At 40.9% G+C, this 576,716-nt stretch overlaps 1 protein-coding gene, 1 long non-coding RNA gene and 1 pseudogene across 7 annotated transcripts; 2 read left to right on the top strand and 1 right to left on the bottom strand.

The window, feature by feature from the left end:
* Positions 1–50,913: 50,913 nt before the first annotated feature.
* Positions 50,914–75,960, bottom strand: LOC309667001. The gene is made up of 2 exons (XR_014267464.1): positions 70,630–75,960; positions 50,914–70,245 (listed from the first exon to the last, which is right to left on the bottom strand). It is a non-coding gene; the product is annotated as an uncharacterized lncRNA (long non-coding RNA).
* A 72,918-nt stretch (positions 75,961–148,878) lies between these two features.
* Positions 148,879–532,969, top strand: UST (uronyl 2-sulfotransferase). Of its 5 annotated transcripts, none has more exons than XM_082474848.1 (8): positions 148,879–149,601; positions 257,209–257,252; positions 309,392–309,547; positions 321,030–321,109; positions 331,365–331,518; positions 373,050–373,147; positions 375,018–375,175; positions 527,323–532,969. In XM_082474848.1, exons 1-8 carry the CDS (start codon positions 149,349–149,351, stop codon positions 527,400–527,402), a joined length of 1,023 nt encoding a protein of 340 aa, XP_082330974.1. In that variant the 5' UTR covers positions 148,879–149,348; the 3' UTR covers positions 527,403–532,969. The 5 variants fall into 5 exon arrangements, with proteins under 5 accessions (XP_082330974.1, XP_082330973.1, XP_082330972.1 ...); XM_082474847.1 differs by lacking the exon at positions 527,323–532,969 and adding an exon at positions 445,361–470,320; XM_082474846.1 differs by lacking the exon at positions 527,323–532,969 and adding an exon at positions 412,739–432,076.
* LOC309666855 (serine/threonine-protein kinase 3 pseudogene) lies at positions 331,597–367,227 on the top strand (annotated as a pseudogene). The gene has a single exon. The product of its transcript is annotated as a serine/threonine-protein kinase 3 pseudogene (transcript).
* Positions 532,970–576,716: the final 43,747 nt, after the last annotated feature.

The following is a 576,716-nucleotide window of genomic DNA, read 5'->3' as shown; positions in this document are numbered from 1 at the left end:
CCGCCTCTTTTCTATTTTTGTGTTTTTACAAATAATAACTAAAGGTTTAATTTTAAAATGATACATTATAAAGAAATCACTAAAAGAATAAAACAATAATTTGTTTATAAAATATTCATTATAAGGGTCCTTGGAAGAATAAAATCAAATAGATTTGAATATAATTCAAATGATGAAAATATGATTTACTGCAAACTTTTTAGGAATATACATGCAGCATATGATAAAATATACCTTCAAAGGTAAATCTGCTGATGTTTTGTGCTGACCTCAAAGTTAAATAAAATACAAAGAACGGTAATTCTATGTATTTTAGATTATACATTTTAAAACATTATTTTGAGAAGATATACACAGGCTTCACCAGACAGCCAAAAGAGTTTATGACACCAAAAAATGTTAAGAACCGCTGTGAGAACAATTCTGCTGTGTGGCCACCAGCCTCTGGCCACTTCACTGGAGGAAACAAATCCCTCTCAGAATTCTGTTGTATATTCTTTCAATACATTAGAAGGAAGGAGGTGTGTGCCAATTATCAATTTATTGCCCCTCAACTCTAAATTCACCTTCCTTGACTTAGCCACGGAGCCCGGCGCTGTAAACTTTTCTCCTTTGTAGCTGGCATGATGCTAAACCTTGTCAGTAGAGGGCGCTAGAGGGACCACTGCGGGAGGAAGGGGTTTCTCTTCCCAGCAGCCAGCATGCTTGTGTTCTTTTCTTCTTGCTCCTATTCTGCGTGGCTACCAGTGACATGGGGTGGTGGTGGGGATCCTCTGGGGCTCACTGGGGCATTTCAGCAAACTAATTGGGCTGCAACCACGCCTTACCCAATGAGGTCTGAATTCCAGTTTGGGGAGGAGGCGTCCTGTATTCATTTCCTAGGGATGCCATAACAAACAGAAATTTATTGTATCAGATTTCTAGAGGCTGGAAGTCTGAGATGAAGCTGTCGAAGGGCTTGGTTCCTTCTGAGAGCTGGGAGCGAATCTATTCCATGTTTCTGGTAGTTTGCTGGCAATCTTTGGCATTCCTTGGCTTATAGAAGCATCACCCGCATCTCTGCCTTCATCTTCACATGGAAGATGCTCTCCCTGTGTCTGTGTTGGTGTCCAAACCTCCCCTTTTTATATATGACACAAGTCATTTTGGTCTAGGGTCCCACTCTACTCCGTATAACATTATCCTAACAACTAATTACATCTGTGATGACCATAAGGTCATTCCAAATAAGGTCATGTTCTGAGGTTCTGGGGTTTAGGACTTCAACATATGGATTTGGGGGACACAATTCAACCCATAACACCACCCTTTTTTTAATATATATAAATATTTATTTTTTATGTTAATAAAAATGTATTGAAATCCTACTAATTGTATAACCTATTTTTTGTGATGTGGATATATCTTTTTTTTTTTTAAACATCTTTATTGGAGTATAATTGCTTTACAATGGTGTGTTAGTTTCTGCTGTATAACAAAGTGAATCAGTTTTACATATACATATGCCCCCATATCTCTTCCCTCTTGCGTCTCCCTCCCTCCCACCCTCCCTATCCCACCCCTCTAGGTGGTCACAAAGCACTGAGCTGATCTCCCTGTGCTATGCGGCTGCTTCCCACTAGCTATCTGTTTTACGTTTAGTAGTGTTTATATGTCCATGCCACTCTCTCACTTTGTCCCAGCTTACCCTTCCCCCTCCCTGTATCCTCAAGTCCATTCTCTAGTAAGTCTGTGTCTTTATTCCTGTCCTGCCCCTAGGTTCTTCATGAGGATTTTTATTTTTAGATTCCATATATATGTGTTAGCATACGGTATTTGTTTTTCTCTTTCTGACTTACTTCACTATGTATGACAGACTCTAGGTCCATCCACCGTGCTACAAATAATTCAATTTCGTTTCTTTTTATGGCTGAGTAATATTCCATTGTATATATGTGCCACGTCTTCTTTATCCATTCATCTGTTGATGGACACTTAGGTTGCTTCCATGTCCTGGCTATTGTAAACAGAGCTGCAGTGAACATTATGGTACATGACTCTTTTTGAATTACGGTTTTCTCAGGGTATATGCCCAGTAGTGGGATTGCTGGGTCATATGGTAGCTCTAGTTTTACTTTTTTAAGGAACCTCCATACTGTTCTCCATAGTGGCTGCATCAATTTACATTCCCACCAATAGTGCAAGAGGGTCCCCTTTTCTCCACACCCTCTCCAGCATTTATTGTTTGTAGATTTTTTGATGATGGCCATTCTGACAGGTGTGAGATGATACCTCATTGTAGTTTTGATTTGTATTTCTCTAATGATTAGTGATGTTGAGCATCCTTTCATGTGTTTGTTGGCAACCTGTATATCTTCTCTGGAGAAATGTCTGTTTAGGTCTTCTGCCCATTTTTGGATTGGGTTGTTTGTTTTTTTGATATTGAGCTGCATGAGCTGCTTATAAATTTTGGAGATTAATCCTTTGTCAGTTGCTTCATTTGCAAATATTTTCTCCCATTCTGAGGGTTGTCTTTTCGTCTTGTTTATGGTTTCCTTTGCTGTGCAAAAGCTTTTAAGTTTCATTAGGTCCCATTTGTTTATTTTTGTTTTTATTTCCGTTTCTCTAGGAGGTAACACCACCACCCTTTTAAGTTTGCTCCTCCCCCCAGTATTCCCCCACTCAGCCTTAGGGTATTCTTTTTTTTTTTTCTTTTTTTAACATCTTTATTGAAGTATAATTGCCTTAATGGTGTGTTAGCTTCTGCTTTATAACAAAGTGAATCAGTTATACATATACAATATGTTCCCATTTCTCTTCCCTCTTGCATCTCCCTCCCTCCCACCCTCCCCATCCCATCCCTCTAGGTGGTCACAAAGCACCGAGCTGATCTCCCTGTGCTATGCGGCTGCTTCCCACTAGTTATCTATTTTACATTTGGTAGTGTATATATGTCCATGACACTCTCTTACCCTGTCACATCTTAGGGTATTCTTCAGAGGTATTTTTTGCCCCTTTATAGCTAACACCCTTGTTTGTTTATTTTATAATTTATTTTACTGAAGTACAGTTGATTTACAATGTTGTGTTAATTTCTGCTGTACAGCAAACTGATTCAGTCATATATATATATATATATTCCTTTTCTTTTTTAAAAAAATTATTAATTAATTTATTTTTGGCTGAGTTGGGTCTTTGTTGCTGCGCGCGGGCTTTCTCTAGTTGCGGCGAGCGGGGGCTGCTCTTCGTTGAGGTGCTCAGGCTTCTCACTGCGGTGTCTTATTTTGTTGCGGAGCACCGGCTCTAGGCACAGTAGTTGTGGCTCACGGGCCTAGTTGCTCCGCAGCATGTGGGATCCTCCTGGACCAGGGCTCGAACCCATGTCCCTGCACTGGCAGGCAGATTCTTAACCACTGTGCCACCAGGGAAGCCCTATATTCTTTTTCATATTCTTTTCCATTATGGTTTATTACAGGATATTGAATATAGTTCCCTGTGCTATACAGTAGGACCTTGTTTATCCGTTCTATATATAATAGTTTACATCTTAACACCCTTGCTACTAGGTAATTATTCTCTATGTTAAACTTCTCCTTTCTCCTGACTGAACCCTAATGGATATGAAAGTAAAGGAAACTAGCAGAGGAGGTGCCAGGAACTTTACTTTTAATCTTTCCTCAACCTTATGAGGTAGGGATTATTCTCACACTCATTGATAAAGTGATTATGTAGCTTTCCCAAGTGCCACGCTTGGGGAGTGGCAGTGCTGGCACTTAAACTTTTGTTTTGTTTCTTGTTTTATTCCAAAGGCTGAGCATCTTCTACTGCCCAGTGCTGCTTCCATACTGAGGAGGCCTGTGTGGGTCTCCAGCAGGCTGCTCTTGTCCCCACCATGATGGTCACAGTCTCCGTCCAATGAAAATGTCCGCTTCGTTCATTTGCTCATCTATTCATTCAACAAATATTCACTTTGTGTCTATTTACTACTACATGCTAAGGTCTATATGCTAAGGGACACAGAGAGGGCTGAAGCCCTGATCTCCAAGAGCTGAAATTAAAATGGCAGGGGCTGACAAGTGGGAAACGTGTTAGATGCTGTGGAAAAGCTTCTCTGAGAAAGTGACGCCTGAACTGAGGTTTGGAAGAGAGCAAACCAGGAAAAGAATGAGGGAAGGATATTCCAGACAGAAGAAAGAGCAGGAACAAAGGCATGAAAAGAACCGGGCATGGTTTGTCAGGGAGGCCGTATCAGCAATGGTTGAAGGAATTGAGAACATTAAACCTATAAAAACGAATATGTTTCTCAACACACAGGATTCCTATGCCCTTAAAATGCTTGTGGTCCAAGAACCATGCACGGTTGTGATAGACAGTCATGATCCCAGGATGTCAGCCAGGCAGCAAACCTAGAGATTCTCAATGTCCTCACATGGAAAATGGGTGTAATTATTACTTCACGGAAGGAGATAAAATATGGAAAGCTCACATCTGATATTAAGACCATAGCTGTGAACAGGGGGAGTAACAAGGGCCACCCTGTGGCTCTTTGGTAGGCCAGCCTGGAGATCCCGAGGGCCAAGTCTTACCTCTCCTAAGCAATTCCTGAAAAGTGATGCTTCACAAAATCAGTGTTCCCCATATGTTCTTGACCTTACACGCCTGTCAGTTACAAAGTTTTGAATGCACCCCACAAGCACAGATTATGTAAGTATATCACCATACTAATGTACTGTACCCATTATGAAACATAAGTGAGATTTGAAAGTATGAGATGAAGACTAAATAAACAATTTAAATACATTGTTTTTACTTATTAGTGATGCCAAAAGCCCTTGACCCATCATCTCCCATGAGAAGTACCATTCTCCGTGAGAGCACACTGGTTATACATACTTCGTTTCTGAAAAATCTTGATTTACATTTGGCGATACAGGGATTTGAAGGCTTATTTATAAGCCTGGTCTTCATGGCATTAGCAGCTGAAGCAGATCCCTCACAAAGATGCAAATGGAAGAAGTCATCCTTGGCTGAGTTTACGAAGTTATGGTAACCATCAGTAGCTTAGTGAAGCCAAGTGGTGCCTGACTGCAATATACTAATGCTCTGTCCTCCTAGACTTGCCCAGAAATGAATAAATACATATAAAACTAAGGGGTATTCATGTGTTCAATGTTCAACAAATCTAAAAATATGAACTCGGTGCAAAATTGAAATGAAAAATTCTCTTACTGGTGTCTTTGTTGCTCCTCGTAGCTGACACTGAGAACAAATGAACCTTTGCACCACCTTCACCATCACTGGCAGGGTCTGCTATTTGACGTGGCAGCCGACTTCCCACAGAGCAAGCGAGTGATCCAGGAGAGGAAGGCAGGAGCTGCAGGAGCCTTTCCTGACCTAGCCTCCCAAGTCACACACCATTACTTTCATTGTATTCAATTTGCCACACGGGTCAGCGTAGGAGGGAACTACACAGGGCAGAAACAGCAGGAAGCGTGGATCTCTGCGGACTGTTTGAGGCTGGCTACCACAGAATAGGGCAGAAGAAGGAGAGAAGGTGCTGAAAAAAATATGTATCTCTATGACAGCCAGAAAACAGAGACTCCAACTTAACAAAGTAACAGAAAAGTCCCAGGGTGACACTGTGTAGCAGGCTTAACAGGCAACCAGAGCAGACTGTATGAGGAATCCGCTGAGGGGGGCAGGCGGAGTCCTCCAAGAAAAATAATAAACAAATAAATAAAAAGATAGAAAGACCATCTGGTGTGCTTAAGTGTTCTTAAAAGGTGGTTGGTATAAAAGATAAACTGAGGTATATTACAAATTTTAAGAGTTTCTTTAGAAAAAATCAGTTGGAATCTGGTAGCACCAAACAGGAAGTAGTTAGGGGCCCTCTCCCACAGGAGCCCACTTTGACAAAGTGCAGCAGCAAACAAAGGAAATTATTTGATTGGCTATAGCTTGAAGCCTCCTTGGATGTTTGTGATTGGTTGTCCTTAGCGTTTTCGTAACCTGGAAGCATTTACAGGCTTAGATTTTGGGTTGCTTATGTAGGCTTCCATAGTATTAGAGTCACCTCAGTCTAATGGCCACCTTGTTTAATTTAACAATATATCAAATAATTATAAAAATTATGGTGTGTATAATTTTAATAATTATGCAGGAAAATCAAGCCTTCAATACATAAAATACTATAAAGGGAAAAAACAAGACAGTTATAAGTCTAGGAGAACAAAACATTTTGCCAGAAAGACAATATAATAATTGTATGCTACTTAGATTTTACAGTGAATATTGTTTCCATGAACATACTAATGTCAAAAACTTTTATTCACCTAGCTAAATAAAAATGGAATATAACTGTTAAGAAAATGGCAAGAGACGACGTAGGAGTAGAGAATACGGAAGCACTAAATTTTCATCCAACGTAACAGAAAATCAACAGGTAACGTCCAAGGTTAAAAAAACTCACATAAGCATTACTTAGAAATCTAGAAATAAATATCAAAAAAAATGGTTAAAGAATTTAAAGTCACCTCCTCTGGGGATCAGAACCAGGGATGGGGGAGCTGGAGGGGCAAGGCAGGGGCACCTGTTTTTTGTTATAAACCATTTAGTACTATTTAATTTTCTTTGCTCCTATAAAAAAGAAGACTAATTCAAACAATAAGTATAAAGTAGATCTCCTATGATCTAGGAACTAGCATTTCTGAATTTCTACATTCATACTTTAACATTACAACACTTATGGCTGCAAATATATCTGGAGAGTAAACTGCCACTGTGATGAATATAAAAATGTTTTCACTGTACCACACACAGGCAATTATAGGAACTAAAAAGGATTCGAAATACACAAATAAATGGCTATTTAAATTATCCATTAAAAACCAAATATTTTCAACCCTTTTAGAAATCATTGCTTTAGCCCCTTGGTTGCACGTTTCTTCCCTTTTCTGCCCATTTTGGCTGTCTTCGCCAGGACCTCCACGATGCCTCCTTCCCCAAGATTTCAACACCTATGCTCTGCTGCCACTCCTCTTTCCAAGTCAGAAGAAATCTTTCCTTCGGCTCAACTCCTTAGCACTGCATCCACACTTCATTTATGACATTTTAAGCTTCTGCCTTGTATTATTTATGTCCATGTCTGGAGGACAAGGTCTGTATTCCCATTAGCGCCTTTATCCTACTCACGTGCTTCTAAAATGAATGGCTTCTGCAACAGGATTTTATTAGCTCAGTGCAAAATTGAAATGAAAGATTATCTGAGCAGTGTCTTTGCTGTTCCCCACAGACTGACACCTGGAACTGCGTGTCTCCTTTACACCCCCTTCACTAGATATTTCAAACTCAGTTCTTTGACTGCTGAGTTATTATGAGCAGCCAACCACCCTTATCAAAGCTTAAGGCAGACTGTGGTTATTGGGCAATGAAAAGGGTGGCTTTTAAAAGTTATTACCTGGAAGCTTAGACTTCTTATGAATATTTCTAGGAAGCCAGAGACTCCTGGGGAACATTTCAGTGAACACTCTGGTCAATAGCTAGCTTTCTTCAGTGATAAATTCAGGTCAACGTTACTCCTTTATCCTACTAATGTGCTACAAAGATGAAGTACTTGAACAACATGCCAAACACAGGCCTCTGCCTTGACTGTCACTTTCAATCAGGTTTACCTGAGTTTGATGCAAGTGTGCCTGATTAAAACATGCATAGGTATATATATAGAGTTCTTACATGGAAGACAAAATGTGCATAAAATGTTAAGATAGAACAAAACTCAAGGAAATGTCTTGCTTGCTCTGCATTGGCGAGAGCTTCCCTTTCCTTTAGAGACCTGATGGCCCACACTCCCTCCCTTCTGCCTGGGACATTTTAGGAGAGGCTGAGAAGTGAGTGCCTTGAGGTCAGCCGTCTAAAGACATACCCTGGGACCCCCTGGTGGAGTGTCAAAGACAATTCACTAGAATAAAGGGTAAAAATATTAGAACTTCTATGTGTATTTAATTTTTATCTTAAAAATAATTAACCATTACTGACATTCTATATGAGCTGTCACTGACATCATCACTAGGTCCATAAGTCAGACGCCCAATGTCACTTGGCACCCTGAGGAAAGAGTTCCACAATAAAGTGGTAGAGGGAGGGGTGGGTGACAGTGACTCTCATTCATTTATTCTCTGAAGAATTTCCAAGGTGTTGCTGTTTCTATGTGACTGTGGAAATCGTTTTCAAGATATATCACCGGATTTAACTGTAATGACGCTCACAGAATAGACAAGTGAGTGCTAATAATGCAAGTGCAATGGGCAGCCAGAAAGTGGCAGAATGGACCTGTGGTCTCAGGAAGATTTGTCTATGTCATAATAATAAGATAAAAAATAGTGATTATCCAATTCTATCTTATAAAATGTTGGTCAGAAAAATTCAAAAATTTCAAGAAAAGACTCAAAAGAGGGGTTCACATACATTATCTGTAATAGTGAAACTTAACCTAAGTGTATTATATGTTGTGATTTGGGATATTGGCTATTAACTATATAAAGTTTCCTAGAAGAGCAAGACATTTTCAAATCGAGCATCTGGAGCATGAAGACAAACCTCTATAATTGGTATACTGGAAGGGAATGATATTTATTTCTAGAGTTCTAAATAGTGTGCTTACAGACTATTTTTTAAAACTTGGATATTACTTATTGATTTTCTATTATGATAGGTGAAGATTTAGTGCTCCTATATTCTCCACGCCTACTTCCTCTCTTGCCAGCCCCCCAATAGTTATATCCCATTTTTAGTAAGGTCAGTAAGGGTATTGACATTAGTATGCTTTGGTAAATAATATTCATAGCAAAACCCAAGTAATCCACTGTTATCATCTTATCATTTTTTATCCTTGCAAAATGTTTCTTTTCCTGGAGTTATAATTGTTGTACTTCCTATACACTGAGACTTGATTTTTTCCCCATCAGATTATTTATATATCAACCAATTTTTTTATGCTCAAGCATATCAGATGGTGTATCATTTCATCACTGTTGCTTTTACCTGGAGACCCACACCCCTAACACCCTCCATCCTCCACATACAATCTGGACTGTTCACTTTCTAGGCCGCAGTACTGTGTCATCCTGCTTATTAGGGGACTAGATGGAAAAGGGATTGGAGCAAGATTGTCAAGGGGCTGGTTTGTCACAATAGGGGGTTTGGATTGCATTAAGTTATTGGAAGACCCCATGAAGTGAGAAGATGAAATCTGCTTGGTAGAGTCATTGCACCAGCACAACCCAGGGTTAAGGAGATCATGTCTTTCCTGAAGTTCAGCTCTCAGCTGCAGGTTGAGGCACTTACAATGGGAGGAGAACAGTCTATGATAAAAAGTTGAGGATAAAGAATTTTCAATGTCACAGAAATTCATAGTTCAGGCCACTGTAAATCTCTAAATTTCTCTATGCATTTAACACTTTGCAAAATCTGTGTCAGAACAAACATTTACTTAAAATGCAAACTTTGAAGTTGGAAATAAAGCTGACCCGAATCATTACAAAGAGAGATTACTAAGACAACTTGAATTTCAAAGGGCAGCAAAAACAGGAGAAAATTTGTTCTGGTGTCTACACTGAAGCAGGCAGGACCCATGGCGCCACCCCTCCGACTTCCCCATTCTTTGGACCCCCTCACGTGCTTTTGTCCTCTTCTATGCTTTTTCATTTATATTATTGAAACTACATTATCGTGGCTATCTTACTGCCTTATAGTACTTTGTAATTTTCCAGTGCTTTCACAAAAATCCCATTAAGCCTTCTGACAGCATACAAGGTAGATATAAGGTAGACAGATAGGGTCAGTGGTGTAATTTCCATTTTTATAGGTAAAAAAAGGCTAAGAGAGGTTTGACGACTTGTTGAGAATCCACTAGCTGGTCAGCAGCTTCAACAGCTTGAACAGTAAACTTTTCCAACTATCAACAGTGTTTTACCTCTTTCTCCTATACTCCTTGTCTTTCTTTCCCAGCTCACTTCCAGTTCTTGTTTTCCTTCTTCTTCAACATGATATCTGTATTATTATAACTGAAATCTATTGCTTATCATATTTATAAAGTTCGTTTTCTGTTGTTAATAATTTTAAATAATCAAAATAACTTTAATAATTATAAAAATTGATCTATATTAATGATAGCTTATATGTTAACATAATTTAAATAAATTAAAATATAACTACCATTTATTATATTTTAATAAATAATATTTTAGATAATAAATAGTTTTTAAAGAAAATTATGTTTTTCTTAAAAAGCTCGTCCTTTGTACTCGCATGTGGTTCTCAACTCTTTCCTCCCACCCCACCCTGACGGTCATGGGGTTATTGGGGAGGGAGATTGCCACGCCTGCAACAGAATCCAAATGGGTCACCTTGGATCTCTCACCCACGTGTTTCTGTTTGAGGTTTGTGTGAGCCTCGATTTCAGAAAACCTCATTCTCACATTCTGAACGTATACAAGAAATTAGGAGGGTTGAGCTGAGGCATGGTTTATCCACTTTCTTTGATCTACAAAAGGTAACCCCACAGGATTTGTGTAAACAGCAAGCTAAGTCTATTTTTAATTCAACCCAGCTGTCTTCAATTCAACCTGGGACAATCAACCTGGGAATTTCCCGGCTGGTTTACCCGCCGCCTGACGCCGCTGGCGCAGCCCAGCCAGCGGGGGAGCCGCTGCGCTAGGGGGCGCTCGGAGCGGTCGCTCGGAGGAAAGGGTCGCGGAAGCTGTGGCCGGCGAAGGAGCATAGAGTTCTACGGACGTGAGGCCGCGTCTCTGAGCTCTGTCGTCTTTTCGGGAAGAATGAGGACGCCGCTGTCCTGACGAAAATTGGTCCCAGCGGTAAGCCATCACCCTGTCATCTTCATCTTGACTGGTTCATGTTTATCAAGTTCTAGGGCACCGTTCCTCCCTGCCCACAAATAGAGAACATCCTGGAACACATGGGAGAGCAGCCGTCCTTAGTGACTTCTGATTTGACAAAGACAGCTCTCTGTAGCTGACTGTGCCCTGTGGACCTAACCCCGAGTCACAAATTATCCGCCTGGGGTCAGTCTGGCCTAGGCACATGCTTTATTTAACTTGTCGTTTTAAACCAAATGTTTAAAAATAGATATCAACACTTAAGAATGAAAAGACTCACAGGAAGTCCCGATTTTCTGTTTCTTTTGAAAAAAAGCTATTCCTGGCAACCATGGCCCCAAATTCCTACAGGGCAGCCGTGAGGGTGGGCTGGGCCTGGGCCCCTCAGTTCCGCACAGACCCCACTGGCCAGCCTGGCCTCTTAGGGGCTCACCTGGTCACAGTCTGCTTAGTGTGAGCGATTCCTGCGCTGAGGTTTTCCTGCAAGGGCCTCATCCCCTTCTCAGCGCAGGCTGTGTGCTTTGGTCAGCTTTGGGGGAGCAGGGTTGGGGGGTAGTGTCTATGTCTTCTGGGGGGGCGGTCAACCACTTCGTCCCGAGGACTTTGCTTATCCTTGATTCGTCACTTTCCTTGCCAACTTCCTGAGGTGTGGCAGAATCTTATCCCCAAATATACGTGATATTCATCCCCCAGGCCTCTGAATAGCTCATACCACCTGCTGTGTGGTTCCCTGACAAAGCCAGGGACCTCTCCCCTTAGGCTTGATCAGAACATCAAGTCTAAACCCAGACCTAAACCAGCGGGGAAACTGAGGTTCAGAGCTGAAGAGTGGTCCCGAGGCAGCCAGCATTGCAGGGCACTGGGGCTGAGAGTGGCTGGCACTGCTCTGTCATTTGCTAAAGAAATTCACCACCTAATGTCGCTTAGCTCTCCTAGATATGTAGTTTTTTATTTTTTAATTTTTTTTGAATTTTATTTTATTTTTTATACAGCAGGTTCTTAGTAGTTATCCATTTTATAAATATTACTGTATGCATGTCAATCCCAATCTCCCACTTCATCCCACCAACCCCATCTCCCCCCCTGCCACTTTCCCCCTTGGTGTCCATACATTTGTTCTCTACATCTGTGTCTCAATTTCTGCCCTGCAAACCGGTTCATCTGTACTATTTTTCTAGGTTCCACATATATGCGTTAATATACGATATTTGTTTTTCTCTTTCTGACTTACTTCACTCTGTTTGACAGTCTCTAGATCCATCCACGTCTCTACAAATGATGCAATTTCGTTCCTTTTTATGGCTGAGTAATATTCCATTGTATATATGTACCACTTCTTCTTTATCCATTTGTCTGTCGATGGACATTTAGGTTGCTTCCATGACCTGGCTATTGTAAACAGTCCTGCAGTGAACATTGGGGTGCATGTGTCTTTTTAAATTACGGTTTTCTCTGGATATATGCCCAGTAGTGGGATTGCTGGGTCATATGGTAATTCTATTTTTAGTTTTTTAAGGAACCTCCGTACTGTTCTCCATAGTGGCTGTATCAATTTACATTCCCACCAACAGTGCAAGAGGGTTCCCTTTTCTCCACACCCTCTCCAGCATTTGTTGTTTGTAGATTTTCTGATGATGCCCATTCTAACTGGTGTGAGGTGATACCTCATGGTAGTTTTGATTTGCATTTCTCTAATAATTAGTGATGTTGAGCAGGTTTTCATGTGCTTCTTGGCCATGTGTATGTCTTCTTTGGAGAAACGTCTATTTAGGTCTTCTGCCCATATTTGGATTGGGTTGTTTGTTTTTTTTAATATTGAGCTGCATGAGCTGTTTATATATTTTGGAGATTAATCCTTTGTCAGTTGCTTCATTTGCAAATATTTTCTCCCATTCTGAGGGTTGTCTTTTCGTCTTGTTTATGGTTTCCTTTGCTGTGCAAAAACTTTGAAGTTTCATTAGGTCGCATTTGTTTATTTTTGTTCTTACTTCCATTACTCTAGGAGGTGGATCAAAAAAGATCTTGCTGTGAATTATGTCAGAGTGTTCTTCCTATGTTTTCCTCTAAGAGTTTTATAGTGTCCAGTCTTCCATTTAGGTCTCTAATCCATTTGGAGTTTATTTTTGTGTATGGTGTTAGGGAGTGTTCTAATTTCATTCTTTTACATGTAGCTGTCCAATTTTCCCAGCACCACTTATTGAAGAGACTGTCTTTTCTCCATTGTGTATCTTTGCCTCCTTTGTCATAGATTAGTTGACCATATGTGCGTGGGTTTATCTCTGGGCTTTCTATCTTGTTCCATTGATCTATGTTTCTGCTTTTGTGCCACTACCATATTGTCTTGGTAACTGTAGCTTTGTAGTAGAGTTTGAAGTCAGGGAGTCTGATTCCTCCAGCTCCGTTTTTTTCCCTCAAGACTGATTTGCCTATTCGGGGTCTTTTGTGTCTCCATACAAATTTTAAGATTTTTTTGTTCTAGTTCAGTAAAAAATGCTATTGGTAATTTGGTAGGGATTGCATTGAATCTGTAGATTGCTTTTGGTAGTATAGTCATTTTCACAATATTGATTCTTCCAATCCAAGAACATGGTATATCTCTCCATCTGTTGGTATCATCTTTAATTCCTTTCATCAGTGTCTTATAGTTTTCTGCATACAGGTCTTTTGTCTCCCTAGGTAGGTTTATTCCTAGGTATTTTATTCTTTTTGTTGCAGTGGTAAATGGGAGTGCTTCCTTAATTTCTCTTTCAGATTTTTCATCATTAGTGTGTAGGAATGCAAGAGATTTCTGTGTATTAATTTTGTATCCTGCAACTTTACTAAATTCACTGATTAGCTCTAGTAGTTTTCTGGTGGCATCTTTAGGGTTATCTATGTATAGTATCACGTCATCTGCAAACAGTGACAGTTTTACTTCTTCTTTTCCAATTTGTATTCCTCTTATTTCTTTTCCTTCTCTGATTGCCGTGGCTAGGACTTCCAAAACTATGTTGAATAATAGTGGTGAGAGTGGACATCCTTGTCTTGTTCCTGATCTTAGAGGAAGTGCTTTCAGTTTTTCACCATTGAGAATGAAGTTTGCTGTGGGTTTGTCATATATGGCCTTTATTATGTTGAGGTAGGTTCCCTCTATGCCCACTTTCTGGAGAGTTTTTATCATAAATGGGTGTTGAATTTTGTCAAAAGCTTTTTCTGCATCTATTGAGATGATCATATGGTTTTTATTCTTCAGTTTGTTAGTATGGCGTATCACATTGATTGATTTGCTCATATTGAAGAATCCTTGAATCCCTGGGATAAATCCCACTTGATCATGGTGTATGATCCTTTTAATGTGTTGTTGGATTCTGTTTGCTAGTATTTTGTTGAGGATTTTGCATCTATATTCATCAGTGATATTGGTCTGTAATTTTCTCTTTTTGTAGTATCTTTGTCTGGTTTTGGTATCAGGGTGATGGTGGCCTCATAGAATGAGTTTGGGAGTGTTCCTTCCTCTGCAATTTTTTGGAAGAGTTTGAGAAGGATGGGTGTTAGCTCTTCTCTAAATGTTTGATAGAATTCACCTGTGAAGCCATCTGGTCGTGCACTTTTGTTTGTTGGAAGATTTTTAATCACAGTTTCAATTTCATTACTTGTGATTGGTCTGTTTATATTTTCTATTTCTTCCTGATTCAGTCTTGGAAGGTTATACCTTTCTAAGAATTTGTCCATTTCTTCCCGGTTGTACTTTTTTTTTTTTAATTTTATTTATTATTTATGGCTGTGTTGGGTCTTCATTTCTGTCCGAGGGCTTTCTCTAGCTGTGGCAAGCGGGGGCCACTCTTCATCGCGGTGCGCGGGCCTCTCACCATCGCGGCCTCTCCTGTTGCGGAGCACAGGCTCCAGACGCACAGGCTCAGTAGTTGTGGCTCACGGGCCCAGTTGCTCCATGGCATGTGGGATCCCCCCAGACCAGGGCTCGAACCCGTGTCCCCTGCATTGGCAGGCAGATTCTCAACCAGTGCGCCACCAGGGAAGCCCCCCGGTTGTCCATTTTATTGGCATGGAGTTGCTTGTAGTAGTCTCTTAGGATGCTTTGTATTTCTGCGGTGTCTGTTGTAACTTCTCCTTTTTCATTTCTAATTTTATTGATTTGAGTCCTCTCCCTCTTTTTCTTGATGAGTCTGGCTAATGGTTTATCAATTTTGTTTATCTTCCCAAAGAACCAGCTTTTAGTTTTATTGATCTTTGCTATTGTTTTCTTTGTTTCTATTTCATTTATTTCTGCTCTGATCTTTATGATTTCTCTCCTTTTGCTAACTTTGGGTGTTGTTTGTTCTTCTTTCTCTAGTTCCTTTAGGTGTAAGGTTAGATTGTTTATTTGAGATGTTTCTTATTTCTTGAGGTAGGCTTGTATTGCTATAATCTTCCCTCTTAGAACTGCTTTTGCTGCATCCCATAGGTTTTGGATGATCGTGTTTTCATTGTCATTTGTCTTTAGATATTTTTTGATTTCCTCTTTGATTTCTTCAGTGATCTCCTGGTTATGTAGTAATGTATTGTTTACCCTCCATGTGTTTGTGTTTTTTACGTTTTTTTCCCTGGAATTGATTTCTAATCTCATAGCGTTGTGGTCAGAAAAGATGCTTAATATGATTTCAGTTTTCTTAAATTTACTGAGGCTTGATTTGTGACCCAAGATGTGATCTATCCTGGAGGATGTTCTGTGCACACTTGAGAAGAAAGTGTAATCTGCTGTTTTTGGTTGGAATGTCCTATAAATATCAATTAAATCTATGTGGTCTATTGTGTCGTTTAAAGCTTCTGTTTCCTTATTAATTTTCTGTTTGGATGATCTGTCCATTACTGTAAGTGAGGTGTTAAAGTCCCCCACTATTATTGTGTTACTGTCGATTTCCTCTTTTATAGCTGTTAGCAGTTGCCTTATGTATTGAGGTGCTCCTATGTTGGGTGCATGTATATTTATAATGGTTATATCTTCTTCATGGATTGATCCCTTGATCATTATGTAGTGTCCTTCCTTGTCTCTTGTAACATTCTTTATTTTAAAGTCTATTTTATCTGATATGAGTATTGCTACTCCAGCTTTCTTTTGATTTCCATTTGCATGGAATATCTTTTTCCATCCCCTCACTTTCAGTCTGTATGTGTCCCTAGGTCTGAAGTGGGTCTCTTGTAGACAGCATATATATGGGTCTTGTTTTTGTATCCATTCAGCATTTGTTGTAGAGCTGGTTTGGTGGTGCTGAATTCTCTTAGCTTTTGCTTGTCTGTAAAGCTTTTGATTTCTCTGTCGAATCTGAATGAGATCCTTGCCAGGTAGAGTAATCTTGGTTGTAGGTTCTTCCCTTTCATCACTTTCAATATGTCATGCCACTCCCTTCTGGCTTGTAGAGTTTCTGCTGAGAAATCAGCTGTTAACCTTATGGGAGTTCCCTTGTATGTTATTTGTCATTTTTCCCTTGTTGCTTTTAATAATTTTTCTTTGTATTTAAATTTTGTCTATTTGATTACTATGTGTCTCGGTGCATTTCTCCTTGGGTTTATCCTGCCTGGGGCTCTCTTTGCTTCCTGGACTTGGGTGGCTATTTCCTTTCCCATGTTAGGGAAGTTTTCAACTATAATCTCTTCAAATATTTTCTTGGGTCCTTTCTCTCTGTCTTCTCCTTCTGGGACCCCTATAATGCGAATATTTATGCGTTTAATGTTGTCTCAGAGGTCTCAGGCTGTCTTCATTTCTTTTCATTCTTTTTTCTTTATTCTGTTCCACAGCAGTGAATTCCACCTTTCTGTCTTCCAGGTCACTTATCCGTTCTTCTGCCTCAGTTATTCTGATATTGATTCTTTCTAGTGTAGTTTTCATTTCAGTTATTGTATTGTTCATCCCTGTTTGTTTGTTCTTTAATTCTTCTAGGTCTTTGTTAAACGTTTCTTGCATCTTCTCGATCTTTGCCTCCATTGTTTTTCCGAGGTCCTGTATCATCTTCAGTATCATTATTCTGAATTCTTTTTCTGGAAGGTTGACTATCTCCACTTCATTTAGTTGTTTTTCTGGGGTTTTATCTTGTTCCTTGATCTGGTACATAGACCTGTGCCTTTCTCTTGTCTATCTTTCTGTGAATGTGGTTTTTGTTCCACAGGCTGCAGGATTGTAGTTCTTCTTGCTTCTGCTGTGTGCCCTCTGGTGGATGAGGCTATCTAAGAGGGTTGTGCAAGTTTCCTGATGGGAGGGACTGGTGGTGGGTAGAGCTGGCTGTTGCTCTGGTGGGCAGAGCTCAGTAAAACTTTAATCCACTTGTCTGCTGATGGGTGGGGCTGGGTGCCCTCCCTGTTGCTTTTTTGGCCTGAGGCGGCCCAGCACTGGAGCCTACCCCGGCTCTTTGGTGGGGCTAATGGCGGACTCTGGGACGGCTCACGCCAAGGAGCACTTCCCAGAACTTCCGCTGCCGGTGTCCTTGTCCTCATGGTGAGCCACAGCCACCCCCCGCCTCTGCAGGAGACCCTCCAACACTTGCAGGTAAGTCTGGTTTAATCTCCTATGGGGTCACTGCTCTTTCCCCTGGGTCCTCATGCGCACACTACTTTGTGTGTGCCCTCCAAGAGTGGAGTCTCTGTTTCCCCCAGTCCTGTCGAAGTCCTGCAATCAAATCCCGCTAGCCTTCAAAGTCTGATTTTCTAGGAATTCCTCCTTCCGTTGCCAACCCACAGGTTGGGAAGCCTGACATGGGGTCAGAACATTCGCTCCAGTGGGTGGACTTCTCTGGTATAATTGTTCTCCAGTTTGTGAGTCACCCACCCAGGCAGTTACGGGATTTGATTTTATTGTGATTGCGCCCATCCTACCATCTCATTGTGGCTTCTCCTTTGTCTTTGGATGTGGGGTATATTTTTTTAGTGAGTTCCAGTGTCTTCTTGTCAATGATTGTTCAGCAGTTGTGATTCCAGTGTTCTCACAAGAGGGAATGAGAGCACATCCTTCTACTCCGCCATCTTGAACCAATCTCCTAGATATGTAGTTTTTAAAAAAATTAACCACAGAAATTGGCTTTTTTCCTCCAAGTAGGTCGAGTATCTTTTATATCATTTAAAGTGTCTTCCTCTATAGTAGAAGAGATTGCCAGATATTCGCCCAGTTTTCTCCTCTTCCCCCCAGGGCACACAACCAGAGCTCATTTCCCAGCCTCCCTTGCCGTTAGTTGAGGTCATGTGACTGGCTTCTAGCCAATGTGATATGACAGGAATAAAACCGTCCCATCCAGCGCTGGCTCATAAAATCTCTCACATTCTTCTCCCTCAGAAGCACAGATTGAAGAGAGTGCAGGTTTGAATGGAGTCTCTCTCCTGAATGAATTCTTCTGTGTGTAGCATTTGATAGGTTACATCCCTCCTCTACCAGTAAGGGGTAAATTAGTTCATTTTTCTGTGCCTCAGTTTTCCTCATCTGCAAATTGGGAATATTGATTGTAACTACCTGTTAGAGCTATTGGAAGTATTATATGAGTTAATATTTGTAAATCACCTAGAAGAGTACTCTGCTTATAGTCAGCACTGCATGAAAAATATGTTAAAATATTAAAAGCTCTATAAATATTATAATATTAGCTTTTATGGCTGTTCTAAACATTTTCACACATTTCTTTGGATGGCAATGAGAATTTCCTTGGCTGACAGTTTTCTTTGTTAGTTTGAGGATAGGATAGAACTTATGAGTTGTGGCCTAGGTGTCAGATGGATTAGCCTGGGTTCAAATCTTGGCTCTGGCACTCAGCTGTGAGGCATTTAAAAATTACTTAACCTCATTGAATCTCAATTTTCTCATTAATAGGACCCTTAATACCTACTTAATATGGTTATTGGTGGATTCATGAGATAAAGTTTATAAAAAATTTAGTCAAGTGACTGGCACATAGTAACTGCTCATTAAATAGCATTGCTGCTAGGCAGTAAGTGATTGAGAGGTCTGGTTTGAGATGCAGTTGTCCAGAACATTTGTAATTAATATCTGAACCTTTTTCTTCATTCCTACAATGAGGTGGTTAAGATGAATTTGATTTTGATTTTCAAACTTTTTTTTTTTAGCTGCAAAACTCTTCCTTCAAGCAAAATCTTAGATAAATATCCAATCTAACATAGATGGAAGCAGTAGGGTAAAGAGGGAGGAGACTCCTCTCCACACATTGTTTTTCCCTTACAACCCCTTTCTGGATTGTCCCTGAATCACCTTTGTGGAATCCCAGGGTTCCTCAGCACAGTTTGATCATTTGTAGGACTTGAAATTCTCTAAACTATTTTGTTCCGACTCTAACATTTTATAACCGCCAAGAACTGGCATTTGCCAATGAAACAGAACTGTGGTTGAAATGATACCGACACAACCTGTTCCCTATGCCGAGGCCTCTTCTGACCTGTCCAGCTGCTTCCAACGCTGCCTCTCACACTCACCAGTTCAACCCTCTCTCTCAGGGAACAATCCCTCCCTTTCCACCTGCTTCTGCCACATGGAGAGAGGGGGCAGGATACTGATGCAAGGCCACTGCCCAGCTGTCTCAGACCTCATCTAGGGGTCTAGCCTATAGCATCTAGTGGAGCCACACTAAGGCCAGAGGTTGAGTTTATGAGAGATAAGTCCCTCAGCCAATTGCAGAGCAAGGTTTTAAAACAAAATAAGCTATCTAGAGAAAAATGAGCTCTCTCAATACTTTTTCTCTAGCCCTACTTATTTGTGTCAATGTAAACCATCCAGTCAAAACTCCAGTCAGCCAGCTCTGACTGCAGAGGAGCAGCTCCATTTCCCTTGCGTTCAGAGCAGGTCACTTTGCTGCTCAAACCCTCAGGGGACTTCCACTTCCACTGAGGTGAAATTCAAAGACTTTTCCTTGGCCTCAGACCTCATCTCCCACCACTCTCCTCCTGGCCCTTGCTGCCACAATCATAATGACTCTGTAGTTCCTCCAACATGTGAAGCATCTTCTGCTTCATCTCTTTCTTGCTTGAGGATACCCTGAAATTTCTCAGTTCCCTCTATTCTAGTAAGCCATCATTCTGTGATTTTTTTACCTCCTCTATAAAGCCTCCTTAAATCAATAGATAAGATCAGTGTCTCTCTGGATAAACACAGTTATCACAAACTTACATATGTACAAACTGTAAAAAAAACAGGAGGAAAAAAAACCCCTCTTCCTCTACCCTCTTAGGTTCTGTGACTGGGGCTCTGGAAAGTAAATGGACAAAAGTCAGACTAACAAGAGAAAAACAGAGTTTAAAAACTTGTGCAGTGCATATACACTCAGGAGTTGCTCAGTGATGCGTAACTCAAAGAGGTGCTTACAACTTGGGGCTTATATAGCACCTTCAGAAAGAATAATAGATTTGTGGAGAAGTGACAAGATAAAGAAAAAGGGGTTCAGGCTCCTAGAAGTGGCCAGCTGTGGGAAGGTAAGTATGTGGGGGGAAGTAACGGAAGATAAGGGCTGTTTTAGTAAGATTTGTTATGTACATTACATCTCTGGGCTAAGCGTCTCTGGTGACTAAGAGTCATCCTGCCCTTCCTGGTACAGGGAGGGCACCTTTCTCACAAGAAATTTTAGATCCTGCTTTTAGATAGAAAGGTCACAGCCCTTCTTGCATTGCTGTGTCTGAAGTATCTTCAGCTCAAAATAATATTTATGCCAAAGTGGCATACTTTGAGGGGGCATATTCTGATTCGCTACAATGTATGTAAGGTGGACCAAATTTCTACCATTGCTACCTCTACCTTTAACTCTTACTATTAATAAATTCAGCTAATACTTATTAAGCACAATTTATATGCCAGTGAATGCGCTAAGCATGTCACATAGTTTATTTCATTTAATTCTTTCAACAACTCTATGTGGCTCGAAGAGGTTAAGTTAACCTGCCCACAATCACACAACTAATAGATGGCAGTAGACCAGGAATCCAACTCAACTCTACGTGACAACAGATTACGACGGGTTCGCCACAGCCTCACTACAGACTACTGAGCTGAACTCAGCCAGCAGTTGGGGTGTAGTTATCTTTACTGCCTTTGAATTTTGCTGTGCCAAGCACCCCCTAAGGCTAAGAGGCTTCTGTTATACATCTTAACTTGTTAGCTCTGAGAGGCGAGGAAGGTCTTTACACACAATGGGCACTTAAATCCATTTGAATGATGACTCTGCTGCCTTTATAACCATGACAGCAGTTTGGACTGGAGTCCAACACTCTGGGCCGCTTGATAAATCCCTGTCAGAGTGATTGCTGATGGCTTGTTTTCTTTCCTTTGCTGGAGTATTTATAGAAGAACTTTGAGCAAGCTCCAAAATGTAATACTCTCCAGAGATACTTTTTGGACCTTGAAACTATGTCCTGTAAAGAGAAAAAATCGCTAGGATTTCAGATAAGGCTCAAATATTGATTTGTAAGTACCTCTCAGAGAACTCAGCTATGCTTAGTTGAATCCTGTATTATTCCTGTCCAATCCTACCACTGAAACAGACTACTAACATATTTCAGTAAATTCTGACTAAAGTAAAAATTTTAAAAATATTTTAGTAACTTTATTGCCAAAAACAAGTTGTTGCGTTACTTCAAACTTGTCGCAGAATCTGAGAGTCAAACAGGAAAATTATAAACCATGTGGTGCAATACCATTATTTTTCAGAATAAGAGATGTAGAGAAGAGAATGAATTTGCCTGAGATCACAAAGCTAGTCTTTGTCTCAGTTATAAGTAAGCAAATCAAACTTGATATCTATAATGCATCCTTTTGGATGTGTTGCCCACTTCCTGAATTTATTACTTTTTTTGTGGTATCTTCAGTGCCTGGCACAATACAAACACAATATACAAGTGCTCAAGAAATGTTTACTGAGTTGGACAGTGTTTCAGAAATCTGATATGTTTCCAGATACAATATTTGCTTTTATCAGTTACTGATCCAAATAATTTGTAAAAATAAAAATGCATCCATACTGTAAAAGAAAAAGTGTACCAGAGTCAAACAGTCTCGGAAGACTTTGTTCAAGACTATTGCAATTGGGGAGAGAGATTGAACTCAACTCTGCTGAAACAAAAGGTGGGGAGAATTTTTGAACACTAAGGTGAGCTAGTGAACAAATATTGGAGAATGTTAGTGGGGAGGTTGATCATCTGTGTCTGCTATTAGGCTCCTACCCTCCCACAAAGGGTGGGATATGGAGACACTGTCCTTCTTGAAGATTACATATCAGAGGAATGGCTCCCAGGTCCTAGAGAAGATGTTCCTGGGTGTGGCAAGAGGCTAGGAGAAGATTTATGTCTCAATGGGAGAGAAAGAATTTGTGATGCCAAGTTTTCTAAAGTAAATGCTCTAAGCAGAGGGAGGTCAGGGGCCAAGGGTCAGGAAGAAGGCTGTGTAAAGTTTAGTCGAGCTGAGGGGAATGCTAAGGTTGTTTTGGTCAGTACCTTCTGGTAAAGAAGGAAGTTTAAACACATATATTTACTTTTACTCTCTCCCAAAACCCCAATAAAGTGCTAGCAAAAATATTTTTGTTAAGGCTTAAAACCACAAGGACTGGAGGTAAGAGTAAAGAACTTTTGGAAACTGGAAAGCAAATAAAAGAGCAGAAACTGACTCTTGGTAGACTGAGAAGGTTAATTCCTTAACTGGCTTTGTGGAAAACCAAGGAGCAACCTGATTTATGTTGCACACCCCACCCCGCCCCCCAAATGTTTCTGAATTGTCGGTATCAGGAATATCTGGATGTGAAGATAGGGTTAAAAACAGGGTGATTGTTTGAATAGCACAAATGAAAAACTCAAATGGTTGGAAGATTAGTTTGAGGAAATCTAACAGAAAATGGAACAAAAAAGGCAAAGAGATGAAAAAAAGAGGAAAGACAACTATAAGAAAATTAAAGAACTAGTCCCTGAAATCACATAGCCCCCAAAGGAAGGAGTTCTAGAAATAGGACAAAGAATATAAAGGGGAGGAATTAAACAACCAAATAATGCAAGATAATTTGCCAGCACCAGATCAAAAGGCTTCCACGTTAAGATGCATCAATGTGAAATTTTAGAATGTCAGGGGCAGCAAGAGATCCCGTGAATTTCCAGAGAGGAACAAACGAGGTTGCATGTAAAGAATGGGGAATCAGAATTACAGCAACATTTGAAAGTGAAAAGGCAATGGAGCCTTAAAATTCTGAAGGAAATCTTTTGAAAAAATGTATTTTCGAATAGAGAATTTCAACCTTTCCAAGCTATCACTTTATATGTGAGGTCAGACTAAAAAGAGTTTTGGATGTTCTAAGTCTCCCATATTTACCTCCCATGCGATTTTTCTCAAGAAGTTAATGTGTATCACGGAAATAGAGGAATGAACTGAGAGAGGAGAGCATGGAACGTAGGAAGAAAGAGATCTAATACAGGAAAGAGGAAAAAGGCATCTCTAGGGGGACAGGGAATGTTAATTCCAAGATCACAAGCGTGCCCAGCTTAGATGGCAAGTTTAGACTACAAATACTGTGTGCTCTCACTTATATATGGAATATTAAAAAACCAAACTTGTAAAAACAAGCAGTAGAATGGTGATTACCAGGGCCTGGGGGGTGGGGGAAATGGAGAGATGTGTGATGGTACAAACTCGCAGCTAGTAGATGAAAAAGTCCTGGAGATCTAATCCACAGCATCGTGATTTTAGTCAACAATACTGTATTATAAACTTCAAAGTTGCTAAGAGACTAAATTTTAATTGTTCTCACCACAAAAAAGAAAGTAATGATTATGTGATGATAGAGGTGTTAGCTAATGCTAAGGTGGTAACCGTATTGCAATATATAAATGTATCAAATCAACATGCATACACCTTAAGCTTCCACAATGTTATATGACAATTCTATCTCAATTTAAATAACTACATACATACATACATACATGGATACATAATTAAAAAAGAGAGATTAAAAGGTTCCTAGTAGTTTTCATTATGAAGATTAAAGTGATAGAATACCTGAGAAGACATTTATCTATTTGATGATGATTTGGGGCTTAAATTAAGGATCAGGTTATAGAAACCTGAGAAATCTAACATACAAATGGACAATGGCCAGACCATATATAAAAATGGAACTGTGACCCACAGTCTATAGCAATCAGACCAGAAAACCAGTCCATTAGCTACAGTAACTGGCCCAGGAAGCCAGGCTGTGCTATCTGTAAGTCAGACTTGTAGGAAGTCAGACTACCGTCTCTAGGTAATGGTCCAGGAAGTCAAACAATAATCGCTATAACAATCAGCCTCAAACAGCCAGGATTTGATGAATGACTGACAGCTTTCCTAATTTTTATTCCTGCTTCCAGCTTAGGACTAACCAGAGAAAGCCAAATATGTACCGCTAACCAATCACATGGATGCCCTGCTTCTAGTTAGTCCACTTACAGCTTTCCCAGACCAAGAGTCTCTATTCAGGGCACACCTGAAGCCTTCCCTTTGTTTCACTATGAAACTTTCCTACTCCACTGCCTGCCTTTGAGTTTCTGCTGAAAAGCAAGTGATGGTGTCTGACTCTCTTGCTATAGTGATCTCTGAGTAAATAGCCCTTACTTGTTCTCATATTTCCACAAACCCAAGCCAAAAAAAAAAAAAAACCCATTTTTAAATGCAACGATTTTAAAAGCAATGATAATCTATCATGAGACTTAGCTGTGAGTAAAAATTTCATAATCATAAATTTTAATTTATGTTTATAACTTATAATTATGTTTAATTTACATTAATGTATAAATTTTAATGTAAGCATTAAATATTAACCCATATTTTTATTTGCTTTCGTGGATAGAGTTAAAAAGTATATCTAGTCCATTGTACTGCAGGAGATAGAAGCCACTAAAAATCTTTTTAAAAGAACACTATGCTATTGTGATATAATTTGTATATAATTAAAGGCATCCATTTAAGTGTAAGGTTTAATGAGTTTTGACAAATGTATTCACCCATGTGACCACCACTACCATCAAGAACATTTCAGCATCCCCAAAAGTTCCCTTATGCCCCGTTGGATGCCCACTATACACCCAGCCCCAGGCAACCAGTGATCTGCTTTCTGTCACTACTGATTAGATTCCTAAGAAGAAATTGCATATAAACAGAACCAAGCAGTACCATTGTTCTACCGTTTTACATCCTCACCAGAGATGTACCACATGAGCATCAGTCATTTCACATTAGCTCCAGTGTGTCTTGTCAGTGTTTTACATTTTACGTCATCTTTTGAGTTCCTGGAGGTCTCCCTTTGTGGTGTGGTTTTGTTTGGTTTTAGGTACATAGAACATGCTTTTGTTTTCAAGGATTTCGCTCTCACATAGGCTTTCAGTTATTTCATTTCCTGGAGCGAGTGAGAAAGACCAGGTATCAGCAGACAGTACGTTTCAGGATATTATTTCCAAGAGTGGCATTTAAGTTATTGTGGTTGGGTTTAAATGGGGGATCTAGTTTAATAGGAGCTCTGGGCTTGTTCAAATATAAGATGAGAGGTAATCAAAGCATAGTTTCCATGATACAGCTCTTGTGACTCTTTATGTGCCTGCACGACTCCCTATTCTGTACCTATCATTCCATGTACTAACCATTCTCCTTTTATCTTCTTCCTTCCATAAAAGTCAGGTTATTTTGATATAATTTACAAATGGTAACATTCACCCTTTTAGGTGCACTACAGTTCAATAAGTTTTGACAAATGTATGTAGTCCTATAACCACCACCACAATCAAATAATGATATTTCTATCATTCCCCAAATTTCCCTTATGCCTCTGTAGTCAATCCCCTCCCTCCATCTCCAGCTCCTGGAACCATGGATCTGATTTGCCTTTCCCAGATGTCACATAGTTGGAAGTATGCAGTATGTAGCCTTTTCAGATTCATTTCTTTCACCTAGTAATATGCATTTGAGATTCATCCATGTTGGGTATATCAGTAGTTTGTTTCTTTTTATTGCTGAGCAGTAGTCCAGCGTATGAGTGAACCACAATTGTTTAGCCATTTGTCTGTTGATGGACATTTGAAAAACTTCTGTTTTTGGAAACTATGAGTAAAGCAGCTGTAAATAGTTGCATACATGTCTTTCTGGAATATATACTTTCTCATTTCTCTTGGATAAATACCTAGAATGGGATTGCTAGGTCAAATGGTATATCTAACTTTCTAAAAAACTGCCAAACTGTTTTCTAAGTTGACTGTACATTTGTTTTCTTACTAGGAATGTACAGAAGTTTCATTTGTTCTACAGCCTCATCAGCACTTGGTATTATCAGTTTAGAAAATTTTACCTATTCCAATAGGTGTGTAGTAATGTCTCAGTGTGGTCTTAGTTTGTTTGCATTTCCGCAAGGACTAATGATGTTGAGCATCTTTTTAAGTGCTATTTTCTAACCATATCTCTTTGGTGAACTAAAGTTTTTTGCTGTTCTTTTAAATTATTCAGTTGTAAGGGTTTTTTATATATTCTGGATACAAGTCATTTTTCAGAGATGGCGTTTTACAAATATTTTCTCTTAGTTTGTTGCTTGTCTCTTTTATCTTCTTTAAGGTATCTTTCAAAGAACAGAAGTTTATAATTTTTTAAAATAAATTTATTTATTTATTTATTTTTGGCTGTGTTGGGTCTTCGTTGCTGCACGCGGGCTTTCTCTAGTTGCAGTGAGCGGGGGCTACTCTTCGTTGCGGTGCGTGGGCTTCTCGTTGTGGTGGCTTCTCTTGTTGCGGAGCACAGGCCCTAGGCGCACGGGCTTCAGTAGTTGCAGCACGTGGGCTCAGTAGTTGTGACACACGGGCTTAGTTGCTCCGCTGCATGGGGGATTTTCCCGGACCAGGGCTCGAACCCGTGTCCCCTACATTGGCAGATGGATTCTCAACCACTGCGCCACCAGGGAAGTCCAGAAGTTTATAATTTTGACATAGTACAGTTTATATCAGTTTGCTCATCTCAGTTTCACAAGGCTTTTCTCCTATGTTTTCCTCTAGAAGAGATATAAGTTTACATTTTATTTTTAGGACTATGATCCAATTTGAGTTACTTTTTTTGTATTTTTGTATGCGGTGTGAAGTAAGAGTTGAGGGTTTTTTCCTTTTGCACTTAGATAACCAGATTTTCCAGCACCATTTGTTTAAAAGTCTTTCTCCATCGAATTGCCTTGGCACCTTGTCAAAATGAATTGATCGTATATGTATGGGGCTTTTATTCCCACTTGAATTGTCTTTGTCAGAGTAATGCTGGCCTCAGAGGATGAATTGGGAAGTAATCACTACTCCTTAATTTCTTAGAAGAGTTTGGGTAGAATTGGTATTCTTTCTTTCTTAAATATTTGCCAGAATTTCCCAGTGAAGCCACATGGGCCTGGAGTTTTATTCATGGGCAAGTTTATTCATACAATTTAATTTAAAAAATATATATAGAGCTATTCAGGTTATCTATTTCTTTTTGTGTAGACTTTGATAAATTTTGTATTTCAAGGAATTTGTCCAATTAATCTCAGTTGTCACATTTTTTGGCATGGTATTTATTAGGGAAAAGTAATTCTTGATAATCCTTTATTATCTTTTAAAATACTTTCTAGTACTGCTTTAGTTGCATCCCACAAGTATGGGAATGTTGTGTTTTCATTTTCATTCGGTTCAAAATACTTTCTAATTTATTTTTTGATTTCTTCTCTGACCCATGGATTACTTTTTAAAGTAACTTAGTTTTCAAATATTTGACTATTTTTCCAGACAACCTTCTATTATGGATTTTTAGTTTAATTTTGGTCAGAGAACATATTTTGTATTACTTGAGCCCTGTTATATTTTTTGAGACTTTTAAATGGAAGTATATTGATTTATAATATTATGTTAGTTTCAGGTGTAAAACATAGTGATTCAATATTTTAATAGAGTATATTCTGTTTAAAGTTATTACAAAATATTGGCTATATTCCCTGTGCTGTACAATATATCCTTGTAGCTTATTTATTTTATACATAGTAGTTTGTATCTCTTAATCCCCTACCTGTATCTTGCCCTTCCCCAACCCCTCTCCCCATTGGTAACCACTAGTTTCTTCTCTATATCTATGAGTCTGTTTCTGTTTTGTTATATTCATTTGTTTGTTTTTTTTAGATTCCACATATAAGTAATAACATATAGTATTTGTCTTTCTCTGTCTGATTTATTTCACTAAGCATAATACCTTCCAGGTCCAGTTGAGACTTCTTTTATGCATCCAGGATATGGTCTAACTTGGTAAATGTTGTGTGCGCTTGAGAAGAATGAGTATTCATTCTGCTCTTGTTCAGTGGCATGTTCTAGAAATGTCAATTAGGTCAATCTGGTTAATAGAGTTGTTTAAACTTTCTATATCCTTACTGATTTTATGTCAACTTATTTGATTAGTTATTGAGAAAGGGGTGTTCAACTCTCCAATTATAATTGTAGATTATTTCTTCTTGCAGTTCTGTCAGTTTTGTTCCATGTATTTTGAAGATCTATTATTAGTTGCATTCACATTTAGGATTATGTTCTCTTGAGTAATTAACCTTATCATTATGAAATAACCTTTTTATCTCTGGTAATATTCTTTGCCATGGAATCTGTTTTGCCTGATATTAGTATAGAAACTCCAGGCTGAATTTTTTTCTTATCTGTTTATTTGTAGTATTTGCATGATATATCTTGTTTCATCTCTTTATTTCTAACATATTTGTGTTTTCATATGTGAAGTGGACTTCTTGTAGGCAGCATACAGTTGGGTCTTTCTATCCAACCAGACAATCTCTATCTTTAACTAGAGTGTTTAGACGATTTACATTTAATGGGATCGTTGATACTTATGGATTCTTTCTCCATGCACTCTCCACCAACCCCCCACAATACTCTGCCATAGAAGTTCCAGCCAACTCAGTATTCTCAAACTCAATTTTTGTCTCCTCAAATAAAATACTCTACTTGTGATCTCTTTCTCCATGATTTATGATCCAGAGAAGACTCCAAACAGATAGCTGGGGTGATTACTTGGCTCACCTTGTGTGTTTCCATTCTCTCAGAGAGCACAGTCCTGTGTTGCCGTTGTCAAATATCCCAAAACTGTTTCCTCATACATTTTGTCCAGTTTTCTTGTTTCTGATGAGAGGGTAAATCTAGTCACCATTATTCAATCATGGCTGGAGTGGAAGTCTCCCTCAAAATCTTTTAAAATTAATAAATTAGCTAAGGAAATCTTGACATATATGCTGTGAAATGCTTGTTATAAAATGATGTAAGGGGGCTTCCCTGGTGGCGCAGTGGTTGAGAGTCTGCCTGCTAATGCAGGGGACATGGGTTTGAGCCCTGGTCTGGGAGGATCCCACATGCCGCAGAGCATCTAGGCCCGTGAGCCACAACTACTGAGCCTGCGCGTCTGGAGCCTGTGCTCTGCAACAAGAGAGGCCTTGTGAGAGGCCCGTGCACTGCGATGAAGAGTGGCCCCCGCTTGCCGCAACTAGAGAAAGCCCTAGCACAGAAACGAAGACCCAACATAGCAATCAATCAATCAATAAATCTTAAAAAAATAAAATAAAATGATGTAAATTGATATAAGTATTAATTTAATATAAAATGATAGAAATGGGGGAATATAATATCTACTTAACTCTCATTCCCTCATATCCTAGCATTGGACTCTCTCTCAAGGTAATGAGAGTTGGCTTCCTCTTATCTTTTGTACTTTTCTGCATTGCAAGTCATGGTGTCCATGTGTGCACCCCAGGATATTCCACCTTCAGGTTAAGCTTTTTCAATGGCAATATAAATGATTTTAATTATAAAAGTAAGGGTGGGCTGTTATAAACCACTACCCAGGATTTATAGTGCCCCAGCTTTGAAGATAGCTTTGCCTGAGGTGCCTTGGTGGGATGTTGCTGTCCCCCCATGCTCACATTATTTTGGAATTAAAGTCCTTTACAGCAAGGTCCCTGAGAAGTCTGTATTTTCTTTCAGTCTGAAAAGAGCCAGGAGAGATTTCTTTCACAGAGTACAAATGGTTGCTGCTTTATGTGTTTTATCTGATATGTTTACTCTCTACTCCCTGCATCCTCCTCCTCCTCTTCATTATCTTTATCATTTTTTATTTTAATTTAATTTTTTTTTATACAGTAGGTTCTTATTAGTCATCAGTTTTATACACATTAATGTATACATGTCAATCCAAATCTCCCAATTCATCCCACCACCCCCCGCTGCTTTCCCCCCTTGGTGTCCATACATTTGTTCTCTACATCTGTGTCTCAATTTCTGCCCTGCAAACCGGTTCATCTGTACTATTTGTCTAGGTTCCACATATATGCGTTAATATATGATATTTGTTTTTCTCTTTCTGACTTGCTTCAGTCTGTATGACAGTCTCTAGATCCATCCACATCTCAACAAATGACCCAATTTCGTTCCTTTTTATGACTGAGTAATATTCCATTGCATATATGTACCATATCTTCTTTTTTTTTTAATTTTTATTTATTTATTTATTTATGTATGGCTGCATTGGGTCTTCGTTTCTGTGCAAGGGCTTTCTCTTGTTGCGGCAAGTGGGGGCCACTCTTCATCGTGGTGCACGGGCCTCTCACTATCGTGGCCTCTCTTGTTGTGGAGCACAGGCTCCAGACGCACAGGCTCAGTAATTGTGGCTCACGGGCCTAGTTGCTCTGCGGCATGTGGGATCTTCCCAGACCAGGGCTCGAACCCGTGCCCCCTGCATTGGCAGGCAGATTCTCAACCACTGCGCCACCAGGGAAGCCCGTACCATATCTTCTTTATCCATTTGTCTGTCGATGGGCATTTAGGCTGCTTCCATGACCTGGCTATTGTAAATAGTCCTGTGGTGAACATTGGGGTGCATGTGTCTTTTTGAATTATGGTTTTCTCTGGGTATATGCCCAGTAGTGGGACTGCTGGTCATATGGTAATTCTATTTTTAGTTTTTTAAGGAACCTCCATACTGTTTTCCACAGTGGCTGTATCAATTTACATTCCCACTAATAGGGGAAGAGGGTTCCCTTTTCTCCACACCCTCTCCACCATTTGTTGTTTGTAGATTTTCTGATGATGCCCATTCTAACTGGTGTGAGGTGATACCTCATTATAGTTTTGATTTGCATTTCTCTAATAATTAGTGATGTTGAGCAGCCTTTCATGTGCTTCTTGGCCATCTGTATGTCTTCTTTGGAGAAATGTCTATTTAGGTCTTCTGCCCATTTTTGGATTGGGTTGTTTGTTTTCTTAATATTGAGCTGCATGAGCTGTTTATATATTTTGGAGATTAATCCTTTGTTCGTTGATTCGTTTGCAAATATTTTCTCCCATTCTGTGGGTTGTCTTTTCGTCTTGTTTATGGTTTCCTTTGCTTTGCAAAAGCTTTGAAGTTTCATTAGGTCCCATTTGTTTATTTTTGTTTTTATTTCCATTACTCTAGGAGGTGGATCAAAAAAGATCTTGCTGTGATTTAGGTCAAAGAGTGTTCTTCCTATGTTTTCCTCTAAGAATTTTATAGTGTCCAGTCTTCCATTTAGGTTTCTAATCCATTTTGAGTTTATTTTTGTGTATGGTGTTAGGGAGTGTTCTAATTTCATTCTTTTACATGTAGCTGCCCAGTTTTCCCAGCACCACTTATTGAAGAGACTGTCTTTTCTCCATTGTATATCTTTGCCTCCTTTGTCATAGATTAGTTGACCATAGGTGCATGGGTTTATCTCTGGGCTTTCTATCTTGTTCCATTGATCTATGTTTCTGTTTTTGTGCCAGTACCATATTGTCTTGATTACTGTAGCTTTGTAGTGTAGTCTGAAGTCAGGGAGTCTGATTGCTCCAGCTCCGTTTTTTTCCCTCAAGACTGCTTTGGCTATTCGGGGTCTTTTGTGTCTCCATACAAATTTTAAGATTTTTTGTTCTAGTTCCGTAAAACATGCCGTTGGTAATTTGATAGATATTGCATTGAATCTGTAGATTGCTATCGGTAGTATAGTCATTTTCACAATATTGATTCTTCCAATCCAAGAACATGGTATATCTCTCCATCTGTTGGTATCATCTTTAATTTCTTTCGTCAGTGTCTTATAGTTTTCTGCATACAGGTCTTTTGTCTCCCTAGGTAGGTTTATTCCTAGGTATTTTATTCTTTTTGTTGCAGTGTTAAGTGGGAGTGTTTCCTTAATTTTACTTTCAGAGTTTTCGTCATTAGTGTATAGGAATGCAAGAGATTTCTGTGCATTAATTTTGTATCCTGCAACTTTACCAAATTCATTGATTAGCTCTAGTAGTTTTCTGGTGGCATCTTTAGGGTTATCTATGTATAGTATCATGTCATCTGCAAACAGTGACAGTTTTACTTCTTCTTTTCCAATTTGTATTCCTCTTATTTCGTTTCCTTCTCTGATTGCCATAGCTAGGACTTCCAAAACTATGTTGAATAATAGTGGCGAGAGTGGACATCCTTGTCTTGTTCCTGATCTTAGAGGAAATGCTTTCAGTTTTTCTCCATTGAGAATGATGTTTGCTGTGGGTTTGTCATATATGGCCTTTATTATGTTGAGATAGATTCCCTCTATGCCCACATTCTGGAGAGTTTTTATCATAAATTAGTGTTGAATTTTGTCAAAAGGTTTTTCTGCATCTATGGAGATGATCACATGGTTTTTCTTCTTCTATTTGTTAATATGGTGTATCACATTGATTGATTTCTGTATATTGAAGAATCCTTGCATCCCTGGGATAAATCCCACTGGATCATGGAGTATGATCCTTTTAATGTGTTATTGGATTCTGTTTGCTAGTATTTTGTTGAGGATTTTTGCATCTATATTCATCAGTGATATTGGTCTGTAATTTTCTTTTTTTGTAGTGTCTTTGTCTGGTTTTGGTATCAGGGTGATGGTGGCCTCACAGAATGAGTTTGGGAGTGTTCCTTCCTCTGCAATTTTCTGGAAGACTTTGAGAAGGATGGGTGTTAGCTCTTCTCTAAATGTTTGATAGACTTCACCTGTGAAGCCATCTGGTCCTGGACTTTTGTTTGTTGGAAGATTTTTAATCACAGTTTCAATTTCATGACTTGTGATTGGTCTCTTGATATTTTCTATTTCTTCCTGGTTCAGACTTGGAAGGTTATACCTTTCTAAGAATTTGTCCATTTCTTCCGGGTTGTCCATTTTATTGGCATAGAGTTGCTTATAGTAGTCTCTTAGGATGCTTTGTATTTCTGCAGTGTCTGTTGTAACTTCTCCGTTTTCATTTCTAATTTTATTGATTTGAGTCCTCTCCCTCTTTTTCTTGACGAGTCTGGCTAATGGTTTATCAATTTTGTTTATCTTCTCAAAGAACCAGATCTTATTTTTCTTGATCTCTGCTATTGTTTTCTTTGTTTCTATTTCATTTATTTCTGCTCTGATCTTTATGATTTCTTTCCTTTTGTTAACTTTGAGTTTTGTTTGTTCTTCTGATTTCTCTAGTTCCTTTAGGTGTAAGGTTAGATTGTTTATTTGAGATTTTTCTTGTTTCTTCAGGTAGGCTTGTATAGCTATACACTTCCCTCTGAGAACTGCTTTTGCTGCATCCCATACGTTTTGGATCATCGTGTTTTCATTGTTATTTGTCTCTAGGTAGTTTCTGATTTCCTCTTTGATTTCTTCAGTGATCTCTTGGTTATTTAGTAACGTATTGTTTATCCTCCATGTGTTTGTGTTTTTTACGTTTTTTTTCCTGTAATTCATTTCTAATCTTATAGCAATTTGGTCAGAAAAGATGCTTGATAGATATGATTTCAATTTTCTTAAATTTCCTGAGGCTTGATTTGTGACCCAAGATGTGATCTATCCTGGAGAATGTTCCGTGCGCACTTGAGAAGAACGTGTAATCTGCTGTTTTTGGATGGAATGTCCTATAAATATCAATTAAATCTATCTGGTCTATTGTGTCATTTAAGCTTCTGTTTCCTTATTTATTTTCATTTTGGATGATCTGTCCATTGGTGTAAGCGAGTTGTTAAAGTCCCCCACTATTATTGTGTTACTGTTGATTTCCTCTTTTATAGCTGTTAGCAGTTGCCTTAGGTATTGAGGTGCTCCTATGTTGGGTGCATATATATTTATAATTGTTATATCTTCTTCATGGATTGATCCCTTGATCATTATGTAGTGTCCTTGCTTATCTCTTGTAACATTCTTTATTTTAAAGTCTATTTTATCTGATATGAGTATTGCTACTCCAGCTTTCTTTTGATTTCCATTTGCATGGAATATCTTTTTCCATCCCTTCACTTTCAGTCTGTATGTGTCCCTAGGTCTGAAGTGGGTCTCTTGTAGACAGCATATATTTGGGTCTTGTTTTTGTATCCATTCAGCAAGCCTGTGTCTTTTGGTTGGAGCATTTAATCCATTCACGTTTAAAGTAATTATCGATATGTATGTTCCTATGACCATTTTCTTAATTGTTTTGTGTTGTTTTTGTAGGTCCTTTTCTTCTCTTGTGTTTCCCACTTAGAGAAGTTCCTTTAGCATTTGTTGTAGAGCTGGTTTGGTGGTGCTGAATTCTCTTAGCTTTTGCTTGTCTGTAAAGCTTTTGATTTCTCTGTCGAATCTGAATGAGATCCTTGCCGGGTAGAGTAATGTTGGATGTAGGTTTTCCCTTTCATCACTTTAAAGGTATCAGGCCACTCCCTTCTGGCTTGTAGAGTTTCTGCTGAGAAATCAGCTGTTAACCTTATGGGAGTTCTCTTGTATGTTATTTGTCGTTTTTCCCTTGCTGCTTTCAATAATTTTTCTTTGTCTTTGATTTTTGCCAAGTTGATTACTATGTGTCTCGGTGTGTTTCTCCTTGGGTTTATCCTGTATGGGACTCTCTGCGCTTCCTGGACTTGGGTGACTATTTCCTTTCCCATATTAGGGAAGTTTTCGACTATAATCTCTTCAAATATTTTCTCTGGTCCTCTCTCTCTCTCTTCTGCTTTTGGGACCCCTATAATGCGAATGTTCTTGCGTTTAATGTTGTCCCAGGGGTCTGTTAGGCTGTCTTCATTTCTTTTCATTCTTTTTTCTTTATTCTGTTCTGCAGCAGTGAATTTTACCATTCTGTCTTCCAGGTCACTTATCCGTTCTTCCGCCTCATTTATTCTGCTATTGATTCCTTCTAGTGTAGTTTTCATTTCAGTTATTGTATTGTTCATCTCTGTTTGTTTGTTCTTTAATTCTTCTAGGTCTTTGTTAAACATTTCTTGCATCTTCTCGATCTTTGCCTCCATTCTTTTTCTGAGGTCCTGTATCATCTTCACTATCATTATTCTGAATTCTTTTTCTGGAAGGTTGCCTATCTCCACTTCATTTAGTTGTTTTTCTGGGGTTTTATCTTGTTCCTTGATCTGGTACATAGACCTTTGCCTTTCATCTTGTCTATCTTTCTGTGAATGTGGTTTTTGTTCCACAGGCTGCAAGGTTGTAGTTTTTCTTGCTTCTGCTGTCTGCCCTCTATCTTTATCATTTTAATAGTACTACTTTATAACTTATTTAATGTTTACTATTTATAAACTATATTACATTATTATAAGGAATACAAGTTTGTAATGAAAGTAATTATTAACTTCTACTCTATAGAAAATGAAACTGAACTACGTAATTGTTGTAAGACTTACTCAAGGTCAGGTATGGATATGTATTAATAACAGAGCTAAGACTAAAACTCCAGGTCTTCTGATTCAAAATCTCATGGTGATTTTTCACTGTACTTCAATGTGTTTCCTGCAGGCCCTTTCTTATTTAGTGGTCAAGTTGTTTGTTCTCAACTAGCCTTGCCTTCAAAACTCAGGCTTGATGTAATTTTTTAAATCCCAGAGGCTTTCAATCTCCCTGATGTTACAGGGCAGTATTCGTTTTATAAGCCTGTTGGAAGAATCCCTTTCTAAACAAGGTTCACAATATAAATGTTTGTTTTTGTTGCTTCTGTTTTAATGAACACATGAAGTTCCTAAAAGCTTTTTAGAAGTCCATTTGTTCATTAGTCCAAAGCATTACTTTTAAATTGGTTAATGTATCCATATCCATGTAAAGTTGGTTTTCTTCAAAGAACTGTACACATTGATGGGATTAGTTCAGAATTTTGGACTTTCTTGGCCCCTTTCTTACCACTTTCATCATTCTCCTAAAGCTTTGTACTTTTTGGACATAATGGAGTTAATAATGTTAACAAACTAACTCAGGAAACACAAACACGATCTGGCTTGCAGATCTGGGTGTGTTTAGTCTACACGGAGCTTTTCCAAAATGTGAGTTAGCTGCAATATTTAAAACCAGGAGACTTCACATAAAAATCAGAATTTTTCTGTCTTGAAAAATCATAATATCTTGCACCAGTGAGCCCTCAACCCCTCATGATAACAGTTGTCCAGAGCTGAGGTTCGGCTGCCCTCTTCTGATAGGGCATGCACTACTTGGTCTGCTACAAGTTTTATTTTCCTGTTGTCTTTTACTGGTCTCACTTCATTCATTTACTTTATCTGCCTGCATTTATGATTTCGGCCACAGACTAACAAACTTTAGTCGAGACTAAAAACCTGGGTGCAACCATGGTGCCATCTGTTGGTGAAGAGCAGGATGGTGGGGTGTGGCTCTGAAAAGTTGCTTTGTTCATCTGTACAGATGGCTGTGAATTGAAAGTTTGTAAGTAGAGAAGCACTTAATTTATTAAATATGTATATGTAGCAGCATAAGTATTCTCCAAGTTTCCCACACCTATGTACCTGCAGTGGATTATAGTTCTATTCCTAACCTTGACAGGACTTTCGGGAGGCTTGGGTATGTGTGTTTGTATGTGCATGGGCACTGTGGGGTACAGGAAGTTGAGAGAAGTTAGCAGTACGCTTCCCTTGAAAATTCTTCCCAGAGACCAAGTGTTACAGGAATTTGTTCATCTGGCTTTCTGGAAGAGGTCCCACCTTTCCTGCATTGCTGTTGAACATGGCTTATCCCATAGCAGAAAGAGCAACAACGTTTGGAATCAGAAAACCCTGATAACGGTCTTATTCTTGCCCATACTATTTGATCTGGATCAAGCTACCAAATTTCTGTGGTCTTTTGGTTTTCTCATGGAAGAATCAGGATAATAACAGCCGTGCAATTTAGCAAGGTTGTTGTGTGATAATCTATGTCGGGTTAGAAACAGAGATGGTGAAAGACATAAATTATTGCCACACTTCGTGTTTCTGGCTTGTTTACGTAGGGATTCAGGCTGGAAGGTTGAAACATATCCCATTAATTTTGAAAACTTGTTTTTTTAATTTAGCAGAAGTCAATACGTTTTAAAAACAGCCCTCTCCTAGAGTTTTAATAATAAAATGCCATTTGATCAAGTATGGTAGGATTATGTGCACAGCTCTGTCATTCTAACATCTCTCAGTCCTGGGCAAACCTTCAGTGTGGAATGTAACTGGTCCTCAGATGTAAGGATAATAGCAGTAAAGCTTTGCCTTGAGCCTCTGCTTTTCTCTCGCTGTGGGCTCTCTTCCTATGAGTGGTCAGCCATTACCATGGTTTCAGTATCACATTCTTGCAGGTGATTCTTTTTATGACCTCTAACCTGAGATCTGTGTACCTCTTTGATTACGTAAGTGATATTTTCATTTGAATTTCCCTTCATCAACTCACAGTCCAGAATTCAAAACTCAATTCGTCTCCTTTCCCAAATAGAGGTCCTTCTAAAATCTTCTATCAGTGGCATCAGTATTCTCTCAATTCAATGTAACTAGATTTTTTTAGCGATTAACATGGCCACCATCACTGGGTTTGAATAACCTGTGACCCAGTCTTCCCCTTTATTCCTTGTATCTAGTCTAGATAGATCTTTTTCAGTATCATTCACATCGCTACTTCCTTTTCTATTTCACTTATACCACGTCAGTCTAAGGCCTCCTCACTACCACTTGAATCATAATGGAAATCCAGCCTAAGGATCCTGAAATTAAGCTTTTCATGAAAACCTTTCAGTGGTTTCCTATAGACTACACCATTAAGCCTGGATGTTTCTGCCTGTCTTAAGCCTTCCCATATTCTTTTTTTTTTTTTAAATAAATTTATTTATTTATTTATTTATTTATTTATGGCTGTGTTGGGTCTTTGTTTCTGTGCAAGGGCTTTCTCCAGTTACGGCGAGCGGGGGCCACTCTTCATCGCGGTGTGCGGGCCTCTCACTGTCGCGGCCTCTCTTGTTGTGGAGCACAGGCTCCAGACGCGCAGGCTCAGTAGTTGTGGCTCACGGGCTTAGTTGCTCCGCGGCATGTGGGATCTTCCCAGACCAGGGCTCGAACCCGTGTCCCCTGCACTGGCAGGCAGATTCTCAACCACTGCGCCACCAGGGAAGCCCAAGCCTTTCCATATTCTAACCTTACATCTTTACATATTTTCGTTTTGCATCTCATTTCTCACTAGTCAAACCCTCCACTCCTTCACCCTAGCCTCTTTGCTTGCATGTTTTCCTTGCATGGACACTTTTCTTCTGTGTCTATCCAAGTCAGACAAGATCTAAGAGGTCTAGTCATATGCCACCCCATTTCTAAGGCTTGTCTGACTATTCCTTCCTATCCTTGTTTCCCTCTTCCTGAACTTCTGTAACAGTAACAATCTGCCATGCAGTCATCATGCTGACTTACCCATACTTCTTGTTCACCATCATTCATGAGTGCCATTTTTGCCTCTTCATCTAAATTATAAGCTCCTTGAGGAGAGATATCACATCATGCTAAATCTCTCTCAAATTCCTTGACTGTGGTAAATATTGATTGAAGGAAAAATGGAATGCTTTGTTGATTTATTTGGATAAGTGAATTGAACAATAGATTCAATTAGATTTTGACAAGGCTTAACTTACTTTTTTTTTTAACTTTATTTTTTTTTATACAGCAGGTTCTTACTAGCTATCTATTTTATACATATTACTGTATATATGTCAATCCCAATCTCCCAGTTCATCCCACCACCATCACCCCTGCCCCACCTTGGTGTCCATACGTTTGTTCTCTACATCTGTGTCTCTATTTCTGCCTTGCAAACTGGTTCATCTGTACCATTTTTCTAGATTCCACATATATGCGTTAATATATGATTTTTTTTCACTTTCTGACGTATTTCACTCTGTATGACAGTCTCTAGATCCATCCATGTCTCTACAGATGACCCAATTTAATTTCTGTTCATGGCTGAGTAATACTCCATTGTATATATGTACCACTTCTTCTTTATCCATTCGTCTGTTGATGGGCATTTAGGTTGCTTCCATGACCTGGCTATTGTAAATAGTGCTGCAATGAACATTGGGGTGCATGTGTCTTTTAGAATTATGGTTTTCTCTGGGTATATGCCCCGTAGTGGGATTGCTCGGTCATATGGTAATTCTATTTTTAGTTTTTTAAGGAACCTCCATACTGTTCTCCATAGTGGCTGTATCAATTTACATTCCCACCAACAGTGCATTCCCACCAACAGTTTCTCCACACCCTCTCCAGCATTTGTTGTTTGTAGATTTTCTGATGATGCCCATTCTAACCGGTGTGAGGCGATACCTCATTGTAGTTTTGATTTGCATTTCTCTAATAATTAGTGATGTTGAACAGCTTTTCATGTGCCTCTTGGCCATTTGTATTTCTTCCTTGGAGAAGTGTCTATTTAGGTCTTCTGAACATTTTTTGATTCGGTTGTTTGTTTTTTTAATATTGAGCTGCATGAGCTGTTTATATATTTTGGAGATTAATCCTTTGTCTGTTGATTCATTTGCAAATATTTTCTCCCATTCTGTGGGTTGTCTTTTCGTCTTGTTTATGGTTTCCTTTGCTTTGCAAAAGCTTTGAAGTTTCATTAGGTCCCATTTGTTTATTTTTGTTCTTATTTCCATTACTCTAGGAGGTGGATCAAAAAAGATCTTGCTGTGATTTATGTCAAAGAGTGTTCTTCCTATGTTTTCCTCTAAGAGTTTTATAGTGTCCGGTCTTACATTTAGGTCTTTAATCCATTTTGAATTTATTTTTGTGTATGGTGTTAGGGAGTGTTCTAATTTCATTCTTTTACATGTAGCTGCCCAGTTTTCCCAGCACCACTTATTGAAGAGACTGTCTTTTCTCCATTGTATATCCTTGCCTCCTATGTCATAGATTAGTTGACCACAGGTATGTGGGTGTATCTCTGGGCTTTCTATCCTGTTCTATTGATTTATATTTCTGTTTCTTCACCAGCACCATATTGTGTTGATTACTGTAGCTTTGTAGTATAGTCTGAAGTCAGGGAGACTGATTCCTCCAGCTCTGTTTTTTTCCCTCAGGATTGCTTTGGCTATTTGGGGTCTTCTGTGTCTCCATGCAAATTTTAAGATTTTTTAATTCTAGTTCTGTGAAAAATGCCATTGGTCGTTTGATAGGGATTGCAATGAATCTGTAGATTGCTTTGAGTAGTATAGTCATTTTCACAATGTTGATTCTTCCAATCCAAGAACATGGTATATCTCTCCAGCTGTTTGTGTCATCTTTGATTTCTTTCATCAGTGTCTTATAGTTTTCTGAGTAAAGGTCTTTTACCTCCCGAGGTAGGTTTATTCCTAGGTATTGTATTCTTTTTGTTGCAGTGGTGAATGGGATTGTTTCCTTAATTTCTCTTCTGATTTTTTGTTGTTAGTGTATAGGAATGCAAGAGAATTCTGTGCATTAATTTTGTATCCTGTAACTTTACCAAATTCATTGATTAGCTCTAGTAGTTTTCTGGTGGCATCTTTAGGATTCTCTATATATAGTATCATGTCATCTGCAAACAGTGACAGTTTTACTTCTTCTTTTCCAATTTGTATTCCTTTTATTTCTTTTACTTCTCTGATTGCTGTGGCTAGGACTTCCAAAACTATGTTGAATAATAGTGGCGAGAGTGGACATCCTTGTCTTGTTCCTGATCTTAGAGGAAATGCTTTCAGTTTTTCACCATTGAGAATGATGTTTGCTGTGGGTTTGTCATATATGGCCTTTATTATGTTGAGATAGGTTGCCTCTATGCCCACTTTCTGGAGAGTTTTTATCATAAATGGGTGTTGAATTTTGTCAAAAGCTTTTTCTGCATCTATGGAGATGATCGTATGGTTTTTATTGTTCTATTTGTTAATATGGTATATTACATTGATTGATTTGCATATACTGAAGAATCCTTGCATCCCTGGGAGAAATCCCCCTTGATAATGGTGTATAATCCTTTTAATGTGTTGTTGGATTCTGTTTGCTAGTATTTTGTTGAAGATTTTTGCATCTGTATTCATCAGTGATATTGGTCTGTAATTTTCTTTTTTTGTAGTATCTTTGTCTGGTTTTGGTATCAGGGTGATGGTGGCCTCGTAGAATGAGTTTGGGAGTGTTCCTTCCTCTGCAATTTTTTGAAGAGTTTGAGAAGGATGGGTGTTAGCTCTTCTCTAAATGTTTGACAGAATTCACCTGTGAAGCCATCTGGTCCTGGACTTTTGTTTGTTGGAAGATTTTTAATCACAGTTTCAATTTCATGACTTGTGATTGGTCTCTTGATATTTTCTATTTCTTCCTGGTTCAGTCTTGAAAGGTTATACCTTTCTAAGAAATTGTCCATTTCTTCCGGGTTGTCCATTTTATTGGCATAGAGTTGCTTGTGGTAGTCTCTTAGGATGCTTTGTATTTCTGCGGTGTCTGTTGTAACTTCTCCTTTTTCATTTCTAATTTTACTGATTTGAGTCCTCTCCCTCTTTTTCTTGATGAGTCTGGCTAATGGTTTATCAATTTTGTTTATCTTCTCAAAGAACCAGCTTTTAGTTTTATTGATCTTTGCTATTGTTTTCTTTGTTTCTATTTCATTTATTTCTGCTCTGATCTTTATGATTTCTTTCCTTCTGCTAACTTTGGGTTTTGTTTGTTCTCCTTTCTCTAGTTCCTTCCGGTGTAAGGTTAGATTGTTTATTTGAGATGTTTCTCGTCTCTTGAGGTAGGATTGTATTGCTATTAACTTCCCTCTTAGAACTGCTTTTGCTGCATCCCATAGGTTTTGGATCATCATGTTTTCATTGTCATTTGTCTCTAGGTATTTTTTGATTTCCTCTTTGAGTTCTTCAGTGATCTCTTGGTTATTTAGTAACGTATTGTTTAGCCTCCATGTGTTTGTGTTTTTTACATTTTTTTCCCCTGTAATTGATTTCTACACTCATAGACTTGTGTTCGGAAAAGATGCTTGCTATGATTTCAATTTTCTTAAATTTACCAAGTCTTGATTTGTGACCCAAGATGTGATCTATCCTGGAGAATGTTCCATATTAACTTGAGAAGAAAGTGTAATCTGCCATTTTTGGATGGAATGGGTTACAAATATCAATTAAATCTATCTGGTCTGTTGTGTCATTTAAAGCTTGTGTTTCTGTATTAATTTTCTGTCTGGATGATCTGTCCATTGGTGTAGGTGAGGTGTTAAAGTCCCTACTATTATTGTGTAACTGTTGATTTTCTCTTTTATAGCTGTTAGGATTTGTCTTATGTATTGAGGTGTTCGTATGTTGGATGCATATGTATTTATAATTGTTGTATCTTCTTCTTGGATTGATCCCTTGATCATTATGTAGTGTCCTTGCTTATCTCTTGTAACATTCTTTATTTTAAAGTCTGTTTTATCTGATATGAGTATTGCTACTCCAGCTTTCTTTTGATTTCCATTTGCATGGAATATCTTTTTCCATCCCTTCACTTTCAGTCTGTATGTGTCCCTAGGTCTGAAGTGGGTCTCTTATAGACAGCATATATACTGGTTATTCGGCAAGACTGTGTCTTTTGGTTGGAGTATATAATCCATTCACTTTCACTTTTAAGGTAATTATTGATATGTATGTTCCTATTACCATTTTAAAAATTGTTTTGGGTTTGTTTTTGCAGGTCCTTTTCTTCTCTTGTGTTTCCCACTTAGAGAAGTTCCTTTAGCATTTGTTGTAGAGCTGGTTTGGTGGTGCTGAATTCTCTTAGCTTTTGCTTGTCTGTAAAGCTTTTGATTTCTCTGTTGAATCTGAATGAGATCCTTGCCTGGTAGAGTAATGTTGGATGTAGGTTTTCCCTTTCATCACTTTAAAGATATCATGCCACTCCCTTCTGGCTTGTAGAGTTTCTGCTGAGAAATCAGCTGTTAACCTTATGGGAGTTCTCTTGTATGTTATTTGTCGTTTTTCCCTTGCTGCTTTCAATAATTTTTCTTTGTCTTTGATTTTTGCCAAGTTGATTACTATGTGTCTCGGCATGTTTCTCCTTGCGTTTATCCTGTATGGGACTCTCTGGCTTCCTGGACGTGGGTGGCTATTTCCTTTCCCATATTAGGGAAGCTTTCGACTATAATCTCTTCAAGTATTTTCTCTGGTCCTTTCTCTCTCTCTTCTGCTTTTGGGACCCCTATAATGCGAATGTTCTTGCGTTTAATGTTGTCCCAGAGGTCTGTTAGGCTGTCTTCATTTCTTTTCATTCTTTTTTCTTTATTCTGTTCCACAGCAGTGAATTCCACCATTCTGTCTTCCAGGTCACTTATCCGTTCTTCTGCCTCAGTTATTCTGCTATTGATTCCTTCTAGTGTAGTTTTCATTTCATTTACTGTATTGTTTCTCTGTTTGTTTGTTCTTTAATTCTTCTAGGTCTTTGTTAAACATTTCTTGCATCTTCTCGATCTTTGCCTCCATTCTTTTTCTGAGGTCCTGGATCATCTTCACTATCATTATTCTGAATTCTTTTTCTGGAAGGTTGCCTATCTCCACTTCATTTAGTTGTTTTTCTGGGGTTTTATCTTGTTCCTTCATCTGGTACATAGCCCTCTGCCTTTTCATTTTGTCTATCTTTCTGTGAATGTGGTTTTTGTTCCACAGGCTGCAGGATTGTAGTTCTTCTTGCTTCTGCTGTCTGCCCTCTGGTGTATGAGGCTATCTAAGAGGGTGTGCAAGTTTCCTGATGGGAGGGACTGGTGGTGGGTAGAGCTGGCTGTTGCTCTGGTGGGCAGAGCTCAGTAAAACTTTAATCCACTTGTCTGCTGATGGGTGGGGCTGGGTGCCCTCCCTGTTGGTTTTTTGGCCTGAGGCCACCCAGCACTGGAGCCTACCCGGGCTCTTTGGTGGGGCTAATGGCACACTCTGGGAGGGCTCACGCCAAGGTGCCCTTCCCAGCACTTCCACTGCCAGTGTCCTTGTCCTCACTGTGAGACACAGCCACCACCCCTCCTCTGTAGGTGACCCTCCAACACTAGCAGGTAGGTCTGGTTCACTCTTCTTTGGGGTCACTGCTCCTTCCCTTGGGTCCTGATGTGCACTCTACTTTGTGTGTGCCCTCCAAGAGTGGAGTCTCTGTTTCCCCCAGTCCTGTCGAAGTCCTGCAATCAAATCCCGCTAGCCTTCAAAGTCTGATTTTCTAGGAATTCCTCCTCCCGTTGCCGACCCCCAGGTTGGGAAGCCTGACGTGGGGCTCAGACCCTTCACTCCAGTGGGTGGACTTCTGTGGTATAATTTTTCTCCAGTTTGTGAATCACCCACCCAGCAGTTTTGGGATTTGATTTTATTGTGACTGCGCCCCTCTTACCGTCTCATTGTGGCTTCTCCTTTGTCTTTGGATGTGGGGTATCTTTTTTTGGTGAGTTCCAGTTTCTTCTTTTCGATGATTGTTCAACAGTTAATTGTGATTCTGGTGCTCTCACAAGAGGGAGTGAGCGCACATCCTTCTACTCCGCCATCTTGAACTGATCGATTAACTTACTTTTCAATATATACATCCCTCTTGGGCAAGTAAGTTGTGTTTTTAAATAAAAGGTATAGAGGAAATGTTGTAATTTTCTTTTAAAGTAAAAATTGGGACCCAGTTTAATGAATACAGAATGTATTTTAAAAGGCAGTGGAACAGAATATTTGAAATCAGGCCTGTTCTAGAAAAATCTAAGATATTTGTAACAAAATCATTAGATCTCCTAAATTCATCATATTTCTAGTACTTAAACACTCCTAACCCACTGGAGAGGAAATCAGAACAGTATTGGCTATAGAAGCTGAGCAATGGGATTGACTGCCCAACAAAAGTGACAGGAACCTTCCGCCCACAAAAGTAGCATGTCTTTTTTCCACAAACTCACCCTGCAGTGATTAAGTATGTGTACTTGAGAATGCTTCCAAAGGTTTGAGCAATCCATCTGGCAAAAGCATTTGACATTATGGGATTTGTTATTGTGGTGCTGTGCCAGCACCAAGACTTATTTAATTGCATTAGTCATCAAGCAGCAGTGCCACTAATCTTGGATCTTACTGAGTGCCGTCTGGATTATATGTGTGAGAAACGAAACAAACAAAACTAAACAACTACAAACGTCACCCATGTTTAAGTCTGAGGTCTGGATGTTCTGACCCCAGCTCCCAACCAGTCCTGTGGTAAAACTGTAAGGGTCACCCCCATGCAAAAGAAGCATAATTGAGGTCAAAATGGTGAGAATTGAAGCTTCCAAAAGGCCTTGTCTATCCAAAACACAATTTCCCAGTCACATGCTAAAGGTCTCCAGATTCTTACTATTGGGTCTTACTATACTATTCTGTATATTTGAGTGATACTTCCAAGAAGTCCCAGTTTAAACACAAATATGTTACCTGGAATTAGTTACCTGTTAACCCCTTAGTTCTCTGCTGTGATCTGTAAGAGCTAGCTGGCTTCCTCCAGCTGGATCCTGAGGGAATTGAAGTCAAGTAGGTTGGTTGTTTCAATGGGTTCAAAAATGCAAAGGCTATAACCATGAGATACTGCTGGTTAGAAATAACAGGGTTATAAGGATGTATCCTGAGAAGCTAGACTTAGTAATGAGGGGGAAGAGGGAGAACAAGGAAGAGGAAGAAACTTCCTACTTTATGACTTTGCCTATCTCTGATCTGACATTCGTGACTTCCCATACCAGATGTCATGAGACTAAAGCCTAACCATTATTTTGTGAAGCCCTTTAGCTTTGCCAATTGACACATTAGAAACTTACTCAAAACTTCCTCCCAGCTCTCTAAAAGTTCAGCCAAGAGAGAAGAAGTTAAAAGGCAAGGCAAAGAGGAAGATAAAAAACAGACGTTCAGTTTCCAGAAAAATCAACTTCCTTCTTTGTCTAGAAAATCTCCCTTTCTGCAAAATGTTGCCCTATTTTGGAAGGTTTTGTACTTCTACCTTAACACCCACTTGGAGTCCTCTCTGTACTTCTCTGTGTATTCTAGGATAAAATAACCAAACTCCTTATTGCCTGTGGCAGGAGAACTAAAAAAGTATTTAGAAGTGATTGGACAAAGTTCCTGACAGAGACTAATATGGGTGGGTAGCCTCCTAATGGATGGATAATTGGCTAGAAGCAGTATGCGGAGCTCTGGTGGGAACTTGTGAGGTAGAGGAGAGGGACACACACAATGAACCACATCAAATGATTCACTAGAAACATTCTTCCCGCCCACTGTTGATTTGAGACCTCTGTCCTAAGAAACATAACTTCAATATCACCTGAATATAAAATTTTGGTTTACTTTAATGGGCACATAGATATTAGTTAAAATATCAGATTTTGTGATATTAATCTTCATGATATAAAATAAACACTACTACCCTCTCATCCCTTTTAAACTGCCACTCTTCTACCTTACAATAAAATTGGCTTTCCCAGCAAGGGTCTGAGAGGGAAAATATCACTGAATAAGGTTACAAATATAATTCACATGCCTATGATTTTTATTTTAAAAATGGCAATCAAAGCAAACTTCATTCATTAGCAAAACAAACCGAGGACTTGTTTCTCCACCAAAATAAACTTTTAGATGCTCTGATTACATCAAGAGCCAAAACAAAATTTTTTTTAGTTGGTCTTCTGTAAGAGCACTCTTTTGGCTGCTATGGTGCAATCATCTGTCACATCTGGCCTGGCCCACCTTAGTCCTCTCTGCCTAGTATGGAAGAGAGTGGATTGATTGCAGCTGGACAACAGAGTCACTGGCTCATCCAGTCAAAACTTATGAAGAACTTTAGCCTGGATCTCTAAGATTCATCCCTCAAAATGATCCCAACGATTGCTCTGACTATACCAAGAAGGTCCTGAAAAGGGCAGGGTTTGGAACACCACAGGATCATATACATGCTTCCTTCACAACTCATCCTTCACCTTGGCAGGCAAACGTCTTCAAGTTCAGTTCAGGACTTACAATTATCAAGAGACTGAGACAAAGTAGATTTGGCTCCCTGCCTTGGAGTGGATTCCTGGCTGAAAACCCAGGGCAATGACTTGAGTGGTCAGATTTCCAAAATATAAAAGGAAATAGCAAGGGAAAAGGAGAAAAGAGAATGGTGTGTGTGTGTGTGTGTGCGTGTGTGTGTACGTGTGTGTGTGTGTGTGGTTTCGGAGGTGTGTGTGAGTGAGAAAGATGGGTAAAACAAAACAGATTAGAAACCATGCCTCGCCTCTGCTATGCTCTGTGCTGGATGCCACTTGTTCACCTCTCCAGGTTCACTTTCCACCTTTTCTAATGTGATCTTGCTCTAGAAAGCTGACCTTTTACAGACCTCATCAATAGGTTCCCATGCCCTCTGACTCCCAGTGGTTTCAACCACTGGAAGGCCCTGGCAGGAGTTCTGAAAGCTAAAGAGAGTAAAGCTGTAGTTGGCAAGGGTGTGTCCGCCTATGAAGACCACACCTCCTGCCAGGTGGCTTCTCCATGACACCCTCTCTGGAATTTCATGACTTTGCTCCCGTCTGCCTTTCACACCTAAGGTTGGTAATGGTGATAACAGACCTTTGCTGTTGCCAGTTCTGGGATCCGACACTATCCTCTGTTGGTTCCCTTAAACCTTGCCCACACCTCAGTAAATTATCCCTTTATTAAACTCTCCCCAAATCAAATTATTTGAGCGTGTCATTGGTTTCCCATCAAGACTTGGATTGACACATGTTCTAAATACAAGAGTTTTTGCAAAGGAAGTGTTGGAGATTGAGCTTAGGAAAGGCAGGTTAGAACCATAGTAATGTTATTTCTGGCTCTAGCGTTATTGATGCCAATGGAACAGGCCTATCCTTTTGTCTCCACACACAACACAACATAAACAAAAAGAAAAAGCAGTAAACTAGGAGTCAGAAGACTTAGAATCCAGTCTGGAATTTACCCCACACTGGGTATGTGGCCTTGGTCAATTAATTTAATTTTTGTATGACTCAGTTTTCATTTATGTAATGGAAATAATCTGCTCCATATACTTCACAGCACTGTTAGGAGATTCAAATAACATAATGCTTTGACAAAAGCCTTCTCCATATTTATCTACTGTAAAAATTCTGTAGGCTCTTCCAGGCCTAGCAGCAATATCAGCTACTTTGAAGATTTCCTTGAGTCTCCCCATAAGAACTAATTCTCTTTCCTTTGTTTTCACGTAGCAACTGATCAAACCTCTATTAAAGCATCTATCCCATTACATTATAGATGAGCGTTTATAAATGTATTACGTTAGTTACATGATCTGCTCTTTACAGGTTGTATTCCAAACACCAGGCATGAAGATCTCAGCATGAGTTCATGAAGGACTGCATAGCACAGGCTCTTCTCTTTTATTCTCATGTCTCCGTCATGTTTATATACTACTAGTTATCTCACCATCACCTTGTTTTGCTCTACAATAGCCTTGCTCCACAGTGCCCGTCCCACTCATAACGTCTAGGAGTAGCCCGAAGGACTGCACAACACCGCACTAGCTGAGCCGGGGATAAACTCCAAAGGCACCTGAGCAGACAGCTAGCTGTGTATTGTCTGGTTTGGACCAATGAGCTATCCCTATCAGATTTTTTTTCTAAAAATTTGAGCTATTCTGTAGTCAGTCAAGAGAGCTTTGAAGCAGGAAGGTACTAGAAACCTGGGACGTGGGCATTTGTGAGGTCATGTAAAAGCTGATGAGTAAGCTAAGGAGGTGAGCCTGCAGAGGGGACAGAACAGAGGAGGCACGCGGAGATGAGTGAGGTGAGAGGCCGCACCGTGCCGGCAAATGGGAATTCTACTCCGGGGCTTTATAGACCCTAGGAGGCTGGGTTATGTTGTGTTCACCAACCTTAGGTTCTGTGACGCTTCTCCGTGTCCCTCTGCGTCTCCTGTGTGTGTGTGTGAGCGAGCTTCAGGGGGTTTCTAGTTCTTGGCAGTCCAGTGAGCTCCGACTGGAAGATCCTTCTTAGTTTTCTTTCATGGTCCCGACAGGGTTGTTGAGATAGTGAGTGAGTTGAGCCTGGCGTGATACTAACTCTGCTCCTGGGGGGATCTGCTACGGCCGCTTTGAATTTGTCAGATACGGCTTACGGCTCGTCCTATTTCTTATATGCATGAGCTTTCTTCTTGTTTACAGGGTTTTCACAGCTTGGATGAAATCTTCTTTCTCTCATACCTGCTGAGCAGATGTCTCCTTTCCTTTGCCATCAAGTGTCACAATTGTTTTGTTCTTAACCACTTTATTCCCTTAGCTCATTGTCCCTTTTCTCTACCTCATAGGTGCTCATATGTCACACATGTGATAACTTCTGATAACCCACATGTCTCCAGGGAGCAAAACAGAGTAAGAACAAGCAAAAAAATGAAGTTTTAAAGCAAACAATTATAATACTATAGGCAAGCCGTAGGCCTGGGGGACCTCCAGTCTTTTTTTTTTTTTTGAATTTTTGAATTTTATTTTATTTATTTTTTATACAGCAGGTTCTTATTAGCTATCTATTTTATACATATTAGTGTATACATGTCAATCCCAATCTCCCAGTTCATCCCACCACCCCCCGCCACTTTCCCCGCTTGGTGTCCATATGTTTGTTCTCTGCATCTGTGTCTCTATTTCTGCCCTGCAAACTGGGAACCTCCAGTCTTAACCCTGTCTCCCACATCTGGAACAGGGGCTATACTTCTGGGGCTCTTGGTTGACAGGGATTCCAGTGGGCCCAGACTGCACTGAATCAAAATGATACAATTGATCTGGGACCCCCCTTATTGAGTTGCTTCTGGGGTCTGATGAAGAGAAACCTTAAACTGTGTCCCAAAGCAGCTGAGCGCCATCCGAATTCCTAAGAATTGGAACCAACTGACTCTTTCCCAGTATTCAGGATGGGAAAGTTTCTAGGGGCAGTTCTCTTACCCGGAAATGCTCAGAATCAGAACTTGTCATATGGCTCTAAATTTGATATCAGTTTCTGTAGCAGTGGTTTGAGAAGTGCTGAAACAGAGAGGGGAAGTAGGAACCTAAAAGAGGAAGAGGAGAAAAATGGCCTTGGAAAAATGGCGGCAGATTTGCTGCTTTCTTACTGTGAAAGTGTTATTTTTCAGCAACTACCTTGTATATAAAGTAGTTTCTGTGGTGAAATCCCACCCTTTGAGCTACAGTTTGTGTGTGTGCATTCTGCTTTTAGGAACTTATGCTAATGGTTTCATTAAATAGTTATCCATAATAATAAATTCATGAAATACTTGCTTAATTATTAAAGAAATGATGTAACATCCAGTTATAGAGTCCACTAATTGCCTTTATAAATATTGTAAGTTGCAAACTTTCTTAGAGAGGTGGTCTTTTTATTTTTCTTTCATTTTTTTGCTTCATAATGGCTTTCATGATAACAATGATAGTACAGGAGAAATATTGACAGCATGACCACCAACTGGGCTTTACTTCCAAGGATCATAAGTGATCATCAGAGGTTATGCAGTGGCACTTGAAGGAGGGAAAAACGGAAGCAGGAAATCTAAGTTCTTCAGTCAGATGTTCTGTTTGTTTTGACCAGGGCCCTTTCACCAGCTCTCAGACATCTGTGATCAGGGATTCATTGCAGGCAGCTGTGTTACCTTTCAATACGTGAGCAAGCCAATATCCTTCAAACCTCAGAGTGATGAATATCACCCCCAGTTACAAAGAGGTTTGTTCCCTTGCTTTAAAGTGAGAATCCAAACCTTGAAGTTTATGAAAAACCTTATTGAAAAAACAGTGAGTGGTGAAATACAGTTCAGTGTCACAGTTTTTTTTTAAAATAAATTTATTTATTTATTTATTTGGCTGTGTTGGGTCTTCGTTTCTGTGCGAGGGCTTTCTCTAGTTGCGGCAAGTGGGGGCCACTCTTCATCGCGGTGCATGGGCCTCTCACTATCGCGGCCTCTCTTGTTGCGGAGCACAGGCTCCAGATGCGCAGGCTCAGTAGTTGTGGCTCATGGGCCCAGTTGCTCCGCGGCATGTGGGATCTTCCCAGACCAGGGCTCGAACCCGTGTCCCCTGCATTGGCAGGCAGATTCTCAACCACTGCGCCACCAGGGAAGCCCAGTGTCACAGTTTTTTAAAAGAAGAATATGGGCATCTTTAAAAGGAGGTAATGATAAACACATTTAACCTGTTAGTCCCTAGTGAGCTGTAAATCACGTTCTGAGATCTCAAAGCCTGAGGTAATCATGTGAGCCTGGGCAGGGATGGCCTGAAATCATATTCTGGTGACATTATAACTTTGGCATTGACCTAAGGTTGTTATTTAATATCTCCAAGCCTCAGTTTATCTGCAAAAAAGGAGAGTGGTAGGATTATTTCTCAGGATTAATACGGAAATAAAAATAGATATTTTGTAAAAGCTCAATAGTTGCTGGTAGAGGTGTTCCCACATATATGACTATATATCCCAGTTCATCCGAACCGCATTCAACTCCCGAAGTTATGACATCCAAGTAGTGGTGCCTTACTCTGTTCAGGCTGCTATACCACAGGGTGGCTGTAAATAAGAGAAAGATATTTCTCACAGTCCTGGAGGCTGAGAAGTTCAAGATCGAGGTGCCAAGGATTCAGTGTCTGGTGAGCCCGTCTTCCTGGTTCATAGACGGCTGTCTTCATTGTGTCCTCTCATGGTAGAGGGGTAAAGGGTCTCTCTGGGGCCTCTTTTATAAGGGTACTAAATCCCATTTATGAGGACTCCACCCTCTTGACCTAAGGACCTTCCAAAAGCCTTACCTCCAAATACCATCATATTGGGGCTTAGATTTCAATATATGAATTTTTTGCGGGACACAAACATTCAGGGAACTCATAGTCTTGTTGGAAAGACAGACAGTAACAATTCAGAATGACAGATTCTCTGGTAGAAGTTACCACTGGAAAGTAGTGAGGGGATAGTGGATGCCAGGTGCAGTGGTTATTACTTTTCTGTTTTAAGAAAAGTATTTTTCAATGTCTCCTGTGAGATAGGTTAAGGTTAAGATGGTGAAATATGAGCTGGATTAGAGAAATGTTAGCCAGTTTGCAGCTGGCTGGCTAACTAGACCCAAAGGATATTAATGAATAGTCAGTTAACCTGTATAGATTTCTAGTGGTAGACCGCAAGGCTCTGAGCCCTTGTCTTATTCAGCTTTTGTATTAGTGGTTTAATAAAGTCATAGAAGGCATACTCATAAATATATGCAGCAGATACACACCTGCCAAAAACAACTAATTTAAATGATAATGGAATCAAGATTTATAGTGATTTACTCTGTTGGGATATGGCATCAAAATAAATCAGATCCAACTTAAAAAAGGAAGAAGCCTTCATTTATGATTGTACTGTTGTATCCTCATAAACATCCTTACTGTTTGTGCTGGTTATGGCAATTTCTTTTCTTGCACCTAAGAGATCCCCAACTGAGACAGCTGATAGCATCAAGTTCTCAGGGGCCTAACCCGGGAGAACTGTGGAGCTGCTAGGGGGTAGATGAGGGAAGCAGATTGGACTCTATGGCTTCCTACATAGGTAAGGGAAGTGTGTTAATCAATTTTGTTTGAAGTTGAAAATAACATAAATAAAACTAAAAAACAAACAAGACGCATTGCATGTCATACTTACAAATCCCAGAGATAAACCTGTGTGCAGCATAGTTGGAGCCAAATGCTCCCTGTAGGGAGAAATCTGCGTCTCTCAATCTCTTGACTTTTGTTTCCTGTGTGCTGTATTTATTCTTAGATTGGTTCTCATTATATGGGGATAAAGATGACCCTCAACATCTCTGACATATTCTACTAACTTAGCAGAATGAAAACCCCTTTCGCATTAGTTCCCCCAGGGCCCTAAGGTGGGCTCTCATTGACCTTAGGTCACATCCCAACACCAGTCGCTGTGGACAGGGTAGGGCGGCCATATGTAGGTCGTGTTCCCATTCTAGGTTTGGAAGGGTTAGTGGCAGCAGGTAGGATCATTTCTATCCAAACCACATGAGGTAGGTTCCCACACAAAGAGGCATCCTATGAATAGAAGCGGAGGGAAATGGATACTAGATAGGCAGACACAACAGATGATCAGCCTGGAGGTAATATTCCCACCGTACTATTCACAATAATACTGGATAAGATGGGATGGAAAATGGTTAGAAGAACTGCGATGAAAAAACTAAGGGGAGGTGTGAGAGCTGTTTTAAAGCTTGTGAAGAGTGAAGAGTCTTCCTGGAGAAGAGGGCGCTGGCTTGATTTCTTATATTCAGAGGATAGAAATAAGATTACTGGATAGAAGATTCTAGGAAGCTAATTTTAGTTCAATATGTGGAAAAAATTCTGTAATGACTTATGTTGTCCAACCATGGTCAGTCACAGAGCAAGCTCTTCCCAAAGGGAGGGACTGGTCACGAATTCCTGTTGATGAAGAATGTTCCATTGGGTGGGAAGCTGAATTAAATGACCACCAAGATATCTGTTTTATCTTTAAGTTCCTATAACTCTTTGATTTTAAATGATATGGCAAGCATCCAATGCATTACCTAGACAGATTTGTTGGAATCCAGCTATTTCAAACTGCCAAAGCCAGAAATTTGAACCCTCTGACCAGGTTAATTAGGAGTGCCTGTATACATGGGTATGTGTCAGTATAAATGTAATCTTTATGAAAGTACTTCTTGTTGCTGGAAAGGCCCATGTAGCTTCTGGAGAGTTATTTTGCATTTCTTGGCTTAAGTTTAAGCACTAAGAAGTCTCAGAAATGCACCCAATAGCCTGACTTGAGATTTCCATTTATAAATACTTTGATTGTATTATGATTAAAGGAAGTTGATTAAAAGGAAGGAAGATAAGTTTTAAGTTCTGTAATGAGTGGATCTGGTGGTTTGGAAAATCCCATATTAATGTTTCTCTCATTCACTTACAGTCTCTGAATGACGATAATGATAAAGCTTATAGCTTTCGTTTGCCGAGTGCTCACTCCTGATGTTAATAGCTAACCTTTGCCGCTATTGCTAAAAACAGCTGCTATCTTTTACTGGGAATGATTCCAAATACTTTATATGTATTATCTCATTTAATACTCTTAAGACCCCTATGAGGCAGGTACAGGGTTATCGTCATGTTATCAATGAGCAGATGGAGGTGCAGAGTTTAATAGCCTGTCAGGTTCATACAGTTGTAAGAAGCAGTACTGCGATGTGCCAAAAATGGTTTCATATGTGTTATCTTCTTTAAATCACAGAACAGCCCTGGGAAGAAGGTATAAATAGTTCCATTTTTGAAATGATGACGATAAATATCAAGAAGTCACTTGTTTAAGGTTATGTCACCTAGCTATCCGGTAGTGATCGGAACTGGAGTCAAGCTGCCTCTGAAACTTGTGCTTTACTTTCTCTTATATTCTGGAATCCAGAATGGTGGATGCAGCCCTGACTGGATTGGTCTTGGACTCCGCTGTGAGCTAGTCTTTTCTTTGGGGCAGCTTCTATCACACTGCCCTCTGCTGGTCTGGGGTGTAACTGGTGGCATCAAGTGTCTGCTCAGCTCCTCGGGGTTCCAGAGAGGGGCAAGAAAATCCTCAGAGTTCGTCACCTGCCTTGTCTTCAGATTGTTAGTTCCTTGGGTGATACCACAGTTCTTTTGTTTCTTAGCCTGTGGATTTTCAGGGATTTCCCTAAGAGCAGAGTTTCTTCACTTTCTGCTGCCAGGGACTGTTAGGGAAAGGAGCTAGGGAATCATTTTCCTGGAGCATAAGTTTATGTAACAGTTGACAGGGATTAGGAGAATGGAGTGAAAGGTCAGTGACCATGACTTATAGTCTTAGAGTGTCCTGTGCCTTATAACAAATCTGTTGTGTTTTTAATCCTGTTCAGAAGAAAATGAAACATCTGGCTACCCAGGGGCCTTTGTATCTTTGTAATTAATCTGAGGTACTAAGTTATATTGTGTAGATCAAGAATTCAAGAAACAAAATAATCTCCCCAAATTCTCATGAATTATGTATATAACATCAGTATATATGTGTGTGTGTGTGTATATATATATATATATATATATTTACGTGTATAGGTCTCTACTAAAGTATGTGTTCAGAATCTCCATTAGTCTGTCTGATCTCTTTATATCTTACTCCATGTTTTAATCTACACCTCATAAATTTTATTATGCTGAATACAATGACTCTTTCCAGTGAACATTCTGGAAACTGTCCTACAATGGTGGTAGTGACTTGGATTCTGGGTGAGAGGGTCATTCCTAAAATGGTGCCAGGGAAGAGGGTCCTGAGCTGAATCAGCACAGGAAAGAGCAGAGTCAGTATGGAGAATTGGACGAAGGTCATGGATGGGAAGGCAACAAGCCCGGGGAGCAAGAACAGAACAGAAATAATTAGAGACTGGGCTGTGATATCAGCTCCCAGATAATGATAAGGTCCCTAACAGATTTGTCAAAAAAGCATAACATGAGCTACATTTTGTATTTGCATTTGTTTTTATTTTCATAAAGATAGAAAATAAAAACAAAGAAAACTTGTGAGCTCTTTGTAACGGTTTTTCCTTTGTGCCATCTCTATTCCAGATGGTATCCTTTCTGCCCAGGCTCACTTCTTCTCATGGCAAGTTTCTCAAAATGAAACTCCGTTTAGAACTTTCAAATGAAGGAATAAACAAATGCACAAGAATTTAGAGACCCCATGCAAATATAATCTCAGCCACACAGAGTTTAACTTCATCTGTTGTTGTTATCAGCTGAATCTTAGCTGCTGCTTTCACGGCGAGGCTGTCCAGGTCTCAGAGGCGTTCCCCATTATATGACTCCGGAAGCCCCGCCAAGGACTTCGGAGAGCACAAATGTTATTTGGTCCATGATATCTTTAAAAAGTGTTTCCCAGAATCATGAAGGAAGAGAGCTCAAACACCTGACTGGAGATTATTTATCTAGAATTAGTAACCAAGCTGAAAGCGCCGCATACACCCAGCAATGTTACAGAGAAGTTTGTGGAATCAGCTGAGAGATGAATGATACTTTATTAATTTATTTTTAAAAAATTTGTATTGGAGTATGTTTAATTTGCAATGTTGTGTTAATTTCAGGTGTACAGCAAAGTGAATCAGTTATAATACTTTATTAATTTAATCTCACCTTAAATCACTTGGCTCTTTGGTTAGAATACTTTCGCACTTTCTCTTTTCCATGTTTATCTCAGAGGTCCTAAAGCATTCTTTTTTTGTTTACAGGAATGTGGTGATGGTATCATTGGCAAAATAACATAGTGGGAATAAACCTGCTAATTTATGTTACTCAAAACATAAGCTATTAATTTATGAGTAACTTGTGAGTAGCATTAACCTGAAATTTCTTATAAAGCTCCTTGCTTGCCCCTGTCCACTTATGTAGAGGTCTAGCACTACTATCATGAGTAATTGCCACTCCCTGCGTGTCATCCGCCTCCAGTATTAATTTACTTCCCTCATCTACCGTGAAGTTCAGATGCAGGATGGGAAGACGGTTGAGGAGCAAATAGAAACAAGCAGCTCAAGACTGACTTTGCAAGCGGGACCCTGCTCCTCTTCCATGTGGTGCTCTCATGCATGGGACTGGACCAAGTGGTTCAAAGGGTCAGTGGTGGATTAGGAGTAACAACGGATGTACTGTGGATGAAAAGGAGAAACGAAAGGGAGGAGTGTCAAACTGTAGTTACATATGCTGGTTCTTCAGTAAATCCAAAGGTATTCAAGTGCCGACTGTACACTGAACACCACGCTCAAACGTCACTGTGGTAACATTTCCCTAGGGAGTTAAAATGGCTTGCAGACTACTGAGTCCTCCAGATAAACCTGCATTTTATATATTACCCTATATGACTGTGATGTAGACAGTCAATGAGACATCCTTCAAAATGCTGTTTTGGGTACCATTTGGAACTTGGTGTGGAAAAAATAATTTTATCATCCTTTTTTTGGGCGTATGTGACTTAGTAATGAAATTTACTATTTAATAAGTGATTATCTAATAGTACCATTTTTTGGCAATCATAATAAAAGATATTACAAGGGGGATCAGTTGTGAAAGGCATAGAAAATAAGTACGTATTGTACATATTGATACATGAACTCATTTGAAAATGCAGGTGAGAAAGATTGTGTTATCTTGGAGAAGCCAGAATGGGGGTGGGGTGAAGGATAGTTAGTAATAGGCGGGCTCACTGAGCATCTGGCTATGCCAGGGGCCCCAGAGGCAGGCAGGGGGCTCAGTATCTGCTTAGGCATGAATAGGCTCTGATTTATTCTGAGGCAAAGCAGAAATCCCAACTCAAGGACAAAGACAAAGAATGAGTTTCAACCCATTGTTTGCCTGTTGCTACAGTTGATTTTTATGGGCTCCATCACAGTTGTAGGTGCTCTCACCCCAGGGAAAGGAAATAATTTTCGATTGTCTATTTATGAAGAGTTTTCAGATAGGTTATGAAATTGAAGCCTCAAACAGTTCTGTAAAATGGGTATCATTTCCCAATTAGGTTAAGGAATATCAATTGTAACTAAAAGTTTCCATTCAAACTCAGGTGTCCTGACTCCAAATTTAGTGCCTGGAATTTAGTTATGCTATGCCCTTGGGAAGTAGCTGTATATTAATTATTTAGGTCCATTTTAAATTTCCCCAGAGCTGAACAAAGTTGGGACGAGCCATATTAAGAGCTATTCTTGAGAGATCGGTGCAGTAGCCTTCTACTGAAACGAAGGTCTGCTTTGCAACAGAAATTGCTAAAAATTTTGTAAATCAAGTTAACAGAACCATTTGGATAATGTTAAAAAGTATTTACCTAAACATGTTTTACAACTTCATTTCCTGGAATCCAATTGTTTAAATAACTGCACCATTGTAAACACACAAGTGTAATTTTGCTAAGGAGTTGATTTTGACCAGAAGCAATCAGATTGGTTAATTACTAAAAGGATGATGTAGTCCTTGGGGGGAAAGTACTTAAATATGACATTTGAAAAACTTTTCTAAACATAATGTTAAATCTTTAAACTATTTACAGAGAAAAACTAAAGATTTGTAACGCTAGGGAACTTGCCTACATTTCTTTGTCTGAGTTCAAAATAATTATCATGTAATTCCTATAGGTCATATGGTTCTGAAATAAAATAAATAGTATGAAATAAATGCAGGGAATTTGATAAATTATGATCCCCTTTAGGAGCAAAAGGATTTATTTATTTATTACAAATTTATTTATTCATTTATTTATTTTTGGCTGTGTTGGGTCTTTGTTGCTGCACGCGGGCTTTCTCTAGCTGCGGCGACCGGGGGCTACTCTTCATTGCGGTGCGCGAGCTTCTCATTGCGGTGGCTTCTCTTGTTGCGGAGCACGGGCTCTAGGTGCACGGGCTTCAGTAGTTGTGGCACGCAGGCTCAGTAGTTGTGGCTCACGGGCTCTAGAGTGCAGGCTTGTAGTTGTGGAGCGCGGGCTTAGTTGCTCCGCGGCATGTGGGATCCTCCTGGACCAGGGCTTGAACCCGTGTGCCCTGCATTGGCAGGCGGATTCTTAACCACTGCGCCACCAGGGAAGTCCAAAAGGATTTATTTTGACAGCATTTTTATTTGCACCAGTTGTTCTAATAAAGATAATTTTCATATTTAAAAAATTATGAGGTTCTGATTTTTCTCCTTTATGGAACACACCTATCGAATAAGACAATTAAAAAAACTTACAGAGCCCTCCTAAACGGAGGCATTTAAAAAAATATGCCTGCACTTTTTCTGCCAGCCATTGGTGGTTGAAAACGTGTAGTGTTGCAGCAAGAGCCTGAGGTTATCGTAATAACTGAGTGAAAATATAATAATGTACTTGAAAGCTCCTGGCATGTGGTAGAATCTCAATAATCAAGCATTAAATTCTTCGTGGAGCTGGATATTTATGGGAAAAAAAAGAATTCATTTGGAATTTTACTTTCAAAAATCTTAAAAATTTACTTGGCTCCAAACTTTCAGCAAACATATATTGTGTCCTTATGCATTTGCGACCTTGGAGCCACGTGCTATTTTCCCACAGCAGTGTAGTTCATGTGCCAGTGATTAACTGCAAGCATTGTTTATTTTGTCTTCATTAGCAGAAGCTGACAAGAGACCCAGTTTTCTCAGCCTCAGCTAAGAAAGGAGGAGTCAGCTTTGATAAACTTGCAATACTTCAATTTCAGTGAAATAGTGATCTGGAGGCAAAGCCAACACATGAATCGACTGTTTCTCAATTCATGTGGAGGCCACATCTAGATTGCACAGGTACTCCATTTTCACAAGCAAAAATGTCAGATAATTCTATTGTTTCTTAGCCCAACTACCTTGTCTATCTTTCCCCTTTCATATAGAGAACGGAAATTTATATTTAAATGAAAAAATAACTGACAACTAGTTTATTGATTGTTTTAATGTCTTTATCAAAGACCATATTAGTTTTCATTTGAGAAATCTTTTTAAAGTACAAATAAGAATACTCAAATGTGTACTGAGAAGTAATCTCTAATAAACAGTAAATGTTCATTGAACAATAATGAACAATAGCATCTAATAACAATAATTGAACAATTAAATAATAATGTCCAATGACTTGTGACACTGATCAAATGTGGCTCCTGAATCTTTCCAGCTGTATCAAATGAATAATCATGATTAACCTGGAAATAGCTTTAGGGTTTTTACAGATTTCTTAATTTAGAAAATATTAACAAGGTGTTGGGGAAGCCAAAATGTTTATCCCTCTAGTTTCAATCCTGTAACAGTTATATGTCAACTTAAATGTCTCTTGTAGCAAATCTAGCCAGCCAGCCAGCCACTCTCCCATGATTGTACTAGACACAATGAGGAAGTTGAGGGAGAAAAATTCTCAAGAAATTTGGAGATACCAGACATGAAAAATGTGAGATCATAGTGTAAGGGAGGAAAACCTTTTCCTCTACCCTCTTACTTTACTCTCTTATTCTGAGGCCTGTGAATTAAACTGACAAAAGACAGAGTAACAGAACAGGTTTATTTCATATGCACATGGGGAACCTCACAGAAAAGAAGTAAAAACCCCCAAAGTGGTTAGGTCTGGGAGCTTATATACTGTTTTAACAAAGGATGATAAAGTGTGGAGAAGTGATAAGACAAAGGAAAAGGGGTTTGGGCTTCTAGGGCAGTAAATTATGGGAAAGTAAACACATGGAAGAAACTAATGGAAGATAAGAGTAATTTGGTAAGATTTGTTGTGCAGACTCAAATCAGTGCTTTCTCCAGTGATGAGACTCATCTCCTCTTCCTGGTATGGGAAAAGGGAGAGGGGACACTTTCAAAAAGTGAAATTTATGCCCTGCTTTTAGGTAGAAAGGGAGAGGGCAGAGAACTCCTCTTGTATCTGCTGTTTCTCAATTGCCTTCAGCTCAAAATAATCCTTATGCCAAAGTGACATATTTTGGTGGTGGCATATTCGGACACCCTTCAATAGCATGGTGCAAAAAAAAGCAAACTAAATATAAATCCCAGCCTGGGTCTCCCTCTTACTACTAATGTGTCACTACAGATGTGGTTTAACTTCTCTGATATTAAGCTATCTTATCTAAGATGGCGATGATAATATTGATCCCACCTATAAGGTTTGAATAAGGACCAACTGAGGACTGCATGTGAGCCCTTTATAAACTGTTAAGAACTTTATGCATGTTGAGTATTACATGTTAAGTGCACCATGTGGGGTAGACTCCAAATTAGTTTTTACCAATTAAAAAAAAACATTGCACCTAGAAATTCTGATATAAAGAGGGGTGGGTGCAAGAGAGGTCTACTCTGTCAAGAAGTTTATTCCTTTTTCACATCTATAAAGCAATGCAAATAGTTTTATCTTCTATCTTAAAATACATTATGATATCCTTTAAAAATTATGCCTAAGATTCTTATGTGCTTCTCTCCCCCTCATCCCTACCCCCAGTTGACAAGCTTTGCTCAAAATGGAATAAATAGTTCTCCAGAAAAGTATTAGTGATGGCTCAAGTTTTAGTGACAGGCCTCCTAGAGGAAATGGCACTTAAACTGGCGTTGAGGGAAGAAAAGGCTTGGCCAGGATGAGGACAGAGAGAGAATAGTCTTCGAGAATAAAGCAAAAGCATAAGCAAAAACAAAGAGATGGCAAGAACAGAGTGTGAAGGGAAATTTAACTGTGAAAGTATCTTAAAACATTTCAAAATATAACCCAAAAAGTAATTTAATATTTAAAAATGATTCCTTCTGAGAAGTCACTTCAATGAAGCTCTTTGTTCTATGAATCCTGGCTATTTTGTTTTATTCTTTATCTTTCTGAAGAGCATGATCTAATTAAATCTATTACTTTGAAGACCAAGATAAGTGTCAAAATGGCCACATGTACAGTCCTTTAAAAGAATGCTCTTCTTTTATAACAGAAGGCAGCCTTAATTTGGTTGAATGCAATAGTAATTTTTCTTTTCGATAAGAGCTTTGGGTAAAAAAATAGTTATCCAACTCTTCTTTTGAAAAATGCCAACTCTTCTGAAAAATGCAGCAGATTTTTTGGAATCAAATGAAAATGACCTTTTTAGACACAGGAAGCCAAGTAATTCATGAAGATGCCCAGCTTTGTTTTAGCAGCAAACCAAGAAGGTGCACTTTGACAGAGTTTATTTTCAAGTTGGTGAAAAGGAAAGGACAGTGGGATGCTTTCCTGTATTACCAGTGAGATGCTTTCCTGTACTACCCATAGAGCATATTTGTCACTTCACCAGACTTGATAATGAGATGGACTAAGCCTTTCTAGAGACATTTGGAATAGAAACTATTATCACGCACGTGAATAGTATCCTTCAAATCTCTTATGTTCAACATAAACATTAAATGTGTTCTTCCTTCTCTTTGGAAGATTCTAGGGGCGTTCGGCAAGAAGAGGCTGCTGACTGGAGTCCAGAACCGAACTAGTCAACTCTCTGAAGTCAAAACAGTGTCTGAATGATGAGTCCCCAGGCAGATTTCAGGAACGTAGAACATTTGGTGAGTTTGCATATTGTACCAGGAGCCTCTTGTTTTCTCTGCAGGTTAAACCAAAACCAAGAACGTTCTGGGGAACCAGAAACTCTTGGGCTCTAATACTGTTCTTTGAAAAGCCCTCTTCCACTCCTTCACTGACAAATGCAATCAGATTCCTGCAGTGTGAAGTGCATTGTGCTGAGGGCTAGAGAAGACGAAGGAATATAAACACATAAATCTGTGTCTCAGGGGAGTGTTCAGTTTTTAGGGGAGACAGGCATACATACAAATAGATATAATGAGATTAAATAAAAAATTAGTGCCATGACATGCATTCATTCTCTCTTTCAACAGATTTTACTGATCATCTGTTGTCAGCTAGACACTCTGCTTGCCTTGTTAGGAAGTTTAGACTTCATCCTATGGGCGCTGGAAGCCATTAAAATGTTTAAGCAGGCACTAGCTTGACAAGATTGTGTTTTAGAAGGACCTGTCTATTCTAAAGTGACAAGATTAGAGTCAAAGCAACCAGTGGCAGTTGTTTCAGTGATCAAGGCAAGAGATGATAGTGGCCTGAACTAAGGCAGAGGAGTAGAAACGGAGGGAAGTGAACATGTCTGAGGAAGTACTGTTGGAGAACTTGGGCATTGATGAGATGCAAGGAAGGTGTAGGGAAGGGGAAAACCCCAGACTGGGACTCCGCAGAAGATGGGTGTGAGCCCATGTTTGGGAGGAAATCTGGACATAACACTGGGAAATAATACTGATGTTCTGGTTTCACTTAAGGCAAGAAGTGGAGAGGACTTTCAGGGAGAATTTAAGGATCTAGGGGAGTTTGCTTGGTATACAATAAGGCAGTGTTCTCCACAATGGATCATGACGCATCAGGGGGTCAAGAAATCAATTTAGTGGATTTTGACTACCATTACTTCTACTTTCTTAAGATAATTAATTAATTAATTTTTGATTGCATTGGGTCTTTGTTGGTGCGTGTGGGCTTTCTCTAGTTGCGGCGAGCAGGGGCTCCTCTTCGTTGCGGTGCGCGGGCTTCTCATTGTGGTGGCTTCTCTTGTGAAAGAGCATAGGCTCTAGGCACGTGGGCTTCAGTAGTTGTGGTGCGCGGGCTCAGTAGTTGCGGCGCACGGGCTTAGTTGCTCTGCGGCATGTGGGATCTTCCCGGACCAGGGACCCGTGTCCCCTGTATTGGCAGGCGGATTCTTAACCACTGTGCCACCAGGGAAGTCCTGTTTTTACTTTTAAAAGCAGCTTTTTTGAAGTATAATTTACACACCATAGCATTCACCTATTGTAGGTGTACAATTCAGTGATTTTCAATTTATACAGTTGACCGTTGAACAACAGAGGTTCGAACTGCGCAGGTCCACTTATACATAGATTTCTTTCAATAAACATATTGGAAAATTTTTTGGAGACTTGCAACAATTCGAAAAAACTTGCAGATGAACCACGTAGCCTAGAAATATCAAAAAAATTAAGGAGAAATGTATGCCATGAATGCATAAAATATATGTAGATACTAGCCTATCCTTACATGCACGTAAGGTGAGTGAGTGATATTTAATCTAAAATTAATAATGTGTTAGGGTTTTTTTTTTTTTTTTTTTTTACTATTTTTAACTTTGCTTTCAAAGAATTATATTACTGTACAGTATGCCTCTCTCTCCTGTAATTGGAGCCTATTATCACAGGTAAGTGGATTTTTAAAAAATGTAACAGTGTTTCCAATACTGTATTATGAATATGACTGTAATATTGTATGACATAAAGTTTTTTATAACGATTCATTCATTAGTGTATATGCTAGGCTACTGTGAAGCAATTGTATTGATTACACTAGGCGACCATAAAGCAATCATATTTCTGCTTCTTTGTTATCAATGCATGAATTGTTATACCTGTAAATAAATATGAATTTCTTTTTCACATTATCTTTTCATTTTTGATGTCTAGTGTTAGTAATACACATAACATCTACAGTGTTTTGTATCATATAAGACAATACTGATGTAGGTACTGACAGATGATTCATCTTGTAAACAGATGATGTAAACTTATGGTATAGATAAGTATAGTATAGTACTGTAATTGTGCTTCCTCTTCCTTATGGTTTTCTTAATAACATCTTCTTTTCTCTAGCTTGCTTTTTGTAAGAATACACTGTATAATACATATAACGTATGAAATGTGTGTTAATTGACTGTTTATATTATTGGTAAGGCTTCTGGTCAACAGTAGGCTATTAGTAATTAAGTCTGGGGGGAGTCAAAAGGTATACATGGATTTTAAATTGCCCAGGGGGTCAGCATCCCTGACCCTTGTGCCGTTCAGTGGTCAACTGTGGTTGTAAAGCCATCACCACAATCCAATATTAGAACATTTTTAACACCTAGCAGGTTTCCTTGTGTTGTTTGAAGTTCATCTCTGCTTCCATCCTCAGCCCTAGGCAACCATTGATCTGCTTTCTGTCTCCTTATATTTGCCTTTTCTGGACATTTCATATAAATGGAATCATAGAATATGCAGTCTTTTGTGTCTAGCTTGTTTCCCTTAGCATAGCATTTTTGAGGTTCATCCATGTTGAATAGGTATCAACAGTTTGTTCCTTTTATTGCTGAATGGTCCGTTGTATAGATACATTGTGTTACCCATTCACCAGTTGATGGACATTTGGACAGTTTCCAGTTTGGGGCTGATATGAATAATGCTGCTATGAACATTTGTGTATAAGTCTTTGGGTGGACATGTCTTCATTTCTCTTGGATATATCCCTAGGAGTGGAATTGCTGTGTCATCTGAAAAGTTTATGTTTAACTTTTTAGAAACTGCGAAATTATTTTTCAAAGCGGCTGTACCATTTTACATCCCAGCAGCAATGCGTGAGTGTTTCAGTGGCTGCACACTCTCCAACTGGTAGTGTTAGTCTTTCTGACTGTAACTCTTCTAGTGGGTGTATTGGTATCTCATTGTGGTTCTAATTTCCCTAATGACTAATGTGGTTGAGCACACAATGAGCTTATTAACCATTCATATATCTTCATATCTTTTGTGCATTTTGTAGCTGGGTTATCCTCTTATTATTGAATTACGAGAGTCCTGGATATATTTCTTTACTAGATACAAGATTAGCAAACATTTTCTTCTAGCCTGTAGCTTGTCTTTTCCTTTTCTTAATGGTATCACATTAGAAGCACAGAAGTTTTTAATGAAATCCGATTTCTTAATGTTTCTTTTATGGATTTTGCTTTTGGTCTTTTATCTAAGAACTCCTTCCAACCCATGGTCACAAAGATTTATATTCTCTTCAAGAAGTATTATAGTTTTAGCTGTTATATTTAGGTCTCTGATTCATTTTGAGTTAAATGTTGTGTATGGTATGGGGTAAGGATATAACTTCATTTTTTTTTTTTTTGCATGTGGGTGTGCAGTTGCCTCACAACAGTGTTATTTATTTAAAAAAGACAATAGAATGCATTGCACATTTTAAAATAAAATGTGTGTATATTCCATGTGGTTTCTGAGTTATATAAAAGAAAAAGCTTTAGTATTTTGCTTTTTTGTGATCAAAATATCTTCAAAGCTACTGCAGTATGTCTTCCAGAGTGTACAGTGCAAAAATTTGGGAAGGAGGAAAAGGAGAAGGTAGGAAGCAATTGAGGTTGGAAGCCCAGAGTCAGGACTTAACATCTAGGGCAATGACCAAGTTCAGAGTGAGTGATATGAGCTGGTGAGGGCCCTATAATATTGGGGAACTTGGGCTCTAGACAAAAGCCAATCATGAGTAAAAGAAATCTATGAAAGTATAATGAAGGGACTGTGTAATTCTAACAAGCAGGATTAGAGTAAATTCCCCACTGGGAGAGAACTTTTGAGTTGGACTTGAAGGATGAATAGGCTTTATCAGGCATCCCAGGGAAGGAGGCACTTCACTCAAGGGAAGAGCAGAGGTAAGAAAAGGAATAGATCAACTGGAAAGAAAAGAGCCACTAGCCCATTGTGGTGAGAGACGATAGAAAAGTAAGTCAACTGTGATGAAAATTCCACTAATGTAGGAAGCTGGGTTTGAAGTTTTTAAAACCAAAACCTTACTTGGTCTCACCACCTAACTAAATAAAAACTAGTGTTTGTGTTTTTCAGTCATCTTCTATTTAAAAGTTTGATTAAAATAATTAAATTAATGTTTGTTGTATATACATGTAGGAAAGACTTTTATCCATTCACTGTTCAGTCTTTCAAAATTTGTCTTTTTTCATTCTTTAAGACTCACTTTTTTCCAAGTGATAAACTTTTTAAATTGGCGTTGCCTGTAATGACAACCTGTCCACCCTTTTACATTTTTACTTAAAAAAAAATCTACAGCATCACGAGAAATTAGAATATCAGGCCTGCCCCTCTGTGTTGTCCTTCTTCCCCAACCTTAATAATCCATGTCAATATTTAAACCCCTTTAGTAGTAGAACATTCTTCACAAGGTTAATGGTACATTCATGTGGGATCTTTAACTCTTCCAGTTGTAATTTGAATTATTTTCTGCAAGTTAATTTTAGCATACAGGCCAAAAAGAGGTGTGGGCAGGTGCACACCATTTTACAGCTCACAAATATGTTTTCAAAATCCCTATTGGATATCTATCACAAATATCGATGTCTGTCATTACCTTGCTTTTTGGCCTTGAACAAATATAATTTACCAGGCCTTGATTGCCTTACCTGTAAATTCAGAAGCTTGGACTATTCTAAGGTTCTCTTGCTACAATAGAAGCATGACTATTTTAGCCATTCCCATGGACATCTTCAGCATAAATTATATTCACTTATACAAGCCAAGATCCAAAAGCAACAGATAAATCCACCAACTGGACAGAAAAGTGTGATGAATAAGAATAATGGACATTCATACACATTTATAAGAAATAACATTTCCTTTCATACTAAACTTTTAAATCTTAAACACATTAAATACCTACATCATCTGTGTCAGTGTGAGCCCGTGGACCAAAACAGATCGCACTTTAGGGCCGTAATACTTGACAGTGTCTCCTCAGAACATTTTAGGGTGTTTTCTATAAATGACCTGGATTTTGGCACTGCATTTATTGCCTAGTATTTTCTTTTTTGGCTGTCAGTTTAACCTCAGAGCTACATCATAGAAGTATAGGAACTACACATAGTGGTTTAAAAATATTTACTGTAAATTGGAATAAAACTTAGGAAATAGATGATATTTTAGTATGCTATTTTAAATATCACAGTTCCTCTTTTTAAAAAGCTGGCAGAAGTAATAACTTAGTTATCTGAATGTCTTTAAAGACTAAGACATAGCTTTTTCCTGACTTATTTTTAGTCTTAAAAAGCAACGTTTTTTTAAAATCCAATTTTGGAGGCGGTAGAGACACTTTATAACAACCATATTTATGAACTTACATACATATTCAGGGTATAGTAGAAAATGGTGTTGTAGGGAGAGGCCAGGACTCAGAGATAATGTCTAGTTCTGTCATTAACTAATTGTGAAGCCCTGGATGAATCTCTTACACGTACTAACCATGGGTTTTCTCCACCATAAAAGTCAGGGGACTGAAATAAATGATCTCTAAATCCCTTTCTAGTTCTGATAATTTTTGTCTATATTTATAATTTATTCTGTGTAGAGGCAAATAGCCAAGTTTTATAGAGTAATATTTACCCATTAGTACAAATACTAGGAACGTCTCCTTGAATTGAAGCAGATCAGCCTGGGAGGACTGCCTGCGTAAAGAGATGTGAAATGATATGTCTGTGTCTGTGTTTGTGTGCAGAGCTGAAGGCTGAAGTCCAATGACTCTCTTTTTGCTTTGTGTCAGCATTGGTACTAATCAGATGGTTGAATTAGCTCTGAACCCCTCGCAAATCAACCTAACTCATTTGCGAGTGGGGAAATTCTGAGGAAGCAATTGCTTAGCACTTAGTCTGAGAGCTGTAAATAGAATCTGATTTAATTGCTCAATAATACAAAAATAATTTATCTCCCAATAATAGAGTGGAAAATTTAGGCAATCAACAAGAAAAACAACCCCACAAAACACAAAAGCAGTATCCAGTGGGAGACAAAGTACTTTAACCAAGGACATTTTCCTGGGGTTCCTGAAATCATCCCAGAGGCAGCTGTCTCCTCTGCCTACATTCAAGCCCGGTCCTATTTGTAGGTTTCAAAAGTAGCAATGCAAACGTTTGTTTCATCAACGTGTTTGGCATGTGATAGACCTGTACTAAAGGATTATTTTGCCATGAGTCCTAGTTGCAAGGAATGTGCTAAACTCAGAAGAGGTATTTCTAGGACACAGTGCCTGGGGATAACAGGCATTCCTACAGCAACTGCCTCAGACCATGGTACCAGATCCCTGAGCACTGGTTTTCTTTAAGTGATGCCGAGCATCCCAAGCTGGGACAAGACATCAAAGGAAACTGACTGAACGAATGCCCTGCTCGAGTTATTAAGTGTGTTATTAAGCTGACATAGAGCTTGTGAGGAAGGGCTGAGACTTTGGGTTAGTCGAGGACAAGAACCTGTTACCCGTTCTGATAACAAGCTATCTTTATTTCTCCAAGTGTGTTGATTGATAATTTGGGCTGGGGAGTGCGCAGTGGTACCAAGAGTACAAGTCACTTAGTAGAGGGGGCCAAAAGGGGCAAGACACAGAGGAGGAGAGAGTGTCAGACTACAGCAGAGATAAGTCATGTGAAGTGGTGGACAGAACAGGGACTGTGAAGCCAGGCAGAGTCAGGTGTTCATCTTGGCTCTGCCACTTCCAACTGCCCGGTTTCTATCTCAGTCTCCTCATCCGTAAATCAGTAATAATACCCCCTACCTCATGAGATCTTGTGAGGATGAAATAACGCGTGTAAAGCGCCTCAAATACAGTGAGCATTAAAAGAAGTGATCTTTCTCCCCCTGCCCTCCAGCAATGTTATTGTGTCCCCCCCAGATTCATATGCTGCAGTCCTAACCCCCAGTGCCTCAGAACGAGACTGCATTTGGAGACAGGGTCTTTCTTTATTTTTTCTTTTTTAAATTGAAGTATAGTTGATGCATAACACTAAATAAGTTACAGGTGTACAATATAGTGATTCACAGTCTCCAAAAGTTATACTCCATCTGTAGCCACTACAAAGCACTGGCTATATTCCCCGTGCTGCACATTTTATATATAATATCAATAGTTTTTACTTCCTAATCCTCCACCCCAAATAGTCCCTCCCCCCCTTCTCTCTCCCCACTGGTAACCACTAGTTTGTTGTCTATATCTGTGAGTCTGCGTCTTTTTTGTTATATTCACTAGTTTGTTGTATTTTTTAGATTCCACATATAAGTGACACCATACAGTATCTTTCTTTCTCGGACTTATTTCTAAACATAATACCCTCCAAGTCCATCCATGTTACTGCAAATGGCAAAATTTCATTCTTTTCTATGGCTGAGTAGTATTCCATTGTGTGTGTGTGTGTGCACGCATACACCACAGGAGATAAGGTCTTTACGGAGACAATTAAGTTAAAATGAGGTCATTAAGGTAGGCCCTAATCCAATATGACTGGTGTGCTTAGAAGAAGAGATTAGGACACAGATGCACACAGAGGGAAAACCATGTGGAGAAGCAGGGAGAAGATAGCCACCTAGGACTTCTAGCCTCCAGAATTGTGAGAAAATAAATTTCTGTTTTTTAAGCCACCCAGTCTGTGGTATTTTGCTATGGTAGCCCTAGCAAACTAATGTAAGCACCAACCCCTACCGCACCTCCAGCAGAAGGGCATATGGCAAAATATGGCCACTGTGGGGAGAGAAATCTAACATCCAGAAGTAGCTGTAGCTTGTAGGTAATAGTATACCAGGGACACCTAGACTCATGCCAAACCATTTGGTGTGTACTATGTGAAGGAAAAACAAATACCATGAATGTGAAGTAAGCCAACATTATCCAAGCAAGGTATAAATCTCTGATAAAACAAACTTTATCTTATGAGTAAGAGAAAATAAAAATTTTAATAATGGGTGTATTAAACCTTTATACATAAAACCAGACATTATTGGAATTACGTGCTGAACAGACTAAAAAGTACAGTTGGGCTTCCCTGGTGGCGCAGTGGTTGAGAGTCTGCCTGCCAGTGCAGGGGACACGGGTTCGAGCCCTGGTCTGGGAAGATCCCACATGCCGCGGAGCAACTGGGCCCGTGAGCCACAATTACTGAGCCTGCGTGTCTGGAGCCTGTGCTCCGCAACAAGAGAGGCCGCGATAGTGAGAGGCCCGCGCACCGTGATGAAGAGTGGCCCCCGCTTGCCGCAACTAGAGAAAGCCCTCGCACAGAAACGAAGACCCAACACAGCCATAAGTAAAATAAATAAATAAATAAATAAAAATTAAAAAAAAAAATGCTACAAAATAACTTGTAAAAAAAAAAAAACAACAAAACACACACACACACACACACACACACAAAAAGCACAGTTGACCGTTGAACAATGTGAGGGTTAGGGTCACCTATTCCCCCAACCCAGGGTACAGTTGAAAATCATGTACTGCTATCTCCGTGTCAAAAAACAAAGGAATCAGGCTTCCCTGGTGGCGTAGTAGTTGGGAGTCCACCTGCCAATGCAGGGGACGCGGGTTCGAGCCCTTGTCCGGGAAGATCCCACATGCTGCAGAGCAACTGGGTCCATGCGCCACAGCTGCTGGGCCTGCGCTCTAGAGCCCGCGCGCCTGGAGCCGGTGCTCCGCAACGGGAGAGGCCACCGCAATGACAAGCCCGAGCACCACGGCGAAGAGTGGTCCCCACTCGCCTCAACTAGAGAAAAGCCCGGGTGTAGCAACAAAGACCCAGTGCAGCCAAAAATAAAATAAATAAAATAAATAAAATTAAAAAAAAACACCATTCACTTATTCACTTAAAAAAAAACAAACAAAAAACCCAAAGGAATTGATAAATGACTCATCCAAGGGCAGGAAGCTGAAACGGTTTGGCTAGAATAGGATTCAAACCCTAGTTCTTTTGATTCCACATGTTGTGATCTCTAATAGAACACGAGCTTTCCCCCACGCTCAGTTCATTTAAAGATCTGTAAAATGAAGATACAAGTACTATATTCATTGAAAAAAAATTCTACATATAAGTGGACCCGTGCAGCTCAAGCCAGTGTTGTTCAAGGGTCAACTGTAGTTATTGTTGCCATTATTGTAATGATGGCTAAAAGCGATAACAGAAATCTTAATTAACTTAAAAATCCCAGTGTGTTGGTTTAATAAGGTGCTTCAATTTAAACCCCACGTGGACATGAGTAGTCATCTTTTCCTACCGGTCTAACTCATTGAAAACTCTCATCAGCCTTACTGCTGCCTGGAGGGAAGGCAGGTGAATAGGATGCACAGGGAAGGGCTTTCAAAACAATATCTTCTCATCCAGAACACACTTCAGTGTAGCTGTTGAAATGCTTTAAAATGCCTTTTCAATGTGCCAAAGGACGAGCAATGAACTTTGGAGGGCTGTGTGCTTTCTTGCTGATTTGACTGTGAATCTTTTTGTAGAAACTGAAGCCCATTTTATGTATGTATGTATGTATGTATGTATGTATGTATGTATGTATGTATGTATGTATGTATTTATGTATTTATGGCTGTGTTGGGTCTTCGTTTCCGTGCTAGGGCTTTCTCTAGTTGCGGCAAGCGGGGGCCACTCTTCATCGCGGTGCACGGGCCTCTCACTCACTATCGCGGCCTCTCTTGTTGCAGAGCACAGGCTCCAGAGCGCAGGCTCAGTAACTGTGGCTCACGGGCCTAGTCGCTCCGCGGCATGTGGGATCTTCCCAGACCAGGGCTCGAATCCATGTCCCCTGCATTGGCAGGCAGATTCTCAACCACTGCACCACCAGGGAAGCCCCCATTTTATTTTAATGACTGCAAAGTGAGGCAGCAATGTAGATTCACTCTAATGAACAGGATTGTCTGCTTAAGGAAGGCCAGCACCATCGCCTCTAACCCGAATTTAAAGGAATACGAATCACTGAGATTAAACAGATATTAACATTTTGCCATATTTACATCGGAAGGAAGGAAGGAAGGGAGGGAGGGAGGGAGAGAGGGAAGAAGGAAGGGGAGAGAGAGAGAGACAGAGAGAGAGAAGAGAGACTTTTGGTTTCACTTCCAATATGTAAAGAGCTTGGAAGTCATAGCTCCCATTCTCACAACAAGAAAAAAGCTGAACAAAGTGATAATCAATGACGTTTCTTAGATGCATCAGAGAACTGAGGTCACAGGGCATACTGCCTCCACCTAACTGGAGAGACAGGCAAATAAAGAAAATCACAGCCAGAATCAGCTTACTGGGAGCAGAAGCTGTTAGAGCCAGTAACTGGTAGGAACACTTAAAATGGTAATTTTGACAAGTTGCTGGAGGCTGAAGTGTGGACTAGCTTGAGAGTTAAAAACTCCTGGGGGTTCAGTCTTGAGGAGGTGTCACACTTTTGTGGGTTTACCTCCAGGAGTCGCACTAGGATCTCCCAGTGAAGATCAGAGAAAACTCCTTTCCTGTTTCAGCAAGGAGGAGGGGGAAAGTAACCTTCTGAATTATGCCTGGAGAAAAAGTAATCATTTTGAAATACATATAGAGTGTTCTCCATGACAAAGACCTGTCCTGTAGGGCAAACTACTTTACCAAGCTTTGTCTGACCTGGGGAAAGGGCAGTTAGACAACTCTAGGCCCCTCTAACTTTCTTCTGTCTCACAAGGGGAGAAAAACTGCCTAAGAAACACTTCTGAAGGTCAAAGTGCAGGGACTCTAGGTACTGAGAGATTGATATCTAATCATAGGATTGTGGAATACTTCCCTTCCCCAGCATCTTAACCACATCAGCAGGGCTCCAGTATAATAATGGTGGATTACAATGAAGGAGCTGTAAGGCACAGACTCTGTTTAAGAAGGAGGTCATAGGGAAATTCAAAGACCACAGGAAAGAGAAACAAACAAGGGAGCTAGAGGAAACTGAAGTCCCTGGCACCAACAGCTACAGAAAACATTAAACATAGCCCAGCTCCTAGCCAGATTAACATAAAACCTCACACTAAAAGCCTAATTGCCTCAGTTCCTATTACCCAATACATCATGTCTGACTTTCAACAAAAAATTACAAGGCATGTTCAAAGGCAAGAAAAGACATAGTCTGAAAAGAGAAAGCAAGCATCAAAACCAGACTCAGCTATGTCACAGATTTTAAAATTATCAGATATCTAATTTTAAATAAATATGACTAATATGTTAAGGGCTCTAATGGAAAAAGTAGACAACATGCAAGAACTGATGAGTACTGTAAGCAGAGAGGTGGAGACTCATTTGATGAGGCCAGCATTACCCTAATGCCAACGCCGTGTAAAACAGTACGAGAAAGGAAAACAACAGACCAATATCTCTCATGGACACGGATGAAAAAATACTCAACACAATGTTAGCAAATCCAATCCAACATAGACCTAAATGTAAAATGTGAACTATAAAACTTCTAGAAGATAATGTAGGAGAAAAATCTAGGTGACCTTGGATTTGGTGGTGAGTTTTTACGTACAACACCAAAAACATGATGCATGAAAGAAAAAATTGATTAGTTGTACTTTATTAAAATTAAAAATTTCTACTCTGTGAAAGACACTGTAAAGAGAATGAAGATAAAAGCCACACACTGGGAGAAAATAGTCACAAGATTTGTATCTGATAAAGGACTTGTATCTAAAATATACAACTCTGGAAAATCAATAATAAGGAAAGAAACAACCCAATTTAAAAATGGGCAAAACATCTGAACAGACGCTTCACCATAGAAGGTATACAGATGGTAAAAACGCATATGAAAAGACATTTACCATCATTTTTCATCAGAGGATTGCACGTTCAAATAACGAGATACCACTTAGAATGGCAAAAATCCAAAACACTGGCAATACCAAATGCTGACAAGGATGCAGAGCAACAGGAACTCTCATTCACGGCTGGTGGGAATGCAGACTGGTACAGCCACTTTGGAAGACAGTTTGGCAGTTTCTTACAAAGCCAAACATAGTCTTACTATACAAGGCAGCAATCACGCTCTTAGCTATGTATGCAATTGAGTTGAAAACTTACGTCTTCATAAAAATCTGCATATGCATGCTTATAGCAACTTTATTCATAATCACCAAAAACTAGACACAACCAAGATATCCTTCAACAGGCAAGTGGATATACAAACTGTGGTACATCCAGACAATGAAATATTATTTGATAATAAAAATTAATGAGCTATCATCCCCCACCCCCCCCAAATGAGGGAAACTTACATGCGTATTGCTCCGTAAAGGAAGCCAGTCTGAAAGAAGACTCCATACTGTATGATTCCAACTGTATGACATTCTGGAAAAGGCCACCTATAGAGAGAGTAAAAGGATCAGGGGTTGTCACAGCTTTGGGGGATGGGTGGAAGGGATGAATACGTGAAGCACAGGGGTTTTTAGAGCAAACTAGGAAAGTGTTCTGTATAATACTCTAATAATGGATACATGACACTATTTGTCAAAAGTCATAGAACTGTACAATGCAAAAAGTGAACCTTAATGTAAATTATGGACTTTAGTTGATAATAATGTATCGGTATTGTTTCATTAATTCTAACAAAGGTACAACAGAAATGCAAGATGTTAATAATAGCGGAAACTGAAGGGGACAGGGTTCTATAGCAACTCTCTGTGCTACCTGCTCAATTTTTATGTAAATCTAAAACTGTTCTAAAATATAAAGTCTACTAAAGAAAGAAAGAAAAAGGAAGGAAGGAAAGAAGAGGGAAGGAGGGAGGAAGAAAGCTTTACAAGTACATATGAAGTTCCCCAAACCCATCTCTTCTTCCTCTCTCTCCTTCAAGAGGTAACCATGGTCCTAAAATTGGTGTCTTTTCCCATTTTTCGTTTTACATTTGTAACATGTATACATACCCACATACTTTAATAAACAATATATAGTATTATTTTGGTATTTTACAATTTTATATAAATGACATACTGTATACATTCATTTTGATCAACTATATTAAGGTATAATATACATACAAAATAAAACCCATCAGTTTTAGGTGTGAAATCTGACACGTTTTAATAAATGTATACAGTGTGTCACGACCACAGCAATCATGATATAGAAATCTCCTTTGCAGTTACTTCTCCCACCCATCACCTGACCTTGCAATCACTGACATGCTTTCTATAACCATAGTTTTGCCTTTTAAAATGTAAAGAATTTTAAAATTTGAAGAATTTTATCTAAATAGAATTATACAGTATATATGTTTGTTTCTGGTTTCTTTTCACTTAGCATAATACTTATGATACTTACTCATCTGTGTTTATCAATAGGCCATTTCTTTTTGTTTCTGAATGGTACTTCTTTGTATTGCTACTTCACAATTTGTTCATGTATTTACCTGTTGATGGACGTCTGAGTTCTGTCCAGTTATGGGCTATTACATGTAAAGCAGCTATGCCTGTTGTGTACAAGTCTTTCTATGAACTTATGCTTTCATTTCTCTTGGGTAAATACCTAGGGCTGGAATGGCAGGATGGTAGAGTAGGTTTATGCTTTTAGGAAACTGACAGGCTGCTGATGATGTTGCTCTTTACATTTCCACGTGCAGTGTGTGATAATTCCAGTTGTGCCTCCACGTTGACACTCGGTAATGATCAGTCTCTTAAATTTTAGCCATTTTAATAGGTGTATAGTGGTACCTCATTGTGGTTTTGATTTACATCTCCGTAATGACCAAGCATGTAGAGCATTTTTTCATGTGTTCATTTGCCATCTGTGTATCTTATTTAGTAAAATATCTGTTCAAGTCTTTTGCCCATTTCCTTTTGGGCTTTATGTCTTATTATTGTACTGTGTGAGTTCTTTACACGTTTTGAATACAAATTCTTTATTAGAAAATATTTGAAAATATTTTCTCCCAGTCTGTGGCTTGCCTTTTCACTTCCTTAAGTGTCTTTTGAAGACTGGGAGTTTTTAACTTTTATGAAATCCAATTTATCTGTTTTTTTTCTTTCATACTTGTGCTTTTAGTGTCCTGATTAGAGAAAACATTTCCTAACCCAAGGTTACTGTGATTGTCTTCTGTGTTTTCTTCTAAAAGCTTTATAGTTGTAGCTCTTCCTTTTAGGTCTATAATCATTTTGAATTAATTTTTGTATATGATTTGAGGTAAGGAACAAGGGTAATTTTTTTGCATATGGACAGCCAATTGTTCCAGTGTTATTTATTGAAAAGATGATCTTCCCCCCATATCAAATTCCTTTGATACCTTTGTCAAAAATCACATCAATTGACTGGGTGGGGAGTGGGGTGACGTGCGGCAGATTTTCAGAATGCAGAAGTGAGAAGTGGAGCGGTCCCTTTTCTCAGTATGACAGTCATTTTACTGAAGAAAATTATATTTAAAAACAGTCATTTAAGTTTTCTGGAAATTGTCCCAAGTGTATACAGCAAATGAAGAAACATTCATTCAAGAAAATCTACTAAATCTTGATAAGAGGAAGAATCTTTGGCATCTGAGCCATGACCCGCTCTTCCCCCGTTCCCTCGCCAAGCTGCATCTTATGGAAACACTGCTCTGGGTCCTCTACTTCAGGCAGCTGTGGCAGAGAACTATATAGGGGTTCCCTGTCCCTCCTGTGTCCCAGAACAGGACTATAGCTTCACCCGGGGAGGGGTAGGCTGCCGGTATTTCTCATCTCCTCTCAGCCCTGTGCTGCAGAAGCTCCATTCCTATCTTATGTGGCCTAGAGGACTAAGGCTCCGTTCCTAGACTCTACTCATAGGGTGGAAACACTGTTTCAGGACCAGCAGTCTGAGAACAGTGGAGTCCCCTTCGCTTCCTCTCCAGCTCGCTCGTCAGGCAGAGATTCCACAAGGAAAAGGCCAGCCAAACAGGCCAGAGGTTACTACCTACCCCCTCCAGCATCCATTAGTAGAGCAAGGATGTCACTCTAGGATAAGGAGGCCATAACTGCACCCCAGCTGCTGTGCAGTGGTGCAGAGTTTCTGCCCAAGGGGAGAGGCAGGCCTTAAGAACAACTTATGGCAACAAATTAAATAACTCAGATGAAATGGATAAACTAGAAACACAAACTACTGATACTGACTCCAGAAAAAACCCTGAAAATCAGAATAGACTTCTAAGAAGTAAAGAGGTTGATTTAATAATTTAAAACCTTCCCATAAAGAAAAGCCCAGTCTCAGATAGCTTCACTGTGAATTCTTCCAAACATTTAAAGAATGAATACCAATTCCTCATAAACCCTTCCAAAAAATAGAAGAAGCAGAAATATTTTCCAAATTATTCTATGAGGTCACTATTACCCTGATACCAAAACCAGATAGAGACATGAAAAGAAAAGAAATTATTACACATCATTATTCCTTATTAATACAGATGCAAAAATTCTCAGCAAAATGTCATCAAACTGAATCCAGCACGTAGGAAAAGGACTGTGCACAATTACCAAGTGGGATTTCTCCCAGGAATTCAAGATTGATCTAATATACGAAAATCAAGTATAATATGCTGTAGTCCTATAATAAAAGGCAAAAACCTCAACAGGCACAGAAATAACAGGTATTTTTCAAATGGCCAATATGCACAAGAAAAAAAATGCTCAACGCCATTAGTCATTAGGAAATGCAAATCAAAAACAATTAGATGCCACTTTGCACCTGTTAGGATGGCCATAATTTAAAAAAAATATAGTAAGATGTGTTGGTGACGATGTGGAGCAATTGGGACCCTCAGTCATTGTGGGTATGAGTGTAAAATTGTGCAGCAACTTTGGAAAACACCTGGAATTTCCTCAGAAGTTTTAGCATAGAGTTAGCATATGATCTATCAATTCCATTACGAAGTATAAAGCAACAAGAAAGTAAAACAAAAATTTGTACATGAATGTTCATAACATTTTTAACAATAGCCAAAAGTGCAGATAACCTACATGTCCATCAACTGGTGAATGAATAAACAAACCGTGGCATATTCGTACAATGGAATATTATTTAGCAATAAAGGGGAATAGAGTACTGATACACACTACAACATGGATGAACCTTGAAAACGTTATGTTAAGTCAAAGAAGTCGGACACGAATGGCCACATATTGTTTGATTCTACTTATATGAAATGTCAAGAACCATCAAATCTATAGAGAAAAAAGTAATTTATTAGTTGCCAGGGACTAGGGGAAGAGAGGAAATGGGAGTGACTGCTAATGTGTATGGGTTTCTTTCAGGGGTAAAAAACACGTTCTAAACTTAGAATCACTGTACAACTCTATGAGTATACTAAAATCCAATCAGCCATAGATTTTTGGGCCTACATAGATTTTTGGAATTTCTATTTTATTCCACTGATACATATGATTGATCTCTATGTCTATATTTACAGCAATCCTACACTGTGTTAATTACCTTACTTTTTTAATGAATGTTTAAATCAGGCAGTGTTAATAGTCCAAGTTTGTTCTTCTTTTGTAAAAGATTTTGGCAATTCTAGATCCTGTGCCTTTCCATGCACATTTTAGAGCCAGCTTACTAATTTCTACAAAAGTCTGCTGGAATTTTGATTAAGAGGCATTGAAACTGTGGATCAATTTATGGAGAACTGACATCATAACTGTATTGAGTCTTCCAGTGTGCATGTGCATGACGTATCTCCCCATTTTTTATGTCTTCATTTATTTTTCTCAGTGATGTTTTATAGCTTTCCGTGTACAGGTCTTGCACATCTTTTGTCAAATTTATCCCAAAGTATTTTATAAATGATGTTTTTTAAAATTTCAATTTCCAGTTATTGCTACTATATGGATATATGATTGATTTTTGTATAGTGACTTTGTATCCTGCAACCTTGCTAATCTCATAATTTCTAGTAGCTTTTTTGTAGTTTTTATAGGATTTTCTGCATAAGTGACCATATCTGAGGATAAGCTAAAAATAACAGTTACCCACAACAAGCCCCCAGAAGTATTTATCAACTGTAGTCAGGCCCTTCTCTGGATCTCTCTTCCTAATTTAGCATATTGAAGAAAAGTGAGGACATCAGACACAGGAGTAGATGATCAATACACAACTTTTCTGTTTAGGGACGTTCTTATCAGTGCTTACAGAGAGTTTTCCGGAAGGCAATTTGACAGTATATGTCAAAAGCCACTTAGGAGTACACATCGTTTGACCTAACTGCCTAAAAATAGAGAAAGGGAGCGTAACTTTTGTGCATTTTCATGGTTTGTCTTAGGGTTGGCCATGTTTATTTTTAATACTTTGAGGATAAAACAATTTGAGTTGAGAATAGATATTTTTGTTATGCCCTGCAGTAAGAACATCACCTTGAGCACTGAGCTGTGGTAATAAGCCAACTATGCTTTATGTTAATTTATGATTTTTATTTTTAAACAGAATTCGCTCTAGCAGGTACTTTCCTTTTAGCAGACCTGTTCATCAAGGTCACTCTGTGTGATCCATAGTTGCTGTGCTAGTCACCTTACATGCTACAAATAGCATGTTCTATGGTTTTTTGTCCTGGGCTGATAAGAGTGTGGGTGCACTGGGCAGAGCATTCTAGGAGTTACCCAAGGGAAAAAATAATTACTGACAAATAGCGGGTGACAAGCGTGGTTAGGGTATTCTACATGGTTTTCTCTTTCAATCCACCATTTTCAGCGTTTACTGTGTGTCCTTATTAGATCTGTCCAGGGAAGATGGGGATAAAAAAGATGAAATAGACACAGTCTCTGTACTAAGGGCTTTGTAATATAGTGAAGAGGGTCTGTTCTTTTTGGTGGGACCTCAGCTGCTGGACTGCTCTTTCCTCCATCTTTTGGCTTTGACTATAGATGTAATACCAAGTGCTTCAGTAGCCATGTTGTGATAATGAAACAGCAGTTGTGAGGACAAGAAGCGAACGTACTAAGAATGGTAACATGGAAATATAGGAAGCGTCTGGTTCCCTAATGACAGTATTGGGCTACTGTACCAACATCGAGACCACTGCCCTCTTAAGTAAACAATAAATGTCATCATGGTTAAGGACAGGTCTTCAGTTACCTACAGCTGAAAGTGTTTCTCACTTTTACACATGAAATACCAGGGAACCAGAAGTTTTAAGCATGAAGCTACAGTTTAAAATTTTACATTAGGTTTAACTTTTTCCAGCAGTAACTTGCAAAGTTTTAAAACATTCCTGCCCAACTCCACTGGCACCACTTTTGCTATAGAATGCCTCTTTTTCATTTGGGCACATTGTTTCCGAAAAGCTACTGAGCCTGGCGCTTTTCCTATGATGAGTAAACTAGACATTTCAGCAAGGAGAAAACAAATCTAGGCAGAAGGCAAAGCTGGAGGCTTTTTCTTCTGCCGTGAGGTAGGTAGACATATTTTCAGCACCATCCTTAGAATTAATTAATTAAAAGAATATGCTAAGTGTTTCCAAGGCTTGTTCTGAAATGACTCCTTCAATTAGAGGTTCTTTACTTTTGGCTTCTTTAAATCTTGCTGGTCCATTTTTTTTTACACTTAAATCAAGGAGCTTTTACATTTTTCTAGACCTTCAGGCTATTCTGCTTCTATAGCTGCCACTTGAAGGGCAGAAGAGAGGCAGATCAACACTGAAATTTTTAATTTCTCTTTTCCTTTTTAGTTTTCAAATTAATGAGCTGTATGCAAATAGATGGGTGGAAAGTGGGCTCAGGTTAGTGTCTTCCTTCATCTTCCTTCCTTCATCTCATGCTCACCCGTGTCATCTGGCAGGCTGGGGCCTGCATAATGTTCCATTAATGATCCAGTTTGGCCCATGTGAACTTCACCTCCTGTCCACATCTATATCAGCTTCTGCCTGGAAGGCTTTGCATTTTCTTCATGACTGGAGATCATAGTGGGCGCTATGACTGAAACATCTGTAGGAAAATGAAGTAATGGGCCTGCTAATATGCTTAATGGCCTTAATAGCATTAAAAACGAATGTGCTTAATGCTCGTTTCATTCATAGCTGCCCTTGGCATTATGGATGGCAAGCCCATGCATTATGCTGAGACAAAAATGGCCCAAATGTCACTGCAAGTGTGAAGAAGAGTGAAAGAAAAATATTATAGCAGCATCATAAAATTTCACCTCAAATCTATCTTCATCAGAAGGAATTACATTAAATGAGAAAAGAGGCAGCCACCCAGGAGACGGTTGCTGGCTTAAAGGAATTTAGCTCATGTGTAGAAAAGAAGAAATCCTGGAAGGCTGTGCTGAGGGATCCAGTGAGCAAGACCAATAATATGGGAGGAAGAGACTCTTCCGGGAAATAGGGGATTTTTAACTGGGGAGGTCACCCTTTCCTTTCATGGTTACGGAGTTTTCTCCTCATGGGATAGGCTGTGTTCCACACCTTCCCAGACCTCCCCTTCTTGGCTCCGTGTCATATTCCTCAGGGCACTATTTACCAGAAGTAGTTGGGTGAATGAATTCAGATCGCTACCTCACAATTAGCCCTACACGAGAAGCTATCTCTGATGAGATTCCCTGCAGAAAGGTCTCAAGGATCATGGACGGTCTGGACACTTGGCACCACTGCAGGTTCTAGCAGGGCCCTCCGATATTGGAGGCAAGCTTTTGCCACCTCCAGAGGGGCACAGGGATGGCCCTGGGGAGACAATTAGCAATAATGTTCTAAACTCTGAAGATAAACTTAATAGCAACTCTGGGGCCTCTTTTGTGGATTCTGTTCCCTCAGCTCTCGGAGAATCCTAGGGGGAGAAGGATAGTCTTTCCATCTCCCTCAGGGATCCAAACAGTGCTAGAGGCCCAGACAAGGTAGAGGCTAAAGAAGAGTAAAAGAAGTCCTCAGAAAATGAAATCGCTATGTCAAAGAGACATCTGCACCTCCATGTTCACTGCAGCATTATGCACAACAGGTAAGACGTAGAAACAACCTAAGTGTCCATCAGTGCATGAACGGATAAAGAAAATGTCACACACACACACACACACACACACGCACGCACACGGGCAATGGAATACTGTTCAGCTCTAAAAAAGGAAATTCTGCCATTTGCAACAACATGAATGGATCTTGAAGGCATCGTGCTAAGTGAGATTAGTCAGACAGAGACAACTACTTTATGTTATCACTTATATATGGAACCTAAAAAAGCCAAACTCATAGAGACAGAGTAGAATAGTGGTTGCCAGGGATGGAAGGTGGGGGAAGTGGGGAGATGTTGGTCAAAGGGTACAAACTCCCAGCTATAAGGTGAATAAGTTCTGGGAGTCTAATATATACCATGGTGACTGTAATTAACAATACTGTACTACATACTTGAAAGTTGTTAAGAGACTAGATCTTAAGTGTGAATCATCACAAAAAAATGGTAATTATATGAGGTGTTGGAGAGGTTAACTAACCTTATTGTGGTACTCACTTTGCAATATATACATGTGTCAAATTATCACCTTGTACACCTTAAACTTACAAATGATATATGTCAATACTATCTCAAAGCTGGAAAAAAAATAGTTTGATTTGATATATTATGGTAGGAAGGATTTTCTAAAGGTGAATAATTTTCATATTATATTGGAAAGTTCTTTTCTGCTCTGATAAAATTAAACTATAATTATCAATTTTAAAAAGTCCTCAGAATTATAGAAGCAAACTGTGGACATGAAGACACTTTTTACTCACTGATAACAGGCATCGGTGTAGAGACACTGCCAGGGGTTGGATCCAGAGATAAACGTGGCCGGTCAAGCGCTAGCATCCGACATGGCTGCTACACTGCTCCTGACTCGGCTTTGCAGGGCTCCTGCCTCTTAGTAAGATTGCTGAATGACTTTTACCATCAACTCAGGCAGGAGGTTGTGATGTTTCCCGGAAAGGAGAACTTAAAAAAATTTATCTCTGTAGAATAAATACTAGCGATGTAACCGTTGGGATTTGTGAAAAGTTTGGGTTTCAGCCAAGGCATGTATATATCAAGGTCATGAAGGTTCATTTCTCTAAATTTTCATCACAATTTTAATTTGGCCACAGCATCTTTGACTGTACTAAGCATTTGTGTTTACTTACAGCTGCTCACCCCCAGGTCTTAAAAAAAGCATTCTGTATTAGTTAGTTTTTGAGGACCCCTGGGACTTTCCTTGGTGACAGGCAATTCAGAAATTTTAAAAATTAAGGAATAAAGAAAATGATGAGAAACAGTGTGTCTTCTGAACGATTCTGGATAATCTGAAGAGAGTCCAGCTACCAAAGCTCTTTAAAGCTCGGATATTTCATTTATTGCCCAACCACACCTAAATAATTGCTTTCACAACTGATATTTGATTTCATCATATTTGAGTTTTTTCCTTGGAACGAGTTTATAAAGTGAACTATCCCAGATGAAAGTAAAATTTAATTTCCCAACTTTATTTTCTAAATGGCTTATTGATACTCTTTATTCATCACTCAATTTTGAGGACACATTTAAAAGGGGGAGATAAATATAAATTATAGTACCCGTAATATTCTTTTTTACTCTCAACTACTAAGAGGAACGTCATTTTGTTAACATGTAGGAAAAAGTCATCCTCAAACTATAATTCAGTAATGCTGGGTTTTTTTCTTGAAATAAAGGAGCAGCTGAAACTTGGCTTAATAGTCCCTATTTTCTGACACCTTAGTTACTAATCCAGATGTTTGGAGTTGTATTTGCATAGATCAGAATTTTAGAGAGGGTTTTTTCATGACCAAAAATATGTAATCTAGTGAAAGGCAGCTAAGCCATGTTAAGAACAGCAATTCTTTCTTTAGATATCGAATACAAGTATAGTGTTTTAAAATGCCATAATTAAGCATAAGAAGTTAAAGTGGAAAGATGAATTTACCAGCAATACTAAATTTCTTTTATAATCTTTAAAAAAATTATGTGGAAGTATTATGTGTCCAATATTTTAGTGCCTTATCATATTTAGTTCTCTCAGTTGCCGTATGAAATAGGCATTATGAATTCCTTCTTACAGACAAGAAAACCAAGGCTCAGAGTGTCTGAGGGAACTTCTCAAGGTCACAAAGTCAGGAATGGTAGGGCTGAGACCGAAGCTTAAGCTCATTATCTTTCCACTACACTATGTTCCCATCCTTTGGAACAGCCATGGAAAAATCAACCAAGACAACTATCTCTTTGTCATGAATATGATATTAAATTGAAGGCAGAAAAATATCAGTAGCTTCTACCCAGAAGAAAATCTGCTTTGCCTGATCTGTTCTTCATCTTTAAACTTCTATGCTCTCTCCTTTTACCTGCCCATCACCACATAAGGCATGTGGACTCGTGCTGGTGCAGGAAGAAAATGTCCTCCACTGAAGAAATTACATCAAAATATTAACAATGGTTGTGTTTAGACTAGGGAAAATTTATTCCTTCTTTCTACATTTCTATATTTTATAATAAAAAATACACCGTAAAAATAAGATTTAAAATGCATATTTCTATTTTTTTTTAATTAAAAATATGTCTTTAACAGGGGAAAACAAAGGATTAGATAAGTTATTGAGATGTAAGAATTTTGGTGGAAAGTCTGCTGGCTATGAAAACCCAACTTGTAAACGTACCAAAATTTCGGAACTAATTTAGCTGTGATCTCTTACTTGATTTAATTTCTTTCACAGCCTTTGGATGTACTTCCGAGTGTCTTGTGAGGACATGTGACAATGCTCGGCCATCATTCTCTGGGTTTCAGGGGCTCTTCTTGCTTAATCTTGTTGGCATTAACCTTCTTGCCCTTCCCAGCCCTTCATTTGCCTCCAAGGTTTTTCCAGGACAGTGATGGGTTTATTTTGTTTTTTCCTCTTTCCAGTATTAGGTCAGATTATGCTCCGATGCTCCAGAGTACACTCTTTGTTTAAACACACACATTTTTTTCTCCTATTACAAAAGTAATGTTTTGGAAACCTTAGAAAGAAATAGGTGAACCAAACAATGAAAAAAAATGCCGTATATAATTTAATTACCCAGAGATGCTTTTGTGTATTTCCTTCCATTACTTTGTCTATTCATGTGTGTGTGTGTGTGTGTGGTTCATAACAAATGGGACAGAATTTTTTAAAAAATCCCAATTTAAAATAGAATGGTTCAGTCTAGATGTAAAATGAAAACCTAAGATACGGTTTTATTGTGCCATGATTGCTTTAAAGACACCTCTCTACAACTTTTGCCAACTCTCCAGTAGTTTATATAAAATATCAAAAACTAAATTTGCCTCTTAGCTTTATCTGTCTTGAAGGAAGGTACTTTTCTCCCCTTGAACTCACTTTCATGTATAAAATAAGAGCGTCCTTCCTCTCCACTGGTGTGTCCACCATCTCCAGGATGTACTGAATAAGGAAGCTTCAGAATTCTTTCCACCTCTTCACCAGCTCCCCCCTTTGGAAGAAGGAGTGACTTTCTGCCTGGAAAGATGGGAGAGCCCAACAGGCTGTGAAGCAAGCCAGTGCAGAAGTGGAACAGGCCGGTGTCTATCTCCTCCCCCTTCCATTTTCCCCTGTGGCGAGCACAGCAGGAAGGGCCCCTCCTGCCTGAGGTTCTCCAGCTGCACTGCCTACTGGCTGCAAGGGCGAGCCAGATTCAGCTCACCCTCCTAACTCTGCTGCACGCCGGGTCCTCCCAGCTGTTGCCTGTGTGTGTGTATCCAGTTGGTTAAAACACAGCAGGAAGGAGGGGCACGATTATCAGCACCCAAGTTCAATAATGGTCTCTATAGGATACGCTCTGTGTGTTACAATGTACACCTGGGCAGTGTGTGTGTGGTATGAGTGTGTATTATTTCTCAGAATTTGAATTGCAAGTAGGTTTTTGTCAGTTGCAGGAAGACGTTTTGATTTCCTTTAGGGCTCCATAATTACGCTTCCTAGAATAGCTCAGAAAACAATTTTGCAATTATGTCAAAGCTAACCTATAACTTTAGTATAAAATTTAGCAAAAAGTAAGTTGAATAAAGTGCCATTCACATATACACTGAAACCACCAACCCATGCTCACTTAGTTGAGAACAACAGAGCAAATTTAATAGACTTAGAGCCAGTTGAGTTGTTTTCTAGCTGAGGGGCTGGCTAAGGTGCCTTTATTCCCTCTGCCTTCCTCATGTCTCAGTGTCTCTAAACACCATGAGGTGCTTTCCTGTGGGGAACTGATCGGGGAGCATTTCATCCCATTCTGTGATGGTAATTTCATGTGTCACCTTGGATCATGGCATGCCCAGAGATTTGGCTAAACATTATTTCTGGGTGTGACTGTGTGTTTCCAGATGAAATTAGCATTTGTATCAGTGGACTCAGTGAGGCATTTGCCTTCCCCAGTGTGGGTGGGCGTCACCCAATCCATGAGGGCCTGAGTAGAACAAAAAGGTGGAGGAAGGAGGAGTTTGGCCCTTCCTGCCTGGCTGCTTGAGCTGGGACATCCATCTTCTCTTGCCCTTGATGCTTCTACTTCTCAGGCCTTCAGACCCAGCTGGAATCTATACCACCAGCTCCCCTGGTTCTCAGGCCTTTGGATTCAGATTGAACCACACCACTGGCTTTCCTGGGTCTCCAGCTTGTAGATGGCAGATTGTGGGGACTTTTCAACTGCTATAGTTCCGTGAGCCAATTCCTTATAATAAGTCTTTTCATATTTGTATCTATATATTTCCTATTAGTTCTGTTTCTCCAGAGTGCCTTGACTAATACACATTCTAAGTCCCAAATGGAATCTGTCCTTTTCAAAGAAAGAGCGGTCTCTGAAACAGAGCTGTGGCCAAACTGCCAGAGATCCAGACAGGATAGAGGGGTAAGAAGAGAAAGAGGAAGTACTCAGAATTAAAGAAACAAAACAGGGATGCCAGGCCTTCTCCCTATGACCCAGACATCAGTGTGGATAGATGGGAGATGATCTGAAAGCTGACCAAACATGATTCTAAGCATGTGTGAAACTCATGTGGGGAATCTGCAAAGTGAGGCTTTGTAGTAGCTGGGGACCCACATTAGCAGGTAAACACTTGTTTCAGTAAAACAAGAATTACACCGGAAGCTATACAACCTGAAAACAGGAACATCAGTACTAGTAGAAAAGGTAGAGGTGACAGAGAGAGAGGGAGAGAGAGAGAGAGAAATTGTCAAGGGTTTTAGTGATGTTTGCAACCTCAAAACACATTCTGTTGCAGAGCCTGGCAGGGTATATTTGCCCATTTATGTAATTTAGAGTGTTCTGTTCAACCATGATTTTCTAGGTTGAGCAGAGGTAGGTTAGGACATTGATATTCATTGTTGCACATTGTTGTCCAAGATCACACAGCTAGTAAAAGGCAGATCTGGGACCCAGACCCAGACAGTGACTCTAGCATCCCTGCACTTAACCACTGCACTCAGTGTGTCTATAGATACAAACAGTGAGTCCTCCTAAAATGAACTCCCAAGAGGTTACCATACCAGAAGCCACCTTTTCTCTCTGTAGATACATGTCAAAGAGAAATGTTGACATCTGGCAATCCTTAACAATTTTACATTTATACATGTTTAACTAGGGACTATTTCTTTCAGTGTTCTTAAAATTTTCAAGATAATGCTACTTCAAGTAAAATAGCCACAACTGGGAATGTCAGCAGAGTATGCTATACAAAATAAAACTGGCAATGTCTTTCAAAGAATAGTCAAATGTGTTTTGTCATTGCACAGATGGTCTCCTTCCATGGCAACATAGAAAAGAGCTTCCTTTCCATCCTGTTGATGAACTCCTTTGTTAAGAGTATGAAAAATAGAAAGAAAGAAAAAATAAAAGTTTTTCAATTTCTTTTTAATAGAGGGGTTAAACGTAGTGTTTCATTGATTTGTTTATTTTTTGAAACTTAACAATTGGCTCGCTCTGGGTCCTTTCCCATCCAGCCACACTCCTCTCAGCTTCTAGGTTGAAAAGGGGTGTTCTCATTATCTAAACACTCATTACTGAATCCCGAATGTTATGAGGTTCAAAAGATGACACAACCTGGAAATCTTTAACAATAAACTGACCACATTTATAAGAGAATTCCTACTCAAACAGTTTCAAAACATGTTTTACAACCTTTGGTTATCTGAATATTGATGATGGTTTGTTTTTATTAGCATGCTACAAGGCAAATTCACTCAAAAGAAAAATGGCGAATCTTGCCATATATAGAATTTCATAAAGTCATTGAAATGAATGGCAAAGAATGGCTTCACTCACTCACAAAGCCACTGGCAAATAAGTTTCCAGCAGAGTTAGAAGACTTGACAACTGAAGAAGAGACATTTGACAAGGCTGATGATGCTTTGAAAAGGAATGACTTGAATATCAAAGGATTAAGAAAAGATCTTGTAAAATATGAGGAAATCCTTGAATATATTTGTGAAAAAAAAATGACCGCCTTTCTAGTTTGCATTGAAAGTCCAGTGTGAAGAATGTCAAACTGTGCTATAAGATAACTTTGCTGGGACAAAATTATACCCCTTAACCTTGCTGGGACAAAACACTTAATTCTTCCTTTAGCCTAAGAATTATCACATACATGCAATGATAGGCTAACATTTTTAAGGTAATATAAAACTGATTTTCATAATTTTGGCTTCATTTTCAAGATAACAGCCTAATCAAGCTTTCTTTTTGATTTTCTATTTACTATTAAATGTTGGTTCCCATATTGTGCAGATTTACTTTTAAGTGGCTCTTTCCTGGTACCAATTATTCTTGGATAATGAGGACTTTCTGTACTTTATTCTGACAGAGCAGGGGCTAAATGGGGTTCATGAGGCTAGATGGCTCACTCATCTTCAACTTCACTTCAATAAAAACCTCTTCTGAGGACCCACAGAGTCTGGAATGCCATGAGTTGAATTACTTTTCACCTTGCTTCACATCCAAGGTTTATCTCCTCATGGCTAGGTTTGATGAAGGCTTTGCAGACCCACAGAAACAGGTCCATGATGACAGTCCTAGATTTAGTAGAGACTCAGTAAAGAGCAGCTCTCCAGAGTAACCCTGGCTGCCCAAAGTCAGGGGTCCTCAGTTAGAAAGTCCTTTTCCTCAGAAAATGCGTCTGACTAAATAGTTCACATTGCCGTACACAGAGAAGTATTAATTAAGCTAATGCTTGGAAAAGCATCTTTTTCTTTGCCCCAGCAATTCACCTTTTAAGTTCTTACACACTGTGGATATTACTGAAAGGGTAGCTGAAATGATCTTCTGGCATAAATCAGTTTATTTACTTATGGATGCATCATGGTGTTATTTTCTTGCAAAAAACTTAATAACAACCTATTATTTTAAAAAAACACTCTCCCAAAAATGATTTATTATAAACACATTTAGCTGCTAAGAACTCTTGTCTCTCTCTCAAGACCTAAACCTTCCTCTAAATTTTGCAACCAATTTTCTCCTGTACAATAATCTCAAATTGATGATAAGTGTAAGGAAAGTGACTAATGCTAAAGAGTAATCCTCAACTGGATAATTTTTTACTTGGGGAGGTTCCATTGAAACTGAGCAAATATCTCTAAAAAAGAGTAAAAATTATATTTATTTTTTTATTTGATAAAATCTTTTTTTTTTTTTACCAAAACAAAGACATTGATAAAGCAAATACAATCTGCAATAATAAATACATCTCAATAGAGGCTAAATATCATTAACTTATTACATAATTTAGACAGTAAATATGGTCTATTTTTGCTTCTTTCCAATAGAATACATTTGATCACATTTTTTTTTAATACAGCAGGTTCTTATTAGTCATCAATTTTATACACATCAGTGTATACATGTCAATCCCAATCGCCCAATTCATCACACCACCACCACCACCCCCCCGCGGCTTTCCCCCCTTGGTGTCCATACGTTTGTTCTCTACATCTGTGTCTCAATTTCTGCCCTGAACACTGGTTCATCTGTACCATTTTTCTAGGTTACACATATATGCATTAATATACGATATTTGTTTTTCTCTTTCTGACTTACTTCGCTCTGTATAACAGTCTCTAGATCCATCCACGTCTCAACAAATGACCCAATTTCGTTCCTTTTTATGGCTGAGTAATATTCCATTGTATATATGTACCACATCTTCTTGATCCATTCAACTGTCGATGGGCATTTAGGTTGCTTCCATGACCTGGCTATTGTAAATAATGCTGCAATGAACATTGGGGTGCATGTGTCTTTTTTTTGGATGGCCACAACAAAAGCAACAATGATTGCAATTACCAAACACGAAACACACTCATACTATGTCATAATATTGACATTCAGTCCAGTAATCCCCCACTGTAACAGCTCCTTTACTTTGCAGTGAAAATTGATTTGTATATTTTTTGCCTCTGAGTCCTTGTGGGATTTTATTTTTTATTCAAACAGAAAGTCACAAAAATTATAATCATCCTCATCAGTTCACTCAGTCCCATGTAATTAATTTTTTTTATCTTGATCTTTTGTTAGCACTTTTATGAATTCATCAGTTTTCCATTAGAGCTCTGAAAATGCTTATTCATTCAGTTCAGCAGTATAGTCAGTTACCAGAAACCTGTACTTGTCAGAGTCTTTTCCATGAATTCCTTGAAGATGAAACCCTTTTATAGGAACATTTTTGCAAAAGCATCAGAGTACACCCAGAACTGTCTGCAAATGACAAAAGACTTAAAAATGACCACAGTTAAAGATTTGATGAAAGTTCATAATAATACAGTTGACAAGGAAATTTAGTTATTTCTGAGATACACATTTTAAAGTAATAACTAGAATTATGACTTATAACATTATACCAGAACATATAAGATTTTTAGAAATTTCATGTAATGTCTGAAACATTTATATTAACATATTTCCATACAAATAACCCAAAGAAAGTTTAGTATTAGTTGTTTTGTTTTTTTATACTGCAGGTTCTTATTAGTCATCAATTTTATACACATCAGTGTATACATGTCAATCCCAATCGCCCAATTCAGCACACCACCATCCCCACCCCCCATGGTTTTCCCCCCTTGGTGTCCATATATTTGTTGTCTACATCTGTGTCTCAACTTCTGCCCTGCAAACTGGTTCATCTGTACCATTTTTCTAGGTTCCACATACATGCGTTAATATACGATATTTGTTTTTCTCTTTGTGACTTACTTCACTCTGTATGACAGTTTCTAGATCCATCCACATCTCAACAAATGACTCAATTTCGTTCCTTTTTATGGCTGAGTAATATTGCATTGTGTATATGTACCACATCTTCTTTATGCATTCGTCTGTCGATGGGCATTTAGGTTGCTTCCATGACCTGGCTATTGTAAATAGTGCTGCAATGAACATTGGGGTGCATGTGTCTTTTTGAATTATGGTTTTCTCTGGGTGTATGCCCAGTAGTGGGATTGCTGGATCATATGGTAATTCTATTTTTAGTTTTTTAAGGAACCTCCATACTGTTCTCCATAGTGGCTGTATCAATTTACATTCCCACCGACAGTGCAAGAGGGTTCCCTTTTCTCCACACCCTCTCCAGCATTTGTTGTTTGTAGATTTTCTGATGATGCCCATTCTAACTGGTGTGAGATGATACCTCATTGTAGTTTTGATTTGCATTTCTCTAATAATTAGTGATGTTGAGCAGCTTTTCATGTTCTTCTTGGCCATCTGTATGTCTTCTTTGGAGAAATGTCTATTTAGGTCTTCTGCCCATTTTTGGATTGGGTTGTTTGTTTCTTTAATATTGAGCTGCATGAGCTGTTTATATATTTTGGAGATTAATCCTTTGTCCATTGATTCATTTGCGAATATTTTCTCCCATTCTGAGGGTTGTCTTTTGGTCTTTTTTATGGTTTCCTTTGCTGAGCAAAAGCTTTGAAGTTTCATTAGGTCCCATTTGTTTATTTTTGTTTTTATTTCCATTACTCTAGGAGGTGGATCAAAAAAGATCTTGCTGTGATTTATGTCAAAGGGTGTTCTTCCTATGTTTTCCTCTAAGAGTTTTATAGTGTCTGGTCTTCGATTTAGGTCACTAATCCATTTTGAGTTTATTTTTGTGTATGGTGTTAGGGAGTGTTCTAATTTCATTCTTTTACATGTAGCTGTCCAGTTTTCCCAGCACCACTTATTGAAGACACTGTCTTTTCTCCATTGTATATCCTTGCCTCCTTTGTCATAGATTAGTTGACCATAGGTGCGTGGGTTTATCTCTGGGCTTTCTGTCTTGTTCCATTGATCTATGTTTCTGTTTTTGTGCCAGTACCGTATTGTCTTGATTGCTGTAGCTTTGTAATATAGTCTGAAGTCAGGGAGTCTGATTCCTCCAGCTCCGTTTTTTTCCCTCAAGACTGCTTTGGCTATTTGGGGTCTTTTGTGTCTCCATACAAATTTTGAGATGATTTGTTCTAGCTCTGTAATAACTGCCATTGGTAATTTGATAGGGATTGCATTGACTCTGTAGATTGCTTTGGGTAGTCTAGTCATTTTCACAATATTGATTCTTCCAATCCAAGAACATGGTACATCTCTCCATCTGTTGGTATCATCTTTAATTTCTTTCATCAGCGTCTTATAGTTTTCTGCATACAGGTCTTTTGTTTCCCTAGGTAGGCTTATTCCTAGGTATTTTATTCTTTTTGTTGCAATGGTAAATGGGAGTGTTTCCATAATTTCTCTTTCAAATTTTTCATCATTAGTGTATAGGAATGCAAGAGATTTCTGTGCGTTAATTTTGTATCCCGCAACTTTACCAAATTCATTGCTTAGCTCTAGTAGTTTTCTGGTGGCATTTTTAGGATTCTCTATATAGAGTGTCATGTCATCTGCAAACAGTGACAGTTTTACTTCTTCTTTCCAATTTGTATTCCTTTTATTTGTTTTTCTTCTCTGATTGCCGTGGCTAGGACTTCCAAAACTATGTTGAATAATAGTGGTGAGAGTGGACATCCTTGTCTTGTTCCTGATCTTAGAGGAAATGCTTTCAGTTTTTCACCATTGAGAATGATGTTTGCTGTGGGTTTGTCATATATGGCCTTTATTATGTTGAGGTAGATTCCCTCTATGCCCACTTTCTGGAGAGTTTTTATCATAAATGGGTGTTGAATTTTGTCAAAAGCTTTTTCTGCATCTATTGAGATGATCATATGGTTTTTATTCTTCTATTTGTTAATATGGTGTATCACATTGATTGATTTGTGTATATTGAAGCATCCTTGCATCCCTGGGATAAATCCCACTTGATCATGGTGTATGATCCTTTTAATGTGTTGTTGTATTCTGTTTGCTAGTATTTTGTTGAGGATTTTTGCATCTATATTCATCAGTGATATTGGTCTGTAATTTTCTTTTCTTGTAGTATCTTTGTCTGGTTTTGGTATCAGGGTGATAGTGGCCTCATAGAATGAGTTTGGGAGTGTTCCTTCCTCTGCAATTTTTTGGAAGAGTTTGAGAAGGATGGGTGTTAGCTCTTCTCTAAATGTTTGATAGAATTCACCTGTGAAGCCATCTGGTCCTGGACTTTTGTTTGTTGGAAGATTTTTAATCACAGTTTCAATTTCATGACTTGTGCTTGGTCTGTTCATATTTTCTGTTTCTTCCTGGTTCAGTCTTGGAAGGTTATACCTTTCTAAGAATTTGTCCATTTCTTCCGGGTTGTCCATTTTATTGGCATAGAGTTGCTTATAGTAGTCTCTTAGGATGCTTTGTATTTCTGTGGTGTCTGTTGTAACTTCTCCGTTTTCATTTCTAATTTTATTGATTTGAGTCCTCTCCCTCTTTTTCTTGATGAGTCTGGCTAATGGTTTATCAATTTTGTTTATCTTCTCAAAGAACCAGATCTTATTTTTCTTGATCTTTGCTATTGTTTTCTTTGTTTCTATTTCATTTATTTCTGCTCTGATCTTTATGATTTCTTTCCTTTTGCTAACTTTGAGTTTTGTTTGTTCTTCTGATTTCTCTAGTTCCTTTAGGTGTAAGGTTAGATTGTTTATTTGAGATTTTTCTTGTTTCTTGAGGTAGGCTTTTATAGCTATACACTTCCCTCTTAGAACTGCTTTTGCTGCATCCCATAGGTTTTGGATCGTCGTGTTTTCATTGTCATTTGTCTCTAGGTATTTTTTGATTTCCTCTTTGATTTCTTCAGTGATCTCTTGGTTATTTAGTAACGTATTGTTTATCCTCCATGTGTTTGTGTTTTTTACGTTTTTTTTCCGTGTAATTCATTTCTAATCTCATAGCGTTGTGGTCAGAAAAGATGCTTGATATGAGTTCAGTTTTCTTAAATGTACTGAAGCTTGATTTGTGACCCAAGATGTGATCTATCCTGGAGAATGTTCCATGCGCACTTGAGAAGAAAGTGTAATCTGCTGTTTTTGGATGGAATGTCCTATAAATATCAATTAAGTCCATCTTTTTTAATGTATCATTTAAAACTTGTGTTTCCTTATTTATTTTCATTTCGGATGATCTGTTCATTGGTGTAAGTGAGGTGTTAAAGTCCCCCACTATTATTGTGTTACTGTCGATTTCCTCTTTTATAGCTTTTAGCAGTTGCCTTATGTATTGAGGTGCTCCTATGTTGGATGCATGTATATTTATAATTGTTATATCTTCTTCTTGTATTGATCCCTTGATCATTATGTAGTGTTCTTCCTTGCCTCTTGTAACATTCTTTATTTTAACGTCTATTTTATCTGATATGAGTATAGCTACTCCAGCTTTCTTTTGATCTCCATTTGCATGGAATATCTTTTTCCATCCCTTCACTTTCAGTCTGTATGTGTCCCTAGGTCTGAAGTGAGCCTCTTGTAGACAGCATATGTATGGATCTTGCTTTTGTATCCATTCAGCAAGTCTGTGTCTTTTGGTTGGAGCATTTAATCCATTCACGTTTAAGGTAATTATCGATATGTATGTTCCTATGACCATTTTCTTAATTGTTTTGGGTTTGTTTTTGTAGATCCTTTTCTTCTCTTGTGTTTCCCGCTTAGAGAAGTTTCTTTAGCGTTTGTTGTAGAGCTGGTTTGGTGTTGCTGAATTCTCTTAGCCTTTGCTTGTCTGTAAAGCTTCTGATTTCTCCATCGAATCTGAATGAGATGCTTGCTGGGTAGAGTAATCTTGGTTGTACGTTCTTCTGTTTCATCTCTTTAAGTATATCATGCCACTCCCTTCTGGCTTGTAGAGTTTCTGCTGAGAAATCAGCTGTTAACCTTATGGGGGTTCCCTTGTATGTTATTTTTCTTTTTTCCCTTGCTGCTTTCAATAATTTTTCTTTGTTTTTTACTTTTTGCCAAGTTGATTACTATGTGTCTCAGCATGCTTCTCCTTGGGTTTATCCTGTATGGGACTTGCTGCGCTTCCTGGACTTGGGTGGCTATTTCCTTTCCCATGTTAGGGAAGTTTTTGACTATAATCTCTTCAAATATTTTCTCTGGTCCTTTCTATCTCTCTTCTCCTTCTGGGATCCCTATAATGCAAATGTTGTTGCGTTTAATGTTGTCCCAGAGGTCTGTTAGGCTGTCTTCATTTCTTTTCATTCTTTTTTCTTTATTCTGTTCTGCAGATGTGAATTCCACCATTCTGTCTTACAGGTCGCTTATCCATTCTTCTGCCTCAGTTATTCTGCTATTGATTCCTTCTAGTGTAGTTTTCATTTCAGTTATTGTACTGTTCATCTCTGTTTGTTTGTTCTTTAATTCTTGCAGGTCTTTGTTAAACATTTCTTGCATCTCCTTGATCTTTGCTTCCATTCTTTTTCTGAGGTCCTGGATTATCTTCACTCTCATTATTCTGAATTCTTTTTCTAGAAGGTTGCCTATCTCCACTTCATTTAGTTTTTCTTCTGGGGTTTTATCTTGTTCCTTCATCTGGTACATAGCCCTCTGCCTTTTCATCTTGTCTATCTTTCTGTGAATGTGGTTTTTGTTCCATAGGCTGCAGGATTGTAGTTCTTCTTGCTTCTGCTGTCTGCCCTCTGGTGAATGAGGCTTGTGTAAGTTTCCTAATGGGAGGGACTGGTCGTGGGTAGACCTGACTGTTGCTTTGGTGAGCAGAGCTCAGTATAACTTTAATCGGCTTGACTGTTGATGGGTGGGGCTGGGTTCCCTCCCTGTTGGTTGTTTTGCCTGAGGCAACCCAACACTGGAGCCTACCTGAGCTCTTTGGTGGGGCTAATGACAGACTCTGGGAGGGCGCACACCAAGGAGCACTTCCCAGAACTTCCGCTGCCGGTGTCCTTGTCCTCATGGTGAGCCACAGCCACCCCCCGCCTCTGCAGGGGACCCTGCAACACTGTCAGGTAGGTCTGGTTCAGTCTCCACTGGGGTCACTGCTCCTTCCCCTGGGTCCTGATGCGCACACTACTTTGTGTGTGCCTTCCAAGAGTGGAGGCTCTGTTTCCCCCCAGTCCTGTCAAAGTCCTGCAATCAATTCCTACTAGGCTTTAAAGTCTGATTCTCTAGGAATTCCTCCTCCCATTGCCAGACCCCCAGGTTGGGAAGCCTGATGTGGGGCTCAGAACCTTCACTCCAGTGGGTGGACTTCTGTGGTATATGTGTTCTCCAGTCTGTGTGTCACCCACCCAGAGGTTATGGGATTTGATTTTACTGTGATTGCGCCCCTCCTACCGTCTCATTGTGGCTTCTCCTTTGTCTTTGGATGTGGGGTATCTTTTTTGGTGAGTTCCAGTGTCTTCCTGTCGATGATTGTCCAGCAGCTAGTTGTAATTCTGGTGTTCTCGCAAGAAGGAGTGAGAGCATGTCCTTCTACTCCACCATCTTGGTTCCTCTCCTCCCCAGTACATCTTAATATTAGCCTCCTCTCAATAATTTAGATGTTGGTTTGCCAGTCTGCCAATTGTCTTGTTCTGTTGCTAGTGTGTTTCATTCTTGACTTCCCTCCTTTCTAAACACATGGCTCTAGAAGGAGAATAGAATGATAAGAACTAAAACTTGAATTCAATAATTTCAAGAGTTGTTTGGAACTCTAATTCAAAGAGCTGAATTTAAAAAGTTAATAGATTTGGGACTGTTTTAATTATTTATTTATTTATTTATTTATTTATTTATTGTTGGCTGTGTTGGGTCTTCATTGCTGCGCGCGGACTTTCTCTTGTTGCGGCGAGCGGGGGCTACTCTTCGTTGTGGTGCGCGAGCTTCTCATTGTGGTGGCTTCTCTTGTTGTGGAGCACGGGCTTTAGGCACGCGGGCTTCAGTAGTTGTGGCACGTGGGCTCAGTAGTTGTGGCTCACGGGCTCTAGAGCACAGGCTCAGTAGTTGTGGCGCACTGGCTTTGTTGCTCTGCGGCATGTGGGATCCTCCTGGACCAGGGATCGAACCCATGTCCCCTGTATTGGCAGGCGGATTCTTAACCACTGCACCACCAGGGAAGTCCCTGGGACTGTTTTTTATGCACTTCAATTATCTGTACCATTCCTGGTGAATTTTCTTTCTGCATGATAGATGTCTACCTTCCCATACCAAGTGTTAAGATAAGAAATATATCATTCACTTTACTTTTTCAAAAATCAAGTTAAATCTAACTCTGAGAGGAAAGTTAATAGTAATCTTTATTGGGACTCGATTCTCTGTGTCCCATCTTCCCTTCCTGCTAGCCAGGACCTCTTGAGGGCTTCTGAGATCTTACAGCAAAGCAGAGCATTTGGGAAACTCCACTGCTCTGTGGCCTGTAAGTGCTTGATATTACAGTTGTCTATGACTTTATAGGCCTTGGAAATTGCTCCAGTTTTAGTGCCACCCTTGGGAAGGGTACTCAGTGCCTAGGGACTTTTCACTCATGGTACTCTGAGGTTCTGTACCCTTCCTCAGTCACTAAGAGTTAAAATTTAACTACTGTTCCCTTCTTGTATTAATCATTCTCTCTTGTCCCTTATCTTCTCCCTCACTCCCAAAGTGGATACCTGTCTCACTTTCCTCTGTCAAAATCTCTTAATATTTTTTTTTTTTAATTTTCAAAAACAAAAGCCAGAAAGAGAGGTTGTCTTCAGGCAACTTTCACTTGACTTTGAAACATAAACTTCTCTGAGAAGGAAAATCCCAAAGTTCATCTCACTTCTTGGAAAAGGATTTAAAAAAATAATAAACAGGAAGAGCCAAATATATCTCAATAATTATCATTTAAGGTATGGTTTATAATTAGATAAAATGTAAGAAACATAACAATGCAAAATAAATGTAATGAGTAAGATAATGAATGAAGGATATAAAATGGAGGTGGAAAAAAGTTGTTGGCAATCATTAAAAACTAAGTTGTTTTGTTTTAACCTGACCTTGCTGACGAAGATTGCCTATGTTAACACGACTGCTCGATTCCCCCCCCCCCCCATTCAAAGGAGACTCTCCAGCCTTGATATTTAACTTTTGACTTCGAAACTCAATTCCAGCAACATACAGTGTTCCTCCAAGGGTGGGCATGAGACCAAATGTCCTGTCAGAATCCCCAAGTGCAGATTCCTGGACCCTCTCTAAGACTGCTGCTCCTGCAATATTGATGACTTTTCAATATTGATGACTTTTCAATATTGATGACTTTTCAGTATTGTGGTTGGAGCAGTCCACACGCTCTGGAGCAACACATGAACCAGTCAAAGCTAAATACTCTTTCAGTCACTGACCAGTTGAAAATTTCCATCCCAGGACCTCCATCCTCTTCTCATGCCTAACACAGGCTCCTCTTTCTGGTTCTCCTAGTTTCAAGGGACTTGCTTGTGTCCCTCCCTGGGCAGAAGCAGCGAGGGCCAGGTGAGTCACCTATCTGATTGGCTCCTGACTGGCCCCGGGTTGGCTTTCAGCGGCTCTGGTTATGGCCACAAGCATCAGTCTGTCATATTCACCTCATGAGTAAGTCTTTGCATCCTGGAGCACAGTCAAAAGAAGTTACTCGTAGAATTCTTATCTTTAAATATTTAGTTTAGCTTTTTGAAGTCACCTTGGGCTCTGTGCTAGGTGACGCTCTTCTCCAGCACCTCACCAGGAGTTACCACAACTTTCTGTTTTCAACATTTCTCTTGCTTCTGAGAATTCACCTCTAATCTGCACCCCATTTCTCAATGGCTCAGCTCCACTTTGATATTTAGGGTTATTTGTTATTTAGTAAACCTGTATAACAACTCTCGAGTGGGTTATGACTAGGGTGCCCTTGCAAATCCAAACTGGAGCCCTGTTGATAGTGAAAAGGATGCTATTGATAACGCTGGGACTGGAGTCAAGTCAAACAAAACGATGATCATCTTAGTGATAACAGGCACTATGAGAAGTGCTAGAGTGCCAGGTTTTCTTTCCTTTTTTTTTTTTTTAGTGACTATTCTCAGCTTTCCCCTAAGCCTCTATTTCTGCTGACAGTTGCAAACACTTGATTTTGGCATTTAAGAAGAACCTAATTCCAATTTAAAACTTACCCCAGTCTCTCTAGAGGCAAATGTTCAGGCTCTCAGAGACTTGCCCATCTCTCCTTCTTTCTTTCTCCTGGTAACATCTGGGTGTTGGGGAAGTTTCCTGAAGATTGTGCATTTAAGCAAGGATCCTCTGGTCCAAGGGCTGTTCAGCAGTCTTTGCTGAGCCTGTTGGCCTTTGGTTGATGGGCAGCTCAACCCTCTAGGTCATGAGGTGCAGAACTGTGTCCTTGTCGCATCTGCTACCCAAATGGCTGCAGTGGAGCGCCTCCCAGGGTTGTCAGCATTCTCTAGGCCCAGGAGTCACTTGCCCTGCTATCTTGCCCCCATCCTGGCTCCCATACTGCTACGGTCCCTCTGAGTCCCGCCTCTAGAAGCAGGCCAGCTTGAGAGGGTCCACCTCCCAGCCTTGCTTTCAGGTTCTTTTGACTTCTTCTGGAGCACTTCCTGGCAGATCTATCACCCAGTTAAGTCTGCATACTCTGCCAGGGCATGGAGGGTGTCGTCTGGACCCCTGAGGTACCACCCACGGACTCTGGCTGGAAGGGGTGGGTAGAGGGGGAGTTGCTTCTTCAGTTGTTAAATCCATGATACACTCTCACCAGCTACCTAGTTCACTGTTTTAAGAGATTTACCTATTTTAACTCTTTTAATCTTCATAGCAAACATCTAGTGTAGGTAACATTAATACCTTCAGGTTACAGATGAAGAAACAGGAACAGAGAATAAGTAATTTGCCTGAGGTCACCCAGCAAACAAGGGACAGAGCCAGGACTTGGGTCCAGGCAGCCTGGTATCAGGATCTGTACTCTGAACCACTATGCAGGGAGAAGTTTTGGGATTAGGTTGATAAAGTGTGATTATTCAACAGGAAGTTTCCTCCTAAATAAATTATTTAGGTGTTAAAAATTCTTCTGACATGAACAGATACTCTGACACTCAGTATTTTGGAGACTCTAGGTCAACCCTTTTACTCTGTTAACCTAACTTTTCATTAAAAAGCAGCATCTCCTACCATTGTAACTCATAATTAAAATAATAACTTTACTGACTTGCTGTTTATAAACCCCACTGATACAATAATTTAGTAAATAAATGTGATTTCTTCAGAATTAGGCATGCTGATCTCACGTCTTCTCCTCTTAGGATTTTAATTAATTGGATACCAGTAAATATTGGAATAGTTTTTAGTGCTTTATAAGTGTATACTTTTTTTTAATGAAATGTCTTTTTGAATACTTGTGGTTTTCTTCTTTTCTTTCTTTTTATTTTCTTTTCTTAACAAAGAAAATAGTTATTTCCAATACAGAGAAATTCGTTACTCTGTCTTGGATGTTCCCTTATCGTTACATCTCTAATCTTGTACTAATTCCAAAGAACAATTGTGCAATTTCTGGATCTTCTAAAGTACGTCCCATTCATTTCCTGAAGCCTTGGAAACTCTTTATGCATAATGCTTTCCTCCCCAAGCCTTTATTCATTTTTTAATTCTTTTTGACCAGAAGTTTGCACTTCTCCCAAACCTCTGTGTTTTTAAAAAATCTTCTTTATCTTATTTTTTCAGTTATTAGGTGAATTTCTACTATCTTTCTGTCTCTGTTTTTTCCCCCCGGGTTGTTTTGGTGATTCAGTTTCTGGCCTTCAAATGTATAGTTGCCACATTTTTACTGCCATTGACTATAAAATTCTGCCCAGTTACTAGGCTGTGAGAAAGTAGATGTAAAATTGTTCCTATTGCCTGCTGCCCAGCTGTGTGGCACTGGCACCAGAGTCCAAGAAAGCATCCTTTTTCCCCTGTATTTCTTAGATTCAGCAGCCTGTTCAATATGCATCATCTATGGGACCAGCCAAGTAATTGCCTATTGATAACCACCTAAAACCTCTTACTTGTTTAAATAAAGTTAGTGTCACTTTCATTTTGCTTCAACTTCCACATAGAGAATGCTATTTATCTTTTTCCATTGGTATTTAAATAATTATTATCCTAACCCTGCAGGTTCAGTGAAGCGATATTGCCATTGGTGTTTTAGGTACAAAGGAGTTGCTCTCCCTTTGGAAATAAGCAGCATTGGCTTGCTGAGCCTTGGCTGGAATTCGAAGACCCAGAAACTGGGCTGGGGACAGAAGCAGAATTCAATGAAAAACAGAGAGATAAGGCGCAGCACCCTGCAGAGGAAAACAAAATAAAAGTCATCCATCTTGTCCAATAGCATTAACAATCCAAATGAGCCAAGCAGAGAATCAATTTGGTAGGCATTGGAGTAAAAACCAGAAAACAGTAACACCTAATATATTAATTCATTTTTCTCATTTGATTCTCAAAGTCTCATGGCCAGAAAGGGACAGAGCTGGAATCTGATCTGCGTGGTGGGAGCAGAGAGCCTCTACACATCATATCTATGCTTGACTGCCTTCTGGTTTCCAGTCTTTGAGAGGTCGTCACCTGCCCTAGGTCATCCACTGATACATGGGGATCCAGGCTTGCCACATTCTCTGGCTGCTCCAGAGCCTTCTACACTCTCAAATACTCTACTGAGATGGGGACAGGGACCCAGAGACCTGGAAAGGGGCTGCTGACCTGGAAAGGGGCTGCTGCAGTTGACTTTTATAGGACATCTGTAGAGTGGGCATTTGGCCCAACTTGTACACAAAACCTCAGTGAGGATGATTTTGGGGTGTTATTGGTGCTTTTGCTTGTATCACAACCCTTTAGAATGCTCATTTTATTACCTTGTGGTTATGTTTTTTTCTATTTTGAGTAGATACATTATTTTCTTTCTGGCTGCTTATTTTCTTACCTTGTTTGTTTTTGGTCCAATTTACCACAGAATATAGATGTTCCCAGTAACTTTTTTCATGTGTCTTTTTGTGGCTTGATAGTTTATTTTTTTATTGCTAAATAACTTTCCATTGTATGGATACACCACAGTTTATCTGTTCACCTATTGAAGGCTATCTTGGTTACTTGCAAGTCTTGGCAATTAAGAATAAAGCTGCTGTAAACATTCGCATACAGGTTTTTGTGGGGACATAAGTTTTTAGTTCATTCAGGTGAATATCAAGGAGCACAATTTCTAGATCATATGGCAAGGGTATGTTTAGTCTTGTAAGAAACTACAGACTGTCTTCCAAAGTGGCTGTACCAGTTTACGTCTCACCAGCAATGAGTGAGAGTTCATTCCTGCTGCTGTGCATTCTCACCAGCATTTGGTAGAGTCCGTTTTGTGGATGTTAGCCATTTTAATAGGTATGTAGAAAGAGCTCATTGTTGTTTTCATTGGCAGTTCCTAATGACATATGATGTTGTGCATCTATTTTTGTTTTTTGTGTTTGTTTGTTTGTTTTTGGCTGTGCCATGCACTGTGTGGGATCTTAGTTCCCTGACCAGAGGTCAAACCTGTACCCCCTGCAGTGGATGTATGGAGCTCTGACCACCGACTGGACCTGGACCGCAAGGGAATTCCCAGATGTTGTGCATCTTTTCACATGCTTATTTGCTATCTGTCTGTCTTCTTTGGTGATGTGTCTGTTCAGATCTTTTGCCCATTTTTTAAATTGAGATTTTTGTTTTTTTACTGTTAAGTTTTACAAGTTCTTTGTTTTGGATACCAGTCCCCTATCAGATATGTGTTTTATAATTATTTTCTCCCAGCCTGTGGCTTGTCTTTTCATTCTCTTGAAAACAATGTTTTTCACAGAGCAGAAGTTTTAAATTTTAATGAAATCCAACTTAACAATTTTTTTCTTTCATGGATCATGCTTTTGGTATTGTATCTAAAAAGACCTTGTCAAACACAAGGTCATCTATATATTTTCTCCTTTGTTATCTTCTGGAAGTCTTATAGTTTTGCATTTTACATTTAATTCTGTGATCTGTTTCGAGCTGATTTTTGTGAAAGGAGTGAGGTCTGTGTCTAAATTAATTTTTTTGCATGTGGATGTCCAGTTGTTCCAGCACCAATTGTTGAAAACACTGTCTTGTTTCCATTGAATTGCCTTTGCTCCTTTGTTAAAGTTCAGTTTACTTTATTTGTGGGGGCCTATTTCTGGGCACTCTGTTCTGTTTCATTTTTCTATTTGTTTATTCTTTTGCCAATACCAACTGTCTTAATTGCTATAGCCTTAGAGTAGATCTTGAAGTTGGGTAGTATAAGTCCCCTGTGTCTTCCTTCAATATTGTGTTGGTTATTCTGGGTCTTTTGCCTTTCTGTATAAACTTCAGAGTCGGTTTGTCCACTTAGAGGGGTGGGATCGGGAGGGTGGGAGGGAGACGCAAGAGGGAGGGGATATGGGGATATATGTATATGTATAGCTGATTCACTTTGTTATACAGCAGAAACTAACACACCATTGTAAAGCAATTATACTCCAATAAAGATGCTTAAAAAATATTAAAAAAATAATAATAACTTGCTGGGATTTTGACTAGGATTGCATTGAATATATAGATCAAGTTGGAAGAATTGATATCTTGACAATATTGAAGTCTTCCTATATCCATGCACATGGAATATCTCGCCATTTATTTATATCTTCTTTTTTTTTTTTTTTTTTAAATTATATTTATTTTTGGCTGTGTTGGGTCTTCGTTTCTGTGTGAGGGCTTTCTCTAGTTGTGGCAAGTGGGGGTCACTCTTCATCGCAGTGCACGGGCCTCTCACTATTGCGGCCTCTCTTACTGCGGAGCACAGGCTCCAGACGCGCAGGCTCAGCAATTGTGGCTCACGGGCTCAGTCGCTCCGCGGCATGTGGGATCTTCCCAGACCAGGGCTCGAACCCGTGTCCCCTGCATTGGCAGGCAGACTCTCAACCACTGCGCCACCAGGGAAGCCCAGATGTTTAAAAAATATTAAAAAAAATAATAATAACTTGCTGGGATTTTGACTAGGATTGCATTGAATATATAGATCAAGTTGGAAGAATTGATATCTTGACAATATTGAAGTCTTCCTATATTCATGCACATGGAATATCTCGCCATTTATTTATATCTTCTTTTTTTTTTTAAGTATAATTTCTCCTGAATTCACTAATTAACTCCTCTTCTTTCTTTTTTTTTTTTTAAATTATTTATTTATTTATTTATGGCTGTGTTGGGTCTTCGTTTCTGCGCGAGGGCTTTCTCTAGTTGCGGCAAGCGGGGGCCATTCTTCATCGCAGTGCGCGGGCCTCTCACTATCGCGACCTCTCTTCTTGTGGAGCACAGGCTCCAGACACGCAAGCTCAGTAGTTGTGGCTCACGGGCCCAGCTGCTCCGCTGCATGTGGGATCCTCCCAGACCAGGGCTTGAACCCATGTCCCCTGCATTGGCAGGCAGACTCTCAACCACTGCGCCACCAGGGAAGCCCTATTTATATCTTCTTTGATTTCTTTTATCAGAGGACTTTAATTTCCTCATGTAGATATTATACCTATTTTGTTAGATTTATACCTAAGGATTTCATTTTGGGTGCTAATGTAAATGGTTTTGTGTTTTTAATTTCATATTCCAATTGTTCATTGCTGGTATATGAGAAAGCAATTAACTTTTGTATATTAATCTTGTATGCTGCAATCTTGCTATGATTGCTTATTAGTTCCAGGAGGTTTTTGCTGTCGTTATTGATTCTTTGGGATTTTCTACACAGACAATCATGTTATCGGTGAACAAAGACAGTTTTATTTCTTCCTTCTCAACCTATATACCTTTTATTTCCTTTTCTTGTCTTACTGCATTAGTGTAGGACTTTCAGTGTGATGCTGAATAAGAGTGGTGAGAGTGGTTATCCTTTCCTTGTTCCTCATGTTAGAAGAACAGCATCTACTTTCTCACCATTAAGTATGATGTTAGCTGTAGGGTTTTTGTACATGTTCTTTATCAATTTGAGGAAATTCCCCTCTATTCCTAATTTGATGAGGTTTTTTTTTTATCATAAAAGGATATTGGGATTTTGTCAAATGCTTGTTCAGCATGTATTGATATGAGCATATAATTTTTATTCTTTAACTTGTTGTTATGATGGATTACATTAATTGATTTTCAAATGTTGAACCAGCCTTCCATACTTGGAATAAATTCCAGTTGGTCATGGTTTATACATCATTTTATGCATTGTTGGATTCAATTTGCTAATATTTTGTAGAGGATTTCCGTACCTCTGCAAAATATTAGTGTTCATGAGAGATATTGGTCTGTAGTTTTCTTTCTTATAATGTCTTTGTCTAGTTTTGGTATTAGGATTATGTTGGCCTCATAGAATTAGTTAGGAAGTATTTCCTGTTTCTATTTTCTCATAACTCTGTTTACTTCTAGACTTATTCATAAGCCTCAAAAGAGTCAATAATCCTAAACTCAAATGTCTCATTTGGTATGTTGCATCATATTTTATGTAAGAGAACAGGGACAGCTATTAGCTTTTAATTATTTTGTGGCCTTAGGTTTTAACATTTAGTAAAACTCCTGTTCAAGCCAGAAATATCTTATTATCAACATTAGCATAAAGAAAAATTTTCTGAAAGTCATTCTTGCCTTGGCATTAGTACCAAGATTAATTGTCAATAAATGCCTGTCTGTTTGTTTGGCATCATTGTAAATTGAGCAAAGTAGCTTTCAGAAAATTTCCCATTATAGGGATAATGCTAGACTGAAGAGATGTATGCTCAGAAAATAAGCAGCCTTTTGTAAGGAAAATTCCTCTGAATAAAACTGCCTTCAAAATACTTTGCGACAACAACAAAAAAAGAGCTTCTGCAGGAAAAACCAGCAACAAAACTCTGACTCTAATTCCAAGGCCAATGATACCACACTGTATATAATACACTTCCTTTTGTGCAAAAGTAAGAACATGAGTATAAAGGGAACATTTATGAGAGCCAGCATGATCGATTTGAAGAAAATAGCGGCCAAAAACTGCAATCCAATTTTTTTCCTGTCTAGAAAATCAATGAACCACAGGCATCTAATAAATCAGTCAATTATACTCAGATGCCAGACTCTACAAAAGATGTAATATTAGGTTTTGCAAATCATTCCTGTCTTACAGAGATTTTATGACAGTAAGTTCCACTGATTAAAATGCCAGTATAAAACATTGCCTTTCATTCCAATAGCTAGTGCAGACTCATCCTCTGTAATGATGGAAGGTAATAATTAGATAGTGGGCAAAACCCACATGTTAGCAAACAACAACAACAAAAAAAATCAGACTGCGCAGAGAAAATGGAAGAGCTGATGCGGCACAGCTGAGGTGGTTTCAGGCTTAGATCCCCAATGAAAACACCCGGAGCAACACCCAGATCCCTCAGATGGCAGTTGCTGTGCATGTTTCCATGACAACTCCAAGGGCTTGGCTGGGGACTTATCACTGGGGTTGCAGAGTTAGGATTTCTCTGAAAGGGGAATTAAAAAATTTTTTTAATTAAAAAAAAAATTTATTCCTAATTTTAAAAAATGGAGATCATTTTTAAAGCCTTTGAGTTCTTTCTCAGCCCCACTGCCTAGGGTACCATTGCATGGCATGACAAATTCCCCTTTGTATTCTGTAGTCAGACCTTTTCGGATAGACCAGGCCAGAGGCTTCCTGACTTTACGGTAGGGCTGGCTTAGTTTCTGTCACCAGCCAAAAGTTCCTAAGAAGGACTCTGGGCCTGAGTGAAAATTCACTTTTGGGGGGAAGGATGCTCCTAACAACGATGGACTAGATAAAAATCATTATATAGGACTTGCCCTGGCCCCCCTTTGGACCTTACCCCTTTATTTGTATTGTCTGCTCCCATTTTCCTCAGCCCTGACTACCCAGGAAAGGAAAAGGAAATCTCTGTCTCCAGTCTCTTTCCTCATTCTAAGGGAAAGCTCTGCTGAAAAACCTATAGTAGGCCTAATATTCAATCACGAGAGATGCTGTGCTAAATGCTTGACCCGTATTGTGAGCAATCCTCTGTCTCAGACTGGTCTGGACAATGGCTGTTAGGGACTGAATGCTTGTGTCCCCCCAAAATTCATGTATTGAAGCCCTAATTCCCAGTGTGGCTGTATTTGGAGATGGGGTCCCTAAGGAAGTAAGTGCAGCCAAATGAGTTTGTAAGGGTGGGGCCCTGATTTGATAGGATTAGTTTCCTTTTAAGAAGAGACATAGGAGAACTCTCTCTTTCCCTTCCTCTCCCCACCCCGACCCTCCATCTTTCCACACACATGAGAACAAAGCAAGGAGGCAGCTGTTTGCGTCAGAAAGAGAGCTCTCTCACCAGAAACTGAATTAGCTGGAACCTTGAACTTGAACTTCTCACCTCCAGAGCAGTCAGAAAATATATTTCTGTGGTTTAGGCCACCCAGTCTATTGGGTTTTGTTATGGCAACCCCAGCAGACTAACATTCCCTCAGAGAGGGAGATAGTCATTACATAAGATTCTGTCAGACACAGATGGTATCAGCCCTGGCAGTCCAGAAGCCTGCAATAAAAAACACCACATCACTGACCTTCATGTTTGGAGTGATGGCATTTTCTCCTATACATATAAGTGTGTCTGGAAATCCTAAGACAAGACAGCATTTTTAGTGTGACTTCTGGGTAATGACTGCCCTTGTGTCTGCTTAGCTTGTTAGGAAAGCAGCTCAAGCCTCGTGACACAACTGTTGGACACACTGAGCATTGTCATAACATCTACAGATGGGACACAGATGGTCAGTAACTTTCACCCAGACTAACTAACCTGTGGGTGATCAGGGAAGAAACCACAAGGGACTGGAAATTGAACTCTGCTTCTCTGCTTGATCCTTGAGTGCCACTTTTGGCAGCAAAGTAGAGAATTTATTTTGACATCTTTACCCCATCAAAGTCTGTGGTTCTTCCCGACACTCCTCGCCACCTCATTTCATCACCTGCAGCCTGTGCTAAGGTTGTGACTAAACGGCCCCTTCTTATTAGGAGCAGCTTAGAGGGAGTATATGCAGGTTGTATAAGGGGAGCGAGGCTTGCAGGCACTGGGCTGATTGTGATTTGTTCATTTTTTACAGTAATCAGTGAAATGTTGACTGATTCATTCTTATTTTTGTGCTCTGGTTGTTACTGCTTACTATGAATATTCTTTTCTTTCAGTTGTGTCTCTTTACTGTTTTCTATCCTCCAAATGAACATTCTCAAAGAGACCTTTGACCCTGAATCTATTTTTAGTTTATTGTTTCTGAAATACAATACATTGAAATCTAATTACTTGCATTGTTAAAGTATATCAATGGGGATACTCTTTTAGTTACTCATTTTGAAATAAATTCCCAAGGAGCTTCAGGTTCATCCTCTATGACTTTTCAGATGTTAAGTGAATAAGCACAGTAGAGATCCTGGTTTGGAATCCAGTATTAGGTTTTGTTTAATGGAAACACCATGTGTGAAGCCCCTCTACTTCCACTCTGGCAGTTCTGTCAGTGGTACCTCTACCTAATGGGTAAACGTTGAACAGTTGGTGCTCTGGAGGGGTTTGTCAATATCCATGGTATAAACACTCCCCCACCACCTATTTCAGGCCGCCAACATGGTGTCACTAATGTGGTGTTGGTAAGAGGTGCATACAGTTGGCTTTCAGGCTCCTGCTTGGTATGGATACCAGGTCTAATTATGTCATAGAAAGGGAGATTTAACCTCTGCACCAGATCTTTGATTAGACCCCTGCTCTGAGGGGTTCCTTGTGCCTTGAAACCAGCCTTTGTCACCTAACCATGCATCTCTGCTGTGTGCACTAGCTCCCCAAACATGATGGAGAAAATACACCAAGGCTTTAAAAATGCAGCAGAATCTGACAGTCTTCCCACACCCTTGCTTCCTGAGGCCCCATCCCTCACCTCTTTAGTTCAAAAGCAATATTTCTGCATAGAGAACCACTTCCACTCTGTCTGTATGATCCAGTTTATTCAGTAAGCGTGGATGAGTACAATTTTCTGCCTCAGTGGAAGATGGAATGACATTGGTGAAATCGTGATACACAGTTAATTTGGTTTATACAAAAAAAAAAAAAAAAGAGCAAGCGAGACCTTCAGTTATCTGCTCATGTCAAAAATAAAGAAAAGGTTTATTGCACCTATCGTATGGCACATCCATTGGTCAGTGGTGGTCAAAAGGACTGTGGTTTTCTCACCAGGGCAGCTCTGCCCTGTGGTTTCAGGAATTGTTCCTGCTCTCTAGCCTCATGCCTACTTCTCCAGCATTCCCCAAAGTTCTGTGGGTGGCCCACTATCCTTTGAATAAACTCCTTTTCTACTAAGTTGAACAAAGTTGGCTATTTCTTGCAACTAAGAAGAGTTCAGGCTCTGAAGCTACACAACTTTGGGTCAACTCCCAGATGCCAAACCTACTAGTTTGTGTCCTTAAGCAAATTTCTCTATATGACTCAGGTTCCTCAACTGTAAAAGTGGGATAATATCTCTCATGGCGTTATTATGAGGCTTAAACGAGTTAATACATATACAGCCCTTAGAACAGTGCCTGGCACATAGTAAGCCCTCAATAACTGTTAGCTATTATCATCATGCTGGGTACATTTTAGCAAAAATTGGTTGATGTCAACCAACTCCAGATACAAAGGAGAAACAAACAGCCATTAAACCATTGCTTTTTATGACACTTATTTTACATTTTCTCAAACATAAGAAACCGCTGCATAGTATAATAGCTTCAAACTTGATACAGAACAGAGAATATGTATTTAGTTTTTCCGTGGAAATCAGCAGTTTAGAAGTTGATCACTGTTTAAATCCAGCATCTGTTAATGTTTAAAGCAATTCAGAGTTTTCCTCAGAGCACATGATTTTAGACAAAGACAACAAACAAAAGTGCCAGAATGGGCTCACTATCTGGTTTGCATAAAATGAAATGATTTGAATAAAATCTCTATATGAACTGTGTGTGTGCTTCTTGAGTTCCATATGAACAAAATCTTTTATTATCCTTCTCAAAAATTCCTCTGATACTTGCCATTTCAAATTCTGGAATGGCTATGCTAATTTTAATGTCCCATTCTTGTTTCCTTCTTGGCAAAATTCATTGTTTTGCTTTAGTGTTCTAATTTTTTTTTAATGTTTCCAACATTTCTAACACATGGGCAATTTTTAAAACTCTGGCCTTTTACATTTTTTCCTGTTCATTTTGATTCAAAAAAATAGGAAGGAGGGGAACCCCTTGCATTTTCCAAAGTATATTTTACAATGAACACAGTTGGCTACAGGCTTGGCTACAGATGATTCATTTATTCATTCAACAAATAGACACAGAGCTCCTATCTCGAGCAGGACAGGAATAGATGCCAGGGATGTCGTGGTGAACAAGGCATGACCCCATCCTCAAAAAGTTTACAATTTAGTAGGAAGAGAGACAGGGAAACAGGCAGTTCTAATACCCCTCCACTAGAGGTAAATTCATTGTGTTTTGGGAGCACAGCAGAGGGACACCCAGCCCAAACTCAGCGGGTCAGGAAAGGATTCCCACAGGAACTGACATTTAGCTGAGACTTGTACAATAAATAAGAATTAGCCTAGTGAAGAACAGTGTTTTTCTTTGATATGCTTGTGTAAGTATATATAATTAAATTATATAATGCTATGAATATCTTTAAATTATATCTTTAAATTATCTTTAATATCTTTAAATTAAATTATATAATGCTATGAATCTTTTCTTTTAAAAAAGATGATCACAATTTTTAATGTCCTGTAAACATTTGATTTCTTTTGACAAGCAAGATGTAAACATAGCAGATTCCGAAACTGAGAATTTTACATGTATTTGCAGCTTAAATTGTACCTCCTGATTTTAAAATACTTTAGAAACTTGTCTTAGTCAACTCAGGTTGCTATAACAAATACCACAGACTGGGTGGCTTAAACAACAAACGTATATTTCTCACAGTTCTGGAGGCTGAAAGTTTGAGATCAGGGTGCCAGCATGGTGAAGTCCTTGGTGAGAGCCCCCTTCCTGGCTTGCAGAGGGCTCCTTCTAGCTGTATCCTCACGTGGGAGAGAGAGACAGAGAGAGAAAGAGAGGAAGCTCTGGCCTCTTCATCCCCTTGTAAGGGCATCAATCCTATCTTTGCTTATGACCTTGTCTAAACCTAACTACCTCCCAAAGGCCCTACCTCCAAATAGCATCAGGAACTAGGGCTTCAACATATAGATTTTGGGAGGACACAAACATTTAGTCCCTTGCAATACTTTACTATGTAGTTATTCTTATGTTTTATTTTTCCTGTGTGAGAAAGTTTATTTTCATCACGTTTCCCTAGCAATAAATCAAATTCATTAAGAACGAAACAGTGAATTTTTAAGCCCAATAAACATAATAAACTACAAAACTGTTTCTTTAATTCCCATTGAAAATTCATACATAAAATTGAAATGGATTGTTTTATAATTACAAATTAGAGGGAACAAAATTATTTTCTATCTTTGCTCAAGATACTTCTGCAATGTATGCAGTGGCTATTTTGAAAGAACAACCATGAGGAAAGATTGCACCCATATCTTGTATTTGTTTTGAAACATTACATTGCATTTTTCAATTCTAACATACTAAAACATGACATATCAAAATTGTCAGCTCTCATCAGCCTTGCCTCTCTCTCCTTCCTCTTATATACAGTGCTTCACAGGCTAAGCCCCAACCTCAGTCAACCTGCTCACCTGCAAATGGTTGAAAATATCCTTTCCACCAGGTTGACTATCAACACTTTAATAATAGCCACAAACCTCCAGAGGCACCCAATACTGCTCAGTAACCCTAAGTTTCCCCAGTATGTTTATTATTCCCCTCAGTGATGTCTATTTCAAATCTTCTCCCTTCTGCTTCAGCAGCCCATGCACCCTTTCCCTCCCCACTCTCAGCTGATGACCTTGTCTTATTTGTCATTGAAGTAACAGGAGTATAGCTGAAGCAACTCTCACAACCACAACTGCATGTGTGAGAAAATACTTCTATTTTTCTGTAACTGAATTGAGTTTTACCTCTAACTGTTATTCCATGTGTGGCAGAAAATTGAATTCCAGGATCTGGAGTCACTTCAGGACTTTCTCAGTACTTTCAAACTCAGTGCATTCAGGACTGTTGTGTTTCCTTTATTCTTTCCAGAGTGGCATTTAAGATCTGGGGTATTTATGTAGTGTAATCTGGAATAGGTATATATTCTAGCTCTGAACACTGAAAGGTCTAGAAGGAATGACCAACCTAGTAGTAATTTTGATCTAAAAATAGCATTTCCCACTAAAAGATACCAGGGCTTCTAAATTTAAGACTACAGATTTTACTTAATCTTTTCAGTATGAAATTCATTTCTTCTTCATTCACACCACAAATCCTGGTTGTCAAGAACACTGGATATGAAGAATTAGAAATTCACATAATTACTCGTTTGATTTATTCCAAATCACACATAAAGCAACCTAAGATGAACAATACCAGTATTTCGAACATACTGTATAGCACAGGGAACTCTACTTAATGCACTGTGATGTCCTAAATGGGAGGGAAGTCCAAAAGGGAGGGGAGATCTGTATGTGCATGGCTGATTCATTTTGCTGTGCAGTAGAAGCTAACACAACACTGTAAAGCAACTATACTCCAATAGAAATTAATTAAAAAAAACAATACCAGTATTTTTAGCAATATAACTGTGAAAATACTTTCAAAATAATTTTTTCAAGAGCTTGTCTTATTTTTTTGCAATTGTACTATTTCTATGTTGTCAGACAATGTAGTCTTTACATACTTTCCTCTTTCCCTTCTGTTTCTCAGTTAAGTTTAATTTATTAGCTCTTCAGAGCTTACCACCAGTCTTTATGTTAATGTCTTTCCTATAATGTTGGTTGTCTGAAGCTCATTCTTCAGTTTCTTAAGGAAGGACTCATGGGAACAGTATTTCATGAGTTCTTGAATTTTGATCACAGTTTGTAGCCTTTAATACTTGAAAGTCATTTTGGCTCAGCAGTTGTGGCTCACGGGCCCAGTTGCTCCGCGGCATGTGGGATCCTCCCAGACCAGGGCTCAAACCCGCGTCCCCTGCATTAGCAGGCAGACTCCCAACCACTACACCATCAGGGAAGCCCCTAGAATATATTTTAATGTTGGTCATCCTGGGTTGGGTTTTCCTAGGATTGCACTATGCCTTTTCAATATGTAGTGTCAATTTTATTATTGTTGTTACATAGTATAGGAAAGCATTTTTTCTTTTCTTTTCTTTTTTTCTTCTTCTTCCTCTCCTTCTCCTTCTTCTTTTTCTTTTCTTATTATTTGTTCTGTTTCCTTGATCAGAGCTACTTATATATGTATGTTGGGTCTTCTTTGCCTGCCTCCTATGTTTGTCATTTTCTTTCTAAGATTTTTTGCCTCTTTATTCTTTAATTTTTATCATAAATTTTTACTCTTTTTAATCTTCAACTTTTCTTAAAGCATTATCTATTCTGTATATTCAGTCTGTGTTTCTTTTGGCTTAAATTTTATTTTAGAAATAAATTCTTTTCTTTAATCTTTAATTCTTTCCTGAGTTCTGTTTCCTCATTCCTGAGTTTTTCTTCTGATCTATTCATTTAGATATTATATCATTTTCTAAATGTGTTTTATATTGTTTTGAAATATTTGTTTATGTTTTCCATCTATTTGAAGACATGTCTTTCTGGCTTGCTTTCATTGTTTTCAGGGATATATGGCATTTTCTTTTCTTTTTTTCTTATAAATTTGTATAATTCAAGCTTAGTGCCTTTCTGTTGCTCATTTTTACATGAAATTAATTTTCCTGAACTTTAGATTAACTTTTCCAACTTGGTAGATATAGAACTTCCTCTTTTGTTGTTTGTGATGTGTTTGAAAATACAGTGGCTTACTTTCTGAGATTTCTTGGCTCTGTCACCTTTTCCTATTTTTCTCCAGACTTCCCTTTTTCCTTTGACTCTATTGATCCCTCTCCTGCTCAGTTCTTTTGAGCAGGAGAGGGTCCAACTTACAGTAACAGAAACTAACACCAATTCTCCAGTAAAACATTATCTTCCAGAAGGCCATATATACTCTAAATCAGACCTTTATATGGTACGGTGTCCCCATTGTTGGAATACAGGGTCCATGAGCCTGTGGGTAGAAGCAGGAGGGGTCTTGCTTACCATCACTCTCAGTGACCACTCAGGGAACCTGTGCTTCCTGTCTCCACAGTTCTGTGTTCTGTGGGTTTGGGGATTCTGATTCACAAAGAGAAATACTTCTACCAAGTGACACGTCAATAGTCCCACCGATCAATAAGCCATGACTGTTGTGTAGGCACTTTGATCTTCATGTAACAGGGAACCAGCAGGAATGAAAAGTAGTTATTATCTTATTAGGGACAACTGACCCTAATCCTTATAAGAAGGTAGGGCTGCTGTTATATAATGGGGGAAAGGAAGAAAATTTTTGTCACTTAGTGATCCACTTGTGCATCTCTTGGTAGTTCCCTCTCTGATTTGATGGTTAATAGGCATGTGCAGCAGTGCTGGCCTGAGGAAGACATGGTGGCCAGCAGCTCAGATCCCTCAGTGATGAGGGTCTGGGTCACACTACCAGGTAAGCCACTGAGACCAGCAGAGGTGCTAGCTGAAGGTGAGGGGAATATAAAATGGATAGTGGAGAATGGATTCATTGAGCTTCAGTTGTAACTTCAAGACCAGATGCAGTTCTTTTTTTCTATTAACTATTTTGGGGGCTGTAGTTCACTCCTTTAACCTTTTGCTTACAAGTTTCTCCCAAGCAAAGAGGTCTGATGGAATCCAAAGGGGCTGCTCATGGAACTTATATTAAAAAGTATATTCAAGGGCCACATAGGATGCACAGCTGTGGATGCTGTTATGTACTGCTCAGAGTTTCTGTTAGGAATGAAGGACTTCCTCCCCCAGTTGCTGGAAGTGCTGCTAGCAGCCCCCTGTTTTCAGCCCTCTTTTTCTTTTTAACTTTTTATTTTATATTGGAGTATAGTTGATTACCAATGTTGTGTTAGTTTCAGGTGTACAACAAAGTGATTCAGTTATACATATACATGTATCTATTCTTTTTCAAATTCTTTTCCCAATTAGGTTGTTACAGAGTATTGAGCAGAGTTCCCTGTGCTATACAGTAGGCCCTTGTTGGTTATCCATTTTAAATATAGCAGTGTGTACATGTCAATCCCAAACTCCTCAATTATCCCTCCCCCCTACCCTTCCCCCCTGGTAACCATAAGTTTGTTCTCTAAGTCTGTGAGTCTGTTTCTGTTTTGTGTATAAGTTCATTGTATCATTTTTTTAAGATTCTGCATATAAGTGATATCATACGATATTCCTCTTTCTCTGTCTGACTTACTTCACTTGGTATGACAATCTCTAGGTCCATCAATGTTGCTGTGAGTGGCATTATTGCATTCTTTTTAATGGCTGAGTAATATTCCATTGTATTCATCTCAATAGATGCAGAAAAAGCTTTTGACAAAATTCAACACCCATTTATGATAAAAACTCTCCAGAAAGTGGGCACAGAGGGAATATACCTCAACATAATAAAGGCCATATATGACAAACCTACAGCTAACATCATACTCAATGGTGAAAAGCTAAAAGCATTTCATCTAAGATCAGGAAGAAGACAAGGATGTCCACTCTTGCCACTTTTATTCAATATAGTTTTGGAAGTCCTAACTATGGCAATCAGAGAAGAAAAAGAAATAAAGGAATCCAAATTGGAAAAGAAGAAGTTAAACTGTCACTGTTTGCAGATGACATGGTACTATACACAGAAAATCCTAAAGACACTACCAGAAACTACTAGAGCTCATCAATGAATTTGGTAAAGTTGCAGGATACAAAATTAATGCACAGAAATCTGTTGCATTTCTATACACTAACAATGAAAGATCAGAAAGAGAAATTCACGAAACAACCTCATTTACCATCGCATCAAGAAGAATAAAATACCTAGGAATAAACCTACCTAAGGAGACAAAAGATGTGTACTCTGAAAACTATAAGACGCAGATGAAAGAAATTGAAGATGACACAAAGAGATGGAAAGATATACCATGTTCTTGGATTGGAAGAATCAATATTGTCAAAATGACTATACCACCCAAGGCAATCTGCAGATTCAATGCAATCCCTATCAAATTATCAATGGCATTTTTCACAGAACTTGAACAAAAAAATCTTAAAATTTAGATGGAGACAGAAAAGACCCCGAATAGCCAAAGCAATCTAGAGAAAGTAAAACGGAGCTGGAGGGATCAGGCTCCCTGACTTCAGACTATACTACAAAGCTATAGTCATCAAAACAGTATGGTACTGGCACAAAAATAGAAATATAGATCAATGGAACAGGATAGAAAGCCCAGAGACAAACCCATGCACCTAAGGTCAATTAATCTACGACAAAGGAGGCAAGACTATACAATGGGGGAAAGATAGTCTTTTCAATAAATGGTACTGGGAAAACTGGAGAGCTACATGTAAAAAAAAAAAAAAAATGAAATTAGGACATTCTCTAACACCATACATGAAAATAATTTTGGCCCTCTTTAGGAAGTGACTCACCTGAAAAAAGCTGTCTCACCTGAACTCATACTCCCTTTCCAGGGCAATCCACATGCAATGACTGACCATTGCAAGTGAACAAAGGCCCAGTCCCATTTACTTAACTTGGAAGAAGTCTGAAGGGCCATCCCAGGCTCAAAGATAGCCCAACTTTTCCCACTGCCCAATTCATAGGAGTTGGTCCCAAGGGTGCTCCCTAATAAACTTCCTGTACGAAAACCAGTTTCAGAGTCTGCTTCCAGGGAACCCAACTTGCATCAGTCAGTTAGAATCACCCTTGACTTCATATGACAGAAACTCTACCACTATAGCTAGACCAACTGGGCTTTTATATATCTCTAAATAAGTGCTGCATTGTCTCCATGCTGGCATCAAGGAACTAGTTTCCTTCTAGATTCCTGCTGTATTACTATTAGACTGTGGCTTTCATTTCCATATAAGAGGTTGGTTGCTCCACTTCCAGTTTCATGTTCTAGGTGAGAAGAAGAGTGGAGAGCAAAAGACAAAGGAGCATGTCTTTTAAAATTTTTAAAGAAGTCTTACCTAGCGACTTATAATTATATTTCAATGGCGAGAATGGATCACTTTGCCATCCTTAGCCACATGGAAGACTAGGCAGATAATTTGGGTATATTGTTGCTCTGAACTAAATCAGGGCTCTGATAGTTAAAAATAAGGCAGAATGAGGTTACTGAGCAAGTAACTAGTAGTGTCTTCCTTTTCTCATAGCATGTAAACTCCTGAAGGGCAGGGACATTACTTGTCTTCTTTACTTCCATATCCACAATGCCTAGAACAATGCCTGACCTCTAACAGAAAACTAGTAGTTGATGAATGAATGACTGAGCCATTTTTACTTCAATTGAGTTGTATTTCTATTATCACATCATATTGAAAATATAATGACCTGAAGAATGTGTGGTTTGGCTAAGAAGAGGAGAGGAATCCCATAAACAGAAATTACATTTAAAATTTCCTTGTGGAAAGGATAATGAAACGACTTAAGATTAAGTAATTTAATTGGTCCTTTGTCATTCTTAAATGAAAAGCATTGCAAGATTTCAAATCAAAAACAGACCAGTATACAAAGCCTTTAAACAATTTAAGAGGAGCCAGGATTATTTGACCTTATATCCCTGGCACTGGCGTAAGAGGGATCCCAAGAGGATTTGTTGAGTGCACGCTGATAGAAATGAGTGTGGAATGAATGAGACAGAAGTAGTCTGGCAGCTCTCATGTTCTTATGTAAAATAATCTCTCAAATATTTGAGAGAATGCACATATAGTTTAGTCATGTGAGTTATGATATTAACATGTATATAGTCCTAAGAATATAGGCAATGGAGGCAAGCTGGTTCAAACAACTTTGTATTAAGAGAGCACTGTTAAATTATAATATGAGTGTACTTTCATAAAGAAGTGCTAAGTAAGAGTTCTTCAAAATCTTTGTATATTATTCTCTCTCTTTATCTTTACTCCTGTAAAAACAGGAGTAACCTTAACTTAACTTAAAGGGAAAGATGAGAACAGCTAGTTAGGAAATCAGTCTTTGTCTCTCTGTGTCTCCGTCTCTCTGAGTCTCACTCCTTAATTCCTTGAAAACAGAAGAAAAACTGAAAGTATTGAGAAAATCAGATTTGGTAATAATTCATCAAAATACAACTCATAAATCCTTTAAATGGGTTTGTGCTTAGGAAAAATGGGAAAAGACATGGGGAAATCTGAAAATATTTTGTACTAACCAATGTACTCAGTTCCTTAAACTTTCAAAACATCCTAGCAATTGCTTTTAATTTTCAAACCCCTACTTATTTCAGTGAGAATTAAATTAGTCTACTTTTAAATAATTGAAACATCTTTCATCAAAATGCAGATTTGTAAGATTTAGTTCACATCCAAAGAGAAATTGATTTTATAAGCAATTTGCATTTAATCACAGGGTGTTTAATTTGTATTTGGGGGAGCCTAAACCTGGAAGGATTTTTTTTGGATCAAGTTGCACATTTGAAATCACAAAATTAAATGACAAATTAAATGTGTTAAAAACTTTGGAAAATGTCTTCTATTTCTGTTAATAACTTTCTAAATATTTATTTGAAAGCAGATTCTCCCAATATATTCAAACCAGTCACATAATACTATTTAGAGTCGTGAGTCTTGGACACATATGCAACTAGAATCCAAACTGTGGGCCTGAAAGGTGTAGGTTCGGAAGTCTTCACCTTCCCAGGCATGTGTAAAGGGCTGTGTGGGTAGCACTTCTAGAAAGGTATTGGAATGAAGAACCAAGGCACACAGTGTGTGAAGGGAAAAGAAATCGATGCTCAGCGGGCCAAGACTTCTGAGACGCCCCCAGCTCCCCCTCAGCTCCTGGGAAACCAGGGACATCCTTTCATCTCCTACACAGTATGCCAGGTGGGGAAGGGCTCACCCTGAAGAAAGAAAGAGTATGGGGAAATGATTTAGGGTTGCCACGGAGGGCCTTTTGCGTATGTTTTGATGTGATATCACTGACAGTTCTATTCCTTTTTAGACCAAGGCCAGAGTCCTACATAGACTGTGGTATGGTGACCCGAACAAAAGCCATCCCCAGCGTCTCAGTGAAATGGAGGACATGAGACATAGTGCTTTCAGCTTAACGCAATCATACCACCAATAAGGAAAAAGCATCTCTTTGAAGGGAGGTAGGAACATGAGTTGACGGTTATTGTGAGGACAACCATCAAAGGTAGAAGCAAGCACCTGACACATTGGGAGCATGTGGCACTGCCAGCTGCAGCCACCTTGGACGTCACAAAGCCAGGTGGGAAGCTGGTGGAAGATAGTAATTTATGAGATACTAACGAGAAGGAATTTGAAAGGACTGGGTCCCAGTGAGGCCACTGATGCCCTGGGAAACATGAAGTAAAATGGAGACAGATCAGACTCCTGACCATAAACAATTCTCCATTGATCTTGTCTTGATGTCTAATGTTTCTCAGCATGGCCTGTGGACCACCTGCATTAGAATCACCAGGGACACTTGTTTAAGTTGCAAATTCCGAAGCTCTACTCTTTTTTAAAAAATTTTCTCTCTTTTCTTGTGGTAAATATACATAATATAAAAGTTATCATTTTAATCATGTTTAAGTGTTCAATTCAGTGGTATTAAGTACATTCACAATGTTGTGAAACCATCACCATTAGTCAATCGAGAACTTTCTTATCATCCCAAACCGGAATTCTACACCCGTTAAACAACAACTCCCCATTCCCTTCTCCCTCACACCCTGGTAACTTCTGTTTTACTTTCTGTCTTTGGATTTGCTGAGGCCCACTCTTGAGTGGAAAGTGGCAGAACTGACCAAGGAATCTGCATTTTTAAAGACATATTTCCCAGGATATTCAGGTATATTGGACACTTATAAAACCACCAGCTAAGCAGTCACCTGACAAATTAATTACTCTAGATTTTGATGACCCATATGACCCAGCAATCCCACTACTGGGCATATACCCAGAGAAAGCCATAATTCAAAAAGACACATGCACTCCAATGTTCATTGCAGCACTATTTACAACAGCCAGGTCATGGAAGCTACCTAAATGCCCATCGACAGACGAATGGATAAAGAAGATGTGGTACATATATACAATGGAATATTACTCAGCCATAAAAAGGAACGAAATTGGGTCATTTGTTGAGACATGGATGTATCTAGAGACTGTCATACAGAGTGAAGTAAGTCAGGAAGAGAAAAACCAATATCATATATTAACGCATGTATGTGGAACCTAGAAAAATGGTACAGATGAACCAGTTTGCAGGGCAGAAGTTGAGACACAGATGTAGAGAACAAACGTTTGGACACCAAGGGGGGAAAGCCACGGGGGTGTGGGGATGGTGGTGTGCTGAATTGGGCGATTGGGATTGACATGTATACACTGATGTGTATAAAATTGATGACTAATAAGAACCTGCTGTATAAAAAAATAAATAAAATTTAAAAAAAACTAATACTAAACTTTCTTTGGGTTATTTGTATGGAAATATGTTAGTATAAATGTTTCAGACATTACGTGAAATTCCTAAAAAAAAAAAAAAAAAAAAAAAGCCTGATCCTACTTCAATGCCGGAATCATCTCGTCTTCCAGTAGCCTCGATGCTCACCAGCTGAATAAAACCTTTAACAAATTAAAAAAAAAAAAAAAAAAAAGATTAAAAAAAAATTTATTATTTATTTTTGGCTGCGTTGCGTCTTCACTGCTGCACGCGGGTTTTCTCTACTTGTGGCAAGCGGGGGCTACTCTTCCTTGCGGTGCGCAGGCTTCTCATTGTGGTGGCTTCTCTTGTTGCGGAACACAGGCTCTAGGTGCGCAAGCTTCAGTAGTTGTGGCACGCGGGCTCAGTATTTGTGGCGCACGGGCTTAGTTGCTCCATGGCATGTGGGATCTTCCCGGACCAGGGTTCGAACCCGTGTCCCCTGCATTAGCAGGCAAATTCTTAACCACTGTGCCACCAGCGAAGCCCATAGATTTTGATGATTTTCTAAAGTTTGCACTTAAACGTTTTTGAGATGAAAACACCATTATTATCAGACAGTGAAATGAGACCCAAAGAGAAAGCCAAGTGTGGAGGGGGAAGCTTGACTACATGAACATTGACTCTCCATCCAACCAGTGGGTCGTCACACTAGTAGAAAATGCCCACATAGCCAGTCTTTCATGATAAAGAATAATAAAGAGAAGAGCTTAGGGGCAGAGGAAGCTGAACAACACAGACCAAAAGCACTGGGATAAATCACTAAAGCAGATTCAAGTTTGCTCCAGTATTTTCTGGGATCAAAGCTCCCCCAGCTGTGGCCTGAGAGACCTTCATTCTGAACAGTTCAGGAAGTCTTTTGATTTCACTCTTTCTCCAGTGCTTTTCCTCTCCAGTTCCAACTTTCCTGGAAGGCTAGACTACTTCTTTTTCCTTACAGAACACATGTATTATATATATGTATGAGGGAAGCAGGTCAAAAATTTAACTCAGTAATAACTTATGTACTGAAAAAATAAGATTTCTCTATTTGGTATATAATCCATACAGTCTTCCACAGCTCCCAATCACTGGCTAGCCATAAGAAATGAATGGAATGCCCAATATGGTTTAAAGCTTAGTCCAATCCAGTATTTTATGTTGGCTCCCTATTAAATCAAATAGTTTTGTCTCTCAGATAGACCTCCCCTCCCCTAAGGTAATGTCAGGGTACAAGCAGAGAAGGGGGACTCAGCGTCCTTGGGTAAGCTGTCCTATGGTCCCTTGGGCAATGTCCTATCCACTTGATCGCTGGGCACCCTGTTGGTCTGCGAGGCTGAAGTCAGGTTGTTGAACTCATGGTCCGTCCTTTGGGCACAGGATCTTCTCCCAGCACCACTCCCTGTGCTGACGCAGCTTCACCTTGGCTCCTGTTGGCTGCATACCCTGAAGCCTTTGCCAGGGTCTCCAGCCAGCCAGCTAGACTGGCTGTCCACTCCCAGTCTTTATTGTGGGGTCACCTTGCCCATGGCTGGCCCACCAACTCTCAGGCTCTGCCTCTTCTCTATCACAATATTCCATAATAAATTTAAAAGCAGTTACCCACAAATTTAACACTTATTTAAATGTATACTTTATATCAATCTAGAGTTAGTACTTAGCTATATATCCCTTCCTCACCCTCAAACTCTAAGACCCCTAGCATGCTTTCCCCTTTGTCCCTCTCTTGGTTGACCATCCCCAACAAGATTTCAGGTTCACTAGCTTCTTCTGATTTGTGTTATACCAGATCTATCTAAGCTTGATATAGAAATCAATATCTTAAGGAAGTTGACTTCATTGTTTAATTCACTCTACTGGTACCTAGGGATACTTTCTTATTTGCTTGAGAGATTTTAGTAAAAGTAATGAGCGATATTCATTTGGCAAATATTTACTGATCACCCGCCATGTGCTGAGCACCATGCTAAATGATGGGGAATATAGCTCCTTACAAGATGGATAAGGTCTCTACTGACGTTGACCTACCACTGCAATCATGACATACACTTCTAGTACTGATCAAAAGTTTTCTGGCAAGACTTCTTTAACTAGTTGAGAATGGGTAGACAATGGTGAGTTGGTTAAAGCTCTTTAGATTTGGGTACTGTAAGAGTGAGGATGTTTTGATTGTAAGGTGTAGACCGTTCAGGTAAAAATAGCTTAAACAATATGGAGTTCATTATTCATATTTCAAGAAGTCTGATGATAGGTTTTTGCCTGTGTTGGTTAGTTTAGTGGTAGAGCAAGCTAGGGAGATCAATCTTCCTGGTTTTCTCAGGGCTGAAGGGTTTCCTGGGACACAGGACTTTCAGTGCTAACACTGTGACAGTTTCGGGTCAACTGGGATGGTTAGTAACCCTATCATATCATCAAGGGCCCCGTTTTCGCTTTTGTCCTCTTGGAGTAGGTCTAAGCATCATATCTTCATTGGACAACTATCAAAATCAGGACAGTTAGTGAATTCCTGCCTATATTTCTTTGTATAAGAAAGAAAAACCTTTCCAAAAGCCACCTGGCAGAATTCTCCTTTTATCTCATTGGCCAGGGTTGTGTCATAAGCCCATGCGTATAGTAATAACTCTCAAGAGATATGAATGACCATGATTGGCTAAGATTAATCAGTATTTATGACTTGAGACTGGGAAGGGGCATATGAAACATATATCTTACAATATGTGAACACATGTGATATAGAAAATGCTGATATTACTTTACTAATAGTAGAAAAGAAGAAGTGGAGGGGAGGACTTCTCCGTAGACAACCAATGCAACTAAGAAAATTCATAGACATTCAAAGAAACAAAACAAATATACAGGTTTTTTAAAAAAAGTTAATGGACACTGGTGCCAGGTGGACCCAGATATTGGATTTTAGTGTAAAAAGACTTCAAAATAAATATTTTCAAAGAATTAAAGTAAAATATGTTAACTATGAGTCAAAAATAGAAAAATGGAAGCTCTGAAGAGTACCACATGGGAATTCTGGAGCTGAAAAAGTGCAATAGCTGAAATTAAAAATTCACTAGATGGATGCAACTTTAGATTCAGGAAAAAGAATCAATGAATTTAAATATATATATATATATATAATTAGATTATTCAGTAAAAACAAACTAACAAAAAGAAAAGAGATGAAAACAGATGAACAGTCTCAGACATATATGGGGCAATATCAAGTACTTCAACATGTATATAAATGGGCTCACCCAAAAAGGAGAGAGAAAAATGGATAGAAAAAAATTTTGAAGAAACAAAGTCTCTCAAATTTCCCAGTGTTGTGAAAAAAATTAACTTATGGATCAAGAAGCTCAAAGAACACCAAGTTGGCCAAAAACAAAGAGAACCATGCCAAGAGACATGGTTAAACTACAGAAAGACGAAGAGAAAATCTTGAAAGCAGCAAGTGAAAAATGACAGATCACATACAGGGAACAATAGTATGAACAGTGACCAACATTATAAATAAAAAATTAAAAAAAATACAGAAAAATCAAGAAAGGCAGATGTCAGTTTTTTGAAAGAAGTCAACATAATTGATAAAACTTTAGCTAGATTGATCAAGAGAAAGAGGACAGATAATAATTACCAATATCAGGAATGAAAACAGGATATCACTATGGAAATGGTGAAGAAGGAAGAAGAAATTTGTACTAGTTTTGCTGTTTCACCTCAAACTGCAAAAGTATAGCCACAGTGCATGATATGTGCTTAGTTAAGATGAAAAGACCTTAAATTTATACAAGAAGATATTTTGAGAGAGGCCATATTCATAGAACGTTTATTACAGTATATTATTATCATTGCTCTATTTTATTATTAGCTGTTGTTAATCTCCTACTGTGCCTAATTTATAAATTACACTTTATTATAAGTATGTATATATAGGAAAAACATAGTATATATAGAGTTTCGTACTATCTGTGGTTTCAGGCATCCACTGGGGGTCTTGGAATGTACCCCCCACCTCCATGGACAACGGAAGACTACCGTACTCGTAAATTCCTAAGTATGATGACAAAGTCTGTGTAAAATTTCTTCCCTGTCCGTCTGCATTAAACTAGTACAAAAAAAAACCAAAACAAACAAAAAAAAAAGTTGGAAAAAATAAAACAGAATATAGAGTTGCTTAAGCATATTTTCTACAATGTCCAGTTTTCAGTGAAGCACTTGACAAATTCTAATGCCTATTTAAGATTAAATTGTTTTCAACAAGTAAAAATAGGCAGCATCTTTCTCCATCTAATAAAGGTATCAGCAAAGAATTACAGCTCATCTCATATGTAATGGTGAAAGATTGAATACTTTCTACCAAGGGTCAGGAATAAAACAAGGATGTTTACTCTTAACACTTTTGTTCAAAATTGTAGTGATGGCTCCAGCCAGTGAAATAAGAAAATCAAAAGAATTTTGATTATAGTTTATAGGCTTATAGTTTGAAAAGGAGGAAGTAAAACTTTTTTATTTGCAGGAAACATGCTTATGTATTTAGAATATTGTAGAGAATTTACAAAACACTATTAGAACTCATAAGTAAATTTAGGAGGTTTATACATGAGAAACAAACCATGTGAAACTTAGATTTAAAATTTTCCATTTATAATCACATTTAAAATACTTGAACAGAAATGTAAGAAAAGGTTTCAAAGTCTTGCACTGAAAACAGAAAATATTACTGAGAGGAATTACAAACTGCCATATAATTCAGTGGAGGAAAGGATTGTTTCTTTCAATAAATGAAACTAGAATAACTGAATATCTATATGGAGGGAATGAATACTCTTTCCTCATGCCATAGACAAAAATTAATTAAAAATGGATAATGGACCTAGATAAAAGGGCTAAAGCTATAAAATTTCTAAAAGAAAAAGAAAACAGAAAAAAATCTCTGTGACTTTAGGTTCAGTAAAGATTTTTTAGAGAGATCATAGGAAGCATTAACCACAAAAGAAAAAGTTGATAAATTGGACAGCATCAAAAATTTAAATGCATGCTTGTTGAAAGCCACAGTTAAGAAAATGAAAGTACAAGGACGGATTGGGAGAAAATATTTGTAAAGTATATATTTGAAAAGGAATATAAAAAGAATTCTTACAGCTCAATAATATGACAACTCAGTAACAAGACAAACAACTCAATATATATATGTCAATCATACCTCAATAAAGTGGTTTTAAAAAATAAATAAAATAGGGCTTCCCTGGTGGCGCAGTGGTTGAGAATCTGCCTGCCAATGCAGGGGACACGGGTTCGAGCCCTGGTCTGGGAAGATCCCACATGCCGCGGAGTGGCTGGGCCCATGAGCCACAATTGCTGAGCCTGCGCGTCTGGAGCCTTTGCTCCGCAACAAGAGAGGCCGCGATAGTGAGAGGCCCGCGCACCGCGATGAAGAGTGGCCCTCACTTGCCGCAACTAGAGAAAGCCCTCGCACAGAAACGAAGACCCAACACAGCCATAAATTTAAAAAATAAATAAATAAATAAATAAATAAATAAATAAATAAATAAATAAAATAGACCCCCCCCCCCCCAAAATGGGCAAAAGAGTTAAATAGATACTTCACAGTAGAAGATACAAGAGCCCAAAACAAACATGTGGAAAGATGTTCAACATCACTGGAAATTAGGGAAATGCAAACTAAAATTATAATCAGATACCTCTACATGCCCATTAAAACAGTTCCAATAAAGAAACAAAGAACTCAAAAAGGTAAACATAGAATTACCATATAATCCAACAATTCCACTCCTAGGAATATACCTAAAAGAATTGTAAACAGGGACTCATATTGCTGTGCACCTATGTTCAAAGCAGCATTATTCACAATAGCCAAAAGATAGAAACAGCCCAAATGTCCATCAACAGGTGAACGGATAAAAATGTATGTACGTACAATGGAATAGTATTCAGCCTTAAAAAAGAATGAAATTATAATAAATACATGCTACAACATGAGTGAATCTTGAAAACATTGTGCTAAGTGAAATAAGCCAGAGATAAAAGGATATTAACTGTATGATTCCACTTATATGAAAGACCTAGAATAGGCAAATTCATAGAGACAGAAAGTAGAATGGAGGCTCCTAGAAGCTAGAGGGAAGCTATAGGGAATTAGTGTTTAATGGGTACGTAGTTTCCATTTGAGAAGATGAAAAATTTCTGGAAATGGTTAGTGATAATGACTGCACAATATCGTGAATGTACTTAATGCCACTGAACTGTACACTTAAAAATGGTTAAAATGGTAAATTTTATGTTATGTAGAGTTTACCACTAAGAGTTCTGCTCCCAATTCCAATGTAGGGAGTATTTCCCCACACCAAGCAACAATTCTCAGACGCCAGCTGGATGTGTGTCCTACAATTCAACTCAATCCTGACACCATTTACTCAGAAATATCAGTAGTATCAGATTTCACAGATTAAAGGTTCAGTCTCACAAGACTGCCCTCCACTTCAGCTGCCAATCACAAGTCCAGGAGGTTACCTGTGCTTCTGACTAACCGGCTATAAATCAGAGGTTCCCACAACCCCCTCCTTGGGTTCGATTAATGCTGGAGCAGCTCATAGGACTCAAGAAACCAGTTTACTTACTAGACCGTGGGTTTATTACAAAGGATATTAAAGGATATGAATCAACAGCCAGATGAAGAGATGCATACATCGGGCAAGTCATGTGGAAAGGCAGAACTTCTATGCCCTCTCTGAGACCACCATACTCCAGCATCTCCAAGTGTTCACCAACCCAGAAGCTCTCAGAACCCCATCCTTTTGGGTTTTTACGGAGGTTTCATTAAACAGGCAGGGTGATTAAATCATCGGCCATTGGCCATCCATTCATCCTCTAGCCCCTGTCCGCTCAGGGGAGGGGAGAGAGGGGAAGAGAAAGGGAGACAGAAAGTTCCAACGCTCCAATCACCTAATTGGGTCCCTTGGCAACCAGCCCCCATCCTTAAGAAATCTAGGTGCTTTTTCCAAAAGTCACCTCATTAACATAACAAAAGACAACTTTATTACTTTCCTCACTTAGGAAATTCCAGAGGTTTTAGGAGCTCTGTGCCAGAAACTGGGAGGAACGAAATATGCATTTCTTACTATAAATTACATCACAACCACAATAAAAATGGTTAAAATGGTAAATTTTATGCAAAATTTACCACAAGGAAAAAAATTAAGTACAAAACCCAAATGAACAAAATACTACTACATGACATGGGTGAATCTCAAACACCTTCTGACAGAAAGGAGCCAGAGAAGAGAGTACGCTCTGTGATTCCACTTGTGTATTTACAAAAGCAAATCAGTGGCTGCCTGGTGCTGGGGGCGGGGCAGCAGCAGTCACATTTGGGGGATGATGGAATTGGTCTCAGACATGATTGTAATGATGGGTTGCAGGACTGTATAAGTTTGCTAAACCTTGTCAAAATGTGCAGTTAAAATAGGTGAATTTTATGCTGTGTAAATTATACCTCAATTACACTGAAAAAAATTCCTTGGCTTCCCACCTATTCTATTAGCACTGTAAACTGGCATTGATTAAGTCAGTTTTCAAACTCTGTAACTTCCTCAAAATATTTTTAGGTTCTAAACAACAGCATTCCAAGAGGATCCCATATTATGAGGAGTTTTGTAAGGATGGGATATAATTATCCATTTTCTGATGGACAATTTCTAGTTAGAGAGATGCTTTCCCTTATATTTAGTCATATGCTTCAGTTTCTACTGTCTAGTGCTTCTACAGGTACTAATTTGGTGGTGGTGGTGGGGTTCTAGGTTTGTCTTCTTTTTTCAAATGAAAGAAGAAATACCCTATTTAAATAATGTTTTATCTTCACAGAGTTGTTCAAATTTTCAGACTGAAAAATTTCCCCTGAAATTCCTAATTTAAGGAGTAATTTCACTTTCCAACTAGCTAATAGGACACTATTATAAGATGAAGATTTACATTTAGACCTCACTTAAACTGTGAAATGGGATTTGTTATCTGCTATCCTTGACACCCTCCTTCTACCTCATCGCTCTTGGCTTTCCAGACTGTGGGTCAGCATCAAAACCTACCTGCTTTGTTTTCTCTCACATCTCATCAGCACCCAAATTAGACTGTGTGCTAAAATGACTTTAGAAACTAAACCAAGTTAATGTGTCTGTTCCAGATAAAACAGTTACATTTTCTGGATATATGCCCAAGAGTGGAATTGCTGGATCCTATGGTAACCATATTTTTAGTTTTTTAAGGAACCTCCATACTGTTCTCCACAGTGGCTGCACCAGTTTACACTCCCACTGAGTGTAGGAGGGCTCCCTTTTCTCCACACCCTCTCCAGCATTTATTATTTGTAGACTTTTTGACGATTCTGGAAAAGACGATAACTCTAATTCGAAAAGATACATGCACCCCAGTGCTCATAGCAGCACTATTTACAATAAGCCAAGACACAGAAGCAACCTAAATGCCCATTGACAGATGAATGGATAAAGAGGATGTGGTATATATATATATATATATATATATATATGGTGGAATATTACTCAACCATAAAAAAGAATGAAATCATGCCATTTGCAGCAACATGGAAGGACCCAGAGATGATCATACTAAGTGAAGCAAAGACAAAGACAAAGACAAATATATGGTATCATTTCTATGTGGAATCTTAAAAAATGATATTTACAAGTGAACTTATTTACAAAACAGAAACAGACTCAGAGGCTTAGAAAACAAACTATGGTTACCAAAGGGGGAAGATGGCAGGGGTGGTGGGTGGGGGAGGGATAAATCAGGAGGTTGGGATTAACAGATACACACTGCTATGCATAAAATGGATAAACAGCAAGGACCTACTGCGTAGTACAGGGAACTATATTCAATATCTTCTACTAACCTATACTGGGAAAGAATCTGAAAAAGAATATATATATATATATATATATATATATATATATATATATATATATATATATGTATGTATGTATAACTGAATCATTTTGCTGTACACCTGACACTAACACAACACTGTAAATCAACTATGCTTCAATAAAACAAAACAAAACAAAACGAAACAAACAGCCTCCTGGAAGAACTTAAGGGGATATTCCAGTGAGGGGAGTTTCAGGTCGATCTGTGAGGCCGACATTTCTGAAGAAGCTGGTTCTCAACGGCTCTCATAAAGCAAGATGGAGTGGGTGTTGGGGGCCTTGCAGTAAGGCAGGCCCTGCAGAGGGATTTAGTTATAGCCTCGATATTACCAGCAATAACAGCTATATGGGGCTGTTCATCTTTTGAGAAGTCTGATACCCATGAGCTATTTATTTATTTATTTATTTATTTATTATTTATTTATGGCTGTGTTGGGTCTTCGCTTCTGTGCAAGGGCCTTCCCTAGTTGCGGCGAGCGAGGGCCACTCTTCATCGCGGTGCACAGGCCTCTCACTATTGCGGCCTCTCTTGTTGGGGAGCACAGGCTCCAGACGCGCAGGCTCAGCAGTTGTGGCTCACGGGCCCAGTTGCTCCGCGGCATGTGGGATCTTCCCAGCCCAGGGCTCGAACCCGTGTCCCCTGCGTTGGCAGGCCGACCCTCAACCACTGCGCCACCAGGGAAGCCCCCCGTGAGCTGTTTTAATCCACTTATTCGATTGCGCAGGGTTGCAAAGTATTAGTGTGGTTTTCTCTTCCCATGTATTTCTCTTCTCATTAGTGTCCTCACCCGAACCCTGCAGAGGGAACTCCAAGCCCACAGTGAAGCAGAAACCAAGCCTCAGAGAAACTGTTGGCCCAAGTATGGGACCCAAAGATTTGGATTTATGCTTTCCTAGTCCATCCCGACCCGCCCTCCTCCCTCCACTGCTCACCATGCACCCCCGTGCAGTTCTGGGGCTGGAAGGGACAGATAAGTTAGGCAGCGGTTCCCAACCTTTTGGGCACCAGGGACCGGTTTCGTGGAAGACAGTTTTCCCACGGACAGGGTGGGCGGGGGTTCCGGAGGTACTGCGGGCAGTGGGGAGCGATGGGGAGCGATGCGGAGCTGCAGGTGAAGCTTCGCTCACACGCCCGCCGCTCGCCTCCTGCTGTGCAGCCCGGTTCCTAACACGGGTCCATGGCCTGGGGGTTGGGGACCCCTGAAGTAAGGGACAACTGGGATAGCAGAGGAAGCTGTGGGGGACTGGATTTCTCAGGAAGGAAAGCAGTCTTTTAAAATTTCATCATTACCTCTGATCTCTCGGTCCAAGCCAGAGGCAGATTTACAGGAAGCTAACGAGGCCTGTTGTAAGGCCTTCCCCAGAACTGCCCATTGCAAGGTCTGGAAAGGGCTCTAGCAAAGCATTCACGTGGTCAGATGTTTTTTGTGGTGAGTATGGTCTTGGAGTGACTTTTGGACCATTCTACATGTCTTAAACTATAACAAACAAAAGCTTTAAGATTAATAATGCTTAAAAATCGAACGGGAGAAAGTCACTTTAGGAGAAAAATGGGCAAAGGATAGAAACTGAGACCCTTGGCTAGATGCTGTTAGATATTTAACAATACCAATTAAGAGTGCTGTTCCTTTCACCCTGCCTTCCCTTCTATCCCATTTCCCTGAAGTATGATGGTGTCAATGTGGCAGTGGGCATTTTTAGGACACAGCTAAGGGAAAGTTGTTGGGGACACATTTAGATTGGTTTACTTGGGATGGAAGATTCACAGTCACCTGTGATTATAGGCATGTAGTCCCTAGGTGTTAGTGTAACAATGGCTTCAGGATTCTTCCAACTGCCTGCTACGCCATCTCTCCTCATGTCATGAAACGAAAGTGCAGGGCAAGGGGACAGATTGCTACCTGACCTTGTGCTGCAGGTAGTGGAAAAGAAACAGTATAGGTAGGGTGTATATGTCAATCTCAAGCTCCAATTTATCCCTCCCCGCCTTTCCCCCCAGTAATCGTACATCTGTGACTCGATTTCTGTTTTGTAAATAAGTTCATTTGTACCATTTTTTTAGATTCCACATATAAGCGATATCATATGGTATTTGGCTTTCTCTGTCTGACTTACTTTAAGGACCTACTGTAGAGTACAGGGAACTCTATGCAGTACTCTGTAATGACCTATATGGGAAAAGAATCTGAAAAAGAGTGGATATATGTGTATGTATAACTGATTCACTTTGCTGTACACCTGAAACTAACACAACATTGTAAATCAACTATACTCCAACAAAAATTAAACAAACGAACAAAAAATGTAGGGAAACCTGTCCTGTGAAGTTGTGTAAGTGATGGCTTTGATTCTCACCAATGCACAGTCAAAACCGAAGCTGTCTCCTGTTATGAATATTCTTGATAATGCAACATATATAAAATGCCCTGTAAACTTTTTTCTCTTATGAGAAACTTTTCTCTCTTTTTTCTCTTATGACAGAAACTATGTAAAATAGAATTTATCAAAATTCCTACAGTAGTAGGGCAGAAACCTGTAGCTATACTACAAAGAGCAAGTATATCTGTGTGTGATGTTACATGGTTACATCCTAGATATCAAGAAACATTTTTCAGTCATCCATACTAGCGAAAGGACTGAATTATCTTTCTATTTTCTGTATTAAAAAATTATTACAAAATTGTTGTCACATGAAGAGGTGACCAAAGTTTATGCAACTAAAATATGTAAGGAAAATAACATAATAGAGATGTTTCAGTCAGTTAATTAATAAAAATATCATGTAAATGCTCTGGATTTTGTTATGTTTATGGTATATATCAATGTATTAGGGTTCTCCAAAGAAGCAGCACCAGTAAAATATATATAGGTATATATAAGAAGAGTTTTATTATAGAAATTGACTCTTGCTATTATGGAAGCCAAGAAGTCACAGTCTGTGACTGCAAGCTATAGAACTAGGAAAGCTGGTGGTATAATTCAGTCTGAGTCCAAAGGCCTGAGAACTGGGGGACTGATGGTGTAAGTCCACATCTGCATCCAAACGCATGAGAGTCAGGAGTGCCAGTGTCCAAGGGCAGGAGATGGATGGCTCACCTGAAGCAAGGAGAGCGTGAATTCAGCCTTCCTCCACATTTTTGTTCTATTCAGGTCCTCAGTGAGTTGAATGACGCCCATCCGCATTGGGAGGGCTATCTGCTTTACTCAGTTCAATAATTCAAATGCTGCTCTCTTCTGGAAACACCCTTGCCAACAAACCCAGAAATAATACTTCACCAGCTATCTGAGTATCCCTTATCCAGACAAGTTGGCAAATAAAATTAACCATCACAGTTAGCTTTATAATGTTCACAACTTCCTGTAATTATTTTTGTCATCTTAAATAAATATTAACTCCCATGCTTAATTCTGCATTCATAATTTTGTATCCTTGTCTTTAAGAGGGCCTCCCAAGCTGTATTAATTTGGGGCCCACAAAACCTGCATCATTGGTCCCCTCATTTGATTATTTTTCTTCTTACTCAGTTTAGATTCCAGCATCCAACATTGTACTCCTCCTTTGCAAATATCCTTAAAACCACTGCCTTCCCTCCCTTTCCCTGGTAAAACTCCAGCCCAGGTTAAGCACAACTAAACACCTACACAGCACCTGTACACACGTAAGCAAACTGGACCACAGGAAAACACAACACTGGTGCCGACAAGATTCACTTTAAATTCGGAACCACCCATTTCAAATGAGCTCAGTACTGTTCAGCAATCTTACTACACTTTCTTCATGTGTGTTTTCCACTCTCTGAAACAGTCATGCCACAGCACGCTCTCTTTATTCAAACCTCCTACGTCTCCTCTTGCCCACATCTTCATTCTCAGTTACCTCATATTCCATTGATGAAACAGATGCCACCACCCAAGAATTTCTCTATTTCCGTGCCAGTAAATTTCTAACATATGTTCCCTTTTTCAATGGATAAATCGTCTGCTCCTGTTAAAGACCAAACCCTCTGCTTAATTCTGGATCCATCCTTTTCCTGCAAATATCACCTGTCTTTCCTAGATCATCAATTCACCCGTTTCTACTGGATCATTCCTATCACCACACTAATATCTCCTGCCTTCAAAAGAGACAGAGTGACAGAGACAGAGACAGATAGAGACACCAGAGAGACAGACAGACTTTCTAAACCCCTATAAACTTTTCAGCTGTTGCCCCATTTTCCTGCTCCCTTTCACAGCAAACAGATCATCTCAAAGATGCTTCTATAGACGTTTATAGCCAACCCCAGCACACACACACTCTCCAAATCAGACCATTTCTCACCACCTCCACCACTGTTATTCAAGTCCAAGCCACCATCATCTCTAGCCTGGATTGCTTCAATCAACCCCTACATCTAGTTCTTCAAAGAGCAGCAAGATCAATATTTTAAAATGCCAAACCTGATTAAAACCTCTATCATTACTCCGACAACTTCTTATCACACCTGCAATGAAATTGAAACCCCTTAACACCTGAAACTAACACAACATTGTAAATCAATCATACTCCAATAAAAATTAAAAAAAAAATTGAAACCCTTTGTCCTGGTCTACAAGGACTTCCACAATCTAGCATCTTTCTTTTTCTCTAATTTCATCTCTTGCTTTTTTCTACCTCATTTACTATGCTCTATAGCACATCAGATTGCTTGCTATTCCTGGGACAAGTGAATTCCTGCCTGGGGGGGGACTCTGTGCTTTCTGTTCCCTCTACTTGGTGTACTATTCTCTAAGATTTTCTTGTAGCTTTTTCCTTAATTCCCATTTACTTAATTCTGCTCAAAATTAACCTCTTCTAAAAGTCTTCCCCAACCACTCTATCTAAACTAGTACTTCCTACCTACGTTCTCAGCTTTGTTTTCTTCTTAGCATATGTCACTCACTACCTGGTATTCATATCTGTTTATTCGTTACCTGTCTTTATGTTTACTCTTTGTCTCCTCCACTAGAATACGAGTTCCATGAAGGCAAGGGCATTATCTGTCTTGTTCTCTGCTATATCCCAGGGCTTAGGACAGTGCATGGCACATGGTAAAAACTCAATAAATATTTTGAATGAGTGTAAGAGTGAATGGATTAGCTCTTCAATCTATCATATCAGGTTTTAGTCCCAGTGATACCTCTGAAATTGTCGAAGTCACCAGTCGGCTCCATGTTGCTCTCTGCTATTTTCTTGACATGTGAATAGGTTATGGTACAGGCTAAGTGGCTAAAATAGAGACCCCAAAGTACAGTCATTCTAGAGAGAAGTTAATTTCTTTCACAGTGGAGTCCAGAGGGAAGCGGGCATTCCATAGCAGATGGGGGCAGTTCTGCTCCACAAAAGCATTCAGGGATCCAGGTTCCCTTCTTCAGTTTCTCTGATATTCCTTAGAGTACTGTCTTCATGTGCATGATTGAAACTGGGTCACTTCCATGTCTACATTCCAAATAGGAACCAGGAAAAGAGAGTCTCTGCTATAACCTCTAAGGAGCATTTGCCACAGTTGATCATTCTCTCCTTCTTGAAATGCTTTATTCCCTTGACTGCAGTGACACAGTGCTCTCCTGGGTTTCCTCCTACTCTCTGCCGACTCTTTCTCAGTCTTTTTTGCTGGCTCTAGTTCTTCTGTTTGACCTCAAAATGTTGGACTTCTCCAAGGCTATGTCCTGTGCCATCTTCTATTATTTCTATTTACATGCTTCTCTAGTTAATTTTATGCAATCATGTGATTTTATATACCATCTAGATAGAAATAATTTCTGAATTTATGCCTTTAGCCTTGACCTCTCACTGGAGCTCTAACATCATATATCTAACTTCTGACTTAACACAGCAGATCGTAACTCCTGGTTGCTTGTCCTCCCCCTGCCCCTCCCCCAAGCCTGCCCCTGCTCCAGCTCCAGTCTGCTGCACCTCAGGAAACAGTGGCACCATCGATCCAGTTGCTCTGGCCAAACCCTAAGTATCATCCTTAGGTTTACTCTCCTTCACCTCCTCGCATCCAGTCTATTGGCCAGTCCTATACTTTCAACCTCCAGAAAACATCCCCAATTTGTTAGCTTTTCTCTATCTTTTTTTTAAAAAAACCCTATCTATATTTATTTATTTATTTATTTTGGCTGCACCATGTGGCTTGCGAGATCCCAGTTCCCCGACCAGGGATTGAACCCCCAGCCATAGCAGTGAAAGTACGGAATCCTAACCACTAGGCTTCCAGGGAACTCCCAGCTTTTCTCTATCATCATCATTACCATCCCTGGACTACTCATATCCTTTTTTTCGCTCCTGCTCCCCAACAACCCATGCCCACACAGCAGCCTGAGCGATCTTTTATAAACATGAATCAGATGCTACTAGCCTAGCCTCTTCAGTGTTTCCCATCTCCTGTAGAATAAAAGACAGGCTCTTTACCCTGGTCTACAAGGCCGTACAGGGACCGGCCCCACCTACCTCTCCAGGCTCATCTCCTGCCACTTGCCCTCTGGGTGATCCCACTCCCACCACAGAGGCACATATCAAGTCCACTTCCATTTGGGGGTTTTGGATGAGGTATTCCCTATGCATGAAATATTTGTGCCCCAGACCTTCCCCAGACAGTTGCTTTTCATCCTTTCAGTCACATCTCCAATGCCAACTCCTCAGAGAAGTGTTCCTTGTCCACACAGCCTTCAGTAAGTTCTCCTTCTCAACACATCACTGTCTGTCACATCACCCTGTCTTATACCCTGTGTGGCATAATATATTTGTTTCTTGTCCATCTCCCCTCACAGGGAATATAAATTTCATGGGAGCAGGCTCTGCCTTGGGCTCCACTGTAACACCAGGGCCACACATATATTGGGCCCTCAGGAAGGACTGGCTGAATGAATGCCTGAATATGGCTCAGATTTTGGAACATTCTCAGCATCTCAGGAGTGCTTTAAAGATCATAACAGTCTGACAAAAGGTTTTTTATTTCCAATGTCACTTAAAGACTTTCTGTACCACTTTAGTACCATAAAATCTATCCTCCTCTTCTGACATAAGGACGAAAAGTGATGTTCTCATTTGGTAGATGCACCCAGAAGTATTTAGGAGAGACCACAGTCTGTAGTGTAGAGATTCTTAATCTGGGTCCATGGTCCCCTGAGAGGTCCGTGTATGAGCTGAAATTATATGCAAAAATTACATGCATTTTTCTGGGAGGTGAGTTAATAGATCTGTCAGATTCTCAGAAGGGTTTGTGGCTGAAATAAAGTTCACTTTATTGTAGAAAAAGTATTTGAGATAGAGTCACAAGATCTGTATTTGAGTTCTGCTATTGCCGCTTACAAATAATATAAATCTGTGCAGACTATGTAATCTATTTGCATTCTAGTTTCCTCATCTCTAAAAATAACCTTTTGTATTCTAATTTACATGTACCTGGCACTGTAAAGAGGTATTTAATTCCATCACTGAATGCTAGGTGCTCTATTGCATCTCACGGGTAATGACACTGAGGCTCAGCGCACACTTGGGTTACTTGCTCAAGATCATCTTCATCCTCAGGGAGGTTCTTGACCAAGACTCACGCTCCTTCCACCATCTGAATCGGCTGCTCTTTAAAAAGAGTTTGCACTGTCATACATGCTGCAGTCCAATTTCCCTGGGTAGGATAATTTCTTGGACACTTCACTGCAAGTACCATAGGAAAGCAGCTCGCTGGTGATGTGCTTCTTCCACAGGTAAGTCTCATCCTGAACCAGAAAAGACTGTGAGTTCAGGAGTGCAGACCTTATTTTCCATTCCTTACAGAAGTGAAAACTGAGGTGCAAAGAGACTAAGTAACTGACCTTAGGTCAGAAAGCTAGTAATTTGCACAGCTGGAAGACTATACTTCAAACTCTAATATTTTCTTAAATTTTCTATTAAGATGACCTTGGGAATCTTTGTTTAACTAAGATTTTTGACTAGAGAGCTGACTCCCTATCTTCATAGTTCATTTTCTGGCTGTTCTTCAGAAAATTATTTTAAAGTACTTTGGAAAGCTTGGGCAATATTTTTCTCTAAGAGGACAGAAAGGTATGTGACATGCCCATTGAACAAGGACTAATGACATTGTTAAGCAGGGAGGGAAAAATAATGTCACTTCTACATCGATTTCGGCTCTTACACATTAACATCAGACAATGACCTCTAAAATGAGGAAAGCACCAGCTTAACATTGTGAATTGACAAGGATCTCGGAAATGAGGAATTAAGGTTGAGTAGAGATTCAACTCTGCAGGTACATGGCTGAGTAAGAGGCAGCTGAAAATAACACAAAAGCAACTGATGAGTATTTGACTTAAACTTTTTCCCTTTCACTCTATCTATACCCATGTCTATGACACTTTGTAAGAAATAGGTAGCAGACTAAGACAATATTCAACAGAGCCTTTAGGTGGCCAATGATAGCATATTGTCCAGTCCCAAGAAACAGCTGTACAGTACAACATTTGATTTTAAATACATTTGTCCTTAATTATAAGTTAAAAGCTCAGTTTTTAAAAGTTTGTGCCATTGCATAGGCGCTTAAATATAAGCAATAGTTTGTTAGTAGCTGAGTGTTTGGCTTTTATTATCCTCTCATCCAAATGTACCTCTAGATCAGGTAGACTTTCTAGAGAACATTTGGGAAAAGGGCAGGAGCTATGAGCCCCTGATTGTTTTCAGTGCATTTCTGCCCCATATTATCATGGCAGCTCTATAATTGCTTTCTTTCTCTTTCTTTTCCTTTTGCTTCCCCTTCCTCTCCTTTATTAATGCCTTAGTCTATTGACCAAATAGCTCATCCACTTTATTCAACAGATTTGCCTTGGAATAATTTTGGCCATCTCTAAAAATCAAATAAATCTTCAAAGGATGAAAATAAGTTCCCTTCAAGGAACTGCTGACACCAAAGGAAATTTAAAAGTAAAAGGCCCAAAGGTGCATAATGAAGATGATATAGTTTGAATTATTTCTCTGAATTATTTTCCTTGTCTTCTAGTTTCTTTCCCTGTAGCTCTTTCATCAATATGGACAAAGAAAGCACTTAGGGTTCATGGGGGCTGAGCAGGAGGACAGAGAACAGAGAAAAGGGGAGAGAAAAAAGCAAGTCATGAGAAACATTGGTCTTAGCTGTCCCACTCCAGGGCCAAATCTTCTTCAGGGAATTTTGAAAACAGCCGATAGTTTGGGGCTACTATGGGCTGAATGTTTGTGTTCCCCACAGATTCATGTGTGGAAGCCCTAATCCCCAATGTGATGATACTGTATTTGGTGGTAGAGCCTTTGGGAGATTATTAGGTCAATCTCATGCATGAGATTAATGCCCTTATAAGAAGAATAAAGCGTTCCCCACCTCCCGCCATGTGAGGATACAAGTCAGGGTGTGGAATCTGCTGGCACCTTGATCTTGGACTTCCCAGCCTCCAGAACTGGGAGAAATAAATGTTTGTCGTGTAAGTCATTGAGTGTATGGTATTTTGTTATAGCAGCCTGCACTGACTAAGACAAGGGCATTCCCAGAATGGTGGGGTTTCTTTGTACTTCCTTGGAACAGATGTGGGATACATGAAGCCTCTTGGAGCATCCCTGGGTTAACATAGTGCCAACCAGACAGAGGCTAGAAGTGGCGGAGGAAGGATTTGAAGCCGAGATGGCCTGATGGCCCCTCAAGTCTGCCTTGGGCAAGCAGGACGCCCTGAAATCCAGAAAAGTTCCTGGGTCCCTCGAGGTGGCGGAGGGGGCACAGAAGGTTCAGAGCTGGTGGTCACGTCATGTGGGGTGAGACTTTGAAGCAGAGGCTGTAGAGCAGATGGCCCTAAACTAGGAGCCACACCAGTCAGAAGCAGAGGTGCGAACAGAGAGTCGTGGACTGCAATGGCCGTGAGACACGGCGCCCGCGCGCCTGCCTGTGAAGCACTACACTCGCCGCGTGGAACCATCTCGGCCAGGAAGAGGCGGAGCCTTTGCAGGGAGTTTGCACCTTGAATTTGACTGAATATTAACCCCAAATGACCAAGTATAGTAAGTGTGCCCTGAAAGAGATTGTTTCCAACCAAAAAAGGCTGAGCTAGATCAACTCCTGCCATCCCTAACCCCTACCCTTTGAGGAAATAGGACCTGAGTAAGATGTGATCAGTTACAGGAAATAAAGTGTCAATTTTTATACTTTAAGCAATGCATTGGGACTTAAACAAATATCCACACTTTAAATGTGACAACACTCATTTGGATTAATAATTTTTTAAAAATCCCATTACTTTATTTTCATATCTTTTAAGCAAGGCAGATGAGTCACTCAAATCACTGATCTAATTAAAGGCAAAAAAGATATCTTGTGATAAATGATTATTTGGGGATTCATATTGGTACTCAGCTACATGGAAAGCACCAGGCATATTTCATAATAAACCAATAACACTGCATTACACAAAGTTCATCTGAAAGAGAATTATTCAACTAGTTATTGGAAATAATGTTTTTAGAGGTACCACGTAATTTCCCACTTTCCCAGGCTTTTCTTGCCCCCTGCAGACTCCTTGGTCTCTCTGCCGGGACATCCGACTTCCTCCCACGGAAAATGTGCATCAGATACAGTCAATGTAAAACCTGCACAAAGAAATCAAATCCAAGAGTTCAGAGTCACACCACTCTTGGATCGAAAACAATCACCAATTGAATCATCTATTTTTCTTATTTGCTTACAAATAACTCTCAAATCTAAAAATCACTTCTACACTCAAAGGACAAAGGTTTGTAAGACAATTTTAAAAATCAAAGAAAAATTATTCCTTTGGAAATGAATATTGGGCTTCTCTAAAGATTTGAATGACTTTGCTATTTACAATGTGTAACAAACAATTTATCATTTAATTACATGCTGCCTTGCATTATTGTCAAATTGCTTCACTTATGAACACTCCTGTCTTCCAGAAAAGATTGCAAATTCTTCGAAGGCTGAACAGCTGGTCTTATACTTTTCTGTTTTGCTTCATGGCAATTCACAGAGTGGTAGGCACATAATAGTGCTAAATATATATTTATTGGATGATTGCAAAAATATATTGATTTTATACTATATTAACATAGATTGAGCCTGGTCAAGAATTTTTAAAAGAAAAAGATAAGCAAAAAATTGAATGCAGTTTAGAACCTCTTAGGAGCACTGTGAAAAATAATTCAGCCAGAATATCCACTCTAAATTTAGTGTAATAATTTGTACTGCAGAGATTCAAAACTATGGTCCAAACAGCAGTCTGCACTGTTAAAGTAATAGAAGTCTTACTGTAAGGTAACACATTCAATATTTGGACATATTAAGAAGGTTTTTCTTTTTTCATTAATTGTAAACAGAATTAATTTTTTAGGCTTTTTATGTAGACTGAATGAAGACTCTTAAAGAAAATTCACTGTAGGAAGAAAATAGCCATCGTGGGCCCACCCTTTTCTCAGAGTTGGAAGCTATCACCAAATTGCAGCAATGAGGCTTCACTGTGCTATGTTAGGACTAGGAAACAGTGTCTGCACTTAATAGTACCTTTTTGGATAAGTGGTTTCTTTCTGCAAAATGTAAGCCATCTCTGTCTTTTATGCATTCCCTATATTAATATTGTTTTCTCTGCAGGATCTGTTTAATTATAATAGAATCAAGAATTTCTGCTCAACACTTGCGTAAGAGCTAAGAGGCCTGTGAGCACTGGCTCGAAGGGGAGAATCTCTAAAGAACCTTTAGACAAAACTCCAGTTGGTTCCTGTGATTGGGGTCCAGCATTCTTAGCAATGATGCAGTTTCACAGATATCTGCTGTCCCTCTCCAGGCAGGGTTGCCACTGTCCCCCAAACACATCTCTGTGCTCTTTCTTTCTCAGTTAGTTCTCATTACTTGGCATGCCCTCTGGGCTACTGCCCAGCTATAAATCCTACTCATCCTACAATCCAGCTCACGTACCACCTTTTCGGGAAAGCTTTTCAGACTAAGTCTCCTGTATCTGATATTCGTTATTCTTATCGTCTATTTCCTCATCTGTAAAATGGGGAAAATAAGAGTATCTGCAGCATGAGGTTGTTGTGAAGATTAAATGACAATTCAGGTAAAGAGATTAGAACATGCTAGGAATGTAGCAATACTAACATAGTCTAGCTATTATTTTAAATACAAAATACTTGAGGTAAAAGGCCCTTTGGTTTAATGCTTTCTTTTTTTTATTTTTTTATTTTTTTATTTTTATTAATTTATTTATTTACTTATGGCTGTGTTGGGTCTTCGTTTCTGTGCGAGAGCTTTCTCTAGTTGTGGCGAGCGGGGGCCACTCTTCATCGCGGTGCGCGGGCCTCTCACCGTCGTGGCCTCTCTTGTTGCAGAGCACAGGCTCCAGACGCGCAGGCTCAGCAATTGTGGCTCACGGGCTTAGTTGCTCCGCGGCATGTGGGATCTTCCCAGACCAGGGCTCGAACCTGTGTCCCCTGCATTGGCAGGCAGACTCTCAACCACTGCGCCACCAGGGAAGCCCAATGCTTTGTTTTTCTGCGTATTTGTTTGCTTGCTTTCTTGTTTATCTGTTTATGCCTTGTCTCCTCAGGAGAGGGGTAAGAGTCATAAGGGTGCAGGGGTGGAGAGCACCTCTTGTTCTTTGTGTGTGTGTGTAGCTGTGCGCAGAAGGATGTGCTTGCTGCACACTGAGAGCATACGGGGAACCTAAGACCAAGTTCCCGTCCACTCAGTGGACCAGGGACCCACAAGCCTGGAAACCAGCAATGTTTTAATGTTGTTATTAAAACCTTATTCTTTCATTTGACTTCTCAAATCCGAGGCAGAAAAACAGAACAGGCTGGCTTGTAATTTATCATTATTACAATAGGGACATTCCAACTCAACAACTTTCCTGAAACAGCCCTACTTTTAGCAGAGCAGTAAAAGAAGAGAGTCTGAACACAACCCTGGTGGTCTTCCAAGGCCAAAGCTCAGAGAGCTTGGTTCTCCAAAAGAGTGAATGCCCCCGTCCCTGAAATTAGCAACATTCTGAAGACAAGCAATACTTCTGCCAAGGTGAGTGGTAACACCTGGCAAAACCCATGGGTTCATATTCCTTTTGTGATTTCATGAGGCATTCTGTTTTTTCTTTTTTTAATTGAAATATAGTTGATTTACAACATTGTGTTAGTTTCAGGTGTACAGCAATATGATTCAGTTATGTGTGTATATATATATATATATATATTCAGATTATTTTCCATTATAGGTTATTACAAGATATTGAATATAGTTCCCTGTGCTATACAGTAAATCCTTGTTGCTCATCTATTTTATGTATAGTAGTTTATATCTGTTAATCCCATACTCCTAATTTATCCCTCCCCCCTCCCTTTCCCCTTTGGTAACCATAAGTTTGTTTTCTATGTCTGCGAGTCTCTTTCTGTTTTGTGTATAGATTCATTTGTATTATTTTTAAAATTCTACATGTAAGTGATATCATATGATATTTGTCTTTGTCTGGCTGACTTACTTCACTTATTATAATATTCTCTAGGTCCATCCATGTTGCTACAAATGGCAATATGTCATTCTTTTTTATGGCTGAGTAGGTTTCCATTGCATATATAAACCACATCTTTAGCCAGTCATCTGTTGATGGACACTTGGGTTGTTTCCACATCATGAGGCATTCTTAATCACAGGGAGCAGTTGAATTGTTAATTAGACTATGGGTCATGGAGGTGGTGAGGGATTACTTCATTCATTCATTCTTTTTTTCCCCTCAACAATATATTTTTCATCTCAAACAACTCCTTTAATGATCATTTGAATGTTCCAGGAGGATGCAGACCTGCTGTCCATTGTGCCTCCATCTCTCATCCCCAGTTGGCCAGCCATGGAATAATGAGATGTGACCCATTGAACTTAAGATCCTTCATATTAAAACTAACCTTCTCATTCAATAAATATTTACTGAGTGACCACTACCTGTCAGACTGTTCTAGGTGCTGGGGAAAGAACAGTGAATGAATGAGACAAAATCATGGCCCTCATGATGCTTGTTTTCCAGTGAGGAGAGATACACAACAGATAAAAATACCAACATGTCAGATTATGGTAAGTTCTATGGAGAAAATTAAAGAAGGTCAAGGGAATAAAGAATGCAGGTCACGTGTACATTGTGTATAGGGTAGTCAGAAAAGATTCCTTGGCTAAGGTAACATTGTGCAGAGACTGAAGGAAGGCAAAGGGCAAACAAACCATGTGGAGATCTGGGAAAAGAACTTTTGAGGCAGAGGGGACCACAACTGCAAAGGCCTGATGGAGGAGCAAGTTTTGTTGGTCTGATGAACAATGATGAGGTAGGACGAGTAGGGAAAAGTGATAACAGATGAAGTCAGAGAGACAATGGGGCCAAATAGAAGGGCACTTGTAGGGCACTAGAAGAACTTTGGCTTTGACTCTGAGTGTGTTGGGAGCCACTAGCAAGTTCTGTGCAGAGGAGTTACCTCTGGCTGCTGTGAAGGGGATGAAATACAGAGTGAAAGTCTGGGATCAAGAAGGAGGAATGGCAGGGACCGCTGATTGCCACTTAGTAGTCACTTGTCCTTTCTTACTTTAGTAATAGGGCCCTGATTCTTCTGTGGCAGCAGTGCGCCCAGCTGAAACCTCTAGTTCCCAGCCCTCCATTGCAGCTGGACATGGTCCTGTGACTATGTTCTGGCCAAAAAACTGTAAGAGGATGATTCATAGCATTTTGGAACACTGCTTTAAAAGAACCCACTCTATTTGGAGGAAGACTTTTTTCTTCTTTTGCTTCCTCCTGTTGCCAGCCTGGAATATAAGCATAAGGGGTGGAGCTCCAGTGGCCATCTTGAATCATAAAGTTACCTTTAAAATGAAACCACATGCTGAGGATGGTGAAAGCTCCGATGGCTCCTTGATGAGAGCATGGAGATGCCTCACCAACTCTGCACTGCCTATTTCTGGACTTGTTTCATATGAGAAGGAGATACACTTCTGTTTTGTTTAAGCCATTGTTATTTTGGGTTTTTCGGTTACACACAGCTAAACCTAAATATAACTGACATAGGAGGCCACTGCAGTAACCCAGATGAGAGAAGATGGTGGCTTGGACCGGAGTGGTAGCAAAGGAAGTTGGATGCTGGATATTGTTTTGAAAGTAGGGCCTATAGGATTTGCAGATGGGTTAGATACAGGAGTGAGAGAAGGAGAAAGACTAAGGAAGACTTCTGGGTTTTGCCCCTGAGTGATTTGATAGTGCCATCATTTATAGAGATGCAGAAGCCTTGGGAGAGAGCATGCTTGGGTGTGGGGTTGGGTGGATTCAAGAGTCTAGGGCAGTGACAGACTAGCCTTGCTAGAAGCAGAGAGGGACACAGTGAAACAGAAGGAAGGGTAGAGTGAGGGTTTAGATTGGTGGGGAAATGAGGTCACTCCTGTCCTACTGCTCTTATTTTCTGAATAAAGCATGAGGCCAGGTCATCAGCTGAGACAGAAGAGATGCAAGTAGTGGGAGTAGAAGAGAGAAGTATGAAATAGCCATTTTAGAGAGTGGGGTTGCTGGACAGCAATGAGTGAGCGTCCAAGGAAATTTGTGCTAAAGTGAAGCAGTTAGCGGTGCTGGGTGTCTTCTGCAATCCGTTCCAGTGGCACTGCTGTGTTTATCTGGGTTTTGCCAGACAAGTATGTACCATGTAAGATGAAAGGAACATGGGAATGAAAGGGTGTCTGCAAGATAGGGATCAGAATGATGGATCAGGAATCAGAACTAGACAAAGGAGGAAGTAAACATATGAGATGGGTGATGGATTAAAAAGTTGAGGGTTCTTGAAAAGACTGAAAATTGCTCGAGTGTGGGTGCTTGTAACATGAGCAGAGGAAAGAAGGTGATGATGGCCAGGGGTTGCGATTGTTGAAAATGAGTGGCTCAGGTGAGAGAGATGAAAATCACCAGAGAGAGAAGGGATGAGAAAGCTCAAACTATTAAATAAAGGTATTAAATGAAGTATGTTGAATTATAAGACTAATAATAAATATTGTTCACAAATTCCTCTAGTTAGTTGGTTTGTTAACTAGTTTGAATAAAGATACCATTCATCAGTATAAGTACTTTAAATTGAAAGGTTTTTTGTTTTGTTTTGTTTTTTTGATGGGACATTTATAGGATTTCAAAGAACGAAGTTTTACCCAAACATCTAAGTTTTTGTGGGGTGAAAATATAAAGCAATTTTCTCTATGTAAAATTTCTTCGTATCTTAAGATCCTTTCTTTTCCCTCTGTGAGTTTTTTTAGGCAGTTAGTCCATTAACACAATCTTTTAAAAACTGACCGGTTTTTCCCCTCTACAATTTATTTATTTATTTATTTATTTATTTATTTTTGGCTGCATTGGGTCTTTGTTTTTGTGTGCAGGCTTTCTCTAGTTGTGGCGAGCAGGGGCCACTCTTCGTTGAGGTGCGCTGGCTTATTGCGGTGGCATCTCTTGTTGTGGAGCACAGGCTCTAGGTGCATGCGCTTCAGTAGTTGTGGCACGTGGGCTCAGTAGTTGTGTCTCGCGGGCTTAGTTGCTCCGCAGCATGTGGGATCTTCCCGGACCAGGGCTCAAACCCATGTCCCCTGCATTGGCAGGTGGATTCTTAACGACTGCGCCACCAGGGAAGTCCCCCCTCTAAAATTCTTCATGTCATAGCTTATTTTTTCTAAGCCAAATGTTGCCACCTCGTATTTTCCTCATAACTTTTTCACTGTTTTTTAAACTCTTATTCCCATATTTAGTTATTTTTTAAGATGTTTATTTCCTTTCTTCCTGCTCTAACTGCCTGTTATAACCTCGCTCTTGCTCAGATTCCTTTCCTTAGGAGAAAGAATTGGGAAGTTTCCCAACTCATTCTGTGAGAGAAGTTTCTAGACCCTGGGGGTCTCGTGAGCACAGAGGATCTTGCACATTATCCTACATCTAATGAAAAACATCCAGATGATAGGGTCAGGCCTCAGGTACGGGTCCAATTTGTCACAGGTGGTCTCTGAAACATTATGCAAATTGCTTTGCTCCTCCCATCTCCTAGTCCCTCGTCATTAACTCAAAAATAATTAATTGGGAGCCTATTCTCAGCTACTCAGCGTGCTGATTAAAGTAAATCACATTAGATGGCAATGCCTGATTGGCTTAATTCTCTCAGGGGCACTCACATTTGTAAAATGTGCATATTAATCCAAATAAATCTCTGATTCATGGAATCAATGTGAAACAAACCATTAACACTTTATTTTAGGATTTTCTGTGCTAGAACACAGGGACTTCCCTTTTCTTTCCGCCTCAAAGCAGCCTTCCCATTCATGAGAAAGTGGGCCAGGACAACATAAAATTGGGAAGTAGAGTATGTGTGTGTGGATGTGTGTGACACCACTCACCTCATCCACAACTGTCTCCAGTTTATGATCTATGTGTCTTCTTCTTTGGGAATCAGAGATACTCACGTCTGGATGACGGTTAAATCGTATTATTCTTAAATTGTAAACTCTTGATCTCAGGATTCTACTCCCTGATTTTCCATAGAAACTTTCTCAGATACCGAACTTTATAAAGGTTTTCAGGAAAAGAGTCTTGGAATCATAGATGTCCCTGGCTCCTGGTTCTTCCTTTAATCGGTTGTCAGTCACTGGAATGTACAGAGTGAACAGGAAACCAGAGGTGAGAGGCAGGCACAAGGAGCCTGAAATTTCCATTTCTGTTTCTCAAAGTGGCCTGGGCTAAATGCGTGTATCCCATCCTCCAGTCACCGTTCAAGTTATTAGGAAAAGCACCCTGCCTGGGAGATAGTACCATGCAGTGGTTATTATAGTGGGCTTGAGCGTCAAACAGGTTTGAGCATGGCATGCAACTCGACTCCTGGTATCTCCGTGACCTTGGGCAAGTCACTTAAGTCTCAAGTGGCACAGCTTCTGTATCTAGCAATGAATTATTCTTACTGAAAGTGTGGCTGATGAGAGCAGCCCTTTCTGTGCATCACCCACCCTCGCCAGCGGATCTGTGTTTGATGCAGCTTTCCTGCCCCGAAGGTGCTCTTTCAGGTCCAGAAACTTCCCTTGGAAGGAAGGGAGGCAGCGATGAAATGGGTATGTAAGGGCTCTTTCCTCTTCATATCTGCTAGAGGAAAGACCTCCTTGAGTCCGCCCTATGACACCCCTCCTCCCCCCCTTGCCTTTCTGGTTGCTTCGTGGATGAGCAGCTGTAGAGCGAAGGCGAGCAAGAAGCAAGCGTTCTCCTCTGTTTCTCTTCCAGGAGTTGGGGCGATGAGCCTGGCCCTATGCAGTTATGTTTTAATTATAATTTACACCACTTGCTCTTTTACCGTCTCAGCAAAGTCTTGAACCTATCTCCAAGTACCTTTCATCGGCCTTTTGTAAGCAGCTCGGGATACAGAAGGAGAATCAAGTTTCTGAAATGAGAAAACAAACAAAAACCAAAAACTATATAGTACTAAAAGAAGTCGTGTTTCTTCCTGCCGGTGACTGTTTACGAGAGGGAAGTCAGCGGGGCCCCCAAGAGGTCGCTGGTGGCGCAGGAACTGAGGCCAGATTGTAGAGAAAGGGGGAAGGAAAAAAAACCCAGAAACTTTCTTCCTTGTTGCGAATAATCGCCGCCCCCCCTCACCCCCCCTCCCCCGCTCCAGGCAGAGGCAGTAACGTGACACCCGAGAGAAACCCGGAGACCCGAGCCGAGAGAGGGAGGGAAGAGGGAGGAGAGAGAGCGGCGGTAGAGCCGGAGGGAGAAAGGGGAGGAGAGGGAGGAAAACCCCTGTCAAGGAGGTGGAGCGAGGGGATGGTGTCCGCCTCCCGTTCCTCCCTGCCGTTTTTTAGAGGAGCCTGAACCCGGACAAAACACGCCGAGACCGACAGACACAAAGCCGGGGGGGTCCACGCTGGCGCTGGAGGCGAGCCCCGGCGGCCGCGAGCGAGCCCGAGGCGCGGCGGGGCGCGGGGCACGGGGGCGCTAGCGGGCGCGGGCCGGGCGCGGGCAGCGCCGCCGAGCCGGAGCCGGGGCCGGGCACCTCGGCCGCTCGGGCCGCGGCGGCGGGGACCATGCCGAGGAAAGTCTCCTGAGCCCGGCAACTTCGGCCCCTCCCCGCCCCCACCCGGGCTGCCCTCGGCGCGGCCCTGTCCATGTGCAGCCGGCCGGCCAGGCTCTCCTCCTCGCAGGCGGATGGGTGACCTTTTCCTGGCACGGGCAGGCTGTGCAAGGCGGCGGAGCAGGCGATGAAGAAGAAGCAGCAGCAGCAGCATCCCGGCAGCGGCGCGGATTCCTGGCCCCATGGGGCCCCTCTGGGGGGCGCCCCTCCCGGCCTGGGCAGCTGGAAGCGCCGGGTCTCCCTGCTGCCTCTCCTGCGCTTCTCCCTCCGGGACTACGGTTTCTGCATGGCCACCCTGCTGGTCTTCTGCCTGGGCTCCCTCTTCTATCAGCTCGGCGGGGGACCCCCGCGCTTCCTGCTCGACCTGCGGCAGTATTTGGGTAAGGAAGGGAGACGGGAGCGAGGGCGGCGCGCGCTGCTCCAAGTTGTGCAGGGGAGAGTGGGGCGCGCCGGGCACTTTGGAGCTGCCCCCGCCGCCGCCTCCCCGAGGCTCCCCAGGTGGGGCGCCGGCGAGCATCGGTGCGGCGGCCCCGAGCGGCTGCTGCCTCCAGCGCGTCCGTCTGTCTGCGCCTAGGCGGGGGCGCCGCGGGGTTGATGTGCCGGGCAGGTACCCCGGGGCTGGGCGCTGCATACCTTCCCCCGCCTCCGCCACCCAGTCTGGGCGGAGTGAAGGCGTGTGAGTGTGTACGAGTGTGTGTATATTCAAGCCTGGCAGAGTGGGGAGAGGCGAGGGGCAGCGACAGCCCGTCCATGGCAATAGCGACCACAGTCCCGTCCTGTCCGGCGCTCGGGGTCGCGCGGGTGGGATTGGCTCCTCCCCACGGCCCGTTCTGTGAATTGTGCCCCACAAGAGCTCCTGCCCCCTGGCCTGGGTGGCCCAGGAGCAGTTTTCAGGCTCCACGCTGTCCCTGAGCTGCCTTGTGCTTGGGGCACCCCCTGCCCACCCCACTGTCCTCAGCGAGTGAGACGCGGGGAGCCGGGGTCCGGGGCGCGAGTCACCCTGGCCAGCAGTGTCGCCTCCTTCGACTGAACGATCCTCAGCGCTGTGTCTCAAGTCTGAACTTTTGGGATGGGGGGCGGGTTGTGCCTGGTTCATTAGGAGCGAGGTCGCCTATTTTAGCAGAGGTAAGGAAGGAGTGTGCGAAGAGAGAAAAGAGCGTTTCCAGAGAGAGGGCGTGACCCGCAGCTCGGTGGTCCGGGCGCGGGGAGAGCGGTGCCAGGGCCCAGCGAGCGTACCCCCAGGCCCCCGGCGCGCGCCTTGGCTAAGGGAGGATGCACATCTCTCACAAGTCTGTGGCCAGAAGAGGTCTGGCGGGGGCCGGGGCGGGGGCGGGGGCGGGGGGGAGAGGCTGGGAGGGATCCAGCTAATCGCAAACGTCCAAGGGGATAAACCTAAGCCCCCGGCAAACTTCGGCATCTGCGTGACGGGAGCGAAGGCGCAAAGGGAAGCCCCCGGAGCGCTGGAACCGTAATGGGCCACACGACTCCGGCGGCGGGAGGCTGCCACCCTCACCCACAGAAATCCCTTCGTCGCAGAAACCACAGGTCTGGATAGTAGATCGTTTTCGAAGGAAAAAAAACACTTCAGCAAAGTGACAAATGTGTTAGAGCGTTTTCAAATGTACACGCAGATAAAATAATGTTTTTTTCCACGTAGAGAAGCTCAGATTTTAAAAGTTACACTTCTTTTTCAGTAGAAACTTTGGGGAACTACGGTTTTTCTAAGATGCTTTAGGGAAAATTAAAGGAAAATATTGCCCAAGTAGATTTCCAAACATATCTGGTTTCTTAGAGGATTTGGGGTAATACGCACTTTTGCTAAGGAGTCAACTCTCTTCTTTCGAGTTCTGTGTTTGGAAGTCTCACAGCCTCATAGGCTCTCCGATTCCTGCTAGTACCACACAGGTCACAATTGTTATGATTACCGACAATCACTGTTAACTGGCATAGAGAGGGAGGTGATTTGGAAGCTCAGGGGCCTTTCTCCATAAACTCTGATAATGAATTCTTTGGTGAGGTTCTTTTATAGCAAAATATGCAGGCAAGTGATGTAGGGAAAGTACAGTGGATAGGGAAGGAAGACATCTGTGGTGTCCTCAGGAGCACCTGGCTTTGGGCAGGGCGCTGGAACCACATGGGCCTGGGCTTTTCCATAGGTAAAATTCTGGGCGGGACCAGATTGTCTCTGACACCTCCACCCAGCTCTTAAAATGTTACGGTTCTGATACCCTTCTCGGGGCTGGGGAGCCTGGGAGGAGGAAGGAGCAAAGGCATGTAGTGAGGCTAAAATCAGGAAACCGCAGCATCTAGCATGTTAACCTCTTGAAAATTCAGCCAAATACGTGTGGTATCCAGAATTTAGTGTGCTTTCATTATATATTTCAAAAAATGAGGCCTGATAAATTTGGGGGCTTATTTGGTGGAAGGGTGAATTCACAGCATTCACTCAGGGAACCAGGAAGAACTGAAGGATGGAATATTGCTCCTATTACTAACTCATCATTGAGTTTCTGACTGATGTAACAGGTTAAAAAATGACATCATTGTGAACTGAAAATAGGATACCCTTGGCCAAATTTGTTCCCTGTTGTTTTGTTATGTAAACATAATGATTTTCAGGAAAAGCAGGCTTGTGGTCTTTAAGAGGATCTAAAATATACCCTTAATAAAATAAGGCCAAGGTATCTGCAGAATTACTCTCCCCTTGTTTCCTCCATTCTATTATTTTAGTGTCTGTGAAAACAAAATTGTGGTTAGTAAACACATCCTCTCAATTTTCCTAGGTAGCCAATTTTGGAGGCAAGTATTTTTCTTAAATATAAGTTCATATAAAGTCAAAATTTTCCAAATCAAAATAATATTTATAGCAATATTTGTCTTGACAGGATATTATTTTTAATATACTTGTATAATATATTACATCTGACATAGTAGCTACTAAATAAATATTCGTTAAAGTGATGACTGCACCTATTGTATCAAATAGGTAGTGTGATATTTAACATATTGAATATTCTCACAGGAAAAAAAAAGGACCATTTATGATAGAAGCTAACATTTATTGGGTATGTGCCAATCAGTGCACATGTAGAATGAAATTGTATTAGCACAGCAGTATCAGAGGTAGGTGCAGCTGTTATTCCCATTTTTGATACGGGAGAAGGGAGGGCAAAGAAGTTCACCGACTTGCTGAAGGACGCATAGTAAGTAAGGCAAGATTTGAACCCACATCTGGCTGAATCAAGTGCCCATTGCATTAGCACTACAAGCAGTTTGAGAGAAAAAGGAAATAGAGCCAAGATGCGAGTGGAACTCTAAAGAGCTAACTGGCAAAAAGTGATCATTTTTATTTCCATAATTTCACTTTCCTTTTCTTGATACTTTTACTCTGAGTATCTTGAGGGGCCAACAGAGAAGGGAAATAATTCAAGCAGCTGGCCTGCTCTTAACTCCACCTTCCTGTATTCATCTCTGTGACGCTGCTTCCATGTGCTAGGCAACTGAACTCTCCCCGAGCCACACAACTGGAGGTGATGTGAATTGGAATCAAATTGAATCTTAAATTACTAATTTCTTTCTCTCTTTCTTTAGCGGTCGTTCTCTGTCTGGGCCGGTAGTTCTCAATGTGCCGTCCCTGGACCTGCGGCGTCAGCCAGCATCACCTGCACACTTGTTACAAGAGCAGATTCTCAGGTCTCATCCCAGACCTATGGAATGAAAGAGTCTGGGTGTGGGACCCAGGAATCCATTTTAGCAAGTCTTCCAGGTGATTCTGATGCCTGCTTAAGTTCAAGAACATTGCTCTAGAGTCAAACATTGCTTTCACAAAGTTTCCTATGTATTTGAGAGAAAGAGGGGGGATGAGAGAGAGAAGAGATTTATAAAATATTTGAAAAGTGATGGACATGGTTTCATTTTTTAAACTTCAGCTTTTAAAAATGCATCTGCTTTGCTGCTTACGCCCCATTGTTTCAAGGGAAGGACCAGCCAACAGCTGCAGCCCCAGCTGGCTTTCGAGTTTCTGAGGTTAGAAGATGCACAGAATGAGGTGAAGGGGGGCAACCAGAAAGCATAGTGTGGAGCAAAAAGGGAAAAGAGTCAGTAATGATGCTTTTTCTTCTCACAGGAACTGGGGTCAGACAGCTTCTTTTTTCTAGTTAGTTTGGGGAAGGGCAAAGTCTGTTCTTTTTAAAGATGCTTTTTGCTGCAACAGATTTATTAAAAACAAAAAGGAAAGTAAGTAAGTCAGGGAGAGGAAAGTCATGCAGGCATAACTCTTGTCTTGATTCTTTTCCTCCTTGAAATGGGTGGAGAGAGGAGAGCATAAAACACACAGTGGGATAAATAGATGAATAGAGCAAATTGCTATACTTAACTTGAAGACCATAGTCTTTCCAGTTCAGTGAAATTATTTCATTTATTTTGAAGTGGCATTCAGACTTTGACTTGCTATGGAAAACCAACCAAAATCAAATAAAATCTCCCGCAGAAATTAGATTATGACGCAGCCTCTGCCTGTAGCCTCATTACTTATGAGCTGTGGAAATATCAAAAACTTGGAATAACACTCGTTACATCGATGTAAACCGAATAAGTCAGATGGCTTACTACTGATCCTGTACAACCGGCAAACTCTGATGATTTATTATCAAGACTTGGGTATGTGACTTAGCCTTTATGGGGACTAAATCTGTTGGATTGATCTCAAGTTGATAGGCTTTCCTTTCCATTTTTAACTTATACTATTTAAAATGGAGATATATTACTTTAGTTTTCAGAATTGCTAATCTTGATATGTATATTATATATGAGCATGGCAATTTTGAGTCAAAAATGAAAGAAAAAGATGTAACTTTATTGAACTTGAAGTTCTCTGAGTTTAAATGAATTTAAAGGAAAATGTGAAAATTGAGGTCCAGACCTGTTACAAAATAGTTTCTCTAAACCTTAAAAGTCAAATTAATTTTCCTTCTGCACATCACGCATGGTTTAAATATAGTGCTCCAGGCCCCAGACAGCAATCTAGGAAATGAATGCATAAAATATGTTATCAATAGAAATTGTTGACATAAAAAGAAAATGACATTCTTGTTCATAGCGGCAAATTTATCTTATAGGGTTGGTTGGGGACACAGTAGCACTGTATTAGAAGAAGACAGAAAATGGAATTCAACTATGGCAGACTGTTCTGTAAACACACAGCATGAATAGTGAAAAACATTCTGTCTTGTAAACTGTTTTTAACGTAGACTCATCTCAGTATGAATTGTTTTAAAATACAGATAAATATGCATTATCTGGATACTGTCTTTCTTCAAATTCCCTGTCATCAGTCCAGGTTTAAAACACTAGTTGGTTTTGTATTTGAGAAACTAGAATGAAAGTGCTCAAGTTTTTTGAGTCCCCAAAGAAAGAGTATCTTTTGCTTCCCTACAGGGAAGCTGCAGGAGTAGAAACTGTAGCTTGCCTTACAGCTGTACTGAAGGGGTCAGTGATGGACAGTGAAAAGGCATCTTATTTGACAACTGTAGCTGCTAGAATGATTAGGAATTGTCACTTGCTTTTTTTTTTTGGAAAGAAATGAGACTTGACCACAAATAAATTTTGTCTTACCTATATTTATTTTTATTATAGAAACTCAACTTTAAGCAAACAGTGATATACATAAATCCTTTTATTTGTCAGAAATGGGGACAGAAACACTAGCATTTCACCAAAAATTCTTAGTTGCAAAAGTCAAAAGAATGTAGCAACTATTATGCAAGAACGTTCCAAACAAAGCACATTTTAGTGTATGCTATTAATTTTTAAAATAGCTTCATTGAGCGATAATTCACAAACCATACAGTTCACCCACTTAAAGTTTTTAATAGTTTAATAGCTTTTAATTGTTCTTAGTATATACCTAGATAAGGGAAACCATTACGATAGTCACTTCTAGAACATTTTCATCACCAGAAAGAGAAACCTCGTTCCCCTTAGTTATCCCTTCACTATTCCTCCGTCTCCCCAAGCCCTAGGAACTAATCTATTTTCAGTCTCTATAGATTTGCCTCTTCTGGACATTTCATAGAAATGAAATCATATAATATGTGGCCTTTCGTGACTGGCTTCTTTTACTTAGAACATTGTTTTCAAGGTTCATTCATATTGTAGCATGTATCAGTACTTCATTCATTTTTATGGCTGAATAATATTCCATTGTATGGATATACCACATTTTGTTTATCCATTTATCTGTTTCTCATTTCAGTTGTTTCTATCTTTTGGCTATTGTGCATAGTGCTGCTGTGAACTTTTGTGTGTAAGTTTTTGTATGTACACGTATTTTCTGTTCTTTTAGGTACATACCCAGGAGTGAATTGCTAGGTCATTTGGTAATTCCATGTTTAATTTATTGAGGAACTGCCGAGCTGTTTTCCACAGTGGCTGCACCACTGCACATCCCCACCAACAATGTACGAGACTTCCAGTTTCTCTACAACCTCACGAACACTTGTTATTTTTCATTATTTTGATTGTAAACATCCTAATGGATGTGAAGTGGCATCATATTGTGGCTTTTTTTTTTTTCTTTTTTCATTTTCCTAATGATTAGTGATGTTGGATATCTTTTCCTGTGCTTGTTGGCCGTTCATATATCTTCTTTGGAAAAATGTCTATTCACACCCTTTGCCCATTTTTGAACTGAGTTGTCTTTTTCATTTTGAATTTTAAGTACAGTATCTGGGTATAGAGTAAAACCTAAATAAATTCCTAATGATTGAACACAAAGACCTCTTTAAAAGAATCTTGGGGGTCTTACAGTTATGGATGACTGAATAGTAAACACTTTGCATTTAGCTCTAATGTATGAATATTCATAAATAGGTAGCACTTAATTATTTTACAGATGTCACAAAGATTATTGTGACTTATATGTGGAATATGAGTATAGTCAATCTTGAGCAGCAGACTATAGTACAATGGATATGAGTATTCTGTCTTTGTGTTTGCTCACTAGAAAGGAGCTGATGAGCTCAGCGGGGGGAAACATTTGGGTACATTATGTTCCTTATACACTGTACTCTGAGGCTACCAAGGAAATCTTGAAAATTGGAATTCATATGCAATTCATTTTTATTCACACTGTGGTATAATATACAGGACAAATATATAGTCCTTCAGTAAATTAGTAAAATAAGTTAGGAATTTAACTTTAGTAAAATAAGTTAGGAATTTTTAGGAAGAAATTTTTTTTTCCAAAAGTGTTAGAAATTTTCAGTAGGTTTAAAAATATATATTATCAAAATAAGAAGCTTTAAAATAAGTACAGTCAATTCCATGCTGCCTGGTGAGAGACTCAATTTGAGTAATTTGTGACACTCTCATATTAAAATTATCAGGGAGCCAGATAGCAGTTTAGTGTTGAGGGTATGCTGCACCTCTCGGTCTATCTCAGGTTTTATAGCAGTTGTTTGTAATTTCCCAAAGCTAGCCACTGGCTCATTTTTCTTGCCTCACTACCTGCCTTTGCTTCTGCTATTGCCTCTTTGCTGATAGTTAAGGAAGCTCAAATTCCAGTGATGATCTCTGAACTCCTGTAGTATTTATTTCGTGATCACTTTCGAAGTTTTGACATTCTACCTTGTATTGTGATAATTTGTGGGCAAGCTCCTTGAAAGGAGGAAGCTCGTTCAAGTACTTTCCATCTCTACTGTGACACCTCTGCTGGGTACTCCACAGGAACCCTTAGGAAGTGTCTGTTGATTCAATATATTTGCTCAGCAGACAGTTCTTTACTAGGGTTCCATATTCTGCTTTGTTTTGCCCTTATTTTAAGTAGAGACCGTGGGGCGGTGTGCCAGGAAAGACTCAAGCCAGTTCATTCTACACCCCATCTCTTTCTGGCTGTTTGAAGCATACGCTACAAGCAAAGATGTTAAAACCACTATGACATATACTTCTATAAACATTTCCTTCTGTGCATGGGGATAATTGTCCACCTCTTACGTGTGGGGATTTGGACTTACATTTATAGAGCTTTCCCTGTAATTAAGAATGCCTGCGGTCATCCTAGAGATTTGGCTGCGTACTAGAATTCAAACTTCTTGTTTCTTGTCATTTTCCTGAACCCTGAACCAGTTTTGGGAGTTTGCAGAATAGCAGTTTATCTCTTGCTCTAAGTCAACGTCTTCTTTAGGTACCAATTTGTGTTAAATTAGCTAGTACGTTTCAAGCATGACTCTGACTCTTTAAGGAGATGAGACCATAAGATGATGTGGTTTTTGAAGTAGTGACTGAGCAGATTTTAACCTAAATGGCAAAATGATAGATTATAAGATTAAGGCTCAATGCACGAACCCATTGACCCTTGTTTAATGAAAGATATGGAAATAACCTTAAGTCATGACCTCGACTGAGTAATTCTTAGTTCATTCATTGATAGATGATTTAAATAACCATTTACATTAAGCTGTAATGCATTTCTGGAAACGCCATTGATGTTTTTCTAGCTCCGTGCATATGACTTTCACAGTCTTGATGAAAATAAAAATGAAGGTATTCTGAAACATATAAACTCCTTTGTTCAGTCACTCAGCAAATATTCATCGAAAGCTTTCTGTGGGCCAGAAGCATCCAATACTAGAAAAAGTACAGGTTTCAGAGCAGAGATCTGGGTGTGATCACTGTGCTACCACTTATTAGCTGGGAGAACTTGGGCAATCTCTTAACTTCTCCGAACCTTAGATGTTTTGGTCTATACGATGGGATTAATAATTGCTATTTTATAAAGTACTTATCTGATTCAAGGCATGGCATTTGATTTCAACAAATGCCAATTTTCTCACCTTATTCTTTGCTTCTCTCAGATCCCCTTTTCTTTTGGCCCACACACGCATGCACGCACACACTTGCACAAACACACATACTAGTGGAATGCGCAAATTCATTCATGGTTTGCTTCCATTTGAAAGAACCACTCTACCCAAGAAATATGAAATTGCTGAATCAGCATTTTTGTGGCTTATCTTGTCACCCTCACCCTCAAACTGGTGAGGGCTCTTCAACAGCTGATAAGCTCCAGTCATCTGCCCTGTTAACTTTACACACAAACCTTTCTGCTTCTCATCCTCTCTTCTGCTTCCTGGAAACAATCTTTAAAAAACATATTCTTTGCACAGCCTGCTTTCCTCTGTTTTGAGTTTATCCACACGTTCCCCTCCCCCCTCCCCCACGTTCGCAAAAGAAAAGTAGTTGTACAGAGGGAGTATGGCGCAGCTCACTCTCTGGGGTCGCCAGCCGTTCTAGGACTGGACTGGTGATCCACATGAATCAGACCCTTTCAAACGATCACGGTGCCAGGCATACACTGGGACCGCTGCTAGAGCTTCTCCCACTTGTGATGGAACTACTGCATCCAGTAGCCTGGCACTGGTTTTTCTCTGGTTCCCATTTCCCTTCCATTGGAAGTCAGGGCAAGAGCAGCGAACCAAAAAGTAGCAGATCATGTCTTTGTCAGAAGGCTGGGGAACTTGCTTCTGTTTTCCATTCTCCGCTTCTTCACGTTGCCTTGACCTGCCCAGCCACTGATGAGTGTAGGGGCCAGAGCCACAGGGCCATTACTATCTGGTGTGGATGGTTACCCAATTCCTTGAGAACTTGAAAACAAATGGGATCTTACATTATTTGATAGAAAGTTAAATTCTGTCCAGGGAAACCATGACCTTGCAGCTCCAGCACAGAGCTTCCTGTTTTGACACGTGGGCTGTTTGACACAAATACCTTCTCACTGGATTAGCAGAACCGTCAGGCGAAGCTGTGCGAGTCGCTGGAAGGGCCAGCGGACCTGGGTCTGGAGGAGTCCGCAAATAGTTCAGGGATCAGTGCTGTTGAGTCCCGCGAGCCTCCTAAGCTTATGTTTCTTCACCTCCAAAATGAAGACGTTTGATTAGGTCCGGGATTCTCAATTGTTTTTCTTTCCTAGGACCCTCATCAGCAGCAGTGTTTCCATGTGGTCTTGATGGTCTATCTGGGAATATGTCCCAGTGGCCAGGAAAGGGAGAATGGGTGTGGCTCTGGGGTTCTTTAAAGAAGCTCTCTAGGTGATGGTGCCTCTTTTTTCTTTCTTTCTTTTTTTTTAAATTAATTTATTTATTTTGGCTGTGTTGGGTCTTCGTTTCTGTGCGAGGGCTTTCTCTAGTTGTGGCAAGCGGGGGCCACTCTTCATCGCGGTGCGCGGGCCTCTCACTATCGCGGCCTCTCTTGTTGCGGAGCACAGGCTCCAGACGCGCAGGCTCAGTAGTTGGGGCTCACGGGCCTAGTTGCTCCGCGGCATGTGGGATCTTCCCAGACCAGGGCTCGAACCCGTGTCCCCTGCATTGGCAGGCGGATTCTCAACCACTGCGCCACCAGGGAAGCCCACTCCGACAGGGAAGCCCCTCTTTTTTCTTTAGAATGACTGAATTAGGCGCTTTCTAAGGTCCCACCTACTTTAAAATCATGTGTTGAAAGAGTTAAGAAGCCATTTAACTGTAACAATTGAAACTATAGGGTATTTCCTTTGGAGCCAAATGTTTATTTAAAAGATTGCAGTAGTCAAGTGACCAAGGCAAGTAGAATATGCCAAAACATTTTTAGGCCATCATTTTCAAAGTCTTAATCATTGTTTCATTTTGTTTTGTTTTGATCTTAATTAAAATTAGCAGCACTCCCCATCCCTGCCCCCATCACCAGTTTGCCTCAGCTTATCTGGGCAATAAGGAGAGGATCTTGCTTCGGAAACTGTGGGAAGCAGAATGTCCTTAGGAAGGCAAAGAGAGAGAGAAAGCAGAGTAAGTCATGGCTCTCCAGAATTCAGAGTATAACTGTGATAGGAAGAAAGAAGGAAAACAAGTAGGGATAAGAAAGCTGTGTTTTCAAAGAGGATTCTCACAGTCGTGGCCCAGCTGCCTGCTGCTGGTCGTCCCATTCCATTGCGGGCAGCTCCAGGGGCTGGGGGAGTTCGCACAGTGCGGCAGGCTACTTCTTTGTGGCTTCTCTCTACTTCTGCTAGTTCTTCTGGGAGCTACACAGAATAGTCTGTTGGACTTCATCCTCTTTCAGAAAATTGAAGCTATGAAGGTGACTGTAATGCCCCCGCCATAAGTCTTGTCCAGAAAAACAGATCTATCTTCCAGTAGTTCCTCATCTGAAGTTACTTTCAGATGCAGAAAGCACAAACAATAAATGAAAAAAAGAAAACAACATAAAAGCAAAACCTTCTGAACAATAACATCCCATAAACAAAGCAGAAAGACCCAGATTGGAGACAGATGTTTCTCTAGAAAATGGGATTAGTATGCAGATATGTAAAAGATCAATAAATCAATAAGAAAAGGAGAATTCATGAGATAAACGGGCAAAGAATATGAGCAGGCAATTCACAGAAGAGCAAACACAACTGACCAATAAGCACATGAAAAGATGAAATGCTTTTCATTCCCTTATGCATCTTAATCACTTTCCTCTGTCTATATGGCCCTTCAGTGGCCTGTAGAACTGAGGAATTCTCCAGTTCCCTTGGTTTGTGAGCCTCCTTTATGGAGAGGAGTATCAGAAGTGACTCTCTTCTAAACTGTCTTCTTTTGAAATGACTGTGCCACATCCACCCCTGTTCTGTAGTCATGGCAGGTGACTGGAGCCGGGGGTGGGAGGTGAGGGCGTGCAGCTCTCTGGAGCTCTGTCTCAGGTCCTAAATACAAGACTTGCTGAGTCCTTGGTGCCACATTTGTGTTGGATGGTCTGCCCCCTGAGATGCCCTTCTCCTCACTCAGAAGCACAGCCAGCAAGCCACTCCCAGTTCACAGCAAATAGCACCGTGCATTCTGCTCTGCTTCCTTCCATCCCTGAGACTTTGCTGAGTCTGTAAGAAGCAGAGGGCAGAAGGAACTGACGTGGTGCTTAGAATGCAGCATCTTGCCTGGAAGTATTTTCTCAGTATTCCAGAGAACAGTGGAACTGACTCATCTGGTTGGAGTTTCACAGAAATGTGATTGCAGATTTTTTGCGACTTCATTCTGCTTTAGTGTCAAAATTCAACCAACGATGTGCCAGGAAAAGTGTGTAAGATCACATACAGATTTAGACGCTTGAAGAGGAAGTTATTTTTACTATAGTGGGGAAGAAGACAGAAAGTGATGATTGGCGGAGAATCCAAGGCAGGGCTGAGTCAGGAGGCGAGGCTGGGGCACACCTGCATCTCCAGTCTTGCCGGACTGGCCTGGGAGTTGCGGCGTGGTCGCCTCTTAGCAGGTCGAGTGAGGAGTTCCGGTGTGGAGGACCTGCCTGGGGGAGGAGGATGTTGACGTAAACTCTGCGTGTGATGCCAGTTTAAGCCGTGTGGGCTTAACGTTGGTTCCTCCTGAAAATGTGTGCGTGCTCTTCAGGGTCCCTCCTTAGAAGCCGCTCTCTAACTAAGAGCTACGTAACACAAGGAGGTAAGAATGGAGAAACGGATTCTGGAAAGCTCCATAAACATGAAAACCAAATGGTGCAGCGCCTTTGGTTTGCTTTAGCAGATGACAGGATTGAGGTCGTATTATTTTCCTTGCCCGTGCTTTTCCCAGCTCAGAAGCCTGCTCTTGTGTGCTTGCCCAGCGGAGATCTGAGGCCTTACGGAGTCTGAAATGTTTGTGGTCGTGTTCTTCTAGTCCTGTTGTGAGATGAAGAGGTTCCCAGAAATAAAGGGAGGGAGAAAGAAATAATGTGTTAGCAGCCATAATCTCTATCTTTTTATTGCTCTTTTCACCTGGGCAAAGGATACCTGCAGCTACCATTTAGTGATAACATTTCCAGTCTCATGAGTTTGTAGCTTGATGGTGAACTTTTCAAATGCATTTAGACAAGGCTTTATTCAAGCCTTCTTGTGTCTCGCTCTCCTGTTCCTTATGGCTGGGGAGAGGTGTGTAGGTTTCATGAGCCTGCGTCTTGAAATGTGCACAGTTACGGTGGTGCCACTCTGTTTGTGACCTGCACTCTGGCATAGAAAGTGTGGGTGTGGACACATTCTTAGGTGTGCTCCCTAGCTTGGATAGGGAGAACCTACTAGAACATACTTTGGTTATTGGGCGGGCTTCTACTTTTGTGTTTCGTTTCTTTTATGGCATAATGCATTGCTGTTTCAAAACACAGCTCCCTTTCGCCAGATATTTCCCGGCCACCTTGTTGGAATGATAGGTGACTTTTTGTTAATTTCAGAGTAAGTCTTCCCCACAAGGCTTACACTTCATTGAAGTTTCACATCAATGAGACTTAAAGGATCAGAGAACATGAGTTTTCCTATTGCTTTCATATGCCCACCCTTCTTCCCATTTGGCTTCTCTCTGTCATCTCTTCCATCTAATCAAGTTCATTCCTTCAACAAATGTTCATCAAACTCCAGTTATGCACTGGGTGCTGGAAGTAGTGTGACTAATAACACTGTCCCTGCCCTTGGGGGGCTGCATTCTACTAGGAGGGGCAGAGAAGGACTTAGGATAAATGTAAAGAGTGATGAACAGGGGTGTCTGGGAAGCCACAGGAGGAGAGTAGAAGCAGGGATTAGATCTGCCTGGCTGTGATTAGGCTAATGATGTCTTTGGTTAGGACCCTGTTTATGCCAGTAGCTAAGGGGTTCTCAAATCTGGCTGCACGACAGAATTACCTGGAGAGCTTTGGAAAATACTGATTTCCATTCATTTGGTCAGGGGTGGGGCCTGGGCATCTGTATTTGTTTAAAGCTCCTCATGCAATTCTCATAGGCAACCAAACTGGAGAACCTCTATAGTTGATAGATGGCCGGATAGCTTTGTGTGTGCGTTAGGTCTTCTTGTGGTACTATTCAGAGATGCTTAGCCTATAGTCTTTTATTTGGCTGTGACTTACAACACTTTAGCTTTCAGCTTCTCTATACCAGCTCTTCTCAAACTGTACTGTGCGTTCAGATCACCTGGGAATTTGTTAATCTGTAGATTCAGGTGCAGTAGGTGTGGGGCGGGGCCTGAGATTCAGCATCCCCAGCAAACTCCCAGTGTCACCAGTGCTGCAGTCGGAGGACCACACCTTGAGTAATAAGGGTCTACGCTGTAGCATGTTTGGAATGTGATTAATACTTGTGAACAGAAAAATGAGTGCGGGTTCATCCTAGCCCACTAAAGATCTGTGCTATTAAACATTTTATAAGTTTCTTTTAATTGAATTCTCATTCACCAATTTGATTGTTCAAATTTGAGAACATCAGATTTTTCTTAAGAATCGCACAGTTGCCTGATTAAAGTTTAAAATGTCTGCTTTTATTAATTTCTGCAATCCATAGTATTAAAAGGCAGGCTGTTTGGAGATTTGTGAACATACAGATTTGACTTAAGGTCAAGTTCATTAATAAGCATAGGAAGTTAAACAATTGGTCTTGGATGTAAAGTTTCTTCAAACAGTTGTTGCAGATTCTTGCACTGTTTTAAATTTTAGTGATGTCAGAATTCATTGCTAAGTGTCCTATTATCCAAATACTCCAGGTAAAGTTCTTTTTTTTTTTTTATGGTCAGAGCGAATAATTGGATATAAATAAAGCAAATAATTAGAATGACTTGCTGCAATGTTTTGAAAACACAATTTTAATCGATAATTAAAACCCTTACATGCTCATTGTAGAAAACTGGAAAATAGAGAGAAGAGCACAAAGAAGAAAGTAAAAAGCATGTTAATCCCTTTACTCAGAACTGCTTTGGTTTGGTTACATTCTTCCTCTATTCAGCAGTACCACAAATGTTATTCCATGTCTTTACATATTTTTCAACAACATTGGTTTTCATAGCGACAGAGTTTCTTATGAATGTACAGTAATTCCTCTAGCAAGGCCTTTTGATATTTAGCCTATGTCCAGTTTTTCATGATTCTGCATAAAGCTGTGATGAACAGTATTAAATTTTTGCACACTTCTCTACTTCCCTGGGAGAAATTCCTAGACTTGGAATTGCTGGGTTAAAGTATGCACCTATTTAAAAATTGCTTTTAGTACAAATTGCCGTTTATCTCGGTGTGTTTCACCAGCAGTCTGTTTTGCTCATATTTTACAAGTACTGGATATAGTCTTATAAAACTCCTCACCCATTCAGTTGGTGAAAAATTATATTTTAAGCTCTAATTCACATTTGTTTGAATATTAGTGAAATTGAACAATTTGAGTATGTTTTTGGAAGTACAGTTTTACCCTTTCCCATTTTTTCCCTATAGATGTGTTCTTTCTCTTACTAATTTTAAGAATTCTTTAGAGACGAAGGGTATTAGCCCTTTACCATACATGCAAATATGTTTTTTTAAATTGCTCTTTAGTTTTTAAAATCAGTTTCTTTTATTTTTCCTTTATGCTAATTAAGTTTTTTCCATTTATTATTTTTCCTTTGCTTTCATGCTTAGAAAGGCCTTATATCCTGTCCCTATATTTTCTTCTAATTCTTTTGTTGTTTCACCTTTTCATTTACTTTTTACATCCTTTCGGCGTTTATTTTGGCATAAATTAACTCAATCGTTTTGCAAGTCTAGCTGGAGACAAAGTCATACTTGAGTGATGTCATTCTTTAACATTAAATTCATTTTTCAAACGTTGAAACTGATTTCAAGCGTAACTCTTTTTAGAGGGTTTGAAACCCCTGTTTGCCATTTAATTCCTAAACTTTTGGGAACAAGGTCCCCCAGCTTCCAGGCCACTGCCATTGTTTCTGGAGAGAATTTTTGAGAGTCAGTGGATTGTGGAGTCGCTGGCAAGGCCAGGTAGACGTGACCACTCTCCTTGCCCATGCTGCCTGAGTTGCCTGAGTGAGTGTGGGACGAGGCAAATTGATAGGTCTTAGCCTCTTGATTCCTTTCGGGTCTCTGGAGTAAACAGTGAGCACACCTCACCTCCAGACACATGCATCCTTTTCAGTTTAGCTGGAAACCTTAGGGGGATGGTGATAGGTGAGCTCCTCATCAACAGCCTGGCTCAAGCCACCCTCAGCCCTTTGCAGCACCTTGTAATAAGGACAGCACTCTTTTGAACACTATTTTTATAAGCAACTAGATGATAATAAGTTTAGTTCCTGTGTGTTGTTATTCTTTTTAATGTTTATAAAATTCAAGAGACCACAATTTGAAGACACAGACATTTAAAGGCCAACCATATGGTCTAATAGAGCTACATTTTCTTCTTTGGAAATCAGATTTCTTCTGTGAATTTACCTTTAACAGGATGTTTACTATTACAAGAGGCAATGTAGTGTAAAAGAGCATTGGGCTTCAAATCAGAAGTCCTCTGTTTGAGTCCTGGCTTTGCCAGCGTGCAGCTGTGTGACCTTGGGTAATTCACTTAACCTCTCTGAGTCTCCATTGAAACTTTAGAGGGACTCTTTCTGTTCCAGAACAACAACCACTAGATTATAAAGAGAATGCTATCTGCTACTCTGCTGACTGGAATACTGTGAAAATTTGCATTTTTAATATCTGCTAATACACATCTTCATTTTAATTATCCAGGCAGAAGCCTAGCCAGAGCCGGTGGCACTCCAGAGTGTAGGAGCCAGAGGGATGTTACTTACTGTGGGATGTGTGTGTGTTGTGTCGACAAGCAAACAAACACATCCATCCAAATTCTGTCTCTAGGCATTCACAAACAGTGGTTATTTGTTGTGTGTATTCCTGCCCTTTCTGTAATTTATAGTTTGTGTGTAGGAAGAAGACCTCCAAAGATCATGCAAATTGCATTTTAGTCTATTGGATATTTTTATTCTTTGAAAGAATATTCTTGCAAAGAATAGTTTGATGACTAAAACTTCTAAAACATTTACCCTGTGATCATTTGATAAGATTTTAATTTTTCAGTTTTATTTTTTAAAATTGAGTGTGCCAAAGACACAAAAATTTTCTCAAGAGCTGCTAGTCGAGTCTCTGATATAGATGTTTAAATTCATTACTTTCATGTATGTGTTTGTAGTAGTAGAGATTCATTCACATCCCTTGGGGAGCATAGGGGGGAAAATAGGGAGAAGGGGAGGGCTTCATGGAAGAAGTGACACGAGCTGGGTGTTGAAGCATAAATAGGAGTTTGCCTGACAGAGATGTGGGAAAAGGACATTCCAGAAAGAAGGAACAGCACTGGCAAAGGCAAGCCAGTGGGCACAGTGGCCCCTTTGAGTACACTGAGTAGTACGGGTGGCTGGTGAGAGACTGTGACAGAGAGAGGGGAAGTGGGGTTGCTACAGGGAGGCTTCTAGGGGAAAGGGTAGATTGTAAAGGAACTTGTATCTTATAATAACTGGCAAGCAATGGGGAAACCACTGAACACTTTCAGACCACAGTGTGATAGCAGATTTGTTATTCATGAAGATAGCTCTGGAAACAGAAAGCCACGCAGAGGCTAAGCAGGTGTCTGAAATGGTCCTCAGATTTGAATGGTGTTTTAAAGATCAAAAAATACTTGCACACGTGTCACCAAGCTCACTTCTTTACTTTCCCGAATCGTGGGTGTTAAGCTCGCTTTGCAGATGAGAAACCTGAGCCCAGAGTCATTTGAAGGGCCCTGAGTTGCTCCGCTGATGGGGTGGGGAGAATTTTGCATTCAGTTTGGGTCTGCTCAGGCCCCAGAAATCTCTTCCGTTTCACCCCATGCCATATGGAAGCGTATTTCAACAAAAGTACTCAAGTATTTTTCTCACTCTTTTAGCTTGAACTTTCAAAGTACTTTTAATCTTGATAAAGAAAGCTTGACAGGAAAATCAGCTTAACTCTTATCCTGCAGGTGTTTATTTAGTATACTATAGTCATGTCGAGTTGCTTCTTTGCTGACGTTTTCCTGTTATGATAGCTTTCTACAAGTTGGTTTATTTTCTCTGAGTAGCTGAAACGGGAAGAAAAATCCACACTGCGTTTTTATTAGGATAGGTTATAACATCTTGATTTTATGTTTCATTTATTTCAGTAACTTTGATCATGCCATTTTGTCATAGATTAAGTTGGTATTTAGGCTATGATTTCTTGCTGTTTTAAAAATGACTTTTCACTGTGTATGGCAGGTTTATTTTCTCTGCAGCTTTACTGAAGACTCTTTAGAAGTGACTCCGTTTATGTCTCACTTGAAGGCCCATATTCTGGGGCTATTGATCTCACATTCCAAGTGTAGCTTTTTGTAAAGCAGTTCAGCTCTTCCAACCCCTGCTGGAAGACATCCAGCCCTGCCTGCGCTGCCACCTGCTCTGTGACGTTTGAAGCAAAATGGTCTAATTGTTTTGTTTTTGTTTTTGTTTTTTAAACCAGAAACAGGTTTCTAAATCTCCAATTTTGTTAAAACACAGTTGGAGGAGAGGTGTTCAGGTCACAAAAGCATTGAACTGTGCTAAGATTGCGGTGGGTGGGTAGATAGTCCTTGAAATGATTTTTTGATCCCTTGAATTTCAGGATACTTTTTTAGAGAAGAGGCAAAGGGAAAAAAGCCCAAAGGGGTGCTCCATGCCCTGAACGAGACTATGTGAACTTGCCCAGGTTCTGGCACTTATTGGGTGATAGATGTTTATTAAGGTAATTAGAACATGTGCCTGGAATGAGAGAGTTTTTGTAGCTGAACGTTAAATATATATCTGAAGGCAAAAAGGAATAAAGTGTGTCATGTCGTCATTATTTAATGTAAGAAGCATAGGTGTTCATTGGGAACGGGTGGCCTCTCTTTTCCTACCTTCAACTTATAGGAGAAATTGATTTGATCTTAGAGTATTAGAATAGACGATGTCTTCTACAGTAATTTTTTCCAGAAAGTGACATGTTCTTCTTGAGGCTGTGCCATACACTGGCCCTTTATAAAAAGTGAAAAGTGTGCTATAAAGTCCCTCGTCAGCAATTGCATTTCCCTGGGGAGCAAGCTGTCACAGTTGAGGTGTCTTGCTTTTCAGTGGGTTTAGGTGTTTAGAAAATGGATATTGAACTTGGCCCTGATTGTTTCTCTCGAGTGTCAGTTTCTTCGGGCTTATATTTGGCAGGAAGGGGGGAGCAATCTGTTGAATGACGTGCTGGGGTGTAGAACTTCAGTGTGGCTGAGTGAGTCTGCGTGTCGAGATGGTGGGTGTCTAGGCGGCAGGAGCAGCGTTCAGGTTCATTCACCCTCCCTTGGGCTGAGGGGGCTGCTTGGGATCTGCTGGGCCTGCTGGGGGCCTGCTGGGGGCCTGGCTTTAGATGGGACCCTCCTGGACTCTCAGCATCACTCCTGATCAGCAGGAATCAGGCTCTGGCAGCTGAGATCTGGGCCAAGATGTTTGTCAGAGGGAGAAGTTCTGAATAAACATATTTTGAATGCCTTAATGCCTGATCTCTCAAAGGCCTTTTCAAAAAAAAATATCTAACATATTTGTCAATGAGAGAATGGAATTCATTTTACTAGTTTTTCTTCTACAATTTTAATAATAATAATAGCTATTATTATTATTATTATTGAGGACCCCTTTTTCCAACTGAGCAAACTTTTGTTAGTCTTGCCATAGTTTAGACCCTCTTGGGTACATGATCTCACAAAAATATCTGAGGAACTTTGAAAAAATAACAGAAAATAAAGGATATTGGGCAATCATCTGTAAAGGAGGTTAGAATTTGGGACTTAAATTTCTTTCCATATCTTTTAATTTCATCCAAATTTATATGAATTAGAAAATGGTCATTTTTTTCATGTTTGGAATAAGATGACATGCATATTGGAAGTCTAATTTATTTTTCAGGTGTACATGAGGTAAATGGAAACACCAGAAGACTGTTTTACACACACACGCACACATGCACGTATTTTTTGTGCACTGGAAAGGTAAATATTCAAGTCTTTTCCATTGGGTGACATTTTGTTTAAACATTTTTGCAGAACATTCATATTTTCTATTTTTACCTTTTGAAAGGGACAGTGTAAGGGACAGATGTAAGAGTAAATTTGTGAATTTGCACCAAATGCCAGGTGCAGGGTTCTGTGACATCTCAAAATAGGGTTTCGTATGCCTTTGGGCATCGTGCACTCAAAGACTTTCCAGGAGGGACTGAGAAGGGATTGTCTGAGAGAATCAAATTCTCAGTCGTCAGCTGCCCAATTATTCTTTTCTAAAATTGATCTCCCTGAGAACGTCACACTGGCTGTCCTTTCCCCACCAGTTCCCCCTTGATGCCCTACCCCCACTTTGCATGAGTCTTGCTATGCTGGGTGCCAAACACCGCCAGGTGCTAAAAGAAGAATTCAAAGGCTGGTGTTAAGGAAATGAATGACTAGTGAAGGTAATAAACCTTTTTCCAAGTCAGGTGGTTTCAGTTCATTTTTTTTTTTTCAACCAAAGTGGAGGAGTTCAAGCTATCAAGGAATCAAGTTATCCAAGGAATCAAGTTATCTCTTCAAGTAGATGATCCACAGATCACTATGGGCTTTAGAAAGCGTTAAAGAAGTGAGTGGCAGGGCAATAATATAACTTGTCCCTTTCCTATCTACTAATCTGTGTGAGCAAGGCTTCTCAGTGTTCACACTTATTAAAATGAAAAATAGGAATAAAAGTGAAACAAGTAAAATTCAGTTATAGATACATTAACTAGTTAAATACCACAGCCCTGTTCATCTCATTAATAGATGCATTTTCAAGAAAATTTTACTTTTGCTTTTTAATCATTATTTGTGAAATTTGTGAAACCTTTATGTTGTTTTGATCAGTTGTGAACCAATGGCAATCTTAACAGTAACTCAATTCAGAAGACATTTTTGAAACCCTTAGACATTTTGGTCACAGGAAAAATTTAAAAATCAACTTCAATTTACATATGTATTTTCATTGAACAAAATAGAATAGAGTGATCAAAAAATATTCTCAAACATAAAAATATGTTCTGTTAGAACAAAAATCTGTAGGGGAAGTGGAATGAAAACACATTGTGTTAGTGGAGAAAAATGCATGCAAGAAAAGCCAGTTAATTTCTTCCTCCGCCTTGTCCTTCCTTCATAATGGACTCGCCTCTAACAAGGATTTCCCAGTGCTGAGGATAACTTACATATACCTGAGTTATCTTCTCCCACTCTCTCCTGGTCTCCCAGGAGACCGAGGTAACTAGTGTTCTCAATCATCTATTTTCTGTTCTCTGCCAGGTTTTGCGGGGCTTGAATAATCTGTGAATTTGAGAGCCTTCTTTAAGAAGAAGAATTAAAAATCATGGTTAAAAATGCCCAACCAGCACCATGTCACCGAATTCGAGATGTTGTATGAGGAACGGGAAATTGGAGAGGAAGGTGACAGTGGTCTTAACCCATTGCAGTTACACAGCTTACCATTGCAGAGTTTACAAAATCACGTGACCATGTGTTTATTGCTAGTAAGTTTATTTATGCAAGTAAGGGCTCCTGAGGCTTAAGCTTCAGTAATTTCATTGTGAATCTACCTCTGTGTGTGTGTGTGTGTGTGTGTGTGTGTGTGTGTGTGTGTGTGCATTCTGTTAGATAGATGTATAAAATGATGTAATTGTTGTATTTTAAAATGTTGATATATATCATGCTGGCAGTCACATCCCTTGCAGCTTTTTAAACATGAAAAATTCTGGATGTTAACCTAAAATGTGCTAGGGCATATAGAGTTTTTCAGAATTCTTATGGGGTTATGTGAGCACAGAAGTTTGAAAACCAGCACGGTATAGGATAGTCCATGCTGTTCTAACACTTAGAAGGAGAACGCGTACCTCAGCGCCATGGGTGGAAATGAATCCCCCAGTGTGTTGGAAGGTTTCTGAATGGAGGAAACGGTCCTGGTCACCAAAGGCTGTCACCAAGTCTTGCTGCTTGAGAGCATGGGTGCACATTGAGCTATGTCCTGGCTTCACATCTGCTTGCCAGGGAAGCATAGAAAACCAGTTTCCTCCATCCATCTGCCTCTCCTTCCCCTTACTGCTTCTCTACTCCCCTCTACCTGCCCAGCCTGTCATTGATCTGAGTTACACCCTGGATTAAGAACAAAAATTAAATGTTTCTGTCTGCAAGGCTCTTAGATCTCATTTGGAGCATTTAACTCTGAGTCTTCCAAACTTGACATTCCCACACCCATCCATTAGCGAATAGAGAGCCCTTAAGTTGCCAGTTTCTAAGAGGCATCAGGGATTATAAATAGCTCGTAATTTTTTTTTCATTGCCCCAGTAAAAATCATGTTCCATTTTGGTGGTGGTGGTGATGGTGGGTAGAACTTAACTTGATCCTGATAACATTTATTGGATGTTATTTAACTGTGCCATGCACCTTATTTCAATATGTTTGTAAATTCTTTGATGACAGGGCAGGAAATATGCCTTACACATCTTTTTTTGATTCCTCACTGGATCTGGTGCCATGTTAGTACTTATCAGGGAAAATGCAGTATAGATAGAATTAAATTGGAAATTTACTGAATTTAGATTGCATTGATGTATTCATTTAATCAAAAATATTTATTGAACACCTACTATGTGCCAGGGGGCTTCAAGGAGCTTGTAGTCTAGTGAAAAAAAAATTCTAATGTTAATTGTCTACTGTGGGCTCAGTGGCAATGTCATTTTTAAAAATTTGATCATCACAAAATCCTATTCATTTTACTGATGGATAAGCTGAGGCTTAGAGATGTTAAGTACCTTTCTGGGTCAGCAGAGATGCGGGATTTGAATCCACACAGTCTCACTCCAGACCACGAACTGCTCCACTGTCAGTCTGTGGCAGTGAAAGACAGACGGCTGGCCATAGTTTTAACCTTATTGGAAAAGAATCCCAAATATGGGGACCATTTTTATGATGTCACAATTAATTATCTACACTTGATAAAATATGAATTTTATACTTGGGACTGTAGGAGAACACAACATGTATCTTTGTCTTTTTTTTTTTTAACTGAAAAAAAAAGCTGAAAGCTTTGTTATTTATATTTTCTTTTCTGTATTTTTTAAAGGATATGTGAATTTCAAAGAATTGTTCTTATTTCTCTTGGCTGAAGTAATGGGGCAAATTTAGCTCATCTCAAAGAAACAAGCAAAAATGATAGATCTTTATTTTTTTCTTTCATTTGTCTATTCATTTATTTTATTGAGGTATAGTTGATTTACAATATTATATTAGTTTCAGGGGTACCATGTAGTGATTTAATATTTTGATAGATTATACTCTATTTAAAGTTATTATAAAATATTAGCTAAATTCCCTGTGCTGTGCCATATATCCTTATATAGTTTATTTTATACATGGTAGTTTGTACCTCTTAATCCTCTACCCCTATCTTGCCCCTGTCCCCTTCCCTCTCCCCACTGGTAACCCCTAGTTTGTTGTCTGTATCTGTGAGTCTGTTTCTGTTTTGTTATATTCATTCGTTTCGTTTTTTAGATTCCACATATAGGTGATAACATACAGTGTTTGTCTTTCTCTGGACCGATCTTATCTTTAAATCCCAGCGCGATGCTATTCTGAGCCAGGGCAGTTGTGACATTTACTTCAGACCTCCGGTCCTGCTTTCCAGCAGAGATGTGCTTTCTGGTTCTCGTTCAGGCATTTAGTGAATCTTCTTCCAAATTGAAAAAAAAAAAAAAAAAAAAATGACTGTTAGCTTCCATTTTGCAACACGTTCAACCCTTTTGTCAGCAAAAGTGTTCGTGTTGGATTTTTGAGGGTAGGAGTGTGGTCAGTGATGTAACTGAGAATTTCTGGGACTTGGAAATAGAGCGGTTTTACTGTGACGACCAGTTTTAGCAGAATCATCTAATTCTTCTCTGCACTTGGTTAAAGTGTAACAAAGTTTAACTAGACTCAGGAGTTGGAGTTGAGCATTTTGAAAAGACATACTTGTAATCAGAAGTATTGTAAAACCTTCATTATCTGGAGTGCCAGTATATAGAAGAACATCAGCTCCAGGCAACAATGTTTTCTGGAAGGAGAAGGTTTGCACCTTTAACCATCATGCTGCCCCTTTTCTTTAACCATGTTGATGGAAATCTCTCTAAAGCATATTACACATTCTTTTCTTCTCACATGGAACTGTTATTCATTGTTTTTTTTTTTAATGACTCACAATCATTGCCAAGGCCTTGAGTATGGAAAGCAGCTGGGATTCAGCTGTGTTCCCTGGATCTGCAGGTGGGGCTGGCGGTCCTCACCACATCTACCCTTGGTCTGCTTAGCTTTGTGAACTCTTGTAGTTTTGCTGTCTCCTGCCTTGTCATGTGGTGCTTTGCCCTGCTCTCAGGTGGCTGCCAGTAGCAGCTCTTTTCCCACCGTTAACTTGCTGCTTCTAATAGGCAGCGAATTTAGACAACAAATAACAGAATCCAGTGGAGTTGTTTGTAAAACAAGGGGGGCTAGCTTCAGTAGAGCTCTAAATGCACGCTTGATGTTTTCTTCCCTGCAAACAGGAACTGTGTCTGTTTAGTTGTCACTTTATCTGCACACAGTGCCCGGCTCACTTACCAGCTTAGTAGCGACTGTATTTAATGAATAAATGATGAGCATTCATGAACCTTAATCTCCTCGGCTTTAGACCATTAGCTCATCAAAAGCCTTTTTTATTTGTTTAACTCGTGTTTTCAGCTGTGTTTTAGATGCAGGAGCCTGATGGATAACTCTAATTAAATAAATGATTTGATTGAATTACGCGATTTTGATAGGTTTTTCTCAGATAATACCAAATCAAACATAAAGCCAAACAAACATTGAAGGTTCTTTTTTCTAAAACAGGGCATGACTGTTTTAAATTGACTTCCTTATGTTTACATATCAATAGAATCAGAATCTCAAAAATAAAACTAATACAATAATAATAATAATTTAAAAATTCATCTTTAATTTTCCATGGAGAAAGAGGGCAGGAGACGGCTTTCTGGGGTGTAGGGCTGGTCTCTTTTCCTGTAAGGAGTATAGAGTCCCAGTTCCCAAATTTTTTTCTTTTTCAGGTCACTCATGCAATGTTGTTAACTTCTTTATTTTCTCTCTTAAAAAATAATTTCAGAATCAAGGTAGGGAGATTTTGGCCTATTTGAGATCCTTTCTGTCTTATTTACTTATATCAAGTGATTTGACTAAATGGTTTAAAGTCCTGAGTATCCCAGGCCCTGGCTGGATATCCTGTACTTTGGTGAGAAACAGAAAGAAGTATCCCTTTGGGGATAACTAGTTATACAAGGGTGCCCATCCTCGGGGAGGAGGCAGGCACCATGGCTTGGTAAATAGAGCATGGCCTCCCTTTCAGCCCTGCCTGCCCCCGCCCCCCAGACCACCTCGTGCAGAGCACACTGGTGTGCACGGTGGTCATGCAAGGCTCCCGATGTCACGGGGGGCACTTGGCAGGAGGATCATCCTAGGGTCACAGGTCTGAGTCCTCCACTTTCAGGGTCCATCCAGGATACCTGTGGTCTGCAGGCACGTAAGACATCATCACTGACATTGCGTTGACTCAGGGACCGAAACCCAGGGCCTTGGGGCAACTTACGAGGATTATAAAGCCAATACACGGTGGGGTGTGGCCTAGAGCCAGAGCTCTGGCCTTTTCTGGCATCGCCCAAATCTTGTCCTGTCCATCCTGTCCAGAATGCGCTGGCCACAGCTTATCCTCCCCTCTCTTCTCTCTGTCCTCCGTCCCATGGTGGGCACAGAAACCCAGCCCCTCTGCCCTGTGCTGTAAGACCCTGCCCCAGCCCTCCTGGGCCCACGATGTGCTGTCCTTACCAGCTGTAGTGCCCATGTGGGACTTCTCTCTTTTTCTGCTGAGTGACTAAGCTTTTACTTTACCAAGTCGTTTCTTTGTGGAACTTTTTTTTTTTTTTTCAGCCAGAAAGTACTACCAAAACCTCCTGGAAAATTCCTCATTATTTCTGAAACATCACTGGACTTCCGTTGACTCAGCATTTTTGTTCTAATTTTCAAGTGTGGATTTCAGACACCATTTCATTGAGGGAATGAAGCAGACATGAGGGGAAGTATTATGTAATATTAAATTATCATCACAACTCTTTCAGACAGTACTTTTAGACTTTTTGGGTGTTTTCAAGGAAATCTCCTAAACATTAGTTTCTCCTAGAGGTTCCTCACTGGATGTTTTCAAGGAAATCTCCAACTCTATAGAAGAGATGTGATGGAAGGACAGGAGAATTTAGTTAACTGACTCCAGTGAGAATGCTGGCATCTGGAGGAAAGAGCATGGGTTGAGGGGTTCTTGTTCTGGCCTGCCTCTGTTTCTAACATAATCACAGGGAAATAAATTCCACTCATCCCATTCTGTGAGATGATGCAGTACATGTGAAAGCATTTGAAAAATTCAGAAGCTTTAGAAATGTAGGTATCATCCTTACTGGAAATATAAATATGACTTTGAGATAAAAGAGGACCTTTGGTCTAAATAAGTTTAGGAAATAGTGAGTTATTCTCTTCTTGGAGATTCACAGCATATTTTAACATATTAAAGGTTCCCCCAAGTCCTACAGGTAAGAGGTCCTATTTAATTCTATTTAACTTTAGTCTTTTTCCTCCTATAAAGGATGGAAAACTTTCCCTCTGTCCTTTTATATTATGTCACTGGGGCCTGTGAATTAAATTGGCAACAGACAGATTAACAGGAGAAAAGGCATACAAATTTAAAATTTTTTACATGTGCAGGGGCTTCATAGAAGAGAAGTAAAACCCCAAAGGGGTGGTTAGACTTGGGAACTTATATGCCATTTTAACAAAGGGTGATAAATTGAAGAGAAGTGACTAGACAAAGGAAATAGGGATTTGGGCTTCCAGGTGAGTAAATTGTGGGAAGGAGACTAGAAAATGTAGGATGATAATCGTTGTTTAGTAAGGTTTGTTATGCAGACCCAGTTGTCTCTGGTAAAAAAAAGTCATTTTCAGAAACATTTTCCTCTTCCAGGTACAGGAGAGGGGGACATCTTTACAAGTAAAACTTTGCGTCACCTTTACAAAGGAAAATTTGTGCCCTTCTTTTAGGCAGAGAGCTGGAGGACAGAGAGCTCCTCTTATGTCTGCTGTCTCTCAATTGCCTTCAGCTAAAAAAATAATCCTAATGCAAAGTGGCATATTTGGAGGGTGGTATATTCTGATCCCCTTCACTCCCATGTTGTTAGTTGCCTCTTTCAACTGCTGTGAGTGGAATTCTTGGAGGGCACATGAACTTAGTGAAAAGACTTTATGCTATTTATTTTGGCAACTTCCTTACTGATTCTCAGGTTTATTCCACCTGAGAAGTCTCCTGGCACTGAGTTATGCATCAGTGAGGTATTATTACGTTTTATGATATACTGTACATATACAAACACATGTACAGATACAGACACATGTCTCTAACTAGGTAGGAGTGTTTTGCCAGATTCAGTTAAGTCATATTCTCCTTGTTGCCAGAGCTCAATTTTCAATCAACCTTGCAGAGAGTATTTTTCTCCTGGAATCTGGCTTACGTATACCTTTTCCCTAAAGAAGTAGAACTGTCATTATTTTTTAAGAATTCTTTCTTCTTTGGGGAAATTATGGACGTATTTTCTTCACACAGCTACCAAATGGTTTTGATATTTTATTTCATTTCATTTCATTTTTTTGGCTGCACCCCACGGCTTGTGGGATCTTAGTTCCTGGACCAGGGGTTGAACCTCGGCCCTCGGCAGTGAGTACACGGAGTCCTAACCACTGGACCTCCAGGGAATTCTAGAAATGGTCTTGCTATTTTAGCGCTGACATTTATATGTAAAATTAGAGCTTCTTAGAGTTTTAGAGCTGGAAGAGGCCTTAGACACTGTCTTGTCCAATGACTCTCAACCCCCAAGCATGTTTTTAGCGTGACAAAGAACATACACTTGGGAGTGAAAGCCTGGGGAACTTTGAAAAAGCACACATTTCCTTCTAATCTTGCAGTTTCTCCTCCTCCGTCATTGCAACCGTGAGGTCGCTCTGCCCAACAGGAACCTGTCACACGCCTAGGGGGCTGGGGACAGAAGCGTTGCATTACAGATCCATTTCATCCCCACATTTACAGATGAAGATGGCGAGGCTGCCAGGTTCAATAACTTGTTCAAAGTCACACAACTTGGCCTAGAGCCTGGCTGCTGCTGATCAACCCACTGCTTTTTTTCCTTACGAGTTTTTGCCAAATGTCAGCGAATTTTGAACTACTTCTATAATTCATGCCATATCATGTACCCTCCCATCTACCATTGAAGACTGACTTTTATATGTAAATAATTTGTAAGAGAAACTTTATATCAGTATTCTGTCTGGAAATATAACAACCAGTTCCACTTGCTATGAAAAAAAGGTAACATTAAAAATAATGCAAAAAAAAAAAATGCAATGAAAAGATATGTTAAATTTTAACTCAATAAGTTACCTGTTCAACGTTCTGAGCCTGAACCTTTCGCTCTGCTACAAAGATTACTTAGTTATAGAGATGTGAATATATATTTGCCCCAAACTGTGCCTTTCTTGTGCAATCAGAAAAATTGAAAGAGAATATTGAAGGCGATAACATTCTCCATATTTAAGTCTAAGTAATGTTTGCCCACCCACACATCATCTAAAATCCTCTCAGATTCCCCCAATGAGTGATCTGTGTGCCATATATTGGGTGCTGGCTCCCAAAATGGAGGACCATGTCTAGCAAATCATAGCTTAGTTTGTATCTAGACTAGTTATAAGATCATAGACTTAGTTGCAATCAGAATATGCCATTGGAAAGAAGAGCAAGTGAGAGGTTGAATAGATATTGGCTGTTTATGTTGTGTGTATATCCACTGAACCACTGGAAAAACTCAAAACACAGTGCTTGCTACATAGTAGAAGCCCAATAAATATATGTTGATGAATGAATGAATGGAAAGTGATAGTGCTATATCAAGTCAGGTAGAATCAACAGACTGTGGTACTAGCAAGTTGCTGTGTTTTATCCAAAATCACCTTAAAATTCTTGGCAGTGGGCATGAAGTAAGGAAGACCCAGTATCAGCAGAGCATGGCCATGGACTATTTAACGAATTTTGTGAAGAGCACATATGCATACAGGCATTAAGAAGACTTCGCCCTTTATCTTTTATAGTCTGTGTCACACTTTCCTGTATGTTATCTCAGAGAGGCAGTGCATCTTGAGAAGATCAGTGAAGACCCAGATTTGAATCTTGATTTTACTACCCAGTAGCTAGGTGATTTGAGGAGAACTGCATAATCTTTTTATGGGACTCCTTGAATCTAAAAGTGACGTTATTATAATGCCCACCTCGAAGGTTGTTGTGAGGATTTAGTAAGGCAATACATATGAAAATACCTTTTTGAAGACTAAAACTACTATACTCATTTGTCTTTATTGAAATTACATACCATTAAAACGACCAGGAAACCTCAATTTATTCAGAAAGATCGGAGAACATGGAGTTCTGATTATTTGAATATTCTGGATAATAGAGGTATTGTAAATGTCTTTCTAGTTAAAAGAATTACAATAAAATATCCTTAATATCAAAGCTATATTGAACACAATTAATCCCTTGGATGAGAATTCCAGATATTGCTGTATATTTCATGACCAGCACATGAACACTGGAATGGGATGTAGAAAAATACAGGAAGATAACTGACTGAGATAGGTTTGGGCATCCAGTTAGAGTCATTTATCTTCCTATAGTTTAGTCTAAAAAAAGTAGTTCATAAAACACATGTTTACTTATTCTCGATCCCTGAGTATAAGAAAGTATATGAGTTGAGGAACTGACATGGGATGTCGGAAAGTAGAATTATAAAATTCTCTTTTTATGGGTATTTTGGGGGAGTAGAATTTAACAAGAATTAGTTTATTTTGCCCTGTTAAGACAAAAAAAATTAAGCCAGTTTTTTTCCATAATATAATACCTCTAGAACCCAAGCTTAAGACTTTTTTGCTTAGTATAAATTCTTACATCACAAATCTTGGTAATTCAAGTAGTGACAGTGCTATTAAAAAAATTATAATCAAAGCCACTAACATTACATGGTAAATCTTTTCAAGTAGTTTCTTCCTGTTAGGTCATATTTTAATAGTTTAACCTTCTTGAATTTTAGTTAAGTTTTAATAATAGATTTTTAAACTAAAATATACATATATATATGTATACTTGTATTTAGTTTTATTAATTAATCCAGATAAGCCTCAATGGGTATTTAAATAATAGAGATATAAGTCACTTTGAGGAAGAGTTATTATATGAAAAGATCACTAAAATACATTAGTAATTTCTTTTTAAAATGCTGTTATCATGCTATTATTCATTTTATAAAGTTCTGCTCATGTCCATAAAATTGGACCATTCCCAAGGATCCACTCATCATCCTCTTATAATAAATATCTGACACATCTAATCTGGATGACTATGATAAAAAATATGATCCAAGATGCTTTAATATGTCTTATGAGCTCTTTAAAAAATGATAAAATTCTTGAATGATGCCAGGCATTAGAATAAAACTGTCAAGAGAAACTCAACTACTTTTGGCCCTGACAGACTTTGCTTAACTTTAGGACCAACTCTTACTCCTTTATTAAAAATGTTCTGTAACTATCTCATCAACATGATGTCTGTTAGCAGATTATTTTCACTTAAGGGCTAAGCTGTGACATTTGAAGGGAACAGTTGTGAATGCCAGTTCAGTTCAGGAAAATGCTGTGGTTAAGGGCTGGCCCATTTTCACATGGAGTGATATTATTCAGGTCTTGTTTTGTGGTACTTATATTGTAAATAATATTTTCAAAGTCCATGTAACTACCGGAGCCCTCCAGCAAATGGTACCAGCCTACTTGTTGTCTTAGATCCAGATGTCTAATGTTTAAATATGGGAGGAAATATCTCTGGTTTGTTGAAAGTTTTAATTAGGGTTCACTTTGCTGCTAACACAGCAGAGTTTAAGCTACTAGATTCGTAGTGCAGTACTGTTTCCACATTTCTTTTTCTTTCTAGGATGCTCAATTATTTCTTCACCTGAACTTTAACAATCATTTGACCTGAATGATCTAGAAACTTGCTCCTCAACATGCAGTCTGTGAATCAGCAGGGTGAGATCACCTATGAACTTATTAGCAATGAAGACTCTCAGGGCCAAGCCAAACCCATGGAATTAGAATCTGAATTTAATATCAATAGAATGGACTATTTGAGCATACTTTAATTTTTTTGATAGCCCAATATTAACTTTATTATAATGCATGGTTTCACGGTTCCCCCTGCTTCTAATGCTAATGATAATGTGTAGAAAAATATTTTTTTTGGCTCGGTTTGAGTATGCATTTTTTTCCCCTTTAGAGTTAGCAGCTTGAAAATTTTAACAAATAATATCCAGGGTGACTATCAATGAAGTGTTGTTGAAACCAACAGCTGTGTTTGTGTGTTTTTCCAAAAATAATGCCTCCTAGGAGTACAAACACTATGTTCGCACTATCTTGTTGTTCCTTTATCAGCATCACCACCCAAAATAGCTAATCAGTATCTGAATAATAAAGAGATTGTATGTTTTCTTTATTGACGGGAGGCACTTAGCATAAGAGACTGGTAAGTGGAAATTTTCAGTTGCTTTGGAGTTTGGGCCGAGGCCTCACAGCAAAGTTGCGTGATATGTGCACACATGTTAGAAAGAATGTCGACATATCTGTGCAGGACTTCAGAAGCCTGATGCCTTCCCTCTTGGACAGTACTTTTGAGTACCAAGGATCTAGACCTCTTACAGATCACACACACACACGCACACGCACACACACACACACACGCACTGTTTTCCAAAAGTCTTTTCCAAAAAATTTTATAGACTTTTTGCTCATTGAATTAAAAGAAAATAATGTAACACTGAAAATATTTTGATAAGGAAAACTCATAAAATAAAGATCACACATGTCAGCTAAACACCAAATGTTTTTTTCTTAGTCATCACGATTTCAGGATATTTTTCAGTTTTCAGCTCCTGTTGTTTTTCTCTGGAAAAGCTGATTCTTTTAGCACTTTTCTTTCTCTGGAAACAGTAAATTCACATTGTTGTCATATTTATCCTTAAAGTGATTTCAGACTTTAGCTGCTTATGGTGATTTGTTCACTGTTCCTTTGGCTGCAGCCTATCTCGGTGGATTTAGCAGTTATTTTAGCTTTCACTTCATGCCGGTGCTAATCTCACTCCTTGCCCTTCTATACCTTTCCGCTAGAATGACAGCTCCTGGTGAGCAGAGACTCTGTTTTGTTCCCTACTATGTATCTCCATTGCCTAACCATGCCTAACATCCCTCACTATCTTTTTGCTGACCACAAGGAGTGGTAGGGACCACAAGGGTCTGACAAAGAGACCAGTGATTCAGATGGAGACAGGTCAGTGTGCCCATGGGTAGCTGGGGTTCCTGCCTCTCTAATCTGATGCTGAGGTCCTTGCTCTTAGTCCCCTCCACGTACGTGTTCGTGCCTGGTGAATCTCACTCCCCGTCATTCGGATACTGTAGTGGCGCTGTGGTGTGCCGTCCAGCACTTCATCCCCTGAGTGTTGTTGGCTGCTGAGCGCTCACAGCTGGGCCCCTCCTTCAGCCTTGCTCTGTGCTGAAGGCACCCTTCCTCGCCCAAGGTTATGCCTCGTTCCTGGGGGCAGCCCACATCCAATGCCTAGTTGGTGTGAGGGTGCAAAGGCCTGATCCCCTTGCCCCGATTTGGGTCAGCTCTGAAGAGCCATCCCAGTTCCGGAGCTCCCCATGGCACTGACTAGCTGCGGTCTCTGTTGCAGTTGCATTGCAGTTGACCTTCTCCTTCTGCCCAATCCTGCTTCCCTCATGTCTTACAGGTCGTGTTGTGAGCATGCAGATCTCTGCCTCAGAGTCTGAGTATCAGCTCAAACAGGTGCTTTACGTGAACCTCAGTGAACTCAATAACCGGGTTACACAGTCAGCTAACTGCTGAATCTAGACTGGAGCCTGGCTCAATTGAATGCTTTTCCAGTCCCAGTGTTCTGACTCACCCCGAGGCCGTGGTTCTCAACAGGGTGATTTGATTCCCCAGGAGACATTTGTCAGCGTCTGGAGACTTGGGGGTTGTTAACTGTATCTAGTGGGTGGAGACCAGGGGTGCTGCTAAACATCCCACAGTGCACAGGACGGCCTCCAGGACAAGGATTGTCCGGCCCCAAATACCTATAGTGCCAAGGCTGAGAAACCCCGCCCAATGCATGCACGAGACGGGGGGAGTAAAAATTAAAAAGTGCACTTCCATGGATTCAGTGTTTTTAAAAAATCTTCCATTTTAAAACTATTATGTGGATAAATGTATTTTTGTTACATAGGTTTTGCAAACTTTCCATTTACCAAAGGCCGGTGCATAAGTGTGTAGGGTTGTAGAAAAGCCACTCGAAGTCAGTATTTCCACTCCTTTGCTCCCTGGGGGGAAAACGGGGTCTACTCTGTAATCTTCAGGCTGGCAGCAGTTCTGATCATGAAGCCTGTGGAGAAGCATTTAAATACAACACTCCTGTTGTCCTGGGTCTTACGACTACTTGTCGTAGATTTTCTGTTTTTCTTGGGATGTAAATAGTAAATCCTTCCTCTTGCTTCTGTCTTAAGTAACAATAAAGGGGAAATGTGAACCCAGGAATTCCATATCAAGGTCCTGGAGTCTAGGTTTCCTGTTTTTTCTTGACAGTCTCATGTGTTAAATGGGCACTTGGATCTATTAGCACAAAGCTCAAGAAAAGATTGTTGAGCAAATGAAGAAGTCAGCACTAAAGATTCATATGACAGGATGTATGACGCTGTGTCTAAGCTTATAGGTTGACTTTAGAAAATTCAGATGGGAACGCCATTGGACTTCCCTGGTGGTGCAGTGGTAAAGACTCTGAGCTTGCAATTCAGGGGTCATGTGTGGGTCGGATACCTGGTCGGGGAACTAAGATCCCACATGCAGTGCTGCCAAAAGCAAAACAAAACAAATGAGAACACCATTCTCAAATAGTTAATCTAACTAACTCTAGTGCTGGAAAGCAGCGTGCAAGAGGACATAATTTTCACAGTGCTCCAAGGAAGCGGGTAAATGACGTCTGGAAAGAAGGGCAAGAGGCGGAAGGGTCAGCAGGTGGCTGGAAGGAGAAGATGCAGGCTCTCCCCAGCTCCATTCAAATTTTGTAAAATTTCAAGGTATTGGGATTAATTGTGGATGATGACCTGGAGAATAATCTGTTTCCTGTTAGTGGGATTTAAAAAATATTTTCTCTGCTTCAGTAACTGTACCTTGGCACTATGCAGACCAAAATATATTCAAGTTGCATTGAGTTTCATAAACTGAAAAAAACCAAGAGGCTGTCACTTGTCCAGAGATGGTCCCGTGCTGGCGGTGAGGGCTTGCAGACTTTCCTGCTAATTCCAGGACCCGGGCTTCTGTGTCCAAGAAGACCCAGAAGTCCCCCGGGCCTGAAGTGTGGAAACTACTCAACCTCCCAGACAGTTCTGATTGAAGGATCAAGACAGATTTGGAAAATCCTCCAAAAGGGAACACGTGAGGCCGTCTGGATGTCAAGTGCCTCCCGTCTGTCCCTTTTCTGCTGTCATCTTATGACTCGATACTGTCCAAAACTGCCTGAGCTCACGATTCAGACTGAGATCCATTTAAGTCTCGTGTAGCTGGAGTTTTCAATTTTATGGGAAATTTTATGGTTTAACGTCTTTCTACATTTTCTGAGATCTATTTTTAAAATAGGTGAGGGAAAAAATCTATTATTTGAAGCGGCATTGCTTTAACTACCTTTTGCTGCACTCTTCAAAAATTAATGTCATGTGAGTAGGAACTCTTAAACACAGCTGTTGGGAATGTAAATTTGCAAAACTCCTTCCTGGGGGTAGTTTTTCATACACCCTTTGATCCAGGTATTCTTTAGGGAATTTATCTTAGGGAAATAATTATAGATGTAGTTAAAGATCTAGCTAACAGATATGTTTATTACAGTATTGACTGTAATAATGGTTACTTATAAACAACCTAAATGTCTAGCGAAGCAAGTATAACTTATTGTACGTTTATGGTATAGGTTGTGATCTGGCAATTGAAAAGATATAGTAGAAGACTATTTAATGACATGAAATGATTTATGACATTAAGTGAAGCAGGATTACGGTGGTAGGGAATGATCCCTGTGTAGTTATCCTGAAAATGTAGCTAGTGGTTATCTTTGGATGATAGGATTATAGGCAGGTTATTTGTTTTCTTCTCATCTGTGTTTTCTATATATTCTACATTGAATAGGAGTTACTTTTGTAATAAGTAAAAAAAATAAAAATTACTCAAAATGAAAGTTGTATGTGTGAAACATATATAGAAAAGTACACAGATTATAAATGTTCAGCTTATTTTCTCACAAAATAAATACACCCATATAGCCAGTACCCAGCTCAGCTAGAATGTACAGGGTCCCGGAAGCCCCCTTGCTCACCTTCCAGCCACGAATACCTGCCCCACTATCCTCTACCAGGGATAATCACTGTCCTGACTTCTAACTGCAGTGGTTCCTTCCTGTTTTCGAACTTTATATAATTGAAATCATGCAATATATGTGCTGTTGGGTTCATGGCTTCTTGTGCTTGTGAGTCCTTCGTATGGTTGTGTGTACCTGCAGTTTGTTTAGGTTCATTGCTCTGTACTATTCCATTGTGTGAATATACCAGTTTTAATCCATCTCTTGTGCTGCTGAGGGACATCTGGGTTGTTTCTGGTTTGGCTCTGTTATGCGTAGTGCTGCTGTGAACACTCTTTCCGTTAACACATTTCTGTTGGAGAACACCTGGGAATGGAACTGTTAGTTCACATGGTATGTTTCTGCCAAACAGTTTTCCAAAGTACCTGTAGCAGCTCACACTTCCACTCTGTATTTTTTCCCTCTGTATTTTCTAATACCACAAAATTTCCCCAAGCTGTTTTGAACTCTCCTGGATTGTTTGATGCCATCTTACTGGAAATAATTTCTACTCTGTTGTGATTGCAACTATACTTTGAATATCAAGTAAATGTTCTAGAAAACTCTGAGTCATTGTCTACATTTTTTTAGAACCTTCTCTTTGCTCAGAACAACTTTAAGTTTCTTATACTTCTTGTGCTTGAAGAACAGGTGACAAAGTTTTTCTTTTAATAATTGTATTATTTGAATTGCAAGAGTACCACACTCTTCCATTCCCATTGGCAGAATTTTACTTACACGGAAGTTGATTTTTTGATTTAAAAAATTCTGAGTCGTATGGCTAGAGGTACAAAATCCTCTTATAAGTTATTGTCAGTCTTGGATTAGGAACCAAAGATTTGATGATTGTATAGATGCTATTTTTTTAGCCGATGTTCCCCCACTTCTAAGCAGAAATACTTGATAAACTGCTGGGAGGCCAGCAAGCTCCACTGGCAGAAGATTTAATTCATATAATGCTTGCTCTGGACCGACAGCCAAAACATTATCCTGCTCTGGCCGGACCCGGACAGGTCTGGCTGCTGGTGTTGTCCTAGAACATCTGATGAATTCACAAAAGCTTTGGGTGGAAGGGCTTTCATTTGAGGCCCATAAAAACCTGGAAAAATTAATAAAGTATGGAGGTCAAGGGCACTTATTCCATCTGTTTTTACCACGTTCTCTACACTGCCATGGGTGTCCTTCGTCCTTTTAAAACTTCCTTCTGGGCTTGTCCCTGAGTGCTCAGGCCCACAGTTCTCTTTGCAGGATGCTTGGTCTTTCCTACATCTTAAGGAAAGGCCATCAGTCATCTATCTAAATACTGACTCACACTGCTTTTAAGTATTACAGGGCACTGGTTGTTGAGGCAAAGGGTAATGAATCTGGAGTATTTTGACTTCTGTTTCTGGTCAAATTGCAATGAATCATTTCTCTAATTTTTTGCAATGTGATTTGTAATACTTTTTTTATAATGAAAAAATAAATCTCAAACCCTTACAAAGGTGTAAGAAATATTTGGGAGTGTCAGGGCTGGGGTAGAGGTGTGAGCTGAGTGGGGAGCGCTGATGACAAGGGGGTGTCACTGGCTCGTGTGTAAAGGCATAGTGGGAGGAAGAGGCTGAGTTATCCTGTCTTGGGCCTTCCTCAAGTTCTCGGACGAGGCAGTGAGACTTCCTTGCTGGTTAACTTTAAAGGTTGCCTTGCTCAGAAGAGCGTGCATGTCATGGATGTGCTTCTGATTGTGACACAAAGTGCCTCCTTGTTGGACTTCTTGGTCTTAGTGTGAACATGTTTTCTTAAAGACTAGGTTTCGGGCAGGGCTCAAAACTCTTTACTAGGGTTTAAGAAGTTTTTTTTCTCTACCGTATATGAAAAAATTCCTCTCAACACCTGCTATATTTTACCTAGGGATTAAAAAAAATTATACCCTTAAGTGGAATAACTTCTTCAGGTGGGGTTGTGGAATGGGTGGGAGGGACCTCGGCAGGTCTGTAGTCCGGGGTTAGTTTTGCTCTAAAATATTCCGTCTTTGCTCAGATTATGTATTCAATATTTTTGCATTCTAATGGAGCTATAAAACCATGCTGTGGACTTGATTTGTATAACTGTTATGTCAGGTGTGATACATTTTATGTAATAATACTGATTCACTCACTCTGCCCATTCATTGTGGGCCGGTTAAAGTGACATACAACCATTCATTTTGTTTTACTTTCAGAGGTAGTTTATTATAAGCAAAACAAAAGGTTGGCTCTTAACTGCACCTGCATATACTATCACCAGGAAAATATTTATAGTTCAGCTAATCTTGTTTAGGCCTAAAGTAACTGTGGTTTAATCAGTTAGCAAACAAGGTAGGGCAGCATGGGGGATGATCTCACTAACAATTCCTGCAGAGAAGCAAGGGTGGAGTGCCCCCCTTGTAACTTTCACAGCCCAAGAAATGGAAAGGTGATTTTGAATTCTTACCCAGGATGAGGATTGAGATAAGAATCCACATGGGACTTTGCTGTTTTCTTCAGCACATGCATCCACATACCTAGAAGGGAGGTAGGGTTTCGATTTAAAAATGCACATTTCTTTTTTTTTTTCCTTGCTTCCAAAATTTTATTGCTTTGGTTTCCATGCCACTTTTATTTATCCTTATAGTTTGAACTTTTATTTTTTTTGTTGTTGTTGAAGTATAGTTGATTTACAATATTATATTAGTTTCAGGAGTACAGCATAGTGATTCAGTATTTTTATAGATTGTACTCCATTTAAAGTTACTATAAAATATTGGCTATATATCCTTGTAGCTCATTTATTTTATGGTCATTTGTATCTCTTAATCCCCTACCCCTATCTTGCCCTTCCCCCCCCCTCCCCACTTGTAACCACTGGTTTGTTCTCTATATCTTTGAGTCTGTTTCTGTTTTGTTATATTAATTCATTTTTTTAGACACAAACATTTCTTGATCATTGTCTATAAGCTGAAGTTTTGTAAATCAAATCAAAATAGTTTAAGAGCGGAAAGGGAGAGGGAGTGAAGCATACTGAGCTTAAAGAATGTGCTCCTAGGCCTCAGAAGTGAAACCCAGGGACACTTGCCTCTAAAGTACAGGCTATTTTAACCACATGGTATCTCCTTAAAAGCCAATGTTCTGTGATAATTTAAAACAGTTTAAAAAGCACTATCTTACATATTGTTTTGTTAATTTTAGTTCTCACAGATTAATCCAAAAGTCAATACATTGGAAAAGCAAAGAAGCATGTTAAGAAACATTCCTAATATTTTATTCGTTTATTCAACAAACTTTTATTGAACACCTAGTATATGCTGGGTCTTTTGGCATGCATTGGGAATACAAAATCTAGAAAGAATCAAGCCCTGCCCTGAAGGGAAGACAGGGGGATAAATGAGTGCACAGAGTACCGGGTGATAAAGTATATGATGGAAATTGTACTCATAGGATGTTGTGCGAGCACAGAGGGGCAGTGGGATTTTGTGGAAGGAGTAAGCAGGGAGGGCTTCCCAGAGGAGTTGATACTTGCATTGAGTTTTGAAGGATGAGGAGGAGTTGCTCATATGAAGGAGGGAAGGAAGCCGATCAGACAGAAGGAACATGCATGTGTAAGCCAATGTGATGATCCTTGAGGATTGCCCATCATTCAGTATGTCCAGAGCCTAGTGCCTAAGGAGATGTGTGTTAGGGAGGGTAGGAATGGTGGCAAGTGATGCGGCTGGGTAGGTAAGCAGTGGGCAGTACATAATGGAGCACATCAGTGTACTCCATTGGGAAGTTAGGAGTTTGGCCACCATCCTGAAAGACAGCAAATCATATTAAGTAGGTGGGCAACAAGGTCAGATTTGAGTTTTGGAGTGTTCACCATGAGGCCAAGGTAGGGAATGGTGTGAAAGAGGCTGACCTGGAGACTGGGAGCAGACATAGGAGTGATCCAGATGAGAAAAGGGAACAGCCTGAACCGAGGCAGGCACGCTGGTGAAGAACAGAATGGGATATTAGAGAAGGAGAATCTGTGGGCTTGGTAGATTGACTGTGGACTGGGGGTACGTCTGCGCTCCACAACTTAGCTTTGAGCTTGCCTCAGAGCCAAGGTGAGAGAGCAGTGGCTATTTTTAGAATGAGTAGGTTTTGTTTGTTTGTTTTCCAACTTGCTAAGATAGGGAATACTTGAAGAGGAGCATGGGGAATGGGAGGGAGGCTAATAGGTTGTATTTGGGGAATGTTGAATTTGAGGTGTAAATAGTTCGTCTCAGAGGAAATGACCCATAGATGGTTGGGTCAGGTTAGGGGCTCAGGAATCTGCTCGGGCTGGGAGGTATGGACTGGGGAGACATCAGCATACCACTGCTGAATAAATTGGAGGATGTAGATGAAGTAGCCTTGGAAGTGGGTATGCTAAGAAGATCTAGGACCAAGCATGGATCCTTGGAGACCGCCCACATTTAATTGATGAGCAGGGCAAGAGGAGTCTCAAAAGGGCATAGGTGCAGGAGGCCAACCAGCAGTGATGTGATGGAAGCCGGGAAGGGGTGAGTTTCTAGAAGGGATGCTCACCGGGGTCAGACACTGCGGGGGTGCTCAGCACTGCGCTTGGCGCAGAGTAAATGCTCATAAGCATTTGTTACTGTTGACGTAGGAACACAGAAGAGAGGGAAATGACTGAGGCTTGGCGTGGTCAGGAAAAGCAACGAAGGAGGAGGCAGGATTTAAACAGAGACTTTAATGGAGCTTCCCTGGTGGCGCAGTGCTTAAGAATCCACCTGCCAATGCAGGGGACACGGGTTCGAGCCCTAGTCCGGGAAGATCCCACATGCCGCGGAGCAACTGGGCCCGTGCGCCACAACTACTGAGCCTGCGCTCTAGAGCCCGCGAGCCACCACTACTGAGCGCACGTGCCACAACTACTGAAGCCCGTGCGCCTAGAGCCCGTGCTCTGCAAAAAGAGAAGCCACCACAATGAGAAGCCCGCGCACCGCAATGAAGAGTAGCCCCTGCTCACCGCAACTAGAGAGAGCCCGCGCGCAGCAGTGAAGACCCAACACAGCCAAAAAATAATAAATAAATAAATAAATTTATTTTAAAAATAATAATAAATAAATAAAGACTTTAAAATTATATATAGGATTTAGATAATGGAGGGAAGGTAGGCAGACATCCCAGGTCAAGTTAGTGACTTAGCAGTCATGGCAGTGACAAAGTGACAGTGGTTTAGGAGGAGACGTCTCCACTTGGAGTGGAGGACACGTCTTTGGGACCCATAGGAAATGAGGGCCAGCTGTGCCCTCAGGGCCACTGCAGCCTGATCTCTTACGGGCAGCCTTCTTTAATCTCCATGAAGCCTTGTCTCTGCGCAAACTGGGAGCCGTCACTCCTTCCTGATTGATCGTCCATAACACTTAATCCATATGCCACCGTGACGTGTAGCACTTCCTGTCTTGTAGCTAGTTGTTCACAAGTCAGATCTCCCTAGAGTGACCCTAAGCTCCCAATAGCCAGGGCAGTAGTTTGTTCTTCTCTGTATCTGCCAATCACATGACACAGTTTTGTCGCAAAGTGGTCAGTTAATAGATGCCAGTTGAGAGAATTGATGAGGTGGGAGGAGCTGGCGGGACACCACACTGAGAGGTGAAACTCCGCTCTCGCAGTTTCCTTCTGGTTCAGGGAAATCAACTGCATCCTCCCTACTTAAACCATCCAAGAAAAGACTTGTTCCTTTTTGCCTCTTTTATCTGCACTTTGTCTCTTTCATTCCTCTTCTTTCTTTCCCTTTCTCCATTTCTCTCTTCTTTCCTCCCTTTCCCTTTGTTTTCTCCCTATCCCCTTACCCCCTCCTTCCCTCCTTCCTTCCTCCCTCTTTGTTTGTTCCCAGTTTCTTATCTCTTTCCTCTTATCCCAATTGCTATTTGTATGCTCATCATCTGAATGTACCCAGAAACTCATATGTGTGTACTCAATCTTTATTTTGCCCATATGCAAAATACAGGTGGCAGCCTTTTGATTGGTGGGATCCTTTTCATTGGTGGTTAGTGAAATACTTTATGAAATATTTATATAGAAGCCTCAGTTAGGCCTACTATGTGAAGTAGAATTAGGAGGAGGTAGCAGGGCAACTGTCTCTCATATACACACACACATACGTTTTAATAAATATAAATGCTCTCAAACCTGTCAGATGTCAATGTAAAAAATATTTCATTAAAACTGAAAACCCAAAGAGGAATACCAGAACTTTCTGAACCCAGAAGAGGAAGATCCTTCATGAACTTTTGATTTGAACGTGGACTTCATGAACAGAGGTTAATGAAAATTCTGGGCTTTGGAGTCAGAAAGACCCGATAAAGGCTCTGCCACTTAGTGGCTCTGTGGCCCTGGGCAATTACTGACCTTCATTGGGCCCAGGTGTTTTCCCCTGTAAGTCAGTTCAGAAGCCAGCCTCATAAGGATTTTGTGAGGCTCAGTGACATAATATTTGTAACTTACCTAACACAGGGCCTGTATCATAACCAGCACTAAGGTCCCCTTTATTCCCTAAATCCACATTTTTTACTTCAACTTTCTTCCTCTTCTGTCTTTTGTTTAAGGACAAACATTGAAAATCAGTCAAATAATCATTTTATGCAGAGAAAGAACTCCTTTTTCTCCATTTATTTAAGTATCTGGCTTTGGATGTGAGCTGGAAAGTGTCCTTGCCTCATGGTATGAGACTTGGGCTATCCTCTGTGGCCTGCCTTAACGGTTATGAGGAATGATTATATATTTGTTTACAACAGGCCACTTTGGATTTCTTCAAGGGATATTTGTATCATCTGTGATTCACAATGAGCAATATTGCCAAATACAAAGGAGCTGTGTTTTTCTATTGTAGTTACTGTTTTGGTTGGCAAACAATGCAGCCTCCTTACCCACCCTCTTTTTGATCACAGCCAATGATTGCATAACATTTTTAGATCAGTTTTTTTTTTTTTGGGAGGGGGACAGCTGATTGAGACACATGGCTCTAGAGGAATCCTCACAGAATCTTAAGACGCTAAGGGGATTCAAGGAGACAACTTTTCCACTTGCTTTCCTCCAGCGAGGCCTATGTTTAAATTATCTAAGAAAGATATTGGTAAGTCCTTCTGTTTTTAAGAATTAGAAGGCTATGCCCACTTTTCCCTTAAAACTAAATTCAAAGAGAAACTTTTTTGAATAAATGAACAGAGTTTTTGAATTAATAGAATAGTAGAGGATGGCTTGCATTTCCATAAAATAGTTCAGGAGTGAAGCTGTCTTAACAGCTCAGTCTTTGGAAAGTTAAATGGCAGGAAGAGCACTTGGATTTTGAAAGCATGAGGATCTAGTTTTGCTGTTTATCATGTCTATTGATGCAGTCAGGGTAGATTGTTCCCCACTTGGGTACTTTGTAGTTTTGATTTGTGGGCTTATCTTCAGTGGACTTCATCTGTGGGATTCCTTGGGGTCTGGTTAAGGCTATTTCTGTACAGAGCGGTGTTATGTTTACTGCTGAGTGGTGCTCTAGGGTATCTCTGACCTGAGACCACTGTGTTCATCTCTTATCCCAAGGGTTCCTAGACTCACCCTAGTGTAGATTTGATTTCAAAACCCAAATGAAAATCGGCTCCCAGTTATTCTCAGGGAGACTTCTTCTTCTTTCATTCTTTTTTCCGCACCTGAAGCTCACACTGAGACAAGCATCCTTACTGTCTCACTGTGCTAGTGGGTAGACTTTGTATCTAGTTCATCCCTTTAGTGTAGCCCTGTGAAGTTCTCAGCTTTACATGGGGTTCTCAGTTTTCAGTCTACCCCACTTTGGGGTCGAAGATCAAACTCTCGATCCTCTTTGGCCATTAAAATCCAAGCCCCTGGGTTGTCCCCCATCCCCGTGGGCTGCCTGAGCAGCAGCGCATGCCTCCCACTCTGTCCTCTTTCTTTTTGGCCTCTGGACGTATCCTCTTCTCTCCCTGAGCTCAACCAAGCTTGTAAAATGTTTATTATATTTTATCTAACATTTCTAGGTATTTTATGTTGGGGAAGTTTTCAGGCTGTCAGGTTCAATAAATGGAAGTTGAAGGTTGAAGATCTGGGTTACAGTTCCAGCTCTGCTAATTGATTCTCTAGCTTTGGAGGACTGACTCCACCTCTCTGAATTTGTTTTCTCCTCTGTAAAGGGAGAGGAACATCATAACCTCATGGGCACTCCACATATGGAAAAGTTTTAGAAGAAAGCAAATTCACGCTGGGAAAACAGCCCGTAGTGCATGTCGTGGGTGCCCTGCCCACGTCCTTCTCTGGGCTGGTGTCCCCAGTCCCCAGCTTCAGGTCTCAGGCGAGCCTTCCCTGAATCCTTGACTGGATCAAGTTACCCTATAAACTGCTTTCCTAGCTCCTCATCATCTCCCCTACTTAATTATGTGCTCCATGAGGCCAGAGAAGATGTATGGTTTTGGTCTTCACTGTATATTCAGGGCCTACAGTGGCCTCGCAGATAGGATTCAATAAATATTTGTTGAATGAATAAACTAAAGGAAATGAGGGAAATGCAGGAACTGAAAGCAACAGGGCAACTAGCCCACTCTTGGGCAATCCTCCTGGAACTCTAGAGATGACTTCTGTGAATCTCTGAGCCATTCTCACATCAGGAGGGGTCAGATGGAGTGGCTCATACAGAGTTTTGCAAGTGATCATGCTGTGTTCTCAGAGATGGAGGGATCGGAAACTCTCCTTCCCGTGACATGGAGGAAACTCAAATTTGATGATGCTTATAAATCCTCCCTGCAAGATGATCCCTTCTAAATGTTCCCTCTAATTTTTAAATGTAGTATTTTTCCAGGGTGGTGTCCCTGTGTGTCCTTGTGTGTGTGTGTGTGTGTGTGTGTGTGTATTCATTTTGAGGAATTCCACATGACTAAAATTCTCCATCAGAGGGTTGATATAAATATGTGCATAAAATAGACCATTTTATGTAGCTAAGGGCTTCAAATTGTTCTCCCAGATATTTTTTTTTGTTTATTTCCTATTTCATTTTTGAAGGACATTCTTCAGTATCCCAAAGTAATTATGCAATTTGGTTGTTTATGTAAACGTCTTCAAGGGATTCTGCAGAAGAATTATTTCAGTGTTTATGTTGTGTAGAAATGTTCAGAAATCATGTAAATTAGAAAAGAATAGGAAATGAATAATCTGCCTGCAGATTTGATTCCATGATTAGCCATCCAAAGTCAACTGGAAAAAGTCTGAGACACTGGAAAATTAGGGGAGGTTTTTTGTTTTGTTTTTCTTCTAAAAGGTATGTAGAAAAGACATGAGAAAAGTGGGGGGAATGATTCTTTCTTAAAACCTTAGTGTTCTCAAAGTCATTTTATTGTAAGTGAAAGTAACAATAAAATGGTGAGGATTTCTAGAATAAGTTTCCTAGAAAAGGGAGTACATCTCTTTTTAAGGCTATTCACATTTGGAGGGGAAATTGAAAGCTGATGTAATTTTCCAACACTATTCCAGAATTCAGGCTTTAAAGTTTCATATTCTTAAACTTTTCATTTCCTTAAAATCAGTTGGCACTTTGGAAATTTTAATTTTATTCCGTTGTATCCTGAAAAGTAGTGAATATCCAGAGGACTCAGATTATGAAGGCAGTTAGAACACATGTTTTATAACTTCAGAACATTTTTTGCATTCTTATCTCTACAAGAAAACTTTATGGAGCCAGTGAATGGAGATTTAAACTGCAGGATTCCCCGTTAGGTGCTCTGAGCAGTTCTTGTTCTTTTCTTATTATTTTTACAGAGGTCGTAGAGCTTATTCAAGGGGAAAAAAAAGGTGGGGACTCAAGTTTATAGGAGCCAGGAGCTGTTTCTTTGCTGGCCTAAATATACATTTTGAGAAATCAAAGGGGCAAGTTTTCCTCTTATCACTGTTTATGATGCAATTGATGCTTTGTTTGAAAGCAGCGGTGCTTTGCTGCTTATAATCTGAACCAAGTTTATCCAGATTGAATTTTGAGAAGAATCCTGAATTTAGTTAACCTTTTTGCTACTGTAGGCTCATACTTAATCAGGCCAATTTTTAACAGTTGAGATACAATTAACAAATAACATTACATTAGTTGCAGGTGTATAACATAATGATTCGATGTTTGTATATATTATGAAGTGATTACCACGATAAGTCTAGTTATCACCACACATAGTTATAAATATTTTTTTCTTGTGATTTTTTTTTCTTCTTTTAAGATCTGCTCTTTTTTTTTTTAAACATCTTTATTGGAGCTTTACAATGGTGTGTTAGTTCCTGCTGTATAACAAAATGAATCAGCTATACATATACATACATACATCCCCATATCTCCTCCCTCTTGCGTCTCCCTCCCACCCTCCCTATCCCACCCCTCTAGGTGGTCACAAAGCACCAAGCTGATCTCCCTGTGCTATGTGGCTGCTTCCCACTAGCTATCTATTTTACATTTGATAGTGTATATATGTCAATGCCACTTTCTCACTTCATCCCAGCTTACCCTTCCCTCTCCCTGTGTCCTCAAGTCCATTCTCTACGTCTGTGTCTTTATTCCTGTCCTGCCCCTAGGTTCTTCAGAACCTTTTTTTTTTTTTAGATTCCATATATATGTGTTAGCATATGGTATTTGGTTTTCTCTTTCTGACTTACTTCACTCCGTATGACAGTCTCTAGGTCCATCCACCTCACTACAAATAACTCAATTTCGTTTCCTTTTATGGCTGAGTAATATTCCATTGTATATATGTGCCACGTCTTCTTTATCCATTCATCTGTCGATGGACACTTAGGTTGCTTCCATGTCCTGGCTATTGAAAATAGAGCTGCAGTGAACATTGTGGTACATGACTCTTTTTGAATTATGGTTTTCTCAGGCTATATGCCCAGTAGTGGGATTGCTGGGTCATATGGTAGCTCTAGTTTTACTTTTTTAAGGAACCTCCATACTGTCCTCCATAGTGGCTGTATCAATTTACATTTCCACCAACAGTGCAAGAGGGTTCCCTTTTCTCCACACCCTCTCCAGCATTTATTGTTTGTAGATTTTCTGATGATGCCCATTGTAACTGGTGTGAGGTGATACCTCATTGTAGTTTTGACTGGCATTTCTCTAATAATTAGTGATGTTGAGCATCCTTTCAGGTGCTTCTTGGCCATCTGTACGTCTTCTTTGCAGAAATGTCTATTTAGGTCTTCTGCCCATTTTTGGATTGGGTTGTTTGTTTTTTTGATATTGAGCTGCATGAGCTGTTTATATATTTTGGAGATTAATCCTTTGTCCGTTGCTTCATTTGCAAATATTTTCTTCCATGCTGAGGGTTGTCTTTTTGTCTTGTTTATGGTTTCCTTTGCTGTGCAAAAGCTTTGAAGTTTCATTAGGTCCCCTTTGTTTATTTTTGTTTTTATTTCCATTTCTCTAGGAGGTGGGTCAAAAAGGATCTTGCTGTGATTAATGTCATAGAGTGTTCTGCCTATATTTTCGTCCAAGAGTTTGATAGTGTCTGGCCTTACATTTAGGTCTTTAATCCATTTTGAGTTTATTTTTGTGTATGGTGTAAGGGAGTGTTCTACTTTCATTCCTTTACATGTAGCTGTTCAGTTTTCCCAGCACCACTTATTGAAGAGGGTGTCTTTTCTCCATTGTATATTCTTGCCTCCTTTATCAAAGATAAGGTGACCATATGTGTGTGGGTTTACCTCTGGGCTTTCTATCCTGTTCCATTGATCTATATTTCTGTTTTTGTGCCAGTACCATACTGTCTTGATTACTGTAGCTTTGTAGTATAGTCTGAAGTCAGGGAGCCTGATTTCTCCAGCTCTGTTTTTCTTTCTCGAGATTGCTTTGGCTATTCGGGGTCTTTTGTGTTTCCATCCAAGTTGTGAAATTTTTTGTTTTAGCTCTGTGAAAAATGCCAGTGGTAGTTTGATAGGGATTGCACTGAATCTGTAGATTGCTTTGGGTAGTATAGTCATTTTCACAGTGTTGATTCTTCCAATCCAAGAACATGGTATACCTCTCCATCTGTTGGTATCATCTTTAATTTCTTTCATCAGAGTCTTATAGTGTTCTGCATACAGGTCTTTTGTCTCCTTAGGTAGGTTTATTCCTAGGTATTTTATTCTTTTTGTTGCGGTGGTAAATGGGAGTGTTTCCTTAATTTCTCTTTCAGATTTTTCATCATTAGTGTATAGGAATGCAAGAGATTTCTGTGCATTAATTTTGTATCCTGCTACTTTACCAGATTCATTGATTAGCTCTAGTTGTTTTCTGGTAGCATCTTTAGGATTCTCTATGTATAGTGTCATGTCATCTGCAAACAGTGACAATTTTACTTCTTCTTTCCAATTTGTATTCCTTTTATTTCATTTTCTTCTCTGATTTCCGTGGCTAGGACTTCCAAAACTATGTTGAATAATAGTGGTGAGAGTGGACATCCTTGTCTTGTTCCTGATCTTAGAGGAAATGATTTCAGTTTTTCGCCATTGAGGATGGTGTTTGCTGTGGGTTTGTCGTATATGGCCTTTTGAGATGTGGATGGACCTAGAGACTGTCATACAAAGTGAAGTAAGTCAGAATGAGAAAAACAAATATCGTATATTAACGCATATATGTGGAACCTAGAAAAATGGTACAGATGAACAGGTTTGCAGGGCAGAAATTCAGACACAGATGTAGAGAACAAACATATGGACACCAAGGGGGAAAGCCGTGGGGAGGTGGTGGTGGTGGTGTGATGAATTGGGCGATTGCGATTGACATGTATACACTGATGTGTATAAAATTGATGACTAATAAGAATCTGCTGTTTAAAAAAAAAAAGAAAGAATGTTGAGGTCAAAGGCAGCTAGATGAACTGAGCCCCAAAGGGTGGCCAGTGCCTTTGTGGGGAGAAAGGACACATCAGCTGTCTTATGTTTGATAAAGCCTGAGAGAAAGAGCTGGCAGCCAGAAAAGCAGGTGAGAAGCAAACTGAGAGTTTCACAAATTCTGTGTAGGTTAGTGTGGTAGTTTAGGGATCCCTGGATCCCTACAAGGCATAACTCTCTTTCCACAGACCTCCACTGAATGCCCACGAGCAACTCTGGGGACAGAGCCAAGACCTGACGAGCTCCCTCAGTGCTCAGAGCTGCTGAGGTTTGAGGTGGGGAGCAGGGGCAGCTGGGGAAGCCCACGCATGCTTCGGGCCTGACACGAATACAAGGTGGTGAGCAGCTGCAGATGAGGGACAGTGTCTCAGCCAGCCTGCGCTGCTATAACAGAATACCAGAGACGGGGTGGCTTAAACAATCGACATTTATTTCTCACACTTCTGGAGACTGGAAAGTCCAAGATCAAGGTGCTGACCGGTGCAGTTCTTGGTGAGGGTCTGCTTCCTGGTCTCTGTCTCGCTGTGATGTCATTAGGGTGGAGAGAGAAAACAGTCTGATGCCTCTTCCTCTTCTAAGGACAGAAGGACACTAACCCCATCATGGGGGCTCCACCCTCACGACCTCATCTAACCCTGATTACTTCCTAAACGGCCCACCTCAATACCATCATAGTGGGGTTGGGGCTTCAACATATGGATCTGGGGGTTGGGGGAGACACACAACCATTCCATCCATAACAGACAAGCACAAAGCCTGCCTGTGTCCCGACCCGTCTCTAACAGCAAGCAAAAGCCATCTGCTGCTGTGCAGGGGCAAAAAACTGCCCACGTTGCATACCTGACCCGGCTTTGAGGGCAGGCAAAAGCAGCATGCCACCGGGGAAGGGGCAGGAAACCCTCTCACCCACCCCATTGCCATCCCAGGTAAGGAGAGCTGCCTTGGGGGAGGGGTGGAAAGCCCCTCCCTTCACTAGGACAGGGCAAAAGCCATTTCCCCTTGGGAATCCTGCACTGGTACAAAACAGAAAAGAAAGAAAAGGCAGGACAACACTGGCCTGTGAGGGTGGAAGACTAGGGCGCCTGTTGCTCTTGCTGTCCCCAAAGCCAGGGCACATGAGTGAGAGGGTAAGAAGACTTAGTGTCCCCAAGGAGACCCTGCTCATTCACAGACACTTGGTTCCCTCGAGGCCTGCCTGAAACACCCTTTCTGTGAGTTGACACTCAGGATTCAAGCATTAATGCTCCTGACACCAATCTCCCTAGAACACCCATAGAAACTCCAGCCCCCTCGAGAACAAGGGTGCCTGATCTCTGGAACTTCTCGCCCCTGGTACTGATGGCTCTGACCCCACACCAGCCCAGCCCTGCCTGCCGTCCAGGCTTCCCCACCAGCTCCTGCTGTTCACCACTCACAAGTAAGTAGTCATCTACCAGGGCCTGTAGCGTGGTGCTATGAATCCCAGGAGCGTCTTATCTCTCCTTGCTGGTTGGTTTCTTCTCAGCCAGAAATGGAGTTCAGAGGGCCTATTCACATTCCTGTCTCACATCTTTAAAACCACAGCATTGATATCCATAGCCAGTATCTTCTCCTTATATAACAATCCTCCAGAGTGACCCTGTAATCTCTTTCAGACATACAACACAGGTCACGTCGTGGTTTCAGGCCACCTTATCACTATTTCTCAATATGAAAATATGGCCTTCCCCTCTGGCTTCTTTTTGCCCAACCCACCCAAACACTCAAGCTAAATAAATCTACAGCTACCTCTATAAATGTCCCATATAATAGCTTACCCTGAGTGACCCTTGGCACAATTCATCCTGCTGGTCCAGCCCCCTGTCTTCCCACTCCTGACCTGCTTACCTCTAGAAAAGAGAAGGAAGCCAGTATTTAACGTACAGGTACTAAGCAACAGGTGCTTTCATAGACATTCAATTCTTGTAAGTTCATTATTATCCCCATTTCACCTCAAAGAAACAAAGGCTTGAGTAACTTGTAAATGACCACAAGGCTGGGAAATTGAGACCTAGGATAGAAACCACTAACCCCGTAGCCCATACCTTTCCCTCTATTCCTTGATGGCTCATTTGAAGGCCCAAGGACGGAAGGACAATGAGGAAAATGTAGCATCTGTCCATCCCAATCAGACCATGCAGCAGAGGCTTCATCAGACATTTCTTCCAGCCACCTGCATCCACATATTAGCCAAAAGGTTAATGCTTCCCACTCTGGGAAGGTGATGGAGGTACTGACCAGACCCACAAGAGACGAACTTTCCAGCCTTAGCCAAACTAACTCTTCTGCATTTTGGAAAACTTTCAATTGCTCCTCTATTTTCCACCCTCAAAACTTTAATACTGCCCAGCTTTCAATAGGTAGAGACTAACAGAGAAAAAAGGAAATGAATTAGAAATATTAGGAAAGTAAATTCTTTTCTCTTTTAATTTCAAAAATAAGCTTGGAGAGCAATAACTTTTAAAATCATATAATCACAGGGTAAAGGCCTAAAGATTAGCCTGGTTAAAAGAGCAGATCTTCATCTCAATAGATGCAGAAAAGGCATCTGATATTTATGATTTCAGTTTTTCACCATTGAGGATGGTGTTTGCTGTGGGTTTGTCATATGTGATCTTTATTATGTTGAGGTAAGTTCCCTCTATGCCTACTTTCTGGAGGGTTTTTATCATAAATGGGTGTTGAATTTTGTCAAAAGCTGTTTCTGCATCTATGGAGATGATCATATGGTTTTTATTCTTCAATTTGTTAATATGGTGTATCACATTGATTGATTTGTGTATATTGAAGAATCCTTGAATCCCTGGGATAAATCCCACTTGATCATGGAGTATGATCCTTTTAATGTGTTATTGGATTCTGTTTGCTAGTATTTTGTTGAGGATTTTTACATCTATATTCATCAGTGATATTGGTCTGTAATTTTTTTTTTTTGTAGTATCTTTGTCTGGTTTTGGTATCAGGGTCATGGTGGCCTCGTAGAACGAGTTTGGGAGTGTTCATTCCTCTGCAATTTTTTGGAAGAGTTTGAGAAGGATGGGTGTTAGCTCTTCTCTAAATGTTTGATAGAATTCACCTGTGAAGCCATCTGGTCCTGGACTTTTGTTTCTTGGAAGATTTTTAATCACAGTTTCAATTTCATGACTTGTGCTTGGTCTGTTGATATTTTCTATTTCTTCCTGGTTCAGACTTGGAAGGTTATACCTTTCTAAGAATTTGTCCATTTCTTCCAGGTTGTCCATTTTATTGGCATAGAATTGCTTGTAGTAGTCTCTTAGGATGCTTTGTATTTCTGTGGTGTCTGTTGTAACTTCTCCTTTTTCATTTCTAATTTTATTGATTTGAGTCCTCTCCATCTTTTTCTTGATGAGTCTGGCTAATGGTTTATCAATTTTGTTTATCTTCTCAAAGAACCAGCTTTTACTTTTCTTGATCTTTGCTCTTGTTCTCTTTGTTTCTATTTCATTTACTTTTGCTCTGATATTTATGATTTCTTTCCTTTTGCTAACTTTGGGTTTTGTTTGTTCTTCTTTCTCTAGTTCCTTTAGGTGTAAGGTTAGATTATTTATTAGAGATGTTTCTTGTTCCTTGAGGTAGGCTTGTATAGCTATACACTTCCCTCTTAGAACTGCTTTTGCTGCATCCCATAGGTTTTGGTTCATCGTGTTTTCATTGTCATTTGTCTCTAGGTAGTTTTTGATTTCCTCTTTGATTTCTTCAGTGATCTCTTGGTTATTTAGTAACGTATTGTTTACCCTCCATGTATTTGTGTTTTTTTGTTTTTCCCCTGTAATTCATTTCTTCTATCATTGCGTTGTAGTCAGAAAAGATGCTTGATATGATTTCAGTTTTCTTAAATTTACTGAGGCTTGATTTGTGACTCAAGATGTGATCCATCCTGAAGAATGTTCCATGCGCACTAGAGAAGAAAGTGTAATCCGCTGTTTTTGGATGGAATGTCCTATAAATATCAATTAAATTTATCTGGTCTATTGTGTCATTTAAAGCTTCTGTTTCCTTATTTATTTTCATTTTGGATGATCTGTCCATTGGTGTAAGTGAGGTGTTAAAGTCCCCCACTATTACTGTGTTACTGTTGATTTCCTCTTTTATAGCTTTTAGCAGTTGCCTTATGTATTGAGGTGCTCCTATGTTGGGTGCATATATATTTATAATTGTTATATCTTCTTCTTGGATTGATCCCTTGATCATTATGTAGTGTCCTTCCTTGTCTCTTGTAACATTCTTTATTTTAAAGTCTGTTTTATCTGATATGAGTATTGCTACTCCAGCTTTCTTTTGATTTCCATTTCCATGGAATATCTTTCTCCATCCCCTCACTTTCAGTCTGTATGTGTCCCCAGGTCTGAAGTGGGTCTCTTGTAGACAGCATATAGATGGGTCTTGTTTTTTATCCATTCAGCAAGCCTGTGTCTCTTGGTTGGAGCATTTAATCCATTCACGTTTAAGGTAATTATTGATATGTATGTTCCTATGACCATTTTCTTAATTGTTTTGTGTTTTTGTAGGTCCTTTTCTTCTCTTGTGTTTCCCACCTAGAGAAATTCCTTTAGCAGTTGTTGTAGAGCTGGTTTGGTGGTGCTGAATTCTCTTAGTTTTTGCTTGTCTGTAAAGCTTTTGATTTCTCCATCGAATCTGAATGAGATCCTTGCCGGGTAGAGTAATCTTGGTTGTACGTTCTTCTGTTTCATCACTTTCAGTATATCACGCCACTCCCTTCTGGCTTGTAGAGTTTCTGCTGAGAAATCAGCTGTTAACCTTATGGGAGTTCCCTTGTATGTTATTTGTTGTTTTTCCCTTGCTGCTTTCAATAATTTTTCTTTGTGTTTAATTTTTGCCAATTTGATTACTGTGTGTCTCGGCATGTTTCTCCTTGGGATAATCCTGTATGGGACTCTCTGTGCTTCCCGGACTTGGGTGGCTATTTCCTTTCCCATATTAGGGAAGTTTTCGACTATAATCTCTTCAAATATTTTCTCGGGTCCTTTCTCTCTCTCTTCTCCTTCTGCGACCCCTATAATGTGAATGTTGTTGTTTTGAGTGTTGTCCCAGAGGTCTGTTAGGCTGTCTTCATTTCTTTTCATTCTTTTTTCTTTATTCTGTTCCGCAGCAGTGAATTCCACCATTCTGTCTTCCAGGTCACTTATCCGTTCTTCTGCCTCAGTTATTCTGCTATTGATTCCTTCTAGTGTATATTTCATTTCAGTTATTGTATTGTTCATCTCTGTTTGTTTGTTCTTTAATTCTTCTAGGTCTTTGTTAAACATTTCTTGCATCTTCCCGATCTTTGCCTCCTTTTTTCTTCCGAGGTCCTGGATCATCTTCACTATCATTATTCTGAATTCTTTTTCTGGAAGGTTGCCTATCTCCACTTCATTTAGTTGTTTTTCTGGGGCTGTATCTTGTTCCTTCATCTGGTACATAGCCCTCTGCCTTTTCATCTTGTCTATCTTTCTGTGAATGTGGTTTTTGTTCCACAGGCTGCAGGATTGTAGTTCTTCTTGCTTCTGCTGTGTGCCCTCTGGTGGATGAGGCTATCTAACAGGCTTGGGCAAGTTTCCTGATCTGACCTCAACATTCTAATGGGCTCCAAAAATGATGACTTCATGGATTGTTTGTTTCTCTTTTTTCTTATTGTTAGGGGAGAGTGATGATAGACTCTTGTAGCTCTCTATATCCCAAGCAGAATGGAATTGGGAAGTAGTGTTTAGAAATTGAAAGGGAAGAGCTAGGCATGCTGATGGCCACTGTTGTAGCATTGTTTCTAGAGGGTCTTCCTTTCCTTGAGTATCTCAGCCTGAAACAAGTTTCTCTTGCTTCCAAACATTTTTCCTATTTGTGTGGATACTCATTAGTGAGTCTCAGGATTAGAAGAGCCCATAAATGTCACTTTGTCCAATCCTGCATTTTATTCTCAAATTCACATTCTGCCCTCTGGCATCTTTCCAGTGGTTATCTTGACCTTTTATTTAAATCTTATATTGTTCAGCCCAGTGTGTATATATGTCCATCCTCAGCCCAGCTTTGCTGGTGTATGTCAGTTGGTGTCCAGAACAATGTCATGAACAGAAAATTTGATATCAGTTTGACTGGGAAGGAATGTTCTCTGCTGGAGGACAGGGAGCAGAAAGCAGAATTTGTGTTTTTACCACATTTTTTAATGTATTGCCAGAGTCAATTTTAGGGTGAAGTTGAGTTAAATTAGTAGCTTGAAGAGAAAAGTCAGTAGCCAGAAGTAAGCTGAACATTAACATTTTTGAACTTTGACCATAATATTGAACATTATGGCTGACCATCTTGAGGTTAAAAGGTTAGAAGGAGGGCGGACTGAACAGCAATGTATTTTTAGTCTGCTTAGAATTATAGCTGCTTTTGGAAATTTTTGGTAAGCTGCCATGGATCAGGATTAGAATAAAGGCCATAAATATGGTTCAAAAAATGTCCTCGACATTTCATTATATGGTTTGCTATTGGCTTTAGTGGTAGTGCATTTTCTGAATTGATGTAAATAGTGTTTAAGTTTGTCTTTTCCTATGAGTAATAAGTATTGTATGTAGAGATTTCCGTTTCTATTACTTAAATAGATCACCATAGTAGTTTGGTACATGGTTGCCTTGCACATAATTACCGCATGGCTATTATTAGGAAAATTGTGTGGGTAAAATCAACCCTGCTATTTGGTTATGTCTGAACCTTACTGCCCATCTGCTAAGCAATGTGGGGTCAAAATAAGTATCAGGATAGTTCTGATGTTGACCTTTTTGGAGGTGAGTTCAACTCTTCTCTTTCAATTCTAAAAACTACAATAGGAGGTGTCACCAGAGAGGAAAAGCAATTTAAAAAACCCCCAGACTCACCAAATCGTTATTTCTAACACTGCTTTGCCAGTGATCCTTACTCTGGGGTTAAACTACTTCTTTTAAACCAGTACTCCTTCATATACATCATGACTTACAGGTTACAGTTAAGCTGCAAAATAATTCTTAAAACAAAGTTGGGAGTGTTGTATACTAATTAGTCTGCCTTAAGTCATGAAAGAAATTTTGACATATGTAATATAGCATTACTGAACTTTTGCAAGCTGGCATTTTCACATTGTGTAAAGGGTACATCGGTTTATCGAAGACATTGCTTTTCTGCATTTGTTGTGTCAGTTATCTATTGCCACAATGCTGTGTAACAAACAACTACAAAAAACTCACTGACATACAAAAAGATACATTTATGAGTGCTGGGCAGTTTTTGTGGTCTGGCATGGAAGGCTCACTCATGTGTTTGCGGTCAACTGGTGGGTCAGCTGGGAGCTGGTTGGCCTGGGAGTACCTAGGACCACTGTGTTCACCTCTACAAGCACTTTTATCTTCTGGTTGTTCTTTTAGCAGTTGCAGGGTGTTGAGAGTGTGGAAGGGCAGAAGGCCATTTGAGACCTAGGCTTGAAACCAGTACACCACTACTTCTGCCATATTCTGTTGGCTAAAGCAAGCCACAAGTCAAGCCCAGGTTCAAAAGTGGGGAAAGAGACTCTACTTCTTTATGTCACATAGTAAACAGTATGCATAAGGGGATTGGTGAGAATTGGCACCAAATTTACAATCAACTTGTTCTGGTTACTACTGCTTTTCCACATTTCCTAAAACTTAGTGATATAAAACTATCTGATTTTGCTCACGATTTGGTGGTTCAGGCATTTGGGAAGGGCTTAGCTTGGCAGTTCTCATTTGGGAGTCACTGGCACTGGGTCTGCAGTCATCTGAAGATTCAGTGAGGCATCCTGGATGGCTCCCTCACATGGCAAGCAGTTGATTCCTATGCGTGGCTTTTCCAACATGTAAGTAGTCAGACTTCTTACATGACAATGGCTTCCCTCAGAGTGGTGTCCCAAGTGAACAAGGCAGAAGGTGAATGGCCTTGTCTGATGTAGCCTGGGGAACCACATGTCTTCACTTCCAGCACTTTCTATTGGTAACAACAAGCCACTAATATCAGCCCAATTCAAGCAGAGGTGAAATAGACTCACCTCTTGGTGCAAGAAGTACTGGAGAATTTGCAGACATGTTTAAAAATCTCCACAAATCTGCAGCAGTTATTCAGAGAGAGAAATCAATTCCCTCATTCTGTGATGTTAAGTCACAGTACTATGATCTTTACATCTTTAGCACTCACCATTCCTATTAAATAGTGCACTTACAATTTTCATACTCAGATTTCTTATTTTGTATAGTTCTGTATATTATAAAGTAACCCAAGAAATGATTAAGGGTAGCTGTTTACTTCATTCCAGATTCTCAATGATCTTTGAGAAAATGCATACATACATACTTTCTACATAGTTTAATTAGTGTATATATTTGTGCTTTAGTTTTTTAAAAGTTATTTTATAGACAAAAAAATGCTTGTAATGTTAATTTTAATTACCTAGGAATTCATCAAGCTAATACTAGCATAATTGGCTTAGCAGTTTCCCAGTTTAGGTAGCTCAGTTACTTACAATTACACTAACTTGATGGCGCCATGTTTGGGTATCTATTGCTATGTAACAAATTACCCCCAAACTTAGTGGCTTGAAACAATAACCATTTATTATCTCATGCAGCTTCTGTGGGTTAGGAACCCAGGAATGGCTTGGTCCTTCGTGAGGTCTCTCATGAGGTTGCAGTCTAGCTGTTGCCTGGGCCTGCGGTCTCATCTGAGGGTTTCACTGGGGCTGGAGATTCCGCTTCCACCTTCACTCACTTGGCAGCTGTCAGGACGCTTCCGTTTCTGGCCACTTGGATCTCTTCACAGGGCTGCCCAAGATATGGCCGCTAACTTCCCCAAGTGAGTGATGAGAGGGAGAGAGAGAGAGAAGGAAAGAGAGAAAAAGGGAAAGAGAGAAAGAGATGCTGACCAAATGGAAGCGAGGTTTTTTTTATAACCTAGTCTTGAACGTTATATACCTTTACTTCTGTCGTACTCTGTTGATCACACAGACCAACCCTGGTACAGTGTGGGAGGGGACTGCACATGGATGTGAATGCCAGGAGATGGGGGTCATTGATGGGGTCTTCTTGGAGATTGTTTACTACACATTGCTGTAAACATCTTTGCACAGATTGCTTTTTATTGATGAATGGAAAGGAGAAATTTACTCTCGGCATATCCCCCTAGTGTGGAATTACCAGATCATAGAGATCAACCATTCAATGGCACCTTTTGAAAAAAATTGTAAAGTATTCTTATAAATATTTTTTGTGTAGTAGGATATTCTTATATTTAATTACATTGCAATTATTCTTATATTTTAAATGAGTACACAAAATACTGCAGAACATTTTACAAAGCACTTAGCTGCTGGTGCCCTCAGTAAGCTTTGGTTTGAGAAAAAGAGAAATAAGGGGGGGAGCTGCTGGGTGCCATCATCTCCCAAAGCCTTTTTTTTTTTTAAATTTAGTTCCTGGTTTCCATAAACTAGGCCACACTGACCCCAACCTAATATAAGCCACTGCCATTAATAGCTCGTTTAATGGAAGAAATTTTAATTGGCAAGAAACTTGACCATTACAAAACAGAACATGCTCTCCGCCATTCAGGCTGTTACAGTTCTGCTATCTTTACCACTTTTGAGACAGCATAAAGGAAATGTGCTCCAGACCAGGGTACTGAAAGGACTGTTCTATGTCAGGTGATTTTTAAAGCTTTTATTACGATCTGTGAACTAATTTAATATGTTATAAATGAATACTCCTACATTTTGTGAGTTCACACCCCTCCCTTCGCCATTTATATAAAATATAACTGATTCATTTTCATGTCTGTAAAAGTCTTTCCAGCTTTTCCAGAAATACATTGGATTCATTTACATGATGCACTTTCAATCATTTCAAAATTTCATAAATTTTATAGCACCTTCCATGTTGTGGGCTCTCAATAAATTGCCATGACCAAGTTAAATGATGGGGTAATAAGGATAGAACTCTGGTCGTTTACACTAATGACAAGGTTTGCATAATGAAGTCCGGCCCCCGAGGGGCTGGGAAGAGTACCTGTAAGAGGCGTATGTGAGGAAGGGCTGCATTTTAAAGCTTGCAGTGAGGATTATGCTGCACGAATAAACCAAGCTGTGTGTGGGTGGTCCTCTCTCTGCCCCCTTCTGCTTTTAAAGATTTAGAAGAGATGCCAGAGTACCTATAGAAGGTGTTTGATTTAAAAGGTTTAAAAGAAAACACTCCAGTTTGCCTTCTTGTAGGGGCATGCAAGGGAGTAGAGTTTGCAGCTGCGTGGACGGATAAAGAAAAACTGAGCATTTAACAGAATTAAAAAAAAATCGTGCCAGAAGGGCCTTTGACCAAGAAATTCTTACAGGTTTATGACACCTGGTGCCTGAACTCCATCTGTGACACCAGGGTTACAGTTTGCAAGCCGTTAACCCTGCAGCTGATCTGGTCAGCTTCTGGCTGCACTGGGGCCTGATGCAGTTTGCTGTAGTTGTTTGTAGACTTCACGAAAAGAAGATGATTATTTGTAGATTTCCAGCATCTCTACTAGATTTCTTCACTTTCTTCTTTCTCACAAGGAAACTTTCCAGGATACATAGCACACCAGTATCTGAATGGCATTCTCTTTGGCATCTCTGTTTAGGGGCGGTGGAGGCTTCACCCATACAGAGGGGTCAGGGTCAGCCCATTGTTGCTGCTCATGGGTTGGAGAGTGCCTGCATATGCAAGGACTAAACTATGCCAAGTAACCCCATTAAGGATGGCTTTATGTATCAGAATGTGTGTGTGTATGTGAACGATAGAATACATGTCGATAGTTTGTAATAATAAAAGATTGAAAGCAACATAACCGTCTATCTGAGGCACTTGTTAAATAAATTGTGGTAGATCCACACAGTGGCATACGACACAACTATAAACAGGAGGTACCAATATGGGATGAACTCCAAGTCTTGTCAAGTATAAAAAGCAAAGTGCAATACAGAGCATATAAATGACGTATTTATTGTATTTAAAATAAAGGAAAGATAGAGTATATAATACTAGATTGCTTGAGTAGTATAACATTTTCTAATTGGCTATATATATATGAGCTAATAATACTGGTTGCCTCTAGGGAGGAAACTGACTAGCTGGAAGACAGATTGGGAGGGGTACTATTCATTGTATAGCTTTCTGTGCCTTTTGAATCTTAATAAGTAAATAAGATGAAAAAAAATATATTGAAAGAAAACAATGTTGTAACAAAGATGGCAGAAGTGAACCAATCCCTGGAGGGCAGAGAACCAAGCCTCTTCTACTCCCTTTTTCTTTTGCCTTTATGTTCCCAGTGCACAGTGCTTGATGCATGGTAGATCTTCAAAAATATTGTTAACTGAAAAATATATACCACGTGGAAAATCACCGTTCATTTTTATTTTAAAGTATATATTACATTCTTAAAAATCAATGCTGTTCAATGCGAAAATTGTCTTGGCCAGAAAAAAAAAAAAAAAAGGAATTCAGAATGAAAAGTTGTCTGGGTCAGGAGGTTTGGATTTGGAACCATATTTTTATCAATATTTGTTAACAATTTTCCTATTCTGTGTAAAGCCCTATTGTCAGATTTAAACGGTTGATTATGTGAACTTAAATTATAGAATGAGAGGATTTTATCACTAATTAGGTGCTTATAGATGTTGTAGTTAAAGGCAGGCTGAGTCCTGAGTCTCCTTCTTTCCACTCAACTTCCCTCCTTCTTCCCTATTTCCCTGTCTGACATTTCACTGCTCATGAGTGGTGGACCTGATGGGCCTCCCACCAGATGATAGACTCTTTAAGGGGGCTTGACTATGACCTACTAGGTGCCATGATTCTGCCATGCAGGGGACTGTTGGGTACCTTGGGATAGCCTGGATGTAAATGGAGGGATTGAAATTGCATATTTTGTTGTTTTCACCCAGATTCACACACTTGAGTTAAAATTCTCAAGAGACGCTAAGAAAAGTAAGCTAAGGACTTATGCGCCATAGTCCCCGGTTGGTCCCAAACAGTGAATTCCGGCTCTGCAGTCACTGTGTGGGGAGAATGAATGACACCTGATATCAGCACAACATTTCAGGTGAAATATGACTGTGACAACCAGAGACAGACAAGCAGACTGTGCAGAGGGGACCCTTGTGCTCACGTGAGAGGACTTTCTCACTCTGGAAGAAGAAGATAATTAAATTCCAAACTGAGCATATATTACTGAAGGAAGAGATAGGATAAAAAGGAAATGTCCTTTGTGACCCCTGGTAGGGACTTCTGTACAAACTGTAATGTGTTAAGGGAATTAATAGAGTTCTATGCAGCTGTCTATACATGTTATATAGCCAATTCCAGTTGAAATAAAAGTTTTTTTGAGATACCAAAACCAAACTAAAATAAAAGAGCAATGCTATCAAGTACATAAACAGAGATGTATGAAGAATGGATTGTAAAGTATTAAGCAATTAAGGTTTATATCCAGTTATTTACCTATAAGAAAACCAAAGCTGATATTAAATGGCTTTTATATAGGAGAAACAGAGAATAGAATATGGAACATTTATTTCCTTTTTGTTGTATTTTAAATTTTTTCTTAAACAAACAGCAAAATGTTACTCATCTGTGGGGTAATAAACGGTCCTTAAGATGAGAGTGAATCTCTCTTTTGGGTTTAAGGTTTTGATAATAGAGTTTTCTGTGTTATTCTCACACCACCACCCCCCAGTAGATGCAGAATTTTATAGCCTATCTCACTTTGAAGTTGTGGCCCTTACATTTGGGGCTCTAAGAGTTAACTGGGAAGCTTGTAAACATGTAGATTCCTGGGCCCCATTCTTGGGGATTCTGATTCAGTAAATTGGGATTGGCACCCAGGAATATGAACGTTCTTCAAACATGCTAGGAGATTTGGATGCAGATGATGTATGGACTATTCCTTTAGAAACCCTGTTCTTGTGTTTCTGTTGTTTTCTTGTTGTTGTTTTTCTATATAAAGGCTAAGTTTTACGATAGAGCAAAGCCAAGAAATATTAAAGCTGAGGTCGGCAACCTACAGCCCATGGACCAAATCTAGCTTTCTTCCTGTTTGTGTAGATATAGTCTCATTGGCACACCACCATGCCCATTTGTTTACGTATTGTCTGTGACTGCTTTTGCGCTACAGGGGCAAAGATGAGTGTTTGGGACAGAGACCAAAATGGCTTGCAAAGCCCAAGATATTTGCTATCTGACCCCTTACAGAAAAAGTTTGCTGACCACCATGTTAAAGGACGAGCATGTACCCAATGTATTACATATATTTCCCTAAGAACAAATAAGACCTTCACCAGAAGACTGTGATATTTAGTTAGTAAGTTGGGAGTCTGTTTCCATTAGTCAGGAAAATTAAAAAGACTCAGAATGCAGTAAATTCAAAATATAAGATTAAAGTAAAATGGCATAGAACTTGAAGGAGAAGATATGCCTCAGGCCACTGAAATAAATGATTTATTTCACTTACCAAAGCATGGCTTGGGGTGAGGGATATACCTGGCCCCCTACTGGGTGTGACTCTCCTTGTGTTCTCATCTCACTTTTCACTGGAAGTAGACAGGTGCATTAACTAACCTAGAGAAAGAGGTAACACAGCGGTCTTCATTTTTCCATTGACAGAGAACACTGTCATTAATTCAGTTAGTAGGAAATGGATTTCTTGGCTTTGATAATTAAGCTGGCAAAGCAAATTTGGTTCCAACATTTTAATGAGCGAGTGTGGGTGGCCAGCAAATTGCAGGTTCAGACATAAATGTTTCAAACGTGGGTGGCTGGCTTTTAACCCTGGGGCAAATTCTGTGATTGCAAGGAAGTTTTAGGCTGGTAGCCAAGTTCAAAGAGTATTTGCCAAATATTAAGAAAAATGTGAGCTACTCTAAGGAATATTATATTATTTGAGGACAGGATTATGTTGTTCATTGAGTGTGTTCATTGAGTAGGATATAAGTTAACATCATTTGAGTCCATTCAAATTATATATTTGTGAATATTCATATGTGTGTATTTGTGCTTGCACTTCATACACAGGGGATTATCTCGAAGGAGAGAGAGAAATGAGAAAGGAAAGAAATGGATTTGTTTCTCTTTTCCTATCTTCTAGTGCCTAACTGTTAAGGTATTCAGACCCATATAGTACTTTCTGTCCAATTTTGGTTTTCTATCTGGGGGGTAATCAAAATCCGGGTTCTTATGTAATGTAAGACCACTGGATGGGGGAAAAATGAGTTGGACCCAAGAAATAAAGGGTTAATACGTTCATTGAATTTTCACTTACTTAGGGAGGTTACAGTTGAAGCAGAGTCCCGCTGGGTTCTGTGAGTGAACCTCACATCACAAAGAGAGGGCAGATTTGCAAAAGAAAGTAATAGATTTCAATTTAGGTTGCTTTTCAGCCTGAAAAGTAGTCTGAATTCAATCGCTGATCCTGTTAGCAGAGATAGTAATGAAATGCAAAACAAGTATGGCTTAAATGTTAAAGGAGACTGTAAAATACCACTGTAGCGTCTTGGTTTACTCTCTCCCATTACTCAGTAGAACAAAATATGATTTGACATAATGTTCACTGTGTAGTTACCCTGGGCTCAGAAAACTAGCCTGTTACCTCATACTTCTTACATTTGCAAAAGCAATCAAGACTGTGACTTGAATTGGACTGGTAAATCTATTGACTTAGAGATAGAAAGATATTGGAATCTCTTACCTTACTTTCTCTTATTTCCCTACTGACAACTTACACAGGCTTTGTACTTTTCTGATCGAAGGGTATCCAGATGGATATTAATGCATTTTATGCTCTTAAAGAAGTTAAGAATTGGAGTTGTATCTTTTGCCAATTGTTTTTAAAAGTCAATATGTTGTGGGTGTTAAAAAAGCATTATTTTGTATTTGTATTGTTACCAAGGGTCTTGCCCCAGAATCATACTCCTGCCCCTCCCTTGAATGGAAGCCAATTACTCTTATCTAAGTTTCAGGAGGAAGTTGCAAAGAGAAAAGAACAAGAACTGGTTAGAACCAACTAGGCCCAAGATGGAGGAAGATTCCAGTGGATGTTGAGCCTCATTATACGCTCATTGTAATATATTAGCATGCTAAATGACACACCCACCAGTGACTTGACCGTGACAGTTGCTATGACAATAACCGGAAAAGCCCAAACAAGGACTAAAAAGGAGTGTTGCATCCATTCCGGGTCCAAAGCACACCTTGTTCTTGGATAACTCATGAATATTCCTCCCACTCTTTCCAATTCCCTCACTTTTACCTTGACCGTCCTATATATTTGTGTCTCTGCCCAAGTTGGGTTGAGAAGTTGATTTGCTAACTAGGTTCCCACTTCTCCATTCTCTGCCCATTGAATCAAGCTTGTGCTGTTCCAGTTTCAGCATCGGTTTCATTATTGGCTGCATAAATCCGATCGGAAGAAGAACTTCCCTGGCTGAGACAAGGGGTCTCGGCCCAGGCTAGGACCCCAGCGCGGGTCTAGTAGACCAATTCAGTAGCAGTGTTAGTAGTAACTTATGTTCATGAATAGTGAGTGTGATCGTCAAGATTAGTGATAGTCTCTTCTTTCATTGCACCAAATGTAGTGTAGGCTGCCTGGAACCTCTCTGTGAATGAAAAAGGAAAAATAGCATCTTCCACTGAAAGTTCTTCTGGTTAAGAGTAGCCTTGTTATCCACACCTCCTTCCATGAAACTCTTATTCCCCAGCTATTTTGGGTTTTATTACCCTTCAGTGTTCTTCCATGTGCTGCTTTTTCTTTCTAGAATGCCCTTGCAGTCCATTTGTGCCTGCTGGTGGCTTCCATCTCTTAGTCTCAGGTGTTTCACATCATATTGCATGTATTTGCTCATTAGCCTCAAGGTCAGGTCTGGTTTCTTTGTATATTCCCAGAGTGTTGCAGAGCTTGGCAAAAAATAGGTGCTCAGTGAGCACCGTCTCAAGGTATCGGTATATTAAAATCGCTAATCTTTTTCCTGTAAAAAATACTTCTTTGGGCTTCCCTGGTGGTGCAGTGGTTGAGAATCTGCCTGCCAATGCAGGAGACACGGGTTAGAGCCCTGGTCTGGGAAGATCCCACATGCCGCGGAGCGACTAGGCCCGTGAGCCACAGTTACTGAGCCTGCGCTCCGCAACAAGAGAGGCCGCGATAGTGAGAGGCCTGCGCACCGCGATGAAGAGTGGCCCCCGCTTGCCACAATTAGAGAAAGCCCTCGCACAGAAACGAAGACCCAACACAGCCATAAATAAATAAATAAATAAATAAATAATTAATTAATTAAAAAAATACTTCTTTAGAAATGATTTCAAACTTATAGAAGAGTTACAAGAATAAAACAAAAATTCTCATATACCTTTCACTGAGATTCCCCCCAAATTAATAGTTAACCCCACTTGCTTCTCTCTCTTTCTTGCTCTTTCTCTCTTTCTGTGTCTGTGTATGTATACATACACATGTATCTCCTCTATATATGTTATTTAATTTTCTGAACTATTTGAGAGCTGGTTGAAGACACAATGTCCCATTACTCTTTAAACCTTTAATATATATTTCCTAAAACATTAAGAGTTCTCTCTTATACAACCACAGAACAACCATCAAAATCAGAATATTAACATAGATATAATTCTACTAGTAAATGCTTTGACCCCATTGAAATTTTGTCAGTTTTCCCAATAATGTCCTTTATAGGTCCAAGATCTGGTTTAGAATCATGTATTACATTTAGTTGTCATGAGTCTTTAGTATCTTTCTGTAGCAATTTTTTCCAAGTCTAAATCAATAACTTTGTAGGATTTCCCTTAATTTGAGGTTGTCTGATGTTTCCTCATGGTTGGATTTGGGGTATGCTTTCTTGGAGACAGGAATACATACCAGAGAAGTGATTCTGAGTTCTCAGTGCATCATGTTGGGGTACATTATGTTGACTTGTCTTACCACTGGTGATGTTAACTTTTAGCACTTCAATAAAATGGCACCTGCTGGATTTCTACATATAAATTTAAATAACAAGTATCATGTACTTGTTAGCTAATAAGTAGTTAATAAATATTTTATGAGGAGACATTGAAAATTATATAAGTATTCTGTTCTTCATCAGATTCTTATGCCCTTATTTTAATATCCATTGACAAGTCTTGACAAAATCAATTATTACTAAATGTATTGAGTTATTACCAGGTTGTTACCAACGGTGATTTTCTACATTCTCATTTTTTTCAACTTTTACTGTTTGACACTCCACTATAAGGTAGAATTTTCTCCTCTTCTTTATTTATTTAAATATAGATTCATGAAGTCTTATTTGATTCAGTGGATTATAACTCATTACTCTCATTATTTATTTCCCAGAATTGGCCAGCGGTTGCTCCATCAAGCTGGCTTCTGTGTCCTTTGACATATCTCCATCATTCTTAGTGCACTTCCTTTTTTTATGGTCCAATAGGATGTTCCAGACTCACCTTGTACTTTCCCTACCCTGGAATCAAAATTTTCTCCAATGGTATCTGGTTCTTTTTAGTAGAGAATAGTATTTAAAAACCAAGATCTAGGTGCTAGGTATGCACTTTGCTACTGGAAGGTCATTGCTTCTAGGCCATCAGTGAATGAACAGAGCTAGAAAATGTGTGACATTACGTGCGCACACACACACACACACACACACGCACACACACATTTCTACACCGATCTCTATATCTATCTATATCTAGTAATGCACACAGTCTGTAAAAACAAGCCTGGTATACAGTCTCAAGGCAGGTTTTTGACATATAGAGCCTAAGTAGCCATGGCCCATGAAGCACTTCTGTGGGGGAATACGAGTAACTTGGTATTTCTTAAATGATATGAGCAAAACTGATTTTCCTTCCTTTGGGAGGGGGTTTGTAATCTCAAAGGTAAAAAATAAATATATAAGCCTAAGACATTATTTTTGCATCAAAAGTCAGAATCTTACTGGAAGAACTTGAAAAGGCAAACTTCATATACTGTGGTTAGTAGAAAACAGTTCTTTTGGAAAGAGCAAGATTTTAATTGTTTTTATTAATAAGCTAATTAAATAAGCTCACCATTAAAAGGAGCTGATGCAAAGTATTCATGGCTCTTACAAGACTCATGGGTGTTTGTGTGTGTGGGAGTGGGTGGGTGTACCTGCATGTACGTGCACACGCTGAGAGGAGGGTGAGTTTGCCACATCTTCCCGCATCACCAGAGAGGTATAGATAATTTCCTTTAGTTTTAGAAGAGACGGTTGCAAGAAACCATTCTTTTAGTTGAAAAATGTGAAATATTACACAAAATGCTGATTTTTGGAGACTTTTTCTGACATAATGGCATGCTTTTCCAGACTGCGTAAAAGTTTATGACAAAAACCAAAAGGATGATTTAGAAAGGTTTTTGTTTAAAGAAAAGAACCCTAAATATAGCAAACTGAAAAAAGGAAGTTTATCGCTGACTATATAAAATTTACCCTTGGGGAAGAAAGGTAATCTATAAGTTAATATGCAGTCCTTTGCTCTAAGAAAGCCTTTTGTATCTCCAGCTAATATCAGGTATTCTTGAAATCAATAGTAATCTGATTGCCTACAGAGAACAGTTGCCCTCCTGTGCTTTAAGCCAAAGAGGAACTGTGCACTTTTGTGATAAACATAATTTAGAGGAGGATTATATTTTCTTCCTTAATTTATTAGCTACTGGTGCTGCCTTATTCTGTTACCCATATTTCCTTTTCATTATTCAGTTGATGGCACAGAAAAAGAAATATGATATTAGGATTGGTAGCAGTACACCTTAATTTGGAAGGGTGGAAAATAAAGGCTTTCTTAAAACTTGTCTCCTTAATTAGAAAGATTAACTAGTGTGTTTAGAGTTTCGGTTAACACTTCTCTCTGGGGGCTTCTATCTTGTGTACTGTAGACTGGAATGAGAGGGAATTTTACAGATTTTAGATTCAGAATGAAGTGATGTAACCAAGATGGCAGAGTAGGAGACCCCAGCTCTGCCTCCACCACAAAGATCAACAATGAGACAGCTATCCACAAACAAAACCAGCTCTGGGAGAGCTCTGTAGTCCACTTAAGAAACTGGAGCAACACAGTGGAACAAAAAACTTGAGAATAACCACACAAAAGGGAAGGAAGAATGGGTTCATTTTGCCTTCATCATTCCATCCCTTAAGCCGGCATTCCTCAATTTGAAGAGGGAACTCCCCATATAGAAAGAGTTTGCTTTGCTGGGAAAGGGTGAGCAACCAGCTCCCTCAGTCTTTTGAGGCACCACATGAAGGACGTGCTTTGGTTTCATCCCAATAGCCTTTGCAGTCTCTGTGGATCACTCACAGTGCTCACCAACCACCACACAGTTATAGATGGTGTGGACACTAGTGGCCTCAGGGGATGAGTCACCATGTCCCCCTGGGCCTGGAGCCACCACGCTCCCCCACGTTTAGTGCCCTGCACCCCTAGACCGAGGGTTACAGCATGCTCTAGCATGCCCCACCCACAGGTGAAGATCTTTCCTTAACAAAGTCAGTCCATAAAGTCTGAAAGAGGTGACTGCTTCTTCAGATGTTCAAACATCTACACAATGTTACAGGGGTCATGAAGACTCAGGGAAACATGACTCCACCAAAGGAACACAACAAACCTTCAGTAACTGACCTAAAGAAATGGAGATACAGAAATCACATGACAAAAAACTCAAAATAATTATTTTAAGGATGCTTGGAGAGCTACAAGAGAACAGATAATAAACAATTCAACGAAATCAGGAAACCAATACAAGAATAAAATAAGAAGTTCAACAAAAAAATTAAAAAAACATTTAAAAAGAATCAAACAAATTTTGGAACTGAACACTATAGTGACTGAACTGAAGAATTCAATAGAGAGCTTCAAGATCAGACTGGACCAAGCACGAGAAAGAATCAATGAGCCTGAAGACAGATCATTTGAAATTATTCTGTCAGAGGAGCAAAAAGAAAAAAGAATGAAAAGAAATGAAGAAAGCCTACAGGATTTATGGGACACCATTAAGAGAAGCAATCTATGCATCATTGGTGTCATAGAGGAGCAGAAGGGGAGAAAGGCTTAAAAGCTTATTTAAAGAAATAATGGCTGAGAACTTTCCAAACCTGGTGAGACATTTGGGCCTCCAACTTCAGGAGGCTAATATGTCGCACCAAAATTTCAGTCCAAAGCTATCTTCTCCAAGACACATTATAATAAAACATCTAAAATCAAAGACAGAGAATATTAAAAGCAGTAAGAGAAAAACAATATTATTTCATACAAAGGAACTCCCATGAGGCTATAAGCTGATTTCTCAACAGAAGCGTTGCAGGCCAGGTGAGAGTGGAATGATATATTCAAAATGCTGAAAGAAAAGAACCACCAACCAAGACTATAGTTGACCCTTGAACAACACAGGTTTGAACTACATGGGTCTATTTATCCACAGATTTTTTTTTCAATAGTAAATACTACAGTACTACATGATCTGCAGTTGGTTGAATCTGAGGATGTGGAACCATGAATATGGAGGGCCAGGGAATACAGAGGGCACACGTATACAGAGGGCCAACTATAAGTTACACACAGATTTTCGATTGAGAGGAGGGTTGGTAACCCTAGCTCCGGCATTGTTCAAAGGTGAACTGTCTTTACCCAGAAATAAAGGTTCTCCCTAAGAAAAGCTGAGGGAGTTAATCATCACTCAACCTGCCTTACAGGAAATGCTGAAAGGAGTTCTCCAACCTGAAATGAAAGAATGCTATCTAGTAGCATGAAAATATGTAACACACTGGTAAACGTAAGTATTCAGTCACATTCAGAATACTCTAATGCTGTAATACGGTAGTGTGTTAACCACTTAACTCTAGTATAAAGGTTAAAGGAAAAAAGTATGAAAAAATACCAATACCTACAATAATTTGTTAATGGATGCACAATATAAAAAGATTTAAGTTGTGGCATCAAAAACATAAAACGTGGAGGGGGGGAGTAAAAGGGTAGAATTTTTGTATGCAATTGGAGTTTTGTTATTGGCTTAAAATAGACTGTTATATCTATAAGCTATTTCAAATAAACCTCAGTAACCACAAAACAAAAATGTATAGTAGATATGCACAAGATAAAGAGAAGCGACTCAAAATAGGACCTTTTTGGGTCAAAATCATCAATTTACAAAGGAAGACAGCAAGGAGGAAGAAAGGAACAAAGGAACTGCAAGACATCCAGAGGACAATTAACAAAATGACAATAGTAAGTCCTTCCTACCAATAATTATTTTAAATGGAAATGGATTAAATTATCCAACCCAAAGGCACAGAGTGACTGAATGGATAAAAAAATAAGACCCAACTATATGCTGCCTGCAAGAGACTCCTTCAGGTTCCAAGACACACATAGGCTCAAAGTGAAGGGTTGGAAGAAGGTATTCCACACAAATGGAAACCAAAAGGGAGCAGGGGGAACTATACTTATATTAGACAAAATAGATTCAGAATGGATGAAAGAAGAAAAACTTGACAAATACAGCTTCAAGTGATGGTTAGCTTATGTTTGATGTTTTTATTTCTCAAGGTAGAGTTCTAGTCTTTCACCACTTGTCTGTAGCAATTATCCTATCACTTATAAATGATCAGAAAAAAAAAAAAAGAATTCACATTAGGTTTAAAGAGAAGATTTGGAAGTCTGAGGATGGTTTTGAGTGATACAAGGAGATAACAGAAGGAAGCTAAAATGCAGGGAGGAAATGAGAATGAAGGACCAATAACACCAGGGAAATCTGAAGATGTACTTAATGTTCTGAGTATTTTTCCACTACAGCAGGTATCTTTGGCCTGTTAGGAGCATCTGAGCTCATTTAGCTTCATGAACTTTAGATCATATTTCTGGAGCTCTAAGTTCAAGTTATGTTGATGAAGTGTGCTCAGATGGCCCAAAGAAGTTAGGTTTTAGGGGCTGAATGACAAGAATGTGTTGGATAAACCTGGCTGTTCTCTAGCTCTGAAAAGAAGATGAATTGGGTCAAGGTCTGTGCTATAGCTACTGGGTGATTGTGCAATCACAGATATAGTAAGAGACAATTCCTTGGCCTCCTGCTTGACAAACTCAGGGCCAACATACTTGACACAAAACACAAGTTTTCTTTGAAGGCTTATATTGTGCACTATAATACTAATAGAGAGCTTTAGAGATCAACTTCTGCTGGATGGGTGGGGTGGGTACTATTTGAAAACATCCAATCACTGTCACACTAGAGAACACTGGTACACTGAAGGGGCCATGCGCTACTGGGAGATGGTTTTTGCTAGAAGGTACTCTCCTCATTTATTTTCACTATCTCTGGATCGAACTTGATGGGGATAGATTGTGTTTTCTTAGTACCAGAATCTGGTCAGTACAGCTGTCTGGGTTACTTGAATCATTGCAGAATGTTATTGGGGGGTGTGTGTGTGTACAGCATCTCCTTTCTACTTGAAAGGCAGGTGGAAGATTGGGAGATAGAAAGGTCGAGAGATGTGGGTTGGCAGGTTGGTCTGACTAATATGTCCCCCCTAATGGTAGGCCAGTATATTCTGCCACCCTAGTTGGAGCCTGAAGTCATTTTATCGGCCAGGCTGTCTTGAAATCGCTTGTTTGGCTTCAATCATAGCACAAGACGTACCCCCTTCCTTCAGCTTCAAACCAGCAATGTCAGGTTGTGTCCTTCTCGTACTGTATCCCTCTGACCTTGCTTTGGTGGTCACAACTCCTTCTCTGACTTTCTCTTCTGCTTCACTCAGTGATCACATCAGGACCAACTACATAATCCAGTATAATCTCTCCACCTCGAGATCTTCAACTTAATTACACCTGCAAAGTCCCTTTTGCCATGTGAGGTAACATATTCACAGGTTCTGGGGATTAGGACATGGATATCTTTAAGGGCCATTATTCTACCTACCAACAAATACCAAAAAATAAGGGCATTGCTGATAATGGCTAAATGCAGATGATCTTGGTCTCTCTACAGTGTGAGCAGTTAACAGTACGTACATCTGGTTTGCTGGCAAATGGACCTTTGGACATTCCAATTATCATCAAAATAGATTCAACTTTTATTCTACGTATAGAGTGGAACAAGATTCTGAATAAAAAGAATTACATAAGATTTCTTCTCTAATTCTGAGAGAGGAGTCTGTGGCCTCCTATTGGAAAAAAAATGTCTAAACTTCAAATGAGATATCTCAACAAGAATATTCATCATGATCCTGGTCATCTTGCCATGTTCTCAATTTTTAAATTATTCTAGTTTGTAAAAAGAAATGCAATTGTTAATTAAAGAACTTGCTCTTTATTTATTAAAATAGTAATGTTGACATGATATTTAGATGAACGTATGTAGTTTTCTAAAACATAGGATAGGAACATTTTACCCTCAAGCATATATTTTTTTAAAGTGTTTTTATACCTTTTTTGAAATGATTGGATTAAGGAGAGTGGGAAAGTCTATAGCAGTCCATTTTCATTTGTTATTTTGAGAGACAAAAAATTTTTCATAGAGGTTGTCAGTTGTTTCCATGCATTTACAAGTGAGTTTGAGCTATTCACTTTCTGGATTTTGGGTAATCCTACAGGGTTTTGACTTCTAAATTTCAATTTGTTTAACTTGGGTCTGACAGGTTGATATTCTCAAATACTTTGTTAGTCTATGTGTTATTTTAAACAAAGAAAACTGTGATTGTTTAGAAATCTGATTCTTATTTTATCACCAGATTTGAAGTCAAGAATTATATAAAGAAAGAGCTCGGAAAGAGCAATATCATAAGCTAATAATGCCATTATATTATTGTTGGAAAAATTAAGCTTGCAGAGTGAGTTATTGGAATATAATATTTGGGAATACATCTAAGTGACCATATGCTCCTTAAAATAAAAAAATTCTTTTGCTTAAGAGGGGCAGGATAATGTGATATGAAGAGCACAGACTCTAGAACAAGTCTGTCTGGGTTGAAATCCTTGGCTGTGCCATTTGCTAGACATGTGTTCTTGGACAGGTCACTTTACCTCCACCTGACTTCATTTTCCTCATCTGTAAAATGGAGGAGAAAACTAAACAAATTTATGTACCTAAAGCACTTGGAGAAATGCCTGATCCATAGTAGGTGAATCAAAGTCTTTGTTATGCTGCTACTGCTGCTGCTGATGGCGATGATAACGATGATGATTATATTTAAGCTTTACAGCAAAAATATGCATTAAATAATCATTATTAAGCATTTTTCAAGGCTTAAAAGAATCCTGAAATTAATCAAATCGACAGTAGACAGAATTTAATGTTACAATGACATTTCATAACCAGTAGTATATTGTGGTTAACTTTTTCTTAGCACTCCATTTGAATAGGCCAACTAAAACCAGAATATCCTCTTTCTTAAAAATTAGAAAGCAGATGCTATTTATTTGCCAGGGAATAAGCAGGAATTAACCAAAATACACATCGTCTACTGTAAACACAATGCCACCAATTCCTTGAAGTAAGGAGTGGAAAATTCATTTAAGACGTATATCCCTGATCCATTTAATTGAGGGTTCTCAGGGACAAAGTGGATATTTCAAGTTACAGCCTGGGATTTTTTTTTTTTAGTTGTTAAATGTAAGACCACACATGTTTAAGAGCGGTAGGGGAAATAGATCCCTACTTAGGGCTTAATATGTATATGCGTCCTCTGCTCCCAAATTCCCTTTAACCCATGAATGCATGTTGCCTGGTTCTGCCCCTTCCACCCAACTATTGGAGCAGGGCACTTGTGCGCTGATGATCCTCTCCATGCCAAGTTCCCAATCTGGAAAATGCAGAAATTGTCAGCCATGTCCTGACCTCATAGTGAAGCTGGGAGGGCACATGGGATAACAGTGTACTATGTGAAAGGCCAGGTGCAAGTATTATTACATATGCTGTGTTCTGTTCAGTCTGCTTCCAAGATTCATCTTGAATCTTTCCTGTTCTCTGCATCTCCACCTGCCTTTTTTTTCAGTCCATAACTTCTTTTCTGGGCTCTGTACCAGCCTTTCCCTCACAGTCTCTTTTGTTCTCTTTGCGTTCACTAGTTATTTTTACCCCCTGATTATTTTAAATTTTGGGGGGTTGATTTTTTATGAATTCAAAAATATTTATTTTAAGACGTTTTCTTATTCTTCTCTGTATTCCTCTTCTTTTTAATCGTGACTCGTAGCTTCAGTTCCAAAAATGAAACAATTTTACCACACCCATCATTATGTATTTCTCTACTTACTTTGGTATGACCTAAGGAATATTATTTTGGAAGCTGTTATTTTTAGTAATTTCACAGTTTGTGACTTAGAGAGCAAGGACATCCTGGAGTTAGTAGCATGGGCAAAGGCTTTCACACCATCTCCAAAACATTGAAAAACCACTGGGCACTGGTATTTTATGTATGATTCCTGCATAAAGGGCTGCGAGTTCTAAAGCATCTTGTCTGTGAGTCTGGGTAGTGCTTCAAGAAGTGTGAGTACAAAGCAGAAAGACGTAAGAGCTATAATTTTTAAGGTAATTTGAGGAACAAATGCCTCCCTAAAATAGTTCCCTTAATAAAGCAACTTGCTGGATTATTTGGGGACAGACACGAGGAGGTGCTTTGTAGAATTAGTTGGAAACTGGACCAAACTATCAATCTCCTTTTGCCAGTTTACGGCAAGTAGGCCAGGTTTTGTTGGCAACATGAGGTATATGTTTAAAAATAGTATTTTCCATTGTCACCTCATTTTTTACATTTATAGCATAACTAGTTTAGAGCATGAAAGAGGGATGGCAGTTAATACAGGAAGTGATACACCCAACATAGGTTCAGTCCGATTCTCCCCTTGCAGGGGCCACTGAGCAGCAGCCCCAGGGTCCTAGTACATTATTTCAGGTTTATTGAGCACTCACTGTAATGTGCAGTCTATTGAAAATGCGACCATTGCCCTTGATCACAGAACTGTGGAATATTTGTGCAAGATGAGAAGTTGAAGGTTTTCTAGTCCAATGGTTCCCAAGCTTTTGGATGAGAAACTGGTAGGAATGTTGCTTGGGGACTGCCAAGTAAGCACATTAGAAAAAAAGCCTGACCTTGAAGATATTATGCTAAGTGAAATAAGCCAAACACAAAAGGACAAGTATTATATGATATCACTTATGTGAGGTACCTAGAGCAGTCAAATTCACAGAGAAAGAAAGTTTGGGATGATGAATAAGTTCTGGAGATGGATGGTGGATGGTTACACAACACCGTAAATGTACTTAATGCCACTGAACCGCACATGTAAAGTGGGTAAATTTTATATTATGGATACTTTATCACAATTAAAATAATCTACCATCTACTTTCATAACTGTTGCATAAAAGAAAGGATGTTTTCACATCAAAAAGCAAGGAAGAAAGGAAAAGAAAGAAAAACAGAAGGAAAGAAAGAATAAAAGGGAGGGGGGAGGAAAGGAGAGGAATGATCTCAGATTAAAGAATATTCCTTTAAAATTATTAAGTGTAACCTTATGGAAAAAAATCAATTCATTGTCCTTTGTTTTCTCCTTTTGTCACAGACTGGATCAGCACCGACTGGTTCACAACCACATACCAGCGTTTAGAAATTAACGTAGTACAGTTCTCTCATTCGCAGATTAAAAATTCAGATGCAGAGAGGAAGTGTCTTATCCAAATATCACAGTGTGTATTTGTGATTGGGACAATCATTTCATGACTCATGGAGAGTGTTCTTTTGACTATACGATGCCCATTATTACAGGAAATTGGCTGTATAGTTTTAATGTTGTTTTATTAAGGCTGTACTGCTATTGGTTTCAGATTTAGCTCATTTATTGAATCCCTTCTAATGCCAGGCATTGTAAATATTTTCTATTTTCATTTAGCAGACATTTATATAGTGCTTATTAAGAGCAAGGCATTGTTCTAACTGCCTTACAAATAATAACTCATATAATTCTTATAATAATGCTAAGAGATAGGTATTATTGTTATCCTCATTTTAAAGATAAGGACACTGAGGCCCAGATTGCTTAAGTAATTGCTCCAAGTCATAGAGCTAGTACGTGGTGGATTAAAATTCAGGTTTTTTTAAAATAATTAATTAATTAATTAATTAATTAATTTTTTGGCTGTGTTGGGTCTTCGTTTCTGTGCGAGGGCTTTCTCTAGTTCCGGCAAGCGGGGGCCACTCTTCCTCGCGGTGCGCGGTCCTCTCACTATTGCGGCCTCTCTTGTTGCGGAGCACAGGCTCCAGACGCACAGGCTCAGTAGTTGTGTAGTTGTGGCTCACGGGCCTAGTTGCTCCGCGGCATGTGGGATCTTCCCAGACCAGGGATCGAACCCGTGTCCCCTGCATTGGCAGGCAGATTCTCAACTACTGCGCCATCAGGGAAGCCCTAACATTTAGTTTTGACTCATTACAATTAAACTCAGTTACCTACCCTGGTTATAAATAGTGGGTCTGATACATACAAATGCATTTGATTAAATTTTAATTAACATTAGACCAGACATCATAAAATGCATTTGTTAAAAAACTCAGGGATATATCTGTCTAAGGATATTGTTAGATCCCTATCGAACTCAGCCATAATTAGATGCCAAGATTTGGTGAGTGTCTTAGTTAGCTTGGGCTGCTATAACAAAATACCATAGACTGGGTGGCTTAAACAACAGACATTTATTTCTCATAGTTCTGGAGGCTGGGAAGTCCAAGATCCAGATGCCTGCAGATTCAGTTCCTGGTGAAGGCCTGCTTCCTGGCTTGTGACAGCTGCTTTCTTGCTGTGTGATGACATGGCCTTTTCTTGGTGTATGTGCCTGGAGAGAGTAAGATTTCTCTGCCTTCTTCTTATAAGGGCTCTAATCCTATCATGAGGGTCCCATCATGACCTAATCTAACCTAAGTATCTCCTAAAGGCCCCACTTCCATATATGATTACACTGGGGCTTAGGGCTTCAACTTATGAGTTTTGCGAGGACATAGGCATTCAGTCTACAACAATACTGTGCATATTAATTTTCTTTAGTCCTTAAGAAATCTATAAACTGAATATATTGCTTATGGATGTAATTTCCATATCTTAGTGTGAAGCCCTTAGGATCCTAGTACAGTGCAAATTTAATTTAAAGGTATAACTGAGAGACACCTAAAAACTAGTCAGCATGTCACAGGGGGAAAGGACAATATATAGCACTTCCCCAGGTCTGCACTGCCCTGTTACAGTAACGTGGTGATAGGGAAATGAAGGTGAGACTATTGCATGTTGAATTAGTGATAACGATTATGGTGATTTAGTGGTTTTGAGGAGCATTTTCAGGAGAAAAGTCAAAGTAATCTTGTACAGGAAAGCGAATCAGAAAACACAAATCCAATTGCATAGCAGAATCCTATACCTTATTAGAGTTGAGATACCTATTGGAGAAATGTAGTCAGTTTATATTAGGACTTTTGGCAGATAAATTTTATTTGATATGTAGGCAAGGATTCAAAACTAATGAACTATTTATAGTCCCTGATTTTTTTAAACTTGCTTCTTATAACTAGCAAGCAGTGCTAAGTCAGTATTGTATTTCTCTTCTCTTTGTCATAACTGTCAGAACAAATAGCCAGTAAAAAAGGATGCAAAAAAGCTTTCATCTTGAGATGTTAATAAGAAGAAAAGAAGGTATAGGAATTCCCTTCTCCAGCACCATTTGTTGGAATCATTCTTGACCCTTTTGTCCTCCCCGCAAAAAGCATCAGCCTATTGGAAACCTTCTCACACTGTTTCATTTAGTTCTGTGAAGACGTTATTGGTAGGGCATAACAAAACAATTATTTGCAGTGATAGGAAAACATCACAAACATGTTTTTTAAAATTGTGGAGCCTATAGAAAGAAAGAAAAAAAAGACAACCCTGGTTTTATGAAATGAGAACAAGAAAGTTCCCAGTGGAAAAAGTGTGTGTCCAAGATGAAATGGATACCTTGTGGTCCAGGAAATTTAGGAGAAAGACAAGTAGGCTTTAGATGTTCTAACCTTGCTGGAAACACTGTCACCTTTCCAGGGAGCCACCCACCTGTAAACTTCACAGAGTCTACTGTAGAGATCTGCAGCTCGGAGAAGTGGAGTGACTGAAATTCAACAGGCACAAACCTGAATGTTAATTTTTAAAAACATACCTTTGAAACCAGCCATTTCATCAAAAAAGGTTAAAGGAAAAAACATTTTTCCATATTTAAGCACAGTCTTAAGGGCCTGCATACATCTTTTTTTTTAATAGAGCAGTATGTGTGTATATATATATATATATATATATATATATATATATATATTTATTTATTTATTTACTTATTTATTTATTTTTGGCTGTGTTGGGTCTTCGTTTCTGTGCGAGGGCTTTCTCTAGTTGCGGCGAACGGGGGCCACTCTTCATCGCGGTGCGCGGGCTTCTCACTACTGCTGCCTCTCTTGTTGCAGAGCACAGGCTCCAGATGCGCAGGCTCAGTAGTTGTAGCTCACGGGCCTAGTTGCTCCGCGGCATGTGGGATCTTCCCAGATCAGGGCTCGAACCCGTGTCCCCTGCATTGGCAGGCGGATTCTCAACCACTGCGCCACCAGGGAAGCCCTGCCTGCATACATCTTGATGGTTAAAGAGCAAGGTCTTTTTCTTATCGATGTGAGTGTTATGTGAAATGACTGATTTTGAGAGAAGCACTTGCCATGCTGAGCTTTACCTCCTCTTGTTTTTGTTCAGAAATTGGTGCTGTTATTGAAACAATATGGGTGAGCATCTGTCTCAAACATGTAATTTTTTCCACCTATTCTCTCTATGGTTTTACATTGTTTAACAGCTTTTAAAGGGACTTTTAAAGAATAGCACTGATACTCACAAGAGGAAAAAAAAATCACATACAGTTATAAGATTCATTTCATTTTAATCTTGAATACATTTAAGCAAAAGAAAAAAAATACCCAATGTCAAAATAAAATACTTCTTTGACTACCTTAAAAAAACACAGGGTATTATCATTTAGTCACTTCTTGCAGGAAAGCCCTTACTAGGAGGTAACCTTTAGATTTTCTAGGTGAAAGTAAACCATTTTGAGAAAGCATTATCTTTGCTGAAACAGCATTATTTCCAATAAATAAGCCACTCATTCATTTAGTTCTTTGTTTATTGAACAGTTACTGAGGGAGTACTGTGAGCTAGAGGCTGTGCTCTGTGTGGGGATAAATAAAATACAGATCCTGCTGTCATGGAATTCACACTGTTTAAAGGTAAATTTCAACTGAAGATTGCCAGTAGAAAACAGCCATTTTTTTTTTAACATCTTTATTGGAGTAAAATTGCTTTACAATGGTGTGTTAGTTTCTGCTGTATAACAAAGTGAATCAGCTATACATATACATATATCCCCATATCCCCTCCCTCTTACATCTCCCTCCCACCCTCCATATCCCACCCCTCTAGAGGGACACAAAGCCCCAAGCTGATCTCCCTGGTGCTATGCAGCTGCTTCCCACTAGCCATCTATTTTACATTCGGTAGTGTATATATGTCAGTGCTACTCTCTCACTTCGTCCTAGCTTACCCTTCCCCCTCCCTGTGTCCTCAAGTCCATTCTCTACGTCTGCATCTTTATTCCTGTCCTGCCCCTAGGTTCTTCAGAACCTTTTTTTTTTTAGATTCCATATATATGTGTTAGCATACGGTATTTGTTTTTCTCTTTCTGACTTACTTCACTCTGTATGACAGACTCTAGGTCCATCCACTTCACTACAAATAACTCAATTTCGTTTCCTTTTATGGCTGAGTAATATTCCATTGTATATACGTGCCACGTCTTCTTTATCCATTCATCTGTCGATGTGCACTTAGGTTGCTTCCATGTCCTGGCTGTTGTAAATAGTGCTGCAGTGAACATTATGGTACATGACTCTTTTTGAATTATGGTTTTCTCAGGCTATATGCCCAGTAGTGGGATTGCTGGGTCATGGTAACTCTATTTTTAGTTTTCTAAGGAACCTCCATACAGTTCTCCATAGTGGCTGTATCAATTTACATTCTCACCATCAGTGCAAGAGGGTTCCCTTTTCTCCACACCCTCTCCAGCATTTATTGGAAAACAGCCATTTAATAAGACCTATCAACATGCAGTGCCTACAGTATATAGGTAAATAGTCAATCTTTAAGGCAGTATGTTGGTGTCAACTCTGAATTCCATTCCAGGAAACTCAAAGACTTTTTATTGAATTAAAGAGGAATTACAAAACATCTTATGATCCCTGTGCAATATAAGGGAAGGTGGCCAATGGTCTATTTTTCAGTTGGGAGAAAGATAGTAAGCTTAATCAAGCCTGTCTCTGGTCCCTGGTTAGCTCTCCTCAGGGCTTGTTAAGATTTAATCGATTTATTAGTGAAGTGGTCTTTTCATGAAGGGCTCAAGTACCGTCGTTTTCTGAGTCTCTAGTCTATCATTTGACATGTTGCAAAATGGGTACCGCCCCCCGCCCCCATGCACGGAGTGAGACAGCTCACTGGCACCCAGAGTGTTGGCCAGCCTGCATGCTTAGTTGGGGGCCTGTAGGGTTTTCCAAGATGACGCCTAGTTGATTCATTTCTGAATCTCAAGCGTTGACATTTGTGTAAAAATATGGGAGTGTGTAGGGCAGGAAGTTCAGAACAATCAGCTTTTCTTGGAAAATATTTTCCCTTTTCAATTCCATGGCTATTTTTAAAAAGGGATGTTAGAAACTTGAGTTAGTTTAAAGTTGAGTATATGTTTTCCTTTCATGATGGCACATAATTATTTTCAGTAAAGACTAAAAGAAACCATCGTTTTTTGTTGTCTAGCCAATAACTCACTAAAAGGAGCAGTGCTGCTTTAGAGGTCTGGGTTGTGGTGACTGAAAGCAGAACTTCTGGGAGTTTCAGTTTTTTCTTGAATTTGAACTTGCAGAGTTCATGTTCCGTGGAGAAGGAGGAGCAGTCCCAGGCACACACAGGGGGAGCGTCTGCTTGATAGCCTTCTCAATTAATCCGCACAGCTCCCTGCGCTCAAATGCATTCTTGCCAAAAGTCAATGCGAAGCTAACGTGTATGGAAATTATCTGTTCTGAGTCATGAGTTACTCTTCTTAGCTATAGTTGTTATTGATACTGTAATAACTTGGCAGCATTTCATCATTTTTTCTTATGTCTGGCTCATGCTAGCTTGTGTTAACTCCATGTCACAAAAACCCAAACAAACATAAATTTCCTAGGACCTACTTGGCATCTGGCAGTGTTTCACACAACTACCTAATTTATTTATTGACATTCATAGTAAAGGTGGCTCATCATGAATTGATACAGTGTTCAGGCCCTGCCACGCTCCTAGCTGAGTCACCTTGGGTGAATCACTTAACTTCTCTGAGCACTGGAGTCTTGATACAGGGATTGAATTAGAAAATCTCTAAATTCCCTCTAGTTCTGAAGGATTTGATGAATGTAGTTGTTCCTAGGATGAGTTTGAGCTCTCTGTTACCATTTTCGGATGCCACTGGAAACACTGAGAGGCCCTGCAAAAAGATGGACACTGGGTCCACCAAGTATCCAGGATGGGAGGGTGGGCAGTCTGAGGGGTGCACAGGTGATCCCCTGGGGAGGCAAGAACTTACCCCCAAGGTGGGTGAGAAAGCAAGGTGCTTCCCAGGTGAAATAGCTTGCCCTGAGATGTTGGAGACTGGATTACTATGCCATGAAGAAGAGATTAACAATTCTCTTCAGAAGTAATGCGAAACCACTTGAGTCAGAATCATTTTCCTCAGTTGATGACTCATGAGGGCTTAAATTGGAGGAGAAAACAGAACTCTAGATAGTTTCATGGATATTTGAGTAAAACATTTAGCTCTCCAAAAATACCCATTTATATTGATAGGTATTATCAGTATACCTGACGTGAGTAGTGATATGTGTTAGAATTTCAGGTGGCTTAATAAATAACACTGCTTTAGTCCTCTTCTGAATTTTAGACCAATTCGGAACCATTGGAAACAGGCAATTCGAGATCAAAATGGCTTCAGTTTGCATCCCCATGGGCTCGCTAACTCTCCTCTAAATTGAAGATATCCTCCTGAACATGCGCTGTGTTCCCTTACTGGGACAAAGCCCACGCCATTAAGAGAACGGAGTGGCAGAGGGTATCAGAATTGAGGAGATAGGCTGGTTCCAAAAGCCAGAAATATTCAGTTACTTTCTCCAAAACTCATCCATCAAACAAGTCACTAAAAAAAGTTGGGAGAGGTCAGACCAGGAATGTTCTCTGGCTGAAGATCCTTCACTTGGGTCCCGAGACGTAGAAAAGGACACTCCTAATGGTTAGCATCAAACTCATTATAGTGTTGGGAACTGTGGTTGCAAAATATGAGAGAAGTACACATTCAACAAGTATTTATTAAATGCCTATCAAGTAGCCAGCACTCTTCTGGGCTCTGAGATACAGCAGAGAACAAGACATCCAAGGTCTCTCTTCTTACGGAGCTTACATTCTTGGGGGACGAGGCAATAATAAACATATAAATAAGATAATTTCAAATATTCGTAAGAAATTAAAACAGGGTAATATGACAGAACAATTAAGCACGGGGTGAGGGAAAGGGGACTCAGGATAGGATGGACAGGGAAGGCCACCCTCAGGAGGGAACAGACGACCTGGGGGCCTGGGGGTGAGGGTTAGAGAGAGCAGCCCGTTCCAAGGCCCTGAGGCAGGCATGGGCTTGGTGGCTTGAGGAGCAGAACGAAGGCCGCTGTGTGTGAGCGCAGTAGCATGGGTGACAGCACTGGGATGCCAGGCCGGAAAGGAAGATGGGTCAGGTCATCTGGGAGTCAGGTGCCTCCTGGTATAATAGAAAGCCACTGGAGTATTTAAGCAGATCCGTTTGAATCATCTGGGGAACTTGCTAGACTGAAGACTTTGGTTCATTAGACCTGGGGTGGAGCCTGAGGGTCTGCATTTCTAACAGCAAACAGGCGATGCTGTTGCTGCTGGTCCGTGGACCCAACTATGAGTATCAAGGTTCTCAGTCATGTTTGAAAAGATCACTTGGCCCTGTGGAGGGTGGAGAAAGAATTGCAAAGGTTAAGAGTAGAAGCGGGGAGATCAGCGTGAAGCTATTGCAGGACGCACAAGGGCATGGACATTTAAGATCGTGTGACTGAGGCCTGATATTCCAGAATAGAGGTTCCAGTAGGTTCAACTCAAGGGTATTGCACAGATATGTGCCCCAATATGCAGCAACCCAATATTCAAATTCAATAAGTATTTATTATTTTGCAATAAGTATTTCAAGAAGGCTAACATTCAGCTCCTACCATTGTTCATTGAGTACCTACTATATTCCAGATCAGTGTTCCTCAAGCTGTAATGTACGTAGGAATCATTCAGGGATCTTGTAAAATGTGGATTCTGGTTTAATAGGTCTGAGGTGGGGCCTGGGAGTCTGCTTTTCTAACAGGCGACATTGACAGTGCTAGTCTGCAGAGGACACTCTGAGCTCTACCTCGGTGGTTTTCAAATCATACTATGAGAATGAGTCACCTGGGAAATTTTAAAACTACCAGTGCTTAGATCAAACAAGATGAATCTTCAAACTCTCTGGAGAAGGAGCCCAGACGTGTATTTTTTTAAAGACGTTCCCCAGGTGATGCTAATGTGTAGTTAGGGCCGAGACCCTCAGAGCTAGCGATGGTCACCCAGTTTCTCTGGGGAGGTGGCTAGTACTATTGTTCCCATTGCACAGAGGAGGTAAATAGGTGCTAATTAACTTGCCCAAGGTCACATGGCCAGTTTAATGATAGAGCGGAGATTTCAACCTAGTTCTTCTAACTCCAAATTTAGTGCTTTTTTCATAGTACCACACTAAGTCCCCATTTCCCTGTTTTGGGCAAAGCTCACTGTGCTAGTTATTGAGGGGAACATTGTATGAGGCAGGGTCCAATGAGGAAACTGAAACTCAGGTATTTCAAACAGAGGGAATCTAGTACAGGTGATTGGTTACAATGGCACTGAGAGGGCTAGAGGGAAAAAAGGAAGGGGCAGTTGCAGAAGGAGCAGAAAGGAAGAAACAGTTGTTGCAGAAGGCTAAAAAGGAAGAAACTGTTGCAGAAGAGACAAAAGGAAAGGATATTCCCTGAGATCAGGAAACCGCCATGGTCCTGGGCTGGAAACTGTGAACTTGCATCTGGTACTGCACTGCCAGAGATGCTGTCTTTTGTGGTTACGCTGCAACCACTGGACCCACGCTTCCCCCAAACCCTAACCCCACTTGAATCTAAGCCCTGTTTAAAAAGGGTTGTTGGTAGGCAAATGGGGTTTGACTTATGCATTCTGTTTGAAGGCTGTATTTGCTAGAATGCGCCTCTTCTGTATGCAGAAGAATATGATAGATGATGTTCTGAACACTGAAACTTTTAGTTGTTGGTCATGTCCTAGTGGTCACCATCAAAAGGAAGCAGATATTGTTCTTTGGTATTTGGAGCCTGACCCTCTTCTGCTCTGAGCCCTACCCCCAGGGAGCGTTTCTACTTGCTGAGCCCTGGTGATGGACACGCCCAGGTTCCCCGTCTTCGCCCTGTGCTCGCTGTCTCTTCCCTTGGTTGGTGATTAGCCTTTCTCTACTGCGCAGTGTGTGTGCTTACCATGCTGTCCCAGCTGGTGTTTGTTAGTGAGAACTTGCCCTTGTGCTTGACCATGCCTGCCTTCTGAAACTTGATTGAGCTTCTTCAGTGACCAAGAAACTTTTGCAAAGAAAGAAAAAAACGACTGTAAAATTATAATGGCTCTTCTGGATATTTTGATAGATTTTTAAAAATAAAGACGAGTAAGGTTTAAAATAGAATAAAATTGTCTTTCTCATAACTTGTGAAGAAAATGCTTTTAAAAAGCAGAGAAAGATCAGCTCTTATTAAGTGGTACATTAAAAAATGAAGTTAGCATGGACGTATAAATACTACCTAATGTAAAATAGATAGCTAGTGGGAAGCAGCCGCATAGCACAGGGAGATCAGCTCGGTGCTTTGTGACCACCTAGATGGGTGGGATAGGGAGGGTGGGAGGGAGACAAAAGAGGGAGGGGATATGGGGATATATGTATATGTATAGCTGATTCACTTTGTTATAAAGCAGAAACTAACACACCATTGTAAAGCAATTATACTCCAATGAAGATGTTAAAAAAAAAAATGAAGTTAGAAAATTTCTTATGGTATCAGCAGTTAATTTTTATCCATAAAACGAATTCCCATACCCGCATTTATTTACATAATTTCCTCTCTCATGATTAATTTAATACTTACAAAGAGAAGAAATCATTGAAATAGTTTTTTTTTCCTGCCAGAATTTCACCCTGTCCCAATTTCTATCTATGATAAGAATATTTATGTTTTTGGAACTAGGAAGAGAGAAAATCCCAGTAAATTAGTAGATGTTATTTTATATTCTGCCGTGATTGAATTACTATTTGGTAATTACAAATGAGAAGAGCAAGAAAGAGGTATTGGTTCTGATCACCAGGGCTTGTGGAGGCTGCTGGCTTACTTTGTTAAGGAGAATGGTGTGCAGCCTTCCAGGAGGGGAGTTAACAGGTATCATTCCCCCAAAGGTGTGAGTAGCCTGAGGAAAGCTGTGGGGATTTTCTTCCCATCTGCATGTCCCTTCTTCTGTGGTTATGCTAACAAAGTGAGAATATTATTTAAACCTTGTACTTTATTTTGCTGGAGTATTTGATATGTTTAAAAAGTGTAAGACCATTTCCTCAGGAGGCATATGCTTGCACTTAGCCTTAATTCATACCCTTGGAGGCAGCAAATACAGCGGGGCCCTATTCTGTGTATTTTAAGAGGTTACTTATAACAGGGCTGGTCTGTTGGCGATACTGGTGAGTAGCACTTAGAGGGTTTACAAACCACTCAGTGGTGGTGATGACATACCCAGTGTGGTTCTGGAAGCTAAATAAAACACAGGAAAGAGATATTCAATAAAATAAAGAACACAGCTATGTAATTATTGCCAGAAATGAAAATTTGAAACCCTAAATTTGAATGTGGTCTAGGCACCTGAAGATTCTGTAGATAAACATAATTTCCCAGATTAAAATTTCAGGGAAGAATGTCTATCTCAAGTGTCTTATTTAGATCAAATATTTTGAAAACTTTTTGACTGATCGTAGGAGAAACAGGGAGCACATGTTGAGAGAGACAGGTGCCCACAAAAGAAACATTCCCTCCTTAGTGGCTCCATTTACGGTTAGTAAGCCTGAAGAGCGCTCCATCCAGGTGGTCATCACGTATTTTCTACTAGGAGATTTTTTTAAAAATTTTATTTATTTATTTATTTATTTATGGCTGTGTTGGGTCTTCGTTTCTGTGCGAGGGCTTTCTCCAGTTGCAGCAAGTGGGGGCCACTCTTCATCGCGGTGCGCGGGCCTCTCACTGTCGCGGCCTCTCTTGTTGCGGAGCACAGGCTCCAGATGCGCAGGCTCAGTAATTGTGGCTCACGGGCCTAGTCGCTCCGCGGCATGTGGGATCTTCCCAGACCAGGGCTCGAACCCGTGTCCCCTGCATTGGCAGGCAGATTCTCAACCACTGCGCCACCAGGGAAGCCCTACTAGGGGATTTTTGACCATCTCGTAAGATGTAGACCAGTACTGTGGAATTGTTTTGTGATTTAAAATGCAGATCTAAAAATAAGTTTTTCTTTTAGAAGGACTGATCTTTTAATGACAGTGAGCCAATCAATTCTATCACAGTTTGAGGTTAAGAGACACCCCTTCTCCTGTGGATAAATTCTAATCCAAGTCTTTAGATTTTTTTTGGTAGCCATTTGCATGGGAAGTCAGCTAATGTCTTTCAAGTCTCTGCTATACTAAATACTCCACTGTCCTAGATGTTTTTACTCAGGCTATCTCATTTAATCTCCAAGATAACTTTCTCAGGTATTTTCCAGGTAAGAAAAACTGAGACTCTAAAGAGGTGAGATAATTTGCCAAAGGCCACAGGGTAAGTAGGTACTCAATTCTAGATTCCAATCCCAGCTTGTCTGCCTAAAGCCGTATCATCTCCCCAAAACACTTTGATAGCCATGATTCCATGTGACATGGGCCTTCGCAGGGTCAAATACATTTGTAATGTGGCTGAGTTTTCCATTTTACCTGAAGTTAATCATACTTCCAGTATAATCCAGGTATTTTTGGTTTATTTTTGTGTTTTGTTATTTCTCCTGTTTATAGTTCCGTGCGTGATGTGCTGTGTATAGCACAGAATTAATGAATACTTGAATCAGTCCGTTTTCATGGACCTTGAGCCCCATGAAAGCTGCTTAACTTACAAGGGTCAGAGTAACCTTGGCTGGAAAAGGTACAGAGATGGAATATCTCCACCTTTTTTTCTACCTGGTAAAATCCTATAACAAAGGCCAGTACATACCATCATCTCATTTATATAGCTTTCTCTGACCCATTTTGTCACTGAGGCAGAATTGCTTCTTCTTCTGTGTATGACTTAGTACTTTATATATACTTTCATTTGTTTTTTTTTTTTTTTTAAGAATGATCATGCTAACTTCTATTTATCGTGCACTATGCCAGGCATGAAGCTAAATACAAATGTTATCTCTTTTTAATCCTCAAAACAACCCTGGGGGACAACAAACCTTAGGCATCATTATCGTATATTACAGGTGAGGAAACTGAAGCTCAGAGGGATTAAATAACTTGCCCTCAGTCTCAGGGAGTGCATTTCAGAGATGCAGTGGGAACCCAGATCTAACCGATTCCTAAAGCCTGTGCTTTCGATGTATTCTTTTATTTTTAATTGAGGCAAAATTTATACACAGTGAAGTACACATATCTTAAGTGTACAGTTTGATGAGTTTGATAAGTGCACACATCTGTGTATCTGTCTACCCATCAAGATACAGAACATTTCACTGCCCAGAAAATTCTTTCATGCCCCTTCTCTGTCAGTTCCAGCCACTCAAGATTAAGGCTACCTGTTCTTGAACTTCATAGAAATTGAACTAGAGAGTATATATATATATATATATATATATATATATATATATATATATATATATATATATATATTTTTTTTTTTTTTTTGTCTATCACTTTTTTCATTCAACATAATATTTTTGAATACGTATATGTATAACTGATTCACTTTGCTGTATACTGAGACTAACATAACATTGTAAATCAACTATACTCCAATAAAAATTAAATAATAAAAAAATATTTTTGAGATTCATCCATGTCATGGTATGTAATGATATCTACCATATCAACGGTCCCTTCATTTTAATTGCTGAGTATTAGTCCATGTTATGAATAAACCACAATTTATTTATCCATTCTCCTATTGTTGGGCATTTGGCTCTTTCCTGGTTTTGGCTGTTGTGAATAAGGCTACTATAAACATTCTTGTACACAAGTGTTTTTGAGGACATATGTTTTCATTTCTCTTGGGTAAATACCTAAGTGTGGAATTGCTATGTCATAGAGTGGAAACGTGTTTAACTATATAAGGAACTACCAGTTTTCCAAAGTGGCCGTACCAATTTACACTCTCATCAGCAATGTCTGAGAGTTCTAGTTCTCCATTTCTTCTCCAACATTTGATACTGTTGGTCTTTTTAAGTTTTATGCTACCTTTTAAAATGCTCTCTTTCCCACTTAACTGTGAGCCTTTCAAGGTCAGAAGATAGGTGCCATTTATTTCCGTATCCAGGCTTAACTCAGTGTCTGGCACAAATCTGATGCATGTGAAACTAATTCTGAGGATTGCAAAAATGGTTGTCATGGTCCTTTCTTTTTTAATAATTTTTTTTTCTTTTTTTAAATTTATTTTATTTATTTTTGGCTGTGTTGGGTCTTCGTTTCTGTGCGAGGGCTTTCTCTAGTTGTGGCAAGCGGGGGCCACTCTTCATCGCGGTGCGCGGGCCTCTCACTATCGCGGCCTCTCTTGTTGCGGAGCACAGGCTCCAGACGCGCAGGCTCAGTAGTTGTGGCTCACGGGCCTAGTTGCTCCGCGGCATGCAGGATCTTCCCAGACCAGGGCTCGAACCCGTGTCCCCTGCATTGGCAGGCAGATTCTCAACCACTGCGCCACCAGGGAAGCCCGTCATGGTCCTTTCTACCAATGAAAATCTGTAATTCTAACCTGATGCCATGTGGTATGCAGATGGTTTTATCTGAAAGGGCTTTGGACAGTTCTCTTCAGAGGGTAGCAGCCTTTCCAAAGGGAGGTGGAGATTGGTGATCCCTATTGAGAAAGGGAGTGACCCAGTCAGGCATCTGTTGTCCTGAGTGAGGTGGCCTGGTGAGTCCCACTCTTTGCTGGGAGTCTGTGCCACAGCACTAGACACATGTGACATGGAAGGTCCACTTGAACATCACTGAAAGCACAAGTGTTGACTTCTGACCTGCATTCTTTTAGGACTAGTGCTGCATAACAATATGACAACAAACTTAGCAGCTTAAAACAGTACATATTTATTATTGCAAAGTTTCTGTGGATCAGGAGTTTGGGCATGGCTTACCTGGGCCTTCTGCTTCACAAGACTGCAATCAAGGTGTTGTCTGGGGCTTTGCTTCCAAGCTCACATGGTCACTGGCAAGATTCAGGTTCATGTGGGTTGGTGGACTGAGGGCCTCAGTTTCTTGCTAGTTTTCGACCACGGGCCACCCATAGGTTCTTGCTATGTGGGCTTCCCTGACATGGCTGCTGGCTTCATCAAAGCCAGCAAGGGAGCAACTCCTAGCAAGATGGATGTTGGAGTTTTATGCAGTATAATTATGGAAATGACATCCTGTTCCCTTGGCAATATTCTGCTGGTAAAAAGCAAGTCACAGATCTTGCCCTCATTCAAGGGAAGAAGATTACACAAGGACATGAATACCTCGGTGGGGATAATGGGAGGCCATCTTAGTGTGTCTGCCACAGATGGTCAATTAAAATTCCTTCTAAAAAAAGAAAAATACAGATATTATGAGGAAAATAGTTGTTTTGATCCAAAGAGGGCATTAAATTTTTTTACTGTTCTAATGAATAGATTCAGAGGCTCCAACATTAGCCCAACAGAGAGAGACCCTGTTCTGGATAAATTATCTGCAGTTAATGTCCTGATGGATAGGAAAGCATGAAGTGATGTCTGGATAAATACTTCTCAGTGGGTTCATTCAGGGTAGATGAATTGAGTCTTTTCTATGACCTGCTACTGGACAGAGCTTCTGCTCTGAGATTTGCCATGGATTAAAGAAGGAGAGAGATTGGCAGAGTGATGCCTGTACCCCCAGTGTGAGAAGCCAAACTTTTTGGCAATGAATTTGCTTATCTGGAATAGAATGATTGACTCAGATCAAACACAGAAAAAGACTAAATTGCCATACTTCGGGGGAGATTATTTTTGATTAAAAATATAAGTCACATGTGTAAAGAAGAGCAGTGCAAACAAAATATTTTACTTGTTAAAAGATACCTGGAAGATGTTCAGGCTTTAACCCTTAGCTCTGGAGAGTTTAGACAGTCAAGGAAGACAGGAGAGCCTCGTCCAACCTTGACCATGTGGTATTTATTCTGCCTATCCTTGATCACTAAGGAGTTTGAGTGCCCTCAATGTTTTTCCAAATTTAAAACAAGCACAAAAGTTCATTTCCAGACTTTTAGGAAACATTATTATAATCCTTTAATTGTTTAGAAAGCTTTGGGAAACTAAAGGTCAGATAGCTAGACTTTAAAAAAAAAAGTTTGTTTCAGAATTCATCTCCTCAATAAGCTGCATAACCTCCTTCCTCAAGTATAGGAATGAATCATTTCAACAAAATGGAAAACAGTGTATTTATCTCTTCTAGTTAAAAAAAAAGAAAGACAATATTAATAGACATTTGGAAACTAGTTTTGCCACATTCTAGGCACTTTACATTGAAAGCAAAAAAAAAAGCTTTTGATGGATGCACATTGAAAGAGCAATTTTATTTTAGTTACAAAATACTAATAATGGTGACAGTTATATAGGGTTTATTATGTGCTATGTACAGTTCTACTCAGCATAGTATATATAGTATATACATGTATATATCTATGTAAAAATATATATATATACTGATTTAATCTTCATAACCACCTATTAAAAAAATCCAAAATATATGTATACCAGCCCTACTTATTCTCTTTTACACCAGTGTTCTCCTCCTGCTGGTTCTCTTGTTAATGAGTGAAATAAATATTTCATTCATGCTCACTTTATATTTTCTTGAGAGTGGTATTTTAACTTTTTCAAAATTATGCTTTGATAAATCCTATGATGTAGGTATTATTATTATTCCCAGTGTACAGATGAGGCAAAAGAGGCACAAGGAAGTTGGGCAGCTTGCCTGGGGCTTCACAGCTGGTCCATGGTGGAACCAGCATTGAAACTCCAGCAGCCAGAACTAGAGTCTCTGCTGTTAGCTGTCACACTATCCCCAGGCTTGAGGAATTTGTTTTCACACATAGGCCATGGCCACCCTTACCAACACTAAGGAAGCAGAATCAACAAAAGACTCCAAGACAAACCAGTGCATTCCAGCTTAAGGAAAACAAACCAACCAAAGAAGCACACTCCCTCCAGCCTGGTCCAAGCCTCTGGGTTAGGACAAGCAATCTAAGAAAAAACCCATACTTCACTATTTAAAAAAAATAAACACGACAATAACGGTCTAATCATGATTCTGAAGGACAACATAAAATACTTCCTAAATGGATTAAAAAACCACCCCCCCAAAGTTTCAGGAATAATTGGAGCTCTACGAAAAGTCTCAATGGGCATCTTGAAATATGGTCTCCAGGTTGATGTAAGGATTATAGAGCAGCCAAGGAGGGGAGGACCGTGAGGAGAGGTGAGTAGTTCCTGAAGAGCAGTGTGGCCTCGCCGGCGTCAGGGACCCTGCACTAACACCCCCCCACCACCCCGATTCCTGTTGTCCTGCCCTGAAGAGTCCTTCCGTAGAGCCACATTCAGAAGCCAGGGGAGACTTTTTGCTCCATCCATCCGTAGACACCCTGTGCACGACTTGCGTGGCATTGGGGTGTCCCTGGGCTGGAGGGGAAGCAGAGCCTTCTTCCTTTGAAGCATACTGTATCAAAACAGCCTTGAAAGGGCATTGTACCATTCCGGAACTTATCCTTGTAAAGCAGACAGCTCAGGGCCTCCTGCCCTTGTACGGAGGACTTGATGGGGGAGACAGCAGTGAGAGCAGAGGAAGGCTCAACCTGCCGTGTGGACCCTGCTGGAGCTGGCCTGACTCCTCATGCACATCTGCAGAAGCAGTTACTGTCATGGACCGTTAACACCATTTGTCGCTGAAATGTAGCCTGGGGACAGTCTAGCCAGCTGCCCCTTCAGATTACCCTGGCTTACTTTACTTTAAAAAAAAACTATAAATAAATATGTATGGTTATACATATAAATAAATATATAAATATCGACATACATATATACATATTTATGGTTTTTATAAGTATATCTATGTAAAACTTTATAGTTTTTACATGTACCTATTTATTTATAGTTTTTACTGACAATAAAATAAAACCTTCCCATTATAAAAACAATTCAGACATCACAGAAATTTATAAAGTAAATAGGTAAAAATCCCCTAAAATCCGGTCACTCACAGATATTGCTTTATTTACTAAAAAATGAACATTAACATTTTAAACACCCTTTCAGGCAAATATCTATGCATATATAGCTATGTAATATTCATACAGTTGTATGAGAATTTATTCATCCTAAGAAGGCCATTGGTAAACTTTTCCACCCAGTAAGGTTATGTGGAGGTCTTTCATGGTGTAGATAGATAGATAGATAGATAGATAGATAGATAGATAGATAGTTTTCTTTGGCTGAGCTGAGCGGCTTGTGGGATCTTAGTTCCCTGACTAGGGATCGAACCCGGGCCACGGCAGTGAAAACACTGATTCCTAACCACTGGACCGCCAGGGAATTCCCATGGTCAATATATGTTGATCCAAACCATCAATGTAGTCAATAGAAGTTAGAAGAATATTGTGACTAGGCTTTCTTAAGGTAAGGAGACATCTGGGAGTAGAATTATCAGAACAGCTGGTCATGTGCAGGTTTTCTTAAATCTCTGAAAACTTCATGTGGACATGGAATGTGGAAGTACGAGGAAGGGCATGAGTGAAGCCAGGAGGAGGCCTCCAGCTCGCTGGCTGGTCACTTAGGGCCCAGCAAGTGCAGAGACAGAGGGGTTGATATTCACAAGCATTGCCTGTGGTGTTGACCCTAGAGCTGGCCCTGACAAGGTCTGGAGAGTGAGGCACACGCTGCATGGGGCTGGGAAAAGTTTTGAATGATGACTTTTTACTCTTGTTCCTACAAGATGCGGGGAATCCTAGGGTGATGGCTGGTGCTGCTTTAATTAGCAGCAAAAAGAATCAAGCACACCAGCAACTAGATGCTTTCATCTCTCTCCAGAAAGGACGGTTTTAACTGTACTCATGTTATGAATCTGTGATAAATGCCAGTGTTGTAATGAAGAAAGGACCTAAAGCAAAGCAGAGGCAGGACCATTGTGTTTAAAATGTTTAGAAACAAACGTGGACAAAGACTACTGATCTTTCCTTTGGGAAGAAGTGACGGTCCATGTAAATAGACAGATTATACCGAATCTATTAAAAACACATGTTGTGCTTGGTTAAATGCTAATCTCTTGTTTACCCTCCTGCTGCCAAGGCCTGGGGTGCATGTCCTGGATCTGAATGTATGTTTGAACTGTTATAGCACAGGAAGAGAGTCGTTTTGTTTATGTTACATTGAGGCTCCTATCCTCAAATTTATTGATTTTTCAACCCAGGGATTCTACTGAAATAGATATTACTGTGTGTCCCTATATAAACTAAATCCATTTTTTCTTCATCCATTTGGATGAAGAAATATTCGTATCATAATATTCAGAACTTTGGAAGCATAAGAAATTGCCTCCAGTGCATGCAAGATGGGAGTTGCCAGAGAACTCTGTTCGCTTTGCCAAGAATGTGCTTCTCTCTCACCAACCACTCTGATATCTTAATTTTTATTGACCTTTCTCATTGGATTACAGATAGTACTTTCCCAGAAAGCCTTTGCTGAGCCCTCCAAGCCTGACTTGGTTACTTCTCTGCATTTCTCCATCCTTCCACTTGTCACACCTGGTTGTGGTTGCCTGCACCCTGGCTCTATCCCTCAACAGCGGGTGGTTGGTGAGGATGAGAAGCACATCACCTGGGACAGTGCCTGCCCTAGGGTTTTAGTAAACATCTGTTGAATGAACGAGGATGCCCGTCTTCTCAAAGGCGTTTGTCCTCTAGTGGGGATCTGCTGAGTGCTGCGAACACTTCCTATTCCCAGGGCCACCCCTGCCATGTCCCCTGCATACCCAAAACCTTGGTGTGACGTTGAAACAATTTCTACTCTGCTAGATACATAATGACCAAAATGTGCAACTTTTTCATCATGTAACAAACTCCTTTCTTTATTCCCTAACAGATACCATACATGATTAAGTCTGATAACTCCTGGCAGGTAACTGATCAAAAAACAAACAAAAAAAATTTTTAGATAAAAGCAAACCTGTGGTCTTCAGTATAAGATCCTGGTCTTCAGGATAAGACCACTTTGACTGAATTATAGAAATAAGACTTGGAAACACTTCAGTGAGCATTCCAAGTACAGCCCCTCTGCCACCATCTGGCCTGGAGCCTGCCACTGACCTCTGTACTACTGAGTCTGCTTTGTGGGATCTCGAAATTAGGGGATGGACTTGGGCATTGCCAGGACATGGAGGGCTGACGTGATTTTGAATGTATGGCTGGGGAGGAACTCACCCAGTCTATTTCAAGACCATCCTATTTCCTCCAAAAGCTCTCGCCCACGCTTTCTCTTCTCCTCTTGCAGAGCTGAGAATTACAATTTGTCTAAATGTGCTTTTCTTCATAGTTACTTACACTCTCCCCACTGTGCTATGCTGTCTAACACGTTAGTAATGAGACTGGTTTTGTCCTGGTGTTTCATTTCAGGAAAAGGTTATTCCTGAAATATCTTTGTTTGAATATCACCATGCTTGGGGAGCAGTCAGTATAATAAAGTTTTAGACAGATGTTGCATTAGAATAGAAGTATCAGGGAGGACAAGGAGCGAGGGTGGGGTAGAAAGGTTCTGTCTCCTGATTAATGAGGTTAATATGTGGATGGTGTAGATCACAGTGTAATGGGCAACACTTGGGTGGAGAGGATAGATGTTAAAGATAAAAAATATTTCCCCTACCCCCGCTCCAATAGTGGAAATTCAGATAAGATACAAGTGAGTGTAGCTGAGTTTTAAAAAAAGAATTAATGAAAGAAGTTAGGTGGGGCTTGAATGGCTAAAATTTGGATGAATAAAAAGTGGTGATAAAATACTTCAGGTGAAGACCACCTTTGGCGAGGCCCGTGTCATCTCTCACCTAGAATTTTATCTGCCTCTCCTCCGATCTTCCTATCGCTAACGTGATCCATTCCCATATTTTCCCCCATAGATTTATCTAAGTTGAAAATCTGACCATGTAATTCTCATGCTTTCAGTCAGTTAATGAATGTTTTTGTGATACAAATGAGATTTAGTGGCAAAAAGAAATCCTGGATTTTCCAAGTATTAAATGTGTGCTCTTGGGCATTAAAAAAACAAAACGAACACTTTACGTGAGAAGACAACAATAACTGTCCATTGTAAACTTGACTTAAAGGTTTTGTGAACTTAAATGTTTTAGGGAATGTGCTGTGGAATTTATTTAAAAATAGAATGAGTCTTTTCAATTGAGACAAATATCTTCCCAAGACAAATATCTTGTACATATATGTACAGCTTTGTGCGACATCATTTACTGAACTTTAGAATATATGTGTGGTGTAGATGAGTTTTAAAGATCTTTCCTACTATGTCCCATGACAACATTAGTTATTTTATGTAGTAATTAAAAAATAAAATAACATTTAAAAAAACCTATGATGGGCCCCCAACCTTACTTCTTTCATGGATTTGAAAGACTTTGTAAAATCCCTGATTTTATTCAATTACGGGTGTTATGCAGGCAGAAGAGCCAGTAGTGCGTGGTGGGTCTGAGTGACAAGAAAAATCTGCAGAGGGTTCTGGAAGTGGACTGGTCCTGCTCCGTTCTGGCCCTGCCCTTGTTTAGTTGCCCCTTCTCAGGAAAGTTTTTTGACCTCTCTGAGGGTTTGTTTCCTTATCTACAAGATGAGAAAACAATATCTACCTGAAGATTGAATGGCAGAGCTATATGTAATGATTTGCCTAATGTACAATCTGTGATTGGCACATAATAAATATTGATTCCTTTCCCTACTTTTCTGTACCTCAGGAAAGGATCAAGACATCCCTACCTGAAAATCCATTTTCCAACGCTTTATATTTCTATTAGCTAGTATCATCTAATTCTCTATTTCTAGTTTTCATCGTCACAATTTCATTAGCATATTCAATTTCTCCTATTATTTATAACCCTACATTATTATTTTTATAATCCTTACAAGTTATTTTTGTTCCGGTGCCTCTTTGCACTGTCATGAAATATATTTTCTCCATTGCTGAGTGATTTCTTCAATTATTCTCAGTTACGTATAAAAGCATTCACATACCCTCCTATGATTTATCTTTTCACAGCTCTCAAAGAGCATGATTTTTTAATTTAATCTTTGTAATGGCCTCGCTTGAGTCTGAAGTGTTCAAGGCCTCTAGACAAACCAGAGTCTTGTTCTTATTGTTGCCTGGCCTACGGCTTCTCTTGTAAAACCTTAGCTACAAAATCCTTAACAAGAACTTTTCAGTTCTCCCATACTCAACTCTAACTTCAATCCTTTGTCTTGAAATTAGACTGTCTCATCCTCATGCAGCCCCAGTTCCTACCACTTCGGTGGGCGTAAATCAGGACATGTCTGCCTGGCATTCACAACAGAGAAAAATCTGTGATACTTATGTCATCTGCCTGGCATAAAGTTGTTCCTAAAAGAAAAACACATTTTTCGTTCACCAGCTTTCCCTTCCATTCCTACCTTTCTTTTGCAGGATTGAAGTTCAGTATATATATTGAAGTTTCAAATATATATATATATTTGAAAAAGCCATATGTCAAATTCTGTGCTAGAAAGAGTCGTGCCCATGTTAAAATGTCTTCTTGATATCACTGATATCTCTGTTCTTGATATTACTCACACTTACACGAATGATTGAAATCTACACGATAAAGAAGGTGATTTTTGAAAGATGAGCAGTTTCATTTGCTCATCGCCGTAAGGGGTCTTCGGGGAATCTGAGAATCGGAAGGAAGGTCGAGAGGTCACCACGCACCTCCTTCCATCCAGCGAAGGCATCCTGTCCTTGACGCCAGGCAGGGTCTGGTCAGCATGGCTTCAGCAATGCCTCTGGGAGTATGCTGCTCTGAGGCCCCATTCCAGTTCAGACGACTCTTCAGACTGAAATTTCTGTCTTGATGAGCAGAGGCTCCCTTTGCACCATACAATTAAGTTACTTTGGGTGGGCGTGCATTCATTTGATTGATGCTTTGTGCTCTTGGGGAAAACTTTTTGTTAAGAAGTATTTTTCCAATAAGCAAATCGATATTAAGTAGGCTTGCGTATATTTGGAATTCATGAGCATGAAACCCAGGAAACTAGCTGTTTGTTTTGCTGGAAAGAAGGACTCCAATTTTCTTCCAGCAGAGCTCATGCTGGTCTTCGCTCCCAAGTTCTATATCTGTCTCCACCCTCAGACTCAGTCCTTCAGTGGTTCAGAGAAGTGAGTGACTCACTGTAACTTTGAAAGACCATTAATATTTCCAGATCTATGATGAATTCAAGGTAGCCAGGCTTTTAAGAAAGACTCCTCTTGCTGGGTGTAAGAAAGCACACCTCCCCAACTCATTTTGTTGAAAGGCAGGATTAAGACATTGCTAGAAAAGAAACCAATCTACTATGTGCTAGAGAGTATTTATGACCTCCAGTATACTTTATCTTTCCGAATAATAATACAACCATATGAATAGCCAAATTCTGCCAGGTTTTTAAAAATTACATTTCATTCATGCCCAGGTATAACCTCCCATCATAAATCCTGGAAATTGTGGAGGAAGACCGTGACAGGCCATTCTAGTGCAATAATGAGAGATGCATATTTCAGTGCTGGGACTGATGTTTATGTATGTGATTACTTGGAAGAGGTTTTATTTAACGCACCGTGTCTTTAAATTAGCTCTATTTTAAATATAATCATCAGAGCTACACTTTATTGTATGCATGCCAGGCAGTTTATAAATGTACTTCTAATCCCCCCAGTCCTATCAGGTAAGTTTTATTCTCCCTGCTTTTCCTGTGGGGAAACTAAAACCCAGGAACTTCAAGACCTAGCCCAAGGTCACATTCAATAGGTGGATTGCCACCTTGGACTGATTTGCTGCAAAGCCCACATCCTTTCTCCTGCATTCTGTACTTCAGCTCTTCTTTGGCAAAGAACATCTGATTTTTAGGCACTTATTTGTTTGTCCTTTTCTATTTTGGGGGAGGGGCGTTTATCTGTGCCTACAGAGTAACATATGGTGGTATAAGACCCCTCTTTTATCTTCCAATATTATAGTTCCATGAACCACAAAAATCTCACCTAAATCCTATTAAATCTGATACAAAATAGAACTAGAGAGATGATAGAAAAGGGAGCAATGTTGAATTTATTGAAACCTACTCTTTTTAAATAGACACCGCCAGGCTCATAATTTCGATTGCTAGTTAATTTGGGGAGGATTACTGTTCCGAATGACATCAATACTTTCTGCTGCTCTATTAAAAATCCTCTTTTATATTTGAAGACCTAATAAACAAGAAACTATGATCTCTTCCTTGTGTTACTTGAACGTTCATATGAAAGTATAATCCCAGATGGGATAGTTCTGTCTGCACTACAACATCTGTATAAGACTGACTTCACCATGAAATCCATTTCATTCAAACAGCATTTATGAGCAACTCTTCAAATCTCTTGTTTGTATGCATATCATTTTAGTGCAGTTTATTTGAAACACCCCGTAGAATGCTCTTTCATACTAATTTCCCTACAGCATGAAAAGAATTGGCAAGTGACAAGTAATTCTCTGTCAAACATATGACTGTTTCATTTAGAATATAGAGGACACAGATGCTCATTTACCAGTGGCCTCAGGCCATGGCCCAGAAACCCATCAAGCAGCAGACAGAACTAGAAACATAATTTTTTTTTATCCATTAAATAATATGTATGCTTTGACACCAATCTTTCAGAAAGTAGTGATCCATAACTCAGCAAGAATTATCTCATTCATAGGACATCACCAAGGCCCGCTAATGACTGTCCCATGGTGTTTTCCTACTTAGACCTCACAGAGTTCTTCCATCTGGATTCTGGGTTCAACCTTCCTCCAGGCTCACAGTGGTGTCGTTTTTGCACACACGGTGGCCGCAGGAAACTCTCCCATCTGCCCACTGCCCCACCTTGCATAGAGCCCTAAGGAAGTGTGGACTGGGGTTCCTATGAGCTTGAACCCAAGTTCAAGTCCAGCTCTGACACCTCCAGATGTGTGACCTTGGGCTCAGATCTTCCCTGTGGAAAGGGACCCTCACTCACTCTGTCCTGCTGACCTCCCAGGGTTGATGGGGGTGTGGGCTGCTGAGAAGATGCATGAGAATATTAGAGCTCCAGACACACAGAAGCTCATTTCCGATGCGCCCCAAAGCCCTTGGAATCTTTGCACAAACTTCCCTTTGCTTCTTAAATGAGACTTTATCTTCAGATCTTGATTTCAAGGTCACAGGACATCCTTAATTTAGACTCACCATCCTCTTTGACCTACTCTTTCTCCTCCTTGAGTTAAGGAGCCTCTGTCGTTCCTTCTCATACCACCCTGTACTTCACTCCTTAGAAGACTCATCACAAACACAACTGAATACTTATTTTATATTCATTTGTTTAATGTCTGTCATCCATTTTTATTGCAGACTTCAGAGGGCTAGTGCTATGGACTGTTTATACACTCCTAAAATCTACATATAGAAGCCCTAGCCCTAATTTGATGGCATTTGGAGGTGGGGACTTCATGTGGTATCAGGTTTAGGTGAGGTAATGAAGATGGGGCCCCCATGATGGCATTAGTGTCCTAATTAGAAGAGGAAGAGACCACAACTGTCTTTCTCCACCATGTGAGGACACAGCAAGACCACAGCCGTGTGCAAGTTAGGAGGAAAACTGGACCATGATGGACCCTGATCTTGGACTTCCGGCCTCCAGAACTGTCAGAGATAAGTGTTTGTTGTTTAAGCCACCCAGTCTATGGTACTTTGTTATAGCAGCCTGAACTGACTAAGACAGACAGGGATCATATCTTTTGGCTCATGCCTATATCCCCATGTACAGTGCACGGCACAGAGGAAGCACTTGAGAGGTGTTTGATGGGTGAACTAGTGAGTATCCTGCCTAGATGTTGCTCAGAGAGCTCCGACCCCTCTCCGCTTCATCCCTGCGTAGCCCCGGACTGATCAGCCTGAGGAGCCCTCAGAGCTAACAGGCTCAGTATCTCAAAGCACCTGGGGCTCCCAGACTGGAATCTCTGAGCGAGGCAGGGAGTGTATGGTGAGCAAAAGGGCTTCAGAGTCAGGCAGCTGGACTCAGATCCAGGAGCGCCTGCTGATGAGCTGTACGAGGTGGTACGGGTCACTTCACCTCCCCCAGCCTCAGCGTCCTCTGCTGTAAAATGGGGATAATAGAAGTCCTGTCTCAGAGATTGTTGTAGGAACGCAATGGGATGAGGTCTGTCGAGTGCTTAGCACAGAGCTTAGATCAGCATTGATGTGAACCATCGACGATGATAAGGAAGGTACGGATTTTTTTGGCCTTGTTTTGTTTCTCCCAGCGTAGATTCTTAGTCATCTTTGTCCTGCCCATCTTCCACTACATTTCCCACTACATTTAGGGGTGCTTCATGCATCTGTTGGAAAGTGTCCATCCTCATGGTGGCTAGGTCCTAATAGAAAAAGAAGATTATCGGGCTCGGGTTAGAGCCTTGGGGTTTGCAGCCTTGGGCTGGGGCTGCTCTGTTAATGGGTGTATTAGAGTCGCAAAGGTGGGATCAGTTGACTGTAGTAATTACTTTGGGAGGAAAATCTAATGGAGTGAAACAGAAACCTAAGTGATTCCATCTCGCTTTGATACTTTATTCCTACCTGCATAAGATCATATAATACAATTGCGATGAATTCCTGAGCTAATTTGGCAATAATTCATATTTATATTCAGGTTGTTATTATAGCAGTATTGCACTGATCATTTGATTTCAAAACTAATTTCCTTCTACAAATATACCCTCGACATCCTATAATGTATATTCAGATTTAATGGGAAAAAAAGCGAGGTATTAAAAAGCAAGGCAGTGGTTTTGAGCCTGAAATACACAGAGAAAAGCCTTAATTTGCTTTTAAAAGTAATTAGAAATGGAAGACACTTTCTAAATCATAATTGATAACAATTTGGATTTTTTTTCATAGTCTGGAATGCTCATTTTTATCATTTAGGCTCAAGAAAATTTTTTCAGGCTATTTTCGCCTTTGTTAACTGGTTGGGTAGAACATTCAAGATTTTTTTAAAGGTATTTTTGTAAATATATTTAAGTATTGATAGTTAACAAAACCATTTGTTTTAATTTAGTGGAAAATAATTTTACTAAAGCTTAAATAAATTTGTGCAAGCAGTTCGCCTCCATTACAGTGTCTTTGGGGCTACGTTAATTATAAGAAATGGAGCTCTTAGAGATGTTTACTCAGTGCACAAACTCTTCATTGTTAACCATGGCTGGTGTGTGCTGACAGCTGCCTCTTAGGGAAACGTAACCCATGGTTAACGGTGGAAAGTGTGGCATTAGCATAATTTTTTGGCAAGGACCGAGCTGGGGCTGCAGTGCTGCCTCCCAGCTTCCTTCATTAACAGTGTCTCATCAGAGGCCCGGACTCTAGCGGGGAGACGCAGCCACATGACTGTGCTGCAGGTAACCAAAATCCTGGGTGAAATGCCCGCTTCTGAATAAAAAAAGAAAGGATTTCCATTGCTTATGATTATGATTTTAAAAGGGCCCCTGGAAGAAAGACTCTGAAGAGAATTGCTGGTGTTTGATCAAAATTGACAGTGTAGAGGCGGCTTTTTTTGACATTGACACTAATGCATGTTATGGTTTCTATAAGAGGAATTCGAATTAAAACAGCTTTATTCTTCAGGGACCAATTCAGACAAAAATAGATCTGCTAATGCACACTTAGAGACAAGAATAAATTACATCCCCTGAGGGGTCCATAAGTTCATTTGCGCATTGCTAAAGGTACTTCAGACAATTGGGAAAGAATTTTTGTATGTTTTGGAGGACATATCAAGCCAGTGTTGGAAAGTAATAGAAAATATCAAATAGTTATTTTATAGTAATATTCATTCTTGATACGATAAACTATTCCCCTGGCCTGAGGATTCTCTTTGATTTCCTCAATAGTAAATAATATTACAAACTTGAATATGAAGGATACAATTGGATAATATAAGATGAGGAAGTAGCTACCACTCACTGAGGGCTTAATATGTGCCAGGCGGGCACTATGCTAAGTGCTTTATACATGTCTCGTTTCATTTTCATAACAACCCTATTACTTAGGTGCTATTATTAATGTCCTCAGTTGCAAATGGGGAGATTAACCCTCAGGGAAATTTAGTGATATTTCCAAGGTCACTCAACCAGTAAGGGGTAGAACTGACATTTGAACCCAGGTCTCTTTGTTCTGGCTCCTACAGTAATCCCTCGGCCACCCCTGGGCTTCTGTCCCTGTTACCAGTGATGGTCACTTCTATTAGCAGTGTCTTCCTGAACCCATTAAATGATTCCCCTGGGGCTCCTTTCGACTCTTCCTCTTACATAAGAGTGACTATTGCTACTTAAAGTACAGGGCACATTGATAACTCTATTCAGTAGTCCTTCAGTGTCAGTGCTTTCATGTCAGTGCTTCTGGCAGTTTCTTCTTTATCTGGCTGTGTCGGTCTCTGTTGGATTCACATGGGCGTGGCAGTGGGCTCCTCTGTGTCGGCCAGGTCCCCTCACCTCCACTTCACTCCAGGCCCCCAGCCTGGAAAAACAGGTAGCCTCAGTGGGCTTGGACCAGCCAGTGTCTGTGCTTCAGATTTTCTAGAGGCTTTTTCCTTTTAGGTCTTTGTGGTCCCTCAAGGTGTGTGTGGGGAACAAACATGGGTGTCTCTCAGACCGATGGAACACCCCCTATTTGTTAAGTCAAGTGGGGTCTGGAGAGGCTCTGGGCAGAGGGAGAATTATGCGTTTATCTCCTTTTTTACCATGAAACAGGAGGGTCAGCAGAACAATATATGTGAACAGGAACATATTTGTGCAGGAACAAATATGTTCTGAAAGTGTAAGCTCAGAAAATTATTCTTCAAAAGATCTGTGGAGTCCCAGAAAGGTCTGGGCAGCCCATGTGGTTTAAAGTGTAATCTCTGTGCCTAGAGCCGGCCCGGCCCCCTGGAGCAGGTGCTACCTGGAGCCAGGTCGGTCCTCCTGTGATCGTCAGCGTTCTCCTTTGACGGGAAACTCATGTTGTATAATCTCTCACCAGAAATGATGGAGGTGACCTCTGATTAAGATCTGCCTGAATAAGATCTGTTACTTTTTATTTCTGGAAAATGAGATTCAGCCTGAATTAAGACATTTAATCTGTGTTTTTTTAGCTCAGTGATTCTCAGCCTTGGCCAGACATTAGAATTACCTGAAGGACTTGAGAAAATACCGATTGTCAAATGACTTGTCCCCAAATAATTGAATCGGAATAGCTAAGGCTGGCGCCTGGCATCCACATTCCTTAAAAATTATTGCAGGCAGTGGAACGTGCAGTGGGGGTGGAAGACTACTGAGTTGGGAGGATGGAGAGGCAGCGAAGGGGCGGCCTTGCACTGCTGCCGCTACTCAGTACAGCTCGTACTGCTGCAACTTACTAGGTGCTTAGTATGTACAGGTATTGTTCTAAGCATGTTTCATAGAATGAGATTACCCTCATGTCCTCCTTACAGTGACCTATGAGCTTATTTCATTTCTCCAGATATGTATACGGGAAACTTTGAGGAGGTAAAGCAATTTATTCAGAGTGAAATGACACTTCTTGTGGATATGCTCTGCTATGAAAGTGAGACTTAACCTGTTCATCTATGTACACTATATCTGGTTTTTCATATCATTGCTCTAGTAAGTGCACAAACAGTAACTCCCATGTGCTTGGACTTAACATCTTTGCACATTCACATATGATCTTTCATGTTATACTAACAGCCTCGCTGGGAGGTCTCCACCAGAAAGAGCTAGGTGGGCAGGGTGAGATTTAGAATGTGTTATAATTTAGTCTGAGATCACTTGCCTTCTAGGGAGGGCACTTTTAAAACCATTAAACCACGAGTCGTTTGTTGGTGGTGGTTTTGGTGTATAACTCGATCAGTTTTAACCCATGGATAGAGCCATGTAACCACTACCACCATCAGGATATAGACCAAGTGCAGAGAGCTCAGAGGGCTGGAGTGTGGCTTCAAATCAGTAACCACCCCGCCTCCTGCACCCACCTAAGCAGATTCCACAAGCCTGACGTTCTGTAAGAGGTTTATCTCCATGCCAGCCGGAGCTAGTGATTTCTTGGCAGTTTGGAGACAGGCCCTTCTGAAAGTTTGACTGATGGTAGGAGTGGACCCATGTGGGGTATATGCCTTTCTTTTTTTTTCTAACTTGACAAGATACTGTAATCCTTGATCCCCAAAGGAAGGACTTGAGACACGAAGAGGAGGCTGAAATCAGAGCTCTAAAGGTGTAGGTTAGTTTCTGGAAAGAAATGAAATGATATACCCCTCCAGGCCTCCAAAAATTACAGGGATCGGAGACTGAGGTATCAAAAGTGGACATTCGCAGGGCAGTGGAGAGGGGTGGCAGGTAAGCACTTGTCTTCTGTCCTGGCCCCAGACCCTCGTCAGCCCTCCTCCGCCTTTTCTTTTCGAATTTGCATTGTGAGCTCTAAGCTCAAAGGCTCCAAGGGCTGGGGTCTGATCTCGCTTCCCCACCACTTGACACCTTCTGTAGAATCCCCCCCCGAAGACGGTGCAGCAAGAAGCCTCTTTGATGCCTGGGAGCCTGTTTGGGGAAGCTCCTTTTGATAAGAGCGCTCATCCTTTGATCTCCACAGCCCACAAGTTACCAACTTCAGGTTTGAAAATCCTGACAATCATCTCGTTTATTTTGCACTCGGAAAGTGTAAGATCCTAGGATGAAAAGCTCTACCTAAACACCAAAAAATAACACAGTTATACCCTAGGAGAATAAAAACTTCCCGTCTCCAGCTAAAGAAATACTTTTTATTTGTGTAGCTTTTCTTTTTCCTTTTCGTGCCTCTGCTGCAAGTGCGAGGCCCTTACAGCCTCTGTGTTCTAATAAACCGCAGGAACATAGCTGTGGATGGGAGCTCAGGGATCTGCTGGTGGCGGTAACAATGGGGTCTATGGCACAAGTGCCAACGCTGTTCAGCCCTGGTCCTTTCTTTGTGCAGAAAGAAGTGATGTCTTAGGATGAGGGAGGGAGGAAGGGAGAGAGGGAGGGAAGGAAGAGCTGAGAAAGCAGGGACATTTGACCTGAGCCTGAGTGAAGGGGTTGAGAAAGAGCTTTTTCTGGTAGAGGAAAGAACCCATTCAAAAGGTCCCTAGCTGACAACAGGTTGGCGTGTTCTGGAGCAGAGAGAGGGCTGTTGTGCTGGTGTCAGGTGTGGCAGGAGGCGGGGCCTGAGTCATGTAGGGTTAGAGACCATGGTAAGGAATTGATTATTTTGTTCTTAGAGAAATAGATTTTAAGCAGAGGGCCAGCATGGCCGGATTAATAAGGTTAAAAGATCTCTCTGGGGCTTCCCTGGTGGAGCAGTGGTTGAGAATCTGCCTGCCAATGCAGGGGACACGGGTTCGAGCCCTGGTCTGGGAAGATCCCACATGCCGCGGAGCAACTAGGCCCGTGAGCCACAACTACTGAGCCTGCGCGTCTGGAGCCTGTGCTCCGCAACAAGAGAGGCCGCGATAATGAGAGGCCCGCGCACCGCGATGAAGAGTGGCCCCCACTTGCTGCAACTAGAGAAAGCCCTCGCACAGAAACGAAGACCCAACACAGCCATAAATAAATAAACAAACAAGTAAATAAATAAATACATACATACATACTAACATCAACATCATTAAAAAAAAAAAAAAAAAAAAAAAAAAGATCTCTCTGGTTGCTGTGTGGTAGGGGAGAAAATTGGCGATCAGCGAAGAGAGGGCTCTCGCAGTTGGCCCGGAGGGGTTGGTGAGAAGTGGTCTGATTTGAGTAATATCTTGAAGGCTGAGCCAACAGGACTTGCAAATGGGTTGGTATGGATGGGGTAAGGGAAAGGGATGGATCAAGGGTGACTCTTGGGCTTTGGAGCCTGTCGGGGAAGGGATGTGTTGTGTAACCTGATGAAGAAGACAGGAGAGACAGCGATTTGGGGGATGGAGTAGGAGCAGATAAAGAGTTCTGTTTGGACGGTGAGGTGTGAGATGCCTGCAGACATCCAAGCATCCAAGCTGAGGTGCTAAGGAGTCAGGGGATACCCATGTCTGGAGTTTGAGGTAGCAGTCAGGCACTGAAATCATTCCTTTTAAGGAGTTCCTGGGAACTTTGGTTTATGGAAACTTTTGCTATTTTAGAAACATTTAGTTGTTTGAGCTCCCTTTGATTCCTGGGATGAATACCTGGAGAACATGCTGGAGTGTGTTGGGATTTCTCGCATCCCTCCTGGGGAAGACACGTTCACACGATGAGCAGACAGGGCCCTCTGCAGCCATCCTGACTGCATTATGGTGGAATTCATTCTGAGGATTTCTCTAGACTTAGGCAACCATTTTTCTGAATTCTTTACCGCACGTCCTCTTTACCAAGTCAGATAGAGATCGACTTCCTATTCATGTGTGTTCCCAGTGGAGTGCAGCACAATAATTAAGAACTACAAATTGTTCATCATGTTCACATTTCATAGGTTACTGTAAATAACCCAATCACGAGCATTCCAGGTGTTTGTGTGTGAGTGTCTTGTACATGAAAATTGGACCCCATTTTCCCTCTGCCTTACACAGACAGCCAGAGTACGGTCATTGCACACATCATGTGGGTGATAAATGAGAAGACTATGAAGAAAAAGGGGTTGGATGAAGCCTCAGTATGGAAAAAAAATCTGTAAGCCAAAATCCACTTATTTATTACGTTTGGATAAGTTTCCCCACTTGAACTGTCCCTGGCTTAAACTCTGCTTCCCTTTTTTATTCCTATTTCTTAAGTTACTTTGCTCTCTCCCGAAAAAGCACCTTTCATTGACCTTATTCCCTAATCTACTGTCTTCTATAAACCTCCTTTTGCTTTCAATATTCCCCACATTTTGCTCTGTTAGAAAGTCTGGTCATCTTCACTTTCCCCTAAACTCACCACATCATTGTATCCCCTACACGATCAAACTCAAACGTGTGGCCAGCTGGTAATGTTGCTGGCGCCCAGGCTGCACGAAAGCTGGAGATGGCAACACTCCAGGTGGGCTTTTCAGATGAGCAGATGCCCGAGCACCTTCTGGAAAAACCAGTCTTCCCTCCTCTCTGCAGCTTAACAGCTGTGTGACTGCCAGCAAACTGGATTTCTCCAGGCCTCTGTTCTCTTCTTTGTAAATGGGGGTAATTCTAACTGACCTCTGATATGTGAATTAAGTGAATAAATGCCTGTAAAACACTTAGCAGAGAAGGAATTCAATAAGCTTTAGTTCCGGTCAGAATCCCCCCACCCCCCCCCAGTCTTTATTCATCAGGAAACAATAACCACGCACTCTGAAAACACACATGCCACTAAGTGGCTATTAGGGAAGACAAATCAAGCTTCGGAAGCAAGCTAGACTGAAAAGATGAAGGGAAACTGACAGTCAAGACAAAGTGGAGAAACAATGCAGTGGTTCTCAAAGTGCGGTTTCGGGACCCATAGCATCTGCATCATTTGGGAGCTTGGTAGAAATGCAAATTCTCAGAGCTACTGAATCAGAACCTCAGGGCCGGGCAATCTGTGTTTTAGCAAGCTCTGCAGGTAATTCTGATGCACGCTGAAGTTTGAGAACCACTGGTCTAAAGTAAACTCAACAGATATTGGGTGGAGAATGATGGTGCATGTTTCTGCATGTGTATGTCCGTGTGCATACGTACCCACATGGGTAGACTGTTTGTAACTGCTGAAACTGTTAACCAAGCCTGGTAGTATCAGCAAAGTCCCACCAAACTGGAGATTAATTACCCATTTTCCTTTGGGGCTTTTGTCTGAATAGAAATATATCTAGAGTACTTATTTTCAATGACTTTGCACTAAATTCGTTTGGGGTTTAAGACTATTAATTCATCAACGTTTTCTTCTTTTTTCCTAGGAAATTCCACTTACTTAGATGACCATGGACCCCCTCCTAGTAAGGTAAGACCTTTGCTTGTGGTATAAATCCCCTTTTCCTTTTCTCAGTACCTACCGCCTTCAATAACCCCAACCAGATCCCTCCGGGCTCTGAACTGTTCACAAGAAAATAGTAGGTAGCAGATGTCAAGTTAATCTTTGACTAATAGTGGGTGGAAAAAGGAAGCACACAAAGATAGCCTAAATGGTGAGGGAGCAAGAGGCATCATTTCATCAGGAGCTGAAGCTATCCCAGGCACTGGAGCCTCAAGCTGACTTCAGACTTTTGGTTGCTTCTCCTGTTTGCTGCCTTCTTTGCCTTTACTCTCCATGTCGGACTGTGATTGATGTCCACAGCCCAGTCTCCTCACGTCTTCATGCTTTGGGCTAGCCTAACCTCTGCCCCTTTCTCCATGGCCTGCCTTACTTGGGATACTCCACGCAAGGCTCAGCCCTCTGGAACCGGCCTTCTCTGCCAGTGCCCTTGCAAGTCTGCCGTGGCCTGGCCTGTACAATCACTTTTGTTCTTAGCAGCAATTTTGGTCTGACTTTTAAGGGTCAGAACAGTCCAGTGAAGTATTAGTGGAGTTCCCCCCGCCGCTCTCTACTTTCTTGAGTGCAATGAAAACCAAATATCAATCTACTGATAAATGAGGAAAAATACAGACACTCTTTGACCACTTAAGGTGATGCCTGCAAAGTGCGGTTGTAAGTACCTAGTGAAAAGATAATCAGCCAGTAACCTTAGAGGTTGGAAATTTACCCTAAAGTTGGCTTTTGCATTTGTGGGATTTGAAGAAGAACTCCACCACATTTAAGACCATGAGCTTTGGAATAAGGTATTTCTGGGTTCATCTCGGGCTCTACCACTATCAATATATGACATTAGACAAATTACTTAATATTTCAAGCCTCAATTTTTTGATGTACAAGGTGGGGTTAAAAATATGGCCCACAGTACAGGACATGTAAAAAGATTGAACGAGCTGATACATGACAAGCACTCAGCACCCGGCATGTGATAAGCATTAAATAAACGGTGGATAGTGTTAACGAGACTGGAATAGCACTAAGATTATTGATGAATGGTACAGTGGTATTTGTCACCGTGGTGAATGGTTTACCACTTGGCCCGCTGCGTATGTATTGAGTGCCTGCAATGCTGCAGGCACTAGGAATACAAATATGAAGCAAAACAAGAATAACCACAAGGTGGCCCCTACCCAGGAGAAACAAAGGAATATAGAGGATTAGACACCATCTGAGGATAAGGACTGCATCTAGCTCATCTCAGTATCCTCACATCCTTGCATTAGCCTCGACACACAGAGAGGCACATCGTGACTATTCATTAATTCTCACTGAACTGAACCATGGAATCCAGAGCTGTAATCTGAATCAGGTCTCCTGGCTCCCATCCCAGGTTCTTTCCACTAGGCCAGTATTCTCAAACTTTAGCTTGCACCAGGATTTCCTGGAGGCTTGTTAAAACATGGATTGCTGGGCCCAGACCCCTGAGTGTCTGATGCAGTGGGTCCAGGGTGGGACTTGAGAATTTGCATTTTTAACAAGCTCCCAAGCGATGCTGATACTGCAGGTCTGGGGACCGCATTTGAGATCCACTGCTCTAAAAGGCCATGAATATAAAGAAAACCGGTTCCTGGACATTTTCTGTGTTGCTTTGACTGCTAATAGCCTAGAGAGAGTGGCATGGCTTATTACATAAAGGCTATTAATTAATAATAATGACTCACCACTGTAACCTTTCTTGTAGTGAAAACATATTTTCTTTGGTCAGTAACCTGCCTAGGAAGGAAAATAAGTGGAGGTGGGGAAGAAGAATGCTGTGGATGGCCTGCTAGGTTCCTTCACCACTTACAGTATTTCTTTCCTAAGTAGGGCCAAGTCAACCTCCCCACCCCCTCTGCTCTGCAGGGAAGGGGGTTAGGGGGCTCTGTTTGTGGGATATATTAGCTGTTTCCCTCAGTGGCTTGTCAGGCCATTACTTTGGGTTCCAGGTTTGATAAACGGGGTTTTACCTGGTCAGAAGACCCAGGCCCACTTTACATAAACTTGCCTTCTCAAACTCAGTCCTTGGTGACCCATTTGGGGCTACCTTTAGTCTGTCTGGGGGCCTTGCTCTTGCCAAGTTGGCCATCCTGTCTGCCTCTTTGCTAGTATCCTTGGTGCCTGGATTCTGTGTTTGCTGGGCTCTCTCCCCCTGCCCCTGCAGGGCTTTCCCTGGCTGTGCATTCTCCCGTCCCTGCAGTCTGGTCTTCACCCCTCCTTCTTCCCCACCCCCAACTAAGGCTCCCCGTGATACACAAAAATGGTCCGGTCATATCAGATCATTTTAGACCGTTTTCAGAATAAATCGCATTTTATAAGCTCCAGTCCAAGTTTTAAAATTGTGAGTATAATCTCTTTCAACCAGCAGAAGTTTATATAATACAGATTCTTTCCCTATAACTGTGTTTTCATTATCTAGGAGTGGAGTGGCAAAAACACTCAACTTGCTAAGCAGTAGCCAAAATAATAAGAAGAATATAAAAATGGGTAAAAATAATATTAGTATGTTAACATCTTTCATCCATGCTTATTACTTCTGGCAGGGTGGAAACGAATCCCAGAAGTGATGAGGTCAGGATTCCAGATGAAGGTCCCTTAAGTGTACCCCGAGGTGAAGCCTCGGTTATGTAAATCTACAGACCACTGGTGTATTCAGGGACACGGTGGCACCCAGGGGATAAGGACTCACACATGTGTGGCCTCCGGAGTGAACTCCCAGCCTGGCAGTGGGAAGCAAGACCGAGTCCAGATCCACAGTTTTCCTATTTGTTTAGCACTCAGAAATAACTTTTTGATGCCAAGATCGAAAGAGCTGTGATCTAGATGAAATAAGGTTTTTAAACCCTGAAAATGTACGGACTGAGGTTTACAGGCAAGTTCTCATTTTATTAGAAGATTCAGTTCCACAAGTTTCACATTCCACAAGTAACAGCCATTTAGGGAATGGGGTGTGTGCCACACAGCACATCCAGAGCCCAGGTCTTCATTCTCTCCAGTATTTTCATGAAAAAGAACCAAATGCCTCTGACTTTTACTTGTTTTTTCAAATCTACTTTAACCTCACAGCTCACCCCAGTTTTTGATCTAAGTCATTATTTAAAGGCGGATGTTAATATTTTCTTTTGTCGACCACTTTTTACTACCGCTTTGTGTGTACACAAAATTTAGCGATTTAAGGTTAGAACCCTACTGAGACTGACATGGAGATCTCTATTGAATGAATTAGAAAGATATTCTTGGGTACAAAAGCAGGCATGAAACAGCAGTATAGTGTGATCTTACGTCTTAAAAACTTGTGTGCATATGTATGTGTGTGTACAGAGAAAAGCCTGGAAGGATAATGATGTTTACTCCAGATGGTGAGACTTCAGGAGGTTTTTACTCATTTCCTTATTTTCTGTGTAAATTTGAGTTTATTAAAGTAATACTTGCTCAATCTAAAAATCAGGGTGTGTGCGGTGGTGGTGGTGGGGAATCACTGTGTAAGAGAAGATTAAAGTTGGGCTGAAAAGCCTGAGGTGCTCTGGCCTCTGCAGCATCACCTGTGGTTCTGTCCACCCCCCCAGAGCAGCCTGACCTCTGGAGGTGATGTCTTCTCCTTCCTGGCTTCACTTCGCCTAGGACATAGGTCCCTGATGTGAGCTGCTGGCATCGGCAATGATAAATTCTGGAGGTAGCAGATAGAATACAGTTACTATTTCACGTATGTTGGGTTCCCAGATCTGATAGGTAAGGAGAGCTGGTCTAAGCCACTCAAGGAAAATAAAATCACTATCCATCGCTGATGTCTACCGTTTCCTATGTGGCAGGCACTCTGCTAAGCACTTTCCATGGAAGTTTAGTGTCTATGAAACTCTATAGAAGAGGAAGTAATTATTTAACCATTATTTTACAGATGAGGGAACCGGATCTTAGAGAGGCTGGGTAACTTGCCAGAGGTCATGCACTACTAAGAACTGGACTTGGGATCCCAGCCCAAGGCTGTGTAGGTAGCTCCAAGGTTCACGCTTTTAACCATTCCAAGATTACTAATTTAATATAAAGACAATAAGTTTTTACCTTATTTCTGGAGTTTTACCCTTTTATATAAGTTCTCTGGTACCTTAACTAGTACAGTACACAAAGTCTCAGTATAATATCAGAAAAAAAAAATAGTCATCACCATTTACTGTTGGGTCCAATGGACCTTTTTAACTTTTTTAAAATATCAATCCAGAGATTTTTTTTCATCTTTTTCTTTCTAATCACCTTTCTATACATACCCACCGTCGGCATTTGTTCATTTACATACTGTATACAGAGTAAATTTTGGTGTACAAACCTCATCAAAGGTGAAAGAAGACTGTCCCACGTTCATTTAGCAAAATGGGATGGTCCAGGTTCTTGTCGCAAAATAATGTTTGATGAAGTCCTTCCCCTGGACGACTAACTGCATGGGAATTCCATATTTTCTTTTTGTCCTTAGAAAAAAATATTGTTCCCTCATAGACTCTTGAGTTTGAGAGAATTAATCTAGAATATCATCACTGCAAGACTCATGGTGTGAGGTTTCACTTTCATGATTAATTTCATTTCATCATCATCATCAGGGTCTTGAGTGTTGCTCTCTGACTCTAAGCATTTGTCTCTGATTCTTCTAATGCCTGGGAAACCTCTCCCTCCATCGATTTTCTTCTCTTTGTCATTATAGGCAGGAATGAAACATTCTGAATCTCCACTCTGGTCAATGAAAGTTAAAAGCAGGGAATTCCCTGGCAGCCAGTGGTTAAGACTCCACGCTTCCACTGCAGGGGTCCCGGGTTCAATCCCTGGTCGGGGAACTAAGATCCCGCAACCCGCGCGGTATGGCCAAAAAATAAATAGATAAAAAATAAAATTAAAAAAAAAAAGAAAGTTAAAAACAAACTGCAAAGATTGTATCTCCAGTCTTCTGCTATATCTTTTGTAAAGATGATGTAACCCTTTAGGCAGCACAATAAAATATGAAGAGTGATGAAACAGTGACAATTTATTTCCCTAATGAATCGCTCTAAGCCTGCACTGTTCAGTACAGTAGCCATCAGGCTCATGTAGCTATTTAAATTCATTAAAATTCAAAAAATAAAAATTCACTTTTTCAGTTGCCCTAGCCACATGTCAAATTCTTTGTAGCCATATGCGACTAGTGCTACTGTATTGAACGACACAGAATAAAACATTTCCGTCATCACTGAACAGCAGTGTAGTTCTAAGCTATTCCATCATCCTTCCATTTTTCTGTTACTTTAGTCTTTTTAAAGCATAGTTGGGAGTAATTAATGCATAACTGGTAGATAATTATTTTAAGATGATGAACTAGCAAAGCATTTCAAGATATAGGAAAAATAAAATCATTAAGATTCCATAATGGATCTTAAATTTTTAAAAGAGGCTAGTAGATCCTATTACATGGTAATTATATTATATTACATACTATATATTATTATTATTATATAATTATAATTATATTATATGGACCTATTATATGGTAATTACAAGGTAGGATGAGTTTTATTCTCCATATTTTAAAAAAAGTATATTCTCTTTGGAACATCTCTAAGAAAGAATAAAGTCAAGAAATATTAATCCATACAAATGGTTAGAACTGCTCAAAAAAACCCCCAAAAAACCTAAAACACTAAAATTGAGTCCGGGGAATCCTGATGGTATACTGAGGGTTAAGATATATTACTGATGTCTACATTTGTATGCAAATGTATTTTGACATATAATACTTATATGTTATTTTTGTATATAAAGTAATGTGCTAGGTAATTTAGTATTCGAAATTCTGTTTTTAAAGGGGTTCATTAGAAGAGGGTTTACAATTTATTATGCTGGGAAACCTCCAAATGAATAAGTGGTAATATTAATTGAGGTGACATTTATATGCACCTAGCAGTGTCTGGCAATGAACAATTGTTCATTAAAGGTTAGTCCTTCTTACCCACCCCCCAGAAGCTAATTTCCCTTTAGTATCAATTAATTAATGAGGGACTACTTTGTGCTAGGGATCAGGAGGACATGATAAAACTTGAAAATAATCCCCTGCTATCTAATATCTTATAATCTAGTTGCATTTTAAGGTTTCAAAGAGTCAAAGACTATGGGAGCACATGATTCTGCGGTGGATGTATTCTTCAGTCTAAATGACCGTATACAGACAACCATTCATTCATTGAGGCGTTTACTATGCCCCAGATTTGTGTTGGGTTCTGTGCTAGGCGCTGAGGCTATAAGGCTGCAGAAGGCACAGTCCCTGCCCTCAAGGAGTTTAGAGTCTAGTGGGAAGGACCGGCTAGCAAACAGGCCCACTCTAATACATTAAGTATGTGGCTAGTCGCTATGATAAGGGTGAACCCAGGAGGCTCTGCCTTACCTTCCTTCCAAGTGAGAGTCCTGAAAATGGAGTAAGATGAACGAACCAAGTCAAAGAGTCTGGTATGGATGGGGTGAGGAGGGACAGGCCTCGTTTCTGGGATTTGAGGGGCGGTGGGTGGAAAATGGAGATATGAACTGCTTTGAGGAGCTTGGCTTTAACAGGAAAGAGTTAAAAAAATGACAGCCTAGGAGATGGAGACCATGTTGGCATAATTGTATAGTAGAAAAATTTGACTAATAGGAAAGGAGTGACAAATGACAAATTCAGTTCTGAATGGTGTTATGAATTGAATTGGGTCCCTCAAAAGACCTGGTGCAGTCCAAACCACCAGAATCTGTGAATGCAGTCTTCTTTGGAAATAGGCTCTTTGCAGATGTAATGAAGATGAGGTCACATTGGGCCCTAAATCCATGTGACTGATGTCCTTATAAAAAGAGGGAAATTTGGACACAGAGACAGAGACACACAGGGAGAATGCCATGTGACGTTGGAGGCAGATTGGAGTTATGCTGTCACAAGCCAAGGAACACCAATGATTGCTGGCAACCACCAGCACCTAGGAGAGAGGCAGGGAACACATTCTCCCTGTGAGTCCCCAAGAAGGAATTCACCCTACTGACACCTCGATTTCAGACTTACGGCCTCCTGAACAGTGAGAGAATAAATTTCTGTTGCCTTAAGCTACCCAATTTGTGATTCTCTGTTATGGCAGCCCTAGAAAGTAATTCTACATTGAGTTTAATATCTTCAGTTACCAGGATAGCATTGCATTATGCCCTGTTAGGCATTATTTGGTTTGACTTAATAAACATTAAAGCGATCCTTAGATGTCTCTCATTGGATAATTTAAGTGCATTTTCGTATTTTTTTCAACATTCAGTACTACTCACATCTTCCCCCAACATCCCTTCTTCACTTCGTTAATTTTTTTCTTTGTAATTCCCATGCCTTACCTATTTTATTATCCCCAATATTCTCCCCAAGTTCTTCTATTTGACATTTGTTTCTACTGTTCAAATTGTGTTTTTTAATATTCAAAAATCATTTTATATTACATCATATTTTTTTCTGGAAAGGATCTCAGCGACAATGCTTTTAGGAAGTTACTTAAAGGAAACTTCCTATTTTCACAGGACTAGGGAGCTATGAGAGCAAGAAGCTAAAACAGTACAGAAGTCCGTTGCACTTCAAAAAATATGTCCCTATTTCTATCGGGGATGTCTCAGCTGCCCTTTAACACCACTACCACTGAGTCCCTAAGAAAGACTGCATATTTGTTTAGGTTTGTTTTTTCCCTTTCAATAACTCCTTTCAACTTGGAGATACATTTGCTGAAAGAAGCTGTTTTAATGTTCTCTACTGAAGAAACCATGTTTTCCATTCCCCGCCTGGAGCCTACAAAGGAAAACCCACATATCTGGTAATCATAGTAGGTAAGCGACTTCCGGAAGATACTGGGAGTACAATTACTTTCAGGTGTCTTGGCCAAACATCGGCCAACTTGGAGAGGGTTTCTGCATCCAAAATTCCCCCTTTCCCTGAAGGCAGGATTGCTGAGCTTTATGTGCATCTACAGTCTCCTTTGGTCAGAATCACTTTTTACTTGGAAGAGGAGAGCTGAGATTCAAGAGGAACAGTAATTTCTTGTTTTTCTTCCCCCGAAACCTCAAAAGCCATTTTTCAGGGTACAGGCATGGCCATCCACCTTGCTTTCCTCTTGTCTGTGAGGACCTGCAAGAAGCAAATAAATCTCTGGCACAGAATTGGGCTGTGTGCTGGGCTTGCCTTGTCTGCCTGCTTCCATTCCCACAATTGCTGGAGCCACTGCTGCTGAGAAAAGGGCCCCCCTTTTTTGTCCTGCTGTAAATAGCATTGGATGTGGTTAAAGACCCCCCGTTACCTGGTTTTCTTTTGGGAAAAAAATCGACATTCTCCCAGAAGTTTGTATCTTCTTATTTTTAGCTAAGGCAGAAACAATGAAGTTTCTTTAGAGTCATTCTTAAATTATGAAATATTCCAAACACAAAAAATTAGGGAGACAAATAATACATATATGCCTGATACATCCAATGTGCCCACCCCTTAGATTTAAAACACGTTACTATTTTAACTTGCCAGATTCTTCATTTTGACTTTCATATTTACTCTTGGTGGCTAGGAGGCTGAGAAGCATGGATTTTGCAATCGGACCTCAGTTCAAATTCTAGCTATGTGCCTAGTTACCCTACAATAAAAACTTCACCTCTTTGAACTTCAGTTTTCTATTTCTAAAAGAAGATAGCTATATCCACCTCTTAGAGCTGTGCGGCTTAAATGTGATAAATGGAAAGCACTTAGCATGATGCCAGACACAGGTGAGCTCCCAGCACTGGGTCCTTAGTACTATAGGTGTTTCCTTCATGCGGCCTTTTACAAATTCTGGTAGCTCACTTTGCTGTAATGTAGAGTAAGCCTCACTCCCAACCCCCAACCTTATTTTCTTTGGATTTTTAAAAGCAATTAATTACATGTCATTTGGCATCCCAGATACCATCTCTTAACTTACAGAAACTTTCAGGTCCTGTGGTTATCCCTTCTTTTATTCCCTGGGCTAGTTTAGCACACCAGGCAAGGCCTTCCACCATCCCCTTGCCATTCAGCTTTTCTTAAAGCGCATATTGTTCTCTGTGTCCACACCTGACCTTACCCAAAGTCCTTTTTAAAAACTACAGAAGTGAAGCTGATTTTTCATTTTATGGGCAAATCAATCGCACTGGGTAATAGGTTTGTGTTTAATGATTCATAGTAAATATATTAGGTTTAGAGAAAGAGAGAACTAGCAGGACAGAATGAGGCAGAGAGTCAGGAATCAGTTTCACTCTGATGAGCATGACCTTGAAGGCATCCCTTCCACCCTCTCATTTTGTTGATCATTGCAAATGATAGGAAAATTAATGACTTGAGTATTTTATTTTTGAATAACTCTTAATAGTGTCTGAGCTCAGCGTGTGCTATAAAGAACTTCACGCTTTGGTATTTGGTTTAAGATGGGTAATCAATAGCTTAGAAGGTTAAAGAAAAATCAGCCTTACATAATCTTATCCTGAAGTCACCTGTATTCTTGCTTCACTCTTCCTTTGCACTCATCACAGTTGTCAACCATTAACGTGGAAGTCTTGGGCCCAGCTAGTGGCCTCTTGAGATTTCAACTTTCCATGGAGATCTGTGTCCAAGTTCAGAGACAGTACTTATAAATTCATCAATTTTATGAGCATGTAATGTGTTCTTTTTTTCCCAAGAGGAACATAATGAATCCATTTCTTCTTCCACATATGTTTAGTGCTATTAAACACATCTTCCACTTCTTTTTTTTTAATTAAAATTTTTTTCATAAAACTACAGGCTTAAAAATATGTGGTTTATGTAATTGTTCTTTTAGCATTTGCCCCCACCACACTCCCCAAGGCCCAAAGGCCAGTTATCGTTGATAAGATAGATGTTCTCCAAACCTTATCCAAACCAGCACCAGTTACAATCATGGACTTAGTAGTTGGATTTGGGCTGCCTTTAACAAAAAGGAAAGGCTTTAAATGAAGCATGAAATTTCAAAACTGCATATTGTTGTTGGAAAGCATATTTAATCAAGAAATTGCTTTAGTAAATTAAGAAAACCCACGCTGCCATTCTTTGGCAGGGTAAGAGTTGGCCTCGGGATTTTCAAAGTTGTAGTAACTTAATCATCTTAGCAGTTCCCAGTATAGTTACCTAATTCTTTTTGTTTGTTTTATTTCTTCCTTGACCGTCTGATTAGTTTTTTTGTTTTAAAAATTATACACGCTCCTATTTTGTTTTGATTTGCAAAGTACAGAAAATTATAGAGTAGCAGGAAAAAAAATCACCCATAATGCCACCACTCAGAGGCAAACCATAATGAAGAGTTTTTCAAAATCCTGTCCAGTCTTTAGACTCTATTAAGAATATTAAAGTCTTATGTACCATTTGTTGCAAATAGTTTGCCAGTCCTTGTATGTGACCTTCTGCACATACATAATGCACAGAGTTTAAAGCACCAAATGCCTCATTAGCTTATTGTGAAAAAGTGAACCCTGACTACACCCTTCCCCATTACTTTCTGCTCTTGAGAAACAACTACTGATACTTTAAACTCTTTTGACTGAGTCTTTAGTGCTAGTTTTCATATCTTTGAATAACTTGCTTATGTTACTTCCTCTTGGATTTCCCCAGCTTTAGGCACTGTCCACTGACATCCTTCTGTGAACAGAAGGATTTAGGTCTCTCACTGGAGCCCACCTGCCACCACACAAGCACTCTTCTCATTCCCCATCCTCTAAACTGGGTGTGTGTTATTTAGTGAGTCCTAAATCAGTACTCACTGTTTTTGTTGTTGACACTAGTAAATAATAAAATGGCAGCTGAGCCATTACGATAAGGTTTCCTTTCCTGTCCATCTTTTTGTTTTCTTTGTAACAAGTAATTGTCTTGTTTCGTACATTTATTTTCATGCTTTTCTGTGATCCACAAGTTCTCTCAAACTCTTCTCCAGTTGTGGAAATATCCTCTCAGTGCCTCCAAACACGTTAGGTATTTTATCAATGTTGAGCTGCTGAAGTCTCTCCTGGGCCTTCTTGCCCGTTGCCTCTGGGCTGGTTGAGCTCAGCCTCCTACTCAGATATGCCTTGGGAGCTCCCTTCACTCTCTTCTGTTTGCTCCCACTTCCTGCATCCCACGTTGTATTAGTTTCCTGTTGCTGCTATAACAACTTACTACAAACTTAGTGGCTTAAAACAATGCAAATGTATTACCTTATAGTTCTGGAGGTCAGAAGTCTGAAATGGGTCTCGCTGGGCTAAAATCAAGGAGTCGGCGTGGCTCTTCTGGAAGCTCCAGGAGAGAATCCATTTCCTTGCCTTTTCCAGCTTCTAGAGACCACCCGCATTCTTTGGCTCATGGCTGCTTTCTCCAACTTCAAAGCCAACCGTATAGCATCTTCAAATCTCCGAGTCTGTCTCTCTTCTCTCCCTCTTCCACTCATAAGGACCCTTGTGATTAAATTGGGCCCACTTGATTAATCCAGGATAATCTCCCCATCAAAGATCTCTTTTTGTGATGTAAGATACCATATTCACAAATTCTGCAGGTTAGGACTTGGACATCCTCTGTGGGAGGGCCATTATTCTGCTTTCCATGCATATCTTTCTCTTTCCTCAGCCTACTGAGAAAAGGTGCACGGGATGGAAATTTTCTGAAATATTGCATTTCTGAAAATGTCTTTATTGTATCCTTGATTAATTGTTTGACAGGATAAAATTCCAGATTGGGAATCTGTATTAATCAGGATAGGCTAGAGTGATGCAAGATCTCAGTGGCTACACACATAAGAGTTTACGTCTTGCTTATATAAGACCCTCAGTGAGTCCAGTGGGTCCACTGGTTCTTAGGGAAGCTCATTTTAGGAGTTCACGAAGGGATTTGGGCTGTTTCCATCTCATGGCTTCACCATCTCAACTTGGACCTTCATGTCACTGTGGCAGGGCAGATGGGAGCTGGGTGTGTGTGTGAAGACTTCTAATTCCTTCATCCTGGAAATGACACGTGTCACTTCTGTGAGCAGTTTGTTGGCCAGAACTGGTCACAAGGCCCTGCTCAAGTGCAAGAGGGCTGAGAAATAGAGCACATGGGTGCTGTGAGCATTGTGTTTCTGCCTCAAAATCATTTCCGCTCTGAATGTTAAGGTCCTTCTCCACTTTACTCTAGCTTCTGGTATTTCTATTGAGAAGGCTAACTCTTGGCCCATTATATGAAAATATAATCTGTCTCTATTGCAGCCTCTTATTCCTAGTATTCTAAAATTTTATAATTTTGTGCCTAGTATGTGTCAGTTTTCAGGTACTATTGTTGATACTCAGTGGACCTTTTGATCAGGAAACTGATATCCTATTCTGGGATATTTGCTTGACTTTTCTCTCTTTTTAAAATAAATTTATTTATTTATTTATGCCTGTGTTGGGTCTTTGTTGCTGAGTGCGGGCTTTCTCTAGTTGCGGCGAGCGGGGGCTACTCTTCGTTGCATCGTGTGGGCTTCTCGTTGTGGTGGCTTCCCTTGTTGCGGAACATGGGCTCTAGGCACGCAGGCTTCAGTAGTTGTGGCACACGGGCTCAGTAGTTGTGGCACACGGGCTCAGTAGTTGTGGCTCGCAGGCTGTACAGCGCAGGCTCGGTGGTAGTTGTGGCACACGGGGTTACTTCACGGAATATGGGATCTTCCCGGACCAGGGCTCGAACCCGTGTCCCCTGCATTGGCAGGCGGATTCTTAACTGCCGTGCCACCAGGAAGCCCTTGACTTCTTTTTTTTTTAAAGTATTTGTTTATTTATTTATTTATGGCTGTGTTGGTTCTTCGTTTCTGTGCGAGGGCTTTCTCTAGTTGCGGCAAGCGGGGGCCACTCTTCATTGCGGTGCGCGGGCCTCTTACTATCGCGGCCTCTCTTGTTGCGGAGCACAGGCTCCAGACGCGCAGGCTCATTAATTGTGGCTCACGGGCCCAGCTGCTCCGCGGCATGTGGGATCCTCCCAGACGAGGGCTCGAACCGGTGTCCGCTGCATTGGCAGGCAGATTCTCCACCACTGCGCCACCAGGGAAGCCCCACCCTTGACTTTTTTCACTGATGATTTCTTCCTCTGCATTTTCTCTTTCTGTCTTTCTGGATCCCCTCTCATTTGGATGTTGAACCTCCAGGCCTAGTTGTTTATATTTCTTATCTTTATTCCTCTTATTTTTTATTTTCTTTGTGTTTTTGCTCTACAATCTGGAAGAGTTTCTCAACTTGGTCTTCCAACTTTTCTGTTGAGTTTCTTCTTCATTGTTTCATATTTTTAATGGCTGAGAGCTTTGTTGTTATTCTTCTCTGTTCTTTAATATAGCATTCTTTGGTTTCTTAAAGGGCCTTTGCATTTCTTACAAAAGGTTATTCCAAGATATTTTACCTTTTTGTAGTTGTTATTTTGAATGGAACATTTTTTCTACTATATTTTAAATTGACTGTTGTAATACTGAAAAATTATTGATTTTGTGCATTATATATACTCACGTTACTGAACTTTTTATTTCAGTACTTTTTCAATTCTTCCTCTTTTTCTTGATAGGGATTCATGTAACAGACAAACAGTATTCATTTTATCTCCTTCTACCTAATTCTGTTTCAAGTTTTATAGCATTATCCAGAATAATATTAAGTAATATAAAGTCCAAGAGGGGAACTGGGTATTATCACCATGTCATCCACATTTATAAAATGTACCTGGCACACAGTAGCACTCAGTAAATATTTGTCAAATCAATGAATGGTTGTTATAAAAGCATCTCTGTTTTGTTTGAAATTTTAATGATAATGCTACAAGTGTTTTATTACTAAGTGTAATTTTGACATTTAGTTGAAGATAGATATTCTGTATCATGTGAATGAAATATTCTTAACTTTCTGGTTACTTAAGAATCATTTTCCCTTTGTGACTTGTGACCTTGCACTTAGAAACATGTGTTGAATTGAATTAATTCACTTTTATTTTAATGGGGGTGAGATAGATATATTTGGTAAGTATAAACAGGCACTTTTTATCAATGTTTGATTTGTCTTATCTTTACGGATAACCTGGAAGAGGAAATGGTCAGAAAAACCTCTGCTTTACAGGTACTCTAGTCTTTTGGGGGGAGCAGGGGTTGAGGGCTAGTACTAAACCACAGGACTATCTGCTAAGCCCAGTGTCTTTGTCAGCTGTCATCTAGGGGCTTCTACCTAGTATGATACTGCAGCCCAAAGAGGCCATCAAAATGTTGGACATCCTCCAGCAGAGATCGTAGCTGTGCCCTGTGCAAGCTATGATTTATCTATACCCGAAAGATTATATGCAGTTTTCATCAACAAAGAGCAAAAGAGGCATAATTGAGCTGGAGTACATCCAGAGAGTAACAACTAGAATGATCTTGGAAGGAAGAAGATAAGACTAAATTGATTACGATTCTTGTCAGGAAAGACATTGGTATGGGAAAATGATCAAAATCTATAAAGCCAGAAGGAGTATATGTTTGAGGTGGACACAAAACTGTTCACCAAGGCCCTGAACACATCTCTGGTCTGAAATAAATAGACACAATGCCCCGCAAATCTTAAAGAGGGTAGGTCAAAGATAAATTGAAGAATATTCTGCTTCTTATGGAGGATAGTGAACCCCTGGATTTCATTTGCCCAGTTGACAGTGCAGGTCAAAACTATAAATCTGTCCTCATAAAAGTTTGTATAATTCATGGATGACAAAGCTATACTGGATTAGGTCGAGAACAAGGTTGCTTGCAGGGACAGCCTAATGTTTCAGAGCTGATGTTCTTGAATCCAGGAAGATCGTGTTCATTTTATATATAATAGAAAATGAACATTCTTCTTTCCCCAATTAGAGTATCATTTAGTAATTATTGACTCTTATTTACAGTTTAGTCATTATTGATGCCTATCTTTAAATCATTCACTGGATTGCTACTGTTCAGATTACCCATCTTGTAGGGCTCTGCTTAAATCCTACACCTTCAGTGGCTACCCTAGCTGGAGACCCTATTGTGTGAATACTTTAGAACAAGGTGTTTGAAGATCCTGGTACAAGCCCAGGCTCCAGCTCTTACTAGTTCTTAGACCTGGCAAAAGCCAACTATTCTTTCCGAGTTTTGTTTTTCTCGTTTATAAAATGGAAATAATGATTTTCCTGTATTCTTCACATTGGCATTTTTGTGCAAGGAAATAATGTTCGTAAAAGTGCTTTGGAATCTGTAAGGTGCTGGCTATGTCACTAATACGTCAAGATGGGGATGGCCTGTTTCCCGAACCTATAAGCCCTCAGGGAGCTCCCTCTTTCTTCCCAGGTTCCTGAGGGGAACCCCCTCCAACAAATGAACCCCAATGTGGCCGGCTGCTCTGGTGAGCTGGCTTGACTCTGCAGAGCTACAGGGTTCTTTTTGCCCCTGAAGCCTAAAGCCTAGTGAAGGGCAGAATGAGTGACAGCCTGACAACCCTCTTCCAGGCTCATACTCTCATCTTGACCTTGAGCTTTTACCATCTGAAGGTGACCTTTTATCATGTCACTCATCTGACGGTGAGAAGATGTAGAGAGGGAATGATAGCTATTTTCCCAAGACCCAGAGCAGAGCAGAGCCAGCGGGACTCTCCCCATAGCCTTTCCCTGCGGCCATGTCCAGACTCCCTCTTGGCCTTTTTTTTTCCCCCAATAAGGGAAATTGGGAACCATTTACTTATTCCACTATCTATGCAGAACATAGGAGAAAATGAGCAATGCAAAGAAGGCCAAGAACAGGAAGAGGACAAGATAGGGAGCCAAGTGGAAGATGACTTTAAAAACCTTTATATTGTCCCTTGAGAGCATTATTTCTTGCCACCATGGCCTAATTTTGTCCTTGAGAAATACATGACCTTAGGATTCCTCCTCCTCCATGAAGAAGAAGGTAGTCTTGAGCTCCTGTTAGAGATCATAGTGTGCAAAACTATAAAGCACCACAGATGTTAATTATGATCTTATCATACTCTCCTATAACAGTAGATAGCATACACCATTATGCTTTGTACTGTCACCTGTGTGTATATGTTTTTATCTCCCCAACTATATTGTAATTCCTTGAGGGCATGGAACATGTTTTATACATCCTTTTTGGTTTAATGGATATGTACTGATTATAGGTACCTAGAGGAATCCTTTCATCTGGCAGTCAGAGGTATCCAGTGAGCTTGCCAATTATATAAGCTATATCCAGCATGATTCCATGATGTAGCGCTAGCTTAGCATGGTGCTGTAGAGTATTCATGATCAGAGGTGGCCTGGAATGGCGGATGCTTCTTGCCTGGACTCACTTCTTTCTCCAGCTTTTATTCTCATGCCTTTCCCACTTTTTTCCTCCCCTCTTCAAAACTAGATGCCCCTCTTGCCTTGGACAAAAGGAATATCCCGTTAGAAATATATGTCAGGGCATTAAGGGAAATGTGCAGACTCTAGTTGTATGAGGATTTCAGGTCCCTGGAATTCAAACTCTAAGAATTTGATTCTGTGCTACAGTTTAACTGCATCGTGGGTAAAAATATCAGAAGAGGAAAAAATAAGCTGATCTGGGTTTGTCATTTGTCTACTTAACAGACAAGTTATGAGGGTTATCCAGTAGATGTTTCTAAAATTACGAAATTTGTTGAGGTAACAGATGGTCACTGAGGAGTGATACTGTTAGCGTGATTGCCCTTGTAACACAGTGGATGAGAGATCAGCTTCTAGAGCTTAGTGAACCTGCATGCATATTAAGACTCTGCCTCTTACTAACTATGTCATTTGGGTCAGATTTCTGAATGTCTGTTATTCAGTTTCCTCCTCTGTATAATAGAGAGAGAAGTCCCTATTTGATGGAGTTGTTAAAAGGGTTGGTTGAAAGAAACCGTATAAAATGCTTAGCACGGTCCTAGTACAATTTACATTACCTAAGTTATATTCCCTAATGCCACTAATTGATGAACTGTGTTTTACTGGATCCTGATCTGAATTGCTAAATATTTGTAAATATTATTTTAACAACTGTCCATTTATTAAATCCATTGAGGCCTTTCAGGGTAAAGGTTTAAATAAATTTGTTGTGGCATTTGGTTCAAGCCAGATCAACCTGCTTAGCCAGGTTTTTTTTTTCCTAGCAAAAGTGTTTTTTGTCATTGAGCAGTTTTAATAGGTATACGTACTATATTTTTAAGCAGTGATATATTGGGATACGTTTATAGATATTGTTTTATCCAGTCAGAAATGTAAAGGGCTACTTGGTTATTGGTATGTACTCAGAGCCAATTAGTACTTTAGTGAAGTGTCCCAGAGAAGAATAATTTCATTTCAATATCCTGGACTTTTGAGGGTGCATTTTTTTATGTTGGTGTATGTGAAAGTCAACCATTGTTATCCAGAATAACAAAAGTTTCTATTTTATTTATTGTATTTGAATGTTTTACTTATGCTTTTCATATTTTGAGTGTATATTCACAGACTTATAATTTTATATTTTAATTATAAATATCAAATTTCTTTTGACTATGCGAACATGAGTAATTTGAATGAGTGAGTTATACGGACAATGTATTTTCAACCACATATATATAATTCAAAAAATGCAAATGAAAGATAAATTTTCCCTTATTTTAATTACCAAATAATTTTGTAACATTTTGGAATATAATATTTGAAAAGAAGAACAATTTTTTACAGCGTCACGAAAAGGCTGTTGATGAAAATACTAAATCATCCCTTTATGTCTAAGAACTTAGATTATTCCATCAGTTCACATGGATTTCATTCGTTAACCTTAGCAAAAATATTTTCAACAGTTTACTCTTAATCTAATTATTTACAGTTGATGTTATGGTTGTATGATCCTTAAATACTTAACAGCTCAAAGCCACGATTCGCTCAAAATTAAGGATTATAGAGATGTTTATTCATACATTTTTTTGTATGTATTCTATATTTCACAATTTTAAAAGTAGAATTATCTTTTTGTAACACTTTCTTTAAGTGTTATATGAGTATAGTGTTTCCAATATTTTATTGCAAATTATATTTATCTTATAATGCTCTCTTTAAGTATAAATATATTTTAGTGAAACGTCTCAATTTATTTTGTCAGAAGCTCAAATTTAACCATAAGTAATTCAACTTTTTTATATTTAAGAAGCTCTGATAGTAATAGATGCTAAAGTATGTAAATGAGTAGTGCCCTTGTGCTTTTGGCCTTGAAAAGTGTCAACAAGAGTTCCAAACGATCCACCAACAGCATAGAGAGAAATGCTCTTCCTATTTCTCAGAAGTCACCACATAAAGCATAGAAAAAGAAATGGTTTCCTAATAATTGTGCTAATGGCACTAAAAATAGATGGTCGATTTTTTAAATGTATGATTTAATATTCTTCCATATATGTGTATATATAAAAGGATTGAAAATTTCCATCTCACTCTAAAGAGCTTTACTAGTATTAAATTTCAGGTGTCCAGAGGAGCTTTGGGCAGGGAGTTTTTGTCACTTTGTTTTTGTTTTTGCAGTGGAGGCTGTAGGTCCCTAGCTACCGAGAAGCTCTCAGAATCTGCATTATTCGTGCGGTGTTGTTTAGCAGTGCCACCCTTGGGACCGCACATTAGCAGAGGGGACGCTGTGCTGGCAGACCACCTCCCTTCTCACTTAGAAAATTGCTGGCCTCCGCTTCTGCCTTCTAAGTGATTACTTTGCTGTGGTCGAAGATTTTTCTTTCCTGGCAAGAAAAATCTTTTGCTAGATAGAAATTCCTCAAGTACTTTTCCCCCATCAAAAACGACGGCAGATGTGATGGGTTCAGATGACCAAATAGGCAAGTTCCATTTTCACAGACTCAATAGTGCATCCTATTTTAAAAATTATTGTCTTATGCAAATGTAGAAAGAACTAACAGAGCTTACTGAGGAAGAGCAATAGGCAACTGTTCTGATTTATTTAGGGGGGAGGGATGTTATCTGCTGTTTATTTAATGATTTAGAAGTTTGTTTCCTGTTGATGGAGCCTAGAACTAATTTGATTGAGTTGGGGAAACAGATAAATTTTACAATCAAAATAGACTTTAAATCTTCTAAGGTAACCTTGAATGATTTTTGGACCCTCCCTCTTACCTAATGCCCCCTCTCCTTCCTCCAGAGCTCTGTTCCAGGTGTGAATGACAATTTAAGCCATCTCCATCCTCAGTCATACCACAGCCCACCTATTCTTTAAGGCACAACCACAGGCTCACAACCTTAAAGAAAGTTAATGAAATTAATTCAGAACTGTTAGATGGGCCCCTCTCTCCCACTTTCTCCATCAATCAGAGTTAGTTCAACTTTCTAGTAAATTTAAGTATATATACATATCCGTATACTATACATACCTGTAAAAGGTATGAGGTTGGGTGTGCAAAAATGTAACATTTTAGATTTTTTCCTAATATAAATAAACCTAGCACAGGAATCCCCATTTCCACTGATGATAGAAAGGTATCTCAGTTTCTTCCAATTTAAATCAAATTCTCAGGGGTCTCCCCTTCCCTTTCCTTTCATCCCTTCTCCTTGTGGCTGATCAAGTTCCCTGGGGGTTTTGTGTGACCTCAGGGGAGTGACACCTTGTCCAGATGCTGTCTCCTCTCTGGGATCGTCCCACGTCACCAGGCCTCATCTTGGTTTCAACCTGTTGCTTCTCCGAGTCGTCTGACCTTGGCCTCACCAGAGCCTCTGATCAACAAGCCCATGTGTGCTGAATCTTCCTTGTCCTGACCCCAGCTCCCTCTGGCCCTGTTTCACAGCTTCAGAAAAGCCCCAGAAGACTTCTCATAGTGACCTGTTCCAGGACCATGTGTCTGAGTAGCTCCCTAGCCCTCACCACCTTAAAGCTCAAGCTTTGGTCAGAAGCCTGGCCTCTCGATGTGGCTTAGAACCTCCGAGGACACATCTGTGAGGCCAGCCCCTTGCCCCTCTGGGATCCGTGGTTTCTATCAACCTGACTCTCCCCAAACCACTTGGCCGGGGCCCAGAGCTTTTCCTAGGGAGCCAGACAGCTTCTAAGATCTAGTCTTGACCCTCTTCATCCTTGTCTCAGTGGCCAACTAAACCTTTATCGCCTTTTGGGAAGCAACTAAAACTCTTACTGTATTCCTTCACCAATCTTTGATTTTGTTGATAAACTTGATGTCTTCTTCCTTCAGGCTTTGCCGTTTAGAATTCCAAATCACTCTTCTCTCGATCACTTAGGGTTGGAAAAATTTGGCTTTCAAAGCAAATAGCTTTCTTAGTAGGTCACAACTGAAACCTTAGAAGCTCAAAACAGAAACATAAAATAAAAAGAAATTCTCAGGAAAAATAATCAGTCTGAAACTGAAATTGTCTTCTTTTTGTATATTGTCTCCTTTCCTTTTTACTTACCTGTTGGTCTTTTGTTCTTGTTTTAGTTGCTTTATTGGTTCTGTGCTTTTTCGGGGGGCAGGGGGTGGTAGAGAAGACAGTGGTCAACTGCCTCAAAAATTTTTAGCAGCAAAGAGATGAGAATTTAAAAATAGATTCAAATGCCCCATCTATGGGTCTTTTTTTGTGGCACCTTGTTTGTTTATTGTTTGTTCTTTTAATTTTTGGCCGTACCACACGGCATGTGGGATCTTAGTTCCCGGACCAGGGATCGAACCTGTGCCCCCTGCATTGGAAGGTGGAGTCTTAACCACTGGACCGCCGGGGAAGTCCCTGTGGCACCTTGTGTGCATTTCCTGATTTCATTTAATTCACTGGAAAATATATCAATGAAAATTTCAATTCATGAATTGTTTATTTTCATCTCAAGGCTGTGTATCAGATGACATACAATGATATGTAACCATAACAGAAGAAAAGGACAAAGGGAGAGCAAGGTGGTATCACTGCATCAGTCCTGAGCTGTTTCATTAAATTCTGTACTTTGGGGGATTTCAGGCCTTGCTGTTGTTAATCAGTAACTCTAACCCTGTGGTGTATAATTTAAGAGAACACAAGGATCAAGGAGAAGCAACTCTTATCTCCGTTGCCTTTGCTTGTAATGGCTGCCATAATTTATCCATAGGGAGAAACAAGCAATTGGAAAAATTCCTCTCTGGCCGGCCAGAACCTGTTCATAGTTTGTTTGGCAAGAAATGAAGATAAAGAGTTATCAGGTGTGGTAGATTATCCCTGAGAGTCTGTGTTTTATTTTTATCTTTCCATGAATCACCCTCTGATAAGCACAGAGGATGGCACTTAAAAAAGAAAATCTCTTTGGAGAATAAGTATTTAATTCTGTTGCAGAATGCCAACTAGATGATCATTTCACAATGAACTGTTCACTGCACATTATTTCAGAGCAGATGGGGGCACCGAGGTAGTGTTCTGAAAGATCGGGTATCAAATGATAATATGCATATGAATCAAGGGGAGTCTTGTTAAAATGCAGTAGATCTGGAGTAGGACCCGAGATTCTGCATTTTCCAGCATGTTCCTGGGTTACATTACTACTACTGGTGCCTGGTCTCACTTCACACAGCCAAGTCTTAACTCAGGTGTTTCAAATAGCTTTGTGCAGAAATTTCTTATTGAATTAGTGGAGCCAGTAGGGACTTGCAATGCCGGTGTTTTTTACGGGCCCCTCAGCTTGTCATCATTAAAGAAATTGCACCTGGAAACCAAGAGTTTAAGCGAGGATCATCTGCAAATGCTTTGCTATGGCCAGAGCAGCACCTGTGCAAACACCCATCCTGAATTGGTTCTGATGTTCTGACCCACCCGTTGGAAGGGTTGCTTGAAGAATGCCTTTTTTCTAGACCCACTCCACCTGCAGGACTCCCTTCCAGAACTATATAAAACCTTATAATTACATGAGCAAGCAATTTCTGCAGCTGTGCAGTCTTATAGGGACCAAAAAACTTCTGTGAGGATTGGGGTGACCCAAGAAACCAACTGGAAAAGAGTAGACGTAATTATGCTAATTCATCAAAATATAATTTCATTTTCAGTGATGAATGTCCCTAAAAGTTTTGGACACATGATAAGAAGGATTTTCAGAGGAAGGCCGTAAGCAGTGAGTAGTTTATACATTTCCTGGGATTTTGATTCCTTAACGTGAAATCCTGATTCCAATGCTTTGGCTTTCCTATGCCAATTCAAATAAGCTTCTGATTCTATTAATTATTGTTTCTGTAGAGAAGAATCTGCCATATTAGAAGAAAATTGCTTCAGTACTCATATCCCAGCTGCACCAGTTACCAACACATGAGGCAATGGACTGACTGTGTCCCCTCAAAATTCATACATGAAACCCTAATCCCCAGTGCAGTGGTGTCTGGAGGTGGGACCTTTAGGAGGTAATTAGGAAATAAGGGTGGAGCCCTCATGAATGAGATTAGTACCCTTATAAGGAAGAGACATGAGAGAAATGATATCCCTCTCTGCCATGTGAGGATGTAGCAAGAAGGCAGGGCTTCCCTGGTGGCGCAGTGGTTGAGAATTTGCCTGCCAATGCAGGGGACACGGGTTCAAGCCCTGGTCTGGGAAGATCCCACATGCCGCAGAGCAACTAGGCCCATGAACCACAACTACTGAGCCTGCGCGTCTGGAGCCTGTGCTCCCAACAAGAGAGGCCGTGATAGTGAGAGGCCCGCACACTGCGATGAAGAGTGGCCCCCGCTTGCCGCAATTGGAGAAAGCCCTCGCACAGAAACGAAGACCCAACACAGACAAAAATAAATAAATTAATTGAAAAAAAAATTGTTAAAAAAAAAAAAAGAAGGCAGCCATCTGCAAAGCAGGAAGAGAGCTCTCACCAGGAACCCAATCAGCCTATGGTGTGGTCTTGGACTTCCCAGCCTCCATAACTGTGAGAAATAAATTTCTGTTGTTTAAGCCACCTAGTGTATGGTATTTTTGTTATAGCAGCCCAAACTGACTACGACACATGGTCTATTTTATTTCCTATATATCCTCAAATCCCCCACCTCATCCTTGGATTGTTTTGTATCAGATGTCAGATATCATGTCCTTTCATCTATAAATATATCAGTATGTATCACTACAAGCATGTATATAAGAACTTTAAGAATGTAATTGCAATACCATTATTACAACTTTTAAAATTAGCAGTAATACCCTAATATTATCAGAAATCCACATGGCATTTGCTTTTCCCTGATTGCCTCAAAATGTTTTCCGTTGGTTTGTTCAACTCGGTATCCGAGAAAGTTTCTATACACTGTATTTGTCAATATGTCTCAAATCTCTTTTAATGTGTAAATTCTTTTTCCTTCTCCCTCACCTCACTCCCCACCCCCGAGCTTGCTATTTATTTTGAAGAAACTGAACCATTTGTCTTCCTAGAGTTTCCTACATTATGGATTTTGATGATTGCATTCCTGTGGTATTATAGAACATATTTCTCTGCTTTCTGTATTTCCTGTAAATTGGTGGTTAGATGCAGAGGCTTACTCAGATTCCAATTCAGTGTTTTGGTAAGAATACATCATAGGTGGTGCTGAATGCTTTCCATTGCACCTCATTAGGAGACATACACAATGTCTGGTTTTATCTCTTTTTTTGCTATATTGTTAAATACAGTGTTATCTTTCATATGAGAGTTCAGAAATCTGAATCAAAGTTTGATGCCATCTTTGATAAGTGAAATATTGTATATAGGACTAAATATATAACATGTAATTATATATTTAATATACATAATATAAAAATATATAAGATTAAATTGGGCTACATATAATAAAAAAGACAAAATAAAAGTGGTATATTCAAGAATAGAAGTTTATTTTCCTTGTTTATGAAATAAATTCAAAGATAGGCAGTTCTAGACTGGCGTCACAACTACATAATCATCCAGGAGCCACTATTTTTGTGCATGGCTTCCATGCTTAAGATTGCTTCGTGGTCCAAAATGGCCACAGAAGCTCCAGACATCACATGTGCTTCTCAGGCTGGTAGCAGGGATGGAGGTGAGGAGGTAGAAAAAGAGCCTACCTCCCAGCTAAGTCAGTCTACTTTAAGAAGCTGTCCCAGAATCCCAACCACGGAATTCTGTATATTTCTAAATAGTCACCCATAACTTCAAGGGAAGCAAGAAAAGTTGTTCACACAGCGGAAAGCTGTCATAATATTGATAAAGTGTTCAAAAGATCTCAGGCAGCCACAAATGATAAATGTCCATTACATATAGTATGGAATTGTATCCTAGTGCAACCCACTATTATGTGAACATAATTACCAAATTCTAGAAAAAAAAATATTGATCCAAATAGGAAAAAAAGAGGCATGCATAAAAATGCAGAGAAATTCTTGGCTAACATATTGCCAGCATTCGATAGGTTTTTGTTGTTGTAGGACAAATTTGACTGATTGTATCCAAGAAAGCCAAGCTGAAGTGGGAACTGAAGTCAAATTTGTCCAAGAAAAGGAAGGATACTTCCAATTTGAAGGGTGGAGTGAAAGATGGTTTCCAGAAATCGGTACAGGAGGGTAGGTGTGGGGAGAATGGGTGCTTAAGCCAGGTGTGGAGATGTAGGTGTTACATAGATGTACCCACTGATGCAATGGGACACAGAACTAATAGCTTCTCTAGGAACTATGTTCAACAGACTGTCACATCTCTAAACAGGATGTGCCTTTAAAAGGATGTGCCTTTTATAGAAATAAAAGCAAAAATAAACAAATGGGACCTGATCAAACTTATAAGTTTTTGCACAGCAGAGGAAACCATAAACAAAAGGAAAAGAAAACCTACTGACTGGGAGAAAATATTTGCAAATGATGCAACTGACAAGGGCTTAATTTCCAAAACATACAAAACAAACAACCCAATCAAAAAATGGTCAGAAGACCTGAATAGACAGTTCTCCAAAGAAGACATACAGATGGCCAATAGTCATGTGAAAAGATGCTCAACATCGCTAATTATTAGAGAAATGCAAATCAAAACTACAGTGAGGTATCACCTCACACTGGTCAGAATGGGCATCATCAAAAACATCTACAAACAATAAATGCTGGAAAGGGTGTGGAGAAAAGGGAACCCTCCTACACTCTTGGTGGGAATGTAAATTGGTGCAGCCACTATGGAAAACAGTATGGAAGTTCCTTAAAAAACTAAAAATAGAGTTACCATACTATCCAGCAATCCCACTCCTGGGTATATATCTGAAGAAAACTCTAATTCAAAAAGACACATGCCCCCCAGTGTTCATGGCAGCACCGTTTACAATAGCCAAGATGTGGAAGCAACCTAAATGTCCATCAACAGATGACAGATGAATGAATAAAAAAGATGTGGTATATATATGCAATGGAATACTACTCAGCTATAAAAAAAAATGAAATAATGCCATTTGCAGCAACATGGATGGACCTAGAGATTATCATACTAAGTGAAGTAAGTCAGACAGACAGAGAAATACAAATGTCATATAATATCACTTATATGTGGAATCTAAAATATGATACAGAGGGAATTCCTTGCCGGTCCAGTGGTTAGGACTCGGTTTCACTGCCGGGGCCCGGGTCTGATCCCTGGCCAGGGATCCTCAAGCTGAGCAGTGTGGCCAGAAATAAAACTTCAAAATTCAAAAATAAAATAAAATATGATACAAATGAATTTATTTACAAAACAGAAACAGACTCAGAGACATAGAAAACAAACTTGTGGTTACCAAAAGGAAAGGTGGGGGAGGGATAAATTAGGAGTTTGGGATTAGCAGATACAAACTACTTTATATAAAATAGATAAACAACAAGGTCCTACTCTACAGCACAGGGAACTATATTCAATATCTTATAATAAACTATAATGAAAAAATAATAATAATAAAGGATGTGCCTTTGTTCCACTGAAACTGGAACGTTCATGCACTTATATTTCCAAAGTAAGTGGTCTATTCAGCTGTTTTGCTTTGTTAGGAACTTTGGAAAGGGAAAGAATAATAGGTAAGTTGTATTGGGTGCTTACTGTGTACTCACTGTTTTGGGTAGTTTACGTTTAAACCTCACAGCCCATGAAATTGGTTCTACTATCGGCCCATTTTACAGATGGAATAAGTGAGGCACAAAGAGGTTAAGTAACTTGCCTAAAGTCACAGTGCTGGTAAGAGGTAGGCTGGAATTTGAACCCTGGCACCATGCTATATTGTAATAGATCAGTTGTAATACGTATTCGCCCTAAGTATTTTTTGTGGATTGCTAGAGGAAGCAAGAGGAGGGAGATGGGGTGTTGGCACTAATTTTGTTTCATCATAAGTAGTGACACGGACAAGAGGTCATCTGGGTTTCACAGTTGAGTACAGACGTGGCTCTGGGTCCTGGATGCCCCATCATCCGTGCTGGGAGGAGGGCGCTCACTCTGGCAGCTCTCAGCCCAGGAAGTTAATAGGAGATCTTAGACCCCAGAACTTGTGTCATCCTTCTGAACCCGCCTCCCTCCCTTCTACTGCTTCTTCATTTCCTCCGCCTCTGCGGGTGGCCCTTCCCTGAGGCTGACCGCATACATACCCCAAACACCTTGCATTGGAGCACAGCACTTCTTAGATTTTGCAGGCCTTAGATTTTGAGTACGATGTTATGATTTGTATTTGGCCTACGATTGGCCATGAAATTCACTGACCAATAATTCTAATTTAGCTCTTTAGCAGGAGACAACCTTGGCGGAAAAAACAGACTGGAGCAGAGGAAATGTTTTCTTGCCTTGCCCATCACGTTGTCCAGTTAGGGTCAATCCCTCAAGCCCTCCCTCCCTCCCCGCCTCCCTTCCCAGCTCCCACGACATCCCCATGCCTGTGCTCCTCTGATCTGAACCGGTAACATGGCCCAGGCTCCTGGGCAGCGTGTGAAGGGCAGAGGGGAGGGGAAGGAGGGAGGAGGAGAGGGGTCCTGGCAGGGCCCCCAGGCGGCCTCTGTCACCCTGTGGGCTCCAAATTGGAGCACTGGCTTGGGGAGGAAGGACTGCTTATGATTCGAGGGGAGCAGCCCTCACTGGCTTTTCTGCCCCAGGCCTTGGCTCAGTTTTCTGGAAAATCTGCATCTCTCTCCTCTGCCAACATGTGTGTCCTCCTGTGAGAGCTGGGACCATCGTATACACCTTAATACCTGTATTTACCCCCATGCTAGTCCACAGAGGCTTGCACATAGCAGGCCCTCAATAAATATTTAATGAATAAAATGCATTAGTTATTATCATAGCCCTTGAACTCAGTAAAGCTGAAGTCACATACTGACTGGATATAAACACACTGACTGACATAAAAACCCCAGCATTGCTCAAGACACCCCACAGCGGTGATGCTCAGACATTCGTGGGTGTAACAGTTACCTGAGAGCTTGTGAAAAAAAAATACAGGTTCTCAGGCTCCAGCTGAGAGAGAGCCTGGTTCAGGGGCAGGCAGAGTGTAGCTTGGGGATCTGAATTTGTAACATGTGACTCTAAAGCAGGTAGACTGTGGAACTCACCTTGAGATACAACCTAAGAAGCATTTCTCCATCTTTCTGACAACTGTGGCCTGCTGGTGCATACAGCCTTCGCGACTGAGTCCCCACTTCCTTAAGAATGGAACCTGAGTCCTCGTGCGGTTAAAATTCCAGAAGAGCTTAGGGTTTGCTCAAAATAATCTGTAAGGAGGGAAAAAACCATTGCTCTATGATTGAATAATAACCTGGAACTACTCCCAAATCAGTGGAACTTTGGTTTTCCATTCAGAATCTTCATTGAATGCCCTTAAGTGAGTTTTAAGGTACCATTTCCATGTAAGAAGCATATAAAGACTTGTTTTTTTAAGAGTAGGCTTGGAAGAGAGATATTTTTATCCTGTACTACATATGTTATCTGAACTAATAGGTTTTTTCCAGTCTTCCTCTGCTACTTCCAGGTATTGAATAGCCATTTGATTTAATATAGCATCTATGAGACCCCCGTTCTTGAGTGGTTCTTTATCAGCTGGCGCCTGAATTTGTCTGCAGAGTGATTTTTAAAAATTGGCCTACACGGTACTTTTGATATAAATTTTATAGGGCCATCTTCTTCAGATTTTTCTCTGTCAAACAAAATACTCTCTTTTTTATTATTCTTACTTGCTTTCATATGATGATTAAAGTTTCACAGGAAATGTGTGACTGAGTTCGTATTTCCTAACAATTGGGTTGGCCAAAAAGTTCGTTCGGGTGTTTCTGTAACATCCCACCAAAAACCCGAACGAACTTTTTGGCCAACCCCATATATTTTATGCTTAGGCTCAGACAGATGGTTCCTGCCATATCTAATAGAATACCAGAAATCCATCAATAACCTCTTTATGGTGTGCATTTTAGCTCTAACTCCCAGTACCATGTTAGATCCCAAGCCTTGTACCTTTTTTCTTTAATTTATTTTTCCTATTGATTTAAAAATATTTTGTCCTGTTTTTAATTTGTGCTTCTTTGATATGTGGAAGATATCTTTATGAGCTACCTATCTTGTATCCTTTCTGAAATAAACTAGAATACGTGTCAATACATATCGTTAATACGCATGAATAGAGAAAACTAAGATATTCATCTCTGTTCATCCAACTTTTGGTTCATTTTGATTCACAGCATTATTTTTGCATGGACATCGCTGTAGGCCTGTGATCCCTCGGGATCTAATCTCTCCCAGAAAAATTAACTTGAGCCCCCTTAATATCCAGTCTCCACATCACAAGTATCCCCTACATACAGATGCCTCCTTCCACCCAGGCAGGATGTGTCTTTCTTCTCCCAGCACCCCTACCACCAGGGGGCACCCCCATCTCCTCTCCAGTGATGCCGTCTGGGACCCGCTACCTCCTCACAGCAGCCGGGTATCTTCCAATATGGCTGCCACCGCCAGTAATGGCACCAGCTGATCACTGTAGTGGTTCTTGCTGCCCCAGACCTGCTCCGGCCCAGCAAAGGGAAATGTTAGCTCACCATGGAGCAGGGAGAGCCTCTCTCTCTCTCTCCACAGTGTTCTCTGTGTAAGGGTGGTGTGTGTGTGTGTGTGTGTGTGTGTGTGTGTAAGGACACTTCTGGTGGTTGGGGGCTGCAGATAGGTGACAGTGGATGCCTGCTTCTGTTACCACGGTGAGTTCACAGTCTAATAAGGAAGAAGATTTATATAAGGTTTTTCTGTATAATGAAAGAATCAGGCTAATAATAATATCCCACAAGTATCATGGTAGTTATGGCAAAATACAGGACCCATAAGTTTTCAGAATAGTTTGTCTTCTGAAGACAGTTACTCAGCAGCAATTTTTTCTTGGGGTTTTTCTTCTAAACATTTCATCATCATTAATAGAAGCAAGTAATCTTCATAATGGCCATTATTTTTTTTACATGTATCTCAGGTCTTACGACTTTGGTGTCAGTTAAGCCTTTTAGACTTTCTAGAGTGGCCCTAGGTGATTTCTGACCACTATTGTCCATGAACATGGCTTAGATTGAGTGTGAGGTCTAGAGTCAGGCAGACATAGGTTTGCAGACCAGCTGTGTATCTACTAGCAGTATGAACCTGGTGACTTACTGACCTCTCCAGGGTTTCCTCACTCGTAAGTTGAGGGTGACAGTAGCCCCCCCACCTCATAGGTCTGGTGCGAGGGGTAAGTGAGGTCAGGCCCGTGGGCACAGAGAGCCGTCCGGCCACGTGCCCAGCGAACAGCCACCGAAGCCTCATGCCCACCCTGAGAGCCCCATGGGTGCTTCCCCGCAGAGCCCCTGACCTCCTCACACATCGTCTTGGAATCTCCTCAGGAAGCTTTATCTCACACATTGAAGAGAAAGCAACGTCAAGTGCTTAAACATAGGTAGACTTTGTTTCGTTTTCAGGGGTTTCACGTTCTACATTGATCTTTAGAGGACACGTCAGTACTGTGAGTTTCTTGCTCCCAATTACTGTTACATTTTGAGAGAGATCTCACAGATCTCCTCCCCTCCAGCCTGTTCTCCACATTCTCGACAGTGTGGTTCTTCTGGGCCCAGGTGTGCTCGGGCACCCCTGCTTCAGCCTCTTCTGGCGCCCCCTGGACAAAGCCTGAAGACTGAGGAGGACGTAGGGCCTGGGCCTCCCCCAACCCCTTCCCCCTCTCTCTACCCTGGGCAGGTTTTTTTGTCTGTTTGCTTTTGTTTTTAATAGCGTGCTGTGATTTCCTGCCTGCTCTTTTTAAAAAGTGAGACTACGAATATTTAAGAGATGGTGATTGGAGACTTGTCTGGATTATTTTTATCAAATCTCCATTTGTACCTTGGCTGTGTTCCTATCAGGTGTGTCAAACAGACAAACCGCAGCCACGTGATCCCATGCCAGGGAGCGGAGGGGGGGACAACACACCAGCTTGGAAGCTTTCCTCATTAGGCACTGCTGGCACCTAAAATAGATGGCTTGAGAGTTAATTAGATGCGGTTCCTTGCAGAAATCTCAGAGGCATTTTCTTGATCGTACACAAGTCTATTAATTATTTCTAACGAGGAAGCAATTGGTTAATGGCCAGTTGCTGGTGGTAAGCAGCAGGCAGAATGAGGTGCCCTGGGGTGAGTGGCACCTCTTCCCCGAGCGGGAGAAAAGATCTATGAAGACAGAGCTACTGACTCTGGGAGCCTGCAGCCTACTGGGGAAGATTACGTACGTGTAGATGCAGGGTGGAATAACTTAGTGCCTGTCTCTGTCCTTGTGATTGTCAGTGCAGTGGGTGAACAGGAAATCCTCGAGAGCTGGAGAAGATGTGAGCGTTTGGGTCCTGCACAGATCACAAGTTGCTTTTCCTAGTGAGTTTATAGTACAGACGGTGTTTCATGGGTCTCTTGTGAAAAAGTATTCAACCCCCATGGTGTGTCTAGGCTAGGACCCCACCGGCGAAGTTTCTTCTTCTCCAGGGGCCTTCGGTGCCTGGTATTTGGCCATGAACAAGGTATTGTGTTAGAGTGAAGCACTGCTCTCTTTCAGGTCCTCTTTTGGAATACACATACCTCTGGGAGGAGGGATCCCGCTGAGCCTTCAGCACTCCAGGGTGGACTCTTAGATCAGAAGCTTCCTGGACAGGAGGGGCTGAAGCAGCCTTGTGGATGATGGAAGCATGAAAGGGGAGAGAGGACCTCCAGCATCCAGGCCAGTCACGGAGTGCCACCCGCCATGGTCTGGAGCCCGTCCCTCTGCAGCCCCATCTCCCTCTATCTTACTATTCCCACCATCCCCATCCAAGCCCCACTTTCCTACTCTCCAGCCGTGTGGGGTTAATCGTGTTTCTTAGGGCTGCTCCCACTCCTGCCTAGAGCATGGCCCCAGCGCTGTTTCCCCTCCTCCCACGCCTGGATAACCAGAATCAGGGCCAGTAACTTGGATACCTGACACAGCAAACAACCTCAGATTAGTGAAGGCATGAAGGGGAGACGGGGAGGGTGGGCTGGAAGGCCTTGTGGTGGAGGAAGAGAGAGAAAATAGTATTTTTAAAAATTGAGGTATTATTTACCGTAAAAGTCTCCATTTTATAGTGTACATTTCAGTGGTTTTTAGTATAATCTCAAAGTTGTACAACCATCACCACTCTCCAATTTCAGAACATTTCCATCACCCCAAAAAGAAGCTCTTTACCCAGCATCAGTCACTTACCATTTCTCCCCCACCCCCAGCCTCTGCAGCCACTAATCTACTTTCTGTTTCTATGACTTGGCCTATTCTGGACATTTCATATAAGTGGAATCATATAACATGCGGCCTCTTGTATCTGGCTTCCTTTACTTAGCATATGTTCTCAAGGTTCCATGTATCAGAACGTCAGTCCTTTATAGAGCAGAGTACTATTGACTGTATTGTATGGATATACCACATTTGGTTTATCTAATCATCATTTAATGGACATTTGGGTTGTTTCCACTTTTTGGCTATTTTGAACAACACCGCTATAAAGATCATGTACAAAATTTTATGGGACATATCTTGGGTGTATACCTAGGAGTGGAATCTCAGGGCCATTAAGGAACTCTGTGCTTAACTTTTTTTTTTTAGCATTTTTTAAAATTAGCTATCTATTTTTTACATATCAGTGTATACATGTCAATCCCAATCTCCCAGTTCATCCCACCACCACCCCTCACTTTCCCCCCTGGGTGTCCATACGTTTGTTCTCTACATCTGTGTCTCCATTTCTTCCTTGCAGACTGGTTCATCTGTAACATATTTCTAGATTCCAGATATATGTGTTAATATACAATATTTGTTTTTCTCTTTCTGACTTACTTCACTCTGTATGACAGTTTCTAGGTCCATCCACATCTCTACAAATGACCCAATTTTGTTCCTTTTTATGGCTGAGTAACATTCCATTGTATATATGTACCACATCTTCTTTATCCATTTGTCTGTTGATGGGCATTTAGGTTGCTTCCATGACCTGGCTATTGTAAATAGTGCTGCAGTGAACATTGGGGTGCATGTGTCTTTTTGAATTATGGTTTTCTCAGAGTATGTACGCAGTAGTGGGATTGCTGGATTGTATGGTAGTTCTATTTTTAGTTTTTTAAGGAACCTCCATACTGTTCTCCATAGTGGCTGTATCAATTTACATTCCCACCAACAGTGCAAGAGGGTTCCCTTTTCTCCACACCCTCTCCAGCATTTGTTGTTTGTAGATTTTCTGATGATGCCCATTCTAACCGGTGTGAGGTGATACCTCATTGTAGTTTTGATTTGCATTTCTCTAATAATTAGTGATGTTGAGCAGCCTTTCATGTGCCTCTTGGCCATCTGTATGTCTTCTTTGGAGAAATGTCTATTTAGGTCTTCTGCCCATTTTTTAATTGAGTTGTTTTATGCTTAACTTTTTGAGGAACTGCCAAACTGTTTTCCAAAGTGGCTGCACCATTTTACAATCTACCACCAAGGTAGGAGAGTTCCAATTTCTTCACATCCTTGCCAATATTTGTGATTGTCCATCTTATTAATTATAGCCATTGCATTGGGTACGAAGTGGTATCTCATTGTGGTTACACAATATTTTAAAATAATTTTTTAAAGTATTAGCATGTTCTATAGTGCAGGGATCTAGGCAAAGCCCTAGTCTTCCTCCTTACATTTTCCTTGTTACGGTTCTAAAACTGATAGTCTTTGAGCCAGTTAGGAATAGGCAGCCCCCCAATCCCTCCAGCACAGCCTGACAAATGCCTGGCTTGATGAGTAGGTGACATCTCTGTGTAAAGAAGAGGTCATCGTCCCCTTCCTCATGCTGGACACAGCTGCTCACCCAGACTGAGGGCTTGGCCAGTGGGGTGTGGGCTGGATTTCAGCCCTTCACCCCTCTTCTGCAGGTGCCTTTATCCAGATCATGGCCTACACAAGTGTACTTGGCCTGCACTTGGCTACTTTGAAGCCAAATTGACCTGGGCTCCAGTCTCAGCTGAACCGTAGGGCTGTGACTTTGGGCAAGTGATTTAATGTCCCTGGTCCTGTTTCCTCATCAGTGAATCATAACGATAATAGAACCCTCTTATAGTATCGTGACGATTAAATGAAATGAACTTTATAAAGCAACTCGCCCAGAACCTGACAAATCAAAGTGCTTTTTCAACAGTAGTTAATTTCATGTCTTGTCCTGAGGGATTCAGCGCAGTATTATTTCCTCTGGAAGACTAGAAAACACCATAGCCCAAGGATCAAGTCAGCCTTATATCATACCTCCCACAGGCTAAGAATGGTTTTTACATTTTTAAGGGGCTGTGAAACAAACAAAGAAGAATATGCAGCAAAGAAAATATGTCCTCTATGTCCTAAAATATTTCCCCCAATAGTTGCTGTCTGGCCCCTTACAGTAGAAGTTTCCAGCCCCTGCTCTGGAAGCTTTTTCCGACAGCCCCCCTCCCCTCAGGCTGCGCACCCCTACCCCAGGGCTAGATGTTCCTACTCGTGGCCCCAGTCACCTTGGCCCTGACTCCATCATAGCCTCGCACACAGAATCCCCCTCGAGACCACCAGCGCCTTCTTCACCCCTGCATCTCTTGGCACATAGTAGGAAGTTAACAGACATTCGTTCAGGGAAAGACAGGGGAGGGAAGGGGGGACACTGAAGAACAATTCTGTCAACTTCACAATTTTGCCTGAGTCCTGACGTGAGGAGACTGGCCCTTTAGTTTAGCTGTCCTCCTATGCGTTGCATTTTAGCTGAGCAGCACCTTTGGCCCCAGTATGAGGGGCACCATCCAGTAGTTTAGTTGGAAAGACATTCTCAGTTCCCCCTTGGCTAATGTGCATGGTGTGGACTTCCCAGGAACACATTTCCCTGTGATTCACGGCTCCCCTCTGGAAAGGAAGCTTGGCCTGTGGGGAACGGGTCCCCGTCCACTAGCCCTGTGGCCACTCCCAGAGGGAAGGGACCGTGGCTTTCTTTCAACTAGGCAGCGTGAATTCAGGATTTGCACCCTCTTGGACAAGGCTGGACTGAAAGAAGTTGTGAGAGTGTGTTTGAGAGTCTAAATGAGAGAAGCAGGCATGACTCTGCCTGCTTGACTCTATGACTTAGGGGCATTTTAAAAGAATTTCTTAAGCCTCTACTTATTTTTCTAATATTCATGCTTATGTTGAATTCTTTGTGCAGAAACAGATGATTTGCTTTTACCCTAGAGCTTTCACTGCAGTTTTATGGAATCAGCCGCGCAAACTATGTTGACATGATATACCTTCATTGTTTGGTTTCTTATATTCTAAACATGATTTTTAAAATTTATTTCTAAGAACTTGAGCTCTGTGTATATGAGAGAGAGAGAAAGAGAGAGAGAGAGAGAGAGAGAGAGAGAGAGCGCGAAAGATTGATTTGTGCCGTGACCACTTGTCGCCTGAAGAAATGCCAGAGGGTCTGAGATGAAAAGACGTAAGATGCGAGCAAGACAGCACGTGTTCAAGGGAGCAGATGTTCAAGGTGCTTTCAGGTATCTGAGTAGTGCAGTTTATAACTTTTGGCAAAAATGAGTATAGAATTTTTCAACGGACAAGGAAGAATTTTTAAAAAGGAAAGTGCCAAACACAAATGAAGGATGTGCAACTCATAATGATCTGTTAACTTTCTACCTAGAAAGAAAAGTAAAGAAAAAGAAAAGAAAAGAAATCATTACAGTTGATAGCAGATGTTCTCCTAAGGTTTCCAACATACATGTTGTTTGCAAACATATTGACCAGTGGAAGGAGTAGTAAAAGATTTTCAAGTCACAATTCTAAACAATTTATGTCAAAGCTTACCAAGTACAGTATTACTCCTCTGAAACTTCAAAGGAAATGTTTATAAATTCCTGAAAAATAAACTTGCATTTTTATCCTTGGAGGCAAGTGATCCTCTGGATGAGATCACTCCCCGTGACGGACTCGAGAACATAGTTTGGCCTTGAGAACAAATCACAGAAGTAGGTCAAAAGTTGTTTATTGACCACATAAGTTTCCGGGTGCAAAGTATATACTTAATGCACTTACACTGAAGTTGGCGGGAGGGGACGTGAGGGCTGAACGACTCTAGCTGTGTTTCTGAGCAAATTAGTGTGTGTGTGTGTGTGTGTGTGTGTGTGTGTGTGTGTGTGTGTGTGTGTGTTGTAAGTAAACCTTATACATCTTCAGGAGGAAGTCTTTACCATAACTGAGCAGATTAAAAACACTACAGTGGGTTACATTTGACAGGCTGCTGGTGCAGATGTATGTTTGTAACGAACGGGCCTCCTCATCCAAGCTGCCTTTGACTTCCAACTATAAATATTTTATAAACTACCCGGAAAAGAGAGCACCCTGTTATGGGAAGGACTTCTAAAGCTAAAGCACTTGAAGAAAGAAAGCAGGCATACTTTATGAGAACCTTTTCGGGACATATTTTGATCATAGATGTAGAATTTTTAAGCTGGTCGTTCTGCTACTGCAATGTCAGTGCACTGTGGGCCCAAAAGCAATGGTTAGACCTGATTTTCACCTTTGCACCAGGATTGCTCTTGATTTTCTCAGAGGATAATAATACCTGGGGCCATTTTTTAAAAGTAATAAAATCATCAAAAATTAAAAAGGGAAAAGTCTGTATCAGTTAGAAATGCATTTGGCCAAAAACCTAACTACAGTGGCCTGAACAGGCAAAGAAGCTTATTTATTTTATGCAGTAAGCAGTCCAGGTCTGGTACAATAGCATGGCGATGTCATTGGGGACCTACCTCTTTTCTTCTTTCACTGTTTTCATTAGTTTGTAGATCGTAGCTTTCGGGTTATCCTCATGCTTGTTTCCTCATTGTCACAAGATGGCTGCTGCCCCTCTAGGCTTTGTGTCTGTGTTTCAGGAAGGAAGAAGGAATTGAAGATCAAGGCAAAGGATTGAAGAAGGATGCTAGATAAGTCTGTCCATTATTAAAAGATTTCTCAAAAGGCCAAGTCAGTGACATACATTTATATTCCATTCATTTGTTGAATGCATGGCCAGAATTCGATCACTCAGTCAACCTCCAGGTTCAAATGAATCTAAGAAGGTGAATATTTTTAGCTGGCTATATTGTTACCTATGATGAAACCATGATTCTATGCAGATGAGAGGAAGAATAGATATTAGGCAGGCAACAAGCAGAATCTGCCAGAGGGCTGGCCGTCATTTCAAAGTATTTTATGTGGTTGATAGCAGTTAGGTTTGAAAAAGCTATATGGTCTATTTTTATCTGCCGGTTCTTGGGCAGGCTAACTCTTAGGTAGATCCTCTCTTTTGGTGGTTAGATGGATCTCTGCCGGTCCAGGCCTGCACCCAACTTAGAAACTATAGTAGGAAAAAGATCTTGACTTTCAGTAGACCTGCAAAATCCTGAGATGGAGTCTCACTGGACACCTTTGGGTCAGGTGCCTGTTTCTTAACCAGTCACTATATTCAGTGGATGGGTGTGCTGGTTGGCCATGCCTGATTAAAACACCTTCCCGTGAAGCAAGAGTTGAGGGTAGCCCTCCAGAATCCCATGAACAGCAGGGGAGGGAGTGATGCTCCAGAAAAAAGTGGAGGTATTGTTGCTAGAGGAGGGAAGAACAACTACGATTGTTAATGTTAATAAACTACTGTGAACTGAGTCAGGTTTGCAGGTAGTCTACCATGAGGTTGTGGATATGACTGTAGGCAAAGAAAGATAAATCATAAGCTGATGCTTTAACAGTCCAGAGAGTAATGGGAATGTATTTTATTTGTTTGTTGATGGATTTATTTAATATTTTGCCCACCTTCAAATAATTTGAGGCTATTTATAGAAAATGTAACAGAAAAAATGATAAAATATAAATGAAAACATATCAGGGACATGGAAAATATAAATTAAAATAGAAACTATATAAGAGAGACCATAAATTTCAAAAAATTGCTGTAGTTGAACAGCCTTTACTCTGAATTTCCTAGTAGCTAAAGGAAGAACGAGGCTGTAAGTGGTTGCAGAGTTCTCATTTTCCATGAAGCAGAAATATACTAGTTTTTCAGATAGTGAGTGGGATAGAGAGCGTGAGTTTGGGGTTGAATACTAGCTTTGCAGTTGACCTTGGACAAATAATTTAATCCCTCTAATTCTCAGTTTTTTCATCTTTTATGTGGGAGTACTTGTGCTCATGGTATTGGGTTGTTTCACAAATTGAAGATAACTGCATATAAGGTACCAACGAATAAGAGCCCTGAGATGAGAAGAAAATGAGAACGTTAGGAAACAGTGTGGTCAGTTACATCCCAATCACAAACACAAAACTGAATTGCGTGATGCTGTATCTTATAGTGTCCCTTGATGACCACCAGGGACATGATGACAAAATATCACTTGGTTAAAGCACCTCTTAATGGAGCTAAGAAATTATGCTCCAAAAAACAGCCTTGTGATGGCCTAACTTGGTCCAAGACAAAAAATCCGGAGGGTACAGAGAAATGATTGAGTCTGTTCTTCAAACAATCTTCCTTACGTATCATGTCCTTTTGATAGACTTGAACAGAGAGCCGCTCAAAGATATAGTCCCTGATGGGGGCCTGGAGTGGAGTTGTTGGCGGCTGATAAGCCCCTGTGAGTCAGTGATGTAGGTTGGACCTCAGGCCTCACTAAGACTCTGGTCCAGGACGAGGGTCATCCTGTGGGCAAGGACTACATTTTACCCCACTGCTCCAGGAAAATCCCAGTCAGAGAATCAGCAATGGACTCTCAAAACCTGTGCCTCTTCCTCTCTATTCATTCTTCAGTTTTCTTAATTTTACCACATTTACCTGTCTTAACATAAACTCTCCTAAGAACAGTTTTCTTATTGCTTATTCCGGTCAACTCCTTGACAATTACAGGGAAAATCAGAAATTTTATATCTGATGGGGACTTTCTAGCTATTAAGACAGTTGTTGCTCTACACATTGTCTTCCTTTTTTCTCTTTCTATTAGATGGTAGAGTCTTGAGGGATGGCAAATATTCGTGTCAATTAAAAAATATTTTGTAAGATAATGATTTCTTTCATTTAGCAGTGTTTGATAGCCTGAATGTAATAATAGTTTCCTATAGGAAGTGGGATGCTTCATCTATCTTGGTGGGGATTTCTGAAAAAGCTGTTTACCCAGCACCAAGTAACAAATGAAAACAAATAAAAACCAGCCTACAGATACTGTGGAAACAGACTCTCCACGGTCAGATCCATGCTGATGGATTGGGTCGATATTGCATGCCACACTTGTTCAATATTAATTCATTTATGAAAAAGTTGTACTTGTAAAAAAGCCTCCAATATGTAGGCAGTATGAAATTTCTTCATCTGAGAGCAATTTTTGTATCTTATTACCATCTCTAGCTAAAAATACCTTATGAATTCTAGATTCTTGTGTGGAGTTAACCTTCCAGCTCAAGTTCACCTTGTTGCTAATTCTCCATCTCATTTCAGTGCATGGGGGTTGATGTCATTTTACGTAGAAGGGTAATGTATTTCATCTGTCCGCTTCTCCAGCTGTCAGCAAACCTGTGCCTGGGAGGAAGCTGCAGGGGTATATATGGGCCACAACCAGCAAGTAGAGCCTTGTTGTTGTTTAGAAATGTTCTCCGTGTCTGCCACTCTTACTCCCTTTTCTGCAGCTGAGGAATGGGGTTTCATGAATGGGTGTTTGAAGAATCAAGAACAATGGGGCCTTTGAGTACTTTAGTACAGCAGGCCCTATTTGTTGCTTACCCCACATTCATTTCCCCTCAGTCTCCTCTTCTTTAGCAGAAATCTGATTTTGCTCAAATTTTACTCTGTGGGGAAGGTAATCCCATCCCCAGCTCAAAGGTGAATCATGAGTAATTTAAGCCTATAGTGGTTGTCTCATTTTGTTTGCTAATGGTTAGTTGAGATGTGGGCTGGTGGCTTAGATCTGACCAAGGAAACATGAGGGGAAATTTTCTCAGGACCTTCTAAGTAAGATTTTCAGATCTTAAAGGAAGCACTCAAGAAAGATAGTCTCTTCTTCCTCTGGCGTTTGACATTCTTCATGAGATGGCTAGAATTGCAGCAGCCATGATGCAACCTGAGGAAAGCTAGTCTGAGGACAATAGTGACATACGAGGATAGCAGAGCAAAATGGAACAAAAATATGGAATGAATCCTAAAATCTCCATACCTAAGGACTTCTGTTTTGAAAGAGAATATATTTTTGTTTTGTTTATTTATTTCTAAGAGAATACAGAGATATTCAGGTTTGGTTCCCAACCACTGCAATAAAGTGAGTATAGCAATAAAGTGAGTCATTCATTTTTTGTGGTTTCCCAGTGAGTATAAAAGTTATGTTTACTATACAGCAGTCTATTAAGTGTACAGTAGCGTTATGTCTGAAAAAACAGATTACGTACCTTAATTAGAAATACTTCATTGCTAAAAAATGCTAACCATCTTCTGAGTGTTCAGCAAGTTGTAATAGTCACATCAAAGATCACTGAGCACCATAACAAATATAATAATAATGAAAAAGTTTAAAATTTTGCAAGAATTACCAAAGTGTGACACAGAGACACAAAGTGAGCAAATGCTGTTGGAAAAATGGCGCCAATAGACTTGCTGGGTACACGGTTGCCGTAAACCTTCAATTTGTAAAAGAAAAACAAAAACAAAACCCACAATATCTGTGAAGCGTAATAAAGCAAATCACAGTAAAACGAGATATGCCTATGTGTTTTTCTTATTGTTTGAACTGGGTTGGATTTTCTGTTACCTGCCAACAAAAGCATCCTTACTGATATATGGAGATAAGGCATAAAGCAATCATGGAAATCCTTAGCCATGTTCAACCCAGTTTTTCTTAGAGGCTGCAGCGCCTCAGTTTTCCTGCCTTGTCTTTCTAAGCCCAGTGGGCATGAGGGGGCAACACTAGCAGTGGATGAATTTTGCATGGTGCGTTTTCCTTGCATATCACACAGGCAACGCACACACGCTCATGAATGTGAAAAATGCCAAGAAGCCAACTCTATGTAGCCAAGTCAAGCTTGGAGGGCAAGAAAGTTCCTTATCGGTTCATACCAACAAGAGTTAGGTAGGTATATTTTGGCAAAGGGAGAATGACTGAATTAAAGCAACAAAATTTCTAGAGATACCAAGGCCCAGCTTAAATGTCATGCTCTCTGTGAAACGTCCCCTGAGTCCCCAAGGCCAAGTTCATCACTCCTTCTCCCTGTTCTTGTACCATATCCCTGGCAGGGCATTTGCCACAGGTTATCAGAGCAAGTGGTGCCAGTGGTTGGTTCACTTGCTAGATTGTGAGTTCACACAGGGCAGGGAACTAGTTGTAACCTTTGTTGTATTCACTCATTTAACAATGATTTATTCTGTATCTCCTATGTGCCAGGCATTGAGCTGTATTGAAGATACAATAGTAAGGAAAAGCAGATGTGTCCCTATAGTCATGGAATTTAGACTCTAATCCAAGACAGATAATCAGATCATCCCAATAACCAATTAATTTCATGCCATTAACCAAATGAATGGCACTCAGTAATTATCTGTTGAATTCAGTCACAGAATTTTCAATATTCCATAGGGCCTCTTATCCTCCCGGAGGCTAGCCTAAGTTCATATTGTGGAGGAAAGGCTCCCAGGGACAAGCAAGATTCAGCCCCAGTGTACAAGCTCTTTTCAAGCCTCTGCTTACATTTGCTTGCTAATGTCTCATTGGCCAAAGCAAGTCACAAGGCCAGGCCCAAGGTCCATGTGGGAGGACGTTATACTCTTCGTGGATATAGGCAGGTGGAATTGGTTGGGGGCAGTTGCTGTCCCAATCTGCCACATTATTTTAAAGTGTGGTTTATGTTATGAAAAGCTTAAACTCAGCCAAGGAATTCAAACGATGATCATCTGAATCCAAGAATAAGGTTCTTGCTCCAAATTCACACTCAAACTAAAACTTGATTCAGACATTTTAAATGGAAAAAAATGATATGGTTCACAATGAACAATGGATCTAAGGCTTTGGTTTTAAGAATTTTACATGGTGCCTTGATGAGAAAGAGGAGTATTGGCAACCCAGCGTGGCTGGTCACCCAGCATTTGTACCATTTACAATGAGGGCAGTCTTCCCTTGTGAAGTCTGTCATGAGAATATTTGACTCTTCTCCCCACCAATAACCAAAGGAAACCATTCTAAACTGACTGGTTGGCCCATACCAGCAATACCTGCTATAAATTATGACATGTACAGTCAATAACCAACACTTCTCCTCTATTGCATTATAACAAATGAATTTTTAGATTAGTTTCAGAGTATAAATTCTTAACTAAAAATAAAAATAGGACAGTTATAAATAAATAAAGCTTAACTTTCAGCAGACTTTCAAATCTTAAAGGTCTATATAAAGTGTCTATGCATGTTTTATTTGAAGAAGTGTGTGATTAAGAGAAAATGTGTTATAGATCTGAACAGCGAGTAAAATGAAGTATGTGGGTCTGGTAGAAAGATTATCAACCCAAAGGCATCTACAAAATTACAGATTCTAGTTCAAAAGTTAATGTATAAAGTCACTTGAATTGATTAATAATCGTAATGGAACAACTCCAGATCTAAAACTAATTTGAGGACCTGAGTTCTTCTCTGTTCTTACTGGGAAATCCACAACTCTGATTCCCAGAGTTTTGTTTAATAAAGACTTTTGGATCACTGAATACATAGCACAGAAGGAAGTGCCAGAAATGGCTAGCATTGGTCCAGATTTACTACAGCAACAATATTACTTACAGTGCCTTTGAGCTCAACAAAACATATAAGGCATATGCACATGCATGTACACACACACAGGAAGATGAGGGTTAAATAGGATTGCCAAACCCATATTGGGTTACTCCATTTCGTTTTGATTATAAAAACCGTAGAGAAGGTTTAAGAGGCTCTTACAAGAGTGGTCAGAGGGTTCAAACACAAGTGCAGTAGGGCTACCATATGTATTTGGAAGCAAGACCGAGTCCTGTGTAAACAATTTGAAATATTCCTTCAGGATGTTTTGTCCTCTAAAACTTGCGCATCCTCCGCATGGCATGTGGACTTCATTTCTCTTTTCTGTCAAACATATGCGTATTCCACGCACTCAGTTTTCCATGGGCTAAACTGAGGTTTGAATTTTAGAATCTGTAACATACTGTAGTAGTGAGATACCCAGGTCATGGACTTCTTTTCTATGATTTGCATACTGATCAGAGAAAGAAGCATAAAGAATGTTGCAGAATTAGAAGTAAATCTACCTTTTCTTAATATGTATATCTTCTTGGCATCTGTCAATTTGAAAATGTTCATCTGTCCATGGCACTGATAGCATTCATCCAAGGTCACCTGAAATTTGAGTTTTTAATCAAACTGGAAGTCATTTTTTTCTGAAGCATACTTCACAGTTCAACTATGATAGTTTAATAATCATCACTCCCAAAAATTACTTCTGGCTTCTTGTGAAAATTGCATCTTTGAATGAGGATTTTGTTACGGTGTGCAGGGTATTACATTCCTGGGAATAGTGTAATGATGTTGTACATGATGGAGATAAGGACATTAGATAGACCAGAATGGAATATTTAAGAGCACAGGATGCCATTTAGATAACCCTCTGAACATCTGTAAGTATTGTGTATCCCTGCCTTAACATCGTGGGATGTGAACAGGAAGGAACCTTGAAATCATTGCGTTCAGTACCTCCAATTTATCCTTGAGGAAAATTTGGCCCAGAGATGCTATTCAAGGTCACTTGTTCAAGGTCACTAGTTTGGCCAAGGGGAAAACCAGACTTTCCTGACTTTGAGTCCAGGGGACTTTCTTTACTTCACCATACTTTTTCTTATGTAATATAGCAAATAAGAGTGTTTCAGGGAATTCCCTGGCGGTCCAGCAGTTAGGACTGCATGCTTCCAGTGCTGGGGGCCCGGGTTTGATCTCTGGTGGGGGAACTAAGATCCCGCAAGCCGCACAGCGCGGCCAAAAAAAAAAAAACAACAGAAAGTTGTGGAATATGAGTGTGAAGAAAAAAATTGATAAACTTCCCTTATAGTCTTAGGGAACAACCATAACAGCATCTTCTAAATAATAAATATGACAGCATTGGTTCTAAAACAACATTTAATAGTATTTTCATCCCAACAGTTTGTCTATTTAAAAGACAGATATTTATTAATTATCTACTATGCACATACCAGGTAGACCCAGTCTATTAGAGGAATAAAACAGATGGATTTGTAAAGAAGTTACAGCTGTATTTGTCTTTCTGTAGATAACATTAGACATGGAACTATTTCAAGTAGGAGCAGGGGGAAAGGAGAAAGCATAAGGTTCAGATTTGGCAAGGCTTCTGGAAGAAGATGGGTTATGAATAATTAGAAGATACAAGGATGTCATTCGAGAGTTGCAGGTAGGAAGAGCTTTCCATTCAGGAGGTGGCAATGAGGGAAAAGATAGTTCTTTAACGGGTCCTATATGTTTCCTCCTCTGGAATGGAGGAAATGAGCCTAGGGGTCTGGAGAGTCGATGGTGATTAGAAAACATGCATCTGGGTAACTGAAAAAATTATCAGTTAAAACTTATGCATTAGAGATGCATCTGTTAGAAGACCTAGAATGGCTTGATGGGCAAAAGCCAGTGAGAATCACTTCTGAGTTCTGGACAGCGCTGCTGGAAGGCTGAGCCCTGTACAGACTTCGGTGTTTGTTGATGGTCTTAAAAAAAACAGAGAACTCGAAGTGACTAAAGCTGTAGAAGGGAGGAGAAAGCATAAGAGGAGCACAAAGGAAGATTTATTACATGACAAGCCCAAACAAGAGTGGGACATGTACGGAAATGCCAGAGGTTCCAAAACAGAACCGTGAATGCCCATGGAGCTGGAATCCATGTCTGCAGCACAAATTACTGGAACTTTTTTTTCTGTTTCTTTTATGAATATATTTGACAAGGAAAAATGTAAAAATCTTGTGTCAATTTTTACGGCATTTCCAGGTGATATCTTGATAATATAGATTGAAATTAGTCATTTAATAGCCTCAGAAGAGAGCATGATTTACTGGAGTTTTCTTTTTTTTTTTTTATAAATTTATTTATTTATTTATTTGGCTGTGTTGGGTCTTCGTTTCTGTGCGAGGGCTTTCTCTAGTAGTGGCAAGCGGGGGCCACTCTTCATCGCGGTGTGCGGGCCTCTCACTATCGCGGCCTCTCTTGTTGGGAGCACAGGCTCCAGACGCGCAGGCTCAGTAGTTGTGGCTCACGGGCCTAGTTGCTCCGCGGCATGTGGGATCTTCCCAGACCAGGGCTCGAACCCGTGTCCCCTGCATTGGCAGGCAGATTCTCAACCACTGCGCCACCAGGGAAGCCCGATTTACCGGGTTTTAGCCCAGCCCTCGCCTCTTACCCATGAGGATGCTGAGGCTCCGCGGTGCGATGGGACTAGCTCCTGACACCGCAGTGTCCTAGGAAGCTTTAAAGCAGGGATTCGCTGAATGCATCTGAACTGCTCAAAGTCCTATGGACAGTGAATACCAGAACTGTCCCTGAGTTCAAGCCTCACAAAGCCCTGGCCGTGACTCTTCCCCGCATTGGTGTGAGGAACTGTGGGATGGAGATGCTGTGAAATCACAAAGTGAATTTTATTCCTCAAAGAATATCATTCATCTTTAGCATAATATTGGTACTAAGGGTCTAATGCTCTGACACTGTTTAGTATAAATTTCAGTCAACCTACACATTCAGTTACCCAGCACACCTGTTCTCTAATCATTCTAGGTGAGTAGGCACTTACCATAGTGTAAGCATATTTGTCAGGTTGCTCATGACTTTGAACTATGGGTGGGAGGCCAGTGGCACTCCAGGGAGACCCAAGGAGGACATGAGAGTGCCTTTCACCCAGACTCTTCTCCAGTATCATGCAGGCAACCCTCTCCCCACCTTAATCCCTCGTCAGGCTGTATGGAACCACCCAGCAGCTTAACATGGAAGGCTAGGAGTCCTCTACAAGAGCAGTTCTTGAAACGGACCTGGAAGTAGTAGGGCCTCAGGGGAGCTCCTAAAGCCAGACTCCTGACCCTCATCATCCTAGACTTTCTGTTTCAGTTAGTCTAAGAGTGGAGCCCAGAAATCTGGAGTTTGAAAAGTTCCATAGGTAATTCAAATACATAGCCATTTGGGAACCACAGCTTGTCACATACTATATTAAATATCATTTTGCAAAGACTTAAAGGCAGGATTGATGTTCATTCTTCCAACAAGACCAGTCCGCAGAGAGACCTATAATCATGGACTATGAAAGTCTAGGTGCAGACCAAGTTTGCTTTTTACCTAAAAAGTCTTCTTTCCCTGCCCCATTTCAAACCTGGGAGAAGCTGTTGAATTGTGGACGTCATCTGGTGGTATTTACTGTTGTGCTTAGGATTTTGGACAGACTTCTGTTTATTGGGCATGCTCCACACAGGCCTGTCAGGCCCTGGGGATTTGTGGCATTTGCAGAACTTACAAGGCAGGCAACATAAAAATATATCATTCATAGAGTGAAATATTTTGGAGCTCCCTTTGCTTTTACAAATTGGCCATAAAATAGAAACCACAGACACAACATTCGTATAACCATAGTTGCCAAGAATGAAGAATCATTTGGGGTGGGGGGGGGGTGAGGGTTTTTGTTGTGTACTTCTTTATAGGACACTCAAAGAAAGAGTAAGTATTCAAAATTTGTGTGCAAATGATAATAGGAACATTAAAGTTGAGATGCCTGACAATTGGCAAATATCTGTTGAAGAAAATAGGGATTTGAGGTTGATCTTAAGAGGTCTTTAGGCGTCTTTTCACGGTTGTTAAGTTTACCATTTGCTTGTCTTGATAGACATTTCAAGTGCATTTAGGATTTTATATATATTTTACTATGACTTATTGCTTCCTGTTTTTTCCTTTCCTAGTGAAGTGGGTCACAATATCCAAGGCAGCTGTGACTGCCTATGATAGATTAGGGGAAGGAATAAAGGGAAAAACTATATCCTTCTACTCTTCTCCCATTAGCTGCTCTGACACTCTGGGCTTACATTAGCTTATAAAATCTGTCCAGAGGAAGGAGAAAGAGAGGCCAGTCGACTCCTGTCAGTTCCAGCTGAGGATCGGGGGATATAAGTAATGGATGAGTAATGCCCGATGATAGGCGTTGTGATCGTTGACTGTTGAACAGTAGCATTTAATGAGGTTGGACACATTCAAGACATGACAAAAAGAAAGAGCATCTCTGTTGCAGAAGCCAAACTAGAGGTCATTTTCACCCTTTGATGTGGTAGTATATTAAATAGAGTGTCGTTTTGGGGTCAGGAGAGCTGCAAGCTGGGCTTTAGTTGTTACGTGCCACTTTTTGGCTTTGTCACCTTGAACATGCCAAATGATCTCTCTGGCCTCGTTTTACTCACCTAAATATAGTGCTACTATCTACCTCACAGGGTACTCGAGAGGATGGAAAGACAAGGTCAAGGTAAAGACAAGGTGAAGCTCTAGCCAAGTCAAACGCAGATTGGGCTGGGGATGGGGGTGATAGGGGTGGGCGTGCAGGGTGGGGAGGGAGTTGGAATGGATGGATTAGTCCACATTGCCTCTAGACCTCAAACCCTGTCGTTCTGTGAATCTATGATTTATGGGACAGAGGAGGGCACACAGGAGAGTCACTTAGGTGCTATGAATGATGCTTAAATCATTTGATAATTTAAACTCCTAGAGAAAGGCACAATAGAGTGAAGACAATTATGCTATTTGATTCACTATCTCTAACAAGGATTAAAAGAATTTACATGGCACAGAGCCTGGGACAGGGTCTTTTGTCATCAACAAAAGATGACAGTGATTGGTAAAGCAGACTTCAGGAGCAAATTTATAGTTCTACCAAAAGCAGGGATGAATCAACTTGTTGCCATTGTTAATTTTAACACCTTATCCCAAACCACCAAATCAACACATTGATTTGGCCTGACTAAATTTGCCAATTTCCAGTGGATTCCATAGGTTTTTAGAAAAGGACTTAAGAGCCCCACCCTAAATTTGAGAGAGGTTTATGTTTGTGATGGTGTATGCTGTGTCTTTAAAAGTCACAAGACTGATTCCAGAAGTTTTATCTGAAAACACAGTTCCTAGTTCTATCTTTATACCCTGTAGCTGTACATTGGCATTTAAATAAATGGTAAAATTGGAGTCACGTTGGGGATTTTTCAAACATTTTTGTAGATATAGCTATTTTTTTCAAATATCATTATATTATAGCAGCAGGAATGATGCAGGGATTTTTGTTTTTATGTGTGTTCTTTTTAAATATCAGATATTTATAATCATTATTTGGGAGCTTCCCACAAAACTAATGAAAGAATTGGAGTGAACATATTTTTAAAAACTAACTAACCAATAACCCAAAGGTAAATAACATCCTTAGCTATTAGCAAAAGAGAGTAGATAGATATTAAGCCTGCTACTGTGTTGATTACCCAAGAAATTCAGGAGAAATTAAGTGTTTCCATCTAAGGTTTCTAAGTGCCTCTGTTCTTCATCTAAGTCTTCTAAGATATACTCTGCACTCTTAAAATAAAGTGCTTAATATGTGGTAACTCACATCTTCTAGATCATCAACTTAGTCATAACAAATTCTCCCTTGCTGTTCTATGCTGGGCTAGAAGACAGGGAAAAATGCATTCACCCAATTCTTGAACAGTTTAATTCCTGAAAGAAATAAAAATTTGTGTTTATTTTGGCAGCTTTGTCACAACCATAGTCTATCCCCCAGCCCGGTTATTATGGAAAATCCAACTTACAAACACTATTAATATCTTTCTATTAAACACGAAGCCCAGTTCAACCTCGTTGGGTCATAACCTCATAAAGTAAGAACTAAATAATTTATCTGAATATCTGAACTTCTGCAGTCATTGCCAGAGAACAGACTTTTGGGGTACTCACTGATTGAACCATAAGTAAAATGGCCTATTATAATGATGGTCTTTTACCCTGATGACTTGTATTAGCATTTGGTCAGGAAGATCAGAGGTGCATTGGAAGATTCTCCTGGTCTCACAGTTTAGTGGAATCACTGCGTTAGTGTTAAACAGTACATTAAACCTATCAGAGCTGCCAAGAACCAATCGATGTCTGTTGAGACCCTATGTATCCAAGGCATTTTCTAGGCACTGTGAGGGCACATAATAGAACATACAGACTGGCCCTAAGGAAACAAAGTACTGCTCATTTAAAAATATATATATATATATATATGAAGAATTATATCAAAATGGTACATAACTGGTTGCTAAGTGAGTGATGTAAGTGTTATATTTTACTCCAATGACAATTAGCATTGAAACTCCAAATTTACGAAATGCTGCTCTGCATATAAAACATTTTAGGAAATTAAACCTAGAATTACAAAGGCACAAATTCAAGTTGCATACCATAGGCAAGTTTGGGGTGTGTTTGTGTTTATATTGTACTATATTCTTTAGCTTTGGGTCTCTTTATGGCCTTCTGTTATGGATATGTGCTGAATGAAGGAATCTTTTGATTATCATTTGTCAATTATTGCTCAATGCTGAGCATTCAAAATGGAAATAATATCTTTATTGGGGATATAAATATTTAATCAGATACTTGTTATAATTACTTCTTAGTCTATCAAAATCGTCATAACTGGGCAATTAAAAGAGAAAAAGAAATAAAAGGCGTCCATATTGGAAAGGAAGAAGTAAAACTATCTCTGTTTGCAGATGACATGATCACGTATATAGAAAATCCTAAAGAATCCACACCAAAAAACTATTAAAGCTAACAAATGAGTTCAGCAAGATTGGAGGATACAAGATCAATATACAAAAATCAATTGTATTTCTATCAGCTAACAGTCAATCCAAAAATTAAATTAAAAAAACAATTCCATTTATAATAGCATCAAAAAATAAATAAAAGGATTGTAAGGCTTCTACACTGAAAATTGCGACACATCAATGAAACAAATTAAAGGAGAATCCAGTAAGTGGAAAGACATCCATATTCATGGATTGGAAGACTTAATATTATTAAAATGGCAATAGTCCCCATATTGATCTACAGATTCAACACAATCCCTATCAAAATCTCAACTGCCTTTTTTGCAGAAATTGATAAGCTGATCCTAAAATTCATACCGAAATGCAAGGGACCGAGAATAGCCAAAACAATCTTGAAGAAGAAGAACACAGTTGCAGGGATTCACCCTTCCCGATTTCAAAACTTATAACAAAGAAATAGTAATCAAAATTCTGTGGTACTCAATGTTCACTGCAGCTCTATTTACAATAGCCAGGACATGGAAGCAACCTAAGTGTCCATCGACAGATGAATGGATAAAGAAGACGTGGCACATGTATACAATGGAATATTAGCCATAAAAAGAAACCAAATTGAGTTATTTGTAGTGAGGTGGATGGACCTGGAGTCTGTCATACAGAGTGAAGTAATTCAGAAAGAGAAAAACAAATACCATATGCTAACACATATATATGGAATCTAAAAAAAAAAAAAAGGTTATGAAGAACCTAGGGGCAGGACAGGAATAAAAACGCAGACGTAGGGAATGGACTTGAAGACACGGGGAGGGGGAAGGGTAAGCTGGGACGAAGTGAGAGAGTGACATGGACATATATACACTACCAAATGTAAAATAGATAGCTAGTGGGAAGCAGCCGCATAGCACAGGGAGATCAGCTAGGTGCTTTGTGACCACCTAGAGGGGTGGGATAGGGAGGGTGGGAGGGAGACGCAAGAGGGAGGAGATATGGGGATGTATGTATACGTATAGCTGATTCACTTTGTTATAAAGCAGAAACTAACACACCATTGTAAAGCAATAATACTCTAATAAAGATGTTAAAAAAAAATATTCTGTGGTACTGGCATAAGGATAAAAACATATGGATCAATGGAATAGAATTGAGAGTCCAGAAATAAACCCATAAATTTATGCTTAGTGGATTTTCAGTGAGGTACCAAACAGTTAAATGGAGAAAAAAACCCAGTATTTTCAATAAATGTTGCTGAGGCAGATGGATATTCACATGCAAAAGAAGGAAGTTAGATCACTAGCTCACACCATATACAAAATTAACTCAAAATGAGTCAAAGACCTACATGTTAGCACTAAGACTATAAAACTTTTAGGAGAAAACACAGGTGTATATCTTTGTGACTTTGGATTAGGCAGTGGTTCCTTAGATACGATACCGAAAGCATGGGCAACCGAAGAAAAATTAGATAAATTGGACTCCATTAAGACTAAAAGCTTGTGTTTTGACACTATCAAGAAAGTGAAAAGGCAATCCATAGAATGGGAGAATATATTTGCGGATCATATATTTGCAAATCCAGAAAAAATATAAAACTTAAAACTCAACAATAAAAAGACAAATAACCCAATTTTAAAATGGGCAAAGGATTTGAATAGACATTTCTCCAAAGAAATTGTACAAATGGCCAATAAATACATGAAATATGCTCAACATCATTAGTCATCAGGGAAATGCAAATCAAAACCACAATGAGATACCACTTCACACCATTAGGATGGCTATGTTAATAATAAAAAAAACAGGCAATAACAAGTGTTGGAAAGGATGTGGAGAAACTGAAACTCTCATACATTGCTGGTGGGAATATAAAATGGTGCAGCTGTATTAAAAATAGTTCGGCAGTTCTTCAAAAGATTAAACGTAGAGTTACCATATGATCCAGCATTTCCACTCCTGGGATTTACTCAGGGTGAATCAAAAACATGTGTCTTCACAAAGACTTATAGACAGATGTTCATAGCATCATTATTCATAGTAGGCAAAAGGTGGAAACAAGCCAAATGTCCATCAACTGATGAGTGTATAAACAAAATACAGTATATCCATACAATGTAATATCATTTAGCCATATAACGAGATGAAGTACCAATTCATACTACAACACTGATGAACCTTAAAAACATTATGCTCAGTGAAAGAAGCCAGACACAAAAGGCCACATATCCTATGATTCCTTTTATATGAGCTGTTCAGAATGCTATAGGCAAAGCCATAGAGCCAGAAAGTAGATAAATGGTTTCAGTGGATCAAGGTAATGTGGTAAATGGAAGTGACTGCTGTGGGTATGGAGTTTCTTTCCAAATGCTCTGGAATTAGGTAGTGGTGATGGTTCACAATTTTGTGAATATACTGAAACTCACTGAATGTATACTTTAAAAGGGTGAATTTTATTGTATGGAAATTATGTCTCAATTTTTTAAATTACTATATTTCTCCTGAGCAGTCTACAGATTAAGTTCTGATAAAGCATAATATAACTTGCAAAAGAACATTATCATTAAAGCACATATTTACATATTTTGTTCCTAAGAAAAAAACAAAAGTAGTTTCACAATCAGTATTATAGATGGCATGAAATTTTACCAGTTTTAAGTATCAGGGCAGATGGATATGGAGTCCAGCGTTTCTCTCAAGTTATACTGTGAAGATAAATACGAGTTCATCACTTCCATTCTCTTGTTGGCTTCGTATGGACACTTCTCATTTAGATTGATCAGACATTTATTGTTCTGAAATTGAAGGAAGAACCCGAAGTATTTTAACCCACACCGTTTCATTTGCTCTCTTGTTCTGCCCAGGCGCTACCTTTCCCGAGCCAGGTGGTGTACAACAGAGTCGGCAAGTGTGGGAGCCGGACCGTGGTCTTGCTTCTGAGAATCCTGTCAGAGAAGCACGGATTCAATTTGGTTACGTCAGACATTCACAACAAAACCAGACTTACCAAAAATGAACAAGTAAGTTGTCTTTGCCCATGGTTAAGTTGTACTTCGCTGCAATTCATTTGTGTAATTAGTGGGTGCCTTCTGGAAGACCCTTTGAGTCCCTAACAGATGAATACCAGAGTTATAATGTCATACTGTGTTTTTGCCAGAGGGCGGAAGGAAATTTAAGTTAAAGGTTCGGACAGAAGTCTTCAAACCAGGAAGTTTCCCTGAAGGGATACTTTTATTAAGACCAATGAAGGCTAGAGTACTCTGGTCATTGTATATTTAGCTAACATTAGCAATGCTTAAATATCAGAGAGTTACACCACTGAGCTATAAATAATGGTGACATTTTGGGAGCAAAAGTAAGAAAACTTTATTTTAATATTTCTTCCTCTGTGTTTTCTCACAAGTGTCCTAAGTCTTTATGGTTATCATAAAGAGAAAACCCTCTTTGGTCCAGGAATTTTGTTGGTTGATGGGGACATGAGCTTCCTATTATGGTAAGTTCAGGGGATCTTGAGTCTCCAAAACAGCTTTTGGCATATTCACTGGTAACAGAAGAATTACCCCATTTCCCGGGAATAAATCTGCCCTAATACAGCTGAACCATACAAGGGTCATGCTGGTGGTAGTGTAGGAGTGCTAGGTTCTGCCAGGAAGCTATACAGACAGATTCTACTTTGTAAGCTTACACGAAGTAGGCTTAACCATCTCCATTGAAATACTTTGCTAATGCAGAAAAGTTAGGCCTAGTGCTCCCACAATCATTTTACAGGGTCAAGTTTGTTAGCCTGCTCTCAGAAAGTTGCTTCGGTCCCCTTAGGTATTTAGGATGGATGAGTAGTCACCATTGTAAGTCAGGGTTCTCCAGAGAACAGAACTAGTAGGATGGAGATGTATCGATCGATCGATAGATAGATAGATAGATAGATAGATAGATAGATAATAGATAGATAGATAGATAGATAGTAGATAGATAGATAGGTAGATAGATAGATAGGAATAAAGAAAAGGAGATGTACTATGAGGAATTGGCTCATGCAACAGTGGAGGCTGAGAAGTTCCACCATCTGCCATCTGCAAGTTGAAAGCCCAGGAAAGCCATTGGTGTAATTGAGTCTGAGCTTGAGTGTGAAGACCTGCAAACCAAGGGAGCCAATGATGTAAATCCCAGTCTGAGGGCAGGGGAATGTAAGATGAGATGTCCCAGCTTAGTCAGTGAGGCAGGAAAAAAAAAATCGACTTCCTCCTTCTTCCACATTTTGTTCTATTCAGGCCTTTGAGGGATTGGATAAGGCCCACCCATACTGGGGAGGGAAATCTACTTTACTGAGTCCACTGATTCAAATGCTCATCTCATCCAGAAACACCCTCACAGGTACACCCAGAAATATTGTTTAATCTGGGCATCCCTTGGCCAGTCAAACTGACACATAAAATTAACCATCACACCACTCAGTGACAAGGTAAATTTGGGGAATAAACAAGGTATATGGTTGACTGTCAGGTTGAGACCATAATTATGGAAATTTCCACCCGTGTCTGCTTCTTTCTGACATGATCTCCACCTTTGAGGCATTCAAAACCTCACACACAAAGGGAATATGCAATAAGCATTCCTGTCTCTCTTATCACGGGGGATGGTAGGACTGTTTTAAGTGCATAACACAGCCGGCAGTACTGCTATAAAGCCTGTATGTTTAGTGTTGTCCACAGTATAGAGATTAAAATGCCCATTCCTTTGGAAACTTCCATTAAAGAGTCTCTGAGTAACAAGTCTAAATAGTCATTATCAATCAGCAAAAAGTATCTTGAGATTACCCCTTGCAGGTTCTGTAGTAGGTGCTCAATAGAAAAATTATATTTGGTGACATTTAAGGATATCCCAGTTTATCAATAATTTTCATAGGGGTAGGTTCTCTTTGATTTCCTTACCTTACTGAAGAACGAATAAGATTAGGGCTGAAAGAGAGTGACTATAATAAATAGCCTATGCTATTGCAATTTTATTATAAATATAAAATTTGGTCTTCTTTTGAGTCTTTGGGTCTGCTTATCAGGTTAGACTTAAATGTTCCTGTGTGTGGAAACTATGCTCAGTTCTTGAAGCCTAACAAAACACAGTAGCTGGATTTTAGTTCCCACTGCTGAAAAGTGTAACAACCCAGAGGGAGCAAAGTAACAAAAGTATTAGACCCTGAGATGTTCAGGAAGGCCCTAGAAGAGCAAGCACAAAATGTGAAATTTAAATATACTGTGGGATTTTACACAAATCAACCTACTTTGTTTCCTATGAGGAACTGTCAAGGGAAGAATTTAGATTAAAAATGAAGAATAATTTACTAACGGTGCATGAATTGTTAAATCTTTTAGAAAGGGTTAAAGCCAAAGTCATCCTTCTCCTCTAAAATAGAGGTTAGCTCTCATCTGTTTGGAATGACTGGCTTGTCTAGAAGCCAGGGAATAGACTAGACAATCTTTTAAGGTTCTTTCCAGCCCTGTGATTCTGTGATATATTTATACAACTTCTACCATAATCTGTGTATAATTAGTTGAAACATTTCTGATTCCTGTGGTCAGTGTGACCTAGAATATATTTCATTACTTAGTTATTCCAGATTCCTATTAAATTATAAAGCAAGTTTTAAAAACTTAAGGGAAAGGTAAAGATGTGGTAGAAAAAAACAAATAAACAATTTTGATGTATTTAAAAACAAACATAAGGATAGTGACAGTTGCCTCTCTGCAGCTAGCTGAGCAGGCTGTGACATACAAGGAGAGCCAGGAAATGCCAGGACAAAAAAAAAACAAGTTTGAAGTAGCTCAAGAATGTTTAAAGAAACTCTTTTTCTTTTTATGTGCATCCTTTTTCTAAAGTTTCAAAGGGCGTGAAACAAGCAAAGAAAAAAATATTATTTTAACCTAACATATTCAAGAAATAATTTGTGGTGTGAATAGCTCCTCTTCTTGATAATTTATTAAAGGAAAAGGGGGTAAGTGATTTAGGAGACAAGTTAAAATTTTATAGTCAGTGGTTCTCAACATTACAGAGTAGAACTCTGAAAATGTGTTTCCATGGAAATACTGTTCTCTGGAGTTAATAACAATTCTGCTTCAGGTGCAGTACGAGTTAAACAGGCTCTTGTGGGCTGGCCCGGGACTCTCTCCACCATGTAGAACATTTCTTTTATGAGAAGATGTGTTCCAGGTTCCCAACTACTGACTTACAAATGAACTTTAGAAAAGTATCCACATATAAGGCTGGAATCATCTGTACCTTTGCATTCATACACAGTGGCACCTCTCTGGGCCAGAGTCAAATTCACACATACATTTCTCCCTGGAGGGTAGCTGTCATCACACAACACACACACACACACACACACACACACACACACACACACACACACACACCCATACCCGTACGCACACATCCCCATTCAGTACTCGATTTTAAAAATCTATTTAATGGGATAAGACACTGAGGGATTATTAAAAAGGAAAGAGAACCTGAAAGACAGCAAATGTTAGAATGTCTATAAAAATCCCATTACATCTGCCCTTATAGAAATAGAAATGCCTTTGAAGTTAATATTTTAGAAAACTCTGCCTCAACAGAAGAACATGGACAGCTGGTGCTGGCCAAATGTTGGACCTTTGCAGGGCATATAATGCAAACCTAGGATGACATCATTTCATTTATGCTCTAAATCCAGATTTCAATTTCTTGGGCTAGTTTAGATAATTTCTTGGAAAATGGAGATTATGTGCAATCTAAAAGATAAAGAACTATTTTCCAGAAGACATGGGGCGTGATTTCCAAAAGACTCATAACCATGTTTGTTAATGGTCTGACCCTATCTTTCAGAACATTGCTCTAAGGATAACAAAAGTCAAAGTGTCACAGGCATATCACAGACATAAGAGTTCAAAATTATTTCATTCCGGTTGGAGAAAGGCAAAAATTGTTGGCATATGAGCCTAAAAGATGGAGAAAGCAAATACTCTTTCTATTTTTATTTATACTGAAGCTATTGAGGATTCCAAATTGCAAACAGCACCTGCTCTGCGCTAATTGTTTTACTTCATTATTTCATTTAACTCTTCTGGGCCTAAAACTGTACCAGTGAGTGAGTATGATTTCCTATTTTATGGATGAGAAAACTAAGACAACCAGATGAAGTCACCTTCCAAATATAATAAAATGACTATCCATGGTACCTGGACTTGAACTTAGGCCTTCCCGAATCCAGGAGCCATTCTCCTAATGCAGTGGCTCTCTGCTCTGGCTGCACAGCAGAATACCCAGCTGAGCCTTTTGAAACATATAGTTGCAATGGCCCTTCTCCTGGAGATTCTAGGGTAGAGTCCAGAAAACTTTTTTTTTTTTTTTGATCAAGTGCCACGGGAGTTACAGAGTTAAGGATCCCTGTCAAAACCATCATATCAGCATTTCCCTAAGTGTGTTACTGAGTATCCTAGTCCCCTAAGACACTGAAAAAAAAGAAAGTACCATGATTCAGTAAATTTGGGAAATGTTGTCCCCTTGTCCCCCTCTAGGAAAGTCATGACAATTATTCACATTTTAAGGACTCTGAGAATTCTTTCCATTAAAAACAAAATGAAAAATCTGTTTAACCAGCTTTCACCTAGAGTTTCCCCATCTTAGTTGGCCAGGGGACTCTTTGTGAGTGTTTGTGGCTCTCAGTTGCATCCCACAGAGCTCTCACAGTTTGGAGCTGGTGGACCAGCCTACACGGTTCCATCAGCCGTATCAGTAAAGGCTACTCTTTCACTATAAACTCCACGTCTGCTCTGACTCTGTTCAACAGCCATTCAAATGACTAAAATCTTGAAAAGTATTCAAAGGGTAGAGGAGACAGAGCCCCTACGTCTGTGTGCTCTAGATTGCTTTAGCCTCTTGGTCGGAAACAGAATTTCTTTATAGTGTTTTAACTTCCCTTCCCCACTGCTCTCACCCACTGCAAAGTACAAGTCTGTGACTACAAAGCATTGCGACTCGAGAAGAGAAAGTGCGCCTAAAGAAACCATGTTAGATTTGGAAACGGTCTTGGGGCCACGGGGATTCCTCCTAGGCTTCCCTAAAGCAGGGTCAACGGCCTCTGTTTAAAGGCAAAGGTTCACTCATTTGTTTTTGAGGCAGGTCTCGCCATTGTTTTTTTATCCATTGTGATATATATTCATTGGGGACCTACTGTTATTGGTGTATACTGAGCACCAGACAGCACACTAGATGTTTGTGCATCTTACTTTAATCCTTTAAGCAACATTATTAGGAAAGTATTATCACCCTCTTTTATAGGAAAAAGTAAGTGCTCAAGAAGAATGTGGGAGAATAAAAATTGAAAGTGAACTGGGGTCAAATCCTGGAGAACCTTGAATGTTAGGCTAAGGAGATAGAACATTATTCATGGGCAGTGGGAGGTTAATAAAAAAATTGGTTCTTAACTGTCATGGGCATCAGAGTCTTCTTGAGAGCTTTTTCACAACACGTATTTCTAGGTCTTACTACAAAATACTGAGTTATATACTCTTAATGGTGGAGCCCACATATTTGTATCATGGGGGGGAAAAATCCCCAATAGATGCTCATGCACAATTCTAGTGAAGAATCATTGCATGAAAGCCTCTAATTATTAGAAAGTTTTCTTTCTATTAAGGGGAATCCTCCACTAAGCAAGAAAAATTCCTCTTTCACCTGCGAATCCCTCAAAACTCTGAAGACATCTTATTTCCCCTGAAGTGTTATTGAGGGGTGTCTCCTCAGAAGCCTGCACATTTATCTCAGAAGCCTTACCCTTGCTTGAGACGTTTTGGAAAAGTCTCCTTAGAATGACCCTCAGAGTTTCCTGACTTTAGAGTAGGAGGGATGCGTCCACAGGCATCAGAGGTGCTCCAACCGGACTTTGGAAGCAAACCAAAAAGATGAGCTGAGTCTGTCTCCAGGCCACAGGGCTAATAAGTTCACCCAGTTCTGCAAACGAGGTCTTATCTTGGAGTCCTATAGACAAAAGCTGAGTCTGCTAATGAAAACTCAGTGGAAAGAAAGGCAGGAAAAAGAAAGAAGCAACAAGGCCTGAAAAATTAAGACGTTTTCTCCTCTCCTTCCAGTTGTAGCCACGAGATTGATTTTTCTCTATTCAGACGCAGCCTCTTAGCCTTGTTCACGTCATTGCTCCCCCTGGTGGTCTTCTTCTTCATTGCAGGCATGTGTTGCACTGACTGCGCAGCTCCACGCTGAAGGTGGGAAGATCATCCTACCTCCTGCAAGAAGGGCTTCCTTTTTGCAGGAGGAAGAGGGAAAGATAACCTGAGCCCACAGCCAACCTCCTGGCCTCTGAGGTTAAAGGACCAAGGAGTTCTCCTCTGAGCTACTCCTTATTTGGCTTTGCTGTGTAAAAACATGCTTTTCTTTCATTTAAGATTTGTGCAAAATTATAGGGCATCTAGTTGTTCACGGGTGACTCAAGAATTCAGATCAGAGTAGGGTCAGTACTCTGCCAGTTACCGCTGACGAGCATTTCCCAAAGAAGTCTTTTACTAACCAGCTGTGTTTGTAGAACTGCAGTGTAAAGGTTTTCTGCGCTATCATCTCAGGCAGTTAGGTTGACAGTGAAAGATTAAAAGCTACTGCCTGGCATATCCTCTGCATTATAAATTCTGTTTGATTCTTGCCTCTTTTTTTAAACTTCAATTCTGTCTCATTCTCAGATGTGCTGTGATTTAACTTCTTCCTTTAGATCCATTCCGTTACATAGTTCTTTTTCTTTCTTTCTTTTTTTTTTTGTTTAGTATTTTAAATTCATTCCTGGCTTGTTATAATATACTGTTTTCCTACCTAGAACTTTAAAAAATATTCTCTCTGGTGTTTTAATGCTTTTTTTAAAAATTATTTTTAATGCTTTTCCACCTGTTAGAACTTTCTTTTAATTTTTCAGCCCATCACATAAAAGGTAGAAGATTCATATCCCCGTAAACCCTCTTTAGTCTCCAGAGTTGTTTTGCTAACCGACCCCTTCCTCCCATCTTAACAGGTTATATATAGATTGAAAAGCAGTGGGAATGATAAGGAGATTGTAGCTTAGTGATAAGTAGCAGGATTTTTGGTGTCAGACAGACTTGGATTTGAATCCTGGCTCCAACTTTTTCTAGTGGTGAGACCGTAAGCAATCTATGTAGCCTTTCTGTGCCTCAGTTTCTTAACCTGTAAACCCTGGATAATAATACTGAACTCACGGAGTCCTTTGAAGATGAAATGACGGTATGTGTATAAAGAGCAACTCGATACAGTGCATAGCCTGGGAACCACTCAGAAAATGACAGTTTGTTTGGTGTTGTTACATCCTAGATGTTGTAGTAGTAAAACTGTTAACTCCACGTGACACCACGGTAATGAAGGCACAGATCTGCCCCAGAAAGGCTGAATTCATTGCCTTAGTGCTAATTCTGTTTTCAGTGAACTGTATATTTCTTAACTCCAAAAAATTTTTTCTAAAGAGGGTACTTCGTTGCATAAACAATTATGGGTATGTCTTCTATGTAGGCACCTGGGCTTGGCTTTCTGGGGGAGAAATAAAACCTGACCACAACCCTCAAGGAGCTTTCAAGCTGGTTCAAAGCCAGCAGTCAAACCCAGCTATAATGTAACGTAAACAGATCATGTCCTGGAAAATTCTCACAGTACTGTGGGAAGTTAAAGAAGGCAATGTCATCTCTACCCAGAGATGTTCGAAACCGAACCCATTTCCCCTCACTTCTGGAGCCAGATTGCTTCCTCCTGCAGTGTTCCCCGTCTCCACCAGTGGTGCCACCGCATGTTCAGATCCCAGCCAGGGCTCTGAGAAGGAAGCTCTGTTGACCACACCCTCTCCTGCCCTTCTGCTGCCAGCTGCCACGAGGCTCAGCAGATTCTCCCTCCTTAATGTACCCAGATCTCTCCATTTATTTTCACTTCCATGCACTTCATTCCGTGGTTCTGAAACTGTTAAGCCTTAGACTCTCCTGGCGGGCTTGTTAAAACGCGGATTGATGGGCCCCACCTCCAGAGTTTCTCCTAATTCCGTAGGTGCGGAATGAGGCCTGAGGACCTGCATTCTTGTTGGACACATGTCCAGTTGATGCCGGTGCTGCGGGTGTGGGACCCCCTCTGAGAAGTGACGCGTTCATGACCTCATCATTTCCTGTTGGGATTACTGCCGTCTTCCCAGCTAAGCTTTCTGCCTCTCTAATCCTCACCCTCTTCTTCACATTCTCCACCTGACCTTAGATCTGAGAGAAAAAAAATCCTTTCTGGCTGTGGACTGCCCAGAGGATAAATGTCAAAATCCTTCATGTGACCTGCAAGACCCTCAATTACCCAGCTCGTACCTTCCTCTCTAGTTATCTACTGCCTTGCTGATCCCATGCCTGACCTCCTGGCAGTTTTAATATCCATGTCATTTTTGTGTTTTGTCCTTTGCATCCACTGTTCACTCTGTCTGCCATGCTGCGAGTCCCTTTCTTCACTTGTTAACTCCTGTGGGTCCTTGCAAACCACTTAGAAACACCTCTGTGGGGAAACATCACCTCTCCATCTGCAAGCAGGGACAGGTGCCTCACCTCCGTGCCTTGTACCCCATGGTGATTATCACATGATGGCCCCTGCCTGTTCGTCCACTTCTCCCCCGAGACTCAGCTTCCTGAAAGCAAGAACCTAATCTTTTATCTCTATAGCCACAACCCGGAGTGGCACATTGCCTGACAGAGTTGGAAATCAACGGATGGTGAATGAAAGGAGACATCTAGGAAGGCTACTGGGAGGAGGCGAGCATTTTAGCCAGATGTAAGAGTGATTAGGATTTGGACATGCAGCGAGAAGAGGAAGAACATTCTATAAGAAGAATCTTGAGCCTGAGCTTGGACATCAGTCTTGGACATGGTGTGAGGAAGGAATATGGAGGAGTCTAGTTTGGCTGGCCACAGGATGTGGGGTCTTGAGAGCCAGCTGAGGGAGATAGTAAAGACAGAATTAACATGACTCGGCAAGGGATTGAATATGGGAGTTCAGGAAAGACCCAGATCAAATGTGAGGATATGGAGAGTACCATTAACTGGAAAAGGAGTGAAGATGGGCGAAGATCAAGAGTGTGGTTTTGGCCAGGGTAGATTTGGGAACATCATTAGGACACATTCCACTGTCTTGTCTTTATGTGTCTTCCCACTGATCTTATTCAGGTTTTGATGTCCAGGGCTTAGTAAGCACCCAATAAATGCTGAATGAATGAATGCAGTGGAATTAAAATAAAGATCAGCAGTGGTCCTGCATGAGCCAAGGAAAGGGAGACTTAGTTTCTTTGATAATTTTAGGTAGTGCCATTGCCACCCATGCAGATAAGAGTTGAACAAGAGAAAAGGCAGGCTGCTGGCAGCAATGGGAAGACCAAGAGGGAACTCAGGTGATGACCAGCGGGGGCTCAGGAGACAGTCGCTTGTCACTAGACATGGGGAAAGTTAGCGTTTGTGAAGACCATCATGTGATAACCGTGAACCTGATGTCTTATGGTACTTCACGTGGGTTTTCCTATTTGGTGTGTGGGTCAAATGCATGAGAGCTGAGATGTACTCCCTGACTTCCCTGTACTAATGCAATAAATGCGAGCATTAGTAACCTTTATTCTTTGTTTAAAGATCCGTCTCGAATGAGTTATGCCTTGTCAGTGCTAATCCATTTTTCCTCGTGAAATAGACAGCTTTATGACTATTATGACACTGTTCTCATAATCTAACCACTACTGTTCTTCCATTAAATTTAACACATTGACATGTGTTTAGAGAATGTAATGTAATGTTGAATATGTGAAAGAAACGGGTTTTCTTCTGACTTGTTTTTCCAGTCTTGTGCAATGCTAGGGTGCTTTCTCATATTATTCTTATGTGTGCAGAGAAATATCTGAAGAAAAATCATCTAAAGATTAAAGCATTAAATGGTCTTTATATTAAACATCCACAGTTATGCTTCTAAGCAGACATCCTCAGATATCAGTTACCTTTGGTTGTGCTTTCAAATTGTTACCTTTAGTTGTGGTTGTGCTTCCGAAACGGTGGTTCTACTGGTAGATCAACAAAAATCAAAATTTACAGTATGAAGGAAGCCGAAAGTTTTATTACCGAAAACAAGCGCTGGGGCATGCAGGGGGGATGTAGAGGATAAACAGTAGATAAAAAGGCAGGATTCAATTTCCTTTTACGCTTAAGCGTGGGGACAGGCAGACCATTATTTACCCGTGCCTGCCACTGACGAACAGAAGCATTGGTTACGAACTGCAAGTCATTTACTTTAAAATTCAATTTCATTTCTTCAAACAGTCGTTGTGAGCACGAATATCTAATGAAAGGGTTTAGGCAACGACGTCCTCATGTAACGATCTGTAAGTCATGCACTAGTTGGAATTAATTCATTTAAGAAATATTTATTGGGCATTTCCGTGGATGTCAGCCCTGAGCTGGACAGCAGGGAACAAGGCAGACCAGGTTTCCTCTAATGCTTGAGACAAACCTGGAGTTCCAGACTCTGATTTTTTTATTGTTATTGCTCTTATAGTTTACACATGAATGACCGTTTTTGTTTCCAGTTTTCAACTTGAACTATTTTATAAAATGTGAAGTGCTGCCCTTCTGATGTCTATCCAAAGTAGCAATTTTCAATGTGCTTCTTAAAAATTCCAGTGTGTCAGCTTTGATGGGGCAAATTAGAAAATCTAAGGAAAGTGGAATTCAGGAAGTCAGGGAGTCATAAGAATGCTTGGAATTTCTAACAGATTTTACTAAACATTTTCTGTATCATGACATGTTCCAGAAGACCGTAACTGTTAGTTTATACAAATTAAAACTACTTTTTGCCTTGCTGATAACTGCAAATAAATAATTCAGATGACCACCCACCAAAAAACCGAGACTTTGTGTGTGTGTTTGGGGCGGGACGGTGGGGGGTGGGGTGGAGGAGAGGATTGTGTGTTTCCTATGAAATACTTGCTTTGTAAATTTTATAATCAAAGAGAAAAATAATGAGGTATTGCCTCATTTTATTCCCACTTTTCAATTCTGCAGAACTAGTTTCAAATACTTCTGTATTTCCCAGTAAGATCATTATAGAAATGTAAAATAATAACCTTTGTCTTGATTTGACTTTAAAGGAGGGGATTAAAGGCATTTTCTTATTTGCGTTTCGGTACAGCAACAGGCTGACTTCTCCAGCTAAAATTACTTAACCTGTCACTTTGTTTTCATGGTGGCAATCAACTAAATTAAATACAGGACTATACATTGGGATAGCTGTGTTTTATTTAGTAAGAAGCCTTATGTAAAGTTCGTAAATGTTGCACAAAACACAGCTGTTTGGCCCTGGTCCAAGAGGTAATGAGGATAAAAAGAGTAGGGGAGATAACCTTTAGCTTAATATAGCTTGGTAAATTAGATCCTATATATGCTAATTTTGTACTTTTTTTAATAGATGGAACTGATTAAAAATATAAGTACTGCCGAACAGCCCTATTTATTCACTCGACATGTTCATTTCCTCAACTTCTCAAGGTAAGATATTTTCCAGTTTAATGGTTCTTTCGTTTCTTTTCAGTACTTAGTCTCCTTCTAACAAACAATTACTTTAAAATCTACCTTCATTTCCTAGGTAGTGTAATTGCCCTTCAAAAGGCATTTTTAATCCATTTATTTTTGCTGTAGAGGGATCAAAATTTGAAATATTTGGACAGAAGTTCATTTCTTTCTAGAATATTAATCTTAAATCTTGTGGAAACTTGAAATTATTTTTAATGAGAAGCCGTTTGACACGATAGTTCTCTGTAAAAAAAAAAAAAATTAGGTTTTGTATTGAAACAAAATAGGCAAGAGATGGATATTTTAGCAGACATATTTCATTGCACATTTTTATACAATTTGAACTCGCACAGGACTCTGGCAGTAACTTAGTGGTGGAATTATGTGTATTTTATAGGGTCCAAAACGTTAGGACCAGCCTCTCTACCTTTTTAATACTCCATTTGATTACTCTAAGCCTTGCGTGTTTGATGCTGGTGGGTATTCTAGAAATCTGCTTTTTTCTTCAGCTGCAGGGACCTTTTGATAATAATGCAAATCTTCGAATTTATGTGTTTAGACCCTTGAGCTGTCAAGTTGCTAACTGCAAGTTCTGGGCAAGTTCCTCTCCTCCCCCGGAATCCATTAGCACAGGTTGCCTTGTCAACTGTGCCAGGAGTTCCCAGATTCCTCCTCGCAGGCTGGCCTGTCTGAGCTCACAGTTGGTTTGGGCTGACAGAGCACTGGGTCCAGGGGCAGATCTGCTGACCAGCCCGGGACCCTGGGCCTCCCTCATCAAGCATCTGACTGGCACTTCCCGCACTGCTTTTCCCGTGGGGATAACGGGACCTCATAGGCCCACAGGAGGGTCCTGCTAGCTGTGCTGACCTAATGGCCCCGAGGGCTGGGCCACCAGGGAGGCCTGAGTTTGCACTGGGCAGGCACTTTGGCTGCCCTGCCCCAGGATGCCTAACAGTCTGCTGGGGTGGGAGAAGGTTTTAGCCTTCAAAGCACTTTCCTGCTGTGCAGCAGGCCCTGTGCAAATGAAGTGCAAAGAGAATGAGATCCAGCAAAGCAAGTTATTAAACAGCAAAGAGGAGTTGCTGCCTTATCTTTGAAAGCAAGTTTCCTCTGAAGTTTCCCCAGCCTGTCTGATACCCAGAGTCCCCTCGGGTGGTGAACAGGTGAGGAGGACACCTGCGGATTATCCTCAGTGGCCCAGGGCTACAGCGTCCAGGAGAGCCGAGTGGGTCTCCAGCTACATTTCTAAAGTGGCTTGTCACTGGACTGTTTGGGGTACATGCCCTGCCTCTCACTTCCGGTGGGCCAAGAACATATAATTAGACATAATTAGATAATGAGGACTGGGTAGCTATTTCGGGCCTTGTGTTTTATGACTTGTAGACGGCAGAGCACGGACCCTCTGACCCCTTGCTTCTCTCATGCGCTTCCTTCCCTCCTTCCTGCGTCACCCCTGACGTCCTCAAGCCTCATTCATTTCTCCTTCCTCTTTTTTTTAAACTTTTTATTGGAGTATAGTTGATTTACAATGTTGTGTTAGTTTCAGGTGTACAGCAAAGTGAATCAGTTATACATATACATACATCCACTCTTTTTTAGATTCTTTTCCCATATAGGTCATTACAGAGTATTGAGTTGAGTTCCCCATGCTATACAGTAGGTCCTTATTAGTTATCTGTTATTTTGGTTTTTTTTTAAGAAGGTATTCTTTTTTTTTTTAAAATGTTTCTTGGCTATTGGATTTCTACTTTTTTATCCCTTAATTAATTAATTTATTTATTTTTGGCTGTGTTGGGTCTTCATTTCTGTGCGAGGGCTTTCTCTAGTTGCGGCAAGCGGGGGCCACTCTTCATCGTGGTGTGCGGGCCTCTCACTATCGCGGCCTCTCTTGTTGCGGAGCACAGGCTCCAGACGCGCAGGCTCAGTAGTTGTGGCTCACGGGCATAGTTGCTCCGCGGCATGTGGGATCTTCCCAGACCAGGGCTCGAACCCGTGTCCCCTGCATTAGCAGGCAGATTCTCAACCACTGCGCCACCAGGGAAGCCCCCAGTTATCTGTTTAACATATAGTAGTGTGTATATGTCAATCCCAATCTCCCAATTTATCCCTCCCCCTGCCCCTTACTCCCTGGGAACCATAAGTTTGTCAAACCTCATTCATTTACTCCTCTTGCTTCAAGGGCAAATCTTTACAACCAAAACAAATTGCAACACAACTAATTTTAATCAGGATAGTGTAGCACTCTAGTGACAAGCCAACACCAATATCTTAATTGGATCAGCAGAGCTGGGCACAGCCTGGTGGCCATATTTTATCATGGCCTACACTACCGAGAGTTTAATCTTGATTGATTTAGTTCTGAAAGAAAAAAAAAAAAAAGATAAACACCTTTTAGAAGACACCGCATTTCCGGAAGCAGCGTCAGCCTGGCTGTCAGGACCTCTGGCTGTCAGACCTTCCTGCTGACCATAGGCTCGGCGAACAGTTTAACCTTCTGAGGGGAGAGGGTCTCCGTTTTCCCATCTATAAAATAGGGACAGTTCCTGCCCACCCCTGGTTTGTAGGGATGCGCGAAACACGTGAAGGAAAGCCTTTGAAGTTCTTGGAGAGAAGGATATTATGTGTACTCCAAGTGGCATTTAAAAGGCATTTCTGTAGAAGCCTCAGTCTGAGCCCCCAGTTTGGCTCCTGTCCCAGTGCAGCCTGGCAGCGTCTCTAATGTAACGCCTTGAGGACAGGGCCCTGCTCTCGCTGGTTTCTCCTCCCTCGATTCCATTTTGTTCAGTTAAATACATACATATTGACGACCCTCTATCGTTGGACCCTGCGCTAGGACTGGGGCTTCTGCAGTGAACAAGAAATGCTGTCCATGCCTTCAGGGAACTGTAAGTTCTTCGTCCATTAAGGAAGAAGCAGCAACGAAACATGATGAGCTTTAGGAGAAAGACTCAGTGGGTGTCCCCTAGGGGAAGTGGGAGGGCAGGACCCTCCCTCCTGGAGCGGGAGCCATCGCTGCTGGGCTGTGAGGGATGGGTCAGCTTTAGACAAACGAAGGGGAAGGGCACTGGCGGCCCAGGAACCAGCCTGAGCAAAAACTGAACAAAGAGAAGGATGGAAAGGAATCCCGGAAATGGGAGCACAGCAGGAATGGAACGGTAGTGAAGAGTTTTAAGCAGGAAAAAGTAGAGACTGGCCTGATCAGCTCGAAAAAACTCACGCTGACTATGGGTTCAATCTCATTCTCTCTTCCCATCCCACATGCACAAGGCCCGGGGCCTCAGCTACGAGACCTCCATAAGCATAAACAGAAGGACACGTTGAATTTTAATACATTACAAGACTATTACACTCATTGAACATGGGAATTTAAGCCATCAGCTTTTCTTTTTCAAGGGAATAGCTTTATTTAAAGAAAATTTCTTGGGTATAAATGGCAAACTGTGGGCATACAAGGAAAGCCCCCAAATACACAATTAATAGAGAAAAACAACTATGTTGGGACTTGTTTAGAGGGATTTCACAATACTTTTAAAACTGAGTTCTGTATTTTGAATTATAAGGCATAGAGGTAATTAAGCTGCTCTTAAGACACCTACCCTGATCTTTGCTGACACGCATTGTTTCACAATAATGAGGTTATTAAGAGAAGAATTGGCGCTGCAACCTAATATTCTGTATTCATGCTTTATGTCTAAGTTTCCTTACATTCTTGACATGCACCAAAACACCTGCTGGGAAGTGGAATGTAAGAATGAAAGTCTAACCTCCTTCCCAACACCTTCTTTTGTACATTTATGTTCTGAACTCTTGAAGTGTACGGCATTATACCAAAATGAATCGCCCCTTATTTCTTTTTCTCCATTAAGTATGGCATTCTTGTCTGGAATTTAGATACTCTGAGTGATGTAAAATTCTATCCTGTGAGTTTTTGGTGATTCAATAAGTTTCATTTATTCATAACCTAGGCATCTTGTCCTGTCCCATTTTTTCTCTTTTTTTTTTTTAGACCTAGAAGGAACAATTTCACCATATCCATTTTAATTAATTCAACCATAGAAAGCAATACTATCAGACCAAAATAGTGCTTTTGTAGTTGCCTCGGGGAAGGCTTCCTGCCAGAGGAGATAAACACTACGAGGTCAGCAGAAACCTCAGATCAATTTGGGTTCGTGAGGTTTTCCACTGCTCTTTCACATGGTTTTTGAGCTACCTGAAAGTTCAGGCCAGACAAGTGTTTTTCACCTGGTCCACCTGGAGAAGTGAGTCAAAATTACCTCGGCCTAAAAGATGCTACTCTTTGTTGTGATGTTTAAGTAGGATGTTTAATATTTTTGTATTCTGGTTTCATGTGTCTGTTCCCAGTTGTTGAAGTCACCTAAAGAATTAGAATTTTTGAAAAAGTTCAGCCTCCCAACATCATCTCTTTAAGTATGTCTTAGATCATCAAGACTGTGACAGACAGTTCAATTTGTCTTCCCCCCTCCTGCCCCGTTTTGTTTTCTAAGATTATTTTTTGGCGGGGGGGGGAAGTAATTTTTTTCCTATCTGCAATTCCCCTCGACCCCCAACTTGGGTCTTGCAGGGAAAACACTGTGGAGGTTTGTGTCAGAGCGCAATGCTATGAAAATAGCCCAAGCGAATTATGAGATATCAATACACTAACTGATCTCAAACTACCACTACTCTTAACCTTTTTCCGTGTCTCTTCCTTTCTCACCCATGACCCCCTTACCCTTCTTTGTGTCCATTTCTCTTTCCTTATTTGTCTCTGATGGTGGCTCCAATGCCAAAACTAACTTGCAAAAGCAAAACATTTAAAAATCAATCAGTCACTGCAGAAGAAGGTAGGATGTGATGTGCAAGGACACGATGTGAGTTTTGGACACTTTCTTTCTTCCCTTGAAGGGAGGTCTTAGTTACTGATGTGAACAAAGTCTGCCCTCTGATGGCATCATTTAACAAAACAAATCCGATCTCGCTAATTCCATAATTCAAACGGGTTTCCACATCTTATTTCTAAATGTGGACTTTGTTTTCATTCTCATTAGCAAAGTCATCCATTTTAATTGTGTCCTGCAAATCTTTTGTAATAGTGACAGATGCCTCAAGCTCTGAAGAGAGCGTCAAAATAAAACTGATATTAGCGCTTATTGAATGCTATCTTTACCTGCTTAAGCAGAGCCCAGAAGTTTGATTTTCAGATTGAGAGTCTTCTCTCAGTTTATCCGGTGAAGACATGGCTGGACTCATCTTCCGAAAATGGCGCTCTCCGCCTCCCTTTTCTCTTTTCCCTCCACAGCAGGTGGACTCTGCCGCCTGTGAGCCCACACACGTGGCTGGCCCGGCAGGGGGTAGTATAAGCTGGACTTGCCCTGAGCCCATCTCCCTGCACACCACGAAGGGCTTCCTCCTTGTCCTCTATTTGCTTCCATCAAGTCATCTTCCTCTCCCAGCAGGAACCTTACCTCCAGTGTCCCAGCTGCCCCACCCTCACTCAGCAGAAGCTCCCGCCTCTCTTCCCTCAGGACACTCAGGGAGCAGAGAGTAGCTCAGACTCTGCTTGCGTTTTGTGATGGGAGGCTCTGTCCTGGGCACCAAGGACCAAAGTGTCCACTGAATAAGGTTGTGAGGACGGAGGGCGGCCCTTCCACCCCGTTGCAGCAATTGACCATTAACTAACCATCTTCCCCCTCCTCCTCCTGCAGGCAGCCCCTCATGCTGCCACCCAAACAACTATATCCTTTTCCACGGTGGCCTTTCTCTCACTTCAAAGTGTCTCCTTCCTCACTGACAGGGATCAAAGCATGGACCACTAGCCTTGGGACACTCTTCCTTTTTTGATGTGGGTGGCAGCACAGGAATAACCTCTACTTTTAGGCCAGGGGTGAAAAATACAGATATACTTTCAGTAGAATGGAAATTGCCAGGGGTAAGGAGGAAGGAGGGGAACGGGATTTATTGTTTACTGGGCACAGAATTTCAGTTGGGGATGATGAGAAGATTCTGGAGTTGGATGGTGGTGATGGTGGCACAACAATGTGAATGTACTTGATGCCACTGAACTGTACCCTTAAAAATGGCAGAAAGGGTAAATTTTATGTTATGTGTATTTTAGCACAAGTAGAAATTGTATATATGTATACTTTCAAATGCTGTTTGCACTCATAGAAAACTCTACTGTAGTAGGAGGACAAAATAGTCTTAACTCTCTAGAATAATTTTTTTTTCACTTTCATGCTTTATTGAAAGTAAAATATGAATCAAAGACAGGTATTGGTAAGCAGGTTATGTCTCTAAAGAATTACTTTTAGTTCAGAACAGAATGTTGTCCCATCTCCTGTGACACAAATCCTTTGCGGACCAATGCATCTGGCATGAAACTCAAGCAAGGAAATGTAACAGAACTTTATTCCCTCCCGTGCCTATAAATCTTATATGTAAACATGATTTACTGATACTGCTACTAAACTTTTTCAGTCTTTACTTGGCCATTTCCCCCCCACCCCCTTAAATATAAAATTTGAAACATTTCCTTCAAGTCTGATGGCCTTCAGTGCAATCTGCTATATTTGACATAAGGCATTTGGGGACAGTCACTTTTGAATGGTTTTCTGCCTTGCAGAGGAGTCACGTATATAGTTTTGGCTTTAAGTCTTGTTATTTAATACATGCAGTAACGGCCCAGGAAGAATATCATCAGCAATCTGATGAAAGTGTACCTAAAATTCTTTCCCAATTGCTTTGTGTAGCTACTGGGAGGTGACTAGTGTTGATTGAAGGGTTGATCCATGTAGGTAGCTGTGTGGGGCGAATAGTGAAGAAAATCCTCAGAATGAGACATTCAGGAATGCACGGGAGAAGTGAGAACGATGCAGTTATTATTTCTAGAGAATTATGTCCTGCTTTGGACCTTCATCTTCTCGTCAAAAAACCAAAAACAGAATACGGTAAATTTGCCGAGGGTCAGAAGGAGACCCACAGGGGTAATTAAAGAGTTGGTAAATATGACCTCTGAACAGATATCAGTGAAATTGGAAATACCTGCTATTTTAGGATGCCTGGAAAGAGCTCGAAATATGCAGTGGTTATTGTGGTGACCAAGGACAAAGAGGGGGTCATCAGCTGTGGTCGGCTCAGGTTTTTTAAAAACTTGATAAAGATGAAATTAGGGCTATAGATTATAAAATTAAGGGAAATGAATCTCAAGACCAATGCTAAAGGGATTTCAAAAAGAAACACACGCAAGAAAACGTTAAAGGAGCTGAGAAGGCTAAAAGTTGTAAAAGCATCTGAAGAGGAGCTGATCCCTTGTGTCGAGTGGATCAAACCAAAGGAAATGTGCACAAAAGGAAGATTAGGAATTTCGGTCGAGCGTAACAAGGATGCCTCAACTGATGGGCTTCACAGGGAGGCTGTGGAATCTCCTCTCAAGGGTTTTAAAAAATAAGGCAGAGTGTTGTGCTTCCTGGGAAGGCAGGGGAGGGGCGGGGGGAACAGTCAGTTCAGGTGACCCAGAGACCTTCCAAGGGTGACCTGGACTTCTGACCAGAATTTTAAAATTACTGAGAGAAGACAAACTGATCCTGAGAGAGGATAGGATGAGGCTGGGACATTTGTTTCCCTTCTCAAGCCCAGGGACACATGGGTGGTGTTTGGCCCCTTTTGTGTAACTGACATGTCACCCCAGATTTTGCCAGTTTGGGAAGGAGCTGTGTGTCCTAGAAAAAGGATGAGGGTTGGTGGTCTGAAACCATTATTACTGTCATTTTCTGCAAAAGGAAAGATATGTATCAGATACCTCTCTCACAGTTAGAAATTTCTAGAGAGGCTATTACAGTATCTGATACTATTTGACAATAAATTCCTACATTGTCTAAAACTTCTTCTGGAAATCTTTCATTGGGTCACAATGTGCAGACAGGAGCGGGTCACCCCGGCTCGACAAGCCTTGTCATTCTTCTCATCTATAGCCTGCAGTGGCAGGTGGCTGTGACCAGGCTGAGAACATGTGGTAGTGGGCAGCCGTGCGTGGACCCACAGCACCGGGCGCTGCTGCTAATTAGCGGTAATAGTCATTCCTCACATGACCATGGAAGCACAGTTGAGGTTTTTAATAGCATGTTGCAATTTGAGGGTTGAATTGCATTCACATCTGGTATGCAGGCTTTGTCTTTCTAATCCCTAACCCTATTACTTTAGTTGCTGTTTATCATAGATATGAAACCCAATTTAATTCAAAAGAGGAAGATACATCCAGGATGATGGTGGTTAGCGGTGGTTGGCACAGCTGACTTCTGGCACTAGTTAGTTGTTCGCCCAGCTGCGTGAACGTCCCCTCGTGTACATCTGGGATCTGACAAGAGTCGTGTTGGCATGGTTGACCCTGCTCCTGAGTGGTGTGTTTTCCAATGTGGTGTATTCGAGGAGTCCAGAATCGCATTCACGCATCCTGGCGCCTGAAATCACACCATCGGAGAGTCCTTCCTTCTTGGGCCTTTGGATTCTTCTCTCTGAAGATTCTCTTTTAAAACGCAAAGACCTGGAGGGACTTCCCTGGCAGTCCAGTGGTTAAGACTTCGCCTTCCAATGCAGGAGGTGTGGGTTTAATCCCTGGTCGGGGAGCTAAGATCCCACATGGCTCGCGGCCAAAAGCCCAAAACATAAAACAGAAGCAATATTGTAACAAATTCAATAAAGACTTAAAAAATTGTCCACATTAAAAAAAAAAAACAAAAAAACCTGGGGAAAGCGTTCTATGTATCAATACGCAAAAAACAATTGGTGGCTCGTTATGTCTACTTTCCTTTACCACAGAGCCCTGTGATAGTGGCGGAAACTTGCAAACTCAGAAACATCCATCCATGGTGTCTTCTAAGACCATGCCTTCATTTGTTGAGCACCTACTGTGTGCCACACACTGTCTAAAGGACATTGTTCCTGGCTTCTGGAGGCCCATAGTCTGGTGCGAGAGGCAGACGTGTACACACAATGTGGAGAGAGCATTTGAGCCAGAGGAGGGAGGGATCGACACAAGGATGGGAGTCAACTGCGGAAGGATGTAACGGTGATTCTGGGCTGGGTCTTGAAAGGTGAACAGTCTGCCAGCTGGAGAGGTGGGAGCAGGGTCGTGTCAGTTTGTTTTCTCTGAGCTCTTTCTGACCCCTGCCAGACTGTCTAGGCATCCTCATCGGAAGGTCACGGGGTGAGAGGAGCCTGTGGGTCCCTCAGGAGGTCCCCAGAGCAAGACCTCTGCCCAGAGCCTGGAGAGTTCTCCCAGGCCCTTCAGGGTCACTGCTTTCAGGCAGTTCAAAGAGACAGGGGAGGAATCCATAAGACAAATTCAGCCAACCTAATCCTTTTGCCTGGCGAAGGCCTCGCTCTTGGGCCAGAATTCTGTGCATTTGTCTAGTCCCTTTGTGGAAGGAATTAAAATGGCACACTTAGATATTTGCTTTATTTTTATCTAAAACCCCTTGCCATCATTTGAGGATAATTACATTGATTTTTGTTGTGTTCATGTTATCCCTTACACTGTTACTTTTCTCAGCTTTGGCATCTTCTTTCCATGGTTCAGAGCACAGATTCTGGAGTCAGACTGCCTGGGTTCATATCCGGCAGCCACAAGTTACGAGCTCCCTGCCTCCATTTCCCCCCGTGTAAATGGGGATAATTATGATTTCTACTCCACTGAGGTGTTGGGAGGGTTCGGCGAGTCGGTTACAAAGTATTTACAGCAAGGTAAACAGGGAGCGTTTAATAAATTTTGGCTGTTAGTATCCACTTCCTGTAGACCCCCTTATCTGAGACTGTTTGAATTAGAATGTAGAATAAGTACCATTTCACCCAAGGAGACATTTGGAATTTACCAGGCAGTCCAAACATTCCTTGAGGGCCAGTGGAAATACAGCACCCAGTTCAGCGTGGCCCCGCCCTCAGGAACCTGCAGCCTCCTGAGAAAACGAGACCGCATCTATACCTTCACGTTGACAAATACCGCAGTTTGCACAGCCCTCACCGCCTCTCAGCAGGTACCTGGACGGGCGCCTCCCGCAGGATAGTAAGTGCCCCTCAGGAAACACTGTTTGCTGATTAGATTGTTCACTGGCACCTGAGCAGACAGGGTCTTCTGAGGATGATATATTAACCTAGAGGGGAGCCAGTATCTAAGTGGGCTTGATTTTCCTCCCAAAGTGATGGCTTGTAACCAGCTCCATGTTTGTGTGCGTCATAGGTTTGGAGGAGACCAGCCTGTCTACATCAACATCATTAGAGACCCTGTCAACCGGTTTTTATCTAACTATTTTTTCCGTCGATTTGGAGACTGGAGAGGAGAACAGAATCACATGATCCGTACCCCCAGCATGAGGCAGGAGGAGCGCTACCTGGTAAGTCCTGTCGCCTCGAACAGGGGGCCCCTCCCCTCCCCATGGCCACCCCATCCACGAGCTCCATGCGATGAGGGCATGTCCTCAGGGAGCAAGTTTTTGCCAGTGAGAAATTAATTTTCCAGATGACCCAGATCTTAACGCACATTTTCTCAAATGACTTTCTAGTCTTTTTTTCCTCAGTTTGTCTTTAGTGCTCGGTTTTAGGTCCCAGAGAAGAAATAGTCTTTCCCAGGGAATCCTGACCAGCACTATTGTCGTTTTGGTGTGTTTGGGGATTTCTCTGAAAAGGTCACAAAGTACTTTCTCATACTTCATGCCATTCAATTCCCGTGACAGTCCCATGACGGAGGGGTATTTTCAGATGAGAACCCTGAGATTCCAAAAGGATGTGAGCACAACCATGACTGACGGTTTCCAGGTCCTCTGACTCCAAGTCCAAGGTCCTTTCCACCATAGCACAACAGAATCAGGCATCTTGGCAAAATCAGTTTGCTTTTCTGGACCTTGTTTTGGGACCCTCAGCTTCATAGGGATGTTCATTTTGATCCCAGTAATTGTTTCCACGGCTTGGAGTTGGTAACAGATGAAAGTAGTGCATCTTGCAGCCAGCACCAGAATAAAAGATGCTTTTTCCCACTAGTTTGTGACCTAGATGGACAAACACTTGCTGAGTGGCTTAGAGCCTCAGCCACTAAGGTGTTAAAGAGGCTGAAATGCTGGTCTCTGTCTGAGAGCCCGTCAGACACAGAGAGACCGTCCCGGGCTGTCAGGCACGGCGGAAAGAGAAGGATGTATGGAGGGCTCCGTGCAGATCTGCTTCCGCGGCTGGCGTGTAACACAGAGCCCATGCCCACCGCTGGTGCGTGCACTGCAGCATCCTCGAGCTAAAGAAGAGTATCGTTAGTCCCAGTTCCAGCACAACGCCAGAACTTCTCTTTCCTCTTTTGATTTTAAAAAGCATGATAAAAGTATGTGTTTGGAGGATGGAGCATTTTTCGATAATGTCATTTCATGTCTTAAAATTCACAATTAGAGTTGAGAAAACTGAGATGCACAGAAGTTGATTATCGTATCCGGTGCTATGCAACTAGTTATAGATGGGCCAACGCTAGAAACCAAGGCTTTTCACTCACCATTCAGCATTTGTTCAACTACCTAATGCTTCAATGAAATACTCTGATGGTATATTTTTAAAGTGGCTTTTACTTCTTTTTCTTTTTCACTTTTGATGGCAAAAACCCTGATCTTTTTCTTTAAACTACATGTTATGAATATGGCTCTGTATTTTTTTATTCAGTGAGAAGTACATATTCAGGGTATAGAACCACTTACTAGAGGAATAATGTCTTTAGAGTTTGTATTGGACCTGATTAGTATTACATGTTTTTTTGAAAACATATAGCATCTTCCATGTAATCAAAATATACTACGAAGTTTCTGGCTCAATCCGATACTACAAAAGTTTAGAACCGAGTGTAGCAGAAGATGTTGAAAAACCAAAGATATGAAAACAAGTTTTATGAATCCTACTCTTCAAATATTAATATAGGTAATAAGTAAATTCATAGTCTACCAGAAGGTGAAAAGTGATTCGGGAAAGTGGAAGGGCAGTCCCAGGGATCTATCATGCAGCGGGGGAGATGAGGGACAGGCTGCCATGCGATGTTAATAGGCAGGTCAGGGAAGGCATTGGATCTGGCATATAAGCAACAATTAGGATGAGAAGTGGAATTGGTCACTCGGTCGGTTGGGAGAATGCAGCTCCAAGTGGAGGGGGCAGCTGGACCAAAGGCCTGGAGTGGGCACTTGTGTGCTCATTCAGAAATCAGCAGGGAGAACAGAGTGGCTGGTATAGAGTGAAGGGTAGGGAGAGGGAAGTGGCAGGAGGTAAATTCGGAGAGGTAAGTCTTGGAGACCACAGATCATATAAGGCCCTGTGAGGCACTGCAGTCACTTTGAGTTGGGAAGTAACATGAATAACTGCAAATCGTTCACACCCTTTTTTATTGAAGTATAGTTGATTTACAATGTTGTGTTAATTTCTGCTGTACAGCAAAGTGACTCATTTATACATTCTTTTTTTTTATATCCTTTTCCATCGTGGTTTATCATAGGATACTGAATGTAGTTCTCTGTGTTATATGGTAGGACCTTGTTGTTTATCCATTCCATATAGAATAGCTTACATCTGCTAACCCCAATCTCCCACTACATCCCTCCCCTAAACCCCTCCCCCTTGGCAACCACCAGTCTGTTCTCTATGTCCGTGAGTCTGTTTGTTTCGTAGATACATTCATTTGTGTCATATTTTAGATTCCACATATAAATGATATCATGTGGTATTTGTCTTTCTCTGTCTGACTTACTTCACTTAGTATGATAATCTCTAGTTGCATCCATGTTGCTGCAAATGACATTATTACATTCCTTTTTATGGCTGAGTAGTATTACATTGTATATATGTACCACAACTTCTTTATCCATTCATCTGTCGATGGACATTTGGGTTGTTTCCATGTCTTGACTATTGTGAATAGTGCTGCTATGAACATAGGGGTGCATGTATCTTTTTGGATTAGAGTTTTGTCTGGATATGTGCCCAGGAGTGGGATTGCTGGATCATATGGTAATTCTATTTTTAGTTTTCTGAGGAACCTCCATACTGTTTTCCATAGTGGCTCTACCAACTTACATTCCCACCAACAGTGTAGGAGGGTTCCCTTTTCTCCAAATCGTCTCCAGCATTTGTTATCTGTAGACTTTTTAATGATGGCCATTCTGACCTGTGTGAGGTTGTACCTTGTTGTAGTTTTGATTTGCATTTCCCTAATAATTAGTGATGTTGAGCATCTTTTCATGCACCTATTGGCCATTTGTACTTCTTCTTTGGAGAAATGTCTACTTAGGTCTTCTGCCCATTTTTTGATTGGGCTGTTTGCTTTGTTGTTGTTGAGTTGTATGAGGTGTTTTTATATTTTGGAAATTAAGCCCTTGCTGCAAATTGTACACACCTTAATCAGTGATTCTTTCTCCCGTATCTCCACTAAAAAGTGGAGCCCTCCTCCCAGCAGGGGATGTGTCATCTCATGAGCCTTCAAACATCCTCAGCAATTCTCCCCCTTCTTTCTGGGAGTCAGGACTCCTCCCTGCTGCTCTAGACCTATATCTGACACCTGGGTGCTTGTTCTGAAGTCTCACAAGCCTCCTCACACTCAAAGTTTCCAGGGGTTCTATTGAAAATGGGGTCTGTGGGATGGAGACCCCAAAGTTGTGCAGTGCACAACCTACACAGCTGTACATGGATGTTCCAATATTCTTCTTCAGTGCTCCCACCAGGTTCTGCGCTGGCTGGCCATGTCATTTCTCTGGGTGATATAATGTCTTCACATCTCTTCTGTCCTCCCAACAGCCTATAAGCTCTTTGAGGACAAGATAAGATCAGAGTTCCATCTATGTCCTTGGTACTCAGAAGAGGGGCTGAATTAGTAGAAGCCTCAATACACTCTACTTAATCAATAAAATAAACAACAACAAAAATATTAATACAGTTATAATGTAGTTAATATGTAGTTGGGGGAATCTTCTACGTTTTTCTACCCTGCCAAGTTTTTGCCATCCTGTAAATCATTCCACATAACATAGTCTTCACACAAACAATCAGTTGTAATCATTAGCGAGAGAAATTTTGTAAACATGAGAGAAAAAACTCATGGTTTAGTTTTTTTTTTTTGAAGCCCATAAAATGTTGAAAGTTGGTAATGGAGGCAACTCTTATATTTTTGAAGAGCCTTTATGCTGTGATATGAGAGATTCCGGGGAAACTTCCCTGCCTGGAATTCTACCCTTAGAGATTTGCAGGGGCCCCTGTTCCAAATGTAAAACACTGTGTCCTGGGAAGGGCCGGTGTCAGATGAGCTCAGCTCATTCCTTGGCAAGACCCCAGCAGGAAAGCACTGGGCTCCCCAAAGTAGCAGAGGGAGAAATCAGGGGAGCAGGAGTGGAGAGGGGCCCCAGGGACACGTGACTCCTTTATGAGCCAGCTCCAGCCTGACCCTGTTAGGAGGGCTGTTTTCTTGTTCAAAGGATGGTTTGTTTATTTGGAAGAAGACAGTCTACAGCCTTTTTTTTTCATAGCTGAAACTTTTCATTCCATCTCCTTGGTCCCATCAGACCCTTGAAATAAAACTGCCCCCTTTCAGAGCCTGTCCTCATTTTGGCAAGCCTGGGTGGTCAGTTGTTTCGCTCAAAAGAGGGTGTTGTTTGTGTCTCGCTGGGGTGCAGGGCAGCTGTGAGGAGACCTGGTCCCCTCAGTGAGGCCCCGCCTGGGCATGAGGGCCCAAAAGGGGATGCACGCAGAGTGACCCCGCGCCAGAGGGGGCAAGCAGGGCAGGCCACCCCCTCGGGGGACCTCGCGGCGAGGCCTCTCCCTGCTCGCTACACACACACAGAGTCACGGGGGGGTGGCCCAAAACGGGTCCACTGATATCCCCACATGATTCCAGATCTCAGCGCTCCGAAGCCACTTGCTTTATCCCGTTGCCAAAAATCAGGCAGCTCTGCTCCTGGCTGTGAGCCTTGCAGAGCTGCTTAGCATACAGCTGAGAGAGGGCCGGGGCCTCTGGGGCTGAAATATTATCATCTCTGATGCCGGGTGGTTGGGAAGAAAATGGAAAAGGGCGCAGGGATCGTAGGATTCGCAGGGTCCCTGGAGGTCGGTCACGAGGAACCTCTCATTTCACAGATGTAGGAACAGGGCCTGGGTCTAGTGATGGGTTAGGGGTCCTGCCAGGCATAGAGGCTGTCCTGACTCCACCGCTGTGAAGCTGGATCACTTGGACCTTATGTTTGACTTCCTGAATGGTAAAGGGAGAAGAGGACTGCGCCAAGTTCCATGCTTTTTGAGCAAAATCATTTTGTCTGACACATCTTTACAAAGACATAGCTGTTATAACAATTTTTTTCAAACACCCAAGCATCTTATAGCTGTTTTCCATATTTTCTGGAAACAATTAGATTTTTCTAAGAGTTTGTTTCTTCCCAAACCAATCTTCACTTGTATTTATCAGGAAATCATTTTACAATAAATTATTGCTAGAACGGATACAAATTCAACTTATAGCAGCCACGCTGTGAAAAAGCAATTCTCTTAGGCTCATTTCTCTTTGTCCAGAGCCAGAGTGCAGATGTAGCTGCATCCTTTTTTGGGTTTCGACTCAGGAGGTGGGGTAGATCTGAGCCCAGGCACACTTTGACACGTTCCAGCACTTGAGACTCTTCTCCAGTTGGAGTTCAGGCTGCGTTATTTCCAGGGCAGGGAAATACCTGGCACCCAGAATGCAGTTCATGAGAATGAATGTCTGCTCATGAAGAGCAACTGTTGTGATTTACAGGCAAGGGGGGAGAATCTCATTCCTGCCGAAGCCACTCCCTTCTCCAGTCCCTGAGTTTCCAGTCAGCTGCCATCTCTACTCTGTCAGTTACACGTGTGTGATTTGTGCTTGCTGTTTGCCTAAAACCTGGCCTGAGAAAGTTTCATGGTAAAATATTCTGCAGAGACAGCACTTAGCACTTTCAAACTCCAAAAGATACCAAGCTGAGCTCCTTACCCAAACTTGCGGCAACTTCACCAGAGTATCCTTCACTAGGTGACCCTCCATCTGAAGAGCAGAAAGAGAGAGGAGGGCATTTTCCCAGGGAGAAAACTGCCTCTGTGATACTGTTTATTCATCTTGGCTATAAAGCGTGGAAAGTAATGCATGTTTGAAAAAACAAGTGGTAATTTACAGCTTCTTAATTCATAAAGAATTCAGTGAATCATGTTGGCCCATTTGGATTCTGGAGAAGCCTGAACATTGGCCAGCGTCAGCAAAGATTTTCAGAAAGCTATGCATTTTAATCTGCTTGAAAGCTTTGGACTCTGAGCATCCTTTAGCTTTGGAAGTGTATGTATGAAATACTTGTTTCTGGAAATTTCCACCCTGTCCTGACTGGCTGAGGCTGTCCTGGGAATGAAAACTCAGGCTGTGCCTTCATCCCTAAAGCATCATTTTTCTTAAAGGAAGAAAACGAATAAGGGATTGGGATCATCTGCTTTTTACGTATTTCAGTAAATATCTGTGTTTTCCAAATCTTTGAAGGTAAGAAAGTTCTTTGTCTCCAACTAGTTCAAATTTGGCTTATGATTGCAGGCTGAGCTAACGGCCCAGGACATGGTGTACTTAGGTTGCGCTCTCGGCTGCCCTCGCTGCGTGACTCAGCCAGTGATTTAGCCTTTGCGAACCTTACTCTTCTCATCTGTACAATGGGAACATATTACCTTGCCTGTATCACAGGCTTCTTGAGAAAATAAATTGAACATTCTGTACAGAGGTGCTTTGAAAGCTAAAACTTTACAAAACACGTTTCAGCATTGATGCTTTCACACCCCTGGCTCTATCAGTGGCTCCATGAGACCATTTTTTTCTGTAGACCCAGGGAGCTTCTCTCCTCTGGGGAGCCAGCAGGGGCTGCTGTTCTCTTGTGGCTCAGGCCACTCTGGGCCGTGTCCTGAACCGTCAGGTCCATGTGGCTTCTGCTGGGATATCAGATGGCCCCACTAGACCCCTTCTCCTGGGAATCCGTTTCTAAGGAAACAGCTTCTCTTTGTGTTCCCAACAGCTGGAGACACGTTTTGATCCTAGCCCGCTGGCACCCATTTGTCCCGTGTTTATTTACTTGGAAACCTAAGCTGGTGTAGGCACGCGGTTGTAAAGTCACCGAAGCGGCACGTTCTGACATCCGAGGGGTGGGGGAGGAGAGGTGCACGGGGCCGGCAGGCTCTGACATGCTGTGAGCCGTGCAGAGGACAAAGGAGCCCCCTGGAGAGAGATGTCTTTGACATCCATTTGTCCTGAAGTATGTCGAAAGCAGGGGTCGCAGGTGTTTTTAGAACCAAAGACCAGTTCTGCAGTTTAGCAATACAGGGAGTATCCGTGGGAGCTTGGGACAGAGAAGTTGATGGGCATAGAAGGAGGAGAGGCACGAGGCGAGTAGGAAACAACAAAGGGATTTTGGGGGAAAGGAGGGGTCATGAGAGAGCGGTGAGCTTGGAGCCTTTGCGACGGGAGAACAGAATGCCACCAGCCACCACCTGAGATGTCACCGAATAACCGCACATGCAGCCGAGTGTGTGGCTTGATGCAGTCAGCGGGCTGTCCCCATATTAGCACATTCATCCCCAGGGCATCCTCTGGTGTAGGTATTAGCACCCCCCCTTCAACCCCCTTTTACAGTAAGACCCCTACATACGAACGAGTTCCATCCCAAGAGCACATTCATAGCCCAATTTGTTCTTAAATCCAACAAAGTTAGCCTAGGTACCCAACTAACACAATCGGTATATATATCAATAGTACTGTACTGTAATAGGTTTATAATACTTTTCACACAAATAATACGTAAAAAACAAACACAAAAAATAAAGAAAACATTTTTAATCATCTTACAATACAGTACCTTGAAAAGTACAGTAGTAGCAGCTACATCACCACTGCTTTTACGCTTGCTTCCAGACATCCTGGGCTTGAAATAAAGATCCTGTACCACTGTATTCTGTACAGTACTGTACAGTAAAGTACAGAAAAGCACAACCACTTGTAGAGGATGCACGCACATGGCAATGTACACCAGACACATGAACTAACTTACCTGATTGGACATGTGAACGCACGTCCGCATCTTTGAAAGTTCACAACTTGAAGGTTCGTGTGTAGGGGACTTACTGTGTAGACTAGGAAGGTGACTCCGAGAGGCTAAGTGGATAAGACCAAACCTTGAACATGAGGAAGTGTGTTAGGCTGCATGAGTTACAAGGAGTTCAGGTCCACTCAGGTTGCCTCAGGGGAAGAGAAAAGTAAGAGTTATCATTAGGATAACTAATGGTATCTGCCCTGGTAATGAGGACAGAAGGGCCACAACTTCCAGCAAAGACCAGGAGATGCCACGCAGAGCCAGGCCACATGGAAAGATCAGAGCGCAGCTTAGCCTCCCTGCGGGAAAACCAGATGTGGTTCAGAACGGGTGCCGGGTCCAGCGACCGGGTTATGTGGGCACCCGGTCAGCCCAGGGCTTCCCTTCTCCCTGTTCCCTGGTTCTTGACACACTTCAGCCGCTCGCTGCGCTCTCCCCTCTGCTCCCACGAAGGATGCTTCCTGGTGTTTCTCTGTAGCTCACATTCAGTCTTCTAAGAGTGACTTATTCGTCCACTTGATCACTCTGACCAGCCTTAGGTCATGTTTGGCTGCCCCTGGGAAGAGTCTCATCCGTGCTGTGGTCGAGGGCGTGGTCAGACAGATGGGACAGGATGGGGTCACCTACAGGTATAGTGTTTGTGCTAATTTCCCGTTACTGCTGTGCCAATTTACCACACAATTAGTGGGTTAAACTACCAACATTTCTAATCTTCCAGTTCTGTAGGTCAGCAGTCTGACACCAGTCCCACTGGGCTAGACTCAAGGTGTTGGCAAAGCCGAATTTTTTTTTAAAGATTTTTTTTTTTATGTGGACCATTTTTTAAAGTCTTTATTGAATTTGTTACAATACTGCTTCTGTTTTTTTGTTTTGGGTTTTTGACCACGAGGCATAGTAGAATCTTAGCTCCCCGACCAGGGATCGAACCTGCACCTCCTGCATTGGAAGGGGGATTCTTAACCCCTGGACCACCAGGGAAGTCTCCAAAGCTGATTCCTTTTTGAAGGCTTGAGGGGAAGACCCATTTCCCTGTTCATTTGGGTGGTTGAGACTCCACGTCCTGTGGTTGTAGACTGAGATCCCATTTTCTTGCTGGTGGTCGGTCAGCTGTGTGCCGTTCTCATTCTCTAGAGGCATCTACGCTCCTTAAACCGTGGCTCCCTCCCTCCATTTTCCAGGTAACTGGTGGTGGGTTGAGTACCTCCCAAGCTTGACATTTCTCCCCCTCCTTCTTCTTTTTTTTTTTAAATTTATTTATTTGATTTATTTATTTTTGGCTGTGTTGGGTCTTCATTGCTGCACGCAGGCTTTCTCTAGTTGCGGTGAGCAGGGGCTACTCTTCATTGCAGTGCACGAACTTCTCAATGCAGTTGAGGAGCATGGGCTCTAGGCACATGGGCTTCAGTAGTTGTGGCACACGGGCTTCAGTAGTTGTGGCACACGAGCTCAGTAGTTGTGGCTCGCGGGCTCTAGAGCGCAGGCTCAGTAGCTGTGGCACACGGGCTTAGTTGCTCCGCGGCTTGTGGGATCTTCCTGGACCAGGGCTCGAATTCGTGTCCCCTGCATTGGCAGGTGGATTCTTAACCACTGCGCCACCAGGGGAGCCCTCTCCTCCTTCTTCTTCCATCTCATTTCTCTAACCAGCTGAGAAGGGTTCTCCACTTTTAAAACTTTCTGTGAATCGACTGGGCCCACCCAGATAATCTAGAATCGTCTCCCCATCTCGAGGACTGTAAGCTTAATCACATCTGCAGAATCCTTTTTGCTGGATACGGTCCAATATTCACAGGTCCCAGGGATTAAGGGTGTAGACGTCTTTGGGGTCTATTATCCTGCCCACCACAGTGTCACCTAGGACTGCGGGGACTGAGGGGGCTGTGGAGGGGTTGTGAGCATGACAGGCATTTTGAAACTTGGCTTGTCCCAGCCACCGGTGGGGAGCCCACGTCTGCTTTCCACTGTGGCATGCTGCCATGCAGTGGCACCAAACTATGGCTTTCCTGTCTCTGATCTGCAAAACCAAGGGGCCAGTCATACATTTTATTTTTACTCCTATGGGTGACTTATTCATCCATCCATCTACTCATTCATCATTCATTTATTCATTCAGTAAATATTGATTTAGTATTCTGTGTGACAAGCACAATAATAAGAACTGGAAATAAAACGCTGAGCAAAAATAGACCCCGTGTCTGTCCTCACAGAGCTCAGAGTCCTGAGAGGGAAACAGGTATTAATCCCAAAACCACACAGATTCATGTGAAATAGTAACTGCATCACATTTTACACCACAGAGAGATGTGCCACTGTCCAGGCATAGAATAGGGTAGTTGGCAAGCCTAGAAGTCAGAGAAGTGATGGTTGAACTAAGATGTGAAGGGAAAGAGGAGAAGGAAGAATATCCAGACATTGGGAACAGCACATATAAAGGTCCTGTGGCAGAAGGGAGCAAAGTGAGCATGGGGGAAGAACCAGGGAGGCTGGAGTGGGGTGAGCTGAGGGAGGAAGGAAGAGCTGAATCTCATAGTGTGGGCAGGCAGGGGTCGGGCCCCACAGAACCTCCCAGGACTTGTTCAAGAGGACTGGGGAGACACTAAGGGATTTAAAGCAGGGCTGGGGATGGGGGAGCATGTTTACATGGGATCCTAAAACTTACATTTTGGAAAAAAAATTACTTTAGCTTCAATATACAGAGCAGAAAAGGGCTCCAGTTAATCTGAGGCTACTGCAGTGATCAAAGGGGGAGATAAACAATCAAGGAGCGGGTGTTTATGGAGCGAGGCCCATGTGTGAGGAGCAGCTCTGGGGGCAGGGGTGGTGATGGGGGAGCATTTACAGTGGTGGGGGGGGCACCTCACTGTCCTTCCAGTTGCTAACTGCCTGGCTGGCAACAGAAGAGCCAAACTTGAGGAGTTGTCATTGGTTGGGACATATTTAATTAGCAAAAGAATGATGCAGACACCGGAGAATTCAGGAGGAGAAACATCAGTGAGAGGTGGGATCCTTGCGGGAGGCTCCCTGGACGAGGTGGGAGCTCAGTCTTTGGGGACGGATGCAGATTCAGGCGGGGGTGAGGGTCAGGAGGACCGCAGTTTGTGTAACAGCCTGAGAGCCCGAGGCTTGCTCCGTGGTCAGCCACCCAGCTTGGCTGGAGCAGAGGGTTTAGGGAGGTGAGGAGCTTTGGGACTGAGACGCGATCCTCCAGATGTCCCCGAGGAGGCTGCCAAATCAGCTCTGCCTGACCTGCTTTCTCAGTGGACGGTCCCATCAGGGGCATCAAATCCAAGCTGCCAGAGCGCAGCCAGGTGCATCCCGCTGGCCACCTGTCAGCTGAGCTCATCTGCTCCGGACCCCCGCGCCTCACTGTGAGTCAGCGACCAGCTGCAGCTGCCTCCTTGCTGGGGGCTCAGCCCTGCACCCCAGCTGGGACGGATGGCTCAGATTTATGACGGTGGTGGTTCTCAGCCTGGCCGCTCATTGGAATCACCTGGGAGGCTTTTAAAACTACTGATGCCTGGGTCCCACACCCAAAGATTCTGGTTTAATTGGTCAGGGGGGTGCAGGGTGGGCTTTGGGACTTTGTAAAAGCCCGAAGTGAGGCCAACATGTAGCTAAGGCTGAGAACTACTGAGAAATAACAACACATCCATTCTTGTCTGTATTAGCAGGAGCTATTTTTACTGAGAGATATACCTCCCGAATATCTTCTAGAAGCTTACTTACTATATCCTCTGCACATTTGGAAAAGCTCTATTTGCTTTCCCCTCAGGAATTTTTTTTATTTGTTAGACTTTTAGTTGGCGTGTGCAGATAAATGTCATTAAAGGAGTCTGATGGTATAGTGTAAGATTTGTTGTATTTACGAATACTCTGTGTAGGTCTTAAGTCAGGCTTTCTTTTAAACTGAAATGGGAAACTAAAGAGTATATTATACTGTACATTTAAGATCTCACTTTAGGAAGCGTGCTTTAGGCAATAAAACAGAGAGTAAGTACTTTGATGAATAAAATATTTTCGCATGAAGACATCTTCTTATTTGGCCGATGAGGCATTTAGAATCCAATGCCATTTTTCCAAAGAGACGTGCGTCACTCTTTAAATGCAGGCCAGTTCATAAAATACAATAAATGCTAAATTTAAAGACATGGATGAATAGAACTACACTTTAAATGCAGTCAGGAAATGTTCTTTAAAATAATGTTTTTTAAATGCAGCCAGGGAGCTTGCTATTCAAAGAAGTTATGCGGTGAAGTTTTATATAAAGTAAAAAACTAATGGCTCGATTTATGTGTGTTAAAATTTTGAATTTCATATCCTACACTTGTTTTCCAGAACTTGGCACACCTCTGTAGTTTTCCTCAATTTGCTTTGCCAAACTGTAATATTTTTTCACTGCCCAACTGTTTTACATACACAGCATAAATTCCCCAAAGGCAGAAGGACCTCCAAACGTGTTCTTAAAAATATTTCGCGAAGTCTAAAGACAGGAAAAGTAAGTGTAAAACATCTAAGAGATTTATTGGAATCTCAGCTTGAATTCTAATTGTAAGTACTTATGAAAATGTCAAAATTAACAAGAAATAGCTGGCAGTTTTTCTAATAACTGTAAATTGAGTTAGATAGTGTGTAATTGGAAAAATGCTTGCTTCGCTCAGGCTCTCTCGAAACAAGTCTTCGAATCTGTTAGCTGCAGCAGCCTTGCCCTCTAATGGCTGGAAATTGAAGGACAAGGCTAAATATTTTGACTACAAGGAGGATAGAAACTAAGCAGAGGGATATGGCACCATGTCAGGAGACTCTTCCCTGACATGGCATGAATCTTCATTCATGATTAAATGAAAGAATTCTAACCAAAGCCTACTCTATTTCAAGTCAAATGAAGCTTTTTAAAAATGGCTCTGCATTTCATATTACAAACTAAAAACACAATGGAATTGTATCAACATGTAGCTAAATGTTTCTATACTCATTTTTTTTTTTTTTTTTTGCATTGAAGAGGAAGGTTATACCGGTATGACTTTTTTTTTTTTTTAAGGGGAGGGTTTTTTAAAAAAATTTATTTATTTATTTGTTTTTATTTTTGGCTGTGTTGGGTCTTCGTTGCTGCGCGCGGGCTTTCTCTAGTTGTGGCGAGCGGGGGCTACTCTTTGTTGCGGTGCACGGGCTTCTCATTGCGGTGACTTCTCTTGTTGCCGAGCACGGGCTCTAGGCGCACGGGCCTCAGTAGTTGTAGCACATGGGCTCTAGAGTGCAGGCTCAGTAGTTGTGGTGCACGGGCTTAGTTGCTCTGCGGCATGTGGGATCTTCCCGGACCAGGGCTCGAACCCATGTCCCCTGCATTGGCTGGCGGATTCTTAACCACTGAGCCACCAGGGAAGCCCCTGGTATGACTTTTATAGTGGGATGGCTGCCCCTTCGCCACTCTGCAGAGTTTTAAACACTCACCTGCCAGTGTTTGAAATAAACTAAACTCTCGGATGAGACTTGTCAAAAGAATCAGCAGATGCATAAAAGAAAGTTATCAAGTTCAATAAGAGACAGAGGAAACTTTGTTGACGATGAAATCTCACTATAATTATGGCATTCCATATCTGACCACTATTAATAAATAAAAACCCTATGAGATTAAGAAAAGTGATCTAAACCAAGACAATAGGGAGTTCCCTTGTGGCCTAGTGGTTACGGGCTTTCACTGCTGCGGCCTGGGTTCAATCCCTGCTTGGGGAAATGAGATCCCTCAAGCCATACGGCACGGCCAAAAAAATAAAAAATAAACCAAGACAATAAGATTAACCTCAGCCAACCTTGATTACTGCTAATCTTTATTTCTCCAGGTAATTATTACTTGGTGTGAATTATATTTATTTTTTACATGCTAATATAAATAATATATATTTTTTACTTGTTAATATATATTGCTTCTAAAATCCTTCAAATTATTTCACATTTGTATATGTCTTATATGTTTAACTAAAATATAATTCTCTCAGATGGTAGGACATGATCTCCTCTTTTAATCCCAGCACCCTTCACAGCCACCTGGCCAACACCCAACCCAACTTTCAGTACATACTTAATAATAGATACAAATGTGGACCAAGCACCAATGTTTGCCTCTTCTCTCTACAACTTCAATATATTTTGAACACCTGCAAAGCATCAGACACTGTGATGGGAATAGCTATGGCAAGATGAGCATCTGTTCCTACTCTGCCTCTACCACACACAAAGAAACCCATCTCCTCCTGTTTTCCATTAATAGTGAGTGATACCCCTATCGGTTCAGTCACCCATACAAGAGACTCTGGAGTCATCCCTGCCTGCTTTCTTTCCCCAACCCCCCACCCATATGCAATCAGTCACCAGCTTAACCTGGAATCCTCCTGAAAGCAGAGCCTGAGGCAAGGGTTTGGATAAAGGGTTTTAGAATTTGGACAGTGATCCCAGGGACTAGGAGTGGGGGACTGGAGAGAGAGGGGAGGAGGGAAGATCAATACAAGGGCGTGTCCTGACATTGTTCACTCCCGTGGAAACCGAGGCTCAAGCCTGCCAGCACTGTGGGAGGACAGGGTAGAATTTGCCCTAGAATGTTTCTGACTGAGGAAAGCAGAAAGCATTTGTCCACTGCTTTCATCGTTTGTTGTCAGGTTCACCTCATGAAGCCTTAACTCCCGGCACTTCTGGGCTGTGCACACATGGGTGCCATGTGGGTTCCTCTGGGTGTAGCACTGGGAACAGAAAGCAAGGTTGCTCTCCGGTTACTTCTGCGTGAATCTCATGGCTGCAGCAATGGCTAGAGTAAAAAGTGGCCAAGAGGACGGGAGGCAGGGCACAAGAGTGTCCAGTCCAGCTGCCAAGACTGTCGCTTCTTCCTCCTTGACGTCTCTCAGATCATTCCCCATCAGGGTCACCAACAAAGCCCTCCTCATGTTCCACCCAGATATCTGCAAAAGCCTCATAGCCGGTCAGTCTGGCTCCAGTTCATCTTCCAACCCACAGTCATAGCACCTAGTGTGCAAATCTGACATTGTCCTTCTCCTGCTTAAAACTCTTCTGTGTCTTTCTGTTCCCTAGGTGTAATGTCAGCTATCGATATTGTTATAATATTATCATAATACTTAGGGTTGTTTGGCCTGAGGCGACCCAGCACTGGAGCATGCAGGCTCTTTGGTGGTGCTAATGGCGGACTCCGGGAGGGCTCACGCCAAGGAGCGCTTCCCAGAACTTCTGCTGCCAGTGTCCTTGTCCTCACGGTGAGCCACAGCCACCCCCCGCCTCTGCAAGATACCCTCCAACACCAGCAGGGAGGCCTGGCTCAGTCTCCTACGGAGTCACTGCTCCTTCCCCCTGCGTCCCGATGCACACACTACCCTGTGTGTGCCCTTCATGAGTGGAGTCTCTGTTTCCCCCAGTCCTGTCGAAGTCCTGCAGTCAAATCCTGCTAGCCTTCAAAGTCTGATTCTCTGGGAATTCCTCCTCCTGTTGCCGGACCCCCAGGCTATTTTTATGATTCCCACAAACCCACCACCAACATTCAGGAAGCCGGAACTTTGTTCTGATGATTTCACCAATTTTGTTAAAAAGTGCCTAGTGAAGAATCCTGAGCAGAGAGCTACTGCAACACAACTTTTACCGCACCCTTTTATCAGGAATGCAAAACCTGTATCAATTTTAAGAGACTTGATCACAGAAGCTATGGAAATCAAGGCTAAAAGACATGAAGAATAGAGCGAGACTTGGAAGAAGAAAATTCGGATGAAGATGAGCTGTATTACCACACCATGGTGAAGACTAGCTCGGAAAGCGTGGGCACCATGAGGCCCACAAGCACGATGAGTGAAGGGGCCCAGGCCGTGATTGAACATAATAGCACAGTGTTAGAGTCTGACTTGGGGACCATGGTTATAAACAGTGAGGATGAGGAAGAAGAAGATGGAACTATGAAAAGAAATGCAACTTCACCACAAGTACAAAGACCATCTTTCACGGATTACTTTGATAAACAGGACTTCAAGAATAAGAGTCATGAAAACTGTAATCAGAATATGCATGAACCCTTCCCTATGTCCAAAAATGTTTTTCCTGATAACTGGAAAGTTCCTCAAGATGGAGACTTTGACTTTGGGCTTCCCGGGTGGCGCAGTGGTTGAGAATCTGCTCCAAAGCAGCGGACACGGGTTCGCTCCCTGGTCCAGGAAGATCCCACATGCTGTGGAGCAACTAAGCCCGTGCGCCACAACTGCTGAGCCCGTGTGCCTAGAGCCCGTGCTTCGCAACAAGAGAAGCCACCACAATGAGAAGCCCGCGCACTGCAACGAAGAGTAGCCCCCGCTCGCTGCAACTAGAGAAAGCCTGCGTACAGCAACGAAGACCCAACACAGCCAAAAATAAACAAATAAATAAATTTATTTTTTAAAAAACATTATCATAATATTTAACCAAAAAGCGTCACAACCGCATGTGAATCTACAATTATCTCAGTAAAAAACTTCAATGAAAAAAAGCATCACAAACCAAGAGAAAAAGGATAGATTAACCAATGAATAGCATAGGAAAAATGCAAGTGAGAATGAGCCAGTTTTGGAAACAGGATGTGAGAAGCGTGGTTTGATTAACACGTATTTATTTAGGAAAGCAGTAAGTCAAGGCTGGCAGGACAGGACCAGATTACTGAGAGTCCTGAAAGCTGCAGAAAGGACTTGAAAATTCATCATAGAAGGCAGGACTCACCAAACATCTTGAGGAAGGAATTAAATGTCAGGATGTGAAATGCTGCTTCTAAGTTGTGTGTTACACTTAGAAAGACCTTCTTCGCTCTGAAGCTATTAAAAAAATTCTCCATGGTGTCTTCCGGGGTTTTTGTTGTAATTCCTATTGTTTAATATAAAATCTTTGATCCATCCTGCTGTCAGGTGTAACATATGAATCCAATCTTTTTTTTCCCAGATGGTTAACAAATTATCTCAACAATGTTTACAGAATAATTTATTTTTTCACACTAAAGTGTCGCCTTTACCATATAATAAATTCTTATTTTTGGAGGGATCAATTTTTTGACTTTTTATATTATTCCATTGATCCGTGTCTTTAGGTATAGTAGAACACTGTTACATATATATATATGTGTGTGTGTGCTCCTGTGTGTAAACTAATATATAATCACATAATATACATTTTATTATATAATAGACAATAATATCATCAATACAATTAATGTACTATACAATAACTATTACATACTAAATATTTTATTATCTGGTAGGCTCTAATCTCTTCTCACTAATCTTTTCCCCTAACTGTTCTAGCTCTTTTGTCTTTGTTGATTTTTCTATAGAAACTTTAAAATCAGCTTGGTCAGCTCTCCCTCCCCCCACATACATCCCCAGAAAACATTAAGCTTTAGATGGACTTGAGAAGCACCGTGGGAGACCTTGAGTGACACCGCATCTCCCACTGTGCTCACTCTTAGCCCTCTGTGATCAGCAGGTTCGCCGGATGAGTGTGATTTCTCCTTTGCTTGTGGAAACTAAGTTGAAGTCAGCAAATAAAACCCCTCACTTGAATTGTTCTGACTTAATATGCATCTGAGACTTTAACTTGGTCACTTCCAGCTGCTCCCCTCATTAAATTCAGATCACTAATATCATACATTAGTATATGCCTTTTACCTTTGTGTGCAAACCCCGGATGTGAAAGCCTGAGTAATTCATCATTTACTTTGAACGGCGGGTTCTGTTTCTGGCCCTTCACAGGTGGGCTCCTCCTGTCGCACAATATTTCTTTCTTTCCATTAATACCTTGGCTCTGCATCTTCATCGGGTTCTCATGTTCAGTCTTCCGTGGGCATCCTGCGAGAGTTTTGTGCAGGCAGTTTCATGCATCTTGCCTATTCTATGTTTGCCCATTCTGATCACTCTGCAATTGAAAACATTTGAATAATATACATACATCATCAATATACCATTACCCTGATTTTTTTTGGAAAGTTCTTCTCCTTCATCCATTCAGTCCAATCTGCACTGAAACCCTTTTTGTTTTGTTTAGAATGTCTCTCGGCGTCGCTCACCCTCTCTCCATTGCCACTGCCATTAGCACTGTCTTTAATGTTTTTCAGCACTGGAACAGCCTCCTAACTAATCTCCTCTGATTCAGCCACTTTCTCGCTCTTTCACCCTGTATAGTGCTGCCAGATTCGTTTTCCAAAGCAGCACTTCATATCCTGTCATTTAATTTCTTGCTCAAGAAGCTTGGTGCGTCCTGCCTTCTGTGATGAATTCTCAAGTCCTTTCTGTGGCTTTCAAGACTCTCAATAATCTGGACCTATCCTGCCAGCATTGACTTACTGCTTTCCCAAATAAATGCTAATTGAACCAAGCTTCTCACATTCTCTCTTGAGAACAGGCTCCTTCCCATATCCATTCTTTTCCTTATGTTGCTACCCTAAGCTGGAAAGTCTTCTTCTCGTTTCTCTCTCCATCCATATCCTATCCATCCTTCAAAATCTCATCACCGTTCTCTCTTGATCCCAACCTCTGGGTCGCTGTTCCTTAGTACCTGACTGCTTAACTTGATCCTCATAATACAGTCTTATGAGATTATTATTATGTTATCGTGATCTCAATTTAATGACTAGCCTGTTGCTCAGGAAGGTTAAGCAACTTGCCCAGAGTTAAGTTACACCCATGAAGTGAGGAAACTAGGATTCAGACTCTGGCAGTCTGGCTTCAGAGGCCATGTCCCTAACCACCATGCTGAACTGCCTCTTTTCATCCTGTGTGACTCTCAGCTTGTTTCCTTAGTCCTTTCTCAGCCTGACTGTCAAGTATTCCATCTGCTGTTGGTCACGTGTCATCTTCCCTGCTTTGTATACATCCCATTTATTGCTTCCCTGGAGCCCATCATGTAGGAAGGACTTAATAGGATTTACTGCATATGCACAGGGAACTTAGCGGCCTTACTCACCAGCATGTCTTCAGCACCTAAAAAAAGTTTTTTTTAAAATAAAAAAAACAGGATCTGACACATAGTAAGTGCTCAAAGATTATTTGTTGAATAAATGACTAAATGAATATTGGATTGATTCACAGTTTGATAAATATATGACCATGTCAGTGTATCCTTCTCAAGTTTCTCCATTCATATAAATGTGCACATCTGTATTTTATGTACAGGTCTCTCAGTTGCCTCTAGGCCATGACTGATGATTAGCTGGATTTTTTTTTCTGGATAAAATGGATGCTTAGTTGTTATCAGCTAAGTTAGTTGTTGCCTCTACGGATCTAAAGGCACTTCCCAGGGCACGGCAGGTCTTGGAGTTCAGCTCTCTATTATAGCTGATGAAATTAAGTTACACCAATTTAATTAGACTAATATTTTACTATCAAAAGCAAAAAGAAACACTTTTGCTAGGTTTAGCTGCCTTAGCAAATAGTACTTTTAAACTTGAGGTCTATAACGCTTGTTTATAAGTAAATAAAATGTTATCGATAATCCAACAAAATTTAATTTTTAGAAGTGTTTCTTCTTTGTGAAAAAGTTCTTCTAACCTGGAGAAGGGCACTATTTGCTTTATACCCTATTCCTGAAGACTACTTTGGTTTCTACTTTTCATCCAGTATCAATTTTAATATTTTGGCTAAAAGATACCTCAAGTAATCCTCTCTAAATGTTATTAGTTGAAGTCAGACTTCTGCAGAGCAAAATCTGTATTTAATTTATTTGCAAAGCCACATTTAACATTGAGAATTTTAAAATTCAGTCAAAATAAATGATTTTACATCAAGGGCTGAATTAACACCAAGTTTTCAAAAGGCTTTTCTTTTGAGAAATTCAAAGCTTCTCATTAAGTCTACAGTCTTCCAAAATTGTGCTGTTCTCCAAGATAGCCTTATTAGTCCCATTTTGCAAATAACAACATTGTGGCAAGAAGCAATTAAATATCTTTACCAGGGTCTATTGGAATGGTGTCATACTGGGTAGGCCCTTGACTTATGATCACACCATCATTGGTAAATTAGAAGAGGCTACAAACAAAGAAGGAAGAAAAAAGATTAGCAAGGAGGAAGGCAAACGTAAGAACAGGATTTGTCATCAGGGCCCTTTTAACACGGGGTCCCAGGGAGTTGAGAAAAGGGAGGAAAAAAAAAAAAACAGACCTTAATTAATCATAGTACTTTTCAAGACAGAAAAGAAGCATAGAGGTTATCTCATCTCATCCACTCATTTAAGGAGTTAGGACTGGAGCGTGAAGGTTGGAAATACCACATGGAGTTGCCCTCATTATGATGGTGTTGACTGTAAAGGCTAAGCTAAATCAGGTATTTATCAGAGAAAGTGAATTTAGAAATAGAATGTCATGAACAAATTTGTGAAATATAGGAAAGTCTGAAAAAGGTGTATGTTAAGTTCTGGAACAAAATTATGAAGCCCGGAAGTGATGGCCATCTCCTAAACTTTTCCAGTCTCTTGCTCACCAGTCTACTTATTATGACGGCCTAGTTCAGTTTCATGCTTGTGCAGAAAAGGAAGACACAGTCATCTCAACATGACCAAATCACCATGGTGGACCCCCTGTCACCACCCCCGCCACACACACACACACACCTACACATGCTCACTCACACCCTCACAGTGACTGAAATTGACAGCTTTTTTTTTTTTTTTTTAATGTTAAACTCTTCTTCCTGGGTTCTTTTCTTTAATTATAAATAAAACTGGTAGGTCTGGCATTTTGTTACCAACATCTTTTAATGAACCTACCCATCCACAAGGTTATGTACATCTTGTGCATAAATGTTTGGACTATTTATATTCTGATATGGTTAATTCATTCTCTCTTTCTTTCAACAAGTACTCAGCACCTACTCTGTAGCCAGTGCTTTGGCAGATACTGAGAATGCAGTACTGAAAAACACAGATGTAGTTCCAGCTTTCATGGAGTGTATAATCTGTCAGGGAAACAGACATTAAACAAGTGACTGGAAGAGGTGATCAGGCTGTGGGAACAGTATGTACGTAAATCAAGAGTCCCAGGTACTACAAAACTTATATGGATGGAGTTTAGAAGGCAGGGCACAGGGGTATGCTGTGCAGATGGAAAGGTGGGCAGGGGCAAATATATCATAAGTATGTGAGGCTTTATTCTGAAAACAATGAAAAGTCTCAGACAGGTCGAATTGTGGTCGGGGAGGGGGGCGTGACATGATAGGATTTGCATTTGAAATCTTGTGCAAGGGGAAGATGCTTGGAGTAGGGCAAGATAAACTATTTTGGTTTGGAATAGAATTGGCATGGTAGAGGACACTGATAGGAATGAAAAGATTAAGACACATGTCTGAAGAAGAATCAGTCATTGCTTCCTGAGTGATTGAATGTGGAGCTGGAGGATGAGGGGAGTTAAGGAAGACCCTGGGTTTCTGGTTGGAGCAATTCGATGGAGGGTACTACTGTAGGTGGGGAATACAGGTACAGAGGGGCAGGAAAGATAAGTTCTGCTTTGGATATGCTGAGTTTCAGATGCTCATGTGAATGGAGATATCCAGCAGTCAGAAGAGAGGGCTGGGCTAAATATATAGAATTGGAAATTATCAGTATCCAGAGAAAGGGTAATTATATATACCTATCTATATATCTACATCTATATCTATATCTATATTCCGTGAGGGGTGAGATCATGTCTGGAGCAATGGCGGCGCTCACTGATTATTTGCTGAAAGTTGTTGAATGGAAGACATTTGGTGAAATCCAGGATGAGGATAAAGAGCCTGTGGGTCACCCATTTTTTAGCACTCTTTGAGGAGTGGGAGACAAAGGAAACAAGCGCATCAGTCCGAAGAAGAGGATAACATAGAGATGTGGCATCACAGAATCAGAGGGAACAAGTTTTGAGAAGGGAGATGGTTCGTCATCGTTGGAAGTGGCTAGGAGGGGCCAGCGAAACAAAACTAGAAAAATGGAGATAGTGATGGAAGTGTTGGTCTGCATTGCCCTGATGAGGTAGGCAGAGGCACCCCTGGGTTGATAGTCATCTTCTCTCCTAAAGAGGATGTTCTCTCTCAGGATCACTTACCAGGGGAAGGAGTAGGTCCTCAAGGGCAACGGAATCCCACATGACTCTTCTTTTTTTTAAAAAAAAATTTATTTATTTATTTATTTATTTTTGGCTGTGTTGGGTCTTCGTTTCTGTGCGAGGGCTTTCTCTAGTTGTGGCAAGCGGGGACCACTCTTCATCGCGGTGCGCGGGCCTCTCACTATCGCGGCCTCTCTTGTTGCGGAGCACAGGCTCCAGACGCGCGGGCTCAGTAGTTGTGGCTCACGGGCCCAGTTGCTCCGCGGCATGTGGGATCTTCCCAGACCAGGGCTCGAACCCGTGTCCCCTGCATTGGCTGGTAGATTCTCAACCACTGCACCACCAGGGAAGCCCTGACTCTTCTTTTTTAAAAATTAAATATTGAGAACTTACTATATGCACAGTCTAAAGTGATTAGCATGCTAAGTTCCTCTGCGAAGCAGAAGCCAAGATGAGATTGGACATGCAGAGATTTATTGGGAGGAATGCTGGTGAGGGAAAAGGGAATTGGAAAAAGACATCATACCTGCTGTAGGTCTGACCCCCGTGAAGAACAGAGAAGGAAGAATTGGGTAGGCAGAAGCTCAAACTACAGTGCAGTTCTAATAAAGTTTTGGCCAAGCCAGTGGGGAATCTTCAAGTCAAAGTCATCCATCGGAGGAGTCCTGCCGCTTGCAGGAATGGGCCTGCTATAACCTCTCTGCCATTCTTTGGCTTAGAGCAGCCCATGGCCTCAGCAGGAATGAGGTGATAGATTCAGAGCAAAGCATCTCGGACCATTGGTCAATTACTCTCCCGACAGCAGGAGAGGTTCATACCTGCCACACATACATTATCTCATGTAATCTTTACAGCATCCCTCTAAGATAAATATTATTATGCCCATTTCACAGATGAGACACTAAGGACTACAGAAGCTATGTAACTTGCTCAAGTTTACACAACTAGTAAGAAGCAGAGCCTGGGTTTTAACCAATGGTGTGCTGGAGCTGGCTTGGACTGGCTCTGAGCAACTGTTAAATTTTCAGGAATTGTGCTATTTAGTTGACATCAAGATGGTGGCTTGAATTTGGCCATGGTAGGCGTATTTGCACCATGGAAATCTGCAAATGCTATAAATCAGGTCTTTGTTTTTTCAGGAAGGGTGGTTGTTACACATTTACCAGCATGCCACTGATTTGAATCCAGGTCATCTGACTCCAGAGTTGCCCCTCCAACTTCTATATTACAGGCAATTCGCTTAACGATTTTCTGATACCAAAAATTCCTTAAGCCACCCTCCTTCCTCCGAATCCCTGTAGCAAGGGTTGTCATGCCCTGTGTTTTGTCCTCCCTGCATTTCATCATCACTGTTGTGCGCCCTGCTCCCTACCTACACAGAAACTTTCTCCAGGATAAGAAGAGAAATTATCTTATACTTCCTTGTATTCCCGCCCCTGCCCACCACCCCACTGCTGAATAAGTATTTACCTTCGAAGGTAACACTGATATATGTACATACCTCTACTGATGATTAGGGATTGGTAATCTATGAAGTTATGTAAAATGTTGGGTCCGGTACAGTTATATCTGTTACCACTCATATGAATTCCTGCATCTTACATTTATAAAGGCAGACACTACTGGAAAGTGTGTTTCAACCTCAAGATGACCTTTGAAGAGGACTGTAACATCCATTACAGCCCAGTGATGTAATTGATATGCTTCCTGCCTACTCCCACCCACAGACCAGAGGATATATTAATTTCCTGCCTGCCTGGCCACTAACAGCTTATTGTGAAATTGTTTATCCTCCCAGCTCTGCACTCTCCAGCCTGGGAAATAAAATTTGCATGCTGCCTGTGTCATGTGCTCCAAAGTCTGAGAGCACAGCATCTGTAGAGAACAACCCAAGAAAGGTTAGGATGAAAAGAAGCCCTGGGACTTTGGCCACTGTAGAAAGTAATGTGCCCTAAGTGTCCCTGAGAGTCAGAAGACTCAGGTTTCAGAGTCACTTCAAACTGCAAAATATGTGAGCTACTAAAAATATTTCTAGTGCACATGAACCAGCTGAGGAAGAAGCTTATGCCAGGAAGCCTGCTTCCAGATGAAAAAGCAGGTCTGTCATGACAGCAACCCTTGCCCGCAAGCAAAGCTCTTTGAAATCTTTTGACATTGCAAAAGAATCTGTAAATCACCACTTCTGCACCACTTCCAAAAACGTTTCTTCCTTTTTAATTTATTTAAAAATACTTTTTAAATAAAAAGTACGAGAGAGGCCCTTTTCTCGGCACTTGGGACCATCAGGGAATGGGACACAAATTGCTATTGCTGTGGAGCTCATGTTCAAGTTTTATTCCTTGCTTCAACCCTCTTCATCTTCATCACGTGTGTATGTGTTCATTTATCAAACGTGTATCATTCAGCCAAACAGGCACTGGGCGTCTGCTCTGGGCCACGTGCAGTGGTAAGGGCTGGGGAAACAAGATAGACTTTGCTCTTAGAAATACAGTCTAAGGGGAGAGGCAGGCACATAGCCCTTGGGTCTTAACACCAGGGCATTATCTACAGGCATCAGTGGACGGCTGTGGAGGTCATGTCCAGGAGGCTTCCTGGAGGAGGTGACACGAGTTGAGTCTTGCTGGATAAGTAGAAGGCAGCCAGGCAGAGAGGGAATAACTTGAAACAGCTTGCTGCACGGGAGGAACTAAAGGCAGCAAAGGTTGCTGGGGCATAAAGGATGAGGCGGGAACAGGAACCCAAGATTGGACAGGTAGGCAGAGCCTGCATCATGATGTCAATTCCCTGGTTAATTTCATTTATTTAAAAATCAGCAACACCCTAAACTTCCTGACGTTCATTTCGGCTGGTGTTCTCCATTGAAAGACAGGCAGGAAGCCAGAGGAGGCCGCCTCTCTGGTCTCTAACCTGCAGGTGTAGACCTGCGAGGTGATGCACTGTCTCATGCTCCCTGCCCCCTCCCAGCCACGCCCCAGCCCTCTGCACTTCAACACTGCAACTCGCCTCTTTCCATTGCCAAATCCACTCTTCACAGGAGACTTCTGCCTGTTTCCAAGGATGCAGCTTGTTTGTTCCTCCTCCACATTGCCCTGCTTCCGGGTAATACATGGTAATTCACTGGCCCGTCAGGCAGCAGCTCAGAGCCTGCACTCTCTCCCACCCACATTCCAACACCCCTTTACCACCAGTGAGTGAGCCAGGAGTGAGCTTTACAGCCACTTCTGCTCTTCTGAAATGGCCCTTCTAGAAATGTAGGATCCTCATCAGTCCTCCATCAGCCAGTAAAAATGGGATAATAGATGTTCAAAGCCTTTGAAAATACAAGAAACACGTAATTTACAGTGTTCTTGTTATCATTTGAGGCCTCTAGACTTCTAAAGAAGCAATTTATGGCATTGTGGGAGCTTCACAGAAGGTGGGGTTCTTTGACCTCAGTAAGTGCCCCCAAATAAAAACCTTGGTTAAAAAGCTTAAAAGGTTCAAAAGGATTTAGGACAGTGAAGGGAGGGAACAACCGAGGTGGAATATTGAAGTCAGAAATTTCAGGGCCTTCCCTCTTTGAAGGAGTAGCTAAGCCACAGCAGAAATCCAACATCTGGGTCTCCATTACTTTTTACAAACTGCATTAGCATTTTACCAATACTGTAGACTGATTTGACGGAGGGCCAGGGCATTAAGGGGAAAAAAAGTAACCCATGAGACCCTTACCAAAATAATGGGTAAACAAAAGTGATTGGACTTTATCCTCGTTCAAATAAACTGAAAACAACTTGGATTGCGTTAATAGAAGCATCTGTTCTAACAACAGCAAATGCAGATTATGTGTCCCCAACTCTGTCCCGTGTCTTTCCAGGTTAACAGATAACTTACTAATTAAGGCAGCCACGTTTACTCTTCCAAAACAGGACCTGTAAAACTGAGACATCAAAGCCCAACCAGGGCCATTGACCATTATCATTTGAGAGGTGAAGGCTCTGTCTAATCTTCACATCTCTTCCTCAAATACAAGAGTTAATAAGTTGCCAGTTCATATGGTAAATAACAAACTTTCCTGAGCTTTTTGGTAATCAGTGAGTTTTTACTTTATTAATTCCACTCTTCTCCATTTGTAATTTAGATGGAGGAACATTTAAGTCAATGGAAATGCAACTAAAGAAACAGGGCCACTTTGTGAAGAAACTTCACATTTAAATATAAAAAAAAAATATGTGTGTAGGGTAATAAAGTTCAAAGACCATTGCTTCCTTTGTTCTTTTTAATATTTTATTTGGAATTTGGCATTAGAGTCAAGACAACCCACAGTAACCAAAATAGACTTTCATATAAAAAATACTAAAAAGGGTTCTACACCAAAATATTTTTCTTTTTATCTATTATATTTTAATTCCTTATATCTTTTATTTTAAAATATTTATATTTGTGTGGCAGATTTATGGTTGCTTTTTTTTTTTATTTCAAGGAATATTTTATTTAAAAGGTTTTCCGCATGTATGAGTTAGCTGTGCATACTGAAAATGTAATTTTAACAGACAAAAATTTTCATATGCTCTGTGCCTTTGAACCAAGGAGTCCATCACAAATGGAAACTACACCCAACAAACTATCTTTAGGTCTGAAACTTAGAGCTAATGTATATATTTACACTAAGAATTTCTCTTCTTCATTGGGCTTTTATCTTTGGGTTTCTTCAGGAACTTCTCATTTGTCTCTTTATTATCCATTTTCCACCAAAACAGAAGATCATACACTTCCATAATCTCAGCCATTTTAAGTTTGGTATTGTCCTCATTTTATAGCTGATCCTTACACAGGTTTAGCAACTGGCCTTTCGTCTTCTGTAGTATAAAGCAGATCATCCTTTTCCAGTTCCTGAGGCCACCCGCACTCCTTTGGCTCCTGGCCTTCTTCCGCCATCTTGAAAGGCAGCGATGTTGCAGCTCTTTGACTCTTCTTCCTTAATCACGTCTCCCTCTGATTATGGTTGCTTTTTATTTTCCTTTTTTTTGCTTAACCGTATATTCTATAATAAACATGGGTTGATTTTATAATAAAAATATTGGAGGAGCAAGCCTAAGCTTTAACACCAAGGAGATCTTTCTTGCATTTGAATTTGAATAGTTAAGCAAATTAGTGCATTAAGATCGAGAAGCCAAAGAAAACATTCAGGGACAAGTTAACTGGATGCTACTTCTCCATTTACCTGTTTGACCTCGTTCACATGACACCGGGGTGTTCTCATGGATAAAATTATAATCCCAGATATACAGACTTTCAGATTCATATTTTCCGTCTTAGCGCACAGAAGCTTCACTTTGGGGATTTTGCAGAAAATTCTTGTGTTTCAGTCATTTGCCTTTTCTCTGTGAAAGCCAGTAGGGAACAGTAGTAGGCGCTGATCATCCCCAGACCCCCAGAGAATAGTGCTAGGAGGCTCTGTATTAATTGATTGAGAAGTTCTTTTAAAGCACCAACTTCTTTCTAAAACAGTTTGGATCAAATAATGAGACCGGCTGTGAACCACCATATTTATAAGAGGTGTAAATTTGAAATCTGCAGTGATGTTCTTTTAGGAGTCTGACCTAGAAGTGGAAAGAGGAGAATGGGCCAAGTTGATTCAGTGGGGCCTGGAACTGATGGTACTTCCTCATTCACTCGAGAAATGCTGGCTGAATATCTGCTCTGGGCCGGGTACCCTTCAAAGCCCTGGGACCGCTCTGAACAACACAAAGTCCCACCTCTCTTGGAGCTGATACCCTAGTGACGCGAGACAAATAGTAAACAAACAGATAGACAAATAATACGCAGTGGTCAGGTGGTGATAACTGTCCATAGATAAAGTCCAGGAGAGTCTATGAACTCCACTAGAGGAAAACTAATACGTCATTATTTTCACTAACTTAGCATTTCCTTCATTTTGGAATATAGGCAACAAGCTATAGCAGTATTCACAATACCTATAATGTCACCAATAGAATTCATATCTATTTTATATCAATTACTCTTACTGGAGATCTCTTTAAGTAACCATTCACACTACCATAATACCTGGATTGATATGGTGGTCGATATTAGACCCACTGAGAAATCTTGTTATTTAATATTTTAACAAGCACATATATTACTTACCCCGACTTTTTAGTATTTTGATAAATAATTCAATATATTTGGTTTTCTTTCTACTATTATATGTTTTATTTTATACATTTAAGCACATTGATCTGAGAAGTGGGTCCTTAGACTCCACCAGACTGCTGAGAGGTCAATAGCAGAAATGCTTTATGCAAACTTCCCTTATCTCCTCACAGAGTTGAAAGGGCTGAAATTGAGTACAACTAATAGTTTTTACTGCTCCTTCAAAGACATTCTTAAGTTAAAAAAATTTTTGAAGTGTGTGCAGTGGTGAAGAGTACCATGATATCTAGTCAAGTCTGGTCCACTGTCTTTTCTTTTTTTAATTAATTAATTAATTTTTGGCTGTGTTGGGTCTTCGTTGATGAACGCGGGCTTTAGTTGCGGCGAGCGGGGGCTACTCTTTGTTGCGGTGCGCAGGCTTCTCATTGAGGTGGCTTCTCTTGTTGTGGAGCATGGGCTGTAGGCGCGTGGGCTTCAGTAGTTGTGGCACGCGGGCTCAGTAGTTGTGGCTCACCAGCTCTAGAGCGCAGGCTCAGTAGTTGTGGCGCATGGGCTTAGTTGCTCCGCGACATGTGTGATCTTCCCGGACCAGGGCTCAAACCTGTGTCCCGTGCATTGGCAGGCGGATTCTTAACCACTGCACCACCAGGGAAACCCCTGGTCCACTGTCTTGATTCATGCTAATGAGCCAACCACTTATCACCACCGTTTTGCACCATCAGTGCCAATGTTGACACCATCAAAAATACAAATAACACCTTAGTATGATTATGAAAATAGTTTTGATCTTGTGGACCCCTAAAAGGGTCTCAAGTCCCACCAGCAATCTGTGGACCACACTTTGAGAGCCACTGTGCTAGATTAAGTGTCAAGTACAGAAATTCTTTTAAGCACTTGAAACCACCAAGGGAACTCTATTTGCATAAAAATATTGTTGGTGGTTGTTGTAGTTTGCTCTCCAACTCTTTGAAATGGAATTTTTAAAATCTTGGTCAAAAATAATCTTCTGTTGACAGTTTTAGCTGGGCCAGTGCTGTAATACAAGTTAGGAAATACATCTTACAGCAGAGACATATGCCTCCTGTCAATATCCAATACGGAGGGTCTTCACCTCCTTCATGTCATGAACCGCTTTAGCAGTCTAGTGAAGCCTACGGACCTCTCAGAATAATGTTTTTAAATGCATAAAATAAAATACTTAGGATTACAAAGAAAACAAATCATATTGAAATACGGTTATAGCCCCAGACCCCTTTGTGAGGGTGGGGGAGTGTCTGTACTCTGTATTCCAAGTTAATAACCACCTGCTTCCCTCAGTCTTTACTGGCAAGGAGAAATAGCTAGGGATATTTGTTTTTTAATGCATTTGTTTCCATGTCAGTTGACATCTTAAATCCCCAAATTCTGACTATCAATGAGATAGATTTAGACCTAACAAGTCCAGAGCAAGAATGTGGAATAAGGAGAATGATTTTCTCCTCCACCTTCTATAAGACTGAGCAGCACATGCCTCCTGCTAAATCCTGACTCTTTCTAAAGGAGAACGGTCATGGGCTGCAGACAGGAAGATCTTGGGCACTGTCTCCCTAATAGTCTAGGACTACCGAGAATTCTCTGATGGGACTTTCTAAAATTTTGGTTACTCTTTTTGAAAAAAAGTAATTGTTTCATATCAATAACTCCCTTCCTTTTCTCTGCTTCTTAAATCAAAGCAGCATCCTTAGGCTTATTGTATTTTGAGAAACTATCTAGCCCTTAGTGCTAAAAGTGAAGAAGCAAAGAATTTACAGTATGGTTACCGAAAGAGTGAAACCAATCATAACCCCCTGGGGAAATTTTCCACTCTTCTGGTGAAAGTTTTGTGGATTATTGAAAACAACTCATTTATCCACTTCCATAGAAGAGAATGTTGGTGCTGATAATTGAAAACAGCTGATAATCCAAAAATCAACTGTATTTAGTCTTGGAATTAATAACGGTATTCTAGCATTATGACCTCCTCTGATTGTGTTTTTCTTGGGCTAATATTGAAATGAATTCTTTTTTTTTTTTTTTTATAAATTTATTTATTTATTTATATTTCTTTTTGGCTGTGTTGGGTCTTCGTTTCTGTGCGAGGGCTTTCTCCAGTTGCGGAGAGCGGGGGCCACTCTTCATCGCGGTGCGCGGGCCTCTCACCGTCAAGGCCTCTGTCTTTGTGGAGCATAGGCTCCAGACGCGCAGGCTCAGTAGTTGTGGCTCACGGGCTTAGTCGCTCCCCGGCATGTGGGATCTTCCTAGACCAGGGCTCGAACCCGTGTCCCCTGCATTGGCAGGCAGATTCTTAACCGCTGCGCCACCAGGGAAGCCCTGAAATGAATTCTTTTTCTTTGACTTAAGGGTGGAGAGGTAAGTTGGTGATTTGAAAATATCCCAAGAATAGGAAGCCAGCCTGCGATTTTAAATTTGCCACAAATAATCCACCAGGTGGCTATTCACCACTTCGTTAGTCAAGGGTTTCACTGTGGTCCTAGTAAGTCTTTTCATGAAGGAAATCATGCTCCCTATAAACCACAGCTCTCCTTCCGGACCCCACTACTAAGCTCTTTTAGTTTTCACCCTGCTTCCCTTGTGTTTCTCACTGCATAGCTTTCCTTCTAGGGGTGAGCTGAACTGTCAAGCCCTTGAATTTCCACGACTACTTTATCCAATGTTGCTGAATCCTTGATAGCCCTTAATCAATGCATTCAGAAACAAAACTGCCTATTCACTCCTATGGTTCTCTCACCCAGTCAATTCTTAGTCACTCATGATTCCAGGGTCTTAAGAAACTGAAATTCCCAGTTCTAAAATAATCTAAAATAATCATTCTGGCTCTTTAGTTTCAATTTCTCTTTATTAAACCTGTTGTGGATTCTTTATGACCTTCTGAGTTGGGACTACGGGGCCACAGAAAGGAGAGGCTGTGAGCCTAAAGAAATCTACAGACATGTTGTTTATGCCCTGGATAACCAGAAGTTGAAAGTGTGACTTTTGTGGTTAGTTTTGGCCTCTTAGGCCAAAACTATTAGACTATTGGATGTGAAAGAAAGAAAAGGGAATTCTAAATCTCTTCAGCTGGGAAGGCAAAATCATCAAAATTCTATGAGGTTAAGACAGTTTCTGTGGCTTTTAGAAACTTGTGTGGCCCAAAGGAGTCATAAATAATTTTTATGGTGTAAAACCCTTGAAGAACGTACTTGGTTTCCCAGGAATTCCTGCCATTCTTACACTCACAAAGTCTCACGTCGGTGGAGAAGCTCTGTTGGAGCCTGATTTGTCTGCTCAGTACTACCTCCAGGAAATACTGAACTGTGTGGGGACTTAGCCTACCCCTGAGGCTTCTTTTAACAGGTGAAATGAACAGATATGAGGTGAGTGATGCATTTCTTTCCAGTCCATAATTCAACTTTGAAGTAAAATCTGCAGTGGTCCTTCTGATCTCTGGCCCAAGTTTTACCAGCATCTTTTCTTTCTGGTGTTACACAGAAAGCAGTCAAGTTAAAATGTATTTCCATGGTTTTATTAAGATCTAGAGTGGGAAAACTGTAGACCCATAAGATCCACCGGCAGTCCACTCAAATGATATCATACTACCACCCCACAGAAAGCCCACAGAGTGGTGACCTATTTTTCTATGTGACTAGGTAGGAGAGAGGGCGGTGGATCTCTCCATAAACCTGACCTCCTGCTTATTTTAAGGGCTTGATCAGCATCTCAACATTAGTCGTGCTAGGACAGAGAATCCTATTGACTCTATGCTTCCAAATAGAATCAGCATAGCCCCCTTTTGCAAAGATTGCTGCCATCTATGTGCTGGGCTGAATGCACAGGGCAGAATTGCCCACAGGGGGCTGGTTAACCAAGATAGCACTTTCAGAGCTCACGGCAGAGCTGCTGGTGGCAGAGGTCCAGCCACATGGCTTTTCTGGGCCTTGGAGACTAGAATCACAAAGCCCCAAAGTCATTATTTCTCTAAGTGGAGCCCACATCTGGAATGTACTTTTTCTAGCAGGGAGTGGGTTAGAGGTCATTTAATGACATTTCAGTCCTCCAGATGTCTACTAAAAAAAAGTATCTGTAATGATATATCTTCATCCACAATATCATTTAAGTATTTTTTGATTAAAATGCACCAGTACTTTCATTCTGGATTTCACTCTGCTGCTGAATTTTTTATGATGTTGTTTATTGAAAAACAGTACTGTCTTCTGAAAGCTTTTACCAGATTCCCATGGTGATTTGCTAGGCATAGCACAATTCAAATTAAATTTCATCATCTTCAAAGGCTACTTTTATGAGCTATAAAAGAGCACCTGCCTGGCCCTGGGTGGGTACCGTCATACAGAGAGGAGACATGAAGCTTTTCTTCCAGAAGTTTAGAGTCTATATAATACTAATAAAGAAAATGTAGAGTGAAGATTATGCCATTTTTGTGTTCGTGGTATACTTCACATATCGGAACTTTTGGTGACACACTTGAAGCAATTAAAAGATTCAAAGCAACACCATTATAATAAAGTCACTGCTACAATATATTAATATCTTGCAGCGTCTGTAAGAATCCTCAGGAATCACACTGTTTGAGGTCTGGCTTAAACTGTGCTTTGGCCCTATGCCTCTGACATCTTCAGGAAGCAGAAATGATCACATTTCAATAAACATGTGACCTTGCTTTGGCATGGACTTGACATTTTACCAAGCTTCTTTCCTCTGACTCAGCAAGGTGCACTCCCCATATCCATCACACATTTCTGCACTCAGTATTCTTTCCAATAGAACTCCCTGAAGGAAAAAAATCATGAACAGCTCATACAGGACCCCCAAGCGAGATGGTATAGAGATTTCACTCTCGCTTGGCCCGAAACACATAGCAATATGACAGATAGAATATTTAAAAAGGAAATCCAAAGAGTGTCCCCATGCCTGGAACAATACCAGAGTGATGAGCCGTGGTGAAATCACAGGCCAGCTGAGCTCTGGTCCAGAATGGGGGGCGGCGGCAGCCAGGCACTGGGCTCCCTGTCAAGGTTGGGGACAGCACCAGGCTCAGCGCTTTCAGGGCCTGAGGTGGGGCGCCACACCTCCCTCACAGTCAAGCAAAGAAAGCCAAACAAAACGACTGCTGACCCGTCACTGGGACTATGGCTTTTAAAGGGTAGACCTAGAGAGGTGGTAGAACAAAGCCACAGCCTATGAACAGAATAAACAAAGTTAAATTTACACTCAAATATTTTAGAGTAAAACTGCAGGATATCAAGGAAAAGGAAGAAAAACAGATGACCAGCGAAGGAAGCAATAATTAGGCTGATAGCAGATTTCCCATCAGCAACAGTAGATACCAGATGACAGCAGAGTAATATCTTCAGAGTGCTGAGGGAAAAATAACTATCAACCTAGGATTTTATATCCAGCTACACAATCACTCTATAGACTTTTTCAGACATAGAAAGAGTTAACCATTTAACGACTTCACTAAAAGGATCATTAAAAGATGGATTATGAGGAGAAGTAAGGAAGGTGCAGGACACAAGATGCAACAGTGAATATAGCCATTGATTAACACATGTTGGTAAAATGACTTAAATACTGAGTGCTAAGAGTTTTTTGTGTTAAAAAAGGATTAGACTTAGACAACATTGATAAGGTGGGATGGGCAGTGTTTAATGGATAATTAAATGTGCTAAGATCTTTCCAGATTCAGGAGAAATATAGAAAAACCAAATTACTTCAGACTTTACTAGAAAAAAATTAATTAAGTTTGAATGTTAAACATTTTTATTTTTTTATTTTTTTAAAAATTAATTAGCTAATTAATTTATTTATTTTAATTAATTAATTTATTTTTGGCTGCCTTGGGTCTTCGTTGCTGTGCGTGGGCTTTCTCTAGTTGCAGCGAGCGGGGGCTACTCTTTGTTGCTGTGCGCGGGCTTCTCATTGCGGTGGCTTCTCTTGTTGCGGAGCACGGCTCTAGGCGGGTGGGCTTCAGTAGTTGTGGCATGTGGGCTTCAGTAGTTGTGGCTCGTGAGCTCTAGAGCACAGGCTCAGTAGTTGTGGCACGTGGGCTTAGTTGCTCCGCGGCATGTGGGATCTTCCCGGACCAGGGCTCGAACCCGTGTCCCCTTCATTGGCAGGCAGATTCTTAACCACTGTGCCACCAGGGAAACCCAAATGTTAAACACTTTTAAATGACTCTTCCATCAACTCACCTTTCTGACCATTCATTTATGAATGATTTCTTAAAATTCTGCACCTCTCCTCAGTACTTCTCAAGTAATGAGAGTATTTTAAGCTGCATTGTTATCGTTTGTATTTTTAAGCTGTCAGAACCACATATCTGGGGGAAAAAAATCTTAGAATGTTAAAAAGTTTAAGGGTAATCGTGAAAATAGTAGAAAGAAAATCTTTAGATTCTAAAGCAGAAGAAGAAAGGCAGGTGGTATTATTAAAAACTTTAAAAACCAACAGAAAAGAAAAAAAAAGCAAAGAAAAAGAATAGCAAACAAAACACAAAGAAAGATGCAAAAATAAATCCAAATATATCAATAATCATAATAGAGGTAAATGATTACATTCATCTATTAAACAGGGAGAGGGAGTCATCTGTTGAAAATAGAGACTGGAAGTAAAGGGATGAGAAAAGGTCACCATTTAAATGCTAAAAAAAGTTTATAAGACAAATTTAATATAAGGTAAGAGCATTAATAAAAAGGGACACCACATGCAAATAAAGGGAACCACTACCAAGAATATATTCTATATAAATGTTAGTAAAGTTACATTTTGTAAACTACAAGTAAAGGGAGACAGGCACAATTATTTGTCAGCTACTTGAGGCCAGGGTGCTTACCATGATGCCTTACGTACAGTAGATGCCTTAATTCATAAGATAATTAAAGAACCTTGGCATTGGTTTGTTGAAGATTTCAGCTTGAATTATTTAAACAGAACAAGCAACCGATTTTGAGCTACCCCAAGTTAAGAATCTCTGAACTCAGATTGCATTTGACCATATTGTGGCATCATAGATGTAAACTTTATGAGAAAATTCTAGTCGGAAGTTTAAAATTAGAATCCCAGGTGAAGTTTATCTTGTGTTTCATTTCTAATCAAGAGCACTAAAGGACTGATAGCCCTCCTCTACCTCTGTTTCCTGAGTCTCCCTTCAGCTAGTCACTGAATTCAGTTCTCATAATTTATGATTCCATAAAATTTATGCCTGAAATTTTTTGTCAAGATGGACTTTCATAAAGTGTCCCACCTGTATAAAATTTAGGGTATCCAGTGGTTTCTTAAGTAACTCCCACTGGAGCTAGCCTCCGCTTAAAGGTATTCTTTGTGCAGATATTCCAGACATTATATGTAGAAGGAAGGGACATGATCGTTAGCCAAAAAAACTATAATTATGAAAAGGAGTGACTGATAATGTATTCCACTTTTACTTTTGAAAATGTTTGTACAAAACTGGGTTGGGCCCCGTGGTTTTACACTAGAATCTGTAGACATTTATTTGCCTAATAAAATAACTGCACCATCTGGCAGAATTCTGCATACTTGGCAGCCCTTCCTGCCCAGGAGCCTGGAACAGCATTGGCCCAGCAGGTGTGGCTTTCAAAACGTTCAGAGAGTTGAATTCGGGAAGTCTGCCCAGCACCCCACCTGTGTACAGTGTGCCTTCCTGAAGGCCATGTTCGTGCCCAGCTTGTCATAGGTTCAAAGGGCCTCTATTCATTCACAATTGATGATGAAAACTAAAATAATCAAGGGATTGACACTATACACCAAAATTATAATAAATTAAGTTTCTCTTCAATAAAAGATGCCATGCATTTTTAAAGATATTTTTGACATTTAGAATATAGATACTCTATAGAGTTTAACACTATTGTACACATAAGAAACCTACTCTTCCCCTTGCTAGCATGGGCTTGGTATCCCTTCTTTCCTTAGAGGGTGAGGCAGGGGGAAGAATAGAACTCTCAGCAGCCTGGACCCTGGGAAGGAGACGAAGAGGAAAAATGTTTCCTCATATTTTTGGTTTTTTCCACAAGGTGCTCTTTAATCATACGACCCAAACAGTCATGACCCAGCTAGTAAGATCCGACTTCCTGGGCCCTACAATCAGAGTCACCTGCTTATATAGGGCAAAGGGAGGGGCGGTGTGATGGGGGGTCATGCTAGCTGTTCCAATATCCTGAGCCTCTGCGTGCTGGCCTGAAGCAGTGATTTTCAGATTTAGAGCCTTTTTATCAACTGAAATCTTATACGGAACCCAGTACATAAATAAACCCAGGCAAAGCATAGCTCTTCCGGTTTTGGTAGGGCTGGGGGTGCTGGAGCCCTGCCCATCTGGCACAACCCTCACCTCACCATGGACCGTATGTGTAGCTCAACTTTTCCTTTTACTGGAACTCCTTAAAGCCCTCCTTTCTGGGCCCAGGATAAGCCATAGGATTGGAGAGGGCTTGATGACGCAAGATTGTGGAATGAATGAGAAATATCCTAGAGACTTCACTTATTTTGTCGTACTAAATGAACAAAGTCCCAGGACCACTCTCAATTTGGTAAGAGGTGAGAGGATTTTTTTAAACGTGGACTCTGGATGCTTAGGATGCTGCAGACCACACTATGTAGGTTGTATGTGCTTCGTCTACTCAGAAGGCTCACCAGGAGTTACCTTGAACTTGCTGTCAGATCCTGAATTCTTCTCCAGCTTCTGGAGCCTTCCTTTCTCTACAGGTGGGCTGGCATATACTAACACCCGTCCTGCCAGGAATTCCGCCAAAACCTAGGCCTGCTATGGGGCCAGGGGAGGAGGCAGAAGGAAATTCCAGGCAGGGGACCCGGATGAGCCAGGCATGGAATGACCGACTGGCCCAGTGTTGAGGCCCATGAAGGGCAACCAGGTTCTCAAAGTCACCAAGGTTCCTCTTCAAAATGCAGGATGGACCTAGAGTCTGTCCTACAGAGTGAAGTAAGTCAGAAAGAGAAAGACAAATACCGTATGCTAACACATATATATGGAATCTAAAAAAAAAAGGTCATGAAGAACCTAGGGGCAAGATGGGAATAAAGACGCAGACCTACTAGAGAAAGGACTTGAGGACACGGGGACAGGGAAGGGTAAGCTGTGACAAAGTGAGAGAGTGGCACTGACATATATACACTACCAAATGTAAAATAGATAGCTAGTGGGAAGCAGCTGCATAGCACAGGGAGATCAGCTCGGTGCTTTGTGACCACCTTAGAGGGGTGGGATAGGGAGGATGGGAGGGAGATGCAAGAGGGAGGGGATATGGGGATATATGCATACGTATAGCTGATTCACTTTGTTATAAAGCAGAAACTAACACACCATTGTAAAGCAGTTATACTCCAATAAAGATGTTAAAATAAATAAATAAATAAAACTAAATCAATAAAATGCAGATTTCTAGCCTTGTCCCCAGAAAAACCTGTTAAATCAAGCTCTCTGTTAAATCAAGGTAGGGTCTGGGAATTAGCATTTCTTAACAGGTGCCCTACTTGATTGTTATTGCCACTGCCCTGTCAGTAAGAGTCCTTCAAAGCTTTTGAACAGAGGGGTGAAGTGGATGAATTTGCATTTCAGCTAAGTTACTGCAGCAACTTTGTGTAGAATGTATTCAGGGAGAAGAGATCAAAGGAAGAGATACTAACTAGCTGCAGAGGAGCTGAGCAGGGGCTGAGGTGTGGAATGGATGGGAGAAGGCAGGTTAGAAAACCATTTGAGGGTCAGGCTGCAGGGTCGGGCCGCTGAATGACGTGGCCAGTGAGGGTGAGAGAGGAACCAGGAATGACCCCCACGGATCTGGCTGTAGTGCTGGGGTTTCCTTTGGGCACTGAGGGCCCTTTGGTATTTGACAGGTGCGTGTTATTCATTACAGTCTAGCCAGTGAAAACGTTACAGGAGAAAATCAATTGAAGGTGATTTTGCTGTCCGATCAAAGTGGAAGAAGATGAACCCACTAAGAAAACCTAGAGGGTGTAAGTGTATGCTTTTAAAAACAGCACAGTTTAGAATAAATTTCAACCAAAATTGGTCTTTTTTTTTTTTTTTTTGTAGTTTTGGCAATTAAAAGGACTCAGTTATCTGGAATGTTTGCTCCTAGAGAATATCTCATTTCCTGAATAAATTAAGAATATGGGGAAAGTGGGGTCTTATGTTTAAACCCAGTCTTACAAGAGGGCCAGTCTTGGGCAAGGGAACACTTTGTGGGGTGCCATGGTAGCTGCCAAGATCCAAGGACCAGATAAGCAAATCGTAGATCAAGCACTGGCAAGCAGTCTGGCAAGCGGGCCAGCTTGGCTAAAGTTATCACCGTCATGAAGATCTTAGAGCAAGTCTTAAAATAAATATTAAGGTTTTCGCTTAAAACAACCTTATCCTAGAAGCACTGCATGGGAAGAAAAAATGAAATTGCATAATCATTTTAAACTATATATGTACAAAGAGAGCTTCAGTATAAAAAGGTGATTGTAAAACAACACAAGATAGCGAAGCCTAATGCCAAAAATAAAACCATTAACTCTGGGGGAGACCGTATGGCCCTGGGGGGGACGGGAGCAGAGCACCGGAGGAACAGCTGTGTTGACACTTGTCACATTTGGTTGCCCAAGACACTGAAAGGTCATTCACTGAAGTTCTGGGTTCCAGTAAGAGTGGACTGTGTGAGTGGCCAAGAGCAGCTTCCCGAAGCCCCGCGTCCTTGAGCTGCCGGAAAGCAGATCAGTGTTCACTGTGGCCAAGCCGTAGGCAGCTGAGTGCGTGGGTCTTCACAGCTCGTTTCCTGCTTCCGCTTGGTCTTACATCTGAGTCATCTTGTATTTATGTCCTCCTATAGCATTTCCATAAGATGCTTGTGGCCAACACCATCCATCAACCTAATGGGCTCAAATGGAACTCTTTGAAATCTCCTGCGACATGCCTTGCTCTAAGAAAGGAAGAATTGTTAACAGTAATTCTTAAACTAGGAATTTATGTCTTCCCATAAATTGACCTTGAGAGGTTATGTGTGGATTCCAATAGGGAAACGTCCTTCCTAGGTCCCTGCAGTCCTCAGCCCTCCCCATCCCCATCAACTGATGCCCTCTGCCCCCTCCTGCGAGCCCCAGGCCAGAATCAGGGTTGTGTATCTTGGCTTGTTCCTTCTGCCATTTTCTCATTCAGTCACTGAGTATTTATTGCACCTCTGCTTTTTCCAGGCAGAGTGCTAAGTACTGGAGATGCAGTGAGCAGGCATCTGTGCTCTCCTGGAGTCACCACCTAAACAAACAATTACACAAGTTCTTCTTAAAAGGCCACTGTAAAATGAACTGGAGAAGCGCAGGCGCTGTGAGTCTCTGCAGGAGGCTTTGGTGGGCTCAGTTGCCCCACCCCTCGTGTTAATGCAGGTTTCTGGGGGTCTGACTGTGTGTGGGGCAGATCTCTGGACACCCACTAAATCACCACCATTTTACTCAGCCATTTGCTGTAAAATCTCGACCTCAGAGGACAGACCCTCCTGACCATGCTGGCCCTGGCCGGAGTCTCCTGTGCTCTGCTTCTCACCCAGCTCCTAGCTCCCTCCCTCTGACCCCAGCCCAGTTCCTGGGTCGCTCTGACCTAAGGCTCAGGTCCCTGGGGGAAGCCAACTGCCAGAGGATACCTGGAGGGTGAGGGAGGAAGGGAGGTCAGAGCATCCTCATGGCAAAGCCTGGTCACCCTCTATACAAGTTTTAGTTTGTTTTACAATGTGTAGATCTCCTTAAACTTTTCTGATGATAAAACTAAAATACATATATTATAATTAAAGCTAACATTTCAAAAACAAAGTAAAAGTTCAATGTATTCCCATCTTCCATTACATCTACCACCATAAATGACTTCTTTTAACAGTTTGGTGTTTATCCTTCCAGATATTTTTGTCCTTATGTAAACACATTTTATTTTTATGTTGTCCTACATGTTCATATTGTCCTATAATTGACTTTATTTCATCTGAAAACTCATCACAGACACTTTTCAGGACAGTGCATGTAGATCCTCCTTATCCTTTCTGGGTGCCCAGTATTTCATCATAGGAATGTGCCATAACTGCTCTGTGAATCAATCCCCCATTAACGAACTGTAAGTTCTGCCACATTTTGTTGTAATAAATCTTATAGCAATGAATAGTCTTATACATACATCCCTCTGTGTCAATTTCTTCTTAGAAAGGTATTTGGGGTCTAACATCATGCATTTTTAATGGGTTTTCATATGCAATGAAGTGCTCTTAACCACCCTCCACTTCATGCATGGCTGGATGGGCTGACGTACACCATTCCATTTGCTTCTAGTATATTCCTCTCTGGGAACTGTGCACCTGTGCTTCCCACAATAGGCTCACATGCTCAGCTGGGGTGTGTTTGTTCCTGAATCTCTTTATTCTAGTTCAATTTGTTACTGTAATTGTGTAATTTATTTAATTGGTATATAAACCAAAGAAGCATGAGAGGGAAAAGAAAAGGTTGTTGAAAAAAAAAGATATTTAAGTTATATTTTCCAACTCCCAACTTGAACTAAAAAATAACTTTTAATGACTAACCATTTACCCTAATCATATTAGATTCAGTGGCTTCAACTGACTCATAAACTCCATTGACCATACGACCATGTTTGCTGAGTTATATCCACTCGTAATTTGCCTTGCCAGTATTGTCTCTGAAAAAAACATCCCATAGCTGTTTGGTTTGTTTGTAAATTGGATTATCTTTTCTCTTTAGAAATACCTAAGAACCAGACATGTCTTATCTAGGGTATCCAATGTAATCTGCCTTGATGAAAGCGGATTTTTAGCCCTTCTTTTCATGTCATTGTAAGCTCTTGTAATGCTGACAAAGACACTGCACTCAACCTCATAGAAGAGAAATCTTCTATGTGGAAATTCCAGATTTTCTATTTGGAAGTCACAACTGTTGCTTTTGAAAGTGAGAGAATGTCTATATGCAAATATCCTGCCACTTCCTAACCTAATATAACATTAGAAATGGGTTTACAGCCCTTCCAAAATTTACAAACCCTCTATGTGACTATTGTAGGTACTTAATAAGTATTTGTTGGACATGTGGATACACAGGGAAACACATTTCTACAGGATTGGCTGTACAGGGATCTCTGATTAAGTCTGAATGAATTCAGTCATACTGAATTCATTCAACAAATATTTGTTAAGTGTGCACTGTATACTTCCCAGTTTCTCATAACTGCTGGGGCCACAGCTAGCCACGGTCAGTAGAACTGCTCCAAGATGCTTGTCATCTAGCTAGAGACTTCAGGCCACTGGGAAGCGCAGAAATTCATTTCCCTCAACAGAACAAGCACTCCGTGAAATGCTCTGACCATATGTGTACCTGGCCAGTGGAGCAGGCTGGTGCAAGGCGAAAAAAGGATTTCATTTCTTCTCATGAAATCCATCAATTCTCTACATCTTCTCAAGGCCTTCCCGTATCATTAAAGTATCAATTTTACTTACGCTGTATGACATTTGACAAAGCCCTGCAGAGACCGCCAGACATCTCACTGCTGTGTTTTCTCTTCTAGGACATCAATGAGTGTATTCTTGAAAACTATCCTGAGTGTTCCAACCCCAGGTTATTTTACATCATTCCGTATTTTTGTGGACAGCATCCCAGATGCAGGTAAAGACTGAAACAGGCTCATGACATGCTCATGTGGATAACAGTGACAGGAGACCCACCACCTGGCACTGAGTGGGCGTGTCCTGCGTCCCCAGTCTCTCTAACTTCTAGAATTCACTTAATATTTACTGTTAATCTTTCAAGATCGCATTTGAGATTCTGAATGTCCTATAACTAAAGAAATTAACAAATCAAGGTCTGGCAGAGGCCTTGGGAAGCACCCGTAAAGCTGTGTAACTGACATGCCAACCAAACTCTTCTTCACCTTTGACGTACACCCGTCACTACCCAGCCCATGAGATAGTAAAGCCCAGGGGGTGCACCCATCCTGCTCCTCTGTAGTGACTCTGCTGCCTCCACAGCTGTCCTTGCCAGTGTGGTGTGTCTAATTGGGTCTAAAACACTAGATGCTCACACCCAAAATTCCAGAGTGTCTCTCTCCTGACATACTTAGTAGAAAGAGAAGAAAGTACTTTCTAGTGATCCCTCCTCAGCCTTACTTGGTTGCAAGACCTTCTTTAGCAAGTGACTTATTCAGATAGTAAGGGCCCTCAGTGTGGTCCACCCACCTCCTGCATCTGCATCCCTGGGGTGCTTGTTAGGAACCCTCACCTGATCACAGTCTCTGAGGTGAGGCCCAGGCATCTGTGACCACCTCCCAGATGATTCTGGTCTAGCTACACTTGTTCTACTAGACAAATGTATAGCCTCCAGAAGAAATGGTAGTAACGATGAATATTATCTTTGCTTGGTGGAAAATAAACCCTGCTGCCAGAAGTGGCATTTTCCCCGAAAGGAGACATTGATTAGAAGGTCGTTGTGTTCCTTAAGAGACTGGGGGTTGCGGGGGACACAGCTGTTTCCAAATTGCAGCTCACTCATTGTACTTTTTGCTTACCCTGTGCTTGCTGCTTAGTTATTAGGTGTGTTGTTATTATTGACGTTCTGCTGAGTTAACCAGTTTGTTTACGGTCAGAATTCTGGGGCTAGAAGTGTCAGTTTTCTGCTTCATGATAAACTCCTGAGCTCAGGAGACCTCCCTCACCGATTTGTCCCCGGTAGTAAACGCCTCCTGCTTCACGGTCAGGGCTTCAGATCCTGGGAAGATTTGGGGCCAGTTGACTCGCTTTCTGTCAAAATGAGGGTATTTATTCCAAGAAACAAGATTCTAACTCCTTAAAGTACTTTTAAAACTGTATATTTCCCAATCTTGGGGCGAGGATTTTTGATGCCTTATCTCGTGATGATTTTCAAAACGCTTTCAAAATGTCACCTTGTTCCACCTTGATGACAATTATTTGAGCTAAGTAAGGATTATTAAAAATTTTCAAAAAAGAATCCTGGCTTGCCCAAATTCCCCCAGATAGTCAACGCCAGCCAGGCCGGAACCCAGCTCCTGGGATCCCCATGCTGGGCTCTTTACATTCATATCTGTGTTGTTGGCTCAGAGATCTGCCTTACAAATAAGATTAGGCTGTTTTCCTTTCGTAATTGAAGAAAAAAAAAAAAAAAAGGTTTGTTTTTAAATTCCTCAAAAGAATAAGATGATTAGCGGTCATGACCTGACACCTATTTTGATTTCTACAGAAATCAAAATCAGTAAGTTTCATATTTCAAAACTTCTAACTTTATGGGTTCGGTTTGGTCCTCCTATTAAAAGGCCATTCTAATCAGCGTTTATTGAGACCTAGCTGCCTGGGCCCATTTTCTCTTAACAAACATTTAGGTGGGGCTCGCTGGGCCCTGGAGAAAGTGGGATTTGGACTTATGTGACTGGGGATGGGTGGGAGAAGGGAGAAGCTTCCAACATGTTGTTGCTGCATTTCGAAAACCAATCTTTGATTTCAAAATCATTTTTATATCCATAAAGGGAGCCTGGTGAGTGGGCCCTTGAAAGAGCAAAACTGAACGTGAATGAAAACTTCCTGCTTGTGGGGATTCTTGAAGAGTTGGAAGATGTGCTGCTTTTACTGGAAAGATTTTTACCTCATTACTTCAAGGGTGTGCTCAGTATCTACAAAGACCCAGGTAACTCCGTCTGTAAGCAAGTACTTCTCTGTTTTGAGGCTTACTCACCTTGAAAAGGACTCGGGAAATGAAGGCGTGAAATCATCTCTTCTGTTAGTGAAGGGGAGCTCCCCTGGCTTCAAAGCAAGGTTAGAACCACGAGATTTAGATACCATAACCTTGAGCTTCAGGGCCAAACATAAACTCGCCGTGTTTTAAAGGCCGGATGCTTCCATTTCCCCCTCTGGAAGGTGAGATCGGCAGCGTTCCCGTCGGCCGTGTCCTGGTGCTGGGGCGAACCAATGAACAGGCAGGTGTGTGTTGGAGTCCTGGGGGAGTGTGATGAGGTAACTGTGGCCCTACTTCCATTTGACAAAAGCAAATCCTGGCGCATAGAATCCATAGAGCAGCACATTGAGAATACAATTATGATTTTACTCTAATAAATGGAGTGGTGTCCAAACAGAAGCAAGAGAGAGTGCAGCAGAGCAGTCATGAGGGTTGCCCGTAGTGTCACTGTAAATATCATTACTCTCAGAAGTCCATCGTTTGTTTTTCCCATTATAATTTTATCTTGAAAGGCAAACAATCTTGTTTGTTTCTTTCCTGATCTTAATCTACTGCTGCCACAACAATACCTACTCACTAATCTGTTTATTGTTTTGTTTTGTTGTCCGGAAATGGAGGGTATTATTCTGCTTTGTAGAAATGAGGCACAGAGGAAGGGCTTCCCAAACGCAGCCTCTGCCTCACATGCCACGCAGCCAGGCAGGGACCTCGTACCACACCTGTATCACTTGACAGGTGCAGATGCCCAGGTGAACTGGGTTTGCCTACAGGAGCCCTGACTTCTGTTCCATCGGGTGGCCCTACCACTACCAGGGACTCGCTGGGGGAAGGTGATTTTGCCTTGGTCTCCCAACACTCTTATTCAGAGATAAACTCCCAGGTACTTACGTGACCAAGGACCTCGACGTATGCCCTGCAGGTGTGTCTCCGCAGCAAGAAGTGTGGTTGGAATAGCTAGAAGCATAACAAACTCTAAATTGTCATTTTTTGAAATAGGGCCTTCCTTTGCCCTTTCAACACTGGGCAATTTAAAGAGTTCTCCTGCGACCAGTTTTTAGCTCTGTAGGACAAAGTAAACTCTGGTCTTTGTGCAAGGAGGAGTCTCACCCTAAATCAGGCTCCTCTGAAGAAAAGGTTTACGTTATTCGTTGTTATTTCCCTTCTTTGGCTTTATCTTGTTGTATAGTGTGTGGGGATGTGTGTGTGTGAGATGTACAGTATGAGATAAAAGGCTGACTGGGTCTTGGAGACACAGAGCTGTCAGATAAGAACACACTGTTGTCCCAGCGCTTGGGAAGAGTATGGGTGACATCATCCATCCTGGGATCTGGGGTTGACACCATTCACAGGATGTCACAGCCCAGCACACCAAAGGTCCACATCAGAGGTGTAGGTCTGATAACTTAGAAGAGGACATTTTAATCTTTGTTCTTCTTAAATACAAATAAACCACAAACAAAAATCTTAGCCCCGAGGGCTCACTTACCTACGTTGTCAGGATGTTATCATCTTCACTTCCAAGCTGTTTTCCTCATTTAAATACCTGACTTCTCAGGAATTGTAGGCCTTCGTCCCGTGATCTGGAAGCCCATTAATTAAAGTAGAACATATTTTTGAAAATTGAGTGACTGTTAGCTCTTTTGTCTTTAGCTGTGATCGTTCCACCTATAAATTAAAGATTTTTCTCCCCTTTGAGTTGGGCATAGCAGTATATGAAATACTTCTGAGGCTGCTGCCCCAGGGAGAACGCAGGCCGGCCAACACGTTACCCGCTCACACAATCCAGCTATTCTGGTGGTTAAAACAGCGAGACACGTCTACACGGCCCTGGGCTCCCACCCTCTGGGTGCACTTCCACACACACACACACACACACACACATACACACACACACACACACACACATACACACACACACACATACCTCACCGCCACTCCCCAAGGTGGTCTTCAGGACTCTGGCCCAGGACTCAACAACTGTTCTAATTTAGTTCCTGAGTGGAGCTGGTGTTAAATATTTTGCATATCACTCCAGTGTAACGGTCTCCGCTGCCGCATGGCACGTAGACAACAAAATGAACATCTGAGTGATTCTTCAGTAACTTCCCCTGTGTTTTGTGGCCTCTCAGGCACCTTCTGTGAGATTTTTCTATGGTAACCTTGAAGGCCAATCAGCTCCACAGTTGCTCTGTCCCGAAGAGTTTCCTCATCCCCTGAAGCAGGGGACAGGAGATGAGCGCCCACGCCTGGCCAGCTTTCCGGTATATTTTAGCCTCTGCAAAGACTAAGCCCCTGTACTGTTTTCTCATGGCCACAAGTCAGTGAGCTGGTATCAAATAGGTTAAAGAAGAAAAGCAGCAGGTCACTTTATCATTCACACCAGGGCCTCATCACCTGTGCATTTTCAATCTAAACTCACAGATAATGGCCCACTAAAATCATCGCTCGTGCCCTTTATACAAGAATTTTATAACTGAGTAGACTAGAGGACAGAGGGAAGAAACACTAAAATCTGAGACCTTTAAATATTTGTAGATTCAACTGACCATGGAGCTGGATTAAGATGCAAACACTCCACTGGCCATTTTTCTTTGGTGCTCATCCTGTTATTTAAAACATGCAGGTGTGTGCGGATTTCAGGAATCCCCTTCCAGCAAGACGAAAAATATTTAGACCAGTCTCACTGCTGAAGAAAAAACACTAATAACAATAACCGGGGAGCTGGTAAAAATAACGTCTCCTAGTCAAATGGGTTGTCACTTATTCTAGATTGGAAGGATAGTCATTAATTCTTTCCAATCAGTACTGTGGGTTCCAATAACCCACCATTTAGAGACGTTAATAACTTCGCTAAATAATAGGTCAACTGTCTGTGCTCCCTCACCCCATTAATTGCCTGTAAGAAGGTATGTGCTGGTGAGTAAATTTGTCTCCTACCAGAAATATTTGAGAAACTTAGTCTTCATAAATTTTTTTGAAATTTAGTCATTTTATATTAATGTTTGCACTCTGTGGAGACCCAGTTAGTGTATCTCAGAAGAAGTTGATGATAGTAAGTACTCGAGGTGAAATAAGAATGAAAGTTGTAGCCTGGTGGATAACCAGGAGAACACACTCTGGTATTTCTCGCCAGCCCAAGGGCAGTTGCTAATGTTAAGGCCAGTACCTTGGAGTGAGGGCTCAGTAAACTCTGCCCAACCTGGGTAGGAGTTTGAATTGGGGGAACCAAGGCCGAAACAGATTTACTGGGTAAGAGTGACCTCACTTCTTTAACTTATGCGGTCTCATTTTTTATTGGTTAATCTCGATTACATTTGCTCATTACTTACCTTTCAAAAACGAGAAGCTTGGAGCCGGCCCAAAGAATTGGAGAGACAGCTCCATGGTCATCCATCAAAATGTGAACCAAAGGGCCACAGCTTAGAGTTTCTGAGCCACGAGCGTTAACGTGTTCATGAATGCTTTTCCCCCTTAGCTCTTAAAAAGGGACACGCTGTGAGCTATCAATATTTTTCTTAGTCATAGTTTCTTTAGGAGCTAAAATCACAGTGGTGTTAAAGGCCACAATAAATAAGTAACTTAATTAAAGACAGAGAATAAGTGAATATCTGTGATAGGAAAAGTCCGTATATCAGCGTCTCCCATATCCGCCCCTGACTTGGTGAATAACCCAGCTGCTCCAGTTCAGTAGGTGCCGCTTAGCGCCCAGATGCGGAACCCTAGGACCTGATATTCTAACCCTCCTACGTGAGGACCACGTGAGGACTTGAAAGCTAATCCTTCTCCCTTGTATTTTAAATACTTTCCGTTACTAGCACCACATTAGTATTCATTTTCAACTTGTTTCCATTACAAATGTAAACACTGGAACCTCAATAGAGAATTTACAAGACTTTCGTGGGCTGTCTTGAGAATCTGGCCACCAACTATACTACAAAGGAAAAATGTCTAATTCCAAACAAAATGACTTCCGTGCTAACTTCGAGGATTTAAGTTCATTCATAAATTGGGTGCTTTGTTTTTTTTTAAAAAAAACTGCTTATACTTAAATATTTTTATTAACAACGATGATAAATGAAGTACAAATTTAAATATTTTTTTGCTAGGCATGAATGGTAATTAGACTCCTATTAAGGGTATAGCAGTGTACTCTTGGAGTTCATTTGCATTGCACTATTCAAATCTGAGGATATTTACACAGAAGATTAAAATTGTCCTATTATTCATAAAGAAAGGTTATTCTTTAAGGAAAGAACACTGAGTTGGGAGTTTGAAGAGACTCCTAGTCCTCTTTCTGCGGTGGTTCTGCCCATAGGACCCCGAGCAAATGTAGCCTTGGGTGGCTGATCGCCAAGGTCTATATTATTATCATGCTGAAGTATCACATGGAAGGTTTTAAGGCTCCTCTTTCTACCTTCTATTGGTTAGCACAATTATACGGTGCTTTTCCCCCCTGCAGAAACCACAGGCAGTCCCCATTGCCTTCGTAATTCCCAGGTTTAGTTATGGAGACTATCGCTACCTAGAGGACATGACGAATCCTCACTGCGGGGTCATTCCTTCAGAATCCATTCTTCCCTAAGCCAGGGATCCCAACTCACTCTCTGGTCACACTGTCCACCCTTCTCTCTCCACACCATATGCATTTCTGTCCAGAAGACAGAATATCATAATTATTAGAGCACAGGCTCTGGAGTAGGCAGCCTGGGCATTAAAGCCCGTTCTCCACTTAACTGGATAACCAGAGGTAAGGTGTAACCCCTGTACCCCATAGCTTCCCCATCTGTATAAGGCACATAAACAATACTGTCTACTTCACAGGGTTGTTGTGAGAGATGAACCTGATCGAATCCATGTAAAGCCCTTAGCCCAGAGCTTAACATATGATTAAGTGTTCAATAATTAGCTATTAGCCTGCCAACCACATTACAGGAGAGAGACAGGGCCAGTATCTGGGAGGAACTAGGGCTTCAGCTCTCTCTGTAACTTCTACGTGAAAGAAAGCAAGAGAGAGAGAAGGGGGGGGGGGAAGAAGAAAAGAAATGAACACCCTTCACTTATTTCATCAGTGACAGCTGACCTGTGACTGTGAAATCGCATGCCTTTAGGAAATAGTATTTCTGACTTGGAAGGAGAGGAACAGTTATATTCTGGCCAATACCTTATTCCTGAAACAATCACAGGGAATAAGTTTAATGGAAATATTACTACGGTGACACGCTCAGGACTGGAAAACACCATGCAAGTCACTGAGGGTTTTTTAAAAATCATCTATTTTTATGCCTGAACTCTTAGCAGAAATATCAGGGCGTTAAAATTTCAACGTTAAATGAAACCCATTGTTGAGATGTGACCAGGGCCAATTACCATTAGCTCGAGTTGAATGTTGAATCTTTCAGACTGTGATGCATCATGTTATTTAGTAGATATAGGATGGGTGTTCAATGATTTAATGGCGTTTTTATTTTAACTAAGACCCTAAGATTCAGTTCTTGAAAAACCTTTATTTTCCATATGCAGAATTACGTACTTCAGAGCGCTGTTAATGAATTAAACTTGTCCAGCAGGTGGCAGTGTCTCTCCATTTTCTCAAGGAAGTGCTTGTGGTTTCCTAACAGTTTGCATCTGCTGACAGGCGTTTACAGAATGCTTGAACACAGATGTACAATTATGCCCAATATGGGGCCTAAAAATGGGATCGTATCAAAAGGATTCCAAGTACAATTGATTGCAGTAGTCCAAAGTGCATTATCTGAGAGCCAGTGGGGTGGGGAATTGGGGGATAGTTTACAAATAAGTTTACGTGGGTTAAAAATATATGTACCGTCCACTCTAGTTTTATAAAAATCATCCATCATTCTACAACGATTGGATTAAACATGCTGTTTCTCATTTTTTATTTCCATCTTCGTATTACTTTTGTGCTACAACAAAACCCAAAAACATTCTGGAACTTCACAGGTATACAACTGATGGTTGGGAGAAATTCTGACTATCTACAGGCACCAATGAAGTTGTTTAAAAACCTCGATTATCATTTATAAAAAAATAGGATACCAATCTGTTATTGGTTCATGTACCATCAATATTCTCCATAACGATTTGTTTATCACCAGTCATGTCCTAGGCTCAGATTCTAGTCAGGTTGGTACTGCATTATGTGTGTGTGTGTGTGTGTGTGTGTGTGTGTGTGTACACCCATTCATGTTCAAACAACTAAACTCCTTATTACACAGCAGTGGTATCTTAGTAAAGAGTCTTGCATGCAAACATCAGCAACAGTTCCTAAATAATAATAATTTGCATAGCAATTTACCATTTACAAAGCACCTCCATAAGATGACCTCATTTGATTCTTACACGAATCCTCTGAAGCTGAGGAAGACAATTAGTTGTCTCATTTTCTAAATAAGAAAGCTGAGAGTCAAAGAGTAGAATAGCTTGCCCACAGTTATCAAGTCCTAAGTGGCCACAGACATTCAAGCTCTGTCCCCAGCACCACCACAAACTCCATGAATCTATGACCCTCCAAACATCCTTCGTATTTAATCATTAATACAGAGCATTAAGCGGGTATTAAGCACTCTTATGTATTGCAGTTGAAGGTAAATGCTTGAAAATAAAATCTATAGATTATCTCTATTCAACACATGGTCTGATTTTATAGTAATAACATTCCAAAAATATCTCTCTTCTTTGAAGACTAATATTTAAATAGCAGGTATAATCTGAAAATACTAGAAAAATTCAACAAGCACTTTCAGCAAGTGTTTCCATGTCTGCAATACACTCCAGTCCTGGGCAACAGCCGTATAAAGATAAAACCATATCTGGCATGAACGCCATCGCAAACTGGATGGGCACTTCCTGCTGGAGATATTTGGGCCAGGCCTTGAAGGGTGCATCGCTCTTCCCCAGGTGGACGTGGAAGGAGGCAAGTTAGGCAGAAAAAAATAACATGAGTGCAGACCTGGAGCTGTGAAGGCACAGAAGTCCCAAGTCCCATACTTGGGAGGCATGAGGGGCTTCCAGCCCACCTCGGCCCTTGCCTACTGACCTTGCCTCTTTGAGCTGAGCCCCCCAATTCTTCGCAGCTCAGTCACCCTACTGCTAAGCCAGTCCTGCCCAAGGCAGGAAAAGTATCCGCAGCCTTAGATCTCTCTGTGGTACAACCTGGAACTGAGTCACTCATACCAATCCCAGAACCAGTGGCCAAGCCACAGTTGCCAGAGGGCCATGTGTCACTCCCCCAACCCCGCTTTCCCTGCCCTCTGCAAGCCTGACCACCACCCAAGGATCCCTCGCTTCCTAACAGTGTGTCAGGATACTGCCAGGTTCCCAGGTCCATAGGGCTGGGATTCTTCCTCCTTGCTTTCTTTCCGTTTTTCTGCACCCAAGACCCAGCCACCCTCCAGGCCTGGCGTAACCACTGGCTCCAGTCGGTCCTGCACTGTTCCACTGGGGAGCCCACCACACCTCTCCAGACACCACCTACTGCCCTGCCTGACCCCCAGATTCCCCTCTCTGCCCACCAGCATGGTCTCCCCTTCTGTTACCAGGCACTCACTCCCTGACTCGGGTGAGCTCGCTGTGTCCCTTGATGCTGCCTCTGGTCTTCCTGGCCTCCCTCACTAGGAGCCCTTGGAGTCATCCCTCCAGAAGTTTCCCCTAGTCCCCACCTCCCACCCATGCACCCTGGGAAACTGATCTCTTCTAGGTCCCAACCTCATCCTCTGGAGAAGCCCAGATGCTCCCCGCAGTGTGGCCAGGCATGGGGTATGCAGTTTTCTGTCTTGTGATTCATTTCCCCAGACAAAAAGGTGGCTAATAATATCTGGGTGTGTGGTGGAGGTACCGGCATTCTTCTGTGTTTATAGGTGAATTTCTTCTACTTGGGAATTTATTCACTTCTACTTTGAGCAGGTTTTAGTTGAACTTGACAGTAATATGCTTTGCATTGAGTAAGAATGTTACTAAGGGTGGAATTAGTCACCACAGATTTCAATTGTTGGACTTTCCTGGTAACTCAGCAAAGCTGAAATGCTCCTAGAGCCTGGGCAAAGAAGATTAGAGACCCGACCCCAGAAGGTGATAGTTGATCTTTTTATAAAAGACTCTGTGAGCTTCCCGCTCTTTCATGCCCAAACTTCCAAGGTCTGTACCTGCCCCTGGGCCTAATGTGGTGATGTGGAAAGGGCCTCAGACAGAGAATTTCAGAACTGTCTTTGTGCCCTTGACTCACGGTCTTGCCTTGCTGACATTCTTTGCTTATAAAATGTACCCCCAGCTGGGGCGAAGTACAATCCTTACCCATTTCGCATGACTCAACATTTTACAATGGAAGCTTCTATTTTTGTTCAACTAAATCTTGTTCAAATAAAAATATCATTTCCTGGTCTGTATTTTTTTAATAGCTCATACATTTTTATCAACATATAATGTCCTAGCTTTTCACATCTTGCAAATGGTGTTGGACTGTGAAAGAACACAGTGAAAAACTGCAAATATACCTGTGTACAGAACATTGCTGTTTTCAGTGGTTTCTTGTGAGCTATATTAAGCATATTCATTTCACTGTCCACAAACCCATAGAGAAATCCAATCTAATTCCCCACTGATGAGAGTAGGGAAGTTTTGCTTGCTGAGTGGGAGTTTCAGATACTCTGACTGGAAAGTCTCACCTGTCCAGTTTTTACAATGTGCTTCTAAGTACTTCTGTTGCCTTGTCATAGCCAGACACTACTGGAGCTACTTTTCAAAACATGTTTTCCTAGAATTTTACCTTCCTGTTTTTTAACTATACTTTATATATTAAAGTAGTGCATGTATATAATTAAAAATCAAATAGTACTAAAAGACATGTAATGAAAAGCAGTCATTTCCTATTTCAACCCTCTCCATCGCGAAGTCTGGTTCTGCAGAGGCAAACGCTTTCAGCACAGTTAGCTGGTTCTTCTGATAATCACCACACTAATTGTAACTAGTATGCACAGGCTTGTTTTATTTTTATTGTCTTGATGTATTTATTTGAGACGTTATTTAGTTCTCTTATTCCACCACCCTTACCTCCACTTCCTCCCCTCCACCATCTTCGTAGTATAGCTCTATCTATGTTTTACATGCATAGTCCCTGTTTACGTTACTGTGGCTGCATATGTTTGTTCGATGCTGATCCAAGTAGTACACCATCATCTTGTTTTATTTCTTGCATAACTTATTGTTTTTCTAGAATTGATTATTGCCTTGGGTTTTTTATTTGCTTAGATTTATTTATACCTATCAAAATTTTCCTGTGTGCCATTAGATCTGTTGTATCAATCTTACTTTTGATTTTTTTCCCATGTTTTTATCAGATAAGTATATCCATTCCATTTCCTGCTCCCCCATCCCAGGACCACTACCCTCCTTCCCACCCAGAGCTCTAACTTTCTGCTTCCATCTGGGCTGATTACTCAGAAGCTCCCTTCACAGCTGTCCTGCAACTGCCCTTCACCATTTTACTGAATGCATTGTATCCCTGATCTCCTGAATCCCTCATATTCTATTTCTTGATTTAATAACTCATTTTATTCCAAGATAGGCCCAAATTGCTTCCTGATAAAAGATGCGTGGGAGGTAGTAAATTCTTTGAGTCACTGCATGTCTGAAAAGATCAGCGTTCTACCATCTCATCTGATTGCCAGTTTGGCTGGGTATGGATTTCTTCATACATGCACTTCATTTCCCACATCTTTTTCTCTGACTTTCTCATTCTCTCTCTCTCTCTCTCCTGGAGTGTTCCGTTTATTCCTTTTATGAAAGTTTACAACACCTCAGGGTACTGAGTATTCAGTAGATACATTTAAGCTTAAAACTCATGTTTTTCATTTCTGGGAATTTTTCTTGTTTTACTTCTTTCATGATTTTATCACCACCATTTTCTCTGATTCATTTCTGGAATGCTGTTGGTCAGATATTTGAATCCCTAGGTGCATCCTCTCTATGTGCTTTATATTTTTTTCCTCTCTTAATTTCCATTTCTTCAACTTTTTCGCTCTGGAAGAGTTTCTCAATGTGTATTCCAGTCATTCTGTTGAATTTTCTCTTTTCCAAGAACTCTTTTTTAATCTTTTTTTCTTTTTGCATAATATCTTGCTCTTGTTTGTTGGGTACAATGCCACCTTAAATCTCTGAAAATTACAGAGATTTTTAAAAAGTGTTTTCATCTATTTCTTACATTATGTCTACTTGCTCCAGGATCCTTTTCACTGTTTGGTTGATTTGGGCATCTCTTTTTCAGTCTGAAGTCTTTCCTCTGGTAATCTTTGTCGGAATTCATATTTGAGGGTGAGACACTAAAGAGCTCATTGAAAGTGCTGTGCAGTAGGGGAGGCTTATCAACTAATGGACCCACTTGGGATGATCAAGCAGCGATAGAAGTTTTGTTGGGAAAACATTTGTTAGTGATTTTAGGTCTTTTTTTCTCTGGAGTTGATCCAGTTTCCCCACTGAAGAGTCCCCCAAACATCCCCTTGGGGGATGGGAGGTGAGGAGGGAATGGGGGAGCAGGACACACGTCTGATTGCTGGTGGGGGGACAGGAGCTGAAGGCCCACGTTCAGGCACAATTCACTTCATTGTTCTCATTTTAGCCCATGCTCTTCTCTCTCCTCTGGGCTAGCAAATCAGTCTGGAGCCTCTGCCAGATTCTTTGGAGACTAATCCTAAGATTGCCGGATCGCAGGCAGTGGAGAATGGGGGAAGAAGCATTGCAAGATAGCTGGCTGCATGCAGGTGTGGAGGGAAATTGGGACCCAACTGCTTCATAGCCAGACTACCTGCCTCATGCCCAGCTTTCCCATCTGGGCTACCTAGTGCCACTCCTCTCTCTCTCAGGGGTTCTTCGGGTGAGCTGACCCTCCTGATGTATGTCTCCCCTCTGCCAACACTCCAGTGCATATACTCTGCTCTGCCACATGCAGTGCACTCTTCTCACCACTTTTCATCTTCCAGAAGTTGTTTGAAGTCTGTCTTCTGTTGAAATCCTTCTCCAGTTCTTTGTCCTTGCAACCTTTTTATAAAATTATTGTCCTTTACTGTCACTTTAGTGAAGTGTTTCAAAGGAGAGGTGTTGAAGGCCTGTTGTCAGCCTACTGCATTTAGCTGGCAATGTGCTAACTACCTGAACTTTAAGATTCTATTACCAGTTTTGTGTGTATAGCTTCTAGCTAGATCTGTTATAAATGTTTCTTTCATGTGAAATCTGCATAGCCATGATGTGAATCGGGCTACCGTAGCACTGCCTTCAGCATCCGTATCTTGGGATTATAGTACTGATGAAATTTCAAAAGCAAAACAGACAAAAACAAGATCCCTTAATGGTAGTTTATTAGTTAAACCCCTTTGTGTTTTTTTTTTAAATTTTTATTGGAGTAGAGCTGCTTTATAATGTTGTGTTAGTTTCTGCTGTATAGCAAAGTGAATCAGCTATACGTATACATATATCCCCTCTTTTTTGGATTTCCTTCCCGTTTAGGTCACCACAGAGCATTGAGTAGAGTTCCCTGTGCTATACAGTACGTCCTCATTAGTTATCTATTTTATACATAGTAGTGTATATATGTCAATCCCAGTCTCCTAATTCATCCCCCCCTTGGTATCCATAAGTTTGTTCTCTACATCTGTGTCTCTATTTCTGCTTTGCAAATAAATTCATCTGTACCATTATTCTAGATTCCACGTATAAGCGATATTATATAATATTTGTTTTTCTCTTTCTGACTTACTTCACTCTGCATGACAGTCTCTAGATCTATCCACGTCTTTTTACTGAATGATGTTTGCTATGATGAGGCCCCAAACTACTGTTTTTTAAAATTACCTGGAAGACAGATCAGGGCCATATTGGAGATTTATTTGATGGGAGAGAATGTAAATTATAAGAACTGATAAAAAAGACACTGTCTCATGATCAGAGGCAGTACCCAACCATCCAAAGATACCATGCCAGTGTAACTTGGCAGAAACAGGCACCACCGTTTTGTGTGCTGTCATGTGTCGTTTCCCTAACCTAATGCAGGAATAGTGACACAGGTATCCCAAGCCTGGAGAGTCCAGGGCCCCGGTCCATGAGCGCTGTCAGTCAGCACATGTCCAGGAGAAAAAGCAGCCATTGAGAGGGTTTCTCGGCAGCAGCTGCTTTAGTAGCAGTAGCAGCAGCTCATATAACAAATGTTTCATGACGAATGCAAACAAAAGCCAGCTCCGAAATTCCAGCCACGCCATGTCCAAGCCAGTTCAGAGTCGTATCACCACTCCGTTCAAGTTTTTTCCCCTCTCTAAATGCATTCCATATGAGCCGTGGTGTTGGGACAGCTGGGATCTCCTGCATTCACTCAGAAGGCTGTTTTTAAAGCCCAGACTGAAAGGAAAGTAAGTCAGTGGGAAAACAAACTCAAAGAAAACACTGAGACTCAGGTGGGTGTGGGAGGTGTGTTTGTTTTCCCCAGCCAGGCATGACCCCCGGAATGGGGCTGAAGGCTGGGAATCCTCTAGCCCCCCTCCTCGGAAGCCTGGGTGCAGGACTGTGCTCCGGTGGGGCCCCTGAGTCGGCATCGGCCCTGGCTCCAGACAAGCACCATTTCTCAAAGTGTGGTCCAAGGACCGTTGCCAGCCCGTAAGCTGCTTGCTACCAGGCCATGGTGAGATGAGGTAGAAATTGAGAGTAAGCCTGTAGAAACTTTGATGGTAATTTGGTATGGCTCTGATTATTTTTTTAATAACTCATTTTTATTGTAGTTTACAGCAGTATCAATCTGAGATGGATTACAGTGGGAAAAATTCAGAGATCTTTTGTGAAGCAATGTTGTAGATTCTCCCAGGCTTGGGCTGCCCAGGTTAGCAAATAGGAGGTCATCCAATTGACAAGACCAGTCCTAAGGCATTTGGGGCTTATGAGGCGCCATGATTCTTCCATATGATTTTTGCCTTCTTGGCTTCAAATCTCAAACTGCTGTTCCATAGCAATGGCTGAACACCTAAACTCAAGGAGATGTGATCCTTTGAAACTCTGCCTTCCTAAAACTGGTGCCTTGACCTAAAACCTTTACAAGTCATGATTCATACTAGGATAGCACTTTTACAGTTAGCAGAGTACCTTAGACTTATGTTGACTCACTTCTTCCTCACAACTTGGTTAGGTAGTGTTGTAGGTTGAATTGTGTCCCCCCAAAATACGTTGAAGTCCTAACCCCATGTATCTGTGAATGTGACCTTATTTGGAAACAGGGTCTTTGCAGATATAATCACGTTAAGATGAGGTCACATTGGATTAGGGTGGACCCTAAATCCAATGACTGGTGTCCTTATAAGGAGAGAAGGATTCAGAGACACAGGAAAGAAGGCCGTTTGAAGTCAGAGGCAGAGATTGGAATTATGTCACCACCAGCCAAGGAATGTCAAAGACTGTCAGCAAGGACAGTCAGAAACTAGAAAGAGGCAGGAAAAATTCTTCCCTCGAGTCTTCAGAGGGGGCATGGCCCTGCTGACACCTTGACTTTGGACTTCTAACCTCCTGAACAGTGAAAGGATACATTTCTATTATTTTAAGCTACCCAGTTTATGGTAATTTTACGACAGTCCTGGGAAACTAATACAAGTAGAAATCTTCATCCCATTTCCAGATGAATATCTGGAGACTCAGTGATAATAAGCTCTGCCCATGTTCGAAGCAGCCAGCAAGTAGCAAGATCTGGATTTGAGCAAAGGTGAGCGCTACCCAATACACCAGATTGCCTGTCTTTGTGGGACAAAGGAATTGGGGGAAAAAGAAATATCTAACATATGGAGAAAGTTAAATAGATGACTTTACAATAATGCAATGAAATATGAAGAGGCCATTGGAATTTCATTTTGAAGAATTGTTCTTTCTGAACCACTAATGAAAAGTCAGACACACTATTATATTGTACGATATGTTTATAGTGTACACACAATATGCTTAGAAGAACAAACTAAAAGGGAAAAAAACAAAAGAACAGCAGTTTTTAATTGTGCTTGTGGGCTCTGAGTAGTTGTCATTTGTTCCTTTAGACTTTTCTGTTTTGTCTACCTTGTTGTATAATACACGTGCGTCGCAGATGCCACAGTGCTGTATGTCCCGGCACTGTGCTCTGTACCCTCCATGTATCTTCTTAATCATCACAGTGGTGCAGCAAATTAGATATTATTACCCAAATTCTACTGAGGAGAAAACACACCCAGACAATCTAAGGACTCTGTCTGAGGTCTCATAGCTGGTGAGAGGCAGAACCTGTCTGCCTCCAAACCCACCATGCTTGGTGGCCTCTTCCACTTTCATGATCAGAAAAAAAGAGGATCGTGGGAAGGGGCACAACTGAGTAGTGGTGAAACAAGAAGAGACTGTCACTATGGCCCCTTCGGGCAGGGCTTGCTCATCCTCGGTCATTTGCGTGAAACAGAGGAGTTATCCTTTTGGCGTTAACTCTGCAGAGACTTCTTGAAGACAGGGACCATGGCTGCTACCTTCCTGATGCCCCATAGTACCCGCTGTAGAATGCTACTCATCAGAGGTGACACCTGGCTGTCCTCCCGTCCTTCCCTTCTTTCTGAAACCCCCTCCTGGCAGAGTTTTGGGAACACTAGGTAAAGCAGTTACTTACTGAGCATTTCCAGGACAAATACCTGGGAGTGCCTGCCTGGGTGACCAGATGTCCTATTCCTCCAACCCCCACACCTGAAGGCTAGTTAGAGCATGAAAAAAAATGTGCTACTGTTTGATGTAGCCCTGAACCTTTCCAATTTGAATAATTCAAACCTTAACTATAAAAAACTTAAGTTGATTTTTAATAGAGTATTGAAACAAGTTTTATTCCATTAGTATATCAAATAGTTTCATCATAGAATTTTAATTTTCATTTGTCTGATTCTTTGTTTCCATTATTTTGATCTGATTTCTATTTCTATTTTTAATATTTTTTTCCTGAAAAATATCTCCAGATACCAGCAGATAAGCATTGTAAAAATAAAATCTTATTTTTTATGTAGGTCGGTGAAAGGCCTTCAATTCAGTCTGTCGTCTGCACGCATCCTCTCTAGGAAGGTGTGCCATTTCCCTGGGTGCAAACTCCATGGCACAGCTTTTTAAAGGCTCAGTGGCATCCTGGTAAAGACTCCCAAGACCTCTTCTTACCCAATTCTATTTCCGTGATCTGAATACGTTTCTCACCCATCTTACTAATATGCTGTAGCAGATTCATTCTTTAGCCCAATGAATGAATTGTGCCCGATGCGCCTCCTTGCTCTGAGACGGTCTGTGGCGTTCCCCTAAGAGCCTGGGTGGGTATCAGTTGTACAGAAATGTCACCTTCCTGGCTAAAACATAAGTAAAGCCCATTATTCCCAGGAAGGAAATTTCTTGATAGAGAGAAGCAACTGGGTCACTTACTTAACAAACATCAATTTTGCACTTACTATGAGCCAGGCAGCATGTGAGCACTTTATGGGTATTAACCCGTTTAATAGTCGTGACACTTGTCTCTGTGGCTGAGTTCTCCTTGCACTGCTGGTCCCTGCGCTCCCTCTTCAACCTCCAGCCCAGAGAGGTAGATCTGGAATGTTCCCGCAGGAGAGCAGAGGGAAAGGCACAGAGACAGGGGCATAAACCTGGATAGTTTGGCTGCAAGGTCTAACTGGCATCCCGAGGTTCATAGCCAAGGAAAGTACCTAGAGCTGGGCCATTCCTGTCTTGTGTCCCCCAGTCCACGTTCCTTGCTCTTCTGGAGATGTCCCCCTCTTTCCAGGGAGATCCACTGCACCAACCTTCAGTTTAGTCGTGCAGACTTTCTGCGACGGTAGAGAGTATTGACAACAGTCTCTGGTCCTTGTGAAGCGCACACACCACGGTCTGGATGCCTCATCAGTGTTCATTCTCCCCCATAACTGGAGATCAGGTCCCTCTCTCACTCGTGCGTCACTGTGAACAGAATGGACCCTCCTCGTTGTGAGCAAATGAAGTTTCTCTTCCGCATCCTCCTACTGCATTATTCTCCTTTGTGCCTGCCTCCTGCCTTCCAGTACCCCTGTAAGCTAGCAGTCCCCAACCTTTTTGGCACCAGGGACCGGTTTTATGGAAGACAGTTTTTCCACGGACTGGGGGAGGGGGATGGTTTTGGGATTATTCAAGCACATTAAATTTATTGTGCACTTTATTTCTATTATTATTACACTGTGATATATAATGAAATAATTATACAACTCACCATAAGGCAGAATTAGTGGGGCCCTGAGCTTGTTTTCACTTGCCACTCACTGATAGGGTTTTTTTTTCAAAATTCCTACTGATTTTTTTTTTTTAATTTTATTTATTTATTTATTTATGGCTGTGTTGGGTCTTCGTTTCTGTGCGAGGGCTTTCTCTAGTTGCAGCAAGCGGGGGCCACTCTTCATCGCGGTGCGCGGGCCTCTCACTGTCGCGGCCTCTCTTGTCGTGGAGCACAGGCTCCAGACGCGCAGGCTCAGCAATTGTGGCTCATGGGCCTAGTTGCTCCGCGGCATGTGGGAATCTTCCCAGACCAGGGCTCGGACCCGTGTCCCCTGCATTAGCAGGCAGATTCTCAACCACTGCGCCACCAGGGAAGCCCACTGATAGGGTTTTGATATGAGTCTGCAAGCAATTGATTTATTATGGTCTCTGTGCAGTCAAACCTCTCTGCTAATGATAATCTGTATTTGCAGCCACTGCCCAGAGCTAACGTCACTGCCTCAGCTCCACCTCAGATCATCGGGCATTAGATTCTCATAAGGAGCATGCAACCTAGATCCCTCACACGCGCAGTTCACGGTAGGGTTCGAGCTCCTGTGAGAATAATGCCGCCGCTGATCTGACAGGAGGTGGAGCTCAGGCGGTAATGCGAGTGATGAGGAGCGGCTGTCAATACAGTTGAAGCTTCCCTCGCTTGCCCGCCGCTCACCTCCTGCTGTGCAGCCCGGTTCCTAACAGGCCACGGACGGGTACCAGTCCATGTTCCGGGGCTTGGGGACCCTTGCTGTACACCATTCCCACACCCTGAACTGCCCTCTCCATGCTAATAGCCCTTGGCACTTGAATCATCCTCTCTCGAAATCTAGCTGTCTTATGACTCCCTTAGAGCCCTGATAAATAATTCTAGAAGTATGAAGGGCTTAACAGCTGACAGTAACGCAATTTGTGCTTCCCAGGGGAATTTCTAACAATAATGATAATAATAGCAACCCCTAGAACAGTGCTTTGCACGTTGTGAGTAATCAACAAAAAGTTATTGAAGTAATATTGAAGGCTTTTTATGTGGACTTTCTAATTTAATCCTCAGAACAATGCAATGACGTAGATACTTTCATTATTCCCATTTTACAGATGAGTAAAGTGAAGTTTAAAGAGATATAGATGACATCACTCTTTTATTAGGAGATTCCTTACAAAAAGAATCATTTAAAAACATTTTTTTTATTGGAGTATAAATTGCTTTGCAATGTTGTGTTAGTTTCTGCTGTGCAATGAAGTGAATCAGCTATATGTATACCTGTATCCCCTCCCTCCTGGACCTCCCTCTCACCCACCTTCCTTCCCACCCACCTAGGTCATCACAGAGCACCGAGCTGAGCTTCCCGTGCTTTATAGCAGGTTCCCACTAGCTATCTATTTTACACATGGTAGTGTATATATATGTCAATCCTAATCTCCCAATTCATCCCACCCTCCCCTTCTCCCCCTGTGTCCACGTGTCCATTCTCTATGTCTGTGTCTCTATTCCTGCCCTGGAAATAGGTTCATCTGTACCATTTTTCTAGATTCCACATATATGCGTTAATATACAATATTTGTTTTTCTCTTTCTGGGTTACTTCACTCTGTATGACAGTCTCTAGGTCCATCCACGGCTCTACAAATGACCCAATTTGGAGTAGAGCTGATTAACGATGTTGTGTTAGTTTCAGGTGTACAGCAAAGGGATTCAGTTTATGTATACATGTATCTATTCGTTTTCAACTGAAAAAGAATCATTTTAGATACATTTTATTATATGTGAACTAAAAATGGTTTCTAAAGAGCTCCTTAGGAGGAAATATGTTGCTTTACTCACCTAAATTTAGTGCATTAGAAATATAGGGAGGGGATGTGAACTTCAGTTGGTCATTAAGTCAGTTTGTTATTTTACATCTTTGGCACTTCCTTTCATTCGTCACATCAGCAGCTAGGACAGAGGGTGAACTCTTGGTTGCCTTGGGGTATGGTAATATACTGTTTATGCCAATAGCCCATCCTGGGTCACAGAGCACCAGGATTTGGATGTACCCACCACACATCCTGCCTCCTGTGGTTTATTGTGTTCTTCCTGAGGTTGTTAGTCCACTTCAAGGGGAGAAATTATTCATGGTAGAAATCCAGACGTGGGCTATACTGCTAAGAACAAGAGCTTTTTCTAGAGGCAGGGATCTTCATTAGCCCCAGAAAACCTACCATTTATAGGACTATCTGTTCTGCCCGCAGCAAATGTTCTTAACCTGAAGCTCCGTCACATGGTTTTCAGGGAATCCTTACACTGCCCCATCCCCATCCATTTAATATGAAAATATTTTGTGTGCCTTCTTTTTTCTGGGAAGCAAAGTATTTTCAGACTTGCACAGATGTTCCCAGCCCCCCGAACAGCAAGAATCACAGTCTGTATGTAAGGCCAGCTCCACAGGCCTCTCACACTCACTCGTTTCACATACTCCCTTTCCAATAGCTGGTCTCTGGAAAGGCCTGCCCACTTGATAACATGCCCATCCAGCTGGACTGTGGTGGAGCCCTACCACAGAAGAGGGAGCCCCATGGCTGTGAGCTTTGACACAGACAGGCCTGATCTGATGGAGAACGACCAGGAGGACTCTTGAACTGGCCTGATGGCCTGAGGTGGGCCATCTTCTTTGGAGCCAGAATATCAAGCTGAAGCTCCAAATGGTGATGAAGCCTCGTGTTTGTTCAGGGTGATTTTTGGCTCTGCCATACTTCCAGACTTCCACATTCTAGCATAGGATATTGTTTGCCTAAGTATAATAGGGCATATGAGTTGGTTCCTGGCATCGACCATGGAAGATTGGCTTACTTTTACCAACCCAGAGTCAGTCCCCATGGCTATCAAGAAAGACCACACAAATCCCAGAGTGTCTATAAGTAGATACCAAACCACATGTGTTATTATTCTTGATCTTAAACCATATTATTATTAACTTTGCTTTGGTTGAAAGTGGACCCCATCATATCGTTAAAATAGAGTTTCACAGCCTTTAAGTGACCAGGGTATGTCACTTTTAAGATGTTTTTCCAAAAGAAAATGTTAAATCCCAAATACAATTTTGGCTGAATAGTTGGTTTTAATGGTCCAGAGTCAAAAACTGTAACTTAATTCCTTGTAAAACTTGAATCAATTTCATGAGGATTCTGCTACACAGTTCCCTCTGTTCAGCCGGAGATTTCTACTACTCCCTAACCCTTAAGAAGTATTAGCGTATTCTTTTAAAATGCCAATATTTTTCCATTTAAAAGAATTTCTGTTGTCAGTATCTGACTTCCATTGACATACAGTAGCTTATTTGAGGCCTCAATTATAGTACTGTGGTTATAGTTTCCCCCTTTTCCCTCACTTCCTTTTTCCTTAGCATCAGTGAGGAAACACAGTGTCCAAATAACGGTCTACATCTACAGTTTTCTACATTTTTGCTTTCCGAAGGTGTTGAGGGTAGATGGGAGTGTTATTCAGAATTCTGCATCTATAGGTCGAACTTAATATTGAGCATGACTGGTGCCTTCTATGTCTCATTCATGGGGTTTAGTGGTAACATGGCATCTGCTACGTGCCTGTGGCTCCAGCTTAATACCACCAGAGACAAGAATGCTGGGCCCCGCTGAAAGGCGGTAAAGCATCTGGAGAGCTCCTAAGAAAGATCCAAGTCGTTTTCAAGTTTGCCTAATAACATGCTCAGTAGTCTGATGTTTTGGACACAAACAGCCAAATCTTCTTCCAATAACACGTGCTTTGGATATCAGATTATGTGCGGCAGGAAACACTTGCAAAAAGGAATCCACCCAAAAGAAAAAGGCCAGTATGCCAGCATCAAAGGCTTAGTGTTTTGTTTTGCTTTGTTTTGTTTTACAAAATGGAGAAGAATCTTACCCCGTAGTGAGCACACATTGCTGAAATAACCAATGTCTCATCAACAGTGTGCCCAATTCTGTAAGTTGGTAAGTATCATTCTTTATGGGGGGTGTAACTAATCTGGTACTGTTTTCAGATTTAGAGAGATTTAGGAGTTCTGAGGTTGAGTCCCAGGACAAAGTCTTTATCTAAAGTGTGGATGTGTGGACAGGCTTTTCTGCTTGTCGAAGGCTATCATTATTTATTTTGGGCTCAGAAATCTGTGTATTTGAAGTTCATCTTTTTTTTTTTTTATGAAGCTGGTCTGTTTTGTGGGTTGCTTTTATGTTCCTTATTTTCCCATAAGTTTCCCTTCATTTTTTAGTAGATTTTTTTTTTTTTTAACTAAAGATGCAGCACTATAGAGGAATAGGGAAAAGGGATTTATTTGGTGCACAAACTCAATTCAGTGTCACAAGCATGTTTTTGAGCACCTGTTATGTGCCTGACCTTGCTGGGCTCAGGAAGAACTCTCGGGAAAGTGGCTTCTTGGTGGGATAAGTGTCCCCAGGGGAACCCCACCCCATGATGGACATGCTGACTGTCTTGTCCACCCAGGGACAAGGTGCCAGGAGGTGCCAGCCCGGGAAGCCCCAGATGATTCCAGTGCAGTGTCGCCACCTCACACACTGAGCAGCTCTCTCCTGGGATTGAAAGTCTGAGCTTGAAGTCAACCAGAATCTCCAAGAGAAAGCAGCGGGGTCTTTAGGAGCAGGGCAACCCCTTCGGGTTCTCCGCTTGCTTTAATCACCTTTGTGAAATTTCGTGTTTTATTTATTTAAAGGGAGATAGATTACCCTACAGCACCACCATTTTGTCAGTCACCCAAGTTTAGAAGCTTGAAGTCATTTCAATTATAACTAAAGAGAACCATCCCCCAGAAAATCTGTTTGGGAGCACTATGGAAATTTTCCCAGCTCACCATGGAGAGCACAGATTCCAGATTGCTGGGTGCCAGACATATGTCTCTCAATTACTATTGTTTCCTGCAGGCTACAGTCAAGAAATATTCAATAGAGAATTGGAAAGAGATTTTCCTCTTAAATCCATACAGAGCTTCAACACACTTAGAACGTGCATGTGCCTGGAGTGCATCATTGCAACCCTAGTTATGGAGCCTGGAATTTTACTTGGTGGACAGAATCTACGGGTAAGCAGTAATGGCTGCAGCCCTCTCCCGGAAGTTGAACAAAAGGAGGCTCAGAGGCTTTTTGGTTGGGTTGTGCAGGCCACACTTGGTGAGTGTTGCAGGTTGGACCCTCAGCCAGTCCACTGACCAGGGCTGGGGCCTCCACTTCCCTATAGCAGGCCGAGGGATTAGCTGAGCTTCTAGGAGCTTGGTTCACTTCACCTTGTCCTCGACAGTCTGTTAGGAAGCTAAAAGGCTTCATATGTTATATATATACATTATATATATATATATATGAGCCATACCACGTGGCTTTCAGGATCTTAGTTCCCCAACCAGGGATTGAACCCAGGCCCTTGACAGCGAAAGCGTTGAGTCCTAACCACTGGCCCGCCAGGGAATTCCCAGGGTTTCTTCTGTTAACAAGGTTTGCTTCTCCTTTCCTGAGATGAGAAAGCAGTATAGACACAGGTCACAGTCATGGGCTTTGGAGCCAGTAGACTTGGGTTTGAAATCAGCTCTAATTCGTAGCAGCTGTTTAACCCTGGGCAAGTTTCTTAACCTCTCTGAGCTTCAGTTTCCTCATCTGAAAGAAGAGGATGGTAACCGAGCTGTTTAGGAGATTAATGGAGACAATGTACTCCTGCACAAATGCAGTTTCCAGGGCCCTTTTCAAACCATCTCATTCGATTCCTCATTTTCAGTCTCCCATAGGGCAGTGTTTTCAACAAGTGCTCATGCAGTCCAGTCTTTGAGTTTCAAAGGAGAGACCAACACAATGGTTCCAAAGTCTATTTGTCATCGTGCTGAGTTCCAGTATTCCAGTATGGCGTGCTCCGCAGTGGTGTGTGGCCTGAGTTGTCTGCGGGCTGCAGCTTTTCCTGTCGCAGTGGAACTGCCCATTTAGTGCCTACTGATCTGGGCAGCTTAACTTTAAGGAAGCATCTCTGTCGGGAATTAAGGAGGAATTATTTTTCCTTCTGCATTATTTTGAAAATCGCCTTTGAAGTCAATAGTTAGAGTTGTTTTCTGATGCAGATGTTGAGGGCACATGAAATTGACTGACCACATCCTGCGGCATATTCCCACTTGTTCTTCACGTTTATTTGTATTATAAACCAAGAGTAAAAATACAAAACACCCCACCTCAGATGCAAATTGAAGCCAGGCTGTGTTTCCACATATCTGTAAAGTGGAGTAAGTAACCTAGTGGAAAAAAGAATGGTGCTAATACTTAGGCATATTTTACTAGTTGTTGCTAATGCCAAATTAACATAGCGTTTTTAAGAAGAATTAAGGAATAGGTACAGGATGGTACCGTGATCATAACCCTTATTTCTGTAATGTGCTAGAACTAGGATTTTAACACCAAAGCTCATTAGTCAGAGTCAGGGAAACATTTTCATAACCATTTACGGAGCATTTCAAAACATAAAAGTCCTCTTGGCTTGGTGAAATTTAATCTTTTGTGCTTCTCCCACCCCTTGGCCATTGGTGTGTAGTATGCTTTACGTGAGCTCAAGATTTTTCATCAATAGTTCTAGCCCTTGAGAGACCCCAGAATTTCTACTTGAAACGTGAGCACCAAACTTTACTTGGGGAAAAACAACCACCACAAATGCAAAACAGGAAGATAATCCATGTTTGTGCCTGAAAATGTAAAATATTGTAAATATGTCATTTTTCTCAAATTAGCATATAATTCGAAGAGAATTTTTTTTTAAGTGATTCTCAAGCTTATCTGGAAAAATAAACATGTGAGATGGTTAGTGATTTTTTTTTTAAGGAAATGAGAGGAGATTTGCCCTACAAGATTCTAAAATATTAGAAAGTTCCTGGGTTTAGTATCACGGTGTAAAGGCACAAGCTCTGACAGACAAGTCAGTGGAAAAGAAATAGATGCCAGTGTAAAAAGTGTTGTGGTGTATTTAGAGACCATTACAAAGAAGGAGTAAATAAAGGTGTCAAATAGTTGGCTAAATGTTCAGAGAAAAAAATAGAATCTCACGTTATAACATGAGCCTTAATAAATTCCAGATTGTTCTAAAGAGTTAGTTTGTTTAATGGAAAAAGAAATAGAAGAAAAATCGGTGGCTATTTTTGTGATGATGGGGTATTGCTAAGGGTTTACTAAGTATAAAAGCAACAAAACACATATATACATACAAAGAGAATAAAGAATATATATGCTTACCTAAAACTTTAAAGTAAGCATGTCTAAAACACTTAGTTGGCAAAAATATTTTTTCCAGCAATGATAAGATGTAGTATGGTTAATATCTTACCATTAATATATAAAGAATTTTTATAAATCCGTAAGAAAGACACCAACAGAAAAAAATGGAGAAAAATACAAGTGGCCAATAAATATATTAAAAAATAAGCCCAGCCTCACTAATAATTTAAGAAATGCACATTAAAATGATGCCTTATTTTCTATTAACACGTTTGTTAAATGGACAAACTCTAGCAGAATGAGAGTCCCTGATGACGGGGATTTTGTAGAGAAATGGCATTTTAGAAGGACAAATTAGTACAACCTGGGGTAAAAAGTAATTTAATAATAAATATTAAGTGTAATTTAATAATACATATTAAGAACCTTCAGGGTGTCATAGCTGGGAGACTAATAGAAATATCCTGTATCTTATTTGTGGCAGTGGTTTCACATGTATATGTAGCTATCAAAACTCATTGAATTGCATACTTTAAACATGCTTTTGAAAACATTTAATGACATAGGTGATTTCTCAAAATGTGATTGGACATGAAGTGCAAGAGAAAAGGATAGCCAACAGTATTTACAATATGATACCAATGTTATTAGAAAAACTATATAAACACAGGAATACAATTAAATTGGAATATCTCAAAGTGTTCATGGTCATTATTCATATCTCTGGGTGGTGGGATTTCTAGTGACTTTTTTTCTTTATTTCCCAACTAATATATAGTAAGCACGTAGAATTTTAAATTTTGGAAAAGGATTATTAATTTTCAGAAAATAATTGAATAGTCACATAAAATTTATACGTGAAAGCAGAAACAGTGCCCACTAGATCACTATGGCATTGCTAGGATTGAACAGAACTTTTATCCTTTCTCTCTTCCATGTTCTTTTGTGCACATGAAGCAACATTGACCGGGAAGGGACAAATAAAGAGCATCAGTTCCTGGGGGCACAGCACAGATTCATGCAGATGGAATCCAAGGCCCAACTTTTTGTCACTTCATCAGCCTTACTCCCTAAAGATGTTCAATCTATTCTCAGCATCTCTCCTTTGGAGTTCATTAAATTGCCAGCCACACACACACACACACACACACACACACACACACACACACACACATACAGCTCTTTCTGAGTATATATTGGAGCTCTGAAATTGTGTAAAGGTTTCTAACTCTGAAATACTAAAATTCTATATAACTCTGTACTTAACTCTTTAATAGTCTTGAAATTTTTATCTTGCTTTAAGAACTACGGTATAAACACCAAAAGGGCAGGAATTGGCTACCTAGGCTTGAATCCTTGACTATTTGGGTCAACCATACAAATATTAAGATGGTTTAATTACACAAGGTTAGCTCATAGATCTTTTCTATTGCAGTGTGACCATCCTTAGTCTGAAAACAAATTGACTTTATTCCGCAGTAGCTGACTCACCTTCCTCCCCACAAGTCATCGTAGTATGAAGAGTAAATGTCAGTATCATGGTTTAGCCAAACCAGATGTGAACTGTGTAATTATTTTCATGTCAGCGACTGAAGTTTAAATATGCATCCTTTATTTGTTTTTAATTGAGTGATTACAGGTGGCACCTAATAAAGTCTTCATGCTGTGATATCTTGAGGTCATAGATTTATGAAGTTTGGTAGGTGTAGACACTCCAAGTTCTGGTCAACCTCCCTGGCATTCCATAGCACAATTCTAAAGGAATGTTAAAATGACATTTCCCTGTTTACTTTTCCTCTTGACTGATAATGATCCTTTCTGAGAGGTAAACACTAGTGTTATTCAGGAATGAAGTTTAGATTTTGTTGATATTTTTCAAAGTCGATTTTCAAAACTGCTTCAAAATTAAGTGGCAAAAATAAAAGCTATGGGCTTTTCTTTGGATATGTATTAGCCATAATCATCACACCTCTGGTTGATACAAATTGATTCTGAGTTTTTTATAAAAGTAATGATTAATTGTACAAAAATGTTGAGAGTCAGGAACCAGACTGGTCAAGGAACCAGTGTCAGGGCAACACCTGGGCAGGCAGTTCAGCCAAGCTAGGATGGTGGCTGGGACAGAAGGCACAAGGAACCCAAGCCCTGGGCATGGCAGGTGGCTGCAGTCTAGAGACAGATCAGGAAGGCAGCCCAGGAAGACAGCAGTGTTGGGGGTGGGTAGTAAGAGTGAGGGCCACAGCCCGACAGAGACCAGAAGACTCCATGGTAGAATATGGATGCCATGAGCTGAGACTCAGCAGCCAGAAAACTTCTTGTTTAGTCGTCAGTGAACTCTCAGTTTCACATTGAGCTATAGGTCTTGCCCAGCCATATTCACAGGGAGACACCTACGTTCAAGAGGAGAGAACTCCAAAACTGCCCTCAGCAACACTTGGTCAGCCCTGTGGGATGCAGCTGACCAGAAAAGACCTCGAGGGTTAGGCAGCCCATGGGGGTCTTCTTAGACCCCTTTGGGGTCTTCCACCAAGTAGTGGTTTTTATTCTGGAAAAAAATGGGAAAGCCAACACAGAACAGAAGAAGTTCTGGGACTGGACCTGATTTTCTTAACACCAATTCATGGGTATTGTTGGGTCTTTTGACCCACCAACTCAAATTGATCCTCTTTGTGTTTTATTATTCAGTTAAATAACATGTCATGCCAAAAGAAAGCAAGTCTGAATTGGTTCTGGCCAAATTACATAACCCAGGGAATTGGGCAGAGGGTTGAATGGCATAACTCCAGATCTCAACAGGGCCATGTTTTGTCCTTTCTATCTTGAGCATTTTATTGTATTTCCCTAGACTGCCCACTATTATAATGATGTGTTGGGGATGAGTGTCTAACAAAATATTACTTTTATTCTTCTTTTAAAGCATTTCAGATGCTGCAGTCATGAAATATTTTTTTTAAAGTTTGTTATTTTCCCAGCCCAGGCAAAATGCAACAGAAGAGAAAATGGGTAGAAAAGAGATAGTCCTATCCAAATGGAACTCTGGGGAGAGAAAAAGACATGAAATATCCAAAATAAATTTTTGATATTTAAAGCATTATAGAATCAATTCTAGATTGTGTGGCATTAGTAAGCAAAAGGCACACTGAGAAATTTATAAAGCTAGTTAATATGTAGGTGGGGAAAGTCTATCTATAACTGTGCATGAATACTCTATAGGATATGAATCTTTACTTTCATTGACCACCAGTTCTGAAACTTTTGAAGAAGAGCATCTTGAAGTTTTGATGTGTGTAATTGCAGGAAGTATAATATATCTGCTAAGTTTCAATTAAATTTAAACCTAAATTCTTCTGTTTCAATTGGGAAGATTAGCATTTTACTGTTTTAGTAGCAGAATACTGTTGTTCCAAGAGAACAGATTTTGAGAAAGATAATAATAGTAATCATCATCACCATCATCATAATTGCTCTTGTTACAGTTAACAACTATTTGGGAATTTATTGTGTCCTAAGAATTTTTTTTCGGCTGCGTTGGGTCTTCGTTGCTGTGCACGGGCTTTTTCTAGTTGCGGCGAGTGGGCGCTACTCTTTGTTGTGGTGCGCGGGCTTCTCAATGTGGTGACTTCTCTTGTTGCGGAGCATGGGCTCTAGGCGCACAGGCTTCAGTAGTTGTGGCGCACGGGCTTCGTTGCTCTGCAGCATGTGGGATCTTCCCGGACCAGGGCTCGAACCCGTGTCCCTTGCATTGGCAGGCGGATTCTTAACCACTGTGCCACCAGGGAAGCCCAGAACTTTTTTTTTTATTGAAGTATAGTTGATTTACAATGTTGTATCAATCTCTGCTGTACAGCAAAGTGACTCAGTTTAACAGATATATACATTCTTTTTTAATATTCTTTTCCATTATGGTTTATCCCAGGAGACTGGATATAGTGCCCTGTGTGTAGGGCTTTGTTGTTTATCCCTTCTAAATGTAATAGTTTGCATCTACCAACTCCAGATTCCCAGTCCATCCCTCTCTCTCTCCGCCTCCCCCTTGGCAACCACAGGTCTGATCTCTATGTCTATGAGTCTGTTTCTGTTTTGTAGATAGGTTCATTTGTGCCATATTTTAGATTCCACATATAAGTGATATCATATGGTATTTGTCCTTTTCTTTCTGACTTACTTCACTTAGTATGATAATCTCTAGTTCTATCACTGTTGCTGCAAATGGCATTATTTTGGGGTTTTTTTATGGCTGAGTAGTATTCCATTGTACATATGTACCACATCTTCTTTATCCATTCATCTGTCATTTAGGTTGTTTCCATGTTTTGGCTATTGTGAATAGTGCTGCTATGAACACAGGGGTGCATGTATCTTTTTGGATTAGGGTTTTGTCTGGATATATGCCCAGGAGTGGGATCACTAGATCATATGATAATTCTATTTTTAGTTTTCTGAGGAACCTTCATACTGTTTTCCATAGTGGCTGCACCAACTTACATTCCCACCAACAGTGTAGGAGGGTTCCCTTTTCTTCACACCCTCTTCAGCATTTGTTACTTGTAGACTTTTTAATGATGGCCATTCTGACCGGTGTGAGGTGGTACCTCATTGTAGTTTTGATTTGCATTTCTCTAATAATTAGTGATGACGAGCATCTTTTCATGTGCCTACTGGCCATCTGTATGTCATCTTTGGAGAAATGTCTCCTTGGCACTTTTTAAGCCCTTTAGTTATATGATTTCATTTCATCCTAATAACATTCCTATGAGATAGATACTCTTATTATCTCAGTTTTACAGATAAGGAAATTGATAAGTTAGAGAGGATTTCCTAGGTCAATGAGCTGGTCATCAACAGAGCCAGCACTCAAACTCAGGCCTGGGTTTTTCAATACCTCTTGCTCTTGGCCACTCTACTGCCTCTCCATGTGAAGAGCAAAACCAAAAACATAAAGCTCTGAGGGAGATGAGGTAGTTAATAAAACCTATGATTCTAGGAAATTTTTTTCTGCTAAATTCTTAGAACCCAGTGTTTCTGGAAAGCTTAGAAATTCTGTTGAGATGATGTTCATTGTTATGCTAGATATGTTACTTTGTTCTGTTTTTTTCTGGGAGAAATACTTTATTAGTTGAAATCACCAGAATAGACTGCTTTAATAAAGTGCTTGCAAAGCCTCAATCTGGTGAACAGTGAAGTCGTTTGTTTCAGTCGTGTCAACAACTTTGGCTTTCAGAAGGATTTTAATGAATCGGGGAATGGAATTTAAGAAAGCAAACAATCTAAGGAAAATCACTTATTTTTCTAAAATAGCAAAGCAAAAATGGGAATCTTTTCCAGTCTAGTTGCTGCAAATGTCTGTTGAAGTCTTAAAAATTCTTAGAGTACATGATTTATCACATAGAACAAAAAGGTCATTAATGAGCACTTCTTTTTTTAAATTTTTTTTTTTTTTTTTGGCCTTGCCATGTGGCACACGGGATCTTAGTTCCCCAACCAGGGATCAAACCTGTGCCCCCTGCAGTGGAAGCTGGGAGTCCTAACCACTGGACAGCTAAGGAATTCCCAATGAGCCCTTCTTTAAGATCTTTTCTGGATCCTATCATCATTATTCTGGTTGCTTAGATAGGAAAATATTCCATGATGTATTCACTGTTAAAATTATAGTGAGTCAACCTTCAGTAACATTTATTTTTAAAGTTATTTATCAAAATATACAATCTATCAGAAATAAATATGGTTACCAAGTAGGGAAATCAATTTAATTTTTTTTTAACATTATTATTGGAGTATAATTGCTTTACAATGGTGTGTTAGTTTCTGCTTTATAACAAAGTGCATCAGTTATACATATACATATATCCCCATATCTCTTCCCTCTTGTGTCTCCCTCCCTCCCACCCTCCCTATCCCACCCCTCTAGGTGGTCACAAAGCACCGATCTGATCTCCCTGTGCTATGCGACTGCTTCCCACTAGCTATCTATTTTACATTTGGTAGTGTATATATGTCTATATATACACTACCACTCTCTCACTTTGTCCCAGCTTACCCTTCCCCCTCCCTGTGTCCTCAAGTCTATTCTCTAGTAGGTCTGTGTCTTTATTCCCGTCTTGCCCCTAGGTTCTTCATGAGCATTTTTTTTTAGATTCCATATATATGTGTTAGCATACGGTATTTGTTTCTCTCTTTCTGACTTACTTCACTCTGTATGACAGACTCTAGGTCCATCCACCTCACTACAAATAACTCAATTTCGTTTCTTTTTATGGCTGAGTAATATTCCATTGTATATATGTGCCACATCTTCTTTATCCATTCATCCGTTGATGGACACTTAGATTGCTTCCATGTCCTGGCTATTGTAAATAGAGCTGCAATGTACAGATTGCCAACAAACACATGAAAGAATGCTCAACATCATTAATTATTAGAGAAATGCAAATCAAAACTACAATGAGATATCATCTCACACCAGTCAGAATGGCCATCATCAAAAAATCTAGAAACAATAAATGCTGGAGAGGGTGTGGAGAAAAGGGAACACTCTTGCACTGTTGGTGGGAATGTAAATTGATACAGCCACTATGGAGAACAGTATGGAGGTTCCTTAAAAAACTAAAAATAGAACTACCATATGACCCAGCAATCCCACTACTGGGCATATACCCTGAGAAAACCATAATTCAAAAAGAGTCATGTATCAAAATGTTCATTGCAGTTCTGCCCATTTTTTGACTGGGTTGTTAGTTTTCTTGATATTGAGTTGTATGAGCTGTTGTATATTTTTGCTTTTATTTCTATTGCTTTGGGAGACTGACCTAAGAAAACATTTCTATGACTTATGTCAGAGAATGTTTTACTTATGTTCTCTTCTAGGAGTTTTATGGTGTCCTGTCTTATATTTAAATCTTTAAGCCATTTTGAGTTTATTTTTGTGTATGGTATGAGGGAGTGTTCAAACTTCACTGATTTACATGAGGCTGTCCAGCTTTCCCAACACCACTTGCTGAAGAGACTGTCTTTTCTCCATTGTGGATTCTTGCCTACTTTGTTGAAGATTAATTGATCATAGATGTGTGGGTTTATTTCTGGGCTCTCTATTCTGTTCCATTGATCCCTATGTCTGTTTTTGTGCCAATATCTTGCTGTTTTGATTACTGTAGCTTTGTAGTATTGTCTGAAGTCTGGGAGGGTTGTGCCTTCTTTTTCCTAAATCAATTTAATATTAATGTCTGTTAAAATAAATTATTGGCTGTCAAATATTTCCACAAAGCCTTTGTTACTTATGAATATCATTGGGATGATATGATTAAAGGCTGTGAATATCAATAAGCTTGAAAACATCCCATGCTAATGTTCAGGGTCATATTTTTTTCTCTTAAAATTGTAAGATTTTTACTATTTGCTGTGTTCACCTTTATGTCTACATACCCAAGCTCGTTGTGGGGCGAGGTGGGTAGGGGGTATCCATGACAATTATGAAAATGACCTATTTGCTGTCTGCTGTCATAAGGCATAAACTTAGGTGTCAACTGATTTCAGGTATTTGACAGTATATGTCAATGTATTTATCGTACATTAGGAAAAATGGTCACTCATATATGGATCTAACCAGGAGATGACCTAATGGTGTTATATGGAAACTAATTCCCTCATAAACATTCTAAGTGGATATAAAGAATTATGTGCTCAGTTGCAACCATTAACTTATCAAAGAATCAGATCTGAATACCTCAGGGAATACACAAAGGTCATGATAGTCTAAAAGCCTTCAGTAATCCTCAGTGTACTGTTCCTTCAGTCCAAAAGTGCTGGAATTGGGGCTTATGTCTAGTGCCAATTTTGGACAGTCAGGCATAGTGACCGGGAACACAGACATGAGGATTGTTAGTCTGAGCCTGGCCACAGTCATTGCCAGGGACTTGAGAGAGTGGGAATGGTGGTTCACATGCCACAATCTATCACCCCTGCCCAGGGCACCAGCAAAATTTGAGAGCAGGAGTGATTCCCTGCCCAATTCTCAGCCCTTCCCACCACGCCCAGCAGCTCTCCACCCTCTCCTGCTTTGGACTTGGTGGGATAAAAAAGGAAGGAGAGAAAGAGAAGTTCTTATGCTCCAGAGTGTTTTGCAACATTCAGAAAAGGAACGTGAGATTAAATCTACCCAAAGAAGAGCCAAAGAGCTTTCCCTCACCTTCACTTCCAGCAAGTCAGGCCTTCATTTTCTTGTCTCAAGTAAAACCCAAGAACTGATGATTAAGTTGAGTAGCATTAAATTAGAATCTTTTTTGGTAGAAATTGTGTAAAGTTGTCAAGGAGTACATGCTAATTCCTGTTAGCATGTTCTACAATCATTGGTCTTCAACCCCATTGCCTCCTTGAGCTCATAGCTAAAGAAGGTCATAGACATACTAGCACTGTCTTTACAACCTCTTGCAATTCTAGATACTGCTGGGGCCAGAGGTGACACCAATACCTAATGGGAAAGCTAATGAATCCATACAGGTCTTACTTTAAAATCCTGATATTTTAGGTGACTTTTAGTAGATTCATCTTGTAATCTAAGAGGAAGTAAGGCAGTAAAGACAAGAGAAAAGTGAATCAGAACCGCGGAGTCAGCAAAGACTTGAAATACTCAGCCTTTTGCAAAGGTATGGAAACTTTGCCACTTTACAATATTCAGTGGGTCAAAAGTGTCAGCGATTTTCTCTTTTCTCCAAAGAGAAATGACAGTGAAAGAGGGATATTTTAAAACTGAACCCGGGACTCCTAGTTTGTCTGCATGAGAACTCTCAACCCTCACAGAAACTCACGAGACGCATTAGTGAAGAGACTCAGGCCCTTAGAGTCTGAGTTGTGAGAACTGCAAACAGTGCAGCCAGGAGGTTACCTCAGCACAGACTGAGTAAATGAATCATTTGGTAAAAGCCATTAGAAATGTTACCGGAAAGTCATAAATGAACCAGCCTGTCTATGCCTGGTTTTGCTAGAATGTAGGAACCATTTGAAATTTTTTAAATGTTTCTCTGTGTACGATTTAAGAAGAGGACTGTGACATAACTAACCAGTTTCTATTATTATATCAAAATGAGGTAAAAATATGGTATGGATTTAACGCTAATTCATTTATTCATTTTTTTGCCGTTAAGTTGTTGTTTTTAGAACATCATGAAACTTCATTTCATGCCCCAATAAAACTAAAATGTAATGGGTTACAGCTTTTCTGTTTGTTGATTTTTCTCCTTCAAACATCTTTGATTTTCCATTCTTTGAACAGGTTTTTTTTCAATGTCTTGCATGTCATTCAAATTATTCTTTTCTCCTGTCACCTCCTCCACCTGTCTCTAAAGCAGTTTCTAAAGTGAACCAATCCTGATAGAACCTAATGATACCTATGCGCAATTTTTGGAAACATTAGCACCTCCTTCTTGGCTGCTTCTAATGCACCAGTATGGTCTTGCCAGCATTAGTGGATTCTTTTTAGTTTTCCCCTCAGCCCCAATCTTGCCGAAGAGGAAATTTGGTGCACAACTACACAATTTCAGGCTCGTGCCACATCCAAACCCTTCCCTGGCAATCTGTCCTCTGTCTCCCTTCCACCAAACCTCACAGGTTTCTGCAGCTTCTCACAGCCATTAGCCAGGAAAGTTCAGCTCAAGACATCACCCCTGACCGCCTTCATTTATAGCCGCTAACTACCTCACACAGGTCAATGTTCCTCCCTTTTTCTCTTTCAGATGTCAGAATGAAAGAACTTAATCTTTCTCATCAGAAGAAGTTTACATTTCTTTTCTTTTTTTTAAAAATTTATTTATTTTTGGCTGCGTTGGGTCTTCGTTGCTACACGCGGGCTATCTGTAGTTGCGGCGAGCGGGGGCTACTCTTTGTTGCGGTGCGCGGGCTTCTCATTGTGGTGGCTTCTCTTGCTGCGCTTGTTGTGGAGCACTGCCTCTAGGCACGTGGGCTTCAGTAGGTGGCATGCAGGCTCAGTAGTTGTGGTGCATGGGCTTAGCTGCTCCACAGCATGTGGGATCTTCCCTGACCAGGGCTCGAACCCTTGTCCCCTGCCTTGGCAGGCAGATTCTTAACCACTGGGCCACCAGGGAAGTCCATACATTTCTATTCTACCTCAATAAAAATACTTCTCCCCCACCATCTCTTTCTAATGGTAACTTCTGCCCAAAGGCAATTAATCATTTATATATCTTCTCTTGGAAACTTGTAACTTCTGTGGCCGACCATCTTTCATAGGCAAGTTCTAGTTACAAAGACAAGTTATATCACAACCAAACCTTTCAAAAATATATTATGAAAAAATTTTATCTTTTTCTTCTCCAATTAATGTAAATTTTAATGTCTGTAACATTTTTACCGTATTTAAATATTCATAGCAAACATTTACTACTGTTCTTCAAAGTAGTAGCCATGGCACCCAGGCATTTTCCCTTCAGATGGTCTTGGTACCCACTGGTATTAGCCTGTCAATATCAGACCTTCCTAAGTAAACAAATGGATCTCCTCCATACAAATGGACAGGAGGCAATTTCATCTCACTGTTCTTAGGATTTTGCTTAAAGCAAAAGCAATGTGGACGTTTTAGACATACACACTGTCTTATGGAGCATGCAGTTAAAAATCTGATATCTAACAGGGGGAGAAGGAGAAGGAGATAAAGCTGTTAATTTACATCCTCCTAAGACCTGGTACTACCAGGGTGCTATGAGTTACCCAGATAAAGTCAATTTAATTTTAACTTAACATTGGAAACTCTCTCGGTGGAATTGACAGCATCCTTGGAACTACATTTCACACTTTCCTGACTTGGGAATGGTTATTTTGAGTAGCGCCTCTTATTAACCTAACTTCTTAATGCCTGGGCAAGAGGTTAAATATCTCACTTATCTACACGTTTGGCTTCCATGAACAGCTACTTCATTCAAAGCCTTTCAAGGGTTTATCAAAATCTCACCGTGTTTAACATTCCAGAGAGAACATCCAGGTTTCTGGTTCTTGGGACTTACCTTTAGTCTACTCATCGATACTGTTCACTGTGATAAATATAAGGCTAAAACAATAATGATGAAAATGAAGTAGGCTATATTCTGCTGAAGAAAATTTATCTAGAATGAATGATAAAAAAGAAAAAACTAGATTCTGAGTACCCAGTTTATAGAATCCAAGAATGAGGAACTGTTTACTCATCATATGGTGAAATTTACTAAGAATTTCTTGTGCACTAAATGTTTTCAAGCAACCGTACTCCCATATTAAGTGCTATGCTTAAGTACTTTCTATTCTCACAGACAGTACATACAAGATCTTCAAAAAGCCCTGTGCATTTTAAAGAGTAAGTTAGGTTATAGTTAGATGGACGTTGTGTAAATTTAACGTCTTAAAATTTAGGAAAAAATTTGCATTACACAAATTTCAGGATCTCTGACAAAAGAAAGTAAATGGTGTCCTAGAACTGTCAGAATTCAAGACCTTATCAGCTATCAGAGGAAGAGCACCACTCAATACCTAAAGTTACCATTTATTTTAGGGAGACAAGCAAAAAGGCACATGATCCCTTATGAACATGGATGTTTATCGCATATTCTTTAGTCACAGAAACTGAAAAACAACTCAGTTATCCAACAATAGCAAACTAGCTTATGACCTATAAGGCATCCATAAAATGAAGCACATAAAAATACACTGCAAAATATGACTTGAAATAATTAATGCTATAGGCGAATGCTTGTCATCAGTTAAGTTTTAAAAGATTATAAAACTAAATAAACAGTGTAGCAGAGGTCTGTTTTACAACTCATATACATAAGCAAGAAAAAGACTAGGATATATATTACTACAATAAATGTGGCTTGATTTAAAGTCATTTTATCACTTAGTTTCTTTCCAAAAACTATACATTTGCATGTGTAAGTATGTATACGTGAGTGTGTATGTATATGTTATGTATATATTATGTACATCATAACCAGAAAAAATGAATTTTTAAAAAGACCTTTCCAAAAATTCCAAGCTAAAACTTAAACTGCCCAAGGACGTTATTTTGACCCTATACATAAGTAGATATGTAGCTTGATGTATATGAAACCCTGGAGAAAAAAAATAACAGAGCAACATAAAAACTGAGATAAAGATGTGACTATATGTAGTGTGCCCAGAATGACTGTGGGTGTCAGCAGTTGTCTTTAACACCATCAGGGCTAGACTCAGACAACGCAGTGTGATTCCAGGAGAGGGCCTCTTCCCTGCCAAAGAAGGGATGTGTGCGTGCATGCGTGTGTGTGTGTGTGTGTGTGAGACAAATAGCCTAGGCCTGCTAACAATATACAGACTGTGAGAAAGAGGAAAAAAAGGAATCTTGCAGAGAAAGTAAAAGCAGAATTTATGAGATTGTCAGATGCCAAAAAAATTTGGATAGAACTACCGGGTCAGTGTTTCTCTCAATCTTTTTTGTTCAGATAAATCCATTTGACCTGGATGCCCTCATCAGTCATTGATAAGGGCCACCATAATATGATTCCAAATAAAGTAGAAAAAGTAACAAAAATGATTTTCTCAGTAAAGATTTCAAATAAAAAGTGTATTTCCAACAAATACATTTTATTAATATTGCCATAGTAAGTCTTCCAATAAGTTTTTTTTTTCAGAAATAGATATTTTCAAACAGAAATGTTTGGTTCAGTTGTTGCTGTGAAAAGAAATCCTTCTGTTATTGCCATTCTCACGATCAAGCCAGTAGTTTGATGGCAAAATGCTGTGTTGGGGAAAGCATGCATGTATAATTGGGTGGGCTATACTTTCAAAGAAATATAGTAGCAGCTTTTTTATGATCTGGGTCATGAGGCCAAAGTTGGGGAGAAAGAAACAGGAGCAAATGGCCCTCCACCCAGCGAACCAGGGCAGCAGGGAAAGCGGGGGAGCTGGGCCAGTTGACCCTGTGGGCACTGGAGTGCCCCTCGCCCCGATTACTCAGAGCACATGAGTATCTGAACAGATGAGCTGGGACATCTTTCCAGCTCTGACATGTTTCATCCTAAGCTTTAGGATCTGAGTGGGGTTGGACAGATCCCACATCAGAATCACCTGGGGTGCTAATCGGAAATGCAAGTTCAAGGGCCTGGCCACAGACCCTTGTAGGGCAGTCGCTGCGGGGGTCACCTGGCTCACCAGGTGAATTGTTGCATATTAAGTTTGTCTAGCCAGGTGTTCGTTGGTCCTACAGAAGGACACCAAAGGTAGCCCTCAACGCCCACCCCTTGGTGGTGGCCCCCCTTCTCATCCCTCCTCTGATGCCCCTCTCTGAGGGAGCCATTCCCGGCCCGCAGTGAAGCAGGGATTTTCAGATCTCCTGGGAAGTAGTCGGGTGGATTGTACATTTGTTTCTTTCTTTATTGTTTACTTTTTCTCTTCCAGCAGGGAGCCTGTGTTTTCTGCTTTAGTGGTTCCTTTATTTCCTGAAGTCACTCTGCTTAGTAGGTGCTCAATGCAGAGGTAATGAATGAGCAAACAGAGGCCACTCAAGATAGTAACTAATTACCACCACTCCCCACCCCCAGCAATTAGGGCAGATTCTGAGGGTAAGTGCTGTGAAAGAACCTAGAAGCTCCTCTGCTGGGCCGCCCTCACCTCAAGATTCCACGGGGTTAGGACATTGCCTGAGCAATGTCTCTGGAAATGCATGCCTCCTTGCAGGGCTCGGTGCCTGCTGCCTTCCCAAACGGGGCCAGTGCCCTGGGCTTGATGCGCCCTCGTGACCCACCCCACACAGGCCAATGACTTTTTCTTTCTGGTTCCTTTTGTTTTGCTCCAGCTTCCAAAATTCAAAGCAGAGTAGAAGCATTATAAAAAGTCTTTATTCTCTTCCAACAAGGGAGCCTAGCAGTTTCAGGCGTTAAAAAAAAAAGTAAATCATGTTACTTTCACTTGGCCACAGAGAGTAAAAGGTTCTCTTGAAATTCAAAGTGAACTCGATTTATTTTTTAATTATTGATATTTCCAGATCTGAAGATGGCAAAAAGAAGAAAAAGAAAAAAAATCCCTCTGTGTACTTTACCAACCCCAAACTCCGAGTCAGCCATGAAGTGCCTTTTGTTCTTTTCTCCCCTAATTGCCTTGCCTCCAAGAAGCTGGTCTTAACATACCATCCATCATCCCAGCGACAAATCAAACGTGGCCCGTTCAGCCCAGCTCGTTGCTGCGAGCCACAGTGACACACATTCGTTTCCGGCGCAGGCAGCTGCAGGGGAGCCGCATGTGTTTGCACTGTGTGGCCTCCCTGTATAATTCAGGAAATGAGTTTACTCTATCTGTGACAAGCATCGTGTTCACACGGTGTGGGGAGCAGCCGGCAGGGTGGAGGGCTCTGCAGCAGCAGCCCAGGGATGTGTACCCACCGTGCTTCCCTCACGCTGGCCAAAGCCCCGCCCCTCTCCACCTGGCCCTGACTTTCATCACACCTGCCACCTGAGAAAGTATGCCTCATCCCTTGGGTGCTGGAAATTTCTGGATGTAATCTAACCTGAGATTCGTAAACCCCAGTTTTTAACACAGACCACTTCTTAAAACAGCAGGGCCTGGTGGTGGGTCACCACTGAGCTCCCCTGAAGCTGAAGAATTGATGCCTGTCTTCTGATGATGCTTTTTTTTTTTTCCAGTGGTAAAATTTGGCCCAACTTCTGGTTGTTATTCAATTTGTATTCATCGCTTGCACATAATCTCTGCTGGACCAGGTTCAAACAAGCTCGGGTTGTTGGGGAAAGGGGGCTTTGGTAGGTGTGGAGTGTGCATTTACTTAGATCAAGGGAAGGAATGCCAAAACCAGCCCAGCATCAGAATAGACGGCAAGCCTGTGGTGAGGTTTTGTTATTTTGCATATGGTTAACCATCTCGGAGGTCATAAAGCAAGGCCTCTGTCCTCCGGTGCAGCAGCTGGGTTTACACAGTATTTCCAGATTGTTTATTTTGGCCCAGAGCCAGGGCTACATCATTTTTCCATTATGCACGTTTGACAGATGAAGAGGGGTGGGAAGGGGGACTTCACGGGGCAGGTCTGTGATTTCCTTTTTATTTACGTTAGAGGGACTTTTAAGAGTTCTGAAGGTTATGAACCAGTCCAAGTATAATGTCAGTGAGGCAGAGGTAGAAGGAGCCACTGCTTTTGCAAAAATGCCCAGATCTTGGGCAGTAAAGCAAAACCCATATATGACCTCAGCCTGAGGCCACGTTGGGAACACGGTTTGTCACTGCTCAATCTTGCATACAGACAGGTTACTAGTAAATGATATTTAGCATCACATTCAAAAGTTAAGCTCTCGGTGTTTGCTTGGCAGTGCCTTGGGAGGAGCAATGAGTTGGGGAACTCAGCCTGCTTGCCTTCCACTGGCCGGCATTCTGTGCAGACAGGGGGAGGCGTTTACAAAGTCATTGTAGAACTTCTGCTTTGCGGTCCTTTCCCGGAGACACCAGCCTTCTGAAGATACTCCCAATGGCCTGGCCTGAAGTTCTTTCTCCAGGGAGCGTGCAAGACTGGCCAAAGAGCCACAGTTTAAATTATATCCACAGCGAAGCCCTTTGCACTTGGGTCAAGTGCATGTGATCTGAATGAATGTTTTCCTTCCAAATGAAACATTTTCTTTTGCTGATGGAGAAACGGCAATTAAAAAGCACCCCAAATGATGACAAATTAAGTAATTGAACAACTTAATTACTTAACTACAATTAAGTAATACAGCAAAATTAAGTCACACAGATGCCTTATTGTCCTAACAGTGTTTAGATTTCTTTAGTGAATGGCTGTAATAATATATGTGGCATAAATTCATTAGCTACATGGTCATGGTGTATATTATGTTTCTACAAAGGTATTTATGTTTGTAGCAAATGTCCCTTATCGAGGTATTTCTTAAGCTTTGCTAAGTCTTTGTAAGTGATCTGTCACCATAACACAGTGTTCTCCAATGGAGTGGCCCAGAAAAGCAAATACCGCTCCCTCTCCAGAACAAGCCTAACCTCCTCTATCAGCCTACCCTAAAGAAATTTGATTTCTAGAAATGGAAAGTTTGCTCAGGCAGGACCTTCTGCTAAGGAAAGAATTTTGCAAAGACAACATATGTACAGTCAACACCAAAAGTTGCCCTTTGGGTTAATCCAGTCTTACAGATGGATTTAACATACAGGTTTCAAATCAACAAATCTTTATTGAGGGTTGTTATGTGCCAGGCGTGGAGCTGGGCACTTGGGAGCCAAAAATGAAAAAGACACAGTCCCTTTCAGTCTGAAAACATTTTTGCTGGCTTGCAAGTTTTTCACCAGACTCTCCCAGACTTACCAAAGCATTCCCCTTGACTTAGAACACTCAAGCCCTTATTTTCAACCAATCTCCTTAATGCCAGAGTACACACGGGGCAAGGGGAAGTGGGTGGTTATAGATTTCCACTCAATTTGGAAATTAACAGCCAGTGATGAAGCAAAAGGTGCTAGACTGGGAATCAGAAAGCTCGATTTCTAGTCTCAGGACAGTCACTTGTACAACCTTGAGCCAGTCCTGTGACTTCTCAGGCCGTTGTGTCTGTGGAACAGGTTGTGAGGACTGCATGAAGTAAGGAGGGGATATTTGAAAACACGTTAATCCGCAGAGCTCTGTGCAGACGAAGGGGATGCTATTTTGATGGGCTGTGGGAAGAATATGTGTGTGTGTGGGGGGGGTTGGTTATTGAGCTATTTATACCACTATCTATAAAGCTTTAATAATGCAGAAAGCTGACCCAACTCAGCAGTCTCCCAACTGACCTTATTATATAGTCTTGGGTTTTTTTCTCTCCCAGCATTGGATGACCAACTGCAGATTTTTCTGTTGTTGAGGGTCAACAGTATAAAAAGGGTCCCCATTCAGGGCCACTTCTCAGGAAGAAGCCAGAGTCTGGGAGCCCAGAAGAGTCTGTCCCCACACAGTCCTGATTCTGTGGCTGACTTTGGAAATGTCTATAAGGAAAAATCATCCTTCTTTTGCTATTCAAATCAGAAGATCAGAAGTTGTTTTTTGTTTGCTTGTTTGTTTGCCCTTCTGATCATTTCACAGCTCAAAACCAGTGCTTACTTTGAGGAAATTTTCAGCAATTATTGTGATTTAATGGGCTTCTTTGGCCAATCCCTCAACGTAAATAAGAAAAATGAAAAAAAAATTAAAAGCCTCCTGAAACCACAGCTTCCCTTTGCCAAAATGTATTTATTAATTAAAGGACAGGGGCAGAAAAACATGACATGGCCAGCACTATGGTTCCAAAGAGGCAACTGAACCACAAAGCTAAACACTGGAATTAATAGACTCCAGTGGGAGCTAAAAAAATCCCAGATGTGAGGGTACACCTGGCATTCATGGGTCTCTTGAGAATTTTCTCTTAAGCACACTCAGATACTGCCCTTGTCTCCACTTGGCTGTGTCTGCACCTCACAGACACAGCCAAGCCTTCTTCGGGTCTGACCACACCCTCTTCCTTCTGTTGGTTTCTTTCGTTCACTCGATGATCATGTACAGAGGGTGCTGCGTTTCCCCAGGTGCTGAACTGTGGAAGTACAAAGACAGAGGGCTGTCACCCCTCCCCGGACACTCGCAGCAAAATAGGCTCCATTAGGAGAACAGCTAGATGAAACTGGTGGGCATGTGAAGGAAACAAATCCAGGGGAAATTTTTTCAAAGTTTCATGGTGCCTCAGAGGCCTCCTAAAAGTTTTCCATCTTTTGGTTGAAACACACACACACACACACACACAAACACACACACACAAACATACCCTATACACTCAGACTTGCACACACAGCACCTCTACAGGATTCAATAATCATAGTAGTTATGAAAGACCCAACTCCATGCAGAGTAGTTAGACACGTCCATTGGGCTTGGTCCCTCTTCTAGGGATTTCTGACCAAGGAGAGGAAACACTGATAACATCAAACCAACCGGAGGGAGGTGCCCCGTCTGCCCCCGCCCCGGTGAGCAGGCCCGTGAGGAGGGATGCTTCTCTTACACTGTGAGCCCCCTTCAGCCAGAAGCAACATGAAGGGTTAAGAGCTTGGGCTCCGTAGTCAGACTGTCCCAGACCCAAACTGTGGCATCTCCACTTACGAGCTGTGTGACCTTGAGTATGTTACCAAATTCCAGTGTCACATCTGTAAAATGATGATAATAAGAGAGCCTGACTCACTGGGGGGACTTTGGAAAGATTAAACGCATGGTAGATAACTTGCAGTCCTTGCACTGAGAAGGTGCTCAGAAATGCCTGATGATGATGATGATAAAGTTACATTCACTGCTAGTAACTCCTATGCCTGGTGCAGAAAAGTCATTCAATAAATACTTACAGAAAAAAAGGAAGGGGGGTGACACTGGACACACAAATGAGGCTGAACTGAAGCCTTAATTTGGACACAAAAGCACTTGCTTCCTAGCTTTATGAAACCCAGAATTTCAAAACCTTTTCAACAGAAGCATGAAACTCCGATTTCTATAGCAGCCGGGCAGGTAACATAAAAGAATGAACTGGCATTTAGAGTCTGAGACAAAACAGAGAACACTGGCCTCTCTGAGGGGGCAGCCATACTCAGCTCCTGAAGAATATCACCCCACTTTGAGAGAAGCCAGAAATCCAGATTCCCTGTGAAGTAGACCAAATCTTCCAACAACTAAGTCAGTTTCTTAAAAAAATACCCCACAGGTCAAATAACACAGAGCCTGCCCGCCAGTCAGATCTCAGGCTGCCTGCTTGCTGCCCCTGCCTTAATGGAAGCTGCTCTGTATTTGTGTCTTCCTTCTGAAACGTTCACCGGGGGCACAAGAGCTGTGAGCCCCTTGGAGTCATCTCGGGGGTCCTGCTTTTCAGAGGATGCACGTGGGGTTAGGCCTCCACTTCTTGATGATTTTGCTGTACAGTATATGCCCACCTAACGTGGGCTGCTTCATTTCCCAAAGAATGCTGATAATAAGTATGGATTTTTAAAGCATGATTGTTTTCTGGCTGAAATAACAACAGTCTCCAACAATTCCTAACAACTTCCTCTGCTACTGCTATTACGGCAACCTGGAAAGAGCCTGATTCCATAGTTCACGTAGCTTTGTTTTGTTTGGAGGGAAAGTCTGGCGTTTTATAAAAATGTGGAACACTTAGCACTGGAATGACTTTTCCATAGCACTGATTATTGTACAGCAAGACATTTAACCATATGTCTTCGAAATGTGATTTTAAAAATTCTCCACTAACCATAAAAGGCAGACTGCCCTCTGCTCTTTCCATATGAAGGTGATAATTTTCTACAGGCTCACGAAAGCTGCGCTGGTTATGGCCAAGTACTTAGGGGAAACCTCATCACAGATGAGAGACCTGGGCTCCAATTCCAGCTCTGTTGCTTACTCACTAGCTATGTGACCTTGGGTAAGTCATTTAATTTCCAAAAGCTTCTATTCCCCCATCTGCAAAATAGGGGCCAAGACACCTCAAAGGGTGATTGGGAATATTAAATAAAATAACATACGTGAGGGCATAACCCAAATCCATAATAGGTATTTGCCATCAGTGTTGGTTGAATCTGAATCTCTGCCTCTCCCGCCACGAAATTGCACTCCTATTTCTGACCATGACATACCCCTCTGGCAATATCATTAACCTTCCTATCAAATTCGGCAGCTCTGTGGAAAACACAAGGGCAAAGAAGCTATAATTGTTTCATGTAAACTTTTGGTTTTGTGTCCACAGTGGTATGAAAACTAGAGGGTGGAGGGTTGGATGACACTAGCCAGAGAGGAAGGAAGGGAGAAGGGAAGAGGCTGGACCAGAGCCCTGGGAGTGCTGACACTTAAGGGACAAGCAGGGAAAGAGCACCGGGCATAGAGCACTGAAGGGGAGCAATCAGAAGGAGTCCAAGACCACCAGGGAAGCGCTCTTGTAGACGCCACAGGAAGACGGTTCCAAGATGGCGTGTGTGGCCATCAGTGTTGTGAGGTCATGCTAAGAAGTCATAGAAGGCCTGAGAAATGTCCACTGAGTTATCAACAAGGAAGCAAGAGCAATTTGACTGGACTGGAGCATTGAGAGGACAGAAACCAGGTTTTGATGAGTCCGATCATGTGAGTACGTTGAAAATCTGGTGACGACAAATTTAGACACCTCTTCAAGAAGTTTGGTTGTGATGGAGAGTAGAGAGAGAAGATAGAGCAGGACATGAGACTTAAGGGTTTTCTTTAAGGAGACTTGACCACATTTGATTTGCAGGGGGTAAGGAGCCAGTAGAGAAGGAGAGGTTGACAATGAAGAAGAGAGAAGGTAGATAGAGCAAGAGTGAGGGAGAGAGAAGGCATAGATGGATGGAGCGAGGATTGGATATCAATGCAAAACTGGAGCTTAATTAAAAAAAAAATCATCTGTCATAAGTGTCCTCTGAACCAGCTGTCAGTACCCCTCATGTTTAGACAGGGGCTAAGGAGGGTAAGGAGGATTGAGGTAACCGAAATACACTTGGCAATCTGTTGCTATCCAAAAAAGGATCTTGCACAACTTTGTCTTGTAGCCACAAATGAAACATTTCCCTTTACTCTTACCCTAAAAGTCTGTCCTATCTGTAGAGTTTTCTAGCAAGCACAGGACTCAGTCTCCTAGTGTTTGTTCTTATTAGTACTACCCAGTAGCCAAAACACTTTCATCAGGATAGTGAGGTGATATGTAATGAAAATTTGGTTGGAAAGGCCAGTTGGGATCTTATCAAATATAAATCTTATTAGAGATCGCCCATTACCTTATAAAATTTGGATAAAATAAGTCAATGAATGGGGCTGTAAGTGGGATCCCCAGCACTGACTTGATGGAGAACACTATGAAGTCCAGACTCTGGTCATTGCAAGAAGGCTGACTTTTCCCAAACTTTGTAGATCCTGGGTCAGTTTCTGATGGGGTTTCTGAATAACGATTCCTACTAGAAACACCTAATTATAAGTTCAGGCTAAATAAAACACCAGGAAGAGGTTTCCTGGAACTGAGGAACTCTCCAAATACTGATGATTATGTTCATTTTCATCATTGACTCTGGGTATTGGCCTTTCTTATTGGACCCAGAGATAACCTAGTCCAATTTCCTTTTTTAAGTCAACCTTTTTCTTCCTCCGGATTATAAACCCACTAGCCATCCCTACTAAAATGCCTGCTTATTTCCTGCAAGATCTACTACAATCTGGACTCCCCGGTCAACGTGAGGAGTGGTAGGCTTTAGGCCCACCTGCCGACTACCTTATGTTCCATTGCTTTTGGGGAAACATGAGAGGGACCGTGATAAGCTTGCTGGCCTTTCTGCAGCAAAAGCACAACACTTGCTTACCATGCAGACCCTCCTGCCTCTGCCTCTTTTCAGCTACATGACCTTGAACCAGTCAGAGTCTTGCTCTGCCTCAGTTTCTTCATCTATAACATGGCTCTTCCACTGAGGGGTTAATGTGAGGATTAAATATGATTCCGTGTATAAGTGCCTAGTTTAGTGCTTGGTACACCTTAGTCCTCACTAAATGTAGCTGTTACTCTAAAAATACCCCAGAAGGGATCAGGCTCAGCTGAGACCATCCCCATCTCTTGACAAATCAATTAATTAATGATGTAAATATATCCTGGTTCTTTCCATTGTGCTTGAATGACATACTGTCATCTTTGACATACCTGCTCTGCCCACCCACCAACTTGCCCATCCCCAGCCATGGAGAAAAACATGCAAGGAAGAGAGTTTTGTTGTGATGAACCAGGAGTAGCTTTAAATCTATCGACCTAGTTACCTAATCACAACCAAACAGGGAAACCTATAAATCCATCATACCGTCATTTTAAAAACTCTTCACAAATTTTTACTGGCTTGATATAAATAACCCATTAGAGCAAGTCAACTCAGTTCATTAAATACATCAACATTTTATTTATTTATTTATTTATTATTTTAATTTTTAATAAATTCTTATTGGAGTATAGTTGATTTACAATGTTGTGTTACTTTCAGGTATACAGCAAAGTGAATCAGCTATGCATATATGTATAGCCACTCTTTTTTTTAAACATCTTTATTGGAGTATAATTATTTTACAATGCTGTGTTAGTTTCTGCTGTATAACAAGGTGAATCAGCTATATGTATACATATATCCTCATATCCCCTCCCTCTTGCATCTCTCTCCCACCCTCCCTATCCCACCCCTCTAGGTGGTCACAAAGCACCTAGCTGATCTCCCTGTGCTATGCAGCTGCTTCCCACTAGCTATCTATTTTACATTTGGTAGTGTATATATGTCCATGCCACTCTCTCACTTCGTCCCAGCTTACCCTTCACCCTCCCCATGTCCTCAAGTCCATTCTCTATGTCTGCGTCTTTATTCCTGTCCTGCCCCTAGGTTCTTCACAGCCATTTCTTTTTTTTAGATTCCATATATATGTGTTAGCATATGGCACTTGTTTTTCTCTTTCTGACTTACTTCACTCTGTATGACAGACTCTAGGTCCATCCACCTCACTACAAATAACTCAGTTTCGTTTCATTTCATGGCTGCATAATATTCCATTGTATATATGTGGCGCATCTTCTTTATCCATTCATCTGTTGATGGACACTTAGGTTGCTTCCATGTCCTGGCTATTGTAAATAGAGCTGCAATGAACATTGTGGTACATGACTCTTTTTGAATTATGGTTTTCTCAGGGTATATGCCCAGTAGTGGGATTGCTGGGTCGTATGGTAGTTCTATTTTTAGTTTTTTAAGGAACCTCCATGCTGTTCTCCATAGTGGCTGTATCAATTTACATTTCCACCAACAGTGCAAGAGGGTTCCTTTTTCTCCACACCCTCTCCAGCATTTATTGTTTGTAGATTTTTTGATGATGACCATTCTGACTGGTGTGAGGTGATACCTCATTGTAGTTTTGATTTGCCTTTCTCTAATGATTAGTGATGTTGAGCATCCTTTCATGTGTTTGTTGGCAATCTGTATATCTTCTTTAGTGAAATGTCTATTTAAGTCTTCTGCGCATTTTTGGATTGGGTTGTTTGTTTTTTTGATATTGAGCTGCATGAGCTGCTTGTATATTTTGGAGATGAATCCTTTGTCAGTTGCTTCATTTGCAAATATTTTCTCCCGTTCTGAGTGTTGTCTTTTCATCTTGTTTATGTTTTCCTTTGTTGTGCAAAAGCTTTTAAGTTTCAATAGGTTCCATTTGTTTATTTTTGGTTTTATTTCCATTTCTATAGGAGGTGGTTCAAAAAGAATCTTGCTGTGATTTATGTCATAGAGTGTTCCTGCCTATGTTTTCCTCTAAGAGTTTGATAGTGTCTGGCCTTACATTTAGGTCTTTATTCCATTTTGAGTTTATTTTTGTGTATGGTGTTAGGGAGTGTTCTAATTTCATTCTTTTACATGTAGCTGTCCAGTTTTCCCAACACCACTTATTGAACAGGCTGTCTTTTCTCCGGTGTATATTCTTGCCTCCTTTATCAAAGATTAGGTGACCATATGTGCGTGGGTTTATCTCTGGGCTTCTATCCTGTTCCATTGATCTATACTTCTGTTTTTGTGCCAGTACCATACTGTCTTGATTACTGTAGCTTTGTAGTATAGTCTGGAGTCTGGGAGCCTGGTTCCTCCAGCTCCGTTTTTCTCTCTCAAGATTGCTTTGGCTATTCCGGGTCTTTTGTGTTTCCATACAAATTGTGAAATTTTTTGTTCTAGTTCTGTGGAAAATACCAGTGGTAGGTTGATAGGGATTGCACTGAATCTGTAGATTGCTTTGAGTAATACATTCATTTACACAATGTTAATTCTTCCAATCCAAGAACATGGTATGGTCTATCTCTCCATCTGTTTTCTTTCATCAGAGTCTTATAGTTTTCTACATACAGGTCTTTTGTCTCCTTAGGTAGGTTTATTCCTAGGTATTTTATTCTTTTTGTGCAATAGTAAATGGAGTGTTTCCTTAATTTCTCTTTCAGATATTTCATCATTAGTGTATAGGAACGCAAGAGATTTCTGCGCATTAATTTTATATCCTGCTACTTTACCAAATTCATTGATTATCTCTAGTAGTTTTCTGGTAGCATCTTTAGGATTCTCTGTGTATAGTATCATGTCATCTGCAAACAGTGACAGTTTTACTTCTCTCCTGATTTGGATTCCTTTTATTTCTTTTTCTTCTCTGATTGCTGTGGCTAAAATTTCCAAAGCTATGTTAAATAATAGTGGTGACAGCGGGCAGCCTTGTCTTCTTCCTGATCTTAGTGGAAACGGTTTCAGTTTTTCACCATTGAGAACGATGTTTGGCTGTGGGTTTGTCATATATGGCCTTTATTATGTTGCTGTAGGTTCCCTGTACACCTACTCTCTAGAGAGTTTTTATCAAAAATGGGTGTTGAATTTTGTCGAAAGCTTTTTCTGCATCTATTGAGATTATCATATGGTTTTTCTCCTTCAATTTGTTAATATGGTTTATCACATTGATTGATTTGCATATATTGAAGAATCCTTGCATCCCTGGGATAAACACCACTTGATCATGGTGTATGAGCTTTTTGCAGTGCTGTTGGATTCTGTTTGCTAGTATTTTGTTGAGGATTTTTGCATCTATGTTCATCAGTGATATTGGCCTGTAGTTTTCTTTTTTTGTGACATCTATGTCTGATTTTGGTATCAGGGTGATGGTGGCCTCGTAGAATGAGTTTGGGAGTGTTCCTCCCTCTGCTATATTTTGGAAGAGTTTGAGGATAGGTGTTAGCTCTTCTCTAGATGTTTGATAGAATTCGCCTGTGAAGCCATCTGGTCCTGGGCTTTTGTTTGTTGGAAGATTTTTAATCACAGTTTCAATTTCAGTGTTTGTGATTGATCTGTTTATATTTTCTATTTCTTCCTGGTTCAGTCTCGGAAGGTTGTGCTTTTCTAAGAATTTGTCCATTTCTTCCAGGTCGTCCATTTTATTGGCATATAGTTTCTTGTAGTAATCTCTCATGATCCATTGTATTTCTGTAGTGTCAGTTGTTACATCTTTTTCATTTCTTATTCTATTGATCTGAGTTTTCTCCCTTTTTTTCTTGATGAGTCTGGCTAATGGTTTATCAATTTTATCTTCTCAAAGAATGAGCTTTTAGTTTTATTGATCTTTGCTATTGTTTCCTTCATTTCTTTTTCATTTATTTCTGATCTGATCTTTATGATTTCTTTCCTTCGGCTAACTTTGGGTTTATTTTGTTCTCCTTTCTCTAATTGCTTTAGGTGTAAGGTTAGGTTGTTTATTTGAGATATTTCTTGTTTCTTGAGGTAGGATTGTATTGCTATAAACTTCCCTCTTAGAAATGCTTTTGCAGCATCCCATAGGTTTTGGGTCATCGTGTGTTCATTGTCATTTGTTTCTAGGTATTTTTTGATTTCTACTTTGATTTCTTCAGTAATCTCTTGATTCTTTAGTAGTGTATTGTTTAGCCTCCATGTGTTTGTATTTTTTACAGATTTTTTCCTGTAGTTGATATCGAGTCTCATAGCGTTGTGGTCAGAAAAGCTACTTGATATGATTTCAAGTTTCTTAAATTTACCAAGGCTTGATTTGTGACCCAAGATATTATCTATCCTGGAGAACGTTCCCTGAGCACTTGAGAAGATAGTGTATTCTGTTATTTATGGATGGAATGTCCTATAAATATCAATTAAATCCATGTTGTTTAATGTATCATTTAAAGCTTGTGTTTCCTTATTTATTTTCATTTTGGATGATCTGCCCATTGTTGAAAGTGGGGTGTTAAAGTCCCCTACTATGATTGTGTTACTGTCGATTTCCCCTTTTATGGCTGTTAGTATTTGCCTTATGTATTGAGGTGCTACTATGTTGGGTGCATAAATATTTGCGGTTGTTATATCTTCTTCTTGGATTGTTCCCTTGATGATTATGTAGTGTCCTTCTTTGTCTCTTGTAATAGTCTTTATTTTAAAGTCCATTTTGTCTGATATGAGAATTGCTACTCCAGCTTTCTTTTGATTTCCATTTGCATGGAATATCTTTTACCAGCCCCTCACTTTCAGTCTGTATGTGTTCCTAGGTCTGAGCTGGGTCTCTTGTACACAGCATATATATGGGTCTTGCTTTTGTATCCATTCAGCCAGTCTGTGTCTTTTGGTTGGAGCATTTAATCCATTTACATTTAAGGTAATTATCAATATGTGTGTTCCTATTACCATTTTCTTAATTGTTTTGGGTTTGTTATTGTAGTTCTTTTCCTTCTCTTGTGTTTCTTGTCTAGAGAAGTTCCTTTAGGATTTTTTGTAAAGCTGGTTTGATGGAGCTGAATTCTCTTAGCTTTTGCTTTTCTGTAAAGGTTTTATTTTCTTTGTAGAATCTGAATGAGATACTTGCTGGGTGGAGTAAACTTGGTTGTTGGTTTTTCCCTTTCATCACTTTAAATATGTCCTGCCACTCCCTTCTGGCTTGCAGAGTTTCTGCTGAAAGATCAGCTGTTAACCTTATGGGGAATTCCCTTCTTTGTTATTTGTTGTTTTTCTCTTGCTGCCTTTAATATTTTTTCTTTCTATTTAATTTTTGATAGTTTGATTAATATGTGTCTTGGCATGTTTCTCCTTGGATTTATCCTGTATGGGACTCTCAGCACTTCCTGGACTTGATTGACTATTTCCTTTCCCATATTAGGGAATTTTTCAAGTATAATCTCTTCAAATATTTCCTCAGTCCCTTTCTTTTTCTCTTCTTCTGGGACCCCTATAATTTGAATGTTGGTGCATTTAATGTTGTCCCAGAGGTCTCTGAGACTGTCCTCAATTCTTTTCATTCTTTTTTCTTTATTCTGCTGTGCAGTAGTTATTTCCACTATTTTATGTTTAGGTCACTTATTTGTTCTTCTGCCTTAGTTATTCTGCTATTGATTCCTTCTAGAGAATTTTAAATTTCATTTCTTGTGTTGTTCATCATTGTTTGCTTGCTCTATTGTTCTTCTAGTTCCTTGTTAAACGTTTCTTGTATTTTCTCCATTCTATTTCCAAGATTTTGGATCATCTTTACTATCATTATTCTGAATTCTTTTTCAGGTAGACTGCCTATTTCCTCTTCATTTGTTTGGTCTGGTGGGTTTTTACCTTGCTCCTTGATCTGCTGCGAATTTCTCTGTTTTCTCATTTTGCTTAACTTACTGTGTTTGGGGTCTCCTTTTCACAGGCTGCAGGTTCGTAGTTCCCATTGTTTTTGGTGTCTGCCCACAGTGGGTAATGTTGGTTCAGTGGGTTGTGTAGGCTTCCTGGGGTAGGGGACTGGTGCCTGTGTTCTGGTGGATGAGGCTGGATCTTGTCTTTCTGGTTGGCAGGACCACATCTGGTGGTGTGTTTTGTGGTGTCTGTGAACTTACTATGATTTTAGGCAGCCTCTCTGCTAATGGGTGGGGTTGTGTTCCTGTCTTGCTAGTTGTTTGGCATTGGGTGTCCAGCACTGGAGCTTGCTGTTCATTGAGTGGAGCTGGGTCTTAGTGTTGAGACGGAGATCTCTGGGAGAATTCTCGCCAATTGATATTACGTTGGGCCGGGAGGTCTCTGGTGATCCAATGTCCTGAACTCAGCTCTCCCACCTCAGAGGCTCAGGCCTGACACCCAGCTGGAGCACCAAGACCCTGTCAGCCATGTGGCTCAGAAGAAAAGGGAGAAAAAAAAGAAAGAAAGAAAAAAATAAAAATAAATAAATAAAGTTATTAAAATTAAAAATAAAAAAATTATTAAAATTTTTAAAATTTAAAGTATTAAAAAAAAGAGAGAGAGCAACCAATCCAATAAAGAAATCCAATGATAACAAGCACTAAAAACTAAACTAAGATAAACATAAAAATCAGAAACTAGTCAGTCTCATACAGCAAACCCCAAGTCTACAGTTGCTCCCAAAGTCCTCCACCTCAATTTTGGGATGATTCATTGTCTATTCAGGTATTCCATAGATGCAGGTACATCAAGTTGACTGGGGAGATTTAATCCGCTGCTCCTGAGGCTCCTGGGAGAAATTTCCCTTTCTTTTCTTTGTTCGCACAGGTCTTGGGGCTCAGCTTTGGATTTGGCCCCGTCTCTGCATGTAGGTCGCCCTCTGGCATCTGTTCTTGTCTCAGAGAGGACGGGGTTAAAGGAGCAGCTGCTTCAGGGGCTCTGGCTCACTCAGGCCGGGGGGAGGGAGGGGTACGGATGCAGGGTGAGCCTGCGGCTGCAGCGGCCAACATGACGTTGCACCAGCCTGAGGCGCACCGTGTGTTCTCCCAGGGAAGTTGTCCCTGGATCCCGGGACCCTGGCAGTGGCGGGCTGCACAGGCTCCTGAGAGGGGAGGTGTGGAGAGTGACCTGGGCTTGCACACAGGCTTCTTGCAGCAGCAGCCTTAGCGTCTCATGCCTGTCTCTGGGGTCCGTGCTGATAGCTGCGGCTCGCGCCGTCACTGGAGCTCGTTTAGGCGGCGCTCTGAATCCCCTCTCCTCGCACACCTGAAACAATGGTCTCTTGCCTTTTCGGCAGCTCCAGACCTTTTCCCGGACTCCCTCCCAGCCAGCTGTGGTGCACTAGCCCCCTTCAGACTGTGTTCACGCAGCCAACCCCAGTCCTCCCCCTGGGATCCGACCGAAGCCTGAGCCTCAGCTCCCAGCCCCCGCCCGCCCCGGCAGGTGAGCAGACAAGCCTCTCGGGCTGGTGAGTGCTGGTCAGCAGCGATCCTCCGTGCGGGAATCTCTCCGCTTTGCCCTCCGCACCCCTGTGGCTGCGCTCTCCTCCGTGGCTCCGAAGCTCCCCCCTCCGCCACCTGCAGTCTCCGCCCACGAAGGGGCTTCCTGGTGTGTGGAAACCTTTCCTCCTTCACAGCTCCCTCCCACTGGTGCAGGTCCCGTCCCTATTCTTTTGTCTCTGTTTTTTCTTTTTTCTTTTGCCCTACCCAGGTACGTGGGGAGTACCTGCCTTTTGGGAGGTCTGAGGTCTTCTGCCAGCGTTCAGTAGGTGTTCTGTAGGAGTTGTTCCACATGTAGATGTATTTCTGATGTATTTGTGGGGAGGAAGGTGATCTCCACGTCTCACTCCTCCACCATCTAGAAGGTCCTCCTCTTTTTAGTTTTTAGTATTAAAGATTTTCTCTTTTAATGATGCATCCAGAGTCTTTGTGTTGCACAATGTGAAGGAATGCATTCATATTGTAATTAATGCTGGAATGCTGAAGCTCTGAATGCACTCATACACAGGCATAAATCCTCAAGAAGAGATGAAAGCAGATGAGAGATGTCAACAAAATATGGGGATGCTCACAATCCAACACTGATGCTGCAGAATGGACAACATTCCTCCTAGTTGTGATACTGTGATCCAGGATCCTTCCATTTGGGGTCTTTCCATTTTTCGCCACATGGCTACTGAGTCTATTCTAGGAGCTTTCTCTAGTCCATTCAGCTCACCTTTAACTTATTTGATCAGAACCAGCACAGTGGATCCCAGGTGATGGTTTTTCACATGCACTTTTTGAAACTCTTGTCTCATAGGGTGCCACGTGCAAAGGCCTCGCACTCAGCACTTCAGGTCAGAGTTCCTCGTGCGAAATGGCTCTGCAGACAACTCAGCTTGTCTGGGATAAGCGCCACGCAGAGCACTGCTATCCACTCTCTCTTTTTTTTTTTTTTTTTTAGATTCTTTCCCTTATAGGCCATTACAGAGTATTGAGTAGAGTTTCCTGTGCTATACAGCAGGTCTTACTAGTTATCTATTTTATATATAGTAGTGTGTATATGTCGATCCCAATATCCAAATTAATCCCTCCCCCCTTAAATAGATCAACATTTTGTATCTAATTTATTTTAAAGACTAGTCTAAGAAGTTATCTTGCTCTAGGTTAAAAATTCACTGGGTACTCTCTCGGATGGCTTTGTAGTTAGTGATTACACTTGCTATACATTCTTTTTAGGAAAACAGTGTTTCAACCTTAAAGAACTTTGAGGCCCTGCAATAGAGCAGACCCCAAGTTACTTCTTTACAAAGACCAGGCTCCCCTATGCTTACTCTCTTGGGCCTTCCTCCAAAACAGGGTAGGGTGGCCTTCTATTTAAGTTCCAGGCACTGTTAAGCCCCTCCCTTTTCATAAAATGTAAATCTAAGTCCTCCTCTCTTTGCCGTTGCAATGTTTATGACTGTATATCAGGCCAGCACATAAAATAACTAATTCCAATATTTATCAATTACACTGGGGCTAATATTAGAACAAACAAAGTATATGAAAGATTGTTGAAGGAAATGCAGTTTTTTGGTTTCTCAAAATCAGGGGTTTCTACAGATCCATAAATGCCTAAGATCTTCATATATGGGTTTCCATGTACCCTCCCTATCTTCCTAAACATGAGCTTTAGTCAGGTTTTCAGGAGAGTTAGAAACCTCTGCTCTAGATTTTCTGTAATGTGTTCCCCAATCAAGCCAGAGTTGAGAACCTGACACATGCCACTTTCCTCTGGCCCCCATGAAACCCATGGCTGAATTTACTCTAAGGATGTTATCAAAATATTGCTAATTCCATTACAGTTTTTTCTTATGAAAATTCATAGAATATATTTCTTTATGGCATTACAACTAGGAATAGATGTGAATGGATTGTTTTACACGAAGAGTAATATACACTGTTTGTTAGCTGCTAGAAAGTTTAGGGCCAAACTCTTGACCCACCTCCTACAGAAGCAGTTAGGACTTCACAACATATATTTTGTGTTCCTCGATATTGGGGTCTGAGAGATGGATGACTAAATAACACCCATTTCCTCCTGCCTGGGTTCTAAACTACGTGACAAATCAATACTGGAGACAAAGAGATGGAGGTCCAAATGTCAGCTTTATTACCAAGTAAAGCTGGGTGGGAGAACTCAGCTGAGGTATGAGGAGAAATGGACCGGTAACATTCCATCCTGACTTCCACAGACTTGCCCATCGAGTCATAAATTGTGGCTGAAAGCCCTCGCCCTCCTCTGCAGGAGGATGTGAAGTCTCTGCAGACAGGCACACTCTCCCCAGAGGAGAGAACATCTCAATCCTTTATCCCAAAGGCACAATCAGAAAAAACCGTCTGGCCCTGGAACCTGGCTTACCTCCCCGAATGAGGGGCTGGGGCAAAAGGCAGGAGCATCTCTATGGAGACCCTCCCATATGGGGAGGGGCGGCCGTTACCCCCAACACTGACCTTTCTCCTTTTTTCTTTCCTACCTTCATTCTCCCTTTGCCCAATTTCCTTAACGGTTTAGCTAATTGCATCATATATATTTTTGTAAAATTCTTTACATTCTTTTTGGAATAGGTTGGGTCAAATAATTTAACTAAAGAACTTATTTTAATATCATAGGAATCCTAATATTTTTCTGGCATGAGATAGCAAGACTCCACACATTTAGAGTGCTTCAAGAGGAAGGGACCAGAGGAGTCTGGAAATGAGCGAATTTTTTTCCGGGGCCTCTGTGTGCCTTGTCTATCTTTAACACCAGCTTTTTAAGCTCTGTCTTTTAAAAACCCAAAGAGATCTATACTTCAAGCCTATTAACGTGTGTCGCTTCAGAGTAGCTATAGTTAATATCTTTAGTGAAGACAGATATTACAAAATGTTCTATCACAAACCCACTTTGTACACGTAACAAAAATAAGTTGGTCTTCATTAAAATGAAAGATTTCTGTGCATCAAAGAAAACATCAACAGATAAAAAGACAACCTACAGAATGGGAGAAAATATTTGCAAATCATATTCCTGATATATATGTAGAATATCCAGAATATATTAAAAAGAATACCAACTCAACAACAAAAAATTAAACAATCCAATTCAAAACAGGCAAAGGACTTGAATAAACATTTATCAAAAAAGGATATACAAATGACCAACAAACACATGAAAAAGATGCTCTGCATCATTAACCATCAGTGAAGTGAAAATCAAGACCACAATGAGATGCCACTTCACACTTACTGGGATGGCTACAATTTTTTGAAAATGGAAAATAACAATTGTAGAAGAGGATTTGGAGAAATTGGGACCTTCAGACATTGCTGCTAGGAATATACAGTGGTTCAGCCACTGAGGAAGATACTTTGGTGGTTCCTCAAAAAGCTAAACACAGAATTAACGTATGAACCAGCAACTCCTCTTCTAGGTAGAATCCCAGAAAAAACTGAAAACAGGAACTCAAATGAAGACTTTTACAGAAATGTTCATAGCAGCACTCTTCACAATAGCCAAAAGGTAGAAGAAACCCAAATGTCCATCAATGGATATATGGATAAACAAATTATGGTACTTTCATATAATGGAATATTATTCAGCCATAAAAGCTAATGAAGTACTGATACATGTTACAAACTAGATGAACCTTGAAAACGTTATGTAAGTGGAAAAAAGCCAGACACAAAAGGGCAAGTATTGTGTGATGCCACTTATATGAGGTACCTAGAATAGACAGATTCATAGACAGAAAGTAGATTAGAGGTTACCTGGGGAAGGGTGGGAAGAGGAGAGATATAAGGGAGCTATTGTTTAATGGGTACAGAGGTCCTGATTGGAGTCATGAAAGAATTTTGAAAATAGCGGTGATAGTTGCACAGCATTATGAATGTAATTAATTCCACCAAAACGTACACTTCAAAATGTTTAAAATTTTGTCATATAAATATATATATATAACATATAAATAGCATTTTATGTTATTAAGTGTTAATATAAAATTAAACAAATTTTAGTTATATATTTTACCACAAGAAAAAAATAACCATTCAAAATTGACAACAGTTAAAATTGTATTTAGGGAATCTAACAGTCCTTCCTTTACTTTTCTCAGCAGACACCTTGCTGAAATAGTGAAATGCAATGGCGTTTGTATCAAATTAAACTTTAAATAATAGATGTCGATATTTTAAAATAAAAAAAACAAGATGATTAGAAAGTGGTGAGACAGCTTTTTTCTGTGCTTCCTTCTGAAAGTAACAGGAAATAAAAATGAAAAGCAGGTAGATTTTGCTGCTCAAAAGAATGTATAACTTATAGTTACCATTGAATTGTGGTCAAATCTCATCATTCACATCCCAGGAAAGGGATGTTAGCTAGTTCAAGTTTAGTCAACTGGTGTTGATATTAACACATGGAATACGGTGAAATCTTTCCCAAGGTTGTTGGGAAGCCATTTACCCCTTCTATTCCTTGAATGTTTAGTTTCTTTCCTTAGGAGCTGCCAGTATTATGCGGGTAACACAGGACCTCACCATCATCCCCCTTAAGCTGCAGCATTGCAGACAACGGCTCACGTGCAACCCTGCTTCTTTTGCAGAGCATAGGAAACTTGGAAACATGACTGTGACCGTGAAGAAGACCGTCCCCTCTCCTGAGGCTGTGCAGATTCTCTACCAGCGAATGAGATACGAGTACGAGTTCTACCACTACGTCAAGGAGCAGTTCCACCTGCTGAAGCGCAAGTTCGGACTGAAGTCCCGGGTCAGCCACCCCGTGCTGAGACCCCAGTTCTTCATTCCGACCCCACTGGAAACCGAGGAGCCGATTGATGACGAGGAACAGGACGATGAGAAGTGGCTCGAAGATATTTATAAGAGGTGATGCCAGCTCTGTGTTGCCTCCAATGGCTTAATCTCCCTTTCCAGAAAGTTTTTTGTTTGGGGAAGAAAAACCCTTAAGGGACGAAATTAATGCTCGGCAGCATTAAAAAGAACAAAACGTTCCCACAGGTTGGGGTCATTGGGAGATGCCCGGTTTTGCGGGTTTTATTTGTTTGATTTTATTCTGTGTTTTTCTGGCTCCTTGGGTCCTTCTGAGGTACACTACATGGCTCCATCACAAGGCATCTCATCATAAATTAGCTTTTCTTCCCCTAGCATAAATGAGAGAAAGCGGAGAAATAGAGCCTATAGCCCAATAACTTATCATTTGTAAGATGACCTATAAAAATATTACCTCAGTGGTAGGAAACATCCAGACTTGTATATTTCAGAAACACAAAACCACTTCAGAGACCAGGGAATCTACTCTAGAAGAGGAGGAGAGGAGAGTAGAGGAGGAGAAGTAAGTAAGAGGAGAAGGTCAGACAGATAAGGGCATCAGAAGGAAGGATGCCCCTGGGTAAGTGGTTTCTGCCCACACGGGTAGAATTCTGCCCCTGGTCCATCTCAGGGGACACTTTCACCAAGAGCAGCATGCTTATTATCTGTGAAAGAGCAAGTAGGCTTGTGCCACACCCTTCACCAGTCCAGAGCCTTGAGTACCTCTCAAGGTCAAAGCGCATGGCAAGCTCCATTGAGGCATTTCATTTCCAAGCACCATTCTGACAGATTTCAAAGTAGCATAGCCAGGAAAAGAGTTTGTTGGCTGTGTAAAGAAGAGCATGGGCAAGACAGATCAACTCTGGAGGACATGTGGCCTAGGAAAATGGCATGGCTGTGTCCTTTGCACCCAACATGAAACATGTCTCTTACCAGCATTGCTTTAACTGGAAACCCAGGAACCAATTTAGCTCTGACATTTGACTCCTGTGGCATAAGTTCTAAGCCTGACCACAGACAATGCATGATCTATCAGGCACACCCCTGGCCAGCTGTGTCCCAAAGTAGCTGGTATCTTTTACCTTCTAGGTCCCTTAAGAGGTACTTGTTTTTGGTGTTTTGGGGGCTCAGAAAGGGCTACTGAGTTCTGTGCAGGCAGCAGTCAAAATACAGTTCCACTTATTATGGAAGCAACTCCCTGCTGAGAACCCTTACTAGGACATCGGGAAGAGAAGCAGGAGCTTCTGGGTAAGAGACTGCTTGGCCAGATTTATGAGTAGGTGTCTGCCCCCAAAGTGATCTGAGTAGAAGTCGGGCAGTTCCATTCCTCCAAAATATCTCCTCCCCATCCCTTTCCCATCACCTGCCCATCTCCGTGGTGCCTTGGTTCAATCATTAGAAATCGATTTCTTTGGATTTGAGATGTTTTCATCTTTGACCACCCCCCCCCCCGAAAATACATATACTCTTGGGTGGATAATGTACAGCAATATGAGAAGCAGGGGTGCAGGTGCTGGTGACAGGCAAGGTACTTGGGACAAATTTTGTCTCCTTCATGTTTTTTCCCCTAGAGCCAGCCCTTCAAGAGCCCTAGCAAAGTGTGAGTTCAGAATACGTAATAGTAAATAAGACTCTGATTTTACACAAGCTACACATTTTCTGCTTTTCAGAAACCAACAAGTCTCTCTAGAATTTTTTCTTCGTTCACTAAAATTGGACAGTAGCCAAGACATAAAGCAAGTCGTTTGGAACCTGTCAAGTGTGCACTAAAGCTACTTTATTATGAGATGTATTGAGAATGCTCCACCCCGCAGGAGTCCAGTGAAGGCCGGGACCACAGAGGCACAGAGTCCAGCATTTGGCCACTTGTGGGCCTCCCTTCTGCCTCAGAGAACTGGGGCAGGGAAGTGATGAAGGGAAATGTCCTTAGAAGAGGAAATGTCCTTTGTCCTGTTTAGAGAGACCAGGGCCCTACCGTTAGGCTTACTTTAAAAATCAACCCGGAGAAGAGCCATCATACTCAACAAAAGAGCAAGAGCTGCTGCCTGGTACCTTGTGAGTCCTTTCCTTTGAAATCGCATATAAAGAATGATCGTTAGTTTACACACTGTGCAATCTCATTATCTGAAAATAAGGTCTGCTAAGGGTTCTCTGCTGTTGTCAGCACATCAGGACAATTGGTCATTTTAAAAAATGCATCCTCTTAGTGCAAGTTCACATGAGCACTTGTACCTGTGTGTTCAAAGGCATTTATTGTCAGCAGTGATCATTATAACATCACAGCGAACGAGGCTGGCTGATTTACTTACAGGGCCTTAATGTACTTTTGCCCCAACAAACAGCCTCTGGGCCCTAAAAGTCAAGGCACTTCATCAGTTTATCTGGCACACCCGACAACGTTTCTCTGGCCCTGAGCCCAACACAGTTTGTACTTCATGAAATATATTGTACATTTTACATAGTTTAATTTAAAAAATACATTTTAAGCTGGTTGATCTTTGACTGCCTTATTTATTATAAGCTTTCAGCACATTCCAAGGTTTTAGTTACTCAGGAAGGAGTTAATTAAAATGATTTTATTTTGGTCCGATGGATGTTTTTTTAAAAGGAAAATTATTATTATGAACCTTCAGCCTACTTTCCTTGAGTGCCGTAAAAGTGCTTGTAAATTGTTTTGTTTTGTTTTTTTAAGAAGAAAAAATGGTGTTCGACATTGATGGAAATTCAGAAATATATATGGAACTGAAACATTAGCTTAGCTAAAATAAAAGCAATCTGTGTTTGACATGAAGTGTTCCTTAACTTATTCATTACCCGTGTAAATAAATGAATATAAAGAAGTTGAAATTTTTTCCATTCTGTCGATAGCTGGAAATAAAGGTGCCTGCAGATCCTCACCGCCCCCTCAGCCTTCTTAGTAGGCCAGGCTTCTTCCTTAAGATGTGATTTTGGGAAAGATGTATTTTTAACAATCTAGAAACTCTTATTCTTATAATTAGATGACACTAAACACCCGCTGGCTTCGTTGCTCTGTGCACTCTGGTTGGTTGGGTGTCAGGGTGCTTTGTCAGAATCCCCAGCCATGATAGCGGGGTATCCATGCTGCCCGCCTGCAGTCACGTGGGAAAATAAGGCTGTGCCATCCCACGTCGCTCGGCGAGTACTCTGATCTCCTTCTCAGGCATGCAGAGCCTCCAAAGGTGGGTGATTCTAACCTCCCAAGTGAGCAGCCTCTAATCCAGAAACGCTCTTCCTGAGACGTTTCCCTGCTGCATCAAATGGAACTCACAGAGAGAGAGAGGGAATCCCCATGCTTTCTACATACTGGACGCTCCAGGCCAACTCCATGTGACTATTTTGTAAAAGAAAAGAACCAGAATCTTGGTACTAGATGAAAGAAAAATCCATTTTGGTAAAAATAACATGCTTAACTTCAGGTAAGAATCTGAGAGTCTTAAACAGCAAAGTGATAAGTGGTTACCTTTCTTTATCAGTTAATTTGTCTGTAACCCAGTCACAAGACGTTTGACTCTGAGTGAACTTTAAAGGCAAAAGTACTAAACAAAACCAGGACTCTGCCCCCTCTCTGGAGCTGCTTGTGTGTTCTGAAGTTCGTTATAAGTATGCTGTTACCTGCGGGTTTATCCAATGAGCTATTTGGCCTCGAATGAATTTTATAGGTAATGGCAGGAGTTCTTAAAAGGCAAAATGATGATCCACAGCCATTCAGGGAGACAATTCTGTGGGTCAAAATTGTGAAACTCCCTTCAAATAAAAATAAAGAGGATTTATTTTACTAAAATAATTTACTTCCACCTGATGACAAAGAAATCGATTTTTTAAAGTATTTTGAATACCCTGCCAAAGAAAAGTCTATTTTAGGCTACCAGTATTGAGTCTGTTAAGAAAAACACATGGAACTTCTTTCACAGCTCAGAAAACTCATTGTGGTGTAACCCAGTGTATTCGTTTGCTAGAGCTGTCATAACAGAGTTCCACAGACAGAGTGGCTTAAACAGCAGAAATTTATTTTCTCGCAATTCTGGAGGCTAGAAGTCTGAGCTTAAGGTGTCAGCAGGGTTGGTTTCTTCTGAGGCCTCTCTCCTTGGCTTGCACATGGCCGTCTTCTCCCTGTGTCTTCACGTGGTCTTCACTCCATGTGTGTTCATGTCTGTATCCAAATTTCCTCTTTTTATAAGGATTCCAGTCATCCTGGATTAAGGCCCACTCTGAAGACCTCATTTGAATTTGATCACCTCTGTAAAAACCCTACCTCCAAATATAATCACATTCTGAGGTACTGTGGGTTAGGGCATCAATATATGAATTTCATGGGGACACAAATCAGCCTGTAACACCCAGATGACAGCAGAAAAGTTAGAGCAGATGAAGTAAACGCCAACTAGGAGAGACGCAAACCTTAAATCACAGACCGCTAGGGCTGCAGTGGGGCTCAGCAGTCATCTGGTCCTTTCCCTCATTTTACAGATGAGGAAACCAAGGTCCAGATGGGAGATGCAAATACATCACGGGCTTTTTCCATTCAGAGTTTAATTAACTTTTGAGTATCTACCAAATTAAAACCATAAAATAGTGGTGGAACCAGAGTCCATCTACTGACCTAAAATCCGGAATGGAAATGATAAGGCACATTTAGCCACTCCCAGTACCACCTGCCGCCTGAAGGGAGCACGGCGAGCTGCCCTCTGCAGCTCTCCTAGGAGCTGGGGGTGTAGGACCCTCTTCCGCAGAGGGAGGCCCTATTGGTTTTCAAGCACTTACGTCCTCAGAAACTGGTCTCAGATAGTCTAGATTTTTCTCTCTACTCAGAGGTTCTTGTTTTTGGATAAACAGACCTGGACCACGTTTGCCGATCTCAAATTATAGAGTTTCGTTTCTCTTAGAGGCAAAATGAAAAGTCATGTCCTACTTCCTGTAAGGCGTTTTAGATGGACCCATCTCAAAAAATAAAGTCAAATGCAGCTCATAAAGCTAGTTGAAGGTGAGTGCAGACATGCCCTTGGAAAACCAGAACTAGAAGATAACCAGGCCCTGATCACTCGCAGGCCTCCTTGCTCACCGACTGTTCCACTCACTTGAGAATTCCTTTCTGCCTAGGGCAGGCTTGGCTCGTGGCTCAGGCGCTGCTCGCTCCCAGGGAACACCCAGGCCCACAGATGTTCACGGGTCACAGAATTGTGAACTGACCACTTGTGCATTTTGGATTTCAACTTGTAAACATGGGGATTCCCTTTTTTAAAAAAAAGAAAGAAAGAAAGAAAAGAAAGAGAAAAAAGAAGGAAGGGAAGAAAACTCATCACGCAAAGGAAAAATGTGAGCTAAGTTTTTCCTTTTGGAATCTTGGCGTGTGGGTGTAGCTATCTTCAATCTGGCTTTTGCCAGACACTGTATGCTTTGAGCAGGCATGGAGCAATCTGCCTTACGCTGCACTGCCAGAACATTCAGACTTGACCTGTAACACGCCTCATTCCAGTCCTGAGCAGGGACAGCCGGGAGGACAGGCTGCGCCAGACACAGCACACTGACTGCCTGGTGCAACTCAGAGAAGAGGCGAAAAGCAGGAAGCAGAGCGTTGACTGACTGGGGCAAGCAGCGAAGTCCCCAAGGCCAAGTCTCAGATGGTCTATTTCACTGGGCATTTGAGTAAATCACTTGACCTCCCCACGCCTGAAGTCAACCCAGCTGGAAAGCATTAGGAAGAACATAGGACGTCCCTTGACAACGAAGAGCTGCTTCTGGGATGAACCTTGTCCCACCCTCCACCCCCATAGGCTAAGAGACTAAGAACCACAGTCCTTCTGGGGCTGTGTCCCCAGCAAAAGAGGATAGAATTACACATAAGTCCAGATCCACTGATGCCCCCAACCCCTCACGTCTTCCAGGGCTGTTGCCCAGTGTACCAATGAGTCGAAAAGCAGCACTTCCAAAATGTGAACGGAGCTGATAGGAAGAGGCTCATTCTACTGGATGCGAGTCAGTGTTATTATCCAAGACAAACCACTCTGTGGATTTCCATTTTTCTCAACACTCCCTTTGGGAGTTTATCTAGCTGTGAGTTATAGGATTCCTCTTTAACTCACAGCTTCTACTAAATACAGGCTTCCTCTAAGTCATTTAAAATACCCTGTGTCTGTGATCCTATTAATAAGAAGGAGCTTAGACCATCCTTGCGAATTAGCGCAGGTTGCGTACAAGGAAAAGTTTCAATAAAAGTTGAAAACCTGACAGGACGGGGTGCTGTCGTTTTTGGAGTCTCGTTTCTCATTCTCAGAAGTGGCATCACTGCTGTGATGTGGGAGAAATCTGGTAATGATTTTGTGGGCTGCTGATGTGTTCAGCATGGCCAGTCCTTCTGAGGGCCTTCCTTCCACTATAGGACAGCCATGGTTTGAGACTTTAATACGTTGGTTACTAATGATTCACATGCAAAGGAGAGTTATGACACTAACCATAAACTTCCTTACAGCCATCCTATTTGCTGCTTGTATCAAATGCACTGCTTTCTTTCCTCCTTTGGCGCACTCTCCTATTTGTTCTCCATCTTTGATTGAAAGTTAATGAAATCCTAATCCAGTGCATGTTCCCAAAGGATAATTCACGAACCAGGTGTGTGAGATAGGCGTGGAAAAAAACATTGTGTTAATCTGGGAAATGCCGAAGTTCAAAGACTAGAGTCATACAGTACAGTGGTATCTTAAGAGCATGCTAAGGGCCTGGAGGAATATTGCAGTTAAAAAAATCAGTTTATTTTGTCAAACCCTACATTTCTCAAAACTAAGGCCCATTAAATAGCCTGTGGAACTAGTGTTCTGGAGATTATGCTTTGAGAAGCATTGTTTTAATGTAAGTCATTTCCTCCTCATTGGAAGAGTTTCTTTCCCTCTGCTATGGTTCATTTTTTGGTCTTCCAATGGTCCATGTATACTGCTTGAGGAAAATATATTTACCGATGATTAACATTTTGACAAATAGAAGATGAAGGCAAATAACATTTTTAGTAAAATAATTAACAAGGAATCATATTCTAATTTTGCTTATTCACCCTGATTTCAATTCCCTCCCTCATGAGAAAGTCTTTGTAAAATAAAACTTTTTATGCTTTTTAATATGATTTGGGTACCTCAAATCAATTCAGTCCTTCCATGACGATGGTGCTCAAATCAAATTGGGTAACAGACATCTGCACCCTATCTTCCCTGGTCTGTGGTTGGTTATACAGTAGGAAGGAAACAGTGGCAAAAGAAAGATCTCAAGTTGTTCAGATAAGGTTGGTGTTTGGAGATAAGAACTCTCAGCTCTTGAACTTGAGCTCAGCTTTTGCACACTGGGGCACCTGTGTTGTTCAGCACACTAGGGGGAGCCGTATGCATAACAATTTACTCAAGAAATTCCAAGGTCTTTCCAAACCTAATTTTTCTCCCATACCTGCTTATTTTCCTTCAATGCTTTAGGGTAGTATGGGCGAGAGGCAAGTCATGGTTAAGGTATTTAAAACACAACATACACACTGTCAGTTGAGCAATAGGTTATTATTTCTCCCAGGCTGTGTAACCTACTTTAGTTTTGTTGCTCTTGTTCTAAAATCACTATAGTATTTTTAAAATCAGTCTTTATCAGACAGTCTTTCCTGAATGTGTTGTATAATTACAACATGATTGAAACTCTGATTTGATGAGTCACAAGAGGTGACTTATGTGATGACTCGATGATCGTCATAACCCTCAAGCAATCCCGCCATTGCAGCTATAAAGGTAAGTAGAAAGTAGTACAATGAAACAAACATGGATGTCAGAAGAAGTCAAGAATGCCATATTGCCCTGTCACCAGGCAGCCCAAACTAGAAAATTCAGATAATTCTCAATTCAAATTCTTTTAATATACAAAAACTCACTGGCACACAGAGGGGCTCAATGTGGAGGAGGTGAACGATCAGTGAAGACCTGAATAAAAAGGTTTCATGTGGGATTTGTGCTACACCCACAGGGACAGTGGAATTTGCAGAAAATAGCAGGGCAGATCTAAAGCACAAAGATCACTCTACCTTTATAGCAGATCTGCAAGAAGGGTCTTGTACCCTGTGTGTATAATAGGAAATAAAGTTCCCATGAAGTTAAATAATGAGCTCCTGGTAGCACAGTAAGTAGCAGGGCCAGGATGCATGTCCAAAAAGGCAAGATACGACTGAGGCTGACTGCCAAGGACTTTGGAAGAAATTTGTATTTCACTCTAAGGGCAACGAGAAGCTCCCTTGGGCATTTCAGAAAAGGAAAGTAACATGAGGAAACCATTTTTCTATTTCTAAATTAATTAACAGGTGAGCTGATTATCCTCCCTTTGTCCTCCTCCCCTTCCTTTCACTACCCTTCTTCACAGACTCCATCTCCTGAGATGCCGATCCCTGTGAATTGTGTCACCCGGCCTCACTGTCTGCTGCCTCTCTGGTGGATTTGACCAATGGGTGTCTTGCAGGAAATGGGGAACTTCTGAATGGAATTCTGCCTCTGACTATATAGTGGGGGAAGAAATGCAAGGCAAAACTCTGGTTTAGTCATCCCATGTGTGCATGGGGGATGGGCTCATGGGTGTTGGCCATGAGACTGGAGAAGAAGGACAGAAGCCAGAACTTTAAGTTGGTTCCATGACCGATTTCAATCAGTGGAAAACAGTGCCTTGCACAGAAGTGCTCAGCAAATATTTGCTGAGTTGAATACACCACAAGGAGCTAAGGGAAAATACAACATTAACTCAAATATTTCAGCTTGGGTAGGGATGTAAGTCATAGAAATGAGATGATGGGGTGAAAGGGCTGACTTAGTGGGTAGAGGAGTCCAGCTGGAGATGTGTGGCTGTGTTGAGGTCAATGTGCTTGCTCACCCCTTCCTCTATTTCATTGTCCTCAGAGGCAGGGTTCCCAGCGGACATTACATGGATCCCCCCAGCCCTCTGTGTGGCCACAAGCACCTGCGACTGGGTCCCAAATTCCCTCTAGTCAGCACTAGAGTGCTATACAAATCTAACCATTTCTAGGTGTGCCATGATGTGGAAAAAAAGGTTGGGAAGCCCACTTCTAATTTACTCTACCCAAAATACACACAAATTCTTTTGTTTTGATTTTTTTTTCTTAACACAAGTCTTTTCTTTCCAGGTTCTGCAATTCCTTTTCTTTTACACTAATCATTATTTGACTTCCATGTAAGCATATACAGATACCAGAGCACTGACTCACCATCAATAAGGGGACCTGTTTAATTTTTCTAGCAAAGGTGATGGATTAGAAACCTGTCCATCTTAGACTGCTACAGACCAATTTGGAGAACATGGCAAAACTAATTGACATAAAAGCCAATCTTTGATTTCAGCCTCATGAGCACCAGCCTCAAACAAACTGGCCAACCATATATCCCAAGAAAAATAGGAATCAGACATTTATTACCATTCTCATGCTGAAAATAATTAAGCTGGGCACCTAGAGTCTCCCTGTCACTGAAATGATTAAAAAGTAAAAAGTTTCCATAATTATAAATGGTATTTAGTATTGATCAGCTAAACCATGATCAATATCCAGTCTTGATATTCATCCCTAAAGAGAGTTTTATATATATTACTTGGCATTCAAATATATACATGCTAAAATTAAAATAGTTTGAAATTAATATTTTAGAATTCATAAATTTAAAATGCAAAGGGTAGTTTATTTGACTGGATAGTTTAGGAGTCAGAGGTAAACATTTATTTCAGTCTCACATACTGTGCTGCACATTTGCATAGTTCCAAATCATGTTTAAAAACACTTTCATATATGTTATATCAGCCCTATGTGTAGACAGCTATATGATAGGAGTATATATAGGAAACTGAAACTCAAAGAGGCAAACTGATTTACATGAGGTCACAGAGTAGCTGAACTGATTCTAGAAACTTCTAATTCCTTGTCTGTTGCTTTCTTGTCTAAATTATGCCTCCACAGCCAACATACAAGAAATAATATTCTTTTTTCTTCATTCATTAGATATGGACTCCTGGGAGTCCATAGGAGCGCAACATTTGAACTCTTATCCTAAGAGTTTGATTTAACATAATAGAAACAGCTGCTCCTCATTTGGGGCATTTTTTGAAGCTCTTAATCCAGACACAAGCCTTTCACGGGGAGATTCTACTGAAATAAGACCTATATTTTACCTGGTTTGATCTTTACTACATAATACCTATTAGTGTAAATTTTAGTTTCATGGAAATAAAGAGAAAAACTGCAATGTGATTGGATTAAGACATAAACTTAGTTGAGTGGAAATCTAAAAATGTCCCCTTTTCCCATTCCTTGTATATTAGTGTCCAAGTCTTGGGGGCAGGTTGTAAGAATGAGGAAGCGGGAGGTGGGGGCAGAAAGAAAAGATGTCAGGAATCAGGTTTCCCAGCCTCCCCACACTTACCTCCTTCCCCAAAAGACTCCCCTTCAATTCATCCCTGGATTCCAGGCACTTAATCCCTGTGATGGTCAGGTGAGATACGTGTTCTAGTTGTAACTTGCACTGGGGCTGTCGTGGGCAAATCCAGGCCTCTAGCTATCTTCCTGACTCTGGCCAGAACGCTAGCTTGAAACCCAGGAGCACCACGAGGGCAGAGGCCAGTAGCTGGCCTCTACCCAGAGACTCAGATGCAGCAAACACTCTCGGATCTCAGGGACTATGGAGATTTGCCCTTTTATTATGCCCTCTTTTCTTGTTTTCTCTTTTCTTTCTTTTTTTAAAATAGCACAAATAAAAAATACTGTTCAATATCACTTATATGTGGAATCTAAAAAAAATAATACAAATGAACTTATTTACAAAACAGAGATAGACTCACAGACATAGAAAACCAACTTATGGTTACCAAACGGGAAAGGGTGGGGAGGGATAAATTGGGAATTTGGGATTAAGAGATACACACTACTGAATGTAAAATAGATAAATAAAGACCTACTGTATAGCACAGGGCACTATATTCAATATTATCATATAGGTAATAACCTATAATGGAAAAGAATCTGAAAAAGAATATGTATATATGTATAACTGAACCACTTTGCTGTACACCTGAAACTAACACCACATTGCAAGTCAACTATACTACAATTTAAAAAAAGAAAAAAAGAAAAGAAAAAATTAAAATGATTTTACTCTATTACCCCATATATGCCTCTATGCTCCAGTGAATTGACAGGCTTTATGTTATATTGTGCAAGTGAACACAAATCATAGAGGACTCTAATTGGGGGTGAGGAAGGACTTTAAACAGAAGCACAGTAGGAAAACTCACAAAGAAAAAAGTATTAGAACCTCTGAGGTTAAAAAAAAAAAAGAGTCACAGTTAAAAAGTAAATAACAAATGGGGAGAAATACTTGCAGCAGAAATGGCAGATAAAAGATTGAAACTGCTACATAAAGAACTTACATAAATCAATAAAAAGAGTAAAACATGTGCAAAAGACATGTTAGTTCTCAGAACTCAGCTCTACAAAAAGCGAAAAACATGAAAAAATTGTCATCCTCATAAATAACCAAAGAAACTTGAACTGAATCAATGTGATGCCACTTTTGACACTTTAGTGACAAACATAAGACGTAAAAGTGGGCTAACGTCTGGGATGAGCAGAGTATGGTGAAACATTCTCACTCTGCTGATAGCAATAAAATCAGTGCCTTTCTGAAAAGTAATTTAGTAATTCATACCAAAACCCACAATAAAGTAAACACTGAGATGCTAACTAGTTTGGAAGCTCAGCTGAAAGTGCTGATTTCATAGCATCATAACCAAAATCTAGAATCATCTAAAGACATCAGGCAAATGACTCAAAGTCTTGGTCTAAAATATTGTGATAACAGTATCTCTCAACCTCCAAGAAATGTGAACATGGCTTTTATTTGATTAGAGTATTTAGGTTATAGTATATTAAATCAAAAAATGTTAAATTAGTCTCATTGCCTTATAGTCAGTCTGGATGTAAACTCTTTCCCACTGACTGTGCCAGCCTAACCAGCCTCCAAAGGTGGAATTGGCTCCATCACGGCCTGCTTACCACATTATCCTGGGCAGCCCACTTCTAAACTCAATAGAAACACACATTTGTCAATAGAAAATATAGTTTTCCACACTTTCACTGGGGATATGGATAGGACTGGATTTGAAGTTGGAGCTTTTTGCTCGGATGAGTTATATTTTAATTTTAAAAAGTTGTAAAATTTCACTATGTCAAGCATTCTTAGAATAATTAAGCCATGTCTCAGTATTTTTTAACTGCTTTCATCACAGTTAAAGATTTGTTGAAATGGAATTGGCTATGGAGAGTACAAACCCACATGTAAAGTGATTATTCTTACTGAGTATCTCTACCAGTTTGCTGAGATTGTTCTCTTTAACAGAGCTCAGATATCTTCTGGTTGCCAGATTCATGCAGGGATTAATTTCTAGCTTATTGAGTGATGAAATACATTTATCTTTCAGTCACTTGTAAATTTGTTATCCCAAACATCATGTTCATAAATGAGAGAAGAGACTTGCAATTTTTATGGTTATGACCAAGGTTTGAACAATCCCATTATTGTCTGTTTCTACACAGAGCCAAGAAGACAAGTTCTACCTCCTAAAGGAACAGAATGATCTAAAGATCTGAGCCAATCAACCCGGTTTGTCTCTGCTCCTTGAACCTCCTCTTTCCTGCACAGAGCCAGACATCCCAAGCCAGCCACTTTCTGTGTCCAGAAATATCGTTGATTTCATTTCTTTCACAGCTTGGGTCAAATTTTATTCTTGAGTACTCATAAATCTACTTCTGTTAATTGTGTGGACTTGTTGATTTCAGGGCCAGAAACCCAACTTTAACTAGTTCAGACAAAAAGGAAATCTGCTGTAAGAGTAAAAAGTATAAAATCAAAGGAAGAATTGAAAAAAACAAAATGCAAGAAGGGCTGGGGGGCAGCTGGGCTCCGGGGCAACTGGAACCAGGAACTATCTGGTGTCTCTCTGCCTCTCTCTGTCTCTCTCTCAATTTACAGGCCAGCCGGAATGTGTCCCCCTCCCGGCTCCAAAGCTCCCAGACCTCACTCAGAGCTTCTATCACCACAGAGAAACTGGCTCCTTGCTACAACTCAGAAAATTCTTGGGGAAACACACTGATTGGTTTAGCTGAGTCAGCCCCCGCAGAAGGCCCGGAGGAAGGTTCCCGTGGTATAGATCACATGATCCCAGAGACTGGTAAATATTGTGAATGATGCAGCCATCAAAAGGAGCGTCCACTGGAGCTTCTTTTTAGATTTGCTTTTGAAAACTCTGTTCAGTATTTCTATAATCAGTCATAAGAAACATACTTCTGTGAAAATAAACTAGTGAAAATGTCATTTTTAAATTGCGAAAATATAACAAAATTAGAGAAGAAAATTAAAATCAATCACAATCTCATCACCTAAATATTTACATTTTAGGGCATATCTTTCCAGTCTTTTCTATATACATGTATTCTTTCCTATATATAGTATATAACTGAGATCGTATCAAATATACAATTCTATATTGTGCTGTTCACTTGAATGTAAAAAAAATTATTGATAACCTTTTATACTTATAAATCCCCTTAGATAAGGGGCTCTATAATACATCAGAAGATGCGTGAACTTCTTGACTTTATATGCAAAATCTTATAAGCATATTGGTGCGTATTTCTTTCGGGAAAGGGTCCAAATTTTCACCAGATACTCAAAGTGGTCCGTGACCAAGAAAAAGGTTAAGAACTATGGCATTCAAGTTTTCAAAGCACTTCCACACACATTACAATAGACTCAGAACTGCTGCATATTTAATATTTTACTTGCATCTAGTCACAAGTGACACAAAGGTTGGTGTCATTAGGCACAGGCACACTGTAACTTGTAAATGAATGAATCTGAATCACAAATGTTCATGCCAGGCCCTTAGCTTGTGGGCGAGCCTAGCTGGTGTCCACCAGCATCTCCGCTCAGCCAAGCACCCTTATCCTCACATAATGACTAATGCTTGTGAATGTCAAAACAGCCTGTTTCTATAAACTCTGAAGGTTAACAGTTGAAGGGGGCTGGCAGGTGCAGGGAGGGGAGCGGTGTGCTATAGAGATAAGATTATGAGAGAGAACACAAGATCTGAGGGGCTTGCGGTTAGGGTGCTGCTGGTGAATTACAGAGGCATGGATAGAACTGGCTGAACCAATTTAGCCTAAAGCTATTTCACTGCCTGAATTACTAGGGCTCCTAGGCACTGACAGAGCTTGGAGCAGTGCCTTCAAGACAAGATCATTCAGATAATTCAAAGCCAAAAGCAGACGTTTTAGGCAAAGTATTAAGTTCATCTATATAAATTAAATAGCCAACTATTATTCAAGTGTCCCCTTCGTGGTGAATTGTATACAACTTCAGTGGATTTAACCCTCTTTGATTCTGCTCTGATTAAACTATTTGATAGCGGCAAACTTTCCTTCCATCCAGTGCAGCCTTGTACGCTCTCTTTACCTCACAGAAGTAAGTCATGTTCTCTGTTCCTAGGCACACACTTATCTTAATCTTCGCTTGCCAACTCAATTGTGGTATTTCACTGGAATACCCTTTCACCCTCAACAAAAACCACATACACATTTAAACTTGCCTTGGGTCTCCATTCTGCAGGGGAGCCCAGGTCCAGCGTAAACAACCCCCAGCTGCCACTTTAATGGTACATTCTCAGGTAGAGCCAGGTCTCCACCTGCTTTGTGTTATCAGGCTGCTACTTAAAATGCCTCTGTCACCCTCAAAAGTATAATAGCCAATTATTTAACCAGCAGACGCGAGTTTATTCAAGAATAACCAGAAGAACTGCAATCCGGGATACGTGAAATATAGCGGAGCATAGGCAAGTGCAGAGACAAGGAAGGGGAACTTGTTTTTATAGGGGAAAAAGGGAGAGTTGGGCGGGGCTGAAGTAACCAAAGAGTCCATTGGAGGAAGCTGAGAATCCAAAGTATGGAGGCTTCTCATTGGTTGGACTGCTAGTCTCTGATTGGCTGGGCTGTCATCCCGCAAGAGAACTTTTCTTCTTCCGGCTGGGTAGCGAAGTAAGCAACATCTTCCTGCTGGAGATGTAGGTGTACATCTCTTCCTATTCAGAGCGATTGAAGATGCATGGCGGGGGTTTGAGAGCTACCCTTACAGGCCTGTTGGGACTCCAATTTTAGCTGAGGTTTATGAATTCCACACCTCCATTCAATGTTTCCATTCATTCAGATCCATTCTCTGATTCGCCCTATTGGTAGGTGTTCATCACGGTCATTTTCCTCAGAAATGTCAAGATCCAGTTCTCAATTATAAAATTCTTTTAAGTTTCTCAAGGTTAAACTCACACTCTCTTTCTTATTGTTGGATTCCCATTCGGCCCATGGGAAGCAGATTTTAGAGTTTACCTTGATGAGTGAAAAAATGTATTGATCAAATAGGTTCTTTACTACACAGAAAGCAACTAGACCGAACAACTGAGAAAGTTCAGTGGAAACAGCTTGGAATGGCAGGGCTCACTCCCCAGTGCCCAGGGTTCAGCCTCCAGTTTAGGGGAAACCTTCTGGAAGCCCCACCTGACCCTCAAGAAAGTGCTCCTCCCTAGCACTCGCCGCTCTACATTGTAAATGCCCATCTAACCATGACCTTACCCTCTAGACCACACCCTCTTTGAGGGCAGGGACCTTGCCTGTCTTCTTCACTTCTGGGTCTGCACCACCTAACACAGCACTTGGAATGAATGAGTGAATGAATGAATGAATGAGTGAATGAATGAATGAGTGAATAAATGAACTATTCCTTTTTCTCTGAGCAAAGAGGGGTGGGAAAGATGCAGTGAGACAGAGGAAGGAGAAACAAATAGGAGAAATGGAGAGAGAAAGAAAGCGACCATAACCTGTTACCTCTTGGAAACCATCACTACGGGTCTGACAGGACTGGAATTCCCCTGGTCCGCTTCTAAGGGATACTCCATGGGTATTTTATTTAAACATTTAAAACACATGAAAAAATCTGAAGAGAGAAAATCATTCAATATGGGAATCTTACTCTGAAAGAACCAAGCAGGTAGGTCTAATAAATCAGGCTTTTCCTCTGCTCCATGGTGTGTGGAATGATTTACTACACCCATAAAGCAAACTAAAGGACTTTGAGCTGAGAGACACTCCAGAGGCCTGGAGCTGGGATGGTGCAGACACGGTTGTATTTGAAGGCGTGGCTCTGAGGCTGAGGGATGGACGGCTTACAGTTGCCCTGAGTCCACGGGGGATGGATTTCAAAAGAGGAGACGCGTCACCAGCAGCTCTGTGTCCATGGCTGATTAAAACAATGAAATGTAAAGTCAGCAAGGGGAGGCGGGTCAGATTTTCAAGCTGCAGATTTTCTCAGTTGGTCCCTAGTTTGCAGCACTTCGTTCAAATGTAAGGGGGCCATCATACCTAATACAGCCTAATGCAATTTCATACTGTTTGTAAAAATCATTAGAATGCTTGAAATAGAAAAAAATACGCTCAGGCTTTACATACAAAGAAAATACCTGTGTATAAAACAAAATAAGAGTGGTCCCAGAGAGATATTAACTGATTTGCACATTCTGTCAGTTCAAGAAGCCAGACATAGGGAGAATACAGGAAGGAAAAATGGAAATCTTAAAGGAACAAGAGGCTGCAGCTTACAGAAGAGATGACCTTTCACTAAAACGTCCCTAGTAGTCCTATCTACAGCTTATCATCAAACTTGACCCAAATGTACTGTGTCAGCAAATCCTAAATCAAATTTTCAGCACATTACCTAGGCCGCGGATGTGGCCCTGGATTCAAGAGCTGTGCTAGTCTTAAACTATGAAGAGTTACTTCATATAAAGTTGAGGTCCCAGACTTCTGGAATTAATGGAACAACAAAAAAAAAATTAATGGAAACATGGACCCAAAATAGGATTGTCAGGGGGTTTTGTTTTTGTTTTCGGTCAAGTTAAAACAAAGAGGGAGGAAGAGAAAGAGAAGAAATGGAGGAAGAGGAAGGGAAGGAGTAAGAAGTAGAGGAGGAAGTGGGGAAGAGGAGGGGGAGAGAACGAGGAGGGGGGAGGGGGAAAGAAATGGGAGGAAGAGGAGAGAACTTCAGTCCACCATGACCATGATTTCGAGAAAAGAATGGACAGTGTAACACACACACACACACACACACACAAAGCTAAGAACATAATCTCCAAATTAAAAAGACATGAATTCGTATTTATGGAAAAAATCACTCATTTTTATTTTCTCATAGGCAGGCTTTGGGGAACGAACTGATGGACTAGTGTAGAATATGGGCTTTGAAGCAATACAGGGTCAAATCCCGACTTGACCACCTACTAACTAACTAGGGCAGGTTGTTTCAAGTCCCCCAGACATAGTTTCCTCTTCTGTGAGGCAGGGACACTCACTTAAGGGCAATTGTGAGCAGGAAATGAATCCGGCACATTAAGGTTAATAAATAGTATCTGCTGTTATTCTTGGGTGTATCCTTTGCGCCTCCTTTATCTCTAAGACTAAGTGTGAGTATATGTAAGTGTTGGGATTGGGGCCAAGTGTAGAAAGGAAAGGTCACTCCTGATACTCCCACCCCCCAACGTGAAGCTGTGCCTCTTTTGGACCACAAACCCCTCCCCTCAGACGAGGTTCTGTGGGATCTTGTCCTCTTCCCTGTTAGGGAGTCCAGTTAAACTTGATCTCATCTGACTAAAGATGGTACCTGAAGAGACAAGTTAGGTGGGAGGGGCCTCTGGGTCCTGCCCATCCTGGTATTCTCCTGGGCCAGCGCTGGAAGCCCCCGAGGGCTCCTAAGAAGCCCATCATTTTGATTTAGAATAAAATTGATTTGTTTGTCGACCATAAAGACAGATGGAGTACGTGTTGCCAAAAAACAGAGGATTTGGCCGTGACTGGTTCTTGCATTCTGTAGACCTTTTCAGCTACAAGATTTATATCAGAGTGGAAGATACGGCCGCAAAATGTACGAGAGTTAAGTGCGATCACACTCCTCCCTACTTCCCTCCTGCAGACACATGACAAGCAGATTTTAAAGGAAAGAGCTAAGGCTCTGGATTTGAGATGTTCCGGGCAAAATGATATCACCTCCTCACTGAGGTACTCTGAAATGCTGTTTTAAATGTTGATTTGCTCAGAATTAGAACTGAACTCTGTAGCTACCTCATTTGAGAGGAAACTAGAACACTAAGAGCCAAGGGCCTTCCCAGGTAACCCCGAGGAGAGCTGCCAGCCCAGCTGTCAGGTGAGCTGCCCTCAACGGCGTCTTTATCGTTCATCTCTTTGCGCCTGTTTCCCAACAGGAATGTAAAACTAATACGAGCCGATTCTCTCTGACAAGACTGGGGCAAAGATCAAAGAACACTGTAAATCTGAAAAAGTTCACAGCACAGTAAATTTGAAAAAATGCAATGTGGTATAAAATTGTGATCACGGTAATATTACTGGAGTTTCAACTCTGTTCTTTCTTTAAAGGCCTGAAGTTTAAAATTAAAACATACCAAATCATATAAATGCTTGTCTCAGTCTACAGGACCTCATGGAAACTTGGCTTTCAGCCATGGAGTAACCCAGATGCTCTCAAGGGTCTCCTGCCTCTCGAAACGCCAGGCAACATGGGCTCCGACACCACCACGAATTTCAGCTCTGCAGCCCATGGGGCCTCCGGACCCTCTGTAGGATCCTTGTGTTTTCCAGAGAGCCTTACCTTCTCATGGCCTCTTCTCTCCTGGGTTCCTGCCTCTTTGCGTTGAAGATTCGGGGAGGGCACGTGGGGCACAGGGAAGAAGCAAAGAGAGGTTTTACAGCACACAGCACAAAAGCCTTCAAAGGAGTGGCTGGCCCCGAACCTCACCTGCCCCTTTTCTCCTGCCTTCCTTCTCACCTGCTGCATCCACCTCCGCCTCCCCTTCAGGAGCAAACCCCACACATTCCTCACATTTTCCCCCGAGGAGTCACTTCCTCTTCCTGGTATCTTGGTGCTGGCTGACGTCCAATGGGTCTCACCCCTTCCAAGCAGAGGCTGATTCTTCCCGAAGAGGCGCTCAGATGCCAGCTGTTAAAGTAACACCTGGGTAAAACAGTGCTGTCACTAACTGCTGCGAGAACAAACCAGGGCTCCAAAGGTGGTTCTCTTCACTAACAACACCTGCATCACCTGGCAACTTGTTAGAAATACAAATCGGAGGGCTGCAGACCTATTAGGTCAGAAACTCTGAAGGTGCAACCCAGCGGTCTGTGTGTAAACAGCCTCCAGGAGATTCTGAAGTATGAGGATGACTGAATGCTCTAAAGATGCGCAGAGCCTCATGTCTCACGTACCAGTTACACGGCGGCCAGCATGGTGCCTGATGTACAGGAAAGTTTCAGTAAATGCTCGTTAAATTAATGAGTAGACAAAGTACTGCATACCCAGCTCTCTGTTACCATACGGAGAGCAAGAGGAAGCAGAATATAAAACACAATTTCTGCTCTTGTACTTGAAACCAGCAACAATGAGAAAGCAATGTGTGGGCTTGAAGTCATAGAGCAACAAGTCAACTTACAGATATTTAGCCCATGTTTCTGAGGATCCAGATGAGGAAACAGAGACCACACGAACTGACCCAGGTGAGAGGGAGCAGCGTCGGACCAAGACCCACTGTCCAGGTGTCCTGGCCTCGGGGGTCCTGGGATTTCCCAGCTCCACAACCCTTCTGAGGTGAAGGATGACTAATGGCTGGATTTCATGGTTCAGGCCCCGAATCTGTAGGGGCTCAAAGGGGGAACTCAGTGCGGGGCTGGAGGAGTTGGAGAAGGTCATGCCGCTGATGGGGAGCTCGACTGGGCTTCTTTTCAGAACAAGAAAGGTCCGGATGAGCAGAGATTTATGGGATTTTCTTTTTCGGTTTTGGTAACATTCCAAAGCGTGGAGAGAAAACATGCAGCCAGCTTGTATTTAGTGGACATAAATTGTATTTACCCAAAGAAGGAATCTAGATCCAGCCAAGCAAAGATGCAGGCCAGGCCCCTAAGCCTAGAAGGAAATTGTGGTTGGGTTCTTGGGTCCTAAAGGGTACCAGTCTCCTCCACCCCCAACTCGCCCCTCAGGGATCTGGAGGCTGAGGTTCGTTATTTCCCTTCACCTTGATGCTCCTCTTGGCTGTTTCACTTCTCTCTTCTTGGGCACATCTGCCCCTCTTGTCCATCCCTTCTTGGTAAATTCGGCAGCAACAACAAAGTCTGATGATTTCTTTGAATTAGAGGTTCCCCCACCCACATGTCTGTGTCACTGCCAGCAAAAGGTCCTCTGAGTAGTCATAACCTTGGAGGACTTGTGATGTGGATGAAGGTGAGTGGGAGGTGTGAAAAAGCCGAGTGAAACCTTGACAGTTTTGCTTCAAAGAAAGTAGGCTGGAGCGCAGGGGGAGTACAAAGAAAAGAATAAAAAATTCACTAATTTTGAAAAGAGTGACTAACTTTCAACCAACAGCATACTGGAAGCATTAGAGCCTGTAAGTGACATTTGTCATAAAACCTCCAGCAGCGAAATCTGACACACCACATGAATGAATGAATGAATGAATGAATGAATGAAAAGAGGAAAAGAAAGTAGCTTTTCAAGAACTTGAAGTGTAAAACACCCATGCATGAGTTGAAAGTTGTCTTTCAACAGTATTATAGTTTGGTAAGCTCTAGGGAAGCCAAGTAATGGTTAATAAGTGGCTTTGTTAGAATCTTTGTTAAGCTAAAGGCAAAAACAGTATGTTTAGCTATTGAGGTGATAACCTAAACTATTCTGCAAAAGAAAAACCTAACTGAAATTAGGACTAACCACAAATCATCTAGAATTTCAGTTGATCTTATTTGTTAAAGACATCAGCTGCTTCATCACAGATTTATGTTTAGAGGGAAGTGGTGGGTGAGATGTAGAAGTAGGACATGAAGCATAAAATCAATAATTCAATAGCAGAGCTTCTTCAAAGGGAAAGGAAAAAAAAAACTTTGTGTTATACCACAGAACAAGAACAAGCAACGGTGCTGGCCATATAGCAAGGAAATACCTGTGTATTCCAACTTTAGCAAGTACAATATCACTATCTACTAGGGGAAAAAACATACTTCTGAAAGTCACCAAGCATTTTATGACTGGAAATTTAGATGTTCTTAACAGTTAAGCAGCAATGTACTTAGGTTGAAAAGCACGATTTCTTTCATTTAACTTTTTAAAAGTCAACTCACTCCATCTTTTCATGTACTTTTTGAGTTACTCCTGGAAAGAAGTCAACATCTTAGGAACGGAACTGCCCTAGGGCTGGTGTGCAGACTGGAGGCTGTGATTCAGGAAATCTGGGACAAACCTCAACACTACCCAGAGCTCAGGAACCCTAATTCTCAGGCTGAAAAAAATGACCAGAAGTTACATATTTCTCCCCTTTGAGATCTTAGGAACTAAGCACTTTAGAATGAAAATTCAGAGGAGATTCTTGGGATTTCTGACCCCTGTGTGCTCAGCTAAGTGCTGTTTAACTGAGGACCTCAGTGATCTGGGGGTCTTTGTCCACCTTCAGTGTGAAGAGCTCGATCACAAATAAACTCCCATTGATCCCAAATGATTGAAGAAAGACGCAGTCTAGCTAATCGTCTATTCATTTCATCAACTGTCTACTCAGCTCCGTGGCTCTTGCTCTCATGATACGTGCCCATGTCTGGCTCCTCAAGCTATCCTATGAGCTCCTGTAAAGCGCACTTCCTCATGGCTCTTCCTGGTGGGGACTCCGTGCCTGACATTAGGAGACATTCAATAAACGTGTACTAAATGTAAAAACAATTTTTTTCACACGCTACAGCAATGCATGTTTAAAAATGTTAAAATATTATTTCAACTTTGTATATTCAAGTTATTTCAAGATACTAAACTTTCTCTGTATATTTAATCACGCATTGAAAAGTGTCTATTCTATGACAGTCATTTGTGTTGGGCGCCAGTAAGTTGTTTTTTTTTAACATCTTTATTGCAGTATAACTGCCTTACAATGGTGTGTTAGTTTCTGCTTTATAACAAAGTGAATCAGCTATACGTATACGTATATCCCCGTATCTCCTCCCTCTTGCGTCTCCCTCTCACCCTCCCTATCCCACCCCTCTAGGGGGACACAAAGCACCGAGCTGATCTTCCTGTGCTCTGCAGCTGCTTCCCACTAGCTATCTATTTTACATTTGGTAGTGTATATATGTCCATGCCACTCTCTCACTTTGTCCCAGCTTACCCTTCCCCCTCCCTGTGTCCTCAAGTCCATTCTCTAGGTCTGTGTCTTTATTCCTGTCTTGTCCCTAGGTTCTTCAGAACCATTTTTTTTTTTTTTTTTTAGATTCCGTATATATGTGTTAGCATACGGTATTTGTTTTTCTCTTTCTGACTTACTTCACTCTGTATGACAGACTCTAGGTCTGTCCACCTCACTACAAATAACTCAATTTCATTTCTTTTTATGGCTGAGTAATATTCCATTGTATATACGTGTCACATCTTCTTTATCCATTTGTCTGTTGATGGGCATTTAGGCTGCTTCCATGTCCTGGCTATTGTAAATAGTGCTGCAATGAACATTGTGGTACATGACTCTTTTTGAATTATGGTTTTCTCAGGGTATATGCCCAGTAATGGGATTGCTGGGTCATAACCTAACATCCCTAAGTACAAAAGATGCCAACATTACAATAGGGAGTTGACTAAAGTCAGTTCTCACCTCAAAGCACATTGTGGAAGCTGCTTTCTAACAATCAGTCCCACATAGAAACACATCCACTCAGAGATTCTCCCCCTCCTCTCCTGGTGTCTCCTCTTCCCGCCCCTCCTCCACTCCCCTCCCCTCTCTCAGCCCCTCCCCCATCAGCAGGCTTCTCTTCCACACATCAGCAGACCACCAAGGAGAAAACTTTGTATCTCACCATAACGGGTATTTAGATTCCTGAGAAATGGAAGTTTCCTTATGAAAGCAACACTGAAACACACTCATTTTCAAGTGTCATCACAGAATTTGCAATGATTTTTTTTTAAATAGTATTGATGACCTCAAAGTGAACTTGACAAAGTGACTTCATATCATTTTATAAGACTGAATTGAGTTAGGGGCAATGTTCCTGATGTTGGTCCCCACTTGTCAACCAAGCTACAGAGGTTGGTGGAAGAAGGGCAAGGCTGGGCTTGGGCCTCAGGTCTCTGGGACACTCACCCCAGAGGACACATTCTTGAGTTTCTCCTTCTACCCAGGAATGCTCTTCTGAGTGTGAGTTAAACTCCTCTGACCATATCTGCCTGGCCCTGAAAGGTTTGGTGCTCTGTTACTTGAAAGTAAATGCTTATTATTGTTATTATTATTCTCAGATTGGTCCCCACGGAAGAGAAATAATGGCTCCCGAGCCAAATGTTTATTCAATTGAGAGTGAGAAAATTCAAGCGGCAGAGGGGAGAGATCTTGTTCTTGCCAAGGGGATGGGCGGTGGCTACAAAAAATAAGATGTTGCAATGCTTACATCACAGATTAAAGTATCATCCCTTCCTTTAATTTCCCAAACTCCACTCTAAACTACCATTAGTATAATTTTAGCTAATCTATCCAATGGATCTTGTTCTGAATTTTATACATTTGGCGGGAAATTTGTGGTTAAGTGAGCCTCAAAAAACCTCTCACCCACAGCAACCATGATGCTTAGAGAAGAGGCGGGGACGTGGGAAAAGGTTATCTGTAGTTCTATTTGAAGAAAATGTTATTTGAAAGACATCCCAACACAGGCCCATTTGGGTTCCTGAGTGAGACCCAGAAATCCATTCTATGTGGGGAAACAGGATACACAGGAACATTTAAAAATCCAATTGCCTCTGCTCCCAAAGGACTAATGAATCAGTTGGGAAGGCAAGGTCTAAACAGAAGAAAAATCAAATAGCAATATAGGGGGGCAGACGATGAGAAAGCCAACAAAATGAAAAATGACCCAGAACCGTAAGTTCAGGAAAGGGAGAAAAGACCCTAACATTCCACACACACACAAAAAAATTATGACAATATTAGCGGTTTTAAGAGTGGTCATGTATTTCCACTGTTTAAAAAGAATATAGGTTTTTGCTAAAGGGCCGTAAGGACTACGTGTGTTGTTGACGTGGTAGTGAGACCCAAGCTTTGGGGTCAATCCACTGAGCTGAGCCCGCGACTCTAGAAATCGGGGACCCGATGTATTGCTTTACTGCTGCTACTAATCACGGAAATGGCTAAATTCATTACCTGATCCTCCTTAACTCCAAGCCAGTGTCCCAGTAAGACAAGAAACAATTGTTTTTTTTCATTTTAGCACATTTGTTCTTGTTTCTATGTCATAAAAAAAAAGAAGCAAAGATTTGTCCTGTGTCCTGTTTTCGTGACAGGAAGTAAAATAGGCAGTTTCCACGTGTTGGTTCATGGGCAGTGCACCTTATTGTTCCTGTGAGGGCAGGTCCTGCTCCAGCGCCAGGAGGAGGCGTGGCCTCTCCCCTCCTTACAGCTGTGATGGTCTCAGCTCCACAAGCTGCTCCCAGGGCTGGCGCTCAGGCCTCGAAAACTGCAGGTTCCTGCCCTGCTCTCCTCGCCCAGACCATCCCCTGAGTCTCCTGTAGTTTAGAGGAGAGGAACGTGTTTACTTTTGAGACTAGGACCCTGAGCCTGAAACATGATTGGCTGCCCTTATAAAGCAGAAATTTGGGCCAAAGAGGGCCTATCCAGAGAGAAGTGCGTGACTTGTAATAACTAAAAAGCATGTACAGTTGATCGTGAATGATAACGTATTAGGTTGTTTTCAAATAACTTAAAGACCTTTCACTGGTGGGAGACTGACTACCTTGGCTGTTTATTAGATCCCATTGCAAGTAGAAACTACTCTTGAAAAAAAAACGCAGCTGTCTCTAGTCCAAAACTGTGGAAACCAGCTCTCTCTGCAAACAATGAGCCTGCTTCCAGCCAAGGCAGCAAGAGATTCTCATTTCTCATGATTTTCTTCCAAATCCCAAACAGCAAATGCCTTTGAAATGCACAAAAGCGCAAGGAGCCTACTGAATTGGCAATTATTCCTGTTCCTTTTTAGTAAAGGAAGGGAAAGCATAGAAAGATCTGTGTTTTACTCCTTAGGGGTTTCCAAAGACAAGATGGCCTTAGGACAAGTTAACCCTCCCCGTAGAGAACTGCTCAGAGCTGCAGAGGGGGAGTGTTTTGCATTTTCGAGGCCAAGGTATGTTTTCTTTTCAGAAGAGGCTTCGTTCCAGGGGGAAGCTGAAATGTACTAGTTCCAGAATGAACCCCATAGAAACCACACTGCTTTTCAGCGTGGTTATAGTCAGCACATAGTTTGCCAGTTAAAAACCACCCTCCCCCTCATTCTCCAGCCCAGATAGTCTGCAGTCTGCTTCCCAAACACACTCTTGCAACAAACAGCGAAAGCCCAGATAAGTTGGAATTTTAAATATGCACCAAAATGCAGGTCATGTTATCAGTCATCCTACGAGGCCCGACCTGTTCACCCAGTGGCTGACCCAAGCAAAACTGTGAGACAGCTGAGGCCTGATGCTGGTGGAGGCTGTCTACCTCCCTGCCTCGCCGTGTCCGAAGACCCAACGCAACGTCCTTCTTGACCAGGACTCTTTGCCCACGTGGGACAGCTGGCTGATACACATCCGTGTAGGGCGTTAGCCGCCCAGGCTGGCTTGTTATCTCCTAAGAACTTCTCTGCTGCCCTGGAGTGGACCCCACTCTGTTCCCAAAAGATCCTGCACTTCTGCTGTCCTGGCATCCCTCCCCCACATAGTCCACAGGACTGGGAGCTCTGTTCCACTCACGGCTGGGTCCCTAGTCCCAATAAATATTTCCTGAATATTGTTGGAAAGATGTTGCTCACAGAGACTCATGCTAGCTCTTCAGTTGTTCAAAATGAATGTCTACCTGTGGAATTTCAGTGAAAGACGTATCTGAGTGAGAGGTATTTTGAGCAGAGGCAACTGGTGAAAACCCATCAAATAGGATAGTATTTACTTATCAGGCCTTCCCCATGCAAAAATCTGTAACCTTTACAGTTTCCTGGAGTGCTGTGAGAATATGATTAAACCTATACACCCTCTACCCAGAAAAAAAAATGCATGAGAGAACACACACACACACACACACACACACACACACACACACAGATACATGCACTCTTGTCTGCATTGTCAAGAAATTAAAGGATCCACTGAAGTACATTCCTGGATCCCAGACTAAGAACCTCTGTTCCATCTTAATTGGATACTTTTCTCCATTTCTACTTTAGACTCCTACCTCCCTGAGGGCAGGAAGGAAATCGTGGTTGGTCCTGTGTCTACCAGAAGTGACCACAGCTCCTTGCATGCAGTGGGAGCTCAATAAATGGTCAGGGAAAAAACGCACATGTGCCAAGAAAGGGTGTCCCGTTGACCAATAGTTTCTGTGCTTTCTCTCCACCTGTCCAGACCCTCCCCCAAAGAAACAGAGCATTGCTACAACTTGCAGAGAGGGGAGTAGGGGTGCTTCTCACACTTATGCAGAGTCAGTGACCCGAGGCACCTGCCCCAGACCAGTTTGGCCTCTGTGGTCCGCTGTCCTCTGTGGTGAGGGGGAAGGTGACAAAACTGCCCCAGGGGATGATTTGAAATTTTATGGGGGTACTTTTTGCTTGCCACAATTACTAGGGATGCCTATCAGTGTTAATTGGGAGGGACTCCAGACATTTTGCAATGTGCAGGCAAATCTTACATAGCAAACAATTGTCCGAAATCCCACATGACCTCCACATGTGCCATCAGATATTCATGTAGGTGAAATCATGTTTATAATTCTGTGACCCTCGATGTCAGCTCAGTGTTACATAACACAAAGTAATCTTTTGCAACGTTTGAATGTACACCGAATTTTCCAAGAATGAGGCTACCACGCAAGTCAATGTAAGATTGTACATTGCTTGGTTTGGAGCGTCACTAAGAATTGTTCACCTTTTGAAAAATCTCAACGCCAGCGTCTACACCTCTGAAGAGATCTGAGTCACCAGCACAGCACACCTGGCTGCATGTGAGAGCTGTTTCATTCATGGCGATCCTACACAGACCTACAAGCTCTGACTACATCCTCATGTCTTCTAGCATAGCTGTGCCCAATCATTTACACATTTAAATGCATATTCTTCTTTTAAATTATTTAATAGTCCTCCTTTACATTATAATAAGGGCATCTATTGATTTTTAAAAATTGTGTGTATAGGGAAGTTTTATTATCTAGATATTTAATTCCAAGAGAGTGAAAGGAATGTAACAAAAAAGGGGATAAGTCTGATAGTGAACTATGGCAGTGCCATTTATATGGGGAATCGTTAAGGATGCCCAAATGCAAGTAACAGTGTGCTAAATTTGGCTTAGAAAAAGAACACAAAGACAATTTTTTCATATAAGGAAGCCCAGAGGCTGGTAGTTCCAACATCGGTTTAGTAGCTTAAGATGGAAAACAACCCAGCTGATGACGTCCTGCTACCTTCAGCGTGCAGGCGCTTATGCTCAGGCTTGTCTCGTCATGGATGCAAGAGAACTGCGGCTGCTCAGGTTGTTTCCAGAAAGAAGAGTCACTGATTTTCCCTTGTATGGCTCTTTTTATCATAGAGGAAGACTTTCCCCAGAAGCTCCAGGGAAGACTTCCCTTCTGGCTGAATTCACCAAGATTTTAATTAGAGGCCCACGGGAATTTACTTAGATGCCCTTGGCTGCAAGGGAAGCTGGGAAAGCCAGCCTTTTCAGTATTAAGTAGAAGTGGGTTCTGCTGGCAAAGATATGGGGGGAGGGTGGCTATAGTTTACAATCAAAACCATTTGCTAGTCACCGTGGCATGATTTCTCAGGAACAAATAACAAGCAAAAACAAAAAACAAGAGCAAATGTAGCTTTTAGAATGATGTAACTATGTGTTTATACTTGAACCAGAAGTATGAAAACATTGGGCAGTTAATCTCTGTTTGACACTATTGATTCTTCATGCCCCTTTGCTTTTTGTTGCCATAATTTGATTCCAACTCAAAGTGGCATGTTCTGTGTTCAGAAAAAGGTTCAACCCTGCCATCCACCTCACAGCTTTAGTGTGGGTATCAAATGAGAATAAACTCAATTATACAGAACTCTTTACATATGTAGGATATTCTTGATCTGATAACATCGATCCCAAAGAATAGTTAAGGAGCTTAACTGTACATTTATTTTAAACTAAGTTTCACAGGCTAGATGGGATTTGAAATGAAAAAAAAAAAAACCCTGCATATTTGAATTGAAATTTTAAAATATAACTTTCACATTCAAACTAGAGACCTAATAGGCTAAACTATTTGAATACTGAGAATGTGACCTTTCTGAAAAATACAGAACTAGAACAAAAAAGAATCATTATAGACTAAAGATTCAGTAAGAAAAAAAGAGAACAATCTGTCCTGTTTTAATCCCCGTTGACAAGGCGCTGACCTTGAACACAATCAGGCAGTGGAGTCAAGAGCCAAGAAAGGGTGTTACTGTTATTTCCAGCTGCTCCCTGGTGAGCATTTAAATGCTCTTTCGGGATGTTCAACATCACTAATTATTAGGGAAATGCACATCAAAACCACAATGAGATACCACCTCATGCCTGTTAGATTGGCTATAATAAAAAAGACAAGAAATAACAAGCATTGGCAAGGATGTGGAGAAAAGGGAACCCTCATACACTGTTGGTACGAATGTGAATTTGTGCAGCCACTATGGAAAACAGTATAGGAATTCCTCAAGAAATTAAGACTAGAACGATCATATGATCCAGCTATCCCATTTCTGGATATTTATCCAAATACAAAAACACTAATTGGAAAATATGTATGCACCCTTATGTTCATCGCAGCATTATTTACAGTAGCCAATATACGGGAACAACCTAAGTGCCCATCAGAGGATGAATGGATAAAGAAGATGTGTACACACATAGACACACACACACACACACACACACACTGGAATACTACTCAGCCATACAAAAGATGAAATCTTGCCATCTGCAACAACATAGATGGACTTTGAGGTTATTATGCTAAATGAAATAAGTCCTATGGAGAAAGACAAATACCAGAGGATTTTACTCATATGTGGAATATAAAAAACTAATAAATAAAAACCAAACCAAACCAAACAAAAATAAACACTTAGATACAAAAAAACACAGTAGTGTTTACCAGAGGGGAAGGGGTGGCGGGGGGGGAGGGTGAAATGGGTAAAAGGGATCAACTGTATGGTGATGGATGGAAACTAAATTTTTGGTGGTAAGCACACTGTAGGTTATACAGAAGTAGAAACACAATGTTGTACACATGAAACATATAAGGGGACTTCCCTGGTGGTCCAGTGGTTACGAATCTGCCTTCCAATGCAGGGGACGAGGGTTTGATCCCTGGTCGGGGAACTGAGATCCCACGTGCCGTGGAACAACTAAGCCTACGTGCCGCGACTACTGAGCCTGCGCACTCTGGAGCCCGTGCACCACAACTAGAGAGAAGGCCGCCTGCTGCAACTAAAGATCCCTCATGCCACAGTGAAGATCCTGCGTGATGCAACTAAGACCTGACGCAGCCAAATGAATAAATAAATAAATAGAATTGATTTTAAAAAAAGAAACATATAAATCAATGTTACCTCAATAAAAATGAATTTCAAAACTATAAAATAAAATAAATGCCCTTTTGGTGCTGTGCAATGGAGCTAAAGTTAAAACGGTGATCACGTGTCTGGGCTTTTCATTCTCAAAGGTGTCCTGGTTTGGGTGATAAATTACAAATGGTCGCCTCACTAACTGATTTAAAATTTCTAGATTATAAACATGCACTTATTCCCAAACCCCTAGCTTTAGGGCTGAAGAAGGAAAAGTTAAGAGAGGGAGAAAGTTGTAGGGTTGGGGAGTTGGAGCAGAAGAGGGTTGAGCAGGAAAAAAAAAAAAAAAAAGAGTAGACAATTTAAAAAATAAAAAACAAACCCCAGTTAGAAACAACAAAAATCCAGAAGCCATTCCTCCAGGTACTCTCCTCCTTGGCTGGGAGGGCTGGTGGGGAAGGAAAATTTGACAAGGGCCTGATGAATGGATGGCTTGTTTCCCTCCGAAAAGACTTACAGCTGGACACCAGTAGTCCGAATAGCAGTCCTGTTTCTCAGGCAGCCTTCCAGGGCCGCCAAGAGTTACAAGCCCCTCACAGAGTGACGGATTTTAAAGGTGAATTGAACCCATTTTAAGATCCCTCTAGGGCAGCAGATGGATAGAATGACGGAGGGTTACTATGGTGTAGCCGTTTTCTTTCCCGGCCCAACTATGCACACAGCACTGTGGGTTCGTGACTGGTGTACAAGCAAGATGCATTCTCTGAAGTATGCAAAGGGAGTTTGCAAAGAACTAGTTTACAAGTTCTTCTAGACAAAATAGAAAAATATTGACCAGGCCATAGTAAGACTAGGCAAGCTGATGTGCAACTTTGAGATCCAATTGGGAGAGAGGGAAGTGACGTGTAGTGAAATTGTCCTTTCATGAGTTTCATTCAATCTATCAAAACTTAGAGTTCTTTGGATTGGATCAATGTCACCAAATTCTTTGGCCAAAATAATAATGAATTTTAGTGTAGCTCAATGGTTAAGCATTCCAGTTCTGGATCAGATTGCCCTGGTTCAAATCCCAGCTTCACCAATTACCATTAACTTGAGGCAAGTTTCTTGACCTCTTTGTATCTGTTTCCTCATCTAGAAAAAGGGGATAATTATAGTATCTACCTCATAAGGTTGTTGAGAAGAGTTGACGAGTGAAATACTTAGAATAGTGCCTGACACATAGTGGTGCTTGTTAATGTCAGTTGTGGCCCATCATCACTATTAAAAAGTGCAATTGCAAGGTTTCATTGTAATCTCTTAAATGTACAACTTGCTATGCTCAGCTTGATGAGCCAGGGCAAATTGTTTTTTTTTAGAGATAATATTAGAGTGATAGTTTGATAAATGTCCTAGTTTCCTTCCCTTGAGTAGGCCGGGAAGAGAAGTTTTGTGAAAGAACAAAGCTATTATAAAACATCGTTACATGGTGATATAGCTCTACAGAGCTTCTGTGCTGCCCTGGCTACAAAACACTGAGAGAAGAAAGTCATAAGAAATTGATAGCAATTAAAGAGAGCTTCCAAAAGCTGGGGAGTTAGGACTGGAATGTTTTCATTCCACAAACGTCATCTAAGCATTTGCCTGCACAGAGCACTTTACTAGGACCCTTCTGGGCTACAAACACGTATGTAATGCTCAGGAGTTCATTCATTCACACATTTATTCCACAAATTTGGGTTTATTACCCACTGAGAACTGTTCTAAGGGTTGTGGATAGAATCACAAATGCAACAGGTCCCTAAGCTCAGGAACCCCTCAAGAATATGGGGACGCTAACCAATAACAATCCTCGGATGCGGGCTAGACAAGAAATAGCTGGGGGAACTCAGGGAGCACAGAGAAAGAATGCCAAACTCAACCTCTTAACACTTGAGAAGTCAATTCCAGGTTTGGGCACGGCCAGGGTCTGCATATGGAAGGGTTTCAAAGTGGGTAATTCCTGACTTTATGTGAGATGGGGACAGACAGGAAAAGCTCAGTCAATTTAACATGAGCAGCCAGGGGAGAGGGGGCCTAGGGCAGGGCTGACACAGCACACACTGGCTCTTTGAGCACAATCCAGTGAGGTCAGGGTTACTGTTGACTTTTGACAGATGAGGAACCAACTCTTAGCTGTGGAGCTGGGTGAAGTAGGTGGGTATGGCTCCAACCCTTGGTTTTTCCACTGCCCAACTGGGGCTCGATTCCAGGAAGAGTAATGGAGCCTTGCGAGGACATTGCAGAAGAAAACTAAGAGCATATGGTTACATTCAGAGTGATAGTAATATGTTTCAAATTAGATTATATTAGGAAGCTGACAATGCTAGGTGTCTCTAAGTGTGATCAAGCCTGGAGGAAGATTCAGGCAAATTATCCTCTAAGATCAGGAACAAGAAAAGGATGTCCACTCTCGCCACTGTTATTCAACATAGTTTTGGAAATCCTAGCCATGGCAATCAGAGAAGAAAAAGAAATAGAAGGAATACAAATTGGAAAAGAAGAAGTAGAACTCTCACTATTTGCAGATGACATGATACTATACATAGAGAATCCTAAAGATGCCACCAGAAAACTACTAGAGCTAATCAATGAATTTGGTAAAGTTGCAGGATACAAAATTAATGCACAGAAATCTCTTGCATTCCTATACACTAATGATGAAAAACCTGAAAGAGAAATTAAGGAAACACTCCCATTTACCATTGCAACAAAAAGAATAAAATACGTAGGAATAAACCTATCTAGGGAGACAAAAGACCTGTATGCAGAAAACTATAAGACACTGTTGAAAGCAATTAAAGATAATACCAACAGATGGAGAGATATACCATGTTCTTGGATTGGAAAAATCAATATTGTGAAAATGACTATACTACCCAAAGCAATCTACAGATTCAATGCAATCCCTATCAAATTACCAATGGCATTTTTTACAAAACTAGAACAAAAAATCTTAAAATTTGTATAGAGACACTAAAGACCCCAAATAGCCAAAGCAGTCTTGAGGGGAAAAAAAGGGGGCTGGAGGAATCAGGCTCCCTGACTTCAGACTATACTACAAAGCTACAGTAATCAAGACAATATGGTACTGGCACAAAAACAAAAATATAGATCAATGGAACAGGATAGAAAGCCCAGAGATAAACCCACACACATATGGTCAACTAATCTATGACAAAGGAGGCAAGAATATACAATGGAGAAAAGACAGTCTCTTCAATAAGTGATGCTGGGAAAACTGGGCAGCTACATGTAAAAGAATGAAATTAGAATACTCCCTAACACCATACACAAAAATAAACTCAAAATGGATTCGAGACCTAAATGTAAGACCAGACACCATAAAACTCTTAGAGGAAAACATAGGAAGAACACTCTTTGACATAAATCACAGCAAGATCTTTTTTGATCCACCTCCTAGAGTAATGGAAATAAAAACAAAAATAAACAAATGGGACCTAATGAAACTTAAAAGCTTTTGCAAAGCAAAGAAAACTACAAAACAAGATGAAAAGACAACTTTCAGAATGGGAAAAAATATTTGCAAGCGAATCAACGGACAAAGGATTAACCTCCAAAATATATAAACAGCTCATGCAGCTCAATATTAAAAAAAACAAACAACCCAATCAAAAAATGGGCAGAACACCTAAATAGACATTTCTCCAAAGAAGATATACAGAGATTGCCAACAAACACATGAAAGGTTGCTCAACATCACAAATCATTAGAAAAATGCAAATCAAAACTACAATGAGGTATCACCGCACACCAGTTAGAATGGGCATCATCAGAAAATCTACAAACAACAAATACTGGAGAGGGTGTGGAGAAAAGTGAGCCCTCTTGCACTGTTGATGGGAATGTAAATTGATACAGCCAGTATGGAGAACAGTATGGAGGTTCCTTAAAAAACTAAAAATAGAATTACCATATGACCCAGCAATCCCACTACTGGGCATATACCCAGAGAAAACCATAATTCAAAAAGACACATGCACCCCAATGTTCATTGTAGCACTATTTACAATAGCCAGGTCATGGAAGCAAGCTAAATGCCCATCGACAGACGAATGGCTAAAGAAGATGTGGCACGTATATACAATGGAGTATTACTCAGCCATATAAAGGAACGAAATTGGGTCATTTGTAGAGACATAGTTGAATCTAGAGACTGTCATACAGAGTGAAGTAAGTCAGAAAGAGAAAAACAAATATCATATATTAACGCATATGTGGAACCTAGAAAAATGGTATAGATGAACCAGTTTACAGGGCAGAAATTGAGACACAGATGTAGAGAACAAACGTATGGACACCAAGGGGGGAAAGTAGCAGCAGGGGGTGGTGGTGGTGGTGTGATGAATTGGGAGATTGGGATTGACATATATACACTGATGTGTATAAAATGGATAAGTAGTGAGAACCTGCTGTATAAAAAAATAAATAAAATAAAATTCAAAAAAAAAAAGATTCAGGCAAATTAGATTCATTAGCAGTTGTGTATTAAGAATCAAGACAACACAACGATTGATCTGGAGATGCCAATGAATGAGAGACCTTCCAATATTGCTGAGTTTCAAGCCATTAGTGCACATCTGAAGACCTGGAACAAATCACTTTTTATGAGTTTCTGCTGGGAACTGTACAGATGTATTTAGAAGAAATACATTGAGGAGATAATTGAGATGGAAAATGAGACCCTATGAGGCATACTGGAATAACAACAGGAGGTTAATACAGGCAGACCTCAGCAACACTGCAGGTTTGTTCCAGATCACCACAATAAACTGAATATTGCAATATGGCAAATCACACAGATTTTTTTGGTTTCCCAGTGCATATACAAGTTATGTTTACACTATACTGTAGTCTATTAAGTGTGCAATAGCATTATGTCTGAAATAAACAATGTATATACCTTAATTAAAACATACATTATTGCTAAAAAAAAAAAAATTCATTAGCAGTGGCCTGGTAAGTCCAAAGACAAGTGTTCATTGACTCAGGGGAACAGAACTGCCCAGTCAATCAGAGTACTTGTGGCTTTTCTCTCCCTGAGCTGCCCATATGGCTCCAGGACTTACACAAATGAACTTTTTTAAAAAATGTATTTATTTTATTTTATTATTTATTTTTGGCTGCACTGGGTCTTTGTTGCTGCTCGAGGGCTTTCTCTAGTTGCAGTGAGCAGGGGCTTCTCTTCGTTGCGGCGTGCATGCTTCTCGTTGCTGTGGAGCACGGGCTCTAGGCACACGGGCTTCAGTAGTTGTGGCACGTGGGCTCAGTAGTTGTGGCTCGCAGGCTCTAGATCGCAGGCTCAGTAGTTGCGGCACACGGGCTTAGTTTCTCCACGGCATGTGGGATCTTCCTGGACCAGGGCTTGAACCTGTGTCCCCTGCATTGGCAGGCGGATTCTTAACCACTGTGCCACCAGGGAAGTCCCTCAAATGAGCTTTGAATGTTCACAAGATCTGTTCCTCCGTTCCCAATCCAGGTCTCCTCTCTTTCACCTCTCTCTGTTCTTTGATTGGTTTTGCTTCTCCATTTGTAGGACCTCCTTCATCCATCACCCCAACCTGGGTCAGTTAGAGTTTATGTTCTATCCAAGGAACAGCAGACTTGACTGACCAATGGCTTCGACAAATCAGGAGGTTTAATTTTCCTTATCAGCCATTTCCAGCACTGGTAGAGAGGCTTAAGGAGGTAAGGCTGAGATCTCTGCCAATTTTTGCTGCAATCCTGTTATCGTAACCATATTCTAAGCAGAAAGAGCAGGACGCACCAAGGAAGAAAGGGCAATACCTGCCTTTGAAAAGCAAAACTTGCCCAGAAATGTCCAGCAGACTTCTCCTAGGTCTTGTTGGTCAGAGCTGAGTTTAAGCCCACCCCAGCTGAGAAGGGGGCTGGAAAGTGCAGTTTTTTAACTGAGCACATTGCCGCCTCACACAAATCAGTAGGGAAGACCTTCACAGAAAAGAACATCAAGCCAAGACAGCTATGCCAAGACAGCTATACAAAGACTGCCAACAAGATCACAAATGTGTGCCAGCCTGTGAGAGCACAAGCATCCTCAGAGAGTATTGGAGTTTCTCTTCCACTCACCGGTCACGTCCCAAGGCCTGTGCAAGACTCAGGGCAGAATCAGTGAGCAGCTCACAGACTGGCCTTGAGGAGCTTGCCGCCAGTGGGGAGATGCACAAAACACACGTAATGACAATATGCCTGGGTTCTGATTTACAGTGTGATGGTTTTGTATCCATAGATGTGTCAGGTGTTCTATAAAGATTTACGGTGAAATTTCTTTTTTCATAAGAAATTAACAAAGGGCTTGAGATATGTTTCAGGAGGTTGAAAAATGTCAGTGGTCTGCTCAGTTGCATCATCAAGAATAGTAAATAAGCCCTTGATGGAAAACATGAGTACGGCAAATATTTATAAAATAAGCATCAGAATTCACTAACAGTGTCTGATCACATCACAGATCATCCTTCAACCTCTAGCTCTGGGTCTTCCTCACTGGAATGTTTGGAGAGAAGGTTGGGTGCTTTTCCAAACTCAGAACTTTCACCTTGGTGACGTCCGTCCCTGTGTTGAACCACTTCACGTGGTCAATGGCATGATCCCTGTGCCATTTTCAGAGCAAGTGAAAACTTTTACTCACTCTGGTCAGGATTGTTTTTCACTGCTTCTCAATCTGGGAGCCCACGTGCAATGTTCATTGGCATTTTCTGGTTCTATGTTTACTCAGAAGTGGAACAACTCTCAAGAAACATGCTTTCACAGAGCATAGACTCAGACTCCTGACCAGGCCAGTGACATTGTCATGAGCGGCCCTGGAAGTGGATCCAGGCTGGGAGGTTGCCCTGCCACGCTGGCAAGAGTCTCTCTCTCCAACTCTCTCTCTCTCCAAGGCTGCTTGGTCAACCTGCACCAAGCAACCTGTGAGAGACCACTAAACCTTCACTGGGCAGTTTAAATCACATGGCCCTTAAACGTTTTATGTGTGTGTGTGTGTGTGTGTGTGTGTGTGTGCGCACCTATGTGTGCCTATCTGAAATTTTTACTTTTTAAAATATTTTATTTTGAAAAGGAAGTATATGGTGTGATATTTCCATAGGGATAAACAGCACATAGGAACCCAAAGGAGGGGCATTCAGTTTGAGAGGGTCAAGCTAGGTCCCCCAGGGGGCGTGGCATGCAAGCTGGCAATTGAGAGATTTTGAATTCCTTGACTTAGACCTCCCACCCAGCCTCCTATTTCTGCAGCCCCATCCTAGATGCTGTGCAGCTAAGCCTTCTTGATGGAGAAAGTTCTTCCCGGGAGAATGCTGGCCTCACATGTAACAAACCTTCTCTCAGGACGGGTTTATTCCACTTTGTGTTGATTGCTTCAGCCTAAAATTCAGATGGTGACTTTCTGAGCCTTCCCCAGGGCTGGGTCTTCCTGTGCAGACAGGAATAATGAGACGCTTCATCTTTCCACCCGAGAGGGTAGGATTTTTTCCTTCCATACAGGAACGGCCTCAACTCATTATCAAGATTTCCAAGACAGCTTTTAAATGTCAGTTTTGTGGGTTTCTATCCAAGACATTTGAAAACAGTTTTCTGTTTGGCTTATCTACAGTGGTTTGAAAATGGAGTTTGGTGTTTTTATTGTTTTCGACCATGTTAACTTTGGAAGACCTCACCGATGGTTTCTTTTCATATTATCCTAAGTATGTCAAAAGCTTTTAATATAGGCCTGAGCTATGTTCTAAGAATTGATTGAAAAGCAAACACATCCCCGGTTCCAGCACTGAAACTACCACTGTAGACAGACCAAGGCCCTGGGCATAGCCTTGCCCCAGCCCAGGAACAGGAGAGGGAGTTTCAGAAGTGAGAGGGTCTGAGCAGGCCCCACGGAAGCATTAGCAGCACCAGAAGACAAGGATGTGACCACAGTGAGCAGGCCGTGGGGTTCCCCGATGTGCTCAGCGTTGCAAAGAGTGAAAGGACTCTTCAATTCTTCCTAATTCCCCACTAGACATCCTTGCTAACAAATTCCCTTACTACCCACCTTACCCCCAGCCTCTCCCTATTTTTAACCAGCAGCCAGTCCTGGGACCATTGTCCAGCTGGGTGTCTTCTTTTTTTTTTTTTTTTTAATTATTATTTATTTATTTATTTTTAGCTGTGTTGGGTGTTCGTTTCTGTGCGAGGGCTTTCTCTAGCTGCGGCGAGCGGGGGCCACTCTTCATCGCGGTGCGCGGGCCTCTCACTATCGCGGCCTCTCTTGCTGCGGAGCACAGGCTCCAGACGCGCAGGCTCAGTAGTTGTGGCTCACGGGCCCAGTTGCTCCGCGGCACGTGGGATCTTCCCAGACCAGGGCTCGAACCCGTGTCCCCTGCATTGGCAGGCAGATTCTCAACCACTGCGCCACCAGGGAAGCCCTGGGTGTCTTCTTAAGGAGATAATGAAGAGAGATGATTTTGCCCGTCACCAAAGAACCTTGGGTCCTCTGGTGTACTTTCTTATTGATGTGCTGGTGTGGTCCTGTCACTAGCTGGTTATTTTCTAGTTTAAAATTTCTTACTTTAATATTTAACCTAAAGGATTGAAAAATTGCAGTGTTATCCAACTGTTAGGCTACGCAAGTGATCATTTTCAAGGAGTTGGAAGGATTTTCAAGTGAAAATGTTGATCCCATCAGGAAGCAAACTGCTTACTTGGATGGGAGGTTATTTAATGTGCCCTGGGTCTCTAGATTAATATCCACCATCCTAGAGGGGCCACTGAGCTTCGTGACGGCTGCTGACTGATGCTGGTCACTGTGTTCCCTCCACTGGCCCGGCTCCATTCTGGATTCAGGCTGTTACTGGCTAATCTGGCACCTCCCCGGAAGCTGCTCCACTTGCCAGTGGTTCAGGAGGTGGGTTCTGGGTCGGTTCTGAGCTGCCCTCACTTTCGAGGAGCTTGAATAAAGCCCTAACACCTCCTTGCTGTTCTCTCTTCTCTTTGCTCCCCAGGTTCTGCCAAGAGTGCAGGGAAACTGTGACATGGGAATGTGACATTATTGAACACCTGTGGTGTGGCAGGCTCTTTGCTGGGCACTTTAGATGCAGTTTCTCTTCAAAACCTCAGAAAGACCTAGGAAACGGACCCTATTAAAATTTCCATTTGGTAGATGAGGCAACAGGTTCAGAAATGTTAACAAGTTATATGGCTTGGAAGGCTCAGTCAGGTCTGGTTCCAAAACCTGAAATCTTTCCAGTCACACTGTGCTGAGTCCTGAAAGTTCTAAATTGTCCTAAATTCCTTAGATGCTCCCATCATGTGTGGGCAGGGATAGAGAGGGGAAGACAGAAAAGACACCATATCGTAGGGCACCTGAGATAAGGCCAGGACACCAGGGTCTGTGTTACTAAAAGGAATTTTCCTGGAGGCTGTCATTGGCCCAGACAAGGATCACTGGTGGTCACACAACAGCTATCGTTTCCCCAGAGGGTTAGTAGCCATAATGGCAGTAACGGGGGAATCCCTGAGCTAGCGTAGATATTCGATAAGAACTAAGAGAAATCACATCTTGGTCTGCACTAAGGTCAGATAAGATTAAAATGCTGAGTTGCTTTGCTGCTGGCGGGAATCACGTCAACTCCAGGTGTTGATGGGCATGAGATAACACCACGGTTACCTCATGCTCATCAAAACTCTCATTGGTAGTTCTCTCTCTCTCTCTCCCTCTTTCTCTCTTTTCCCAAATGACATATTTAATCATCAGAAGCAAATGAAATGGAGCATTTGCAACAGAGAAGAGAACACTTCAGTGCCTTTTGTAAATGGCCCTGGGGCAGAGAGGGTCTTCAGGCTGCCCCCTAACTGATCCCCACCAAGCAAAGATTCCCGCAGTGGCCCTCGCGGCATGTGGGATCTTCCGGACCGGGACACGAACCCGTGTCCCCTGCATTGGCAGGCGGATTCCCAACCACTGCGCCATCAGGGAAACCCTGATCTATAAATTTTTAAGTGGCCATATTTTTATAATTTATTTTACCTTCAATTAAATTTATGATATAACTCACTACCACAAAGATATGTGATATCCCTAACTGAAGTCTGTGGAACCATACTAAAAATAACCTAACAAAGGAAAGAAGTGACCTAAACTTGCTTGTATCAGTTTATAAAATTTAACTTAATAAGTGGTTTTGATATGACCCAGCAATCCTACTCCTAGGTTTATATACCCAAGAGCAATTCATGCATAGACCTGCCAAAAGGCATACACAAGAATGTTCTAAGCAGCTTTATTCATAACAACCCAAATTGGAAACAACCCACACGTCCGGAGAATGGATAAGTAAATTGTGCTATATCCAGTCTCTCCCTGGCTCTCTCTCTCCCCACTCCCACCACCAATACAATGAGAAAACAGCCATCTGCAACCCTGCAGAGGGTCCTCACCGGAACCCGACCATGCTGGCACCCTGATCCCTGACTTCCAGCCTCCAGAACGAGGCCCACTTCTGCAGTGAAGACACACAGGAGCCTGAGGTCAAATTCTGGGTAGCTGAATGGTGCTGCTGGAAAGGAACAACAGTTGGTCTCCCAAGCCTGGCTCTTTCCTTCTGAGGAGAGTGTGGCTGGAACAGACAAGGTCTTGCAACTCACAGGCCCACCAGCAGGGATCCCACAGACCCGATGCCCTATGTGGACGGACTCCTATGCCATGCTCCTTCCCCACTTTGGGTCTCTGCTCTGACCAGAATAACCTCCTCCCTGTACCAGTGGTGAATTCCCTCTAGTCTTCCCTTTGAAGCCTTCCCTAAGGCCCAGGGAGAACAGATGAAACCTCAGCACTTTCTACCTTTTCTTTATTTAAAATACCCGTGATCCTGTATGGTAACTATTTACCCATTAATCGTCATTCCTACATATATTGTGAACACACCGAAGAAAATACATGTTTCTTATTCCCCCCCCCCAAAAAATTGTGTTATATCCATATAATGGGATACAGTTCAGCAAGAAAGGCTACAAACTACTCCCAACAACATAGATGAATCTCACAGACATTATGCTGAGCAACAGAAGCCAGACACAAAAGAGGGTGCATTGTATGATTTCACTTGTATGACGTTCAAGAACAGATGTCTGGAGTGGTTACCTCCAGGTGGAGAACCAAGGGTTGACTGGAAGGAGAACAAGGAACTTTCTAGACACATGTGCTGGACATGTGCTATGTCTTGATCTGAGTGGTGGTTGCAAAGGTGTACACGTATTTGAACACGGAGCAGCACACTTCGGATTGGTACATTTTATGCTCTTTACTGTTATATCTCAATTTTTAAAAAAGGAAAAATAGATCTCACATCTATTTAGTGCCTAGGAAAATTCCCCTAGTGACTTAACTTTCCCTTGTGTTAAAAAAAAAAAGATATTAGAAGTTGAACCAGGCAAGGCCAGGACCCTCTGGGAGAGAAGCAGGGATTGAATATCACATCAGGATCAGCTGGAAAAACCATTGGGTGAAATCAGCCGACACTTCCTCTTGCTGACTTGGCCCATTGTGAAGTCTCAACAAGGGGCTCAGTCCACCCCTTCTGCTTTCCACTTTCACATTTTCCTATCTGAGGCTTATTATAGACTGAATTGCATCTCCAAAATTCATACGTTGTAGCCCTAATCCCCCAATGTGACTGTATTTGCAGATAGTCTTTAAAGAGGTAATTAAGGTTAAATGAGGTTATGGGGGTGGGCCCTGATCCAACCTGACTGGTGTTCTTATAAGAGGAGATTAGGACACAGACACACATGGGACAGACCACGTGAAGACATAGGGAAAAGACGGCCATCTGCAAGCCAAAGAGAGAGACCTCAGAAGAAACCAACCCTGCTTACACCTTGAGTTCAGACTTCTAGTCTCCAGAACTGTAAGAAAATGAAATTTCTGTTGTTAAGCCACCCAATCAGTGGTGCTTTGTTATGGCACCCAAGCAAACTACTCCAAGTTCTTCCCCTGGTTGAGATGACTCACATTCCCGCTCTTGCTTCCTGCTGACTGTGGTGGTTTCACCTAAGTAGCTTTCACTTATCCTTAATCTGTGTCCAGACCTCAGTTCCAGAAGATATTTGGCATTCTGGACCCAAGACATACTCAGTTCCAGAAGATATTTGGCATTCTGGACCCAAGACATACTCCAAGAACAAACCACGTTAGGCAAACACGGAAAGCCCGAGCCCCATTTTCTGAGAGAGGGAAAAAAGAAAAGGTAGAGCGATGGAGTCTAACAAGCTCACAGTGACCCAAGCAATGTCTTAGTCTCCTTAGCTTCAAGCTTCTCCCCAAAGGAAGTGACTGTTTTGCCCTATTTGGGGACTTAAAAAAAAAAAAAAGAAGTGGGAGATGGAGCAGATGAGGTCCAGAGCATCAAAGAGCTGTGTTTTTATAATTTTTAAAATTTTTAAATGTTACTGTATTGAAGTCTCAAAAAGCTGTGTTTTTTTTTTAATGTTAACATTGTTAAAACCATAAGAGATTGATGTCTACTTCCAGGAAGATGGGGTAGTTGCAATATTCTCTATTCCTTTTGTTAATACAACTAGAAACCCTGGATGTTACGTATAACCACAAAAGATGGAAAGAAGAGGGCAGATCAGCTACAGACCTGGGGACCCAAAGAATGACACAGTGGTGAGTTCCTGAGTTTTCTTTTTGCTTCATGTGTCCCAGACTTGAGCTGAAGAAGCAGGCAACTGGGAAACACCAATGGGCACAGATAAGAGAAAGTCCCAGGTGAAGTTAGCCCTCTCCATGCCCTCTCTATGCCCTCTCCATAACCTCTCTATAACCTCTCTATCCCCTCTATGCCTCCCTCTCTATCTTCTATGCCCTCTCTATCTTCTCTCTATGCTCTCTCCATGCTCTCTCTAGCCAACAGAACAGGGACAGGGCCACCTGGGATGACAGGTTATTTTAGACAATAACTGTTCTACTCCAGTCAAACACGACAGAAAAAACTGTGACCCCACCCATGCCAGAAAAGGCCAAGTAGGGAGCTTAGACTTTCATCTTTACAGGCTTCAAAGAGGCACCCCTCCCCCATGCACTTCCCTATCTGCATGGGGGTGATATCAGAGGAACCTGAATAGGGAGCTGGGACTTCACCCCACTGGGTGGTAACACCACTCAACAGCAGCAGAATGCACATTTTCTACACGTGCCCACAGAACAGGTATCAAGATAGACCATGTTGGGGCCATAATGGAATCAAACTAGAAATCAATAACAGGAAGATAACAAGAAAATCTCCAAACACTTGGAAACTAAACAGTTGATTACTATGTGTTCTCAGTGGGTTGGCCTTTTTAGAATTACATAATCTCCTTATCTGTCTCTGGTAATTTTCCTTTGCTTTGAAGTCTCCTTTATCTGATATTAATATAGCCATTCCTACTTTCCTTCAAATAATGTTTGCATGATATATCTTTTTCCATCTGTTTGTTTCCAACCTGCTTATATCATTTTCTCTGATGTGGATTTCTTTTAGATAGCATATAGTTGGATCATGTTTTTTAGTTTACTCTGCCAATCTCTGTCTTTTAATTGGTGTATTTAGACCATTTGCAAGCACTGAATGTTTTCCACCTAAGATTGGGAACAAGGCAAGAATGTCCACAACCACTACTCTAATTCAACATAGTGCTGCAAGTTCTAGCTAGTGCAGTAGACAAGAAAAGGAAATAAAAGACATACACATAAGAAAGGAAGAAATAAAACTGTCCCAATTTGTAGACAGCATGAATGTCTACATAGGAAATCCCAGGAATCTACCCAAAAAATCCCTCGAATTAGTGAGTTCGGCAAGGTCACAGGATACAAAATAAACATACAAAAACCAATTGATGGGCTTCCCTGGTGGCACAGTGGTTAAGACTCCCCCTGCCAGTGCAGGGGACACGGGTTGAGCCCTGGTCCAGGAAGATCCCACATGCCGTGGAGCAATTAAGCCCGCGAGCCACAACTACTGAAGCCTGCGTGCCTAGACACTGTGCTCCGCAACCAGAGAAGACACTGCACCGCAATGAAGAGTAGCCCCGCTCACTGCAACTAGAGAAACCCCTCCCGCAGCAACGAAGACCCAACGCAGCCAAAACTCAATAAATAAAATAAATAAATTTATATAAAAAAAAACAATTGACACTGAAATTAGAAATACAATATCATTTATAGTTGCTTAAAAAATGAAATGCTTGGGCATAAATCTAGCAAACCATGCATAGGATCTATATGCTAAAAACACAATGCTGAGGAGAGACACCTCATGGATAGGAAGACTCAACACAGCAAAGGTATTAATTCTTCCCAAATTTATATACAGGTTCAATGAAATTTATATCAAAATCCCAGCCAGATTTTTTTGTAGTTATAGATAAAATATTATTCCAAAATATATATGAAGTAGAATAGCTAAAAAAAAGATTTAAGAAGAATAAAGTGGGAAGAATCTGTCTGTCTATATGATTTCAAGACATTATGTAATAAATAATACTACATAATAAGTAATCAAAACAGGGTGGTATTGGCAGAGGGATAGACACACAGATCAATGGAATAGAATATAGAAACCAGAAATAGACAATGTGCCCAACTGACTTTTGACAGTGATGCAAGAACAACTCAATGGAGTAAAGTCAGCCATCTTCAACAAATGGTGCTAAAGCAATTAGACATCCATAGGCAAAAAAATGAACCTAGACCACAGTCTCACACCTTCTATAAAAAATAACTCAAAATGGACCACAGACTCAAATGTAAAAATACAAAACTTTTAGGACAAAAAATAGAAAATATTTGAGATCTAGAGCTAGGCAAAGACTTCTTAGACTTGACATCAAAAGCACAATCCATAAAAGAAAAAATGGATGAATTGGACTTCATCAAAATTTATAACTTTTGTACTATAAAAGACTGTTTAAAAAAATGAAAAGACAAGCCACAGACAGTGAGAAAATATTTGAAAACTACACATCCAACAAAGGACTAGTATCTAGAATGTATAAAGTACTCTCAAATTTCAACAATAAAAATTTTTTTGATTAGAAAATGAGCAAAAGACATGAAGAGGTATTTCAAAAAGAGATATACAGATGACAGATAAGCACACAAGAAAATGTTCCACATCATTAGCCATTGGGCAAATGAAGATTAAAACCACAATGAGATATCACTACACATCTATCGGGATAACAAGGATGCAGATATATTGGTGAGAATACTGGTGGGAATGCAAAATGATACAGCCACTTTGAAAAACATTTTGGCCGTTTCTTAAAAAAGACAAACCTGCAGCTACCTTATGACTCAGCAATTGCACTCCTGGGCATTTGTCCCAGAGAAATGAAACTTATGTTCACACAGAAATGTGGCCACAAACTTTTATAGCAGCTTTATTCATAATAGCCCCAAACTGGAAACAACCTACATGTCCTTTAGTGGGTGAATGGTTGAACAAACTCTGGTATGTTCTTACCATGGACTACTTCTCAGAAACAAAAAAAGAATGAACCTTAATACACACAACAACCTAGCTGAATCTCTAGAGAATTACGCTGAGCTAAAAAAGCCTATCCTATATTTGATTCTATATATATAACACTATTGAAATGACAAAATTATAGAATGGAGAACAGAGTAGTGGTTTACAATGGCTCAAGAGGGAGAGAAGTGAATTTTGCTATGAAACATCAACACAAGTGATTCTTGTGATGATGGAACTGTTCTATACCTTGACTGTGTCAATATCAATGTCCTGGTTGTGACACTGTTACTATAGTTTTGTGGCATGTTTCTTCTGGGGGAAACTGGGTGAAGGGTACACTGGATCTCTCTGTATTGTTTCTTACAACTGCATGTGATTCTTCAGTTATTTCAAATTAAAAAGTTTAATTAAAAAAAAACAGAAGAGAGAAAAAAGTCAGTACAAGGGGAAAAGTTCGCAATATAGACTCTGGTTCAGCTTACTATTTATCATCTTGGTGCATTTTAGGACAGTCTTAGAGTTTAGTTGGGACTGATTCAATATGGAAAGGAAAGGAATAAAACATCAGCATAAGGAATAAGACATCAGCAGAGGGAATTTGTTTTGCTAATGTAAACCTGTTGCTCACCAGCAGCTGACTCTTCAATGAGAAATGGAGTGTAGCTCTTGGTGGTACTCAAAGTCTATCCAGAAGAGGTCCTCCCAGCCATGTGTTGGCTTCTCTTTGTAAACATGTAATGAAAGAGAAGCTGATAAGGGTCCTGTTTTAGTGAGCCCTGTGCCCCTGATTCCCGGAAAGAAGAGGAATGTGGCACGAACACATTTCAAGATTTGAAAAGACTATCCTTCAGTCAAACATCAGATCCATCTTTGCTTCTTTAAATGATAGAAGAAGCTCATCTTTGACTTCTGCCTAGTTTCTTGGTATCATCAGTAGACAGATGCGGTGGAGATGAGCACACACGCAGAATCGCTCCGTATTTCTGCCCAGAGCACTGCGGAGGAAGTGCAGCCCACCCAGGGGTGGGGCATCAGGGGAACATGACTCTGGGAGAGGCACAGGGAGTGACTGGCCAGTGACAGTACACAGCCCCTACTTCTGTGATGCTGGTCCCAATGTCTATGGAGATGCTCCTTTCTCACCCTGCAAGGCTGCTGGCATGACCTTCCTCTTCCCCCTTCCTACCCTTCACATTGCCAAGAGGGAAGAAGGGTAGACCAAAGGTCTAAGGCAAATGGGAGAGATTCTATTATCAGCACCCAACATCTGACCCCACTGCACACTAAAAATTTCCTTGAGGTTGCTTATTTGCACAGAACTCCATACCATATCTGTTTTATCAACGTAAAAAAAAAAAAAAAGCGATGTGTTGAATTACTCACCATCCAGCAACCTGATGTTTCAGAGAGATGGCCACACTCAGCTCTCAGCTATGGACATAGAGGTTGTGTCGTGCTGTAGCTGAGGGTCTGCGCTTGGGAACCAAACTGCCTGGAGGCAAGTCCAGCCTCTGCCTCTTGCAAACTGGATGACATTGGGCAAGTTCCTAATCTTTCCATGCCTCAGTTTCCTTATTTACATTATGTGGATTACAGCAATGCCTACCTCAGAGCTTGTTGGGAAAATAAGAGTTAATACGCATCAAACACTTGGTACACAGGCGCAATAAATGTTAGTTGGTATCGTTATGATTTACTCTCTGGCATTTCACACCAGTGCATAGATCCCTCTAGAAAAGCAGTTGATAGCACAGCAGTGATAAACTTGCAAGGTAAAAAACCTGAAAAATTATTCCTACTTCAGGATAGTGAATTTAGACATAAAGCAATATGTTGTTGTTGTGTTGGCAAGAATGTTTGGGCACAGACATAATATGGCCACTTTAGAGTGAGAGTTCTGAATCTATTTGGTAATTAAAACTGCCTCCCTCTTTTCACCAAGCTGCCAAAGGATTTGTGCTCTGTGAAACACTGAATAGTATAAATGAGACCACTCAGAGCTTGGGCCCCTCAGTTCTGCGTGTCAACACTCTGCATACTCCCCTTTTTAATAAATGGGTGAATTCTACATTTCAACAACAGTGACACTATCCATGTCCTCCACGGTTGCTACTTTGTTGGCTGTGCTCAGGAAGCCTGAAAGGCTGTGGAGAACGTTAACAGGCCTCAAATGAGGCCTTTCGTGGCAGCTCTTAGTCGGAATGTGGTGCAGCGAGAAGCTTCTGAAGCTGGCCCAAGCTAAACACAGGATTTGACACATGCATGGCAATGACATAAAACTGGCGTATGCCGGTGCCCCTGGTTTTCCTGAAATGCGAGACTCTACCCCAACCCTCTGTATTAGGGACGGCTGCTCTAGTGAGCTACCTTTTCATCAAAGATCCTTAGAAGCCAGAATCCTTTGTGTTGTACGAGGAACAGTCACCAGCTGTTTTCTGTTTCCACTAAGGGCAGGACAGGCGGAAATAAAATGGATCAAACAGCACAGACAGGATTTAGCTTAGATGCAAGAGAAAACATCCTGACAGTGAGAATCATTGAACAGTCAGGGAGAGCTATAGGGGAAGCATAGAGTCCTCTTCTCTGAATATCCTTTTTAAAAAACCTCAGCATGGACTGAGGGGGAGATGACGCTCTCTGAATCAGTGATCAGCAATCAATTTCCTAAAAGGAGGTACCTTTCTACTAACTCCTCATTTTCTGAAGTATTGGTGGAGAATGAAAAGCCCTCTGGACTAAACAGTGTACCAAACACTCCCAAAATTGTGGTTATGGCCTTCTCTTTTAAAGGGTAAATAATGCCAAATGGTAGGAACCAACCATTCCTACCGATGTGAATCACAGGAATCAGATAACTTCTTAAAGCCCAACCACATTGCTTCGCCCAGGGAATGAAAGTTTAAAGGACTCAGGAGAAGAGGCCTGGGTTCACCCTGAGCTACAGGCTGAGATGGGCCCTTGGGTGCCAGAAAGAAAGAGAGCTGATAAAGTCGGAGAAGAGGAAAGGGAAGCAGGAAGACCCCAGAATCATCGTCTTCATGGTTTGATCAAAGCTTCTATCAACTCACACAACTGCCGAGGAACACTGAGCACCCTCTCCTACCCATTGTGTCTGGCTCTGTGCTGTGAATTCCTAATGTGAGAATTAGAAGATGGTCCAGATTCCCTCCACACTTATCATTCTCTGGTCCTGGGATGCCTCTCTTTCCCAAAAAGTCACAAACTCTGTCTTCAAGGGAAGCTCAGAGAGCCCCCAAGGGGAGGTGCCATGACATGGATAAGGTCAAAATGGAGTCATCAAGGGATGCAGGTATGGGGACACCATAGGGGTGGAGCATTTACTAGAACATAAAGACAGCATATATAATTTTCTAACAATAGCTAAAATTTATGGAGAACTTAATATGTGCCAGGAAAATATTCCAAGCACTTTTCATATGTTATCTCACTGCATCCTCACGACAACGCTTCATTATCCCTATTCGAGGAAGCCCTGTGTGGAAACTGTTACACCAAGTGGTTAGGAATCCTTACATCTCCCAGCTGGTAAGGGGAGCCGCTGGGTGTCCAATCACTGTGCTCCCTGGGATGTGCCTGGCGAGTCTCTCTTTTCTCTTTCTTGAGTCACCCCTCCCGTGGTTCTCTCGTGGCTTGTCTCTTGCTGAGCTTGTGGGCTAAGACTGGATAGTCATGACTAGGAGGCACCAAAGGAGCCGCATGGATGAGAGGAAGGGGGAAGAGGCTTAGACCAGCTCAGTTCTGGGAATCGAGAGAGCAGACAGTAGAAGGAGTCAGACCCCAAGGGCCAAAACTCTTGCTGCCACTCCTGGCTCCCAGGCCCACCCGAGACCACCCCCCTCTCACTGAGCCGGGAAAAAACCTCAGTCTTTGTCAACACAGCACTCTAGGCAGCCGGCACTGGAACTGGCAATCAACTTGAAAACTTTTCACTTTCTCCGCCTAACACAGAGCTGGTTTCCTTTTGAAACATCTCAAACCCACTTACACCTCAGGCATAAGACTTATCATAGCAGAACTGCCCAATCGGTAAATCACGATGACAAAAGAAAAGGTGTGACCAGGTGGTCACACACAGCTCTGCTGAAACGCCCACTACTTCCTTGGTCCTTAGCGCATCCTCTGATAACGCTCGGAAGTGCTCTTCTAAGGACACCCCCTTTTGCTGCCTGGGCCAATTCATGATAGAGGTAGAAGCAAACACCTGTGGAAAGAGAAGAGAGCACTGGAGAGGGGCCCAGGGGTCTTGGCCTCAAGCTGGGAGTCCTGGGTGCAACTCCCAACCCAGGCTGGGAGGGGGAGCGGAGCCTTTGTAGAGATTTCCCGGCCTTGCTCCAGCCCACAAACCAGCCAAAGGATCTCGTCACCAGACAGAGGGAGAATGTCTGGGACGTTACTCCAGGAGACTCTCCCAGCTTTTCAGACATGGTGTTCACCTTTTCTTTTTTTTTTTTTTAACATCTTTATTGGAGTATAATTGCTTTACAATGGTGTGTTAGTTTCTGCTTTATAACAAAGTGAATCAGTTATACATACACATATGTTCCCATATCTCTTCCCTCTTGCATCTCCCTCCCTCCCACTCTCCCTATCCCACCCCTCTAGGTGGTCACAAAGCACAGAGCTGATCTCCCTGTGCTATGCGGTTGCTTCCCACTAGCTATCTATTTTACATTTGGTAGTGTATATATGTCCATGCCACTCTATTAAAGGACCTTCAGCCCAGTTAAAACATGCTCCAGCCACCTCTTACCTCCCCAGCACAAAGAAGAAAAATACATCTGAAGAACCAAAGAAAGCCTGCCCACAGGAAATGTCTGCATATCAAAAGGACTTGAAATTGGTTTGCAGAATGAGTTTGCAGAAGTAACTGAGAAGTAATTCTAGACCTTAAAGAAGAAATGTTTCTGAAGAATGAAGAGTCTAGAGGGAGAGAATGTATAAGACAAAAATGGGGCTTGGCGACTACCCTTGGTCACAGCAGATAGAGCAGGAGTCTCTCTTTCTCTGTCTCCCTCAAAGGAAACTGAAATGACTTGGAAGCTGATGGTATTTCTTAGGGCGACAAAGCAGGAAACTTTTGCTCATTGCTTTGCCTTTCAACTATTTCCCCTCCAGGAAAGAGGTTAATAAAGCAGTTGTGTGTAGGTTTGAGTTTTTCTTTTTGTCCTTTAAAGTGGCTAACTAGCTATCCCTGCTATATGTGGAGGTTGAATTCCAAGTTCACCTTCTCAGACAAAGTCCAGAATGGTAACAATAGAGCTCTTTAGGAAAAGAAAATTTTTTTCACCCTTAGGATATGTTTCAATAAAACTACAGAAAAAGAAGATGATGTGGGAAGAGAGGAGTTGCCATGACTCTGGCAAAATGCTGAAAATGAGAAAAAGAGACAGGAGCAAGAAAGATGAGCAAGAATCCACAAAAAGACCAAGAAAGATCATGAAAGAGGAAAAAAGAACAGAATCATGGAGAATGTCTGAATATCAGGACCCACCATCTGTTTATTCCTTCTTTTATGTCTCCCATTTGGCTAGGTTGAATCCAAGAGAATTCAGGGAATAAAATGGTCAAACACTCATGTTTTCACTACAAAGTGGAAGCTGGTGTATCATCATCATCATTGCCTTCTATATTCAAGTGCCAGCTTGCTAAGATGGCCCACACTTTCTGCCATGATAACTTGGAGAGATGAGAAAAGGAAAGATTCCCAGAGAAATGCAGGAGATGCTGCTGGGTTGGTTCTTATCTGACTCTGCTGAAAGTCAGTGACAGTGAAACCAAGTCTCCCTAAAACTGAGTTTATGATTAACCACTCTATCAAAAACTGTATTCCCTTTCTTGTCTTGCTCCTGTTCCCCTCAGGGCTGAGGAGTATCGAAGAAAAGGAGAGTGGATTAAAACCAAGCAGGACCCTGTGGGGGCCTCCTGGGTACAAAAACCCCTCCGTGTCCCCCATTTCTTGTTTGTAGAAAAAGGTTTTATTCTCCTAGGCCTTCCCTGAGTTCCAAACGGCAGACTTAAGCAGTTACTAATTAAGGAAGTGAGGGAATGAAGAAACCAAGGGAAAGCAGTCAAGCAAGAAAAGTAATGACAACTTAAACAATAGTTCAGTAATAAAACAGAGTCCTAGTTCCTCCTCAGGTAATATACATAACAATCTGATGCATATCTCTGAGTTATTCTGAAGAAACTAAGACCCCCACCCAGGTGGAGGATGGTGACAACCTGCTGACCAAAAGCACATAAACCCCAGACTGGTTGGAACCAAAATGTTGATGATTAAGATTCCCAAAATGTCACCCGGTTACCTCACCACCAACCAATCAGAAGAAAGTCTAAGAGCTGCAACCCTCACCCAAAATGTTGCTGTTAAAAACCCTTCCCTGGGCTTCCCTGGTGGCGCAGTGGTTAAGAATCTGCCTGCTAATGCAGGGGACACAGGTTCGAGCCTTGGTCTGGGAGGATCCCACATGCCGCAGAGCAACTAGGCCTGTGAGCCACAACTACTGAGCCTGTGCAACTGGAGCCTGTGCTCCGCAACAAGAGAGGCCACGATAGTGAGAGGCCTGTGCACCACGATGAAGAGTGGCCCCCGCTCGCCACAACTAGAGAAAGCCTTTGCACAGAAACGAAGACCCAACACAGCCAAAAATTAAAAAAAAAAAAAAAAAAAAAAAACCCTTCCCTGAAATCCATCAGGGAGTTTGGATATTTTGAGCATGAGCTGCCCATTCTCCTTGTTTGGCTCGCTGCAATAAATGCTGTACTTTCCTTCACCACCACACAGAGTCAGTAGATTGGTTTTGCTGCATGGCGAGCGAGCAGACCCAAGTTTGGTGCAGTAACAATTTAATGGAAAACTACCTAGAATTTAGGGAGAGACTTAAAGACAGCTCCAAGTCTCAAGAGAGAAACACCCTTTGGTACCATCTCTGGGACTTGTAGGTAGGTTTCTATTATGAAGCCCTGGATTTTCAGATAAGTAAAATGTTACTAGCAAAAGTAGTCTGACTATCCATCAGGCAACTTTCATGGGTTTCAACTACTTTCAGTAGTTCATTAGGAGCAGAAAGCCACTAAAGAGGGTCTTGACATGATCTGGGGGCCCCAAAAACATAAAAAGATCTACATCCTAAGTAATGCTTGGCTCTTGAGTGAAAGAAGGGACACACTGGGGGTTGTGGGGAAAAGAGAGAACACTGACAGGCAATAAAACTGAGTTTCTGAAGTTTACACAGGAGGCTTTTACATCCTCCATGTATACAAAGATATTGAAAAAAGACATCGAGTTTTCCACTGTTAATTTCTTAACCTATCTAAAACAAACAATTAATGAAAAAGAAAACCTGCATAAACAAAATTTCCTTTAGACTAGCCCATTAAAGAAAGAACTGTACATTTAATTGCTGCACACTAACAAAATAATAGTCATTAAACAGAAAGATAAGAAAAAGACCCCCAAAAAAGGAGGGACAGGGAGAGATTCTAGATAAAGAGCTGTATTTCCTACCAAAAAAGTATGTAAACAAAATAGACCAGGCAAAAGACACTAAAGGAAAAGAGAAGGAAGCTAAACAATGGCTTTATTGATTTAAGACATGTGGATTTCATTAGGAAAGCTGAATGCATAAAAATGGGTTGTGATATCTGAACCGAGGCAAGGAGCAAAATTAGGTCACAGAGCTCCTCGGACAAAAGGAATGATGAATCTTTATTAGGTAATTGGACTCAGAGGTAGGAGGAAAAAAATAACTCTTTTCCTTCCCAACTCCACTTTGGATAGTTTTTAAGCTTTCAAAGGTAACTCTACATGTTGAACTAAAATGGCAAATCCCAGAGCTCCACTTTTTGGTACAGCATCTGTACTGCCAAAGAATCCCTGAGCCAGAAACTGGAGATTCCTGGGAAAAAAACACTCATGCTGATATGGAAATAAATAATGTAGAGATCAAAGTAATTCTTGTAAGATGCCCTAGTGGCCCCAATGCAAGGCTTCAGCTGAATTTGAAAGTAATAAAGTAGCAATAATAATATTTTTTCACTTGGATAGACATTTTCCTCTGAAGAGCTCATAACCCATGGTAGCTTATATAAAGTTGATAAGCTATTCATATGGGAGCCTCATTTTAATAATAATGGACAAGAAGCAACAATCACCAAACTGTTCAAATGAGAAAAAGTGCACTTCAATAAATACATAGAGAGCGTGATGGGAATCCTGTTGTATAAACATCTTAATTTAATTTTTGACCCTTTGGCTTGGCAGGTCAAGCCTAGGCAAAATTTTTAATTAAGAGAAACGGTCTTTTAAAACCCTTATAACTTTCTTTCTGTTCTCTTCCCTCTGTGCATTCCTTTTTCTAGAAATTTCTCACTTTTATCTTGTGACCTAGCTGCCTCTTCCTGTTTCCCACCAAGAACTATGATCCCATAAGCTGGCCCTTCCCTGAAACCCTTGCCTGCACATCCGATCTCCCCAGGATCTTGTTCCCTTGGGATGAGCCCAGGGAAGGGCTCCTCCCATCAACCAACACAGGAAGGCCTAGTGATGGATCCCTATCAGATAATACTTACACTTGAATAGTTGCTTAAATACATTTCAATACACAATGTTGTAAATTGAGCTAAATAACTATGGATGAATTTACTGACTGAAAAAATTTGATAACCTTTTATATATTAGAGGAGTAAATGAGTTTTTAGAGCACCTGATTTGTGCAAGGTATCCTGCCAAATTCTTTGAAACGACACCCACAAATACAACATGTAACCAGCCTGTTACCAAGGATTTAAGACTTACTGAGGCAAGTAAGTCAAGTAACTTTAATGCAAGGCTGGTGTGTGGTGTGAGGGAGGGATACAGAGACCTGGGGCTGGGAAGAGTTCCCTCCTGGGTGAAGGGCCTGGGGGCAGATACACAAAATAGTGCCTTTGTCTATGTTTTGAAGAAGGGTCAGATTTCAATAAGGTCAGGGAGGATAAAGGCAGACCAAATGGCTGAGCAAAGGTGAGAAGGGTCCTAACAGGAGCTTGTTCCTTAGACAGCCCTCAGGGACGTACCAGTGATAGAAGGCTTGGAAGGTGTAGATAAGGAAAGAGGGGTCCCAGCGTCAGGTCAGGCGTCCACCTCATGGCCTCCCTTCCAGCTAGTGTGGTCCAGGCTGTCATCCATAGGACTCCTGATGGAGGATATATTCAGAGAGGCGTGGGAAAAGAAAGGGCTAGAAAAACATGTTGAGATTCCATGTGACAGACCCCAAATGCCAAGCCAAAGAGTTTGAACCTAATTCCAAGGGTATTAAGGAGCCTCAGAAAGCACAATAAATTAACTTTTCAGACTCACACCTGTGCAAGTGTGTGTGACTGTGTGTGTGTGCATGTGCGGTGTGTGTGCACCTAGGTGTGAGTGAGAGGCTGTGTGGGAGATCATATGCATATGTGTGGGTCTCTGTGTGTGTCTGCGGATGTGTGTGGGTGTGTGCAAGTATGTCTACCTATGTCTGTGTGTGCGTGCATACGTCTAGATGTGTGGATGTGTGTGAGTGCCATGTGTCTCTGCGTACGTGTAAATGTGTGAGTATGAATATGTGGGTATGTGTAGGAGTGTGTGAAGGGGGTCGGGGTGAGTCAGTGACCGTGATGGGCTACTCAGAGTGGAGTGAGAGCTGAGTTTCGTGCAGGGGGTAATTGATGGCTCTGATATCAGCCAATACTTCTCCCTGATGCTGGACAGAGCCCAGCCTTGGGAAGCAGGGCTGACAGCCCCAAGGGTCTCTGCTGCCCTGGCCAGGAGCTAAGCCCTGGCACTGATCCTCTGTGACATCACCTGCCCATCAGTGAAGGATGGTGGTCAGTGAAGGATCAGAGCCCCTCCCCTGTGTGCTTCATCACTTAGGGGAACACACGTCTTCCTTTCCTCATCCTTTTCTCTTCCTTGTGCCCTATTCTTTTAAATTTCATATATATATATATATATACACACACACACACATATATATGTGCATGTGTGCATATATAATTTAAAAAACATAGAGCACAAGGAAGAGATGTGTTTTGGGGTTTTATTTGGATCCTGTTCCAACCTGTCACTTATTAACCATGTGACCTTGGACAAGTTACATAACTCATTTCTTCATTCTACAAATGTTTGCCTAATATATACCTAGCACTATGTTTCTTTGCTAAAGTGACTTTTATGAACAAAACAAGGGTGGGGCTTACTGTCTAGCAGGGGAACTAGATGTTAAAACAAATCATCCAAATCTGTAAATATACACTGGGAAAAATGTTGAAGGAAAGGTACAGAATGCTATGAAAGGATATATTTGGGGGGGCCTACTTTCCTCCAGAGGAATGGAAGGAAGCTTCCTAATATTAATTGGGAGTATTGGCACTGAGCCAGCGGGGTTGCTGTGACAATTAAACGTGCTTGAGTGTGCACCATGGTGCCTGATAAAACAGTGCTTATATTATTGTGGTGAAGGCAGAACATTCAGGAATGTATCCTCTTGGCTCAGGTTATGGACAGAGGAGGAAGGACATTGGCTGCTGATGACTTCTACCCTGAACAGAAGGGAGGCTATCCCCCAGCAGGGCTGGCCAAGAAGGCCAGGGAGGTAGCTGAGCTGTGACACACACAGGACTGCAGACCATCGCTCAGAAGGAAAAGCATCAAATGGCTGGAGCACTGAACTCTGAAAACCAGTCTCAGAGCCGAGCCTGGGGAGAACCCCAAGGGCAAACCACCTGTGGGCCCCCAGTGCAGGGAGGGAGCTGGCACCGCCAGGTCTCCTGGCTTCCGGCCCAGAGACTGCTCCAGTCCCTCTTTCCCACTGATACACAGCACCACCTTGAAACACACAGGTGAAATGTGTGTGACTGAATCTGATCCACACAGACTTTTCCAAATTAGAAATATTTCTCAGGTCAATCCCCAACTTCTGAAGTGTTCAAAGAAATTGAACACAATTTTTCCATTACCTGGCAACTCCTAGTAACAAGAGGATACTCTGTATTCAGTAAATCACAGGCCTATTAAAGAGAATCCTAGTAAGGTTTTGTTTGTTTTTGTGGTGGTGGTTATTTGGGGGTTTTTTATTGTGATAAAAATATACATAACATAAAATTTAACAGTTTAGTCATTTTTAAGAGCACCATTCAATGACATTAAGCACATTCACACTGTTGTGCCACCATCACCACCCGCCATCTCTGGAACTCCTTTTATCTTGCAGAACTGAAACTCTGTACCCATTAAACAACAACTCCTAGTTCTTCCCCCCAACCTGCCTCTATGAACTTGATAGTCTAGGTACCTCACATAAGTGGAATCATACAGTATGTGTCTGGCTTACTTGACTTAGCATAAGGTCCTAGTGGTTTTTAGAAGTTAATGCAGCTTCCACATGTCTATGAGCCTGGGAAACAGGTTAAATATGGAGCACAGCTGGCCAGAGATGTATCACAGCCGAGCGTGACGAGAGTGGGCAGTTGAGGCAGACTGCCTGGTGTGAAGCCTGGGCCCAACATTCTGAGCTGTGTGATTTGGGGCAAGTCATTTAAACTCTCTGTTCCTGGGTTTCCTGACATGTAAAATGGAAATAATGACAGTGCCTATTCATGGGGCTATTGTGAGGATCAAATAAGCTAATGAATGTAAAACACAACAGTGCCTGGCACAGGGTCTGCTCTGGACAGATGTTAATATAATTTAAAATAAATGACATACAGGTACATATGTCTAAATGTAAAATTATAAAGTTTATATTCTCATGAAACACAAATAGTTTGAACTAATTATTATGAAGAAGGCAAAAATGTCTACTCTCAGAAAGAATGCCTTATATTCATTTGGATATTAAACGTGAATTTTCTATTTGAGACATAGAAAGAAAAATTTGTTAAATACAGTGGCCCTCAGTCTTAAGAAAAGATGAGATCTAAAAGGATTTTGGGAAGGTTTACAAAAGAGATGCCTCAAACCTCCACCTGACAGACACCACAACCAGAAGGGTGGATAAAGTAGGTCCCATTCAAGAAGTAAAAGTAAAACTTAAGACACTTAGTGACGAAGCAAAATATCCCACTATTGCTCATTTTCAGAGGTTGAGATTTGGAGATAGTATAAGCAATGAACTCTCAAAGAGAGAGAAAAAAAAAAACCCTCTATTATTGCATATTTATGGAAGAAATTTCCCCATTATTGAGCAAAGAGATGGCTGTTTATCTTCAAAAAGCTCATTTTATAGGTTCTAAAAAACCAAAAATCTCATTTTGAGTGTAGATACTGCAAATGGAATTCCTTATCTACATATTAACTTTCTCGGCCCAGTTTTTGTTTTCTTATCAGAGGTCATCACTGTGGCTTGTGGCTTAATGATGCAGATACACCTTCTACAGTCCTGTTGTCTGCTGTCCTAGGACTTCTGCAGGGGAGCCAATCTGCCCCCGTGGTGGGGCAGTGGCTTCCCAGTACCATAACCGGTGAGATTTGCATCGTCTCCTCATATGGTCACAGATCGGCCTTTTCTTCCCCCATCCCTTTTACACATTAGGCACACAATGAACTTTGGGAGAGACCAGAATCAAAAAAGCCTAATGTGGTTTACTACAGAAACATGGTGAGGGTCATTTGGGTCAGGCCATGGGTTTAAGAGTGGGACAGCCAGAGCTTAAGTCCATCCCGGGTCTGAAATCAAGTGGTTCTTCACTTACAGCAGGACTATATGGACAAAGAATTAAATTGCTTTGACTCCACAGAGCCCATTTCAGAAATACAGCTTTCTTTTAGGAGAGAATACCCATAATTCTCTCTTATCTTAAGTTTTACTTGGCCCTTTTTGTGCTGTGCTGGCCCAATTAGTGTCTTAAAGGGTTTTTCTGAAATGTTTACTCAGGAAGCACATGGAATGCACTCTGACAAGTAAAGCCCACATTCCCACTATTTACTGAGGCTCTTTGTTTTCATGTATCAGGTATCTCTTGCCTTTACCCAAATACTTTATTTGCCAATAAAGATTCAAGACTTCAGCCACAGGGAAAGGAAAGGGGGACCAGTGGAAATTAGTGGAATCCCTGTAAAAGGGGAGATGTTTTATTAATTTTTTTTTTTAAAGCAGGTTTTCAAAGGCCCTAGAAAATTCCCCTAGAGTTGTTTCATTAGAGAGAAAACAGTATGTGTCAGGGTATGATAACAGGAAAGGGGTGAGAGAGTAGCCGTTGTTTGATCATCTCAATCAAGGGGAAATTTGTCTGAGGTAAACAGTTCTCAGAAACAGCAATCATTTCATGAACTTGATTTTTAAAATCGTTGTGGTATCCTCCCAGTCAGGCCTGGACTGAAAGTCCACACAGTTTAGGGATATGAAAGCCGGTATAAGTCAATGGATTATCTTAGGACTTTAAAGAATTAACTTGGGACCCAAAGTGGTGATGATTTTACTATCAGGGAGTCACTTAGAGACAATAAGGTCTAATTTGTGTGTGGGGGGGGGGGGGGCTTCCCTGGCGGTCCAGTGGTTAAGACTCCACGCTTCCAATGCAGGGGGCACGGGTTCAATCCCTGGTCTGGGAACTAAGATCCCGCATGCCTCACGGCACAGCCAAAAAATCTAAAATATTTTAAAAAAAAGTCTAGGGACTTCCCTGGTGGTGCAGTGGTTGAGAGTCTGCCTGACAATGCAGGAGACACGGGTTTGAGCCCTGGTCCAGGAGGATCCTACATACCACAGAGCAACTAAGGCCGTGAGCCACAACTACTGAGCCCGCGTGCCACAACTACTGAAGCCTGCGCACCTAGAGCCCACGTTCCACAACAAAGAGAAGCCATTGCAATGATAATCCCACACACCACAGCAAAGAGTAGCCCCCGCTCGCCGTAACTAGAGAAAGCCAACGCTCAGCAACGAAGACCCAACACAGCCAAAAATAAATAAATAAATTTATAAAAAAATAAAAGTTCTAATTTGTGGAGATTAGAAAACAAAAACAAAATAGAATTAAATATCTGACAATAAGAGCATGGAAATTGATTGAGAGGCAATTGTAGGTAAGACATCTGGACATACTTGGATTATTCAAAAGGATAAAGTATTAACGTTAGAGTTGTTAATTAAATATGCATGATAAAATTTCTAGTAGAGCCACTGAAAGACTAGAAATAGAGGGTATAACTTCCAAACTAGTAGAGGGGAAAAAACAATACAGAGAAGGAAACTTGTCTCATAAACTAATATAACCATTATATTGTTTACGTTAAAAAAATTACTGAACTAAGCATTTGATTTAAGAAGTTAACTATGAAAAACACAACAGAATTCAGCCAAAGAGCATAGGAAAAAGAAAATAATAAAGATAAGAGTAGAAATTAATGAAATAGGAAAAATAAAAACAATAGAGTAGATCAAGATGACAGAAGTTGGATCTTTAAAACACAAATAAATGGATATACTTCTTGCAAAAGTGATCAAGAGAAAAGATAAATGATACTAATAATATTAAGACTAAGAAAAGAAAAGGACCAAACCATGGATGCAGCAGAGATTACAAATATAAAGAAGAATATTATAAACAAGTTCATAAAAATAAATTGAAAATTTGGACAAAGTGGACAAATTCCCAGAAAAATATAAATTACCAAAAATGATTCATGCAGTAATTGAAAATCTGAATGGCTTGATAAATACAAACAAAATTAAATCTCTAGTTTAAAATCTTCCCACAATAAAACTCCAAGCCTAGATGGTTTTACAGGTGAGTTCTCCCAAAATTCAGGAACAGATACTTTCAATCTTACCAAACTCTTTCAGAAAGCAGAAAAAGAGGAAATATTACCTCAAATTATTTTATAAATTTAGTATAATTCATTTTTTAAAAAACAGGAAAAAAAACCCTACACATGAAAATAGAGGCAAATATTCTAAAAAAAATTGGTAAACTGAATTCAGTATAATATATATTACATTATAATCAAGTAAGATTTATTTTAGGAATGCAAGGTTAGTTCAAACTCAGAAAATCTATCGATATAATTGACATAAAGATTAAAGGGAGGAGGGTATGTGATCATCTTAAAAGATTCAGAAAAAGCATTCAACAAAATTCAATATGCAGCAGATTAGGAATAAAAAAGAATTTCCTTAATTGAAACAAAGGTGCCCATAGAAAATTCCAGTAACTATTTTATTTAATGTTGAGATATTAAAGACTACTTCCTTTGAAATCAGGAACAATTCAAGGATATCCATTCTCACTTCTATTCAGTATTGTTCTAACAGTTGCAGTCATTCTAGATAAGCAAAAAAAAAATAAAAGAATTGGAAAAGAAGAAACAATATTATTACTATATGCATATCCTATGATTGTCTGCATAGAAAAACTGAAAAAAAATCTACAAATTATTAACATTAGAGCTTCCAGCAAGGTTACTACTCATAATCCCAATTTGTAAGAGTCTCTCTATACCAATAACAAACATTTCGAGTTTTAAATTTTAAAAAGATACCATTTACAATATCAAGATATATATATGTATACATAATATCAATTAGTAATAAATCTAAAAAATACATGCAATATCTTTGTATCAGCAAAGGTCTATAAATGTGTATTAAAAGACATTTAAAAATATCTAAATAAATGGAAAGACATTACTAACTTCACAGGTCAGAAGGCTCAGTTTTGCAAGGATGTCAGTTCTTACAAAACTTATTTATAGATTTAATGAAGTTGCAATCAAATCCCCAAATGATTTTTCTTAGAAGTTGACAAATTAATTCTAATATTTATATGAAAGGTCAAAGAGTTTATGGTAGTCAAAACACTCTTGAAGAAGAAGATAAAGAAGGTAGGAGAACCTTCTCAACCTGACAGCAAGGCTAACTACAGTACTATAGTAGTTAAGATAGTGTGGGCAATCTTACTAGGATGGACAAACAGACCAACGGGATACGCTAATCAACCCAGAACCATGCATGTGTAAAACCTTGCTATTTGTTGGAAGTGTCATTACAGAGGAAAGCTTGGACTCTTCTCAGAGGGGGCGGACTATTAGTTACATCTATAAAAAGCCATACTGGATCTCTACCTCATAACTTACTCAAAAATTAATTTCTGAGGGATAAAGGATTTAAATGAAGAATACAAAATTTAAAAACTTTTAAAAGACTATCCTTATTTTTAGAAAATATACACTGAAGTATTTAGGGGAAAGAAAAAGATTTATTTACCTTATCTTCAAATGTTTCAGGAGAGGAAGAGAGGGAAAATAAGTGAGAGGGGATACAAAAGGAAATAGAGGTAAAAATGTAACAATATGTGAATCTGGGTATAAAGCATACTGGTGTCCTTTGTACTATTTTTATCCTTTCAACTTATCTATAAGCTTGAAACTATTTCAAAATAAAAAGTTTTGTTTTCCCAAAGATCTTTTAGAAGAAAATATAGAACATATTTATCACCTGGTTTAAGGCCAAGTCATTCTTAAATACAACTCAAAGTATGAAACTTATAAAGAAAAATATAGACAAAATAAATTAGATTAAAATAATTTCTGTTCATTGAAAGATACCATAAAGAGGGTGAAAAATACATGCCATCAACTGGGAGAAGACATTTGCCACACACAAACTGACAAAGGGATTAGGATCATGAATATGTAAAGAACTCCTATAATATAGGAGTATAGTTCTTCTTTTTTTTTTAACATCTTTATTGGAGTATAATTGCTTTACAATGTTGTGGTAGTTTCTGCTGTGTATAGTTCTTTATATATTCAAAAAGCATGTATATTTATACATATTTCTATGTGCTAAGCTCTATTAATAAAGTAATAACCAACTGAATGGAAAAATAGGCAAAAAAAGAACACATATTCCATAATGGGGGGGGGGAACCAAATATTAATAAACATTCTAAGATACTCATTTGTACTCAAAGAAATGCAAATTAAAACCCTAATGAGACATAATTTCAGACCCACATGATTGGCAAATTTTTAAAATCTTGCCAATATCAAGTGTTCATAAAGACCTTTAGTAAGAGGATGTCTTATATGCTGTAGCACAGTAGAAATCAGTGCATCACCTATTAAAATTGACCCATCAATTCCATTCCTACATACTTATAGACACTAGCAAAATTCTTGCACAAGTATAGCAGGAGACAAGTATACAATTATTTTTAACAGCATTATTTGTAATAAATAGAAAGACTGAAAACAACATGAAATTTCCATCAACAGTGAAATGAATGAATAAAATGTGACATAGTCATAGCATGGACTACCAAATAGCTGTGGACAGCAGCATAAATTAATCTCAGTAATGTTGATGGGGGAAAAATAAGTCCCTGAAAAAATATATTCAAGCAGTCAGGAAAAGATGAGATTTTGAAAACTGAGGAGTAAGTTAGATAAAGAGAAGAAAGGACGTTGCAGTCATAGAGACAAGGAACAGTAAGACCCATTTAGGAACTGCAGATGCATAATACCTCCCCCATTGCATGTGTCCCTAATACGGACTTCTGGTATACCTGAATTCACTGCTCAATACCTTTTTTTGAACGATGAGAAACTCTGTAAGTGAATTAATTGCTGTTGGGAATAGTTGCAGAAGAGTGAGGTTGGAAAGCCAATAAAAGAGATAAAGCAGTTAGGAAAGGAATAGAGATGTTTACAATTAATTCCTCTCTAGGAAGCCAGGTAGGGGAAACTAAATCTTGTGTTTCTGCCCACCCTCCAGTGGCATCCCCAAGGAGGAAAGGAGCAAAGGTCAATGTCAGTCATGCTTCAGTGTCAAGATTACCAATATTGAAGGAAGGTACGCTAAACTGGAGATAGGAGAGGGATTTTAAAAGTCAGAGACAACTAACTTAAGGTTTTCTCTGAGCTTTCTCCATCTCAAGCACTTAAGTTACTGTATCTCTGATATCACAATGGGAATGATCAATGGAGTTTTTAAAAGAGAATTTTTGTGTCCCTAAAGAAAAGTTTTCTGTAGCAGAGCTTAAAATTAGTGCTGAATTTATTAAAGCTATAAATTAAGAATCTCAGTTTTTATGAACATTTAAATTCAACTTGCAAAACTTGTTTCTTTTTTATTTTAAGAAATAGAGTAATTGTCCAAAAATAAGAAAAGTTTTTTTTTATGTTTCTTGATTAATGTTTAAATTAACTCGTAAATTAAAGGACTAATTTCTCCTCTCTTAAATTACCAACGAAACTTCCTTAGACATTTCATACTACAATTATATATTTAGCACATCTATAATTAGTACATCTTGTCAAATGCCTGTCAAGTAAATTTAACAAATTTATTTTGTTAGTCACTATTGTGACTCTAATAAACTTTAAAATATAGGAAACCATTAATCCTAATCTCACCTATCTTAAAATCAGATAAAGTATATTCAAAGTAGCATAGTAATGACAACACATTACGTTCATATGATCCCCACAAATACATATCTTACATAATAACATCAATATTACATTAATCTCTTTATCCTGGATTTACAAACTTATTCAGTGAAGACCAGCATTAGCACTTCTGGCTGGCTGCAGCAATGTACCATTGGGCTGGCAGGGAACAATACTATCCAAGCTACAGGCCAACAAGGGGAGCCCTGGTTTAACCTTAGTCTCTGTCAGCTTACCCAATCATTTACTGAAATATCTTCATAATATTTTTCTGCTTACCCACACTCTCCTCCAATTCCCTGCCCCACCCAGATTGCAACACTTTTTTTTTTTTTTTACCCAACAGGAAGTCTTTTTCAGATCAGTGTATAAGGAACTTCCTCAGTCTTTTGAATGGGTGTATTGGTTTTCATTGTATGACTATATGTACCATAATTTAGTTAAGTACTCCTCTACTAATAAATATTTATATTGTCTCCATTCTTTTATTAATACAATCAATGATGCGATATAAAACTCTGTGCATATGTAACTTCTTTTTTGTTTGGTTTGGGTTTTTTTTTTAGCTTTACTGAGGTATGATTAACAAATAAAAATTGTAGGAGACCTTAAGGTGGCAGAGGAGTAATATGTGGAGATCACCTTCCTCCCCACAAATACATCAGAAATACACCTACATGTGGAACAACTCCTACAGAACACCTACTGAATGCTGGCAGAAGACTTCAGACTTCCCAAAAGGCAAGAAACTCACCACGTACCTGGGTAGGGCAAAAGAAAAAAGAAAAAACAGAGACAAAAGAACAGGGATGGGACCTGCACCAGTGGGAGGGAACTGTGAAGGAGGAAAGGTTTCCACACACTAGGAAGGCTCTTTGTGGGCGGAGACAAGGTTGGGGGGGGTGTGGCGGGGAGGAAGCACTGGAGCCACAGAGGAGAGCGCAGCAACAGGGGTGTGGAGGGCAAAGCGGAGAGATTCCCGCACGGAGGATCGGTGCTGAGCAGCACTCACCAGCCCGAGACGCTTGTCTGCTCACCCGCCGGCACGGGATGGGGCTGGGAGCTGAGGCTTGGGCTTTGGTTGGATCGCAGGGAGAGGACTGGGGTTGGCGGCGTGATCACAGCCTGAAGGGGGCTAGTGAGCCACAGCTAGCCAGGAGGGAGTCCAGGAAAAGGTCTGAACCTGCCGAAGGGGCAAGAGACCATTGTTTCAGGGTGGGCAGTGAGAGGAGATTAAGAGTGCCGCCTAAACGAGCTCCAGAGATGGGCACGAGCCATGGCTATCAGCGCGGACCCCAGAGACGAGCATGAGATGCTAAGGCTGCTGCTGCCGCCTCCAAGAAACCTGTGTGCAAGCACAGGTCACTATCCACACCGCCCCTCCCAGGAGCCTGTGCAGCCCGCCACTGCCAGGGTCCCGGGATCCAGGGACAACTTCCCTGGGAGAACACACGGTGCGCCTCAGGCTGTTGCAACATCACGCTGGCCTCTGCTGCCTCAGGCTCGCCCCGTATCTGTACCCATCCCTCCCCCCAGCCTGAGTGAGCCAGAGCCCCCGAAGCAGCTGCTTCTTTAACCCCGTCCTCTCTGAGTGAAGAACAGATGCCAGAGGGCGACCTACATGCAAAGACGGGGCCAAATCCAAAGCTGAACCCCAGGAGCTGTACGAACAAAGAAGAGAAAGGGAAATCTCTCCCAGGAGCCCCAGGAGCAGTGGACTAAATCTCCACAATCAACTTGATGTACCCTGCATCTCTGGAATATCTGAATAGACAACGAAACATCCCAAAATTGAGGTGGTGGACTTTGGGAGCAACTGTAGACTTGGGGTTTGCTGTATGCGACTGACTAGTTTCTGATTTTTATGTTAATCTTAGTTTAGTTTTTAGCGCTTGTTGTCATTGGATTTGTTCATTGGATTGGTGCTCTCTTTTTTTTAATACTTAAAAATTTTTTTATTTTAATAATATTTTTTTATTTTTAATTTAATAACTATTTATTTTATTTTATTTTTTCTTTCTTTCTTTTTTTTCTCCCTTTTCTTCTGAGCCACGTGGCTGACAGGGTCTTGGTGCTCCAGCTGGGTGTCAGGCCTGAGCCTCTGAGGTGGGAGAGCCTAGTTCAGGACACTGGATCAACAGAGACCTCCCGGCCCAACATAATATCAATTGGCGAGAACTCTCCCAGAGATCTCGGTCTCAACACTAAGACCCAGCTCCACTCAATGAACAGCAAGCTCCAGTGCTGGACACCCAATGCCAAACAACTAGCAAGACAGGAACACAACCCCACCCATTAGCAGAGAGGCTACCTAAACTCATAATAAGTTCACAGACACCACAAAACACGCCACCAGATGTGGTCCTGCCAACTAGAAAGACAAGATCCAGCCTCACCCACCAGAACACAGGCACCAGTCCCCTCCACCAGGAAGCCTACACAACCCACTGAACCAACTTTACCCACTGGGAGCAGACACCAAAAACAACGGGAACTACAAACCTGCAGCCTGTGAAAAGGAGACCCCAAACACAGTTATTTAAGCAAAATGAGAAGACAACGAAATTCGAAGCAGATCAAGGAGCAAGGTAAAAACCCACCAGACCAAACAAATGAAGAGGAAATAGGCAGCCTACCTGAAAAACAATTCAGAGTAATGATAGTAAAGATGATCCAAAATCTTGGAAATAGAATGGAGAAAATACAAGAAACGTTTAACAAGGACCTAGAAGAACAAAAGAGTAAACAAACAATGATGAACAAAACAAGAAATGAAATTTAAAATTCTCTAGAAGGAAGCAATAGCAGAATAACTGAGGCAGAAGAACGGATAAGTGACCTGGAAGATAAAATAGTGGAAATAACTACTGCACAGCAGAATAAAGAAAAAAGAATGAAAAAAAATGAGGACAGTCTCAGAGACCTCTGGGACAACATTAAACGCACCAACATTCGAATTATAGGGGTCCCAGAAGAAGAAGAGAAAAAGAAAGGGACTGAGGAAATCTTTGAAGAGATTATATTTGAAAACTTCCCTAATATGGGAAAGGAAATAGTCAATCAAGTCCAGGAAGTGCTGAGAGTCCCATACAGGATAAATCCAAGGAGAAACACGCCAAGACACATATTAATCAAACTATCAAAAATTAAATAGAAAGAAAAAATATTAAAGGCAGCAAGAGAAAAACAACAAATAACATAAAAGGGAATCCCCATAAGGTTAACAGCTGATCTTTCAGCAGAAATTCTGCAAGCCAGAAGGGAGTGGCAGGACATATTTAAAGTGATGAAAGGGAAAAACCAACAACCAAGTTTCTCCACCCAGCAAGGATCTCACTCAGTTTCAATGGAGAAATTAAAACCTTTACAGACAAGCAAAAGCTAAGAGAATTCAGCTCCACCAAACCAGCTTTACAACAAATCCTAAAGGAACTTCTCTAGGCAAGAAACACAAGAGAAGGAAAAGACCTACAATAACAAACCCAAATCAATTAAGAAAATGGTAATAGGAACATACATATCAATAATTACCTTAAATGTACATGGATTAAATGCTCCAACCGAAAGACACAGACTGGCTGAATGCATACAAAAGCAAGACCTGTATATATACTGTGTACAAGAGACCCACTTCAGACCTAGGGACACATACAGACTGAAAGTGAGGGGCTGGTAAAAGATATCCATGCAAATGGAAATCAAAAGAAAGCTGGAGTAGCAATTCTCATATCAGACAAAATGGACTTTAAAATAAAGACTATTACAAGAGACAAAGAAGGACACTACATAATCATCAAGGGAACAATCCAAGAAGAAGATATAACAATTGTGACTATTTATGCACCCAACATAGGAGCACCTCAATACATAAGGCAAAAGCTAACAGCCATAAAAGGGGAAATCGACAGTAACACAATCATAGTAGGGGACTTTAACACCCCACTTTCACCAATGGACAGATCATCCAAAATGAAAATAAATAAGGAAACACAAGCTTTAAATGATACATTAAACAACATGGACTTAATTGATATTTATAGGACATTCCATCCATAAATAACAGAATACACTATCTTCTCAAGTGCTCAGGGAATGTTCTCCAGGATAGATCATATCTTGGGTCACAAATCAAGCCTTGGTAAATTTAAGAAAATTGAAATCGTATCAAATATCTTTTCTGGCCACAACGCTATGAGACTAGATATCAACTACAGGAAAAAATCTGTAAAAAATACAAACACATGGAGGCTAAACAATACACTACTAAAGAATCAAGAGATTACTGAAGAAATCAAAGAGGAAATCAAAAAATACCTAGAAACAAATGACAATGAAAACACGATGACCCAAAACCTATGGGATGCCGCAAAAGCAGTTCTGAGAGGGAAGTTTATAGAAGTACAATCCTACCTCAAGAAACAAGAAATATCTCAAATAAACAACCTAACCTTACACCTAAAGCAATTAGAGAAAGGAGAACAAAATAAACCCAAAGTTAGCCGAAGGAAAGAAATCATAAAGATCAGATCAGAAATAAATGAAAAAGAAATGAAGGAAACAATAGCAAAGATCAATAAAACTAAAAGCTCATTCTTTGAGAAGATAAAATTGATAAACCATTAGCCAGACTCATCAAGAAAAAAAGGGAGAAAACTCAGATCAATAGAATAAGAAATGAAAAAGATGTAACAACTGACACTACAGAAATACAATGGATCATGAGGGATTACTACAAGAAACTGTATGCCAATAAAATGGACGACCTGGAAGAAATGGACAAATTCTTAGAAAAGCACAACCTTCCGAGACTGAACCAGGAAGAAATAGAAAATATAAACAGATCAATCACAAGCACTGAAATTGAAACTGTGATTAAAAATCTTCCGACAAACAAAAGCCCAGGACCAGATGGCTTCACAGACGAATTCTATCAAACACTTAGGGAAGAGCTAACACCTATCCTCAAACTCTTCCAAAATATAGCAGACAGAGGAACACTCCCCAACTCATTCTACGAGGCCACCGTCACCCTGATACCAAAACCAAACAAAGATGTCACAAAAAAAGAAAACTACAGGCCAATATCACTGGTGAACATAGATGCAAAAATCCTCAACAAAATACTAGCAAACAGAATCCAACAGCACTGTAAAAGGATCATACACCATGATCAAGTGGTGTTTCTCCCAGGAATGCAAGGATTGTTCAATATACGCAAATCAATCAATGTGATAAACCATATTAAAAAACTGAAGGGGAAAAAGCATATGATAATCTCAATAGATGCAGAAAAGCTTTCGACAAAATTCAACACCCATTTTTTATAAAAACTCTCTAGAAAGTAGGCTTAGAGGGAACCTACCTCAACATAATAAAGGCCATATATGACAAACCCACAGCCAAACATCGTTCTCAATGGTGAAAAACGGAAACCGTTTCCACTAAGATCAGGTAGAAGACAAGGCTGCCCACTGTCACCACTATTATTGAACATAGTTTTGGAAGTTTTAGCCACAACAATCAGAGAAGAAAAAGAAATAAAAGGAATCCAAATCAGGAAAGAAGTAAAACTGTCACTGTTTGCAGATGACATGATACTATACATAGAAAATCCTAAAGATGCTACCAGAAAACTACTAGAGCTATTCAATGAATTTGGTAAAGTAGCAGGATACAAAATTAATGCACAGAAATCTCTTGCATTCCTATACACTAATGATGAAATATCTGAAAGAGAAATTAAGGAAACACTCCATTTACTATTGCAACAAAAAGAATAAAATACCCAGGAATAAACCTACCTAAGGAGACAAAAGACCTGTATGTAGAAAACTATAAGATACTGATAAAAGTAAACAGATGGAGAGATATAGCATACCATGTTCTTGGATTGGAAGAATTAACATTGTGAAAATGACTATATTACTCAAAGCAATCTACAGATTCAGTGCAATCCCTATCAAACTACCAATGGCATTTTCCACAGAACTAGAACAAAAAATTTCACAATTTGTATGGAAACACAAAAGACCCCGAATAGCCAAAGCAATCTTGAGAGAAAAACGGAGCTGGAGGAACCAGGCTCCCTGACTTCAGACTATACTACAAAGCTACAGTAATCAAGACAATATGGTACTAGCACAAAAACAGAAGTATAGATCAATGGAACAGGATAGAAGCCCAGAGATAAACCCACGCACATATGGTCACCTAATCTTTGATAAAGGAGGAAGAATACACACTGGAGAAAAGACAGCCTGTTCAATAAGTGGTGTTGGGAAAACTGGACAGCTACATGTAAAAGAATGAAATTAGAACACTCCCTAACACCATACACAAAAATAAACTCAAAATGGATTAAAGCCCTAAATATAAGGCCAGACACTATAAAACTCTTCGAGGAAAACATAGGCAGGAACACTCTATGACATAAATCACAGCAAGATTCTTTTTGACCCAGCTCCTAGAGAAATGGAAATAAAAACAAAAATAAACAAATGGGACCTATTAAAACTTAAAAGCTTTTGGACAGCAAAGGAAAACATAAACAAGTTAAAAGACAACACTCAGAACAGGAGAAAATATTTGCAAACGAAGCAACTGACAAAGGATTAATCTCCAAAATATACAAGCAGCTCATGCAGCTCAATATCAAAAAAACAAACAACCCAATCCAAAAATGCACAGAAGACCTAAATAGACATTTCACCAAAGAAGATATACAGATTGCCAACAAAAACATGAAAGGATACTCAACATCACTAATCATTAGAGAAAGGCAAATCAAAACTACAATGAGGGGCTTCCCTGGTGGCGCAGTGGTTAAGAATCTGCCTGCCAATGCAGGGGACACGGGTTCGAGCCCTGGTCTGGGAAGATCCCACATGCCGCCGAGCAACTAAGCCCGTGAGGCACAACTACTGAGCCTGCACGTCTAGAGCCTGTCCTCCGTAACAAGAGAAGCCACGACAATGAGAAGCCCGCGCACCATGATGAAGAGTTGCCCCCGCTCGCCACAACTAGAGAAAGCACACGCACAGAAACGAAAACCCAACACAGCCAAAAATAAATAAATTTATAAAAAAAAAAAAAAAAAAACTACAATGAGGCATCACCTTACACCGGTCAGAATGGCCATCATCAAAAAAATCTACAAACAGTAAGTGCTTGAGAGGGTGTGGATAAAAAGGAACCCTCTCGCACTGTTGGTGGGAATGTAAACTGATACTGCCACTATGGCGAACAGTATGGAGGTTCCTTAAAAAACTAAAAATAGAACTACCATACGACCTAGAAATCCCACTACTGGGCATATACCCTGAGAAAACCATAATTCAAAAAGAGTCATGTACCACAATATTCATTGCAGCTCTAATTACAATAGCCAGGACATGGAAGCAACCTAAGTGTCCATCAACAGATGAATGGATAAAGAAGTCGTGGCACATGTATACAATGGAATACTACTCAGCCATAAAAAGAAACAAAATTGAGATAATTGTAGTGAGGTGGATGGACCTAGAGTCTGTCATACAGAGTGAAGTAAGTCAGAAAGAGAAAAACGAATACTGTATGCTAACACATATATATGGAATCTAAAAAAAAGAATTGGTTCTGAAGAACCTGGGGCAGGACAGGAATAAAGACGCAGACATAGAGAATGGACTTGAGGACATGGGGAGGGTGAAGGGTAAGCTGGGACGAAGTGAGAGAGTGGCATGGACATATATACACTACCAAATGTAAAATAGATAGCTAGTGGGAAGCAGCCGCATAGCACAGGGAGATCAGCTAGGTGCTCTGTGACCACCTAGAGGGGTGGGATAGGGAGGGTGGGAGAGAGATGCAAGAGGGAGGGGATATGAGGATATATGTATACATATAGCTGATTCACCTTGTTATACAGCAGAAACTAACACAGCATTGTAAAATAATTATACTCTAATAAAGATGTTTTAAAAAAAAAGAGTGGATATACGTATATGTATAGCTGATTCACTTTGTTATAAAGCAGAAACTAACACACCATTGTATAGCAATCATACTCCAATAAAGGTGTTAAAAAAATAATAATAAAAAAATTAAAAATAAAAATTGTATATATTTAAGGTATACAATATGACGTTTTGATATATATATGTTGTGAAATGATTACCACAATCAAGCTAATTAACAGATCCATCACTCACATAGCTACATTTTGTGTGTGGGGAGAGGGGGGAGAACACTTGAGATCTTCTTTCTTAGCAAATTTCAAGTATACATTATATCATTATTAATTACATTCACCACGTGCATTAGATCTCCAGAACATATTCATCTTGCAACTGAAAGTTTGTACTCTTGTGACCAACATCAGATTGCAACATTTTTATGTCTTTTCATTTGTGAAATTCTGTATCCTCTTAATATGTTTCTTGTCATATATTTTATCATTTCTATAATTCTTAATTTACACAAGGCAAACCCAGAGATGGGGAATTAATGCTCTAAATCGTAAATTCAGAAAAGAATTGGACACTCAGGAGATGAGCCAGAGACAAAAATTATTCTTAGAATATGAAGTCTCTCCAATAAAGAAAAAAATTACAGACATCTTGAAACTATGGGTAAGGAAATTTCTCAATTGTTTCTGACAAGCAGGGGTTGATAAATAAAATTAGTTCAGTGCCTGTGTCTTAGTTTGGGCTACTATAACAAGATACCATAGACTGGGTGGCTTAAACAACCAAAATTTATTCCTCACAGTTCTGGAGGCTGGGAAGTCTTAGATCAAGGTGCCAGCAGGGCCGGTGCCTGGTAAAGGCCGGCTTCCTTTACCGGAAGCCACCTTCTTGCAGCACCCTCACTGGCCAAGACAGCCGTCATCTCTCTTGTGTCCCTTCTCTTAGGGCTTTAATTCTAGCGTGAGGACTCCATTCCCCATGACCTAATTACTTCCCAGAATCCCCACCTTCAAATACTACCACACTGGGGATTAGGCTTCAACATCTGAATTTTAGGGGAACACACCCAGTTGATAACAGCTCATTATAACTAGCTGAAGATCATGTAAAATGTCACTGCTTTTATCTGTATCCAGGGTCAACCTCACTGGGGGGACACAGATGCTGTTCCCAAAATAGTAGTAATCTAAATATAATCAGTTATTGCCCCTACCTGTTAATGTACGACCTTGGGAGCCCCTAAGTTCCACCCAAATATTTTTGGTGGTCCCATGTAAATATCTGATATGTTTTCATAAACAAGTTCACTCATGCAGCTGAGGCATCATTAGTTTCAGTATAAGTATGTTTAAATGAATGGCTTGCTCGAGACCCTGAAGCTGTAGTGTTCAGCTGTGTTTCACGTACACACAGGCGGACGTGGGTGACATCCTGCAAGAAGCCTCCGGCGGGACACAGCCGCAATTTTCTGGGTGTAGAGTTTGGAGAAATAGCTTTTCTATGAGGCTTTCCCAAGAAACCAGATCTAAGATATGACAGTATTTAAGATTTTGGAAGAAGACAGAGAAGGAGAAGCAGCAGATTCTGCTTGTGTCCTTGCCGGGTCTCTGAACAATCATATCATCCTCTCCTCACCCACACTTTGCAATTCCAAAATAGAAGCAAAAAGCAAAGCCAGCCAAAGACACTCCAGTCTCCACAGAACCTCGTCTTAGCTCCAGTACATACATTACCCAGGTAGCGATGGAGGATGGGGGGAGGGAAGCTGACATCCCTCAAAACTCTGTCCCAGCTGCACATGGCCAGGTTCACAGTCTTCTATTCACAGAGACCTTCTCAGAAAAACATGAATAAAAGAGCCCCTGGCTCTTACTATTTCAACCTTGGACTATGTAACAGGTATTTTTCAGCCCCCTGCTGGGTTAAAAATCACACCAATCCAGACAATATCCAGTTTATTACAACTCTATTCCCACTGGGCTAGCAGAAACAGCTAATATTCTTGTTTTAAGTATATTGAAACTAAGTTTGGGGGGTTAATTTTTGTTAGTACAAGCCAATAAGACAGACTAGCTCCATTTTTATTCTCCAGAACAATTGGGAGGTGTTTGGGTTTTTTGAAGTTTTTGCTTTTTTAAATCCCAACTGACTCATTTGGTGGGAATAAATTTATATGCAGCATGTGTTTTGACCGATATAGACTTATCCATAGAAGAAAAATCCATAACATTTTCAAATCAAGGTATATTCAGCAGTTATGCATTGTTTTAATTTGTCCTTGTTCTTTAAATTTTATTGACCAACACCAGGCCATATAAGCAAAGAGCATGTGCCTGAGACTGCCCTGGTAGGAAGATTGATCAACATCAGTCCCATTGTTTTGGTCGGGATAATTTGGTCATTTCAGTCAGCTTGAGTAAAGGGGTTGTTTATTACAAGAAGAAAGGAGTATTTCATAAAGCTTGAAAATGTATACCTAGGAAATTCTATTGGTAACCAAATGCTTGCTTGCTCTGTCTCTTTTTTCCACCTTCCCCAAGCCCACCCTGATGGTTTCTCACCTCTACTTCCCTCTGTGCCTTTGCTCCATCCTCTGGCTTCTCTTGACAGACTGGCTCTCTGTTTACTCACAGTACTCATGGCCCCAATATGGCTGCACTGGTCCAGTCTTCTAGTTGAAAAAATGTCCATGGAACAACAGAGTCCCTTTTCTCTTAAGTCAAATTTTTGTGATTTATATCTGAATTCTTCAGGTTGAGTCAGATGTCTCTGATCTACTGTTACAAAAATAGTTGCCCAATCCTACACTTAAACAAAGTCTATGAAGGTATTTGTAAGGATGAGGGATGGGCTTTGCAGTCACCCCAAACATGTTTACCACACTTCCTGCATTCACATTTGAACCTCTCAGCACATCCAACTCTATCCCCTGCGGCAGATGGTGAGATGAGAGACAAACTTTCCATCTTAGTGAACCTGTACATCATATTTGGTTTTGCACAGAGGTGCCCAATAGAGATGGGACCAATAATCCCAAGTTTCAGGTGTATAATATTTATTTTTGAAAAAAAGTAAGTGGGGAGGAATTATTACAGTATTTTTCAGTATTTCAGAAGAAGCACCTTTTATTTTTAACCAAAAATATATTAATTAAAAGCATGCAAATAATCCCTTGACTTAGGAAATTGACTTCTCAGAAGGTATACTAAGGAAATAATCAGAGCAGTACACAAAATGTTATAGAGAAAAGTACTCATTGTAGATCTGTATAACTGGAAAAAAAGCCAGATATCTATCAATAGGAATTTCAATGACAAATTTATGTTCCATGCATGTGGTTGGCTTTCATGAAGCCTTTAAAAATCATCTTTTTGAAGACTATTTACTAACATGGGGAAATGTTCATAATAGTCTAAAGGAAAAAACCAAAATGCAAAACTATATGTCTACTCCTAATTTTATCTTAAATTATTAGATATAATGCATTTAAAGAAGATGAGAAGAAAGTATATCAAAATTTTAACAGTGATTATTTCTGAATGGTAGGGACATGTTAATTTTAAATTTCTTCTTGATTGTTATTTTATTTTCCTAATTGTCTAAGACAGATTTACATTGGCTTTATAAGATAAAATATGTTTAAAATACCAGGCAACCTTGGAGATATTGTGGGTTCAGTTCCAGATCACCGCAATAAAGCATATGTCACAATAAAGTGAGTCACATAAATTTTTTGGTTTCCCAGTGCATATAAAAGTTATATTTACACTATACTGTAGTCTACTTAGTGTACAATAGCTTTATGTTTTTTAAAATGTACATACCTTGCTGGGCAAGATGGCGGAAGAGTAAGACGCGGAGATCACCTTCCTTCCCACAGATACAGTAGAAATACATCTACACGTGGAACTGCTCCTACAGAACACCCACTGAACGCTGGCAGAAGACGTCAGACCTCCCAAAAGGCAAGAAAATCCCCACGTACTTGGGTAGGGCAAAAGAAAAAAGAAATAACAGAGACAAAAGAATAGGGACGGGACCTGCACCAGTGGGAGGGAGCTGTGAAGGAGGAAAGGTTTCCACACACTAGGAGCCCCTTCGGGGGCGGAGACTGCAGGTGGCAGAGGGGGGGAGCTTCGGAGCCACGGAGGAGAGCCCAGCCACAGGGGTGCGGAGGGCAAAGCGGAGAGATTCCTGCACAGAGGCTCGGCGCCGAGCAGCACTCACCAGCCCGAGAGGCTTGTCTGCTCCCCCGCCGGGGCGGGCGGGGCTGGGAGCTGAGGCTCGGGCTTCGGTCAGATGGCAGGGAGAGGACTGGGGTTGGCGGCGTGAGCACAGCCTGAAGGGGGCTAGTGCATCACAGCTAGCCGGGAGGGAGTCCGGGAAACAGTCTGCAGCTGCCTAAGAGGCAAGAGACTTTTTCTTGCCTCTTTGTTTCACGGTGCGCGAGGAGAGGGGATTCAGAGCGCCGCCTAAACGAGCTCCAGAAACGGGCGCGAGCCGCGGCTATCAGCACGGACCCCAGAGACGGGCAGGAGACGCTAAGGCTGCTGCTGCCGCCACCAAGAAGCCTGTGTGCGAGCACAGGTCACTCTCCACACCTCCCCTCCCAGGAGCCTGTCCAGCCCGCCACTGCCAGGCTCCCTTGATCCGGGGACAACTTCCCCGGGAGAACGCACGGCGCCTCAGGCTGGTGCAACGTCACGACGCCTCTGACGCCGCAGGCGCGCCCCGCCTCCTCCGTACCCCTCCCTCCCCCCGACAAGTGAGCCAGAGCCCCCAAAGCAGCTGCTCCTTTAACCCCATTCTATCTGAGCGAAGAATAGACGCCCTCAGGCGACCTACATGCAGAGGCAGGTCCAAATCCAAAGCTGAACCCCGGGAGCTGTACGAACAAAGAAGAGAAAGGGAAATCTCTCCCAGCAGCCTCAGAAGCAGCGGATTAAAGCTCCACAAACAACTTGATGTGCCTGCATCTGTTGAATACCTGAATAGACAACGAATCATCCCAAATTCAAGAGGTGGACTTTGGGAGCAGGATATGTTATTTTTCCCCTTTTCCTTTTTTTGTGAGTGCATATGTGTATGCTTCTGGGTGAGATTTTGTCTGTATATCTTTGCTTTCACCGTTAGTCCTAGGGTTAGATCCATCCGTTTTTTGGTTTTTTTTTTTACTTAAAAAAATTTTTTTCCCTAATAAATGTTTTCTTAATAATTTTTTCCTTACTTTCTATTTTTAAAAAATTAAAAAAATTGTTTTAATAAGTTTTTCATATTTTTTATTTTAAAAAATTAAAATTTTTTTTCTTAATTTTTTTCTTATTTTTATTATAAAAAAATAATAAATCTATTTTTTTTTTTTTTTATAATGTAGTATTAACGTGGTGTCTTTATTTATTTATTTATTTATTTATTTATGGCTGTGTTGGGTCTTCGTTTCTGTGCGAGGGCTTTCTCTAGTTGCGGCAAGTGGGGGCCACTCCTCATCGCGGCGCGCGGGCCTCTCACCATCGCGGCCTCTCCTGTTGCGGAGCACAGGCTCCAGACGCGCAGGCTCAGCAGTTGTGGCTCACGGGCCCAGTTGCTCCGCGGCACGTGGGATCCTCCCAGGCCAGGGCTCGAACCCGTGTCCCCTGCATTGGCAGGCAGATTCTCAACCACTGCGCCACCAGGGAAGCCCAATAAATCTATTTTTAAAAATTAAAAAAAAATTTTTCTTAATAAATTTATTCTTAATAATTTTTTTCTTATTTTTTATTATAACAGCTTTATTTTATTTTATTTTATCCTCTTTCTTTCTTTCTTTCTATTTTTTTCTCCCTTTTATTCTGAGCCATGTGGATGAAAGGCTCTTGGTGCTCCAGCCAGGCATCAGGGCTGTGCCTCTGAGGTGGGAGAGCCAACTTCAGGACACTGGTCCACAAGAGACCTCCCAGCTCCACATAATACCAAATGGCAAAAATCTCTCAGAGATCTCCATCTCAACATCAAGACCCAGCTTCACTCAACGACCAGCAAGCTACAGAGCTGGACACCCTATGCCAAACAACTAGCAAGACAGGAACACAGCCCCATCCATTAGCAGAGAGGCTGCCTAAAATCATAATAAGGCCACAGACACCCCAAAACACACCAACAGACGTAGACATGCCCACCAGAAAGACAAGATCCAACCTCATCCACCAGAACACAGGCACTAGTCCCCACCACCAGGAAGCCTACACAACCCACTGAACCAACCTTAGCCACTGGGGACAGATACCAAAAACAACGGGAACTACGAACCTGCAGCCTGTGAAAAGGAGACCCCAAACACAGTAAGATAAGCAAAATGAGAAGACAAAAAACCACACAGCAGGTGAAGGAGCAGGGTCAAAACACACCAGACCTAACAAATGAAGAGGAAATAGGCAGTCTACCTGAAAAAGAATTCAGAGTAATGATAGTAAAGATGATCCAAAATCTTGGAAATAGAATAGACAAAATGCAAGAAACATTTAACAAGGACGTAGAAGAACTAAAGAGGAACCAAGCAATGATGAAAAACACAATAAATGAAATTTAAAATACTCTAGACGGGATCAATAGCAGAATAACTGAGGCAGAAGAACGGATAAGTGACCTGGAAGATAAAATAGTGGAAATAACTACTGCAGAGCAGAATAAAGAAAAAAGAATGAAAAGAACTGAGGACAGTCTCAGAGACCTCTGGGACAACATTAAACGCACCAACATTTGAATCATAGGGGTCCCAGAAGAAGAAGAGAAAAAGAAAGGGACTGAGAAAATATTTGAAGAGATTATAGTTGAAAACTTCCCTAATATGGGAAAGGAAATAGTTAATCAAGTCCTGGAAGCACAGAGTGTCCCATAGAGGATTAATCCAAGGAGAAACACGCCAAGACACATATTAATCAAACTATCAAAAATTAAATATAAAGAAAACATATTAAAAGCAGCAAGGGAAAAACAACAAATAACACACAAGGGAATCCCCATAACGTTAACAGCTGATCTTTCAGCAGAAACTCTGCAAGCCAGAAGGGAGTGGCAGGATATACTTAAAGTGATGAAGGAGAAAAACCTACAACCAAGGTTACTCTACCCAGCAAGGATCTCATTCAGATTTGATGGAGAAATTAAAACCTTTACAGACAAGCAAAAGCTGAGAGAGCTCAGCACCACCAAACCAGCTTTACAACAAATGCTAAAGGAACTTCTCTAGGCAAGAAACACAAGACAAGGAAAACACCTACAATAACAAACCCAAAACATTTAAGAAAATGGGAATAGGAACATACATATCGATAATTACCTTAAATGTAAATGGATTAAATGCTCCCACCAAAAGACACAGACTGGCTGAATGGATACAAAAACAAGACCCATATATATGCTGTCTACAAGAGACCCACTTCAGACCTAGAGACACATACAGACTGAAAGTGAGGGGATGGAAAAAGATATTCCATGCAAATGGAAATCAAAAGAAAGCTGGAGTAGCAATTCTCATATCAGACAAAATAGACTTTAAAATAAAGACTATTACAAGAGACAAAGAAGGACACTATATAATGATCAAGGGATCGATCCAAGAGGAAGGTATAACAATTGTAAATATTTATATACCCAACATAGGAGCACCTCAATACATAAGGCAAATACTAACAGCCATAAAAGGGGAAATCGACAGTAACACAATCATAGTCGGGGACTTTAACACCCCAGTTTCACCAATGGACAGATCATCCAAAATGAAAATAAATAAGGAAACACAAGCTTTAAATGATACATTAAACAACATGGACTTAATTGATATTTATAGGACATTCCACCCAAAAACAACAGAATACACATTTTTCTCAAGTGCTCATGGAACATTCTCCAGGATAGATCATATCTTGGGTCACAAATCAAGCCTTGGTAAATTTAAGAAAATTGAAATCGTATCAAGTATCTTTTCCAACCACAATGCTATGAGACTAGATATCAATTACAGGAAAAGATCTGTAAAAAATACAAACACATGGAGGCTACACAATACACTACTTAATAACGAAGTGATCACTGAAGAAATCAAAGGGGAAATCAAAAAATACCTAGAAACAAATGACAATGGAGACACAACGACCCAAAACCTATGGGATGCAGCAAAAGCAGTTCTAAGAGGGAAGTTTATAGCAATACAAGCCTACATCAAGAAACAGGAAACATCTCTAATAAACAACCTAACCTTGCACCTAAAGCAATTAGAGAAAGAAGAACAAAAAAACCCCAAAGCTAGCAGAAGGAAAGAAATCATAAAGATCAGATCAGAAATAAATGAAAAAGAAATGAAGGAAACAATAGCAAAAATCAATGACACTAAAAGCTGGTTCTTTGAGAAGATAAACAAAATTGATAAACCATTAGCCAGACTCATCAAGAGAAAAAGGGAGAAGACTCAAATCAGTAGAATTAGAAATGAAAAAGGAGAAGTAACCACTGACACTGCAGAAATACAAACGATCATGAGAGATTACTACAAGCAACTCTATGTCAATAAAATGGACAACCTGGAAGAAATGGACAGATTCTTAGAAATGCACAACCTGCCAAGACTGAACCAGGAAGAAATAGAAAATATGAACAGACCAATCACAAGCACTGAAATTGAAACTGTGATTAAAAACCTTCCAACGAACAAAAGCCCAGGACCAGATGGCTTCACAGGCGAATTCTATCAAACATTTAGAGAAGAGCTAACACCTATCCTTCTCAAACTCTTCCAAAATATTGCAGAGGGAGGAACACTCCCCAACTCATCCTACGAGGCCATCGTCACCCTGATACCAAAACCAGACAAAGATGTCACAAAGAAAGAAAACTACAGGCCAATATCACTGATGAACATAGATGCAAATATCCTCAACAAAATACTAGCAAACAGAATCCAACAGCACATTAAAAGGATTATACACCATGATCAAGTGGGGTTTATTCCAGGAATGCAAGGATTCTTCAATATACGCAAATCAATCAACATGATACATCATATTAACAAATTGAAGGAGAAAAACCATATGATCATCTCAATAGATGCAGAGAAAGCTTTCGACAAAATTCAACACCCATTTATGATAAAAGCCCTGCAGAAAGTAGGCATAGAGGGAACTTTCCTCAACATAATAAAGGCCATATATGACAAACCCACAGCCAACATTGTCCTCAATGGTGAAAAACTGAAACCATTTCCACTAAGATCAGGAACAAGACAAGGTTGCCCACTCTCACCACTATTATTCAACATAGTTTTGGAAGTGTTAGCCACAGCAATCAGAGAAGAAAAAGAAATAAAAGGAATCCAAATTGGAAAAGAAGAAGTAAAGCTGTCACTGTTTGCAGATGACATGATACTATACATAGAGAATCCTAAAGATGCTACCAGAAAACTACTAGAGCTAATCAATGAATTTGGTAAAGTAGCAGGATACAAAATTAATGCACAGAAATCTCTTGCATTCCTATATACTAATGATGAAAAATCTGAAAGTGAAATTAAGAAAACACTCTCATTTACCATTGCAACAAAAAGAATAAAATATCTAGGAATAAACCTACCTAAGGAGACAAAAGACCTGTATGCAGAAAATTATAGGACACTGATGAAAGAAATTAAAGATGATATAAGTAGATGGAGAGATATACCATGTACTTGGATTGGAAGAATCAACATTGTGAAAATGACTCTAGTACCCAAAGCAATCTACAGATTCAGTGCAATCCCTATCAAACTACCACTGGCATTTTTCACAGAACTAGAACAAAAAATTTCACAATTTGAATGGAAACACAAAAGACCCCGAATAGCCAAAGCAATCTTGAGAATGAAAAATGGAGCTGGAGGAATCAGGCTCCCTGACTTCAGACTATATTACAAAGCTACAGTAATCAAGACAGTTTGGTACTGGCACAAAAACAGAAATATAGATCAATGGAACAGGATAGAAGGCCCAGAGATAAACCCACGGACATATGGTCACCTTATTTTTGATAAAGGAGGCAAGCATATACAGTGGAGAAAAGACAGCCTCTTCAATAAGTGGTGCTGGGAAAATTGGACAGGTACATGTAAAAGAATGAAATTAGAACACTCCCTGACACCATACACAAAAATAAACTCAAAATGGATTAAATACCTAAGTGTAAGGCCAGACACTATCAAACTCTGAGAGGAAAACATAGGCAGACCACTCCATGACATAAATCACAGCAAGATCCTTTTTGACCCAGCTCCTAGAGAAATGGAAATAAAAACACAAATAAACAAATGGGACCTAATGAAACTTAAAAGTTTTTGCACAGCAAAGGAAACCATAAACAAGACCAAAAGACAACCCTCAGAATGGGAGAAAATATTTGCAAATGAAGCAACTGACAAAGGACTAATCTCCAACATTTACAAGCAGCTCATGCAGCTCAATAACAAAAAAACAAACAACCCAATCCAAAAACGGGCAGAAGACCTAAATAGACATTTCTCCAAAGAAGATATACAGATTGCCAACAGACACATGAAAGAATGCTCAACATCATTAATCATTAGAGAAATGCAAATCAAAACTATAATGAGGTATCATCTCACACCAGTCAGAATGGCCATCATCAAAAAATCTACAAACAATAAATGCTGGAGAGGGTGTGGAGAAAAGGGAACCCTCTTGCACTGTTGGTGGGAATGTAAATTGATACAGCCACTATGGAGAACAGTATGGAGGTTCCTTAAAAAACTAAAAATAGAACTACCATACGACCCAGCAATCCCACTACTGGGCATATACCCTGAGAAAAGCATAATTCAAAAAGAGTCATGTACCAAAATGTTCATTGCAGCTCTATTTACAATAGCCAGGACATGGAAGCAACCTAAATGTCCATCGACAGATGAATGGATAAAGAAGACGTGGCACATATATACAATGGAATATTACTCAGCCATAAAAAGAAAGGAAATGGAGGTATTTGTAATGAGGTGGATGGAGTTAGAGTCTGTCATACAGAGTGAAGTAAGTCAGAAAGAGAAAAACAAATACAGTATGCTAACACATATATACGGAATCTAAGGAGGGAAAAAAAAAAGAAAAAAAGGCCATGAAGAACCTAGTGGCAAGACGGGAATAAAGACACAGACCTACTAGAGAATGGACTTGAGGATATGGGGAGGGGGTGGGGTGAGATGTAACAGGGTAAGAGAGTGTCATGGACATATATACACTACCAAATGTAAAATAGATAACTAGTGGGAAGCAGCCGCATAGCACAGGGAGATCAGCTCGGTGCTTTGTGACCACCTAGAGGGGTGGGATGGGGAGGGTGGGAGGGAGGGAGATGCAAGAGGGAAGAGAAATGGGAACATATTGTATATGTATAACTGATGCACTTTGTTATAAAGCAGAAGCTAACACACCATTGTAAGGCAATTATACTTCAATAAAGATGTTTAAAAAAAAAAAAAAGAATCCACCTGCCAATGCAGGGGACACGGGTTCGAGCCCTGGTCCGGGAAGATCCCACATGCCGCGGAGCAACTAAGCCCATGCGCCACAACTACTGAGCCTGTGCTCTAGAGCCTGCAAGCCACAACTACTGAGCCCATGCGCCACAACTACTGAAGCCTGCACACCTAGAGCCCATGCTCCGCAACAAGAGAAGCCACCGCAGTGAGAACTCCACGTACCGCAACAAAGAGCAGCCCCTGCTCACCGCAACTAGAAGAAAGCCCGCGCGCAGCAACAAATACTCAACGCAGCCAAAAATAAATAAATAGAATAAAATAAAATGAAACATTACGAAAAATTTTAAAAAAGGAATCTGCTGTATAAAAATAAGTAAAATAAAATTCAAAAAAAAAAAGAAAAAAAAAAAGAAATGAAATGGAGGTATTTGTAATGAGGTGGATGGAGTTAGAGTCTGTCATACAGAGTGAAGTAAGTCAGAAAGAGAAAAACAAATACAGTATGCTAACACATATATATGGAATCTAAGAAAAAAAAAAAAGGTCATGAAGAACCTAGTGGCAAGACAGGAATAAAGACAGAGACCTAATAGAGAATGGACTTGAGGATATGGAAGGGGGAGGGGTGAGATGTGACAGGGTGAGAGAGTGTCATGGACATATATACACTACCAAATGTAAAATAGATAGCTAGTGGGAAGCAGCCACATAGCACAGGGAGATCAGCTCGGTGCTTTGTGACCACCTAGAGGGGTGGGATAGGGAGGGTGGAAGGGAGGGAGATGCAAGAGGGAGGAGATATGGGAACGTGTGTATATGTGTAGCTGATTCACTTTGTTATAAAGCAGAAACTACCACACCATTGTAAAGCAATTATACTTCAATAAAGATGTTTAAAAAAAAATGCACATACCTTAATTTAAAACTACTTTATTGCTAAAAAATGCCAAAACAATTACAATGGTAAAATCAAAGATCAGTGATCACAGAATACCATAACAAATACAATAATGATGAAAAAGTTTGAAACACCATGAGAATTACCAAGATGTGACACAGAGGCACAAAGTAAGCAAATGCTGTTGGGAAATGATGCCTATAGACATGCCCAAGTTAAGGCTGCCACAAATGTTCAATTTGTGAAAAACACAATACCTGCAAAGGGTAAGAAAGCGAAGAGCAATGAAACAAGGTATGCCTGTACGTATTCTAATGGCCTTGCTGCCTGAATTTTCTGATTTGTTACTTCAGCTCTCCACCTTACAACAGTGGGTTCAGTAAAATGAATACTAAAGGGGGAAAGAGAGAGAAGAAACTACTAGCGAACTACCATGAAACATGACCAGAGTTTACTTTTGTTTTCAGCTTATCTTTTGTTTTTGTGGGAATTACCCACAGAAGCCAACAGTTTCCGTGGGACTGCCATCTGACAGCAGCTGTTTATTTTCTTACTCTTTGTTATGAACTACAAATGCCCCAACCTAACGTTTGTGATCACCAGTAATCAATTGTGCATTTCTGCTTCCACTGATGCATAGTGAGGCTGGTAGGGTTTGTGAAAATTGTCAATCCCATCTTTTTTTTTTTTTTTTAACAAATGTTAAGTTTATTATTAGAGTGTTGACAAGCATGGCAGAGACTAAAAATATAGTTCCTTTTCGAAATAAAATATTCAGCATTTTGACAGGCTGAGGATTTATTTGGCAATAATTTCTTGGTTAAAATTCCCTGAGGTTTGTTTATATGGCTATTTTAGTTCTTTATTTTAAGTACATCAGCATTTTTCCACAGCCTCAACCTATTCTCATCTCAGCATGCAGGAAGTTAATAGGTAGCACAGAAGCTCATTATTTTAATTCCAGTAAAAACATAACTGGCTAAAGAAGCATGAGTACTAACGCCATTCCTCCTGGTACCCTGAAGAACCAGCAAAGATGACCACAAACTCAAACTCATCATGGCGATCAGGACCACTGGTCCAGGTGATGAAAGGGATGGGCTCAGCCACTGTCAGTTCCAAATAATCTACAGGCACTGCCTGTAAATATGGAATAAGGACCACTTGGAATTTTGTTTTTCTAACGTGACAAAACTTCAAAAGATTTTTTTAAAGAAACATAAGAGGAATGTAGTTCCATTTAAGGTGTTTGCCCACCTAGATTATACACTTATTCCAGGGGTACCACCATTCTTCAAAACATCTGTGGAATTCCTGTTTGGAATTGATCTCAGATATAGTTTATGGAATGCATCAGAAAATGTCTTGTTAGTTTCTAATCACATATGAATGAGATTAAAAAGTTAAATTACTTAACTTACTTACCAGACTGGGCTCCAGATGCATTTTGCATTTTCTAAATAGCAGATCTTCTCACAACCAAGTTTGCCACCAATAAATCCTTCAAAACCACATGCCTTGGTCTGACAGGAATTCCAATAAGAGAATTCCAAAAGGGATTAGAATAATGGCAGAATCATTGGAATAAGTGTATAGCCTTCCAACCTAAGAACTCTGAACTGGGCATTTGGATCTGTAAGATCAGGCACACTTCAATTAAAAAAGAACAAAATTCTAACATTCTTTCATTCAACTAGTGGTGAGTGAGTGCCAGGCACTGTTCCAGGGGATGCAGCAGCAAACACATTAGATTTAGCCTTTGCTCTGTGACTATACCAATCTTGAGAGAACCAATTTTAAGAAGTGATCTAAAATGCTATTTTAGAATTATATTAATTTGAACTATCTCAGAAAAAAATATGCATAGAATAGGGTGCTTTGAAAGTTGGAAAGTGAGGGGAAAGCTTTTGAAGTCCTTTCTTCTGTTTTTGTTTTTTGTTTTGGTTTGGTTTGTGGGTTTTTTTGTGTTTTTTGTACAGGACTTTGAAGCAAGGCAGGGAAGTACATTTGTATCCAGCTAAATTTAATTTGAATGCCTAGATAGCCTCTAAGCATTAGGATGGCTACTCAAGCAGGAATGTACCACTGAAACTACCTACCTACTTCACAGTGGCTGTTATGAGACAAAGGACTAAAACCTTAAAGTGATGTTTAATTAAAGTATATTTGCCATCATCAATAACATCAACATTATCTGCTAGTTGAGAGATGTCTTATGTTTCATCCTTTTGAGGGATGAAAGCAAAAGTAGTTCAGGAAGGTCAATTAAATTTAATTCACTTCCAGTCAACAAATATAATTCAGACACCAGGAATGGTGCCAAGATGGGAGGATACAAAAATGAATGTTCTAGTGAGATTTCATCAGTTGCAAGGAACTCATCCTAGTGATATCAAGTATTGGGGTCTTACTGAGAATAAGTAATAGGAATGCACATTCTCCCAGTTTCAGCTGAACAAGCTCTAGAAGCTCATTCCTTTCCTTCTACCCATCTAGATATTTGGCAATCCCTTAAGCTTAGTGGTATCTTGGGGTAAGGGAAATAATCTCGTTCATGAGATCACAGTAGTTAGGCAGACAATATCTAGAAAGACAGGCAGCTTGATATTCCCATCCAGAAGAAGACCAGAATCTTACAAAACAGAATTGCATTGCAGTGGGAATACCAGAGCATCACCTCATATTGGGTGGAGCCCTTCATCCCTTCTGAGAATTCAAGGGCTGTCACTCAGAGTGCTCCTCCCACTTTCCAAGTCACCCCCAAATTTGGGGGTGAGAGACATTCAGCTGATCTACAACCAGGTCCCCTTTTCCCTGCCCCTTTTCCCAAGCCCTACCTTTCTCTCCTTTAGGTCCTCAAGGACTGGTCCATATCAGAGAATAACCTTACACAGTTTTTTCATAAATGATGTTATCATTACATCTAAGAAATGAAAGTACCTGCCCTCATTATTCATGTTTATTTCATCTATATTTCTCTTGTGTCCTAAGTTCTTGACTTTCTAAGATTTTTAGATGCTGTGTAGCCGGTGTCTGTTGCTGCACTCCTGGCCACCCACTACCCACCCCCCCAAATCTCCTTGATGAGCAAGCACCAAAATTGTTGGGACTGAATCTCAGACTAAGGAAAATTACTCATCCAACCCAAGGATTCTCTCTTCATTAGAAAGTATTAATCAATCATCCCCAACTCTTTAAAAATATTAACTGATTACACCCAACTGTCTAAAGATTCATTCCTAAAATCCCACCAATTCAAATTAGTTCCTCCAGACCGCCTTGAAAAATGAAGAAGTGGTACTGCTCTCTGGAAGTACAAGTCCCTTTCAACACACAGGTCTATGAATATGTTAGTATATATAAATATATACAAATTCTCCTTTTAAGTTACCATTATATAAATGAGTAGTGGGTGTAACTGAAATTTAGGAATATAATTGGCACTGTCTACTCTGTTCTTTAAATTAATTAAATATAAGAAATGTACATTCAGTAAAATTAAATTACTGAGATTAATGGTTCGAGATGGGTAAAAATTCAAATAATTTCTTCTCATATAGGGAAGTTTTGTGAGCAAAAAGTGAGAATTGAAATTGACCTGTGCCACTGGCTTTTTCTGTGACCTTATTACTATCCCTAAGAAGTTAAGGAATACATTTTTAAATCATGCAAATTTGTAGTGCCTTTGACATTCCAGTCACCTTAGTGGCCAAGAATTTAGATAATAAATGATGGAAAAGGAAATTGCCCTCAATTTTGTTCAAATCTAAAGATGATGATGTATATTTTTTTCTTTGCCATCCAGTGAAGAGTCCCCTGCTGTGTCTTATCTTCTAACATTCTATCACATACCTGCTTTGAATCTATGCATAGTGAATGTTATATTTACTCTTTCAAAGTATCTTGTAACTGCATGATCAGAATATAGGAAGACTTCATTTGTTGGTCTATACCTTCATTCCTTTGACATTATACAGTGCCTAATATATGCCAGGCATTGCACTGGACTTTGAAAATATAAAGATGAAGATACAGTCTCTATCCCCAAGGAACTTAAAGTATATCTGGGAAGATAGACGGATAGATTACTAATGATGACAGAATGTGATGAATACATTAATGAAAACATGGACAAAGTGCTTTGGAGGCTGAGAGGCGGTAGTGAATAATATATTCTTTAAAAATTCAGGATTAATCAAAGTTATTTCTGCCACCTTTGGACTAAACTGAAACGGCAGTTGTAAAGTGGATGAATTGTGAACACACACACACATACACACACACACACACATATACACTCACCTGTAAGAGTACAATTTCAGATTTCAACGTAAAGTTGTATCATGTACCTATTTCACAGCTGAGGCAATGGAGACATGCACTTCTCTGGAGTCTCGGTCAGTTTCGGGGCTGTCAGGGCTGACCCTGGCATAGTCTGGCACATTTATTGGTTTTCTCTGCCTTGTTTGCTAGAGAATATTGTGCAACAGCGGACCTTTGTGATTTCCAAGTATTCAGAAGAATGCTGTTTGACCACTGAACAAATTCTTCTTGACTGCTTTGGATTAAGAATTGCTACTCTGCTGAAATTAAGCCAAAGCAGCATTCAGGAAGCAAAGTATTTTATTTGAATGCAACATAAATCAAAGCCGGAAATGGGGGCTGCTTGGGCCCCCCATTCTGATGCCCTCTTGAGTCAGTGAATTCCATTGTCAAATCTCTGCTTCCAGACCTTGGGAACACAGCTTCACGGATCTGCCTGTTCCAAACTCACACTTCCCATTGCTTTCATTCTGTGGCTTCTAGGCCTGTTTCAAGAATGCAATGCAAAATTATAATTTCATGGAATATTGTGCATTTTTTTCTAATGGAGGCCGCTTAAATTATCAAATTTCATTGATTACCAAGCCACATAGATGACTGACCAATGGTTACAATTTGAATGGTCCATGAAAGGAAAAATAAATGGAATGATTCCAAAGTAAATATGGGGCCTTTCATGGCTCTTGTTAGGGTTTTTCCTCTTGGGATAGAGATGCAAAGAACTGAATGATGACTGAGGAATGAGAATCACTATTACCTTTGTGCTGTGTCTTTGATGAACACGCCCCACCCCCCAAGAGGTGGCAATAGTCAATAGGCCTACTCACTGTGGGATCTTAGTTAAGCTATTTTAGATTCTTCCTAGCTTTGGTAACCCACCTATAAAAATAAAACAGAAAACTGTATTGAATATTTGAAGCACTCAAATAAAAGATGATATAAGAGTAGAGAAAACCTCATTTTTATTTCATTGAAATAAAATATTGCTATGAACTGAATGTTCGTGTCCCCCTACAATTCACACTTTAAAGCCCTAATGTGACGGTATTCTGAGATGGGGCCTCTAGGAGCTAACTAGGCCTCCATGATAGGATTAGCGTCCTTATAAGAAGAGGAAGAAAGCTAGCCTCTCTCTCTCCACCATGTGAGGATACAAGGAGAAGACCACCACCTGCAAACCAAGAAGAGGGCCCTCACCACACACCAGATCTGCTGGTACCTTGAACCTGGACTTCCCAGCCTCCAGAACTGTGAGAAATAAAAGTTTGTTGTTTAAGCCACCTACTCTATGGTGATTTGTTACAGCAGCCTAAACTAAGACAAACATTATTTAGAAAACAATTAAAGTGACACGTTATGTCAAGAGATTCTCAAACTTGTAAAATTAGAAACTCTTCGTTTTAGCTCTGTGACATCTTTACATTTCTCTCCTCTTTTCAAAATAAATTGAAAAAATATATAAAATTTATATGTAGTGCATTTTTAATAATAAAAGTGATACATGCTCGCAGTAGAATTTGAGACAGTACAGAAATTGAAAAAAGCATGAATTTTTACTACAACAACCACTGCTTCAATAAAATCCGTATCCATTGGATACATTCCTAGAAGTGGAAATAATGGATCAAAGAGTATGTACATTCAAAATTTTGATAGATATTTGTCAAATATTCTCTAAAATCTATGCCTCAACCAACAATATTTGTTCCCATGCACCTCCCCACATTGGGTATTATCAAGCTTTTAAATTTTACCAATTCTGTGGTTCTGAAGAACCTAGGGGCAGGACAGGAATAAAGACACAGACATAGAGAATGGACTTGAGGATACGGGGAGGGGGAAGGGTAAGCTGGGACGAAGTGGGAGAGTGGCATGGACATATATACACTACCAAACGTAAAATAGATAGCTAGTGGGAAGCAGCTGCATCACACAGGGAGATCAGCTTGGTGCTTTGTGACCACCTAGAGGGGTGGGATAGGGAGGGTGGGAGGGAGATGCAAGAGGGAGGGGATATGGGGATATATGTATGTGTATAGCTGATTCACTTTGTTATAAAGCAGAAACTAACACACAATTGTAAAGCAATTATACTCCAATAAAGATGTTAAAAAATATTTTTTACCAATTTTAGAGGTTTAAAAAAATAGTATTTGATTGTGGTTTCAATGTGCATGTATTTGATTATAGGAAACTGAGCAAAGTTTTGCTTTTATTAAAGTCAATTGGAAGATCTTATTTCAGAGGGAATTTTATAGTATTTCTTGAAATACTAGATAATGCCCTGAGATAATCTAATAAATTAAGGGCAACCTAACTTAAGTTAGAATAATAAAAATGGAAAGTACAACTCTTTTTTCTGTGGGTTTGTTGACTTTTTTATTGAAGTATAGTTGATTAACAATGTTATATTAATTTCTGCTGTACAGCAAAGTGATCCAGTTATACATACATATACATTCTTTTTCATATTCTTTTCCATTATGGTTTATCTCAGGATATTGAATATAGTTCCCTGTGCTATACAGTAGGACCTTGTTGTTTATCCATTCTATATATAATAGTTTGTATCTGCAAAGCCCAAACTCCCACTCCATCCCTTCCCTTCTCCCCTCCCGCCTGGCAACCACAAGTTTGTTCTCCATGTCTGTGAGTCTGTTTCTGTTTCATAGATAAGTTCATTTGTGTCATATTTTAGATTCCACATATAAGTGATATCATATGGTATTTGTCTTTCTCTTTCTGACTTACTTCATTTAAGTATGATAATCTCTAGTTCCATCACTGTTGCTGCAAATGGCATTATTTTGTTCTTTTTATGGCTCAATAGTATTCTACTGGATATATGTGCCACTTCTTTATCCATTCATCTGTCGATGAACATTTAGGTTGTTTCCATGTTTTGGCTATTGTGAATAGTGCTGCTATGAACATACGGGTACATGCTTCTTTTTGAATTATACTTTTGTCCAGATATATACCCAGGAGTGGGATTGCTGGATCGTATGGCAACTCTATTTTTAGTTTTTTGAGGAACCTTCATACTGTTCTCCATAGTTGCTGCACCAACTTACATTCCCACCAACAAGTGTAGGAGGGTTCCCTTTTCTCCAGTATTTGTTATTTTTAGACTTTTTAATGATGGCCATTCTGACTGTGTGAGGTTGTACCTCATGGTAGTTTTGATTTGCATTTCACTAATAACTAGCAGTGTTGAGGAAGGTACGACTTTAAAACAAGCAAAATAAAATGTGAGACGGCTGTGGAAAGCAGTAAAGGAAACAAAAAAAAGAAGCCATGATAAATGGAAAACATGAAATCAGATGGCAGAAATATATAATATATTCTAATATAATAATAATTATATAATATTATTTATCATATATATAATATACTACCATTATTACTAAAATATAAATTAAAACAGAGATCTAAAGACAGACATCTACAGCATCTATATTATTAATTGTTAATGTTATCTCCAATATTTTTTATTTTATTAAAATATACAGAAAGGTTGAAAAGACTGTGATGGAAAAAAGGATGCAACAGTTAAATATGGACCAAATAAAGATGCAATCACAGTTTTAATATTTATATGTAATACATTATATTTAATCTAATAGTAATATTAGGGAAAACAGAATTTAAGGTAAAAGAAATCATAAGGTATATTTCTTGGGCAAAGATGGATTATTTAGAAATGGTGTTATCTCATTACATGGTGAATACTAAAGTTGGAGGACTACCTCACAAATCTCACTAAATCTAAATCTCATTAAGATTATAAATGTGAAGATAAAGGTATAAAATTAATGGGAGAAAATATTGGAGGATTTCTTGAAAAAGTTCTCAAAAGCAGAAACCATAAAAAAGTAAAAATTAATGGATTATATCAAAATTAAAGATTTCAGGTTTCAAACATCTGTAGCTTACATGATAGAACATACAAAAAACCCCTGCAAAATGGCAGGGGAACAAAAAGGAAAACCTGTAGAGAAGTGGGCAAAGGGTATACACAGACAATTCACAGAAGAGAAAACCCAAGTAGCTAGCTAGTCTGGGAATGAACACTCAGCCTAACTGGTAATTTTTTTAAGTTTTTTTTTTTTTAATATTTATTTATTTATTTATTTTGGCTTTGCTGGGTCTTAGTTGCAGCACACGGGATCTGCGTTGTGGCATGCGGACTACTTGGTTGCAGCATGCGGACTACTTAGTTGTGGCATGCAGACTCTTTAATTGCGGCAATGCATGTGGGATCCAATTCCCCAACCAGGGATCGAACCTGGGCACCCTGCATTGGGAGCACGGAGTCTAACCCACTGGACCACCAGGGAAGTCCCCTAACTGGTAATTTTTAAAAATGCAAATTTTTTAAAAGATAGGCTTCACTGGCCTTGCCCCAGGACCTCCCCTTTTGTCTGTTGAAGAAATAATGAATGAGTGAATGAATATACCTTGAACAAGAAGAACACTGTCTACCTGTGTACCTCTTCCAGCCTCAAGCAAGAGGCATCACTGGATCTCAGGCCCCACTTTGGACCTGATTACTTACACCATAACATCTACAGTTGGATGTGATTCTGTTTTCCTCTAACTCCCTAACTTATCTGCTTGTACCTTTCCCTTGCATTAGATATGTGTTGCCTTCTACTGCAGTTCTTTGTAGATATATCCTACAATATACATGCCACATGCAGGAGCTCTTAGTCATCTAGAATTCTCTGCAGTATGAGCACAATATTTTGTACGTAAGAGCAGTCCGATAAATATTTATGTAACTGAATTAGGTGGAAGCATGGTATGACAAACTCCCAGCTAGTAGTCAGGAAACCATACAAGCTTTGAAAATGAATAAAAATGAAGGGGAAAAAAAAGGACAAAGTTGAACTAGATCAGAAATTTCCAAAGTATGCTCCAGGGAACACAAATCCTATAAAATGCTACCAGAATAAAGGGTCCTGGGTCAAATAATTTTGGAGAGTACCACGTAATAGACCCCCACCCAGCCCCTTTGGGGGTCACAAGCAGTGGTGTGCTGGGGCCATCTTGTTCCCACTTGCACAAGTCAATTGTTGAATTTTCAGGAATTTTGTGAGCCAAATGTTATACACGGTTATTATTAAAAATTAAATTAGATAACTTAAATTAAATGAATTGTATTAAAAACCAAGGTAATAATTACTCAAAACAATACTTCCTAATTATTTTACTACATTTTGTTTTTATTATACTCTTGAGATTGTATACGTCTGTTGTATGTATTGTAGAGTATGTAATACTGTGCTACTGTGTGCATCTCTCCACAACTTCACAATCATTGATGTTGTGTTGGTGGCTGGTAATGGACCTTAGTAGGAATATTTACACCACAGAAGTCAATCACAGAAATCACCTGCAAAGCAGAGCTTTATCTCTGGAGAATTGGTTGTTAAATATTTAATATGTGATCACCTATCACAAACATATCAGTCTATTGAAATCCCACTAGCCTTACAGTAAACACACCTGCTTAATTATCTAAGTTACTGTTTTGAACTTTATTTGCTCATGAAATTCTTTTAATGCATTATATGTATTAACATCCTGAGACAGTACTTTGGGAAAGACTGGATTAGATGATCGCTAAGGCTTTTTCTAGTTCTTACGACACACGTAGATGGCAAGCCTTCACATACAAACTTACTGTCTCACTTCTTAGCTTTTCAATTTATTGAGGGTGTGGATAAAGTTAACCAATGCTACCTTTAAAAGTAAGGTCAAAATAATTTAAAAGGAGTCCTACTTTCTAGGAACTATTAACTGATTTATTTACAATTCCTAGGTTCAAAGCAATTTGGTTAAGGGCAGAGTATTATATTCAAAGATTCTATTTTTAGTCCATCTGTGAGCAAGGAACTTCATGCCTCTAAATCTCATTTTCTTCATCTGTAAAACGGGGTACTTTACAGGATTTTTGAGAAAGCAGACAAGGTTACATACGAGGAATCACATGGAAAGCTTGCAGATATTATATATGAAAGGAAGTATGATTTGAGTGTTTCCCTCTGAAAGTGGTGTGACAAATGTGGTTCATGAACCATCTTTAGCTGAGTTTGCCAGATCTCAGAAGGCTTCTCCCAAATGCCCATAGCGAAGGGGAGAAATCCTTGGCTCAAACTCCAGAGCAACCTTGCCTGCTTCAAGCGATAGCTCAAATGTGATTGTTAAGACGCCTCTTGGCTTCATGACCGAGCTTACAGAAAACTGCAGATATGTTTTCAAAAGATCTAATCGAAGCCAATTGTATCCAGACTGATAGTAAATGTGAAGAGGCTGGGTGGTCCCAGCACAGATGGCATTCGCGGTTGGGTATTTTTAAGAAGTGGCCCTTATAATTGTGAGCAGTTACAGTTTGGAGAGGCCACATGAGATTAGACTTAAGCTCAAGGAAAGGTGATTTTAATCTCTCAGGTCAGCCTAGTATAGCCCAGATCTGCTCTGGAATAATATTTTCATAAATATGGACATTTTCATCTTTCCTAAGGGTCTAAACATGTTCACCTGCCCCTAGGAGGTTGCTTTCAAAGGTGAGTATGAAGAGAGGGGAGGAGAAGACGGAGGAAGCTATAACTAGCTCTCTTTCTCTCTTTGATCCGAAACAGGTAAAAGGATGGCAAAATGCCCAGCAAGTGCTTCCCCTTTGGCTGGCCCCCCCACCGAAGGATTGGGGCTCCTCATCTGAGGGCCACTGTGAAGCCCTTCTTCTTTTGCTTGCAGTGGTGACCTGCTAGGTGGTTAATAACCAGGGCGGCATGTGCACCAACTGGCCAGAATGGACCCCAGCTCTGGTGCTGTGAGCCACACCCTGGAGGCCCAGACCTGGGTGCTTGGGGTGACAGGAGCCATAGTGGGAAGGAGGCTCAAGGAAACAGCTAATGACCCACCCAAGTGGACTTATTTCCTATTATAACAACTGCTCTGGGTACACCAGAGCATACTGCATACTGCATAGCATTCAGCATACTGGCTGAATGTCAGCCCTGCTTGCCTATACCTCTCCTCGGAAGTAAGACTTTGCTAATGACACATTTTCCAGTTTCCTGACTCTAGCCACGTGGGATGATTCAGGTATGAGCAGCTACAGAATCAATGGTGTAAGTAATAGTACAATGACCATCTATGTTTTGCTTAGGAATAAAAAAGTGGCACCACCACTTCTTCACGTACCAGAGCGTTCAGTGCTTTTATTTCGCGATTATCATCTTATTTTATCCTCAGAACAGCCCTACTGGATAAATATTATCACCCTTATATTATAGATGAACGTTTAGATCATAGATGGTCAGATCACTAACAAAGTCACACAACTAATAATTGATAGAGTTAAATTTACAAGTGGGTCTGTCTTGCTAGCACAAAGGGGCTCTTTCTACTGTACCAGACAACAAAGTGGTGGAAAGCACAGGCTCTGGAACCACACTGCCTGGATTTGAACCCCATCTCTGTCACTTATCTCTGCTAAGTTCCTCAGCAACTATGTGTCTCAGTCTCCTCACCTACAACACGAAAATAATGGCATTTTTCTCAGTTTTGTTGGTGGGTTAAATGAGCCATAGTCTTTGGAAGAGTCCAGGCACATAGTAATCCCCCAATAAATGTTAGACTTCTTGCACTCGCATCCCTCAAGACTGCCACCAAAGTCCGGCCTACTCATGGTCCGGATCTTTCTAGGTCAATGGATCTGAAATCTACTTCTTAATTTCACCTAGTTTCTACGCCCAGGCCAAACACTGGGAACCTAAGAAAATAGATTCTTCAGGCCTCCTTTCATCCTGAAATACATAATTTCCGAGGTAATATTAGGCACTTCTGCTAACTGCTGACTCTTGGTTATACTTTAATTTTCACTTTAATTCACTTAATTGACTTACTTATTAAGTTGATGAAGTCTCTAATGCTCGAGAGAGAAGAGAGCCCCCGGGGGTAGTGGAGATAGGAGCGTGGGGGCTGAGGGGGCAGGCTGACTTGGGTAGGGCCCCGGCTTATGAGATTTTTTTAGAACTGAACAGTTTCATAGGTTTTATTATTATTCACGTATGGTGAGGTCAACAGATCAAGAAACGAAAACCATTGAAAAGATAGTCTGTCACTCACAGCTCCCAAGAGGAGGGGGCACCTCACACCACACCACAAGGGGTCATACGGGGAAACCTCAGGGTGGGCAGGAGAAGGAGGGAGAAGGGGAACAGCTGTGGGCAAGAGCCTCGATAGTGGTTTCTGCAGGAAGGAACGAGCGGGGCAGTGTGTGCTAGGTAGGATTGGGCAGCTTGAATAATTTCAGTGGGCTCTGGGACACAGGGGCTGTCCCTAGTTGTCTGGTGCCTGGCTCTGGGGTGATTAGGGCAGGTGAATAGTGGCCCAGAGGGTGAGGACCAGTTAAAGGAGGTGTTCGGATGTAGATTCTGGATCGGTTGGTTTGTATTTGAAATGTGCACTTGTGGACAAGTTGTTGACTATCTCTAGGAATTGGCCAGCCCTGGGAGAGTCAGTCCTTCCAGAGTCAGCAAGGACCCAGATGTCAAAGCGTCAGAACGCAGAAAACAAGAGACATGGTGACTATACCGAAGCGTGGGGCACGAGACACGTGTGTTAGAGAGAGGGAAGAATTCAGAGAGTGAAGAGGACGAGCCAGCCTCCCTAGAAGCACCTGTGCAGGTGCTCTCAGCCTGACTGTCTTTCTCCCCTCCTTCGTTACCCCTTCCTCCACGAGGGCCTCAGCACTACTTAGCCAGCCTTCTCTTCTCCCCCGTCTGTTCCTGGCTGCTCCTGCCCACCTCTCCCCATCCTCCCCCCCACACACCTGGTTGTCAAGGCTCTAGTCTCCCCTTGGCTGGGCCCTGGAAAGCCTGGCTGGCTCCTCAATCCTTGCTTCTCCAGAAGGCAGAGACTCTGTCACACTTCAACCCTTTCAATTAGAGTACACAAACAGGCCTTTTTACTGAGTAGCCACGGGCAGCAAAGACACACACAGACTCACAATGCGGCACATTCATCAGTAAAATGTGAACTTCTGGGTCTGGGCTTACATTTCAATGCGCTTTGTCAAACAGTGATCTGTGCCCTCCCAGAGGGGCAGGGCCAGGGCAGAGCTCTGAAGCTGACCAGGCTCAGCATTTGGGCAAATAGCCTAAATGCCTTCTGGGTGTGGTTGAAGCCCCTGAGTCATCTTTGTGCTGTACCCGTTGGGCAGAAGAGTCAACGATACCAAGGAGACCCCCCCAGAGGTGCCCCTTGTATTCCTCACTTTGTGGTACTTGCAAACTCAGTGTGGATCGTTTGCAAGTTAACTGGGAGAAGGACAGGAATTTAGGGTCAGGATGGCAAGAAGTTTCCATGTGTTCTGGGGCTGTCCCGAGGTCTGTCTGCTAGAAGCCAGTTTAACATGGATGAGAAAAAGGCAGCCATGCTTCCTTCCTTCTGGTTGACACTTTGTAAACCGACATAAAGCCCTAGATCTAAAACCACCAGTTTTCCTACCCTATGGTAACATTCTGAAGTTCTGTCTTAGGACTGGGGAGGTTTCCGTGAAGTTCCCTCAGCTAGAAGCTTTACTTCTAGTAAATTAAACTGCATAGAAGTGAGACAAACATGAGTATAATTACATAACTGTTTTCTCATTGAGAAACCCTCCCATGTGAGATATTTCAAGCCACTTTGGACAAGGCAACATTTCCTTCTATAATTAAAAAAAAAGACCTGACACAAAAAGATCAAAAAAATTGTATAAGAATTGACCTTTTAAACTCTGATTTTTTTTTTTTGTATCTCAGTATTGCTGTATACAATATTGATATAAGGTTTTACAATAAAACATGCATTTAAACACTTCTGCAGTAAATAAGCCCAGATTATCAGCAGTTATTACAAAATCTGGAGTTTGCTGAAAAGATTTCTTTTCCTCCCATTTTTCTCAGAGTACTTGTAAAACATGAAGTCCAAATGCCTGAGCTTTTCCCAGCATCTCTACACAGTTTCTGCTTCTTCTGATCACATCTTTCAATCTCCCACTTCATTCTGCCCACCTAGAAAGACCCCCATCCTTTCATCTGCTAACCTCTTACCCACCCCCATGGTCAAGCCCGACTTCTTTTCTGGCCTCAGTTCCTTCCTTCCAATGCAGAACGAAAGCTGCTGATAGGATTGCCTTGGCAATTAGCCCAGGATGACCATGAAATTGTTCACCCATTGCTCTCTTGTAAACTGTCACTTAAACACTTTAATGCTGTTTAATTTTTCCCTGAGTTACATCGTTATCTTCCCACATGGGCTGTAAGTTCCTGGCGGGTCAGCACTTCTAGTTTTTGCATCCCTGAGAGAGCCCAGCAGAATGGTCCTAGGAGGTAATTTCACTGCTGTGAGGTCTTATTTTTGCCATTTAATCCCTTACTGCCTATGTTCTGTGAGCCCACTTAAACTTTTACGAAATGCCATGTGCTTTACATCTTTCTGGTAATCTGAAACTTTTAGTTCTGTTTGTTTTGGAACCTGGAACACATATAAACTGTTCTGTGAAGAACTTTCTTTAAAATGGGAAGATTAGAAGATTTGAGTAAATAAGTTCTTTCCCATCAATGACTTTTAAAGATTTATAGACCAATATAAGTTAGAGCTTAGTCAATGTTACTTCTTAAAAATGTCTAACTTATATTTCCAGATTCTGTCCTAATCAAGCTTTCTTGTGCAGTAAGACAAGCCAAAACATTTCCAGAGCTGTGATTAAATGAAGGCCAGCAAGAGGCTATTGAGCTGGTGAGGCTGAATTACCCCTATTCACTTCATCTCCAGAAATATTAGAGGGCTCAGCTAACTGCACTGACTTGAAACATACCAGGGAGACCCAATCTATGAGATGGTAAGAAAGATTTTTGTTTTATTGCCAGACTTGAAACCAGGCCTGAGTGGTACTTAAAATTTCAATTACATGAGCAAAGGGGCTTCTTTACACTTGAGGAAGGGAACTCACATCTCCAAGTTAGAATAGGTTCAACAAAGGGGGTCTATGAGCCATATGTTGGTTGCCTCTACTCATCATGAAATAAGAGTGCCTGCTTCAGCAGCTTAAAACACAAAACAAAACAAACAAACAAGCATACATGCACAGATCTGGCTTTCACTCTTGGGGACAGAGCCACTGTGAGTGTTCTGTCAGTCCTCTTTTCCTCCAGAGATGCACCAGTCCTGCAGTGTCAGAGGCACAAGAGTCTGCTCCAGCACAGAAGTGCCAACTGAAATTGCAAGAGTCACCTGTAAGGGCGCTGAGATCTCTGAGTCATTTAGTCACTAATCTGGTGGTAGCCCCGACCCAGAAGAACCAGAGGCAACATCTGTGCTGTGTTTTGAGAAGGCTTGGGGTGTCTCAGCCGCCCGCAGTCAAGCTTCAAATACCACCATTACAGAGGCGGCCCTTCAGGTTAGACCACCACCTCCTATTAAAATGCAGCATAAACACAAACACACATGCACACATGAGCATACACAACCCTGGGACCAGGGAAAATGCATGCAAATACCCCAGGCCTGACCCTCACAGGATCTGACCCTCACAGGGCCTGCCCTGGAGCCTGAGTCACTAAGAATCTCTCCATAAGGCATGTGTCTCGGTCAGCACAGCCTGCTGTAACAAAATACCATACGCTGGGTGGCCTAAACAACAGACATTTATTCTCACAGTTGTGGAGTCTGAGAAGTCCAAGATCAAGGTGCCGGTCGATTCGATTCCTAGTGAGAGGCCTCCTGCTGCCTTGCAGACAGCCGTCTTCCCACTGTGTCCTCACACGGCAGAGAGAGAGAGAGAGAGCACTCGGGTGTCCCTTCCTCTTCTTATAAGGGCATTAATCCCATAATGGGGGCCCCACTCTCATGACTTCATCTAAACCTAAGTATAGGCAGACCTCAGAAATATTGTAGGTTCAGTTCCAGACCACTGTGATAAAGTTAATATTCCAATACAGCAGGTCGCGTGAATTTTTTCGTTTCCCAGGGCACATAAAAGTTATGTTACATGATAAGATTCTATTAAGTGTGTAATAATTATCTCTAAAAAACCCACTGTACATGCCTTAATTAAAGAATACTTTATTGCTAAAAATCGCTAACCCTCATCTGAGCCTTCAGGAAGTCATAGTAGTAACATCAAAGATCACTGAATGCAGATCACCATATCAAAAATAATAATCATAAAAAAGTTTGGAGTACTGTGAGAATTACCATAATGTGATACAGAGACATGAAGTGAGCAAATGTGGTTGGAAAAATATACATTAATAAAACACTACTAAAAGTCATTTTAAAAGATGTGAGCAAAGGGATGAAAGTATATTGTTCTTAAGAAAACTCAGTCCTGATAAAGAAAGTGATGCTCTGTAAATCTACTCAACATAGTCCAAATTTGAAATTTGATAAAAATAATACATAGTTCATGTAGGAGAATAAACATAGAAAAATGGGGCAGGGGAATTTAAAGAACAGGAATAGGCGAACCGGAGAGAGGGTGAGCCTTAATGCTGTCAAATATTACAATATAAAGCTGCACTCACTTCCACCAGGATTCTTTCTCCTTCCGGAGGCTGAATCCCTCTGTCGTGCTTCTCTACCTCCCCTCTTTCCTACTGTATACCAATTGCCTGTTTATTTTGTCTCTCCCATTCTGCTGTAATCACTCAAGAGAACAATCTATGTTTTTTGAGATATGTCTTTAGCACCCAGCCCAGTGCCTGCACAAAGTGATGAATGAGTGAATGAACGACCAATTAAAGGGACAAAAAAGCAAGCACAAAACTGGCTACAATGAAGCTTAGTTCATTCCTTCTGAGATATCTAGGCGTCACTGTCATTACAATCTAAGCTGCTGCTAATGCCATCAAGTAGTAAATACTTATTTCCTGCAGATATGTCCCATTTCCTCTGTGTCTAAATTTACATTTAAGATAATGCATGCACATATTGTGCAGCACAGGGAATATAACCAATATTTTATAATAACTATAGAGTATAATCTATAAAAGTTTTGAATCACTATGTTGTACACCTGAAGCTAATATAACATTGTAAGACAACTATACCTCAATTAAAAATTTAATTAATTAATTAATTTAAAATTTTTTTACTTTAAAAAGAAAAGAAAAGAAAAGAATGCTTGCATTTGTAAACATGTCCATGTTTGAACAATTAAACTGCATGTCAGATTATGTTCCTAAGACTGCGCGGCAATGGAGACCTTTAAAGGCCAATGTCTCAGCCCCCTTTATGAGAAAAGATGCTTTAGATATTGTAGTTGAGAAATAAAAGCCAATGTCATGAGATCTATTTTTCCTTGGGAAAGTCAAGGAAGGGCACTGCATTTACACCAAGACGTGCTGACAATGCCTAACTACTTCGAATCTTATCTACACAAGCAGTAAATCCCCTCACCCATCGAGCTGGTAAGAGGGCGGGTTTGCTCCACCACTGCTGCCAGCCAAGTTTTCAGCCCTTTGCTACCTAAGAGGTTTCATTTCAGGATGGAGATGATAACGTGCCCAAATAGTACAATCCAAGTCCCAATGAATTTTAATAATGGCAACTCCCTTTGCAAAGCGGGAGAGAGAATACGCTGTCCTACTGTAAACTTCCTGCAGATCCACACAGTAATCTGACTACCTGTGCCCATACGGGTTACCAGAGGGCAGGATTCACCCAGGTAATGAAAGGTTAAATCTGGACTTAAAGTTACACACACCTCAAAACACATTTCATTTTGAGTTGTGTAATACAGCCCCAGTCTACCAACTGATGACTGGGTAGATTTCAAATTTCAGCTTTTATCAGCGTATAGCTCAGAGTTGCAGAATGCCAACTGGGCAAATGACTTTATGAAAGCAGAATGAATACACAAGCTCTAATATTATTAAAAGATGCAGTGAAGTTTTTTTAAGGGAGATAGGTAAATCTGATGAAAAAAATTTAGTTTAAGCAAATTGTACTTTAGAGTGCCCTTGAAAACATAATAAAAACTCTTCCCAAGTTAGAGGTGTACACATTTGGGTCTTTCACAATTTAGCCTTCACATCGTACAACTTCAGGGCCTGCACTTCTACCACAGGTGAGCCAGGCCGCAGATTTGATCTGGATGCCATAATGAGGATTCAGTCCATGGTCCTAAAACTTGTAGCTAGACTCCCCAAAGTCTGAATCTTTGAAGGAAAACAGCCTTGTTGGTGTTTATTTGTGTTTTTCCTTTGTTGCTTTTGGCCCCAATTATCTCATAAAAGAGCTTGAAGAACATGCATAAAACATGCATGAAAATATGCATAATATGCACAAAAGACCTTGAAAAACATACATATTGAAGAACATTCATAGAATTTAAACAAGGCTGATGCCTTTTTTATCTTCATAGCAGCTCTCTAAGGTAGGTATTGTTATCACAATAACTAGCCCCAAGATTCAAAAAGAACATACTTGAGGCAAAGGGGCTGCTGACTTACCCTAGAGAAGGAAAAGTTAAGTTTTCTGATTTCCCTTAGGTTGGAGGAAGATATCTCATTTCCCAGAAATCTCTTTGAGTTGGAGATGCCTGGAAATAGCTGTTTCTGGGGAAAGCAATAGGCTGAATCAAAAGTAACATACTAATTCTAAATCCTGGCAATTACATGTTGAGAGCTTGCCTAGATATTCTAGGTGCCACCGTGCAATAGGCCAGTGGTGTCGCTGACAGCTCAGTGCGTATCAGGGAAAAGACACACTCTCAGTGGGCGCCTCTTATAGCCACATTAATCCAACTGAAGTGTGATTCTGGATCACAGCCAGTCTACCCCACTGAGGCAAGGCCCCATGGAACACCAAGCTAGCAAAGGCGGACCTGACTAGCTAAGAAGATGAAGGATAGGAGAAGAAGGATAGTTAAAATATCTGTAGAGTGAGTTTTCAAGCATCGCTGATATTAAAAAGACACATGGAGTCCCAGCATCCCATGGCATCCAGTGGAAACAAAGGCAGTCACCTGACTCAGAGGACTGAGAGTGATCTGAATGAAGGCTTATTTTGAGCAGAAGCCATGTGGGCTTCAATGCAATGGTGTTAAATCATGAATATAGAACAATCCTGGCTAACAGAAAGTCATTGACCAAAAGACAGTGTTCACACTTCCAGAGTGACAGCAGCAAATATTCATAGTCTGCCTATCCTTCTCAGCCCCTAACAAGACGTATGACAAGTTCCAACATAGTCCTGATCTGGAGGAGGGAAGTCCAGCCACAGAGACAAGAGTAACACTCATCAAACCAGAAAAAGACATACCGCAGTCAGTATGTCTAAATTGGCTAGCCCAAATGGCAAGTGCCTTAGCAGTTCTGAGGACACAGGAATCCTTAAGGGTGAGCTGGACCCTCAAGGGTACATGATTTTAATTGGTAAGGAGGCAAGCATCCCATGGAGAGGAAGCAGCATGTAAGAAGAAAAGAAGGTGTTGGACATTGGAAACATGGAGAAAATCAAACTGTACAACAAAGACTTGACTCCCAAAACAAAAGCTTCACAATTGATGATCAGATCAGTGATTTTCAAACAACTTGAAAATTTCTCTAAGTAGTCATAGCAGAAAGTAATGAGAGAGCCAGTGGAACCCCCCATGCCGCCCAAACCTACCGCCACCCCTGCCAAGTATGTTTTAATCAGGAGATTCACCTTTGATCTGTTTTGTGTATTCAGATTCCAAGTAAGATTTTGCTTTAGAATAAGCTGCTTTAAAAAAAGCTTAAAAACATGATAAGGACCCTAACAACAAGAGTAACAAGATAAGTTACAAAATCATAATTTTTAAAAAGCCAAACCCAAGTGAAACTTAATTTCAGAAAAGTGACAAATCCTTTCTGGGAGAGAAGAGATTCACAGTGGCTTTTGTACTTGGCAGGGCGGTGGGAAGAGGAAAAAAATCTTTCATAGATGGGAATCAAGAGAAGCCAGTTGAACTTTGAACAAACATGTAACAGTTACACAGGCTCACTTGATGGACTAGAGTCCTGAGCAACACCAGCCAAAGAGCCAACTCTTTCTAACAGGCCTTCATCGAGTTCATGAAAAAGTCCATCCAAGACTGAAGGCGGGGAAGGAGCTTAAAGAGAGATTCCCGCTCAGGTACACAGGCCTTCTCCAAATACTAGGTAATGGCATGCTGAAGGCTGGAGGAAAGGCAGGAAAGTGGAGAGAATTCCCTGCCAGGCACACTAGGCCTTTGCTGAGTACATAGCAACAACCCTGTGAAGTCTGGGAGCGGGGTAGGAGGGGAGGGAGGAATCCCTCTAAGACACTCTGGACCTTCACTAAATGCCCGGTGGTGGCCCTCCAATGTCTGATGTGGGACAGAGGGCATAGAGAGATCTCCCAAGGAGTAGAAGTCTGGGGTGGAACTGGGAGCAAAGAGAACTCTGCAGAGACCAAAAATGTTGGCAACCAGCTTGTAAAGCAGAAAGCAGTCTTGTGTGGTTTGGAAAGTTGGTGGCCAGACTCTAAAGGTTGAGTTATAGGATGAGTTCTTTCAGCATCACAAATGAGAGTTGCTTTTTTTCTTTTCCTTTCTTTTTTTCTCCAGTGGACCTGAGCAGTAGGAAAGCTCTGATAATCCTTCCCACCAGGGCCTGAGAACAAGCCACTGAGAAAACGTCTTTTCTTCTCCTCTCTTCCATCCTGCAGGATTCAATGCCCCCAGCACCCAACAGTGGGACACCAGATTAATCTGAAGAAGAGGATGGAGAGCTGAAGGACAAAGAGAGCTCCATGTGTGGCGAGGTGGGACTCTGGGATTGGGAAGGAATAAAGAGAACTTACTCTGACACTTGTTAAAAACAGCAAGGAGGACTTTATTCAAGACTACTGCAATAAGGGAGAGAGACTGGACTTACCTCTGAACAACAGGCACAGCAGGAATTCATAGCCAATAGGCAGGGTCTGGGAGTGGATGGAAAATTACTAAGAGGAATAGGTTAGGTATCAAGGGGAGGTAGAAGGAAGAAGAGACTGATTGGATAACAAGGGTGGGGCAATTCTCAATAAACTGGCTTAGCAGGATGCTTTGCTAAAACTGGACGGACTCAGCAAGCCAAGGATGGGACCAAGAACGAGGCCTACTTGAAAAGAGGGTTTAGAGGAGCCTGACTAAAACTTAGTCAAGGGGAGAGCACTTGTCATGAGTAAAGGGGGGTTCTAGGCTTGAGAAGCCATGGGAAAGGAAGGAGGTGTGGAAGGTAAAAGTCAGAGAGGGTGACTGGCTACACAGGGGTGGCCACATGGGTACCCAGAGAATTGATTACCAGGCCCTCCCAGTGAGAAACTAGGCACTTGGATAGAATCAGGAAATACCTGGAGCAGGACAGAGAATGGAATGTATAATCCAAATTCAAAATAAAGGCTTATTTTACACATTTTTTTCCTGTATTCTGTGTGCACTTGACTGGCTAACAGTCACGTAGGGGAGGTTGACTGCCCACTCCCTTCCGCATCGGGGACTAGTGCTGGGCTAGTCTTCATACTTGGAAAGGTTACTTTATTTTTCCCACTAATTGCACTTATTAACCTCTTTCTAGACCCCTCTCCTTAAAGGTCTCTCAGCTGTTTAGAACTGATAGCTGGAAAGAGAGCTTTAAAGAGCGTTTGTGATTCCGAGGAGATAGCTGCACACAAAGGGAGGAACCACAATTTCCCGTCTACACTGTCACTGGCCATCGGACCCAGTGTCTCCAGTCCATGGTAGCTGCCTGACCAATACCTAAAGATGGACAGAGATAAGTTGGTACCCTGTGCCTGTGTCATCTCTTCTATTCTGAACTCCGTGATACTTGAACTTGTTCAACCATTAGCAACTTTTTCCTGGAAAACTGCTGATGAATCAAAATACAGTGCTTTGTGGAGCCTTTGCTGAGTGCTGATATTAGTGTAGGTGAAGCTGAGGTAAACCCTGAGAAGTGCCCTACCCGTCTATCAACATAAGAGACAAGCTGGTGAACACCAAATGGCACCTCGGAACCTTCATTTTCCATCAAGTCATTTAAAGTTTGTCAGTGAAGTAGACTACAGGGTTAAATTAGAAATCTCACAGTTTCCAGATTCATTTAAATGGATTTCTATTTATTAAAAACACCTAACTTTAAGGAGTTAATTATTTATTTTTATTAATGAGAAGCAAGCCGGACTAAAAGGAGTGCTGTTGGTCTGAATTTAGTGGAGAGTTTTTGGACTGATGTTTCTGTTTTTATTAAAGCTTATTCCAAGCAATGCAGATAAAGACCTGGTTCAAATGATTCCCCACAAAAGGCACTCTGCTACTATTGTTGCCAGGGCTAAGCAGAGGAGCGCTAAGGGAATGAAATATCCTCCTTCCCACTGTTCTGTTGTCTTTCAAAACAGCAGAACTGCCAAGATCGGCAGATGGAAAGCCTCCTTTGAGGTGCTCCTCATCCCTCTTTCACTGGCTCAAGCAAAACAGGCACCTAGACTGGGTGCCCAATATCCAAGGAGACACCCAGCAGGCGACACAACCAGTACAGCAAAATGGACAGTGGCACAGGGAAGGCAGGGAAGCCACGGGCTGCCAGGGGTCAGATCCAGGAACTCAGAAACACGGGCTTAAGTCACTATAAATACCCTTGAAAAAGTGACGGGGGTGGGAGAGAGCAGGAACAGGTGGTCGGGGGGCCCTGTATGCACATCACCAGCCTAGAACAATCACTCTGGGGGCATGAGCCCTGTGTGCTGTATTCCAAGTCCACATTTACCCAAAGACGGGATAATTGTCTCTTTGCGAGGCTTGATGCACCTCTCCCTCATGCTAAGGATTGGTTTATATCTTCACAAACATCTGGCATGATTTTTTTATACAACATCATGTGCGCCTTCACAATTCACAATCCCGAGGGGGGAAAAAAAACCCTGTCTCCATCACAAACATGACAGAAAATCTTTCAGAGCACAATTAGGGAGGAAAAGAACTTCTCAAATCTTCTAGGGAATATATAAAAAGATAGCGGAGAAATAAAAGAAGACCAACCAAAGAAGAACAAGAAAAGGCTATTTATTCAGAGTTGCTATAGCAAGGGAGTTGGCCAAAGTCATTTACATTTTGACAGAGACTCAAAGGCAGGCAGAGTAGTGGGAATCTTTTAGTAGAAAAAAGGGAAGGCTTCGGGTGTCCCCTTGTTGGAGGTCGTTAGCCCGGGCAGCTGTAGGTGAGCTAACTATAAGTGGGGCTCCTGTGTGGTGGGCTGGGGTACATATTTGGCTTTGCCTGGTTGATCCTAAGCTGGAAGCAGCAACAAAAATTAGAGTAGCTGGCAGTTATTAATCAGTTTCTGGTGATTCCGGGCCAGTTGTCATAGAAATTATTCTTTAGCTTCCTGGATTGTTACTAGAGATAGCAATCCCGCAAGTCTGACTCACAGCAGGCTGCCTGCCTGGGTTGTTTATTGTAGATAAAGGGCTTGGTTTCCTGGGCATGTTGCAGATCAGAGTTCTATTTTTATATATGCTCTGGCCATTGTCCATTTGCATATCCAGTCTCTCTGTATTTTCTGAAACAAGGAGATCAGCAAGTAGGAAGAGCAGCTTATGCGTAAAGCCATGTCATCTCTCTGGAAGAAACCATAGCTGGGATTTCACGAGGCTGGGCTAAAGTCAAGATGTATTTTTTCCTGTATTTTATAACTCTTCCAAGTATTTGGTTTACTTGATCGTGTAGCTTCTTGGTCCGTATTCTCCGTGCTTCATGAAGGAGGGACCCAGCATCCTGCAGAGTGGAGGAGAAAAAAAAAAAGGCTGCTTCTTCATCCTTCCCTGGAATTCAGGCTCCAGACATGCTTTCCTTGAAGGCAAAGACAACCTTAATTTGGGAGGAATGGAGAAATTCCACTCTTAAAAAGTAACTTTTACTTGGATTAAAATAACTCCTAACATTCATAGGTAGAACGAGAGTTTGATGCTGGATGTTGCATTAGTCTGCTCAGGCTTCCATAACAAAGTACCACAGACTGGGGCCGTAAACAACAGACGTTTATTTTCTCGCAGTTCTGGAGGCTGGAAGTCCACAGTCAAGTGGCCAGCAAGCTTGGTTTCCTACTGAGGCCTCTACTTTTGGCTTGTAGGCAGTCACGATCTCACTGTGTGTCCCCATGGCCTTTCTTCTGCATGAGCACTGAGAGGGGCGCAAGCTCTCTGATGTCTCTTCTTGTAAGGACACTAATCCTATTGGCTCAGGACCTCATTTAACTTTAATTACTTCCACAAAGGCCCGATCTCCAAATACAGTCATATTGTGGTTAAAGCTTCAGCATATGAATTTGGAGGGGTCACAAAATTTCAGTCCATAATAGTTGTGGAAGGTGGACCCATCTCTCGGTAAGGTGGTATCCTATTTGCCGATAGGTGTTCAGTGAGAGCCAGTGAGACGACCCTCAGATGTTCTTAGCTGAATTAGCCACACCAAGCTCCCTACAAATGAAGATATGGAAAGTTGAAGTTGTAGAGTTTTGTTATGTTTTTGAGACTGAATATGTTTTTGATTATGAGACAGAAATCTTCACCTAAAGTCAGATGTGGATTGACAGAATAATCACAATCTGACCAAATCCCAATAACTTTTAAAGTATGATTGGGTTTAAGTTGTGCTCTTTTTTTCCTAAGATAAGATTTTGAGATAAATTTGTAATGAGGTGGAGGGACATGGAGTCTGTCATACAGAGTGAAGTAAGTCAGAAAGAGAAAAACAAATACCGTATGCTAACACATACATACATATACAGAATCTAAAAAAAATGGTTCTGATGAACCTAGGGGCAGGACAGGAATAAAGACGCAGATGTAGAGAATGGACTTGAGGACACGGGGAGGGGGAAGGGGAAGCTGGGACGAAGTGAGAGAGTGGCATGGACATATATACACTACCAAATGTAAAATAGATAGCTAGTGGGAAGCAGTCGCATAGCACAGGGAGATCAGCTTGGTGCTTTGCGACCACCTAGAGGGGTGGGATAGGGAGGGTGGGAGAGAGACACAAGAGGGAGGGGATATGGGGATATATGTTTACATAGAGTTGATTCACTTTGTTATGCAGCAGAAACTAATACAACATTGTAACATAATTATACTCCAATAAAGATGTTAAATTGAAAAAAAACCAAACAGAAATATAAATACAGCATTTAGGGAACCATGGGTCCCGAAAGAGAGGTCAATTTTTATTAAACACCACCTCTCCCACATTACTCTTCTGCTATCAAACTTTCCTTTGTTTTCCATCCCCTGCAGATTAATGTCGAATCTCTTGAATGCCAGTGTATCTTTCTGAAATTCTCTCCTACTTTATAACAGTAATAATAATGGTTATCCCTTGTTGTGTGCTAAACCCCCTCTGCTAAAGGCTTTATACGCACTGTTGTTAGTTGTTAGTACTTGCAGTAAACATATGAATAGGTACTAGTACTCCCTTCTACAGAAGAGGAGGTTAAGTAACTTGCCTAAAATCTCAGCAGTTATTCACCCAGCATTCCCATTTGAGAAATGGAACTCACACTCAAGACTATCTGACTCCAGAGCTCTAAACCACTATATACTATATACTCTTTCCCATTGACAGCTTGCTTTTCTGCAAATATTCCTTTGCAGCTCTTGTTCTCTTTAAGATTGGTATGTCTCACACTGCAGGCCCCGCAAAGTATATGTTACTAAAATGTTGAACCAAGTTCAGAAAACCAACTCCTTGAAGTGGGTAGACTTTCCTAAACAAGAAAGTCAGAAAGGAAAGGAAAGACATATTTGATTATATAAACTGTTTTTTAAAACTGTTTTGTCTTTTGCCATTCAAAAGACATATAGTAGCCTGAAAAAATATTTGCTATACATATGGCAGGCATAGGGTTATATCTCTAACATGCAAAAAAGTGTCTACAAGTTGACAAGAAGAGAACAAACGAGCCATTAGAAAAATGGACAAAGGATATAAACAGGAAATTCACTGACGAGGATCTAATGGCTAATAAATCTATGATGAACAATTTCATTAGGATTCAGGGAAATTAAAATTAAACAACACTAATTATCTATTTTCATTCATTAGATTGGCAAAAGTTGAAAACAGAAATAACTCCAGTGCTGATAAAGATGTAGAGAAATAAGCTCATTTATATACAGCTACTGAGAATTGGGACTGCTATATTTTTGAAAACTGCCAATATCTTTTGAAATTTAAATATGTATATATTTTAACCAAGTAATATAGCATTTGGGACTCTATCCTAAAAGAAATAAAAGCACCAGTACATAGAATATATGAAAAGAAATGTTTATTGCAGCATTGTTGTATTGGGAAAAATAAGAAATAACAACTATCAATCACTTGGGGAATGGTTGGATGAGTTTAATATATACACACTATGAAACATCGTGTAAACATTGAAAATAATGAGTTAGATATAGCTTTGACCTGGAAGGAATAGCAGAGATGCTGGCACTGCTACAACTCTGTCTCAATTAAAACTGTGCCCCATGGCCACTGTCAGCTGCAAAAAGAGGCTAAGGAAACAAATATTTGTTTTTTCCAGTATTCGAAGGGAAGGCAGAGAAGGGAAAAGGGATTTGAGAATGGGTTATGGATTAACCAATAAGTGCCTACATAGAACCCATGTCACATATTTCTTGGTCATTCTCACCACGCTTTAGCAAAGGGCAACACACAAGGTCAGCGTTCTCTAAATTTTTATTGAGTGAATGATTAAGGAAGCTTTGGAGCAAAAGGTGAGACACCTTGAGCATCTCCTCATGGAAGATACCATAGGGAAACTGAGTCTGGAGCTCTAGGCTCAGGAGAAACAGAGTTAAGGAGAGCCTGAATTCAAAGTATCAGGACTCCATGAACTAGAGCCCAGGTGACTGCCACCAAAATTTACACTGGGCAGTGCGGTGAAACTGGAACCCTGCCAGAATGGATATTACTTCTCCAGGAAGCTAAGCGACTGGGCTCTGGTATGACCAAGAGCTGTGAGACGGCTGTGAGAACGCATAGGGATCGTGCTGTTGGGAACCGAGCCTCTGCTCTTCCCGGAGCTGGAACATGACCTCGGTGCCATACCGACACTGCAGAAGCCAGACAATAATTCCCATTCCCATGGAACACACAGTATCGTTAAGAACACGGTTTTCCAGTGAAGTCAAGCAAATTTAGCCAGCTTAACCCTTAGAAACAGTAGGGTTTTTATCACCAAACCCAGTCCGTTTTGCACGAAGCCAGAAAAATGAGCAAGTATGTGCAGACCTCTCTGGGATCATAACATAGAAAGTCTTGTTGAGAGAATCCTTAAGACAAGTTCCTGCTTTCTCCTTCCCCCAGACAAACAAAAAAGCAAGATGTAGCTTTACAAGGAGTGTTTCCATTGGAAATCATTTTACTGCCATGGAGGTGGAGAAAAATAATTTAAAACAGCTAAAAGGGTGAATCTGGATACTTCATTTATTTATTTATTTATGGCTGCGTTGGGTCTTCATTGCTGGGGGCAGGCTTTCTCTAGTTAAGGCGAGCGGGGGCTACTCTTCATTGCAGTGCGTGGGCTTCTCATTGCGGTGGCTTCTCTTATTGCAGAGCACGGGCTCTGGGCTTCAGTAGTTGTGGTGTGTGGGCTCAGTAGCTGTGGCTTGCGGGTTCTAGAGCACAGGCTCAGTAGTTGTGGCGCATGGACTTAGTTGCTCTGCAGCATATAGGATCTTCCCGGACCGGGGCTCGAACCCGTGTCCCCTGCATTGGCAGGCAGATTCTTAACCACTGCGCCACCAGGGAAGTCCCAGTTTTTTCTTTTCTTTTAGATCTTAAACACCATGCACTTTAATACCACAAACCCATGTAAGAATGCCATTCAAAATAATGGTTTTATATTTTCTCAATTTTTAGTATTAGTCATTTTGAGGGAGTATCATATATCAGAAGGCTGCTTTTATTTTTTTCCCATCAGACAAGAATACCCTAAGCAATTACTAAATAGCTTATTCAGTGCTCATGATAAGAACATATGGGAGTTCTAGATGTCATGTGGTTCTGTGGTCCCTTTAAACCTGGAGGGTCTGTAGGCACATAACTAGTAATTTTTCTCAGAGCTAGTGGTCAGTCATGTCTCAGGCTGTTGGTACCACATGGGTTTTTGTGCATGTTGTTATTGCTATTGTTATTGCTGTTTGCTTTTTAAGAACTCTTAGAAATTTTAGAAGCATAGAATGTGATTAGCCAGAGGAGCAGAACATATTATTCAGCACTGGTTATTCATAAGAGACATTAGATAACACTGTTCTCAAAAACGTTAACCATGAACGATGATAAATTAATCATCTAAATCTTCAGGAAAGGCATGAGTTCTCTTTCTAGATAAGATAGATATTTTCATAGATAAGCCCCAGCATTCCAATTATTTTGACAAGTTATATCAATCAGTAAGTTAAAACTCAAAGGTTCCCTCTTCAATAAATGGGGTGTTGTGATTTCTTTTATGCAAAACCTTGTTTTGTGTTTGATATGCTGTGTGTGTATTCACTGTATTCACCGTGTGTGTAATTGGAAGACCTCACCCCCGGACGGGAGGAGGTGAGGACGCCCTAACGTTGAACCTCGCCCATGTTGGGTGGTAGGGTTCTGCTTTAGAATGGCAGATTGAGGGTTAATGTTTACTTGCTCTCCTTCATGGAATTCCATTGAAATGACACTTGGATTGGAATAAATCCATAATAGTACTGAGTACCATGGACCAGAGATTTTGACGTATTTTTGAAAACCAAGAAGTACATGAGGTCATATTGATATAAAATCATTGCTGAGAAAGTTGTAGCCTAGAATACATGTAAGAAGCGAGAGCACTCTTCCCAGGAGAATCCTCTGCTCATCTCTCTTAGTTTCCTAGGGCTGCTGTAACAAAGTATCCCAAACTGGGTGGCTTGGAACAATACAAATGTATTCTCTCACACTTCTGGAATCTTGAAGTCTGAAATCAAGGTATTGGCAGGGATGGTTCCCTCTGAGGGGTATGAGGGAGAATCTGTTCCATGCCTCTCTCCTAGCTTCTGTGACAACCAGCAGTCTTGGGCATTGCTTGCCTTGTAGATCCATCACTCTGGTTTCTGCCTCTGTTGCTCCATAATGCTCTCCCTGTGTTTCTCTGTGTCCTCCATCTTCTTATAAGTACACCAGTCATATTAGATTAAAGGCACACCCTACTCCAATATGACCCCATCTTAACCTAACTAATTATATCATCAATGACCTTATTTCCAAATAAGGTCACATTCTGAGATACTGAGGGTTAGAACTTCAACATGTCTTTTTAGGGGGACATAATTCAACCCGTGACACCTCATCCACCTGTTTGCTCTCAGATTCTCTCCCTACTAGTTCTGTTTCTCAGGCTACTAACCCCTACAATCTACATTTTCCAGACTCCCTTGCCAAACTGGCTTCTGGCTAGTTTCAACTAACAGGGGGCACTGGTGAGAGACTGGCAGTGGGAGGAGGGAAGAAGCCAGGGTGTTTCTTCCCCTCTTTCTTGGCTTTGAGCCGTGTCTCCATCAGTAGTTAAATCTTCTCCATGGTCCCATTCTTACCTGGAGGCCTTGCTCCAGCTGCGTGACCTACTCTGGAGTTCTGACACCCAGCAAGGGGGAGGCTGAACTACTAAACTCTGGGGACCCCATCCCCTAACTCTCTTCTGGTTCCAAATTCTGAGCTGTTTCATCATCCTGTTTGCTCTGTCAGCTCTTCCAAGGCCTTTGTAATTAATTCCCCTAATTAGATTCCCTCTATTGAATTATTTGGCATGAGTCTTGTTTTCCTGATGAGACCTTGGATTGACACAAGTTTCAAGAGATGCCAAGCTCTGAGTCAACCAGTAGAGAACAGGAGTGAACCGGGGGTCAGGCACCAGGGTAACTGTTGAAAGGACTGCCGATGGGATAGATGGGCAGACACTGGTCTTCTCTCTTCCTTCCCCAGAAAATGCAGTACAATTGTCAGGAGGAGGGCATGTGGGAAATAACAGTAAGTATGCAAAATCCTTCATCTTTCTTAGTGGGCAACCAATAGATACCAATCAAAGTTGAGAAATTAAGAAAAAGAAGTGTAAGCATATTTCTTGTAGTGCCCAAAATAATTTAAACATCAATAAATAAACGTAGATATCTCTCAGGCCTTAGACTTGAGATTGGGGAGGAAAGGTCTTATTTCCTTCCTAAAAGTATATCTCCTTCTACACTATTTGAATTTTGTAATGCTTGTGCCTCTATTACTTCTTAAATTTTTAGGCAATAATTTCAAAGATTTGATTAGGTCTTAGGATAGCTAAGGAGCAAGTGATTTTTTCCCTTCAGTTCAAATCCTTATTTTCTGGTTGGACAGGGCAGGGGAAAGTAAAGAGTGAAAAAGTAAGAAAGTTTGAAAGCAGTCACATGAAAAAAGAAGCTAATGACACTACTCATTAATTAAATGAGTGAATTGCTTTAAACTGCTTTACATATTACAACATGGATGAGGGAATCCATGCAGAGTGTGTTTCAAGTTGGGAAAAATGTCTCTCTTTTTTAATATGGATGTTTCTGAGAATTATCGTTTGCTCTTGGGAGATGTGTTCAGTATATTCAATCTAGCTTTTTAAATCCCCACTCTTACTTCCCTAACATGGAAAAGGAAGCAGTCACCCAAGTCCGATAAGTACAGAGAGTACCACACAGGGTCAACCCAAGGAGGAACATGCTGAGACACACAGTAATCAAATTGACAAAAATTAAAGATAAAGAGAAAATATTAAAAGCAACAACAATAACAACAAAAAAATCCCCACTCTTATCCCTGCTGTCCAAGATCAGGAAGAATGAGAGGCAGAGACCATGGAAAGTACCAGAGCTGAAGGGGCTCAAGGCTACTCTGGACCTTTATAGTGAACCCAGGAGTTGTTGCATAGGCTAGATAAGTAGTACTGGGTGATTAGAAACTTTCCTCTACAATAACCCAATATTGTTTTAAAAAAAAAAAAATGACATAAGCTTTGGACACAAGCAGACTGGCATTTTAATCTCAGGGTTGCACTCTATGACGTTGGGCAATTTACTTGGATTCTCTGAACTTCAATCTCCATTTCTGCCAAATGGAGAAACAACATTTAGTCCATATGGTTGTCATGAAAAATAATGAGATAATGTATGCAAGGAGTCTTATAGAATGCCTTGCACATAGGAGACCCTCAATAAAATACAACCATCGTTGATGAGGAAATAGGTCAAATAAGGCTCTGCATATTTGAACATGTGCAAAGACTCCATTGAGGGGGTTTCTTAGATATTAGTGGGTTTTTCAAAGCACTGGCTTGCTTATTAATCCCTGCAAAACATATTTACTATTGTACCAAGGGTCTTAAATAGGATGATAACAACAGGAATGATCCCAAGCAGGCCAGCCTTCTCACACCAGCTTATTGCTATCTGTGGTTCCAGGGATCAGATTTAGATGAGGCACTTCTCATGAAGATGGGCTGGAAAAGACTGGAGTCCTCAAGACTTCACTCCAGATTCAAGGTGTGCCATTGAGTCTGGGGCTCATTTATAGTGGGTAGGTGGTAAGAAGATATTATCCAAACTGTGGTCCAATGAGGAGACCCAACATCTTTTGACATCTGCTTCCTAATCTCCACATCTCCCCATCTCTTCTGGAGCAAGGCAGGCAAAATGGGAGAAGCCCAGGACAAAGAGAGTGAGTGGGTAAGTGAATGAGTGAGTGGGTGAAGAAAATTCATAAGAATCTCCTGGGCAGTTTAATAAACCTCTAACAGCAACATCAACAAAATATTTAGGTGAATGGTAATTATAGATGTAATGGGAGACTCACCATTAACCCTGTAAATACTGCTAGATTCTACGTGTATGTGCATATCTGGAAAACTGGTGAGGCAGACCCAACAGAAATCTCCTGTGTAATATTTTACTCGAAGAGTTGAGAGAATTAGACAGACAAGCTTGACTTAGTGATTAAAGGGGAAGGTAACTCTGACTATAGCATTGTGTACTCATGAGGATTATCTACTGGTTTTGCCCAAAAATAACAGAAATAGTGCCCAACTGCAGATGGTCCCTCAGATGTACTCAGCATCAGCAACGTCCAGGGTGAGCAGGAGGGAATACCTGGCAGAGAAGGTGGGACCCAATGGAGGAGGCTTGTACAAAAGAAAAGATGGAATGTGCCATTTGACAGCTATAGATAACCAGACTTGTTCATTACTGTGTAGGAGGCATCCTCTAGGGACCCCCAAGAACACTTGAAGAGATTTTCACAGGCTCTATACCAGAGAGCAGAAAAAGAGACAGCGAAACATGGAAGGTTACTATGATCCCAGCTACAGCTTACTCATAGGTTCGTGTGGCTTAGGGGGATTCCAGCACATGAGTAAATTATACAGAAATAGTCATTCTTTTGACTGCCGTTAAGTTGTTGCCTCAAAGGAAAACAACCTTGGTTTCTTGTCAGAAGCCCATTATTGTAGCTTATGGTCCACAATAATAGCTCAATGTAAAGACCTCTGGAAATTTCTGCAAATATATAGACTATGATCTTAAGGCCAAGGCAGACCTTTGCAGACAGCTCTGAGATGGGAAAACCCTGCTGTCTCATTTCAATATCTGCTACCTCTGGGGACTTGTAAAAGACCTTGTCTTTCCTGATAAGGTGATATCATTTGGTTTGTGTATTAGTCAGGTTAGGGCAGGCTTTGCTACAATAATAGTAAAATCCAGAAAACTCAATGGCTTAACACAATAAAAGTTAATTTCTTGATCACATAATGCCTGATATAGATTGAGTGGCCATCTTCCATCTTAAATGCATGCCAACTAGAACACAAGGCCTCCATTGTCATCATAGAAGGGGAAAAAGAGCCAGAAAATCCTGTGGGATGATTTCAAGTGCCAGACCTAGAAAGGGCTTAGATCACTTCCGTCCATCTTCTCATTGGCCAGGTAGCCCACAACTCCACGTGGCCTATGTGAGCTGGGAAATGTGGAAGAGCCCCCGACCACAGGATGAACACTAAGAATCTCACCACACCCTTTCTTTAAACAATTCACTTCTCTAATTAGTCACCTTATTTAAATTGCCATCATTAAATAAGTTTACCTGTGTCCTTTCCAGGGACAGAATTAGTCAAGACAGGAGAAATTTATCAAATCATCACTTTGTACACTTTAAACGTATTACAGTTTTATTTGTCAGGTATACTTCAATAAAGCCGAGAAAAAGAACATAAAATAAGACAGGAAAAAATTAAAAACTGGTACCAGATACCTCTTCTTCTGATCCGTCTCAGTATGATTTATCTAGTAATGAGTTAAATGCTTGCTGTATATTTACCACAGAGGAAGACAGAGCAGCCTTTATGTTCTCAGCAACAGCTCAGAAAGCTGCCAACATTAGAACCTATTTGTTTTATTGAGAAGAGGGATTGTTGGCTGGAACACAAGGGCTCCCCATTACTGTTTCTGGAAAAAGCAATGGGAACTTTAACTTCCCTCTGGACAGCGACCAACATCTATCAGGAGAAACACGAGTTTAACATCTCTTTCTGAAGAGCAACACTTAGAATTCCTAACAGGCCTCCCCAGCCTCTACCAGTGTCAGTTATGGCTCAAGGTCCCAAATCCAAGCTCTTCTGTGTTTAATGAAAGTGCTAAAACAAATCAACTCGGCAAATTGCAAACAGCCAACTGGCCTGACCTAGAATACTAAATGAAACTGAAGTCTGATGGAACTGGGCTAAATAGTCAGAGCCAAGGCTACCCTCACAGGATTAAATCTGAGTTCTGACAGAGAATCATTCTGTGACCCGAGGTGGAAGAGTTCATAACTCGGTTAACTCGAGTTCCAATTGAGTCTCGTGGGCCGAGAGGTTTTGCCTTGAAGGACAGTTCTAGAGGTCAGGATAAGACTGAAGTGTGTATCAAAGTCTTCTGTTTCTCACAGTTGAGTTTTTAAAACTCCCTGTCTCTCAAATTCACCCCTGATTTTCATCTTCCACACCGCTGCCCTCAGCCTCAGGTCATCATCTGCCACCTCCTAATTCACAGAGAAAACAGAACAACTTGGGGGAGAAATCCCTCAATTCTCTGTCCACACTACCCACAAGTTTTCAACTGAGTATTTCCCACATCCTGAACTAACCGTTTGTCCCTCCACCAACCACCGCCTGACGTCCACCTTCACCACCACTGACGCTACTCTGGCTGATGCTACTGCCGAAGCCCTTATCCAAAGGACACTTGTAAGACCTCCTCTCCTTTGGCCTTTCCTTGGCATCGGGTACTTCCTTTGACCATTCCCTCACTTTCTACTCTGCTGGTTTCTGGATCCCCTGATGTCCAGTTCTCCTGCCACCTACCAAGTCTCCTTAACGTCTACCTCTAAAAGGTTGGCGGTTCCCCAGGTTCTGCCCTTACCTCTCTTCTAATCCATTCAACCAGACCTTCTTGAATAAGGAAGCATTTCATGGAGACGCTAAAGCAAATCAGCTCCTCAGACTGAAAAGGAGCCCTGGGGTTGGTGTCGGAAACACAGGATGGGGTCAGATTGGATCTACCCCACCCTCAAGGACCTATAGTCTGGATCTCATTTAGTGGCCCCGACATCTACCCAGGCCCCCAGGCTAAAAGACTGACTCAGTAAGGACTCCTCTCTCACTCTCACAGCCAAAAAATCTCCGAGTACAGTCGAATCTATCTTTTGAAAATCTTTTGAATCTGCCTCCTCCGCTTCTTCTAGAAGGTCGCTGGCTGAGTTTCAGCTTTCATTCTCTCTCACCCGTTGAGAATAACTCTTCATTGTTCATCCTGAATCCAGCCTCACGCCCCTCCAGTCTCCCATGCCTGATGCTTTCAGAGTTATCTTCGAAAAATTCAGTGTGGTGACATCATTCTCCATTCACATCCCTTCAAGAGTTCCGCATCATCTCCTTCCAGGGCCTTCCATGAGCTGGCTCTTGCCCTCTTCTCCTATACACCTCCTACTCCTCTCCTGCACAAGTCTTAGCTTCCAACATCAATAATCACCTCGGATGTTCACTCTTTATCACACTTCCAGAACAATAGCCTTAAGAAATCCTTTCTAATCTTATGACTATGGTTTTCTGTATGTTATGTATGTAGTTCACCTTGCATACCATGGGCCTTGCACATAAAAGTATATTGACTTAAATGCCTAACAGGCATATCAAACTTAACATGTCCAAAACAGAACTTCATGTAAAACCTGCTTTTTCCTAGTCTTCTCCATCTCCATTGCTCAGGCCAAAAACCTAGGAGGGAAACACGATGCCTCTCCCTTTCCAACATATCCAAGTTATCTGTCAACTCCGTACCCAAAATATATTCCCAAGCAATCCACTTTCCTCCCTTGCTGTAGTCCATGTCACCCATCTCCTTCCTATTGTCAACACCTCCCGGCAGGCCTGCCTGTATCCAGGCTTGCCCCCTTAGAATCCATTCTCCACAGTGCAACCAGCGTGAACTCTTAAGAACATCAATCAGATCATGTCACTCCCCTGTTTAAAACCCTCCAATGGCTTTCTTGAAACTCACAATGAAATTCGAACCCTTTCAGAGCCCCTTGTGAATCAGCCAAGTCCCTCCTTCCGACCTCCTGTGCATACTTGCCTCCCCTTCACCCCTCTGCTCCAGCCACACTGGGCATCTTTCCATTCCCCAAACACCCCAACCTCATCCCAATCCTTCTCTCAGAGGCTGGCTCCTTCCTGACGCTAGGTCCCAGCTTAAAGATCACCTTTTCAGAAATGCCTTTCTCAATCACTGCGCCTAAAGTCAACTTCATCACACCATCTTGGTTTTTTGTTGTTGTTTTCATTGCTTTTTATCCAAGTTTGCATTTCATTTCTATTGACAGTCATTCAATCCAAAATTAAATATCTTAATACAGTAATCTACGTACAAGATGAAAATCAGGAAATGTGTCACCTCATAGCATCACCCTGTTTTATTTGTTTTATGGCTCTTTCCAACGCCTGACTTCTTCATATGTTGATTTTTTTTTTTCAGTGGACTCTCTCCTCTCATGAACATATAAGTTCCACAAGGGCAAGAATTTGTTAATTGCTGTATCCAGTGGTGCTATTCAAATTATTTAAAACAGTTACAGCATGGACACCAAAGCATCAGAAAGGACATTGATCTCAACACACTGGCTGGATGTCAGCCTTCTTATTCTTATTCCCAGCGTCCCAACAGAGCCTTGCTCTAAATAATTGTCCACCAAAGGTATGAATGAATAGCTCAACAAATGTTTCTTGGTTAATTTCATTGTTACAACATGAGCACAGGTCTATATTAATAAAGAAGGGGTTATTAGGCACCCACCCTGTGTCCAGGCCTGATTTGCACCCCTCGTGAGGCTCTTGGTTTTATTCCACTGGTTAATTCTCTTCAGGGACTGCTACTGCTGCTTTTCCATTTTATTTGGACTAGTAGCTCTGGTGTTTGGATAAAATCTGTTGTCTTCAGAAAACCCTGACATCCACCAGTGTTGACTTCCTTGTCATACTCTCTAAAGGGGCCCACAGCTGAAAACTAGTAAGAGGGGCAATGAAACTGATTTTTGAAGACCGACTTCAAGTTCCAGCAATATCACATATGAGTTGAGAGTGGTCAGGGAAATTACTTAACTTCTCTAACTCTGCTTCTCCCTCTGAAAAATGGGCACAAAGTTATACCTACTTCCTAGGAAGGCGGAAATACATATCAAAGTATCCAGGCAATCACACCAATAGCATCCAAGGTCAATGTGTATTAGTTTTATTCTGCTCAACCCTTCCCTTCAGAGTTTTTATGAAGACTAAATGAGATAATGCATATACAAGTGCTCTGAAAATCATATGTATTGTTCAGATTATTAATATTCCATCAATAATAAATTATTCTTTTTTTAAACTTATCTTTTTTCTATTTTATTTTTCCCAATCTTATTGAGATATAATCAGTATCTAACATTGTATTAGTTTAAGGTGTATAGCATAATGATTTAATATACATATAAATTGTAAATTGATCACCACAATAAGTTTAGTTAACAATCATCACCTCATGTAGTTATAAATTTCTTTTTCTTGTGATGAGAACTTTTAGGATCTACTCTCTTATTAAGTTTCAAATATACAATGAAGTATTATTAACTATAGTCACCACAGTGTACGTTACATCCCCAGGACTTATTTATCTTATAACTGAAAGTTGTACCTTTTGACCCCCTTCACCCATTTCCCCCACCGCCCATCCCCCTGCTTCCGGCAACCTCCGATCTGTTCTCTATTTCTCTGAGTTCAGTGTTTTAGATTCCACATATGAGTGAGATCATACAGTATTGTCTTTCTCTGTCTGACTTCTTTCACTTAGCATAATGCCCTCAAGGTCAACTCATGTTGTCACAAATGAGAGGATTTCCTAATAAATTATCCCTGATTTGAGAAATCGGGTGGCTTTCCAGGAGTCATAAAGGAGCTGGAAAGGAACTCTGGGCCTGTGGTGGCAACGCAACGCTCCAGCAGAGGAGGCCCAGGCTTTGCTTAGCTGAGCAGCTCTCCCTGGAGACCACATCGTTCCAGAAAAATCTGTTTCTATGTCATGCAAAGCTGTTAGATGCTGAAAAGTGACTTGCCAGTTCCTCCAGAGAAAAAAGCCTCTCTGCTGGGTTCAAGCATTTCCCCGAAAGCAAGCCCTGTCTCCTTTGTCTCGCCTCGTACCCAAATGTCTGAAACAAACCTCACCTGGGCTCTGGCCTCCACTGACATAGGCTGAAGTCTCCGTCTCATTTCTCCAACTCAGCCAGGGTTTTCTTAGCCTCTGAAATCCTGTCTCTTTCCGCCCTCACCTAACACTAGGACCACCTCAGACCGTGATGCAGAAAGTGCACCGTACAGCCCCACGGGGCCACACGCCTCCTCGCCGTCCCATGGTAGCATATGGCCGTCCCAACCAACTCGCACCTCCGTGCAAGCGTGCCCTCCCACCAAGAACCCTCGCCAATGTCTATATAGCAAGTTATCCTGAGCGAAAGAAATTAGGGTGCCCAGGAGAACGCTTACAGCAAGCCTTAAACCAACAATGTGATCCGTGAAGTGGCCCACAACAGGTTTCCTCACCACCCTTCTCTAGGTAAGAGCTTCTTCCCATTTTAACTAGTCTTGCGAATGACGTGCTAAGCGTTTAAACTCATTACCTGTCTTTTGTGCCCTCTAAATTTACTGCCTTAGAGCAAATCCCTGGTTGCATGGCTCTGGTTACCCCTTGTCCAGACTTTTTGGGGGAGCAGGGGAGAGTGGGCCGCAAAGTCATTGTCTCCGTCCAAAACCCATCTGCCACCTATCAGCTGTGTGACCCTGAGCAAATCACTTAACTTCTCCGAGCCTCAATTTCCTCATAGATAAGACTGATGAGGATGATGAGACCTATTTCATAGAGTTTTTGCAGCATTCGTTAAGAAAATGGCTGTGAGGTGCTCAGCACAGAGCCTAACACATACACAGTAAATGGAGAATAAATGTTATTTTTAGTATTAGCATTATTGTTTAGCCCAGGAAAAGGCAAACTAAGGCCCAAGTGCCAAATCCAGCCATACACATTTACATCTTGTCTATATGTGCTTTCACTACAGGAGCAAAATGGAAGAGCTGCAACAGAAACAATATGGCTGCAGAGCCTAAAACATTTGCTCTCTGGCCCTTGACAGTTCGCCAACTTTTGGTTTAGCCCATAGCACCTCCCCCTCCATGATGAGATTAACGTAAGAACTATGGGTGGCAGCAGCTGCTCCTTGCGTCCTTCTTCTACAGTAACTGAATCCATTTTTAGCCTGCACAGGATTGCCTGGAATAAAAACTGCATTTCCACACTCTCTTGCTACCAGATGGAGCCATGTGATTGAGTCTTGGCCAGTGGGATGTAACCTGAAGTGCTTTATGCAACTTCTGGAAAGAATCCTTACAGGTCTTCCTTCTCCTCCCTCCTGATGCCTAGAATGCAACACGGGGGGAGAAAGCTGAAACTGGAAGAAAGGTCTTAAAACATGACGTGACCTTGAGAATGGAGTCCACTCATGGCAGAGCCACCAGATAAAGCAGCCTGCGTCTCTGTCACTGCAGACCTGCATACTAACCCGGTAGCATCCCCAGATCCCTATTTGGAATTTTCTGCACTCAGCGATGAACCTAATCCTAATAAATAGACTAGTGAAACCCATTTAGAAGAATAGAAAGCTTATCGTTAGCTCTCGAGGGCTCCTATTTCACATACGACCTAAAAAAACTCTTTGTAGTAAATCTGGTACTTGAATAAATTGGTTCCTGGCCACGCAGACCACTTATTCTTACAGAATGCCAAAAGAACATTGCACATGTTTTATACTTATTCAGGAAAAAAGATTAATGCTCATTCAGGGGGAAAAAAGATTTATTAAAATGCTTATTCCGGAAAGAAAGATTAATTTAGAATCAAGGTTTAGAAGGAGATTTAAAGAGAGGGAGAGAGAGAGTGACATTAAGCCTTGAAGAAAGCACCCAATTCTTGTGCCCACAGTAGATCAAGCTGGGTTGCTGGTCCTCGCAGCCAAAGAGGATAAAACAGGCCCATGCTCCCAGAAAGGGCTGTCCTCTTAGAAGCCAGCGCTCTGAGCTGGCAGGGTGGAAAATAAGGATAAAAGGACACTGCTTTCATTATCTCACAGATGAGAAGTCTGAGGCTCACGGAAGCTAACTCGTCAGAGGTCACACAGCTGGTGAAGAGCAGACCCCACCTGCCTGGCCATCACCCTTCACCACCCCACTCTCCTGGGCAAGGAGGACCTGAGACTGAGTTTGCTTCTCCAGAGCAAGCTGACTAAGAATATACAGAGGCAGTGAACACCCAGTGTTTCTGGGAAAAGGATCTTCTGTGATCTTGGGTCCTAAGACGGCTGAGCTTCAGTGGAGAGGCCTGGGAAATGCACTAATGAGTACAGAAGGGAACTCTAGGACTTTTAAAAATGCCATTAAAATCCCTGACTGCAAAGAAAAGAGACCACTGGTATACTGCCAGCAAAAACCAGATTTGGAAAAGAAAGAGCTGTGTCCAGGAAACTCGTGAACTCTCTTTTTGTTCTCTCATCTTTTCTCTATAAACTTACTTTTGTAGTCACTTGCTCAGTTACTAATTACAGTGGTCTCTGGGGAGGGTTTGGGGAGGAAAGGGTTGTCAGTGACAGCCAGATGAATAAAGGGACCCATGGACCCTTCTCGGAACTCAAGCCACGGGAGTCCAGAAGCTTCATAGTTGAAAAATCTCTGGCACCAGTCGCCATAGTTGTGCCAGATCTGTTCCGAAAATTAACTCTTGTTTTCCTAGGTGTTTCATATTCTGGGGTGTGTGTGTGTGTGTGTGTGTGTGTTGCTGACATCTATAGAGCACTTACCATGTACCAGGTACTAAGACAGGTACATAAGAATGCAACGCCACACTTTATACCTGATAACTGTTGGTGCTACTGTCCCATTTTCCAGATAAGGTAAACACTAGGATTTGCTCAGATGACACAACTAGTGAAGTGGCCTTGCTGAGATTCCAGCCGAGTCTCTGTTCATTTAAAACCTGCTCTTTTAATCACGATTCATTTTTTAATGAAGAGCTAGAAAAGATTATAGGACCACTTAAGGGAAGGACAGCATTTTAAAAGTTAACTGCTGCTTTATACTGCCTTTATTTTCAGTGACCTGATTCACCCCCTGAACCTCAGACATTTATGTGGTATCCTAGAAACAGTTCACCATTGTTTCAAAGAAACTCTTCCCCATCTCCCCAGGCCCCAAATTCTTCTGTGACTTTGGATAGTTTCCCAGTGTATTTCTAATAGGTCTGAGAGCCCCAGAGGCCATTACTGTAACCTGTAGAACAGCAGTTATCAATTTTTTTTCAATCTCAGGACACTTTGACACTCCTAAAAATTATTGAGGACCTCAAAGAGCTTTTGTGGATGTGCTTTTGTTGATATCTACTGATATTTTACCATTTTAGAATTTTCAACTGGGAAATTTTTAAACTATTGATTTAAAAATAATAATAACCCCATTGCATGTTTACATAAAGAACATTTTCATGAAGAATAACCATGATATTAAGAAATTAGCAAGAGATGTGTATTTTTACAAATCTCTTTAATGACTGTCCAGGTTCTTATGTCTTCTGTATTCAGTCTGTTGCGATATGTTGTTTTGGTTGAAAGAAAATTCAGCTCTATACCGATGTGTGTTTGGAAAAGGGAGGAATATTTTCATATCCTTTTCAGATAAACGTGGATATTCCTCTTTGATGACATACCAAACTCAACTCAAGTGGGAGTTTCTCTTAGAAAGGTTAGCTGTACCTGGAATCTGAATCCATTATTAATGAATTTTTCCCACTCTGTTATTGGACTGTATTTCACTATGAACCCACGAGTGATTTTGTAGCATCATGCACTGGTCATTTGGAAACTCACTGAGTTATTCAGATCTTCCAAATGTTGATGCATTTCATTGTATAATATCCTAAAAAGTTTACATTGTTAATATGGCTACAAATATCATCAGAAAAGTACTGGAGTTTGGAGAAGCTATGAAGCCCACAGTGGAAGATACAGGTATTTTAAACATCTAATTTTCACCTGAAAGCTTGAATTTTATCATTAACAACAAATACTGTGGGTTATTTTCCTTGAAATGACAGCTTGCTTAATTCATTTTCAAGAATACATCTGCCACATATCCGAGTCAGAATAACCAAGGTTTGCCGGTCAGTCATTCTTTCAAGGAAAAACAGCATCCCATGAAAAAAACAGCTAGTTAAGCTCACAACTCAAACAGTTCCCCAGGTGTCTTTCCTCAAGAGAAAGTACCATGGTGATGGTACTTTTGTATGCAGCAAAGTGCTTTATGTGCACTTCCCATTTTGTCAAAATATTAAAAAACCTGTAACCGAGAATCAAGATGAATGCAATTAATACATTTTACTGCTTCATAAGGGCACTCTTAAGTGGAACTAGCATACATTACAAGCAAGCGCAGGGCAGTGAAGTTCACAATGAACTGCTAGGACAGGTTGGTACCACTGCCTTGACTTCAGGCATCAGCAGCTTTACCCCCACTGCTACTGCATCATCAGTGCAAAAGCCAACCCAGTGAAAACAGCAAATAACATCTCAGTGTTATAAAAGGAGTTTGACCTGATGAATCTCCCTTAAAGGACTTGGGGACCCCCAGGGGTCCACAAATCACACTTGGAGAACCACTGCCACTATGAAGCTCTGGAGAACCCTCAGAGGCCAGACCCTCAGAGACTCCAGGCTCTCTGTCCCTGCCCTCCCACAATGAAACAATTAACACACTCTCTAACTACAGCATTTAACTTACGGGGTAAAAGTCTCCTTATTCTAGGGAGGAGGGAGTACAAAAGCTCTCTATAAAGTTTAGGTAGAATAGGTTCTGCTGGGTAATCAATCCTGGAATGAAAGCAGGAGAGAAATAATTTCTTGATTATCTGAGCCCAGGTCTGACATTCAGAAATGCTAGGATTCCAATTTCCAATTTCCACTTCCACTACCAGACTTGGGGGACATTACTCACCCCCTCGTGACCACATGAATGTATGTAACAGTTACTCCCTTTGAAAATAAGGAACTCATGGATATTGGATGTATTACCCATACTTTTCTTACTGATGCCTAGCCACACAGGCAGTAGTGCAATACTCACTCTCTCTCTCTTTCTCTCTCTCTCTCTCTCTCTCTCTCACACACACACACACACACACACACACGCACGCACACACATGTCTCAGATTCTGTACAGTTAGAAAAGCTATTTTGCTGGAATCATTTTTCCTAAGTAATCTATATCACATCTGTTAGGAGTTACTGATTAATAAGCAAAGTTAACAGGAAGATCAAGAGTATTATAAATCCATCTTTCTGTTAGATTGTACAGAATCTACCTCCCTTCTATTCATTATTTTCTGCATCAATCTCATTTTCTGAACCAAGATCAAGTCTAAGAAGAAAAATTTTTCTTTTTTGCAGAGTAACAACAATCATGCAACAAATTATAAACTCAAAAGACTACCTTATTAGTGTCAAAAGGAACATTTCATCACAAAAGGCTTTGGGGTAAGAATGTGGGACTTCATCAGCTCTGTTTTAGTGCAAACAGAGCCTATTCTATGTTCTTCCTGTGTAATTTGGTTCTCAGAACTTTCTGACCTATCAATGAGGACATCTCAGATGATCTTTTCCTGAACTTCCTTTCTTTTGTTTTGGCTTGCAGAATCAGTGAGACTGAAGAGAAATTAAAAGAGGTCATCTCTAAGACTCATCCAGCTCTGACATGTAATAATTCTAGAACCCACATTTGTTTCCAAATTGGAGCCTGTGTTTCTTGCTGTTCATTGGCCTGCCACTTCATGAAGTATGGTCCAGATTCTCTGCCTCATCCTAATCCACTGGAAAATGCTTTCAATTTGTAATGCAAACTTAGATGGCTATAAACAACAATTCTCTCAACTCGAATCTCCATCATCTAGGTTTTCTGTGGCTTCAGTGACCAAATGCCTGGTGTGGAGTGATTGACCCTATCGTTCTAGAGAGTTCTTTTGTTGTTTCAGCTGCTTATGTAAAAAAAAAAAAAAAAAAAGTTAAGCTATGTGATTATTTGAGAATTTGATTTAGCGATGTTTTAGATGAATGCTTTCCATTCTCGGGACACTTCATTCAATTTCTTATATGCCATAGCTAGTTTAAAACTTCAACCTTCATACTTTAAAGGCACCAGTAGCTGAGACTGCATGCAAATATGCCTTCAGTCTGGCTGAGTCTACACCTCTCCCCCGTTAGGAAAAGAAAAAAAATTGGAGGGACTGTCATAAATAATTTTACTTAAGTGAATGCTGAAATTAGGCACCACATTTCCTGGCTCCTAGTAACCTATTTGCAGCCAGATATGTCGAGTACCCACTAGCCAAAGCCTCGCCTTTTCAGAAATGGAAAGCAGGAAAAACAATACGATCATCTTTTAAAGTGGCATGTTGGACCCATCCCCAAAGTTAAATATACCTAGACAGTTCTTAGTGCAGGAGCTACAGCTGACCTTGGAAGAAAATGATGGTTATAGCGGCCCATGAGCTGGGAAAGGTGATAATGAAAGAGATGTAGTCATGTATTTCTGGCACACACTTTGGATAGTACAAGGAGCTAATTACATTTAAGTATTATCTTACAATATTGTGACTCAATCATTTTGGAAGATAACTGAAGTCTCCCCTTTTGGAAGAGATATTCTATTTTTAGCAAAAATGCATTCATGTTGCACTCTGAAACTCCAAAAAGCTCTTTCTTGGATCAGGTCAAATCGCATGGATTTTTCCCATGAATCTTCCTATCTATACTGTCAAATGCTGACATGCGTGTCAGTGGTTCCCAGGCTAAACTCTGAAATGATGGATCCTGTCTTCCCTTTGCTCCTGGTAATCCTTGGTTTAGTGTAACTTGCAGCGCCAATTACTGTGGTTCTCACTCAGATTACACGAAGGGAACATTCATCCTGCTGGTCAGGTGCCCATCCAGGGAAGCATGCCAGCCCACGGTGCCACAAGGGGGAAGGGAGAACGCAAATGTCTCAAAGAACAAAAGAGCAACAGGAAGAAACTAGTCCTAAATGGCGGGGGAAGAGTATTCTTTGCTTTGCCTTTTTAAATCATAGATAGGTTGGTACATAGATTAATGCTGCCCTACATACCTTTATGGGGGAGTTGAGCAGACTCTTGAAAAGTAAAAGGAGAACTGACAAAAGAATTAAGGTATTTTTCTCCTACATACATATCAATTACATGTGTCAAGTGTAATTGATAGCATACGATGCTCTTTGACCATTTTTCATTTCTATGTAGATACAGGATGTTGGGATTAATTGGTCTCTTTCTGGAATTTGTGTCTTGGTCAAGTGCCTATAATTTCTATTATGACTTTTTTAAAGCTAGTATTTTCAGTTAAAATGTATTTATAACCTCAATGTGCTAGGTACATTAAAGCCAAACAAAAAAACTACAAATGGACACTATCTCTGCTTTCAGGTGTGTATGTGCTACACAACAGAAATGGAGAATTTGTAATTATTTGTAAAAGTAGGCAATAGGGACACGAATCTTCTGAAAAATCCGAAATAACAACCGGAGACATTGCTTCTAGGCCTTCAAAATCCATCTCGATTTTAAAGCTTTACCATCGTTAAATCCAATTTACACACCAGAAAAGTGGGAAGGAAAATAATATGGATCTGTTAATGAAGACAAAAAGTGGAACTCAATGACTCAGGGAAATTTTCAGGATTTGCCAGATTCTAAATGTAGCCCAAAGTTTTTTGACATGACCCAGGGGACACCAGGCAGAGCAAGAGACAAGGCAAACGTCTTCCTGCAGTTTTGGGCAGGATCAGAGCTGGGCTACAAGGTAGCTGGGGGCTTCCCTTAGGACTTCCCACCTCTCGTGGATCAACCACTTTGTTAGAAGATAATGGGAATTTTATTTGTCCCAAAGCTGGGGACAGCAGGGCACAATTTTTAAACGAAAGGGCCTTACCCATCTCCCCCGTCCTCCCCACCGAGTCAGCTTTATCCACTATTACAGTCACCAGGCGGTCAGCAGAAAGCAGGACATTCTCCCTGCTGGAGCCTGTGAATGAGAAAGTATGTTCTGGTGTTAGGTCGTCCCAGTGCTTAAGAATTGGGAGAAAATAGAGCGTGGCATTTCAAGCATTCCAAAAACAAGCAGAATTTGAGAAGCAGAATATTAACAGCTAAGAAGCCAAGATCAAAGCATTAGAAGTTCAAGGGGATAAGCAGGGAAAATAAGCAGGCACTAGGCCCAGGGTGGCTGCTGAAGTGGAAAGGACTTGAGTCCTGCTGAGGTCTTTCCCCTCAGAAGCTCCAAAGGCGGAACCGGGGGGCCATGCAGACAAAGTACAAAAGAACTTGACAAAGGCACAAAAGAGCAGCCACCAGGAGCGGACAGGATTAAATTGGGCTGAGATACAATGAGAAGTTCCCGAGGTCTAACCATGCAAGGTTGTGACTGTCGTTTGGTACAGCCGGGGGACCTGGCTTTGGGGCCGGTCATGTGCCTGGCCTTGACTCCGGGACCCAGGAAACGCCTCCAGCTAAGGCACAGCTGTGGCTGAGAGGGAATCCAAAAAGCAGGGTAAGAAGGGAGGCGTGAGGACCCATCTGCTTCCATTCCTCATTGACACCAAAGAACGTGATCCTCTCGGCCCTCGGGCAGGTGTGTGTGCGTGCGCGCTCACGCGTGCACTTGTGCAAGAGTATGTTTCCATGCAAAGGCACCCTAACTGACACCCGTGGTGCTCTTCAATCCCTGGGTCTGCGTCCAGGGCCCACTGCCTCAGCTCCCTGCGCTGTGATGCTCACACCTCCTTATACACTTACTTAGGATAATTTGCTCTTTCAGAAAAATAGATATTTGCTCACTTTCCCAGGAAATGCTATCTTGATGGCGCCGCCTCTGGAACAAGCCAGAAAGTAGAGCTATATAGAGACAGGCAGATCTTTGACCCTTCAAACTCCACCACAGGGCCATGTCTTTTCAATTAACACTGCTTTTGTAAGACAGTAAAGTGTAAAAACAAACATAAGACCTTCATGCTTCCTAATACTGATGTGCTTTTATCCCATGAGATCCATGTCAGTTACTGTGCTCAAGGAGGCCCCTGCTGAGGGAAAGAAAAGGCCAGCTGGATAATGCTGTACGCACCCAAGCCCAGATTTATGAATTGTACAAGTTAACGAAGTATTTAGAGCTCAAAAGTGATGAATGAATGAATGAATGAATGGATGAAGGGGGTGTTTATTCAATTATAAAAAATCCTTTGCTTCTCGAATAGATTTATCTCAAAATCCCTGTGGAGAACTCCAGATTCAACAGAAATTATTTAGCCCTCCCCTCCACCAAAGACAAAGCAAAACAATGTATACATTGTTTTTTTCAAGAACACACATATTATAGAAAGAAAAGCTCACCTCTTATAAACAAAGGTTAATATTACAATTACAGAGGATTTTTTTCTGCCATGTTATCTGAATTATAGTAATTAGAAATGGTAAATAAATTCTTCAGCCTTTTCCTGTACATGACTAAGTATTATGTCCAGGGGCATTATCTTAAAATGACACTCTTTTCTTTGCTCCAGTAAACTTTCATCATCTTAACCACAACGTTTATTGTCTACTTTGTATTGAAAATATGAAAAGTGAGTGAAGCTTGCTTGTGAAAAGTCTAGCTCCTCGGTGTCCCAACCATATGCTAATATGAGAGACTTAAAAAATTTGATATGGGCTCAAAGAGAAAGAGAGTCATGTTACCACCAACAAGCAGACAAGGCAGATTCCCATGATGCCAGGCCACTGCCGAGGGGTGAAGGGAGGGGGAGGCACTTCAGGGCATTCCTTCAAGAGATTGGTTTCCTAGGTGATGTCACTGGGGGTGAGACCAGGTTGCTACTTGCCCTCCACTCCCATGAAACTACAACTGCTCCGGAGCACGTCACCAATGAGTCTTTACTGGACTTCGGGTACAAAATGGGCCGTATGGACCCTCCTTCCGAAGAGTCAAGAAAAGCTGCTATCAGGCTGATGTGTACTGAATGAAACAGATGAAATGATTTTTTAATGTGAGGTTTGCCTTAAAGTAATCTATGGGGATAAAAGGGGATGTCTTGATAATTATTAATACTGGAGGATGGGCACATGAGGGTTCATTATACAATTCTCTTTACTTTTGTGTATGGTTGAAACTCTTCCTAATAAAAGGTTTTTTTTTTTCATCTGCTAACACAGTTGGGGCAGGAAGCAAGCATGGCCATAGAGAGGGAACAAATAGAATGTCTACACTAACCTCGTTTCTCAGGATGAAAAAAGCAAATCAGTATCTGTTATTGGGTGAAATACCCCAACTGTTAAGCACTGTCTTATCCAATCAACACTGTGGCAAAGCCATTAAGCCCAGCACCAATTCCGATCAAACAGCTGCAAAAATAGAGGCTGCTCCAACCCTGAAACCTAAGGAAAATAATAATTTAAACTTTTTTAATCTCTGAAATGAATCCATTTCCCCCGCATTTACAATAACAACTTTCCACTTGAATTATGCATCACCGTGACCATTTGAATTACAAATGTATGAATTATTCATTATCCACAATGTGACTGAGTGTTTGGGGCCCACGTGTTGAAAGCCAGTGCTAAGCTTGCCTAGGATCTGGCTGGCCAGGGGAGGGTAGCATCTGGGGACTCTGGGAGGCAGATTGCCCTTCAGAATCCTCGGCCACCCGGGTGGAAGAATGGAAGGGTCCCTTATACTGTATGCAGTTGTCAACTCTGACCTCCTTGTACCATAAAACGTCCCCACTGTCTCCTGGCTCCCCAGCCTGTAACAGCTGCTACCCACTGGCACCACCTACATTTTAAACCAGCTGGAGACAGAGTTCTACGTGATAAGCCTGTTATATTTGCAGAGTAAGCAGGAACACCTAATGGCTTGGCCCCCTAACGATTCCGGGACCGGCCTCTGACAGGCTACAGCAGTGTGCACTGGCAAAGCAGAGGAAAAAATAATTAAAAGAGTCTTTGTCAAAGCTCTCTCTGAATCAACCTTTTAAATGTGCTCAGTTTAAGAGTCCCATAGTACCAGTTCAATCACACTAGCCTCTAAGAACCACAGAAACCCCCAGGATAGCCATGGCCAATTAGTTAAGCAAGAGGGGAGCGTGTGTGTGTGTGTGTGTGTGTGTGTGTGTGTGTGTGTGTGTGTTCAGAGAATCAACACAGATGCTGAAAGAGCCCCCTGGAGAGAGGGCAGAGTAACCCCCAGATAGAACTGAACTGTTCTTTTTTTTGTTTGAGAGGTTGAAACAAAGGGGAAAGGAACGATTAGGAAGATGGTAGTAAAGACTGACACATAATAAAATAGAGTGGGAAAGTTAGCACATAGGGGACCTTTAAAGGAGTGAACCTAAAACTAGTATTCTTAACAGAATGCACAAAGAAAGCAAACCAGCCAGCCATCTCCAACTGAAGTGGATGAGGCAGGGGAGCAGGAGAGACAGATAAAAGAAGAAAACACAAGAGATGCCAAAACCAGAGGGAAGAAAAAATACGTAGTGTCCGAAACCAAACACAAGAGCGAGGATGAAACTGACAACGATGCAAAGCAAAACCCTGAACTGGCACAGTGCTTTCGCTAACAAAGAAAACATGTGCTTTTTGTAGACAGCCCAGCAAATGTGAAGAAAGGCTTGCATATATTTTTTAAAGGGAGGGGTGGTGGCAACAATGGGCAGCTTTCACGACCACCCTGGCCCACAGTTTTCCCTCCTGAGAACTGCAGACCCACCCCATCCACAGGAGGCAGGCCGCTGGTACACAGAGGTGGTGTTTGGTTGCCATGGATGCGGGAAGCCATATCAGTGCTGCATGGGCTTCGTTCCATGGGGGAAACTGGAGCCTGCACAGTCAGCTGCTCACAGAGAGGAAGCCTGGCAATGGACGGCCACCCAGAGGAGCAGGCATTCTGGACTTAGTGGGTACTGCGGATGATCGGACCCGCCACCTCCTGCTTGGCTGGCCCAGTAAGACTCTGGTCTGAACCCTTGCAAGCTCTGGTCTTCAGTTTCTTGTTTGCACTGCTGGTGACCTACAGTGTCAGTCTTAACTCCAACAGTGCCCTGGTAGGTTAAGTTTTCAAACTATCGAGCAGAGTACTGTTGTGTTGGTTTATTTGTTCTTTCAGAGGTCACGCTATCATGTGGACCCAAGTTTTAAATTTCCCCAATTCTAATTGCAGTTGCTCAGGACATTGGTTAGTTTCAAGTTCTGGAAATATGTTTGAACACCTCTCCCAGAAGTGGGTAAGAAGTTAAAATAACGGAAAGTCTTGGCTCCGAGTTCAGTGGAATGTCAAAAAGCCCATGTTTGGCTGAATGGACTTTATGTAATGAAATCCCAGCTTCCTCTCTGCTCTTTCAGGCCAAACGTATATTGGATGAAACTGATGAAATTCAACAAAGCAAGAGGCTTTGGAGTATTTATTGCAATATCCTGTTGATGAGGAGTATTTACTGCAATAAGCTATTGATAAGCAACGATGGATATCTCTTCCGTTTCATCCTGCGTAAACATGGACAATCACTTACTAATTCATCTGCTCTTGCATTCGATGACTGAGCCCCTCTCATATGCTAGTCATGACAGGGAGAGTGATGAACCCCTTCAACAGGGATGACCTTCCCTCCGCCCTCATCTCAGGAGCGCTGGCCTGTGGAAAACCCCAAAGTTCTGCACGCCTGAGAAGTTGTTCTGTTCCGCCCAAGGAGGGCATGCTGCTTCTCAATTTCCTTCTCCCACCTGTGTCAGGGGGCTTGAGTTGTTCTACCAAAGGGACTAATAATAAATTGGTCTCTGGTCCAACTTAGATCAATAATAGATATTCCCTAGGTCAATTGCCTGGAGCAAGGAATAGAGTTTTAAAATAAATTTGTTAAGTTCTCTAGCTAGGGATCAGAGCCAAGCTCACTGATCCATGTGATGGCTGACTCCATTTCTTTGATGATAAACTAATCGATGACTCAAGCCAGCCATAATCGAGCACAGGGAGATGTGCAAATTGAATTGGCTGGGCCATCCCACCAGCGCACAAGCAAGCTGGCCTCGACGGAAGCCTCTTTGCCCTACAAGGCCATAAGGAAGAGCTGTGTAGTGAACTGAAAGGTCTATTTTCGTCCTAGGAAGTTGACCCCACTTTTGACACACTGGCGTTCACAATAAAGGTTAGGTAATTATATTAAGTGTTTTTCTACGGTCAGGTTGATATTCTGGGAGCCTAGGGGAACTGAAAACAGACCACTTAGCTCCCTGGAGCTTTCTGTGTATTCACAGCCTGTGGCTTTGCTGCAGGAGGGAGAGGTGCTACGGAATAGAAACCAGGCAAGCTCAGCAACTGGGCAGGTCAGCCCACTTCTGACTTGGGGTTCACCGCAGGAAGGCCTTCTTTGAGAAATAGAAGACAGGTCTCTCTGCCTTCAGGACACTTCTGTTCTAACACCAGGCTGCCACGCTGAACTTGGACCCTTGACACTAGAGTTCAGTTCTGGTACTTCTGAACTTTGACATCAGTATTTGGGGAACATTAGGAAGGAGAGATGAAATGTGGTCAATGATTCTCTTTTATTACACATGTGACAAGGGCAATGGGGCCAATGATTAACGACCACATGCTCTGCGAACTTGAACAGTCACCACTTTAATACCAAAGACTTTATTTTCTGTTCCACAGAAAAAGCTGAAAAAAGTACTAAGAAAACAGACATGCATCTGTGGCTATATACTGATGCACTTAAATTATACTTAACTGCATTCTGTAAACTGCATGTATATAGGGAGTTACGGTTTGTTTAACAATGTTTTATGGTGTTTTCTTCTAAATTTTCTACAAATTAAATTTCAAACTTGATTTGGGGATTATGTTCAAAGTAAGTTTAATATGCTTTAAATATCTTTTCTATATAATATTAATAATCTGAAAAAAGCACTTAAAAATCTCTCTGTATATAGTACATAAATGAGTTTACTTTCTCTTGAAAGAAAACTTTAATTAAGCTAAGTTAGAGCTCCTGTATTAACACGATTTAATCAATCAAAGTATTTTTTAAATGAGCATAAAATTCTCTTTTGGAAAGTTGACAATCAGGAAGAACTCTAGAATGTATCTGTAGTCCTCGGTAGGACGCTCAACATCTGAGGATATAGGAGGTGTTTACATCTCTTCTTCCAGTTAAAGTGTCACAGCTTTGGAAAGGAAAGGAAATGAAGAGTGAACAGCTGGCTTTTACATGGCGTCCAAGAGCAGGGTTTGGGTTTCTGGATCAGGGCTCATTACGCTGAACAAGAGGTGGGCAAAGGACAGCTAACACATCTACAAACTCTAGGAAGAATTTCAGCCGGAAACTTGCTGACCCAACCAAGAGGACCAGAAATGGAAGTTTGAGAGGAAGGGAGAAAACTGACCAAATATAACTGTGAACTTTACAGGACAGGGAACAAGAAGTGTGCTAGAGAAAGAGAGAAGAAGGATGGTTGAGGAGGTGCCCATTAAAGATCAGCAGAGAATAGGAGCGATGAAGGGAGAGTACAATGCTGACCTCCAGGGACCATCGACCAAAGCACAGAGTCAAAGGGAGCTTGATGTCTTAACACAAGATGGAACTATGACCTCCCAAGGGTCATGGAGATAGGGAACTAGGTCCGTGACAGGGATATGGTTGGGGAAAGCTATGCGTTGTTCCAACAACAGAAGTGGTGAGGGGGTATCACTATATTGAATAATGAAAAGAATTAGATGTATTTGGCTCTCACTACTTACTAAACATTATACTCATTGCCTTCTATTCATTATTTCCTTTAACCCAATGAAGTAGAGTTCCATTTTACAGGTGAGAAAACTGAGGCTTGGGGAAGTGGAGTTGCCCAGGACCACTCAGCTGATAAGCACTGGAACCAGAGCCCTTGCTTTTAGCCTTCTGAGATTGCCTCCTGAGAAAGCATCCCAGAACAGAACAAGCCTCAGAATGTCTGTCACATCCGCCAGTCCTTTGTGAGGGATGCTGCTGTGCTTCTCCCACCGCTGGACCTGAAACTGGACTTGAAGCTGGACTTGAAGCTGGACTTGAAGAGCCACAGCTGAGATCCCAGCAGGGAGTACCCACTCCCGTGCGAGTCCTCCGTAAGTCACTTTACAATGAGCCCCATTTATCCTGAGGTAAGCCCATTTGTCTCCACACATCATAACAGGAGAGGGACATCCTATATGGAAATTCTCTAACCCGAAGGTGGAGGTAGCAGGAAGAGCTTGTGGGTGAGGATAAATGATGAGGGGAAATAACCAATAAAGTAATGACTCCTACAGTGACTCCCTGGCCAGGGGAGAGCAGCAGGGCTCTCCCAGCACAAATTGTAATTGGGGGTGCTTAGTGCAGGGACAGAATCTCAGCCATCCAAGTGTCCACAGTAAGTCTCCTTCCTCTCAAAGTGTCCTTTGTCCTTTGCTTCTCCATCTTGAGGCCCCTACTATATGTCCTGGAACCTATCCTGGGAGTTCCACCCCCAGGGAGAAGCAAACTAACCCTCCTTCCTACCTTGACCTCGAGCTACCCAGTGCCCAGCAACTGCGCTCACTTGTGTCAGACTGGGCACATATAAATGTTGTCCAGTCACTTGTTTGTCTCTTTCATTACACTGTGAGCCTCTTAAAGGCCAGGACTGCTTTTTATCCCTGAATCACGGACACAGGATGTGCCCTAATACAAGAAGCACTAGGTTAACTGTTTACCACACCATCTGTGGACATATTCTCCAGATGATATCCCCACAGGAAGGCTTTCCCTGTGTAATTAGTCCTACTCTCCCACCACATAGCTGTTACTTAGATTATACGTTTCTCAAGGCCAGAAACTAACCTTGATCCATATCAAATGCCTGATCCATAATAGACTTTCCATAAATGGTAACACAATTTTCACCACCCTTGTCCTGCAACTCCCTACAAAAGGAAAAAGGCAAAATGCCATTAAGTCACATCTCTCAATCCTATCCTTGCATAATTCATTTTTAAACATTTTCAAATCCAAATGTAGCATTTTTACATTTATCTCTATGTAATTCCAACATTCCTTCATAAACATTCCAAATGTTTATGAACATTTTTTTATTCTGTCTCTTAACAGTGATAATCACTCACACTTTTGTTATTTATATTTTCCTCTGCTTCTATAGCAAATGTATTGAGCGGCACACCCAAGATTCACCAACAGCCTCTAACACAAAGCTTTTCCCGCAGGAGGTTTTCAATAACATTTTAAAGGTAAAATAGAAACTTAACTTAAAGGCAGACTATCTGATAAAGTCTTGGCTTCTCCTGCTGTTATTTGTAGATGCAAAGGCAGTAGAAATAATAAAGGGAACTGTTGCTACTCGTGATGTTTTAAATCAGAAGGTTAAAACCATAGTCCCTAGAGGTCATTCCTTTCTGAAGTGGTGCAATGAGGAGTGGCGGGGGCGGAGGTGGGGGGTGAGGAGTTGGCTACAGGATGCTGGGCCTGCAGGAAGCCAAGCAGGCCCCTGGCCACACATTGCCCACCCAGCCCCAATTAACCATGAGCTAACCCGCTATTATCTTCTATGTCTTGGGGTTTTGCTTAAGGCTTTGTTTGGGGGACCTGGCAACATTATGAACAAGAAGATAGAAAATCAACCTCCTCCTTTCAGAGATGCCCACCCCATCCCCTCACGTACACATTGCACATAGTGCTTTCAGACAGACATCCCACAGTGTGGCTCACCATCTTCTTGTGGACGAGCAAGATGGGAAAATCTGGTAGAGTAAGGCTGGATTCTCAGCAAGCAATACACTCTGTCAGGATGATTAATGAATTGACTTCCACCTTTGGGGAGGTCTCTGGTGCTGTACCATTGAACTGAGCAACACTTTTCCCAAAAGTGCTGAAGGAAACATCAAAGGCATGTTTACCAAATGAGTAGATGATTAAAAAAAATGTGGGAAGTATTAAGATTAGAAATAGTCAAAAAAAATTTTAACGACACTGGCGTAAGAATAGACCAAAACCAAAAGGCACAACATTTAACAAGAATAAGTGCTAAATCACACTTTTAGATTTTCAAAATCAATTGCAAAAATACAAAATGGGGGACCTGACATCAGCAGTTCTTATGAAAAAGGTTTATTATTGATAATAACCCCAGCCTTTTAAATGCCTGCTATGTGACACTCAATCCAAGTCGAGTGTTACATAAAACTAATAAAATCTAATGCAAGTTCTATTTGCAATCATATAAATAGAGTATGGAGGTTAAGGGAGGGAAAATTCTGACCATAATCTGAACTGGTCAAAGTACCAAATAGAGATCATAGTTTCAATCTCAGATGACACACTGCAAGAGGGACCTTGATAAACTGGGCTATGTGACACAAGGAAAACAGAATGGTGAAGCCTCTATAAACCATAATAGGTGAGGATGTGTTCAAGGAAACGAGGATGTTCAGTTGAGAAAGAGAGATCTAGGAGGGACATGACAAATGCCTTTAAAAATTGCAGAGGTCGGGCTTCCCTGGTGGCGCAGTGGTTGAGAATCTGCCTGCCAATGCAGGGGACACGGGTTCGAGCCCTGGTCTGGGAAGATCCCACATGCCGCGGAGCAACTGGGCCCGTGAGCCACAATTACTGAGCCTGCGCGTCTCGAGCCTGTGCTCCGCAACAAGAGAGGCCGCGATAATGAGAGGCCCACGCACCGCGATGAAGAGCGGCCCCCGCTTGCCACAACTAGAGAAAGCCCTCGCACAGAAACAAAGACCCAACACAGCCATAAATAAATAATAAATAAATAAAAATTTAAAAAAAAATTGCAGAGGTCATATTGAAGGGGAATCAGGTGTACTTCATGTAACAGCAGAGAGCAGGATTAAGATCAGGAGGGTAGTTCGAGTGGCAGATAATGTCAGTTGGCATTCCTTGGTTGTCAGCAACAGAAATCACCTGACGTGGATAGAGGAGTTCACAAGGCACTGGAAAGGCTGAGAAACCAGACTCGGGGCTGACAAGAAAGAGGCAACTCTAGAAGATCTTGGCAACAGGAAGCTCTTGACTGTCTTGCCTGGCACTGCCTCTAGAATAAAAGAATTCCCACCATTTCCTTGGTGTTTGTATCCCTTTGTAGCAAGTCCCAGAAGCATGAATTTTACTAGACATGCTTAGGTCACCTGCCTCCCCCCTTGACTGTCCCAGGGAAATAACAGGAAGAGTTTGGCAGGAGGATCTTCCTGAGATCTCTTTGAGTTCACAGAAGGAGGACATCGAGAGTTCATTGTCCAACACAGGCTGCTCCAATGGAAAGCAGGTTATGCCCTCAAAGAAAATCATGGTGCTCTTAGAAAGAGGGGAATGGATTTGAGGCATCCAAAACAATGAAAAATGACCACTACATAGAGTTCAAGATGAAGAAATACTTTCTAAATATTAAAATGGTCATTCAAGATGTGGCACAGATATACAATGGAATATTACTCAGCCACAAAAAAGAACAAAATAATGCCATTTGCAGCAACATGGATGGACCTAGAGATTGTCATACTGAGTGAAGTAAGTCAGAGAAAGACAAATATCATATGATATCACTTATATGTGGAATCTTAAAAAAGGATACAAGTGAACTTATCTACAAAACAGAAAAGGAGTTAACAGATGTAGAAAACAAACTTATGGTTACCAGGGGGTAAGGGGTGGGGGGATAAATTGGAAGATTGGGATTGACATATACATACTACTATATATTAAATAGATAACTAATAAGGATCTACTGGATAGCACAGGGAACTCTACTCAATACTCTGTAATGGCCTGTATGGGAAAAGAATCTAAAAAAGAGTGGATATATGTATATGTATAATAATTCACTTTACTGTACACCTGAAATTAACACAACACTGTAAATCAACTATACTCCAATAAAATTTTTAAAAATAAAATAAAGTGGTCCTTCAAGTTATTCAAGCTGGATCAGAGGATCAAACAGGGGGTTCTGACCTGAGGTAGGAGGTATTGTTGGCTGAACTCAGAGAGCCCTTAAATTCTAAGATTCAGCAACTCTAAGGAGTTTTCAACCTGGGGACATGTCAGAATCATGGGAGGAGCTTTTTCAAATTATTTCTACCTAGCTGTCCTCCCTGTCCCCAAAGTTTCTAATGTCCCTTCCTATCCCTCATCTTCTATCTCTAGTTGAAAACCAAGAACCACATCACATCTGAGGCTTCTACTGCTCCATCAGTACCTTGTGCTGGTGAAATAGCCTGAAAAGGGAGACAGGATGCTAATCAAATGGGAAAATTCTTTTTTTATTTAAAAATGTTTTTAAGCACTTGGAATGTCTAACTTGTAGAGTTAAGCAGTGTAAGAAATATCTGTGAAAAATGAAAAGGGACTTGGTTGAAGAAAATTAATAGTTGGAGTTATCTAACAATGCTGCAAATGTTGGCTTCCTTCTACTACTGCTATTTTGTTTGGAATGGGTCCAGTTTTCCCATTGCATAAAAGGAGACAAGATCTGTTTGAAGCCATTAACAGTACCAATAGGAGGGGCATTTGAATTAATAACCAGGAGGCCAGTCAGCCAGGAGCAATTTTGAACATAATCTTTTCTTTTGACTTTTTTTGTAAGACTGATATTTTGCTATATTATACTTGGTCCAATGTGCCACTGCTGAGCCAAATAATTTATCTTTCCAACTCTCTTTACTTTTTAAATTGACCTAAGTAAAATATTTTCATTTATTTGTATGGAGGTCCCTTCTGTGGATTGTGTTAGGCGCTATGAAGCATTATTCCCGAGCACAAAGGATTCTTTGGAATTTAGCAAGAAATAACAAGATATCTAAGGGCATAAGCAGATGCTCTTGAAATAATGCTAAGTGATCAGAGTAAAATACAAAACCATATATAATACATGATCTTCATCTTGTTTCTTTGAAAGTAAATTTATACAAGAAAAACGAATCTGGGACTTCCCTAGTGGTGCAGTGGTTAAGAATCTGCCTGCCAATGCAGAGGACATGGGTTCAAGCCCTGGTCCTGGAAGATCCCACATGCCGCGGAGCAACTAAGCCCGTGCGCCACAACTACTGAGCCTGCACTCTAGAGCTCTCGAGCCACAACTACTGAGCCTGTGTGCCACAACTATTGAAGCCCATGCGCCTAGAACCCATGCTCAGCAACAAGAGAAGCCCCCGCACGAGAAGCCCGTGCACTGCAACAAAGAGCAGCCCTCGCTCACTGCAACTAGAGAAAGCCTGCGTGCAGCAACAAAGACCCAACACAGCCAAAAAAATTAAATAAATTAATTAATTAATTTTTTAAAAAAAAGAAAAAAAAATCTTACTCTGTTTTACTCACTCCTACTTACACAGCAGCACTCTTTTTTTTATTATTATTAATTTTTATTGGAGTATGGTTGCTTTACAATGTTGTGTTAGCCTCCACCGCACAACAAAATGAATCAGCCATACACATACAGACATCCCCTCTCTTCTGGACTTCCCTCCCATTTAGGTTACCACAGTGCATTGAGTTCCCTGTGCTATACAGTATGTTCCCATCAGTTCGCAACAGCACTCTTCGCAAAGTCTTCTTGTAATGTGTTTCTGGAGGCCTCGGGAGACTCTCACATGTGCTCAGGAGCTGGTCCCCAAACATGCAATGTGGTCGTCTTCACTGTTTTCCTCTTCTCTGGCTCCAGCCTCCTTCCACCAAGAGGCACTGCATCCGCCTATCACTCCTGCTGCTTCTCCAGGGATATGGAGTACCCCAGGCAGCACTCTCCCAGGGCCACCGCACATACCTTTGATGCAATGGAGCTACCAAAGTGCCAAATCTGGGCCAAATTCTGTGCTGGAGTGGAGAAGCAGTCACCCCTGCCTCTCCATGGGCTACTCACTGTAACCTCTTCCCACACAGTCTATACAACACCCCAGGCTGATCTTCCTAAAATTCACATTGAAATCCAGGCCTCTCCTGCTTACAAAGCCTTCAATGGCTTCCTAAGCCCTACACGATGAAATGAAAACCCTTAGCCTCAGTATGTGGCCCCTGCTCAGCCTCTGACAGGGACTCTTTCCTAGCACTCACCCTCTCCTCTCGGGGACACCTAAGAGCCTCCCAGGTGACAGCCAGTCCCCTGGCACGATCCCTAATCTTGGGGGCTCGAGTTGTCCTTCTGACTCAGACACTTCTCCCATCAAACCCGCTCAACTGACAAACGTCTACTTCTTTAATACTCGGTTCAGACATTTCTTCCCTGTGAAATTTTCCTGGACCCGCCCCACCCCAGGCAGAAGTACACCCCACTCAGTATCCCCACAGCCCTTGGTTCTCCTTTTTCCCTCTATTTCTGTCATACTTAGACTGGGTTTCTACTAGCAATTGCTGATGTTTGCTAGTCCACTGCCTTCACTAACTAGTGAGCTCCTAGGGCAGGGACCTCCTCCTCATCACCCCAGTGTCCCCAACACCAAGGACAGTGCCTGGTAGAGATCACGCATCCAACGGCCTAACAAGAAAGAACATAACTGAACAAACATGCAACTCCACATTGAAACTTTGGAATTTCCAAGACCCCCCTCACGTCTCTGAAAGTCCATGTTTCTTTTCTCTTATTTTAGAGGGCCCCTGGTCTTTCTGCACTCCTTTTCTCCACCCAAGACGGGAGTCACAAGATGTGTTGGGTTTCTGGCCCATGCTCCTCCAGGATTCCAAACCTGGGTGCAGATGCACAAGGCACAGCAAAACTGACTAGGTTCAACTGACCAATTAAGACTGATGCTACATGACCTGGCCTGGTGACCCAGTGCTGAGCATGGGACAAATGCCCATCACTCTGGGCCCTGGCCTCGCAGGGTGACTCCCCACCCCCTCCACTTCGCTACCCAACAGTTCCCACCCAACCGTATCAATAAGAGTAATTTCCCTCACAGACATAGGAAACAAACTTATGGTTACCAAAGGGGAAAGGGAGATGGGGGAGAGAGAAATGAGAAGTATGAAATTAACAGATACACACGACTACACATAAAATAGGTAAGCAACAAGGATTTACTGTAGAACGAAAACCACATTCACAGAAAGACAGACAAAATGAAAAGGCAGAGGACTATGTACCAGATGAAGGAACAAGATAAAACTCCAGAAAAACAACTAAATGAAGTGGAGATAGGTAACCTTCCAGAAAAAGAATTCAGAATAATGATAGTGAAGATGATCCAGGACCTTGGAAAAAGAATGGAGGC

Source organism: Balaenoptera physalus (genome assembly GCF_965194825.1).
Source record: "Balaenoptera physalus genome assembly, chromosome: 9".
NCBI lineage: Eukaryota > Metazoa > Chordata > Mammalia > Artiodactyla > Balaenopteridae > Balaenoptera > Balaenoptera physalus.
The sequence above is the reverse complement of the archived record's forward strand: the minus strand, read 5'-3'. Positions and strand labels throughout refer to the sequence as shown.

Coding starts and splice junctions, on each gene's coding strand:
- UST (XM_082474845.1), top strand. CDS start 149,349: ATGAAGAAGAAGCAGCAGCAGCAGCATCCCGGCAGCGGCGCGGATTCC. Junction 257,253..309,391: donor ATGGACCCCCTCCTAGTAAG/GTAAGACCTTTG, acceptor TGTTCTGCCCAG/GCGCTACCTTTCCCGAGCCA. Junction 321,110..331,364: donor CATTTCCTCAACTTCTCAAG/GTAAGATATTTT, acceptor TGTGCGTCATAG/GTTTGGAGGAGACCAGCCTG.